General features: G+C 38.7%; 1 protein-coding gene, 1 non-coding gene and 2 pseudogenes across 7 annotated transcripts; 2 read left to right on the forward strand and 2 right to left on the reverse strand.

The window, feature by feature from the left end:
- The first annotated feature begins 9,458 nt into the window (after positions 1-9,458).
- LOC119545148 lies at positions 9,459-39,701 on the forward strand (annotated as a pseudogene).
- Positions 39,702-144,694: 104,993 nt separating this feature from the next.
- Positions 144,695-144,801, forward strand: LOC119505847. Its single transcript, XR_005210882.1, has one exon. It is a non-coding gene; the product is annotated as a U6 spliceosomal RNA (small nuclear RNA).
- Positions 144,802-181,345: 36,544 nt separating this feature from the next.
- Positions 181,346-485,700, reverse strand: AGTPBP1 (ATP/GTP binding protein 1). Of its 6 annotated transcripts, XR_005219074.1 has the most exons (28): positions 485,521-485,700; positions 457,255-457,319; positions 418,431-418,555; positions 417,262-417,329; positions 415,073-415,136; positions 414,552-414,698; positions 395,150-395,281; positions 392,742-392,835; positions 387,146-387,183; positions 383,606-383,814; positions 381,824-382,001; positions 376,567-376,664; positions 369,647-369,763; positions 334,576-335,291; positions 320,167-320,250; positions 316,474-316,560; positions 316,243-316,391; positions 291,258-291,345; positions 284,270-284,414; positions 280,909-281,062; positions 279,708-279,888; positions 278,236-278,365; positions 277,000-277,131; positions 253,975-254,151; positions 250,546-250,706; positions 235,598-235,676; positions 233,723-233,871; positions 231,892-232,029 (listed from the first exon to the last, which is right to left on the reverse strand). XR_005219074.1 is itself a non-coding variant. In XM_037850913.1 (26 exons), the coding sequence occupies exons 2-26, from the start codon at positions 457,284-457,286 to the stop codon at positions 181,779-181,781; spliced, it is 3,579 nt and encodes a 1,192-aa protein (XP_037706841.1). In that variant the 5' UTR covers positions 457,287-457,319; positions 485,521-485,700; the 3' UTR covers positions 181,346-181,778. The 6 variants fall into 6 exon arrangements, 4 of the variants coding, with proteins under 4 accessions (XP_037706841.1, XP_037706840.1, XP_037706838.1 ...); XR_005219073.1 differs by having other exon boundaries at positions 233,723-235,676; XM_037850913.1 differs by lacking the exons at positions 231,892-232,029; positions 233,723-233,871; positions 235,598-235,676 and adding an exon at positions 181,346-181,851.
- LOC119505051 lies at positions 318,043-320,007 on the reverse strand (annotated as a pseudogene).
- Positions 485,701-487,587: the final 1,887 nt, after the last annotated feature.

A 487,587-nucleotide genomic window follows, 5' to 3' on the forward strand; every position in this document is an offset into this window, starting at 1 on the left:
AGATACCTAGTGAGTATCAGGACACCATTGCTGGCCTGGGGACATTCTTGGGGGGGGGGGTGCCACATAGAGTCTTGTCAACCATAATGACAGAATCTCAGGATTTGAGGAGACATTCAAAGTCACCTAGACCAGGTACCATGCAGTAATATCCTCTACAGAACCCATGATAGGTGTTTGTCCCAAATTCTACCTGAAATCTGCCAGTGATCACCAGGATCCCACAGCCTCCCACATCAGCCCACATCATTGTTGAGCCATACTCATTGTTTGAAAGTTCTATCTGCTTATAAAACTCCATTCTACCCAGTGGTCCCACATCTGCCGTGGGCCCATGAGAACCTCCAAAGAACAGTCTTCCAAATATGTGTAAACGTCTCTCTGTCATCTTATCAAACATTATGTTGCATCAGTTCTACCTGCTTAATACATCTAGAAATTTCCTGCTCCTCTCCACTCTCATTTCCATTATATCCTCCCGCTTGAATTATTCCTGGTGTCCTATGAGAACTTCTGCCTCTAGTCTTGCCTCCTCCAATCCATCCATTCTTAATACATTAGCCTGAACTATATTTCCAAAATAAACAACTCTTTTTTTAAAAAGAACAAAAACCTGATGGCATCTTACTGCCTTCAAGATGAAGTGCATTTTTTTCAACCCTTTCTAGCCCATTATCATTGGATCCTTGCTTATTTCTCCAAGCTCATCACTCATTATTCCCTCCCTCTCACACAGAATCTATCAAACTCTGAATTACTTTGAGTTCCCCAAACCCATCTTCTCTCCCATGTGTACCTTATTACCTGCCCTCTGCCTGGAATCCTCTCTTCCCCCTTAAACCAGATCACTCCTGCTCATTCTTTCACTCTTCCCCCACAAAAGCTAAACCAGGTGCCCATCCCACTGCACTATGTTCTTAATCCATATTATATGTATTACTGCAGCACATTACAATCATTTTTCATTTGTCTGTCTCCACCACCAAAGTGTAGCTCCATGGATTCTAGTGCCTTGCTCACTGCTGTATCTCCAGCATACAATTCTGTCCCTGGCATCTTGTAGAAGTGCATTATTCCGTTGAATGGTAAATCCAGCTTCTTCAAACTTTCCTCCTATGACCTGGTCAGTAGATAGTTCATGATCCTGGAGGCCCCAGTCCCCACCCCATATTTCCTCAAGTTTATCAGTGTTCCACCCAAAACTTAACTCAATCTGGATCCTTATTCCACCAGAAGGAGGGAAAACCCTAGAAAAGAAATCTAAATTTTGTATGACCTGTGTTTCAGGTCCAACTATCCCTCTTTCTTCTTTTCTTTCTCCGAGGCCACAACTGGCTGGATCAGAATTCCAGAATGTGGTGAGATCCTGGTAAGTTGTTGCCTCTGCCAAACAAACACCCATTGGAGCTTCCACTTCGCCATGTGGGAATTAATAATGTAGCCATACCTTGCATAACATGTGCATTAAGCACAACTTAATAGCTATTAATAAAATAGTGATGCATCTTATATCTGGCCAAATATTTGAAAATAGCTTGGATGATTTTCAGGTGGTGACTTCATCTTGGCATCCAGAATTGTGAAAATCATTGCTGAGTTGTGATCTTTTGTATATACTCTGTGGGTTATTTTCTTCACATGTATACACAATGATTTTATAATTGGGTGGCTGTCTCAGTCAGTGGGCCCAGAGAAACCTTTTCATCTTGACAGCATTGAGGAAATTCATTCAATATATTTAAAGATTGTTTCCCAAATCTTCCATTCTCAAGCTCTCAAATCTACTACCAGCTGAACAACTGAACCAACTATGCAAACTTGGGCAAGTACCCACATCTTTCTAGCTCCAGTTTCCATACCTCTAAAAGAGCAAAACATTTTATGAGGTTCCTTCTATCTCTAAAATCATATGTTAGCTCTTCTGCAAATATGCAATCATTTGTATGGTATGTATTTTTATTACAACTGGGGAAAAAGATGTATGGAAGGGAAGCAGATAGTGTGGGGGAGAATGTTGCAGAGACTGCAGACAGGGAATCAAAACAATTACAATTAATTTTCAGAGGGCAGATGAGCAAGGCCTGTGAGACAGGATGCAGAAGTGGAGAGGGCTCACCAAGACAGATGAAGCACCCTGGCAAGAGGAGACCAGCTGGACAAAAGCAGTCAACATTTATTGAGCCATTCACCATTGCACTTTAAAATTATAGAGTAATAGTGAAGATTAAAAGAGTTAAAGAACTTGTAAAGCAGGAGAACAGTAATTAGCACATAATAAATGTTCAATAAATATCGGCTCTTACTTTTATAGTTCTACATTTTTTTACAATGGGTAAATTCCTAGAAATGTCATGGGATTCAAGCATTATCCACAAGTGCTTACATCTATTGCTAGGGCTCAGGAGAGTTGGAATGTCCATTGATCCACTGGAATTTAAAAATTTCTTTCACTTCTACAATCTTTCCTAGAATAGGCATGTCAAAAAAGTATAAATAAGAGAGGAGATGATGGCTCCAGAGCTCAGGGTTTGCTGTTTGTGGGGACAGACTATAGGAGTAAGTAGACCCACTAAGAGAGTGTACCCTGGTTGACTCTTAAGGGAAATAGAAATGGGAACATTCTGTAATGTTCTGGGAATTCTGGGAGACTGGGAAGTAGCATGTGCCAATGGGCTTTCAAGTGATGATTCAAGAAAGTGACCTAGTGCCTCCAGTCCCATGTAAAGTAAATGGGTATTCTGAGCCTGAGATGGCTGGGAACTCTCATTTTTCATGAATAGTTTATACTTGTGAGAGGCATGTCCTGTAGTGTTACTTGCTAATGTGACAAGTGCTGGGAAGGAATAACAAATGAGCATGAAGGGTCCTGCTTCAGCCTCTGGAATAAAAATTTCCAGGTTCACCATGCTCCAAGTGAGGTGGAAGTTTTGTAGGAAGCATAAGCTGGGGTCTTGCATAGAAGTGAGCCATATCTTGTTAAGTTAAATTATATTTCCAAGTTACCGAAGGAAATATGATACTTAAAAATATATGAAATAGATTATTCAGTGAAGTGAATTATCTTCTTATTAGTGAGGATAGTTCTCTGTTTTACCTGCTGTATGACCTTCAGATATCATGTGTTTTATGGTGGACTTTAGCTCTACCACTTTGTAAAAAGTGCCCCCAAAATCTAATGTGCACTTAGAATTTAGAGTATTTGTGAAGTTTGTCACAGGTGACAATCTCAGTAACACAAGGAACATTACAATTAGCCATGGCTACTCACATAAGCAGACAAAATGTGTTTATGTGTGAATATACCAAAAAAACAACCTAAAAGTAAGAGTAAACCACTAAAAAAGAATTCACAGGACACATGAAATAGAAGAGCCAACACAAATACACACAGGAGAGAGTTGAGGAAATCTCTAGGCTGATAATTAAAGAAGATCTTAGAATGACTGCTGGGCACCAAGAAGCAAGTACAGATTGAAAAGTTTCAAAATTTTGTGTCTAAGGTTAGTATAGAGCTTCATAACAGAAGAGTCAATAGAACCAGCATTTTTATTAATGTTATCCAGAGTGATGATGCTACATGCTGAAATGCAATGATAAAACAATAAAGAATCATGCTCCTAAGAAAAGCATCTAATCTGAAGCCTGCTATGTATACTTGTATATACATAGAATATCTCTGGAATGATACACAAGAAATAAATAACCCTAGTTGCCTCTGGGAAAAGGAATTTGGTGGGGGTTGCGGGGAGAGGTGTGAGGACTTAATTTGCAATATATACAATTTTGTTCCTTTTGAAGATTTACTATGGGTACATTTATCTATCCAAAATATATATATACACAATACATTCTCTTAAAAGTTACAAATATATATACCTTTGACCCAGCAAATTTACCCAGTAGTTACAACCTGTACATATAAATGATGTATGTAGAAGGATATTCATTACAGCATTATTTGTAAGGGCAAGAGACTAGAAATGGCTTAAATGCCTATCGACCACTACACAATGAAATACTCTTCAGCCATATAGAAAAAAAGAATTAAGATATTCATTAGGTACTGACAAAGAGTGATCTCTAAGATACATTGCTATAAAAAAGGTGAGGTCATAAAAACATGTATGGTGTGCTACCATTTGTGCATAAAGGAAGGGAAATGATATATATTTGTACTTTTTACATGTGCTCAAAATAGCTCTGGGTGGAAAAATACAAAAAAAATGATAGCATAAGTAGCTTACGGGTGCTGTTTTCCTTCATTGAATTGCAATTATGTGAAATTATTGCACATATTGATGTTTGTATGTTCATTTTCTGTTTCCTCCATTAGAATCTAGGGCCCATAGGGGCAAGACAAGTTCTGGTAAGTTCACATCTGTCTCCCCTACACCTAGATTGGTATCTGGAACAAAACAGGTGTTTAATAAATAGTTGTTGAGTGTTGTTTGATAGGCAACAAGCATTTTCTCTGACCTGGATGTGGCCCTCCAGGGGAACAGTGGATAAACTGTGACCACAAACTTCAGAGTATATTCTGGCTTCAAGGCAAATAATAATAATAATAATAATAATTATAGGCCAAATAAGAAGTCATAGGAAACTGCTAATTGAGTAACGAGGAACATAAAATGTCAACCTCCACCCCTTGGTAATTGTTGCAGCATATTCTGGCTCTGGCTGAACATTCCCCAAACAAGCAATTAAGGTAATCTTCATCACAGCAGGTAAAGAAGTCAAAGCCACAACATGTTTCAAACAGCTGGGGAATAGCAGAAATGCTGGAGAGGAAAAAAAACAAAAAAAAAACAACACACAGCATCCTGTGAGCCAGTGTTTTCGTAGAATTTAAAAATAAATGTCAGGAGATGAAGCACAATCATTTATGAGGCACTAAATTAGATTCTTGGGTGACTAGAGTTGTTCAGAGGACAGAAAAGAAATTTCTAGATGTTACCTTGGCAAGTGAAATTGATCAATTGCTTGTGGGCATTTGTTAGTTTATAAAGGTAGCCAAGACTCAAATTTGCAGGTGATAATAGCAGATAACCCCCCAAAGTGCTGATAATTTCTCCTATTCTTAAATGTATATTTAACATATAAAGTATATATATATTCTCACCAAATTCTTTGTAATGGACCATAAAATCTTTCTGATTCTTAAAACTTTTGAGTACAGGGTTACACAAACATATGCACACAGTCAGGCATTCATAGACCATCTTCCTTGCCTGTAGGTCATACTTTAACCTAGTTCTGGCTTATCCCCTTTTATTCCCTTATTTTTGGATTACGTAACATTTTACTGCACGGGTTTAATGTCCTTTAGAAACTGTCCATCTGGTCTACCCACTCAATCGTCTCCATGATTCAAGATGTGTTGGTTTCTGAAAGTAACCTTTGTCTGTTCTATTCAATCAAGAAAGGATATACTGACTAGAAACTAAGCATTGTCTTGTGATGTCTGGTAGGCAGTACTTGCTATTTCACCAGTGGCTTTTAATTTTTTATTAGCCCAAGCATCACAGATGGTATCTGTGTCTGGCCTGTGCTCCTGGCGCTTTCCCCTCCACAGCCTGAAATCTGCTTAAAGCAAACACCTGCAACTGACTGGGGGCTCATTTTCTGACCAGGGGAGTTCACTCAGCCTGACAGAGGACTGGCCTGACCCCTTAGAGAGTTATTGCTATTGGAAACAGCCCCCAATCAGTGTCCTATGGGAACTGGTGGATAAATACCCCACTTCCTCATCACAGTTTGAGATAAACTTGAGGTGTATTATCTCCCAACGATATGAGTTACTGATCCCAAAGTTTCCAAGGGGGACTGAGTTCCAGTTACAGGGTAACTGGCTTGCAAATTCACCTTTATTTGGCTGTTTTCCCCTCCTTGTCTTCTTACTCCCATCTCGTTTTTGCTGTGATCAACTCTCAAGTAAACAAGTTGCAATGGAGTCCTTCTCTCAGTGTTTGCTTTTGAGAAAACCTATAGTAAGACAACAAACCAGAATATAAATGAAATACAAAAAATAATATTTTCAGCATGAACAAAAATAAACTTCTATTAAAATGTCCAGTAACAGGTGATATTTGCAGGTTCTTGGATCATGTTTTCTGCTAATATATTTGTGTAAGACCTTCTTTGAAATTGAACAACACCTTTTGAAATTCATTGACAACAGTTTCTGAATGGAGAACTTTCCCTGCTTTGTAATGGGACTTCAAATTGTATCAACTATTGTAGTTTTGGGGGAATGGGATATTGATATGATTTAAGGAAAACAGATATAGAGAGCTTGAGTGACTTTCTGAGGTAAGCCAGAAGAGGGCTGGCAGCTAAGGGTCTTCATTCAAATGCAGGATTCCTGTTAAGATCTACACAGCATAACGAGAACACTTTCCCAGGCACTAAATGTGATTAAATAAAAATTTGTAAATTTGTATCCTTGCCATTATAGAAATTATAGTCCAGTAAATAGAGACATAATACTCATTCTGAAATAGACTTCAACTAGCCTCTTACTCCAAAACCTTTAGCTAAAAGAATAGCCTAGAGTGTGTATTGTAGTCATTTTACTTCTATTTACTTCACAGTGAGGGATGGGGAATTTATAAAAATTGTATTATTGTCTGTAATCATTATACACCTATTTTCAAACCATAATCAAATGATGACAACAATGACAAGAAAAGTCATGTTAGTATCAACATTCTTTACAGCATCACATGGTTTAGCAAGTACTTGCTCTAACAAATAGGTCTCTCTATGAGCTCAGGATGCTGTACAGACATGGGATCTGTCCATTGGAATTTACTCATTGTCACCACACAGCCTGTATGTTCAACCCAACTGGAATACAATGCCATGGCAATGCCAACAGTCAGGCTAGTGGAATAACTTCTTGCAACTCCAATGGAAATGGCTCATCAAATCTGTGAGTGAGCTAGAAGAGGCAACTAAAGATTCTCCCCTAGAGGTTTCAGATGGAACACAACCCTGCTAACACCTTGATTTCAGGCTTCTGACCTCTACAACTGTGAAAAGATAAATTGCTGCCTTTTTAAGCCCTGTGATGGTTAGGTTCATGTGTCAACTTGGCCACTTAATGGTTCCCAAGTGTCTGGTCAAGCAAGCACTGGCCTAACTGTTATTGCAAGGACATTTGTGGCTGGTTAATAAACCAGAAGACTGGTTTATTCAATCATCAGTCAACTGGCTGCAGCTGTGACTGATTATGTCAACAAAGGGCATGTCTTCCACAATGAGAGAATGCAATCAGCTGGATTTAATCCAATCAGTTGAAGACTTTTATGCAAGACAGATAGAGGACCTGCACTTCTTCTTCAGTTGACCAGCGAAACATTTCATGAGGAGTTCGTCAAAGTTGCCAGTTTGTTGCCTGAGGAGTTCATCGAACACATTCATCGGAGTTGCCAGTTTGCTGCCTGAGGAGTTTCACTGAACATCTTCATTGGAGTTGCCAGTCTGCTGCCTGTCCTATGGAATTTGGACTTATGCATACCCACAGTTGCGTGAGACACGTTTATAAATCTTACAGATATGTCTTGTTGATTGTTTCCCTAGAGAACCCTAACTAATACAAGCCCCCTAGATTGTGGTGATTTGTTACGACAGCACTAAGAAACTAAGGCACTCTCCAAAGACGTTATGTTCCCCTTGGACACCTGCACCTCAGAGCCTTCATATGCTCACGCTGAGCAATGGGTTAGTACTAACCAGAATTTTCTAATCTCTTGCTGTAGTCTGCATTCTGTGTGTGTAGTCTAGCTCCTCTCTCTAGGATGTTGGGGTATTTTGTATCTGCTTTATTATTCACAGCTTTTGCAGATTTGGCCAATACTGAGGCAGAAAAGGTCCCTTTTAAATACTGTACAATGATATGAAAGTTAATGGTGGCAAAATGAGAGGAAGAAAATTGTATTTACTAGAAATTTTTTGAGAATGCTGTATTGTTTGGAATAAATTTCATAAGGGAGAACCTATGATTCCCCAAGTAACCAGATTTTGGGTGGAATCTCCTTGCATGGGAAAGGAGACTTTTTATTATTTTTATTATTATTGGGCTAGGGAGGGAGGAAGAAGGAATAAAGTCAGTGAAATGGGGAAGACTGTTACACCCATCTCATTATTAACCCCAAATAAGTGTTAAAGTCCCCACAGTCAATAAATGCAGTGCGGGGATGGGTTTCTTGTAGAAATCAGTGAAGAGTCTGATTTAGTTTTTCTGGAAGGCCCAAGTAGGATAGTGATACAGAGGTAGGGACATGAGGCTGAAAGAAGGCACAAGTAAGTCAGTCCTAGGAAAGCAGAGAATTTGTAGGGAGTAATTTGGACAAAAGAGGGCTATGGGATTAGACTTACCCCAAAGTTACCCAGACCTCTGAATGATGGGGTATCCACGCCTGCTCACCTTTGTATAGTGAGAAAACTAAGATATCAGGTTCAATCCTGGACCCGTAAGTGCACAGAAGAGGGAATTAAGGTCACATAATAGAATGAAAGACCAGATTCACATCACTTCTCAATCCCTGGTCATGGCACTTAGAGATCTTGGCAAGTTTCTTGACATCTCTGAACTCCAGGTTCTTCATCTATAAAATTATACCAATAAACGCCTCAAAAATTATTCTGAAAAAGGAGTTAACAACTGTGAAACACCTGTGGTATGGTAGGTACTTAAGTGCCATTTTCTTTTTTCATTCCTTACTTCTTTTCTTCACCCCTTTCCTTTCTTCCCATTAGGAGTAAAAGGAATTAGGTGGCTGAATTGAAAATAAACTCAGTAAAACTCAATAATATGATCCAGCTGCCCAAAATAATAATGCAAACTCAGGTTGCATTAATAGAAGCAGAGTATCTGGAATAAGGGAGATGATGACTCCAGTAACACATGTAAAATATTTTTCAGCACTGGCTATACTTTGAAAGTTCTACAAACAATTCAAAGTGTATACAGAAAGGGCAATCCTACATGCCTAAGGGCTTTGAGACTATTTCATTTGAGGCATTATTTTTTTAAGAAGGAGTGTTTCCCATGAAGAAGAAAAAATTTTAAAGGTTTTTAAAGTCTTTAAAATGCAACCCCTAGTAGCAAATACATCTTGAATCACAACCCAACAGGCACAAACATATATTTATAACTAAAACAAAATTTTACAAAACAAAATGTATCCTTCTGCTGGTGATACATTATGACATTCTCTTCTATTTCCTTTTTGTGAAAAATGCTGGTTGTGCTCTACTAAATTGATTTTTATAACCCACTAATGGTTTCTGCAGTTTGGAAAACATTGGAAAATGACATCTAGAAAGTCCTTTCCAGTTCTAACATTGAATAATTCTGTGAATAATAACTGATGACTGCAAGTTTCTAGGAAACCTCTTTTGGCTCAACATACAGAGGGCCTTTCAGATGGTCAGGAATTTCCAAAGAGGTAATGGGCTTCACAGGAGGTAGCGTGTTCCCCGTTTTTGCAGGTATGCAAACAGAAATTGACTTTAGTTGGACACTGCAGAAGAGATCTAAGCCTTCAGTGGTTGGTCTATACAGTTTTTGAAGCCTCTCCTAGTCTGAGCGTACATGTTTCTACAATTATCATAAGCACTCACTTGCAAATAAAAGCTAAAAGCTAATGTAGACAAGTATAAAAAAATAAGACAATGTTTTTACCATTATCCTTCCTTTCTAAGTCTATTGGAACAACTACAAAGGATTAGCAAGGGATAATTGTGGAATCTGAGACATAGAAGTTGTTTATTGCTCATCTGACAAGAGCTATCCCAGCTTTTGCCTATAAACTTTTTTTCAATGTTTGATCCAGCTTGATTTTTTCTACAGCTTTACACAACCCTTATTGGAACCCCCAAAGCTATTTATTTGTTCAGAAATTAGAATACCTCTGGATTTGATCGTACTAATATAGAAAGAATCATAAGGTCTATGAGAGTCTTAACCTCTAACTGAAATATTTATTTGATTAGATACAAAAGCAAGATGTTTCCATTCCTTTGGGAGGGTTTTTTGACATGCCCACGAACAAGAAGGAAGCAACTACATAAAACATGTTCTGTTGTAGAATTAGAGGTCATGGCATAACTTGATAAAGCAGAGAAGTGGATATACCTTCTTCTACCCAAGGGTGACATTAAAATTGAATGCCAGGTAACAGAGTTGCATATAAGAAATTTAATTCTTGGATACATACACTAATTTGGCTTATGTCCTGGAAGTAGATAGCTGATAGGAAGTAAGATGAAGTGATCATTATTGGGGGCACAGACCTGCTGCATTAAATCATGTCCATTTCTCTCTGAGGCACATGTTGTGCTGAGAGGTCATTTAAATCTTGCTTTCCCTAACCTCTCAAACCCCTACCACATAGCCAAAAGTTGCTTAGTCCAATACACTCAGAAGTGGCCATGGCTTCAGAAGGATGACTTCTGTTTATGCTTTGAACCCCAGGGTCTTCTGGTTATGATTTTGCAACTATCTTCAAATATAACTATTAATTATCTGTTTCTAATTGGGCCCAAAATTTCAATTTCCACCAGGTCAATTCAAATCATTTGACTCTACAATTCACTTAATTTCCAAATGTTCCTATTTAAAACATTTTGAAATGATGGGAAGCAAATTAATAGCAATCTGGTAGGTTTCAGTATTCCCATTATTCCTCGGATGCTTACAATGCTTTATAGTTCTCTGTCTGAGCTTATTCCAAAAGGAAAAGTAACCTCAACTGGCATTTTGTTGATCATCCCCTTCCCTGATGCTGCAAGTACACAATTAGGATTAGTTCTAGGGGACTTTGGGGGCCTTAGGGAGAGAAAATGCACAGACTGATGGGCTGAGATCATGGTCTTGTGGCCTGGTGGGAGCAGCAAGGGACATAGAGGCTTAGGAAAGAAAAGCCAAACGAGAATTCCAGACACTACCATTATTTCCATATGAGCTGGCTTTGAATCATTTACAGTTTACCTGCCCAAGAGTTTGGTTGGAATGCTTATGTTTTTGTGACAAATAGAACGTCTAGTTGGGCACAGAATGAAGAGTGGGTATGCTTGATCTCTTTGGGTGGGACTAGCAAGATTCAGTGGTTAGCAGGCATTGCTGCGTCTACACAATCAAACACCCGAGGGGTGAATTTTGAACATGTCCATTCTGTAGGCATCCTTTATATAAGTCTGAAAGCTGAGCTCCATAAGAATTTTTCATGTTTTTTTTTAATAGCATGTCTTTTATTAATGGAAAATGTGCCAGGTAAACAGAAATGAAAGTCACAAAAGAAGTTGTGAATATTTGTATTCAGTCATCATTTGGGGACACTTTTTTTCATTGTCAAACACCAGACGCCTATGGAAATAATAGGCAAGTTTTATTTCCTTGCTTTTCCAGTTTCTGTCCCTGGGAGGTCCTATGTGATATTTGGCCATTGGTCACTCAATTACCAGAGCCTTCCATCTGCTGTGTGAGGCAGGAGAGAGGCTCACAGCTGCATGGCCCCCGGATTCGCCGTGGGGTGGGAATGGGGGCTTAAATCTGACACCACAGGTTTCCATTTTGATCCTCTCTTGCTTTCTTGCAGCCAGCATCCTCATGCTCATTTTCCATCAAAGCCTTCTCTCAAGTGACCTGGGCTTTATGCTCATTAAGCGTTAGGTGGGGAAGGGTGGGTTGCAATTCATCAAAAATCAAAATCTTAAACCAAAGCAATGCAACCCCTGGGATGGTTTGGGTGGAGAGACGAAGGAATGTTTGAAATGCGGGGAGTGCCTGTCACCCCAAACCATCCCACACAGAAGCCTGGGCCAACTTGGAGAATGTATTCGTGTTGTCATTTTGTTCAAGTTTCTTAGTGTTCAAAACTAAATTAGACTCTAGAGTGAGGACAGCACCCAGGCCCGAGTGAGGAAGTAACCTTCCCAGGCTCCTCTCCGGGGTTCGAGGGTGGTGCTGACCGCAGGTGGTTCTTGCTGGTCCTGTCTCTAGAGGTCAGGAGGGTAAGTTTTTGCTTCTGTGTTCTCTTTTGTCTTTCTTTTTCTTCTTTTGAAGGGCAGTTTGAATAACGCCTTAACTTTAATGAGTTTCTCCACGGATGTTTCAAAGCTTCATTAAAGGGGCAGAATCAGTTAGGGGTACAGCAGGAACCAGGAGCAGTGGCCAGCTCAAACAGCGTCCCCGAGGCCAGGTGAGGTGAGCAAAGGGTCCATTTACAAAGGGGTGGGCAGGGTGGAGGGAAACAAAGGGGTGGTAGAGCTGCCCTGGAGGGAGGAGATGCTGGCTCCCCAAGATCTGCTGAGGCCGTGGTTCTCAAAGTGTAGCCCTCTGGATTCTCAAACTGTGGCCCTCCGGGTTCTCAAACTGTGGCCCTCCAACCACAGCCAAGCGTCGGCTGGGAACTCGTGAGACAAAGACCCAAGTCTTGTGTCTATTTGTCTAACAGGGACAAATAGAGTCACTGTGGTGTTTTGTAAGTTTCAACATTTGTAATGTGAGAAATTTCAAAACAGCCTAAATTGTCAAGAGTAAAAGAATGATTAAATTATAGTTAAAGGAATATTGAGCAGCCACTTAAAATGGCAGTGTTTTCAAAGAGTTTAAGTAAAACCTACACTCTGTTTTAAAATACTTTATTCTCTTTCTCTCTCCCTCTCTCCTATATATGTTTAGTGGAAAAAATGGAAAGGGAATAAACTGTTAAATGGTGCTTATCTGCTTGATAATGAGTGATTTAAATTTTGGGTTTGTTTTTTTCTATTTTTCTGTTTTCATCTACAGATTTATACCACTTTTCTAATCAGGAAAAGTAAATGTAATTTTTTTTTTAATACTAAGCCCATTGTGAGCCTCATAGTATTGGTGTACACAGAAAAGAAAAGCAATGCTGGTTCCCAGAGGTATTCCTGGAAATCTAGATTGCTGCAAAGACCTTGTTTTCTGTCCTGAAGCCACGTCAGGATCCCAGGTGCTGAAATTTACATTTATTTTAGTCAAGAAGATATTTGAGGATGAGAAAATCTGAAAACATCATTAAGAAGTCAAATATTGCACTCTCTTGAATGCTTAGTTCCAAAACATCTAGGGGGGAGAAATTTCTTTTACTTTTTTGCTGAAAGATTCTCGATAAGGAAGAAACTCCATTCTTAGGATATAAAGTTTGTAAAATTCCTTATATTTCATGGCCTAAGTCTGATCTTGCGAACTGTCCCCAGGAATAATTTCACCACCCAGCAGAGTTATAAATGACATGCAGAAGCACACTATGGATGAGTATAAAATGGATGTTGAACTAAAAAGCAAATGCCAGTATTACAATAGGGAGAAAGTAAAGAAGAGGGATTTAGTTTCTTTTCATCTTGTGCAGTATATAAGATTGGAGTAATTGATTCCAGGTGCCTAATGTTTGCACATTTATCAGTTGGGTTGTTAGGTTTTGAAAAATTATTTTTAGTATTGCTTTACATAATTTGGTTGAAAATATTTTGTCTTTTCCCTTCTATATAGTGTTTTGGTGGATGGAAGTTCTTAATTTTAATGCAATTTGAATTTAACTCTCTTTTCCTGTATCAGTCAGAGACAAGTTGGGAAAATAAGTAGTTCAACCAGGAAAAAGGGACCACACCATGTGGTTTAATAGAGAGAACTCAATCTTGAGAACTAGCCAGAAAAGTGCTGGAATTACTGAAAGGCTCAGCAGAGGATGCTTAGGCAACTAGAGATGAGCTACAGCAGGAAGTCACTGCTACTTCCGAGGGCTGGAGGGACAAAAGGGAGAAGTCCTTTGACTAGGCTAGGTAGGAGCTGATCCATGGCTGCCAGGTGGAGCTGGGACCATGGAAGGAAGACTGTCTGGGAGCAGAAATTCATGGAGGAGATGAAGTTGCAGCCAAAGGTTCTACTACAGTAAAAAGGGAAGGGGTAGCTTCTCTCTTCCTCCCTCCTACCAGACTTCAGCCAGTGAATCCCATTGGCCCAACTTAGCTAGAAGCCAGCTGGCAAGGGAGCTGTGAGCACAGTTTGCAGGGATCACGTATATGTAGCAGAGGAGAAAGACAGGAAACAGTACAGAATGTAAACAGCCAAATGGCATAGCCTTTATGGTTAGCACTTGTTGGGTCTTTTTCTTAGGATACCTTTTCTTATTCTTAAGGCATAAACATATTCTTCTATGTTCTCTCTTATGGGTTGTACAAATTTGCCTTTCACATTTTTTTTATTAGAGATATTGTGAGTTCACAGAACATTCATGCATAAAATACAGGATTCCCATTTACCACTCTATCATGAATACCTTGCACTGATGTGAATTATTTTTTTACAATTGATGAAAGCACATTTTTATAATTGTACTATTAAACTATAGTCCATGGTTTAACTTGGGGTTCACTGTTTGTGTAGTGTAGTTCCATGGATTTTTGTTAAATTTTTATTCTAGTAACATATATTCAACCCAAAATTTCCCCTTTTAACCACATTCAAATATATAATTTGGTGCTTTTAATTACATTTACCGTGTTGTGTTACCATCACCATCATCCATTACCCAAAGTTTTCCATCATCCCAAATAGAAACTCTGTTCCTTTTAAGCCTGAAGTCCCTATTTCCTACCCCTACTCTATCCCCTGGTAATCTAGATTCTAGATTCTGACTCTACGAGCTTGCTTATTCTAATTATTCCATATCAGTGAGATAATCCAATATTTGTCCTTTTGTGTCTGACTTATTTCAGTCAACATGATGTCTTTAATGAAGTTCTGATACATGCAAAAACACGGCTGAAATCTGCCTTTCACATTTAAGTCATCAATCCAGCTGGAATGGATTTTTGTATATAGTATGCAGTAGGGATGCAACTGCGAGTTTTCCCTTATAGCATCTCTATTGCCTCGGCACCATTTGTTGAAAACACCATTGTTTCTGTACAGTTCTGTAGTGCTACCTTTGTCATAAGTCAGTTGTCACAATATGTGTAGTCCTCTTTCTGGATTTGCTATTTTGCTCTCATGGTCTATTTTTCTATCCCTATGCCAATGCTACAATTTTTTGTGGTATCATTGCTTTATAATAAATGCTTTTTTCAGATAGAGCAAGTCCCCTCACTTTTTCTGCAAGTGAATTTTTCAAGTATTGGTTTTTTGTGTTTCTACATAAATTTTAGAATCAGTTTGTCAAGTTCCAGCAAAAATATCTCCAATTAGGATTTTTATTGGTATAGCCTTGAACCTATAGATCAAGTTGAGAAAAATTAATATCTTTAAAATACTGGATTTCCCAATCCATGAATATGCTATTATCTCTCAATAAAATTTTGTAATTTTCCTCATAGAGGGTTTGCATGTCTTTTATGACATGTTACTACTACATCATTGTATGTTCTTGGTACATAGAAATACAATTTATTGTCACATTTTTATGCGAGAAACTTGCTGAATTTTATTTAAAATTCTAATAGTGTGAGTATTCTTTTGGATTTTCTACATATGCAAACTTCACCTGCAAACAAAGATGATTTTGCTTCTTCCTTTCCAATACTTAAGCCTCCTAATACTGTACTGGCTAGGGACTTCAGTACAATGTTGAATACAAGTGGTGATCTCAAGCATTCTCCTGTTGTTCCCAATTTCAGAAGGAACTTTCAATGTGATTCAATCTAGTATAGTGTTTGCTGTATGGTTTTGTACATACTGTTTGCCAAGCACAGGACATTTCCATCCATTCCCATTTACTAAGAGTTTCTTTATTAATTATAAATGGATGTTGACTTCTATCAGTAATGTTTTGCATCCACTGAGAACAATGTCTAATGTATCTCTTAAATCTGTCAATAGGATGAATTATATTAATTGATTTTCAGGCAACTAGGCAATCTTGTTATAAACACAACATGGTCATAATGTATTTCCCTTTTTATATATTGCTGTATTTAGTTTGCTAATATATTGTTTAGGGTAGCATTTATGTTCACAACTGAGATTGGGCTAAATTTTTTCTTTCTCGTAATGTCCTTGCAACATTTTGATATCAAGGTTACACCAGGGAATTAGAATCCTATTACTGCCATAACAAATCACCACAAATTTAGCAGTTTAAACAATGCAAATTTATTTTCTCATAATTCTAGAGGTCATAAATTTGGCCCAGGTCTCACCAGGCTAAAATGAAGGTGTCAGTTTGGCCGTATTCCTTTCTGAAGTCTCTAAAGGAGAAGCCATTTGCTATTCATTTGGGATGTTGGCGGAATTGAGTTCCTAGAGATTGCAGGACTGAGGTGCCCATTTTGTTGCTTGCTGTTCACTGAGGATCATTACCAGCTTCTAGAGGCCGCTGTATACTTCAGCTGGAAACTCCCTTCCTCCCTCTTCAAAGCCAGGAACAGCCAGAGGTCTCTCTGACCTCCTTCCATGGTCACATTTTTCTCTGACTACAGCCAGAAAAATTTGTTCCCTTTCAAGAACCCATGTGATTTAGATCGGGCCCATTTGGATAATCCAGAATAATCTCCCCATTTTAAGGGCCATAACCTTAACACATATGCAAATTCCCTTTTGCTATTTAAGGTGACATAGTCACAGGTTCCAGGAATTAGGGTGGACATCTTTGAGGGACCATTATTCTGCCTATCACAACCAGTAAGCCAGGGAGTTTACTATCTTTTTCTAGACTCCAAAATAGTTTATGTTAAATTGGTATTCTTTTACTTCCTTGAAAGTTCAATAAAACTTGCCAGTTAATCCCCTGGAATTTTCTTAGTAAGATGATTGTTTTGTCTACTAGTATATTACTCATGATCAAATAGACTATTCTATAGTTAACAAGTCTCAGTGACTTAGGACAGCAAAGGTTTATTTCTCACTCATGTCACATTTGGATGCAGATTGGGCCAATCTTCGTGATGGAAGACCCCAAATATGCATCAAAAATAGAATGGATAAATTATAGTATATTCATACTTTGGAAAAATAACATAGCAACGAAAATGAACCAATTTGAACTACATGAAACAGCATCGATGGATCTTGCAAATATAATGTTGAATGCAATGAGCAAGAAACAAAAAAATTATACAGTATTTCTCCATTCATATAAAGTTTAAAAGCAGGCAAAACTATTTTTTTCAGGAATGCATAAATAAGAGGTAGAAGAAAAGCAAGAAAGTGATTGCATAAAAGTCAGGACATTGGTTGCCTCTAGATAGGGAGAATACTTTAGACCACTCCAAGGTTCAAAAACTCCCTCTTTAAAGCCATCTTTTACTAAGCCTATCTTAAATTTCTTGATCATCATCTTGGAAGCTCCTCCTTGTCTTGATAATGGAGTGGATACAATCTTAAAGGTGCATTTACCAAAAGGAAAGGAAAATATATATTAAATTACAGTATCATCATATACATGGAAGAGGTTATTAATACGGAAAATAGATTTCAAGTGACAAGAGGCAGAGAGAACTTGCATTCCCTAAACCCTCACATTTGGGGGTAAGATGAAGCTGTATTTCTGTTTCAAACCCCACCCTGGTCAAGCAAATTCTTTGTATTCACTTTTATTTCCTAATTTCTGGTGTGTGTGTGCACGTGTGTGTGTGCCCATGTACGCATGTGTGCACCTGTCCATATATGGCTTATTCCGAGAGGTGCCTTTCACACAGAATACCATGTGACCTGTTTCCCTGGGAAGTCATGTGTGTGTTTGTGTTTGTGTGTGTGTGTGTCTATGTGTGTCTGAATTGCCATATGCATCACAGCCATTTGTGGGTCTTTTATTGGCAATATTGGGGTTTCAATACATGCTTCTTAATAACTACAATGGAAATAATCATAATTTAAAATAGTCCAAGGAACAAATTGAAAAGGGCACATTGCATTTTATAGTTAATACAGTCAAGTTTGTGGGTCTGTGACTAATTGGTTGAGGTTATATGCAGAGTTGGATTGTGTTATTTATTTCCCTTAAACCCCATTACCCAAATTGGTTTCCTTGATAATGTCTAAGATGTTATTGGATATTTCATGAATGAAAAAATGCATTGGTTAAAAGTCTTTGGGAGTGTGATTTTTCTGTAAACCTACTACATCTGTAATAAAAAATATGAGAAAAAATTAAATAATGAACTCAAAATAAAGTATTTGAGGAAAAAAGGGATTAAACAATTTTGACTTTAACACACATTGGCAGAGCCAAAATAATAAAGAAAAATCAAAGAAAGACCTCAGTGGTTTACTTTACCTATTCATTCTCAATTTCCATTGAAAGAAAGAAAAAGTATCTATGGAATTGTATGCTTGCCTTATGAGACATACACAGGAAATAAAATATTTAGATTCTTTTATGGTCCATCAGCAATGCTTTCATCACCCACCATAGCTTTAGACATACCCAAGAAGAAAGTCCAAATCATATAGTTTTCTTGCAAATACTGAAATGGCTAAATTCCATGGGGTCATTGTGAAGATGTAAATATAGTCTGAATAGTTGATCATGTCCACCTGAATACAGTAAGTTATAATAAGCAACACAGAAAAAAAAAACTTTTCACTTTTTAAAAACTGTAATCTATGAAATACTGTACCAATGCAACTTTAAGAATATGTCTAAAATCTTCTATAATTAAATAAAAAATGTAGGATTATTTTGCAAGCATGTGTGTAGCAAAAAATTTCACACCATTAAAGAATGAAGTAACTCACAAACTACTTACTGAAGAATGGGAATTTCCTTTACCCCATCATTGGAGTTATTTGCCTTCACTATAATTGAATTCAACAACCTCACAGAGCATCAAAGGGGGAAAGTGTTTCCATATGCTAAATGGCTTTCTTTTAGGGAACATGACACAAATAATCTAGGGGAGGGCTACTAAAACCACATGTAAGCCATCTCTGATGACAGCCTGGAGCCCAAGCTTGTGTTGCAAGACTAGTGAATGGAGCATTGCAATACAGTGCGTGTGGGCTCCAGTCTTCAGCAATATTCTCACGATCATGTTCAATACTTGTTCCCAGTCTCCTCAAATTCACACGAGCTGTTCTCTCAGGCACCTAAGGCCAAATAGGGCCCCACAGGCATCTCAAAGTCAAGGAAATGTTTTCTCTATGATTAGCTTTAGTCAGTTCCTCTCATCCTCCATCACCTCCCTCCCAACAACACTTTGTGTATTTATCCTTTGAGAGTCACCTGTTAGCAACAGCACAGCCATTTGGTCTTTGGTCAGGAACAAGCTGCTGCTACTGAAGTGTGTTTAAACCAGAAATAAATATGAATTACTGGGCAATTACTTAGCTTAAGAACAAACAGGCCTGCAATAATTAACTGAAGGATGGGCCTTTCATTTTTTTAAAGTTAATTCTTGGAATGGTAGGGACTCTGTAACTGTCAGCTCTATTACTATTTAAATGGTAGTAAATGCATCATTGCAAAAACCCCTCTGCGGTATGTTGTCTTTATTTTATACATGAGCAAACCAAAAACAGAGATATTTTAGCCATGAGCATAAAAATGAAGTTAAGCATGATTCCTGACTAGTGAATTTATTTATTATTCCTAAAAAATGAGGGAACGAGTGACCAAAAAAATCATATTTTTCTATAGTGAAAATGTTTTGCTTTAGTGTACCCCTTAATGCCTCAAATATATGTTGAATTTTACTATGTGCCCAGCACAAAGATGGGTATTGGGAATAACTAAAAAGCACCTGCAAATTTCATTGCGCTTCTATGCCACGTTGCCTCTAGTTAGCTCAAAGCTCATTAAGGGCCTTATTAATGTTGACTAGGGTGGGGCATAACATGGAGTCTTATAAACAATGACAGTGACAATTGCTAACACTTAACCTAGCACGTTCTGTGTACCATTCTAAGAGCTTTCCATACATTAATCTAAGGTGGTGTCTTGGTTTTCTAGGGCTGCTATAACTAAGTACCACAAACTGGGTAGCTTAAAAGAGCAGAAATTTATTGTCTCACAGTTCTGGTGGCCAGAAGATGGAAAACGAGGTATTGGCAAGGCCAATGATCCTGCTGACATCTCTAGAGAAGAATCTATTCTGTGCCTCTCTCTTGGCTTCTGGTATTTGCTGGCAATACGTAGCCTTCTGTGGCTTGTAGTTGCATCATCTGCCTCCCCCATCTTCACATGGTCTTCTCCCCAGTATCTGTCTCCTGGGTTGTGTTCAAATTTCCTCATTTTCTAAGAACACTAGTTGTATTGGATTAAGGGTCCACCCTACTCCAGTATGACCTCATCTTAACTATGACATCTTGAAAGACCCTATTTCCAAATAAGGTCACATTCGCAGGACCAGGGATTAGGATTTGATCATGTCTATTTAGAAGACACAATTCAACCTATAGGTAGATACTAGTATTATCCACATTTTACTGATAAAACACAAGGAAGTTAAATCAACTTACCCAGGATATAAGAATTGGGAAGTCTGGTTCCACAGCCCACATTTTTTATCATATCTATTGAATGACTTAATGAATAAATGCTGTTTTAATGAAGGAAAAATGAAGTTCACTTAGCACATGTAGGTGTCAGGTATTGCTGGAAGAAGGAACACAGGTACAAAGATAGGGACTTGTACTGCCTGGTACAGTAGCTGCAAACCACACATGGCCATTGAGTATTTGAAATGTGGCTAGTCCAAAATGAGATATGATGTAAGTGTAAAGTTCTTACCAGATTCCAAAGACTTAGTATAGGAAAAAAGTGTGAAATATATCATTGGTAATTGTTACACTATTACATTTTGAAATAACAGTATTTTGGGTGTATTGTGTTAAACACAATATTATTAAAATTGATTGCATCTATTTCTTTTTACTTTTTAATGTGGTTACTAAGAATTTTTAAATTATACATGTGATTCGCATTTGCGGCTTGTATTATATTTCTATTGGACAGTGTTATAGACACGTAAAGAAGGACTGCTCATCTGGGGAATTAGATGTGTTGGGTACGACTGACGTCCAAGCTGTGCCTAGGGGAGCAATACAATAGATGGGGGCATGGGTCAAATATTGGGCAGGATGGGACTTATCTTGCCAGGAATGAAGACAACTGAAGGTCTTCAGCAGGGAAATGCCCCCTCAGATCTGGGCATTACAACCATACCTCCAAACAACAGATGAATAGCAGAGGTTGGATATTAGGACAGTGAGGAACCTATTTCATCAGATAGATGAGCGATGCCCAAGGCCCCACCTTGTAGCAGTATAATTGGAGGGAACTGCATGGGAGGTGGAGATAGGATGAGGTACAATTCACTAGTAACTGCTTGGCAGGGGGGATGCAATAGGGAAAATAACCTGGGTATGGTGGCTGTAGAACATTTAAGCTGTCAGCTGAGACATGAAAACAAATGTGGGGGGAAATAACAAGCTTAATTACAGATGTGCTGTCTTTGGGTTCTTTTGTTAATCATTTAGTGCAGGCAACTGAAAAGACAATTATGGGCTTCAGTTTGGGAGTCAAAATAAAAAAAAATTAGAGATTTTTAAATTAAAAATTTAAAAAGATTTAAATTTAAAAAGATTTGAGAAGTGTAGTGGACAATATAGACATGTGCTTAGTCTTGGTCTGCATTCCTGTGGGTGTGAATCCATTGTAAATAGGGCCTCTAGAAGATGTTATTTCTAGTGAAGCTGTGGCCCAACTGATTCAAGAAGGGCCTTAATGTGGATTACTGGAGTTCTTTATAAGAAGAAGAAATTCAGACATGGTGAGAGAAAGCCCCAGGGAGGAGCAGAAGCTGGAAGTCAATGGAACCCAGAGAGAAGACATTGCCATGTGACAGGAAAGCCAAGGAACCCAAGGATAGCTGGCCAGAATGTTACCAAGTCCAGCCAGAAGCAAACCTTGTAGCCTCTGAAACCATAAGCCAATAAATTCTCATGGTTTAAGCCAAAACCAGTTTGTGGTATTTTTGTCATAGGAGCCTGGAAACTAAGACAAGTAGGATTTTCAGAGAGAGTGAAAAGTGTGAGAAAAAGATGAGAACCAAGGATGGACTCTCACAAGAAGTGAGGAGATGAGGGAAAGTAGTGAGGTGGGGCATCGATTTTTGAGGGAGTTTGGATGAAAAGGAGTAGTGAAGGAACTGGAGAAGGAATACCTAGGGGGCATCAAGAGAACATGGAGAGGGTGCTGTCATGTAATTCCAGCAAGCAAAAAGGTTTGGAAAGGAGCATATAGTGAATAGGATCAAATGCCTGCTAGTTCACACTGGAAAGGGCCTGAGAAGTGGCCACTAGATTTGACCAATAGGAGCACATGGATGACCTCAGTAACAGTAGTCAGTGACAAGGAGGGGATAGAGACCAGACTGTGATGGGCTGAGGGCAAGTGGAAAGAAGTGGTTGCAAAGACAAATAGGGGTAAGGTGTAGCTAGAGGACAAAAGAGGATTGAGGGAGGCTGTGGTACCATTTTGTAATACAAGGCAGACAAGGATCCAGCAGAGAGGAGAGAAGGAAGGATGCTGTCCCAGGATGGGGCGGGGTGGAGGGAAATGAACGCAGTTAAAGGTGAGTTTGGAGCTGGAGGACTCTCACGTCTGGTAACCTCAAAGCTCTCTGTTTTGGTTTGCTAATGCTGCTGTTAAGCAAAATACCAGAAATGGATTGGCTTTAATAAAGGGGGTTTATTTAGTTACAAAGTTACAGTTTTAAGGCCATAAAATGTCCAAGATAAGAACCTTCACTGGAGGATGGCCAATGGCATCCAGAAAAACCTCTGTTAGCTGGGAAGTCACGTGGCTGGTGTCTCTTCCAGAGTTCTGGTTTCAAAATGGCTTTCTCCCAGGACGTTCCTCTCTCTTCTCCTGTGCATTCTTCAAAGTGTCCCTCTTGGCTGTAGTGAGCTCACTCCTTCTGTCTGAGCTTATACAGTGCTCCTGTAAACTAATCAAGGCCCACACTGAATGGGCGGGGCCACACCTCCATGGAAATTACCTAATCAGAGTCATCACCTACAGTTGGGTGGGTCGCATCTCCATGGAGGCACTCAATCAAAGAATTACAATCTAATCAACACTAATACGTCTGCCTACACAATACTGCATCATAGAATATGGCTTTTTCTGTGGGACATAATACATACAAACCGGCACATTCTCTCACCAGTAACATCATCTGCTGTTGGGTGGGCTGTGAGTAGATGGAGGGCTTGATGTGTTAGCCTATAGGTTTTGAAATCTTTATAAACGAGCAGGTGAGAACCACTTGAAATTTGTTATTTGACACTCTGAAGTTCCAGTGAATTAAGTCGCCCCGTTTGGCATTAGTCAATTCATGTTCTGGCATCACCAGCCTCTATCTAAAGTTTTTCTGGAAAATCTCTCATTCTGGCCTCTATTTCACTAATACTTATGCCTTCCAAACCTCAGTATCTGAGTTACATGTGCATTGTTCCTAAAGACTTCCAAGGGAGTTCAAAACACAGGAGAGACCCATTAAGTTGGTCCACAGGTAGGCAAGTTGTCTCAGGCACATTATCAAAAATCTAAGATACTGAAAAAGTGTGTGGGAATCTGAAGGTTTCTATTAATCTGTTGACAAAGGAGAGAATCAGAGGCCAGAAATTCTATAACCTGATTTGCACTTACCTTGTTTGAATTGCGTGTTTAGTAGTTAGGAAGAAAGAGCAAAAAAAAAGCATCCTACATTACGAGGTCTCAGGGAGAGGAAATGGCAGAAATAGACCAAAATGTATACACAGAAATTTAGTTTACAGTGGATGTGGAGAAAGAAGGAAAACAATGGAAAATCAACAAGCTTTTCAAAGAACAAAAGCTGCCTCTCTGCTTTATTCCTTACCGCAAAATAGATTCTAGATGAATAAAACAATGTCAATATTAAGAAGACATCAAAAAATTAGAAGAAAACATAGCTGAATATGTTCCTTACAATCTTGAGCCTTTCTAAGCTTTTCATTTAAACAATCATAAATTATGAATCTGATGACTTTAAACATCTATATAGTATAAACAAAACAAAATAAAAAGCAACAACCCATAAACAAAGTTGAAGATAAAAGCAAACTAGAAAAAGAATAGCAACACATGTGACAAAAAGTTAGAGTTCCTTTTCTAAAAACATTATAAATAAATATAAAATGAGTATATAATATCCAAAGGCAATTTATACCCAAAAAGAAATACAAATGGACAAGGGAAATGAAAATAATATAAACCTAATGTCACTAGCAATCAAAGAAATGCAAATTTTTTTAAAATGAGGAATTTTTTACCTCTAGGTTAGCAGGTGATAAAACCTATTGCTGATAAAAATCTGAACTACGAGGAAATTGACAAGTGGAAATACCGAATCCTACCATCCTTCTGAAGGGTTGGTCAGTTGTATTAAGTTACAATATTGTAAAATGTTTATTTGCTTTGATCCAGAAAAGCTACCACCAGGAATCTACTCTGATGAAAACAACGCATAAGGATGATTGTTGCAGCATTATTTATAAAGAAAAGAAATAGAAACAGCTTGAACATCCACTACTGGGGAACAGATTAAGTGAACTGTACACACATACAATGAAATAGGCAATCACTAAAAATTACAAGATTGAATGCAGATCGATTAATTGACTTGGAAAGATAGTCATGATTTAATGCTTAAAACAATCCGTTTACAGGGCAGCATGCAATATGATCCCATTTACATTAAAATATCTATATCTGCATCTATATAGATATAGATATATCATAGAAAGATGCCTGGAAGAATATTCAAATGTATATTCAAAATGTAAACTGTTCTCTCTAGGTTGTGGGACTTGGAGTTATTTACATCTCAGAACTTTTCTTGACTTTATTTTTTTTTTTTACAAATGATCATATACCAAGGAATATTAATACAAAACAACATTTTAACTAATGACATTTCTAGAACAAAATTTCAAACGGGAAAGATTTCAAAGTAGAGAAAAGAAGGAATATACACTATTACTGATAAGCAAGTCTATTGTGGAAAAAGACACTGAAAAAATACAAAACTAAATCTCATATTGCAGAGCATTGGGAAAAGAATGGTGACACCGAACCTTGGAAGAAAACTGAAGAGAAACAAGGAGAGGTCAGTTTTGGTGTCTTAGTTTGCCAGGGCTGCTGTAACAAATACCACAGACTGGTTGGCTTAAACCACAGGAATTTCTTGTCTCACAGTTTTGGAGGGTAGAAGTTCAAAATCAAGATGTCAACAGAGCCATGCTTTTTCTAAAGTCTGTAGCATTCTGGTGATGACTTGCAGGAAATCTATAACTCAACCTCTGTCTTTGTCACATGGCCATCTGTCTCCTTGCTTCTAACTCCTCACTCTTTCCAAATTTCCTCTGCTCGTAAGGACTCAGTCATATGGATTAAAGTCCATGCTGATTCAGTTTGGCCTAAACTTAACTAATAACATTTTTAAAGCTCCTATACACAAATGAATTCACATCTACAGGACCAGGGGTTAGGATTTAAATATCTCTTTGAGGGGACATGATTCAATCTATAACACTAAGTTAGGATCATTTCTCATTGACTCATTTATTCATCAGACATTTACTAAGCAGCTACTATGTGCCAAGCAATGGGGTCCCAAAGATGAACTAAAAGCAGCTCCTGCCTTTAGGCAAGAAGAGATCAAGTCTGGAGGGAGAGGCAGCTACACAAAAGGACAATGCAACGTGGCACTGTAATAGATGCCTGAGCAGCATCCTAAGAGCAGGCAGATTTTAACTCTGCCAAGGATATCCCTGAAAACTTTAAGAAGAGGGAGATTTGACCTGATTTTGAAAGGAGAATTAGCAGTGTGTCAGTTACAGAGGGGAGGCGTTCTAGTTTGCTAATGCTGCCATTATGCAAGATACCAGAAATTGATTGTCTTTTATAAAGGGGTTTTATTTTGTTTCAAATTTACAGTTCTACAGCCTTAGAAGTGTCCAAACCAAGGCATAAACATGAGTATACCTTCACTGGAGAAAGGCCATTGGTGTCCAGAAAAATCTCTGTTAGCTCAGAAGGCACATGGCTGGTGTCTGCTTGCTCCCAAGTTGTGTTTCAAAATGGTGTTCTCCAAAATGTCTTTGGGCTTAGCTTCTTAGGGAAAACTCTGGGCTAGTATCTCCAAAGTGTCAGCAAAAGTCTTTCAGTGGCCATCTCCAAAATGTCACTCTCAGCTGTTCTGAGGTCATTCCATTTGTGAGCTCTTTTATAAGACTCCAGTGATTAAATCAAGACCCACCCTGAATGGAAATAATTCATATCTCCATGGAAATAATTCAATCAAACATGTTACCCACAGTTGATTGAGTCACACCTCCATGGAAACATTCAGTCAAAGGATTCCAACCTAATCAACACTAATACATCTGCCCCCACAAGACTGCATCAAAGCACATGACATTTTGGGGGACACAATACATCCAAACTGGCACAGGAGGTGAAGGCCATTCTAGGCAGATGAAAAGAACATGTTAGGTAACCAAGTTCCCCCAGAAAGCAGATTCTGGACAAGGGTTTTTGTGGAAGTACTTTAGTGGGAAGTGTGGTCCCAGGGTCAGGAGAAGCAGAGCAGAGAAGGGTTGAAAGCTAACACAAGGATGTATTCTTGAGTTGGAACTGTTATAAGTCACTGGCTGCTCGATCCTGCAGGACTATCTGAAAAGGCACATGAAATGGGTCTCACGACCATCTGTGTTGGTAGAGAAAGGAGGAATCATTTACTCATTGGCTCCCATCCCCTCATGGAGCATGCAGTCCTCCATACATCCCAACTACATAGCTTTGAGTGAGTTCCCAGTCTTCACAGAGACCACAGAGAAGTCCTGGCAGAGAAGGGAAGAGAGAGCTTGAGTCCAGAGCAGGCAATTTCAGATTACATTTGCACTGAGCTGATAGGAGCTTATGCAGTAACTGGTCACCATGGCAGTGGCTGAAACTAGAGACAGGGAAGGCCAATAGGATCTGATACACTCTGCCCCTTGCACCTCAGACCCATTCCTCTGCACATGGATCTCCCTTCAAGATATCTAGCCCCAAACCATAATACAGTTTTCCAATTTTATGAGAACAAGAAGATCTCATTTCTTTCCTGAGAGGAAAGGTAAAGCTCAAAGCAATCAGAAGCCTCCTTACAGTATTGGCCAGTGCAATATTTGAAAAGATATAAGGCAAGAAATTCAGTGAAAGTGAAACATGCTATAGACTCTAATGCTGCAGCAGGTCCCAAAGCTGTAGTTGACATTCATTATCACCTTCCTCCTCTACCTATAAGAGATGGCCCTCACCTTCTGTCAGCACTTCAGCTACTCTGGGTTTCTTACCTAATGAATGTCCCAGACTTTCAGACTTGACAGATATGGGCCTTGAGTCGACTTGCTCTTGTTGGGCCATGGTTGGCACAATTGCCCGTTCACTATTATCACTAGCTGTGAAAGTCTCCATGAATCTTCTGGGTTCAGACACACTCTTTCTGGCTCCCACTGTGCAGCAGCAAGCCTCGCTCCTCATGATAATTAGGGCCAATTACCCCGAGATTTGACAAATATATACACCAATATAATCCACTCCCTAATCAAGATATAAAATATTTTCCATAATACCAAGGAGTCATCTTGTGTTCATTTCCATTCAATTTCCATCCCCCAAAGGCAACCACTATTCTGATGTCTATTAACCGATGTTAGTTTTGCCTGTTCTGTAACTTTATACAAATAGAATGAGAGAGTATTTACTCCTGGTGTCTGGATTCTTTCACTAAACATATTGTTTTTGAGATTCATCCATACGGTTGCATGAATTCGTACTTCTTTTCCTTTATATTACTGTGTAGTATCCCACATACGAATATCACAAATGGATTATGTATTCTACTAATGAGAGACATTTGAATTGTTCCTACCAAGCATCCTGGCTGCAAAGTCTGTAGTCTTAACCGTAACACTGTTTTACCTCTCAGATAAGGATGATCAGAGATGCTAAGTAATGGCCCAAGTCACACAGTTATTAATGAAGTTCATAAGGGACAAAACTTGTGCTTGAAACCACAATTAACTGACCGAAAGCCTAAACTCTTTGCAATGCAACACACTGTCTCCCAAGGACACAGCTCCAAAGAGTATCTTTATCACATCCGGTAAGTCTCCTTACCCAGAAGTATCTTTTCTCTTAAAGCCCATAGGCTCTAGCAAAATTCCCTTTCATAATGGACAATGGCTGATATTTAGTTTTATAGCCCAGGCACTTTCACTGTGCTTCTTTATAGTCTGAGAGCCTTAATATTTGAAATACAATACCATTTAGTTACAGTAAACACATAACCCGTCTTTATTGTCAGTGATTTTTTTCTGTTGGCTTTCTCTGAGTGGCTGCCTTAATAAACAAGCAATTACGGGGAAATGCATGGGTAAACAATGCATTTCTTTGGGGGAGCTAATAAATCTTTGGCTCCACTGTCTCAATTTTTTCATCCGCTTTATTTTCTCCCGTTGGCCTGAGTCTACATCAAACCACACAAGAGAAATAATGAATCAATTGATCAATTCAAGAATCAGTGGCTCTGTTTTGACATTCTGCATTAAGTAGTAACTAATTGCCTGATTCCAGACGCTTTTTCAAACATATCTCAGCAATCAATAGGTCAGTGACTATGTTTTAAATAGAAGAGCAGCTTCAGCTGGGCCAGAAGACAAGCAGGCTCTACAATCGGTGTCTTGAGTGTGGTAACTCCAAGTTCCTCCTGCCTTGTCCTGGAGAGATTTTGCTTCCTTCATAAATGCTTTCTGAGGCTCCTGGGTGACCACTGTCACAATCAATGCCTCTCCCACAGATACCGTAACACAGGGGGCAGAAGAATCTAAGGGCCCTCCTGTGGAAGTGACTAAGGAGGAGATGGAAAGGTGAAGAGACATATGGGTCTCTTTGCTCTTGAGCAAAAGCTGAAAACAGAATAATAGAATCAGAGACAGGAGTGGGGGGTTTTCTCTACCCAAGAGAAACAATGAATAACTGAAGCAGCTTTCATGCAGCATGATAAAGGGCTTCCCAGCATGCTTCAAGAAGGTCTCCAGAGCACAGGGAGAAGGGCCCACAGCCTCCGGTGGCCCCTTTCTCTCCCCCTCGTGGTCTTGGACTGAAGTCACCCTGCTTTAATGGCGTCCTCCTCATCTTCAGAAGAAGCTAATGTCTGTAGCATCCTAGCAGCTTTCGCCCTCCCTGAAAATCCATGGGGGGTACTCACCAGAGACAGGGAAACTGCAAAACCAGAAAGCAGGCTTGCTTTCTTCCCAGTGTCCTACAGAAACCTACAGAAACCACCTTGTCCCTTGAGGCTTTAGTCTATCAATCACCCAGACCTCCAATATCCCCTGAGCAAACTGTGCCTCAGATGCCCCAAGCCCACATAATCATGATGAAGGGAAAAGAAAAAGAGCTTCTATTTGAAACTCAGAGAGAAGGATGGCACCATCTCGTCCCATTAAACTACCCTGGAAGGAAGAAGATATGGGATTGCCCTCCAAGGAGTCATATCTGTGGTTCCACAGAGTCTGGGAGTGACTGGCCAAATGCTTTGATGACTACACAATCCCATCTCTTAAAAACAAATGCCTATTTCCATGCACAGGCCTGGGATAATAAAGTCTGAATGAGAAACTGAAGAAAGAAAAAACATGACCTATAACCAGATTTACCATTGTAAATAGAATGCTTTTCAGTTCTTTCCAGGAGGCATCAGCCATCCCTCAGGAAAAGCAGGGAGGATGGGAGCTGAATGACATTTCTTTGTACTGTGGTTTATTTGGAAAGGTCTGTAGAACCACATTTTTGCTACAAAAGAAGAAAATCTTCTGCTCCCGAGAGAAACAACTTGTCTTTGGTCTCAGCAGCACACACACACTCCCCAGCCAAGCTTCTCTTTATACACAAGGGCCAGCCCTCCACAGCATCTGGGCCAGTGGTGTTACAGTTTCTACACAGGGGCCTTTCCGTGTGGAGATTCAGTGTGAGAAAACTCATGTGTGCCCTGGGGGTAGGTCTCTAAGCAGATATCAGAATTCCAACAGCTACCATGTATTGCCAGGAGCCATCCATGAATGCTTTCTAAAAATTACCTTAATTAACCCGTTGCTCATCACAGCAATCCCATGAGTTGGTTTTATAGACTCGATTTGACAGATAAGGAATTTAAGGTGCAGCGAGATTAAACAAAGTGCCCGAAGTCACAAAAGAAAGGAGTGATAAGCAAAATTTCTAACCCTAGTTTGCATGACCCCAAACTCCAAGCCTGCGACCATCCTGCTCTGTGCCTTCCATCCCCGGGGCTCCCAAAGGAAAAACCCAAGAGAAGATGTAGAGTAAGGACTCTGGTTTTGTGCCTCCCAACCTCCCATTACAACCATGTTCCCCACTAGCGTTCCTCCTGAACAGTCTTCACCATCCAACAGCGAGTGGGAGATCCATCTCTTGAGACTCAGATGTTAGAGGATGTGCTCAATCCACGACACAAGCGCTTCCTGAGGTCTGGCCCCACTGTTCACACATTTCTTCACTCTGCACTTGTTGGCAGGCTGACAACTCAGGTCCCTCCCCTCGGGGACCAGATGTTCTGTTGCTAATGAGGAGAGTTAGCTCATCCGTCTTCTTCAAAACATGGCGACATGTTCATTTAATAAACACTCTCCTAATAAAAATCCCGTCTGTTTTGCGAAGCACACCAACAGCTCCACTGGAAAATATCCTCTCTTGAATGCATCTTGTAGAGCTGGGATACCAGGCACACCCTCGTCCAGGCGGTGTAAAGGGGGATCAGATTAAATCAATTGTCGGTTAATTCAAGAAAATCTTTGCATTTTGAGCCCACAGATCTGAAAATCAGAAAGTTGGACAAAATCACAAGTATTTATTGAGACCTGATGTTGCCCATCACCCTGCCAGCTCTCACCCTCAAGTGGCAAAATATGATGAACAAACTTCACACAACAACAAGCAACACAAAACAGTATTTAATTAAGCACAGAATTATGGGATGCTTAGGATAGAATAAGGTCAAAGAGGACTGGAGAATGCAGGGAACCCAGAGGACAAACATAATTTGTCTGATACAGAAGCAAGAGAACACCAAGCAGTTAACTTCTATGCATAAATAGCATAACCCATATCAGTCAGCGTTCTCCAGAGAACCAGAAATCAAAGATATGTGTATGTGTGGATATAGATATAGATATAGATGATATAGATATAGATATAGATGATATAGATATAGATATAGATATATGTGTGTGTTTACACATACATGTGTGTAGGTGTGTATGTAGATATAGAGATATGTAGATATATATAATTATAAGGAATTGGCTCAGGTGATTATGGAAGCTGACAAGTCCAAATTCCATAGGGTGGGCTGCAGGCTGGAAATTCCAGTAAAGGTAATGTTGCAGTCTTGAGGCAGAAATTCTTCTGATCTGTGGAACCCTCACTTCTTACTGTTCAGACCTCAGACTGACTGGATAAGACCCACCCACATTATGGAAGTTAATCTCCTTTACTTAAGATCAACTGCTTGTAGATGCTAATCCCATCTGCGACACACTGCCATGGTAACAATTAGGTCAGTGTTTGACCAAACAACTTGTCACCATAACCATAACCTAGCCAAGTTGACAAATGTCAACTACCCATACAGAGGTCAGTCCATATAGACATGACCTCAAAACTGTCTTTGACTTACTTACAAATTGAAAATAAAAAGACTACCATAGGATTTCAAACAACTCCATTCTTGACAATATCAGAAACATTGAAAGTCATCATTGTAAAATGTTTGTACAGAATTACCTAAAAGCTCTAGACAGCTGAGCAGATTATATTCCACCGTGTAAATCTACACTCTTATTTCCAGTCCTAGAATCAACACTCTTTGAAAGGAGCCTGATGTGAACAGAGTTTTGGCCAACCCTGACTTATTAGTTTAGAAGGCGAATTAAAGAGAAAAATTTAATATTTCATTTAAACTTTATACAAGCAGAAACAGAACACTTCAGAAGCCCAGGATATTATTTTTTTTAATTAAGTTTGATAATAAATATACAGACTTAGAGCAACTTCTAAAGGGAAATGTGATCTCTTCAGTCAAAAGGAACCTGTTAAAGCAATCAGCTTTACAGAGGGAGAACTAGAAATAGACACAGATATTGTGAGTCTGTGTCATAGACACAGACTCAATTGACAGACACATCCTAGAGGCTGAATTCATTTTCCCCCTTCAGATGAAAACTGGAATTTCTCTAGGTTCAAAGCACAAAAGCAAAAACTTTTTTGTGTGCTGAGGCAACTCCAAGTAATAATGTATATAGCATTTGTTAACTATCTCGTGCCCATTCTCAAATCCTAAAATTGTCCTACATATCTTGATTCCAAGTTTTCTGCTCTCTTTCTTGACCTTCGTGTATGCATTCAACTAATGTTTGCTGGGCAACTACTATCCATCAGTCATCAGGCTGGGGTTGCTGCAGTGACTGAGGAAATGATATTCAGGGTCAGCGACTCAAAGGGCATTTCTGGTTCTAGCAGCATCCCAAGCTGGACTAATTGTGTCAGTCCTCTCATGGATGTATTAGTCAGGGTTCTCCAGAGAGACAGAATTAGTGGATCGTGTGTGTGTGTGTGTGTGTGTGTGTGTGTGTGTTAGATTTATTGCAATGAATTAGCTTATGTGATCATGGGGCCAGCAAGCCTGAAACCTGTACAGCAGACCAGCAGGCTGGAAACTGAGGCAAGAGTTGTTGCGATCTTAAGTCCAAAAGCCACAGGTTAGGCCAGCAGACTGATAACTCAGACAAGAGCAGATGCTGCAGTCTTGAGGCAGAATTTCTTCTCCAGGAAACCTCAGCATTTGCTCTTAAGGCCTTCAACAGATTGGATGAGGCCCACCCACATCATGGATGGTAATCGCCTTAAAGTGAATTGATTGTAGATGGTAATCTCATCTACAACACATCTAAACTAATGTTTGAGTGAGTACCTGGGTAGCATAGCCCAGCCAAGGGGACACAGAGGATCCACTATCACACATGGTAACCCATGAGTGGAAAGAGCCATTGAGGTTCCATCTTGCATCTCATTTGTGTTCACCACAGTGTTTGGGGTGTCTGCCAGGTCCGATGAAGCTCTGGAGTGCCCCACCCAGAAGGGATATTCACAGAAGGGATAGCTGCTGGAGAAGAACTCACTCTAAGGGAAAAGATGGTCAGGCAGATAATTATAGGGAGTCTGACTTCTCCTTCACAAGCTCATATATGCAGGAAAAGTCATATTATTGTGTCAGAATTAAAATCTTATAAATCTGATTCAGAACCTCTGTCCCACAAGGCTGGAGGGAAATTCCACTGTGTTATATAATGGGGTTCCTGCCCTCCCCAGGGTCATGTGGAAGTCCTAGGATTGTTAAAAAGAGCTGATAATTCAGAGCAGTTATTCCAGCTATTAGTGCTGTGTAACAAATTACCCCAAAACTCTGTGGCTTAAGACAACCATTTTATTTTGCTCATGATTTTGTGAGTCAGGAATTTGGCACAGGCAGCCTGTGCCATTCTTGCTTCAGTCCCTCATGTGGTTGCAGTCAGATGTCAACAAGGGCTGAAGTCGTCTGAAGGCTACACTGGGCTGGACATCCAAGAACAAAGCTCTGAAACCCACAGATGTCTATTCCCCTCCCTTCTCTAAGGAGGACCCAACATAGTCTCTTCCATGAGTTGAGACTTTTGAGAGCAAAAACCAGGAAGGTTAACCACAGGAAACTTCTCTTCCTGCCCAGAGAACACCCTAAGACCTGGGAACACCAAGGTCTAGTTTCCTGAGATGTCAAAGGGGGAAAATAACAAAAAGATGTTAGTCCAGTACACGATCCTCAGAGGGGAAGAGGATTAGGAGAACAATATGGTGTCACTGACAGAAAACTATGGTTTTCTCTCTATGGTTCCTCATGCCTAGCTCAGGATGCCCTTCTTTTCCCACTGGATCCTCCAACTCAACTTGCCTCCATACGATATTCCTATGGCACAGTCTTGTTTTACTTTAGTACAAGACTGCTTTGACACCAGCCAGGTTTGTCCATGTGTTGTAATAGAGTAACACTCAAAAAGTGCTGTGAGAATTGGTGAGAAGAAAGGAATGCCAACTGGGCCTCCCTTAGCCTGCTAGGGAATTAGAAATAAACAACTGACTTGGAGAGTTGCATTAGCTAGTTCATACTATTACAATTTGTTTTAGTGAATTATCTTTCTTAGAACACCAAATGGTTCCCTAATGGCCTGAAAGATTTGAAACACTTCCAAAGCATTAACAGTTTTCTGTATTCGGTCCCCGGGAGGTCTTGACTTCAGACCTTAGGTTGGCCAACAGCCAGAATGTACCAACTTAGAATGACAGATTTGCAAACTCTGTAGTAACCCAAGTAGGTTAGTCTCAGAGGTCAAGATGTGGGTTCTGTCAACACTGTAAATTCAGACCTCTTGTGGACGTACAGCAAATGCACTGCACGGATATGAAGAATTTTCCCAGATATGCCTTCTTGTTATGTATTTTGAGCTTCCTTTGTTTTTCTGTATCCATTTTCAGTTCTAAAGGGATTCCTTCACCCTCTCTTAGATGACCATCAAAAATTGTATCTGGCACCCACTGGTGAAGTGATAGAGCAAAAAACTATATCCTTGCTGTCTACATAATGTCAGGGCAGTGGGGTAGTATCTCTAAATATTAATCCGTGTTCCTTCCCCATTCTGTGCCCACCAAATTCTTTCAGTTGTACCCTAAGGAGCCCTTCCCTCTCTGTAATCAAACAGATTTGAGATACCCACTGGGACAACACAAACAATGGCCAGGAATAACACAAGAGACAGAAAGAATTCTGAACTAGTTTTTTACTTACAGAGAATCTATAAACATCAAAGACTGTCCAAGGGGAGAGAAGTGGACAGAACCTCGATGACAGGAAAATAGAAATGGAGAAACTTGTCTCCTGAAGGAAATTCATTGTCAGGGGAACAGGAGAGAGCCACATGGAAGACTCAGCCCTGAACCGACCCTCTGTAGGATCCAGACAAGGCCACCAATCTCTCCCCACTGAGGGCCCAGATGGAAATGAAGATTGCCTGGAACCTTAGAAATCCTGTCCAGCACCCTCCCCCATTCACCTTGTGAACATGACTTGGTGTGACTGTGACATGGAATCACCAAGTCAGCACTATAAGGAAGCAATTTGAAGAACCCTCTGAGCTGAGACCAAGAGGAAACACATATTCTTCTTGACATTAGCAAATCCACAAAAGGAGGCACTTTCCAAATTCCAACTCTTGGGGGGAAGCCACAGTGCATTAACCCCCTGCTTTTTCTCCTCTCCTCTTTTCTCCTCTCTCTCTCTCTCTCTCTCTCTCTCTCACACACACACACACACACACACACACACACACAAATTCAAACTCAAAGAAAATTCTAGAATGAATAATCCTCAGTTTTCTTTGTCTATATTCCTTCAGCCCCATTTAGCCCCCCAAATATGTCTGCTTAAGGGGATCAAGATTAAATATTAATGTGCATACCTAATGCCTAGTTATTAAATTGTCACTAAGAGATTGCGGGTTCCCTTTATAAAACATGCTCCCTCGACAAAAGCATTTTTGTTAAGTTTCAATGGTAAAGTTAGCTGAGAAATCACAAATTGTATTTAAATCTCTTTTGCCAGTTGTTGGTGCCATGTAGGACCTCCAAAGAGAATTTACACCCTAATGTGAGCTTCACACTTAGCATATCACAGGAAGGATAAGAAACATTTTTAAAAAGTAAATTCAAAGCCATCTATGATATTTTACAGGAGCAGATTTAAAGTTAATAAGGTTGTCTAAATGTTTATGATCTAACAGTCCTAGCTCTGTCACTATTTAATTTCATAAAAACCTAGCCATTTATGAAAGTTCTCAAGATCTCAGTTTTCCTCCTCTTTAAAATGAAGAGGTTAAGCAACATCATGCAGGATGTCTTTCTGACATGCTTTCATTATCTGTAAGGAAATTATTATATTTCCTATTCTCTTTCAGCTGCTCATTTTGAGGTGAATTTCATTTTTCTGAACTTTTAGAAAGCTTGGTTCCAGCAGCTTGTCCAATTTCACAGAGCTTCCTCTCCTATTGCGTCCATGTTGTGTTAAAACCTCAGGTGTCTCGTTTTGAGAGATTTTCACCCTCCATTCCATTCCCCACTGTGTCTGGGCCCCTTCTGTCTCTCTTACCCTTCCCCTGCTAACCTCACTCCCATCCCAGCGGCCTCTCCTCAGTGTAGGTCTTGTAATGGAAAGAAGCAACACTTGCTCAGTTTGAGATTAGTGGGAACTGGGCCTTCAGACCTCTGCAATCCCTCGCACTTAATCGCTATGCAAGAGGACCGAACCCTCCCAGTTTCAGCCACTGCTCTCAAATTCACTCACTTTGCTTCCCAGTGAATGACTGCAGGCACCTTGGGGATTCTCCTGTACTCAGATCCTTCACACTCCATGCTCTCCTCTCCCACATCCTCCCACATAGAAGCCAGCAGCACGCAGATCTTGTGGCTGTGGGAGGCTTATCCCCACCCACCTGCATTTTGAGATTCCTGGGGATACCTTGTGTGATGGGTTGAACTGTGTTCCCCCATAAACCGTGTCAATGTCCTAATTCCCAGTACCTGTGAATGGACCTTATTTCAAAATAGGATCTTTGCAGATGTAACCAAGTTAAGATGAGGTCATACTGGGTGAGGGTGGGCCCTCATCCAAAGTCTGGTGTCCTCAGAGGGAGGGGCACAAGCATGCAGAGAAGGGAGATGGATGGTCATGTGGAGATGGAGGCAGAGGCTGGGGTTCCACTCCACAAGCCACAAATACTGGGGACTGCTGGCAACCACAGGAGCTGCAAGAGGCAAGGAAGGATACTTCCCTGGTGACTTCAGAGAGAACACAGCCCTGCCTAAGACGTCTAGCCTCCAGAACTGTGAGAGAAGAAACCTCTGTTGTTTTAAGCACCCAGTTTTCTAGGAAACCTGCACCTTACCCACAAAGCTTAGTCTTTCTGGCATCTTCATGGTGCTGTATGCCTTAAGGCTCAAACATTTGCATGAGCATAAGATCTGAGGATCCCAGGGGAACACACACCAAGTCTGCAGATCAGTCCCTGAGGGGTAAAGATTCTCCAAGACCTATTCTCGTGGAGCTCTCTCCCACCAACCTGAGCTGATTTTGCTTCTACATTATTCTCAATGCCCAAGAAGTAACTAGAAGAAAAAGAAGAAAAAGTGGTTGCCTTTAGGGAAAGGGACTGCAGAGTGGTAACATGTCTCTTAATATGTACAAGTATTTTAAACTATGTGCCTATATCATATTAATAGAACCAACTATAAAAGAAACACTCATGCACTAGTTTCCATATGCACAGAGGTGTGTTTATATCTATAATCTAGACTCTGAGTCAAAACATCCTAATTGTTTTGAGAGCCCCTAAATGTTTCTCTGAACAAAACACTCTGCAGGTAGTCATATCAATGGGACAAGGCATGCATAAACATATAAGACCATGACATGTAAAGACTGAACATGATTTACTTGCACCAAAATATTTTCCTAAGTGTTACCAAAACATTATTCACCCTTGTCCAAATTCTACTATTAACTCATTCTGGGTCACTAGGTAAGTTGCTTACCCCTTCTAGGAGCCAAAATTTCCTTATGTATAACATTAAACCAATTTGAAAGATTTCTTCCAAAATCTGATGTTATTTCCGTCTTTGTAATTGTTTATCAGAATGGAGATTGAACGCTCTCTGAAGCCCCTCTCAGATCAAAAGTTCTAAGAGCCGACTCCGGGTGGGCGGGAGAAGCCCCTGCGAGCTCCCCGGTTCTGTGCAACCCCGGTCCCCACCCGCCGCCACCTCCTCCGCCCCCTGCCGCGGGAGAGCGGGACCCCGAGGACGCGCCGCCACCCCCATGGCTGCACCTGGGGCTGCCCGCGGGGACCCGCGTGCCGCGCCGCTCAGCTGCTCTCGCTTTCCCTTGGCTGAGCTGAAAATGTGTGTGCAAAATGCAAGTTCAGAGTAGAGGATATCTTTGCACTGCTTTGCTCTGTCCTCTATACCTGGATCATGAAGATATTTTTAAAATAATAATCTCTGGATTTTGCTTTCCTTGCGTCATGCGTTAGCAAATGCCGCAGAACATGAAGCTGGAGCAAAACATGCAGTCAAGTTACATGGAGGGAAAGAAGGGACTTTCACTCACTCAGAGAATGCAGTGGGTCCTAGGTAACCATAAAAAGCTCTCCCCGCTTCTTCGCCAAAAGAAAGCGGTTCTTAAATTGGAAAAGGCAATCAGACCCGTGGGAAAAGACGCTGGACTGTCTGATAAAGAGAAACTATTTCAGGTGCACACATTTGAAAATTTTCCAAAGGGAGCTGAATGAAAGTGGAAATTCAGTCTTTCAAGCTTCCCATGGACGCCAAAGAGCACTGCAGGGAGATTACAAAGATGTTGAACACAAGAAAGAAAGTAGCAGGCAGCGATGGGAGGCTTTGAAAGAAGCTACAATAAAGGAAGAGACAGAAATGTGGGACTTCTGGCAGCAGGAAAACATCAAAATCGAAGCCCTTTAAACTATGCAACATCAAAACAAAAGTTTATCTGTGCTTGATGAAATTCCTGAAGATGTAAGAAAGGCAGTAAATAGAGAAGATAGAAGAGCATGCTTTTGATGACAATAAATCAATGAAAAGAGTCTATTTTGAGGCCATTCTAAGGGTAGAAGAAGCAGCCAATTCCAATCAAACTATAACAAAATGGGAAGAAGATGATGATTTAGGTCTTTGTATGTTAACTGACTCTCAAAGCAACCAGTATATTTTGAGCAAGCCCAGAGATTCAACACTGCCATGCACAGATCACCACTTTATAAAGGACACTGTTGCCCTAGGAATGTTGTCTTTACCTGGCTGGCTATGCACAAGAATAGGATTGCCTAAAATGTTTGGTTATATTATTTGGTTTGGTTATATATTATACTTTTAGGACCATCAGGACTAAATCATATTAAGTCTATTGTACAAGTAGAGACGTTAGGAGAAATTAGTGTGTTCTTTACTCTTTTTTCTTGCTGGCTTAGAATTTTCTCCAGAAAAGCTGAGAAAGGTATGGAATATATCCTTGCATGGACCATTTTACATGACACTGATAATGATTGCATTTGGCTTATTATGGGGATGCTTCTTACAGATCAGACCCACTCAAAGTGTCTTTATCTCTATGTGTTTATCCTTCTCAAGCCACTGTTAGTGTCCACCCACCGTGAGTGTCACCTTGTGGTGATAAGGTGATACAGATGACAGCACTGTGCTTCTTGGTATGCTAGTGATATGAGATGCACAACTTGGATTATTCATAGCTGTCATGCCAACTCTTATACAAGCAGAAGCAAGTACATATTCTAGCAATATCATGGAAATATTTCAAGTACTGGTTTTGGTTGGTCAAATTCTCTTTTCGCTAGCTGCTGTTTTTCTTTTATATCTTGTCATAAAGACTTATCTCATAGGACCATATTATCGAAAGCTGCATTTGGAAAGTAAAGGGAACAAAGAAATCATTATTTTAGGAGTATCTGCTTTCATCTTCTTTAATGTTACCAATCACAAAGCTGTTAGATGCTTCCATGGAACTTGGCTGTTTTTTGGCTAGAATACTGATCTCTTCTCAAGGCCTCCTGGTTACTGAAGAGATTGTGTCTTATATTGAACCTATTTGGGACTTTATGGCTATCATTTTCTTTGCACCAATAGGGCTTCAGGTTTTTCCAACTTTTAGTAATACATGAACTCACTGTCTGGATGTTCCTTGCTTTGTCAGTGGTGATCTTGAAGCTTGTTTCGGTAGCTCTAGGCTTACCTCTCATTTTGCCAAAGACCAGCCAGTATATTGAATAGATTGCCTCCGTTGAGAGAGCCCAAGTAAGTGAGTTTCCTTTTATTTTGGGAAGTTCAGTGTGAAGCCCAGGAATCATTTCTCAAGACATCTACCTCCTTATATTAAGTGCAATACCCTTAATCTTTTACTTGCTCCAGTACTGTGGAGAGCTGCAATTATAAAATGTGTACCCAACCAGAAAGACGATCAAGTATCTGACAACAGAATCAATAAGACTGATATAATAAATGATTTTGAGGGAGTGGGGGGAAATACCTCTGTAAAAGAAAGCAGAAATTTCAGTAAATATACATTCCTCTGAGCTTTATAAATTGGGAACAAAATAACACTATAGCAAAGGGTTGGTGTCTTCATATTTGCCCAGCTTGTACCAAATACACTTGGTCATATTTTAGAATCTTCCAGAATAATTTATTTGGGGTCAGTTGATTATGCACAGGAAAAATGTAATATTGCATTTTACAAATAGCCTTGCTATTTTGCCTGGATGTGCCTTTTTTCTGAAACTAATATTAACTTTCTACTGTTAATTCATCAGTTCATGATTTTTTGATAAGGAAGAAAAAAATACAAAGCTTTTTTTATTTATGTTACAGCTTTAGAGTTGTAATCTGTTGGTCAAATATTTCTTATTAAAATATTTCCATGATGCTAGATTTTAATTCTGGTAGTGAGTTTGGAAACTTAATTTTAATCCTGAAAACCTGTTTTCTAAAATGAGATGACTATCTTATAGACGTCTATTTGCTTTTTATTATAAGCTTTAAACAAAACACTTCAGTGTCAATTTTTATTAAGTATAACATTCTTTTGAAATATGTGATTTTGAATTCAAGAAAATGCATTCTTCAATAAAGATCATTTATGTTCAAAAAAAAAGTTCTAAGAGCTGAGTGAAAGATTTATCTCAGAATCAAATGTGTGTTTGCATCTCTTTTGCAATGACTATTCCGCTTGTGTGCAATGCCATGACCTTCCCTTCTATTTCCTAGAGCCCCATGATACAAAACAGTCCTCATTTCAGGACATGGTGCAATTCACTCCTTGATCTCAAGAAAAGATTCTAAAGAGAGACACAATACAGAAAGAACCATGGGATCCGCAGATGGCTCATAAAACATAAACTGAGTCACTAACACAGAACAAGCAGTGGACAGAGAGAAGCAGCTTGAGGTTAGAGGTTTAACAATTTTTTTTAGAAAAACCAAGAACCACATCTAAGACTGCATTTGCCACTGATGTTTCTTTACTGATATCACATTGGGGCGTTTGAAAACCATCGGTATTTACAACTTCAGTAAATACTAAAATTCAGTATTCTAAATAATTCGAAGGAAGAGGAGCTTAATTTTATTGTAAATTGAACTACACAATTTCAAATATTAGTTCTTCTGAAATCAAAAATTACTCTGCAGGCAAGATTTATGGAGGATATGGTTTATTTTAGGGGAGGCTCAAATATTTTAAAATAATCATGAGCTTATTGTATTTTTTAAATAAAGTATGTTTCTGTTTAAAATCTTGTAAATCTTGTTTTTTCAACCAGGTTTCCTTAGAAGACAAATATTTTGTTGCCATAGTAAATCTCATCTCCAAATAATTCTTCCTTTTCCAGGTTTGCTCCGAGTTCCCAGCCATGTAGCAATAAAACCATCAACATAGAAATGGAAAAGACCGATTTGGTCATCAAAGGCCTCTCATCCTCTCACCAAGTTTTTCTCAGGATTCTTCCCTTAGGCATCTTCTCCAATGATTTGTACAACTTTACAGTAATTCAAGAACTGGTCTTTCCTGACTTCTCTGAAGAGAAGATGCAACAAACTTTTCATTGTTTCAATTAAGCATAATTTTCCCCCTAAAAATCTCTCTTCTCTCATTAGGCTAGACTCTACCCTGGGGGTCCCCCCAACCCACAGTTCCCTTCACTTGGCAAAAACATCTTTAACTTTATTAAATGGCTTTTGTTTGCTTGTTCTCAAGGCATTTCCTTCCAGCATTTTCCCCGTTAAGGAGGCGCTCCTCTGAATTATTCCACATTTCCATAGCATCCCAATATTTCTTCTCTGTTGTGTTTGGTTCTGGGAAGAAAAGAGCCCTTTTTTTTTTCTCCAATCACCTCAGTTAGTGCAGCCAAATTGAGGCAGCAAGATTCCTTCCCTTGGGACGTTGCCACATTTTCTTTTGGGGATTCCCAAGGTCCTTGACATTTCTAGTCTTTCTTGACCCTGTTGGGAAATAATAGTCTTCATTCAACAAACATACATGGAGTGGCAAAAATGTCCCAAGCAGTATTCTAGAGGTTGGAGATAACATTCTAGGGAGAGACAAGCAATAAACAGTTATGTAGTGGTAGGTGAGTAATGGCTATGAAACAAGATAAAATAATCTAAGGTTCATAAAATGGCAGGGGGCCCGGCTTTGGATAGGAGGATGAAGGAACATCTTTACAAGAAAATTATATTTGAATAAAGACCTGAATGGACTAAAACTTTGAACCAAGAAACATGAGAGAAATATAATGTGTTATTTAACAGCCTCAAGCTGTTAACAAGCTGTTGAACAAATGCTTCCTTTACCCAAACAAACATTGAGTACCTGTTCTCACAGGGGTTGGGCACAATATACCCTAGTCCATGAGACTTAGAATGAAAGAATAATCCATCTGGAAAGGAATCTTAGAAGTCAGTGCTGAGAAACAGTGTTTTGCTCATCTACCGCCACATAATGAAACAACTGAAAAACTGAAAACATATTGAATTAAAGCAACAGTCTATTGATACCTCTCTCAATTCTATGGGTTGAGGGGCTCAGCTTGGTGGTTCTGCTACAGTCACTTGGGGTCTTGCCCATCAGATGATGGTTGGGGCTGATTCCTCTGGCAGCTCTAATGGGCTGGAAGGTCCAAGATGGCTTCTTCTCTCACAGGTCCAGGGCTCTGAGCTCTTCCCTGAGTCCTCACTTTCCATGCAGCCTCTCATCCTCTGGGGCCCCTTTGTGCGCCTAATCTCTCTCCAGCAGGATGGACAGAGGTTTTACAAGCTGGCTGGCTTCCAAGAGCACAGAGGCGGAAGCAGTCAGACCTTCTTGGGGCTTAGGTGGTAACATCACTTCCCCCACATTCTCTGGATAAAGCACGGCACAGAGCCAGCCCACATCTTGATGGTAGGGGACTGCACAACAGTGCTAAACCCAGAGACGTAGTTCACTGGGGTCCGTCTTTGGAAACAACTACCACATCCAGAGGATCTTGGGTGACTTGCCCAACTCACGCATTTAGATCGTGGGTGAACCAGAACTCAATCAACCTGTTTTCTTCACTCTGTTTTCCCTTTTAACTTGAGCCAAACCAAAATCCCACTGGAGCCCAAAGTAATAATCACTTGAAGCTCAAGGATACCAAATGCCATTACCTCCCCACACCTCCCAGCTGGCCCCACTTCCCCAAAGCCTGAGCTTTTCTGCATTATTTATGGTAGTTGCCTCCCCCACGGGAGCTCACTGTTTTTGCTTGACAGTGCTAAACATATCTCATGACATGCTGAGAGCAGCAGTGTGCTGTGTATTTTCTTCAATTACGGTACATATATTTCTTTCCCAAAGCACTAAGTTACTAGAGTCCAAAGATCTAAAATAACCCTGGACACCATCACCAGCATTTCAAAGAGCTACTGTTACGCTACATTGCCCAAACTTTGGAGATAAGACAAAGGGGAGGGAGCATGTCTTTTCAATATCATACTGGGGAATGGTTTAACAGGCCTTCCTAAAGATTACTGAATTATCTAGAAGAATGTGTGTGTTTAACATCGCTAACTGGTAGTTTCTGTGACATTTCATAACTTACAGATTTCTGTCCAGAAGGGACACTAATGATTTCAGTCTGGTATGTAAAATAACCCCAAAGATTTTGTCTTTATTTGCCCTGTGGGACATTAACAAGTTTTATATCTAACCTAGCAGTTTATTCTAACATTTTTAAAATGCTTGTAAATACTCAATTCTTCAAATCCTCTTTGAACCAGCTCTACGATTTACTGGTTTCCCCATTAATGAGCTGAATAAATCTTCGACACAGTTCATTCTACATTTCTATGAAAATCATGTTTCAGCATTCTGAAAACTATACTTTGACACTACAAAGGATCTAGTGGAACCTCCTGCAGGCAAGAAGCTGGGAGCAGCTGAAGCTGACACAGGCCCTGGGCCACCTTTCTAGTCCACGCAAGTCGGTTACTTTAGCTCAGAGAATGGATTATTTTATTAGGCAGTAAAATTTTGATGGAATAATTCATGGGAGCGTCACTTCACAGTGCTCAGGGCTATTTCACTGTAGTTCTAGCATTTCAGAAAGGAAAATGCTAAGCACTTAAATTGAGACAGGATTTTAGCACCTGGGAAGATGGTAGGATGCAAAAGGGAAGAGTAGGCCAGCAGAACTTTCTGGAGACCACCATCTGTGCTAATTCTATCCTGGATTTTTGGCTTTTGAAGAGGTAGCAATCCTCATGCACCCACATCAAAGCACATGTATGGATGTCCATGGGAAAAGCTCACCTAGACCCAGGGCATGCTCTTCTGTGTCCCCTCTCAGTGACTGTCCCAGGTTCTGGAGAAGTAATAGGGGAATCCTGAACTCTGTTCCCACTATGTTATTGGGTTTTCCTCTTCTCCTCTTCCTTACGAGCCCGTACCACAGGCAAAATCCCATGCCACCAATACAGGGGTGTAAGAAATAGGATGTTCTGTATTTTCCTTTATCTGAGAGTAATTCGTATTTTGAGTCCCCATTGTGCTGGCCAGTGGAAATGTAATGTGACTTAACTCAGAGCCAGTTCTATCCCAACTCCATGGGCTGCAACTGTAGTCTAGAAGGATTCTCTGGCATCTGTTGGGGTGAGCATGGCTGCTGCCACTGCATCTCTCACTTCCAGCCTCAGCTCACCCCAGGTCTGAAGATCACTCAGTTGTATCCTGGGGGCTTTGGGGATCACACAACAGATATTTTTCTGTTCCCACACCTTTCTAGGTGTGTGATCCCAGCTAGATGCCTTTGGTTCTCTCTGTCTAGATGCCCCATAAAGCTCTATGGCTCTCTTAGGCTATGAAAAATTATCCAGAGCTTGAAATTAAGAGAAAAAGATTTCTGGGTGTGCTTTCAAATTAATCATGGAGCATTGTCTAAACAAGCCCTCGTTGGGGCCATCTGATGCTCAGCGTCTCTCAGCCGTTTTTCATTATCACTCACCCCAAAGAGAAAAAAAATTAATTTCACTTTAATTCCAATTAATCAATGTAATCTAATTAATTTAATTATTCAGTTGCATGGTTGATTAAATTTATCCCTAATAAGAGACATTCAAATACTAAGGAATAAGATTTTTCAGACAGAGTTGAGCTTTGGAGGGATGCCTACCATGGTAATACCTAAGATTTTTTTCACCCACCACGAACCAATTTTCACCCCCACAGAGGAAATATCTCCCCTCATTTGGGAATTCATAGCCTAAGGGAAAGTGACTTTATTTAACTCACTATTTACAATTACTTAAGGTCCAGGGTCTTTAAAGTCACTTGTTAGCTTACAGAAAATCAATAAGTTACAAATTATTTTTCTATGGTAAACTTGCATATTATTTCTATTCGATAGAACAGATAATCCCAAAATTATGGTTTTATTGCCTTATAAGAATACATTAATCAGTTATAGATCACTTTCTTATATTCTCCTTTGAATTGGATTTACCATCCAGATGGTTCCCTCATTGATGAGTTAAACGAACTTCGTCACATGCTCACTGTATATTTATGTCATAATTTTAGCTGTTGAAAATTATCCACAGGTAAGGCAGCATAGGCCCTTTCCACTCTCAGATCCACCGTCTGCTGATCAGCGTAGGGGCAGGGCAGAGGGCTTCTTCTTGGGGACCCCTGAGCATCAACTCTCAGTTTCCCCTCTCTGAATTTCTTCTCCATCCACCATCCTTGAAAGTCTTTATCGTCTCTTGGGGAGCTGGGTATACAGGGTAACTGACTTTTACTGAATAAAGTTCTTCCAAGAGTCTTTCAGGGCTCAGACATTGTAGCTCAAAAGTCCAGGTTCTTAAAAATCAAAACAATCTTGTAAACCTCAAAAACAAAAAGAGTTGAATGTTTTGTTTTCTCCTTCTGCTTGTAATAACCTGTATCCAAGGCAAGATGCCTTGAGGTCTAGTTTGAAGAGGAAAGGACCAGAGGCGAAAAAGGTAATTGCCAAGGAGAAAACCTCTGAATAAATACATAAAGACAAAATCATGATGCATATAATTCAACTCTAAAAGTCAATGTTGCTTGACTTGCTGTAGATTATTCACAAATTTTTAAAGTAAAGAGCCCTGATGGAGGGGTAGATCTTGGGAGACCAAGAACTGCACCATCTGATCAGTGTTACTCTGGCAACACTCTCTTTTCTTATTCCGTATTTTATGATCTATAAAATAAAAGAACAAAAGATTACCCTCTGCACTATCATTCCATGCACCTTCATAAGGGAACTCTTAGAACAGAACTTTGCTAGATTTCGGTTTCTCTATCCAAACTACAGGGCAGTTGGATAAGATGGTTTTAAGGTTTGTCCCTAACTCTAGTCCCACCACAACAAAATGAGAGCACAGGGAAGTAGAGAAGACATTTTTCATCTCAAACCTTAGTCAGTTTTCTCTTTGAGTTTGTCCACTAGAAATAGGTAAACAACATGAAGGACTTTCAAAGGTTCCTACGCCTTCCTTTTGTCATACAAAAACAAGCTCTGGATAGCCAATCTTGACATCATTAAAGCTTCTTTTCTTTTAAGCCCAGCCTTTTCTCTTCCATAACCTCCTAACAACACCCCCAGGTCACCTCCATCCTTCTTCTCTAAGCTACTTGCCTTCATAAAACCATCTGAGGTTATTTATATGTCAATGAGACTCCAATTCAAATGTGTTACCATTAGTGTTTTGAATCCTGCCTTTAACCATGAAGGCTTTTCTAGCCAGTGCAGAGTATTTCAAACATCAGTGAGTAGGTGAGGATATTAAAGAAGAAGGTGGTGGCTAGAGCAGAGCTGACACTATTGTCTACACAATAATCTGTAATGGGGCAAAGAAGGATGACAAGTGATTGCAAATCCCCCAAGGGATATGTGGTAATGTTTGCAAAGCAGCTTACCTTGGCCAGCACTTCCAGCTCTCACTCAAAGGACTTCTATCAGAAATACAAGGTCTGGCAATTCCTCTGGCACTATAAAGGAAAAACATTAATAATATGGAGGTGAGATCTTTTGATGTATGTTCATTAATGGGCTCTTCTATTACTATATAAAACCATCTCTCTCCCTCTCTCATGAGGATCAGGGAAACTATGAAGACATATAGCACACATGTTCACAATATTTTCTCGTAAGTAAGGCAGAGAAACACTGGTTGTCCAAGAAAGGAAAATATTCCCATTATTAAAACAATAAGAATAACAATGTTCTATCATATGTGTGACAGACAAATACAATTGTCTCACCACCTCCATAGGGAGATCAATGGCTAATCAAATATAAAGCAACAGTTGACTCCATGTCTATTCTGTGCTCTGGGTGAGCCCAACAATTTGGATTGATGGCAAAGTCAGGGAGAAAATCCTGGTACTTTACAAGAAGTACCAGGAGAATGAGAGCCAGCAACTACCTTTACCAGGCTCAACAGAGATTCAGAGTAAAGCAGATTATACAATAAAGATAGTGATATAAATTATTACTGACATTGATGCCCAACCAAAGCCACTGGGCAAGCTATGCGTTAGTAGTTTCTGAAAGCTCTCTCTAGAACCTCAGTACTCAAACCAGCAACATCAGTGTTACACTGGAGTTTGTTAGAGATGCAAAATCTCAGGCCCCACACAAGATTTTCTGAATCAGAATCTGCATTTGGACCTAATACCTGATTGACTCATATGTACCTTAAAGTGTGAGAACTACTGTTCTGAAGCACATCGAATCAAGTTAATTATTTTAGAAATATTTTACTTTCCTTGCCTTCTTACATCTGTCTTTGAGGCATGAACCCAACAGAAAAGAAACATTCAAGAAAGTTCTTTGGGCTGAAGAGAAATGATAGAAACATTGATCTAAATGAAGGAAAGTAGAGTGCTAGAAAGTATGTATACATGGGTAAATATAAATTATTCCCTTATTTCTTTTCTTAAAAGAAAATTTACTATTCAAAGCAGAAATAGTAGCAAAGTACTATGGAGTTTATAAAAAACATACAAGTAAAATGAAAAACAACAATAACAATAAGGATGGGGGAGGTAACTAGAAGTAAAGTATTGTAAGGTTTTCACATTATATGTGAAAAGGTATAATATTAATTCAAGGAAGACTACGATAATATAAGGATGCATATTGTAACCCCTGGGGCAATCACTAAAATAACTAATAACCAACAGCTTAAATAAGATGATATAATTTTTAAATATTCAATTAAACAAAAAAGAAGAAAGGAAAGGATGAAAGAGGAACAAAGAACAAATGAGACAAATAAAAAACAAGTAGAAGAATGGTAGACTTAAATTCAACACATCAATAATTTCTTCTATTGTAATAGGACTGAAAACTGCAATCAAAAGGTAAAATTGTTGGATTGGAAAAGTAAGAAGACACAACTATATGTCGTTTTCAAGAAATAAACTTTAAATATGAAGACACAAACAGGTTAGAAAGTAAAAAGTTGGAAAAGGTTATACCATGCAAACACTAATCATAAGAAAACTGAAGTTGCTATATTAAAATCATAAGAAGTGGAATTCAAGATCAGGAGTATAATCACACATAATGGCAGCCATTTCACAATAATGAAATTACCAATTCATTAAGAATACATGGCATTCCTAAATGTCTATGCACCTGATAAAAAGCATTACAAGGCATGAAGAAAAAACTGACAAAGAAAAGGTAAAGAGACAAATTCCCAATTACAGAGACTTCAACATTTCTTTCTCAGCAACTACTAGAACAAATATACATTAAATGAATAAAGGTGTAGAAGACAAAAAACAATCTTGACCAACTTAACCTCACTGGCATTTATAGAACAAACACTACAAACAACAGCTGTGGCATACACATATTTTTCAAGTGTCATGGAATATTTACCAGGATAGATCATATGATAGGCCATTAAAAGGTTTCAATAAATTTCAAAGAACTGAATTCACACAAAGTATATTCTCTGACAATAATAAAACAAATAAAAATATGATCTTTGAACAAAATCAATAATAAAAAGGAGATCAGAAATATCCCTAAATACTTTGAAATTAAGTAATAGATTTCTATATAATCCTTAGGTCAAAAAGGATTATGTTGTATTTCTATGTACTGCCCACAAACAATTGGAAAATGAAATATTTAAAATAACATTTATGAGAACTTTAAAAAAACAAAGCACTTAAGAATAAATTTAACAAAATATGTGCAAGACTTGTGAACTGAAAATTCCAAAACATTGCTGACAGAAATTAAAGAAGACCTGGATATATGTTGATCTATTCCATGTTCATGGTTTGGAAGATTCAATATTGTTAAGTCAATTGTCTCCAAATTGATCTGTAGATACATCACAATCCCAACCAAATTCCCAACAGACTTTGTTTTTGTAGAAACTGATTAAGCTGATTTTAAAACTCATGTGGAAGAGCAAACACCTACAATAGCCAAAACAATCTTGAAAAAGAACTAAGTTAAAGAATTCACCAAGTAATTTCAAGACTTAACAATAAAGCTACAATAATTACTATATTCTGGTATTAAAGTATACAGCCAATTGGTTTTCAGTAATGATATCAACACAATTTAATGGGAAAAGAAGTGTCTGTTCAACAAATGGTGCTGGAATAATTAGACAACCCTATGGGAAATAAAGAACTTCAAACCAACCCCCATATCTCTATATACACGGAAGTTCATTTGAAGTAGACCATAGATGTAAAAGCTAAAACCATAAAGGTTCTAGAAGGAAAACATTGGAGAATATTTTCTCAATCTTAGGATAGGCAAAGCGTTCTTACACAGAACACGCAATGTATCAATTTTAAAAGGAAAAACTGATAAACGAATATTCATCAGAATTAAAATAGTCTGCTCTGAAAAAAACACCATCAAGAAAATGATCAGGCAAACCACAGTTTGGAAGAAACTAGCTATCTGACAAAAGACCTGTATCTGTAACATAAAAAGAACTCCTATAACTCAACAATAAAGTGACACCCCGATTTTTAAAAGCAGTCAAAAGAATCTTCAAAAGAAAGATTCAAAAATGCTCAATGAATACATGAAAAATGTCCAAAACCATTAGTCATCAGGAAACTGCAAATTAAATCTACAGTGAGACACCTCTACATACACACCAGAGCGGTTAAAATTTAAAACATGGTAACACCAAACATGGATGTCAAGTAAATGGAACTTTCATACATTCCTGCTGGGATTCTAAAATTGTGCAACCACTTTAGAAATCTGAGCGCTTTTTCAATAAAATTAAATGAGTGTGTTTTTTTTAATAAAATTAAATGTGTATACTTTATAACTCAACAATTCCACTCCTTGTTATTACCAAAGAGAAATATGTACATAAATCCACCAAAGATGCATACAAGAATGTTCAGGGCAGCTTTATTCAACTGGAAACAACCCAAATCTCCAGCTACAGGAGAATGAATACACAAATTGTAGTTTTATTCTTATGATGGAAATCTAGTCAGCAATAAAAGAATGAACTATTGATACAAACTACAATATTACTGAATCTCAAAAGCATCATTGTCAAGTGAAAGAAACCAGACACAAAAGAATACATACTGTATATTTCCAAGAATTAAAAGTTCTAAAAGAAGTAAAAGTAATCTATGGCCATGGAAATCCAAACAGTGGCTGCCTGGTTGAGGGTGTGGAGATTGCCTGGGAAGGGGCACAAAGGAACTTTGAGGTGATGGAAACAATCCATAACTTCATAGGGTTGTGGGTTACACGGGTGTATACACTTGTCAAAACTCATCAAACTGCACTTACAGACCTCTGTAATTCACTGTATATAAATTACACCTCAATTAAAAAGAGAAAAAAGCATCAGGCACAACAAAGGGACAATTCAAAACATTGGTATTGATGCTGAGAAAGTGAATGACTCTAATAACTAGAATAAAAACATATTTTGCAAATCAGAGGGTTTTCATTTATTTATTTTCAACAAAATTGACTGAAGACTAATCAGTCACCAGTTGACCATAAAATAACATTTTTGCTAATGGATCATTGTGTGTTTCTTGAAATATAACCCAGAAATATTTCAAAAGAATTGAGTAACATAACAAAACTTCTTCTATCCATATCTACTTACTTACGGTAAATATTTCTCAACACTTCAAGAAAAAACGTTAAAAGGAAACTAAGAGGGGAGAAGGAAGAGAGAAAACTAGGATAAATGACTTGATAGTGCCCTGCTGCATTAGCTTCTTTTTCTGTAAACCAGATAGTCCAAGTCCATTAGTACATCTGCTCTTGAGTTCTTTGAAGCAAGAAACCAAGGCCCAGACTATGTCGTCATCTGCAGCTATCACTTCTTTGGCACTGCACAGCATCTCTTCTCTCCTCTAATGCATTTTTCTCCTAACTACACTGCAGAAAATGAGTCCAGGATGTTAGGGCGACGGAATGAACACAACTGTGTAAAAACAACAAAACCTGACTTCCTTATTTGTCCCAGGGAATGGAAACATGTCAAACCCAGATTTTATTTATTTTCCCAAACAGCATTTGAGAAACTTTTAGCATGCCAAGTCCTAATGCAGGAAAGCTGCAAAGGGACTCTTGTCACTTACCACGTAAAACCCAACCAGGTGGTCAGTTCTTTGATGTCAGAGACATCATAACCTGTATCAGTGGCTAAGGAATACCCTGGCCATTTCCATTTCTTAAGCTCCTATCATATTAAGATTTTTTTTTTAAATCCCGAAATAGGATTACAAAACCATGGTATACAGCTGTGTTCCCCGTTTGGAGAGCAATGACCTTCCCCGGAAGAGAGGATTATTGCGTTAAGAGTAACAAACTGATATTTTTATTTAAGAAAACAAGTTTCCTGAGGAGTTCCACTAGGCAATGTTGTTAGCCTGGTGTGCTGGTTTGAATGTCTTATGTCCCCCAGAAAAAGCCATATTCTTTGATGCAACTTGTGTGGCAGACGTATTAGTGGGGATTAAGTTGGAATGTTTGGATTAGGTTGTTTGCATGGAAATGAGCCCCACCCAACTGTGGGTGGTGACTCTGATTGGATAATTTCCATGGAGGTGTTACCCCACCCATTCAGGGTGGGTCTAAATTAAATCACAGGAGCCATATAAATGAGCTGACAAACAGAAGGAACTCGGTGCAGCTGTGAGTGACATTTTGAAGAGGAGCTACAGCCAAGAGGGACACTTTGAAGAATGCACAGAAGCTGAGAGAGTAGCTGCAGATGAGAGACAGTTTGAAGACAGCTGTTGAAAGCAGACTCTTGCTCCGGAGAATCTAAGAGAGGACAAACACCCCAAAAGCAACTGAGAGTGACATTTTTGAGGAGCTGCAGCCTAGAGAGGAACATCTTGGGAGAAAGCCATGTTGAAACCAGAACTTTGGAGCAGACGCCAGCCACGTGCCTTCCCAGCTAACAGAAGTTTTCCGGACACCAATGGCCATCCTCCAATGAAGGTACCCAATTGTTGATGCTTTACCTTGGACACTTTCTGGCCTTAAGACTGTAACTGTGTAACCAAATAAAACCCCTTTATAAAAGCTGATCCATTTCTGGTGTTTTGCATTCTGGCAGCATTAGCAAACTAGAATGCCTGGTTTGCTTAAAATACACAAAAATGCAGTGAAACTTACATGTCTTTAAAATAGTCTAAAGACAGATTTTGCTCAGACTGGCTACCCAATTAGGAAAAATCAATGGACTTTATTTATTTATTTATTTATTTTTGGCTGACGATAATCTGAAATGGAAAAAGTAAGTTGGGGCTTAAAAGTAATTCTTCAAATTAACATATTTATATATGAGGCCTATTGATTGAATAGTAATAAAAAGACAACAGGGTGCTGGAATTGATCTTTGGCCGTTTGGATCCATACTAACTTCATATATCTTTTCAGAAAAAAACTATCTTTTAAAAAGTGCCCTGAGTGATGAAAATATCATAAAATCGACTATAGTATGGTTGCACATTATCTGTGAATATACTGAAAACCATTGAATTGTATGCTTTAGATGGGTGAATTGTATGATGTGTGAATTATCTCTCAATAAAGCTATTTAAAAAAACAAACTGGTATATTTCAAATGTTGCCACTTCAAAAATTAACACTTTATTTCAAAATTGCTATACAACGTGATTGTGACAGTCACAACATCACTATAGGATTTACAGAAATATATTTCATTGAGTGTTTCTCGCCATGTGATTTGATAGTGGCATGCATGTTTAAAATTTCAAACCCAGCTCTGTGATTTACAAATTTGGAGATAAAATCAAAAGTCTGTATTGTAACCCAACTATATGTTGTCTACAAGAAACCCACTTTAAATATAAAGATTCAGATAGGTTAAAAGTAAATAGGTGCAGAAAGATATACCATGCTAACAATAATCAAAAGAAAGCTGGAGTGGCTATATTAATTTCAGACAAAGCAGACTGCAGAACAAGGAAAATTATCATGGATAAAGAAGAGCATTACATAACAATAAAGGAACCGATTTTCAAAAAAAAAAAAAAACCATAACAATCCTACATATGTATACATCTACTGACAGAGCATCAAAATGCAAGAGGCAAAAAGTGATACAAATGCAAGGAGAAATAGACAAAGCCACTACTACAGTTGGAAACTTCAACCCCTCTCTTGTAATTGATAGATCCAGCAGGCAGCAAGTCAGTAAGGATATAGCTGACCTGAACAACACTGCCGATCAACTTGATCTAATTGACATTCATAGAATACATTATCCAACAACAACAGGAAACACATTCTTCTCAAGTTCACATGGAACAAATTTTAAATTATAGATATCATCCAAAGTACGTTCTCAGGTCACATTGTAATTAAACTGGAAATCAGTAACAGAAAGATAGCTGCAAGATCCCCAAATATCTGGAAATTAAACAACACACTTGCAAATAATGCATAGGTCAGAGAAGTTGGAAGAGAAATTCTGAAGTACTTTAACTAAGTGAAAAATAAAATATGATATCAAAATCTGGGGGATATAGTGAAAGCAGTGTTTAAAGGGAAATTTATAACATTAAATATATGTTCAAAAGGAAAAAAGATTTAAAATCAATATCTTAACCTTACACCTTAGGAAACTAGAGAAATGAAGAGAAATTTAAACCCAAAACAAGCAGAAAAAAAAGAAACATAATAAAGTTTAGAGCAGAAATAAATAAAACTGAAAATAGGAAAACAGCAGAGAAAATCAATAAAATCAAAATCTGATTTGTGAATAGGGCAATAAAACTGGTGCTTCTAGCTAGGCTAACCAAGAAAAAAGAGAGAAAAGACAAGTTACCAATATCAGAATTGACAGAGGAGTCATCACTACTAATCCCATTGGCCTTAAAAGTATGATAAAGGAATACTGTGATCAACTCTGTGCCACAAATTTGATAACTTAGATGAAATGGACCAATTCCTTGAAAGATATAAACTACCAAAACACATACAAGTAGAAACATGCAACTTTAATCGCCTATGTAAAGAAATTGAATCAATAATTAATATCCTCCAGGGGAAAAAAAAAACAAACAAAAACGTGGCCAGAAAGGTTTCACTTGTGAGTTCTACCAAACATCTAAAGAAGAAATAATATCAACTCTCCACAATTTCTTCCAGAAAACAGAAGCAGAGGGAACACTTCCTAATTCATTATATGAGGTCAGCGTTTTACCTTAATGTTCAGTTATTATAAGAAGTGAAAACTGCAGACCAATATCTCTCATGATCATAGACACAAAAATACTTAACAAAATCTTAGCTAATAAAAAACATCAATGTAAAAAAAAAAGATTATACACAAAGACCAAGTGAGATTTATATCAGGTTTGCTAAACTGGTTTAACATTCAAAAACCAACCATTGCAATCCAACAAATTAAAGAAATAAAATCATATGATCATATCTATTGATGCAGAAACAGCATTTCACAAAATCCAACATTCATGATAAAAACATAGCAAACTAGGAATAGAGAGGAACTTCCTCAACCTGATAAAGAACAGCTACAAAAAAGACTTTTAGCTAATATACTTAAGTGAGAGAGACACTGGACAGTCTTCCCCTAAGATCAGGGATAAGGCAAACATGTTTTCCTTTACCACTCCTAATCAACACTGTACTTGAAGTCCTGGATAGCCCAAGAAAACAAGAAAAAGAAATTAGAGGTATACAGATAGGAAAGCAAGAAATAAAACAATCTTTATTCACAGATGACATAGTTGTCTATGTAGAAAATCCCCCAAGATGTACCAAAAGAACTCCTGACCCTGATAAGTGAATGTGGGAAGATTGCAGTATATAAGATCAATATACCAAGGTCTATTCCTTTCCTATATATCAGCAATAAAAAATTGGAATTTTTGAATTTAAAACATAACAAAATTTACAATAGGACCAAAAAAATGAAATATGCAGGTCTAACAAAATGGCACAGGATTCTATATGCAGAAAACGACAAAACAATGATGAAAGAAATCAAAGAAGATCTAAATAAATGGAGAGGTATTCTGTGTTTGGATTTCACAACCTGACTCAGAATCCTAGCAATCTATTTTTGGGTATCAACAATTGGTTCTAAAGATTATATGGAAATGCAAAAGATCTAGAGTAACCAACACAATACTGAAGAGGAAGAACAAAATTGGACGAATCACACTACCTAATTTCAAAACTTGCTATAAAGATATAGTATCAAGACAGCATGGTATAGTCAAGAAAATAGACACATAGATCAATGGAACAGAACAGAGATCTCAGAAATAGACTATACAAATATAGTCAACTGATTTTGGACAAAGGCACAACAGCAATTCAATGGAGAACAGATAGTAATCTTCTCAATAAACGGTGCTGAAAAATTGAATGCCCAAACGTTTAAAAAATAAAAAGAACCTAGACAGACTTTACATGTTGACAAAAAGTAATTCAAAATTTACTAGATGTAAAATGTAAATGTAAGCTATAAAATGTCTAGATGGAAACATGGGAAAAGAGTTTTTAGATGCAAAATCGAAAGCATGATACCCCCCAAAAAAATTGATAAGATGAATTTTTATTAAAATTGAAAACTTCCGCTCTAAGAAAGACACTGTTAAGAAAATGAAAGAATAAGCCATAGTCCAGGAGAAAATATTTGCAAAACACACATCTGATAAAGGACTTGTATCCAAAATATTCAAAAAGCTCTTAAAAATTAGCAAAACAAGAAAAAACAACACGATTTTTAAATGGGCTAAAGATTGACTATGCACCTCACTAAAGAAGATACTGGAGAGCAATATATATATATACAGATGCTTAACATCATTTGTAATTAGAAAATTGCAACTTAAAACAATGGGATACTGGACTTGGGACAAGATGGCAGCATAGAGAGGAGTGGAAGCTAAGTAGTCCCCCTGGCACAACTACAAAAAACCAGAAACAACTAGTAAATAACCCAGAATAACTGCGGGGGGACAAACGAGACCGTCCATTCATCATACACCAACCTGAATTGGGAGGAATGCCCCAGAACACAGCATAAAATCTGTAAGTAAAACCTGCGGAACCAGGTCGGGAGACCCCCTCCCCCATAGCCCGAGCTGCAAAGCCTCGTGGTGCCAGAGAGAAGCTCTCTCCCAGCAAGCGAATATAGCTCAGCTGAGCTCCAACTGGGGTTTTAAGTAGCGAGTGTGAACTGCTCACTACAGGTACGCAGCCCCAAAAAACAGACAGAGGCTTTGGGTGACGACTGACCTGGGAGAGCCGGAGGGTCGCCTTGGACTCCGTCTGAAGGGAACTATCTGTTTCTTTTTTGGCTCAGTGGAGAAAGCCCCAGTCATTTTCAGTTTCCAGGGCTGTGACTCTGAGAAGGGTGGAGACACCACAAGCAGAGAGCAAGACCATTGAAATGCTAATGACCTCCACCTGAGGGGTCTGTCTTCTCTAGGAGGAAAGGGGTGGGGCCCTTTCCATTCAGAACCAGACCCCAGAGCCTGGGGGAACACGGCCATACCTCCTCACACCAGTCAAGAATTATAGGCTAACAGGCGTCACCTGCTGGGCAGAAAAGCACAGTGACCTGAGGCATCAAAGGCTGGAGCAATTTTCTAAGACACACCCTCAGGGAAACCAGATACTGAATATTTCTTCCCTCTGGGACCTGAGCCTGTTCTGGTCTGGGAAAACCTGATTTGGATAACCAAGGAAACCATGCCTAGACAACAGAAAATTACAACCTACACTAAGAAAAGCAAAGTTATGGCCCAGTCAAAGGAACAAACGTACACTTCAACAGAGATACAGGAATTTAAACAACTAATGCTAAATCAATTCAAAAAGTTTAGAGAAGATTTTGCAAAAGAGATAGAGGCTGTAAAGGAAGCACTGGACATATATACGGCAGAAATCAAAAGTTCAAAAAACCTACTAGTAGAATCTATGGAAATGAAAGGCACAACACAAGAGATGAAAGACACAATGGAAACATACAACAGCAGATCTCAAGAGGCAGAAGAAAACACTCAGGAACTGGAGAACAAAACACCTGAAAGCCTACACACAAAGGAGCAGATGGAGAAAAGAATGAAAAAATATGAGCAACGTCTCCGGGAACTCAAGGATGAAACAAAGTACAATAATGTACGTATTATTGGTGTCCCAGAAGGAGAAGAGAAGGGAAAGGGGGCAGAAGCAATAATAGAGGAAATAATTAATGAAAATTTCCCATCTCTTATGAAAGACATAAAATTACAGATCCAAGAAGCACAGCGTACTCCAAACAGAAGAGATATGAATAGGCCTACGCCAAGACACTTAATAATCAGATTATCAAATGTCAAAGACAAAGAGAGAATCCTGAAAGCAGCAAGAGAAAAGCAATCCATTACATACAAAGGAAGCTTAATAAGACTATGTGCGGATCTCTCAGCAGAAACCATGGAGGCAAGAAGGAAGTGGTGTGATATATTTAAGATACTGAAAGAGAAAAACCACCAACCAGGAATCCTGTATCTGGCAAAGCTGTCCTTCAAATATGAGGGAGAGCTCAAAATATTCTCTGACAAACAGACAATGAGAGACTATGTGAACAAGACACCTGCCCTACAGGAAATACTAAAGGGAGCACTACAGGGTGATAGAAGACAGGTGTGGTTTGGAACACAATTTTGGGAGATGGTAGCACAACAATGGAAGTACACTGAACAAAGGTAACTATGAATACGGTTGAGAGAGGAAGATGGGGAGCATGTGAGACACCACGAGAAAGGAGGAAAGATAACGACTGGGACTGGGTAACTTGGTGAAATGTAGAGTATTCAACAATTGTGATAAAATGTACAAATATGTTCTTTTACGAGGGAGAACAAGCAAATGTCAACCTTGCAAGGTGTTAAAAATGGGGGAGGGATGCAATCAGCATAAACTAGAGACTGTAACTAATAGAATCATTGTATTATGCTTCCTTTAATGTAACAAAGGTGATATACCAAGGTGAATGCAGATAAGAGGGGGGATAGGGGAGGCATGTTAGACACTTGACATTGGTGGTATTGTCTGATTCTTTATTCTACTTTGATTTAAGGTTATTTTTCCTTTTGCTGCTTCCTAGCTGTCATTTTTTTTGCTTCCTCTTTCTTTTGCCTCTCTACCTTCTTTGACTCTCCCTCCTGCCTTGTGGAAGAAATGTAGATGTTCTTGCTTAGTATGAGCAGAATGTTCAATTAGGATGAACTTAAATGTTTGGAAATGAACAGGGGTGTTGGTAGCAAGATGTGAGAATAACTAACAGCGCCGAATGGTGTGTGAATGAGGTGGAAAGGGGAAGCTCAGAGTCATATATGTCACCAGAAGGAAAGTTGGAGGTCAAAAGATGGAAATGTATAAAACTGAATCCTATGGTGGGCAATGTCCATGATCAACTGTACAAATACTAGAAATCACTTCATGAACCAGAACAAATGTATGACAATACAATTAGAAGTTAATAATAGAGGGGCATATAGGGAAGAACTATATACCTATTACAAACTATATACTACAGTTAGTAGTATTTCAACATATTTTCATAAGCAGTAACAAGCGTACTATATCAATACTAGGAGTCAACAGTTGAGGGGGGTTGGTTAGGGATAGGGGAGGTTTAGAGTTTCCTTTTCTTTTTTTCTTTTTTCATCTTTCACTTTATTTCTTGTCTGGAGTAATGAAAAGTTTCTAAACATTGAACAAAAATTAAGTGTGATGGATGCACAGCTGTATGAGGGTACCCAGGGGCAAGTGATTGTACACTTTGGATCTTTGGATAATTGTATGGTATCTGAACAATCTCAATAAAAATGAAAAAAAAAAAAAAAAAACAATGGGATGCTAATAAACACCTATTAGAATGGCTAAAATTAAAAAAAAAAACACATACACAATACCAATTGCTGGTGAGAAAGTCGAGCAAGAGGAGCTCTCATTCATTATTGGTGGGAATGCAAAATGGTATGGCCACTTTGGAAGATAGTTTTCTAGTTTCTTTCAAAGCAAAACATAATCTTACCATACAACCAAACAATTGCACTTCTAAGTATTTACCCAACTTATTTGAAAACTATGTCCACACAAAACCTAGCACATTTATAGCATCTTTATTCATAATCTCTAAAAACTGGAAGCAAGCAAGATGTGCTTCAATAGGTGAATGCACAAACTAATGGTATATCCTTACAATGGACTGCAGCATTATTATTTTAGCAATAAAGAGAATGACCCCTTGATCCATGTAAAGACATGGATGAATCAAATTTATATTGCTAAGTGAAAGAAGACAGTCTGAAAAGGCTCCATACTGTTTGATTTCATTTCTGTGACATTCTGGAAAGCCAAAACTATGGACAGTAAACAGATCAGTGATTTTTCAGGTTTCCTCATTGGGGGTGTGGTGAGGGACACAGGGAGGGTTGAATAGATAAAATACAGAGAATATTTCAGCATGGTGAAATTATTCTGTATGATACTGCAAGAATAGATATATGACACTACACATTTGTTAAAAACTCATAGAACTTTACAGCATAAAGAGTAAAGCTTAATACATGCAAACATAAATAAAAAATTTAGGAGGTCAGGGGATGCCAGAATGGAATTCAGAATGTGACAAAAATAAACTAACCACTTAAAAAACATATAAACAACCTCACAAATAAGGGTGGGGAGAAAAGTGCTAACCTGAGTAACTTTGGAAATGAGTGGAATCTATAAGACTAAAAGCAAAAGGAAACTGTACATAAGCACTGGACTCTAGTTGATAAAAATGTTTCCAATGGAAGCATGGGTTAACAATTCCAAAACCACTATACGTGTATACGAGAACTGAAAAACTAAGTAAATGGATGATGGATGGTGGGAGCGAGGTAGGGCACTGTTGGTAGAGCCAGGTAGGGCACCCAGGTAGGGCACTGTTGAAGTGAGAGGTTACAGACAAGCAAAGGAAGGAAGCTGGATTGATCCATCTGCCTTCATACATTCATTTTCCTTCTTGATGAAATTGATGGGATTCTTTGTGGTATGCTCAGTGCCTCATCCCATACCTGGTCCACACTAAATGAATTAAGCCCTCAGTGAGCTGTTACTCCAGCAGGTGCCAGCCTTCAGGAATGTCAAAATGAAGCAGAGAAACCCAGCTCTCAAGAGTCACCATTACAATTTTCAGGCAAAGGCCATCTAGTCCAATAGAGATAGGATGATTTCACTATGGGGAAAAGTATATGTATCAGGGTTCTCTAGGGAAACAGAATCTACAAGAGATATCTATAAATAAAAGATTTATAAAAGTGTCTCATGCAACTGTGGGTATCCAGAGCCCAAATTCCGTAGGGCAAGCAGCAGACTGGCAACTCCAATGAAGACGTTTGATGAACTCCTCAGGAAACGCTTCACTGGTCAGCCGAAGAAGAAGTGAAGGTCCTCTATCCGTCTTGCTTAAAAGTCTTCAACTGTTGGATTAAATCCAGCTGACTGCATTCTCTCATTGTGGAAGACATGCCCTTCATTGACGTCATCAGTCACAGCTGCAGTCAACTGACTGATGATTTAATAAACCAGCCTTCTGGTTTATTAAGCAGCCACAAATGTCCTTGCAGTAATGGTTAGGCCAGTGCTTGCATGACCAGACACCTGGGTACCATCACCTGGCCAAGTTGACACATGAACAAAACGATCATAGTATATGAACAAATAAAGCTTTGGAACACCAAAATGATATTTGCAAAAAAAATCTGACATACAAAGGGCAGCCAAAAGGGTCCTAAGAGAGTAAGTCCCTTCTTTTAGGGATCTTCTATGGCTGCGTATCAGAATCACCTGAGGCTCTTTAAAAAAAATGTCTCACCCAGAACCCACTCCCAATGTTTGTATTTATAATTGTTCTGGAGTGGGGATCAGGCAACAGTATTTTTAAAATTTGCCCCCAGGCAATTCTTTTGGGCAATCAGGGCAGAGAAGGTCTAATACAGAAAAACAAACTGCAGGTATGAGGGCTGATCTGTCTTTCCCAAGATCATACCACTAATGAAAGTCAGACCACAGCCAAATCTCCTGGCCACATTTTAGTTTAAATCTGAGGTCAGAACATCTTCCCTTGAACAATTTACAACTTGGTGTTTACATTTTAAACATTCAGGCATGTGGTAGCTGGGCCTCCATCTCCACTCTTGCCCAGGACCCCACAAATATCAAGGATATTCTATAGGAAATTCACCCCTCCTTGTGTCTCAGAGCATCAGACATTGTATAGGAAATTCACACCTCTTTGTGTCTCAGAGCATCCACCTACAGTCAAAGCAAAGTGATCCTTTCAGCCCTACCTGGATGACCTGCAAAGGCTACACATCCCTTGTGTGAGGACGTTGGTCCATCAAAGGCTGAATCTGGGGACAGAGATTTCCCTTTTTTACACGAATCATTTACTATTTCATCCTGATCTTCTCTCCCTCTTACACAACACCCACCTCACCGTCAACCACCCTAACTGCCCCAGTGTATTCAGTGCAATGGGGCCAAACTCCCTTCTCTATCCACTGATGGTTCCACCCGCAGACAAGAAGAAGTATGAGAGGAAAAGGGTTGACAAGGCTTGGGAAAGTAAGACACACACCCTCCCCATCCTCTACTACCCCCAAACCTCCCATTGTCGTCAACTGAAAAAGCTCCAGTGTTTACCTAATTGTAGCGTACATCGTCATCTAATGAGTGTGGTTTAAAACCCTGGATGTTAAAACATGTTTATTTCATATGGGTTGTTTTCAAAATAAATTTCCTCTTTCTGAAAATATTTGTGGATTTAATTTGAAAAATAGTCAATCTTCAAAAGATTTCTTGAGCATCTTTAATTTTTTTAAAGTTCAAATTTCAGAGTAAAAAGGAAAGCCATCTGATGTCAACTAAATCTATTGAGAAAAAACAAAACAGATTCCTCATTCAAATGTAAACAGAAGGCAATTTAAAACATATTTCAAAGATAATAGAGACCATGAATCCTTGTCTGATTCATTAACAAATAATTTTTCAGATAACAAACAGCTGATTTTTATATGTAAAACCCCAAATTCCTATTTTTATTCTTATGGTTCACATAGATTGATCAAGGTTGACGGCCCTATATTGCCAGTGGAATTTCTCTTGACTTTTATACACTTAAATTACCAGTACTGACACTGAGAGAAACCAGGAAAAGCTCTTTGATTCTGTAACAGATAATAAGAGAAGTTTTTCTCTCTATTTTTCTTCAATTGCCTTTTCCTTATGCCTCACCTTCACCAACGAATGGGAAGTTATGTTTAGAATCTCTTACCTGAAGACAATAGCTCAGCTGTAGCTGACATGGTTAACTAGTGAGTTTTCAAAATCAATTCATATTTGAGATCTAGTTTATACTCACAATATTCTGGACCATGGCACAGCCATTTAAATGAGCAATAAGGATCTCTCCACAGTCCATTCACTTGTGCCGAGTTATAGCAGCCATGACAATGACCAAAATGCTCAAATTTTCTGGGTCAGCTTGTGTATAAACAGCCTAAACCTCCGTCTCAGCATTCAGTTCTCTTTGTCTTGCTCTTTCACTATCTCTGCCATGATTTACTTACTGCTTTTTGCCACAAATTGGCTTAAGAGAAAAATTTACTTGGGTGACACACTTCTTCTTATGGAAGGATCCAGCATTCAGCAAATTTAATTAGGATACAGAAACCAAGACTGAGAGCTATGCCAGTTAAGCTATACCCATTGAGTCCTGGGATCAAGGAAATCTCTCTTAGGTATTTAAGCACCTGAGTTTCATGAGGAGGATTTAAGGACAAAGTGGGCTGTGTATTTCCATTTAGTCGCTCTGCGGTGAGCTTGATCATTTTAATGTAGCAGGCTATGGGGTCACTCAGAGTGAGCCACGAGATGTAGTCAAACGACAGAAGCTGAGCTATATATCCAACCACAAAGTTTCCCCAGACCCCAAGGGCCAGTTTTCTTCTCTTTGTGGCCATGTTGGCTTTTGCATTATTGTCACAAAGTGCCTATTCTGAACAGTAAATAAGTGATAATGCCAAACAGCTGCAGGGCACAGTCTAGGAAAATGACAGATGGACCAGCTGTCAGCTCTGCTTTCTGTCATCGTGCTGGTCTGGAATTCAATGTGCCTGTTTAAATGGGGCACATTAGCAGTTTTATGGTGACTAATAGGATCGCCACACAGCAATTCAGAAACCCGGAAACCTGGGGCATGTCCCTACTGGGGAGAGATCAGATTTCAATAGATGAAGGTTGTTAGGAAGGTGGTGATAGCCCAGGCATTCTCTTACATAGCAAAGGTCTCCTATCAGAAATTTAAAAATACCTAACTAAATAAAAACCCAGCTCCACCCCCATTCCAAACTGAGACCCAAGGTCTACTAATAAGATATCACATCTGAGGTTCTCTGAGAAATACCAGATTTGAGATCTGTCAACCAGAATGATGGTAACCTGTCTTATCTCTGTTTCAAAGCCACAGGAAGTGTATTGTGGACACTGTGCTAGGTGGTACCGAACTTTATTTTATGATTTTATTTTTAGTAGGACAGGTTGCTAAGAGTTTGTTTCCAGCAATGAATTTACTAAGTCACTTTATATGAGACTAATTTGGAAGTGGAGGGAGCTGGATCACCTAGCCTATGAAAAACAGACACCAAAGGACTTTTCAAAAGTGCTGGTTTGAATCTTAATAATGAATTTATCAGTAGGATATAGCTGGTGAATGCAGATACCACATGACAAATATACCCCAACATTTTCAGACTGCAACGATGCATCTCAAATTCATTTAGCACAGCCACTATTCAATTCAGATTTCGGACACTAAAGCAAGCAACCAACTGGAACCATTTCCCACCAATTAAGCTAACACACTGAATCCAGAATACATGATAAGGGTACCCATATTCACCAACTTAATTTTGTTTAATATTATATTCTTTCTTCCTTGATCAAGTTACCTTGGAATCCGCTTCTACACCAACTTCAGACTTCAGAAGATCTATAACTTTGCAACCTTTCAATGCTTTTCCCAGATCTTACTTGTTTATTTTACTTTTGCAGCTGTATGCCCTTAACAACAAGAGCCCATGCCTTAATATTAGTTGGACTATCACAATTGTCAGCCCCCAACCAGGTCATATAAAAAATTCCAGATTCTCCTATTTCCCTGAAGGCCTGGTTCCTACCACCACTCCTGGTACCAGGTGCAAAATCATTCAGGGTTCTGATAGGAGAGCAACAGAATCAACACTGAACAATATAAGTAGAAGAGAAAATTATTAAAAGATGTTGTGTATCTCACAGAATTTTTAGAAGGCTGGGGAACAAGGTTTAAGAATATGTAACCAGGAACGATGCCTAAAAGCATCCTGTGGAACTGCTGATGAGGATGCCCTTGCCCGCTGTCACCAAACATTAGATGTAACACCATGGCCAAAGATTTCTCCAGCCCTGGATTCTGGATGTTGTCCCTCAGCCCCACTGCTGCTGCTCCAGGAACTCAGTCTTCCTGAGACCCTCACTCCCCTAGAGGAGATTCCTCACCATCCTTGCAAGTCTCCAGTGGATGCCTCTAATTTGTGGTCCCAGGTTAGATCCCAATGAATTTGTTGCAGGCATGTCTTAAAAACTGAACATGTTCCACTTCTATAAGAGGAAGTAGGATCTACCTGTCCTCAAAGATTAAAAAAAAAAAAGAAAGAAAAAGAAAGAATTCCCTAAAACATGGGAAAAGTTTTCAAACATTGGGCAGCCCTAAAATCCTGACACCTGTCCACTGTGGGACATTTTGTACATACTCTATTATAGCACTGTGCACATAATACGTGCCAAATAAATACTCATAAAGAACATCTACACATTCCCATTAAAGCCTGGAAGAGTGCACTCAATTTCTTTCTTTTTATTCTATTTTTGACAACCACAAAAATTTTTACCTCTTTGCAACTGGGGCTGCAATTAATTTCTTCCTGATGCAGAATCTTGATTTTTAATAAGGTGTTTAATTCAAAGAATCTTATAGTTGCAAGGGACTTACAAGATCAGCAAGACCCACCTTCCACACAATATGATCTCCTAAAGAATTCTTGACAGATGAGTACGTGGTATCTGTCAGAATACCTATTTTAACCAAAACATTAACTATACCCTAGAGCAGCTTAATCTACTTCCTGGTTATTTCTTTTTTTTTTTTTTTTTTTTTTTTTTTTCAGAGAGAGAAAGAGTTTATTGCTAGGCACAAAGTAGAAGTTCAGTTCAGATGGCCTATCAGCCTTAAAATCTTGGTTATTTCTAATTGTGGTATGGTTCTTTCTTATATTGAACAGAAACTTAATTTGCTGTCACTTCCTCCTTTATGCTAATTCTGCTCTTTAAAGTAATACAGAACAAATTTACTTCCTCTTTTACTCATCATCACTTCAAGTATATGAAGACAGCTATTATTTCCCCTTCCTCTTCTCCAGACTGCATGCTTCTAGCCTTCCTCATGAGACCAGGTTCCACGACCTCACTCTGCTGGTCATCCTTAGTCCCTCATAAATTGTTTCAGACCTGTGTTTGAGAACCATATCAAAAACCATTTTTTAAATTTACTCATCTCCCATATTTATAGTACTTTAGTTAATTCTAAATTCCTAGTGCATTAAAAACACTCCTTTTGTATAAGTTTTAAGACGACGCAAGTAACTTTTGGCATTCCTGAGCATGCCTTTGCCTCTTCCAGGTGCTTTCTGTTTGTTTTTCTGTTTTGTGCCTTATCCAATGCTTCTTGAGGAAACCAAACCCAATGTTTCTTTTCCTAAAGTAATCTCATAGTTTAAGAGCTAAATTGGGGATCATCTGTAATGGCTTCTTGGTCAACATCTGCAACTTGCTAGGCAAGTTCCAAAAGGAAGTGAATGGAGAAAAAAAGAAGTTCCAAAAGGAAGTGAATGGAGAAAAAAGAGGTTTTTTTTAATGAAAGTCACTAAGAAAAGATCTTTTGTTTGTTTGCTTTTGTTTTGCGGTTTTGTTTTTAGTGATTCTTGCTTTGCAAACTTAAGAAGCAAAGTTATGGAAACACTTGGTTTTAACGTCTGCTAATTTGCTGATGTTGGAGAAGAAATATGACTCAAAATTGGAAGAAAAGAAGATAAACTTGTTTATTCTAGCAAAGTTTTTTAATCAAATTTATAAAAATATCTAATCTCTCTTTAAGATAAATATACCAGAAATAAACAAAGCTCTTCAACTGATCAAAAGTGAAATGCCAATCTAGATAAGACATTGCAATCCCATCTCTAATGTTTAGCTTCCGGGTAAGGAGTCATTTCTGTTTAATTTATAACAGTTGATGTTACTTACAGTGACTTAATGCCAGTCCCTAAAATTTCTGGGGTAAATATGCAAAACTCTACTGCTGTAATAGAGATATTTAGCAAACACTTAGAGTTTACCATGTGTCAGATATTGTTCAAAGTATATACACATATATTAATTCAGTTAACCTGAGACAGAGAGAAGTAAAGTAACTTGCCCAAAGTCAGAGCTAGTAACCAGTGGAGCTAGAGTTTGAACCCATAGTCTGACTCCAGAATTTGCTCTTAACCTCTACACTATCCTGTCTCTCAGAGGTAGCAAATCAGGATCTATTTTATTCAATCAAAAAGGAGAAATGATGATACGCTGACCAACTTTTTCTATACCTAAGAAAATTGACTTGAAGTGTGCCTTTGAAGAAAAAATAACCATAATAACAATAAGGTGGGGTGTTTTGACAGTGCTGCATGAATTATGTATGTCATTTCCCTTTGTCACCTGGAAAACTGAGGAGAGCAAAGTAAAGTTACATCTTCTGCCACATTCCAGCTTTCTTGGGGCTGAGAAAATTTCTTTACAGTTTTCAGGTTGCTGGTCAATAACTTCCAGTTTTTCAGACTTGACACATCTCCTTCCAAAACAACTAACTCAGCCATACAAATTGATAGTAGTTGGTTCATGTTGTAAATTAAACAACAGTTATGAATCCATGTAACTAACTGAAGGTGTCTATGATGGTTAGGTTCATGTGTCAACTTGGCCAGGTGATGGTACCCAGCTGTCTGGTTAAGCAAGCACTAGCCTAACAATTGCTGCGAGGACATTTGTGGCTGGTTATTAAACCAACAGGCTGGTTTATTAAATTATCAGTCAATTGGCTGCAGCAGTGACTGATGACTCAACAAAGGACGTGTCTTCCACAATGAGAGAATGCAATTGGCTGGATTTAATCCAATTAATCAGTTGAAGACTTACAAGCGAGACAGATAGAGGACCTTCACTTCTTCTTCAGCTGACAGCAAAGCATTTCCTGAGGAGTTCGTTCAAGTTGCCAGTTCATTTCCTAAGAAGTTCATCGAACACGTTCGTCGAAGATCCCAGTTCATTTCCTGAGGAGTTCGTCTAAGTTGCTGGTTCATTTCCTGAGTAGTTCATTGAACATCTTCATTGGAGTTGACAGTCTGCTGCCTGCCCTACAGAATTTGGACTCGTGCATACCCACAGTTGCGTGAGTCACTTTTTGTAAATCTTATATTCATAGATACCTCTCATTGATTCTGTTTCCCTAGAGAACCCTAACTAATACAGTGTCTTTCAGAGATAAAGCCACATATGTGTGTCCTGATTTTCCCAATAGCCAGACCAAAAAGGCACCATATTGCCACCATAAAATATATTTTATCCTCCTACCTGTACTGCAATATACATCCCAGTTCCAGCCCAATGGCCCAGGTGGGAATGTACTCTGCTTGCCATTAGAAACACCAAATGGACCCATGGAGAAAGAGCAGTAGGAGTCAAATACATTCTGGAGGCAAGAAAATAGATGAAATAATTCGTGAGCTTTTGCAGGGTTAGTTACGGGCTTTTTTTTTTGTCTATGAGAATTATTTCTGCCCTCAGATAGGACAATGAGACACAAAGTTAAACTACAGCTTCAAGCCTAAACCCACACAATATCTTGCATTGGAATCTGTGTTGGAACTCAGATGATGGGTCAGAGAAACACAGATTCCCAGTGCACCTTGGAGGCATTTCAGCATGTAAGGTTAGTTTGTCCACTGCTAGCTAAGACAGGAAATTTCCCTCCAGGTTTCCATTCCTGGTCTCTCATCTCATGGTTTTACCAAGGTCAAATTGCTCTTCTCTGCTATGTCCCCAATTTCCCACTGTTTTAATGCAAGAAGCCAAAAGTATCTCCTTTCACAAGCTCAAGATTCTGTAAGGAATTGATTGTAACGTTAATTCAACCTTTTCTTTCTCTACCGTATTCAATTTAGTTTATTGGCATGAGGCTGATTTTAAGTAACATTGAGAACTCCTTTCTGGGGTTCCCTGGTAATCCTGGGCCAATATATTCATAATAACCCCATTAAATTTTTACAGATTTTTGTTGTTTTGATGTTGTTGATTTGACATGTTTGTTGTGTTGACTTTAATAAATACCAAAATAGCTAACATACTTAAACATATTAATCTACGATGTTTTCACATTAAAGTATTCGAAGTGGATGTTGTCATGTGATAATCTAATTAAAAACAAGATATGTACTGCAGACCACCAATCCTCCATTTCCTCATCCCTTAAAATGGGAGAGGGAGCACCCATTCCATAGGAATGCGGCAGGATTAAATGAGTCACTTAGCATACATAGTTCCTGGAAAATAGCTCACCCTAAGTGCTTGTTGTTGTAACAATTCTCAGCCCACACTAGTCTACCACCCCTTCCTTCTTCAAGCTTGTCACACTCTTTCCCAACTGTGTGCCTCCCTGTATAACTGGAAATCCTTCTCCTTCTCCCTTTTCCACCCATTAAGCTCCTACACACCCTTTAAAGCCCTAATCAAATTCCATTGCCTCTCTGAAGACTTCCATCCTTTTCCCTAGCAGAGTTAAGTGTTCCTTTCTCCTCTATCTGCCCATCACCACCATAACCCAGTGACCAACTTGGCATCACCAGTGGTGGGACAACCAGCTTTATGGCCTATTGATAGGATGCAGCCGACTGCGCAGCTCCTCCACCCGTGAACCCTTCCTGCCAACAATGTTGAGCCAAAATCTAATCAGGCCTCTAAAGCTAGCTTCAGTTTATAGAAAATTCAGGAAATAGAGGAGCACACGGGAAAGTAATCAGACAAATCCAGCATTTACAGTTTATAAGTTTATAAGATAACTGCCATGATCCCTTAAGAGTCAGTGCTGTGAAAACAAAATAATATAAAGCAAAAGCAACAGGGGAAAGAGTTGTTCTAGATTTAAAGAGACCCAAGAGTCTAACAACAAAATGCAATATGTGATCCTTGATTGTACCTTGGTTTATTAAATTTAAAAACATTTTTTAAACGCTATAAAAGACCTATTTTTAAACAATGGGAAAAACTTGGATATGAAATGGTTATTAAGTGATATAAGGACATAATTGTCAATTTTATAAGGTGTGGTAAGTGTATTATGATTATGTAGGAGAATGCCCTTATATTTTAGAAATGCATGCTGAAGTGTTTCCTTTTGAAGTGTTACAATATCTATAATTACCTTTGAAATGGTTCTTCCACAAATTTTATACATAGTAAGACAAAGTAAATATGGTAAAATGTTAACAATTGTTGAATCGATGTGTCAGATAGGTATTTAGTGTACTTTTCTTTCTGCTTTTTTGTGCATTTTAACATTTCATAATAAAAGTTTGTTTTAAATCGTTTCTTCAAAAAAAAAAAATATGTTCATATATTCATATATGTTCATATATTGTAGGTCAGCCAAAAAGAAAACTGTTAGCTGTTGTCTAAAATCTTCAAATACATTTTTTGCCTTAAGGGAGAAATTTAATTAACTTTCACCCTCAAGAAGTTTAATTTTTGTCAGCCTCTGGTGAATTCAGAAGGGCTTGGGGGAGGAGACTGATACAGCATTTCCAGAATAAATAAAGCAAGAATCATTACTTGAAAATTCTCAACAGAATTTAAAGTCTGTAAGGCAAAGGGCTGGGAAGCTTTAAGGAGAGGAAAAGTCAGTGTGGAAATAAAAAGGAACACCCAAATTGACAACAAGCAAAGGCTATTTCTTCAGAGCTGCCTGGCCATAGCAAGGGAGTACACATGGCTTGCATTTGGCAGAGACTCAAAGGCAGGCAGAGGGGTGGGAAAACCTTACAGTGGGAAAAGGGAAGCCTTTAGTTACGTCCTGATTAGAGGCTGTTGCATGGGGAGGCTGCAGAAAGGTTAACTAGAAGCTGGGCATTCTACGGGATTGATTAGGAGACCAGATTTGGCTTTTTCCTGTTGGTCCTAGGATGGAAGCAGGGGCAAAAGTTATGGAAGCTGTCAGTTATTGATCAAGTCCTGGCTATTTGGGGTTGACTGTTGCAGGGATTGTGGTTTAGCTTCCTGGATTGGTTGTTGTAGATAATAGTTACCTTCCTGTTCAAGTTGTTACAGGTAAGTGGGTTGGAATTTCCTGGTCTGGTTGCTGCAGTAGTGGGTGAGAGTTCTATTTTTATTTATGATCTGGCCCTTGTCCATTTGTAGATTCAGTCTCACATCAGCTTGGAAATAGGTGATTCACCTCACCCATCTAAAAAGACTTTTCCCATTTGCCTTCTAAGGCAAGATACTGAACTAAATCAGTTATCTATGGATGATGAAGAATAACACCAACCAAATTATCGGCCATTCTTCCCTCTGAAAGTTAGTGTGACCTCACTGAGGTGCACCCAGAAGAAAGATCAGAACATACGGAGTGCTTTTTCAGAACTTTCTCTCTTCACAGCAGGGCTTTGAGTGTTAAGTGAACCAGTTAGCCTCCAGGCACCGCCACCAAGCCCCAGGGAGACATGGTCTGCTCCAAGGGGAAGTTTACTTGCTAATGATGAGCACAGGAATATCTTCTTTGTAGGGTTGCTTTGAGAATTAAATGAGACAAAATTTGTAAAATGCCTATCACAGTGGTCTTTCACAGTGTGAAAGGAATGGTGCTGGTTGTTATTGTCATCAATGTTCTTTTTAGCAAAGTGTTTGAAAATAAAATATTTAAACCAAGAATTCTGAGTGGAGCTGCATTCTAGAACATTGAATGATTAGCAAATCAAGACCAGAAACAAGTCTTCTCTGTTCTGCTAGTCCGCTTGTAATAACAATTAGCTCACCCATGATCCTTAAATAAGAGAAGGATATCACTAGGATGAGGACGTTTTGTTGGTTCATAAGTGAGTTTTCCTAGGCAAGAGGAGCAGAAGAACAGCAAGAACCTCCAGCAGCAAAGAAGAGAGTCCTAAATTTAGCTGCTGCATAGGCAGGAGTTCTTTTAGTTTAATTTTAAGAAAATTAAATATGTGCACCTGCCACCAAGGCTCCTCTTGCCTCCAGCCCACCAGCCTCGCAAGGCTCTCTGCTGGCAGCAGGTGGCACTTCATTGTGTGTCCAGAGCTTGCCTCCATTTGCACTGTCTCAGTGTCCACAGGCCAGCCTCCAATCTCTGTTGGTTCTGTGCATTTATAGTATTCTCTGAGATCAGTCGCCCCCACCACCACCCCTTCTAAGCTCTCTCCCAAGGCACTGATTATTGTTTTCCTAAGAGCTGTGGTTACAGAGTTGCCCCTAATCTTAATTTCCTCATAATCCCTGTTACTGCAGAATTCTCTTTTTTCAAAAGTGCATATATTGTTTTATAGCAGAAATACTATAAAGTTGTTTTCATTAAATGGACAGCATCATTTGCCAAAAAAAGGCTGAATGCTAAACATGTATTTCTAAACGGACTGGTTGTTTACAAATACTGTATATCAGGCTCCTACTAAAGTCGAAGCTCAGTACTACTGCTAAAGTGAATCAGAGGAGGGTGAGTTATCATCTCTACCTTCTAAGACCTTATGAAGTGCTGGTAGAGGCTTGCAGAAAACTTATGAAGGGAAACCACACAATACAGGCATTTTATGTTCAGTGACAAATGAGTGGCACAATTAATTAGCGTCCTGGGCATTCAAAGGAAGGAAGAGGGTGCTCTTCAGCCAAATTGTTAGAATAAAAATGAAACTTTACCAGGATCATTTATTTGTTCATTTAACAAAACTATTTACTAAGCATCTACTATGTGCTAATCTCTGTGCTAGCTGCCAGGGATCTAGGGATGAAGAAGTGAAGTATCAGTCCTTTTCCTCATGGAGCTAGCAGGAAGGCAAATCTTAACTGATTTCAAGAATTACTGAATTACTCTTTTGATAGGGACTATTGAAGAAAACTCCACATCAGGGGGAATCTCATTAGAGAGGTGAAGAGAGAGGAAGTCATTCCTGGTATAGAGATCTAGTTAAGAGTTTTCCTTGTTCTTCAATTGTCATAACCACATGGACTTTCTGGAACTTTCCTCCAGCCTTTCAGTTATAAAAGAGCCAGCGAAGCCCTTGGCCACTTCCAAGATGGCCACCATGGCCCTACAACATTGTGTATCAATTTGTCCTGGAGGCTCCTAACACACCCTTTTACAAAGATTCCACCTTACCAAGGAGAGCTAGAGCATCAATCTTCCTTCCTCCCATTACATTGCATATTTTAATAATTAGTTTCCCTACTACCCTATCAACAGGTTTGTTCTTAATTCTTACATACAGCAGCCTCCTCATTCCAGGAGGCAGGAATGTTGCCATGTTCTTGGGCTCACATACTCCGTCCTTGAAAAGTCTGGGAAAATATCACCCATACAGCCGTCTTTGTGGCATAGGGGTGGGTGAGGGAGGGAGGGGGTTACTTAGGATAAACCCTGGATATCGGGGCTAAAAGAACTCAGTCTTATTTAGGGGAAAATGGAAAGGGATGATTTGTTGAGGTATTTACTTGGACTTATCCTTGCAGTGTCTTTTTATCTTTTTATTCCCTCCCTGAAATAGGGTTCTCCAGAGAATCAGAAGGAGATGTGTGTGCGTACACACACACACGTGTATGCATGTGTGTTTACAGAGAGAGAGAGAGAGAGACATAATAGAAATTGGCTCATGCAACCATGGGAACTGGAAAGTCTGACTTACATAGGGTAAGCCTCAAGCTCGAAACTCTGATGAAGGTGAAGTGGAACTCCCCAGGTGAAGCTGCTGGCTGAAGTAGAGGCAGAAATTTTTCTTTCTGATGTCTGAAATCATCAGTTCTGGCATATAGACTCCCAACTGATTGGATGAAGAGACTCCCGTCATTGCTAAGGGCAATTTCCTTTGTTGATTGTAGATGCAATCAGCTGTAGATGCAAACCACTGACTGTAGTTGCAAATCCATCTACAAAATAACCTCACAGTAACAATCAGGCCAGTGCTTGCTTGACCAAACAACTAGACACTATAACCTAACCAAGTTGACACGTGAAATTAACCGTCACATTCCCCATCTCCCACCTCTATTTACATACTGGGCATTTTTCTTTCACTCCCTGCATGGAGTGAAATTTGTATGGGCAGAGAAAGGCAGTTACTTAAAATCAGTTTCTCTTTCTTTTATAATAACCTGAGATCCTTGAGGAGATTAAAGTAAGCATTCTAAAGGGATTTAGCAGGCATTCCAAAGGAGAGAAAAGCTAATATTTTTGCAGGAAAAGAAGTGCAACAAGGGAGAAATGAGAGTACCTTGAACCTTCTAATGGGATGGAAGACTGCAGGGTTTCCAAGAGGGGACATCCACAGCTGGCCTCTCACAAACTATGAGATCCAAGCCTTAGGTAAATTTTTTCCTAAGAAATTCCTCAGAATTAGCAGATACATGATACTACTTGGGTAGGCATGGACCCCCAGGATCAGAGACAGGCATCCCCTAGCATTCAGTTCCATATAAGACCTATCCCCTTCTCAATAAGAACCTTTCCATGACTCTAAAAGAGCACTAAAAAATTAATACTAATAATGAATGAGATTAAATTTCACACCAGCCCAGTGGCATGGAGGCTTTGAGTCAGATGTGACTTGATTTCAGATAAATAACTTTATGATAGGCATTTTGTACATACCTGCCTTTGTGGCCTAAGGTTTATGCCCACTGCACTTAATTTTCCCCCCCTCTTTACTTTCTATGACTAAATAATTAATTGCCTTGATAGCCTATCAATATGTCGTTCTTTAATTGTTAAACATGTGTTAATAATTCAAAAATCTACCGGGTGACCGCCCAACACTTCTGTGATTTTTGCAGACCTCAGAGCTCTTTGAAGAAAGTCTGTCACTCTTGAAGCCAGCATCAGCTAAAAGCTTTCTGGTTTCATCCTCTCTCCAGAAGGCATTCTGCTTGCCAATGAGGCCTTGAGGTTAAATGGAAGACAGAGTTCAAGGATTTTGAAGCTCTGATTCAATTATAGTAAATGAATGTAAGAGAATCAGATATGTCACTGTTGAGTGCATTCACCCAGACCTCTGGGACGTCTTTTTTTTTTTTAATTGGAGAACTCTGCCATTGAAGAAATCTGACCCCTGGGATTTGGGGTTGCATTAAACTCTTTTACCCAATTCAACCCCCCATTTCAAGAAGAAATAGGTGAGAATGAATGGGTCAGGTGGTTAAGCAGCAGCTTCCAATGAATTAACTCTCTGTTTAATTCACCCGTCTTTCCCCATGTCAAGCCCTATTCTCGAGGCAGTCTGGTGTGACAGTAGAAACGTGGGCTTGCAAAGGTGGACAGACTTTCTGCTAGATGATCTTATTAAGTTTTCTAACACTTGGTGATCTAGGGTGAACCTATACATTTTGGTACAGATCCTTCTGATAGAAGTCACTCTGGTTACTGGGTTCTTGTCATTTGCATAAATTATGCAGTTTTTAAAATTAAAGTAACATAAAGGATAATAAAGTAATACTCCCTCTTATAAACAAAAAAAATTTAAAGAAAAGAGTCTTGCAGGAAGCCAGTCAGGACAGTTAAGATGGTCTGGGCACGAACCCAAGTCCTAATTAGCTGCTCTCTCCATTTCACTCTGTCTCTTCAATTGTTCACAAATAATCCACACTTTATACTTTATTTCTACCCCATTCTCTTAATTTCAGAGATTTGCTTGTTTTTATTGGCATCTGATTTTCTCTGCGGCATTTTGGGAGTCCTCCAATAACTGAGTGTCAGCAGGAAGATTATTTTAAGCTGAAAAATCTTGGTGTTGTGCAAGAACTGAAAAGCATTAATTTCCATATGTTCTGAGGGCTAATAAATGTTTTTCATGTGTTTTCTACCCCTATATCATTTCCTTCTTGTGTTCTCTTTTGGCCAGGATGATATTGCACAGCCAGGTAAAATGTTCTGTTTTAGTGCTCTTCTTTTCTTAAATGGCATTTGACATTTGACATCTGGGTTTTATGTCTGCTACAGAAATAGTTCTGAGCCAGACTCGACTTGCTGCTTTCATCAAACTATTTGTCAGCCTTAGAAGTTGGGATATACCATATTACTCATTTGTGATGTCATTGCACTAAGAAGAATTTTAGAAATTAAATACTCTAAGTAGTAATGATGGAGAACACTGTTATTAAATACTAAAGATTACCAAAATTAGTTGTGGCACTGACTGGCTGAAATTAAATGATACCTAATTCTGAGGGTCCCACCCAAAGCTTGCTTCTCATCCCCTGAGAGACTGGAGCACTGGCACTTGGCAATAGCACACATCACAACTGATGTCACATGGAACAGAGCACAATACTCTTACCAGGATGGAAAAGAATGTTAAGCAGACCTTGAGTTTTCCCTGAAAATAATCAGAGATTTTTAGGAACAGACCCAAACATTAAAAGGGCCATCAACTGCTCTTCCAAAAACCTTAGAGGATGAGCCAAGAGAGCCAATTTCAAGCATCCCTAATGAAGGCTGTACCAGGTAACCAAATAACCAAGGTAAGATACCTTAGAGGGGAAAGCACAGGATGAATTCTTTATGAACCTGGGCTACAAACCACTTTGACTAAAGACAAAGTGGGCCAATGATCAAGTTTCCTGCCCAAAATCTCATGTTCATGTTTGTGCATGGATAAAATGCAACTCAGATGAAATAAAACTGAAAAGCCACAGAGTATCCTAATTCTCCTATTTGAGCCAACCAAGACATTTCTTTCAACTGTATGAAAAAGTCATACTAAGAACATTTCTACAATTTAAAAAAATATTGCCATTGAAAGTTAGTCTTTGATTTTACTCAAGATCCATGTAATAAGCTAGTGATCTACAAAAGAAGTTTATCTCTTGATGAGCTTTGGGTAATCAAAGTTAAGGCTCTCAAATACATTTTTAAGTTTTGATTACCTAGGAGCCTGCTACCAAAATTAGTGTTAAATTGCACTAGCTATTATTAGCCTAGGTTTATCATTTCATTCATTACAGTAATTTTATTTTTTCACCCTTGTTGTATGAGTCTACATATGCTTCTTTTATTATGAGTCATCTCAAAGATGCTTTCAAAATAGGTAGCAGCTAAATGATAAATACATAAATAAATAATGACAATCTAGAGAGACACATTGATCCCAGCTCACTTCCTGACAACATAAATGCAGAACCTAACCAACTTCTGCACACCTGGGCCCATGAAACAAGTCAAACTAACCGGGGCTAGTTGCTGCTGGAATCCTGGTCAGCAAATGGGAAATGAGTGAGAAAGAAGGGAAAGCAAGAAACAAATGCCCAATCAAGCCACCGTGGTTGCTTAAGCAGAAAGGAAACACCCAAGTTGGACATGAGCCACCTCTTCTGGGTAGAAGAACTACAGATTCGCTAATTTTACAAACATTTAAGGAGCTGAGGTGGAGGCAATGTTGGACTATCACACTGCCCACAACTTGGAATGTGTCTACCAGGGCAATGCTCACACATATCAAAGAGAAAGGTGTTTTCCTCCACCTTCATTATGTTCTTATCACAGAATTTCTGCCTGAAATGATCTAAAATTGTGTTTAGAACCCTCCTTCTTTCTTTTCTTCCTTGCTTCTTTTTTTTCCTTCCTTCCCCTTCTCCCTCCCTCTGCTGGGAAAGGGCCAAATAATGGTGGGTATAAGCTATGGGCAGTCTCTATGAAAGATGAGCCATTGTTCAGGATTCTTGATGAAGGCTGGTCAGCTGTGACGGTTAGGTTCATGTGTCATCTTGGCCAGGTGATGGTACCCAGCTGTCTGGTCAAGCAAGCACTGGCCTAACTGTTGCTGCCAGGATGTTTGTGGCTGGTTAATAAACCAACAGGCTGGTTTATTAAATCATCAGTCAATTGGCTGCAGCTGTGACTGACAATGTCAACGAGGGGTGTGTCTTCCACAATGAGAGAATGCAATCAGCTGGAGTTAATCCAATCACTTGAAGACTTATAAACGAGACAGACAGAGGACCTTCACTTCTTCTTCGGCTGACCAGCAAAGTGTTTCCTGAGGAGTTCGTCGAAGTTGCCAGTTTGTTTCCTGAAGAGTTCATCGAACATCTTCATTGGAGTTGCCAGTTTGCTACCTGCCCTATGGAATTTGGACTCGTGCATCCCCACAGTTGCATGGACACTTTTATAAATCTTATATTTATAGATATCTCTCATTGATTCTGTTTCCCTAGAGAACCCTAACTAATACATCAGCTATTATCCCAGTGTCAGGTACAGTTGGTGCTCAATAGAATTGCACTGGGTTGGTCTTTTCCGAGACACCATAGAGAACACTGAACCCAAGTAGCAAAGAGAGCCGCAAAACAATCTACAAGGTATACATCCATTTGGAAACATCAGCCAAATGGGGAAAAAAAAATCAGTAATAAACTTCCCATATCCAGACCATTCAGTTGTCAAAAATCCATAAATGTTTACTCATAAAGATAAACTTTGAATAGAACGGTGAAAATCAAGTAGAGCATTAAAGGCAGCCAACAGAGGTCTCTTTTTCAAGCATAGGTCAAACACATTGCCATATTTAGATTCAGATTTGTATTTATTTCATGTTGACTAACAAGCTAGCACAGGGAGACTCCAGGAACAACTGAGCCCTTCAAAGTAAAAGAAAAACACAATGACAGTCTTTGTTAACCTAGGTTAAGCCTTTACATCCCTGGAAAGACCCTCTTCAAATGTTCTATCGCTCTTGAAACAAGTCAGCAATAGTCTCCCCTACCGGTGCACCATACACTCAGGGACACAGATGGTATTACTTTTTAGGAAGAGGACTGCCTCCAATATTAGTCTCCCAAGCTACAAATGTGATTTAAAACCTCTCAACTAGCACTTTATCGGTGGCAAGAAGCATCGTCTATCCCCTGAGAAGTCATGAGTGCATTCTCCCTTTATGGGCACTTAAAGTGGGCTGAAATTGAATAATCTTTGCAATTTTCCATGGCTATTTCCCTATGGTATAGAAGAAAGCTGAAGATGCCAAGAGCTCAGGGGATCAGAGCAAACAAAGGGATTTGGGGTTTGGAGAAGAGCCCACCATCATTGCCACTCCTTATAACCAACCACCTCTGAGCCACAAATGGAAGAAAAGTACAAAAGTATCTGTGCCCACAGATAATTTGAATGATTTCTCTGAATGTGACTCATTTAGATGAAACATATGGAAACTCATTTTGGCAAAAAAAATGAACCAGGGGGATGGTGGGGAAAGCAGGAGGGAAGAAAATAAGCCATTTGACTGAATTGCATCAAAAGCAAGGTTTTCCTCAGGATGCCTCCTCAACATTACTTATATTCTCAATGAATTATTCCACATTTAGAAAAACAGCCTTTGCTCCATATAAAGACTTCAAAAATTATTATGCTTCTTTGGGTTGGGATTCCAAGGAGAAAGAAGGAAATCTCTGGACCTAAAATGTGATTAAGGATCTAGAATTTGGAGTACTGAATTTTTTCACTGGGTTGACTACTCTAACCTAATTAACAGGGAACCTTCAAATCCCCACTTCCCTTTCTGTGGTGTAGGTCCACCCTGTGTTACAAGAGCTGTGCTCCATAAAGACTTTGCCACCTGACTCACTTGCTTGACTGGAAAAGTGGTATCAAAGTATAAACTAGCCATGATGATAACTACTGGTCCAAGTGTCCCTGGCATGGAAGAAATTATCCTGATCCTCAACTTCACACCACCAAAATACAGGTGAGAAAGTACTTATTTGTACACAGTACTGTTCTGGATGCTGTGCCAATAAAATTTTACAAGTCTGGTTCCTTATTTTGACGAGCGTATGGTGTTTGGTGGATACTAATTTGGAGGAACCCAAATTAGAACCAGCAAGCACATCCTCTAGAAGTGATCAGGAAAAGTGGCCGTGGGAGCCCATGTCCAAATGGAATAAAAAGAGGAAAACTGTTATCTTTTCTCCGACCAAACTGGGGATAATTCATGGATAGGATGGGTGGCAGACAATGCAGGCCACCTATCCTACAGCGATTATTCCTCCTCCTACAGTTAATAGAAACCAGTTTGGTTTGGCAGCCCTCCCACAGTTCACTGGGGATGAACCAAGCTCAGTACAAGTCAAGAATGACAATCCCATTCTCATTTGCTGATAAACATTAGGGGAGGGCAGATGACTGAGTTCTGGCCCAGGAGGCAAAAGGGGACATGCGCAAGGAACTTTTGTCTCCTGGATAACTGGACAAAGCCAGAAAAGGAAAGGAATTCTTTTTCTGGCCTTCTCCTTCCTTCCTGCTTGGAGCACCATTGAATGGTGCTTGGAGTTGCCGCAGCCATCTTGTCACCATGAGGAAAAGGTTTCTGAGTTGCTAAACCAACCCCAAAATTTCCCACCTTAGGTCTTCTCTTCATGTGAGATAAACTTCGTCTCGGTTTCTGATACCTATACCCAATTTATCCTCATTTGTCTAGGTTTCTGTTACCTATACCCAGTTTACCCTCGTTGATATGTATGGGATTCTGAAAGCCAGCATGAGGAAGGATGGCTTGCAGGAGGGACTCTATGGCTTGGGAGGGGGCTCAAATATGGCAGTGGAAAGAGAAGGTCTCATGTTGTATTTTCTGCTGTTTTTTATAATCTTTTTCACAGTTTGTGACTATAAATTTAAGCATGTGTTTTTCTGGTTAATTTCCTTTCCCCATCAACAGGTAAGCTGTATGAGGACAAAGATGAAATCTTTTGTTCACCATTTTATCCCAGATACCTCCCATGATGCCCAGCACATGCTAATTAAATAAATGAATAGTTGGGCTAGAGAACAGCTGAGATGGTGGTCAGGGCATGGCCTCAGCTAAAGATTTGTGGTGACATGGGTTCTCCTGAAGAAGGGCTGAGAAGAATTAGGGGAAGGCTCTTGACTGTAGATGATGAATTGAAGGGGAAATGGAGAGAACTTGACAAGACCTCCAAAAACAACAGAGAGATGACTGCAGGTGGGCTATACTCAGACTGGAGGATTATGCAGAGATAAGACTGAAAAGAAGAAAGAGGCAGTAGACATGGAGAAAAAAGCAAGGGAAGAAGAAAGAAATAAGCACCTGACAAACTACCAAATAAAGTCAGAGATTGCACTGACATTCCTGGCTTGAAAGACAGAAATCATTCTGTCCTTAAAATGGAAATGCTGGACAAAATAAAAGATGGAAGAGAAAACAAATCAAATTGGGTGCATGAGAACAGTGAATGTGGTAGACTGAAGAAGCCAAGACTCTAGGCTATTCATTATCAAAATAATTATGAGCATTTATCCTATTTGTAAAACAGAAAGCAAGCCCTGGCCCAGTTCACTTCCCTCCACCTGAAATTCCCCCACTTCACCCACTGAAAGTTGCCTTTCCTTCAAAGCCCTTAAATCCTCCTGTTCTGGTTTCTAGCTGATTCCAATTTCTTCCACCTTCCAACTTCCATACAATTGCAATAATGGCTAACACGGCAGATTTTAGGGACAATGTTCTAAGTGTCTTAAACATATTAACTTATTTATTGATCCTTCAATCCACACAGCAAGCCTAGGAAGTAGGTACTACAATATCCCCCATTTGACTGATAAAAGAATTGAAACCCAGAGAGGTTAAGTAACTTGCCGAAGCTTACAGCACTGCTAAGTGGTGGAACCGGGATTCCAAAGTTTCCGAAGCATGTGCCTTTAATCACTATGCTATTGTTACTTATTATTATCCATCTGACATTAGATACCACATAATTAGGTTGTCTTACATTCTTTTTTCTGGCATCACTAATTGCTTCCCAGAGTCTAAGCCTTTTGAAAACTAGATTGGACTGTGTTTGAATTTTGTAACATTTTCATGGGTCACGTAAAATAAAACTTGTAAAATGAAAGAATCTGGTGTTGGTATTTGATTCCTCTCCTGAGATACTCGCTTTCAGACCCTCTCTGCGCAGTGACAAACTGTTTAACTCAACATGGAGCTCTGATCTACTCCACGTCTGCTGAATCAGTCTCCCCCAGGTCCTCCCAGTGCTCTCCTTCACGTCTTTCAGTGCTCTCCTTCACGTCTTTCAGTGCTCTCCTTCACATCTTTCAGGTCTCTGAGCAATTGCCACCTCATCAGGGACAATCTTCTATGAAGTGGCACTGCCCCTGCTCTCACCACCTCCTCTCAAGGACAGAGTGAAGAAAAAGAATGAGATTTGGCCCATGAAGCAAGAAGGTTATTAGCATCATTGTAATCGGTGCATTAAAGTTTACAATGTGGTCCAGAGTGGCCACATTATAAAGAGCTGATGCTACAGGTTCATGCTCAGTTACACAGGCTGGGCCAGGTTATTGCAAGGTCAGGAAACCCCAGGCTCTGCCATTTCAAGCATGACCCACACAGAGTTATTGTGTCCATATTTTAAAGACCCCTTAGTTACCTATTCCCAATAATGCGGTAGTTAATATTATGGAATATTCCTTTAAGTTGACCAAATTTCTTTTCTTTTCTTTTCTTTTTCTCAGTCTCACAACTGCAATTCTATTTTCTTTTGTGAAATAAACAACTGGGAGTTTAAATTGTTCCAAAAACCCATAAAAACAAAAAAGGAATACACACAGAAGAAGCACGTGAGGTGATGGGGCAGGGGAAAAAGGGTCTTTAGAACTTTGCTAGCACAGACCCAGGTGGCAACGGCCAGAACTGGGAGCCGCAGACCTCAGCTGGCAATAGGGTAGAACACAGACTTCTTCTCCGAGGAAGTGGCAGGCACCTTCAGTCCCTTTAAATGTTGGGGAGAACCATTTCAGAGGACCTCTTTCCCCACCAAAAGTTGGAGGCCAGGAGGTAGGTCACACTGGGGGAAAAGGGATGCTGGTGGAGACAAATGAGGCAAAGATGCCTTCTCCCACGGCAACAGCCTTACACCGGGCAGAGGATGAAGGAGACAGAGAAAACTGTCTTCTGTCCAAGTTCATCTACCAGAGTACATAGAGGAAGCACGACACACTACTTTTCAGTTCTTCTCTCTCTTTTAAAGATTTTTGTTTGTTTTGCTTTGATTTTTCAAAAAAGCCTTAAGGTCGGCTCCTGTTTGAAAAGTGCTATTGTTACCAGTCACTTTACAGAATAGTCCAGAGTGGTCAAATATTGACCAATAAAGTTTCCTTTTTTTCCTTCTGAATCACTGCTACTCGATGAGTCGCTTACAGACTCCATAGGTCAGGGGGCAGCTTGGTGGGCAGACTTGGTGACAGAGGCTGGGCCTGTGGCACTGGGAGGGCCTGGTGGGCATGGAGCATGGCTGGAAAGGCAAGGAGGGGATGTCAACAAAGCAGTGGGCCTGGACCCGAGAAGGAGGGGCTGAGAGAGGAGGGGAGGCTGGCTGCCCACCTGGCCAGCGGAGGTGGCTGCACCCTTGGCTGACAGGAAGGCAGCTGCGTGGAGAGGCAGCTGGGCCCAGGGCTCTGGCTTGGTGGGAAGGGAGAGGGCCCGGGCTGGGTGGCAGCAGGGGCAGCTGGTGAGGCCAAGGGAGCAGAAGGGGTGGCAGGGAGGGCAGCGTGCTGTCCTAGAAGGCCAGGGCTGGCCTTTTTGGAGGCCAGAGCACTGTCTGCCTCTTACATTTGGTGCAACTGGGTCTATGACAGCCCCTTTACCCTCTTCCTCTTCTCCTTCTTACCTTAATCGTCCTGGGCTGGCCAGGTGGGGTGGAGCTGGGAACCAAGCTGCTGCTCCTTCCCGGCCAGTTCCTAGAACTTGGCCTGTTTTTTCTCCAGAGAGGTTGTGCCCCTTTCTTCCCAGGGTTTGGTTAACGGCTGCACTTCCCTCCAGGGTGCAAACAGCCACAAACTGCGCCCTCATCTCCTTCTTAAATAACATGAAGGCGTTAAGAGGCTTCTTCACGAGGGGATGCTGGGGCCACCTCCGGGGCCTGGACCACGGCGCTCCCAGCTCCCAGCTCCCAGCCGCCCGCGGCCGCACCCGCCGATGCCCCAGCGTTTGTCAAGCGATGGCTGGACGCGGGGTGGCGGTGCGGGCCCTCCTGCAGCGCCGAGCCTGGGGTTCCCCTGCTCCTCCCGGATGTCTCAGCGCGGGGCCCCTGACCAAATTTCTTGGCCGAAGCTTTTCTGCTTTCCTCTTGTTTTGAGGAGCTGAAGACTTGGAACGTGTGCCTTAATTGCCCTATTTGAAAATTGTTACCAGAGCTTCCCTTTGTCCTCAGGAAGAAGAGGAAGAAGAGGCCAGAACATCTGTCTAATTAACATTTTGGGTTACATGAAACATCCCAAACTCCTCATGACTAGAGTAGATATAGGCTAGTCCTAAAACTTACTCACATCTCCCCTCTCCTTGGCCCTTATTACTCTAGAGGCTGGAAAGTGAAAATAAATACTGGATTTCCAAAATCTCTATTTTAGCTAGAAGTGGCTGTATAACTTAGTTCTGGCCAATATGATGTGGGCCAAGTCCCTGGGGAGAGTCTCTTCCCAAAGAAGAAGGAAAATCTTGGCTGGGACAAAGCCTTTTCTCTCTTGGCCCTTCTCCCCAATTTTTGGTCTGGAATGAAGACACTTAGGCTGGGGTCACAGCAGCCATCTTGAAGCATAAGGAGATAAGCAAGAGCAAAAGGTTTATACACTAAAGTGGGTAGACCAAAAAGCTGAAAGGAGCCTATTTCCTTGCACCATCCTTGAATTGTTGAGCTGATCGCAGTTCTAGTGGGAGGATGTGGCCCCTGCAGCTGCAACGTAACAGCAAAACAGTATTAGGCTCCTCACTGCAGACCTGTGGAGATGGACCCCGGTGCCCCTGGAACCAGCCCTGCGCCCTCCCCACCCACAACCTGGGGACCCACAGAGGGAAGAGGGTCCACATTTGCCAATAAGGTGTTGAAAAAAAAAACTGGATGGGAACCTGTCCCTACAGTGATAAGTGTGTGTGTGTGTGTGTGTGTGTGTGTGTGTGTGTGTGTGTGTGATATGACAATACCACAGCTTGTCATAAAAGCTGATGGACATTAGCTATCTTTTACCAAGTGTTCTGTTCACCATTTTGGGAAAGGGATAGTAACAGCTTTAATTATTGGAGACCCCCACTGAATAAATTGTGAAGGATCAAGGAAGACAAAAATAAAGTTGGATCTTGATTACATCACAAGTCTGATGCCCAGAAATCTCACAATTTGATAATAAGTACTGATTAACAAGACTCCTCATTCAGAGGCGGAGGTGGGAAGGATATTCCTTCACCTTACCAAGTCCCCATCCCCAAAAAATAACTTAGGGGCTGAGGAGTTAGACAACATCTTCCTGTTGGCTAGCATCACTCACTCGGAAAAGGATTCCAGAATTCATCCACGGACAAATTTTGAAGCATCTGAGGTTCACTGGATTATTCTACGAGTTAGAATATAACACACTGTAGACTTTCCAAAGCACTAGAATGGGCCTTAAAGAAGAGCCAACCCAACACCTCTTTTACAGGTGAGGATTCAGAGATCAGAGCACAGCCACACGGTGAGTGAGTGAGGGTGTGTGATGCAAGCCCCCACTTCATGTTTCCCTGCCAGGCCGTCTCTCCCCTGTACCATGCTAGGTCCACCAAGCTAGGGTTGCAGAGGGCAATTCACAAAGAAACGCTCATGGCTTCCGCTCTCTAGCTTCTGCGGGTCTCCTCCAGAACCTTGAGCCATATTTCACACTCCATCTCCTTCCTTTGCTGCCCCTTTCTCAAGAACCCAGTTGTATTACCCTCAAACTCCAACTAGGCATTTGAAAAACCACCCTATTTTCTTAAGAATTCCCTTCATTGTTTTCAAATGCAGCCAGAGCTGGACAATTTCTATAACATTTATCCTTCTAGAACTGGCAGAATTTTCACTTCACTCAACACACCCAATCCTAATTGACTGTGTCTCAGTAAAGTGAGTCCTGAACATCTGTTTTGTGTGAATAAGGAAAACAAACAATTTGGGCTACTGCTTCTTAAATTTAATAGCATCTGGATATAATGCAGCAATATGGATGGACTATAAAATTCGTTAGAGATTCAGCTCACATTGTTTTCACCCGCCCTCAGGCTGCCAGTGAAATAACCCCCAGCCAATGAGCCTGTTCGAGAGCACAGAGGCGAGGAAACCTCATTACTGATGAGGTTGATTTAATCAATTGCCTTTGCTGGCTGCCTATGAGCTGCTCCCAAGACCGAAACACAAATACAAAACATCAGTGGGGAAATTTCCCTAGTGCATGGTATCCCTCGTAGCCTGAATCACAACAATCTGCAAAACACCCCTATCCACTGCCACCAGCATTTTATGAGATGGACTATTAGGAACCTCAAAACAGGAATAATAAGATGCACAAAAGATGCCGTCTTTTGCATATTTGCAAATGTAGGGTGGCTGCATGCATTTTTGTGCCGTATGAAAAGTCCTCAGATCCTGCAACTAGGATCACATTTGAAGCTCAGTGGAAAAGAAAAAAAGGAAAAACAAATTTTAGCTCTAAAGTAGGAGACAATCTGATGTGCAGCTGGTGCATTCAGAGCTGGGCAACATGGAGGAAAGTCTGTTTTCGAACAGTGGCATAGTAGAATCTACAACGCACCCAGTCGGGAATTTCTTTGTAGGGAGGTGCTGTAACACATGGTCCATAGGGGAGACATCTCTCTTCTCCATCCCCCAGGAGAGCTACTCTCACAAACCTGTGGGCTCAAGAAAAACAAAACATGGTTGCAATTTTAAAAATGGTGAGATTCCAGGCCAAAAAGCAAGGAGAAGTTTGAGTGTGAAGCCAACATTATAGTGACGGTCCTTTTAGTCCATTTGGAAGGCAAGTCTCCCGTGAGGACCAGGCCAAGGTATGGACAAATGTTGTTTAGCAAGAATAGAAGAGATGCATGCAAACATATTCATGATAGAAACACAACAGTATCAGCCATTAATACCCTAAATGTTGATTTACAAACTTAAATTAGAACATAATATTTTGAAGTTGTGTCCTGAAATAAGACCTTTAGCCAAAAGCAAGTCCAGAGTTAGGACAAAATGATAAAAGAGCCAGATGAAACCATGGGTAAGTATTTCTGTAATCTGAAGATGGGGTGGTTTTCTAAGCACAGTATCAGGGACAGAAGTCACAATCGTAATAGGTTTGACGACGTAAAAACTAAAAACAACCCACAATAAAAGACAGAAACAGAAACTGCAACAAAAATCACCAGCATAAAAAAGTACATAAACAAATTTGAAAGCCTACAACCCACAGGAAAATTATGTGGATAACATAGATAACAAAGAGCCAGTGGAAGGGTGAGTATACTTGATGTACATAAAGCAATTAAAAATCAATAAGGAAAAGAGATGCCCCAATAGAAAAAAATAGCTAAAGACATGACCAGACAATTTACAACCACAGAAACCCAAAAAGCCAATAAACATATTTCCATAGTAATCAAAGAAATGAAAAAATTTAATATATATATTTGTAATTTTTCATTTATCAAACTGGCAATTTAAAAAGAAAAATGGAGCTTATTGTTGAAGAGGATGAAGGGAACTTTGTAAACTGTTGGCAGGAACAAGAGTTGATACAATTTTTTCATCAACTATAAAATGAAGCTATAAATGTTCACTCAGGGCTATTTATAGGAGGGAAATGGTGTTGGGTAAATAAACTACACAACATCTATGCAATAGTACAGTGATTTAAAATTATTTTGGAAAGGTATTCATGGACTGTTATATTTTAAAGTAGTTTCTAGAGCAATATGAGCTTATATATTATAAACCATATTTATTTTCTTCTGTTTGCCTGTCCAGATTTTCTAAATTTTATTTGGTTAATACATAATTTTTAGAATAATAAAAAAGTGCTAAGTTATTTTAAAACAATTTTATAAGCTTTAAGGAACAACAAACAAACCAACAGTTTTCTGTTTCCCCCACCCAACTAAATGACTTTCATTTATTGCTTCCAAGGAGCACGCTGTCTCTCCTCTGATCTGCATCCAACTCTATAATAATTTCCTTCACATGATGAAAAAATTATCCAAAACCCCGAGCTCACTCATCCAATTAACTTCCTATCTCTTCCTTACTCAATATGCAATTAACATCAAATCACTTTTAAGTCTTGCTATTTTAAAACCTTTCTGGCTAATCTGTTTTTTTAAAGGGCCAGATCTTCCTCTTTTCTTCTAAGCCTTCAAACATACCTGAACACAAGAGGAATGACTTTAAGCAAGGAACACCACTGTTCTGTACAGAGATACTTCCCCTAATTCCCAGCGTCCAATCTCTAATACCAATAGGTGTGCAAAGCAAAACGGGACATCTTAGAAATTTGAAAATTGCAAAAAGGTTGACTTCCAGGGAAGGCAAGGCATGGCATGGTCTGACATGAAAATACCTGACACTGGTCAAGGTAAAAAACATTTTTTTTAAAGAAAGTGTCACCCTCAAATAGTTGTGTCAGAGTCTGTGCAGGGCAGGCAACCACTGTTCTGGCCCCTGTGTGCAGTCAGCAACCTGTGTGGCTTTGGACAAGTTTAATTGTTCTGGGCATTAGTTGCATCATTTCTAAAATGATAGGACTTGGAACACAAGTCCATTTTAACACAAATTCTGTTATTCTAGCACATCCTTTAATTCTAATAAGTTAATCCCTCTTAAAGTAGGTCATAGCCCCATGTCAAGAAAAACATATCTCTTTTCATTTAGTATTTAGCCTATTTCACAAATTGTTCCAATATTTGTTATCTTTTATGAATAATAAGACTTCTTTGGTTATTTTCCTCTGCTTTCTCCTATCCTTCGTTTTGCTGCTCGATTCCGTTTTCCCACGTTGATTTAGGCTACTTGTAAGGCACTTACTTATCTCACAGACTGAAGGTTGGTCCTCTAATTTTTAACCTGAGGGAAGGTAGCCAGTTGAAATGCTGTGATCTACTACAACTTAACCACATATGTTGTGATTTCAAGGCAAAAAGAGAGGCAGTCAGAAAGCAGAAGAAAGAGCAGGAATTATGAGAGATATCATTTAGGTGGCCTAGGAATGGTGCTAACTTCCTGTGAGGTTCACAAGTACAGCACTGTTCTCAGACCAAAGCAAAGACAATCTCCCTAACCCTCTGGTCTGAGACAAAAGAGATCAAGAACTAGCACCAAATGCTGGCAAGTGTGTCCAAACCCAGCTCATTCATACGTTGCAGGTGGGAAGGTACGATGGCTCAGCCACTCTGGGAAAGAACTGGACACTTTCAAATAAAACCAAACATTCGTTTACCATACAACCAAGCAATTGCCATCTGGGGCACTCATGCCAGAGAAAGGAAAACTTCATTCACACAAAAACCCATACACAAAGATCACAGCACTTTTAGTCACTATAATCAAAAATATAAAGCAACCAAAATATTCTTCAGTGGAAGAAAGGTTCAAAAAACTGTGGTTAACCCATACCATGGAATACTACTCAGCAATGAAAAGGAACAACTATCCATATGTGCAGCAACTTGGATGGATCTCAAGGGAGTTATACTGAGTAAAAAAAAAAGACAATCTCAAAAGGTTACATACTGTGTGATTCCATTTTTTCAACATTCTGAAATGACAAAATTATAGAGATGGGCAACAGATAAGAAGGACATGACTGTGGCTATAAAACCATAGCAAGAGGGAGTGTGATGAAACTATTCTGTCTTGACCATGGTGGTGATCACATGAATACACATGGAATAAAACTGCATAGAGGAGGAGGCGGGGCAAGATGGCAGACTGGTGAGCTGTATGTTTCAGTTACTCCTCCAGGAAAGTAGGTAGAAAGCCAGGAACTGCGTGGACTGGACACCACAGAGCAATCTGACTTTGGGCATACTTCATACAACACTCATGAAAACGTGGAACTGCTGAGATCAGCGAAATCTGTAAGTTTTTGTGGCGAGGGGACCCGCGCCCCTCCCTGCCAGGCTCAGTCCCGTGGGAGGAGGGGCTGTCAGCTCCGGGAAGGAGAAGGGAGAACTGCAGTGGCAGCCCTTATCGGAATCTCATTCTACTGATCCAAACTCCAACCATAGATACACTGAGACCAGACACCAGAGAATCTGAGAGCAGCCAGCCCAGCAGAGAGGAGACAGGCATAGAGAAAAAAAAAAAACAACACGAAAAACTCCAAAATAAAAGGGAGGATTTTTGGAGTTCTGGTGAACATAGAAAGGGGAAGGGCCCTGAGGCGCATATGCAAATCCCGAAGAAAAGCTGATCTCTCTGCCCTGTGGACCTTTCCTTAATGGCCCTGGTTGCTTTGTCTCTTAGCATTTCAATAACCCATTAGATCTCTGAGGAGGGCCTTTTTTTTTTTTTTTAATCCTTTTTTCTTTTTCTAAAACAATTACTCTAAGAAGCCCAATACAGTAAGCTTCAAAGACTTGCAATTTGGGCAGGTCAAGTCAAGAGCAGAACTAGGAGAGCTCTGAGACAAAAGGCAATAATCCAGTGGCTGAGAAAATTCACTAAACACCACAACTTCCCAAGAAAAGGGGGGTGTCCGCTCACAGCCATCATCCTGGTGGACAGGAAACACTCCTGCCCATCGCCAGCCCCATAGCCCAGAACTGCCCCAGACAACCCAATGTGACGGAAGTGCTTCAAATAACAGGCACACAACACAAAACTGGGCGTGGACATTAGCCTTCCCTGCAACCTCAGCTGATTGTCCCAGAGTTGGGAAGGTAGAGCAGTGTGAATTAACAAAGCCCCATTCAGCCATCATTTCAGCAGACTGGGAGCCTCCCTACACAGCCCAGCAGCCCAGAACTGCCCTGGGGGGACGGCACTCACCTGTGACATAGCACAGTCATCCCTCAACAGAGGACCCGGGGTGCACAGCCTGGAAGAGGGGCCCACTTGCAAGTCTCAGAAGCCATACGCCAACACCAAAGACTTGTGGGTCAGTGGCAGAGACAAACTGTGGCAGGACTGAACTGAAGGATTAGACTATTGGAGCAGCTTTAAAACTCTAGGATCACCAGGGAGATTTGATTGTTAGAGCCACACCCCCCTCCCTGACTGCCCAGAAACACGCCCCATATACAGGGCAGGCAACACCAACTACACACGCAAGCTTGGTACACCAATTGGACCCCACAAGACTCACTCCCCCACTCACCAAAAAGGCTAAGCAGGGGAGAACTGGCTTGTGGAGAACAGGTGGCTCGTGGACGCCACCTGCTGGTTAGTTAGAGAAAGTGTACTCCACAAAGCTGTAGATCTGATAAATTAGAGATAAGGACTTCAATGGGTCTACAAATCCTAAAAGAACCCTATCAAGTTCAGCAAATGCCACGAGGCCAAAAACAACAGAAAATTATAAAGCATATGAAAAAACCAGACGATATGGATAACCCAAGCCCAAGCACCCAAATCAAAAGACCAGAAGAGACACAGCACCTAGAGCAGCTACTCAAAGAACTAAAGATGAACAATGAGACCATAGTACGAGAGACAAAGGAAATCAAGAAGACCCTAGAAGAGCATAAAGAAGACATTGCAAGACTAAATAAAAAAATGGATGATCTTATGGAAATTAAAGAAACTGTTGACCAAATTAAAAAGATTCTGGACACTCATAGTACAAGACTAGAGGAAGTTGAACAACGAATCAGTGACCTTGAAGATGACAGAATGGAAAATGAAAGCATAAAAGAAAGAATGGGGAAAAAAATTGAAAAAATCGAAATGGACCTCAGGGATATGATAGATAATATGAAACGTCCAAATATAAGACTCATTGGTGTCCCAGAAGGGGAAGAAAAGGGTAAAGGTCTAGGAAGAGTATTCAAAGAAATTGTTGGGGAAAACTTCCCAAATCTCCTAAACAACATAAATACACAAATCATAAATGCTCAGCGAACCCCAAATAGAATAAATCCAAATAAACCCACTCCGAGACATATACTGATCACACTGTCAAACACAGAAGAGAAGGAGCAAGTTCTGAAAGCAGCAAGAGAAAAGCAATTCACCACATACAAAGGAAACAGCATAAGACTAAGTAGTGACTACTCAGCAGCCACCATGGAGGCGAGAAGGCAGTGGCACGATATATTTAAAATTCTGAGTGAGAAAAATTTCCACCCAAGAATACTTTATCCAGCAAAGCTCTCCTTCAAATTTGAGGGAGAGCTTAAATTTTTCACAGACAAACAAATGCTGAGAGAATTTGCTAACAAGAGACCTGCCCTACTGGAGATACTAAAGGGAGCCCTACAGACAGAGAAACAAAGAAAGGACAGAGAGACTTGGAGAAAGATTCGGTACTAAAGAGATTCGGTATGGGTACAATAAAGGATATTAATAAACAGAGGGGAAAAATATGACAAACATAAACCAAAGGATAAGATGGCTGATTCAAGAAATGCCTTCACGGTTATAACGTTGAATGTAAATGGATTAAACTCCCCAATTAAAAGATACAGATTCGCAGAATGCATCAAAAAAAATGAACCATCAATATGTTGCATACAAGAGACTCATCTTAGACACAGGGACACAAAGAAACTGAAAGTGAAAGGATGGAAAAAAATATTTCATGCAAGCTACAGCCAAAAGAAAGCAGGTGTAGCAATATTAATTTCAGATAAAATAGGCTTCAAATGCAGGGATGTTTTGAGAGACAAAGAAGGCCACTACATACTAATAAAAGGGGCAATTCAGCAAGAAGAAATAACAATCGTAAATGTCTATGCACCCAATCAAGGTGCCACAAAATACATGAGAGAAACACTGGCAAAACTAAAGGAAGCAATTGATGTTTCCACAATAATTGTGGGAGACTTCAACACATCACTCTCTCCTATAGATAGATCAACCAGACAGAAGACCAATAAGGAAATTGAAAACTTAAACAATCTGATGAATGAATTAGATTTAAAAGACATATACAGGACATTACATCCCAAATCACCAGGATACACATACTTTTCTAGTGCTCGTGGAACTTTCTCCAGAATAGATCATATGCTGGGACATAAAACAAGCCTCAATAAATTTAAAAAGATTGAAATTATTCAAAGCACATTCTCTGACCACAATGGAATACAATTAGAAGTCAATAACCATCAGAGACTTAGAAAATTCACAAATACCTGGAGGTTAAACAACACACTCCTAAACAATCAGTGGGTTAAAGAAGAAATAGCAAGAGAAATTGCTAAATATATAAAGACGAATGAAAATGAGAACACAACATACCAAAACCTATGGGATGCAGCAAAAGCAGTGCTAAGGGGGAAATTTATAGCACTAAACGCATATATTAAAAAGGAAGAAAGAGCCAAAATCAAAGAACTAATGGATCAACTGAAGAAGCTAGAAAATGAACAGCAAACCAATCCTAAACCAAGTACAAGAAAAGAAATAACAAGGATTAAAGCAGAAATAAATGACATAGAGAACAAAAAAACAATAGAGAGGATAAATATCACCAAAAGTTGGTTCTTTGAGAAGATCAACAAGATTGACAAGCCCCTAGCTAGACTGACAAAATCAAAAAGAGAGAAGACCCATATAAACAAAATAATGAATGAGAAAGGTGACATAACTGCAGATCCTGAAGAAATTAAAACAATTATAAGAGGATACTATGAACAACTGTATGGCAACAAACTGGATAATGTAGAAGAAATGGACAATTTCCTGGAAACATATGAACAACCTAGACTGACCAGAGAAGAAATAGAAGACCTCAACCAACCCATCACAAGCAAAGAGATCCAATCAGTCATCAAAAATCTTCCCACAAATAAATGCCCAGGGCCAGATGGCTTCACAGGGGAATTCTACCAAACTTTCCAGAAAGAACTGACACCAATCTTACTCAAACTCTTTCAAAACATTGAAGAAAATGGAACACTACCTAACTCATTTTATGAAGCTAACATCAATCTAATACCAAAACCAGGCAAAGATGCTACAAAAAAGGAAAACTACCGGCCAATCTCCCTAATGAATATAGATGCAAAAATCCTCAACAAAATACTTGCAAATCGAATCCAAAGACACATTAAAAAAATCATACACCATGACCAAGTGGGGTTCATTCCAGGCATGCAAGGATGGTTCAACATAAGAAAATCAATCAATGTATTACAGCACATTAACAAGTCAAAAGGGAAAAATCAATTGATCATCTCAATAGATGCTGAAAAAGCATTTGACAAAATCTAACATCCGTTTTTGATAAAAACACTTCAAAAGGTAGGAATTGAAGGAAACTTCCTCAACATGATAAAGAGCATATATGAAAAACCCACAGCCAGCATAGTACTCAATGGTGAGAGACTGAAAGCCTTCCCTCTAAGATCAGGAACAAGACAAGGATGCCCGCTGTCACCACTGTTATTCAACATTGTGCTGGAAGTGCTAGCCAGGGCAATCCGGCAAGACAAAGAAATAAAAGGCATCCAAATTGGAAAAGAAGAAGTAAAACTGTCATTGTTTGCAGATGATATGATCTTATATCTGGAAAACCCTGAGAAATCGACGATACAGCTACTAGAGCTAATAAACAAATTTAGCAAAGTAGCGGGATACAAGATTAATGCACGTAAGTCAGTAATGTTTCTATATGCTAGAAATGAACAAACTGAAGTGACACTCAAGAAAAAGATACCATTTTCAATAGCAACTAAAAAAATCAAGTACCTAGGAATAAACTTACCCAAAGATGTAAAAGACCTATACAAAGAAAACTACATAACTCTACTAAAAGAAATAGAAGGGGACCTTAAAAGATGGAAAAGTATTCCATGTTCATGGATAGGAAGACTAAATGTCATTAAGATGTCAATCCTACCCAAACTCATCTACAGATTCAATGCAATCCCAATCAAAATTCCAACAACCTACTTTGCAGACTTGGAAAAGCTAGTTATCAAATTTATTTGGAAAGGGAAGATGCCTCGAATTGCTAAAGACACCCTAAAAAAGAAAAACGAAGTGGGAGGACTTACACTCCCTGACTTTGAAGCTTATTATAAAGCCACAGTTGCCAAAACAGCATGGTACTGGCACAAAGATAGACATATAGATCAATGGAATCGAATTGAGAATTCGGAGATAGACCCTCAGATCTATGGCCGACTGATCTTTGATAAGGCCCCCAAAGTCACTGAACTGAGCCATAATGGTCTTTTCAACAAATGGGGCTGGGAGAGTTGGATATCCATATCCAAAAGAATGAAAGAGGACCCCTACCTCACCCCCTACACAAAAATTAACTCAAAATGGACCAAAGATCTCAATATAAAAGAAAGTACCATAAAACTCCTAGAAGATAATGTAGGAAAACATCTTCAAGACCTTGTATTAGGCGGCCACTTCCTAGACTTTACACCCAAAGCACAAGCAACAGAAGAGAAAATAGATAAATGGGAACTCCTCAAGCTTAGAAGTTTCTGCACCTCAAAGGAATTTCTCAGAAAGGTAAAGAGGCAGCCAACTCAATGGGAAAAAATTTTTGGAAACCATGTATCTGACAAAAGACTGATATCTTGCATATATAAAGAAATCCTACAACTCAATGACAATAGTACAGTCGGCCCAATTATAAAATGGGCAAAAGATATGAAAAGACAGTTCTCTGAAGAGGAAATACAAATGGCCAAGAAACACATGAAAAAATGTTCAGCTTCACTAGCTATTAGAGAGATGCAAATTAAGACCACAATGAGATACCATCTCACACCGGTTAGAATGGCTGCCATGAAACAAACAGGAAACTACAAATGCTGGAGGGGATGTGGAGAAATTGGAACTCTTATTCATTGTTGGTGGGACTGTATAATGGTTCAGCCACTCTGGAAGTCAGTCTGGCAGTTCCTTAGAAAACTAGATATAGAGCTACCATTCGATCCAGCGATTGCACTTCTCGTTATATACCCGGAAGGTCGGAAAGCAGTGATACGAACAGATATCTGCACGCCAATGTTCATAGCAGCATTATTCACAATTGCCAAGAGATGGAAACAACCCAAATGTCCTTCAACAGATGAGTGGATAAATAAAATGTGGTATATACACATGATGGAATACTACGCGGCAGTAAGAAGGAACGATCTCGTGAAACATATGACAACATGGATGAACCTTGAAGACATAATGCTGAGCGAAATAAGCCAGGCACAAAAAGAGAAATATTATATGCTACCACTAATGTGAACTTTGAAAAATGTAAAACAAATGGCTTATAATGTAGAATGTAGGGGAACTAGCAATAGAGAGCAATTAAGGAAGGGAGAACAATAATCCAAGAAGAACAGATAAGCTATTTAATGTTCTGGGGATGCCCAAGAATGACTATGGTCTGTTAATTTCTGATGGATATAGTAGGAGCAAGTTCACAGAAATGTTGCTATATTAGGTAAATTTCTTGGGGTAAAGTAGGAACATGTTGGAAGTTAAGCAGTTATCTTAGGTTAGTTGTCTTTTTCTTACTCCCTTGTTATGGTCTCTTTGAAATGTTCTTTTATTGTATGTTTGTTTTCTTTTTAACTTTTTTTTCATACAGTTGATTTAAAAAAGAAGGGAAAGTTAAAAAAAAAAAAAAAAAAAAAAAAACAAGGAAAAAAAAAAGATGTAGTGCCCCCTTGAGGAGCCTGTGGAGAATGCAGGGGTATTTGCCTACCCCACCTCCATGGTTGCTAACATGACCACAGACATAGGGGACTGGCGGTTTGATGGGTTGAGCCCTCTACCACAGGTTTTACCCTTGGGAAGACGGTTACTGCAAAGGAGAGGCTAGGCCTCCCTATGGTTGTGCCTAAGAGGCTCCTCCCAAATGCCTCTTTGTTGCTCAGATGTGGCCCTGTCTCTCTAGCTAAGCCAACTTGAAAGGTGAAATCACTGCCCTCCCCCCTACGTGGGATCAGACACCCAGGGGAGTGAATCTCCCTGGCAACGTGGAATATGACTCCCGGGGAGGAATGTAGACCTGGCATCGTGGGACGGAGAACATCTTCTTGACCAAAAGGGGGATGTGAAAGGAAATGAAATAAGCTTCAGTGGCAGAGAGATTCCAAAAGGAGCCGAGAGGTCACTCTGGTGGGCACTCTTACGCACACTTTAGACAACCCTTTTTAGGTTCTAAAGAATTGGGGTAGCTGGTGGTGGATACCTGAAACTATCAAACTACAACCCAGAACCCATGAATCTCGAAGACAGTTGTATAAAAATGTAGCTTATGAGGGGTGACAATGGGATTGGGAAAGCCATAAGGACCACACTCCACTTTGTCTAGTTTATGGATGGATGAGTAGAAAAATAGGGGAAGGAAACAAACAGACAAAGGTACCCAGTGTTCTTTTTTACTTCAGTTGCTCTTTTTCACTCTAATTATTATTCTTGTTATTTTTGTGTGTGTGCTAATGAAGGTGTCAGGGATTGATTTGGTTGATGAATGTACCACTATGTAATGGTACTGTAAACAATCGAAAGTACGATTTGTTTTGTATGACTGCATGGTATGTGAATATATCTCAATAAAATGAAGATTAAAAAAAAAAAAAAAGCCAATCAAGGGCTTAAAATTTAACACTGAATATTTAAAAAAAAAATTAAAAAAATAAAAAAATAAAAAAATAAAAAAAAACTGCATAGAACAAAATACTCACAGACACGCAAATGAGTGCATGTAAAACTGGTGAAATCCAAATAAGGATGCGGTAGGGGATTGGATTATTTCCCCATGAAAGTCCAAACCCCTGGTCCTGTGGGTGTGAACCATTTGCAAGCAGGACCTTTGAAAATGTCATTACTTAAGGAGTGCCCAAAGTAAATGAGGAGGGGTCTTATTAATCAAATATGGCTGATGTCCTTATAAGCAAAGGAAATTGGACACAGAGAAAGAAGTTACGGGGAGCAGCCAGAAGCTGGAAGTCAATGGAACCCACAGAGAAAGGAAAAGATGCCACCATGTGCATTGCCACCTGATGGAAAAGCCAAGGACCAGGGATCACCGGCAGCCAACCCTGGAATGCCACAGCCTTTGGGGAGAAAGCAACACCTTACTGGTGCCTCAATTTGGGACTTCTAGCCTCAAAACTGTGAGCCAAAAAATTCCTGTTGCTTAAACCAACCCCTTGCATGGTATTTGTTTTAGCAGCCGGGAAACTAAAATCGGGCTGAATTACATCAATGTCAATTTCCTTGTGACATTGTACTATAGGTGTGCAAGATATTGGGAGAAGAGAGAGAAAAAGATCAATGTGGATCAGGAGGGCTAAAAAATCAACTTTAGTAGTGAATTTTTCCTATAAAATTTTCTTATCAAATGGAGAGGCAAATCTTCTCTCCTAGAGTCCACATTCTCTGAAATTTTAAATTACTCCTAACTTTAGGTGTTCTATTTTGTGATGGTTGTCATGGTGATTGTTAAAGAAAGGGAGGACTGTAAAGTGCTATACAAAGGATCCTGTTTTCTCCAAGTAGCTGGAATAGCGTTTCCTTCCTATAGTGGGCGCTGTTGGTACCCAAGCCGCATGGCTTGGCCGACCCAGAGGTCACCTCCAGGCAGAGATGGCAGGAAACAGCCCCAGTCAAAGAAGGACATGAGTTGGTGAATAAGGCTGCCTTTTTCTCACCCCCAGGTGGGATGAACCTGAGATATGCTTACCATCTCTCAAAGGATTTCCAAAAGAGATTGAACCCAATTGTCCACAGCAGTTAACTGCTCATGATCACATCTTCAGTGTGTTTTTGTGGCTCTTCCTTCTTCCCTCTCTCATTCTCCCTTCCCCTCATTCCTGCTTCCTAGTGTCACCTCCCCAAGAAACACATGCACCTAAGTCCTTGTCTCAGGGTCGGCTTTTGGAAGAACCCAAACTCAGATGCTTATACTTAAGACATCTAGGTGCAGACCCAGGACCTGTTCCCTAACATCTGACATTCTTCTTTCCTAATCAATATCAAACTTGAAAAACTGCTACAAACTTCCTGGAGGTTTAACAAAATGCAGTTTCTTTATTTAAGACTGATCACAACACCCTCAGGTAAAGACATGCACAGACATTTCTGAAGCTTCTCTTCTATCTACCTGGAACCAAAGATGGATATTGGCCATTAGGAAGTTTGCTTAACAACTAACTACAAAGCCTTTTTCTGACAGATTTGCTGAAGCAAATCATCATTCAGCAAAGAGTTCTTCAGAAAACTGCCACACTTTTGTTCTAGATTCTAGAAGACCATCCTGGACCCACAAACCCAGTAGTCACATCCAGAGAGCTGGGGTGCTGGGCATTTTCAAAGAGTCCAGTTAAGTGACTTAGGGAAATCAGCTTATAGCTGATCAGAGCAAACTCGGGTCAGAAAAACGAAGAAAGTAAGAGGATGTTTTGGGATCCTGAAAGTCATTCTACATTAAACCCACCTAGACTGTTAAGAAGACATAATCCTACTAATTAACACTGAATCACTCTTCCCTGAATCTCAGCTGGTATTGAAGCTGCCCTCCACAGACACCATTGTCAATGGTTCTACTACACATGTTTATGTCTGCATGTGTCTAGTTAAATGGACAAATATATGTATATGTATATATTGCATACATAATCAGTGGACTGAGAGTCTTGATGTTTATGTCCCAGCTCTGCCTTCCTGGAGATGGCTGAATGAAGGGGGGTTCAATTCTGGGTAAATCCCTTGGATTTCTTGGGTCTCTGCTTAGTTATCAGCAACATGAAGGATTTGAGTAAGATGAGAAAGGAAAGCCAAGCTCTGGTCCAGCTTTAGCAGTCTGTGATTCTAGACAATGTTTTGTTGTTGTTGTTGTTGTTTATTTAGGAGAAATGGGATTTGCTGATGGTATTGGTATCCATGCACTGATTCATTAAACATTAACTGAGCATTCTCTATGTAGTAAGTGCAGTGCATGGGATATGAAAACAGACAGATAGGGCTGGCCCAGCCTCTGCCTCTGCTCCAATTCTCACCTCCTTACCTCACCTCCATCTTGCATCTCAGTTTCGTTTGCTCCAGGTACAATGTCCCAGGAGCCAAATGTTCACCAGGCCAACCTTTGGTCATGTGCCTATTCCCAGGCTTTCCAAAAAGATAGAGAAAGAATCTGGCCTCCATCAACTTTCATGGTGCAGAAGATAGGCTGTGGCTGCCACCAGGAATTACCCACCAAAATGACACAAGTTAGAGCATCAAAAAGAGATCAGGGCACTCAAAGGAAGAGAGGGATTTGGATGCTAGACAGCCAGTCAATGATAGATATCCCTCATCTCCCCCACACCCCCATCCCTGAGCTCTGAAATGCAACCCGACACACTTCATCTGTATATGTGGAGGAAAGAGAGAGTCCAATAGCTTTCACCCAGTTCTCTAATGATTCCTGCTTAAGCAGAGAGAAGTCAAATCTAAAGGGTCTCTGACATGAGCAGACAGACTGATTTCCCATTTTATTTTTCATAACGTTCCTGCATGAAGAACCTGGAGGAGTGGATTGGGATGGCCTTTTTGGCTCCATCTCATACATGGTGTATCGTCACTAACATTCTCAAAGAGGCAGGTAGAGAAGACCTTGAAGACTGTCCAGGACCTTGAGGGTGCCCTTCCAGGGCCTGGGTCGTGGGATGCCTGGGGAATTTCCTGCTGCTTGTGGATAAAAACCACTGGCTGTGTCTGCCCAAGTTGGAGCAAACTTGACCCTACTCTGATTTTTCTAAAGTTTATGGCATCAGGCTGCCACAGTCCTACTGCTTACTTAGAGTTGAGAATCTTTCTCTTAACAGCACTGCCCTTTGTTCTTTCTCCTCTCTCACCAACTAAATAATTCGTGTAATTGGAAGGTCAATTAAAATGGACCTTTGACTTTCACTCAACCCTCAAGCAATTAAACCTAAAATTCATATGAAAATGCAAAGGACGTAGAATAGCCAAAACAATGTTGAAAAAGAAGAACCAAGTTGGAGGAATAGCATTACCTGATTGCAAGCTTATTATAGTTGCAGATATTGAGCTAAAATGTGGTAAGGGCATAAAAACAAACAAAGAAATCAATTTAACAGGATAGAGAATCCAGAAACAAACTCACAAATATATGGACAACTGATTTTCAGCAAAGGTGCATAGGCAACTCGGTGGAGAAAGAATGGTCTTTTCAACAAATAGTGCAAGAAAAATTGGACATCCATTTGAAAAGACAAAATGAACTGTAATCGAAACCTCACACTTGGTGCAAAAAAATTAACTTACAATGGATCAAAAACCTACATGCAAACCTAAACCTACAAAACTTCTAGGAGAAAACTTTTGGAATCTTGAGTTAGGGAAAGTTCTTTAGGCAAGACACCAAAGGCATGATGCACAGAAAAATAAATCAATAAATTAGTCATCATCAAAATATAAAACTTCTGTTCTTCAAAAAATACTGTTAAGAGAATGAAAAGATCAGGAGAAATTATTTGCAAATCAGAATATATAAAAATCCAGAGTATATTAAGAATGCTCAAACTCAATAATAAGAAAATAACAAAAAACATTAAAAGTGGACAAAGATTTGAAAATATTTTTCATCAAGAAGGTATACAGATGGCAAACAAGCACCTGAAAAGATGCTCGGCATCAACAGACATTAGGGAAAAGCACATCAAACTATAATGAGATACCGTCACACACCTATTATAGCAGCTAAAAATTAAAAAGACTCACTACATCAAGTCTTGGAAAGGATGAAAAAGACCTGGAACTCTCGTGCAGTTTTGGTGGGAATGTAAAAATGGTACAGCCATGTAGGAAAAGTTAGGCAGCTTCTTAAAATGATCAACTATTCAACTCCTAGGTATATACGCAAGAGAAATGAAAGCAAATGTCCTTACAAAGCCCTGTGCATGAATATTCATAGCAGAATTATTCGTAAAAGCCACAACCTAGAAACAACCCATATGTCCATCAGCAGATGAATGAATAAACAAATTGAGGAATAGCCATGCAGTAGAATACTACTCAATGGTGAAAAGGAATAACTATTAATACATACTACAACATGAAGAAGTCTGAAAATAATAATGGGGAATGAAAGAAGCAAGACAAGAAAGAGTGAATATTGTATAAGTCCATCCATACACAATTCCTAAAAATGTAAACCTAATCTATAGTGAAGACATCAGCAAGGGATAGAGGTCAAGGAGGGGTAGGAGGAAGCTTTTGTGGGTGATGGATTTGTAAACTATCTTGATGCCTGCATATGTCAAAACTTATTAAATTGTACTCTTTTGATAGGTGCTGTTTGTTTTATTTCAATTATACCTCAATAAAACTGCTTTTTTAATTAAATTCAGTTTTATTGAGATATATTCACATACCATACAATCATCCATGGTGTACAATTAACTGTTCACAGTACCATCATATAGTTGTGCATTCATCACCCCAATCTATTTTTGAACATTTTTTTCTTTATAAGAATAAAAAATAAAAATAAAAATAAAAAAGAACACCCAAACCATCCCCCCATCCCACCCTATTTTTCATTTGAAATCTCTCAGCCGCTGAAACGTTATTTTGTTTTGTTTCGCATCCCCCTTTTGGTCAAGAAGATGTTCTCAATCCCACGATGCTGAGTCTAGATTCATTCTCGGGAGTCATATCCTGTGTTGCCCGGGAGATTTACACCCCTGGGAGTCAGTTCCCTCATAGAGGGGAGGACACTGAGATCACCTGCCAAGGTGGCTTAGCTAGAGAGAGAGAGGGCCACATCTGAGCAATGAAGAGGTACGCAGGGGAAGACTCTTAGGCACAATTATAAGCAGGTTTAGCCTCTTCTTTGCAGTAACAAGCTTCATAAGGGCAAGCCCCAAGAGAGAGGGCTCAGCATACCAAATTGTCAGTCCTCAATGTTTGTGAGAACATCAGCAACAATCCAGGTGAGGAAGTCCAACATTTCTGCATTTTCCCCTGGCTCCTCAGCGGGGCCCTGCATATATATTTTTATTCTCTGCCCAAATTACTTTGGGATGTGTTGCTATTTCACTCTAACCCATACAAATCTACCTTATCTCACTTCCTATTCAAAGTTCCATGGAATTGTGTTTGAACAAACTGACTGTAGAGGTTACATTGTTTAGAAAATAATAGATCCTGCACCAAATGAATATCTCTTCCCTTGGTCTCACATGGAAGTTGAAGTTTGAACCCAGTCAGTTTCAGCCTTTACGCTTTGGCCCTATTTGCCCTAGTCTCAACCAGATCTGCTTCATTCATGTATCTGATTGAAGTCTGGGCTCCTTTTCAGCTTTTTTTTTTTTTTTTTTTTTTTTTTTACAGTTGCTGAATGCACTAATACTGACATTCATATCTGCCAAGCTCTAACTCTGAGTTTCAGGTGTCACAGAGATACCCAATGTTCCAGAGACCAATCAGGTTATACACAAAGGGATCAGCATCTCAGAGTCTGGAGATGGCCATTACAATTCAGGAACAGAGTTGACTGCTATAAGAGCTCACAATCTAGGGACCATTACAATAATCGTTCCCCTGTTATGCTGTGCTCTAAGATTCAATTCTGAGTTTACACATTGTAGTTGGTCCATATTGGTGAGGCATTATAGTGTTTGCCTTTGTTTCTGGCATACTTCGCTCAAAATGCTGTCTACAGGATCCATTCACCTCGTTGCATTAATCACAGCTTCATTCCTTCTCATAGTTGCTCAATATTCCATTGTATGCATACTGCACAGTCCACCATTCTGTTCCTCAGTCAATGGACCCTTAGGCTACCTCCATCCACTGCAAATCATGATTACTGCCTCCATAAACACCAGTGTGCAAATGTCCATTCATATCTCTGCTCTCAGCTCTTCCAAGTACATACCCCATAATGAGGTTGCAGGACCTTATGGCCCCACATCCTTAGCTTCTTGTGGAACCACTACACTGACCTCCAGAAAGGCTACACCATTCTGCCTCCTCATCAACAATAAATAGGTACATCCCTCTCTCCATGTTTTCTCCAGCACTTTTACCCCTATTTATATTTTTCCTACAATTTTATAGAGATATATTCACATACCATACATTTATCCACAGTGTACAGTCAGCTGTTCATGGTGTCATCATATATTTATACATTTATCATCACAGTCAGCACTTGAACATATTGATTACTATGAAAAAAGTTTTTTCTTAGCAAATAATAAAAAAGATAATAAAAAGAAAAATAAAATGTCATACAGTACAATATAATAGTAAGGACAGGAAACAACACCACTACCAAGAATCCCATATCCCTCCCTTATGTCCCCATCTCACACAAATTTAGCTTTGCTATATTGCCTTTGTTATATTTAATGGAAGCATATTACAATGTTACTGTTGACCATACACTCCAGTTTGCTTTGATTATATTTTTTCCCAAATACCATCTCTTTTTCAACACTCTGCATGGTTGACATTCATTTATTCTCCCACATGTAAAAACATTTTTATATTTGTACATTTAGTAACAGTCATTGGCCACTCCAGTTTTTGCCAAGTTATACAGTCCCAGTCTTTATCACCTAGCTTTACCTCTGGTATCATATATTCCCCTATCCCACCTCTTTCAGTGTTACTCACAGACATTTTTGTTCAGTGTATTTACAATATTGTGCTACCATCACACAGTATTATGCTATCTATTTCTAGATCTATACAATCAATCCTGCTGAACATTCTGTAGTCCTTCGGCATCAAATGCCCGATCTCTACCCTCTTTCTGTCTACTGGTAGCCTGTGTCACAGCTTTTAACTCTCAAAGTTTGCTCATTAATGTTAGTTCATATTAGTGAGACCATACAGTATTTGTCCTTTTGTTTCTGGCTGACTTCACTCAACATAATGTCCTCAAGTTTTATCCACATTATTATATGTTCCATGTCTTTGTTCTGTCTTACAGTTGAGTAATATCCATCATGGGTATATTCCACAGTTTGTTTATCCACTTGTCCATTGATGGACATTTGGGCTGTTTCCATCTCTTGGCAATCAAGAATAATGCCGCAATAAACATCAGTTTATAAATGTCCATTTGTGTCTTAACTTTCAGTTCCTCTGAGTATATATCTATCAATGGAACAGCTGGGTCATGCGGCAAATCTATACTTAGCTACTGAGGAACCTCCACACTGTCTTCCAGAGTGGTTGCACCATTCTACATTCCCACCAGCAATGAATAAATGTGCCTCTTTCTCCACATCCTCTCCAGCACTTGTAATTTTCTGTTTTTTGGATAATGGCCATTCTGGTAGGTGTGAGATGGTAGCTCATGGTGGTTCTGATTTGCATTTCCCTAATAGCCAGTGAAGTTGAGCATTTTTTCATATGTTTTTGAACCATTTGTATTCCCCCTTCAGAAAAGTGTCTTTCCATGGCTTTTGCCCATTTTTTATAAAACTGTTTTTTTTTAAAATGAGGGAAAAGCAATGCGGACAGCAGATGAAAGAACATTCGACATTTAGGAAACAACATGTGCAAAATTTTGACCATGAGAGCCCCTATGGCCGTGACCCTCCTGAAACCCACCCATCCCCAGAGGCAACTACTATCCTGCATTTTGTGTTTAGCATTCCCTTGCTGTTTTGTAAAAAATATATATTCACCATATATGAAGCTCAGTTTCGCCAGTCTTTGAACTTTCTATCAACAAAATCATATTCAACATATTCTTCTGTGACTTGCTTTTCATATTCTGCACTTTGTTAGTAATAGTCACGTATGTTGATGCATTCTTTTTTACTGCTGTATAGTATTTCAAAATGTTTTTATTTATTCTACCATGGGATTGTTTCCAGTGTTTTACTGTTTCAAGCATTGCTATAGTGAGTGCATATACAGTAATTTCTCCTAGGTATATATTTCATCATAGAATTATTGTCCATTAATATCAGAGTCGCATCTTCTCCTTTATTAAAAAATACCAAATTATTTTCCAAGGACTTGTACCATTTTACACTCCCGCCAACAGTATATAAGAGATATGATTGCTTTACAACAATCCCAACAATACTCAACACATTCAGACATTTTAAATACTCCCAACCGAGTGAATCTCCCTGGCAACGTGGAATATGACTCCCAGGGAGGAATGTAGACCTGGCATCGTGGGACGGAGAACATCTTCTTGACCAAAAGGGAGATGTGAAAGGAAATGAAATAAGCTTCAGTGGCAGAGAGATTCCAAAAGGAGCCGAGAGGTCACTCTGGGGGGCACTCTTATGCACACTTTAGACAACCCTTTTCAGGTTCCAAAGAATTGGGGTAGTTGGTGGTGGATACCTGAAACTATCAAACTACAACCCAGAACCCATGAATCTCGAAGACAGTTGTATAAAAATGTAGCTTATGAGGGGTGACAATGGGATTGGGAAAGCCATAAGGACCACACTCCACTTTGTCTAGTTTATGGATGGATGAGTAGAAAAACAGGGGAAGGAAACAAACAGACAAAGGTACCCAGTGTTCTTTTTTACTTCAATTGCTCTTTTTCACTCTAATTATTGTTCTTGTTATTTTTGTGTGTGTGCTAATGAAGGTGTCAGGGATTGATTTAGGTGATGAATGTACAACTATGTAATGGTACTGTAAACAATTGAAAGTACGATTTGTTTTGTATGACTGCATGGTATGTGAATATATCTCAATAAAATGAAGATTAAAAAATAAATAAATAAATAAATAAATAAATAAATAAATAAATAAATACTCCCAACCAGAGGTCTGTAAAATGACAACACAAGGTGGGCTTTAATTTGCATTTCCAAAGATTATTCCTTTGCTTGTTGGTCCTCCCCCATCAGATAGTCAGGAAGAAAGAGTAATTTAGCATGTGGCACCGTACCTAGCACATAAGACCAATTAATGTTTGTGGAATGAAGAAAGAGAAAGAGCAGTGGAGTGTTGACCATCCCATTTTTTTGAGTTGGATCTCACAAACCTTTGGGGGGAGAGGATACGGGGGGGGGGGGGGGACCCAAGCCCAGCAGCCAGAAAGAAGGAATCCTGCTTTAGTGTTTGCTTTAGTTTTTCTTGGCACTAAACCGCTTGTTGCATACACTGAGGCTGCACGTGAGAACACCAAGTGGGATTAAGAGTGGAGGGGGAAATGAAACTACATTGGTCCATCTTTCTATTTCACAGAATGATCTGCACCAGGACCAAGAAATGGGATTGCAGGGTTCTTCTGCCATCTGGACCAGCTTCTTCAGCTCAGGGCAATTGATTTGATCTCTGTTTTCCTGAGGAGACCAAGGACTGGCCCCCTCCGGCTGGGGAGTGGTGAGCTGGGCGGAAGCTGAGTGAGTGCAATGAGAGTCTGAAATGAGGGGCCCTGGATCTACCAGGAGGATAGTGGGCGCGGTGAGAGCCTGCCGCCCGCTGGTCCACGCTTCCTCCTTCCTCCCCAGCCACCAGTGGCGCCTTCCTGGCAGCTGCCTCTTTGCAGAAATCTGCACCGAAATTAAACCCATCAAACTGTCAGCCCTGTTGCCGGGGCTGCTCCCATGTCAGCCATGTCATGACAACAGATGATAGAAACGCTGCTATTCAGGCTTCACCCCGAGCGTCGGTTTCCTTTTTTAAATCGCTGTAAAAAGAAGCCGGAGCCGAGGCGCCTGCTCCGCGGGACCGTGCGGGGGACGGTGAAGGTACGCGGGCCCCGTCCCCTGGCCCATTTCATGGGTGCCTGGGGTGACGTTTCCTCCAGAACTCCAGGGCGGGAAGGCAGCCGGAAGTTGGCTGGAGTGGGGAAGAGGAAGGAGGAAAGAATAGCCTTGGAAGGAGGGGAAAGAGCAGGGAGCCACGCAGAAGCAGCCCTCTCCTTCCTGGGGCCCTAGTTCTGGCCCTTGAATAAAACTCGCGTTCTCAGAAGGGTAGAGGGGCATGATCAAACCGAGATCTTTGTCCCAAGGCAACACCAGGTACAGGAATTCAGACTTAAACTGCAGAGCTTCAAATTATTGTCTCCCTCCAACCCTCCTATTTGCCATGTGGAGACAGGGGGCAGAGAAAAAGTGAAGGGTTTCTTACCCCAAACACAAACAACCTTCTCTTTGACACACCTGTGCTTCAGGATGGCTCAGCATAATCATAAAACTTGGGGGGTAAAACAACATTAGCTGAATACTTCCCCACTTTCCAGCTTTGCTGCCGCCCCAGGATCACACAGGTGGTATGTATGATTATGATAACTAACTGGCTGGAGACATAGATCAAGCATATTCAGGTTCTTCATTTGAGCATAGGGGCAGGAGGACTCTTAGCAGCCATCAGTTCCTTTCCATTCAATTTAAAGATGAGAAAATTGAAGCACAGAGAAGTCAAATGACTTTTCAGAACTTGCACAGCTGGCTAGTGACAAATAAGGGAAGGGGATCCCGGAATCCTTTGCTCTTACCTTTTGAGGCTGTATTTGACCAAACAAACAACAAAAGCTAATTAGGAATCCTTTCTCTGGAGAAGCATAGAGAAGACCAGAAGCCTTGAAGACTATCACCTTAAAGGAAAGGTTCATCTGTGATGATTCTAGAAATGAGAAAAGCGCTAACTTTGAAAACAGATGAAAAATGTCTATGCAAGACAGCTTTATCTTACTGAAAATGGGATTAGATTAATGGTTGAGGGAATCCTTGCAATATGGACAATTTTAAGTACAGATAAGACTTCGGTTTTCCACGATGCATACAGAGCTCTAGAATTTCGCTGCTGGGTAGCTGTCCATCCCTATCAGAAGACTCTGCCTATGCTGAGCTTGTGTCTCTCAACAGCAAGGTTCTCAGCCAGCTCTGGTGGTTTCTGCAGAGAAAAGAAGAGCAATGGGATATGAATAACGATAGGAACAAAAGTAGCTTTCAGTTACTAAGCACATATAATGTGCTGAGCACTGTTCTCAGAGCTTTATGTTCACTAACTTATTAAACTCTCACAGCAACTCTGGGAGCAGATGATAGTGCCATCATCATCATATTTACACAGGGGCAAACTGAGGCTGTGAGAGGTCATGTGACTTTTTCAGGTCATGCACCTACACACTGTCTGCTCCTGATGATGCCTTTAATCCCGTTGCTATACTGGAGAGGGGTCAGGAGAGGACACTCTGGGCCTGCCTCTACCATGGGCAGGTCACCTCGCTCCTCGAGGACTTCCAAAGAGAGGAACATTCCACCTGGCTCTGCCACAGGTGTCTGACTTTGGGTAAGTGTGCAGTGAAGGGTGAACTCAGCAGGTCTGGGCTGCACAACCCCTGCACATTCCCAGGGTTTTTGGGACTGGCCCTTGATTGGCTCCTGGGAGATAACCTCTGAGCCCTGAGTACCTGCCTGATGAGATTATCCTGGTATACCTGGGGCCACAAGTCATGCCCCATAGTCTATGCTAACAGTGAGAATTATGATACATGTCTGGATTTGTTGGCCTGGGGGCTTGGAGCCACACTGTGTCAGTTTGACCTCTGAGGGCAGGAGGTCTGGAGACCGAGCAGCTAAAGTCAGTTGTGCAGGCACTGTGTTCCCACATGACTGACAGTGAGAATTAAACACTATCCATGCAACTCCACTGGCAAATGGCAACTGAAAGCTCATGCCTGGTTTCTCCTGTACTTCACCCTATGCACTTTTTCTTTTGTTGACTTTAATCTGCATCCTTTGGCTTAATAATGATGAGTGTAACAATGAATATAACAGTTTTTCTGAATTCTGTGAGTCCTTCTATCACATCACTGTAACTGAAGGTCTTGGGGACCCCAAAAGCAGCAAGTCTGTTCACCCTTCTCCCCTCAATAGCATTATATGTAAAATTAGGGAGATGACCTAAAGCCCTAGATGGCCTCCAAGGATTCTTCAACCCTGTCTTTAATCCTACTTCACAATACTCCAGGGCTTTTTTCCCCTGGTCCCATGTGCCTTATTTGTATAGCTCCATCTGCAATAGGGATTTCCCTGCTGCTGACCCTGCTATTAACCCAAACAAATGAACTTTTGTTGGCAGTGAAGGCAGTGTCGTTGGATCTCTAAAAAATGTGCTGCGAAGCCTTTTGGCTAAGCCCCAGGATCTATTCTCTTCTCTTCTTAGTACTGAAACCCTGTTTTAGCTGGATATCTAGGTACCTGGAATAAGAATGAATTTCCCAGCCTTCTATGCAGCTGGATGTGACCAAGTGAATGGCCAATATTATATAAGCCAAAGTGTAATGTGTGACTCCTGGGAAATACCTTGAAAGAAGAGTGTGTTCCGTTTTTATCTCCTGCCTCCTTCCTAGGAGTGGGAAGGCAGGCCTGAGTGGTAGAGTCTCAGCCTCTTCTTGGACCACAGGAAAGAAGCCATGTGCTAAGGATGGAAAAGCAGAGAAGCAGGAGTCTGGTTCCCCAAGGTTTCTATAAAGCCAATTATTGGCCATGAACTATCTCCTTCCATATTTCTGTTTCATGAGAAATAAATAAACTTCTGTCTTGTTTAAGCCATTATTACTTTGGATTTTCTGTCACATGCAGCTGAGCCTTTTGTAACCAATATAGAATGTATCTCCCACCTAATGAGAGATTTAGCAGGGCCCCCAATCTTAGCCCATCTATTGCCTGTAAAGAAAGCAGTGATGATTCATTTAAAAGCACTCTATTCAGAATACTATCTTCTCCTATTTCCTACAAATCAAATTACTAAGAGACCAATTGGATTTTTCAAGTCCCTCAAAATGTTCTCTCTAGATGTTCTTGGTATTAAATAGTAACAGAATTTAAATGGCATCAACAAAACACACAGACGTGACTGAGATGGTAAGTTACATAATTCTGTGAGGGGCAGGGCACAAAGGATGCAGCAGAGGAGGTGGGGAAAACAAGCAGAGCCTGAGAGATTTGCTTCTGACTGCCTACCGCCTTGTCACGGGCACCCATCCACGTGCATCTCTGTGCTTTGAGAGAATGAAATTCAAACAGTTTGGAGTATTAAAGGACTGCAAGCCTCGATATTCTCACTTCCTGTACACCCACTGTCTAGAGACTGAACTCCATGAAAACTGAAGTTGAAGCTGTCTCATCCGGGCTTCCTCTCCCTTAGTCCGAGCACAGTGCCTGGCGCAGAATAAGCCCACTGTCCAGAGGCCTGCCTTCAAGCCCAGCTCTGCCAGTTATAGACAGTTCTCACCAAAGGACTAAACCTGAACCTTGTCACCGTTTTTGTTTTTTTGTTTTTTTGTTTTTACCATTTATTGAACCCTTAATATGTGCCAGGCACTGTGCCAAAACACTTTACTTCCATCATCTGTAATCTTCAAAAAGTCCCTAAGAAGCAGTAATTACCATCCCTGTTCATCCTCAGATGAAGCAGACGAGCCACAAAAAAGTTCAAGAGCATACCCAAAGTTACTCAGCCACCAAGGGGCAGGACAAAGATTCAAACCCGGCAGTTTGGCTCCAAAATCCACGCATTAAACCACACTCTGTGTAAGTGGAAAAGCATGACACAAATGTTAGGGATTATTCTTGTTGTTTTATTAATATTACAGACTTGAATTATGGGAGGAAATGAATATGGTGGACACTGCTATCAGTTCCTGTGTCTATATTCTTTCATATAATCCACACAGAGATTTATTCCCAATGCACAGATAAGACAACTGAGGCTCAAGAAGCCTTAAATGCTTTTCCCAAGACCTCGCAGCCCTAATGGTGGCATCTGGATTTCACTCCAGGTCTCCCTGACATCAGAGCCCATGCTCGTCTTCCCTCAGTACCACCAGTGGATGGCCAGCTTACCACACAGGCTCACAACAACCCTTCTTAAAGATCTGACATTTCAAGATTCAAACAAAAGGCAACTGTCATTGAAAGGGAAGGCAAGGAAAGTTTTTAGTTGTATTTAGTGAAAATTATTTACACCCTGAACCATTCAAAATAGGGATTTGAGGCAACTTACAAGAGACCACATACAAGATGAATATAATAATTATTGCAAATGAGGGAACAATTTGGGTCTTGGGCCAGCACATAGTTGCTGAGGATCTGAGCTGGCAGTCGGACTCAGGACGCAAGCAGACTTTAATCTGATGCCAAGTTTACTTGGCTTTATGGAAGGATACGGAACCAGAGATACAGCAGGTATGGCATTTCCAGCTCATCAAGAGGCCGAGCAGCCACCCAGGGGCACAGCCTCCTTTCCCCTCACCCATGTGGGGCATGTATAGCTGCCCCAGGTGGAGCAGCACCGAGCGCCTTGGTTTCCCACCAACCTTTCATGCCATCCTCATCCTGCATGCCCAGGGCCTGCATGCAGGCTCACAGCCCAGCTGCAGCCTCCCAGATCAGGGCTCCCAGAGCCAGAACGTTCCTCACTTACCTTAACATTATGGTTTCCAAAGAGCGAAACTGTGAGAAGACAGCTCTGAGGTCAGTCCCAGGCCGACCAGTCTGCCCAGAGTTGATGTTGACCCTTCTGCTCAGGCATTGAACCAAGAGAAAAGAACACTAAAGAATCTAGGTTGCACAGTGTATCAGTAAGAGCTGTGTTTGGCTGATGGTAACAGAAAACTCAACTTATAGTTGCCTAAACACACAGGGGTTTATTTTTCATACAACTGAAGTCCAGAAATGCAGTACAGAGCTGGCGCAGCTGCTGAGGATGAATCCATAGGGTGTTAACCTTTGGCCATGTTTATTGTGTTGTGGTCACCTTAAGAGATGCTTCTCCCCCAGCCTCATATCCACACGGCAGGCAGAAAGAAAAAGCCTGTATCAGAAAAGCAAAAGATTTCCCCCAAACTCCCAGCAGATATCCTCCTCCACCTCATTGGCTCTCACTGTGTCACATGGCCACCATTTGCTGCAAGGGCATCTGGGAAAGTGAGTCTTCTTTGCTCAGCACAGTGCTTCCCCAAATGACTTGGGGCTCTGGTAGTAAGGAGGAAGGGGAGATTGAATATTGGACAACTGGGAGATACCCAGCAGTTTCTATCACAAACAGCAACCATGAAAATAGCTTTTCAAAACCTTCTGGCCCAGAAAATGTTAGGCGGCTTGCTCTACACACATGAGCCTCTTTCCAGTGAGCAAAGTGCCATTGTTCCCATTCTCCTGGTCCCAGCCTCTTCCTACTGCCCCATGTCAGAATGCTAAACAAACACAGGCCTCTGCCTGCAGCATACCCCCCGGTTCCCTCTGCAGTCAGCCTTTTAGGGAAACCACCAAGGAATTTATATTCCAGGCCTCATTTTTTTTTAATTTATTGAGATATATTCACATACCATACAATCATCCATGGTTTAATTTATTGAGATATATTCACATACCATACAATCATCCATGGTGTGCAATCAACTGTTCACAGTACCATCATATAGTTGTGCATTCATCACCCCAATCTATTTTTGAACACTTTCCTTACATCAAAAAGAATCAGAATAAGAAAAAAAAAGAAAGTAAAAAAGAACACCCAAATCATCCCCCCCCATCCCACCCTATTTTTAATTTAGTTTTTTGTCCCCGTTTTTCTACTCATCCATCCATACACGGGATAAAGAGAGTGTGATCCACAAGGTTTCCCCAATCACACAGTCACACAGTGTAAGCTACATAGTTATACAATCATCTTCAAGAATCAAGGCTACTGGGTTGGAGTTTGATAGTTTCAGGTATTTACTTCTAGCTATTCCAATACATTAAAACCTAAAAAGTGTTTTCTCTATAGTGCATAAGAATGTCCACCAGAGTGACCTCTTGGCTCCATTTGAAATCTCTCAGCCACTGAAACTTTATTTTGTTTCATTTCACATCCCCCTTTTGGTTAAGGAGATGTCCTCAATCCCACGATGCCGGGTCCAGGTTCATCCCCGGGAGTCATATCCTGCATTGCCAGGGAGATTTACACCCCTGGGAGTCAGGTCCCATGTTGGGGGGAGGGCAGGATGAGTTGCATATTTTGAAGATTGGGTTAAGGGACATTTGGTGGTAAACTCATCTTGTGGTTGGCCAGGATAAAATTCTTGATGGTTCTCCTTGTTACCAATTTAAGGTTAAAAAGAAAAACTCAGAAAGGTTCCTCACTGCAACCTTATTGGACTGATAGGTTTGCCTCCAGGGGACACCTCAGACTAGCTCAGAATTCTTCAGGTGGGGGATCTGGAAACAGGAAACTTTATTGAAAGAAAAAGAAAAATAGCCCTGGTATGAATTTTTAAAAATTTTAATCCCAGGATTTTAGAACCTAAAAGTTCTATGAATATGGTGCAAAAGAGCCTAATGTGTTCTAAATCAAATCCACTGCCTCTACCCAGGTGAGCCTTAAGATCCCAAGGAATATTTGAGTAAAATAGATAAATACAATTCTCTTATTTTGCTTCTGGGTTAATATTCATAAAATAATAACCCATATGTGGTTTATTGATTATAAAATGGCATCAGTTCTTCACCACTTCCTATATCACACTCTCTATAAGATGATTTCTATGAAAGGCCAGATAGTTAAATTTTAGGCATCGTAGGCCACATATAGTCTCTGTCATGTGTTCTTTTTTATTTATTTAAACTCTTTACAATATAAAAATCATTCTTGTTTGTGGGCCCTATAAAAATATGCTGTGAGCTGCCTTTGGCCTGTGGACCATAGCTTGCCGACCTCTGTTTTAAGCCACTGAGCTTTGGGGTATTTTGTTACATAGCACTAGCTAACTAATGCATCACATGGTTTGTATTTCTCCCTTATATCTTGATCCCCTGCTGACAGAGACTAAATAAACCGTGAGGCTCCTTGCCGCTGGGATGGAGAGGTTGGCTGCTGAAACAAAAAGGTTATTGAACAACTTCAAGTCTCCAAGGCAACTTTCTCAGTTTCCTTAAGAAAACAATAGCCTGAAAGCCAGTTTTTGTGATAAGACTCAAGATATGGGACTCCAGAGGAGGGTGCCAGCATATACTCCCAAAAAGTCAGACAGGACCAGTCTTACTTAGTGGAAACTATTGCTGGAACAGACCAGACCTGTCATCCTGCAGCAGAGATCAGCAAGGATCCAGGGGAGGGAGTAACTCTGAGTTCCCCATTTCTACCCCTTCCTCTGTTACCAGGAATTCATGAAAGCCCAATCTCTTTATCTCTAAATATCATTTTGGGGAGACATAAAGAAGAGAAAGAAATAAGAAAGACTGAGCATTTGCTTGAATCATGACCACAGAGAATGAATCCAACTATTTAAATTATCGGATTGGACAGAGTTTACTGGATTGGACTACATTTAGTTTTTCCTTGTTACTCAGTGGATTGGAAACTTGAAAGAAAGATAGAGCAGTTGTAGGAAATGATGCAAATCCATTTTTTTTTAATCAGAGAAGTTGTGGGTTTACAGAACAATCATGCATAAAATACAGGATTCCCATATACCACCTCAACACCAACGCCTTGCATTGTTGCAAAACATTTGTTCCAATTGATGATAGCACATTTTTATAATTGTACTATTAATTAAATTCCATGGTTTAACTTAGGGCTCACTGTTTGTGGAGTGTAGATCCATGGATTTTTTTTAAAATTTTATTCTGTTACCATCTGTACATCTAACATTTCCCCTTTTAATCATATTCAGATATATTTTAGTGAATCCATAAATTAGCAGTATCTCCTAATTAATATCAATGAATATTTCAACCCTGCTTTTCTTAAGTCCCAATTCTGAAATCCAAAGGAGTCCCTGAAAGTCCCTCAAACACTGCCTGAGATAAGTGTATTATTCTCCCCAAAGAGTGGATTAAGATGAACATGGAAGTTTAGAGTGATGTCATTTTCTAATAGCTCTGAAGACTGTCGTTTTGTTTTTGTATTTGAGGGGGAAAGTCTAATTAAAAGTGGGTTTTCCCCAGAGGCAACAGCCTCTTTGAGAACAACAATCAGATGCAGCCCCTTCCCCATACTGTCGACACCGCCTTTCAATATGAACAAGTTAGGGTGCTCACTGCCTAGACATCCTTGAAGATGGAGAGAGAGATTAAGTAAGAGGAAGGGGTAGCAACAAACGAGATAAGATTTAACAAAGGTCTATGAATACTGAAACTTTATATGAATATATATATATCTTTTTATATGCTGGGGTGTTAGAATAGCTGGAAGGAGGTAAATGACATGGTGGAACTGTAACCAATAACATTCTTTGAATTGCTCTACAGCTACCCATTGAATTGTGCTTTGAAAGTCTTCACCTTTCTGTATATACCCTATATTGCATAAAAAGGAAAGAACTGAAACTGTGGGACTGTAACCCATAACAGTTTTTGAAATTACCTATATAGCTGCTTGTTGAGCTCTATATTGAAAGTTAACACGTTTCTGTGTGTGTTATATTTTACAATTATGGAATTAGCTGAAGTTGTGGAACTGTGACCCAAGACATTCTTTGAAATTTGCCCTCTAACTATTTGTTAAATTGTACTTTGAAAGTTCTCAGTGTTATGTAGATATGTTAAAGTTCACAAGAAAAAATGCATTTTAAAAAGTGGGTTTTCCCAAGAACAGCCTCCCGTTTCAAGGCTCTAACTTTGGTGTGCATTTAAATCATCTGGAGAGCATGTTGCAAACACAGATTTCTGATTCACTTTGCCTACAGAGTGAAATATAAGACTGTATCTTTAACAAGGAACCTCTACTGATTCTGGGAAAGCAACCAGAAAAACACTTCCCCAGATGAGGCCATGAAGGGACCTCAAAATTCAAAATGGCAGAGAGCAGAGAAGCTGTCTCAATGTGAGACTTGACTGGCGTGGAAGAACTTGACTGGTGGTCCCCCACTGTGGGGTTCCTGGGCGGGGAGGGGGTCTGGTTGTCAAGGAGGAAGAAGAGAGGGGTTGAGGCAGCCTCTTTCCTAGACCTCACACACTTCCCAAATTAGGATCCTGGAGAAGACTCTGGAGGAAGGGCACCCCCTAGTGGCCATGTTCAGATTTCCAGGTATCTTCCTACAAGCACACAGCCAGCAGCTAAGCTCCCCCACACAAATGAATGACACTATATCAACACCGCCAGGCAATGGAGCAACTTATTGTGATCTTGACTCAGACGGCAATAAATATGAAATCGGAAATAGCCGCAGAACATCCACAGGAAATGGCTAGTGCATTTTACGAGTCTCAAATTTCCTATCAGAAGAGAAAATCACTACCGGGCTCTGAAAAGCTGAAGCCAAGGTCTTATTTTTTCAAATCTATTTTAGAAGAAAGCAAGACAAAATTGTGAAACATAGGGTTGAGTTGGGGGAAGGTCAGGGGAAGTCAAGCCATTTAGACAAGCTCTTTGTGGAGCAAATCTCTGTGTAGCTTTCAAAGGGAATCATTAGAGCCATGTAAATCACAAGAAATTAAGACTTCCAAATGCATTTGATTTTGTAAAGCAGCTAATATGTAGTACAAGTAAATCATGCTTTCTCCTTCCTACCCCATCTCACTGATAGAGCTGCAAAATAATGAAATAATCAGTTTCAGAACAGAGTACCCATATCCAGTCAATTTCTATCATTTGTAAGCATCTGTATATTCAAAATAAAATCATTGTATAATTTCACTGAATTCTTCCTATGTGGCAGCCGTTCACATATGCTATCTTTAATCATCTGATAGATTCTACAAAGTCGATATTAATATTTGCATTTTTCAGATGGACAACTGGCATTCAGAATAACTAAATAAGCTCCCCAACTACTATGTGAAAGAGCTGGGATTACGGCTCATGCCTTCTTGACACCAAAATCAAAGATGATCTCCTCTGCTACACATTTCTCTGAAGAATCTGGAACATGTCTTGAGCCTCCATTTTCCACAATTAAATATACTGGGGGTGGAGGAGGGAAGGGATTAACTGTAAATGGGGATGAGGGAGCTCATTGGAGTAATGAAATGTTTTAAAGCTGGACTATGGTGTCTATGGATTATTTTAAACTTCCTAAAAGCCATTTCACTATTCACTAAAAATGGGTAAAGTTTATGGTATGTAAATTATACCTCAAACAAGTCATAAAAATACAATGCTAAAAAAGAATAAAACATTAAATTAGAACTAATGATGATGGTAATAATGTGATATGAGAGTCCAAGAGAGAGTGTAAGTTTGGGAATAAAATTAAGGGTACATGTGGTAAAGAGACAGCTGCTCACAGCAGAGATGGCTCAGAGTTCTATAGTAAAGATCAACTTTGGTGCTTTCAACTTCCCTCTATGGCCGGATTTCTCTCCTCATTGATAACTACTTTCCAACCAGCATTTATACATAGCTCTTTATTTTTCCTTTCCTAACAAAACCTGTTCACAGAACTTTTTTTATACAAATGTTACAGAAGTGTAAATGATTAGTTTTCAAAGGGATTTCCCTCTGAAGGAAATAGGTAATCTAAAACTCCAAGACTCCACCATCCCCTCCCTGCTGAAGATCACCACAGAACATTTCTCTTGGGTGTCCAATGCTTCAAATTCAACAAGCAAAATCGAAACCCATTATTAGCATATCCCCATTCCCCCATGTGATGGTTTGGAGGCTTTATGGACTCCAGAAAAATATGTTCTTAAAGCTAATCCATTCCTGTGGGTGAGGATCCCATTGTAAGTGGGATCTTTTGGTGAGCAGGATCCTAAGTTAAGATGTGACCCTCCTCATTCAGGGTGGATCTTAATCCACTTACTGGAGTCCTTTTAAGAGAAAGAAATTCGGACAAGCAGAGAAAGAGAAATACACAGAAGTATAGAGAGAAAGCCTCAGAAGCCAGAAACTGAAAGCAACAAAACCCAGAAGAGAAGGTAGAGACCAGCAGATGCTGCCATGTGCCTTGCCATGTGACAGAGGAGTCCAGGATCCCTGGTAACCATCTTTGGGGAAAAAGCATCGCCTGATGATGCCTTGATTTGGACATTCTTCTCAGCCTCAAAACTGTAAGCCTGTAAACTAATAAATCCCCATTGTAAAAGCCAACCCATTTTATGGTATCTGCTTTTCAGCAGCTTTAGCAAGCTAAAACACCCCATTAACCAGGTTGTCTCCCCATCCCAACTTTTCTAATACTGCTTCTCACCCATGTGTCTCTGGCTCCTGCCCATCTGCTAACACAGGTCTCAGCCAACTCACAAAGCCATCCAACTCTGAATACTCTGTCCTATCAGTTTTCAAGTATCTTCTGGCTGGCCAGCAATCTTGGGTTCCTTGGCTTTTCTATCACATGGCAATGGACATGGCAACATCTTCTCCTTTCTCTTTGGGTTCTGTTGACTTCCAGCTTCTGGCTGCTTCCCAGGCTTCTCTTTCTGTGACCTTCTCTATAAGACCTCCAACAATAGGATTGAGATCCATTCTGATTGAGCTGGGCCACACTTTAACTGAAGCAACCTCATCTGAAGATTCTATCTACAATGAGCTCATACCCACAGGAATGGATTAAGATTAAGAACATATTTTCCTGGAGTACGTAGCTCCAAGCCACCACAACCATGAACCAGCTGCTTTGGACCACACTCCCACATTGTGCCATGCCTTTGCTGGCCAACTTTCTGCTCTTGCTGCACACTTATATGTCTGCTAGGCACTGTTGCCCCAAACAGGCACCTCTTTCGATGCACTGGAGTCTCAGGGTGTCCAAGCTGTGTGGTGTTCTATTGTGAAATGGGAGACGAGTTCTCCTTCCCGTTTTGAGTTAGAAAGGTCTCAAATCAGTCCTGCCTACCTCCTCTCACCCCATGGGAGGAAATCCAGAATTAAATCAACGGAAGTTATCTGAACAAGCATTTCTACCCAAAAGGACTACCTAATGAATTGCCTTCCTGCAATAAATGGAAATATCTCCAAAGAATCATTTTTTTAATCCTGGTGGACAAACCATCAAAGTGTGTTGCAGTATGTTACCCAGAGCAAAATTTAGACCAGAGTTTACTTTTAATAGCTCAACCTGTGGTGACCTGTCCCACGCCAGTGATGCCGTCAATTACCCCAGCTGCCAGAGGCTAGAAAATTAATCTGATGTTTCTTTAGGTAACCCAAGCACGAAGCATGCATCAGAGCAAGCAGGATGTGGCAAAGCCCCTTATTAATGGGGTGTTGTTTAGGAAATCCCATAATAAAGTAGCAAAAGGATTCCCAAAAGACAATTAACAGACAACTGTGTCAGTTAATACAAAATATCAGTGCATTGGCATGCTGGGAAGCTATACTCCCTGTTGATCTTGGACTTTGGGTTTTTTGCTTTTCGTTTTTCTCCCTGGATTTTAAACTCCTGGGAAACCCTTGGAGTCTTGCTTTTTCAATAGATTATTCTCAAGGAGCATTTTACAAAAGCAGCCACAGTTTTCCTCAGTCAAAAGAAGCAACAAATCTGTTGATTTTGTTTATGTCTCTCCAGGATCTTTAACCTGCTAAAGAGTCCAAAAATATAAGCTGTAAGCCCTCTAACCCTGCCTGTGAATGTTACCATCTCTTGGAAGTGTTTACTTTTACTACCCAGTTGGAATTACTATCCAGTTTGTAGCCCTGTTTCTCACTCTATTAATTGTTCCTTCCTGTGTGGACAGGGTCTGCAATGTATTTTCTGGAACAACTTTCTTGCTTTTGTTACAATTGCTATTCTGAGAAGGAAGCCGGATGAGGTCTTCGGAATTACCTTCAATGTCTTAGGAAATGAAAGGAAAGTATGACCCCATGTAGTGCTTTTGCCATGATCTCATGCATCAGGACCCCTAAATGAAACCTTTCCCTGTCCTCCACCCACCCCACATCTTGCCTGATAGTGACAACCTGACAGCTCGGGATATCTGAGACTCAGCCCGGGCAGCAGGCAGCTACCACACCAGTCAGGAAGGACTTCTCAAGCAGGTAAGATGCACTTAGCACGTCACCAGGCAAGCACTGACGAACACCCTGGCATGGTCCTGTCCTCACAGAAGGTTAAAGTCTAGCAGAGGAAATAAAATCAACAGACAACAGCTAGAGATCAAGGAAATGACTGCTAAGCTATGGGGGAGAGGGGGAGCAGGGGCTGATTGTTACAAGACTAAGCTTTTGGAAGAATGAAGGTGGGTCAGCGGAAGTTTCCAGAAGAGGTGAGACTCAAACTGGGGAAAGGAGAAAGCATTTTAGGTAGCAAGTGAGCAGATAGAGGATGGAAGATAGGATGCAAGCTGGCATGAGCTGGGGAAGGAGGATGCATCCATCAGGGTCTGGGAAGAGAAAAGAAAGCAGGCTCAAACAGGATGGTGCTCGGTCCATAGAGGGGATGGCAGGGTGAGAAGAAACCTTGTGGGATGGTGAAGTAACCTTGGGCTAGCCATAGTGGGGAGCTGTTTTAACCCCTAAGCCTAAAAGGACAAGGGGAGAGAGCAGTCACTCCAGGTTTCTGCTCAAATATTGGAATGAGCCCTCCAACTCTAACATCAATCCTGTTTCATTTTCCTCATAGCAGTTACCTGAAACTAACCTGCTCATTTTTTCATGTAGTACTGTCTGCCCCCACCCTCAGCCATGAGAGCAGACATTTCCCAAGATCCAGTGTTCTCTCATAAGTTGGAATCATGCTGGGGATGGTACACACTCTATATATCTGAGTTGAATGAATGAATGAATGAGCTAGGAGAGAGAGCCATCATGCCCATCTCTACAGGAGCAAAATGAGCCCAGCAGCTCTAAATACGACCCTTTATCAGTTAGCAGGAGCCTCCATGGGGAGGAAAGCCGGGGGCACAGCTGTATCCCAACCACCAGGTGCCCACAGATGCCCCCCCAACCCACCTCCAAAATGATCAGAGGGAGACAAAAGCAAAAGTGATTCTTCTGGAGGAGGAGGATGTGTGCTTCTGTAGGAGGCTCCAGGAGTCCACAGTGGAGATGTCAAGGTCGTGGCATTTTGAGAAGGTGAATCTGGGGCCAACGGGCAAAGAAGGCATTTGGGCAGAAAGATCATGGCAGACACTATTTAGCCATTTTGAGAGGGTGATGGGCAATGCAATGATGAGAAGAGGGAGAGCCTGCAAGAAGCGTTAAAGAAATATTAACTAGTCCAGGAGAAGCCACTCAGCCAGCACTGCTGAGACAGTCCAACACGGAAGCCTCTAGCCACATGCAGCTATTTAAATTTAAATTTAAATTCAATGAAATTTGGTAGAGTTTCTGTTTTTCATTTCTTGAGTTCCTATACTCGAAGCCTGTGCTTTCACTGAATATCCCAAACCTAATCTGGATCCACCATAGACATATGTATTGATCTAAACATGAGGAAGTGGAGATCTTGGCCTCCAGGAAGACACTGAGTTCCAAGGTGTCATTGCCTCGGTGCTTCCTGCTACAAGCAGCGGCAGCCGCGGGAGGTCCTGGTTCTTCTCCATTTGTCCTCTGATCACAAGCTGGTCTCTTCACCACAGAAGTCAGAACGGCCTTCCTTGGTAGGAGCAGCTCCTCGAGGGCAGCACGTGACTGTCCTGGGTCTCTTCAGACCTCCGACTGCGTTGCTATGGGGCCGATGGAGTCCCATGCAATAGTGGGACTGGGAAGGGTGTGGCCAAACCAAATGAGGGAGGGCCTCAATCCCATATGGTTGATGTCCATATGAGCAAGGGAATTTGATGACTCAATGGAAGGCAGAGGATGAGGGAGAGCTCCATGTGGCAGAGGCAGACATGCAAGCAAAGGAGTGCCAGGGTTTAGCAGCCATCAACATAGTGCTACAGACTCTGGGAGAAAGGATGGCTGGCCAATGCCTCCAAAAGTCCAAAAGTGTGATCCAATAAATTCCTGTTATTTAAGGAAAAAAAAAAAAGAAATCAGTTCCTCAGTCATACCAGCCACATTTCAAGGGCTCAATAGCTGCATGAGTCTAGTGGCTGCCACATTGGACAGTTCAGAAGAAAGTGCTGTTGGACAGCGTTGGATTTATGATACACAATGATACTAATCACTGCAGCTTTGAATTTTCCATGTCCAAGTTGAGTAGACTTTGGATGGCACTTCTGTAGCCAAACAAGAAGAGAAAGGTGAGCAGTTCAATTAAATGGGGCAGCAGGAAGCAGTCCAGCAGAAGGGAAAGGGGCTGAGGGGAGAAGGCACAGGCTAAATGACTGAAAGTTGGTACAGGCCACCCAGAGGGCCCCCCAGCTTGCTGAAATCTAGGCAGTGATCTCTCGTGGATGAAATCAAAACACGCAAGCCTGTTGTGTCCACCCAAAGGACGTGTTCAAGTGCTAACCCTCAGACCTATAAGTGTGACCTAATTTGGAAATAAGATCTCTGTAGATGTAGTTAGGTCAGATGAGACCAAACTAGATTTAGGGTGGGCCCCAATTTAATATGGCAGATGTCCTCATAAGAAGAGGGAATTTGGGCACAGTGAGTAAGAGACGGAAGACAGTGACAGAGGCAGCGACTGAATTATGCCACGAGCCAAGAGACACAGGCTTGCCAGATACCGTCAGAGCTCTACAGACTTCAGAAGGAACATGGTTCTGCCCATACCTTGATTTCAGACTTCTAGGTTCCAGAACTGTGAGATAATAAATTTCTGTTATTTAAGCCAATTAATCTATGGTTCGTTGCTACAGCAGCCCTAGCAAACTAACGCACAAGCCCAAGACACAGATTGGGCTAAAACCGACCTCCAGTCCATAAATGAGAAGCCAGAGAGCAGGGCAAGAAATGGGAGACAGCGAAGGGGGCAAACTCTTTTTCTTCCAAGTGCCATGTGCTCTATCCTGATGCTGGGGTGGCCAACATGGATAAGAGTTAGAGTTCTATGCCACCTCCTAGGAGCTGTCCCTGCCCCTTCTTAATAGAGAACAGGAGGGGACCCACCAGCCTGGCTGGCCAGTCACTGCCAAAGTGACCCCTCTCGTTTCCAGAAGCCTCTTGGGGCAGGTTGCATGACTCAGAGGGTCTTTCCAGTTGCAAGGTCCTAAGCCATACATGGATTTATGTCCCACCCACTTCCTGGTGGAGGAAGGTCTGTTCTGACATCAAACAATCCGTCAGCATGGGTGTTGCAGAATCTGCTAGCATGATGAGTGGGCTGCTCAGAGGTGGTGGGTAAGGATTAGCTCATCTGTAATTACATGGGATTTAGGATTAGGCAGCAAGTTTATTTTGGAACACTGCAATAACAAGAGGCAGCAGAGGAGAGGACGAGGGGGCGGAGTTCTAGCTTGGCCTTTAGAATATAATAGCTTGTCATTGCCATGGAAACCAGCTCCCTCTGAGTGCACAGGCACCTTCTTCTATAATTATAAGAGCTCTGATAAGGGGAGGGGGGGATGGTAGAGTGTACTTTTCTTCCTTTATAAATTGTTTTCAGTGGCTGAAAATAGAAGAACCTGGAGAACAAAGCCTATTATTAACCACCATCTGCTAAGAGGCAGCCGCACTTCTGCTGCCTGGAGAGGCTTTTCCTGCAAGTTTCGCAGATGTGCCCAAAATGCCACTGGTCTCTTAGGACTGCAAGGTGCATGGAAAAGGGAAGGCATGCCCCGGCAGACAAGGTGGAGACATGGCTTCAGGTTGAAATAAGTCCCTGTGATGGACCGCCCCCACTGTCTGAGCACACGTTGCTCATTTCCCCCACCCCAGGGAATGCACAGATAGTGGGAGACTTGCAGGGTCTCCTCCCTCCCGCTCCCCACCTCCCCTGTCAATCCCAGATATGCAGTCCCAGTGGAAACCCAGCCAATCCAGTCATGGGACTTGGAGCAAATGTCTTAAACTTTCTGAACCTCAGTTCTTTGGTGGTTCAAGATCACTGTAAGAATCAAATGACATAAGAATACTCTGACAAGCTGTAAGTTTGTTGCACACAACTGGGCTATCTGAGGGACTGAGTCAAAGGCGCCTAAGGGAAAAACCATCCTTCATTTGAAAATCAAACTACCCATTTTCGGGTTGAATAATGTTATCAACAATTCCACATTAGACATTAAAGAGAACAGGATGGCCCCGTGGTAATAGTAATAATATCTTCCATTTGTAATGCACTTTATAGCTTTAAAAGTGTTTCCACCATATTTTATTGCAGTTGTACGGTGCTTTAATGGAGTGAGCACTTATCTGTGTTGGGTTACATAGAAGGAAACCCAGGCAGTTTGGAAAGCTTCTTTTCTAAAAAAAAACAACTTCCATTTTTTAAATGGGTCTTGCTCACTGTGAAACTGAAGCTGAGCATCATCGAACAAGGCTGGATAAGTGTACCGAGTCAATAAAAGCACCAGAAGCTGTTTTCTGAAGCTATTCAGACTTTAAACAGTTCATCCAATTGCCCTCTAAAAGCAAGAAGTGAGTGAGAATAGAAAACACCCATTGTATTCATGATCATCATCAGCCTGTGTCCAGAGTTAATATTTTTAATATTTTTTAAAGGTCAGAGACATGCCTTTGGGGAGAAATGTCACTGTGGCATTGCTTCCTCTAGAGACAGAGGGCCATTCCCATGGGTCACCCACTGCTTCTGAAAGCAGGAGGAGTGTGTACACTGCTCAGTGTCTGTTATCACTTAGGATTGGGAATGGCTGCAAGTAATAGAATCCCAAAAGAACAATAGCTATAATGAGAGTGAAATGATCTACCTCTCAAGTAAAACTCCCAAGGTAGATACCACAGTGCTGATATGGGGACTCTACTTATGGAGTCCTCAGGGACCCAGCTCTCCACTTTTCAACCTCCGTGGTCTGAACTCTTCCTCATGGCCCACTACAGCAGCTAGAGCGCTGGCTCTCACACCTACATTCCAGAGAGCAGAATGGAGAAAGACAAAGAATAAGGGAGCAGAGAGTGCAAGTTACTTGCCTATAAGGAAGGTTCTTAGGAACCTTCATACAACACCACTGATCACATCCCATCATCCAGAACTTAGACAAATGACCACGTTAGCAACAAAGGAGTCAAGGCTGGACAACCATGCTTCTGCTTAAAGTCAGTGGTTCTGATAGAAGGGGAAATGCACATTTGGGGGCACCCAACAGGTCTGCCTGTGTCTTTTACACAGTGACTCTGCTTTCACGTCACATCGTGCCAGTTGATACACCCGAGGTCATCCTCAAGTCTAGGTTCAACTGAATGCCCGACAAACCCCATCTACTCTCACGGGATGAAGAGCAGGGTCATTAGTGTGAAGGAGGAAGGATCCCATCCTACCTTCAAGAACTTTGCCTTCTTCAGTGACTCTCTTCTTAATTTCTCATGAAAAGATACCACCTCAAAGACCAGGGTAGACAACAGCCACAAACTCAACCCAACCCGGTTGTCAGCAAAGGAGACTTGTTAGAAAGAAGATGGGTTGTCTCAGGGGAGTCGAAGACAGGAGAAGGCATCTGGGCCTCAGGACTAGAATTAAGCACCACAAGGCAACACAAGCTCTCTGTGTGTATATTTTTCTTGCTGACAACATGCATTTTCATGGAGGGGACAACATGGCGGCCACCTGAGAGACTGGCATGATGCTTTCTCTGGTTCTAAGACAGGAAACATCCAGACAGGGAGTCTCTGGTACGGCTTAGTTCGGTGCTCACCTGGGATAATCAGATGTGCCCATGTGGGCAGGGTCAGCTGAATCAAATGGATAGAGCAGGAGAGTAACTTGTAGGACAGATTAAAACACTGGGTAGCTTGTAGGACAGATTAAAACAATAAGTATCCATGGCAACAGTCATTCTCCAGGCTCTCATGATTGATTTTCACAATAGGTCAGAATTGTCTGGGAGTCAGCCACACAGCAGCCTGTCACGAACATCACTTGTGGTTCTGCTTACTTAGTCAACGGAGACTCAAAGTACCTCTTTATCTGTTGTATTAATTTCCTAGGGCCACCGTGACAAATTACCACAAACTGATGGCTTAATACAACAGAAATTTACTCTCTCACGGTTCTGCAGACTAGAAGCCCGAAATCACGATGTGGGCAGGGTCATGCTCCCTCTGAAGGCTCTAAGGAAGAATCTGTTCCACGCGTCTCTCCTGGTGTCTGGTGGTCCCCAGCAATTTTGTTGTTCAGTCTCTGCCTCCATGGTCTCATGGTCATCTTCTCTCCGTGTTCAAATTTCCCTCTTCTTACAAGGACACTAGCCATTGGATTTAAGGCCCACCTGAATCCGCTATGACCTCATCTTAACTAATTACATCTGCAAAGACCTTATTTCCAAATAAGGTCACATCTTGAGGTTTCAGGTGAACATGAATCTTGGGGGGACACTTTTCAACCCAGTACACCTGCTTGCACCCCCTGAAGGAATAGGATCCCTGCCCACAGCTCCGACGGGCAACCAGGAGACACGTGGGTCCTTTCCAGAAAATGCTGGCCTTGCTCAGGGAAACAAACCAGCAGATCATCAAACACCCAGGCAGGTATCAGATTTGGTTTTGTTTAGACAAGAGTTAAAGCAGAGGGGACTTGGGGAACCAGAATGTGATTGCACTCTAACTGGCCTGGTTATTGCGTATTTTGTGTGATCCCAAGACAGTGTGGTAGAGCTGATTTCAGTGGGGCAGGCTGGACATGCCGTGTGCTGTGACCCAGCCAGCTCCCAAGAGCTCTGGGCTTGGGGGGGGTGGACCACTAGCTAAGCACTGCTGAATGCAGCACATGCTCCCTGTGTAAGGGGGAGGAAGGCTGTGTAGACATTGGTACCAACTGGTTTCAGCACTAACTGCAGTCTGTGGACTGTAGACTGATGGTGCCCCAAGGATGTCATATCCTCGTCTTCAGAAACTGTGACTATGATAACTTACATGGCAAAAGCACCTTGCAGAAGTGATGAAAGTTACAGATCTTGAAGTAGGGAGATTATCCTGGATTGTCCAGATGGGCCCAATAAGCTGAGGATCTTTCCTGGCTTCAGACAGAGAGATGTGATGACGGAAGCAGACGCAGGAGAGAATCAAAGCTTGAGGGAGACTCGGCCCACAATTGTTGGCTTTGAAGATGAAGGAAGGGAGCCACAAGCCATGGCATCATCTAGAAGCTGGGGTGGTTTTCTCCCCTAAAGCTTCCAGAAATTAAGGCATCCCTGTGACACCTTGATTTTGTCCCGGTGAAACCTGTGTCAGACTTCTGACCTACAGAACGGTAAGATAATCTGTGTTGTTTCAAACCACTGAATTTTTTGTAATTTTTTTCCGCAGCAATAGGAGACTAAAAAAGAGTTCAATGATCTTTTCTGGACACAACTTTTAGGGCAAAAAGAGAAAAGTAAACATTATCACAAAAAGTTTAGCATTGACAGAGCACCAATGGAAAGACCCCAGCTACTTTCTCCTCTTCTTATTAGAGAGAAGCCAAATGTGTCAAGCAAGAGTAAATTTATTCTGCATCTTCTGCAGAACATAGGTTACCAGAATGTACAGTCTTGCCTAATAAATTAATTGATCAACAAAACAATGAGAGAATATATTCTCCTGGAAAAAAAATTAACCTTATATACCTTTGGGGTGTTTGCTTCTCCTTGGACTTGCTGTCCAATTTTTTTTTCAGGTCCAGCTTAGTAGACTCATGCCAGTTGACCTGGCTCTACTAATAAAATAAATACAATCCTCTCCATTCTAGTAGCTACCAGTTGGGGGATAGTATAGTTGCAATTTTGTAAGAGTTAAAAAAACAATAATTCTCAGGTATTTTGTTAACCTCTTGAGATATGTATTTGGGAATCCCCATCCTCCATGTGGCTTCTAGAGGGAGACCCTCACCATAAAAGCAGATCTTTGCTTTCCCAGCTGCCCTTCCAATTTGGATACAAGCATGTGACTTCACCTCAACGAATCAGATGGCCCATTTCAGACTTTCCCTTCGGGGCTAGTGAAACACACATGGAGGAGCTCCTCCCAGCATAAAAGGGTGCTGGGAGTAGCAGCAGTGCTACAGATCAAGTCCCCAGTGCACAGGTTGTGTGGGTGCACACCGCAGCTTCCAGGGCTTGGCAGCTGCAGTTCATGCATTGTCAGTGAGGAAGGATGGGGGCTTTGTTTCTGGAATTTCAGCCTTGAACATAATCACTCAGGCTCACCTCCACCCCAGAGATTCTGTGTCCTACCCAATATCGTTTTGTATAATCTCCTTCTTGCTTAAATCAGCCAGAGGCAGCTTCTGGGACTTGAAACTAGACTCCTTTGTTATCAAAGTCCCTGACCCACACATTGTCATGGAGAGATTCAGAGTGACCTTGGGCCTTTCAACCATCAGAAGGCAGTTAACCAGAGTCAGTAATTCACTACAAATAAAACACTCGGTGTCCTGGATCTCAGCAAAGTGTAGTGGATACCTGAAGTAATATTATGGGTTAATCAGGAAAAGAAGAAATTGTCATATGAAATATTCAGACATAATTCCAGAAATCCACAAGGAGAGAATATGGCAATCAAACATGGCAATCGAACATAAACTGGATTCGTTATTACCTTCTTAGTTTGCCAGCGCTCTGTGACAGATACCACCAACTGGCTGGTTTAACCAACAGGAATTTATTATCTCACAGTTTTGGAGTCTGGAGGTCCAACATTGAGGCGTTGCCAGGCCATGCTTTCTCCCAGAGTCTGTAGCATCCTGGCAATGGTTTGCCAGCAATCCTTGGCCTTTCCTGGCTTATGGATGCATTTCTGTCCCTGTCACATGACAATCGCTCTCTCTCCTTCTCTGGCTTCTCCTAACTGCCTGCGTCTGAAATTTCTCTGCTTATAAGATCTCCAGTCCCATGGCTGAAGGCCCACCATGATATAATGTGGCCTCATCCAAACAGGGAAAGGTGCCAGCTACCATCCTCTTCTTACCCTTATCAAACACACCCAATGCCCCCTTCTCCATTTCCTTCCCTGTACTTTTAGATCAAGCTGATTTTCTGAGGCTCTACACTCTCATCTCTAACAATGGAATAAAGAGTTCTGACCCCTATAAAAGCACTTCGAGATCACTGAGCAGGTGGAGTTCGGGGGGTGGGAGGAAGGGAAATAAAGAAGAGCCTTTATACCACAAATGCATTTTGCACCAACACACACACACACACACACACACACACACACACACCTAAATTTTCAAACCGAGACACAAGAAAGAGATCTCTTGAAAATTGAGACCAAATGTTGTCACTACTACCCAGGAGAAAACGATACCTGGGCATTCACTCATTGCAGGATTAGTAAACCCCTGAAGGAGCTCTGAAAATCCTCTACATTCCTAGCTCACAGTCCAACAACTAAGAAACAGGGAAAAAATCAGGCCAGATGAATCACTCATGAAAATAAAATACATATCTATTTTATCTGTCCCGACAGGGAAGTTTGATCCTTTGGCTACTGTCTCCATATTCTGCGTTAACATGAGCACCCAGGGAGGGTGACATCCTTTTGAGATTTTCTCAGCATCACCTGTACACTTAGGATCTCATTGTCCATAAATTTTCTTCAACTCTTCTTGAGAACAATAAACAAAAAGACACAACATATGATTCAGCCACCCAAGCATTCATTACGAGGCCATATTTCACAGCTGTATAGCTAAAGCATCCCTGCTTTCCCATAAGTGGCTCCCTTTAGGAAAACCCTGCTGCGATTTCTCAGCTCACAGAGCAGCCCACGGCTAACAGTGCACCAGAGGAAAGTGGAGGCTTTCTAATGAGGTGTTTGCTCCTGTGCATCCCAGGCACTCCAAGCCCTTCTCCAGAAGACTGACTTAGAGATGTGTGCTCCTTAGGGGCCCATCCTCCACTGGAGAGTGCTGTGGGAGCTGGTGTTGAGGAAATAATACTGATGTTAAGTGAAAAGTTTAGAGGTCAAATCATGGACTTTCTATGAGACCTAAATTCATGCATAATCTTTCTCATTCTTGCTTCCTGCCTGTTGTAGCTTGAACTATATCCCCACTATATCCAAGTCCTCCCTCCCTCCTCCCCGCACACCTGTGAAGGTGAGCTTATTGGAAGGAGGGTCTCTGCAGACGAAATTAGTTAAGACGAGGTCAGACTGGAGTTAGGGTGCGCACTGATCCAATATGACTGGGTGTCCTTATAGGAAAAGGGAAATTTGGACACAGAGACACAGACACAGGGAGAAGAAGGTGACAGAGTGGAAGTGATGCTGCCACAAGCCAAGGAATGTCTGGGGGGAGCAGAACCTGGAGGAGGCAAGGAAGGATGCTCCCCTAGAGGCTTTGGAGGGAGCAGGGCCCTCCTGACACCTTGATTTCAGACTTCTGGCCTCCACAACTGTGAGACAATAAACCTCTGTTGTGTTAAGCCAGCCGGTGTGTGGTAATTCGTCACAGGGAACTAATACCTACCTCAAAGATTAGATGTATGTGTATGAAAGTATGCTGAAACTGTAGGTGGTGTACAAATATGAGGATGCTATTAAAAAATCCCTTATGGCAGTGCTGTCTACTCCTAGTGTATAAATTCTCAAAATAAAATCCACTTCATTTCTCTCCATTTTTGAAAAATATGTTAATCTGCCTTGCCTCTGGCCCTTGAAGTCAACTTGACATGTCCTTGAACCAAAGACTCACAGGGTAGTTGCAGACACCCAAACTCCACACACAGTAAATACTCTGTGCTTCTCTTCTTTGTCCTTTACCCCAGAATTTCATATCCACCTGGCTATGATCAGTGATCTCCTGGCTCTTCAATTCCAACATCAGTCTTGCCTCTGGACTTTGAGATTTGTTTATTCAGAAAATATTTATTGAGGGCCTACTATGTCCCTGGCACTGTTCTAGGCACTGAGGATATGTCTGTGAATAAAACTGTTGGAAATCCTTGCCTGCCTGGAGCTCACATTCTAGTTTACTCCTGAGTTCCTAATGTTAGAATCTTGGTTTCCTCTAAAGGGCTCTGACTCAACTGGCACCTGGCCTTGGGGGCTAGAAAAAAGAGAATTTGAACACAAATGCCATATGGTACTTTCTAGAAACCAGGCTCAATAAAGCCCAATGAACTACACGGAGCATATAAATTTAAAATATAGGCATTTAAGTTCTCAGATCCTCCTTCCATGGACTCTCAATAGCTGCCTAAATCAAAAATAACCTGGGTAACTCAGCTCTTTCCAAACCCTTCTTTGCTAAGCAGTGTAGACTGAGAGACCAGGCTGGGCTCCTTTCCTTCTAAGATGATCTGGGATGTGTCCACTCCTTAGGTCTGCACTTTCTGGAACCACTTAGAAGGGTAAGGAAAAGAAACAAAACAAGGTACCTTCTTTAAAGCAGGGATTCCAAGTAACGGAAACACCAAATTTAGCAATTTTGATGCTCTCTCTCCCTGAACAATAGCTTGAGTTTAAAAAATAAGTAAAACAACCTCATTTCTGACACAGGTTTGAAAACTAGCCACTAGGTGGTGGGTTTTATTAGTTTGTTTTCCATTGACTTAAAAACGTTTTCAGTTTGGCACAATGTCCAGGTGAAAAAGAGGAATAGGACTTTCATGTTACATGGCCATCTAGTAACTCCAGATCCAAACTTCCCAAGCAGCACATCAAATACTTATAACAGAAAAAAGATACCAAGTTACACCAACACTGGAAACCGAGGAAATTAATAACCTGACTTTCTCCAGGAGGAATTTCCACCAACCAAAGAATAAATGAAGCCCTGAAACAAAAGAGTAGACAAAGGGAGTGAAAAGGAATTCATATACCCCTCCTATTACTGCAAACATCTCCCTCAGAGGCATTAGGCCTTTGCTGACCCTAAAGCTGGTGGCCACTCTCCTGCTGTGAAGAAGCCACTTCCTGACACGGCCACTGTGTGTTTAGTATTGCAGTAGTCATTGGTGATCTCCACCAAATACTTCTCTCTTTCTATTGATATGATAGGGTTGCATTTCCTCACTACCCTGATACAGGCATGTGAATTTGGGCCAGAGATGAGTGATGAGTGTCACTTTGTATTAGTTAGGGTTCTCTAGGGAAACAGAATCAATGAGAGATATCTATGAATATAAGATTTATAAAACTGACTCACGCAACTGTGGATATGCACGAGTCCAAATTCTGTAGGGCAGTCAGCAAACTGTCAACTCCAAGGAAGATGTTCGATGAACCCCTCAGGAAACGAACCTGCAACTTTGATGAACTCCTTAGGAAACGCTTCACTGGGCAGCCAAAGAAGAAGTGAAGGTCCTCTATCTGTCTCACTTAAAAGTCTTCAACTGATTGATTGGATTAAATCCAGCCAACTGCATTCTCTCATTGTGGAAGACACGCCCTTCCATGAGTCATCAGTCACAGCTGCAGTCAATTGACTGATGATTTAATAAACCAGCCTGTTGGTTTATTAACCAGCCACAAACGTACTCGCAACAATGGTTAGGCCAGTGCTTACTTGACCAGGCAGCTGGGTATCATCATCTGGCCAAGTTGACACATGAACCTAACCATCACAGACTTCTAGATGGACTCTTTAATACCCAGTATACAATGAGTCACACTACTTTTGCCTCTTACAGGAAACCAGAAGCTCTACTGATCGTAGCTGTTCTGCTGACCCAAGATGGGCACTAAGCAGGAGTAAGAAATAAAACTATCGCAGTAAGTTACTGCGAATTGGGCATTGTTTGTTACTGCAGCATAACCTAGCCTATGCTGACTTGTACTCATATATTCCTAACAGACTTGGGAAAGTCCTCTCAAAATATCAGTTCGCCAGTGGATGTGAGGGTGAAAATCTCACCCTAATGGAGACGGACATAACCAATTCATTCTACAATTGGAGCAACATATTGTGCAGGCGGTTTGCATTAAAGGTCCATGTTATATGAAAAATATTAACTTTTAACACTTCCACTCAGCAATGACTAAGAGCAAGCTGCAGAAAAGAATTGGTCTGCCACACCGGTTCCTGAAAAAGATGAAACTAAGCAAAAAAAAAAGGTGGGGGGGTGGGGAGGATCAATCTTCAAGTGCAAACAAAAGTAACAGAAGAGCAAAGGAATCAGGCAAAACTGGGTAACCAGGAGAGGCGGGGCAAGATGGCAGACTGGTGAGCTGTAAGTTTTAGTTACTCCTCCAGGAAAGTAGGTAAAAAGCCAGGAACTGCGTGGACTGGACACCACAGAGCAATCTGTCTTTGGGCATACTTCATACAACACTCATGAAAATGTTGAACTGCTGAGATCAGCGAAATCTGTAAGTTTTTGCGGCCAGGGGACCCGCGCCCCTCCCTGCCAGGCTCAGTCCCGTGGGAGGAGGGGCTGTCAGCTCCAGGAAGGAGAAGGGAGAACTGCAGTGGTAGCCCTTATCAGAAACTCATTCTACTGATTCAAACTCCAACCATAGATAGACTGAGACCAGACACCAGAGACTCTGAGAGCAGCCAGCCCAGCAGAGAGGAGACAGGCATAGAAAAAAAACAACACGAAAAACTCCAAAATAAAAGCAGAGGATTTTTGGAGTTCTGGTGAACACAGAAAGGGGAAGGGCGGAGCTCAGGCCTTGAGGCGCATATGCAAATCCCGAAGCAAAGCTGATCTCTCTGCCCTGTGGACCTTTCCTTAATGGCCCTGGTTGCTTTGTCTCTTAGCATTTCAATAACCCATTAGATCTCTGAGGAGGGCCATTTTTTTGTTGTTGTTGTTGTTGTTTTTTTTTTTAAATCCTTTTTTCTTTTTCTAAAACAATTACTCTAAGAAGCCCAATACAGAAAGCTTCAAAGAATTGCAATTTGGGCACGTCAAGTCAAGAGCAGAACTAAGAGAGCTCTGAGACAAAAGGCAATAATCCAGTGGCTGAGAAAATTCACTAAACAACACAACTTCCCAAGAAAAGGGGGGTGTCCGCTCACAGCCACCATCCTGGTGGACAGGAAACACTCCTGCCCATCGCCAGCCCCATAGCCCAGAGCTGCCCCAGACAACCCAGTGCGACGGAAGTGCTTCAAATAACAGGCACACACCACAAAACTGGGCGTGGACATTAGCCTTCCCTGCAACCTCATCTGAATGTCCCAGAGCTGGGAAGGTGGAGCAGTGTGAATTAACAAAGCCCCATTCAGCCATCATTTGAGCAGACTGGGAGCCTCCCTACACAGCCCAGCAGCCCAGAACTGCCCTGGGGGGACGGCACTCACCTGTGACATAGCACAGTCATCCCTCAACAGAGGACCCGGGGTGCACAGCCTGGAAGAGGGGCCCACTTGCAAGTCTCAGGAGCCATACGCCAATACCAAAGACTTGTGGGTCAGTGGCAGAGACAAACTGTGGCAGGACTGAACTGAAGGATTAGACTATTGCAGCAGCTTTAAAACTCTAGGATCATCAGGGAGATTTGATTGTTAGGGCCACCCCCCTCCCCGACTGCCCAGAAACACGCCCCACATACAGGGCAGGCAACACCAACTACACACGCAAGCTTGGTACACCAATTGCGCCCCACAAGACTCACTCCCCCACTCACCAAAAAGGCTAAGCAGGGGAGAACTGGCTTGTGGAGAACAGGTGGCTCGTGGACGCCACCTGCTGGTTAGTTAGAGAAAGTGTACTCCACGAAGCTGTAGATCTGATAAATTAGAAATAAGGACTTCAATAGGTCTACAAACCCTAAAAGAACCCTATCAAGTTCAGCAAATGCCACGAGGCCAAAAACAACAGAAAATTATAAAGCATATGAAAAAACCAGACGATATGGATAACCCAAGCCCAAGCACCCAAATCAAAAGACCAGAAGACACACAGCACCTAGAGCAGCTACTCAAAGAACTAAAGATGAACAATGAGACCATAGTACGGGATATGAAGGAAATCAAGAAGACTCTAGAAGAGCATAAAGAAGACATTGCAAGACTAAATAAAAAAATGGATGATCTTATGGAAATTAAAGAAACTGTTGACCAAATTAAAAAGATTCTGGACACTCATAGTACAAGACTAGAGGAAGTTGAACAACGAATCAGTGACCTCGAAGATGACAGAATGGAAAATGAAAGCATAAAAGAAAGAATGGGGGAAAAATTGAAAAAATCGAAATGGACCTCAGGGATATGATAGATAATATGAAACGTCCGAATATAAGACTCATTGGTGTCCCAGAAGGGGAAGAAAAGGGTAAAGGTCTAGGAAGAGTATTCAAAGAAATTGTTGGGGAAAACTTCCCAAATCTTCTAAACAACATAAATACACAAATCATAAATGCTCAGCGAACTCCAAATAGAATAAATCCAAAAAAACCCACTCCGAGACATATGCTGATCACACTGTCAAACATAGAAGAGAAGGACCAAGTTCTGAAAGCAGCGAGAGAAAAGCAATTCACCACATACAAAGGAAACAGCATAAGACTAAGTAGTGACTACTCAGCAGCCACCATGGAGGCAAGAAGACAGTGGCACGATATATTTAAAATTCTGAGTGAGAGGAATTTCCAGCCAAGAATACTTTATCCAGCAAAGCTCTCCTTCAAATTTGAGGGAGAGCTTAAATTTTTCACAGACAAACAAATGCTGAGAGAATTTGCTAACAAGAGACCTGCCCTACTGGAGATACTAAAGGGAGCCCTACAGACAGAGAAACAAAGACAGGACAGAGAGACTTGGAGAAAGGTTCAGTACTAAAGAGATTCGGTATGGGTACAATAAAGGATATTAATAGAGAGAGGGAAAAATATGGCAAACATAAACCAAAGGATAAGATGGCCGATTCAAGAAATGCCTTCATGGTTTTAACGTTGAATGTAAATGGATTAAACTCCCCAATTAAAAGATATAGATTCGCAGAATAGATCAAAAAAAATGAACCATCAATATGTTGCATACAAGAGACTCATCTTAGACACAGGGACACAAAGAAACTGAAAGTGAAAGGATGGAAAAAAATATTTCATGCAAGCTACAGCCAAAAGAAAGCAGGTGTAGCAATATTAATCTCAGATAAAATAGACTTTAAATGCAGGGATGTTTTGAGAGACAAAGAAGGCCACTACATACTAATAAAAGGGGCAATTCAGCAAGAAGAAATAACAATCGTAAATGTCTATGCACCCAATCAAGGTGCCACAAAATACATGAGAGAAACACTGGCGAAACTAAAGGAAGCAATTGATGTTTCCACAATAATTGTGGGAGACTTCAACACATCACTCTCTCCTATAGATAGATCAACCAGACAGAAGACCAATAAGGAAATTCAAAACCTAAACAATCTGATAAATGAATTAGATTTAACAGACATCTACAGGACATTACATCCCAAATCACCAGGATACACATACTTTTCTAGTGCTCACAGAACTTTCTCCAGAATAGATCATATGCTGGGACATAAAACAAGCGTCAATAAATTTAAAAAGATTGAAATTATTCAAAGCACATTCTCTGACCACAATGGAATACAATTAGAAGTCAATAACCATCAGAGACTTAGAAAATTCACAAATACCTGGAGGTTAAACAACACACTCCTAAACAATCAATGGGTTAAAGAAGAAATAGCAAGAGAAATTGCTAAATATATAGAGACGAATGAAAATGAGAACACAACATACCAAAACCTATGGGATGCAGCAAAAGCAGTGCTAAGGGGGAAATTTAGAGCACTAAACGCATATATTAAAAAGGAAGAAAGAGCCAAAATCAAAGAACTAATGGATCAACTGAAGAAGCTAGAAAATGAACAGCAAACCAATCCTAAACCAAGTACAAGAAAAGAAATAACAAGGATTAAAGCAGAAATAAATGACATAGAGAACAAAAAAACAATAGAGAGGATAAATATCACCAAAAGTTGGTTCTTTGAGAAGATCAACAAGATTGACAAGCCCCTAGCTAGACTGACAAAATCAAAAAGAGAGAAGACCCATATAAACAAAATAATGAATGAAAAAGGTGACATAACTGCAGATCCTGAAGAAATTAAAAAAATTATAAGAGGATATTATGAACAACTGTATGGCAACACACTGGATAATGTAGAAGAAATGGACAATTTCCTGGAAACATATGAACAACCTAGACTGACCAGAGAAGAAATAGAAGACCTCAACCAACCCATCACAAGCAAAGAGATCCAATCAGTCATCAAAAATCTTCCCACAAATAAATGCCCAGGGCCAGATGGCTTCACAGGGGAATTCTACCAAACTTTCCAGAAAGAACTGACACCAATCTTACTCAAACTCTTTCAAAACATTGAAGAAAATGGAACACTACCTAACTCATTTTATGAAGCTAACATCAATCTAATACCAAAACCAGGCAAAGATGCTACAAAAAAGGAAAACTACCGGCCAATCTCCCTAATGAATATAGATGCAAAAATCCTCAAAAAAATACTTGCAAATCGAATCCAAAGACACATTAAAAAAATCATACACCATGACCAAGTGGGGTTCATTCCAGGCATGCAAGGATGGTTCAACATAAGAAAAACAATCAATGTATTACAACACATTAAAAACTCGAAAGGGAAAAATCAATTGATCATCTCAATAGATGCTGAAAAAGCATTTGACAAAATCCAACATCCCTTTTTGATAAAAACACTTCAAAAGGTAGGAATTGAAGGAAACTTCCTCAACATGATAAAGAGCATCTATGAAAAACCCACAGCCAGCATAGTACTCAATGGTGAGAGACTGAAAGCCTTCCCTCTAAGATCTGGAACAAGACAAGGATGCCCGCTGTCACCACTGTTATTCAACATTGTGCTGGAAGTGCTAGCCAGGGCAATCCGGCAAGACAAAGAAATAAAAGGCATCCAAATTGGAAAAGAAGAAGTAAAACTGTCATTGTTTGCAGATGATATGATCTTATATCTAGAAAACCCTGAGAAATCGACGATACACCTACTAGAGCTAATAAACAAATTTAGCAAAGTAGCGGGATACAAGATTAATGCACATAAGTCAGTAATGGTTCTATATGCTAGAAATGAACAAACTGAAGTGACACTCAAGAAAAAGATACCATTTTCAATAGCAACTAAACAAATCAAGTACCTAGGAATAAACTTAACCAAAGTTGTAAAAGACCTATACAAAGAAAACTACATAACTCTACTAAAAGAAATAGAAGGGGACCTTAAAAGATGGAAAAATATTCCATGTTCATGGATAGGAAGGCTAAATGTCATTAAGATGCCAATTCTACCCAAACTCATCTACAGATTCAATGCAATCCCAATCAAAATTCCAACAACCTACTTTGCAGACTTGGAAAAGCTAGTTATCAAATTTATTTGGAAAGGGAAGATGCCTCGAATTGCTAAAGACACTCTAAAAAAGAAAAACGAAGTGGGAGGACTTACACTCCCTGACTTTGAAGCTTATTATAAAGCCACAGTTGCCAAAACAGCATGGTACTGGCACAAAGATAGACATATAGATCAATGGAATCGAATTGAGAATTCAGAGATAGACCCTCAGATCTATGGCCGACTGATCTTTGATAATGCCCCCAAAGTCACCGAACTGAGCCATAATGGTCTTTTCAACAAATGGGGCTGGGAGAGTTGGATATCCATATCCAAAAGAATGAAAGAGGACCCCTACCTCACCCCCTACACAAAAATTAACTCAAAATGGACCAAAGATCTCAATATAAAAGAAAGTACCATAAAACTCCTAGAAGATAATGTAGGAAAACATCTTCAAGACCTTGTATTAGGAGGCCACTTCCTAGACTTTACACCCAAAGCACAAGCAACAAAAGAGAAAATAGATAAATGGGAACTCCTCAAGCTTAGAAGTTTCTGCACCTCAAAGGAATTTCTCAAAAAGGTAAAGAGGCAGCCAACTCAATGGGAAAAAATTTTTGGAAACCATGTATCTGACAAAAGACTGATATCTTGCATATACAAAGAAATCCTACAACTCAATGACAATAGTACAGACAGCCCAATTATAAAATGGGCAAAAGATATGAAAAGACAGTTCTCTGAAGAGGAAATACAAATGGCCAAGAAACACATGAAAAAATGTTCAGCTTCACTAGCTATTAGAGAGATGCAAATTAAGACCACAATGAGATACCATCTAACACCGGTTAGAATGGCTGCCATTAAACAAACAGGAAACTACAAATGCTGGAGGGGATGTGGAGAAATTGGAACTCTTATTCATTGTTGGTGGGACTGTATAATGGTTCAGCCACTCTGGAAGTCAGTCTGGCAGTTCCTTAGAAAACTAGATATAGAGCTACCATTCGATCCAGCAATTGCACTTCTCGGTATATACCCGGAAGATCGGAAAGCAGTGACACGAACAGATATCTGCACGCCAATGTTCATAGCAGCATTATTCACAATTGCCAAGAGATGGAAACAACCCAAATGTCCTTCAACAGATGAGTGGATAAATAAAATGTGGTATATACACACGATGGAATACTACGCGGCAGTAAGAAGGAACGATCTGGTGAAACATATGACAACATGGATGAACCTTGTAGACATAATGCTGAGCGAAATAAGCCAGGCACAAAAAGAGAAATATTATATGCTACCACTAATGTGAACTTTGAAAAATGTAAAACAAATGGTTTATAATGTAGAATGTAGGGGAACTAGCAGTAGAGAGCAATTAAGGAAGGGGGAACAATAATCCAAGGAGAACAGATAAGCTATTTAACGTTCTGGGGATGCCCAGAAATGACTATGGTCTGTTAGTTTCTGATGGATATAGTAGGAACAAGTTCACAGAAATGTTGCTATATTATGTAACTTTCTTGGGGTAAAGTAGGAACATGTTGGAAGTTAAGCAGTTATCTTAGGTTAGTTGTCTTTTTCTTACTCCCTTGTTATGGTCTCTTTGAAATGTTCTTTTATTGTATGTTTGTTTTCTTTTTAACTTTTTTTTTCATACAGTTGATTTAAAAAAGAAGGGAAAGTTAAAAAAAAAAAAAAAGAAAAACAAGGGAAAAAAAAAAAAAGATGTAGTGCCCCCTTGAGGAGCCTGTGGAGAATGCAGGGGTATTCGCCTACCCCACCTCCATGGTTGCTAACATGACCACAGACATAGGGGACTGGTGGTTTGATGGGTTGAGCCCTCTACCATAAGTTTTACCCTTGGGAAGACGGTTGCTGCAAAGGAGAGGCTAGGCCTCCCTATATTTGTGCCTGGGAGTCTCCTCCTGAGTGCCTCTTTGTTGCTCAGATGTGGCCCTCTCTCTCTGGCTAAGCCAACTTGAAGGGTGGGATCGCTGCCCTCCCCCCTGCATGGGATCGGACACCCAGGGGAGTGGATCTCCCTGGCAATGTGGAGTGTGACTCCCGGGGAGGAGTGTAGACCCGGCATCGTGGGACGGAGAGCATCTTCTTGACCGAGAGGGGGATGTGAAGGGAGATGGGGTGAGCTTCGGTGGCAGAGAGATTCCAGGACGAGCCAAGGGATCACTCTGGTGGGCACTCTTGCGCACACTTTGGACAGCCTTTTTTGGGTTCTGGAGAGTTGGGGTGGCTGGTGGTGGATACCTGGAACTGTTAGGTTGCGGCCCAGGGCCCATGGATCTCGAAGACAGTTGTATGGAGGTGTAGCTTATGGGGGGTGACAGTGGGATTGGGAATGCCATAGGGACCAAACTCCACTTTGTCTAGTTTATGGATGGATGTGTAGAGAGGTAGGGGAGGGGGGCGGACAGACGGGGGTACCCAGTGTTCTTTTTTACTTCAATTGCTCTTTTTCACTCTGATTGTTATTCTTGTTGTTTTTGTGTGTGTGCTGATGGGGGTGTCGGGGATTGATTTGGGTGATGAATGTGCAGCTGTGTGGTGGTGCTGTGGACAATCGAGGGTGCAATTTGTTTTGTATGACTGCGTGGTATGTGAATGTATCTCAGTGAAATGGTGATTGAAAAAAAAAAAAAACAAAAAAAAAAACTGGGTAACCAGGAAACTAAGACTTAAGTACAGAAAACAGAACAAGAGAGTCCAGTCTCTGATGAAGCAGAAGACAAAGAAGCCAAGTTTGAAGATGAGTTTCATATGCCAAGTTTTCACCATGATCCCTGAATCTACATTGTTCAAGTATTTTGCAAAATCAAGTTTTTTAGAAGCTCTAGAAATGATTAAGAAGGAAGGAATCCCAATTCATCCCATTTTGGTTTTGTTTTTCATACATTTTTTTAAGTGTAAATGCATTTTTGTAAGAGGTGTGATCATGGGCTGTTATTTATTTTTCTGAAATATTGATTTATTTTGAGGTCTTGTGTATATATTTAGCATCCTATATGCTGGAGGAGTGGGAGGGGAGAATGGGGATGGGCTTTACATCCCATAATATGAAACATAATTAAATGCAATTTAGAGTCTGTGCTGGTTTGGATGTATTATGTCCACCAAAACGCCATTATCTTTGATGCAGTCTTGTGTGGGCAGGTAACGTATTGGTGTTGATTGGGTTGGAGACTTTTGATTGGATGTTTCCTTGGAGATGTGATCACTCAACTGTGGGCGAGATCTTTCATTGGATAACTTCTGTGGAGGTGTGGCCCTGCCTATTCAGCATGGGCCTTGATTAGTTTAATGGAGCACTATATAAGCTCAGACAGAAGGAGTGGGCTTGCTACAGCCAAGAGGGACACTTTGAAGAATGCACAGAAGCTGAGAGTAGCTGCAGATGAGAGACAGTTTGAAGATGGCCATTGAAAGCAGACTCTTACTCCAGAGAAGCTAAGAGAGGACAAACACCCCAAGAGCAACTAAAAGTGACATTTTTGAGGAACTGCAGCCTAGAGAGGAGCGTCCTAGGAGAAAGCCATTTTGAAACCAGAACTTTGGAGCAGATGCCAGCCACGTGCCTTCCCAGCTTACAGAGGTTTTCCAGACGCCATTGGCCATCCTCCAGTGACGGTACCCGATTGTTGATGACTTACCTTTGACACTTTATGGCCTTAAGACTGTAACTTTGTAATCAAATAGCCCTCCTTTTCAAAAGCCAATCCATTTCTGGTGTTTTGCATTCTGGCAGCATTAGGAAACTAGAACAGATTTATAATCATATGCATTTAGCATGTCTCAAATATTTTTAATTGCTTATTATCTATACCCAGGTTGTCCTTTGGTAGAATTCTTTTCTAAAATGCTCCCTGATCTTGGCTCTCACAGTCAGATATGGGTCCCATCTGTAACATCTTTGCTACTGGTAATTTAGTTTATCTCACATCTTTGTTAACGTGCTGTGAAAGATTGGACTTTTTCTTAGTTTGTTACAAGAATGATATTAAATCATTAATTAGTGGGATTTTAGACATTTTAATTTATCAGAATTCTAATATATTGGAACTCAATATCCTTTTTTTAAGGATAATTTCCCTCCATATATTTAACTGAAAAGTCACTGGATAATTTTTTTAGAAAAGGATTGCAATTACTTTTTTTTTAGATTTTTAGCATTTGCATAAGAATTGTGTATAGATTGTTTTTATATAAACAAAGAAAAATCATTATACAAAAAAGGTAATACATACATTCTGTATTTCATTGATTCTAAGACATACATTTTTCACATGGATTCTAATGTCCTCCTGTCTTGTTGACTATGCACAAACTCAAGGCTTTTATAGAGTTGTCACTACAGTTGTCATTTCAAATTGAGCTATGCACTTTGTTGGTACAACCCATGTTGAATTTAATTTTTATTTTAAGTGTCTTTTGAAAGAATTCACTTTGACCAGCATTAAAGCAAACTCATATAATATACACAGAAAGATGATGAAACAGAACAGAAGGGAACAAATGTAGTATTACCAAGGCAAATAGTATTCATTGGAAGAATGACCACAATTCCATATTTTCTTGAGAAGAAATGACCACATGCTTAATGGAACCTAAGAAAGGAGATCACCAGAAGTGGTTAAAGAAGAGAAACATGCAAGAAGATTGACTGTCTTCACACATCACACAATGCAACTGGAGAAAGGAGAAATAGTCCAATCACTCAAAATAGATGAAGAAAATTTCAAAGCATCAAGAAACCGTTATGATGATCCATGCATCATATCATATGGGACTATCAACAAGACATTGTGCTATGGTTTAATTGGCAGCTGGTTTTTCCTTTCTTGGAAGTACTTAAAATAAATGATGGGACGCTAGCAATCAATGATGTCTTAGATTCAAAAAAATTCATTGCTTTATTAACATGGAAACATATCTATTTCAGTTTGCCAGATCTGCCATGACAAATACTGTGGGCTGGTTGACTTAAACAACATGAATTCATTATCTCACAGTCTTGGAGACAACAAGTCCAACATCAAGGTTTGCCAAGCCAGGCTTTCTCCCAAAGTCTGTATGATCCTTGCAGCAATCCTTGGGGCTCCTTGGCTTGTAGATGCATCTCTGCCTCCATCACAGGGTGATCTCTCTTTTTCTCTGGCTTCTCCTAACTGACTGCATCCAAATTTCCTCTGCTTATAAGTATGTAAGTCCTTTTGGATTAAGGCTCACCCTGGTTCAGTTTGGCCCCATCCAAATAGGACCTTCAAAGGCCCCATTTACAAATGAGTTCATATCCACAGGACTGAGAGTTAGGACTTGAACAGGTATTCATGGGGGACACAATTCAGTCCAGCACATTATCCCTGATATGTTCTAAGTGCTCCTTTAGACAGCACACATACTAAAATTGGAATGAAAACGGGAAGATTAGCATGGCGTCTCGGCAAAGATAACACGCAAACCCATGATATCTTCTATATTTTTCCTATGTCTTAATCTGAGTGTTTATTTTAGGAATTCCTCCAGCTGTACATTTATGTTTTGTGCACATTTAATAAAAGTTTACTTGAAATCAGGATAAAACATGGTTTGTACAGGATGGATCCCATTTTTGTAATTTGTGATGTTCTCTCATATTTGTGTGTGTGGACACAGAATACAAAATTTCAGAAGTAATTATGAGAAGAGAGGTGACTGACCTTTAGATTTCTCCATTTCTGAATGTTTTTTTATGACAATGTCATCTCTTTTACAATCAGAGAAAAAAAAGCACAAAAATCTACTTCCATTTTTAAAACACACATTTATAAAACAAAACACACAGATTCTTTGAACAGCAATTTCACTTCACAGAATTTGTGATCATAAATAATTAAGGATGTGCACAATAATTTAGCCATAAGAATGCTCATCACATTTCATGTCTTCGTACCCAGTATTTTTATTTCTGAGAATTTATCCTTAAAAAAAAAGATTAGAGATGTAAACAAATATTTATTTGCATGATTTTTCATCGTAGAGTTTTTTAAAATAGCAAACATTTCCAACAACAAGGAGATAATTAGATAAAGTATAGTATATTTACAATAGGGTGTATTTAGCTAAAATGGGTGTGGATTTTGAAGAAAATTTAATGACATAGAAGATGTTTATTAGTACTGTCAAATGAAAAAGTGTAATTCAAAACTCTAAATGCAGTTTAAACCATTTTTTTGTAAAATATACATAAATTAAATATATCAAATATACATAAAGAAACAAGGAAGAAATACATGTGAATGTTTATGGTGAATTCCTCTAATTATAAGATTGTGATTAATTTTTTTTTATTTTCTTTTTTGTACCTTTCAGCATTTTCCAAATTCTCTAAGGTCAGATTTTTGTCTTTTTTAACTTTTTTTTTTTTTTAAATCAGTGCAGACACATACACTTATCTGGAGGGCAAACATCCAAAACAACACGAAATTCTAATTCTGAAAAGATCAGAAACCCTGAGTAGATGCTCCAGGCCCTGCTTGACAGCCCTGATACCCACTTCAACTGAAGGATGGCCTGTATGAGGGGTCTATTGAGTATCTCTGAATGCAATCCTTAGCACATGCTTATCCAGTTTCCTTGCCAAGAAAAATTATAAGGACCAGTGGAGGCAGTTGTCAAGAGACCCAACAGTTGATGTAAAAGTGAGATAGACTACAAGGAAAAAATTAACACCAAGAATTGTAACAGTCTGAGGTCATTCAAATGGCAGGGCATGGAATCTATAGGTCTCCAGACAACATTGAATTAAATGAATCCATATCCTGAATGTGGTTCAAATCATTAAAATCTTTATATACAGCACTCCTCTATCAATAACTCTCAAGTTATAAAATTTCATAGAAATGAATGAAGCTACAAAAGCTATCCAAAGAGTTTCTGAACTCATTGGATCACACAACAGTCATTTATTTTCATTGCCTAATTTTGTACTACCATACTGGTATATGTACATTTTATGACATACACAAACAGATCATTTTTAAAATGATAGAGGTTTGACATTTTCATTTTTCACACAAAATGGGTCATCTTCTGTGTCTGGTTTGGTTCAGAATTCAGCAAATTATTGTCTATGGTTTCTATTTTTTATTCACATGTCAACTCAGAACTTTTCTATTTTAAAAAGAGATAGGGGAGGGAGACAGTGATGAAAAATGACCCTGGCCAACTGATTCTCCTGACAGACAATCTTATAAGACAGTAGGACAACCATATCTCAAGTCTAATACTATTTCTGACGGTGAAATCAAGGTCTATTTTGATACACAATGAATAATTCCTTTGCCTGATAGACCTCTATCTCTTAAGAAAAAAACCTGAATGGATTATCTTTATAACACATACTCTGTCTCACTTTTGGGGGCCTTTGCTTGTGTCTGCTCGTGTCTCCCTAGAGTAACAATAAGTTTTTCAGAATAGGCATCTAGAATTTGGGACAATGGAAAGCAATTGTGTAATAAAGAAAAGAAAGAAAGTGAATCATACTATTATATGTCCTATATTATATACTAAGGACATTTGATTTGATAAGTGAATATCAACAAAGATGAATGATCAATAAGAATTGATTTCACCAATAGCTAACAATAGTTGTCTTCACAGAAGTAGCAAATCGGATGAAATTATGGTGGAAAGTCTTCTAGTTAAGAGATATTTTACTTAGTTCTTCAAATCTTTCATGAATGGCTGACTAGTTAATATACTTTTTATGTGTAATATCCCAATGGTTTTAAAAGCATGAGAGATACCCTTTAACAAAGAAGTTCTGTGATGAAGTAAGTTGAGGAAATACTGGATCGCCTTCTTGGAGATTGACAGCGTCTATAATAAATCAAAGACTCTGAGAAGTGCCTCAGTAAAGACACCTGTTTAACATTGTCTAACCTAGAATTTCTCCAACTTATTTGACCACGAAATGCTTTTTACTTTGCCATCTTAGGGAAATATGTCCCCAGTGTTAAATAGGTAAATTGACCAATGGGAAGTTAGGTGACATGTCAGGATTTCACAGTTAGTGAAAGGCAGAGCTGGAGGAGAAGCTGTCTTCTGATATCCCATCCTCCTCCACTGGCAACTTGTCTTTCTCTCATGCTTTACTACAAGTAATAAAATGGCCCAATAGAGGAAGAAATCTACAAATCCTCAGTTAAAATATTTTCTCTTGATTTTGTGATTTTTAATTTTTCAGCTGAAAATGAGACTGGTCTTGTCAATAGTCAAGGTTATTAATGAAAAAATGAGGAACTTGGGGTAGAAAATAAATGCCTATATGAAAACCTAAAAAGAAATAAAGAGAGGACTTAATTCTGAATATGAAATTTTCTTTCCTTTAAAAAAAATCCTTGAATTGTGAACTTTTATTCAAATAATAAAATATACAAGAAAATTACAATTTTACTTTATGCTCCCCAAAAAACAATTTTTGAGGATATACAATGGGAGGACATATATGCAATTACTATACAAATCAGTGGGCTTTTTCATGTATTTCCTATCAAATAACTCAAATAATATTAACTTCTTTGAATTTCTTGTTAAAGAAAGAAGAAAAGATTTAAGTACTAACATGACTTTTCAGAAACTAGAAGTCCAAAATCAAGGCATCAGGGAAGCTATGCTTTCTTCCAGGAGTCTGCTGCCTTCTGGCATTGGTGGCTGGCAATCCTTGGGGTTCCTTGGTTTGTATTTCTGTCCTCCCCTTTCCTGCTTCTGTGCCTTATGTGCTCTCTTTGTGAAGCCTCTAGTATCTGCATTAAGGCCCACCATGATTCAGTTAGCCACAACTTAACTAAAAATAACATCTTAAAGCAGTCCTGTTTACAATGGGTTCCCACCCATAGGAATGAGGATTAAGATTCAGAGCATGTGTCTGTTGGGGTACATAATTCAACCTACCACATATGCATCGTCTTATTCCTCAAGGACAACCCTGCAAGGTACACAGTCCAACTCCCATTTAAAGATGCAGGAATGGGGACTCAGAGTATTTGCACCAGGGTTAGGATCTTGGGCTCCCAAGCCAGTATGCCTCTGTGTAGATCCTGCTCTTTCTTTGTAGTGGGTTTAATTATGTCCCCCCAAAAAAGATATGTCAAGTCCTAACCTCCAGTACCTGTGAATGTGACTTTATTTGGAAATAGGGTCTTTGCAGAAGTCATCAATTCAATATGAGGTCATACTGGATGAGGGTGTCCCTAAATCCAATGTCTGGGGTCTTTATGAGAGAAAGTAGAGGAGGGTTCAGATACAGAGAGACACAGAGGAGACGCGAGAAAGAAGACCGTGCGCTAAAGAGGCAGAGATTGGAGTGAGGCATCTAAAAGCGGATAAGGGCCAAGGACCGCCAGCCAACCCCAGAAGTTAGGAAGAGGCAGGGAAGGAGTCTCCCCTCAAGCCAGCAGAGGGAGCACAGTCCTGCCGACACTTTGTTGCAGACTCCTAGCCTCCAGAACTGTAAGAGAAAGATTCTCTGTTGTTTGAATATGCCAAATTTGTGGTAACTTGTTACAGCAGCCCTAGGAAACTAATACAGCGTGGCACCAATCAGATACCTCGGCAGGCAACAGTGAGGCTGGAGACTGGGGACTTGGCTGTTTGTGTAGTGGTGAGATCACTAGATCGTCCCTACCTGCCCCAGCCCAGGGACAACTTTCATGCTGCAGAAGACAGGAGAGTTCCTCTGAAAATAAAAGGAGCGAGAACTACCCCAAGCTAGAGAGCAGCAGGCATAGCAGGGGAAGGGGAGTCTGCTTGCTCCCTGCCTCTCCCACCCCCACCCCGGACCCCCACAGAAGACAAAGGCAGGTGTGCACATCCCAGCAGGAGTCTGGAGGATTCTCCTCTGGAAAAACTGAGGAGCCCGAGATAAGAGCTACGGACAATGATATTTGAAGACCTCCAACCTGAAGTCCCGTGGGCTCCTAATCAATTTTAGGACCTAACTCCTAAACATGAATGGAGGGCCAAGGATTGTCAGATATTTGACAAAAACTTACTGCATAAAATACTGATTCCCAAATTTACAGAAGAAAGGAAGATATTAAGGGAATGTAAGGTGGGGAAAAGAAAAACTTCACATACAGACACAGAAACACACACTTCCTTACTATGCTCTGAGTACTACTTTTAAAAGAGTTAGCATCTATAAAATAAGAAAAGATACTCAAAAAAGAAATAGTTTGCTTATTTAAAATGTATTAATAAAAGTATTTTTTATTTATTAAAAATATGCTCCACAAAATCAAAGAAAAAATCAATTATAAGGGCTGGATGATAATATTGAGGAAATCTCTCAGAAAATGCAAACAAGGGAAGTGAGATGAAACATAAGAGATAAAATTAAAATTTAAAATTTAAATCCAGGAGAACCAACATTTAACCAACAGGGGTACTAGAAATAGAACAGAAAAAATCAAACGGAGGAAATTTTAATGGAAATAATAGAGAAATGCTGCAAACTGAAGAGCATGAACTTCCAAATTGAAAGGATTCACCAAATGCTCAGAAAAATTAATTATAATAAGATCCATATCAAGGAAAATAATCTTGAAATAATTTCAGATTCTCGAAGATAAGGAGATTTTATAATTTATCAAAAGTGGGTGGGCTGCCAGGCTGGAAAGCCAGGCAGGACTCCATGTTGCAGTCTTGAGGCAAAATTTCTTCTTTTCCAGGAAGCCTTAGTTTTTTTGCTCTTAAAGTCTTCAACTGATTGGATGCAGCCCACCCATATTATGGAGGGTAATTGCTTAAAAGATGTGAATTAACCACATCCACAAAATCCCTTTACAGCAACAGCTAGCTTTGTGTTTGGTTTAAACAACTGTCACAACGGCTCACGGAGGGTAGAAAATTTGGTATTATTTTTTTTATTGTGGAATATAACATATCTACATAGAAGTGGTAACTTTCCAAGTGCAATTTAACAAGTAGTTAGAGAGCAAATCTCAAAGAATGTTATGGGTTACAGTTCCACAGTTTTAGTTATTTCCTTATTGAAAAATATAATGTATGTGCAAAAAGGTGACAACTTTCAAAGCACGACCCAACAAGCAGTTACATAAGAAATTTCCAAGAATGTTATGGGTTAGAGTACCACAGTTTCAGTTATTTCCTTATTGTGAAACACAACATAGATGCAAGATGGTGACAACTTTCAAATTACAACTCAACAAGTAGCTATATAGCAAACTTCAAAGAATGCCATGGGTCACTGTTCCACCATTTCATTTCTTTCCCTCTAGCCATTCCAACACCCTCGCAACTATATAGAGATTCGGTATCCATAATCCTTTATTAAATTCCGTCCTGTCTGTGGCTACCCCTTCCTCTAGTTGAATCACTTTCCCAATTTTCAGGGATGTCTAGGCAGTGAAGTTGTTGGGGTTTTTTGTTTGTTTGTTTGTTTGTTTTAATCATTTCTTTTCTCTCTTATTTGGAGGGGTATAAAAGGAAGGTGTTTCAAATAGTAAGTGGAAGAAGGCTATCATCAGAGTTCTGCTTTTTGTTAAAGCACCCCTTCCCTGGGATAACTGATGGTACCATTTGGAGAGTGATACCTTTTCATCTGTTGGGAAATTGTCTTTAATATCCATATCGTGTCAGAACGAGATGCTTTACTGACATCTGGTGGATAACCATCATAATAAATATTCAAGTTCAAATAGTCATACCTGCAGTTTGAACTGCTCTGCTCAGATGTGCAATTTGTGCCACGAACCTCCTGCTCCACTCCTGCTTTGGACATCACCATTCCTAAAATATCCATCGCCTGTCCCAGCTTGGAGACCCTGAACCCGCTATCGATCCCATCCTGTCAGTTCTTCTCTCCCCCTCTAGCCCTCCTGTTTAAGAGGGACTTTCTCCTAAAAATAATCATCCTTTTCTTTTGAAAAACAAAATCTCTGGTTCCAACAGACACCCAAACCCATGGGGCTCCACCTTCTATCCAGAGCTCTGTCCAAACAAAGACATAAATCCAAAGCCTGTTGATAATGAAAGACTTTCCACCTCAATAGAGAGGCAGGTCCTGATTTGTCATGTCTTAGTTTGAGGTCCAGGCAGCACCGAGGGCAAGTGGGGTCCTGGGGGCCTGCTGGATTGAGCATCTCACCCTGGGTTCTCCATCTCCACCACTGGGAAGGCACCGAATGAACTCTGGCTGCTTGGGACTGAGTAGCTGCTCTCCCACTCAGACCATTTTCAAACAGTTGACTCAATAGGGCCCAGAAAAATCTAATTGGCATGCTTTCTTTATTATTGGTTCTCTGGGGAATCTGGGCTTGTTTTGAGGATGGTTGCTCAGAGCCCCGGATTAAGCTCAGTTGATTAAAAGGGAAGCCTTACTTATTTTTCCTCTGCCTTTTCCTGCTCCTGTTTGCTCAAGGGACTGGCTCGTACATGTCTGCAGAGAAAGCACACTTCATACTTCCCAGGCCCAGCTCATTCTTTTTGCTCCCTTTCTGGGAAACTGAATGAACAGGCCTGCGATCTGAAAGTGGGGACTCATTCCCCTTGGCCTACACGCATGGTTTGACGCCACCAGTTCTCTGGATTACTTTCTGAAGCCCATAATCCCATCTTTGGATGGGAAGATTTGTCTTCAGTGAATCCCTTTCTTGCGATTCATCTCCCCTAAACACTATAACAGGGAGATGAGGTGCCTTCAAGGAGGCAACTCAATGCCAATGACTAGCTTCTGAATCATTTTGGTTTTTAAACATGCTGAACTAGAAGACAAAATAATTCCAGGAAACATTGTCTTTAAACCAGGTGCAATATAAATTCAAATGCCTTGAGCCAAGTTCATCGTGCTGTATGGGGCTTGAGTCCTGGGGAAATTTTCAGAAATTGGAATAATGCAGTCCAGAAGGAAAAGAAATATATAGAAGCCAGAGAAGGTCTGAGTACCTTCAAATAAAAAAAGAGTTATGTAATGTGTCTCACCATTCGTTATTATATATGTCTAATAAATTAGCTTACCCTGCAATTATGGGGTGTTCAATTAGAGAAAGATTTTAAATGTGGGGATGAATAAATTTTGAAACTGGCTATCAAGGAAGGCCCTCCTCACTCATGTTGAGAGCTTTTTGCTTTGTTGTGAGCCTACTCGAGACAGGGGGATGAAGAGATGGCCTCCCAAGTCTCCCTGGAGCCATAGGATTCTATACTTCCCTCTCAACAAGCACTGATTCAGCTTCCCTATTTGCCAGATACCCAGTGTGATGGTTGGGTTCATGTGTCAACTTGGCCAGGTGATGGTGCCCAGGTGTCTGGTCAAGCAAGCACTGGCCTAACCATTACTGCAAGGACATTTGTGGCTGGTTAATAAACCAGAAGGCTGGTTTATTCAATCATCAGTCAGTTGATTGTATCTGGCTGATTACATCCACAAGGGCATGTCTTCTGCAATAAGATAATTCAATCAGCTGGATTTAATCCAATCAGTTGAAGACTTTTAAGGGAGAAGAGAGAACTTTCACTCCTTCTGCCAGCCAGCCTCTCCTGGGGAATTCATTGAAGACCCTCATTGGAGTTGCCAGCTTGCTGCCTGCCCTATGGACTTTGGACTCACGCATCCCCACAGGTACATGAGACACTTTTATAAAATCTCATATTTACAAATATGTCCTGTTGATTCTGTTTCCCTAGAAAACCCTAACACACCTAGTGAGATATTAGGAATACAGGAGGAATCAATTAAATTCCTTGCCCTTAGGTAATTCATGATCTGACAATGGAAACTGATCTCTACACTTCTCTGATAGCTCAGTTTCCCAATCAGTAGGGAGAAGCCACTTCCTTAGCTCAATTCCTGCTGATCTAAGCTTGTGTCATTTGCCTGCCAGTCAAGAGTAAATTTAATTTAGGCCAACTTAGGGACATCAGGAATCTGTGTCACTCCCTGAGAAGGCGCCTTGGCTCTCCTTGGCCAGGACATCTTTGGGAATATTGCCACAAACCTGGCCACACCTCCAGCAAGGACCTCCAAGATCCCTTTCGGGAATGCAATTTGAAACTATACATTACTGTGTATTGTTAATGACTAAAAGAAGATTGGCTGCTATGGTTCTGTTCCTTATTTCACAGAATTGAGTGTCTCTTAGCAACCATAGGTACTGTAGGGGAAATTGTGAAAGACTTTGAAATTAACAGAGAGCTAGGCGTTGTCCAGCACACCCTTCCAGATTATTTGATTCTATGAGGTCTCCTGGCCTTTCACTATCTTGGAGCCATTTAACAATTCCGTTGTTGCAGATAACCAATAGCAATGCAATCAATTCTTGTACATAGACAAGTAACTGAATTTTATCTGTTGGAGATGCAATTGATTTCTGTCCCCACTCCATTCCCTCCCCAGGGAAGATGCCAATTTTTTACATCTATTACACATTCATTTCAGCATTCCTGATTGCCTACATATGTGTCTACTCTTTGGCTTCTCCTTTGAATTGGCTGGAACATCTAACTGCTTCCCCCACTAATTAAAGAGTAATGAAATCTTTGACAAGTATTCATTTTATGTTTGCATTATAGATCTTCTTATGTCTTTTAAGAAGTATCCTTTAACAGTATGAATAAACCATTTACATTCAAAGATGTTAAGAAGATTACACTGATTATATTACAAACTTCTTGCAGATCTAAACCATATCTTATTCTTCTTAATTCCAGAGCCTAGCACAGTGTCTTATACAAAATAGGAACCATCACACTTGTGATGATGAGTAAGTTGATGATATCTAGACTCATTTCCCCTGAACCTCTGCCTTGTTCCCCAGAGTCAGACTGAGGAGGCACCAGTCTTGGAGAAGGATGCCCGGGGTGCTTACCTGTAAGGATTATTAAATCATCCCCAGAAATGTAGCACAATGATGAAGAATGTATCTGTCCTAACTTCTCAGAAAGAATAAAGCACATGATTAGAAGGAGGAGTAGGGTAAGCCACTGGGGTGAGAGTAAGACCCCATGAGCATGCTCAAGAAATGGAAAGGGAGGGAAGAGGGATTTTTTAAGTCTCCTGCAAGTACCTTTAATTATACTATACACTGGGGCTCATTTAAGAATCATGTAAGGAAGGAATTGTGACCCCAAATCAAACTGCAATGCTCATTCATCTCTTCAGCAGCTGTAGTTGCTTTGCTTCCCTGTCCTGGATCATAAGGTTTGCAAGAAATCAGAACAAGTGTAAAACCAAGACTTCACACACAGAAATAAGCAAACATGTCATATGGTCTACATTTTCTTACATCCTCTTAGAATGAGAATTATGTTGTTAATATCATGTGTAATTAACGATAGTTTTTCAAAGAACCCATATCAGTCAGGGTTCCAGTGGGAAAGAAATGACACACTCAAATTAGGATAATTCAAGAAATATTAAATAAAAGAACTATTTAAAGCTGCATCGGGAAACCAGGAAGAACAGTGCAGTCCCCTGGGCTAGTGTCATCGGAACTTGACACTTGATACTGAAGGGAGGCTGGGAGGAATGGGTTATGATTCAAAGGAGAGAGTCCTATAGGAAATGACGTCCCTAGAGCCTTCATAGTGCCTGTTAAAGGACATGGCAGTCCAAGGTAAGCCTGGAGGGCGGCATCTGGGAGAATTAATAGCCAACTTCATGCTCCACCCTCTTTTCCCATTGACTGAAGCCAAGTGGAAGCCAGAGGGCCAGGGTGCCCATTGGTTCAGTTCATCTGATCAGTATGGGGAAGAGGGCAAGCTGAAGGGGGAAAGAAGGGACGTGGAAGGGCCAAGAGAGCATCCAGCCCAGGACCCAAAGTCTAGAACACATACAGCTCTCCTAGAATCCCCCCCAAACAACTCTGAAAATTAACTCAGTCAACCCCGGAGCATTTAGAGAACAGAGGTAGCAAATCCTCAGACAAAATTGGACCATCTTCCACCCCACCCTGCTACTGTGCAATTTGTTTCTAGCCCTCTATCTTCAAATGTCAATTAATGCCCTTAATAAATCACCTGAAAATATGTTTAAGGTATTAGGATCAGACACAATGATTAATAAATGGTACATCAGTAAATAGTCAAAACCTCCCACTATTTTTTTCTTTCTTGCCAGGATTCTGACCCAAAGCTATGCTCTTCTCTTCGGGATAGGAAATCCCTCCTTCTCCACTTGGCCCCTTCCCACCAGTGGTTTCACGTATGGTCGTATATGGGGATCTGTTTATCCGTGGTTCTGTGTGCCTATGCTGACAGCTTCTTGGGGCTCTGGTCATTTCCATCACAAGCACTACAAAAAGGAATAGGGATTTTTCCCCCATTTAGGTAGGAAATTTTTGCCCCTGCATCACCCACAGGCCAAGCCCTCTGAACTTCCTTCCACTATTTTTAAAATAAAACTTGCTTTTGTTCCTGTTATGATGATAGAATGAGACTTGCTGTGCTGGTTTGAATATCATATGCCCCCCAAAATGCCATGTTCTTTGATTCAATCTTGTGCGGGCAGATGTATTAGTGTTGATTAGGTTGGAAACTATTGGTTGAGTGTTTCCATGGAGATGCGATTCAGTCAACTGTGGGTGAGACCTTTGATTGGATAATTCCCATGGAAGTGTTACCCCACCCATTCAGGGTGGGTCTGAATTAAATCACTGAGTAGCTATGAATGACATTTTGGAAAGCATATGAAAGAGACATTTTGGAGACAGCCTGTTCCAGTTTGCTAATGCTGCCATTTTACAAAACACCAGAAATGGATTGGCTTTTTTAAAGGGGGTTATTTAGTTACAAAGTTACAGTCTTGAGGCCATAAAGTTTCCAAGGTAAGGCATCAATAGTAGGGTACCTTCACTGGAGAAAGGCCAATTGCATCCAGAAAACCTCTGTTAGCTGGGAAGGCATGTGGCTGGCATCTGTTTCTTCCCAGGTTGTGTTTCAAAATGGCATTCTCCAAAACGTCAGCATCAGCTTTCAATGGCCATCTTCAAAATGTCTTGTAAGCTGCAGCTCTGAGTTCCTTCTGTTTGTCAGCGCTTTTATATGGCTCTGGTGATTTAATTAAGACCCATCCTGAATGCATGGGGTAATATCTCCAAGGAAATTATCCAATTAAAGGTCTTGCCCACAGCTGATTGAGTCACATCTCCATGAAAACATTCAGTCAATAGGTTCCAACCTAATCAACACTAATATGTCTGCCCCTACAAGATTGCATCAAAGAACATGGGGTTTGGAGGGACATAATACATCCAAACTAGCACATTCCATCCCCTGGACTCCAAAATGACATGATCTTTCCATATACAAAATACATTCATTCCATCACAATATCACAGAGACTTAAATCATTTCAGTAATGACAGTTAAGTACAAGATCCCATCAAAATCAGTTACAGGTGTGGTCTGTCCTAAGGCAAAATTCCCCTCTGTCTGTGGACCTATGAAACTTAGAACAAGTTATGCACTGCCAATATTCAAAGGAGGGACAGTCATAGGATAAACATTCCCATTGCCATAGGGAGAAACTGAAAGGAAAACGGGGTTTAAGGGACCAAAGCAATTTCTGAAACCCACAGGGCAAACTCCATTAGATTTCAAAGTCTGAGAGTCATTTATCGAATGACATTGTATCCTTGGGACTTGAAAGAACAGGAGTTCAACCCTTTCTAAAGGCTTACATGGCAGCCCTTTTCTCTCTAAACACTGGGGTGAGTGCTCCAACATATTCACACACTGGGGAGACCACCCTCTCGGCCCCACCCTCCTCAAACATCAGGGTGCCACCCAGACTCTGCCTCTCCCGGGCAAAGGCTCTCCCCTCTCTGAACAATGGGGTGGTGGCCAGGCTCTCCTCCATCCCCAGAGAAGGTGCTCCACCCTCTCTAGGGCCTGGGGTGGCAGCACTCTTCCTGAGCATCGAGGCAGAAGGCCCGCACTCTGCCTCCAGGGCAAACTCACCCTTTCCACATGTGTGGGCTGCTCCGTTCTCCCTGCCCAAGACCTCTTGACTCCAGACCTCAATCATCATGGCTCTGTCTTTGAAGAAATTTTTCCTTCAATTTGTTCCTTCTTCATTTCCTCCAGTCCAGACCAGCAACGGTTCCATTTATACAGAGTTCACAAAAATTCTGTAGGCTTGGCATGCAGTCTACATTCTTACCTAAGATAATAGTCTGAGTAAGGACAAAAACAAAAATTTTCCATAACATAATAACCTCCCTGATGTCAACTCTTATCTCACCCTAATGTCAACTCCTTATCTTACCCTGAACACCCCTGATGTCAACTCCTTATTTTAACCTGATAGCAACTCCTTATCCCACCCTGAGCAAACCAATCCCCTGACTCAACTCCTTACTTCTCTAACTTACCCACCAACAATTATTCCCCCAACCCCTCTCCCAAAAAGCTATAAAACTGTACTCCCACCTTTATTCGGGGTTGTTGCCACTCTTAGGCCTCAGCCCATCTGCACATAGCTACAATAAAACTTTCTCCAGCTGAGCTTTGATCTCTTCTCTTCCTGGTCAAAAAAATAACCTAACACTTTCTGGATAACTCCATCTCCAATCCTGGCTTGTACTGAAATGGTGGTCGAGTTCCTTATTTGGTTGATGCCTCATGTGGGGCTGTAGTTTCTGGGGTTTCACCCCCTGGAAGCTCAGAGTTTTCCAGGCCATCAATTTCTGGTTTCTTTGTACCCGAGAGTTCAGTTCTAAGTTTATCTCTCTCTGCTCACATTTTATTATAAGCTGCAAGGAGAAGCCAGGCCACACTTTTGATATTTAATGTCAAAATCTCCTCAGCTAAGTATCCTAGCTCATTGTTTTCAAATTCTGTCTTCCATCAGATACCAGGACACAATTTTGCCAAATTCTCTGCTGCTTTAAAACAAGGATCATCTTTCTTCCAGTTGGCAATGACACATTCATCATTTCCGCTCAAGTCCTAATTAGAAGTATCCTTAGAGTCCATGTTTCTACCAACAGTCTCTTCAAAGCAGTCTAGGCCTTTTCCATCAAGCTCCTCACAATTCTTCCAGAATCGTCCCCTTATCCATTTAAAAGTTATTCCAGCATGTTCAGTATTTTCAAACTCAGCAGCACCCCACTTCTCTGATACCAAAATCTGTTCTGGTTTGCTAATGCTGCCATTTTGCAAAACACCAGAAATGGATTGGCTTTTGTAAAGGGGATTTATGTGGTTACAAAGGTACAGTCTTAAGGCCATAAAGTGTCCAAGGTAAGGCATCAACAATAGGGTACCTTCACTGAAGGATGGCCAATGGCATCCAGAAAACCTCTGTTAGCTGGGAAAGCATGTGGCTGGCATCTGTATGCTCCAAGGTTGTGTTTCAAAATGGCATTCTCCAAAATGTCAGCATCAGCTTTCAACAGCCATCTTCAAAATCTCTCTAAGCTGCTCTGAGTTCCTTCTGTTTGTCAGTTCTTTTATATGGCTCCAGTGATTTAATTAAGACCCACCCTGAATGGGTAGGGTAATATCTCCATGAAAATTATCCAATCAAAAGTCTTGCCCACAGTTGATTGAGTCACATCTCCATGGAAACACTCAAGCAATAGGTTCCAACCTAATCAACACTAACACATCTGCCCCACAAGGCTGCATCAAAGAACATGACATTTTGGGGGACATAAAACATCCAAACTAGCAGACAGCCATTGAAAGCAGACTGATGCTAGCCCAGAGTTTGCTCTGGAGAAGCTAAGAGAGGACAAAATGCCCCAAGAGCAGCATTTTGAAGAACACACAGGAGCTGAGAGAGGAGATGGAGCACAATCCAGGATCAGTAGACACCAGCCATGTGACTTCCCAGCTAACAGAGGTTTTCTGGATGCCATTGGCCTTCCTTTGGTGAAGTTATACTTGTGTTGATGCCTTAATTTGGACATTTTCATGGCCTTCAGACTGTAGCTTTGTAACCAAATAAACCCCCTTTATAAAGGCCAATCCATTTTCAGTATTTTGCATAATGGCAGCATTAGCAAACTGGAACACTTGCCTTTTGAGATATCCAACAGAATGCAAATATCTCTCTACCAAATTGCACTGAAGTAATAGAAGAAGCACACACATTATTACAATAAATCCATAGCAATTCCCATAAGCCAGAAGACCAGGTAGTGATACGTTTAGAGATAAAGCCAAGAAGAAACAATTGCTGGCATAACTCAGTAGATCTGAGTAACCCCTACACTCAGAGTCAACAGAGGGGAACATCCAAAACTAATGAGCTTTGCCTATTAGAACCTCAGAAGAGTCCAATCAGCAGCAATGAAGGCCTGGAGAAGGGGCCTTCAGGGAGGGAGAAGCTCATAACAGGATCCAGCTTTCTAAACTTGCACTTCTGATATGGCATGACCTGGGGTGGTTGCTGGGGGCCACTGAGGTTGACTTTTATAAGGGATGGGTGGTGTCTACACCAGAAGATAAGGTACCAGCCCATCGACCCTGCCACAACCCTGGCCACAAGAAGGGGCTCACCATGAGGGTGGGAAACACTGGGACCCAAACTGGGGGACATGGGATCCAGATCCACAAACCAACTGTTGCCAGAACTTGTCCCGACACAGGGAGTCTAGCAGCAGCCAAGTGGTGGTGGGTACATAGTTTTCATTATTTATATTTATTATTTATATAATATATTACTATATTTATATATATTATTTATACTTCTTGTTTGTCTGAAATACTCCATAATACTTTTTAAAGAACTGCAATAATCTCTTGCGATGATGAAATATTTATCTGAAGTTTAGCATTTTCTTCCATTTCACTTCAGTTTCCTTTTCTAATGCTTTCATTATTATGTTTAATATCATATTATGCTTAATATGTTTAATCTGTTCACTGCAACTCCTTCTTGCTATTTTTCTCTTTGCCAAACAAAGCCCAGCCAAATCATTAACACTGAGTTTAAAGTAAATCTAAATAGTTAGACTTTTATCTGAATGATAACTGTTAGATTGTGATAAAAGTAGTTGCAATCAATTTGCTTTGTCAAGAGGTGAGTAAATCAATGCCATTTATTTAACAATGCCTGATTATTCACATATCTACCTTAGATTCTTCATAAGAGGGATTCCTGGTAAGTAATGCTTAGCATTAGAAAATGTAAAGATACTCCATGTCAAGAAACAAGTGTTTCTTGAAATCTATAATAGACAAAGCATAGACTGGTATTTTTCTTGGGTTAGAGGTGGAAATGGGGAATGATTGCAAATAGTATTCATTGAGCACCCACAAAAAATAATAATAAATGAATAAATTTTGCTTTTAAAACAACATCTATGGCATAATCTCATACTTCTGAAATTACTTTTGTATGTATGCATACAGAAATATGTCTATTGCATGTCTGTTATAATGTTCAAAAAATAGTAACCATATTTTCTTTATTCTGGATGGTTGGATTTAGCGTGGTGTGTTACCCTCTGTTTTGCACTTTTATTTGTCACTTGAATTTTTTATAAGGAACATGTATCATTTGTAGGAGAGAATAGTCACTAACCCAAAGAGCTGAGTTCTTTGGGATCTGGACCACTTTCCCATGAGCACAACACAGAAGAAAGGAGTGTTCTTCCCTTAATTTTGAGGGATAACCAAGGCTGTTCAGAACATCAAACATCCACAAGTTCACTGACAGAGCCGGGGCTTCAGCCAGCCGAGCAGTGGGCTCCACCTCCCACCCTGCTGACCACAGTCACAGAGAGCAGCAAACCACCACCAAGACTGAGCCTGTCCATGCAGGTCCAGCAATCAGGGATGCCAAGGCCTCCTGTGGGGCCCGTAGCCCAGGTGGTGAGGACACGAGCTAACCCACTGCCTCTCAGCATCATGGGAGCATAGGCGCCCTACCTCGGGGTATGTGCGCACACACACCTGTAAAGATTGAATGGATCACAGAAGGAGCCACATCCTCCTTACCGTGTCAGAGCAAACCTGAGCACAGCCACAATTTTTTAATTGTGCTACCTCTGGGCATGCTGTTGCTTGGATACACCAGCCAAGCATCCTAAACAACCAGCCTCGGGGTCCCAGGCTCCAGAGGGACAGCTGGATGCTGGCTTCACCAGGAAACTGTGAAGTCAGTGCATGTGATTCTTGAAAAATTAGGGGACAGGGGACATGATGGAAGACTCTGAGAAAATCATATGAGAAGCGGCTTCAGGAAAAGACTCAATTTCCTGCCAACCTAATGGGTTGGGACTCAAAGACTTTATAATCCAAATATTAAGGCAAAAGAGATCTAATCTATTCTTCCAGGCTATTTTCATCCATTATCTCTCTCATGTTTTACTTTTTTTTGATTCTGTTCCCCTCATCAGAAGGAAGAAACAAAGGAAGGATTGCTATATATTTATATATCTTTCTGTGTTTGTGTGTCTGATTTGCTGGCTCAGCCTTTATTCAAGTCCTTTATTTCCTATTTGTAATTATTTCATTTATCTGCCAATTGCTTTCTTCACCTCCATCCCACATTGGCATGTAATCTCCAAGAGGGCAGAGAGCATACTTGATTTGTCTATCATGGTATCCCCACTGTCCAGCACAGTCCAATATCCATACAATGAATAAATAAAATTCATGAATTTCCACCAGGTGGCACATACTACCCTGCGTGCTTTAGTGCCATCATCTCATCTTAGGAACCTTTGATTCCAAAAGTAAAGTGGACCAGATATTCCACAACACCCACCCAGTATACAACACCCAAATGTTGGATGAATTGATCAAATATAATTGTAAATATATTTTTGTGCTCACAAGAAAGTAAAGGAGATCCCCACCCCACCCCTTCCACCCCCCAAAAAAGAAAGCTTAAAATAGAGTGGCAAGCAAATTCAGTCTCTAGGGCTATGCTGGACTGGGGCAAATGCCCAGTTCACCCAGAGCTTGGGGGATTAGCAGCCACGTACAAAAGAACAAGAGATTAGGCCTTGAGTCCACCTGAAATGAGGGAGGGGAGCAAGAGACCCTTGCCGACAGCCAGCAGACCCAAAGCAGGTACCCACTCAACAAGAGTGGGCAGGAGAGACATCTGCCTGATGGAAAGGGAACCCACAAGGAAACTCTCCTGTCTCTTCCAGCTTCCTGGAGAAACTAATAATCAAGAAATAAGAGTCTCCTTGAGACTTTATAACCATAGGCCTGTTCACACAAGAAACTGAGAAACAAATTCACGCTAACTGTGGTGGTTTGCACAATGTCTGCTTGGCTAGTCTAAACCCCGTTGACCAGAATTCCCTTCCCTGTGTATTTCCAGTGAGGATGGGCGACAGGAGAGACTCTGTGGGAGGTTGGAAGGCAGAAGTGGGTCCGCAGCGATCTTGTAGCTCACACACACTGCTGTTAACTGCAGCTCACCTCAACAGCAGGGACAGCAACTGCTCCACCTTCCTCTGGCCCCTTCTTCAGTGTTTCCACCTCCTGGGCCAGGTGTGTGTGTTCAGCTTCAAGATGAAGGGCCCACACCACCAAGACCAAAGGCAACAAGAACTGACCCAGCTTTCGGTCTGGCTTTGTGGGCTCTGACTTCTACTTGGAGGTCCCCGCTTGTCCTTGCTGCCCTCCACTAGGTGTACCTCCGTCTTCCCTTCCCAAACACCTGCCCTGGGGACTTGACACTCCAGCATCAGACTCAACAACAATGGCAGCCCAGAGACTGCTTGACCAGCTTGCACAATTGTGTAAGGGCAAATCCTGTAACAAATCATATACATGAAATCTCCTAATGGTTCTGCTTCTCTGATGGAACCCTGAGTGGTACAGAATTTGGCACCAAGGGTGGTTCCAGAGGAGCAGAATCTTAAGGATGAGTTCCCTGAAATGATTCTGGGTCTTCTGGATTTGGTTCTCTGGTCTAATTCTAGCTAAAGGCATTAATGACCCCCCTTCCAGTGGTCAGTGGGGAGCTGATCTCTAGCTAAGCATGAAAACAAAACTAAGCATTGTTTACAACACATTCCCTTTCTCAACCCTGCTCTCTGCCAAGTAAAACTGTTTTGTTTCTTGAAACATTTGCTCCAGATGTGAGATTAAACATTCCATTGTTCTTCCAAGAATTGCTCGTGAAAACAAGCATTAACACTAAAATGTACGATTTTCACGTTTTTATTTGATTCCTTCAACCTTGATTTAGCCTTAATCTTTATAAGTCTATTGTGATGGTTAGGTTCATGTGTCAACTTGGCCAGGTGATGGTGTCCAGGTGTCTGGACAAGCAAGCACTGGCCTAATCTTTACTGCAAGGACATTTGTGGCTGGTTAATAAACCAGAAGGCTGGTTTATTAAATCATCAGTCAATTGGCTGCAGCTGTGGCTGATTACATCAACAAAGGGCATGTCTTCAAGTTCAATCAGCTGGATTTAATCCAATCAGTTGAAGACTTTTAATGGAGAAAGTTAAAAGTCTTTACTTTTCTGGGTCTTCTGGATTTGGTTCTCTGGTCTAATTCTAGCTAAAGGCATTATTGACTCCCCTTTACTTCTTCTTCAGCTAGTCATTGTCTCCTAGAGAATTCATCTAACACCTTCATCGGAGTTGCCAACTCACGGCCTGCCCTACAGAATTTGGACTCATGCACCCCCACAGTTGAATGAGACAATTTTATAAAATCTTATATTTTACAGATACCTCTTGTGGGTTCTGTTTCCCTAGAGAACCCTAAACAATACATCTATTATACATAATTTTCTAAGTTCTTTTTTTTTTCTGCTTTCCTGGTTGATCCATGTTCTACATTAACCCCACCCAGAGGCCTCCCTAAGGAAAATCACTCTACCCACAGCTCCTGCTGCCTGGTTTTAGAGCACTCAGCCGCTTTTGTCCCCAGACTTTGCAGATTGGACTAGGAATATACACCTAACCCGAGGGTGTCCAATCCATAAACTTGCCAGCAATTATGATATGGCCTAGTCTAAGAGGCAGTGGACTGAGCTGATTTTCTCCCTTTAGATTTCAAATTGGGAAATCAGAGATACTGATGGTCATGTGAAAGTTCAAGTAATCGGAGAAGTATAAACTCTCCAGTTGAAATAAATAAAGCAGGACATATTGAAAGCTGCAAAGATCTGTGAGAGGAGGGACCTATGGCTCAGGAGAAAGAGAGTGCAGCTGATTCTTAGGGCCTTTCAGTTCCTGACAATTTCCCAGTTCCAAACTCCAGACCAATCCATGTATGTCATTTTCCTGAATCATTTTTGTAAAAGAATAAATTTATTTTATTTTAAGCTACTAAGTTTGTGGTAATTTGTTACAGCAGCAAGACGAAACTAATACAGGTTGGGAAGGGATTCTTTCAGAAGAGCTCAGATTTAGTTTTTGAAAAATAATGTTTCCGAGGCCAACCTAGGGATGATGGGTAGGGGCAGCCCAGGCCAAGGGGACTGTGCCAGTTTGAATATATTGTGTCCCCCAAAATACCATTATCTTTGATGCAGTCTTGTGTGGGCAGATGTATTAGTGTTGATTAGATTATAATTCTTTGAGAGTTTCCATGGAGATGCGACCTGCCCAACTGTAGGTGATAAACTCTGGATGATTTCCATAGAGGTGTGGCCCCACCCATTCAGCATGGGCCTTGATTAGTTTACTAGAGCACTATATAAGCTCAGACAGAAGGAGTAAACTTGCTACAGCCAAGAGGGACACTTTGAAGAATGCACAGGAGCTGAGAGAGGAGCTGCAACTTACAGATACATTTTGGAGATGGCCTTTGAAAGCAGATTCTTGCTCCAGAGAACCTGAGAGGACAAACGCCCCAAGAGCAACTGAGAGTGACATTTTGAAGAGAGGCTGCAGCCTAGAGAGGAACATCCTGGGAGAAAGCCATTTTGAAACCAGAACTCCAGAGCAGACGCCAGCCATGTGGTTTTCCGGACACCATTGGCCATCCTCTAGTGAAGGTACCCGATTGTTGATGTGTTACTGGGACACTTTATGGCCTTAAGACTATAACTGTGTAACCAAATAAACCCCCTTTTATAAAAGTCAATCCATCTCTGGTGTTTTGCAAAAGAGCAGCATTAGCGAACTAGAACAGGGACCATCTAAGCAATGGATGGAGGTATAAAAGCAAACATGCTACAAATGTTTTGCTTTAGTTTTTTATTTCATTCTGATGGTAAAGGGTAGTGGAAAGTAGAGGAGGAGTGAAAAAGTAGTATCAAAGGAGGTGATACTACATAGACTATGGAAGGCCGCTCAAATGGCGAATATCAGTTATCTATTGCCACAATAATGCTACATAACAAACCACTCCAAATTTAGTGACTTCAAACACCAACCCTTTATTATTTCTCACAAATCAGTGCATCAGCAGGGTGACTCTGCTGATCTGAGCCAGACTTGGCTGATTTAGCTGGACTCGCTCATGCACCTGCAGCCAGCCAATAGGTGGGCCGTGGAGTGGTTGGTCTCGGCCTCAGCTGGGAGGTCTTAGCTCTCTTCCATGTTTTTCATATTCTCCAGTGGGCTAGCCTGGGCATGTTCTCTTGGTGGTAGCAGGGGTCAAAAGTAAAGAAGCAGAAATTCATAAGCACTTTTCTCAAGCTTTTGCTTGTATAAACTTTGCTACTGTCCCATTGACAAAAGCAAGTCACAAGGCCAAGTCCAGAGGCAGTGTGGGAGTTGACCATACTGGGAGACATGAAAATTTGAGACCTTTAATGTAATTGATCTACCACATGAGGAATTGAAAATTTTGAGTTAGACATTAAGTGATTGGAAGTCTGTATATTTTTAACTGGAGAATTATGATGATGAAATTTATATTTAAGGAAAATATAGTTCTGAGTATATTTCCAGCTGCAGAGAACATTAATTACAGAATATTAATGAGGGTATATTTTAAATGTTGAGGCTTTTATCTAGCAAACCGATTTCAGTTACCTATTGCAGCATATCAAGTTAGCCCAAAATCTAGTGATGTAAAACAACCACTATGTTATTAGACTTCACAATTTTATAGGCCAGGAATTTGGGCTGGGCTTAGCTAAGTGATTCTTCTGCTCCAGGTGGTTTGGCCTGAGACCACTGGGTGCTATTCAGCTGGTGGATGGGCTGGTCTGGGGGGTCCGAGATGGCTTCACATGTGTTTGCCACTTTGGCAGAGATGGCTGGAAGGCAGGGGTCATCTTGGACTGTTGACCAGAGCACCTATCTGTATCCCTTTCTGACATCTTAGGCTCATGGCTGTTGAACTTCTTACATGGTACCCAGAGAGAGTGTTCCAAGAGAAGCTTGCAGTGTTTGAAGGATTGGACCTGGAAACCGGCATAGGGTTATATCCACTGTCCTCTATTGGTCAAAGCAATCACCAGCAAGTCAGTCTATTCCTGCCTAAAATCCTGTTGCTTCTTCAGGAAAACAGGGCCTGAGCTACCAATATACATGTTGTCCTGGCACCACATGTTTGAGAAGGGTTCTGCAAGAACACGAGCAGCCTTTCAAACCCATGTAATACTTTCCCACCAAGAACAGAACCTGGTCTGGGAGGCCGGGTTTGTAACCTGTTCTCAGTCCTGCTGTCAAGTCACATTCTGGAGAACTAAACCAAAGAGTCTATGCATTGCATCTGGGCCAGGGGCCCTGAGGGGGCCCCTTGAAACATAGACTTAGGTGCTTTGGATCACTCTAGCAGCAGTGGGCTCCAGACCCTCTCAGGGTGGAAAAAATGAAAGGGAACCAACTTTCTGTTACCTCCTTCTGAAGCTGTCATTCTTCTAGTCCCCTCTAACAAAGGAGCAAGAGACATGGAAGGCCACTGTGCTAGCCCCTCTAGAAAAGTGTATGGGAAAGAATAATCCCTACCTGTTCCATGTGAGCCTGGGTATGTGGGGGCCTGGCACCTGGAAAGGCTTCCTCTCTCCACTGTCCATCCCCCATCCCATAACCCTTGACCCTTAAAAGCGCACACTTCCTAAGATCTTCCTCAAACCACTTCCCCTGCTCAAAGGAGAAAGGCAGTTATTTTCTGATATACACACTAGAACTTACTTCATGGGCTGGCTTCTCCCAGAAGCAGGCTCTTGAGACTAGGGTTCAGGTACAAGATGGTTATTTGGAAGGTGATCCCAAGGAATAGTGGAGTGAAGAAGTGAGGTAGGGAAGGCAAGGAAGCCAAGAGAGAATGTGCTGTGAGCAAACTGCCATTGTGGGCCAGCAGGGTTCAGTCTTACTGGAGACCTTGAGGGGGAAGCTGTAGAACATACGAGATGTCCCATCCAAGGGGTGGAAGCTGGGATATTAACCTTGCATCCCCGATCCATCATGATGGAGGGCTGCTTCTGGAACACCAACTCCCCTGCACAGGGTCCTGCCCCATTCATGGGCCTAGAAGCCAGAGAAGATCTCAGGCAGAGAGAGTCACAGACGTGCTCAGCAGGAAGCTGCCAGCACGTGCCGCGCAGGAACAAGTCATGTTGAGGAGAGGTAGATGGGGCACCAATGGCACCTGTCAGAAACTCCTCTCAGAGACCTCCCCATTAGACCTTACATCAGGAACTCCCCCCCCTTTTTTTTTTTACCAATTATATGCCACCAATTATTTTTTCAAATAAGAAAAACATCAAATCTTAAGCATAATGCATGTCCTCTGCAAAACACAACACAGTGAAATAAAACAAGTTTAAACAGTACAGAAATGTAAGCAACCAAAAATAAAAGTTACCCTCTATCACTTTGTTGCTTTATCACATTCTACTTTCTCAACGGCTTTTGTTTTAAACTGTTGGCTACAATCATCTGTCTAAATAATATACTGAGACAGGAGGTCCTCATTATCCAAGGATAATTGGCACTGGGAAAAAGCCACTTACCATGAATCCATTTAAAACAGAGATCAGAATTTCATAGTAAATGTCGACTAGGAGATTATCTTGAAAACTGAGACTAAAAATTATAAAAATAAATGTATTTTTATTTAATAAAGCTTAGATTATCATGGCAACTGCACACTAATTCTTGGAGAGAGTAAAAAGCAAATCAAGCATTTGAAGGGGTTGGGGAGTCATTTTTCAGACAACATTATACAGTAGCAAGATATGACATCTTTTATTTCATATTTGACTTTCATGGCTTAGTCGTAGAATGGTCATTTATGCAAGAGAATTTGAAGACCTCATAAACTCTCCCAAGGGCTTCTGTTTATTTTTTGATATTCAAATTCATGCCCTCTGAAGTGACTATACTGTCCCTATCCTTGTCAGATTTACCCTTCCTGATGGTTAACCAGCTTCACTCCACCACGTCCTCATGGCTCCCTGGCTTTGAGTGTGATCCACATAGCTCTTTTGCATCACTTTAGAGTTTAAATAAAACCCACCTCATTTAAGATTTCCAATCTAATGAATTAACATGACAGGTAGAGATAACTGCAAACATCAAGAAGGAAGGGAAGTCTTAGTGGGAACTAATTTTATCAATGTTCATGTAATTAGGGAATATATGCACATTTTGACAACTTCTGAGTCTCTATACAACTTCATAACTACAGGGACCTATATATTTTAGAAAACATTCAGATAATATTCAGGGATCAATTTACCTCCATTTCTTAATTTATCAACTTTAGTTAATATCTATTGACATTTCCACCATGAAAGATGAGAAGATACCTTCTGCCCTTAAATGAGCTGCCATACCTTCTCTATATATACCTCCTGATTTTTGTTATATAATTTTTTAGTTCTTCTAGGTTTGCCTTTATATTTTTAAATATGCCCAAACTTCTATTTCTTGATCCAGAAATATTAAACAATATCTGTTGACTCTGCCACTGAGAACCACCAGCTTGGACCATCGACAGAGCTTGTGCAGTAGACAAAAGAGCAAGGAGACGAGTGTAAGAAGCCAAGGCTACCTGCTGACCAAAGAAAGGCCACGCACTCTGCAGGGAAGGTACCACTGCATCTTAGGAACGCCAGTCCTGAGCTCCAAGTCCACTGAAATTGAATTTGATTCAACCTGGGGTCTCTAGACCTCATCTGCTTTCAGTTCCCTGGGAAACTGACACAACTCACTCTACCAAAAACATGCAGCACGTGTGGCAGAGAAAAACATCTTTGATTTAACAGCTAGTCTATTAAAAATAGAAGCTAATCTTGATGAAAATTTTTAAACCAGTGTAGCTATCCTGTAAAGCCAATTGAACCTGAAATCTAAAAGACCAGTAGCCTCTAGAGAAGTGGTTCTCACATCTGCAAGTGAATCCAAATCACCTGGAAGCTTAATTCCCAGGCCCTGCTTCTGCCTTCTAGGAGCGGGGCTGGGGACCTGTCTTGTTATAGGAGCCCCAGGTTTCTGATTCTTCTTTAGCCACTGCAGCCCAAGACCTCAGAAAAGCATTTAGGGATAAGTTCTCTAGAGGTGGTTTGTTATTCCAGCTAATTTACAAGCTCAGGGAAGAGGGAGAAGGAAGGAGGAAAAAGAAGGGAACTGATATTTAGTGTGGTCCAGGCCAAGTATCCCACACATATCATCCCCTTCAGTCCTCACAGCCAACCACGAAGAGTCTTCTTCTCATTTTACAATTAAACCAACACTTAGAGAAGTCAGGTGACATATCCAGGTCATTTAAGTTTTAAATGGCAAAACCAAGATTTCAACCCATGTGACTTGATTAAGCAAGACCTTTTCTTAAGGCAGATGAGAGAAGAGGAAAATTGGAAAGGAAAAGGAGGAAGAAAAGATGGGAAGGGAAAGCAAAAGAAAGGGAGGAAGATTAGAGGAGAAAGGTATTTATTCTTGTCTTAGTTTGCCAGGGCTGCTGTAACAAATACCAGAGATGGGTGGGCTTAAACAACAGGAATTCATTGCTTCACAGTTTTAGAGGCTAGAAGTCCAACCTCAAGGTATCGGCAGGCCATGCTTTCTCCAAGGTCCATAGCATTTGGACTCTCGCTGCCTATGACACATGGTGATCTGTCTCCTGCTGTCTCCTTGGTCCTCCCCTGGCTTCTACTCTGTCATCTCTCTCTGTCTGGTCACCTCTGCTTCTAATGTCTCCAGTCATATTGGAGGCCCACACTGACTCTATTTGGCCTCCTCTTTTGTTGTTTGTTTGCATTTTTTATTGTGAAATATAACATATATAAAGAAAGGTAATAACTTTCAAAGTACAATTAACAAGTAGCTATAGAGCAAACTTCAAAGAATGTTATGGGTTACAGTTCTACCATGTCAGTTATTTCCTTCTAGTTATCCTAGTACCCCAGAAAAAAAAATTATATAAAGATTCAGAGTTAGTAATCCTTTGTTAAATCTTTTCTTGTCTGTTTTTACCCCTTTCTCTTGTTTGATCACTTTCTCAGTCTTCAGTGATATCTAGGCAGTGACCACCCTAACTTGTTCATATTGAAAAGGGGTGTTGACATTATGGGGAAGGGGGATGCATCTGGTTGATGTTCTTGAAGAGGCTATTGTCTCTGGCATAGGAACCTCTGGAGAATTTAAGTTTCTGAAAAATTTAAGAATTTAAGTTTCTGAAAAATAAACTTAGTGAGTGAAACTTTTATAGTCTCAGATAGGGACCAGGGTATTATTCAGGGTTTTCAGAACCACTGTTGATTAGAGCTTGTCCTACTGTGGCCATTTGGCATATCTAGCTGATGCTTGCATAGGAGTAACTTCCAGGACAGCCTCTCAACTCTATTTGAAACCTCTTAGCCATTGAAACCTTATTTTGATACCTTTCTTTTCCCCCCTTTTGGTCAATAAGGCATTTCCAATCCCTCCATGTATTTGGCCTCATCTTAACAAGATCTTCGAAGATCCCATTTACAAAGTTCAAACTCACAGGACCAAATGTTAGGACTTGAACGTGTCTTGTGGGGGGCATGATTCAATCGCCAACTATTCTCACTTTCACTTGGGATTTGGTGGAGGAGTTTGCTTATGAAAGATCAGTGGAAGAAGTAGATAAATGAACAAAATTTTGAGGAAGCCTCTTTTATTCATTGACAGGGATGCATCTAGAATGATCTCTGCATAGACACTAGTTCTACACGACTATTATTGTCCCACTGGAGCATCTGCTGGCCCCCAAAAAGGAATGGCCTTTGCTCCACAGGCTCCTGCACTCTTGACATGACATGATGCCCCAAAAGAGAGGCACCAAAAGGAAATCATAATGAATTCCTACTAAATAGCTGGAATCCATTTTTCAAATGGGCCTCCAAATTAGCCACAGAACAGTTTAGATCTGCACATTTTCTTTAACCTTGGGGCCCTATTTTTACTGTCCTTGCTGCCTCTGGCTCTGACTTCAAAGTGCCAGGGAGGTATAAAGAAGTGCACCAAAGATGAACGCCTTTGTCTCCATCAAAAGCTGATTCTACAAAGCAGGGAGCAGCACTCCCCAGAGAGCCTGTGGATTGCTCTGTGTTCTACGTGGTTGATGGCATGTTAATTGGGAAGGGGGTCCAGGCCGGGGGGCAGAGGCACCAACCAAGGTGTGTTCACAGCAGATGCTTAGATCTTGTCTTAATGTCATCTGGTCATTAGAGGGAGCAGAACTTGAAAGCATTTTTGTCAGAGGATGCAAAGGACTGAGCAGTTTCTACTACTAGCTGAGAGAGCAATGTTTTTAAAGGTGGGGTACATTTGTGATGCAGAGGAGTAAGAGTGCTGGAGAAGAATTGTCATTTTGGGTTTTGTTTTGTTTTGTTTTTGTTTGTTTGTTTGTTACCTTGCACTAGACATTCTGAGATAACAGATGGGACAAGATCATTTATTGTGTTATTAGTCGGTGTTTTGCTTTCGCTGTATTTTTCTGCCTGCGGTGGCTTGGAGTTATGTACACCAGAAAAACACGTTCTAAATCTTAATCCTAATTAACCTTAATTCTTGTGGGTGTGAATCCATTGTAAATAGGACCTTTTGATAGAGTTACTTCAGTGAAGGTGTGGCCCAACTGATTCAAAACGGGTCTTAATCTTATTACTAGAGGTCTTATAGAGAAGGCCTCGGAGGAGAAAGCCGCAGGGGGCAGCCAGAAACTGAAGTCAACAGAACCCGGAAGAGAAAGGAGAAGACATCGCCATGTGCCTCACCAAGGAACCCCAGAGATTGCAAGGCAGACAGAAGACACTGACCCTGGGTGGAGCAAGCCTTCTAACCTCTGAAACCATCAGCCAATAAATTCTTATTGTTAAGCCAACCCATTATATACAATTTGTTTTACAGCCAGGACACTAAAGCACTTCCTGAGAAACAAGAAGGTGGTCAAGCCTATGTGCTCCCTTATTGCAGAGAAAGTCTGTGGTATGGGCAAGGAGCAGGAGTGAACTGTACATAATTTGCCTTTTTTTTTTTTGACCAGAGATACAGCATCCTCAAGAGGGTTTCCTAATTTGGACTCAGCCACAAATAGATCCTGGAGACAAGGATGTGAGTGCACATGGTTTACTCAGGAGGTGATCTCAGGAGGTGCTGTAGGGGGTAAGGAAGTGATAGAGGGATGGGAAAGAAGCCAAAAGCAGGTCGGCCAAGGTAGGGTATAAAGCAGGCCAATCCTACTCTAGTTAGTTCTTGGGGAGATTGTTGCTGCCCGTCCTCCAAGATCTGTTCTAGCTGTTGGTTATTTTGTCCCCCACTGTCTCAGCTCTTTCTTGAAGGCTCCCACACATCCACCCACAGATAACACAGTCTCACCCCAAACTGGCTCTGTTTTATTATCCCACTGGTCAGTGAGGAACTTCAGGCTTAATCAAAGCAGAAAGTCCTGCTTTTACAAGACTGGTATGCAGCCAGGTTCCAAACACACGATGCATTTGCTCTCAGTCATCCCAGATTTGGGCTGGAAGTGGTGGAGGGATGAGGAAGAAATCCTGTCCAGTCTTCCCCACAGCCATTGACCCTTCCTTCCACTGCCTGTAGCCACAGCCAAAAGGCCCATAAGGAGTTTCCCCACCCCTAACCTCTAGCCACCACCCACCAAGTGTCCTGGACTGTGTGGCAGATTTTTCTTCCTAAAGCTCTGCTTGAGTAAGCCGTCCCCTTCCGCAAAACCCTCCAGTGGGTTTCTGTGGCCTGTTCATTTTTTTAAACTGGCTTCAAGATCAGCAAGGATCTGAGCCAAGTAGTCTTTCTACACTCTTCTCCCAGTTTTCCGGAGTCCACGTAACAAACCACCCCACCCTTAGCAGTATAAGACAACAATCCTCTTACGATGCCCATGGTTCCTGAGAGCCAGGAATTAGGAAAAGACATGGCAGGGATGGCTCATCTCTGCTCCACCATGTCTGGGGCCTCAGCTGGAAAGACTTGGAGGCTGGGGGTGACTTAGTAGCTGGGGGCTGGCATCATCCAAATGCCTGGTGCTGGGCTGGAAGGGGAACCAGGGCAGCCCACCAGAGGGCCTGCATGTGGCTGCTCCATGGGCCTGGCTTCCTTGCAGCATGGCAGGCCCAGGGGAGTTGGACTTCCTCCAAGGTGGCTCAGGCCACTCCTAAGGTGGAAATTGCAACTCCTTTGGAAGTCATGCAGCCTCACTTTGTTGCATTCCCATGTTTGCATTATAGGTCAAAAGCCATAAGATTCAAAAGGAGGGGGATTCAACTCTACCCTCTGATGGGGGAGAAGAGCTCGTGGCATGGGGGATATTGCTGTGATCATCTTTGGAAAGCACAATTTGAAACCAGACATGAAGGCCAAACTAAGCCACTGGCTGCCAGCCCAGCATTCCCCATTCTCCCATACTCAAGTCCATTATTTCACCCAGTTAATCGATCCATCCATCAAGGCCCAACATAAATGCTGCCACCTCTGTGAAGCCAGTGCCCTAAGCTCCTCTGGCCGTTGCTGCTCTGTAGCTGCCCTTCTTGGACATGTCCTCTTCTGGTTTATGTCCTAGGTGTCTGGGCCTGCCCTGGCTTCTCCTCAGCTTTAGAGTTTGTGTCCCACACCTCCCTGTGCCCCCCTGTGCCTGGGAAATGGCCTGACCCACAATCAATTCAAATCCCATAAGTTTTCAAAGAGAACACCATAAGGGGCTAGCCTACTGGGAACGACACATGCTGGGGACGAGTTCTGTCCATGAAATGCATCTCTGGAAAGTTTATTGGCCTTTGAACACAGCCCTGGCCCAACCCCAGCTGGCAAGTTCCAGGGAATGGGCTAGACCAGCTGGACATTGCCACTTATGCTGTCCAGATCCATATTTCCATCCATGGATCTTTAAATATGAAGCTTGCCTTCCAGGCAAGATAGACATTGCCTCTAGCTGCACAGGGCAGCTGGTGCACAAAGCTCTTGGCTGTACAAATTCTGCATTGAGGTCACGTGGAGTCTTGAATCAGTCTGACACATCTTTTCCATCTGGGTAATGGTGTTTGTGTGGCTACTCCACCTTCTTGGCCAGGATTGGCAAACTATGGCCTGAGGGCCGAATCCAGCCCATCGCCTGTTTGGGTGAATACAGTTGTACTGGAACACAGCCATGTCCATTTGTTATATGTTGCCTGTGCCTGGTTTCAAGCTACAGCAGCAGAGTTGAATAGTTGAGAGAGAGACAGTATGGCCTGAAATGTCTAAAATAGCTCTTACCTGGACCTTTAAAAAAAAGGTGGCCAACTCGTCTGTACCAGTTTGAATGTATTATGTCCCCCAAAACTCCATTATCTTTGATGTAATCTTGTGTGGGCAGATTGTAATTCTCTGAGTGTTTCCATGGAGATGCACCCCACCCAACTGTGGGTGATAACTCTTGATGACTCTGATTGGATAATTTCCATGGAGGTGTTACCCCACCCATTCAGGGTGGGTCTAAATTAAATCACTGGAGCCACATAAATAAGCTGACAAACAGAAGGAACTCAGTGCAGCTGTGAGTGACATTTTGAACAAGAGCTACAGCCAAGAGGGACACTTTAGAGAACACACAGAAGCTGAGAGAGTAGCTGCAGATGAGAGACAGTTTGAAGACGGCTGTCAAAAGCAGACTTTTGCTCCGGAGAAGCTAAGAGAGAACAAACGCCCCAAGAGCAACTGAGAGTGACATTTTGGAGAGAAGCTGCAGCCTAGAGAGGAACATCCTGGGAGAAAGCCATTCTGAAACCAGAACTCTGGAGCAGACACCAGCCATGTGCCTTCCCAGCTAACAGAGGTTTTCCGGACACCATTGGCCATCCTCCAGTGAAGGTACCCTATTTTTGATGCATTACCTTGGACACTTTATGGCCTTAAGACTGTAACTGTGTAACCAAATAAACCCCCTTTTATAAAAGCCAATCCATTTCTGGTGTTTTGCATTCCGGCAGCATTAGCAAACTAGAACACCATCCTCTAGATGTTTGTAGGTGACCTCACCTTTCACCAGTCTAAGGATGGGCAGCAAGGAGGGAAACGTCACCCTTGGCAAGTGACACCTCCCACTCCAGTCACTCTGAGACACAGCCCAGGAGTTCTAATGGAAAAGGAAAAGGCTCCAGGAAGACTACGTCAGAGAATCTAAAGATTATAGACCGATCAAAAGTAAATCAAGGAGGAGACTCCTGGTACTATCCAGGACCCCACCCCAACCCTTTGTGGCAAAGGGTTCGATCTTTGCCACAAACACTTTATGTAACCTTCAGAGAGTCATTTAACCTTTTTCAGTCTCAGTTTCCCCATCTGCAACAATAAGCGGTTTTGACAAGGTTCTATTATGTCTGGCCATATTATGAGATACATAGCTTGAGCAAAGGGTGGGAACAGAAGGTTCTAAAAGGGTCTTCTGATTTGGAGCCCATTAGCCACTGAGGAGTCAAAGCTGGCAGGCCCTCAGAAATCAAAAACCAATTTCTAATTTGATTTCTTTCTATGTCCATCTTTCTCATTGCTGTTCTATCCCCCAGCCAGGTACATTTCAGCTACTAGTTCACCCTCTATCATCCTGTCAAAGTAAAGAAAGTTTTTTAAAATTTTGAGAAATGCTTTATTATTTAAACTCTTTATTCTTGGGTATTGGTTATGTGAAAACATATTATCTTTAGAACATATTCCAAGAATTGGGACTCTCAGAGGTAATCAACTGTTCACCATGCAACCAAATTTATATACATCTAATAGACATACATGTATGCATTTGGTATGCACAAGGAAGTAGCAAAATGAAAAAGGAATTATTCTAAAGGCATTCTAGAAGTCATTTACAGCAACTTCCAGAACTGCTGAATTAGCCAGGTGTGATGGTTAGGTTCATGAGTCAACTTGGCCAGGTGATAGCATCCAGGTGTCTGGTCAAGCAAGCACTGGCCCAACCATTACTGCAAGGACATTTGTGGCTGGTTAATAAACCAGAAGGCTGGTTGGTTGAATCATCAGTCAACTGGCTGCAGCTGTGACTGATGACGTCAATGAAGGGCATGTCTTCACACAATGAGAGAATGCAATCAGCTGGATTTAATCCAATCAGTTGAAGACTTTTAAGCAAGACAGTCAGAGGACTGTCACTTCTTCAGCTGACCAGCGAAGCGTTTCCTGAGTTTGCCGCAGTTGCCAGTTTGTTTCCTGAGGAATTCATTGAACACATTCATCAAAATTGCCAGTTCACTGCCTGAGGAGTTCATCGAACATCTTCATTGGAGTTGCCAGTTTGCTGCCTGCCCTACAGAATTTGCACTCATGCATACCCACGGTTGCGTGAGACACTTCTATAAATCTTACATTTATAGATATATTTATAGATATCTCTTGTTGATTCTGTTTCCCTAGAGAACCCTAACTAATACATCAGGTTAGTCACCTGTCACCAGTTAGAATGTCCAGGCCTAGAGGCTTAAGTCCTTGGTCTGAGGGTCCAAGATCACTGTTGACTCTTCATCTCAGTGTCAGACCAGACACTACAGCCCCCACCCAGCTGTCTCTGTAACCAGGATCAGGGTGGTACAAGAGAAATCAGCTGCAGCATTGCACTATCCCAGCAGCTGTCCCAGGGACTCGTTGCTTTTCCAGCTGCAGTGGCTCATCCCTCTGCTTGTGTGCGGCAGCCCAGAGAGGAATCTAAATAGGAGGCTCAGGACCCAAGGTCCCCACCCCCCAACCACTGTCCCCAAGACCTTTACACTCGGCTCTCTGCTGGGGAGGCCAAGCCTAAACCACAGCAAACCCGCTCCACCAGGCCTCTCCGTAGCCCGTCTCCCCTTCTGATCCATCTCCCACAATGCTCAACAATGACCTCTGAATTTCATAAATGATCTTGTCATCCACTGCTTAAAAATCCCTGCTGGTAGTTTGAGATTCAGTCTACAGCACTGCGGCATTCAAAGATTCAGCCCAACCTTCACAGAATCATTTTCATGCCACAGCTTCCTTCCCCAACACACACACACACAAACTCACAAACATACACTCACACACTCTAGCCTCATTTGCTCATTTGCTGAATACACCCACCATGCTCATTTGCTCATTTGCTGAATACACCCACCATGTATTTGCACTATGGTATTCTGTGATTCTGGATTTCCTGACAATGCCAGGTGATGTCAACTCCCTCTTCTCTGTTCCATCCCCTTTGTGATCTGCTTGTCACTGTGTTGTAAGTTACCAATTTTTTTGTCTTTCTTTCCATCTAGACAGAAAGCTCCTAAAGGGTAAGGACTGAGTCTTTGTCTTCTTTGTCTCCTCACAGCTTAGGGTGGCAGCTGGAGCACCACAGGCATTCCATTGTTCCTTGGCACTTACCCATCTGCAGCACAGAAACCTGCTCAAGTGCTGTGATCACTGTTGACAAAACTCATCCTGATCTTCTTTCATTAGCATCCCACCATGACATCCTCCCTGTTCAGGGCAGATCTAACTCTTGGCATTTTCTGGAACTCCTCCTGTCCTTACTTTGTACAGCTTTGTTAATGAGCAGCTTTTTTCCTTCCTTCCCACCCTCTAGTGGTGTGCACAAGAGTCAAGGATCACTCCAGTAACGTATGTCATCCCAGCCCACAAATACCCAGCCCAGCCCCACAAGTCTATCCACTGGATTTTAACTTTTGTCTCCTGACCCCAGAGCTCATTGCCAAACACCCAGAACCTGATTATCAGCCAAATTCTTTCAATGGGATTTTTAAACCTTGAGCTGTGGGGCAGAAGCCATCTCTTTATTAAGAGGCGTGTAAGGAATAGCAGAACCCTGGAGCAGGTAGATTCAGAAGGCTCCACAAATGAGGAGATACTGATTCCCTTAGTTCATAAACAGAAGGTCAAGTTCGAAGGAACAACAAAAAATATGAAATGATGTGGAGAGAGAAATCAGTGAACACGAGAGAGAAAAATCCACTATTATCACGTGGACTAAAAATCTATCGACTTTGTAAATTCCATATAGTTGTAGTTTGGAAATTATAACAAAATTGGGGTCTCCCTGCCTGAACCTTCTATTTTGAGAGCTTAAAATAATTAGCATTTGTCTAGCTCTTTTCCAACTTACAAGTTTCTTGAGCATATATCATCTCAGTGGTTTTCTAACTGCCTGTAGCCTTGGGATCTTACTCAAATGAAACATTATGCCAAAGTCCAAAAGATAAAACAAACACACGATCAAAGGGGAATCCTAGAACCCAGGATTCTTGGCCTCCCCCTCACACCACACAGTCTCCACGGTGGCTCCTCTTTTCCCTTAGAGCTCCTCAAAGTGAATTTTTAAACCATATCTCAAATTATCCTTGTTGAAATCCATACTTTTCTTATGAGCTTTCTGGAGGAGATGCTACACCACATACCTTCCATACTTTCCATTTCTTCCCTTTACATAGGAAGCGACCTTCCCACTCGCACTGACAACTCTCAAAGGAGAGAGCCCACATGACAGCTTAGCAACACTCCTGCCCACCTCCCACGGCTGGTCTGCTCAGAACAAGGCAGAGGCTGTCTTCCTTTCCTAGGGCTACTATACAACAAAACACCACAAACTAAGTTACCTGAAACAACAGAAATTTATTGTCTCACTGTTCTGGAGACTAGAAGCCTGAAATCAAGGTGTCCACAGGGCCATGCTCCTTCCAAAAACTAAGGGAGAATCCTCCTTTGCCTCTTCTAGCTTCTGGTGGTTGTGGCAATCCTTGGCGTTCCTTGGCTTGTAGATGCATCACTCAACTCCAGGACTGCAGCACATTGGCTGGAGAACTGGCCAATCAGAGGATCCTACTCCCCTGGCTACAGTGCTGACTCAGGGGTGGAAAAGAGACCAGTCAGAACCAATGAAATGTAATAAGACTTTCTAATGCTGTTAGAAGAGAAGTAGACACTTGTCATAGGAACTTGAACCTGAACTTGAATGTGAGAAGAGGGGCTGGCAGCCATGTCTCCATCATGAGGAGGCTGTAAATTAACACATGAGTTGGGAAGAAACCAAGAACTGACAATGATTTGAGCCCCTGGATCAAGCTAGACCTAAAACTGGTACTAATCCATGGACATTTCATTACATGAGCCAATAAATTCTGTTCTTTGCTGTTCTTTTCTTTTTTTAATTCAGTTTTATTGAGATATATTCACATACCATACAATCATCCATGGTGTACAATCAACTGTTCAATCTATTTTTGAACATTTTCCTTATACCAGAAAGAATCAGAATAAGAATAAAAAATAAAAATAAAAAAGAACACCTAAATCATTCCCCCCATCCCACCCTATTTTTCATTTAGTTTTTGTCCCCATCTTTCTACTCATCCATCCAGACACTGGATAAAGGGAGTGCGATCCACAAGGTTTTCACAATCACACTGTCACCCCTTGTAAGCTACATTGTTATACAATCATCTTCAAGAATCAAGGCTACTGGGTTGGAGTTTGGTAGTTTCAGGTATTTACTTCTAGCTATTCCAATACAGTAAAACCTAAGAGATGTTATCTATATAGTGCATAAGAATGTCCACCAGAGTGACCTCTTAACTCCATTTGAAATCTCTCAGCCACTGAAGCTTTATTTCGTTTCATTTCGCATCCCCCTTGCTGCTGTTCTTTTGAGAAAGGTGTTCCACTTGAGTTTTCTGTATCTTGCCGACTAAAGGTCCAGACTGATTCAAATACACAGGAATCTAGCATCTGACATTCAGAAGTACCTGCCAACTCAAGCTTGTCTTCACAGCCATGCTGTGTTGTCTCCAGGATTCAGTTGAATCTCTTTAGGGACAGAGGCTCTGTCCTCTTTCTTTTGTCCTCACCCAATGACATCTATTACTGTGCTTTGCACATAAAACCCTCTTCAAATTTTCTTTGAGCTGACATGCCATTTTAGATAACTGAGAATGAGGGCAGACCTTCTTATTCCAAATTCTAAGTCTTTCACCCAAAGACTTGCACATGAATGTTCAGAGCGGCATGAATCACAAAAGCTCAAAATCGGAAAGAACCCTGCTTTGAATTAGTTCAGCTGGATTTTAACTGTGGGTCCAGATGGAGGTCAGGTATGACACCATGGGAGACCGAGGCAATAACACATAAGAAAAGACAGTTTGTTACTCACAGGTCCCAGGGAGATGGGGATGGCACAAGAAGTCAAATGAGAAGCACGGGCGGCTCGGGTGGCTCAACCAGCAGGCAGGGGGCACACAGGGAGGGTGAGAGGAACCCACGGGCTGGTGTCTTTATTGTGTTCGGGGTGGAGGCTAGCAGATACCCTTTAGGAGTCAAGGATCGGTTAATTTAAAGCAAACACACACAACAAGGGTAAGGGATTAGGGGTTTGAGGGTGGTGGGGATGGTTAGGAGGCAGTTGTGGGTTTTGGGTGAGGCATGTGGGTGGCGTGGATGACAGCCATGTACACGGGTTTGAGCTCTGGGGAGGTTTGTGTTCCGGGGGTGGAAAGCTGTCTATTAACTAGGCTAAAGGTCAATGTTGAGGCAAGTGGCTTAGCCAAAATAAGATGGATGCCAAGGCAGCTCACAAAATTTTGATACTTAGGACAAACCCAAATGTCTATCCAAAACTTCTGCTAAGTGAAAGGAGTCAGACACAAGAGATCATATATTATGTGAGTCCATTTATTTGAAATGTCCGGAATAGGCAAATGTACAGAAACAGAAAGTCGATTAGTGATTGCCTGGGGTGGGAGGACAGAGGAATAGGGAGCAACAATAAATGTACATAAGAGATCTTACTGGGGTGATGGAAATGTTCTAAAATTGATTTTTGGTGATGGCTGCACAACTTGGTGTAGTCACTTTAAAAATCATTGAACTGTACCCCTGAAATGGGTGAATTATCTCATATGTAAAATATGCCACCAAAAGATTTTTTTTTAATTCCAAAATCCACATCTGTTATTTTAAATCTTTTCAATGACTCTGCTGCCCAGCCTCAGTTAGTCAGTAGGGTGAATGATACTCCGTCTTCATCTGAGTATTGCTGAAGGTTTTACACTATAGATGCAAAGGCTGAAATTCCACAAGACCTAACTGGAAAGCTTCTTTTTCTGATAGCAAATCTCCAGCATTGACCAACCCGCAAGGTGTTCATATTTCTGCATATTGGGTTCTAATTGGTTGGGATTTGGGTCTTGCTCTCTTCTGTCTTCCTCTAGAATCTCTGCAGAGAGAAAGAGAGAGTCAGAAGCATTTGAGGCAACCTTTTTGTTCCTGTACTCTCTATTAACTAGAACATAGGATGGGCACAAGAAATATGTGTGAAGCTGAATAGAAGGTCGAGATATTCATGTTGCACTTGGGAAACATTCGTGGCATACTGCCGAGCACTGCAAAAGGAGCAGCTGGCTAAACACAGCACCAGTGAGTCAAATTTGTGTCTGCAAGGGGAAACAAATAATTAAAACAGATCAAAGACTCGATGTGATAATTAGAAACATGCTCGTTGCTGTTCAGATGCTGCTGAGAGAGGGAGAAAAAGCAGTAGACACTGGTTTAAAACAGTCCTCACCCCCTACCCCGACCCCTTGGATTTGCTTTTATTTTTCTACTAAGGGGGTTTGATGCTTCTGCTTGCCATATTTGTGACTAAAGTATCGGTCCCTTCTTTCTGGGCCCGTTGACATCTTACACCTCCTTTAAGACCAACCTCAAATGCCACATCCTCTGGGAAGTTTTTCCTGATCCCTCAGGGCTCAGCCTCCCACAGTGGTGCTCACAACTGTGGGAGTGTTTTCTAATTCTGCTCTGTTCTTAGGGCCAAGGGCGAACCTTCTTGATTCCATCACAAGACTATAGGCTCCATGAGGGCAAAGTACTGTGTTGCTCATCTCTGTAGCTTTCCACACCACCCAACACAGACCCACAAATGAGTGCTCAACAACAGTTGCTGCAGTGGACACCACTGACTGTATAGTCTTCACTCTTCACAAGGCCCTCAACTCGCCCCAAGCTCCCTTATACTCTCAGCTCCCTTCCTGATTCACAGAGAAAAGAGAAACATTGAGGCATAACATTCCCTGTACCCCTAAACTGCTCTGTCTGCACCAGTTCTCAGTTCTCCTCCTTCCTTCCTGTCTGAGAAGAGGAGACACCCTTTCCACCTCTTCAAAGCTCAGCCCTTGAACCCATCCCCGCCACCTCCTTGTTTGATCAAGTATCCGGCATCTCTCCTGATACTTCAGTCTCTCTCCACTTTATGATTTACATCAGCCTCCATAAGTTAATCCCATCCTCACAAATACTCATATGTGCACACATGCACACACATGCATGCACAACATGCAACGCTCACTGACAGGGAAAAAGGGGCCAGGGAAGGAGGCTGAGAAGAAACAGAGAACTTGGGTGTCTTATTTTGCCAGAGCTGCTATGACAAATACCATACAATGGATTGTCTTAAACAAGAGGAATTTATTGTCTCCCAAATTTGAGGCTAGAAGAAGTCCAAAGTCAAGGCTTCAGGAAGGCAATGCTTTATCCCTAAAGTCTGTAGAATTCTGGTGCTGGCTGCTGGCAGTTCTTGGGGTTCCTTGGTTATCTCTGTCTCCTATTACATGGCAATGTCCTTTCCTTTTTCAATTCTGTGACTTCTGGGTTCTCTTTAAATAATCTGGATTAAGACACTCTCATTCAGTTGGGTCACACCTTAACTAAAAATAACATCTTCAACAGGTCCTATTTACAATAGGTTCACACTCAGTGGAATTATGATTAATGTCTATGTCAGGGTACATAATTCAATCTACCACAGGTTTCTGTCCCCAGCTTTCTCTCCAGGCAATCTTCTTCCCCCTCTAAGGTTCAGTTATGAACTACACTCTACTCACAGGTGACTCTTCTCTTTGTCTTCCCTAAAAGGTTCTACAAGCATATAAAACTGTACCCTTCCCTTCACCCTCTGGATGCCCTATCTCATTTAGCGGCATCATCACCACCTACCTGTGGCCCATACACAGAAACTTGGAGTCCCATATTCAGTCACCAAGGTCTGTCTATTCCATCTCCGAATTGGTCCTTGAATCTTTCTCCACTGACACTACTTTATTCATTCTTCACCATCTCTAATGTATGATGTTAGAGGCAAATTCTGTTCTCACAGCCTCTTGTCTCATCTTCAGGGCTCTACGTGCTACAAGAGTGATCTCTCTAAACTGAAAATTGGGTCATGACACCTGCTTAGGAAGCCTCCATGGCTCCCCATCATGCCGAAATTAATGTCCAAAATCCATGGCATGTCATTCAAGGCCTTCTACAGTCTATCTCCATCTTGAGCCTTCTCAGATTCATCTCTCATTCCAACCACACCTATTTGCCACTTCTGGACCACGCCAAGCCCCTTCCAGCTCTGTGTCTCTGTGTATTCTATTTCTCTTTCTCATCTTTCAAGTTCCAGCTCCAAAACTATCCTCCTCAGCTTCCTCAGACAAAGGTCTCTGATTCCTTCCCTTTGTGCTCACCATACAATCGTGTACCTAGCACTTCCCACCCTACCTGTGTTGTAATGAATTTCTTGTCTGTGCCTCCACCCAAACTGTAAGGGTCCTTTTGTTCTTCTTCACTACTGCAGTGCCTAACACAATGCCTGGCACATAGTAGGAGCTCAAGAGCAGTAGAAAGAATGACCAGATTGGTGGGTGGATGGCTGGATGGATAGATGGATGGATGGATGCATGGATGGATGGATGGATGGATGGATGGATGGATGGATGGATGGATATATGGATGGATGCATGCATGGATGGATGGATGGATGGATGGGTGGATCATATGCTAACAGCTTTAGGTAGGGAGCTTATTGAAGATTTAGATATTCTATCCTGTGGGGGTTTTTTTGTTTGTTTCTGTTATAGTTTTTAGGTTTCTTCACAGACCTTACCTATCTTCTTCTTCTTCTTTTTTATTAATAGATTTTATTTTTAGAGCAAATTTAGGTGTACAGAAAAATTACCTGGAAAATACAGACTTCCCATATATACTACCCCTAACCTCTCCCCCTACCCCAAACACATACTCAGTTTCTCCTAATATTAACATCTTGCATTCATGTGGTACAATTGTTACAACTAATGAACCAATACTGACATATTATTATTAACTAAGTAAATAATTTACATTAGGGTTCACTGCTGGTGTTATATAGTACAATGGGTTTTGACAAATGGATATAGTTGGAATCATAAAGTATGTAGCCTTTTCAGACTGACTTCTTTCACTTAGCAATATGCATCTAAGGTTCTTTCATGTCTTTCCATGGCTTGATAGTTCATATCATTTATTGTTGAATAATATCAATATCCCATTTTATAGCTATACCACAGTTTGTTTACCCACTATTGAAGGACATCTTGGTTGTTCCCAATTTGGGGCAGTTATGAATAAAACTGCAGTAAGCATTTGGGAGCAGGTTTTGGGGTAGGCATAAGTTTTCAACTCATCTGGGTAAATACCTAGGAGTGTGATTGCTGGATAGTATGGCCCATCCTTTATGGGTTCTTTTTTGCATATTTCAAATGTAGTAAAATTTGTCCATAAACAATTCTCAGAAAAACTTGAGAAATAACAACAGTTTTCTCAAATGAGAAATAACATTTTCTGAAATATTTTATAGATATATAGTTATAGATATATTTTGCAGATTCCATTTATTCACAATTTTTTCCTTCTAATTATGGTTAAACATCAAATTCACATACTGGTAATAAGGGAGAGAGGGGACTCCATGTTTGCCATCCTAATAAATAAAATAAAAATTGTAATATTCCAGTTTCAAAGCACTCATGTGTGCTTATAGAGTCTGGGAGCTGGAGTGGGATGTTAGAGGTTAGCTACAACTAATAAAGGATTTGAAGAAACTGAGGCTTCGAGTGGTTCAGAAACGGCCAAACTTAGACTGAAGCCTCTGATGCCGGATGCCCAAGCCACATCTTTCTTCCTCTCTCTCTTCCCCTCTGTTGCAAATACCAAATTTTATCCACCAATGAACAAATCACTGATGATTTCAAACCTAATGCAGAGATGTTTTCAAAGGAAGCCACACTATGAAAACAGAGCAAAAGTCCTATCTCAGATGTATTCCAGAAGTATCCCTGCCACAGATCCCCCACTTTCCCTGAGTCTTACATGATTACAACTCTTGAGGTTAACATCACCTGTCTCATTAAAAAGACCTTGCTAGCTTACACAATCCAAATTAATATAAATCCAAATAAATAGGAAAGGAGAAATGAGCACATTTATAAGATGAAGATGGCAAACCAGTGCCATCACTGTAATTTCATTTTTGATGATTTTGGTCTACCACTGAGCAGTGTCAGGGGACATTTGAAATGCTCAGAATGTGAATGTGAAGCTGAGATCTCCAGTGTTCTTGAAAAGAAGGCCACCAGAGCTCGTGTAGCTTGGCTTTTGGCTGGGAGCTAGAACCTTTTTTATTAAAAAGTGGGGAAATAAAACACATTATTGCTGTCAGTACAAGAGAGGCAATTCACCACTAAGCCGGCCAAAAAGTTTACTGCCTGTTTCACAGGCCCCAGTTCATTTCAAGTCCTGTTGAAAGCTGCAGTGCTTCCAAGTTCTAAATGAAGTGGACTCTCCTGGCTAAGAGAGACTCGGGTGATTTCAGCATAAACTTCCCTTGTCAGCCGCAGGGCACCAGAAATGGGGCCACGGTGCTCCGCTTTGGGACGAGCAGTGGAAACGCTGGCGACAGATGGCAGCGAGCAGAGCCTGGGCCACCAACAGCCACAGCCCCTCGTTGCAGGGCAATGCCCAACAATTCTGTAGGAAGAGAAGGTGTCGGCAGAGCCCAAGGCGGACCAACACGGTCTCCACCTCCTCTCTCCAGCCCCCAACTCCAACTCGCATCTTCCATAACTGTTAGTTCGCGGATGGTTTTCTGTGCACTGAGGTTTCTTCTTTCTGCCCTGCCACTGCCTCTCGTCACTGGATAAATTTGCTACTTGCAAGGAAGCTTCCAATTTAACAGAATCCAACAACCCCCTGCTCTACCTCTCTGCTTTCTCTAGGCACCTGCATGCAAAAAACAAAGGCTTCCTTTTTAATCCTTCAAGAGAGGAAGGAGATTTGGCTAAGCAAGGCTGAGGAGTTTCTGAAACAGCAGGGTGGGGGGAAGGAAGCTCCGGGAGGGTAAACAGACACACACAGACACAGACACACACACACTCTTACACAGACACACATATATATACACATACACATACACACACACACGAATACACAAACACATATACATACACAAACACATACATGTATACACACATGCACACACAGGCACATGGTAAGGTGGCGGGAAGGATGTTCCAGGAGGGGAACACACACACATACACAAGAACACATAGACACATACATACACAAAGACACAGGCACATATACTTACACACACACATACACACACACAATGGAGTGGAGGGAAGGATGTTCAAGGAGAGGAACACACACAGACATGCACAGACACAGATACACAAATACACTCTTACACACACAAACACATAGACACATATCTGTACACACACACACAGACATGCACAGACATAGATACACAAATACACACACATGAACACATAAAGACATTTATATACAAAGACACACATACATGTACACACACATGCACACACCTACACACACACAGTGGAGTGGAGGAAACATGTTCCAGAAGAGGAACATACACATGAACACACAGACACATATATGTACACATACACACAAAGACACATATACACACACACTCAGAACATACACTGCCACACACGTACACACACATATGTACTGTGGAGTAGAGGGAAGGACATTCCAGGAGAGGAAGAAACACACACACATATACACACAGAGACACAGACACATATACAAACACACACACACACACATGTACACATGCACATACCCTGCACTCTATCTCATGCAGAACTGGCTGGGCTGCTCCTCCCCTGACCCTGGGAAGACATTGAGGATCAGAGAGAGGGGTAGATCCTCACTCACCCTCTCCTCTGGGGTGCACGACTTATCCCCAGGTCCCAAAATGCAAAAGTTTGTGACAAAAGTCTCTCGTTCCACACATGGCCAAATCTGGAGGAAGCTTGGGGACCACTCTGGCCCAGGTTTGCCACTGCCTCCCCCCAAACTCCCTCTACGAAGGCCTGGGAACTCTGACCCTCCCTGAAAAACGTTTTCTTTCTTAATTTCCTTGAAGAATTTTGAATTCAAGCCCCAGCACATGTTAAAAATATAGTCCCAGGTGATTCTGATGCATAACCAGGATTAAGACCACTAAATATTATCTTCACATATAACATAGCAGCTGTTATACTGAAATAATGCTTGGCATACACTGGCTAAATTTGAACATGGACTAGACATCAGATGATATGAAATTATCGATAATTTTTCCTAGGTGTGATAATAGTACTGTAGGTGCATATGAAATTTTAAATAAACACATATAAATAGAAATGCACGAATCATAACCAGCAAAATGTAAATAATTGCAGAAGCTAGGTGGAGAGTATATGGGTGTTCATTGTACTATTTTCAAAGTTTGAACGTTTTCATAAAAAAAAGAAGAAAACAGTCAAATAAAATACTTTATTATAACTACAATTTATATTAACAAGGGAAAAAAACAACCTTATCACATAAAATTGTTCCCTATCAAGATACGTTAATCATTTAGAAACCTAAGAGAAAATGACACCAGAAAGTGAAAAAGAGTCGGGCTCTGAGGGGATGGTGGGGTGTGAAGCTGTGGGCATCTTCTAACTCTGTGGGGGAGGGGTCAGTTGCACAGATTTTGGGGAGAGCAGTTCAAGAGAGCTAATTAAACATAATTTAGCAGCAATCCCACTGCTAGTGGTTGATTCTAAGCAAATAAGACAAAGAGGCTAAGACATATGCAAAAGTATGTTCAAGGCAGCAGTTTCTGCAAGCCTAAAAACTGGCAACCAACTAACTTTCCCTCCACAGGGGACTGAGATAGCCACATGGTGGAATAATATTCAGCCATGAAAAATTAGGATATTGATCCAAATATGTTCACTTGGAAGGATGCCCATAGTTGAAAAAGGCAAGTTAGATCTTTGGTCTTTAGTCTTTGCTGTCTTGAAAAAGTTTAAACCATCGTTATTACTTTTGTAATGAGAAAATAATAAGGCCATTTCCATTTGGGAACAAAGAGGACACATCCCTTTTCACCCCGAGGAAATCAAGGAGGGCCCAGCAGCTAGCACATGACCTTGCCTATCCCCAAAAAGGGACAGCTCTTAGCAGGGTTGACTCCCCTGATTAGCCACCACTGATGCCATCTGTCCACCAGGACACCTTCCAGGCACTAAGGGGTTAATCATGTATGCTCAGCTCTCCGGACTTCTCAGAAAAAGAGGACAGTGTTATTATTTTCCCTTTTTCTCTTTAGGCTTGCCAGGCTACATTTCTTATTTGATTGATATCGTGCCATCCAGTCTGTCTCTCCACCAGCAAACGGAATATTCTGAGCTTCCAGCATTTGGAGGCGCCCAGCTTGCATCTTTTTACAAAGAAAAATAAACACTGTGTATTGTAAAAACCAAGTCATGATGGATAAAACATGCCTGAGCTCCAGAAGCACTTGCACAGCCCAGACCACAGATTCAAGGCAGGCGAGAAAGGGCTGGACAGTGAGGGAGACCAGGCCACTGGCCGGGAAATGAGTGGGAGCTCTGTGCGGACACACCCATCAGTGGGGCACACTTACCTGGTGTCTTCATTTCCCAGCCTGCTTAAGCAAATACCATGAAATGGGTCAAGTTAAACAATGGGAATTTATTTGCTTATGGTTTTGAGGCTAAAAGAAAGTCCAAATCAAGGCATCATCAAGGCGATGCTTTCTCCTCAAAGACTGTGGCCTTCTGGGGCTGGCTGCTGGTGACCCTTGGTCTTTAGCTTGTCATGTGTCAAGACACATGGTGGCCTCTCCTTTCTCTTCTAGGTCTCCTTGACATTAGCTTCTTACTTACTGTGGCTTTCTTTTTGCTGAATTTCACTCCACTTATAAAGGACTCCAGTAACAAGATTAAGACCCATCCTGACTGAGGTGGGCCACACCTTCTTAAGTGAGGTAGCCTCATCTAAAGGTCCTACTTACAGTGGGTTCACACCTAGAGGAATGGATTAGATTTACAAACATGTTTTTCTGGGGTACATACAGCTTCAAACCACCACACCTGGTCACATTCCCACCAGACCCAAAGAACAAGGTGCAGATGTTGCCTGCTCCCAGGGTGACAGCCGTGAGGGCCTCCATCACCTACCACGCTTCCAGTCACGACTCAGCCCACCCAGGTCTGCCCTTTCCCAGACACCTTCTGCTTGCTCTGGGGACTGGAATGAGTCACAAGCCACTTACACAAGATTTTCCAACTCATTCCATTAGGACAACTGCTTTCTTGATGAGTCTTACAAGCCCAAAGTCCTAGATTGTGATTCCTGAACCAGGAGCATCAGCATCATTGGGGAACCTGTGAGAAATGAGAATGCTTAGGCCCCCCAATCCCTGGCCCACTGAAGGGGGATGGGCAAAGCATGCACGCCAAGTGAATCTACACCCATTTATAAACTTTCCAGAAGTTCCACCCAATACGTTCTGCTTATGTCTCTTTGGCCAGACTGTGTCCATATTGCCACTATTCATTGCAAGGGAGACTGGAATATGTCTTTTTTAGCTGGGTCCATTAGCATCTCTCCCACCCCCCAAAAAACAGGGTTCTGTCAGTAAGGGAGAAGAGAAAGAAGGCTATTGAGTAGTGAAATGGGGGTACCTGCTGCAGATACTTTGTGTCTCAACTTCAACCTTCCTCTCTAAAAAGGACTAAAGAGAACTCACCCACCATCTGCACATTGGCAGATGGAGGGTTACGGATTTTCCTGCTTTCTTCCAAGTTAGATCCAATTTATCCCTGATCTCCTTCGGCATAAGGGCAGGAGAAGGAAATTCTCACTCTCTTATAGGTCTCTTCTCTTATCTTTCGACCATACTCCCTTCAATGGTAGCTAATTGCTGATATTAGAAAGAGCTACCCTTAGAATATCTCCTGTTTCCTTAAAAAAAAAAAAACATTTTTCTGTATCTGGGAAAATACCCATCTCTGTCATTCTTTCTTGCACTGAGAGGATGACTGTGATGCACCACTTTACCCCTCAAGTCCCATGGTGATTCTTTGGTATACCTGAGGTTCTTAACCTCCTTTCATGGAGAGAGTCACCACTGCACTTATAGACAGCACATATTAAAGCTTGAAAGCATGTTAAAAGACATCTCTGTACAAATCCTTTGTTTTCCTGTCATCTCTCACTGCATCGGCTTAACAAACCACCCCATAACTTAACTTGGTGGCTTAAAACAATGATTTATTCTTTCTCACAGTTTGGTGGGCTTACTGGATTTGGGCAGAGGTTCTCATGGGACTGCAGTCAGATGTGGGCTGAGGCTATATCTTCTGAGGGCTAACCTGGGCTGGACATCCAAGGTGGCTTCCACATGCAGAGGATGCTTGGGGCTGGCTGTCAGCTGAAAGCTCAGCTGGGACTGGAGACTGCGGTGGCTACACATCCTTCTCCATATGGCTTGGGCTTTTTTGCAATATGGAAGTTGGGTTGCAAGAGGGAGTGTCCCAAGAGTGAGCTTTCCAAGATGCCCACACCAAAGCTGCAAGGCATCTTACGACCTAGCCTTAGAAGCCCCGGAACATCACTCCCACCACATTGGGAGGGATCAGTCAAGCAAGTTACTAAGGCTAGCCCAGATTCGAGAGGAGTAGAAATTAGAGTCCACCTCTCAATGGGAAGCATAGCAAAGAATCTGTAGCCATCTGCAATCTACCACACTTTGTTTTATAAATATGGAAACTGAGGCCCTGGGAGACATTATTCATAGTCACTCAGGCTGATAATGACAGATTCTGAACTAATAACCAAATCTAACCCCATCCCCAAAATGCCCAGCAATCTTCACCATTGCTGGTAAAGGAGGTACAGTAAACTTTTTGCTGATTAACATGAATATTTTTCCAATTAGAAAAAATCCTCCTTTGGGTAAAAATTCCAAATTGTGTTTTAGGGAATATTCATTGAACTTCACAAAACTTCACCAGATCCCTCCCTGTTTCAAATATGATAGCAAGATATGGTTGTCCATAAGGGTAGAAAATTCACCTGAAATAAGTAAGAGCAGTGATAACCTCTTGTGGCCACTCAACTCAAAACTAGATGCTGGGTAAACTCCCAGAGTATTTGTGAGAGGTATTTGCTGAGCCCTCATATGTTCTGAGTATTTTACAAAATAGACCATAAAGGAGTTCTGTACTTATGGGAGTTTATATTCTACAGCTGAAAACAGAATGGGTAAATCAGTCTTAGACTATCTCTGAAGGCTTCACTTACCACATCTTTCCCAGATACCCCAATATCAACCAAAAGCAATAGAAATTATCATTTCTGCCCAAGTGTCCTGCTAGCAATCTGTGTGGTAGAGACTGTAAGATGTCCCAAAATCCAGTCACCAACTTGCTGCAAGTTTTGACTGGCCATATGGCCATTAACATAAATACTGCAATTCCCAACCTCCTGTGCAACTAAATTGGACCTGGCACCATATTTGAACCAATGGCATTTCTTTGAGGTAATGGGTGCAATGTCTGAGTCATGAATTTAAAGGGAAGGGGCATGCTCTCTACCTCTTTCCCCCTACTGCTGGCTGGAATGCATATGTGCTGGTAAGAGCTACAGCAGCCATCTTAGACCCAGAAGGCAGAAGCCTGCTGTGAATGGCAGAGTATGGAAGCCACTGGTGCTGCTTGCCAGTATTTAGTTCTCATTTCCCTGGCACATCTGTAGGATTTCACATGCTCACTTCCTTGTGGTGAGATGGGGGTCAAATGACTAGTTCTGGTGATTGAGTTGTGTGTGTCAATTCCAGCCTGAGCATTTAGCTGCTGATATGAGGCCTCTATTATGGCCACCAGAAATGTTCCAGATGGTGGCTCTTCCATCAGCCTGAGTTCCAGACAAGAACAGCATCCTTTCATTGATCCTTAGTGAACAGGTAGCATAGGGGAGAAATAAAGCAATGCTGTTTAAAGCCACTGAGATTTGGGGGCTATTTGTTTTTGCAGCATAACCTAGGCTTTCCTAACTAAAACATCAAGCAACAAGATAGAAAGTTCCTGGGTCCCTGAACCCCTAGCACCACCAATCACTCCTGAAGTGCTCACACTGGTGGGGGTAAAACAAACTTTATCTTTTTTAAAGCCATTGTTATTTTAGTGGTTTATCAGCCAAACTGTTCCCTTACAAACATAATCATCTCTAACAAAACAAATTTTGGAAGTTTGGGCACCTGATGATCAAAAATTTTCTTTTAAAAAAGGCATAGGGAAGCTGAACTTTGCGTTCTAAACACAATTGAATGTCCAAGTTTGAACAAATTGGGTTTAATTCCATAGGGAAACTGTAAAAATCAGCAACAAAATCCCCCAGTTATCCCACTCAGGGTGGCGAAGGAGCTGGGGTATTTAGTCACCACCTCCTAAGAGTCACTGGTTGAGTGATGCACCTGGAGCAATAAATTTTGGCCCTTCCCATCTGACCTAATGGCAGCAAAGTCAGTTTGGAAGACAAAAAAAGCTTTCATGTGAAGTAAGGCAGGTCCTGGCACTGTTCAAAGTTGAGGCGGTAAGGGCAAGAAGATATAGACAGGGCACCCACAGTATCTGTTCCACGTCTCTAACTCCCATCTCTACCATGAGTGGGTGCTGATGGGGAGGGCAACTCAATCAGGCTGGCCCAGCGGGGTCTGAGTAGAGGCCTTATGTGACCAGCCCCTGCTTCTCTCTCCAACCTTAACCTTTACTCCGTATATATTCTGCACTAACCAGACTGAGCACATATAGGCTTCTCCAAAATGCCCAGTCTCTCCTCCAGGATCTTGCAAATTCTATTTCTATTCCTACTCCTCCAAATTCTCTTCCCTGGCTTCAGAGCCTGAAGTTCATCCTATACGTCACCAGCTTAACTTCTTCCAGAAAGACTTCCCCAACCTTTCAAGTCCAGTGAGAACCCCCTTTGCCAGTGTCTCCCAGGATCCCCTTAAGCCTGCTTGGCCATCGTTCATTAGTGCTTGTCCCCTCTTTGCCTAGAGCAATGGCTCAAGACCACTGCTTGACCATCGGATGAAGCAAGCAGCTCTGGATGCAAATGTCAGCTGTAGGCAGGAGCCTCATCCTTGTAAGAAGAGGCACTTTTCCTACTCGCACTCAGCACCTGTTTGAGTCATTCTGCCCTCAAGCTGCCCCAAAGCACCATGACACCATTTTTGAGACTCCTTTCATAAAACCAAATCGCTGGTCTATAGTTGCTATATGAGCAGTGACCAGATGAGAGGGGGAAGCTGTTTCCAGATTTTGCATGACAGCAGAGAAGTTACAATCTGTCCACCCACCCACTCACCCATTCCTGCCCAAAACTGACCCAATTCTCCCTATGAAAGGTATGGGCAGGTGTGATGTCCTGTTCTGAAAGCAGAGTCTTGTCTCTCCCATCTGGTGCCTACTTCCCGTGTTTCTGCCTTGGGAGATTCCTAGAAAAACACAATTTTTCCCCTAAAGTAATAATCAACTGTCTCCAGTCTCTCCATTATAGCAAATAAAGGAGAAAATCAGACAAGAGAGAAAAAGAGAAATAACATTAAAGAATACGATTCTCACCAAGTGGACAATGGACTTCCCAGAGGCTCCTAGGTATCCAGTTTTCTTGAACATAAATACCAAAAACAGGCCTGGGTTGTTCTGGGAGTATTGGGCAAGAGCAGTTTGACCTTCCTCTATTAGGCAATTTACAACCTAAAATGAAAAACACAATCCCCAGATTCCCTGACCAGTGCAAGGACTATGTCAGAATCTCACTTATCTGCAAATAAAACCACCATTTCATGATGAAAGGTGAACCATAACTCCCAAAGGGGGCAGGGGGAATAGGAAAAAAATCACAATTCTACTCTTCTTCCTCTTCCCCACACACTCCTATGATTTTACTTCTGTGTTCTCTTCTTCATTAAAAGGCATTAAGTCAGTGGTGTTTGCAGGGATCTTTGTAACATTTGTTCCCTAGTAAAAAACAGGGGAAATAAAATATGTTCATGGAAAAAAACAAAGGAATGTAGAGAAGGGAACAAATATTTATTTAATACCTACTATGTAGTATGCACTGCAATAGTAGATTTCATTCATTATCTTTTCAATACCCACAACAATCTTTTAAGGTAGATAATATCCTATTTTCCATATGAGATGATTGAAAATCAGAGAGGTTCAGAAATTTGCCCAAGATCACACAGCAGAGTCACAAAATCTTGATATGAGCACTTTAATATGGCTGGCCTTTTGCTCTGTGAGCAAGTCCATTTCCTATCAGGAGAATATCCCTCCTCTTATACCACCAGCTCATGTACTTGGATCAAGGCTCCTGGCTTGCAGGAGCTTTCAAGACTTTGACAAACCACAGGAGAGGATGCAGCTCTGAGCACAGTTCAAGCTGAAAAACCTTCTGGAATAGGGGTTTAAAACTTACCTTTTTTTGAACAGTCCCAAGTCTAGGAGAAACAAATAAAAACATGAATTCTTTAGCTGTGGTCTGGTTGGAATATTTGGACACTTTTGCCAGAATGTGACATCATTTTCCTTCCAGACTTCAGTGTTAAAAATAGCCCAGCAAACCTTTTGAACCAGTTGTCTTCTTAAAATGCAATATGGATTATACATTCATTTACTGCTTTAGAGAAGTGCTTTGTGACATAACATTTGCTGCCTGGCTGTTCCAGTGGCCTGAATGTTCCCTAAGGGAGGCCCAAAGATCTGTTGAACTTGTACCAAACAGATACACACACGTGCACACACACATGCACATACAGGCATCCCATCAAGGCTGCTCTTCTGTGGTACAGGAATTCCAAACCAGCTGCAAACGCTCTTTTAAAACAACCTGTAGGTGATCTGCTTCACCAAAACTCAGCACAAAGCTCCCATTTTCTCTCTCTGATTCAGGTAGATCAAGCCGATACTTCAGTGGGGGGCATTTCAAGAAGCTGTCATCTTAAAATTTCTAACTGCTTTTCTGTCTAGGTGGACACAGCACATCTGGTTCAAGAGAGAGTCACTTAGGTGACCTCTCTCAGTTTTGTAAAGGCGAGATGAGACACCTCCTCTGCCCTGAGGCCTTACCAAGGACCCCTTCTAATACCACTTACATGCAGAGCAGGATGCGGAGAGGAGTGTGGAGGTCAGAACACCTTTCAGGAGCACCGGATGGGGAACTGACCTGCTTCTTTGAGTTTCATGATAGCAGAGCCACTCCATTAGATGGAATATTCTGGTCAAGGTCAACTGGAGGAAAGGACCAAGATCCCTGTTCTGGTTTGCTGAAGCTGCCTTTATGCAAAATACCAGAGATGGATTGGCTTTTTTAAAGGGGATTTATTAAGTTACAAGTATACAGTTCTAAGGCCATAAAAGTGTCCAAACTAAGGGATCAACAAGAGGATACCTTCACTGAAGAAAAGCCGATGGCGTCCAGAACACCTCTGTCAGCTGGGAAGGCACATGGCTAGTGTCTGCTGGTACTTTGCTCCCGGGTTGTGTTTCAGAATGGCTTTCTCCAAAATGTCTCTGGGTTTCTGTCTCTTTCAGCTTCTCTGTGCATCCTCATTTGTTCTCCCAGGGTGTTTCTGCCTAAGTGTCTGGGAGTCCTCTCTTAGTTTCTCTGGGGCAAACTCTGGGTTTCATCTCTTAGCTTACCATCTGCAGACATCCTTGTCTGCATCTCCCAGTGTCTCCAAGCATCTGGGTCTGTATGGACTCTCAGCTCTCTTAAGGACTCCAGTGATCTAATTAAGACCCACCCTAAACAGGCAGGGTCACATCTCCACGGAAACAACCTAATCACAATGTCCCAACCATAATAAGTCTGCCCCCACAAGACTGGATTAAAAGAACATAGTCTTTCCTGGGGTACATAACAGTGTCAAATTGACACAAGCCCCAAAGGAAAGCATCCTGAGGAAAGAGGGGAGTCTGACTAGTTAAGTCCAGCTCCACACCCAGACCAACAGGCCAGGCGGGCAGCCTGACACAAACCATCATAACCTGAAGCCAAGTGTATAAGTGGCTTCCCTCCGAGAACCAGTGTCCTGCCAACAATCAGCCCGAGTGAAGGGCCCCTCACGGCATTGGAAACTGCATAGTGCAATAGCAGGTGAAAGAAGTAGATTTCCTAGTTCCTATTGGCAGGGGTGGGGGGTGGGGGTGGGGGACGCTGCCTAATGTTTGGACACAGGACTGATCCCTCAAAGCTCAATAAATCCCAGGTGGTAGGGACACTGAGGAAGATTCCGGACACTCTTAAGGTGGGCAAGCAGGGACTGCAGGCTAAATGGGAATATTAAGAGAGGATATCACCAGGGCTCTGCCCTAGGCTGGAACTGTAGGTCATTCAGGTTACAACTAGTGGGTCAAATCTCATCCTGCAAGAGGAAGAGAGAGGATTGAACATCCTCTTTGCCTAGACTTATTCCCAAGACTGGGTGCTTTGACTGCTTCTGGGGAAAGGGGTGTAATCTGTGGAAATGAGCCCCATTTAGAGTTCCCAGATAAAATACAGGACACCCAGTTAAATTTGAATTTCAGATAAATAACAATCCACTATTTGGGACATACTTGTACTAAAATCTATTCATTGTTGATCTGAAATTCAAACTTAACTAGGTATCCTGTATTGTTATTTGCTAGATCTGGCAACTCCAGCCACATTGCAAAAGCTAATACAGGCTTCTGTTATCTGTACACTTCCCATACAAGTAACAGAGGGATCGGTTGGGCCAAGCCAGGATAAGGCTGGAGAGTGGGAGTGGTTTTTCTATTCAGTTAAGAGGGCGGGAGGATATAAAAGAATTGATAGAAAATCCTTAGAGAAATCAGTATGGAGACACAGGAGGCCCAAGGAAGCTGTAGACTTGAGCTTTTCCCACTCCTTGTGCCAGGCTAAGCCCGGGAGCCAGGGCACAAAGTCCCATGTCTAACTGATACATAGACCCTTCCCACTTGTGGATGTCCACATCCTTGTCTATATCTACAAGAGAGATGCCAAGACCACGTGGGAGGAGTCACAGCTGGCCCTCCCACCAGAACAGAGACAGGGTGGCCTGAAGGGCTCCAAAAATAAAGGTAAACCCAAGGGCTCAGGGCATGTGCCCTGTGGGTGCCAGTCACCACTACACTGCCCCCTGGGTCCTTGGGCCAGACCCAGTGCACCAGCTAGTTCAGCGTTTTCTGGCCCTCACCAGATCCGTGACCAGCAGAAGAGCTTGCCCTTGGTCTGTACAATGCAACTGGAGACTGCAGCCTGTGAAGTCCAGCCTCCATGACACCAACCTCCAGGCCCAGGCAGGTCCTAGGGCCATTTACCCCAAGGGAGCAAACTGCAGGCCACCACCACACCACCAGCCCACTCTCCCCTTCCACCACCCACCCACCTACCCGCCTCTTCCAAGGGTCCCAGAGGAGGAAGAGAAGTCTCGGGTTTGAAATGACTTTAAGGAGCATCTCACTGCTCCAACCTCCCATCTCTGTCTGCATCCTTCCAGAAAAAGGGAACTTGCTCCTTGGTCAGCTTATTCAACCTCCAATCATTTCATTATATTGAGTCCAAATCCATCCCACCCAGGACTTACCGGGGCCATCCAGAGCCAGTGTAATCTTTCTACCTTATGACACCTGCCCCAATTTATTGGTGGGTGGGTGGGGGTGCGGGGTTGGGTTAATAAGCATGAAACTGTTTTATTTTTCTCCAGTGATTATTTTCAACGGGGGTCTGTCATATCCTCCATGTCCTTCCCTCGATGACATTTTGAGCCTACACTGTAGATTTACTCTCAACCTTGACTGAAGCCTCATCTGTTCCCCTCCTTGAGTGCTAGCCCGAGAGAGACCCTAAACACATGTATGGGGCAAGAGATGGGGGTTGTCGTCAACCTCTGAGACATCTCCTTTGCTCCAAAGCAGAGCCCACCCCCTTCAGTGTGTTGGGGTGAGGAGCACAGCGAAGGAAATGAACAAGTGTTTCTTTAGTCCTTTGGGGTCAAACATGGTCCTCTCCCTGTTGGTTGCCTCTTAGGGACAAGATTGGGCCCAGCTGTGAAGCTCCCCCTTGCTCCTTGCTGCTTTGCTGGCTCACACGAGTGGCTGGTGGCGCCCTCTATGGGTAGGTGTTTCAGGAGCCACACTTCTGACCCTCGGGTCCTCGGATGGGCACACAGTTCCCTGCACAGCCTCTCTAACGTCCTTAGCTCACACCACCAGGGACAACCAGCGGCCTGACAGCTAGGATTGCCCCACCTGTGGGACCCTGCAAACCATCTCAAGCCCAGCTGGCTTCCAGTGTACTCTCTCTGGGCCCAGAGTGTACACATGCATCCTTGCCTCACCTTTCCCATGAGGTCCAACGGTTCAGGGGATTTTATTTACCAGTTATCCCCTATGCATTGAAGATGCTGGTATAACCAGGCTTGGTAAAAACAGTGTAAAAACTTCAACTTTCTGACAGTAAAAAGTTAAAATGGCCAAGATCACAAATGTGGGTCCTCCAACTAAATGGTACATTGTAGCAGATACAAATACAAGGAGAATGAGAACGTGGGGCTGAGGGCGCTGTGGAGTTGTGCAAGGCTCTCTTAAGAAGGTCCACGTATTGTAAATAGCTCCACACAAACATGGAAACCAAAATTGGCTGAGTCACTAGGGCCCAACTGAGTCAGGCAACTTCCCAGACCAGCCGGTGGCCATAAAGGACACCACTGGGGCTGCTTAACAATCTCATCTGCTGTTTTTATCTCTTTCCCCAAAAAGCATAGACCAACCTATCATTCCACACTGAGTATTTTCCATAGAAAGCCTTAAAATCCCACCCATTCTGAACCATTTTACTTTTTTTTATGAGGAAAGTGTATTTTCTCTATTCTCATTTCCCTACACTCTCATAACTCAAAGAGGGATTAAAAGAAACTTTCCATGCACTTACAAAAAAAGAAAGTCATCACCTTGAAGCTGACGCCAAGAACAAAAAGTTTTAGCTCAAACAATATGAAAGGGTGATTATTTTTGTTTGCTAAAGGAGTCGTGTTGCCAGTTTCATTAGCAACACATAGAATGCATCACACAGTAGTTGGAATCCTGGCATTTGCTTGTTTTCTCCCCCCCTTCCCTGCTTCTTTTTCTCTATTTTCTCTCTCTGTATTGGTTTTCTATCACTGCCGTAAAAGTTACTACAAATTTAGTGGATTAAAACAATGCAAACTTGATATCTCACAGTTTCTGTGGGTCAGAAGTTTGGGCACAGGGTGGCTGGGCTGGTTTTGTTTAGAGTCTCACAATCCATTTTAATAAATGTACCCCATTAACATGAGACGTTAATAATAGTGGAGACTACCTGGGGCTGGGGGCTGGGGATGGTATATGGCAACTCTCTATACTTTCTGTGCAATTTTTCTGTAAGCCTAAAACTGCTCTAAAAGTTTATTATTTAGAAAAAGGAGGTGGGGGCACACGAATTTTCTAAATCACAGTTCCTGTGGGTCAGAAGTCAGGACACAGTATGACTCAGCTGATGTCGGTTTAGTGTCTCACAAGGCTGAAATCCAGGTGTTGCAAAGGCTGGGTTCCTTTCTCCTAGCTCTGCAGATGGACCTGCTTCCAACCTCATTCTGATGTGGGCAGAATTTGTTCCCATGTGGCTGTGCGACTGAGGGCCCCATTCTGTTGCTGGATGTTGGCCAGTGTTGTTCGCAGCTTCTAGAGGTCACCCACATCCTGGGCTCATGGCCCCTTAACTCTACCTTCAAAGCCAACTATGGCAGGCGTGGTGTCTCTGCCTCTGGCTGAGGGTTAGCTGGGCTTGGCTCCAGGAGGCGGAGTGGGTTTAGATCTGCTCTACGTGTGTCTCTTCTGGGGCTAGGCTGTAGGACAGCAGATCCCCAGGATATTCTCTTCTCATGGTGGATCACCAGAGGGTAAAAGGCAAGCCAGATTGCACACGCACATTTAAGTCCATCCGGTGATATTTCAGAGTCCAAAGCAAATCACATGGACTTCAAGGGGGAAGGAAGCACATTCTGGCCACGATGGGAAGAAGAGGGGAGTGAATGTTTGCTGAACGACAATCCAGTTATTCCAGAATGCAAGGAATAGAAGAGATCTGCTTCTCGATCAGGCTTTTAATCATTTCTCCTGAGGTGAGCTCCACTTTCAGAGGTCCTCATGCTGTCTATTGGTGAGCAGGGCTGGTTCTCAATTCTTGGGGTGGTTTTCCTTTTTCTTTCCCTCCAGCTGGCTAAAGATTCACCTTTCTCAGTTGCCAAGTCAGTTACCACTGTCTCTTTGCTTTCCAGCTTCTAAAATTGGTTGGCTATTGTCCAATCTTCTGTGTCCTTGTGGATTTATGCTTATTAAAAAGAATTCCTCAAGGATCTTTTTTGCTGGAACAATTCTATATACTGATTGTGGTGGTTGTTACACAAATGTACACATGTGATAATATTGCATAGAAGTACACACACACACACACACACACACACACAAAATGCATGTGAACCTGATGAAATCTAAATAAGGTCTGTGGATTGTACCAATGTCATTTTCCTGATTCTGCACTATAGACATACAAGATGTTACCACTGAAAGAAACTGGGTGAAGGATACTTGGAAACTCTTTTTATACAATTTTTTTTGCAATTTCCTGTGACTCTGTAATTATTTCAAAGTAAAAAGTTTTTTAAAAAATCCCTCCTGTCTCATTTCAATGAGGTGTTGAGAGAGAGTGGAATTAATATATCCATACAACACATCACCTTTAATCATAAATCCCTGCTCCTTTGAATTACAGTTGAGTTCAAAAAAATCTAATCAGATGTAAAAAATGCTCTCTGTTGGAACTACTGGTAGGAAACATCCACAAGCACCAGGAATAATGCTGCATCTGAAAAGAATTACTGGATTTTTTGCCAAAGTTTTGTCTGGGCAGTCCCTATTCACCTAAGTTAATGTGATTGCTGAAAATACCTTCCATTTATACATGTAACCAAAACTGAAATCTATCTACTAACAGATAAAGTTGAGCCAAATCATTGAATGACAGAGCTGAAGGGCCTAAGGATCTTTATTTTCCAAAACTTTACCTTGTAGAGTAAGAAAGTGAATGCCAGAAAAAGGCACCAAGGTTTGACTGAGGTAAACTGAGGAGACAATCTTCCTCTCTCAGAGAGACTGACCCTCCTTAGAGAGTTACACTCATCAAATACATCAATCAGGAATTTGTTCGCAATTGCGGCAAGAAGGATAATGACCTGGCAATTTATATAAGATCTGTTAGCCTCAGAGAACTGTTATTCTTTGACAATGTTGATGTAGCCTGGAGTCCTTAGCTGAAATTTTAAGATACATAATTTGCATTTGCTTGTTAAAGTCAGGCACATGATGTCTTGGAATCAATAGTAATTTTGGTTTGGCAAATGATTATAGTTGTCCATTTTTCCTTCTGGGTGCTAGAGCAGGGTGCAGTTGGCCCTGGCCCAGATGGAGCGTGAGTCTTCTTTCTGAGGTCTTATTGAGGGCGGTTGCCCAGGCACAGCTGGTAAGGCCAGAGGGAGCTGGGGGTCAGATAAGAACCCAACCCCAAGGAAGGGAGTTGTTCTAGTTTGCTAATGCTGCCAGGATGCAAAACACCAGAAACGGATCGACTTTTATAAAGGGGGTTTATTTGGTTACAAAGTTATAGTCTTAAGGCCATAAGGTGTCGAAGGTAAGGGGGTATCTTCACTGGAGGATGGCCAATGGTGTCCGGAAAACCTCTGTTAGCTGGGAAGGCACGTGGCTGGCATCTGCTCCAAAGTTCTGGTTTCAAAATGGCTTTCTCCCAGGATGTTCCTCTCTAGGCTGCAGTTCCTCAAAAATGTCACTCTTACTTGCTCTTGGGGTGTTTGTCCTCTCTCAGCTTCTCTGGAGCAAAAGTCTGCTTTCAATGGCCATCTTCAAGCTGTCTCTCATCTGCAGCTCCTGTGCTTTCTTCAAAATGTCCCTCTTGGCTGAAGCTCCTCTTCAAAATGTCACTCTCAGCTGCACTGCTCACAAACTGTCTCACTTCCTTCTGTTTGTCAGCTCATTTATATGGCTCCAGTGATTTAATTTAGACCCACCCTGAATCGGTGGGGTAACACCTCCATGGAAATTATCCAATCAGAGTCATCACCCACACTTGGGTGGGGCGCTTCTCCATGGAAACACTCAAAGAATTACAATCTAATCAATACACAAGATTACATCAAAAATAATGGCGTTTTGGGGGTCATAATACATTCAAATCGGCACAGGAGTTAAGAAGCAAACCTAAGAAACACAATCAGTTGTTGGGTCCAAAGATAAAACCAGGGGTTTACACCCCTCCAAAGGCAATATTGGGGGTTTATATCCCCCCAGGCCGTTCTTTATTTTTCTAAAACATAAATCTGATCCTGTTACTTGCTTGCTTAAGACCCACCTGTAACTCCCCATTGACCTAAGGATACAAATACCAAACACCATAGCTTCCAAGGCCCCTTGTGACCAGACCCCTGCCTGCCTCTCCTCGCCTAGCAACCCTACCCTTTGCTTTCATTGTGCCTTCCATCCAGATACACTGCCCCTTCCCTCTCTCCCTTACCTCCCACTCCCCACTCTCAAAACCCCTTCTCTACTAAATATAATCCCAGGCATTCTTTGAGATCTCCCGTCCTCTGCAATGCCTTTCCCAGAGACCCATTTCAGTATTACTTATTCCTTTGTGCCCACTTGGCACTCTGTCCCGTCTCCAGGAACAACATGTTCTGTCTTGCATCATTGTTGTTTGTCAAGACCATGGCTATATCTCCTCCAAGGGACTCTGAGTTCCTTGACCATAAGGACCCTTCCTTACTCACTTTTTCATTCCTTTCAGCTACTCTGGTGCCTTCCACATAAGGACTCTCAATAAAAGTTTGAAAAATGAATGAATAAATGAATGCTCTAAATTAAAAGCTGCAAGCTAAACAGGCACATATTCTATATGACAAAAATCTAAAAGCAGCTGGAATTTCTAATCCAAGAGTAGAAAACTAGAATTATTGAAGCAATAGGAAATAAAGACTTTTTTTTTTTTTTGGACAGACCTACAAACAATGGAAAGTACAACTTCTAAACAAATGACAGGAACATCACAAATAAGGCTTGGAAAAGGAAAAGAAAAAAAAAAAAAAAGTCCTGAATTACTTTGCTACAATTCTGCAAAAGAATTGAAATCTTAACCAGTATTTGAGTAATGACCTGACATTTTATGCTTCCAAAATACAAAATGTACCAACATAACCATGGACAGACAGCTAGTGTCACCAGCAAGTCCATTACCAAATCCCATTTGCCTCAGATCTCTCATTTCACACGAGCTATCATTTTGCTGCTCTCCTGTGCCACCACTTAAAAGCCTCATTATTAGGCATGGGGAGTGCATGTTCGGATGGGTAGAGTGTTTGCAATTATATTTTAAGGTGCTTCCCAAAGCTATAAAGTCAAAGCTATAAATGACATGATGAGTGATGTAATTGTCAACAGAACATAAAATGAGAGTCGGTTCTGGGTGTCAGCAGAGCATACACCTCAGAATGGATCTGACGAGGGAGGTTCAAGGTCAGAAAGCTGGGTGACCTCAGGCAAGGCACATAAACTTTCTTAGACTGAATATCTTTCTCTAAAAAAGAAAAGGGGGTTGCATGAGCTCTGAGGTTCCTTTCAGCACTAAAGAGTCTATGAAAGGTCAAAGAAAAATCTAAAATACTAAGTAGAATAAATGAAACTGAGCCAAAATGGGCCATTGTCCACAGAGTTATGCTATTTGTTGAACAGCTATTTTGTGCTGGTCTTTGTACCTGACGTCCTATGAATTTAATTTAATCCACACAACAATCCTATGACTCAGGCACCATTACTGCCTTTTTACAGATGCAGAAACTCAGGCTCAGGGAGATGCAGTGGTTTGTCCAAGGTCATCCAGCTGGCTAAGTAATGGGGGAGTGGAATTTGAATCCAGATCTGATAAATCCAACACATAAGTTCAACTAAGCTATGGCTCCTGTTTTAAAAAAAAAAAAGGGTTGGTGTTCATTATTGTACAAATCTCACATATTGCACTCCTGTGTCATCTCCATCTCCTGCATTTCCTTTGCAAGGCTGCCCCCATAGATTATTTAAATCAGGCTCCACTTGTGTAACAGTGTAGGAAACTTTCCAAGTCCACATTAGGCCCTGTAACACATGTGGACATGACCTTGATGAAGGGTTCAGTATCACCAAAAAAAGACCACCAAATGGGTCTGATAAAGACCTGAAGGCTGAATTAGTTGAGCACAAAGATCTCTTGAATTTGCCCTTCTGGTAGTTCATTGACTAATGTGCCTCAAATTTCCATGGAGTTTTAGGGAAATTATCAACCCAAAATGCAGAGGCAATTTCCAGGCAGTTTTAAGCAAGATATAAAGACTGTAGAACATCTCTTGCTTTCCTTCCTTCTCATTACAAATGTATAGAGATTATCTTGTTGGAATAGAACAGACTAAGCTTGGCTCCCTGTGAGTTGTACCACTTTCCCTCAGCCAATAGGTTGCTATTAATTTGCATCTCCCATAGCCTAAAAGCAATATTTGGTGATTTAATTAAATGAACATAAACCCCCCACCCAATGCAAACTAATTCCACATTGGAAAAGTAAATGTACGAAACCACATCCTCTGTCCCTTTGAACAAAGGCAGATAATTTGAATTAATTAGATTCCAGGGCTCCAAACTTGAGGCAATAAAACAAAACTACTGGGGCCTGCCAGAGAAGATGAGGTGGTGCTAATAAGTGGGGAGGTTAAAAATTAAAATGATTATGGACAGAACTATGACAAACTTAACACTTCTAGATGTCACAGCCATCCCTTGTAAATTCCCAGACAGTTTGGACACAGAGCAGGGACCATTTAATTATTAACATATCAATGAACTAAAGGAAAAGTCTTGGTCTGCTATGTCTAGCTTTTATCTGTTTGCCTATCTGTGTGATCAGCAAAAAGACACAGCTTTTGGAACTCTCCACTTTGCTAAGCCTAGTAAGTTTCATTGTTTCTGTACACATTGGCATTTGTACACAATCTAGAACATCTGCTTCTTGGGCCTAGGACTGGCTCAGCGTTTGTTTCCATCCATCAGTGACCTTCTCCCAGCAGGGTGAGCTCTCCTGTAGTTGTGAGAGTGCCCACAACCCAGGTTCCACTCACAGATGGTCTCTGAGGGGTGATGAGGCATTAAAGAACCATTCGAATCCGTGGCTGCCCTCCATGCACAGCCACCTTGCACTACCTGGCTGGCGTGTCCCCGGCAGGTGCATAAGGGGTAACGGGACATACACTGTGGAACATCCCCCAAGAGGGAACACTCACATCCCCTTGGTTCATCAGTGGTTTTGCATCATATCGATTCTACAGAGTTGAAAGCAAATAGCACTGGATGTAGTCATTTTATAACAGTATATTTGCTTTTTTTTTTTTTCAGTTCATGAACCTTTTCCCAGTTAGCCATATTCTCTTTATTCCAGTGTAGACATCAGGGCAGTTCTGCTTCTATTTTCTCTCCTTTTAATAATGAAAGACATTTATGGTGGGTATAATTGGGGGACTGGACCATGTATTGGCTAAATTGTTGTTTGAATTCCATCAGGAGGCATGTGATGGGGGTGGGATAGCACCATAAAGAAGACCACTCCTGAGGAGTGAAACTGCCTGTGATGCAACAGAAGGCCATCCTGCTGACGTTTCCGAGTTAGTGAGGGTCCCGAGCTTAGACTTAAAGGTGTATGTTCCATTGTTCCACTCCACCCATTTCTTAGGGATGATAGGCAAAATAGCAGGTCCATTTTATGAAGCCCATTTTTGGACCACATTGGCTATGAAATGTACTCCCTGGTCAGATACTATGGAATCTGGGATGACAACTTTGTAAAACCCTAATGGTAGTTCTCAGTAGCTGCTTTCCTGCTTGGATTGATAAGGATCAACTGCTTTAAGAGCATACCTTATCCCCAGTGGGCAGGAAGTGGCCCAATATAATCTGTGAATGATAGTCACAATTCATGGAGGCAGCCAGCTGTAAGAGCTAAAAGGGGGTGAAAGGGCTGGGGGAGGGACTCTGGAGTCTGATTGCCTGTATTTGTTCCCTGCTTCCAATATGTATTAGCTCTGTGAACTTCAGCAAGTTAGTTTCCTCATCTATAAAATGGGGGTAATGTTACCTATCAAAAGGTTGTTTTGAGGAATAAATAGGCATGATTAGCACGGAATAGTGTCCATAACATACTAGGCACCCTATAAATGCTAACCTTTGTTGTCACCAAAGTAAAAAGTCATTTCATTCACTCTAAGTATTGTACAAACAGGCATACTTTGGAGTGATTTTATTAAAAGGTCGTTTCATAAGTTCAATGGGTTTGTCTATAAAATTATAGTAAAACTTGCCATATTAAATTAATTAGAAGTGGAACTGCACAGGGTCCTAGAGAATGCTTCTTTGTTTAGGATGCATAGGCTTTCTTTTTTTTTTTTTTTTTTTAATTCATTTTTATTGAGATATATTCACATACAGTGCAGTCATACAAAGCATACATTGTTGTTCACAGTACCATTATATAGTTGTATGTTCATCACCAAAATTAATTTTTGAACATTTTCATTACCATACACACAAAAATAATAAGCATAAAAATTAAAGTGAAAAAGAACAATTAAAGTAAAAAAGAACACTGGGTGCTTTGTTTTGTTTTGTTTTGTTTTGTTTTTGCCCACATTTTTCTGCGCATCCATCCATACACTGGACAAAGGGGAGTGTGGTCCATATGGCTTTCCCAATCACAATTTCACCCCTCACAAACGACATTTTTATACAATCGTCTTCAAGATTCATGGGTTCTGGGTTATAGTTTGATAGTTTCAGGTATTTACTGCTAGATATTCCAATTCATTAGAACCTAAAAAGGGTTGTATATATTGTGCATAAGAGCACCCACCAGAGTGACTCTTGGCTCCTTTTGGAATCTCTGCCACTGAAGCTTATTTCATTTGCTTTCATATCCCCCTTTTGGTCAAGAAGATGTTCTCCATCCCACGATGCCAGGTCTAGGTTCCTCCCTGGGAGTCATATTCCACGTTGCCAGGGAGATTCACTCCCCTGGTGTCTGATCACACGTAGTGGGGAGGGCAGTGATTTCAACTGCCAAGTTGGCTTAGCTAGAGAGAGAGGGCCACATCTGAGCAACAAAGAGAGGATGCATATGCTTTCAAGTTCAGGATACAAATCCTAAAACATTCACAAATGATGTTTTTAGTAAGTCAAGCAGAGCAGCACCTTGTCAAAATGGTTAGCATGGCAGTTACCCAGATTTTCAGTTCATAACTACTGCACTCGCACTCTTAGAATTACAGAACTTTGAAGATGATACAAGCCAAGCTTAATCAGTGAATAAAATATTCTCTATGAAAATTTTGCCAACAACTCTATCATAAACAAACACTAATGTAAACTCAAAGGGCTTAGGTCATCCTATTCTTGTTTTGTACTATAAAAAAGTTGTATTCCCCTAACTAAAATTGCTTCAAGAAAAACAGATAAATTGTCAGCTTGTAAATATTTGCAGTATGACCTGAACATTTCTCATGTTGTGTGACTTAAGAAAAGAGATGGATTATGAGTAACACTTTCCCTTTCTGAGATCTAAAACTTATTTCTTGGCCCTGACAGTTAAAGGGATAATGAAGCTACAGAATAAACTATCCTCCAAGTAAAAGCATAAACTCTTTAAAGAAAATGAAGCAAAAATTTACTTTAGGTAAGCCTGTTAGGCAAAAATTAGTTTAGGTAACTGTGTTAGACAAAATTCTTTCCCCTCATCATCATAGATATATAAGCAGCCTTTCCAAGCCTTAAGAGAAAATAGAAAAGACAAATGGAGATAGGCTTCTACAAAACAATGACCTATTTTGTTAAACATAAAATAGAAAAGACTCCAGGGTCTCTCTCTTCTAAAAAAAAAAAATAATAATAATAATGGTTAGAATAAAAGCTGAATTTACTGCCTTCCTCCCAACCACCCATAAAATAGTAATTTGGAAAGTATGAGAATCATTCTGTGGGCTAAAAAAGAAAATGTTTCAATGAGATAGTTTTCATAAGGCACCCAGAAGATTGCTTAATACACAGTATCTAACAGACAGTAGATATTTTGTCAGTTCTAGCTCTCCTCTGTGGCCTGTAATGATGAGTTGCATATTTCTCCAGCAAGATCGATCTATTCCTACAGGGCTGACTGGGTCTGCTCCCAGGCAAAGAGACAGCATGGGCCACGCATGGTGAGCTGGACAAGAGAGGAAGCACAGGGTCCTCAGCAGACGGTGCAGAGCTCTGAGTCCCAGTATCCTATGTGGAGAAAGACAGGGATTTGCAGTTCCAGTCAGTGGGTGGATGGAAATAGCTTTAACACTGGTTACTGAATAGTGGTAAGACCCCATCCACAAAATCTGCTGATCCAACAGGCTTCTAACTCCTATTCTCTGTCACCACATAATTGGTCTAATTGACATAACTCAACAAAGGAATTGCTGATCCCTCTTGGCCAGGTTCATCTTATTTTGATGCATCATTAAAAAGGTACTTAATTTCAATATTAATATTTAACATTTCTATCCTAATTACTACTAGAGATAACTTTCAAGATGCTGAAAAGTCAACTGAAGAGATGTTATCTCTGAATGAACTAAGAATGAGTCTCATAATTGGAGTAAGTTATCTCTGAGCTTAGAGCAGGAATGACAAAATTATTGTTCATTTCTGGCCCAGCAAACACCTCTGGTAGGCAGAAAATATAAACTTGTTTAGTCAGACAAGTTTTAGAAGACATCTGGTGGTTTTGTCTGCCCATTGTCCCTTTGGGAAAATAACTCATCTCTCTCTTTTAATTTTCAATACGTTGTTTTGGGTGAGGCCACCCCTTCAGGGATGGACACTAAAGGTTGCTGGCTTTTCAGAAAGATTTCAGACATACCTGTTACCAGTAACAGAAAATTCAAGTAACTCTGACAAGGAAGGCAATTTATGAACTATAAATATCTGAAACAACTCAAGGTTTCATGTACAACTTGACATGGGGCTCAAAAGGCAGAAAAGAACCCAGTTTCTCTCAGTGTCTTGGCTTTATACCTTCAACACTAGCTCACCTCGGACATGGTCTCCCCTCAGGGTTGCAAAGAGCTGCCAGCAACTACCTCCTTCCTTATCAAGGAAGGGGTTTTGTTCCAGCATTACCCCTGGAAGGCCTAAATCATTCTGGTTTTGTTGGCCTCTCTCCAAGGCAATCCCAAGATCAGCAGATAGATGGTACTGGCTGGTTCAGCTCAGGTCACTTGCTCCACCCCTGAAGCCAAGGAGGAAGTTGGTGACCTCAGAGCACATAGACACTGAACACTGGTTAGAGGAAAGTAGAGAATGGATCTTTGGGAGGCAACCATACAGATTCCACCCCATCCAGTAAGGTATCTGGATTTTACCACAAATGACAGTATCTGTGGTTTGGCTTTTAGTATATTTTCATCTTGTGAAGATTGGCAGGAGTGTGAAACAAGGATTGGCAAAGGCACATATATATTGGACAGATCTCTCTCTACAGTAAATACAAATTATAATCCATTAAAAGGGATACTTTCAGATATTGAAATTTATGTTTCTATTTGAAATTATACAATTCATTCACTTGTTGGTTGACATGCACCATATTCTAAAAGAAAAAGTAAATAGGTGAAATGTCAAAACATTTCTAAGGAGAGGCTTTTTGGTTGAGCAAGATGGCAGCATAAGATGCTCCAGGGTGTCATTGCTCCACAGAAACTTTGAACAACTAGCAAAAACTGGCAGATCCCTTTTCCTCAAGACTCTAGAAAACAGTTAAAGGGTTGCAGTAACTGGGTTAGTGCCAAATGAAGAAATGGAGCTTTAAAAACAGAAGGGGAAGCTCATGGCACCCTTACTTACCCCTTCCCCACTCCCTCCCCAGCCTAGTGTGGAGTCAGCCTGCACTCCCATTGTAGCCCCTAGGCATATACTGGGGTATGTCTGTGCCTATCTTTCTGGTATCAACCTGAAAGACTGAACCAGGAAACCTGTCTCCAGCTAGCCCTCCCAGAACTTGCTCTGCAGGCAGAAGCTGCTTGCAAACAGCTAAAGCAGTGTAAGAAACAATTAGGTCAAAGCAGTCTGGGGCAAAAGATTACCTCCTTTGAGTCCAACACTAGAACATCCTGGAGGGGGAGAAAGTCTATTTCATTAAGAGTAGAGAAGGCAATTCAACTCTTGTGAACATGGAAATTCCTAAGGCAAGGGCAAGTACAAGCCCAGGACAAGAAAAACTTTCATAAAAGATAGGCGAGACCAGTGCACTTCACATTCACTTGGACCTGATCATGATAAAAGGCTTAACAATGAAGGACAGCAGCAGCCAATTCTGAGCCAATATGTAAACATTGTGAAAGGTATTTTTTGCTTTGGTTTTTGTTGTTGTTGTTGTTGTTGTTAGTTCTGGCACAGAAGGAAATATCCCTCATATCACTATCTGGATACAAACTTAAAGAACAGACAACTCAGGGATTAAATCCAAGAGTCAAAACTTTAAAATATTAAAATGAACAGTATTCAACAAAAGATGACAAGACAAAGAAACAAGAAATGATGGCCCATCCAAAGGAACAAGATAAAAATCAAGAATCCATCAGCAAACATACCAGAAAAAGACTTTGACAATATGATCTTCAAAAAGCTGAAGGACAAAAAGGAAACAACTAAAGATATCAGGAAAAAGAGAATTTCAATAGAGATAAGAATTTTAAAAAGGAACAAAATAGAAATACTGGAGTTGATGACCACAATAACTGAAATGAAAAATTATCTAGAGGGTTTCAACAGCAGATTGGAGCTGGCAGAAGAAAGAGTCAGTGAACTGAAGACAAGACAATTCAGGCTGAGGAGCAGAAAGAAAGAAAAGAGTTTAAAAAAGCAAACAGAGCCTATGAGACATTTGGGATACCATCAAGTATACCAATATATGCATGACGGAGGTCCCAGAAAGAAAGAAAGGACAAAATGAATATTCAAAGAAACAATGGAAGGAAACTTCCCAAATGTAATGAAAGACATGAATATGCCCATTCAAGAATCCCACCAAACAGCAAACAAGATAAACTTGAAAAAAAACCATGCCCAGTCACATGGTAGTCAAACTGTTGAATACCAAGGACAAGAAGAGAGTTCCGACAGCTGTAAGAGAAAAGCAACATGTTATGTACAAGAGAGCCCCAACAAGATTAAGTGCCAATTTCTCATCAGAAACAACAGAGGCAAGAAAGCAAAGGGATGAAATATTTAAAGTGCTGAATGAAAATAATTGCCAACCAAGAATTTTATATCCGACAAGACTGTCTTTCAAACAGAGAGAGAGATTAAGACACTCTGGGATAAACAAAACTGAAGGAGTTTTTCTCCACTAAAACTGCCCTGTCAGCAATGCTAAAGGGAGTTCTTCAGACTGAAAGGAAAGGACAATAGATAGTGGATCAAAGTGGCATAAAAAATAAAGACCTTTGTTAAAAGTTTTCATGTGTGTAATTATAAATGCCAGTATTATTGTATTATATTTTTTGGTACATAATTCCACTTTTTACTTCTTACAGGTCCCCAAGTTCAAATGACTAAAAAGTAATGATAAATCTATGGTCTTAGACTAAAAATCTATGAAGATCTAATTTGTAACAAATGCAGGAAAAAAAAACAAATAAATATAAAAGTCAGAATTAACAGGAGACATCAAGAACAGAAAAGACATAAGAATTACCAAGAGCAAATAGGAAAATGGCAAAATAAAGTTATGCATTATCAGTAGTTACTTTAAATGTAAATGGATCAAACTTCCAGTCAAAAGGCAGAGATTGGAACAACTGAAAAAACAACAATGAAAACAAATGAAAAAAAAAGCATAACTCAACCACATGCTGCTTACAAGAGACTCACCTTAAATTCAAAGACACAATTAGGTGGAAAGTACACATGGAAACAAATTTACCATGCATACATTAACCAAAAATGATGAGGTAGCTATACTAATATCAGATAAAATATTCAAAAACTGTTATGAGAGGTCAGTCACTATAAACTGATAAAGGGGTCAATTCAGCAAGAAGACATAACAATTATAAATACATATACATCTACAGGCAGAGCCCCAAAATATATGAAGCAAATAATGACAAATTTGAAGGGAGAAATTTATGGTTCTACATCAATGGTAGGAGACTTCAATACACCATTTTCAATAATGGATAGAGCATCTAGACAGAAGACAAGGAAATATAACACTTGAACAATTATAAACCAACCAGATATAACAGGTAAATACAGAGCACTGAAACAGCAGCAAATTACACATTCTATTTTAACGCACATGGCTCATTCTCCAGGATAAGCCATTTCTTAGGTCACAAAAGTGTCAAAGATACAAAAATATTAAAATCATATAATGTATCTTCTCTAAGCACAATAGAAATGAAGCTAGAAATCAATAACAGAGAACTAGAAAATTCACAAATACGTGGAAATTAAACAATGTGCTCTTTTTTGTTTGTTTAAAATGCCCACGCATGTTTTATTAATAAAAACTATTAAACAAGTCAATTAAAGTCTCTTTCTATTCCATAAAATATTACAGAAAAGTTTATTTGTAACAATGTACTCTTAAACAACCAATGTCAAAGAAGAAATCACAAGGGACTTTAGGGAATATCTTGAGGCAAACGAAAACAAAAAACAACACCAAAACTTATGGGAAGCAGCAAAAGCAATGCTAAGAGGGAAATTTATAGTTTTAAACACTTATATTAACAAAGAAGAAAGATCTCCAATCAGAACCTAAGTGCACAACTGGAAAAACTAGAAAAAGAAGAGTAAGTTAAACTCAAAGCAAGAAAAAGGAAGGAAATAAAAAATATTAGAGTGGAGATAAATGAAATAGAGAATAAAAAAGCAATAGAGATGATAAATGAAACCAAAAGTTGAGGCCTCTTGTGTCTGAATGTTCTCTCACATCTGTTCTTAATAAATTTTCTGCCTGCTTACCCTGTGCTGTGCTGTGCCCTTGACTTCTTTCTCACAGCATGGCCAAGAACCTAGAAAGCCAAATCCAACAACATATTTTGGCACATCAGCCAGGAGACACTTCTCTCTGAACATCTGGACTGGTGAGTCATGGCTATTGACCGGGAGGCTTGGCCATGTGCTTTCACTTTTTCTTCTCACTTGGCTCATTGATATCCTCTCCTACGTCTTCATGCAACTCTGTGTCTCTAGGAATCTAGAGGCTCTGATCCAGCTCTCCCAGGACATAAATTCAGTCCACTCTGAGTCCCCAGCTCCCTCCTCAGAGGTGGCGGGAGCCTGTCTCCAAGCCATGCAGAAACAAGGAGGCACAGCGCAGCGCGTGATACTGCCTTTGGGACTTGACTGGGGCTTCTCCCCATGTTGAGCAGGAGTCCAATGGGAACCAAATTGATCCTTCTCTCTCTCTCTCTCTCTCTCTCTCTCTCTCCCCCCCCCTCCCTCTCTCCCTCCTCTCTCCCCCAGTGACTGTACTCCCTGTGTTCCCAAGAGACTGGGCCAGTGGAGAGGGAAATGCCTAGCTTTGACACATGTTGGGATGCCATGTGCTCACACTGGTGCTAGTGAGGCTCCTCTCCACAGAAAATGGGAAATGCCAACACTCAATATAAGTTAAAAGATGGGGAGACATAGCCTCCAGTGGGATTCTCAATTGCAATACCATCCTCCAGACTGTAAAAGGCAGGGAAAGTAGTCAGGAATTCCCCATGCCCAGATGTTTATGGCTCTATCAAGTAAGGACCTGAGGACTTGTTGCTTGTATTATACACATGTATCAATTTCTATTAGAGGAAAAGATCTTCTTGATGATCCCCTTTTGAAACTTGTTCATGGGAAAATGTGCCACCAAGCCAGTTAATTGTAATAAGCTAAGGGAGATCCTCAGGAGAAAGGAAAACCCAGCCCGGTTCCAGGGAAGGTTAGCAGAAGCCCTAAAGAAGTATAGTCATGCAAGCCCAGACTCCCAGGAAGGTCAGATTTTGCTGGGCACCCATTTCATCAGCCAGTCTGCCCCTTACATTAGAAGAAAGCTGCAAAAGCTCTTCATGGGCCCCCAAACTCCCACTAACGACCTACTAGAAACTACCTTTTGTGTTTTTAACAATCAGGATGAGGCCAAGGAGAAGAAGAAGACAAAGAGAGGTAAGAAGACCAGAGAACAGGCTCATTTTATTGCAGCCACTGTTAAAAGCTCCCTGTCCCCTTGAGGTCACCTGAATCAGGGCTCCAAGCCTCAAGGGCCTTGCTTCAACTGTGGGTCGGAGGGCCACTGGTAGAGCGAGTGCCAGAAAACTCAAAACAACCCTCGACCTCGGGACCCACTGGGACCTTGTCCCAGGTGCCACCAGCATGACCCAGGGGCAGCACACATCCTGAAGGGAGGAGGGCAGGACGGACCCCAGAGCCCTGCTCCTGCAAGTGAAGAAGACTGAGGGTGCCTGAGGCCGCTGATGGCTCTGCTGACCTCACATCCGACCATCAACCCAGAGGAGCCTTGGGTGACACTCGACCCGGCAGGTAAGATTAATTTCTTAATTAAATAATAGAGCCATTTACTCTGTCCTAAACGGCCACTCTGGGTCTACCTCCACTCGGACTTGCCTACTTATGGGAGTTGATGGTAAAGCCAAAACTAGAACCTTCACTACCCCTGTCCTTTGTAAGCTTGGAGACATTCTAGTCCCATCAATTTCTCATGGCCCCTGAATGCTGCACCCCCCTATAGGGAGGGATCTTCTTCACTCCCTGGGGGCCACCTCAAGACTAGTAAACCCAGCTAGTGTTTACCCCCTTGTTTGCCCCGAGGCCCCTACTGGATTGAGGCCTCTCAGCACCCGAAAGGAGAGCCTTAAGCAAATAAACCCATCCCTATGGGAAGAAGGCATCCTGGGCTGAGCCCACTGAGTAGCCCATGTCTACATTCAGGTTCTCAAACCTAGATCTTGAAAACACACTTTTTTGTATCCCTCTTCACCCTGAGTCTCAATACCTATTTGCTTTTTTTAAAATTCAATTTTGTTGAGATACATTCACATACCCTACAATCATCCAAAGTGTACAATCAGTTGTTCACAGCACCATCATATAGATGTGCATTCATCACCACAATTTTTGAACATTTTCATTACTCCAAAAATAATAATAAAGAATAAAAGTAAAAAAAGAACACATAAAACATCCCATCTTCCCATGCCCCCCTATATTCATTTAATTTGTGTCTCCATTTTTCTACTCATCTGTCCATACACTGGATAAAGGGAGTGTGAGCCACAATATACCTACTTATAGCAGGGACTTAACAATAAGATTCCCACCCTACTCACTTAGTGCTGCCCCAAGGGTTTCAAAATAATACCCACATCTTTAAGAATGCCTTAGCAGGGGAGCTTACTGACCTCCAACTGCTTATGTTAATTTTGTGAACTAACAGTCCTAGTACAATAGTAAATTTTGTAGTCATTACTGACTACAAGCCCTGATTGGACATGGAAAGTTGCTGTGGGAGTCCTAGGCCCAGGGCCTTCTCTTAGGGCCTTGAAGACTGTGCACACAGCAGCTTGCATGACCTAGGTCAGTTAAGGTTTGACCTACTCTCCTTGTAGGATCAGGCCTCTGATGCTCCATGTCATCTATAGCTTATCTCCTTCTGAAACTACCTCCTCCCCAAAACTCCCTGAGGTACTATTATCTACAAGATAATCTATAATCCTCCCCTCCTCCCTGTTGACTACAACCGATACCTCCCTACATCACAAGTTACCCCCCTTCCCCCCTGAATCCCACACTTTTGCCCTAACCCTTATAAACCACTCCCTGGCACCCCGTGCTTTTGCAGAGTATCTTCACATTAAGCTCTGAACCCGCTGCCATTCAGAGCAGCGCCTGAATTAAGGGCAACTGACCAATTTCCCACCCTGTAGGTAAGCCCCAGAATAAAAGCTCGTGTCTCAGAATGTGTCCAGTGTTTTCTTTAGTCCTTTAGCTGCAAAAGCCCCTTGGGTTGTGACAGTTGTGGAAGGTTTAAGAAAATCAATTTTGCAGTCATTACTGACTACAAGCCCCGAATGGATATGGAAAGTTGTAGAAGGTTTGAGAAAGTGAATTTTGTAGTCATTGCTGACTACAAGCCCTACATGGATATAGAAAATTGTGGAAGGTTTGAGAAAGCGAATTTTGTTAAAATAATGTAGATTGGTGGTCTGCTCTTAATGAAAAGTTATAAAATGTTTTTCTTAACCATCAAAGTACTCTGTCTAAAAGAATAAGATTTTATATCATATCAGAATAATACCCTAGTTAATGTTTATGTTGACCTTATCCTTTATTTCAAAAGACAAGTCTTCTCACTCTTAAAAGAAAACTGTTACAAAAGATTTGTTCTTTCATGTTATAAAAGTGAAGTGCTAAAATAATTTAACATATTACACACAAAGCGTTTAGGAAGTATTATAATAATTACAAAAGATTTTCTATCCTTCTGTTAGCTAAATTTGCATAGGTGAAACATTCATACATTTAGAGATTGTTTAAAATTCCTAAAAACTTAACAATGTTCTCATTGTACATGTTATATCCTAATACTAATCCGTATGATGGTAGAATTTTTTAGTCATGGTTTTAGTTATTCTTAGAAAAATTACAGATCATAAAAAAAACAAATTTACTCATCAGTTTTACTCTGCTCAAAAGCTTTCAAAATTTATATTTTTTCTAGTCCATTTATTTAAACAATCTAATTCAACTTTATTTGACATGGAGCTTAAGATAAAGAAAGATAAAGAAGAAGATCTTAAACAGAAAATGAAAATATTTCCAAAAGTCCTTTAAGAGACCAGAAAAAAATATAGAACTATTAAACTTACCCAACTGGGGGATTCTTGCTATTCTCTTTAGTAATAGGGTCTCCCAATTTAATAAAACAAGTCCTCGATCTTGAGGCTTGCCCTTATGAAATTTCTCTCCAATGCCAAAGCTAAGCCCACTTATAATTAATGCCTAAGAGTCACCCCCAGAGACTCTCTTTTGTTGCCAAAATCTACAAATAAACTAACTACCTTCCCCCGTACATGGGACATGACTTCCAGGGATGTAGCTCTCCCTAGCAACACGAAACATCACTCCCAAGGATGAGCCTGGCCCTTGCATCATAGGATACCAAGCCCCAACCAACAGTGTTCCTAAAAACTCCAAACAATACCCTGGGCTCCATCTTGCTTCTGCTTCTGTTCAGACCATGTATACAATTTCATACCTAGTTTTTTCTTCCAGATTAAAAGCCTTTCACAACAAACTTATCCTCACCAGAGGCTATGCTCCTTTCCCTACGCTCAACCAGCCACCCTCCATAGCTTAGCCAGAGACTTCTGTGCTCCCACAAGTAGGGCCTGCAACCCACTGACAGCTTGAAGCAATTATGGAAGATGGACCATCAGCTCAAATCCATTTAAGATTAAGGGAGCTAGAAAATCTCTGAAGGGACAATGAGGAAGGGTTAGAATTAGGGTGATGTCTGGATAAGCAAAGGGCAAATTCTGAGAAGTTATCAGGCCTCAAGGAAAAAGATATCTTTGAGAACAACAGCAATAAACAGCACCTGGGGCAAAACAATCCCCTCCTGAGTGAGTCATCTACTGAGGGGTGGAGCCAAATGAGCCACCCAAATGCACTACCACCAGGCACTGCCCGGAGAGAAGGGAGGGCAGGAGAGAGTCCCAAACAGGAAGGGGAGGGGAAGAAAGTAAAGCTAATCTATAAAAGCAAATTGTCCCACATTGCCGCCTCTCACCCCTCTTGTCTATGAAAGCGCCCACATGTTCTCTCACATGCGTTCTTAGTAAATTTTCTGCCTGCTTACTCTAAAGAAAAGAAAGAAAGAAATGAAAGGGGGCTTACTACCAATTCCACAGAAATAAAAAAGATTATAAAAGGATACTATGAACAAGTTACACCAATAAATTAAATAATGTAGATGAAAAGGACCAATTCCTAGAAACACACAAACTACCTACATTGACTAAAGAAGAAAAAGGAAGATCCCAACAGATCAATAACAAGTAAAGACATTGAATCAGTAATCAAAACCTGCCAACAACAAAAATAAAAGCCCAGGAACAGACAGCTTCACTGGAGAATTTTACCAAATATTCCAAGAACAATTAACACTAATCCTGCTCAAACTCTTCCAAAAAAACTGGAGAGAAGAGAACAAGCCCTAACTCATTCTATAAGTCCAACATCACCATCATCCAAAGCCAAATGAAGATATGACAAGAAAAGAACATTACAGATCAATATCCCTTATGAATGTACATGCAAAAATCTTCAGCAAATACTAGCTTATGAATTCAATGGCACATTAAAAGAATTATACACCACAACCAAGTGGGTTGATTCTAGGTATGCAAAGGTGGCTCAACATAAGAAAATCAACTAAATTAATATACTACAATAATAGCATGAAGGAACAAAAAACAAATGATCATCTTAATTGATGCAGAAAAAGCATTTGACAAATCCCAGCTCCCCTATTTGATAAAAACACTTAGAAAACTAGGAATAAAAGGAAACTTCCTCAACCTGATAAAGGGCATATGAAAAACCTGCTACTAACATCATACTCAATGGTGAAAGACTTTAAAGCTTTCCCTCTAAGATCAGGAACAAGACAAGAATGCCCACTGTCAGCACTGATATTCAACATAGTACTGGAAGTAATAACCAGAGCAATTAGGAAAGCAAAAGAAATAAAATGCATCCAAATTGGAAAGGAAAATTTAAACTTTACCTATTTGCAGTTGACCTGATTACATTTTAAAATGCTGAAAAATACACAACAAAGCTACTAGAGTTCATAAATGAATTCAGCAAAGTGGTGGAGTACAAGATCAACATCAAAAATCAATAGTTTGTCTATCCACTACTAATGAACAATTTGAAGAGGAAATCAAGAAAAAAATTCCATTAATGATAACTAAAAGATTCAAATAGCTAGGAATCAATCAGGTATGTAAAGCACTTATACCTGGAAACCCACAAAACATTATTAAAACAAATCAAAGACCTAATAAATGGAAAGAAAGTATATGCTCATGGATTGAAAAACTAAATGTTAAAATGTCAATTCTACCCAAAGCGATTTATAGATTCAACACAATTCCAATCAAAATTCCAACAACCTTCCTTGTAGAAATGGAAATACCAATCGTCAAATTTATATATAAAAGGGTAAGGGGTCCTGAAAAGCCAAAATTATCTTGAAAAAGAAGAATGAGGTTGGAAATCAATTCCTGATTTTAAAACTCATTACAAAGCCACAGTAATAACCCTCTCCCTCTAGCTAAGCCAACCTGGCAGGTGAAATCACTGCCCTCCCCCTACGTGGGATCTGACATCTTGGGGAGTAAATCTCCCTGGCAACGTGGAATATGACTCCCGGGGAGGAATCTAGACCCACCATCGTGGGATGGAGAACATCTTCTTGACCAAAAGGGGGATGTGAAATGAAATGAAATAAGCTTCAGTGGCAGAGAGATTGGGCACTCTTATGCACAATATAGACAACCCTTTTTAGGTTCTAATGAATTGGAATAGCTAGCAGTAAATACCTGAAACTATCAAACTATAACCCAGAACCCCTGAATCTTGAAGACGATTGTATAAAAATGTAGCTTATGAGGGGTGACAATGTGATTGGGAAAGCCAAATGGACCACACTCCCCTTTGTCCAGTGTACGGATGGATGGGCAGAAAAATGCAGGCAAAAAAAAAAAAAGCCACCCAGTGTTCTTTTTTACTTTGTTATTTTTTCACTTTAATTTTAATTATTATTTTTTTGTGTGTGGTAATGAACATGTTCATTTTGTTGATGAACACACAACTATATAATGGTAATGTGAACAACTCAATGTACATTTTGTATGACTGCATGGTATGTGACTATATCTCAATAAAATTGAATTTAAAAAAAAAAGCCACAGTAATAAAACAGCAAGGAACTGGCACAAGGACCAATGGAATCAAATTAAGAGTTCAAATATAAACCCTCACATCTACGGCCAATTGATTTTTGACAAGAGGGCCAAGACCACTCAATGGAAAAAGAATAGTTTCAACAAATGGTAACTGGTGTTGGAGAGGATGTGGAGAAATAGGAACACTTATTCACTGCTGGTGGGTAATCAATTGCCAATTGATTTTTGACAAGAGGGCCAAGACCACTCAATGGGAAAAGAATAGTTTCAACAAATGGTAACTGGGAGAACTGGACATCCAATCCAAAAAAAATGAAAGAGGACCCCTACCACACACCCTGTACAAATATTAACTGAAAATAGATCAAAGACCTAAATATTAGAACCAGTAACATAAAACTCCTAGAAGAAAATGTAGGGAAACATTTTCAAGATCTAGTGATAGATAGTAGTTTCTTAGACCTTATACCCAAAGCACAAGCCAAGAAACAAAAAATAGATAAATGGGACCTCCTCAAAACTGAATACTCCTGTACCTCAAAGGACTTTGTCAAAAGGGTGAAAGGCAGCTGACTCAATGGGAGAAAGTATTTGGAAACCACATATCTGATAAAGGTTTTATATGCAGAAAATATTAAGAAATCCTACAACTCAACAATAAAAAGACAAACAACCCAATTAAAAATGGGAAAAAGACATGAATAGACATTTCTACAAAGAGGAAATACAAATGGCTAAAAAGCATATGAAAAGATGCTCACCTTCACGAGCTATCAGGGAAATGCAAATCAAAACCACAATAATATATCATTTCATTCTTCCTAGAATGGCCACTATTAAACAAACAGGAAACTTCAAGTGCTGGAGAGGATGTGGAGAAATAGGAACACTTATTCACTGCTGGTGGGAATGTAAAATACTGCAGCTGCTGTAGAGGACGATTTGGCCGTTCCTCAGAAAGCTAAGCATAGAGTTGCCTTATGACCTGGCAATCCCACAACTTGGTATATACCTAGAAGATCTGCAAGCAGGGATGTGAACAGACATTTGCACCCTGACGTTCACAGCGGCATTATTCACAATTACCAAAAGATGGAAACAACCCAAGTGTCCATCAACTGACAAATGGTTAAACTAAATGTGGTACACAAATATGATGGAATATTCTTGAGCACTAAGAAGGAATGAAGTACTGAAGCACACGACAACATGGATGAACCTTGAGGACATTATGCTAAGTGAAATAAGTCAGACACAAAAGGACAAATATTGTAAGATCTCACTGATATGAACATGTAAATTCATAGACATAAAATATAGAATATAGGTTACCAGGATATACAATGAGATTAGAGAATAGGGAGTGGTTGCTTAATATGTGCAGAATTTTTAACTAGGTCAAACTTAAGCATCTGGAAATGGATAGAGGTGATGGTAGCACGTTGTGAGTATAATTAACAGTGTTGAATTGTAGCTGAATGTGTGGAGAGGGGAAATTTAGAGTCATGTATGTCACCAGAAGGAAAGCTGGAGGTGAAAACAAGGGAATGTATGACACAGTGAATCTTGGGGTGGACGATGACTGTGATTAACTGTGCACATATAAAAAGTTCTTTCATGAACTAGAACAAATGTATTGTACAACACTATTACAGAGAGTTAATAATAGAGGGGTATATGGGAAAAATGTACCTATTGCAATCTATGGACTATAGTTAACATTAATATCTTAATATTCTTTAACAGTAACAAGTGTAGCATACCAATACTAGGGGTCAATAAAAGGTGGAGATAAGAGGTATGGGATGTTTTGGGTTTTTTTTATTTGTATTTCTTTTTCTGGAGTAACAAAATTTTCTAAAATTGATCCTGGTGATGAATGCACAACTATGTGATGATACTGTGAGCTGCTGACTGTATACTTTGGATGGACTGTATGGTGTGTGAATATATCTCAATTAAATTGCATTTTAATAAAAATGTTCAAAGGCCTAAATATAAGAACCAAGACAATAAAACTTCTAGAAGAAAACATAGGAAAGCATCTTAAGGATTTCAGTTAGGCAATTGTCTCTTAGAATTTACACCAAAAGCACAAGCAACAAAAGAAAAAACAGATAAATGGGACCTCATCAAAATTTAAAACTTTTGTGCCTCAAAGTACTTTATCATGAAAGTGAAAAGACAACATACTAAATGGGAGAAAATATTTGGAAACTACATATCAATAAGTGTTCAATATCCAGAATGTATAAAGAAATCCTACAACTCAGCAACAAAAAGACAAACAACCCAATTACAAAATGGGAAAAAGGCACGAGTAGACATCTCTCCAAAGAAGATATACCAATGGTCAATAATCACACAAAAAGATGCTCAACATCATTAGCCATTAAATAAATGCAAATCAAAACGACGAGATACCATTTCACACATACCACAATGGCTACTAAAAATATGGAAAATGAGTGTTAGAGAAGATATGGAGAAACAGAAATGCTTGTTCATAGCTGGTGAGAATGTAAAATGATGCAGGAACTGTGGAAGGCAGTTAGAGGTTCCTCAGAAAGTTAAGCATACAATTACTATATAACCCGGCAATCTCACTTCAAGGTGTAGACCCAAAAGAATTGAAAGCAGGGACTAGGACAGATATTTGCGCACTGATGTTCATGGCAGCATTATTCATAATTGTTAAAAGAGGGAAGCAACCCAAGAGTCACCAACAGATGGCTGTTTTGAACAATATGTGATATATACATACAACGGAATTTTATTTGGCCATAAAAAGAATGATACATGTGACAATATGGATGAACCTTGAAGACATTGAGTGAAATAAGCCAGACACAAAAGAACAAATATTGTATGATCTCACTGATACAAAATGATAGAACATGAAAATTCAGAGCTGGAAACTAGAATACAGGCTACCAGGAGCCAGGGTTGGGGTAGGGAATAAGAAGTTAATGCATTATTGGTATAGAATTGGTATAGGGTGATGGAAAAGTTTTGGTAATGGGTGGTGGTTATGGTAGCACGTTGTGAATGTAATTAACACCACTGCATTACATATTTAAATGTGGTAAAAAGGGAAATTTTAGGCTGCATATGTTACTAGAATAAAATTAAAACAAACCAACCATAGAATAGTAAATGCTAATGCAAACACAAACAGTAAATGCTAATGTAAACTATGGGCTATAGTTAATAGCACGATTATAATAACATTCTTTCATCAATTGTAACAAAGGTATACACTAATGCAAAGTGTTAACAATAGGGAAAACTGTGTGTGAGGGGGAGTGTATGGGAGCTCTATTTTCTGCATGACTTTTCTTTAAACCTACAACTACTCTCATTAAAAAAATTAAATACATATTCAAAATATTTGGAAGATCATGCATCACAATTACTCTGACCAGATTTCCACTACTGTTCACTTGGCACTTTATCAATGATGTCTTTAAGAGGGATAGGCCTTCATTTGGTATTATAAAGGTAAACCTTTCTAAATATTTACAGCTAAATCTCTTCAGCATTTTTAAAGTTCTCTGAGTTTGCAAACAGAAGGGTGCCACAAATCCATTTCTATTTTGCAAGGGTTTGTGAGTATGCATGTGTGCAAGGGCACCTCAGTATCCAACACAGGGTGCCATCCATGTTCCACACTCCAAAATATCACTCTGTCTGGCCTGCATGGTGTCCAAAACATCATCATAAGATGGCCATTCATTTGGATACAGACACTCCATATTTAGCAACCTCAAGTTGAGATAAAATTTAATTAATCAATGCCTCCAACATAGAAACTCTCAAAAAATAGTAAGATTTGATAGAGGGTCCCACAGAGGTCCAAAAAGGTCTGAACTACAAAGAAGTTATGAGATGGAATAGGAGAAAGTAGATCTAGGTTACTGTTTAGCATACAGAAAAAGGAAAATATTAAAGGTAGCACAGTATAGTTAAGTAAAAGTGCTTTGTAAATAATATGATACCAATATCACTAATTGTGGACAACAACTGGAGTGTGACATTTCAAGAATAAACTTTCAAAATACTAATTTCTTAAAAAGGAAATGAGACTTTGTTTTTTGTCTCAGAAAATTAAATGTACCTTATTAAATCAAATATACCTTAATCAAAGAAATAGTTAATATTAGTAACATTCTATTGTATGAAGTAGACTAATCTTCCAATCAAAATACTGCTTCAGATTTTTCTTAATGGAAAGAACAAAAGCTTGCATGTAGCTTTTAAACCTTCACTAAAATAAGAGATTCACTGATTTCCAGTTAACATTTTATAATGATTAAAGTAACATACAGGAAAACAAAAAAACTTACAAAGATTTATAGTTTCCTTACTGTCATTTATTTCTGGAGCATGCAAAAAAAGATTCCTTAAGTACATTTATTGTTTTATCCATTTCAGCACTTTAAATAATATAGCCACCTTAATTGGGATGTATGAAATTTAGAAATAATGTATTCATTGCTATTGCTACACTATCTGAAGTGGAACTCCAGGTTATTTCCTTGTAATTAGGATTCAGCCAAATGTCCATGTTTCTAAATAACACACAAAAACTAGCAAAAGTGGCAGAGACTAATTACCAAAGATATCCAAAGCAGGATGTAATTCTGTATTCAAACAAGATCATTGACTGCAATGAAGTCAATATGGCCATGTGAACCATACGTTTTTGCATTCTGCCTTGCCTGAAATGATAGCATCTCCTTAAGAAAACAAGGCTAGTTATCAGAAGACCTGGCTAAAACTTTGGCTCTGCCCCAAGTGACTCTGTGATCTTACTTGACTTCTGTGGGTCTATTTCTTTGCTTCTATAAATTAGCATGGTCTTAATTATCCCTTGTACTTCTAGTTCATAGATTCTATGACTCTCAGAAAATTGAGATTTGGTGGTTAGAAAGAGATACCGGTGGATCTCCAAGTAGGGTTCCTGGACCAGCAGCATCAGGATCAGCATCACCATCTGAGAAATTATTACAAATGTAAATTTGGGAGGGAGATGGCAGCAATCTGTTTTTAGAAGCCTTCCAGGTGATTCTGATGCATACTAAAATTTGAGAACTGCTGCATTAGACAAAAACTACATTTAAGAAAATTCAGAGTTTCAACTGCAAGGTGAATTAAATACATCTAAACTCCACCACTAGACTCAGGTTGTCATATCCCATCACTGCTGGACGGGGTAGAACATTAATTTTTAGGATTATGGCAATGAAGTTATCTCAACTATTCTTCAGAAATCTAGAGCTAAAAATTAGGGCAATGTTTACAATTAGCCAATGAAACTTAAGTTATACCCCTGATTAGGAGAGTTAGGATACTAAATTATTTTTTATTTTCCAAAGCAATGTATTTATTGCTTTTTTTTAAAAGTCATTTCCTAACTATAAAAACTTTCTTTTCAATCTTGTGACTAATTAATAAAAGGCATACTCAGGTTTGTAACATAGCTAAAAGAAGAACCTCATCAATGTAAAATATTATAACAGGACCATAAAGAAAGAACTAGCCAGGGAAAATGGCGAGTAGGCGGCTGCAGTCTTTAAAATTGTACCACACACCCAGGTCAAGAATCAGATGAAGAGCTGAAAAAACCTGATCAGTCAAATATAGGCAATTCCAAAGGTCTAGAATGAACCAAGGGTCAAAGAAGAGCCTCAACACAAAGCCAATCAATAAACCCTAGGCAAGAGAGAAAAATTGACTTTTAGAGCAAAATCATCAAGATAATCAGATGCCTAGACATCACCATAAAAAAATTACAAACCATACAAAGGCACAGGAAGATATGGCCCAGTCAAAAGAACAAATTAAAACTTCAGAGGAGACAAAAAATTTGGAAAAACTAATCAACAATGTTCAAACAAATCTCCTAAATCAATACAAGGAGATAAAGGAAAATCTGAAGTTAAACATGGACTACTTTTAAAGGTCTAGGATGAGTTGGACCAAGGGAAAAATAAGAGTCTTAACACAAAGCCAATAAACAATGAAGCCCTAACTAAGCAAGAAGGAGAACCTCACCTTCAGAGTTAACTCATCAAGATGATCAGATGCCCAGATATCAATAAAAACTTCTAAGCCATACTGAGAAACAGGAAGATATGGCTCAGTCAAGGGAACAAATTAAAACTTCAGAGGAGAGACAGAATTTTGAACTAATTAAACAAGTTCAAACAAATCTCCTAAATCAACTCAAGGAGAACTCAAGGAGATGAATGAAAATAATGACATGGAGATAAAGGATATTAAGAAGACACTGGGTGAACACAAAGAAGAATTTTAAAGTATGAACAGAAAAATAACAACTTATGGGAAAGAAAGTCACAATAGAAGAGATTAAAATACACTAGAGGAATACAACAGCAGATTTGAACAGGCAGAAGAAAGAATCAGTGAACAACAAGAGGACAATTCAAATCTCATAGAAAAATAGATAAAGAATGGAAAAAATTGAGCAGTCTCAGGGATTGAATGACAGTATGAAGCACACAAACATTTGTGTCCCAGAAGAAGGGAAAAGGGGCAGAAAATTTGAGGAAATACTGGCTGAAAAGTTCCCAACTTTTATGAAAGACATAAACATGTCCAAGCAGCGCAGCATACTTCAAATACAATAAATCCTAATAGACCTTCTCTGAGACATATACTAATAAAAACATCAAATGCCAAAGATAAAAAGCAGCAAGAGGAAAGCAATTCATCACATCCAAGGGAACAGTAATAAGATTAAGTGCCAATTTCTAATCAGAGACCATGGAGATGACAAGGCAGCGGTATGAAATATTTAAGGTACTGAAAGAGAAAAATTGCCAGCCAAAAATTCTTTATCTGGCAAAACAGTCCTTCAAAAATAAGGGAGAGTTTAAAATATTCACAGATACACAGAAATAGAGAATGCATCAACAAGAGGCAGCCCTACGAGAACTACTAAAGGGTGTTCTTCTGCAGGCTGAAAGAAAAGGACAGGAGAGAGAGGCTTGGAGAGCGTAGAAATGAAGTTACTAAGGATAACTAAAAGGGTAAAAAGGGAGACAAAAATATGACATATAAAAACCAAAGGATATAGTGGGTGACATAAGGGCCGAATAGCCAAAAACAGCTTGAAAAAGAAGAACAGAGTTGGAGAACTCATGCTTCCCAACTTTATAAAGTATATTACAAAGCTATAGTGGTCAAAACAACATGGTATTGGCATAAAGACAGAGACACTGACCAATGAAATAGAATTGAGAGTTCAGAAATAGACCCTCACATCTATGACCAACTGATATTCAACAAGGCTACCAAGTCCACTCAACTGGACAGATCAGTCTTTTCCACAAGTGATGCTGGGAAAACTGGATATCCACATGCAAAAGAATGAAAGAGGACCCCTAGCTCATACCTTATACAAAATTTAACTCAAAATGGATCAAGAGCTATATGTAAGAAATAAAACTCCTAAAAGAAAATAAAGGAAAGCATCTTCAAGATCTTGTGGTAGGCAATGGTTTCTTAGACTTTACACCCAAAGCAAAACAACAAAAGAAGAAATACATAAATGGGAACCTCCTCGAAATTAAAAACTTCTGCATTTCAAAGGACTTTGTCATGAAAGTGAAAAGGCAACCTACTCAATGGGAGAAAATATTTGGAAACCACATATCTGATAAGGGTTTGATATCCCAAATATATAAAGAAATCCTACAACTCAACAATAAAAAGACAGATGACCCAATTTAAAAAAGGGCAAAAGACTTAGACATTTTTCCTAAGAGGAAATACAAATGGCTGAAAAGCACATGAAAAGATGTTCAATATCACTAGCTATTAGGCAAATGCAAATCAAAACCACAGTGAGTTATCATTTCACATCTACTAGAATGGCCACAATTAAAAAAAATAAAATAAACAGAAAACTACAAGGGTGGAGAGGATGTGGAGAAATAGGAACACTTATTCACTGCTGTTGGGAATGTAAAATGGTGCAGCTGCTGTGGAAGAGTTTGGTCAAGGCTCCTCAGGAAGCTAAGTATAGAATTGCCATATGATCCAGCAATCCTGCTGCTAAGTATATACCCAGAAGAACTGAAAGCAGGGATACAGACATTTGCACACTGATGTTCATAGCAGCATTATTCACAACTGTCAAAAGATGGAAGCGACCCATGTCCATCAACCAATGAATGGATAAACAAAATATGGTATATCCATACAATGGAATATAATTCAGCCATAAAAAGGAATGAAGTCCTGATGCAGACAACAACATGGACGAAACTTCAGGACATGTTGAGTGAGATAAGCCAGACACAAAAGAACAAATACAGTACGAGCTAATTATAATAAGCAAACTCATAGAGTCAGAATCTAGAATATAGGTTATCAGGGGATAAAATGAGGGTAGAGAAGGGGTGCTGATGCTTAATTTGTGCAAAATTTCTATTTAGGTTGATTGTAAATCTTTGGAAATGGACAGTGGTGACACTAGCACATTATTATGATGTGATTAACTGCACTGATTTATGTTGGTGAATGTGGTTGAAAGGGGATGTTTTGGGTCATATATGTTATGAAAAGTTAGAAGAGAAGTTAGAAAATAAAACATGGGACTGTATAACATAGTGAATCCTGTTGTGGACGATGGACTGTGGTTAACAGTACAAATGTAAGAATATTCTTTTCATGAACTATAACAAATGTACAACACTATTACAACCTGTTAATAAGGTGGTATACAGGAAAAAATACACCAAATGTAAACTATGGACTATAGCAATATTTTAATATTCTTTCATCAGTTTGAACAAAGGCACAACACTAATGCAAAGTATCAGTAACAGGAGGGTATATGGAAACGTAGTATTCATGACTTTTCTGTAAACCCACTACCTAATTAAAAAATAATTTTTCAAAAAAGCATTATGCTAAGTGAAAGAAACCAGGCACAAAGTACTACATATTGTATGATTACATTCATAAAATATAAACATAAATAACTTTTTAGACAGAATTAGAGTAGTAGTTATGTAGGGCTGGGGAGGGATTGAGAGGGGCATGGGGGTTTTTCTTTTTGGAATAATAAAAATGTTCTAAAATTGAGTGTGGTGAATGCACAACTCTGTGATTATACTAAAAGCCACTGACTGCACACACTGGATGGATAGTGTGGTATGTGACTATATCTCAAGAAAACTGCTTTAAATATATATTATTAACAGTACATGGGGCTTTTACAATGCTAACACAATAAACTGAAGTTTTTTAGTTATTCTGCACATTATAGTAACTATAGCTGCTTTTCATATATCACTTTGATTTTCAACTTCTAAGAATTAAAAAATCAAAAATTCTGAAAAGAATTATAACTTATAATTATAGGGAAATATGCCATTGTTCTATATATAAAATATATAAATAATAAATAACTGTAATTTAAAATAAGTTATACCATAAAAAAACCCTACCCTGCCAAAGTATTGCAATCTCTTCTAAATTAGGGTTGCACTACAAACTAACAAGACTGGTTCTACCTCCCAATCTATTTAGACTTTGTTTGCTGATATTAATAACAATTAGGTTACTAAAAGTCCCCTTTATCAACTGTCCCATCTTGTTTTTAAACTTGGTCTCTGTGACACCAAAAGGAATGAATACTGTGGATAAAATGCCTTAAATAACACAAATAAGAAGAAAATCATGGTTTGGGAAGTGCAAAAATTTGAAATGTATCTTTTTGGATTTGTTTAACAGAAAGTTAGTTCTTAAAGCACTTGTGAAAGTTGTTGAGTTTGTTTTATTTTATTGAAGGCAAAGTCAGTTCTGTAGAAGACAGTTTAAATTGCTTAAATCTGTTCCAGTCATATAGGACACTGTCTGCACGCTGTGAACAAATTCACTTCTATCAGTCTAATAACAGCACAGCTCATGAAATGTCAAAAATAAGCTCAAAATACAAGTGCGCATTTAATATCAGATAGTGACTTAATTTTTAAAGCATTTTAACAACTGTTTGACTGCAGTGCTGAACTCTGGATGTATCCATGAGACACCATTTTAGACAAAAAGCTGCCCAAATTATTAATCTTTTATGATAGGTATAGACATACCTACACCATAAAAAACTTAAGATTAATAAATTAAGCATCTTTTACAAATTTTTATCAATGTGTTCAGATGTTGAATTTTTATATTTCACAAAGATTCTGTAAACCAAATAATCTGAGCTTGTTAAAAAGGATGACGAAATGAATGCAACATTAGATATAGTTTTTATTTGTTTCATTTGGTAAATGTAGAATGTAATAGTTTCAAGGCAAATTCTGGATTATTTCAGTCACAACCCAAGAGTTAACATGATTCTAAAGAACAGTCTTATCTTCAATATCTACCCTCCCCCCACAAACACATCTATAGAAATCCATGTACATACATATTAGTTTTCAACAACTCAGGACCACAATAATCTAGAATTTAGATTTTATACTCTGACACACTTCAAAATTACCCATTTGATGCAGTTTATAACCATAAGGAGATAAAAATTCATGCAATGATTTTTTTTAATTAAATCAAACTTCTGATAATTCAATGCTATATAAGTGCACTGAATATCTCAAATAAAACAAGTGCCAATTTTATTATGAATTAATAACACATTTATTGTCTTGAAACCAAACTGGCCCAAGTTATTTTTGTCTCTCTGAGTCGGCCTTCTAGAAACTCATTTCTTTCAAATTTTCTATTTAATAAAAACCAAGATATTTCATTTCTTCTTTGCAGTTAACAAGAGATGGCAGAGGGGCTCAAGGTAGATATGTTCTTGATAATTCACAATCAGAAAGTACTTCTTCTTGAGCAGAAGACTCATAATCTCCTGCATTTTCAGCCAATTCAATATCTAGCTCATCATTACTTTCTGCACTGTAATCAACTTCTTCAAGGAATCGAGGTTCATCTTCATCCAAAACATAAGTAGTAGGGCTGCAGCCAAAGCACACAGAACACACAAGACTTCATTAGATTTTTAAGTTTGAAAATTAGGTTATTTCACCATACTGAATTAACTTTGATTCCACTATAATCTAAGCAGTTTGCATTAATTTTAAAGTGTTATCCAAATGAACAAGTTAAGAGATTTATAATAGTTGAAAGCTCCTTGTATTGACAATGAAGGGTAAACTGCTAATTTTAATTATATTAAAGAGTGTCAATATATCTCTTATAACTAGAGAACAACAATGGACTTTCTCATTAGTTTACTCCTTTGAAGATTTCATCAATTTGCAGTCTCCTGAGATTTATTTTTTAAGTTCTATTTTAATCAGGCAAGAGATAACTTCAGCAGGCTTTATAAGAAACTGTGGTTATTTAATGGGTTCCTTGGGTAATGCTCTAAAACCACTTATTCTGCCACTAAAATGGTAATCTGCAATAAAAACATCCCATATGCCCATTCCCACAGTTTCCATAGGTCAAGAAAAAAAAAAATGAAAAACAAATCAACATACTACACCAAGATTAATTACCTCCCCTTGGGACACAGAATAAGATATTTGCTTAAAAGCACTAAGTGCTTCTAAATATTTCATTAAGTAGGTGGTCTGGAATTAAGACAACCTCTCCACTAGGGTCTGTAACATATCCTATCCTCTTCAAAAATCAATTAGTCTGATTTCTCCCCATTTGCCAGATTCTACACACACACACACACACACACACACACACACACACACCACTGTGATCATATCTAAGAAACACTAGAGCAACATTTCAATGTCCCCGTTTTGTTACAAAAGCTACTTTTATTTCACATAGATGTACGTTGGTTTATATACCACCTGCTTCCAAAAAGGATTCCCAAAAGTTGATGAAGTTAAAAGCTGTAAAATCAGACAATGAAAAAGGACAATAATCTATTAAAATGAACAGAGATGTCATTAAGTATCTAAAATGAGAGAATTACTGCAACTAAATATTAAATTCAGTTCAGATATCTGAAAGTTAAGGGAGGAAGGAAAAGTTAATGGATTATATAGTTCTAATTTTCCAAGAAGAGAAAGCAAACTTCATCTGGAAAGAGTATATTTTGTCCTAAAATTTCTTTAATCTTCCTCAATGATGAAAGGAGAAAATACACTGCAAAAACCACCTTGATCTTATATACCAAGCTTCCCCTTAAAAGTTTAGAGCTGGCGTATGATAGAGAGGTCTAGATAAATCATGCTGAATGGCTCAAAAGGTTATATGAGACTTTACAACATTCTTAACGCTAAGGAAAACAAATTCACGGTTTTGAATTATGCAACTAAAATATTTAGCATGAATTTGTTAGGGTTTTGGGGGAAAAAAGTTAAATAAAAGGAAAAGGTTAGTTGCTTTTTCAAATGACTATTATGATTTCTTTCTTTCTTTCAAGTTACGATGATTCATTTCTACTCCCTGACCTTGGTGCCTCAAATTCTCAGAGCCCTAGGTGGCTCTTACAACAGATAAGACTAGCTGCAGCTAAGAAGAAAAAAGGGAGAAATGACAAACCTCCTACCACATACTTGCTTATTTTCTTGCTGGAGGCTGTCATAATAGGAAGAAAACATGACAGTGGAACATGCAAAGGAGGAGACAGATTTGCTAAAAAGCCATGCACTAGACTGGTTCAGGGGCTGGAGAAACTGACCCGGACTGTAGAGGCTGGCTCCGAAGAGATGGGCATAGTGGCCAGTGCGTAGATGCCCAGCAGCATCACAGGGTCTCCCAACAGGTAGAAAAAGTACACAGTCCATACGGTGGGTGGGCAGGTAGGCAGGCAAGCATCGTTCAGGAGATCTACAGATGGCAAATTCCAGTCCCAGAGAAACAGACTAGCATAAACGAAACTGGCAGCAGGGACCCTAGTCCCTGTGCTGGGGTTGGAGAAGGATCTAGGTGTACATGGGGAACTGAATACTAGGATGTTAATCAATATGAACTAAGGGAAAAGGTTTAAAGAAGAAGGTTGTGAGTCAATCACAAAACAAGAGAAGTATGATTTAGGAGCAACAAAAAGGCCCAAGATAGGTTCAAATAAGCTCCTAAACAAAGGGGAGACTTGGAGCAATGCTGGTGTTGGATTCTGATGTGTATCTTTAACATAAAGAGAAGGATGGCCTGGAAGGGAAGTACCTAGTTATTTAAAGGCAACCTCATGACAAGGAATGTTCAGAACTCTGGGTCCAGATAATAATTTGATCCTGTCAGTTCCTGGTCTTGGCTCATTTATGAGGCTGATCATGGTATGAACTCCAATCATTTCCTGGCTTCGTCCATTCTGACACCCAGCAGTGACCGATTTTACACACTTACTCCACTCCCATAATCCACACTACCCTGATATTTGACTACGCTTTCTCCAGGTCCTAACAAAATCACAATCCTCTTTAAGGTCTACCCTTAGCTGAAGGATACAGAGTTCATTCAGAAATTACGATGCTAATTCAAGAACATTAATAGGACTGTGTGTGCAAAGGAGGATGAGGAAGTTAGGGGTGGGGAGAGGGGTGTGTGTGTGTGTGTGTGTGTGTGTGAGAGAGAGAGAGAGAGAGAGAGAAAAGGAGGGAGGGGGGGACAGGGGGACAGAAAAGGAGTAGGTGGGAGAAAGAAAGAGATCAGTGGATCCTGGTTTAAGGAACTAGGGGAAGACTGAGATAGAGAAAAGGGAAAGGGCAGAAGATTACAACCTCTAACACTCCACTGCAATCAGCCTTCCTACTGCTATATCCAATTGCCATCTTCCAGTCCATTTTCACTAGATCACTCTGCTGAACTTAACCATGATGAAAATCCTGATCCCTTCTCTTCTGGTTTGCTTCACTCTTCTCTGTCCCTTCTCAGTATTTTCCCTTCTTAATGCTCCTCATTTTCTGTTTGCTTCTCAAACAGGTATTTCTAAAAATGCACTCTTGGCCCACAGCTCTTCCTATATGCATGCCCTCTTTGAGTGAGCTCAGCTATTTTAATCTGTATTCTGATAATTTCCCAATCCAAATTCCTAGCCCTGATTTCTCTGCTGAACTTCTTCTGTATATGCATGGACTCGTGGGACACAAACAGAAGGCTCTCCCACATGCATCTCAAATGCAATATGTTCAAACTGAACTCGTCGTTCTTCCCACCAAACCTGCTCCTCTTCCATGGTCTCCGTATCATTATTCAGTGAGTCATCCAAACCAACATTCTCAATAAAAAAGTCCCGTCAGTCAATCTCTTGACAACTCCTTGTCTCACACTTTATATTACAAGCCTTCACTGACATTCTTTCCTCTGCTTAAGGCATACTTCCCATTCTTCTTCTTCTAACTAACCCATATTTGTCTCAAAACACAGCTCAGGCTCATCTTCAGATGTTCTTCCTTGAAGCCCCTATTGGGATAAATGCCCTTTCTCCCTACTCTATTCTGCACTCTGCCCAAACATTCTACCTGATCACTGCACATACAGTGGAGACCATCTATTTATGTACCTGTCCCCTCAGAACTAAATCATAAACACCTTAAGGTCAGGAACTGTGACTTACCAATCTTAGTCCCTCCTGTCAGCTCCCAGAAGTACCTGACACATTGCAGGCACTCAAAAAAGTTTGCTCAACTTCAAATCTAATAGAAATCACAGGGTTCACAAGAACAACAATTTTTCTATTACTCCATTCCATTCATTTTACTTTAGTGAAAAAAAAAGTTAAGGCACAAGAATAAACATATCAATTAATCTTTACTTTAATTAATAATTCCAACATATTATTTATAGTACTTTACAAACTTATGGAATGTCTTCATATACATTAGATCTCATATGATTCTCACAACAACCTTCACATAAAAGACGTTAAGGTAATTTGCACTAGGTTAATAAAGACTTGATCCATTTACAACAGATGACAAAAATTCAAATCATATTTCAATCACAAGAAAAAGTCTAATCAAGCATTTAATTATTTTCCATTGCTATTATTTTGTTTTTCTACCACTACTTCCTTGTTCCCCTCATTTTCTTCATACAGATTTAACCCTTCTGCCCTGTTTTTACTTTATTCTCCAACAGCTGCCTTATATACTCTTGCCTTAACATCCTTGTATTCTGGATTTTAACTCTTAGGGTAAAGGTAACTAAACCAAAAACAATTCAATAAGAAACATTTCATGCTAAACGAAAACAGCATTTTAGTCCAAAACCAAATCCTCCCCATGCTGCTTCAAGGAAAATATCAAAACCTTCACCCAAAGGGCCTTGTCACAGGATGAATGTACTGAAATTCTCTGTTGTATGTTGTCATGTGATGCAGAAAAGGTTTATAATCCCAACTGATTTCTAAAGAGAACAGAAAAAAACTCTGCTTCATTCAGATTCAAAGTTTTCTGCCTATGTGCATGTTACACTATTAAGCACTACACAAAATTAAACCTAAAAAATTCGCCACCCCCCACATACTTATATACCACCTCACTTCCCATAGAGCTGAAACCAAGAAACCAGAATGTAGAGCTTCTACTCCATTACTTGTATGTACATACATGATGGAAACCATACACTAGATATGGAATCAGAGATTCTAGGTCTGTACCTCTACTCCTCTATTTATCAGCCACATGACCTTGAATAAGTCACTTACTCTCTCCAAGCACCAGTTTCCTCATGTGCAAAGCAAAGATAACAAAATATCAGCTCCATCTACCTCACAAAGTTGTCTGGCTCAAATTAGGTGATAAATGGGAAAGCATTTTGTAAACTATTAAACTTTACAAATGTAAAATGCTATGACAATATTAAAATCTACCTTGTTAAAGTAAAAGTAAATCAGTCTTTCTTAGTTCCTGAAGAGTCCAAGAAATGGGCTGTCCCCTCAGTCAATAGGACGAAAAATTCTCTCTCTACCTCTATAACTTGGAATCCTCCTTTAAACCTGCACTCTTCTGCAATTATGAGAATTACCTACATATCATGGGGGAGAATTTTTGAAACTGATACACAAATAGAAAAATATTCAATTGCCCAAATCATCAGAAATTTCTGAATTGCTGATTATCTCTGGGTTTTTATTTTGAGTGTGTTGAAATGTCAGGTCAAAGGTGAAAGAAAAGTCTTCCTATCTATACACATACTAGAGGATTTTTTATTTATATACATTATATAATTTGATTCCTATTTGTAAGAGGTAAATATAGCATCTCCTAAATATCAAAAAGTAGAAATCATCCATAGAAAATACAAGTAACACTTTTTTGTCAGTCTTAAGTGACTCCAGCACACACACACACACACACACACACACAGATACACAGACATACACACTGCTAGTGTACAGAACATCTAACAAGAGAATATTGATCTATTTGAGAAGAAAAAGAAGCTGCTAATTTACTGATATTTTTGTTGAAATTAAAGAATAATAGCACTGCCTCTGGGAAATAGTAATTGAGTCACTAAACTCCAACTTTCCTATTGATCTGAAAACATTCCTAATACATAATGAAAATGTTAAATGGTAGATACATTGCCCAAATAATGCAGGAGAACTTCTGAAACCGAAATATTACATTTTAGTAATTTTGCTTATATGCTTGGAGGACACACAATACAATGAAAAGAACAAGAGACTTTCTGACTTAAACCCGGATCCAATTCCTGGTTCTGTCAAGAATTACTAGCTGGATGACCTTGGGGAAATTAATCTCTCTGAGCCTCAGTTTGCACACATATATTTGCAAAGGGGTTACAATATCACTTGTCTCTGATCATTCTCAACAGAACACTAGAAGCTGAGATAATAAAACTTAACGGGGATTCTGGGAAGATGGCGGCATAGAAAGAAGTGGAAGACTTAGTCTCCCCCAGAACAATTCATAAATGAACAAAAAACCAGTAAATAACCTGGAATGGTAGCGGGGAGACAAACGTAACTGTACACTCAACATCCACCGACATGAATTGGGAGGAATGCCCGAGATCACAGCATAAAATCTGTAAGTAAAACTGCGGACCCGCGCTGAAAGCCGAGAGCCCAGAGCCGAGAGCCCCTCCCTCATGGAAGCCGCGCCGTGCACTTTCTCAGCCCAGCTCCAAGTGAGGTTTTAATAATAACTGCTCAATACAGACAGCGAATCCTCAACAAGCAGACAGAGGCTTTTGGTGACAACTGACCTTGGGAGAATCGGAGCAAATATTCTGTCTCTCGCTCTCTCTCTCTGTGGAGAAAACCTCAGCTTCTCTCAGCCCACAAGGCATTGCAGTAAAGACAGCCTCACACATTCTGTATTCTGAAACGAGCTGAGAGCCCCGCGGCACAGCCAAGCAGCCCAGGGCTTCCCTTGAGGGACGGCGCACACTGATGACATAGCACAGCATCCCCCTCGGCTGAGGGAGGATCGCGGCTGGGAGGCGGGATCCGCTCGGAGAACCCAGGGGCGCTACACCAAGTCCGGTGGTTTATGGGACACCGAGAGAGAGCTGCCCTTCCTACCTGACCACCCATGCACGTGCCCCACATTCAGGGCCGGCGACTCCAGCGGCACGCCCAGGCTGAGCTCTCCAACTGAACACACAAGAATCATTTCCCCACACTACGTGGGAAAAAAGGTTGAGAACTGACTGGAGGGATATAGGTGGCTCACAGACGCCATCTGCTGGTTAGTTAAAGAAAGTGTACATCACCAAACTGTGTCTCTGAAAAATTAGATCGAAATCCTTTTTTTTTTTGATACAACTTGAAAGAACCCTATCAAGCAAAACAAATACCAAGAGGCCAAAAACAACAGAAAATCTTAATGCATATGATAAAACCAGATGATATGGAGAATCCAGCTCCAAACACACAAATCAAGGTTTCGGAAGAAACGTTATACCTCGCAAAATTAATTAAAGAACTACAATCAAAGAACGAAAACATGGCAAAGGATTTAAAGGACATCAAGAGGACCATGGCCCAGGATATAAGCGCCATAAAAAAGACCCTAGAAGAGCATAAAGAAGACATTGCAAGAGTAAATAAAAAAATAGAAGATCTTATGGAAATAAAAGCAGCCATTGACCAAATTAAAAAGACTCTGGATATTCACAATACAAGACTAGAGGAAGCTGAACAACATCTCAGTGTCCTAGAAATCCACAGAACAGAAAATGAAAGAACAAAAGAAAGGAGAAAAAAATTGAAAAAACCGCAGTGGATCTCAGGGATACGATAGATAAAATAAAACGTCCAAACTTAAGACTCATTTGTGTCCCAGAAGGGGAAGAGAAGGGTATAAAGGTCTAGAAAGAGTATTCAAAGAAATTGTTGGGGAAAACTTGCCCAACCTTCTACACAATATAAACACACAAAGCATAAATGCCCAGCGAACTCCAAATAGAATAAATCCAAATAAACCCACCCCAAGACATATTCTGATCAGACTCCCAAATACTGAAGAGAAGGAGCAAGTTCTGAAAGCAGCAAAAGAAAAGCAATTCACCACATACAAAGGAAACAATATAAGACTAAGTAGTGACTACTCAGTGGTCACTATGGAGGCAAGAAGGCAGTGGCATGTTATATTTAAAATTCTGAGAGAGAAAAATTTCCAGCCAAGAATATTTTATCCAGCAAAACTCTCCTTCAAATTTGAGGGAGAGCTTAAATTTTTCACAGACAAACAAATGCTGAGAGACTTTGCCAATAAAAGACCTGCCCTACTTCAGATTCTAAAGGAAGCCCTACTAACAGAAAGATAAAGAAAGGAGAAAGAGATATAGAGAATTTTAACAGACATATATAGTACCTTACATCCCAAATCACCAGGACACTCATTTTTCTCTAGTGATCACAGATCTTTCTCCAGAAGGGACCATAAGCTGGGACATAAAACAAGCCTCAAGAAATTAAAAAAAAAAAAAAAAAAAAAAATTGAATATACTCAAAGAACATTCTCCAAACACAACAGAATACAAATAGAAGTCAATAATTTTTGAACTGTAACTCCACTACTTACTTCCTACATGATAAAAAATACACAAACTCTAAGGACAAATCAATGGTTTTGAACTCAATGTAAAATATGTAATTTTAGACAACTGTATAAAGGTGGGGGAATGAAGGAGTATAGGAACATAGTTTATGTGCCCTATTGAAGTGAAGGTGGTACCAAAGAAAAACAAGATTGATAGGGATTTAAGAGGTTAATTTTAAGCCCCACAGTAAACACAAAGAAATTATCAGAGAATATAACTATAGAGATGAAAAGTAGAGTTTGGGTTAAGAGAAATGGGGGAAGGGGCAATGGGAAGTTAAGAAAGGAGTGTAGGGTTGCTGTTTGAGGTAAAGGGAAATTTCTAGTAATGGATGGTGGGAAAGAGCATAACATCATTCTAAATGTGATTAATCCCACTAATGGAAGGCTAGGAAAGGGGTGGAATGGGAAGATTTAGGCTGTATATATGTTTCCACAATTGAAAAAAGAAAAAAAAAAAAGTCAGTCTAACTAGACGACAATTGAATGCTAAGGATGAACTTGGATGGGATTGGAGGGTGGATGACAGGTGGCTCGAAGGGACACAGTTGAGACATAAGGAAAAGGAAATATAGAATGCAAGCATTGCATCATTGTTGAATCTCTTATACTTCTTAGCTGTGCTTAATGGAATTACATAAAAGAATGTTCTTGTTCATGGGAAGTATATATGTGAATTATAGTGTACGTTCAAGGATGTGTGCAGCTAACTCTCATATATTCAGAAGACAGAAATATATGATGTATGATAGATAGGGAAGGAGGGAGGGAGGGAGGGAAAGAAACAGTGATGTGACAGCATGTTAAAGTTGGTAGATTGAGCTATCGGGGAAGGGGGGGTCAGGGTATGATGGAATTCTGTGTATGGGGCTAGTATTGTTTTTGCAACTATTCATGTAACTTTGAATTTATTTCAAAAAAAAAAAAAAAACTTAACAGATCTCCAGAGTGGATATGTATGTAAGGGGTACCTATGACCACCCCAGATTTAATGATTTACTCACAGGACTCAACAGATAGTTGTATTTACAGCTATGACTTATTACAGCAAAATGATACAGAGCAAAATAAGCTAAGGGAAAGGCACATGGGGCAAAATCCAGAGGAAACCAAAACAAGGGCAACTGCTAAGAGGCAGAGAAGTCATCAGAGATTTCAGAAATTTCAAAGGTTTGTAGGAAAGTCAAAATTGGAGTTCAGGGCTTCCAGGCAACCAGAAATTAAGAAGCCAAGTTCTCTGAAAGGCAGATGCACAGATTTGACCCCAACATTCAACAGTGTTCCCCAGATGCACCTGACAAATTCTTAAGCTACACAGTCAAAGAAGTTGAAAAATAAAGTAAGAAGTAGCAAAACAAACAAAATAGAAAACAAACAACAGAATTTTTGAAGTTTATGGTGCTAAGGAGACAAAAATTGGAGTTCAGGGCTGCCAAAGAAATGGAGCCCTAAGTCTTCCATCTCTCAAGGGCTACAATTTAGAAATGGGGCAGGGGTGAGGAGCTTGAACACATCTCTGTTTAGTAACTCATAGAACAAGCAGACCAAACAACAACAAAAAAAGGATAGATAACAATATAAAAGATCTGAACCTGACTAACAAACAATTATATAAGAAATATATGGAACACTATGCTCAACAATTAGAGAATACCATACTCAATAATTAGAGAATATACATTCTTTCCAAATGTAAATGGAATTATTTACTGAATATGTATTCTTCTTTATTCTGATATGCTATAATTCTTAAAGTCTCAAATAGACACTTGTGTGAAAGATAGACCCTCACTTTTCCAAGAGGCTACCAAGAATAAAACAAATATTTAAAAATATGTAAACTCATCAAATTCCTTGTATAGCAAAGTGTTAGAAACCAACAATTATTAACTTGATACCTATTCAGATCTCAATTATAAGGCTCATTCACTTCTCCTATGTGATGTTTTGGAGCTATGTACCCCACAGCTAAGAGCTATGTTCTTAAACTTAATCCTCACCTGTAGTTATGAATCCATTATAAAAAGGACATTTTGATGAGGTTATTTCAACTAAGGTGTGGCCCAACTGAATCAGGATGGGAATTAACCGATTACTGAAGGCCTTATAGAGAAGGCCACAAAGAGAGAAAGCCATAGGGAGAAGCCAGAAGTCAATGGAACCCAGAGAAGGCAGGAGGGGCCATCATGTGCATTGTCATGTGATAGAAAAGCCAAGGACCAAGGATCACCAACAGCCAGTCCCAAAAAGCCACAGCCTGGAAGAAAGTATCACCTTGATGATGCCTTGATTTTGGACTTCTCCTAGACCCCAAACCAATAAATTCCCATTGTTTAAGCAAATCCTATGCATGGTATTGTTTTAGCAGCCAGAAAACTAAAACATCCTATTATAAGCTTCAAAGTTTTCATTAGAATCAAATCTGGCCTTGAATCCTGAAGGGCTCATTTATTTAGTCCCAAACTATTTTTATGGTAGATTTCAACATCCAATAAAGATGCTCCAATAATTAGTGTGGGAACAAGAGCATTCATCTACTTAGCACAAGCACAAATGGTTCATTTTTAGTTCTAAGCAGCTATTATTTTCAGTGGACTAGAAGTCATGATCTAAATGTCAATTGCATGGCATTGCCTAGATATTATTCCAACAGAAGTTACAGGTATGAGAATTTTCTACATAGTAGCACTAAATGACCATCAGAAACACAAATAAGACTCAAGTATGTGCATAAAAGTCATTAAAAAGAAAGATCTTCTTTTGAGGTTAGCTTGACTATGTAAACTGTACATTAAAAATAAAGCACATTAATACCAACAGGCTTTACTACATAGCTAGGGATTTAATAAAACATTGATATTTAAATTTGATCACAAATGGTCTCTATTACTTTAATTTTCTCATAAGAAAAAGTTTCTGTGTATTTATAAACAAATACTAGCTACATGTAAAGAAAGTATGCATAATAGAGAGGTTAATATTTCATTTTAGTATTAATGGTCTGTAGCAATCATTACCTTTGTACTGTTTTAACAATAATTTCTACCCTGTCTCTCTTGTAATGGTAGGACTACATGATACTACCTGGTTCGCAGACCCATTCTCAGAAATGTACCTTACCTTCTTAGAAATGTATCCTAATTTTATCAAAATATAAAACATCAATTGGATTTTTTTATAAATATTAACACAATATATATCTAATGTTAAGTATATTTAAAGGTTTTTGCCAACTTCAGTACTATGTATTCATTAATGGCAATAGGAACAATTTATTAAAAATCTTATAACATCCTTACTGTTTGCAAAACTATACACTGGAGCATTTCTTAAGACATATTACTTTTTAAATGTTTCCAAATATTGGATCAAGATGGCAGAGTGAAAAGCTTCAGGGCTCTGAACCCCCAAAGTAACTTTGAACAATCAGCAAGAACTAGCAGAAGTAACTTTTCCAAAGTTCCAGAAAACAGTTAAAGGATTACAGTAAGAAGGCAAGTACTGAAGTTTAAGTTAGAACATTTATCATTATATGATAATAAACTCAAACCTGATTACTTGAATTAAACCCAACAAAAATGGTGAGTTTTTGAATTCACATAATTATTAATTCACACAAATCTTCAGAGATTTAGACACAAATCTGACTTCCTCATTAAAATAACTAGATCTTAAAAAAGAGGAACAATATTGGAGGATTAACACTTACTGACTTCAAAATTTGCTTCAAACCTTCAGTAATCGAAACAGTGTGATACTGGCATAAAGAAAGACATATAGAGCAATTGAATACAATTCACAGTTCAGAAATAAAGCCATATATTGCTATGAGAAATTGATTTTGACCAAGGTGCCAAGACCATTCAATAGAAGAATCTTTTCAACAAATGGTGCTGGGACAATTCAATAGCCACATGTAAAAGAATGAAGTTGATCCCTACCTACTTCACACCATATACAAAATTATCTAAAAATGTTACATACACCTAAACACAGGTGCTAAAACTTTAAACATCTTAGAAGAAAACAGAGGTAAATCTTTATGACCTTGAATCTGGTGATGGATTCTTAGACAAGACATCAAAAGTACAAGCGACAAAAGAAAAAAACAGGTAAATTGGACTTCATCAAAATTAAAGACATTTGTGCATCAAAAGGCACTATTAAGAAAGTGAAAAGACAATCTGCACAATAGCAGAAAATAGTTGCAAATCACATGTTTGCTACTGCCCAGAATATGTGGGGGGAAAAAACTTTTTTACAACTCAACAACAAAAAGATAATCCCATTTAAAAATGGGATAGACACTTCTCCAAATGGCCAACAAGCACATGAACAGAAGCTCAACATGATGAGTCTTTGAATAATTAGAAGTTCAAATCAAACCACAATGAGACACCACTTTACACCCACTAGGATGGGAAGAAAGGAGGGGAGGAAGGGAAGGAACAGAGGGAGGCGGGAAGGAATAGTTGGCGAGGATGTGTAGAAATGAGAACCCTCGTACATTGCTGGTGGGAATATAAAATGGTTTAGCTGCTGTGGAAACAGTTTGGTGGTTCCTCAAAAAGTTAAATACAGAATTGTCATATGATCCAGCAATTCCAATCCTATTTTCAAAGAACTGTAAACAGGTATTCAAACAGATTTTTGTACACGAATGTTAATGGCAGCACTATTCACAAGAGACCAAAGATGGAAACAACCCAAATATCCATCAACAGACGAATGGATAAATAAAATGTGGTAGATTCATGGAGTGGAATATTATCCAGCCATGAAAAGGAATGACATCCTTATACATGCTACAACATTGAAAACATTATGCTAAGAAAAAGAAGCCAGGCACAAAAAACCACATATCAAAGAATTCCATTTATCTGAAATATCCAGAATAGGTAAATCTATAGAGAAAGCAGATGTGGGTGTCAGGGGCTGGGGAGGGGGCTTAAGGGGTGGGGAGGAGGAAGGAATTATGAGTTCTACCGGCATTCTCAGGTTTGACTTAGAAGAGAAACACCCTCTACGGAAAACATAATGCAGATTTAATGTTGCATCATATGGAATTTTTCATATACAACAAATACGACTGAGTTAAATTAAAATGATTTACATGTGGAAATTTCCAATGGATGCCCTGGGAGTATAAAACATATTTAATTTTCAACCACAGGCTTCAATGAAAGGAAGTTCTATAACCTCTGGATAAACATAGTAAATTTAACATAAGCATCTATTTCTGATCCCTTCTCAAATGCCAATAAAATGACAGGATAACTTTTTTTTACAAGATTAAATCCAGAAGGAAAATGAAAATTGGAGAAGAAACAATAGGAAAGAAGAGATATCAACAAAATGTTGCAAGACCCAAGGCAGATGGATGGAAGTAATGGATTTGAGTTCCAACTTCCTTTGCTTTGCTAAGTACCTACAGAAAAATGCTGATTAGCATTACAAAGCCCCAGAAAAGTTGAGAAACTAGAACCCTCTATAAAGAAAGGATCTTTCGGGGTGGGGCTAAAAACAGAAGAAATGGTTATAAGGTTTTATAAAGAGAAGTTAGACCTTTAGATTGCTTTCCTCAGCCTTAGTACAGAGAGATAGGAATTAGTTTTCTGTGCACAAGTCCTTTATTCCCAGATACTTAAGACCTTTTCTGGGACAGGCTATTCATTTAGGCCTAAAAGGCAGAAGTAAATCACTCCCCAGAAATGTAGGGGTTGGAGGGAAAGTGAAAAATTGTTAGCTGAAAGGTAAGTCCTACTGAGCTCCCAGAATGCTAGAACCTGGGCTTATGCCCCAAGGCAATATTTCCCAAAAAAATTTTTTATCACCTCTTAAGGAGTTCTTTTAGATTTTTTCCTAATCCCATCCCCATGAAATCTTAAAATGACAGATACAGTGCACATCTGTCTATGGTGTGTATATCTGTGCCTTAAACATAAACGAGTAAGATTTTTTCCACAGCGCCTGACAATTTTACCTGAACTCTGTGATCCTGGCAAGCAGCGTAAGTTAAGAAATCCCCCGCCCCTGTGTTACTGTCCAGGTCAGCCTCAACTTCTCCTTAGCTTGACTAAACTCTACACAGGCTTCTTCCTAACTCTGGCTCCTTCAGAATCCAGCTTCCAGTAAACTCAGGAGTTAAGGTCAAGTAATGGACACATCCCACTGCTTGACCCGCCCGTGCAGAAATCTTCCATGAGCTCACCTCAGTCCTTAAAAACTCTCCTTCCCGAGTCTAAAGTTGTATGTAATGGTGCCTAAGAGTCTCCCCCTGAGTACCTCTTTGTTGCTCAGATGTGGCCCTCTCTCTCTCTAACTGAGCCATCTCGACAGGTGAACTCGCTGCCCTCCCCTCTACGTGGGACCCAACTACCAGGGATGTAAATCTCCCTGGCAATGCAGAGTATGACTCCCGGGGATGAATGTGGACCTGGCATCGTGGGACTAAGAGTATCTTCTTGACCAAAAGGGGGATGCAAAATGAGACGAAATAGTTTCAGTGGCTGAGAGATTCCAAATGGAGTCAAGAGGTCACTCTGGTGGACATTCTTATGCACTATATAGATAACACCTCTTAGGCTTTAATGTATTGGAATAGCTAGAAGTAAATACCTGAAACTACCAAACTCCAACCCAGCAGTCTGGACTCCTGAAGACAATTATATAATAATGTAGATTACAAGGGGTGACAGTGCAATTGTGAAGACCTTGTGGATCACACCCCCTTTATCTAGTGTATGGATGAATGGAGGAATGGGGATAAAAACTAAAGGACAAATGGGGTGGGATGGGGGGATGATTTGGGTGTTCTTTTTTCACTTTTATTTTTTATTCTTGTTCTGGTTCTTTCTGATGTAAGGAAAATGTTCAGAGATAGATTGTGGTGATGAACGCATAACTATGTTATCATACTGTGGACAGTGGATTGTATATCATGGATGATTGTAAGATGTGTGAATGTATTTCAATAAAACTGAATTTAATAAAAAAAAAAAGTAAACAAACAAAAAAAAAACTCTCCTTCCCTCTGCTTCAGGGGAGCTGAGCCCTCCCCCACCCCCTTCTGTTATTGTGATAACCTTTATGGTCTTTCTCTCTCTCTTCTCTGTGGCACATAACTTTGAATAGTCATGTTTGCCTGTTTTACACTGTCCAGTGCAATCTTTTCATTCATACCCCCAACCAGTTTTCATATCCTTGAAGTGGTATTGCCTATAGAACACCCACACCCACCCTCAGAATGCATTTCCTAAGGCAAAAGATTGGAAGAATCCTCTGGGAGGCAACTAAATATTTCAAGGAAAACAAAACAGGATAAATGGGGGAAATAAACCTTTATGGTGACTGCCAAGGGAAAAAACCCATTGTGAGGCCCACCTGTCAACAAACCCTGCTTTTCAGTGCCTCAATGAAAGAAAGACAAAAATCAGCAGATACAAGACAACAAGCCTTAATATGAAAGAAAGAGGAAAAAAATAGAAGAAGAAAAGAATCATATGAAACCTAACTAATGCAGGGAGTAGGAAAAACTTTCGGAAAGGGGAAAACATCAGTTACATTGTTACAGAGAATAAAAAAGAACAGGGTTATGATACTAAAAAAAAATTTCAAAGAAATAGAAAGCTCTTGGAAATTAAAAATAAGATAGTAGAAATGAAAATTGCAGGTCAGGATATGAATTAATATATGGAAGTTTCTCAGAAAATAAAATAAAAACAGAAAAAACAAGCAAATTAGAAGTTCAGCCCAGGAAGTCTAATAGTTGTCTTTTTTTTTTTTTTTTTTTAATTGTTCAAGAAAGAAAATGAAGGGAAAGAAATCATTAAAGAAGTATGTGTTGCAGATCAACTCTCTTAATCAGAATTAGAAAAGCTGGACACAATTTTAAAAAATCTGCTTGAAGGTATGAAGAAGGCCGTAGAAGCAGTGAAGAATTAGGAATCAATAACAATGACCAATGCAGTTTTGAAGAAAAACAACAAAGCCAGAGGCTTTGCATTAAAAGATAGCAAATTTACTATAAAAGTATGGTAATTAAGAAAGTGTAGTATTGACACAAGGGCATACAAACTCATGGGAATAGAAAATGCAGAAATAAACCCACACACATATATGGTCACCTGATTCATGTCACTGCAGTAACGTGAGGAACAGACAGTCTTTTCAATAAATGGTGCTAAGTTAATGAATTGCTTTGAGAGGTGGGGGGGAACATACCTTAACCCCTACCTCACAGCACACTTAAGTCAATTAAACTTTTAAAGGAAAATATAGGAGAAAATCTTCATGACTTTGGTGGGAAAAAAATTATCTAGGACAAAAAAGAGCTAGCCATATAAAGTGGCTGCTAAGTGCTCTGGGATATTTTATGTTATGATAATTGTTTAAAATTGAGAGTGATGATTACACAACTAATCAAAGATAATGTGAGAAACTGACCGTTTATCTTGAGACAGAACATATGTTATGTGAAATCAGGAACCCACTACTTAATAAATCAGGGCCTCAATCCTGAGGACTGCTCTTGTGAAACTTAGGGCTGTAAATGGGAAGCTAAGCCTTCCTGTAATTATGCCTAAGAAGCACCTCCAGGGAACCTCTTCTGTTGCTCAGATGTGCATGTGGCCTTTTTCTCTCTCTAAGCCCAACTTGGCAAATAAATTCATTAACCTCCTGTCCCGGGGGACATGAATCCCAGGGGAATGAATCTCCCTGGCAACATGGGACGTGACTCCCAGAAATGAGCCTGGCCCTGTCAGCCAGGGATTGAAAATGCCCACTTGACCAAAAGGGGGAAAAAGAAAGGTAACAAAATAAGGTTACAGTGGCTGGGAGATCTCAAATAGAGTTGAGAGGCTATCCTGGAGGTTTCTCTTATGCAAGCTCCAGCTAGACATCCACAATGGCCACAGTATGCCATGTCCTTACCAAAAGTAGTCCTGAAATACCTTGGTCCCTATCTGAGATTCTATGAAAGATTCACTTACTAAGTTTTATCTCTTAGAAACTTAAATCCACCAGAGTGTTCCTATGCCAGACAAGTCCTAAAACCCAGAGGCAACAGCCTCTTTAAGAACAACAATCAGATGCAGTCCCCTTCCCCATACTGTCAACACCCTCTCAACAGGAACAAGTTAGGGTGGTCATTTCCTAGACACCCCTGAAGATCAAGAAAATGAGTCAACAAGAGGAAGGGGTAGCAACAGACAAGACAGGATTTAACAAAGGATTACGAATACTGAAACTTTATATAAATATATATATATATATATATATATATATATATATTTAGATGCTAGAGTATTAGAATAGCTAGAAGGATATTATTGAAATGGTGGAATTATAACCTATAACATTCTTTGAAATTTGTATATAGCTATTTGTATATAGCTATTCACTGAATTGTGCTTTGAAAATTTTCACCTTTCTGTATAAACCCTATATTTCACAATAACAAAAGAACTGAAACCGTGGAACTGTAACCCCTAACATTTTTTTTTGAAATCACCGACATAACTGCTTTCTGAGCTGTACTTCGAAAGTTAACACCTTTCTGTATGTATGTTATATTTTATAATAATGGAAATAACTGAAATTGTGGAACTGTAACCTATAACATTCTTTGAAATTTGCTCTCTAAGTACTTGTTAAATTATACTTTGAAAGTTATCACTGTTATGCATATAAATTAAAGTTCACAATAAAAAATACACTTAAAAAAAGAAAAAAACAAAACAAAACAAAACCCTCCTACACTGATATACATAAAAGTGCATGGCAATAAGTTAACAAATCTGATGACCAGTCAATACTGAACAACCAAAAGCATGAAGGTTTGATAAAATGAGACTATTCTTATCCTTATACACCAAACCATAAAATGCTTTATGATCATGATTAAGAATCATGATACTGAATTACCTTTGAATTCATAACTGATCAAATTTTATATATACTGAATTTTAGGAGAAAAAGATTACCTATTTAGAAGAACATTTGGCAGATTGAGCTAAATGATCAAATTTAAATAAATTAGTTGTTTTAAATATATGTAACCAAAGGTTACTGAACAGCTATTTGATGTGTGTAGGCATCAACAAAATAAAATTTCTTTAGAAATACAAATCCTGATTATAAGCCTTCTTATCCTAGATAGCTGATATAAGTGCTATAATAATCACATTGCTTATTTTGGGGTTAAAAGTACATCATTATTCTTTATTTGTAATAGGAATTAAGATTACTAAAAACAGCATTCAGAGTATAAGGATAATTCATTAAAATCTCATCCCAAACTCAACATTCAAAGAATCAAGATGATCACAATTTGAAACAAATATTAGAGGCGTAAATTAATTATATTAATCCTAAAAGTGCTCTTGACTGTCAAAATCTCAGTATCTTACTTCTGCTTAACTATTTTAATGAAGTTTAATAGTAAACTATAACTTAATAATAGAATAAAACAAGTTTATCCCACCTAGTTACTTTGCAATTGGATTCAATCAAGTCATTTTCAAACTCAAGAAGGCTGGAAGGCAGGTTATATTCCAATGGGGATGTCAGTCTTTTCAAGCGCAATAAACCAACACAAAATTTTGCTCCCATCTCTTCCAGTTCTCGAGTACCAATCTGTAAACCCTAGAAATAAAGCAATATTATAGATATAACTAGAAGGTTATACATTATAGATAAAACTAGAAGCTATTTTTTGGCTGCATTTCATTAAAATTATATAAAAGGAATTCATAACTATATTAATAAATTAAAAATTTGGTATTTTGTATGGAACTAGGATTCAGCAAGCACAATGTCTTAACAATATACGATTACTTCAGGTCACAAAGGAAACCAACTGTCTTAAAAGATCATTTCTAAAATGTCTATTTTCATTCACTATAATGCAAACTATTTTCAACTAACATCCTGGGAATTAACAATGGATGAACATTTTGTGATAATGTTACCCTTGGAATTCTTGTATGGAACTATATAAACAAGGTCCTGTTAGTATTTCTTATAATCATCACTTTGAATGTCAGTGCTTAAATAATACAGTGTTAAAATCAAGAATCCAATAGGTGTACTTGAACATTACCTTATAGGTACTTTTACTGTGGACAAAAGAAAACCTGAGTATAAAATAAACAAACAAAAAAGGTAACTATGAATATTTATAGGTCAAAAAGCAAAAACAAAAACAAATCTAAGCCAATGAGGTAGCAGTAAATTAAGTTACTATATTCTTTGTTAATTAAGAATGCCCATTTTAAATTTGTCTACTAAAGAAAAAGAAAATTGCACTACAGTCCCTAATCCTTTTTTAACCAAAACTTTCCAATAAACAGTATAAAGTTTACCAAAAGTTAAATGTTGCCACATAAAACCATAAAAATGGACTGTAAATCAAGACACTGCTTATCATTTAGTTTTCAGGTAAAAATGAATCTCTAAAATAAGTGAAATCCTTATACCAACACACGGTACAAGTGTAGACAGAGCAGACATCAATTGGAGAGAAGGTACTCTAAAATTGCTTTCCAGTGACTATACTAAATGAGTTCCTAAAACATATAACTGAAGTGAGTGAATTGTAAAAACTGTCACCCTACACAAAGCACATGACTTTCTAATAATGAGTTTTTTTGGTTTAAATAAAGACTTTGGCCGTCTCCCAAATATTCTAGGAAATGCAAACTAATTGACTTTACTAGAATATCAGTTTGCCTTCTTAATTTAAAGGCTTATATTCCTGTTATGAATCAGTTCATGGAAAATAAAAATACAGAATATTTATAGTCTAAAATTCAATAATGTAAACACATTCTTGAGGGTGGAGAACCGTTTATTAAAATATTAGACTCATAGCTTATTAGCATTAATCAGTTTGAAAAGTATACATTATGATCAATCAGTTTGAAAAGTATATGCTATAATCTCAATCCCAGAATGAGTGGAATAATTAATATGAATTTTAGACATAAAAAAACTTGGCTTACTAAGACACTCTACTCCGTAAGAGTTTTATAAGTCAATGTACATATACTCCATTAATTAAACTAGAAGATTTTTAACTCTTTCCAAACATCTTCATGTAAGGTATATAAAAATCAGATTCAGTAGTATTTCCCCATGTCAAAAACAAAACAAAAAAATCCCAGAATCAGTGGAATAATTAGTATGAATTTTAGACATAAAAAAAAAATTTGGCTTACTAAGACACTCCACTCCATTAACAGCTTTAACTCAATGTACACTCTATTAATTAAATCATAGAAAAGATAAATGTGTATGTTTCAGGTGTCCATCTTATTTTAAAAAATTGGTAGATTAAAAACAAAAGCAACTTTTTGGAAATTAGTTTAACATTTTATGTTTCTAAATAAATTGTAGCTATTTTCAAAAATCTGGTTGCTTCAATGACCAAGCAAACTTATCAAAAGGCAAATAGAATCTTTTTAAAGCACCAATGAAAGGCTATCAGAAGAATCCAAATATTATATGCCACAGGGCATTCGAGTCACAACTTCCCTGATTACTTCTTTCCCACTGCTCAGAACTACTTTCATAGACACTGATGCTTTAAGTTACTTTCTGCTGCCTAACTGCATAAATCAAAGAAATAATTTACAGTCTGTTTCCAAAAATCATACAGCCAAAGTCTGTCTTCCTAGGATCCAACTATGTTCCTATTCAAAAACGATTCTCAAGCTTTTTTCCCATCCCCCACAATTACAGAAATGAGATGCTTGGCAAAAGTTGTCCATGAAAGCAATGATTAAGGGAAAAGAAGAGGGAATGGTGCTCATGCTACATTTTATCTCACTGCCATCCTACCTACCCTTGGTAAACTAGCAGTCTTCTTTTCTTTTTTTTTCCAAACAATATTCGGAGAAAGCTCCAAAGATATTACACTTTGGAAGAATACTACATTGTTTCAATGAAAATTTAGGGAAAAGTCATTTAACACAAAGTACTGGAATGTCATTAAGATCTACTTTAAAGGCCCCAAAGTTTGAATGTCAATTGCAAAAGCTACACACTTTTCTTCCAGTTTGTTACAGACTGAAAGCCATTATTAAGACTCTCCACTTAAAATTCTGACATCAACTATAATGTATTTACATTTTAATACTGGCCAATTAGAAGATTTTTAACTCTTTCCAAACATCTTCATGTAAGGTATATAAAAATCAGATTCAGTATTATTTCCCCATGTCAAAAACAAAACAAAACAAATCCCAGAATGAGTGGAATAATTAGTATGACACCCAAAAATCTTTCTGTGGCAAGACAAGAATAAATATTAGGTTCATTGCTTATTGAACGTACAAGTCAGTGACAATGAAATCCTCAATCTTTAATATTAAATAATTCAAAATCACTTAATCTTTTACTAGTCTTAATCTCAAAAATAATGTTTATTTAAACTCTGGTTTTCTCCAAAAAAAAAGCCTATGGACTACAGAAGAACAGTCCCAGTGAAGAAAAAAATTTGAAGGATATAGATTTAAAAATCACACACAAAACTTCTTAATGAACCAGCTGCTTTATAAACACATGATGTGTCTATTTTTAAATGCATAAATTATACCTACATCCAATATATTAATAACAAATTTTTATTAATAATGTACTTCTTTCAGTTCTGTGTAAATTACTAAACAGTGTTTAAATTTATGTATACTTATGTGCTTTCTTAAAAATCATGAATGTAAAAAGACTCAAATAACCAAGAATTTTGTAAGGAGTTCAAGCAAGCTATTAGCAATCAGAAGATTCAATTCTGTTATTGCAAATTACATATAACTCAGTATCATTTATTATATACTTGAAAACTGCTTTTAGTACATATGAAAGGAAAGTCTTCAAATATTTTTTTATGACTAGAAGTTCTGCGAAGTCTTACCTTATACTTTCCCTGATCACAGCCACACAGAGTGCTCTCCATGGTATAGCTTCTTTGTACCCCTATTTCTCTCCAAACTACAACACGTGCTGTTGACTCTTTAGATTTTTCCACTACGAAGCTACAGCTGTTCATGCAAAATGCTGGTGCAATATGACTCAGTATCTTGGGCAAAGTCTGTAAAAATAATAATGATAATAATAAAATGTATATATTTTTTCATCTTAAAAAATGCAATGAAACCACAGTGAGTAGGGCCATGAGGACTTCCTGCTATATCTCCAGTTGATCAAAATACCAAAATGATCCTTACTAATTTAAAATTTTCTGCTAAAATGATCATCTTACTACTTTAGGTTTTCAAGACCACAGTTTAAAAACCAAATTGTAGCTTGAATGTTAAGCACAAATTCAATATTAATGTTTCTAAATTAAAGAAGCCTGTGGGGATAGCATCATTAAAAGATATAATTATTAATATATGTGAAATCACTGTTACAAATGTCAGTGAAGTTATCAATAATCCAAATTCTGTTACAGTTTACTTTTTCATAATGATGCTGCATCAATGGGTACAGGGTCATACTGATAAAAGGTGAAAATAGGGACATCCACTTCTAGCTAGGACAGAGCAACTTTCAGCAGACCCAAACTCCTGCTGAGAACTGGAAAAACCAGATGTATCAGTTTCCTATTGCTTTTGTAACAAACTGTCACAAATTCGGCAACTAAAAAGAACACAAATTTATTACCTTACAGTTCTGCAGGCAGACGTCTGACCTGGGTCTCACCAGGCTAAACTCCAGGTGTCACCTGGACTGCATTCCTTTCTGGTGCTCTAGGGGGAATCTAGAGGCTGCCTACAATCTTGGCTCACGGCCCATTTCCATCTTCAAAGCCAGCAATGGCTGGTAAATCTTTTTCACACTGTCTTTCCAACACTGACTCTTTGCCTCCCGCTTCTATCTTTAAGGACCTTTGCAATTACACTGGGCCCACCAAGATAATCCAGGTTGATCTCCCTATCTTAAAGTCAGCTAATTAGGAACCCTAAATCTATCTGCAACATTAACTCCCCTTGGTCATGTAACAAAAACATTGTTCGAACATGAACATTTTTGGGTCTTTTAGTGCTCGCCATGACAGATAAAAGTACAAAACCATGTGTTTAAAAGTATCCCTGAAAGAAACTGAAAGTGAAAGGATGGAAAAAAATATTTCATGCAAGCTACAGCCAAAAGAAAGCAGGTGTAGCAATATTAATCTCAGATAAAATAGACTTCAAATGCAGGGATGTTTTGAGAGACAAAGAAGGCCACTACATACTAATAAAAGGGGCAATTCAGCAAGAAGAAATAACAATCGTAAATGTCTATGCACCCAATCAAGGTGCCACAAAATACATGAGAGAAACACTGGCAAAACTAAAGGAAGCAATTGATGTTTCCACAATAATTGTGGGAGACTTCAACACATCACTCTCTCCTATAGATAGATCAACCAGACAGAAGACCAATAAGGAAATTGAAAACCTAAACAATCTGATAAATGAATTAAATTTAACAGATATATACAGGACATTACATCCCAAATCACCAGGATACACATACTTTTCTAGTGCTCACGGAACTTTCTCCAGAATAGATCATATGCTGGGACATAAAACAAGCCTCAATAAATTTAAAAAGATTGAAATTATTCAAAGCACATTCTCTGACCACAATGGAATACAATTAGAAGTCAATAACCATCAGAGACTTAGAAAATTCACTAATACCTGGAGGTTAAACAACACACTCCTAAACAATCAGTGGGTTAAAGAAGAAATAGCAAGAGAAATTGCTAAATATATAGAGACGAATGAAAATGAGAACACAACATACCAAAACCTATGGGATGCAGCAAAAGCAGGGCTAAGGGGGAAATTTATAGCACTAAACGCATATATTAAAAAGGAAGAAAGAGCCAAAATCAAAGAACTAATGGATCAACTGAAGAAGCTAGAAAATGAACAAGAAACCAATCCTAAACCAAGTACAAGAAAAGAAATAACAAGGATTAAAGCAGAAATAAATGACATAGAGAACAAAAAAACAATAGAGAGGATAAATATCACCAAAAGTTGGTTCTTTGAGAAGATCAACAAGATTGACAAGCCCCTAGCTAGACTGACAAAATCAAAAAGAGAGAAGACCCATATAAACAAAATAATGAATGAAAAAGGTGACATAACTGCAGATCCTGAAGAAATTAAAAAAATTATAAGAGGATATTATGAACAACTGTATGGCAACAAACTGGACAATGTAGAAGAAATGGACAATTTCCTGGAAACATATGAACAACCTAGACTGACCAGAGAAGAAATAGAAGACCTCAACCAACCCATTACAAGCAAAGAGATCCAATCAGTCATCAAAAATCTTCCCACAAATAAATGCCCAGGGCCAGATGGCTTCACAGGGGAATTCTACCAAACTTTCCAGAAAGAACTGACACCAATCTTACTCAAACTCTTTCAAAACATTGAAGAAAATGGAACACTACCTAACTCATTTTATGAAGCTAACATCAATCTAATACCAAAACCAGGCAAAGATGCTACAAAAAAGGAAAACTACCGGCCAATCTCCCTAATGAATATAGACGCAAAAATCCTCAACAAAATACTTGCAAATCGAATCCAAAGACACATTAAAAAAATCATACACCATGACCAAGTGGGGTTTATTCCAGGCATGCAAGGATGGTTCAACATAAGAAAAACAATCAATGTATTACAACACATTAAAAACTCGAAAGGGAAAAATCAATTGATCATCTCAATAGATGCTGAAAAAGCATTTGACAAAATCCAACATCCCTTTTTGATAAAAACACTTCAAAAGGCAGGAATTGAAGGAAACTTCCTCAACATGATAAAGAGCATATACGAAAAACCCACAGCCAGCATAGTACTCAATGGTGAGAGACTGAAAGCCTTCCCTCTAAGATCAGGAACAAGACAAGGATGCCCGCTGTCACCACTGTTATTCAACATTGTGCTGGAAGTGCTAGCCAGGGCAATCCGGCAAGACAAAGAAATAAAAGGCATCCAAATTGGAAAAGAAGAAGTAAAACTGTCATTGTTTGCAGATGATATGATCTTATATCTAGAAAACCCTGAGAAATCGACGATACAGCTACTAGAGCTAATAAACAAATTTAGCAAAGTAGCAGGATACAAGATTAATGCACATAAGTCAGTAATGTTTCTATATGCTAGAAATGAACAAACTGAAGAGACACTCAAGAAAAAGATACCATTTTCAATAGCAACTAAAAAAATCAAGTACCTAGGAATAAACTTAACCAAAGATGTCAAAGACCTATACAAAGAAAACTACATAACTCTACTAAAAGAAATAGAAGGGGACCTTAAAAGATGGAAAAATATTCCATGTTCATGGATAGGAAGGCTAAATGTCATTAAGATGTCAATTCTACCCAAACTCATCTACAGATTCAATGCAATCCCAATCAAAATTCCAACAACCTACTTTGCAGACTTGGAAAAGCTAGTGATCAAATTTATTTGGAAAGGGAAGATGCCTCGAATTGCTAAAGACACTCTAAAAAAGAAAAACGAAGTGGGAGGACTTACACTCCCTGACTTTGAAGCTTATTATAAAGCCACAGTTGCCAAAACAGCATGGTACTGGCACAAAGATAGACATATAGATCAATGGAATCGAATTGAGAATTCAGAGATAGACCCTCAGATCTATGGCCGACTGATCTTTGATAAGGCCCCCAAAGTCACTGAACTGAGCCATAATGGTCTTTTCAACAAATGGGGCTGGGAGAGTTGGATATCCATATCCAAAAGAATGAAAGAGGACCCCTACCTCACCCCCTACACAAAAATTAACTCAAAATGGACCAAAGATCTCAATATAAAAGAAAGTACCTTAAAACTCCTAGAAGATGATGTAGGGAAACATCTTCAAGACCTTGTATTAGGCGGCCAATTCCTAGACTTTACACCCAAAGCACAAGCAACAAAAGAGAAAATAGATAAATGGGAACTCCTCAAGCTTAGAAGTTTCTGCACCTCAAAGGAATTTCTCAAAAAGGTAAAGAGGCAGCCAACTCAATGGGAAAAAATTTTTGGAAACCATGTATCTGACAAAAGACTGATATCTTGCATATACAAAGAAATCCTACAACTCAATGACAATAGTACAGACAGCCCAATTATAAAATGGGCAAAAGATATGAAAAGACAGTTCTCTGAAGAGGAAATACAAATGGCCAAGAAACACATGAAAAAATGTTCAGCTTCACTAGCTATTAGAGACATGCAAATTAAAACCACAATGAGATACCATCTAACACCGGTTAGAATGGCTGCCATTAAACAAACAGGAAACTACAAATGCTGGAGGGGATGTGGAGAAATTGGAACTGTTATTCATTGTTGGTGGGACTGTATAATGGTTCAGCCACTCTGGAAGTCAGTCTGGCAGTTCCTTAGAAAACTAGATATAGAGCTACCATTCGATCCAGCGATTGCACTTCTCGGTATATACCCGGAAGATCGGAAAGCAGTGACACGAACAGATATCTGCACGCCAATGTTCATAGCAGCATTATTCACAATTGCCAAGAGATGGAAACAACCCAAATGTCCTTCAACAGATGAGTGGATAAATAAAATGTGGTATATACACACGATGGAATACTACACGGCAGTAAGAAGGAACAATCTTGTGAAACATATGACAACATGGATGAATCTTGAAGACATAATGCTGAGCGAAATAAGCCAGGCACAAAAAGAGAAATATTATATGCTACCACTAATGTGAACTTTGAAAAATGTAAAACAAATGGTTTATAATGTAGAATGTAGGGGAACTAGCAGTAGAGAGCAATTAAGGAAGGGGGAACAATAATCCAAGAAGAACAGATAAGCTATTTAACGTTCTGGGGATGCCCAGAAATGACTATGGTCTGTTAATTTCTGATGGATATAGTAGGAACAAGTTCACAGAAATGTTGCTATATTATATAACTTTCTTGGGGTAAAGTAGGAACATGTTAGAAGTTAAGCAGTTATCTTAGGTTAGTTGTCTTTTTCTTACTCCCTTGTTATGGTCTCTTTGAAATGTTCTTTTATTGTATGTTTGTTTTCTTTTTAACCTTTTTTTTCATACAGTTGATTTAAAAAAGAAGGGAAAGTTAAAAAAAAAAAAAAAAGATGTAGTGCCCCCTTGAGGAGCCTGTGGAGAATGCAGGGGAATTCGCCTACCCCACCTCCATGGTTGCTAACATGACCACAGACATAGGGGACTGGTGGTTTGATGGGTTGAGCCCTCTACCATAAGTTTTATCCTTGGGAAGACGATTGCTGCAAAGGAGAGGCTAGGCCTCCCTATATTTGTGCCTAAGAGTCTCCTCCTGAATGCCTCTTTGTTGCTCAGATGTGGCCCTCTCTCTCTGGCTAAGCCAACTTGAAAGGTGAAATCACTGCCCTCCCCCCTACGTGGGATCAGACACTCAGGGGAGTGAATCTCCCTGGCAACGTAGAATATGACTCCCAGGGAGGAATGTAGACCCGGCATCGTGGGACGGAGAACATCTTCTTGACCAAAAGGGGGATGTGAAAGGAAATGAAATAAGCTTCAGTGGCAGAGAGATGCCAAAACGAGCCAAGAGGTCACTCTGGTGGGCACTCTTATGCACACTTTAGACAACCCTTTTTAGGTTCTAAAGAATTGGGGTAGCTGGTGGTGGATACCTGAAACTATCAAACTACAACCCAGAACCCATGAATCTCGAAGACAGTTGTATAAAAATGTAGCTTATGAGGGGTGACAATGGGATTGGGAAAGCCATAAGGACCACACTCCACTTTATCTAGTCTATGGATGGATGAGTAGAAAAACAGGGGAAGGAAACAAACAGACAAAGGTACCCAGTGTTCTTTTTTACTTCAATTGCTCTTTTTCACTCTAATTATTATTCTTGTTATTTTTGTGTGTATGCTAATGAAGGTGTCAGGGATTGATTTAGGTGATGAATGTACAACTATGTAATGGTACTGTAAACAATCGAAAGTACGATTTGTTTTGTATGACTGCGTGGTATGTGAATATATCTCAATAAAATGATGATAAAAACAAATAAATAAATAGATAAAAATAAAAAAAAAAGTATCCCTGAAACAGTTAGAATGAAAGGGGCTAAGAGTCCCAAGAAGGGAGAATCGTGGAGAGTGGGATGAAAATGTGCAACTGCTTTTTCTCTGGAGGCATTTGCCAATCTTACAGAGAGAGTAATAGGCTGAGTTTTTCAGTTTTCAAATTTCATGGTGAGAGTTAGATGTGGCTATGTGACTACTATCTTCTCTCCAGTGAAATGTGAGCAGAAAAGATGTATGCCAGGAACAGAAGTGATGACTGCCTCCTCCAGGCTCAACCAACAAAACCTTCCAAATTGTGCTCAGTTCTCTTTGCCCTTCCTAGCCAACGGGCACAAGCACAACCAGAGTGGCCTCAGGAAATGGGGACGCTCCCTAGAGCCTCAGGCCAATCTGAACCCCTGCCCTGGATTCTCCCATGAAAAAGAAATACACTTCTTTTTTTTTTTTTTCCACTGAATTTTGGAGACACAGTTATCACTAAGGTTTTGTCCACTCTAATTAGTAAGTGATAGTTACAAAATTAAAACACACAAATCAAATTTTCCTAGACAAACAGTAATCAGAAAGGAATGAGAATCAGTAACCATGAAGAATCAGAAGCAAAAAGGATCACATTCAGAGTAGCAATAAGTAAAATAAAAAACGTGAGAAAATCATGTTCAAAAATATGAAGAAATAAATGTCTAAAATATAAAGAAAATTAAGTCATGAAAGAAGGCTTGACTAATGGAAAGATAACAACATTATAAATGTTAATCAACCCTAAATTAATCAATAAAGTTAAGACATTCCAATAAAAATGCCCACAAAACTGTAACTTAAAATTATTCTCAAGCTCACCTCAAATAATAAATATGGGAGTACACCCCGGGAAACTATGAAAGAAAAGAGCTATGACTAGAGAAATAATCCAACATATTAAACTAGATTATTTATATAAAGTAAATTAAGTTGTGATACTGCCATAGGAATAGAAAGATCTCTAGAAAGAGAGTTCAAAATTAGAATCAAAGGTATTTGTTAAAGGTAGTACTATTAGTGGAGAAAAAAATGGCACAACTGGATAGCCATTTGAGCAAAAAATTCTAACTTAAACTGCATTTAAAATTAGTAAGTAAAATTTTTAAATGAAACTCAAAATATTAAGAAACAAGGAACTATACTTCCTAAATCTTGGAATGGGAAAAGTCAGAGCCACGAAATCCAAAAGCCATTAAAAAAAAAAGTCAACGAATATGATAAAAGTTTTAAATTACTACACAATAAGCAAAAAAAACAAAAACAAAAACAAAGAACAAAAAACAAAAACACAAAAAACTGGGGAATGTATGTGTAATATAAACAGTTCTTATTTTAAAAACAATTAGATGGTCCATCTTATAGTAAGCAGAGAATATAAGAAAAAGACGATTTTTAAAAAGTGAGAACACAATTGGCCAAGCAAATGAAAGATACTCAGCTTCATTCTAAAACAATCAGATTTTTTTTTTCACCTAGCAAACATGGCAGTATCAATTTGTAAAATCTTTATGAAGGATAATTTGATAATACCAATCAAATGCCCACTAACTGGGCACTACTGAAAAAATACATTTTGGTATGTCCCTACAGTAACAACAAAAATACACAAAGGAAATCTTGTATAATTGCTAAATACTGAGATACATTCACATATAATGACCTTGAAAGATGGCCAACAATATTATGTTTTTAAAAGTTGCTGTTTAGTGTTAAAAAAATAAAACCAAACACTACACACACTAAATGCATATACATTTATGAATAAATGTCTTTAGAAGCAAGACTCACAATACACACAGTAAATACACACAGTAAAAACTTGTTAAGAGAGTGATCAGGAGAAGATGACTTTCACTTATTCCTTTATACATTTCTGAAGTGTTTCCATTTCTTATATAATTCTAATAATTTAATTTATTTGGGCAGGGGAGGAAGAAGAGAAGAGGACACCAAAAAAAAAAAAAAATGTGCTCTGAAGTTCTGCTGAGGGCAGTGGTATGTTACTGAAAACTAAAAAAAAAAAAAAAAAAAAAAAATGAGGGCTTCCCCTTTAGGCATAAATATATCAGGAGAGACACTGCAACAGAATGGAAAGCACACAGGACTTGAAGTAAGAAGATCTCATTTCTTTTCTGTCCTAGGTCATGGCACTTATTGGCCTAGACCATGAGCATGTCAATTGGCCCAGAGTCTTAGGTGGCTCATTTGTAAAGTTGCAATAATAATCCTTACCTACTTCAGAGTATTGTAAGGCTCAAACAAAAAATTCATATGAAAGTACACTAAAAGCAATAAGCAAAATACGAACATATGGTAATACAACTGTTAGGTGCTTGTCTAAATCATACTACTTATCCATTCATTCAACAAATATTTACTTAGTGTCTACCACATATTGGGGATAGCTAGTTAACCAGGGAAACAAAGTCCTAATGTACATAATTCTTAGTCATCTCATTCAGGAATGATGCTGAGATATCTACAATATTTAGCAATATCAGAAGGTGTTTAAACATTTCATAGTTATTTTATTAAAGATAAACCACATTATTCCCTTCCAATAAGGTGAATTTCATATCATACAATAGTAAAGGTTTTTTTTTTTAACACCTTTTTTCCTGGACCTATTTAAGTTGACTCCATGAATGTGCAATAAATTCTTTTATTTTTTATTTATTTTTTGTCTAATTTATTTTTTATATTATTTTACTATTATGGTAACATATAAACAACATAAAATGTCTCATTTTAACCACTTTAAAGCTTACTTACAATTCAGTGGTATTAATTACATTCACAATATTGTACCACAACACCACCATCCATTACCAATCTTCTCCATCTCCCCAAACAAAACTCTGCACCCATCAAGCATTAACTCCCATTTCTCCCTCCCCGTTGCAAGCCCTGGTAACTTATAATTACTTCCTGCCTCTATGAATTTACATATTCTAGTTATTTCATGTAAATGAAATCATACAATACCTTTCCCTTTGTGTCTAGCTTATTTTACTCGACAGGATGCCTTCAAGGTTCATCCATGTTGTAGCATGTATCAGAACTTCCTTTTTATGGCTGAATAATATTGCATAGTGTGGTATACTACATTTTATCTATCTAGTCATCTGGTGCTGGACATTTGAGTCATTTCCACCTTTTGGCTACTGGGAATAATGCTACTATGAATACTGGTGTATGAATATATCTTCAAGTCCCTGCTCTCAATTGTTTGAGGTATACACCTAAAAGTGGGATTGCCAGATCATATGGCAATTCTATGTTTAAGTTTCTAAGAAACTGCCAAACTGTAATCCACAGTTGCTACACCATTTATACTCCTACCAACAATGTACAAGGGTTCCAATTTTTCTGCATCCTCACCAACACTTGTTATTTTCTGTTTCTAATAGTAGCCATTCTAGTGGGTGTGAAATAGTATTTCATTGTAGTTTGGATTTGCATTTCCCTCATGACTAATGATGTTAATCATATTTTCATGTGCTTATTGGCCATTTGTATATCTTCTTTGGAGAAATGTCTATTCAAGTCTTGGGCCCATTTTTAAATTGGGTTGTCTTTTTGTTGTTGTGCTGCATAATTTCTTTTTTTTTTTTTTTTGGATATAATTATCTGTGTATTTTTTTTTTAATCATCATTTTATTGAGATATATTCACATACCACGCAGTCATACAAAACAAATTGTACTTTCGATTGTTTACAGTACCATTACATAGTTGTACATTCATCACCTAAATCAATCCCTGACACCTTCATTAGCACACACACAAAAATAACAAGAATAATAATTAGAGTGAAAAAGAGCAATTGAAGTAAAAAAGAACACTGGGTACCTTTGTATGTTTGTTTGCTTCCCCTACTTTTCTACACATCCATCCATAAACTAGACAAAGTGGAGTTTGGTCCTTATGGCATTCCCAATCCCACTGTCACCCCTCATAAGCTACATTTTTATACAACTGTCTTCGAGATTCATGGGTTCTGGGTTGTAGTTTAATAGTTTCAGGTATCCACCACCAGCTACCCCAATTCTTTAGAACCTAAAAAAGGTTGTCTAAAGTGTGCGTAAGAGTGCCCACCAGAGTGATCTCTCGGCTCGTTTTGGAATCTCTCTGCCACTGAAGCTTATTTCATTTCCTTTCACATCCCCCTTTTGGTCAAGAAGATGTTCTCCATCCCACGATGCCGGGTCTACATTCCTCCCCGGGAGTCATATTCCACGTTGCCAGGGAGATTCACTTCCCTGGGTGTCTGATCCCACGTAGGGGGGAGGGCAGTGATTTCACCTTTCAAGTTGGCTTAGCCAGAGAGAGAGGGCCACATCTGAGCAACAAAGAGGCATTCAGGAGGAGACTCTTAGGCACAAATACAGGGAGGCCTAGCCTCTCCTTTGCAGCAACCGTCTTCCCAAGTGTAAAACTTATGGTAGAGGGCTCAACCCATCAAACCACCAGTCCCCTATGTCTGTGGTCATGTTAGCAACCATGGAGGTGGGGTAGGCGAATACCCCTGCATTCTCCACAGGCTCCTCAAGGGGGCACTACATCTTTTTTTTTTTTTTTTCCTTGTTTTTCTTTTTTCTTTTTTTTTCTTTTTTTTTAACTTTCCCTTCTTTTTTAAATCAACTGTATGAAAAAAAAAGTTAAAAAGAAAACAAACATACAATAAAAGAACATTTCAAAGAGACCCTAACAAGGGAGTAAGAAAAAGACAACTAACCTAAGATAACTGCTTAACTTCCAACATGTTCCTACTTTACCCCAAGAAAGTTACATAATATAGCAACATTTCAGTGAACTTGTTCCTACTACATCCATCAGAAATTAACAGACCATAGTCATTTCTGGGCATCCCCAGAACGTTAAATAGCTTATCTGTTCTTCTTGGATTATTGTTCCCCCTTCCTTAATTGCTCTCTACTGCTAGTTCCCCTACATTCTACATTATAAACCATTTGTTTTACATTTTTCAAAGTTCACATTAGTGGTAGCATATAATATTTCTCTTTTTGTGCCTGGCTTATTTCGCTCAGCATTATGTCTTCAAGGTTCATCCATGTTGTCATATGTTTCACCAGATCGTTCCTTCTTACTGCCGCGTAGTATTCCATCGTGTGTATATACCACATTTTATTTATCCACTCATCTGTTGAAGGACATTTGGGTTGTTTCCATCTCTTGGCAATTGTGAATAATGCTGCTATGAACATTGGCGTGCAGATATCTGTTCGTGTCACTGCTTTCCGATCTTCCGGGTATATACCGAGAAGTGCAATCGCTGGATCGAATGGTAGCTCTATATCTAGTTTTCTAAGGAACTGCCAGACTGACTTCCAGAGTGGCTGAACCATTATACAGTCCCACCAACAATGAATAACAGTTCCAATTTCTCCACATCCCCTCCAGCATTTGTAGTTTCCTGTTTGTTTAATGGCAGCCATTCTAACCGGTGTTAGATGGTATCTCATTGTGGTCTTAATTTGCATCTCTCTAATAGCTAGTGAAGCTGAACATTCTTTCATGTGTTTCTTGGCCATTTGTATTTCCTCTTCAGAGAACTGTCTTTTCATATCTTTTGCCCATTTTATAATTGGGCTGTCTGTACTACTGTCATTGAGTTGTAGGATTTCTTTGTATATGCAAGATATCAGTCTTTTGTCAGATGCATGGTTTCCAAAAATTTTTTCCCATTGAGTTGGCTGCCTCTTTACCTTTTTGAGAAATTCCTTTGAGGTGCAGAAACTTCTAAGCTTGAGGAGTTCCCATTTATCTATTTTCTCTTTTGTTGCTTGTGCTTTGGGTGTAAAGTCTAGGAAGTGGCCGCCTAATACAAGGTCTTGAAGATGTTTTCCTACATTATCTTCTAGGAGTTTTATGGTACTTTCTTTTATATTGAGATCTTTGGTCCATTTTGAGTTAATTTTTGTGTAGGGGGTGAGGTAGGGGTCCTCTTTCATTCTTTTGGATATGGATATCCAACTCTCCCAGCCCCATTTGTTGAAAAGACCATTATGGCTCAGTTCAGTGACTTTGGGGGCCTTATCAAAGATCAGTCGGCCATAGATCTGAGGGTCTATCTCTGAATTCTCAATTTGATTCCATTGATCTATATGTCTATCTTTGTGCCAGTACCATGCTGTTTTGGCAACTGTGGCTTTATAATAAGCTTCAAAGTCAGGGAGTGTAAGTCCTCCCACTTCGTTTTTCTTTTTTAGAGTGTCTTTAGCAATTCGAGGCATCTTCCCTTTCCAAATAAATTTGATAACTAGCTTTTCCAAGTCTGCAAAGTAGGTTGTTGGAATTTTGATTGGGATTGCATTGAATCTGTAGATGAGTTTGGGTAGAATTGACATCTTAATGACATTTAGCCTTCCTATCCATGAACATGGAATATTTTTCCATCTTTTAAGGTCCCCTTCTATTTCTTTTAGTAGAGTTACGTAGTTTTCTTTGTATAGGTCTTTTATATCTTTGGTTAAGTTTATTCCTAGGTACCTGATTTTTTTAGTTGCTATTGAAAATGGTATCTTTTTCTTGAGTGTCTCTTCAGTTTGTTCATTTCTAGCATATAGAAACATTACTGACTTATGTGCATTAATCTTGTATCCTGCTACTTTGCTAAATTTGTTTATTAGCTCTAGTAGGTGTATCGTCGATTTCTCAGGGTTTTCTAGATATAAGATCATATCATCTGCAAACAATGACAGTTTTACTTCTTCTTTTCCAATTTGGATGCCTTTTATTTCTTTGTCTTGCCGGATTGCCCTGGCTAGCACTTCCAGCACAATGTTGAATAACAGTGGTGACAGCGGGCATCCTTGTCTTGTTCCTGATCTTAGAGGGAAGGCTTTCAGTCTCTCACCATTGAGTACTATGCTGGCTGTGGGTTTTTCATATATGCTCTTTATCATGTTGAGGAAGTTTCCTTCAATTCCTACCTTTTGAAGTGTTTTTATCAAAAAGGGATGTTGGATTTTGTCAAATGCTTTTTCAGCATCTATTGAGATGATCAATTGATTTTTCCCTTTCGAGTTTTTAATGTGTTGTAATACATTGATTGTTTTTCTTATGTTGAACCATCCTTGCATGCCTGGAATGAACCCCACTTGGTCATGGTGTATGATTTTTTTAATGTGTCTTTGGATTCGATTTGCAAGTATTTTGTTGAGGATTTTTGCATCTATATTCATTAGGGAGATTGGCCGGTAGTTTTCCTTTTTTGTAGCATCTTTGCCTGGTTTTGGTATTAGATTGATGTTAGCTTCATAAAATGAGTTAGGTAGTGTTCCATTTTTTTCAATGTTTTGAAAGAGTTTGAGTAAGATTGGTGTCAGTTCTTTCTGGAAAGTTTGGTAGAATTCCCCTGTGAAGCCATCTGGCCCTGGGCATTTATTTGTGGGAAGATTTTTGATGACTGATTGGATCTCTTTGCTTGTGATGGGTTGGTTGAGGTCTTCTATTTCTTCTCTGGTCAGTCTAGGTTGTTCATATGTTTCCAGGAAATTGTCCATTTCTTCTACATTATCCAGTTTGTTGCCATACAGTTGTTCATAATATCCTCTTATAATTTTTTTAATTTCTTCAGGATCTGCAGTTATGTTACCTTTTTCATTCATTATTTTGTTTATATGGGTCTTCTCTCTTTTTGATTTTGTCAGTCTAGCTAGGGGCTTGTCAATCTTGTTGATCTTCTCAAAGAACCAACTTTTGGTGATATTTATCCTTTCTATTGTTTTTTTGTTCTCTATGTCATTTATTTCTGCTTTAATCCTTGTTATTTCTTTTCTTGTACTTGGTTTAGGATTGGTTTGCTGTTCATTTTCTAGCTTCTTCAGTTGATCCATTAGTTCTTTGATTTTGGCTCTTTCTTCCTTTTTAATATATGCGTTTAGTGCTATAAATTTCCCCCTTAGCACTGTTTTTGCTGCATCCCATAGGTTTTGGTATGTTGTGTTCTCATTTTCATTCGTCTCTATATATTTAGCAATTTCTCTTGCTATTTCTTCTTTAACCCACTGATTGTTTAGGAGTGTGTTGTTTAACCTCCAGGTATTTGTGAATTTTCTAAGTCTCTGATGGTTATTGACTTCTAATTGTATTCCATTGTGGTCAGAGAATGTGCTTTGAATAATTTCAATCTTTTTAAATTTATTGAGGCTTGTTTTATGTCCCAGCATATGATCTATTCTGGAGAAAGTTCCGTGAGCACTAGAAAAGTATGTGTATCCTGGTGATTTGGGATGTAATGTCCTGTAGATGTCTGTTAAATCTAACTCATTTATCAGATTGTTTAGGTTTTCAATTTCCTTATTGGTCTTCTGTCTGGTTGATCTATCTATAGGAGAGAGTGATGTGTTGAAGTCTCCCACAATTATTGTGGAAACATCAATTGCTTCCTTTAGTTTTGCCAATGTTTCTCTCATGTATTTTGTGGCACCTTGATTGGGTGCATAGACATTTACGATTGTTATTTCTTCTTGCTGAATTGCCCCTTTTATTAGTATGTAGTGGCCTTCTTTGTCTCTCAAAACATCCCTGCATTTGAAGTCTATTTTATCTGAGATTAATATTGCTACACCTGCTTTCTTTTGGCTGTAGCTTGCATGAAATATTTTTTTCCATCCTTTCACTTTCAGTTTCTTTGTGTCCCTTTGTCTAAGATGAGTCTCTTGTATGCAACATATTGATGGTTCATTTTTTTTGATCCATTCTGCGAATCTATATCTTTTAATTGGGGAGTTTAATCCATTTACATTCAACGTTAAAACCGTGAAGGCATTTCTTGAATCGGCCATCTTATCCTTTGGATTATGTTTGCCATATTTTTCCCTCTCTCTATTAATATCCTTTATTGTACCCATACCGAATCTCTTTAGTACTGAACCTTTCTCCAGGTCTCTCTGTCCTGTCTTTGTTTCTCTGTCTGTAGGGCTCCCTTTAGTATCTCCAGTAGGGCAGGTCTCTTGTTAGCAAATTCTCTCAGCATTTCTTTGTCTGTGAAAAATTTAAGCTCTCCCTCAAATTTGAAGGAGAGCTTTGCTGGATAAAGTATTCTTGGCTGGAAATTCCTCTCACTCAGAATTTTAAATATATCGTGCCACTGCCTTCTCGCCTCCATGGTGGCTGCTGAGTAGTCACTACTTAGTCTTATGCTGTTTCCTTTGTATGTGGTGAATTGCTTTTCTCTTGCTGCTTTCAGAACTTGCTCCTTCTCTTCTATGTTTGACAGTGTGATCAGTATATGTCTCGGAGTGGGTTTTTTTGGATTTATTCTATTTGGAGTTCGCTGGGCATTTATGATTTGTGTATTTATGTTGTTTAGAAGATTTGGGAAGTTTTCCCCAACAATTTCTTTGAATACTCTTCCTAGACCTTTACCCTTTTCTTCCCCTTCTGGGACACCAATGAGTCTTATATTCGGACGTTTCATATTATCTATCATATCCCTGAGGTCCATTTCGAGTTTTTCAATTTTTTTCCCCATTCTTTCTTTTATGCTTTCATTTTCCATTCTGTCATCTTCCAGGTCACTGATTCGTTGTTCAACTTCCTCTAGTCTTGTACTATGAGTGTCCAGAATGTTTTTAATTTGGTCAACAGTTTCTTTAATTTCCATAAGATCATCCATTTTTTTATTTAGTCTTGCAATGTCTTCTTTATGCTCTTCTAGGGTCTTCTTGATTTCCTTCATATCCCGTACTATGGTCTCATTGTTCATCTTTAGTTCTTTGAGTAGCTGCTCTAGGTGCTGTGTCTCTTCTGGTCTTTTGATTTGGGTGCTTGGGCTTGGGTTATCCATATCGTCTGGTTTTTTCATATGCTTTATAATTTTCTGTTGTTTTTGGCCTCGTGGCATTTGCTGAACTTGATAGGGTTCTTTTAGGGTTTGTAGACCAGTTGAAGTCCTTATCTCTAATTTATCAGATCTACAGCTTCGTGGAGTACACTTTCTCTAACTAACCAGCAGGTGGCGTCCACGAGCCACCTGTTCTCCACAAGCCAGATCTCCCCTGCTTAGCCTTTTTGGTGAGTGGGGGAGTGAGTCTTGTGGGGCCCAATTGGTGTACCAAGCTTGCGTGTGTAGTTGGTGTTGCCTGCCCTGTATGTGGGGCGTGTTTCTGGGCAGTCGGGGAGGGGGGGTGGCCCTAACAGTCAAATCTCCCTGATGATCCTAGAGTTTTAAAGCTGCTGCAATAGTCTAATCCTTCAGTTCAGTCCTGCCACAGTTTGTCTCTGCCACTGACCCACAAGTCTTTGGTATTGGCGTATGGCTCCTGAGACTTGCAAGTGGGCCCCTCTTCCAGGCTGTGCACCCCGGGTCCTCTGTTGAGGGATGACTGTGCTATGTCACAGGTGAGTGCCGTCCCCCCAGGGCAGTTCTGGGCTGCTGGGCTGTGTTGGGAGGCTCCCAGTCTGCTCAATTGATGGCTGAATGGGGCTCTGTTAATTCACACTGCTCCCCCTTCCCAGCTCTGGGACATTCAGCTGAGGTTGCAGGGAAGGCTAATGTCCACGCCCAGTTTTGTGGTGTGTGCCTGTTATTTGAAGCACTTCCGTCACACTGGGTTGTCTGGGGCAGCTCTGGGCTATGGGGCTGGCGATGGGCAGGAGTGTTTCCTGTCCACCAGGATGGTGGCTGTGAGCGGACACCCCCCTTTTCTTGGGAATTTGTGTTGTTTAGTGAATTTTCTCAGCCACTGGATTATTGCCTTTTGTCTCAGAGCTCTCTTAGTTCTGCTCTTGACTTGACGTGCCCAAATTTCAATTCTTTGAAGCTTTCTGTATTGAGCTTCTTAGAGTAATTGTTTTAGAAAAAGCAAAAAGGATTTAAAAAAAAAAAACAAAAAAACAAAAAACGGCCCTCCTAAGAGATCTAATGGGTTATTGAAATGCTAATAGACAAAGCAGCCAGGGCCATTAAGGAAAGGTGCACAGGGCAGAGAGATCAGCTTTGCTTCGGGATTTGCATATGCGCCTCAAGGCCTGATCTCCGCCCTTCCCCTTTCTGTGTTCACCAGAACTCCAAAAATCCTCTGCTTTTATTTTGGAGTTTTTCGTGTTGTTTTTTTTCTATGCCTGTCTCCTCTCTGCTGGGCTGGCTGCTCTCAGAGTCTCTGGTGTCTGGTCTCAGTCTATCTATGGTTGGAGTTTGAATCAGTAGAATGAGTTTCCGATAAGAGCAGCCACTGCAATTCTCCCTTCTCCTTCCCGGAGCTGACAGCCCCTCCTCCCCCGGGACTGAGCCTGGCAGGGAGGGGCGCGGGTCCCCTGGCCGCAAAAACTTACAGATTTCGCTGATCTCAGCAGTTCCACGTTTTCATGAGTGTTGTATGAAGTATGCCCAAAGACAGATTGCTCTGTGGTGTCCAGTCCACGCAGTTCCTGGCTTTTTACCTACTTTCCTGGAGGAGTAACTAAAACATACAGCTCACCAGTCTGCCATCTTGCCCCGCCTCCTGCATAATTTCTTTATATATTCTTAAGAGTAAAACCTTATCAGGTATGTTTCTGAATATTTTCTCCCATTCAGTAGGTTCTTTTTACTTTTTTGATTGTGTCATTTGATGCACAAAAATTTTTCATTTGACAGCCAGTTATCCATTTGTTCTTTTATTCCTCATACTTTTGGTATAAAGTCTAAGAAACTACTGCCTAATACAAATCCTAAAGATATTTCCCTATGTTTTCTTCTAAGAGTTTTATAGCTTTAGCTTATATTTAGGTCACTGATCCATTTTGAGTTAATTTTTTTATATAGTGTGAAGAGTCCACTTTCATTCTTCTGCATATGGATATCCAGTTCTCCTAGAACCATTTGTCAAAGAAACTATTCTTCCCCCATTCGAGTGGACCTGACATTCTTCTCAAAAAATCAGTTGGCCATGGATATGGGAGTTCATATTAGAACATACAACTCTATTTGCTAGCTCTGTATGTCTGTCCTTGTATCAGACCTGCACTGTTTTGATTACTGCTGCTTTGTTTTAAGTTTTGAAATCAGGAAATGTGAGTCCTCCAACTTTGTTCTTCTTTTTCAAGGTGGCTTTGGCTTTTTTGGGCTCCTTATCCTACCATATAAATTTGATGTCTGACTTTTCCATTTCTGCAAAGAAGACTGTTGGATTTGGATTGAGATTGCATTGAGTTTGTAAATCACTGTGAGTAGTATTGACATTTTACCAGTACTAAGTCTCCAAATCCATGAGCACAGGATATCTTTCCTTTAGTTATTTTTAAATTTCTTTCAGCCATGATTTGTAGTTTCCTGTGTACAAGTCCTTTACATACTTTGTTAAATTTATTCCTATTTTTGTTGTTGTTGTTGCTATTATAAACAGAATTGGTTTCTTGATTTCCTTTTCAGATTGTTCACTGGTGGTGTATAAACACACCACGTACTTTTGTCTGTTGATCTTGTGCTGCTCCACCACATTGCTTAACTTATTTGTTAGCTCCATTAACTTTTTGTAGATACTTCAGGGTTTTCTACATATTGGAAGATCATGTCATCTGCAAATAGTGAAAGTGTTTCACGCTTCCTTTCCAATTTGGATACTTTTTATTTCTTTCTCTAGCCTAATTGCTCTGGCTAGAACTTCCAACATAATGTTGAATAGCAGTGGTGAAAGCAGGCATCCTTGTCTTGTTCCTGATATTGGGGAGAAAGTTTTCAGTCTTTCACTGTTGAGTAAAATGTTAGCTGTGGGTTTTTCATATATGCTTTTTATCATGTTAAGGAAGTTCCCTTCTATTTCTAGTTTTCTGAGTGGTTTTATCAAGAAAGGGTGCTTCATTTTGTCAAAAGCTTTTTCCATATCAACTGAGAAGATCATGTGTTTTTTCCCCCTTCATTCCATTAATGGGGTGCATTACAATAACTGATTTTCTTCTGTTGAACCATTCTCGCATACCTGGGATAAATCCTTCTTGGTCGTGGTGTGTACAATCCTTTTAATGTGCTATTGGGATAGTTTGCTAGTATTTTGTTGAGGATTTTTGCATCTATATTCATAAAGGCTATTGGTCTGGAATTTTATTTTTGAGGGGACATCTTTAACTGGATTTGGTATTAAGCTGATTAAACATTTTACTTTGAAGTAATTTTAGTTCAAAACTTACAGATAAGTTGCAAAAATAATACAAAGAATTTTCATATATCCCTCACCCAGCTTCCCCTAATGTTAACATCTTACATAACTATAGTATAGTTATAAGAACAAAAAATTAACATTGATTCCCTTCTATTAACTAAACTGTGTATAACTTATAATTACACTAGTATTATAAACAAACTAATACTAGTTTTTTTGACTAATGTCCTTTTTCTATTTCAGGATCCTTTCCAGAATCTAACATTGCATTTAGTTATTATTTCTTAGTCTCCTGTAGTCTGCGGAACAGCTCCTCAGTCTTTTCTTATCTTTCATGATCTTGACACTTTTGAAGAATATGGATCAGCTATTTTGTCAAAAGCCTCTGAGACTTATGTGCTGAAATTAAAAAAAAAAATTTCCCCAAAACATAAACATTTGCACTAAAAGGATTAATGTTATATATAGTTATCATCAGAAATACAGCAATTTAAGTGTATTAATCCATCATACCCCAATCCATCTGCAAAATGCAAAAAAGGGTTCCATGGCATATAGGCAGAATAATGGTCCAACATAGATGCCCACATCTTAATACTCGGAATCTGTGAATATGTTACCCTACAGGGCAAAAGGGACTTTGCAGATGTGATTAATTTAAGGATTTTGAGATGGGGAGATTCTTCTGGATTATCATGGCAATCCCCAAGTAATTACAAGAAGCCGTATAATGGAAAGTGGGAGGCAAGAGAGAAGGTGATGCGATAACAGAAGCAGAGGTTAGAATGATGCGGCTGCTGGCTGGAAGGGGTCCATGAGCCAAGGAATGAGGACAGCATCTAGACGTTGTAAAAAAGCCAGGAAACAGATTTTTCCCTAAAACCTCCAAAATGATCACAGCCCTGCTGACACCTTGATTTCAACCCAGTGACTGATCTACAGAACTACAAGGTAATAAACTGTGGTTTTAAGCTACTATGTTTGTGGTAATTTGTTACAGCAGCTATAGGAAACTAATACACCTGGCCATAAAATTGTGAGAAATACTATATTCCTTCCTACCCTACTCCCAACAAGGACACACACTAACAACCCCAGAAATGTAAGATGCTCATTAGCATGTGAAGATTCTGAGAAGTCCTAGAGACAAAAAAAACGAGATTAATTGTTGAAATGCAATTACCTAGACTTATCTGACAATAAAACTCTACTGGGGGTGGAAGGGAGGTGTGAAACAACCTATTAACAATTTGAGAAACGCACTTCGGAAAAAACTGCATCAGTTATTTTGTCTAATGGGCAGCATGATCTTATGTTTCCTTCTAGAAACAAAATCCAGAGAATCAACAAAACAAACTTGGGACAAGAGAGTTAATGAAATGAAGAAACTTGCAACCAATTTCATCCCTGACAGTAGGAAAATATGCCTCGCATTTTTATCTTTCCACATACTTGCCTGCCTTTAAACCATCCACCCATTCAAAAATTTTTATTGAGTACTTGTGATGAATAAGGTACCACGCTGCGAAGTAGCAGTATTCACAAAAGTGAGCAAAACAGACATACTTGCTAGCCAGATGGAACTTACTATCTAGAATAAAGAGAAACACATCAAGTAACAACACCCCAAAAGTTAAAATTATAATTGTGTTATGAAGGTGTGATCTTGCAGGAATGTACTGATTTCATCTCAGGGAGTTATGTAAGAATTCCTTGAGTGGTGACTGAAGTGAAATATGGTAAACAAGGAGAGATGACTAGGTATAGGAATGGTGGTGGTGGTGGTGGTGGTGGTAGTGGTGGTGGCAGTTTCCAAATAAAGAACAGCATGTATAAAGGCTCTCTGCCTCTGTTCTTCTGTCTACCTTTCTCCCATTTTCTGGGACTCTCACTATTCTTACTTTCTCACATATTTACCTGGACCAAAACTAAATATTCTCTCTAAATATTCTCTTCTATATCCCTGAACTTTACTAATTTACTGCTTCTTCATTTAATATAAACTGAAACTAAATAAGACTATGGATTTTCTGAAGGTAGTGTGGTAGCTGAATGTTTACATATTGGGTATTTCACATACATTCTTGACTTCTCCTTTCACCTTCATTCTGGGCTTCATCTCTCTCTTGGATTTCATTTCTAACGCCTTCCTCTTTTTCAGAGTACTCTCTCTCTCTCTCTCTCTTTTTTTTTTTTTTTTTTTTTTTTTGGTGAAACATATCTTCCAGTACCTTTCAGAGAAAGGCTACGTGGAAACTAAATTTTTTAAGACTTTCAGTGTCTAAGAACATCTTTTTCCTATCCTCAGATTTAACTGATTGATAGGATGAACACACAATTATAGGCTGGAAATCCACCTAATTGTGAAGGCATTGCTCCATTAAGTTTTTACTTCAAGTGCTGCTGTTAAGAAATCAGATGCCATTCTAATTTTAATTCTTTGTAGAAGGATCTGAAAAATTGCAGAAACTTACCCTGAAAACAGTCAACAGATTTTCTATATCATCAACAATCAATTTGTCAGGGTAGGAGGGGAGTCTGTGAGAGGGGGAAGGAAGACATAGTGGAGAAGTTGGCCAGATTTTCTTCAAATAAAACTATTTGAAGAAAATTTAAAATTTTACTGAAGAATGCAAAAGATCCAACTGAATACAGCAATGGTCATAGAGAACAATACTATATAATATAATAATAATAATTCTTTACGATTTAATCAAGATTCAATGGAAATTCTGATCCAAATCCAAACAAAGTTTTTCAACAAACTGATCCTAAAATTCACAAGGAAGAGTAATAGACAAAAAGACACAAGGCAATTTTTAAAAAGAATAAGAAAGGAAAATTTGCACTACAAGATAGCAATACTTACCTATAGTAATTAAAACAATGTGGTATGCAGAGATACAGGCAAAAGAGTGACTATAACAATATACAGCCTCAAAACAGACCCATGATATGTAATAGGGAAAGCTTTATAAAATCTGCAGAGGAAGGATTACCATTTAATAAATGATGCTTAAACAACTGATTATACAAATGGAAAATAAAATTAGATTCCCACATCTCATACAAAAATAAATTCCACTCGAGTGCAGGCATATGGCAAAGTCATACGCAAAGGATGTCCCTCCCTTGACTCAGTTACATTACCTGACCACTGAACTGGTGAAACGTTAAGCCACATAGAAAACTCAGAGGACCCTCTCCCCAATTCCTTGAGCACAACAGGCCAGGCCATGAATCTTGAAAAAATGACTGCATTATGCCTATGCCCTCAGGCTATGGAATGTGTGAAGTGCAATGAGCTGGGAATTGAGTCCTCTCAGGCACATCATCTGGCTGCTCTGGGATTGGGGTGAAGAAAGCAGCAGTAGTGTTTTTTTGGCTTCCAACATCAAACCAGGAGTGGTGGCTCGCTTCTATCAGCAAGCTAGGACAAGATCTTCAATGATCCCCCCACTTTATTTTTAAAAAATGTAATAAATGGCACAAATTTAAAAAGAAAAAAAAATTTCCAAGTATACTAAAAACCTAAATGTGAAAAAGAAAAAGCTTCTAGAAGAAACATTTAAAACAAAGACTATGAAGCAAAACTGGCAAAAATGTCACCACTCATTGAATCTCTGCAGTTTGTAAATATTAAATTATTTTCTGTAGTTTTATGTGTGTGTGAAATTCAAAAATTCATGAATCATCTGCAATAATTACCCTGTATCCCATATCTTCCACTATATCACACGAAGTTGCACTGTCATTGGTATGCCACACTGTCTCTTTGATGCTGCAGCCATACATAAATACATTCTTCTTTCGGGAGTGGCCATGATAATCACAATAAACCTTGAAAAGATAATCAGATATTTAAAAAACTAAAAACCTTTATATTTATATGTTACCAAATAGAGCCAGTTAAAATCAAGCCAATAAACAGGTGTTATTCCTTCGTCCTTTTATTGTAATAGAGTCACCATTTAAGAAGTAGAACCAATGAAAGTCATAATATCTAGTTTTGGAAAGGATTCATGATTTCCAGAATTGCCAAATCCTTTGAAAGTCATGCATCAAACCACAAGTTCCAATCTTACTTTTATAACTATTATTCATCATTAAAAAATAATAAATTCAATTATAATTCTAGTCTAAAACTATAGCCACCACAGCCCCAAAGAGGGATTAAAGCATTTATCTAATTTAAAAGTACATGAAAAGTCTCACTTCAGACTGATTAAATCAGAATATCTGGAGGGCAGGGCTCACAAATTAGAATTAAAAAATAAAAAAATAAAAGTACATGAAAATGCTCTCATGGAAAACACTATTAAAAAAGGATATGGTTTAAATTTAATATTTTAAGAACATCATTTCAAAAATGAAAAAATAAGATAGGCCTGTATATCAATTTTACTCCTCTGTAGAGTTTTTCTGTTGTCCCCAAAGGAAGATTAAATAATTTAAACTAATATAATGGAAACATTCTAAACAAAAGCTGTTGAAAACAGAAGAAACCTACATATAGTCCAGTATGAGTATTACATCATGCCTATACTAAATTTCCCATGTGTGGCTAAAGAGATTAGAAATAATGATTCTACTGGTTTGAGAATTCAGGAATTTGGAAAATACATACTGTTCAAATAGTGAAAGTTAAATACCTAAAACTTATAAGCAGGAGTTATCAATATTCATTTTTAAAAAGGAAAAGTAAAGGGCTTAAGAGAATTATAAAACTTAAACCTAATGAAATAAGAATTTGGATATACTGTCTTACACCAAAATTTATACAGAAGTGACTGATAATAGGAATGACATTTTAAAGAAATTGCTTTTGAAATTATTAACATTTTGCTTTTTTATAACCAGAAAACAAGGTACAAAATACTAAGTTATTAATTAACAAAAGCTTTTCTTTGACTATACAAAGTAGAATCAAATTTTGCCACATACCAGGGGTAAATGCTTCACTGCAGCCAAGTACTGTAGCAGCCCCTTAGCATGGTAAATTGTAGGATGTAAATCTGGATTTGGACTTTGCCACTGTCTGTTCAAATCTTCTCCACTTAAAGAACAACGATGGCTACATATAAGATAAATACAGAGACAAAGAGAGAAAAACATTTGTACCTATAAAGCCTATATAAATTTCTGATCTAAATTTATGATTTTATTCTACCATTTCAAATTGGTAGGAATGGTGAGCTCCACTGAATGCATATTGTATACATTGAATAAACATTTATTGAACATTTGCTATATGCAAGATCTTGTGTTATCTACATTTAACTGTGGTAAGCTTTTAGATTTATAGGTCAAAATGGTCATGATATAGAAAAAAAATAAGTCTGAACTCTGGGAGTTTGCTCCATACTTTATAAAATTTATTTGTGGTCACATTTACCTATTTGACTACACAGTAATCATTTGTTACACTAACATTCTACAATCTTGACTGCATTAATTATTATGCAAAAATGCTATCTGGTCCAATCTTCTGAGAAAGACAAGTATGTGAAAAGTATACATTCTTATAGAAATTCAAATACATTTTCATTTAGTCATAGGTATTAAGTAGTAAAGTCACTGGACAAAAATTTAAGTAAACAATCAGAGGGTGATATATCAGAAGCATAAACAGAATTCTAACTGTCAATATGGCTCTGAATTACAACTTGATATAAGACCTCATTTTAGTCCTATAATCAGAACATACTAACTAAAAAGAAATTATGCTATTTCTCAGATATTCAATAATTTCCTAAAGTATGAGAAATATTTATGCTACCTCTAAATGACTAAATTAGATATGGTATCCTCATCTTTGGAGATGCTCATGGCAGCTAGACTAAATCCCATATTTCAGAAGCACTCCAAAGATGTTGAATTGCCAGAAGCAAATGAACTAAACTAACTGCAAGCTACTTCCACTTAAAAAGTAGTTATCCTCCAGTATTTCCATTCTAAGGAATTCCTTCTCTCAGAAACAGTATCTCCTTAATTTCAAGAAGAGGTCAGGGGATGGGGCTAACATTCCATATTAGTGGACAGAGATCCCAGAAGATTCTAAACAATGAGACAACCTAAGATTCATATCGCTGACAAGTAAAAAAAGAGGAATACGAGGTTAAGAATCTTTCTCATATCCTGACATTGTGATTTCTCTAAAACAATTCAAGCAAGACACAGAGACATATTATGATTATATTCTCTTGAATAAGTAAGAAATTTCTCAAAAGATCACACTCCAAAATACATTTTTATTTAAGAATTTACCTTAGATGAATCTCCCAAAAAAATTTCCTTTGTTCTAGAAAAATCACTAGATTTGTTTTCCAAATTAACCTGCACACTATTATTTCAACAAGTTCATACAGGACAGCCACAATAATCTGTAATATTTCTATAACTATTGCTTAACTTACTTTCCATTGATGACACCATCTGGATTTAGCATAGGGACAATTTTAAAAATATAGGATTCTCGTAAGCTCTGAGCAGTAGGGTTATTACTCATGAGATACTCCAATGTTCCTTTCATAACCCAACTTGCATTAGTTTCTCCAGGATGTACCCGAGCAGATAAGAAAACATAAGGGCGGTTTCCTGAAGTACACATAAAATTTCAAATTAAAATGAACAGCTACTAAAAATTTGTATGATATTTTATGTTGGGGCTTTAGAAATGTTTCTACTCAGTTGTGAACTCTGACATAAATTCATAATAGAACTTACTGTGTATCAACTACATATAAGCACTGCACTAAGCCTTACAGAGGAAACATACATGAAACCAATATAAACCATGTCCTAAAGGAGCTTATAAATATGAACATAAGACAACAAACAGATAAAATTTGAGTCACTACATAATCCACTAGTTATTTAACAAAATTTTTGTTTTCTAAAGAACAAGTAGTTGGGGAAGTTTTAAACAAAATTATTTTTCATAAAGTCATGGGGAAAAGAAGGAAAATAAAATCTTATTCCTGTCATATAGCCATTTTAATGAGCACAGAGAAAAAAGTACTGTTCAGAGATTTACAAATAAAAACATCTTTCACTATACATTTAGATATGCAAGTATCCAAAATAAACACTCAGCTTACCCTCTTATATTTGCATACATATCAAGCTCTTTCTCTTTCACTGAAAATACTTTACCCTCTTATCAAAATTAGAACAGTTTTCTTATTATTACTACTATAGGTGCTCATCTGAGGTAATTTTAAAAATATAAACGGCAGGGTAAAACAACAGCTCTTCATCTGATAGCTAGTTGTTTTATTTATAAATATAATTTGCTGCTAATTTTCAAACTGATGGTATTATTACATAAACTCAAAACAATCTGTTGCACTATACTTTGATCTTTGAGTACGGTTTCTAAGGATAAGAGCTACAGAATAGTGGTATCAAAAGGGCACTTAGAGGTCATCCCATGCAGCTCCCTCATTTGTGACATGAGGAAATTGAGGCCCAAAGATAGGCAGGCCCTGAGGCTAGACAGTCACAGGATCAAACCTAGAACCCAAGTTTTCCAAGGCTATTGCATTACAAAATGTATATGAAGCAAAGAAAGATACATGAGAATGATTGGTATTTAAGTGAAGAAGACACACTTACTGAATTGACAGATATGTTCATAATAATTAGACTCTGGCATTGCTGTTATAGTCACCAAGGGACAGCTGTTTCCAGACAGGGTTTCACATAACACATCTTTTCGAAAATAGATTTGCTGAGGATTGTGGGCTGATTCCAATTTTTGAAGATGCATCTTGATAAAAATTTAAAAGCAAAGTATACAATGATTTAAAATCTCTCTATGATACATGGAAAAAATGTATCCAGATCACACAACTAAAGGAGTGGATCAGATTCCTAATCTCTTACTCAAAACCCTCAGGGCCAGATGTGAATCAAACATATTTGGGGGAACCTGAGAAAGGTAAAGACAGTGCATATACCAGTAATTTCTCCCACCCCACCAGCAGCATGAATGGCAGCACCCTGTAATAAACATATTATTATTATTGCAGCAGAACATATAAAGTGTCACCCTAAGTAGAATCAATATTCTAAATAAGTTCACATCAGTTCAGCTCAGCTTTGTTGCAAAGAAGCTATGAAAAAGCTTTTGGTTTTCAAAGCCTTTTGGATTTTGGAATTGTGAAAAAGTGACTGGAGACCTGCATCAGCAATCTAACATTTGACGAATGCAAATTATGCAGGACAAATTTTAACAACTTCTTTTCCTGATTTCAAGATTAATACCGGTTCATTGAAAAATGTCTGGAAAACACAGAAAGTACAAAGAAAAACTTTAAAACGCCCATATGTGTATCACCTAGATTATTATTAACAAATGTAATGTAAATGAACAAAACTGTGATTATATGACTTTGATAATCTGCTTTTATCACTTAATACCTTATATATGCAAATATTCATAATCATGAACAAGATACCTTATCATTAAACACATTAAATATGTAAGGATATTTTTTTGAAAACCCAACTTGCAATGGTTTTATTATAGTTATAACAAAAGTAAACTGTCTAATCACCTATCTTAAGAGTATTTAGTTGGCTTCCAAACTTTTCCCTATGTCTACTCACTTAACTATTTACTGAAGTAGTCACTATTTGTCAGAAATTGTGCTAGGTGTGTGGGATATATCAGTGAAGAAATGGACTCTACTCTTACGAGCGTCTAGTCTGGCAAGGAAGACAGAAGGAGATCATGCGTGATTAACATAACAAAGGAAAAATACAGAGTGTTGTGAGCGCATGTAACAAAGAAAGGGGGAGGCTAGCCTAATCTGGGAAGCTAGGAAAGGCCTTTTAGAGAATTTAAATTGAGATCTGAAGATGACTGCTGCAAAAAGAAGGAAAAGTATATAGGAAGACCATGAGGTAAGAAAAAACGGAGCATTTCAAAGAACTGAAAAAAGGTTCATTACAACTAGATTAGAAAATAGAAGGGTAAGAAGTAGAGAATTTGATACAGAACGAGGGGGCTGGTAGGCCAATCTTTCCCAAAGCATGTTAAACATACTACTGGTAATTGAGATAAGTGGTATGTGGGTTATTGTTTTTAAAGTGTAGTTAGGTATATATTAGTATGTATTACTGAGAACCAGGAAAAAAAAATCTACCATATTAAACCTATAACTCATGGATATTAATTTAGGATGAGAATTTTAAAAAGTGAGTTATTAAAGTCTATTTGAAGACAAATATTAAGTAAACACTAGTTCAGAAGGTACATAGCTATAGCAAGAATTGTGGAAATAGTAGAGAAGTGACTGAATGAAACAATTTTAGACTTCATGCAAAAGGTAAGAGAAACTATTAACGAGTTTTAAGCAGGGAATTTATATAATTAGATTTGCCATAAAAGATCCTTCTGTCTGTAGTATGGAAAAAAGAATGATGAAGAGGAAAGGGAGTAAAAGAGAATCTTAGGACACAAATGAGAAAGGGATTGGCAGGAGTCCAGGTAGGAAATAATGGTAGCCTATTCCAGTGAGATTGGGAAGAAATAGGGGAATTCAAAATACACTTAAAGGTAAAATCAACAAAGAACTATTATATATAACCATCTGCAGTGGGTTGAACTGTGCCCTCCAGAAATACATGTTGAAGTCCTAACCCTCCAATACCTGTGAACTGACCTTATTTGGAAATAGATCTTTGCAGACACAATCAAATTAAGACAGGGTCCTACCAGATTAGAATGGAATTAATCCAATATGACTAGAGTACTCATAGAAAGAGAAGACATAGTCAGAGACATAGGGAAAACAGTCATATGAAGAGAGAAGCAGAGAATGGAGTGATGCAGCTACAACAAAGGACACCAAGGATTGCTGAGAAGAGTAGAAGGCAGGATGCGGCTCAGAAGGATTCTTCCCTAGAACTCTACTTCAAAGGGAGCAACGCCCTGCCAAAACCTTGATTTCCAACTTCTAGTCTCCAGAACTGTGAAAGGACAAATATTTGTTGTGTTAAGCCACTGAGTTTGAGGCAATTCATTATGGCAGTCCTGGGAAATAAACCATGCAAATAACAACTTTGAAGAGATATTTTTATATGCATTCACAATTTTTTTCCTAGGATAAATTACCCAAAAAAGAGAATTATTAAGTCAACAAGTATATATTCTGATGCTATTATCATTCAGCACAGAAAGATACCAAACCTTACACTTCATTTTAGGCTATAACCTTTATTAAAATACTCATTTAGTGTTGTCAGCCTTGCTATCTCTTCTGCTCTATGGACTATATTTTTCTTCCATTTTTCCCCTCTCTAATAATTTGCAAACTTCTTTCTAATCATAGTAGTTCTCCAACTTCTTTCTTGGTAATTTAATCATACCTTCATGATCCTTAAGGATTAGGATACAGGATAGTTAATACATTCTGCTTGAGGATAAATCTACTACATTTAATTACTTGTATTAACAGTTGCTTAGTTTTATTTTATGATGTTAAGTTTGAAAATCTCAATCAAAAGAACCACAGAATGAATTTTATGCCCCATATCCTAAGGAATCTGGACCCAGGAATCTATAATGACACCATTAGAAGAAATTAATTTCCTATAGAAAAACTCAAATTGCACCCACATTTTTCTGTTACATTGTCTATAAGCTCAAGCTTTTGGTTAAAGAAACAGAAATCTCACATAGTGAAAATTCATAAATTATGGAATGTTGGAGAACTATAGATTTCTACACAAAGATGGAGGGTAAAAATTATGTCCTACTTCCTTATTATTTTTTTATTAAGTAAATGTAGGGACCACGTTCTCATTCTTCTCCCTTTAAGTTTTCAACAAATATTGCATTTTCTAAAATCTTTAATGTATGAACCTTTTTTTAATTTATTAAGATTTTAATTAAAAGCAATTCTTCAATTATCTGACACAAATGTATATGACACAATAATGGTCATAATACAATTAAATGAGTCCTTACCTGTAAAGTTGAATATGTATATGGATAGTGATAAGCAAAATAGCAAACATCATCTTTATGTGGAAAACTGACAGTGAATGTAATTGTATAGTAGGATTTTCCCTTTTGCCCACCAGCAGCAACTGAACTTCTTGAGAAGTGATTTCTGCAGAAAAGCATAAAACATGTTTATTTCATCTACACAAAAAAAATATTATTTTCCTTGCTACTTTTATTAAACAGGGCTTACGGAAAAAAGAAAAACCACAGCCTGTAAAAATTTTAACTTAAATACCCCATAAAAATACATTTGGTACTAATATAGCAGTTAATTGCAATCAGCCAACATCATTAGTTTTCACTTCTGGATTTACTAACTAAATGGAGATGACACTCTACACATTAAGAAAATTTTTAGAACCTCTTTCTTTGATATCCCTATATATTACCGGATCTAAGCAATGATCATCAACGGCTGTTGCAATCATTAGAAGAAAGGCTAATGACACCTTTATAATGGATGAGTCAGGCAACAATACCTAAATCCACTGACAGATCTTAATTTTACACATAGAGAAATAACCAGATATGACATGCTACCTGATATGATGCAATAGGAAGTCACAGCACCTCCTATAAAGTATTCTTTCCAAAAATCAAGTCTGAGGTTGAACAAGCTTCTAGATCTAACTGCCAGTTTACAGGAAATAGGAGCAATGGAAGAATGTGTTAACACCATAGGGATGCAATGGGCAAAACCCGAATGTGAGAAATTCTGCATGACAAATGACCCAATTTCTTCAACAAATAAATGGAAAAGAAAAAGAGAGACAGAAAAAAAGGGAAGCCTGTAATTAAGAGGGACTTAATTTACCCAAATAAAATACAATGTGTGACAAATATAGATAGGTGCTTGCATGACATACTTTTAAGTTATGACACACACAGAGAGTTGACAACAGAAGGGTATATGGGAAAAATCCATATATCGCATACTAGGGACTATAATTAATAGGAATATCATACTAGTATTACACAAATACTAGGGACAAATAAGGGCTGACAAGCTATGAGATGTTTTGGGTCATGAGGACTGTTTAAAATGGAGAGTGATGAAGATTGTACAACTAAGTGACGATAATGTAAAATATGGATGTATTATCATGGACATAACATATGCTATGTGAACTTAGATATCTCCTACTTCATAATTCAAGCCCTCGATATTGAGGCTTGCTCAGGTGAAACCTATGGTTGTAAAGAAGAGGCCAAGCCCACCTGTAATTATGCCCAGGAGCCACCTCCAGAGAATGTCTTTTGTTGCTCAAATGTGGACTGGCTCTATCTAAGCCTATCTCTACAAATAAATTCTTCACCTTCCCCCCGATGTGGGACAGGACCCTCAAAATGAATGAGACTTCCTGGTGACATGGGACATGGATTCCGGGAATGAGCCTGACCCTGGCATTGAAGGATTGAGAATGCCTTTTTGACCAAAAGGGGAAAAAGAAAGGCAATAAAATAAGGTTTTAGTGGCTAAGAGAATTCAAATAGAGTCAAGAGGTTGTCCTGGAGGTTACTCCTATGCAAGCTTCACCTAGATATGCCTAATGGCCACAATATGATAAACCCAAGTCAACAGCAGTCTCGAAAACCTTAAAGAATACTCGGATCCCCATCTGAGACTCTATAAAGTTTCACTCACCAAGTTTATTCATCAGAAACTTAAATCCTTCAGAGTGCTCCTATGCCAGCTAAGTACCAAAACCCAGAGGCAATAGCCTCTTCAAGAACATCAACCAGATGTGCCCCCTTTGCTCATAAGGTTGACACATCTTTTCAGCATGGACAGGTTGGGGTGGTCACTGCCTGAACATCCCTGATGATTGGGAAAGTGACTGAACTACAGGAAGGGGTAGCAACAAACAAGATGGAATTTAACAGAGGATTATGAATGCTGAACCTTTATATAACTTTCTTTTACTTTACTAGCTAGGGTGTTGGAATAGTTAGAAGGAAAGAAATGAAATGGTGGAACTGCAACCCATAGCATCCTTTGAAGTTTGTTCTATAGCTACCTGGTGAATTGTAATTTGAAAGCTATACCTTTTTGTATATATGTTTATTTCACAGTAAGGAAATAACTGAAAATATGGTATTATAACCCATAAAACTTTGGAACTTTCCTATGTATCTAATTGTTAAATCATACTTTGAAAGATATTACCTTTTTTGTACATGTTATATTTCATAATAAGGAAATAACTGAAACTGTGGAATTATGACCTATGATATTCTTTGAAATTTGCTAACTACTTGTTAAATTGCATTTGGAAAGTTATCCCTTTATGTATATATGTTATATTCTACAATAAAAAATATGATTTAAAAAAATACCATGTGTGAATCTTGACTGGACTCTGACTGGAAAAAACCAACTATTAAACAACACTTATGAGACAAATGGGAAGTTTGAACATGACTGGATAGTTCATTATACTAAGGAATTTGCTTAATTTTTCTTAGGTGTGATACTGGTATTGTGGTTAGATTTTCTTAAAAAGACTGTCTTTTAGAGATAAATACATATATATGGATAAAATATATCAGGAAGTTGCTTTAAAAATTTAGTGTTGAGGTATGGGTAAAAATATAACTAAAACAAAACTAACAATGTGTTGATAATTATTGAAACTTGATGAATACAAGATGCCTCATTCTATTTTCTGCTTTTATAAACATTTGATAATTTCCATAATAAAAACTTTACAACTACATGTCTGACATGATGACATAAAGAAGCTTTGTTCATCAATTTAATTTCTAAAATTCCAAATCACTTTGTATCATCTTAATCACCTTAAGCCACAAACTAAAGAAAACCCAAGGTCTATAGGTACTAAGGATCAAGGAAAATTCAAAGTAAATTCAAGAACTAGTCCCTGTCAACCCTTCTCCCCTAAAAGGTTATCATCTAACCAGAGAGGAATTTATATGACATTATAGCTATATGACTGTTTATGTTCATTATCCATATATTGGTGGAAGATAGTTTTAATCCCATTTTACAGATGAGAAAAATAAGAATCAGAGGATTTAGGTATTATGAAAAGTTAAGAAACAATGCAAAGACAGAAGATTATAACCCTTACAATCTGGATTTCAAGCTTTAGGAAAGCAAATAGAACACTGAAATAGAACTGAATTCCAAATTCACATATGGAAGTAACCAAAAGAAAAAAACAAAAACTAAACAAACAACATCCTTGCCATCACCCCTTACCATAGAACAACCATCTGTCATGCTGTTATCATTCAATCTACAATGTGAAAAAGAAAAGGCATTCAATGATTGATGATTTCTATTGCATAAGAACAGAGAAGCGTGGAAGAAATAATACTTTTTGAAAAACTCTGTGTCACCCTTCAATGGTCTAAATAATTCTGCCAAAATCTAGCCAAACATTACTCAAATTATCACTGCTTCACTCCAACTTTATGAGAAAGAGACAAATGATCAGAGTACGGCAATGTTAAATTTTACTCAAGCCCTATGTTTCTGGACAACAGCAAAGTTTAAGAAATCCCCTCACTCTTTTTATTCCAGAACATGGCTTACTGCAAAGAACCACCTTTCCCCACAGGACTGAGATAAGACTCACAGATGCCCTCTTGTTTACCTATAGCAAGGCCAGACACAGATCCTCCAAATTCCCATCATTTGCCTCATAAATGATTAGCTGAACCACTGATCCCCACCGATCAATCAGAACAAAATGCTTGTTAGTCAAACTTAGGTTAAACTTCTCTCCTTTCAATAGGCCTCAGAACTTTAAAGCCATCACCCAGAAGATGGGCTGCTTCAGTATAAAACATTCTCTGATCTATTATCTGATCATACTAACCTTTCATCCCACTTCCCTACACCCATTTCCTTCCTCTCTCTTAAAAACAAAAACAAAAACAAAACCTCCTGAGATGCTTCCATCATGATCTTTTGTTCCGAGCATTCTCCCTATTGCAATAGTTCCCCTCCCTCTACTGCAATAGCTCCTTTCCCCCCTTACAATAATCTCTTTGAATAAAGTCTCTCCTTACAAAGTCTGGATCTATTTTTTTATTTAACAGTAACAATTCTGCCAAAGTTTAGCCAAGCACTGCTCAACTCATCAATGCTTTACTCCAACTTTAGGAGAAAGAAACTAATGATCAGAGAGTGAAATGACATCAAGGACTTGGTAAATATTTTTATTAAAGTATCTTTAAAATGAGTAGGAGTTGAGTTAATGGAAGAAGTATGAAAAAACCCAACAAAGTGCAATATTATGAAAGCCAGTGCTGAGTTTTCTTTCTGTGACGTCACACAGTCATACTCCAGAACATTTACAAAGAACATCACTGGAATTTCATGTAAGATTACTTTGTTACCCATGCCACAGTAAAGAAGGACAGAGAAAAAAGTTAAAACCCATTCGAGATAAATTTCAAGTTTTGGTGGGTATATACAACACAAAATGTTGCTATGACAAGGTGTAAAGTTTTAGCAAGGTTCATGAAAACATTGTCAAAAATATCAAAAATATCAACTGCAGAATAAAACAAATAGTGTCACATAGTTTTATATCTTCCCAAATGGGTCATCATTTTTTCCGTAGCCCTAACTCTGAAAGCAACTGTGCTTCTTTTTATACCACTTTTTAAGGGGAATTTGTGTTTAGGTTACCTCAGTGACATTGCAAAGACCAGCTATGGTCTGGTAGAAAAATTATCAACCAGTATGTGCTAGTTTGGACGTATTATGTCCCCCAAAACGCCACTATGTTTGATGCAGTCTTGTGTGGGCAGGAAACGTATTGGTGTTGATTGGGTTGCAGACTCCATCCAGAGATGTGATCACTGAACTGTGGGCAAGATCTTTCATTGGATAATTTCCATGCAGGTGTGGCCCCGCCCATTCAGCATGGGCCTCAATTAGTTTACTAGAGCACTATACAAGCTCAGATAGAAGGACCCAGCTTTGCTACAGCCAAGAGGGACACTTTGAAGAATGCACAGAAGCTGAGAGAGGAGCTGCAGACGAGAGACAGTTTGAAGACAGCCACTAAAAGCAGACTCTTGCTCCGGAGAAGCTAAGAGAGAACAAACACCCAAGAGCAAGTAAGAGTGACATTTTTGAGGAACTGCAGCCTAGAGAGGAATGTCCTGGGAGAAAGCCATTTTGAAACCAGAACTTTGGAGCAGACACCAGCCACATGCCTTCCCAGCTAACAGAGGTTTTCGGGACACCACTGGCCATCCTCCAGTGAAGGTACCTGATTGTTGATGCATTACCTTGGACACTTTATGGCCTTAAGACTGTAACTTTGTAACCAAATAGCCTCCCTTTATAAAAGCCTATCCATTTCTGGTGTTTTGCATTCTGGCAGCATTAGCAAACAGGAATACAGTACTATCGTTTATTCACAGGATGCTAGTTCTTGCCCTCTGAAGCATGTCTACATATTAGCTTTTCAGAATAGTTCACATGTGACAGAATCTCATTAGTTGTGGTTATCTGTTTTGATCCCAAGGGAATAAATTGTGAATGTTTTTCTGTTTATGATGGAATATTTAGAAAATTTTAAAAATGGATAATACAAATACCCAGGAAAAGAAGCTCCACCAAAGGGAAATGTGCCACTGTTAAACATTTTCAGCATGTTTTACTGTCCTCTTTCAATATATGCTTCAAATATGTGTGTATATCTACATATACAAGTTAGAAAACTTTTTAATTTAAAATTAGAACATAAGCACTTCCTCATATTATTGAAAGTACTGAAAAATATCAAAGCAGTATAATCTACAAAATAGTGTTCTTGAATGGATGAGTGAAAGAAGAATGTGGAAACATTTCAGGCTATAGAACTTTTCTTTTCAAAGAAATAGGCCAGTATGACTTGAAGATGGACCATTCATCAACAACTATAATAAATGATACAATAAACTCAGTAGACATTCCAGGAAGAATGGCTGACAGATATAATTTAATCCTTATTTCTTACGTATTATTCAGGTCCTACACAAATAAAAATAAGAAAGAATGTATCTTTTATATTATTCTACTTTAAAAGAAATGGGAAATTTATTTCAATGCATATGAATTACATATTACCTTATATTTATTTCTCATTTATTTACTTTGCTAATAAAAGGAGGCGGACATCTTACTGAAATGAATTCAACAGAACATGCTTTCTTTCCCAGAAGGTAAAAGCATTTAAACCAAGGGTTTTCAAATACCCATATCATTAACTGTTAAAACAGTTTAATTTCCATAGCAGTTATCTTCTAACTGACAAAGCCAAAAGAAAAAGGACACAGTGCTAGTTAAGCACAATATAAAAAGTCAAAATCCATTATGAAAAAAATTTCAGGACTGAGATTAGAAACAGAGAAGAAACAGGGATGCCAAATGGAAACATATTAAATGCAGAAACAGAATGATTTTTAGCACTTATTTCTAACTTATTAAATAGAGCACCTAGCTGAAGTCAAAGTTGAACTGTACATGATATAAAGTAACTATGAAACACATCTCTGTTAACTATCTTGGAAACTAAAATGAGGTAAATATTCCTGTGTTAATATAAGAAGAGAAGAAATAAGAATTATATTCAATATCACAGGAACAAAAAGCCACTGCAAATTATTTCCTAGAATTTCTAATTTCAGTTTTATTCAGTGAAGTTTCCAGAATTTTAAAGCTGAAAAAGCTGAGGACATAACAGCTATATAAGTGGGCAAAGACAAGTTTGGACCTAAGTTTGTATGTCTAAAAAACACATTGTATTTCCTTTGCATATATAACCCCAGAATGGAACTGAAATTCTAAACTAATTCTTTGTTAAAACAATACCAAAGAATAGTATCACAAATCAAAAAAAGCAGTAATAATTATACTTTTTGTCTTTATACTGAAATACTTTGACACTATAAGCTAATGTCCCATTATTCTCAAAATACTTACTTATAGTAACAAATGTCAGTCCCCACACGAATCCACCATGGTCTGGCATTTAATGCCTCCTGAACAGAATACATGAGTGGCTGCATACCTTCAAAAGGCAGGGAGAGAAATAAGAAAACAAAAGAAAGAATTCTTTTCAGAATTTTTGAGTTAAGAATTAATCTTACATTTGTAAAAGGAACCAACTTTCAAGAAAGCTAAAATAAAATACATTTCCACTTTTAGTATGTATAAATAAAATCTGAGAAATTTCCAAAAATGTCCTAAATCAATGATACACCTTTTTTCTAATTTAATAAAAAGGGAATTACAACTTTAATGAGTAAAAGTCAATGAAGTTTTTTCTATTAGGTGTTCAATAGTAGATCAATTAAAAACAATATACATTCCTTGTAACAAGTGAAATAATAAAATATATACATAAAGAAATAGTGCACCATCACCACCCTGTTCTCTATGCATTCCCATCAACTCTCAGGTTACGGGGGAAAATGCCATCAAAATGGCATGTGTGTGTTCTTCACCTTTCTCCATACAAACACAAGTTTTTAGTGGGGGTTGGGTAGAGGAAAGGACTGTTAACGAAAATGGGGTTAAGTATACAGCATATTTTCTTCAGTACTCTTAGAAGTAAATTTTTATAAGACCTTTAAAATCATCTTATCAATTTCCTAAAATAACCCATTAAGGCTCTTCCGGAATTGAATTAAACTGACATGTTAATTTCAGAAATGATGACATTATTTACTGAGACCTGCTATGACCTTCCTTAAATTCTTATTGAAGTATACAGTCATTTTCTTCACCTCGGTTAAGAATCACTTTATTAAATTAATCCCTGAGTATGAGATTATTTTTTTCCTTTTCCATTTCTAACTGGTTATTGCAACAATGAAGAATTATTCATTTTTATATTTCTTATTTTCACCTTAACCAATATACTCTTAATTTTAACAGGGTTTTAGTAGTCTCTTGGGTTTTTAAGACATATAATAATATCACTTCTAATTAAAAATATTTGATCTCTTCTAGTATTTATAATAGCTATTTCATCTTCTATTTCACTGCATTCAGAGAAACGAAACAACTTCGGACTTCCGGTTCACCAAATGACCGCGTAAGATGTTCCAGGTTACAGCCTCTCAAAATCACTGATTAAACAGCAAAACTTGGAAGGGCTATGTTCCTGAAAACTCCAGAAAACAGTTAAAGGGTGGCAGTAACTAAGCAAGTATAAATCGAGAAAGCACAGCCTTAAAAATGGAAGGAAGAACAAGCTCATGGTGCCATTACTAGCCCATTCCCCCGCTCCCTTCCCAGCATGATGTGGGGCTAGCCTGTGTTCCTAATTAAGGGCCTTCCAGCCAGGTTCCAGAGGGAGAAGAAAACCCCTATGCACATACTGGGGTGCCAGTATCTCGGTGCCAATCTACTGGATAGTAGCTGGAAAGACTGAACCAGGAAACTCATCTTGGGCTCAGCCCACACAGAACTTGCCCTGCAGGCTGAACCACCTGCACAAAGCTAAAGCCATTTAAGAAACAATTAAGTCAAAGCAGCTTGGACCAAAGGATCACAGACTTTGAGACATACAATAGAGATGAAAAAGGGGGTGAACTACTACATAGAAAATAGAGGAGACATTCAGATTCCTGTGAACAAAGGAATTCCTATGAAAAGGAACAAGCACAAGGCCAGGGCAAGAAGCAAGTTCAGAAAAGACTCAGAAGACCCTGAACTTTACATTTGCCTTGGCAAATCTTCTTGACAAGAGGTCTAAGCACTGAAGAACACCAGCCACAATGCAGAGCCAATTTGCAAAACTATGAAAGGTTGTTTTCTTTTTGCTCTGGTTGGTTTGTTTTTGTTAACTCCTGACACCCAAGGAAATTACTGTCATATCACTGGCTGCAAATAAACTTAAGGAACTCAGCTCAGGGACTAAATCCCACAGTCAACATGTTAAAATATTAAAATGTACAGTGTACAAAAAAAGACGACAAGACAAAGAAAGAAACAGGAAATGATGGCCTATGCAAAGGAACAAGATAAAAATCCAGAAACTATCAATGAAGAAGACCAGAGTTTCGACAGACCGGACAAAGACTTAAAAAAAAAATGATCTTTGATATGTTCAGGGAGATAAAGGAAAACATAGAAAAAGAATTAAAGGATATCAGGAAAATGATAAATGAATAATAAAAGAATCTCAATAAAGAGATGGAAATTTTAAAAAGGATCCAGAAACTGGAGTTGAAGGCACACTAACTGAAATGAAAAATTCCCTAGGGGGGTTTAAACAGCAGACTGGAGCTGACAGCAGAAAGACTCAGTAAACTTGAAGACAAGACAACTGAAATGATTCAGGCTGAGGAGCAGAAAGAAAAAGGAATTAAAAAAAATGAACAGAGTCTCAGAGACCGGGAGACACCATCAAGTGTACCAGTATATCCATTATGGAAGTCCCAGAAAGATAATAAATAAAGGGGCAGAAGGAAAATATATTCAAAGAAATAATGGCAAAAAACCTCCCAAATTTAATGAAAGACATAAATACGCACATTCAAGAAGTCAAACAAACAGGATAAATTTTAAGAGAACCACACCAAAACACATAGTACTCAAACTCCTAAAAGGCAAGGACAAGGAGACAGTTCAGAAAGCTGCAAGAGAAAAGCAATGTGTTTTTTATAAGAAAGCCCCAACAGGATTAAGTGCTGATTTCTCATCTGAAACCATGGAGGCAAAAAGGCAGCAGAACAAAACAGCTAAAGTACTGAAAGAAAACAACCGCCAAAGAAAAATTTTATATCTAGTGAGACTTTCTTTCAAAAATGGGGGAGAGATTAAGAAACCTCCAGAAAAAAACAAAATCTGAGGGAGTTCATCACCATTGCACCTGCCCTACAAGCAATTCTAAACGGAGTTCTTCAAACTGAAAGGAAAGGACACTAGGCAGTGAATCTAAGCAGCTAAAGAAGTAAAGACCTCAGGTAAACGTAACCATATAGATAATTATAAATGCCAATACAACGATATTGTATTTTTGTGCTATGCAACTCTACTTCCTACTTCTTAAAAGTGCTAGAATACAATGCATTAAAAACTAGTGACAAAATGATGGTTTAGGACACTCAATATACAAAGATAAAATTTGTAACAAATACAAAAAAAATGGAGAGACAAAAGGGTAAACAATGTTATGTGTATGCTACTGAAAATAAATTGAAATCAAAACAACTATGATTGTTACAGATTTAAGATTTTAAATTTTAAATCCATGGCAATCAAGGAAAATACATGAAAAATATATTCAAAAGGAAATAAGAAGAAACTCAAATTGGCACACACACACACACAAAAAAGATATGGAAGTAGGCACTAGTGGAAGAATTGAGAATCAAAAAAGGTATGACTTAAAAAGACCAGAGACCAAAATGGCAGAACCTAGCCATGCTTTATCAGTAGATATTTTAAATGTAAAGAGATTAAACTCCAGTCAAAAGGCAGAGAGCGGAAGAATGGATTAAACAGTAAGACCCAACTATACACTATTTTCAAGAGACCCACATAAAATTCAAAGACCTAAGTAAGCTGAAAGTGAAAGGATGGAAAAAATACACCCTGCAAGTGGTAACAAAAAGAGAACGGGGGACGGGGAAGATGGCGGCATAGAGAGGAGTGGAAGCTAAGCAGTCCCCCTGGAACAACTACAAAAAACCAGAAACAACTAGTAAATAATCCAGAATAACTGTGGGGGGACAAATGAGACCATCCACTCATCATACACCAACATGAACTGGGAGGAATGCCCGAGATCACAGCATAAAATCTGTAAGTAAAACCTGCGGATCCAAGTCGTGAGGCCCCCTCCCCCATAGCCTGAGCTGCAAAGCCTCATGGTGCCAGAGAGAAGCTCTCTCCCAGCAAGCGAATATAGCTCAGCTGAGCTCCAACTGGGGTTTTCAGTAGCAAGTGTGAACTGATCACTACAGGTACGAATACTCAAAAAACAGACGGAGGCTTTGGGTGACAACTGACCTTGAAGAGCCGGAGGGCCACCTTGGACTAGGTTTGAAGGGGACTATCTGTTTCTTTTTAGGCTCAGTGGAGAAAGCCCCAGCCATTACAGTTCCCAGTGCTGTGACTCAAAGAAGCGTGGAGACAGCACAATCAGAGAGAGAGACCATTGAAATGCTAATGACCTCTCCCTAGGGGGTCTATCTTCTCTAAGAGGAAAGGAGTGGGGCCCTTTCCATTCAGAACCAAACCCCAGAGCCTGGGGGAACACGGCCATACCTCCTCACACCAGTCAAGAATTATAGGTTAACAGGTATCACCTGCTGGGCAGAAAAGGACAGTGACCTGGGGCATCACAGGAACCAATTCTCTAAGAAACACCCTCAGGGAAACCAGATACTGAGTATTTCTCCCCTCTGAGACTTGAGCCTGTTCTGGTCTGGGAAAACCTGATTGGGGTAACCAAGGAAACCATGCCTAGACAACAGAAAATTACAATCTACACTAAGAATAACAAAGTTATGGTCCAGTCAAAGGAACAAACGTACACTTCAACTGAGATACAGGAATTTAAACAACTAATGCTAAATCAATTCAAAAAGTTTAGAGAAGATATCGCGAAAGAGATAGAGGCTATAAAGAAAACATTGGGCATATATAAGGCAGAAATCAAAAGTTCAAAAAAACAACTAGTAGAATCTATGGAAATGAAAGGCACAACACAAGAGATTAAAGACACAATGGAAACATACAACAGCAGATCTCAAGAGGCAGAAGAAAACACTCAGGATCTGGAGAACAAAGCACCTGAAAGCCTACACGCAAAGGAGCAGACGGAGAAAAGAATGAAAAAATATGAGCAACGTCTCCGGGAACTTAAAGATGAGACAAAGTACAAGAATGTACATATCATTGGTGTCCCAGAAGGAGGAGAGATGGGAAAACGGGCAGAATCAATAACAGAGGAAATAATTAATGAAAATTTCCCATCTCTTATGAAAGACATAAAATTACAGATCCAAGAAGCGCAGCGTACTCCAAACAGAATAGATCTGAATAGGCCTATGCCAACACACTTAATAATCACACTATCAAATGTCAAAGACAAAGAGAGAATCCTGAAAGCAGCTAGAGAAAAGCAATCCATCACATACAAAGGAAGCTTAATAAGACTATGTGCAGATCTCTCAGCAGAAACCATGGAGGCAAGAAGGAAGTGGTATGATATGTTTAAGATACTGAAAGAGGAAAACCACCAACCAAGAATCCTATATCCAGCAAAGCTGTCCTTCAAATATGAGGGAGAGCTCAAAATATTTTCTGACAAACAGACAATGAGAGACCTTGTGAACAAGACACCTACCCTACAGGAAATACTAAAGGGAGCACTACAGAGTGATAGGAGAAGATAGGAGTATGTGGTTTGGAACACAATTTTGGGAGATGGTAACACAGCAATGTAAGTACACTGAACAAAGATAACTGTGAATATGATTGAGAGAGGAAGGTTGGGAGCATGTGAGACACCAGAAGAAAGGAGGAAATATAAAGACTGGGACTGTATAACTTGGTGAAATCTAGAGTGTTCAACAATTGTGATAAAATGTACAAATAGGTTCTTTTATGAGGGAGAACAAGCAAATGTCAACCTTGCAAGGTGTTAAAAATGGGGAGGCATTGGGGAAGGGATGCAATCAATATAAACTAGAGACTGTAACTAACAGAATCATTGTATTATGCTTCCTTTAATGTAACAAAGGCAATATACCACGGTGAATGCAGATAAGAGGGGGGGATAGAGGAGACATGTTAGACAATTGACATTGGTGGTGTTGTCTGACTCTTTACTCTGCTTTGATTTAAGCTTATTTTTCCTTTTGCTGCTTCCTAGCTGTCATTTTTCTTCCTCTTTCTTTTGCCTCTCTACCTTCTTTGACTCTCCCTCCTGCCTCGTGGAAGAAATGTAGATGCCCTTATATAGACAGTGGTGAAAGTGGTGAACACATAAATTTATGACCATACAGAGAACCATCAATTATTTACTTAGGATGGAATGTACGGTGTGTGAACAAAACCATATTTAAAAAAAATGGGTTGATGACAAAACCTCGAGGGCAATATACTGAGTCAAATAAGTCAGACAAATAAGGACAAATATTGCAGGGTCTCACTGATACGAACTAATTATAATATGTAAACTCACAGACATAAAATATAAGGTACCAAGATATAGGACGCAAGATGTGAGAATAACTAACAGTGTCAAATGGTGCATGAATGATGTGGAAAGGGGAAGCTCAGAGTCATATATGTCACCAGAAGGAAAGTTGGAGATGAAAAGATGAGAATGTATAAAACTGAATCCTATGGTGGGCAATGTCCATGATTAACTGTACAAATATTAGGAATCTCTTCCATGAACCAAAATAAATGTATGAGAATATAATTAGAAGTTAATAATAGAGGAGCATATAGGGAAGAAATATATACCTATTGCAAACCATATACTACAGTTGGTAGTATTTCAACATTTTTTCATAAACAGTAACAAATGTACTATACCAACACTACAAGTCAACAATTGAGGGGAGTTGGTTAGGGATAGGGGAGGATTCGAGTTTCCTTTTCTTTTTTTCTTTTTTCATCTTTTACTTTATTTCTTGTCTGGAGTAATGAAAAGCTTCTAAAAATTGAACAAAAATTAAGTGTGGTGATGGATGCACAGCTGTATGAGGGTACCAGGGGCAACTGATTGTACACTTTGGATCTTTGGATAATTGTATGGTATCTGAACAATCCCCAAAAAAATTAATTTAAAAAAAAAGAGAGAGAGAGAACAGGGATAGCTATACTAATAACAGATAAAGAAAACTTCAACTCAAAAAACTATTATAGAGATAAAAAAGGTCCTTATATACTGACAAAAGGCTCAAATCAACAAGAAGACATAACAATTATAAAAGTATATGCACCTAACAGCACAGCCACAAAATATATGAAGCAAATATTGAAAGAACTGAAGGGAAAAATAGGTTATTCAACACCTACCAATATTATTTGTTCCTGCTTGCTAATGCTGCCAGAAAGCAAAATACCAGAAGTGGATTGGCTTTTATATAGAGGCTTTATTTGGTTACACAGTTACAGTCTGAAGGCCATGAAAATGTCCAATTTAAGGCATCAACATGGGTATACCTTCACCAGAGGAAGCCCAATGGCATCCAGAAAACCTCTATTAGGTGGGAAGGCATGTGACTGGCGTCTGTTGATCACAGTTTCTGTGTTCCAGATCCTCTCTCAGCTCCTGTGCATTCTTCAAAATGTTGCTTTTGGGGCGTTCTGTCCTCTCTTAACTTTTCCAGAACAAACACTGGGCTAGCATTCCAAAGTGTCAGCAAAAGTCTGCTTTCAGCGGCCATCTCCAAAATGTCTCTCTTCGCTGCAGCTCCAAGCATGTCTAAGCATCAGCATCAGCCAACAAGCATCTGGGCCTGTGTGGCTCTTTTTAAAGTACTCCAGTAAAACTAATCAAGACCCATACTGAATGGGTGGGGCCATACGTCCATGGAAATAGTCTAATCAAAGTTATTACCTACAGTTGGGTGGGTCACATCTCCATGGAAAGAAACCTAATCCAAAGATTCCAACCTAATCAACACTAATACGTCTGCCCCCACAAGATTGCATTAAAGAACACGGCGTTTTGGGGGACATAACACATCCAAACCGGCCCACTACTTTAATATGGATAGAATATCTGGAGAGAAGATCAATAAGGAAATGGAAGACTTGAACAAAACTCTAAACCAGCTAGACATAACAGACATATATAGAACACTTCAGTAAACAGCAGCAGAAATGCACATGGATCATTCTCCAGGATACACCAAACGTGAAGTCACAAAACAAATCTCAAAAAATTAAAAAAACTGAAACCATACAACATATCTTCTCTGACTATAATGGAATGAAGCCAGAAATCAATAACAGAGGGAAAATTGAAAATTCACAAATACATGGAAATTAAACATACACTTAAACAACCAGTGGATCAAAGAAGAAACCACAAAGGAAATCAGGAAATATATTGAGGCAAATGAAAATGAAAACAAAACATATCAAAACTTATGGGATGCAGCAAAGGCTATGCTGAGAAGGAATGTTATTGCTATAAATGCTTATATTAACAAAAACCAAAGATCTCAAATCAGACACCTAACCTCAAAATGGTGGATCCAAAACTTTTAGAGTAAAACCCAAAGCAAGTCGAAAGAAGGAAATAACAAAGATTAGAGTGCAGATAAATGAAAGACAGAATTAAAAACACAACGTAGAGAATCAACAAAACAGAAGTTGGTTGTTTGAAAAAATCAATAACATTGACAAACCTTTAGCTAGACAGACAAAGAAACAGAGAATGCAAATAACTAAAATCAGATATGAAAACAGGGATATTATTACTGACTCCAAAGAAATAAAAAAGTGTAAGTGGGTATCATGAACAACTGTACACCAATAAATTAGATACCCTAGACGAACTGGCAAATTCCTAGAAACATGCAAACTGCCTAAACTGACTCAAGAAGAAATAGAAGATCTCATCAAACCAATAACTAGTAAAGAGATTAAATCAGTGTGCAGGTTGGGATGTATTATGCTCCCCCAAAACACCATGTTCCTTGATGCAATCACGTGGGGGCAGACACATTCATGTTGATTAGTTTGGAACCTACTGATTGAGTGTTTCCATGGAGATGTGATTCAATCAACTGTGGGCAAGAATTTTTGATTGGATAATTTCCATGGAGGTGTTACCCACTCAGGGTGGGTCTCAATTAAATCACTGGAGCCATATAAAAGAGCTGATAAACAGACGGATCTCAGAGCAGCTGTGAGTGACATTTTGGAGAGCAGCCTACAGAGACATTTTGAAGATGGCCGCTGAAAGCTGAAGCTGACATTTTGGACAATGCCCTTTTGAAATGCAACCTGGGAACAAGAAGATGCCAACCATGTGCCTTCCCAGCTAACAGAGGTTTTCCAGATGCCAATGGCCTTTCTCCAGTGAAGCTACCCTGTTGTTGATGCCTTACCTTGGAAACTTTATGGCCTTAAGACTGTAACTTTGTAACCAAATAAATCCCCTTTAAAAAAGCCAATCCATTTCTGGTATTTTGCATAATGGCAGCATTAGCAAACCGGAACAATCAGTAATCTAAAGATATAATAGACATTTCTCTGAAGTGGAAATACAAATGGCTAAAAAACACATGAAAAACGTTCATCTTCACTAGCTATTAGGGAGATGCAAATTAAGACCACAATGAGATACCATCTCACACCAATTAGAATGGCTGCCATTAAACAAACAGGAAACTACAAATGCTGGAGAGGATGTAGAGAAATTGGAGCTCATTCATTGCTGGTGGGACTGTATAATGGCAGCAGCCATTCTGGAAGACAGTCTGGCAGTTCCTTAGAAAACTAGAAATTGAGTTACCCTTCGATCCAGCTATTTCATTTCTTGGTATATACCCAGAAGATCTGAAAGCAGTGACATGAACAGATATTTGCACACTGATGTTCATAGTGGCATTATTCACAATTGCCAAGAGATGGAAACAATTCAAATGTCCTTCAACAGATGAGTGGATAAACAAAATGTGGTATATACATAAAATGGAATACTCTGCAAGAGTAAGAAGGAACGAGGTCATGAAACATATGACAACATGGATGAACCTTGAAGACATAATGTTGAGTGAAATAAGCCAGGCACAAAAACAGAGTTATTGTTATGTTACCACTAATGTGAACTGTGTGAAAAATGTAAAATAAATGGTTAATATTGTAGAATGTAGGGGACCTAGTGATAGACAGCAACTAATGAAGGGGGAACTCATGTTCATCTCATTACGATAATCTAATAAGAACAGATAAGTTATGGAGGGTAATGTTAATGTTATGAGAATGCCCAGAACAACTATGGTTTGTTAAATTTTGGGGGGTATGGTAGGAACATGTTGGAAGCAATGTAGTTATTTTAGGTTATTTGTTTTTCTTATTCCTTTGTTTTGTTTGAAATGTTGAGATCTTGTTTTTTTTTAATTTTTTGATAAATTTTTTTTATAAAAATGAAAAGAAAAATAGAGGGTACACATGTAGGAGAAATGGGGGGAGACAGGCTGACTCAGGGTGTCAGACCCCAAAAGGGATAGGTCATTTGTCCAGAGCAAAATCAACAGGATGATTATTATATAATTAGAAATAATCAAATAAATAAATATATTAAGGATAATGGAAGTCAAATTTCTCCATGCTGGAGAAGGAAGTTGTAAACATGGGGAGAAAGGAATAAAACCTGTGCTATTAGATTGGAATTGAGGGTATCGATGTGAACTCATGGAGATGTGTGTATTTGTAAGTACAAACATGCAAATAAGACACACTCACAAACATACATACAAATATAGAAACAAATACAATGTAATTTTCTGCATAAATATTATATAAATAGAAACATATATATTTCCTAGTTCTGTCCACTGAGAAATCTTGGAAGCAACAATGGTCAATAGCAATGTGCACACTAAGAACGTAGATTTTGAATTTACAGTACCATTCTCCACTAAAATAAACAGGGACTCTGAAGAAATGGCTGATTCCAGGGCTGCAGCAAGGAAAGTACAAATGAGCCTTAAGCATCTTCTTGTACCAAAAAGCAAGGCCATCTTTAAAGAATAATGGGGACGTGTCAAAAGGGCACATAAGCCATCTTGAAAGGGATCTCAGTGGCCAAAGCTTAGGCAATCTGAGCACTAAAATAAATAATGATAGTAAAAAATTATAAACTGATTGAGCAAAACAGGAAAGTAGGAGTCACTACTGGAATAAATAAACTGAAAGTTTGATGAAGAACAAGATATTTACATAGTCTCCAAGTGCCTCCACATAAAATACTTACTAGTAACAAAGATAAAAATTGTAACTATAAAATGGAAAAGACTGACAGATACCAACTTAATCAAGTGAGCAAATGTTTACCATCAATAATGGGACAAAACAAACTTCTGTGATACTCCTGGAAAAGATGCCTAACTTTAATCATGAGAAACATGAGACAATCCCAAACTGAAAATCATCCCACAAAATAACAGGCTTGTAATTTTCAAAAGTTCCAAGTCATAAATGTTGAAGACTGCAAAACTGTTCCTGATCTGAATACTCTAGAGCCTTGACAACTAAATGCAATATGAGATATGAACTGAATCCTTTTGCTTATAAAATACATTTTTGAGGAAACAGGTGAAATTTGAATGGGGGGGGTCTAAGGATTAGAAGGAATTCTTGTATACTGATAATACCTCATTTTGTTATTTGTACTGTGGTTATATAGGAGATTGTCAGTGCTTGTAAAAACTATACCAAAAGTATTCCAGGGAAATAGGGCATCATTTCAGGTATATATTCTCAAGTGGTTTAATGGGGGGGGGGGGGGGAGCTTGTTTGTATTATACTTGCAACTTGTCTATAAGTTTGAGGGTTTTTTTTTTTTTTTTAATTTCCTAAAAAGTTTCTATTAACTCTTGAGAAAAAAGTAGAAAGGCAAATCGAAATTGAGGAATCTCTGAAAAAAAATGTAAACATAAGACATCGAAATGTATGAGATTTATTTAAAATAGTGACCAGAGAGTCATGGCTTCAAACACCATTATAAATAAAAATTAAAGAATTAAAAAGAATCAAATTTGCAATGCAAAAAGCTAGAAAAAGAATAATGAATAAAAACAAAAGAAAACATGGGGAAAGAAATAACAATAGAAGAGATTAATGAGATGGAGAACAGAAAAACATTATTATCAAATTAAAAAATCAAAATCCTGGTTCTTTTGAAAAGAAACATGAAATAGACCAATCACTAATTTAATCATGAAGACAGGGGAGAGGAGACTTAAATAAACAGAAAGACATATTTGCTCATGGAATGTAAATCTTTAGTTGGTAGTACTCCCCTAATTGATCTATGGATTCAACGTAATTACATCTGGCCCAGACACAAAATTCATATGGAAATTCAAGGGGTAAAGAGTAGTCAAGACACCCTTGAAACAGAACAAAGTTGGAGGACACACCTTGCCTGATTTCAAAGCCTGCTACAAAGCTACAGTAATCAAAACAGTGTACTGGAATTAAGGATAGATACATAGATTGAGAATCTGAAAATAAACCCTCACATTTATGATCAACTGACTTTCTACAACAATGTCAAGACAATTCAATGGAAAAATAAATGGTTCTGGGATAACTGGATGCCCACATGCAAAAGAATGAAATTGAACCCCTTCCTCACACCACACACAAAAATTAACTCAAAGAAGATCAAAGTCCTAATTGTAAGAGTTTAAACTATAAAACTGTTAGAAAAAATATAGGAATAAATCTTTGTGAGATCGGATTACGCAAAGCCTTCCTCAATAGCACAACAAAAGTACAAGCAAAAAAAGAACAGGTAAATCAGACTTCATCAAAATTAAAAACATTTGTGCATCAAAGGATACCATCAAGAAAGTGAAAAGACAACCTACAGAATGGGAGAAAAATTTTGCAAATCATATTATCTGATAAGGAATTTTTATCTAGACTATATAGAGAATTTCTTCAACTCAGTAATAAAAAGATAAAAATCCCCATTAAAAAATTGGCAAAGAATTTGAATAGACATTTCTGAAAAGTAGATATACAAATGGCCAATAAACACATAAAAAGGTACTCAACATCTGTATAAAGAATGCAACTTTTCTGAAAGTTTTAAATTATTTCAAAATAAAAATATTCAGAAAAAGTTAATGACCATAAATTTAACTGTATTGCCATGTATTTTATTCATGTTCATTTTATGTTCCTAGTAGGGTCTTCTTCATAGTTCATCTATCACCTCATTGATTTAACACATATCTACTGAACACCTACTAAATGTCACACTAAAGATACAATGGTGAGCAAAACAGACAGTGTCACTGACCTCGTGGAAGTTACACACTAGTGGTGGGTGTAGGGTGGGCAGGAAAGGCATGAATATGCCATACACATAAATAACCTAAAATTGCAAAGAGCCCCACAAAAGGAAAAAACAAATAAGAGAAACATTAGTTAGGAGGACTAATCCGGTCTAGGAAGTCAGGGGAGACTTCTCTTGTCAAGTTATAGCTCAGTACAACTCTGTGGTATGGAATTAACTAACAGGGGAGGTGGGAACACTGTAGACTAAACTCCAAAATTCTACTTTGTTGCCACAAGTGTTTTATTTATGTAAGAAGGTAGTTAAAATCCTCATTTCCCTGGAAGATCAAGGAGGGAGGTTGGGGGTTGGGTAGAGAGAGGAGACAGGAGAGGGGTTAGGAGGGACAGAGGGAAGGAGGGGAGAAGCTTGTTAATAAAGCTCCATTCACTAAAGATGCAAGGCTGCCATCTAGTGGTAATTTGAGCAAATCTCTTTCAAGTAATGGGGGCAGAGGTGTATAATATAGCACTATATATAGCACTATATTCAACATTCCAAAGGTAGCATTCTCTTTGCAATTAAAAACATAAGAATATAAATATATTAAAACTGTTTAAGATCATCCATTTGTGAGGAAACTAAATATTTCACAGAGCCACCTAAAATATCCCCAAGTAAAGGACAGCTTGAAAAAAACAGAAACTATCATTCCGCCCCTGTCCTTGGGCATTGCCAAGGAACAAAACCTCCACCGGGTACATTTGATAAAAGCCAACACTTAAAACTCTACCCCAAGAAGCATGCCCCAAGTTAAAAAAAAAAAAAAGAGACAATAGCTACTCTTAATATTTATTTCATGATTTCAATAGTGCATGATAGCTCTTTCCACTACAAATGTATTTTCTTTAGTCATCAGCACCATCCCTGAAATGAATTCAAAATGGTATTTGATAACAACATTAACTAGTTAGCTATAATTTCCTAAAAATGTTGAAACCTAGTTTGCTAAAATATTGGTCCCTTCCTTCTAACTATCAATATTAAGAAAACCAAGATTTGCTTTGTGTTATACTAACAACATATCTATTGATAGACTCACATTTAAAAATTACATCTACCTACCAGTTCCTTCTACAGCTCCTACCGACTTCTTAGTTAAATATTCACAAATGTATCGAAATAAAAAAAAAACAAAAAAACCTCCACTCACAACAGACAAATTCTTGTCAGAATCTGGGAGAAATCTCTACTAAACTTAAAGTAAATGGAGCAGGACTGGAAAAAATCCAATGCAGAATATGCCTCACGACAGAAAGCCTTCCTGAAAAAAAAAATGCAGGATGAAGCTTCATATCCTCCCGTCCCACTGATAGACACAAAGCATATTCCAACCCAAAACCAAATAAGTAAAAATGGAACCATCCTTCTCTTTTGTATGGATACTGACATTTGAAGTAGACAGATCACTGTTTCTATCAATCTTCACTTTCTACCATTTATTGAGCAACTTTAACACATCATCTCTAATAATAAGAAAACAAACAAACAAACAAAAACCTGAGGTAGGTGTGATTAAATTTCATTTAAATGACAAAATGGATACTCAGAGAATTTGTCTGACTCCAGAATTCACGCTAGCTCAACTGTCCAGTAGTTTTCAAACACTGATCCATGGAACAATTGCAAGTTTTAGAAATCATCTGAAAGTGAAGGGGAAAGGAGAAGAGGCTAGCAAATGAGGCAGCTTTGATTTAATGTTTTATGTTTTAGATTTTATATATTCTATGTATGTATTTTTTTTTTTTTGTATTTTATATTTTGGATTCTGCTACAACAAAAAAAGTGTTACACCATACTTTGAAGTCCCCTCAATAACAACAAATAAAAGAAACAATAAAGAAGCACAAAAATAGAAAGTATAAAAAAAAAATCAGGCAAATTCAAACCAAAGGACAGAGGTTCACATTATTAATATAAAAACAGAACTCAGCTCATAATAGCTGGTCTGATATATCTAAAATGAAAAAGAAACAGAATCCAGGGCAAAAGTTACTACATGGGATAAATTTGATTATTTTATATTGTTAGAGGGTACAAAGGAAAGGAATACGGAAAAGTTACAAACTATATGCCAAATAACACTGCAAATAGGAAAAATATTTTTAAATGAGAATTTGTCAAAGCACAATAAAACTAAAAAAACTGTTAAAAATTGCTTTTTTTAAGTCTTGAACAGATGAAGAAGACAAAAAATAAACAAGTATACAAGAAACTGAATAATCTGATTTTTAATACTACTTTAACAGATGTATATTAAATTGTGTTGCCTAAAGAGAATACACATTATTTTCCAAGTGTTTGAAAGCAAAACTGACCAGATATTAAGCCATAAAAAAGTATTCTAAATTAGCATAAATTTCACATATGTGAACAAAATGGAATAAAACTTGAAATTAATGAGAAAAATTTTAACCAAAATAATTCAACCAAATAAAAATACAACAAACACTTTCCTACATAATTCTTGGGTCAAAAAGGATACCAACACTACCTACAATTAAAGGCAATCTAGAAAATAACATGCAGCTTTCAATATTAAAATTTGAGGTGGGGGTAAGGGGACTGGATGTTTTGGGTGTTCCTTTTTTAATTTTTATTCTTTTTTTTGGAGTAATGAAAAAGTTCAAAAATTGACTGTGGTGATGAATGCACAACTATATGATGGTACTGTGAACAACTGTATACTTTAGATGACTGTATGGTTATGTGAATATATATCTCAATTAAAAATGATTTTTTAAAAAATGAGTGGAAGTGAAAAAAATTTAGGGGATACAGCATTAAGTCTTGATCAAGAGGTAATTCAAAACTTAAATGCTTTGATCATCAAACAAAAATTAATTAAATGAACCAGAAGTCTGAAAAGGGGGAAAAAAATCAACCCGCAGGGAGGTAAAGGGAGAAACTGATATTAAAAACAGAAGTTACTTAACTTTTTTAAAAGGAAATCATGAATAAAACCAAGAACTACAATGGAATACTACACGGCAGTAAGAAGGAACGATTTGAAACATATAACAACATGGATGAACCTTGAAGACATAATGCTGAGCAAAATAAGCCAGGCACAAAAAGAGAAATATTATATGCTACCACTAATGTGAACATTGAAATATGTAAAATAAATGGTTTATAATGTAGAACGTAGGGGACCTAGTGAGAGAGAGCAATTAGTGAAGGGGGAACAATAACCCAATAAGAACAGATAAGCTATCGTGGGTAAATTTAACGTTCTGGGAATGCCCAAGAATGACTAAGGTTTGTTAATTTCTGGTGTGTATACTAGGAACAAGTTCACAGAAATGTTACAATATTAGGTTACTTTCTTAGGGTAGAGTAGGAACTTGTTGGATGTAAAGTAGTTATATTAGGTTAGCTGTCTTTTTCTTATTCCCTTGTTTCGGTTTGTTTGAAATGTTTTTTTATCGTAAGTTTTTTTTTAATTTTTTTTTTTATATAGTTAACTTAAAAAAAAAAAAATTTGAAAAAAAATATGGAGAGCTCCCCTGAGGAGCTGGGGGAGAATGCAGGGGTGTTGGGTTTCCCCACCTCGATGGTTGCTGATGTGCTCACAGACATTGGGGACTGGCAGTTTGTTGTGCCAAACCCTCCATCACTGGACTTGCCCTTGGGAAGACTGTTACTGCAAAGGAGAGGTTAGGCCTGCTTATAATTGTGCCTAAGAGTCTCCTCCTAAGTGCCTCTTTGTTGCTCAGATGTGGCCCTCTCTCTCTAGCTAAGCCTACTTGGCAGGTGAAAGCACTGCCCTCCCAGCTACGTGGGATCTGACACCCAGGGGTGTAAATCTCCCTGGCAACATGGAAAATGACTCCCAGGGAGGAATCTAGACCTGGCATCATGGGATGGAGAACATCTTCTTGACCAAAAGGGGGATGTGAAAGGAAATGAAATAAGTTTCAGTGGCTGAAAGATTCCAAAAGGAGCCGAGAGGTCACTCTGGTGGGCACACTTAGGCACAATATAAGATAACCCTTTTTATGTTCTAACCAATTGGAATAACTAGCAGTAAATACCTGAAACTATCAAATTACAACCCAGAACCCTTGAATCTTGAAAACAATTGTATAATAATGTAGCTTATAAGGGATGACAATGTTATTGGGAAAGCCATGTGGATCACACTCCCCTTTGTCCAGTGTATGGATGCATAAGTAGAAAAATGGGGGCAAAAAAAAAGGCACCCAGTATTCTTTTTTACTTTAATTGTTCTTTTTCACTTTAATTTTTATTCTTATTACTTTTGTGTATGTGGTAATGAAAATGTTCAAAAATTAACTTTGGTGATGAACGCATAACCATATAATGGTACTGTGAACAATTGACTGTACATTCTGTATGGACTGCATGGTATGTGAATATATCTCAATAAAACTGAATTTGAAAAAAAGGAAATCATGAATAAAACCAAGAGCTAGGGTTTTTTTTTTAATAAAAGAATCAACAAAACAGAATTAAGTACCCGAAAAAAAGAAAGAAAAAAAGGGAACATATATTACAGATAACATAAACAATTATCTGCTAATGAATATGAAAATATAAATGTCACTTTTTTTTTAAATGTAATTACCAAGACTACCTCAACAAGAAGTAGAAACTAGACTATAATGAGTCATAGAAAACCTTGAAAAAGTTTTTCAAGGAGCTTCCCCTCCTCTCCTCTCTCCAAAAAGGGCACCAGAATCAGACAACTGTTGAGATGCACTCTTTCCAAACTTCATGAAAACATTTAAATGCTACTAAAACTGCTCCAAAACAGCAGCAGGGCAGGGGTACTGGGGGAAGAGAGAAGAGGAAAACCTTTTCATTCGGTCTTCAAAGTCAGCATTATCCTGCTTCCTAAACTGGAGAAAAATAGCACTCCAAAAAGGAAACTGACTTCCTCACTTATAACCATCAATATAAAACCTTTAAACAAATACTATCAAAAATGGTTGTATATTAAAAGATTACTTCCAAGTGGACTTATTCCTGAAATCTGAGGATGCTTAATATTAGGAATATTGTTAATGGCATGGAGGAAAATTTAACAATAAATTTATAGCAAAAAATGTAGTGTTAACAAATTAGTTTTTATATTGTAATGCTGAATCAGTAAAAGGGTAAAACTTATTTTTTAAATTATATGAATATGAATAAGTTTAAGAATGGATAACAAAATGTTAACACTGCTTTCTGTGGATGCTCTCTTCTCTTTTCCCCCTAGAGAGCCACTGTTTCCTAATCAGGAAAAAAAATTAAATTTTGCACACAGATCAAGAAATTCACTACTACAAATATGTAACTAAATTACTTTAGACAAATATTTATATACAATGTTCATCTTAGCAGGATTTAAAAGAGAAATTAATTAGAAACAACTTAAATGTCCATCAAAGAAAAGCCTGTATAAATGAGATAGAGTATTTCCATAGGAGATTCATTAAAATCCTGCTTCAGAGGAATATTTAGTAACCAGAAAGAAGGCTTAGAATACAATTGGTTAAAATACAGAATATTAAACTACATGGGTTATAAACTTTATTTTTTTAAATAAATACATGAATAAAAAAAGAATATATAGATAATTATGAATATGTAGAAATCATATCCTGCATTATAAAAAAGGTTAATAGGAAGCAACAAAACATTAAAGTGATTATCTGTGGAGGATGCATTGTTGATGGCTTTAATTTTCTTCTTAACACCATTCTGTTGTCCCAAGTCTCTACAAAGTGAGTTTGTTAAGTGTGATATACATATAAGAATATTCAAAGACAAAGGAGGAAGTGGACAGGAAATTTAAAAATAAAGGAGCATTCTGTTCCACTGCTTTGGATATTCTTAGGTACAGAATTTGATTGTTTTAAAAGTTCAAGTGACACTAAAGGAAGAGATTATCTTTATCGTATGAAGGTACAGTTGTTTTTTGCTTTTAAATAGAGAAGCACTGCCCAAAAAGACATGTTTTAATTTAAAAATTGAAATATTTAAGGAAGGTTACAATGTTAAAGAATATTATATAGTGTTAAGTGTATACAAAAGTGAATACAGTTGATAAAAATGCTATCTACTGATAGCTCTATTTGAAAATTATATTGACTATTATATCAGGGATAAAAATGCCTTTATATTTTACTCTGAGGGGACACCCAAAATACAAATAAAATTACATTCACATAATTGTTTTCTTCTCTGAAAATATTATGTTGGCATTATATTTACAAATTAAACAGAGAAAACACTAGATTCTTTACTTGACTTGGTAATACTCTGAAATCAGAGTTTCATTTCAGTTAGGTAATTTTTAAACATATGAGAGTTTAAGGACACCAAACAAATGTTTCCAAGAAATAATTATTACTAAATCAGATATGATGCTACCTAATCTTCCTATAATTACATTAAATAAAATGAATCTGACTAAAGCTTTTATCCCACAAATATGAAGTAATTCCAGAGTATACTGATTTCCTATCTTCCAATTAAATAATGACAATTGGAAACAATTTTAACTTTTTCATCTCTAGAAAACGTCAGTATTCAGAAATTCCCCCTTAAAGAGCATCATCATATTCATGCTTTTAACAAATTAGAGCATTTACGTGAAACATCTGATATAGTACCTCCTGCCTCAGTTGTTAAAAGCTTTCAATATTTATGACAACAAATGACTGAAACCTAGGAAATTCGGTTAGCTTGTCATACATAATTATGTTTCTCTTCAACCCTCTAATCCAAGGGTTTTTTATAAGCAAGAAAAAAGCCCTTTGCTTTTATACAAAAATTTGCTATTATCAGATTAAATACTTGAAACTTGATGTTTCAATTTTAAATTACTGACATTGGATTCATATAATATCGTCTTCTGCTGACATGTTTGACTTTAAAGAACAAATGCCTAACAAATAACCCTTAATTTTGTATTTATTAAAGTACTAAACCCAAAATTTTCAAATGAAGCTATATTAAAGTTTTTCCTGGTGTTAACACCAGACTTTAAAAAAAAAAACTGCCTCATGAGAAACATAGTAGAGAAAACCAACAAAACAAAAAGTGGATTCTATAAAAAGGTCAATACAATTCACAAACCTCTAGGCAAGAGTGACAAAAAAAAATAAGAGAAAGCACAAATTACTAATATCAGGAATGAAAAAGGAGATATCACTACAGACAGTAAAGACTTCAAAAAAATAATAAGGGAATACTACAAACACATATTACACACACATTTGACAACTTAAATGGACCAATTCCCCCCAAAAGCACAAACAAAATCCACTTACCCAATATGAAATAGATAATATGAACAGCCCTATAACTATTAAAGAAATTAATTTCTAATTTTGAAAACTCCAAAAAAAGAAATCTCCAGGCCCAGATGGTTTAATTGGAGAATTTTACACAAGCCCTTAAAGAAAATAGGAGAGGTAATTTCCCAACTCATTTTATGAGGTCATTATTACCACAATTCCAAAACCAGATAAAGTACAAAAAAAAGAAAACTACAGAGTAACATCTTTCATGAATATAAATGCAAAAATTCTTAACAGAATATTAACAAGTAGAATTCAGCAATACATAAAAAGAATTAGATACCATGACAAAGTCAGGTTTATTGCAGGAATAAAAGGTTGGTTCAACATTTGACAATTAATCAGTATAATATGCCATATTAACAGGCTAAAAAAGAAAAACCACATGATCATATGGACTCATGCAGAAAAAGCATTTGGCAAAATCCAATACCTATTCATGACAAAAACTCTCAAACTGAGAGGGAAGAAGATGGCAGCATAGAGAGGAGTGGAAATTAGTTAGTCCCCCCGAGAGCAACTAATAAACAACCAGGAACAACTAGCAAATGATCTGGAATAATGGCTGGGGGACAACCATGACTGTTCACACATCATGCATCAACCTGAACTGGGAGAAATGCCTGAGAATGCAGCACGGAATCTGTGAGTAGAAACTGCGGACCTGAGCCAGGACCCACCTCCCCCCACAGCAGCCTGAATGGCAAAGCCTTGCTGTGATAAAGAGCAGCACTCTCTGAACAAGCGAATATACCTCAGTCCAGCTCAACTGGGGTTTTAATTGGCAAACTTGGGCTGCTCATTGTGAGCTGCAAATCCCCAACAAGCAGACAGAGGCTTTTAGTGATGACTGACCTTAAAGAGCAAGAGGACTTCTCTGTCTCTGGAGGGGGAGCCCAGAGGACCGGGTGCTATCTCTGGCTGAGGTGAAATGGGGGCCATGGACTGACCCTGGAAGAGCACTTTCTGTCCCTTTTTGTCTCTCTCAACCTGAGCAGCTCAGTGGAGAAAGTCTCAGCCATTTTCAGCTCACAGCACTCTGCAGTAGAGAAAGACTCAGCCATTTTCAGCTCACAGAGCTCTGACCCAGACAAGGATGGAGACAGCAGAGTCAGAGAAACAAAGAACCTCTTTAAATGCAAATGAAATCTCCCTAGGGGGTATCTTCCCTAAGAGGAAAGAGGTGGTGCCCAGCTCTACTACATGCCTTCCGTTCAGAACCAGACCTCAGAGCCTGGGGGTAAACAGCCATGGGCCACACCTCCTTACACCAGTCAGGAAAGAAAGGCTGACAGGCACCACCTGCATAGTGGCTTGATGCCTCATAGGGTACATCAATCTTCTAAGACACACCCTCAGGGAAACCGGATACTGAATATTTCCTCCTTCTGGGACCTGAGCCTGTTCTGGTCTGGGAAAACCTGATTGGGGTAACCAAGGAAACCAGATGCCTAGACAACAGAAAACTACAACCTACTCTAAGAAAAATGAAGTTATGGCCCAGTCAAAGGAACAAACTTACGCTTCAACTGACATACAATAATTGAAACAACTAATGCTAAATCAATTCAAAAAGTTTAGGGAAGATATGGCAAAAGAGATGAAGGCTATAAAGAAAACACTGGACATATATAAGGTAGAAATTGAAAGTTCGAGAAAACAACTGGCAGAATCTATGGAAACGAAAGGCACGACACAAGAGATGAAAGACACAATGGAGACATACAACAGCAGTTCTCAAGAGGCAGAAGAAAACACTCAGGAACTGGAGAACAAGACACCTGAAAACTTACACACAAAAGAACAAATAGGGAAAAGAATGGAAAAATATAAGCAACATCTCAGGGAATTAAATGACAACATGAAACACATGAATGTATGTGTCCTGGGTGTCCCAGAAGGAGAAGAGAAGGGAAAAGGGGCAGAAGCAATAATAGAGGAAATAATCTATGAAAATTTCCCATCTCTTATGAAAGACATAAAATTACAGATCCTAATAAGTGCAGCATACCCCAAACAGAACAGATCTGAATTGGCCTATGCCAAGACACTTAATAACCAGATTATCAAACATCAAAGACAAAGAGAGAATTCTGAAAGCAGCAAGAGAAAAGCAACCCATCACATACAAAGGAAGCTTGATAAGACTACGTGTGGATTTCTCAACAGAAACCATGGAGGCAAGAAGGAAGTGGTGTGATATAGTTAAAATACTGAAAGAGAAAAATCTCCAACCAAGAATCCTATATACGGTAAAACTGTCCTTCAAATATGAAGGAGAGTTCAAAATATTCTCTGACAAACAGACAATGACAGAATTTGTGAACAAGATACCTGCTCTACAGGAAATACTAAAGAGAGCACTACAGAGAGGAAAAGACAGGAGTGAGAGGTTTGGAACACAGTTTTGGGTGATGGTAAAGCAGCTATGTAAGTACACTGAATGAAGATGACTGAATATGGTTGAAAGAAGAAGGTTAGAAGCATGTGGGACACCAGAGGAAAGAGGAAAGATAAAGACTGGGACTATATAACTTAGTGAAACCTAGAGTGCTCAACAATTGTGATAAAATGTACAAATATGTTCTTTCATGAGGGAGAACAAATGAATGTCAACATTGCAAGGTGTTAAAAATAGAGAGGTATTGGGAGAAAAATACAATCAATGCAAACTAGAGACTACAATTAACAGAAACATTGTATTATGCTTCCTTTAATGTAACAAAGGCAATATACCAAAGCTAAATGCCTATAAGAGGGGGTGCATAAGGGAGGGGTATGGGACTCTTGGCATTGGCAATGTCCAACTATTCTACTTCAGTTTAATGCTATGTTTCCTTTTGGTGCTTCCTAGCGGTCATGTTTGTTTGCTGGTTTTTTTCTTTGTTTGTTTGTTTTTTGTTTGTTTGTTTTTGTTTTTTGTTTTTTTCCTCTTTCTTTTGTCTCTCTCCCTTTTTCGACTCTCCCTCCTCCTTTGTGGAAGAAATGGAGATGTCCTTATACAGATAGTGGTGATGGTGATGAATACATAAATAGGTGACTATACAGGGAACCATCGATTGTTTACTTAGGATGGAATGTATGGTGTGTGAACAAAACCATCTTAAAAAAAAATGGGTCTTAAAAAATTCCTTGAGGGCACTATATTGAGTGAAATAAGTCAGACACATAAGGACAAATATTGCAGGGTCTCATTGATATGAACTAATTATAATACATAAACTCATAGACATGAAATATAAGTTACCAGGATATAGAACAAGGCTAAATTATGGGGAGTGGTTGCTTATTATGAGCAGAATGTTCAACTAGGTTGAACTTAAATATTTAGAAATGAACAGAGGTGACCTAGCACATTGTGAGAATAACAGTGCTGAATGGTGCGTGAATGTAGTAGAAAGGGTAAACACAGAGTCACATGTCACCAGAAGGAAAGCTGGAGGTTAAAAGATGGGAATGTATAAAACAGTGAACCTTGTGGTGGGCAAATGTCCATGACTAACTGTGCAAATATTAGAAATCTCTTTCATGAACCAGAACAAGTGTATGACTCTACAAATAGAAGTTAATAATAGAGGGGCATGTAGGGAAAAATATATACCTACTGCAAACTATATACTACAGTTAGTAGTATTTTAATGTTTTATCATCAACAGTAACAAACGCTCTATACCAATACTATGAGTCAACAATGGAGGGTGGGTGGTTAGGGGTATGGGAGGATTTGAGTTTCCTTTTTTTGTCATGAAAATGTTTTAAAAATTGAAAAAAAAAATTAATTGTGGTGATGGATGCACAGCTGTATGATGGTACCGGGGGCAATTCATTGTATACTTTGGATAACTGTATGACATGTGAACAATCTCAATTAAAACAAAACAAAACAAAACAAAACAAAAAACCTCTCAAACTAAGAACAGAAAGAATCTTCCTCAACTAGATTAAAAAATTTAAGGAAAACCGACAGCTAACATCATACTTAACAATAAACTATAAGGAATAGCATAAGGGAGATCTTTGTGGCAATGGAAGAGTTCGGTATCTTGATTGTTGTGGCAGTTACCAAAAATCTATAAATGTATATAATGAACTATATACCCACATTGCACCAATGTCAGTTTCCTGGTTGTGATACTATACTACACGTAAGATGTAACCATTGGAGGAAACTTGAAGAGAACATAGGACCTTTCTGTAACTTCTCTAATTTTCTAACTTTCTACTAATTCATAATTATTTCAAAATAAAAAGTTAAAAAAGATTTCTTTTGGAGGAACTGATGTTAAAAACTCAACTTTAAAGTAGCATTCATAATAAACCTTCAATTATATTCATTTCGGATGAAATCAACCATATCCATTAAATTTCAAAGGACTTGTCTATACGGGGCTTATTTTATTACTCTTTTCACCAACAAATACAAGCTTAGTTTATTTAAAATTTTGCATAATAAATGTACAAATTCTGAGAACTAGAGAAAAGAACAACATTCAAACATTTTTTAATATGTTGGTAATATATTCTTCTTAATTTCTGCCCTACGGTTAAGATGCCTGCATGCTCTCTCAATTGGGAAAGATAATTGTCTTACCATAATTAAATTGGCTGTTGGACTTTTCACAGTTAATGATGTTAAACCTGTATGCAACACCTGGCCGCATTCCACTGACTTCAAAGTAAAACCACTGATGATAATGATTGCTATTTATATCTGAGTTCAGAATAAGATCATATTCATTTCTGAAAATAGAGGACAGAGAAATCTGATGAAAATTAGAAAAATATGTGCACATACAAAATCAGAAAATTTTAAATGACTTACTTTCTGATTTGAACTACTTTGCGCAGATTCCCAGATTCAAATTTGGAGTTAAACTTCAAAATATCTCCTTCTTCTGGAATGGTGTAACTAAATATAATTTTAAAATTAAATAAAATAAAATACATTGCATGTAAATAGGGAACAAAAAATAAATAAATAAAACTATGCTACCGCTTAAAATTATACCATTACTGTGTCAAATACCCTCCTCATTTTTTTTTTAAACCAAAGAACCTAATCAACACAAACAACACACCAACTCTCACTAACATCACGAGACAAAAAATATATATGATTATAATTAGAGAGCTGTTCCTAGGTTTACAGTAAATGTTAATCACCAATAAGATCTTTTACTTCACTGGATAAACGTCATTTCTAAAATATTTATCATAGAAAAGACCAGACATTTTTAAAAATGCATTTTCAAAAACTAAGCAGTTGTTAGTTGAAAACATTATTTTAAACTTACAGATCTTCATTACCTATTATCTTATTTAATTAACACCCAAATGGTACATTTTACACATGCTTTACTTCAGTAAATATTTACTGAGAGCCTACTATACCAGACACTGTTCTAATGATTTGTCTGTTTAGTTCTCCAATTAATCACAAATATTCTTGCTTTTCTGAAGCTTAAAGTCTAATAAACAGAAACTAAGACTCCAAGAGGCTAAACGATTTTGTTCAAAGTCATTTCTGTTAGAAAGAGCACTGGTAGGCCACACTCAGGGTTCTTGAGTTTCCATTTTTATCACATCTGCCTGATCTGAGGCAGAATCCTAAACTCTGAAATAACTAAGAGATTTATAAATAAGTAGATGCTTCTTTTTTGTAAGACTATCACCTCAGTTAATTGTATTACCTGATATATTTATATTATGTTTTTAAAGAGCATTATCTCAAAATTATTCTTTTTTAAGACTATGAACTCAGTCATGAACTTTGATATAATTTTTACTCTTATGGCTCTACCACCACCACTACCCCCCACCCCTTTCTTTTGGCCATAAAATGTGCATAGTTTATTCCAGCTTTCACAATGCCAAAACAAAAGGTAGGAGGACATCCTCCCTCATACCATTCTAAATTTACCTGACAATAATTTGGAAAAGCTAAGAGCAGGTATATACATGCATCTTTATCAATACATATATATGTGTGTGTGTGTGTGTGTGTGTGTGTGTGTGTGTGTGTGTGTGTGTGTGTGTGTGTGTGTGTGTGTATGTATATGTATACACACAAACACATGTATTTTCATGTTTTAGTCTTATCAGTGTTCATCACACCTTTACTCCATTTTGGTCTTTCATAATGTCCCTAAAAGCCATCAAATGTATCCTAATACTTCTACCTCTTCTTCCTCATCAATCATTTAATATTTTTGGGATTACATTCACAGTTTGTACATTAATCACTTATGTGATTGGTCAAACTGTACATTTGAAGATGCAAGGCAAAATATTGATTTAAGTTATACTCTATACATCACGGTTACCTATTACATTATTTTTTTCAACATCATTTGCAACTTCACACACCTTGTAGTTCTGTATGCAATCTATTTCAGCTTCTAGTACTGTACATATCTGCATCTTTTGGGTGGGAACACACTTGATCCATGAGCTCAGAGTGAGGCATAAACTGTAGCACCTGAGGTGGGTTTTAATTTGGTTTTTCTTTCAGAGTTGAGGTTTGCTGGCAAAGGCACTGAGTGTTTCAGGTCTTGATTTGTCATTGCAGGTATTTCTAATTCAGTATAGCTTTCTAGCTTAGTTTTTTCTTTGGATTCAGGGAGAAATTCTTTTTTGTTGCTTTTTGCCCACAATGATTTAATGGCTTCATAAATTTGCTGGCTTGCAGTATATGTTTTTTTTCTAGTTACCTTTGCAATTACTACTGACTGAACTGGTTAGCAAAAAGTTGCTCCTAAAGTGGCCAGTCCCAAAGGAGAAGCAATTTTCTTAAACCTAGAATCTTTTCTTGCTGAAACCAAGCCTGCCAAACATGAAATTGTAATCACTCTGATTTCTGGAAGAAAATCTTGAGGCGGGTTCTTCAGATAGACATATGCATCTTTCTCAAATTGTACTGCATCCATTATTTCATTTTTCACAAACACATAAATACCCTTGCACCAGTCATTGTAATGACCAGTTGTAGTACGGATAGACACAAAGCCCATTTGTAAATGACTAGGCTGCTCTTCAACATACCTAGACTTGGAGAGGTAGTACACTATACATGGGGAGCTGCCCTGGTTTTACTGGCTGCTTTTTTGGGTTCCTCTTCTTTGGTTGCACATATCAGACCCGCAGGAATGTTGTCAGCTTTCATATCCTAACGATCACCACTTCTGTGACTGTCCCAGTTTGTATATATTATGTCCCCCAGAAAAAGCCATTCTCTTTTAATGCTTCTTGTAGGGGCAGACATATTAATGTCGATTAAATTAGAGCCTTTGGATTAGGTTGTGTCCATGGAGATGTGACCCACCCAACTGTAGGTAATAACTCTGATTAGATAATATCCATGGAGGCGTGGCCCTGCCCATTCAGCGTGGGCCTTGATTAGTTCACTGGAGCTCTATAAAAGCTCAGACAGAAGGAGCTCACTGCTAGCCAGAGCTGAGACAGACATTTTTGAAGATGGCTGTTGGCAGGTGATGCAGACATTTTGGAGAATGCCATTTTGAAACGCAACCTGGGAGCAAGCAGACAGTAGACATGTGCCTTCTAAGCTAACAGAGGTTTTTCGGACGCTATTGGCCATCCTCCAGTGAAGGTACCCGATTGTTGATGTGATACCTTGGACACATTATGGCCTTAAGACTGCAACTGTGTAACCAAATAAACCCCCTTCTATAAAAACCAATCCATTTCTGGTGTTTTGCATTCTGGCAGCATTAGCAAACCAGAACAGTGACCCTCTGACCTTCTCCCAAACTCTTTAAAAAAGCGTTTTATTTTCTCCAAATAAGATGTGAAATTTCCTAAAATATTAGAATGAAGGGGAAGAGGGAACCTACAGAGAGTTAACTGAATTTTATATGGAAAGAGGCAAATGACTCTGAATAAGTCACATTCAACATTTGTGATTTTCATTTATTTACTTATTACTTCAATCCTAAAATATGATGATACTGGTGATAATTCTAGATTGTAAGTGATACTAACATTTATACCAGGGATCACAAACAAATCCTTTCAAAGGTTAAGCAGGTAACTTAAATGACTGAAGCCTAGTGTAAGCAGTAAGAAATGAGAGGGAGTAATGGGAAGTGTGAAGACTAGAAAGCATATGCTCCTTCTAAAGGGGATGGTATTTGTTGTCCCAAAGGAGTGAAGGTCCAACAACATTGGAAAGCCAGCATTTCATGTAAAAATTCCTGTTCTCTTAAGTATAGCTAATTTCAGTTTTTTAGAAAAACAGAGCATCAGTTTGTGACATCTGCCTACAATCAATTAAAATTTTACCTAAAACAAAAGCTTGTGATACATTCAACTTAAGTAAATAACCACGAAATGCCATTACATCCCTGCCAAAAGATGAAAACATAGTGAAGATAATCTAGGTGGAAGTTAAGCAGAATTCTTGCTTTTTAAAAACAACTCTGAAATTTTACAGTTAAAAACAAACAAACAAACAAACACAAACAGACAATAAAAGTAAGGGAAAAATCAGACTTACTTTGGGTTATCTAAGTCATATACCACTCGATCTACGATATCACTCTGATGTATTAGCCTCTCAATATCTTGGGCAATTTTTGTCCTGAAATAATAAAACTGAAGTTAGACAAAAATTCACTATTACACATAACAACACACAGCTTTCTCTAAAATATATTTTGGATGAAAAAGATGTAAATCAAAAAAAATTTTTAAATAAAAACAAGCATTCCTCTAACTATATATTCTGAGTTCAAAAACATTATCGATACATAAAAATCAGTATTTATCACAATCTGAGTTCTAGAGAACCACCATGTAGAATACAGGAATATAGCCACAAATCAAATAGTAAAAAAAGAAAGAAAGAAAGAAAGAAAGAAACAGAAAAACCCTAGCAAGACTTTAGCTAAAATGCAATTAACAACCGACTTGGATGTCCCATAGAATCCCCTTTCTCTTCTGTGCAAGGAAAGGAAATGTGGAGTGGAAGGAAATACCTATGTCAGGGAGCAAAGGGCAGTTCCTACACCCCCAGAATTTTCCAGGCCCAACCTCCCACCCCTACCCCAAGTCCAAAACAATAAATGCTAACTGGGAACTTCCTGAAACCCCTGCCATCATCTGGAAGTCCAAGCCACCTACAGAACCCTCAGCCTTCCCCATCAGTATTTAAGCCAAGACAGACAACAATCATCATGCACACAGCTCCAAATTGTAGCCAAAATAAAATAGGTATGGATCATAAAACCAGACACCTGGAACTCCTGGGAACATGGGCCACCAAAGACATAGTACTGATGGAAAGGCCACTACAGTGAAAATACATAGCTAACTTCCCACAGACCAACATATTCTTAAACAGAAATCTAATTATATGAACTGACTTAAGTTTCAAGTTTGTTTATTTCAGCTAAAGATTGGTAACGCAGATTTCTTGATTTCTTGATAGAACAGAGTGAGAAAGCTTGCAAAATGGTTATTAATAAAATCTCAAGAATACACTACACACTGCAAGTCCCCTTAACTTCAGGCAGATCTGAAACTAGTTCCCTGCAAAGCAACACTTCTCACAGATTGAAAAGAGTATTAACCCACAAATAATTTAAAAATAAACCTAATGAAGGTATAATGTCAAATTCAAAATAAGTCAAGAACCTAGTCAACTGAAGAGTTAAAAACTGTCAGGAAAATATTAAAAGATGTGATAGTTCAGTATATGAAAACAGGATACAAAAATTAGGAAAGTCTAATTCTAAAAAGCTTAATCTACTAGTTATACAGTTAAACATAATTTATTTTTAATTCCTATTCTGCAAAAATAACTGATTATTACAAGGGGTGACAGTGTGATTGTGAAGACCTTGTGGATCACACGCCCTTTATCTAGTGTATGGATGAGTGGAGGAATGGGGATAAAAACTAAAGGACAAATGGGGTGGGATGGGGGGATGATTTGGGTGCTCTTTTTCAACTTCTATTTTTTATTCTTGTTCTGGTTCTTTCTGATGTAAGGAAAATGTTCAGAGATAGATTGTGGTGATGAACGCATAACTATGTTATCATACTGTGGACAGTGGATTATATATCATGGATGACTGTACGGTGTGTGACTGTATTTCAATAAAACTGAATTTAATAAAAAAATAAAAAAAAAAATAACTCATTACTGACAAAGCAATCAATAAAGAAAAAAGCCTAGTAACAAAGGATTATGTTATAAATTGTTGATTTAGATTCAGTGTCCTAATTTTTACATGAAGATTTTTCCTAAAGAAATAAACTGCTTAAAAAGAAAACTATCAATTATTGCAAGAAATAAACAAATTCAGAATTTCATTATAAAGACCTTCATCAGTAAAAGAGATGGCATTTATATATACTCAAACACACTACACACAAAAAAATTAAGTGTTCAAGTTTGGGTGAATGACCAAATAAATCCATTTGTCAGAATAATTTATTTAACAAGGTAGATACATACCACAAATGTGCAAAATTAATATTTACATCAGTTTTTTTTTGTTTTTTTTTTTTAAAGGAAACTGGTTTTAAAAGGCTGATTATAACCACTCAGTTTACAGCAATGTTCTGTAAGGTAAATAAAAAAGCACAACAACTTACAGGGGCTAGCAGGTGACATAACAGAGCAAAGCACATTGGGTGGAACTGTGAAAAACTGCAGAGCTCAGACTATCTAAAACCAAGTTGATTGTTGCCATGCAGGAATCAGGGGTTAAATGCTGTCACACCTAATTTTTCAAGAAAACCAGAAGCTTGTATTTCTTTGTAGACTCTCCCACATTTTAAATGTTGGCAATCAACTAAAAAACAAAACATTCTATACATGAAACCAAAATCACATGCAATTTGAGTATGGCCTAAAGGTCACTAGTTTTCAACTTCAGACACTGTATTTGCAGGGGGGAGGGTTAACTGCCCATTTACATTAAAACTGACCCAAAATTAATACTCAAGGAAAATCTTTGCCCTGCCCTCAGCCCTCTTTAATAAAGAGGAAGAAGAGTCTTTTATTCAGAGATATATTCACGTTAAGCAGCTCAATTTTCTGTAAGAGGATGTCAATCCTTCCTTCCTTTAGCTCAGCCACCTACCAAAATATATGGCTCTCCATTCACAACAAAATAATAAATATTTCCCAGGTATTCTCGGGGACTACCACCTCAAACTTATTGACATTCAGTATTTATCAAAGGCTTGGCTCAGAAGAATAAATGTATATGGGACAGAGTCCTACTGAGGGATCCAAGATGGTGGCATAGAGAGGAGTAGAAGCTAAGTAGTCTCCCTAGAACAACTTAAAAAAAAACAGAAACAACTAGTAAATAATCCGGATTAACTGCGGGGGAACAAATGTGACCGCCCACTCATCATACACCAACCTGAATTGGGAGGAATGCCTGAGATCACAGCATAAAATCTGTAAGTAAAAACTGTGGATCCAAGCTGGGAGACCCCTCCCCCCACAGCCCAAGCTGCAAAACCTCATGGTGCCAGAGAGAAGCTCTCTCCCACGAGTGAATATAGCTCAGCTGAACTCCAAATGGGGTTTTAATTAGCAAGTGTGAACTGCTCACTATGAGGTACGAATCCCCAACAAGCAGACAGAGGCTTTGGGTGACAACTGACCTTGGAGAGTCGGAGGGTCACTGCGGACGAGCCCTAAAGGAGACTCTCTGTTCCTTTTTCGGCTCAGTGGAGAAAGCCTCAGCCATTTTCAGTTCCCACTGCTGTGACCCAGACAAGGCAGAGAGAGACCATTGAAAGGCTAATGACTTCCCCCAGGGGGTCTATCTTCTCTAAGAGGAAAGGGGTGGGGCCCAGCTCTACTACCCACCTTCCATTCAGAACCAAACCCCAGAGCCTGGGGAAAAACAGCCATGGGCCATACCTCCTCACACCAGTCAAGAATTACAGGCTAACAGGTGCTACCTGCTGGGCAGAAAAGCACAGTGACCTGAGGCATCACAGGCGTACCATCTTTGTATGATACACACTCAAGGAAACCAGATACTGAATATTTCTTCCTTCTGGGACCTGAGCCCGTTCTGGTCTGGGAAAACCTGATTGTGGTAACCAAGGAAACCATGCAGACAACAGAAAACTACAACCTATACTAAGAAAAATGAAGTTATGGCCCAGTCAAAGAAACAAACTTACACTTCAACTGTGATACAGGAATTGAAGCAACTAATAATAAGTCAATTCAAAAAGTTTAGGGAAGATACGGCGAAAGAGCTGAACCGTATAATGAAAACACAGGACATACATAAGGTAGAAATTGAAAATTCGAAAAACCAATTGGCAGTATCTATGGAAAGGCACAACACAACAGATTAAAAATACAATGGAAGCATACAACAGCAGATCTCAAGAGGCAGAAGAAAACACTCAGGAATGGGAGAACAAAGCATCTGAAAGCCTACACACAAAAGAACAGAGGAAAGAATGGAAAAATAGTGAGCAACGTCTCTGGGAACTTAAAGACAAAACGAAAAGCAAGAATTTATGTGTCATTGGTGTCCCAGAAGGAGAAGAGAAGGGAAAAGGGGCAGAAGCAATAATAGAGGAAATAATCAATGAAAATTTCCCATCTCTTATGAAAGACATAAAATTACGGATCCAAGAAGCGCAGCGTACCCCAAACAGAATAGATCTGAATGGGCCTACGCCAAGACACTTAATAATCAGATTAGCAAACGTCAAAGATAAATAGGGAATCCTGAAAGCAGCAAGAGAAAAGCAATCTATCACATACAAAGACTATGTGTGGATTTCTCAATAGAAACCACGAAGGCAAGAAGGAAGTTGGGTGATATATTTAAGATACTGAAAGAGAAAAACCACCAACCAAGAATCCTATATCCGGCAAAACTATCCCTCAGATATGAAGGAAAGCTTAAAATATTCTCTGACAAACAGACAACACAGTTTGTGAACAAAATACCTCTCTAAAGGAAACACTAAAGGAAGCACTGCAGACAGAAAGGAAAAGACAGGAGTGAGAGGTTTGGAAAACAATTTTGGGAGATAGTAGCACAGCAATGTGAGTACACTGAACAAAGATGACTATGAATATGGTTGAAAGAGGAAGGCTGGGACCATGTGGGACACCAGAACAAAAGACGAAAGATAAAGACTGGGACTGTGTAACTCAGGGAAACCTAGGGTGCTCAACGATTGTATTAAAAGGTACAAATATGTTTTTACATGAGGTAGAACAAATGAATGTCAACATTGCAAGGTGTTAAAAATAGGGTGGGATTGGGGGGAAATACAATCAACACAAACTAGAGGCTAGAATTAACAGAAACATTGTATTATGCTTCCTTTAATGTAACAAAAGCAATATACCAAAGCTAAATGCATATGCAGGGTGGGGGAGGATGGGGAAGAGTATGAGACTCCTGGCATTGGTGATGGTGCCTGACTCCTTATGCTACTTTAGGTTAACGCTATCTTCCCTTTTGTTGCTTTCTAACTATCAAGTTTTGTTTTGTTTTGTTTTTTTTACTTGTTTTTCTCTCTTTGTCTTTTCTTTTTCTTCTGCCTCTCCGCCTTCTTTGACTCTTCCTCCGTCTTTTGTGGAAGAAATGGAGATGTCCTTATATAGAGAGTGGCGATGGTGCTCAATACATAAATACGTGACTATACGGGGAACCAAAGATTGTTTAGTTAGGACGGAATGTATAGTGTGTTAACAAAACCATCTTAAAAGAAATGGGTTGATGAAGAAACCCTGAAGGCACTATATTGAGTGAAATAAGACAGACAGATAAAGGCAAATATTGGGGTCTCACTGATATGAACAAATTATAGTATGTAAACTCATAGACGTGAAATACAAGTTACCAGGATATAGAAATGAGGCTAAAGAATGGGGAACGGTTGCTCAACTAGGGTGAACTTAAACGTTTGGAAATGGACTGGGTGATGGTGGCATGTTATGAGAATAACTAACAGTGCTGCAAGGTGTATGAAGGTTGCGGAAAGGGGAAACTCAGAGTCATGCATGTCACCAGAAGGAAAGTTGGAGGTTAAAAGATGGGAATGTAGAAAACAGTGAATCTTGTGGTGGACAACGTCCATGATTAACTACACAAATATTAGAAATCTCTCTCACAGACTAGAACAAATGTATGTCACTATAACTAAAAGTTAATAATAGAGAGGCATATAGGGAAAAAAACATACCTATTGTAAACTATATATTACAGTTAGTAGTATTTTAACATTCTTTCAACAACAGTTAACAAATGTACTCTACCAAAACTATGAATCGATAATGGAGGGGGGTGTGGTTAGGGGTATGGGAGGATCTGAGTTTCCTTTTTTTTTGTCTGTCTTTCTTTTCTGGAGTAGTGAAAATGTTCTAAAAATTGAAAAAAAAATAATTGTGTTGATGGATGGATGCACAGCTGTATGGTGGTGCTGTGGGCAACTGATTGTACACTTTGGATCTTTGGATAGTTGTATGGTATCTGAACAATCTCAATAAAAAAAAAATGTATATGGGATAGTCCAAAATGTGCAGCCCATTCAGTCCAGTAAATATTCAGATCACGTCATATGTAGCCACAAGCAAAATTCTACTTTGTCAGGTTTTCAATCAATACAGAGCAACATTGTAAGAAACAATTTAATGAACCGTATTGCTATATTTACTGTAAGGATATTATGGGAAATGTTCATTACATAACATTATTCACTAAAGAACCACAGAAAATATTTCTTCTTTGTAAAGAGTAAGGTATAACCACATATAAAATCACTACACACACATATACACACACATGATTAACAGGACAGGCTCATGAACCAGACCAGGGTTTGAATCTTGGCTCTGGCATTTACTAGAAGTGTAACTTTGGATAAACCATTCAACAATCCTAAATGTCATCATACTTTTCTGTAAAACAAGACATCATAGCAACTCCCTCATAGCGTGCTATGAGCCTTAAATGACACACTATATATACATATATGTATATACACACACATACATACATACATATACACACATAAAATGCTTATCACTTAGTACTTAAGCAGTAAGTTACCTGCTGCTGTTGCTTCTACTAATACTTCTATTATTATGTCAATTCCAGAAGTAATTGTGTTACCCCTGAGCCATCCTAACTTAATATAAAGAAATCCAGGATTTTGCTTTCCTTATTTTTCTTATACCACAATTCCTTTACCTACTTTTAATTTAAAATTTTGAATGGGCAATATACAGATGTAGAAAAAATAAAATACCACATAAAAGTATAAAATGGAAAAGTCTCACTTTCAACACAACATATCCCCAGTCACCCAATCAGGTGGCTACATTTATTACGATCCCTCCAGTTTTTAGTGCAAATACAAATTTAGATGGTTTTTCCCACTATCTGAAATAAAATCCATAATATCATTAAAAACTGTTCTGTACTTTGCTTGTTTCATTCAACAATATATCATAATTTTTTCCATCAATACATAGGAAGCTTTTAAATTTTAACCACTACATAGTATGCCACAGAATGGACATACTATACTTTATTTTTCTGCCAGATGGACATTTGAGCTGTTTCCAATCTAAAAACCATGCTACAATGCAAAGCTCTGAACATAAGTGATACATGTGCTTCATCAATAAAATATGCTCTCACACTTCTGGATTTGTGCCAATCTGATAGGTGGGAAACTATACCTCACTAGAATTTTAATTTGCATTTCTCTTATTTTGAGTGAAGTTATACAATTTTTGTGGTTAAGAGTCATTGGTAGTTTCCTTATTTTTCATTCTATTTTATTTTGATTAATGTATTTTTGTAAAATACATACTTTTTGAAACAAAGCAATATAAATTTTATAATTTTATAAACAGAAATTCCAAATAAAAATAAAGATATTTTCACCACCAGAGACAATATGTAAATAAATATGTGTAGTTGTGTTCCAATGAAACTTTATTTATGGACACTGAAATATGAATTTCAAATTATTTTCATGTGTCACAAAGTATTATTTTTATTTTTTCGACTATTTAAAATGTAAAAAATATTTGTAGCTCATGAGCTGAACATAAACACTATCTACTAAGAAAGTAACTAAAAGATACAGAAAAAGTCAGTGGGGAATGAAAATGTGTACACTACAAAAAAAACAACCGAATTTTTTTAAAAGGCAGTAATGGAGGAACTGAGAAACAAAAAACATATAAGACATATAGAAAACAAATAGTTGTAAAGCAGAAGTGAATCCTTCCTTATCAGTAATTACTTTAAATATAAATGGATTAAATTCTATTAAAAAGGCAGATTGGCAGATTGGATTAAAAAATAAAAAAATATGTAATAAAAACAGGATCCATCTATATGCTGACTATAAGAGATTCACTTTAGGTACAAAGACACAAAGTCATTTAAAGTCAAAGGATAGACTCCCTATAATTGTGCCTAAGAGCCTCCTCCCGAATGCCTCTTTGTTGCTCAGATGTGGCCCTCTCTCTCTAGCTAAGCCAACTTAAAAGCCTACATGGGATCAGACACCCAGGGGAGTGAATCTCCCTGGCAATGTGGAATATGACTCCCGAGGAGGAATCTAGACCTGGCATCGTGGGATGGAGAACATCTTCTTGACCAAAAGGGGGATGTGAAAGGAAATGAAATAAGCTTCAGCAGTAGAGAGATTCCAAAAGGAGCCGAGAAGTCACTCTGGTGGGCACTCTTACGCACAATATAGACAACCCTTTTTAGGTTCTAGTGAATTGGAATAGTTAGTAGTAAATACCTGAAACTATCAAACTACAACCCAGAACCCATGAATCTTGAAGACAATTGTATAAAAATGTAGCTTATGAGGGGTGACAATGTGATTGGGAAAGCCATATGGACCACACTCCCCTTTGTGTAGTTTATGGATGGATGAGTAGAAAAATGGGGGAAGGAAAAAAACAAACAAACAAACAAAAAAAGGCACCCAGTGTTCTTTTTTACTTTAATTGCTCTTTTTCACTTTAATTTTTATTCTTGTTATTTTTGTGTGTGTGGTAATGAAGGTGTCAGGGATTGATTTTGGTGATGAATGCACAATACATAATGGTACTGTGAACAACTGAATGTACGCTTTGTTTTGTATGACTGCATGGTATGTGATATATCTCAATAAAATGAAAACACACACACACACACACACACACACACACACACAAGTCAAAGGATAGAAAAGATACTCCATACAAAAAGTAATCAAAGAAAGCTAGAGTGGTTATATTATTGGCAAACAAAATAGTCTTTGAGCCAAAAAAAATTACAATAGACAAAGAAGGACATTATATAATGACACAGGTCAATCCAGCAAGATATAGGAATCATAAACATGTATGCACCTAACAACAGAGCCCCAAAATATACTAAGGAAAAACTGCCAGAACTGAAAGGGGAAATAGTTCTAAAATAAACAGTTGGAGACCTTAAAATCCCATTTCACTGATGGGTAGAAAAAAGGAAAACAAGACAGAAGATCAATAAGTAAACAGAAGGCTTGAACAACACACAATTAGACCTAATAGAACATTCCACCCAAGAAAAGCAGAATACACATTCTTCTCAAGTACACATGGAACATTCTACAGGACAGATTCCATGGTAAGCCATAAAGCAAGTCTTAATAAATTAATAAAGACTGAAATCATATAAAGTATCTGTTACTCTCCTTTAATACTGGTTACCAATGGGTATCAACCCACATTTTGAAAGACACTGATCTAATCCAATTCTCTGCTTTTAGTTGAGAAAACTGGTATCTAGAGAAAGTTATTTCCTCAAACATACATGAAGAGTCAGTGGAAGAGTCAAGTCTAGAATCTGAGTGTTTTCAGTTGCTTTTCAAAGAGCTTCCTGCCCTCCCAAGATGTCTCATCACACCACAGTACCTCACCACTCATAAAATCAAATCCAATTGTCCAAGAATTTCTCCTATATGCATTTGTTCTTCTGGTCTCAAATTAATACTACTTGAAGGAACAAACAATTTTGAAGAATTTTATCTCCACTATTTAAAAATGGTGGGCAAAAAGTGAAAAGGGAGAAAGAACACTTTGAGATATGGCCTCCTTGAGCATTGGGAATACACTGATGATCACAACTTCCACATAAACACTTGACAAATACTTGCAGAGTGTATATAAAATAAGGGGGAAAAAGTCATATCCTTCAAATAGCAAAGTATTCTTATCTAGAATATAATTCACAAACATAATGTATATATATTTGCAATAATTATATTTAAAGTAATTAACATTATTGAGGAAAAGTCTATAAATCTAAGTTATGTAAACAGAATCGTACTGTTTCCTTGAAATATGGTATATTCCTGTCTCAGATCTGATCTCTGATATCCATGGAAATTATGACAAATATGATATGGAAATGGAAATTATGACAAATATGATAAAAGTTGTTCTTTGCAACATAACATATTTAGTTTTCTAGGAGTGTAGAGAAATCAATTAAACTGGCTAACAGTCATCATCACACAAAATGTATATAATTATGAAATATAAGAGACTATCAAAGGTTTTAAACTGCTTCATAATTCATGCCATTTCTGCTTCAACAAATTAAAAGGCCAAAGAATCTCTTCATCAAGACCATGAAAATTCATGGAGAAATCTCTCTATAGGGAAAGATATCTTTGAAACTTCAGGAGAGCTATGAGACACCTGACCTTCAAAAGGGTGTTTTGGAACCCAGCTCTTTTTTTCTCATTGCAAATTTTCCAGGACCAAATACAGGTACCAGAGACTTAAACTACTGGGTTTTCTGTGTTTTGGTTCCCTTGTGTACCGTATCTCCTTTGTACTTTAACTTGCATCCCAACACACGTATTCTTTTTTTTTCTTTTTTACTTTTTTGAATCTTTATTTGGAAAAGTCAGCCTTTTACACAAGATTTTATATCTATACTTTCATTCTGTAAATTACAATGATATTTTAAATTCATTGAATATAATTCACTGAGTGTCTATCAACTATCTTCTTGCCTCAATTTAAGAGATATTAGGTTAAAAATATTCAGTTTTCCTTCTAGTCTGCCGTCTCTCCTACTTTATATTGAACCCCTTTCTCTACTTTTCAGCTAGGTAAAGAGGCTCACAAAATCTTCAGGTTTGCATGGAGAGCAAGAATGCATCCAATGACTCTAAGCACAACATAATTTTCTTTAAGGCCTTCTCAGAAAAAAAAAGAAAAAATGAATTATTTATTGAACCAAAGCACACTTAGCAACTTCCCTCCCAATCTTATCCTTATTGGTTTTCCCAGAGTCAAATATCTCTGGCCTTGTTTAATTTGCAAATTTTGAAAAAAAAAACAAAAAACAAAGACTGACTATCTCACACAAAGCTTTAAAACAGAAGCAGATATAAACAGAATCATCATGAATCAAAGAGGAAAAATTTCAGAGGAAAAAAGATTCCAATAGTCTCACAGTTTGAGGTTTTAGGGAAAACCTAAGCTGAACACAGCTGCTGTTTGAAATATGTATAAATTTAATTAGAGGCCAACACACATATAATACTTTCACTTACCTTTTGATCTTCATCATGCTCTCCTCACAGTATCAAAAAAATACCTTAAAGCTTTGGTTTGAATAGAAGATAAACTTGATGGTATATTAAACTGTATGCACAGGTGGTAAAAATGTCAAATACTTCAGGAAAAAAAAAGTCTTAAAAATGGCCTAATATACTGAACAGGTTGGACTCTAGTCTATAGATTACATCTGTAGAGCAATTCCAAGGTCAATATCTCAGGGAAAAGGTGAGAGAACCCATCATGAATGAAAGAAGAGGATAACAGAAGAACCACAGTAATTCCCAGTCTGTATAAATTCCTCCACCATCAGGGTAGCCCAGTCCTGGGGAGAGAGGAAATAGATCTTGGGACCATAGATGGAACAATATTCTCTGAAAGACCAAGCCAGGCAAAGCCAATGCCCAATATCAAAACCAGCTGCTCAAAGAGAACAGAGGTTACAAGAACTGTGGACGGTAGCTCAGATATTTTAAGGAGCCAGAGGCATTACATTTATTCACATCTGGCTGTGATACATTTGCCTGCAATAAGGCTACACTTAAAGAAAAAAAAAAAAAAAAAACATTATGCTTCTTAATTTATTGATTTTTACAAGGGTATTAACTAAACAGGGTTATCCCTGATTACCAAATATTGATTGGGGCTCTAATTGGCTGGAATATATATTTTTAATTAATATAAATGAGCAAAATACTTTAATAAGAGTCTTGATTAATGAAAGCTTTCCTAATATGAAGTCAGTGAGGGGAAATAAGGGCCATTAGTGACTAAAATTAAGGCTGGGAATCAGAGGCTTATATAATAGTTATACCTCTATTCCACAATCCTTCTTCCTTCCAATCTTACCTCAGATATGATGGGTTAATAAGGGAAAAAAAATGTTCAAATTGAGGCATTTTAATAAGGACACTTGCTTTGAGGGTTGAAAGAACACTTAAAGTGCCTCCTATAGTCAACATGACATTTCGATTTTGGAGAGGTAGAGCACCTAAGCAGTGATGGTGAAGAGCAGAAAAATCAAGGTGCAGACTGATTCTGACTCAGTCCAGGTGTGTCAGTTCAGGACCTTCAAAAAGCAGATGCAAAGTCACAATCAGATATGCAAGAGATTTACTGGGCATGGAGGGTAGGGGGACGTGTGAAGAACAAAGAGGAGTGAACTAGGTGAGGGTACCTTCGTTAAAGAAGTAGGTTTGACACCTGAGGAATAAGAGAGTATGTAGTAGAAAGAGCCTCAACTGCAGGACAGCACTGCAAAAGTCTCAGCCAGGTCAATGGGGAACCCCAGAGCGAAGAACGCTTGTTAACAGATCCCTTCATTGGTCAGGAATGGCAATGCTCTAGTACCCCAGTCATGCTCAGTCATTGCCTGGGAGCAGCCCAGAGGGGCATAGCTCAGCATAAATGCTGTGATAGATCCCGAAGGTGTGGCAGCTGAAGGTTGTTGTCAACTACAAGCCTCCCAGCTAGTTCTCTTATGAACAGAGATCTGAGCAGCTCATTCCCATGGCTGCCACAGCCCAGCCCTTGTGCTCCAGAGACCCACTTCTCCACCCATATTCAGCGAGTGGCTCTTCCACAGTTCCTGAGGGCCTCTCGTAAGGTGAAAACTGAAAAGAGGAACATTAGCAGGACAAAACGTCTCCCCATCAGTGCAACTGGACTCAGGGCTGCAAATTATCATTTCTGTCCTCCAGCATCTATCTACATCCCACTCGCCCTCAGCTCTCACCACTCCAAGTCGTGGCAGTTGATGTGATTAAGTGACCCACACCCTCAATCCTGAGCAGTTTGAGCTCCTGATAACCATACCATACCATTCTCAGTCCAGAGTGGCTGTGTGCATTCTCAGTTAAAATTGGGCAAGGGAGTACTAAGAGGCAAATAAGGGGATGAATTGAGTTCTACCATATTCCTACCTGTTTTCCCACTGTGTAAAAGCGACCCTACCTCCTCTAGTTGATCTGGTCAATTACATGTGCTAAGATGTAACGCCTCTACTCATCTGCTGGCCCCTAAACACAAGGAGTATAGAATACCTAGGCGGCAATCACAGTTTGTTGTTAAATTGCACCCTTGCCGAGCCTCCGTGGGACCTAGACGTCTAACTTGCAGAGCCCAGAGGTGCAGGAATAGGAAGCACAAGGTCCCCCAGTAGGACACTGCCAGTGATGGGAAGTAGGGCCACTCCTGCTCCTACCTCCTGGTTCTCAAACCCATGTATTCTTCCTATGAAGGATACAGAGCCATGCAAAAGTTTCTAGATCCTGAAAATGGTAACCCTTCCTTGCCAAGTATTTCCTCTGCATTAGAGCTTTCCCTGTGTCTTTTGAAGGCTATTCCAGCATTCCATGAGGCCAGCTACCTCTGAACAGTGCAGCATGTGATACAACTGGAGGGTGACGTCACATGTCACAGCCCCACTCCCAAACATCTTTCCCAATAAAGTAATCCCTGCTCAGATGCTGTGTTATACAAATCAAGAAGCCCACTGGTAGCATCAAACATATACTACTAAGTTGCCAAGTAAAAATAGTGAATTAATCCCAGATGCTAAAGATAAAAAAATGAGATACAGTTTTTGCCTTGGAGGAGTTTACAGTCAACTACTCACAGCAATAATTTCTTTTATCATTTCATACTATATTCATAAAACAGTATACAATGTTTGTTTTTAAGATATTGATAAGCCATCATCACACAACCTTAACTATAATCACTGGAAATAGTTCAGCCTCAACAAAATGGTATTATATGCCAAATAACTATTCACTAGTTAGTAATATTTAATACTATTTGTAATATCTAATATTACTTGGCAATATTTAACAACTTAGTTACAGCTTTTATGAATCCCAAACTCTTTTACATTGTATATTCCAATTTAAAATTCCAAATTTCACCACAAAATACTGTCCATATGCTATATTTATACCCTATTTTAAAAATCATATTTCTAAACCAAATTAAAATGATAATAAAATTACTAAATTAATAACTATTACAAAGGTAAACATTTATTCAAAAATCATTAAATTATGTTTACATTTTGAAATTCAATCAAAGTAAAAAATTTTGAAATTGTCCAATGTCAGGTTTATTATACTGCCTTCATTTGAATAAATTAAGACTGGAAAATGAACAAAGTAAACTCACAACGACAATTTTCAAAACAATGCAAAATTTCAAAGGCAGGATAAAAAATTATAATAACTTTAATTCAGAGTAATTTTCTTCCTAAATACCCAAAATAATTATCTTTTAAGTGTACTTCATATTTTGACAATGGTCTCAGTTTGAAGGAGGAAGAAATCTGCAACTCACCTTTGTACACCGTAAGGCCTTTCTAAAATAGGCTCTTTGAATGGAGGTGGAATATGACCAAAATAATCAGGATAAGCCACCTCTGAATATTCTGGGACAGACTTTGTGTTTTTCACAATCTCAACATACAAATCTGAGTCATGGAGTGTTGGTCCATCAGGCATTTCAACTGATGCTTGTTCCACTGATGAATTAGACTCGGTATCTTCATCATCTTCAGTTTCAACTCCAGTACAGCAGAGCTTCCCTAGCTGAACTGTTCGTCCCTCAAACAGAACACTTCCACAAGTAGACACGTGTGGACATGCTTTAGTGCACGTAAGGACAGTAAGAGGGAGACTGTAGTCCTTCTTTATTCCTGCAGCAAAACCCAGGGATGTTTGAGAAGGAATAGTCTGCAACGTAATTCGGTCCAAGGCCTTCACAATATCGTTGTTTAAGCCCTGGACTGATGAAATAGTTCTATTTTGATCACTTAGCTGCTGTTGTAATGTTTTGTCATTATCTTTAGTATCTTCTTTTGCTAGATCCATTAAGGTAGATTTCTTAGCATCTTCATCTCCTTTAGGCGATACATTCTCCTTCATTACAACTCCTTTTCTTAAATTGCCCGAATTTCCAGACGGTTCCTCCCCTGCTGTAGGAACGACAATAGGACCACGTACTTTTCCCTCAAATACAAAAGGCTTTGGTTCTTTGGAGATTAGATCATAGTCCTTTGAAAATAAAAAATAAATTTAATCTTTTGCCTGTAAATATTCAAATAAATTAACAAAACTAATATTATATTCATTGTATATGCTGCTACAGAAACCTATCATTTGAAAATTTTAAACATGGATACAACAGGATGTGTTTTAATTTCACTAATAAATGACAAAACATTTAAGCAACAACAAAATTCATAACACTTATTTTAATTTTTCTACTGTAAAAATAATGCCTAAATATCACAGAAATACAGGAAAACTTAGAGAAGTAGGAAGACATGAAAATCATGCAAAATCCCATTGGGGGAAATTAGACTACTGAATTTTTACTCATTAGTTCAACAAATCTTTATGGAATGTCTGTTTTGTGCCATACACTGCTGACACATCAGTTAAAAAACAAAAACAAAAATACATTTCCTTTGTGCAGCTTACATTTTTTAGGGGCTTAAAGTGAGGACTGTCAACACAACAAATAATAAACATAATATATGTATACTTTATAGAATGTTAGAAAGAAAGTGTTAGCAAAAAAAAGGGAGACAAGAGAACATAGATTGGGTACTGGGAGAAGAGAGATGTGTTAAAATTTTAAATATCATTGATTAGGGATGCTTCATTGAGAAGATGCAATATAAGCAAAAACTTTAAAAAGGTGAGGGAGTCATACACAAAGCATTCCAGGTAGAGGAGACTGCCAGAGAAAAGGCCTCAGAGTAAGAGAATGCCTGAATATTCAAGGAACAGAAAGGAGGTTAGAATGGCTGGAACAGAAGGAGCAAGATGCATTCCGAGAGGTAGAAGAGAGTCAGATTCTGCAGGGCCCTGCAGATTATTGTGCAAGGATTTTTGTTTTTACTTTGAATGAGAATGGAAGCCACTAGAGGGTTTTGAAGACAGGAGTGCATGACATGATGTACGTGTTAAGAAGAAGAGTCTAGCACAGGGTTTCTCAACCTCAACAGTAGTCATTTTGGGGACAGATAATTCTTTGTTATTTTTTATTTGTTTCTGGGGGTATGTGGGGCAGGGGGGTAAATTCTGTCTAGCAGCATCCTTGGCCTCTACCCACCAGAAGCCAGTAGCACACCACCCCCATATGTGATAACCAGACACTGCCAAATGTCTCCTGGGGTGGCAAAACTGCCCCCAGTTAAGAACCACTGCTCTAGTTCTCTTCTGAGAATAGATTAAGCAGAGGAAAGGAGAAGGAAGGAGACCAGTTCACAGTTTATTGCAGTAAGCTAGTGAAGTTAGTAAGCAGTGGCTGGACTCTGAATGTATTGTGAGATAAAGCCAACATATCCTGATAGACCAGATATAGGGAAGAAAATACAGAAGGAAATCACAGAAAATGCCAAGGTATTTGACTCAGTAACTGGAAAGCATCAGGACTTCAGCTCTGGACATGTTAAGTTTCAGCTATCCACATATAAGGAGAGTTGTAAAGTAGGCAGCTGGATATATGAATCTAAATTCAAAAGTCTATCCAGAAGATATAAATCTGGGAATTGTGAGAATGCAGATATTACTCCAGATTTCCATGAGGCTGGAAATAACTGAAGGAAAGAAAATAGAGAAGAGGACAAATCACTGAGACTTGGAGTACTCTAATTTTAAGAGGTTGGGGAGATGAAGAGGAAACAGAAAAGGAGATAGAGGAGAGGAAAATCAGCAAATATGGAAAGACAAAAACCAGAAAAAGTGTCCTTTAATACAAGTAAAGAAAGGATGCTGTTGAAGGTCAAGTAGCCTTTTCTCTTTTTATACTTTTACAAATATTTTTATGTCTATATAAGACTCTAAAACAATAATGTACCACAACTAATTTAACCACTCTTCTATTGTTACGCATGTCTACCTTAAATACTTTACAGAAAAGGAAAGATATGAACAGATAGGGTATTTATGATATTTCCAAAATTTTGCTATTACAAAGAACTCTACCATAAACATCTGTTTGCATAAAGTTTTTGCTTTGTTTAGGATGACTTCCTAAGCACTAGAATGGAAATACTGGGTCAGATATTATAATCAATTCCAAGACTTGATAAAAACCATCCAAATGGAAAAACAAAAGGGGAGGCGGGGCAAGATGGCAGAGTGGTGGGGAGCAGAATTTCGTCTCTCCCCTAGAGCAGCTGGAAATTACCCAAGAACTATATGAAACAGTGTTTTGAGGGTCTCCAGTAACCAGTCACACATTGGACACAAGTTTGGAATTGGAGGAAAAGCTGAGATCGCAGCGAACATTGTAACTTCCCCAGACCAGGGGTCTGGCGCCCCTCCCCACCCAGACCTCAAAGACTGTCTTGCAGCCCGCTCCCCGAAAGGGGGGGGAAAAAAAAACCAAAAAAACAGCAATCTGCTGAGGGCAAGAAGGGGGGCTCAACCCAGCCTCAACTGCAGAATTAATTAACAAATTAATTAACTAACTTTGGGAGCTGGGGTGCTAAAGAAGGGCTGGGCTCCGTGAAGTGGGGACACGTAAAAGCGAGCACCCATTCCCAGACTCCAAAAAAGCCATTTTTTTCCCCCTACATTTTGCCCCTTCTGGCTTCTCATTGATCCCTTATCTTTTTGCATTTCACTAGCCCCCGGCAGGGGTGGAACTGAAGCGGTTGGTGAGTAATTATCAGACAATAGCCCAAAGCATATCTTTAAATGCTCTATTCTGACACTGACAAAACTTCCAGGCTGGGGAAAGACTTTTAAAAGAGACTCTTTTTCTTTTTTTTCCTTTTTTCTTTTTCTTGATTTCTTTTCTATTTTTTTTTTTAAATCTAAAAGTAATATATGTGGTTATTTTCTATCAGAAAGCCCAGGTTGAGGGACTAGGCTGGGCTTGGGGGAGACAGAGTACCCACAGTGTCTTTGAATTCCGTATTCACTACTGAAGGCCTCCACCCCCGTCTTTAATTGGCAACTCAGGCTGACCAAGGAATCTACCTGGAAAGGCCCCAAAGAGGAGAGGGGAGAAGGGAATAGTGCCCCTGAGAGACAACTGGAGTTCTGAGGATTGGGAGAGTGGAGGGAGGTCCAGCACAACTGGCAGTCCTCCTTCTGGGAACTCAGACCCCAGGGGCTGGAATTCATATTCAGGCTTCAGTCAGCCATACCCCTGACAGGATCAGAGTCACCAGGAGAACTAAAGGCTCCATACCATCTTACACTGGTGGGGGAGCTGCGGGCTGGCCAGCGCCACCTGCTAGACAGGAGAGGAAAAGCACCCATTCTAAAGGCCTCATAGGAGGGTCTCATTCTCAGGAAAACTCCATACCCTCCCAGTGAGACCTGGGCCTCACTATACTGGGAAAATATGACTAGGGTCGACCATATCTGAGGAGACCCACTCACAAAAATGTTACGTAGAGGCAGAGCAAGAAACAGAAAAAACAAGAGGGAAAAAATTCTGATCAACTAAATAGAACCTAAGTTAGAGGTCTAGACTAAGTTGAACTGAATAACAGAGGCCAGAGAACAAAGCCAACCAACAAGAAAACCACTAGGTAAAAGACAGAAAACAAGCTCCAAAATAAACTAATCAAGAAAATCAGATGCCTAGACAACTTAAGATAACAAGCCATACCAGGAAACACGAAAACATGGACCAGCCAAAGGAACAAACTAATAGCTCAGCTGAGACACAGGAGTGGAGGCAACTGATGTTAAATAAATTTGATGAAATGAAGGAAGATATAGCAAAAGAGCTGAAGGATATAAAGAAGACACTGACTGACCATAAAGAAGAATTCATAAACTTAAAAAAACAAATGGCAGAACTCATGGGAATGAAGGCCACAATGGAGGAGATGAAAAACACAATGGAAGGACACAACAGTAGATTTGAACAGGCAGAAGAAAGGATCAGTGAACTGGTAGACAGGTCATTCGAATTCATACACACAAAAGAACAGATGGTGAAAAAAATGGAAAAATATGAGCAGGGTCTTAGGGAGCTGAGTGACAACATGAAACGCACAAATATACGTGTTATGGGTATCCCAGAAGGAGAAGAGAGGGGAAAGGGGGCAGAAAGAGTAATAGAAGACATATTCTCCGAAAATTTCCCAACTCTTATACAAGACAGAAAATTAGAGATTCAAGAAGTACAACGTACCCCAAATAGAATAGATCCCAATAGACCTACTCCAAGACACTTACTGGTCAGATTGTCCAATGTCAAAGACAAAGAGAAGATTCTAAAAGCAGCAAGAGAAAAGCAATCACATACAAGGGAAGGTCAATAAGACTATGTACAGATTTCTATGCAGAAACCATGGAGGCAAGAAGACAGTGGCATGATATATTTAAGATACTGAAAGAGAAAAACTGCCAACCAAGAATTCTATATCCAGCAAAACTTTCCTTCAAAAATGAGGGAGAGATTAAAACATTTTCAGACAAACAGACCTTGAGAGAGTTTGTGAATAAGAGACCGGTACTACAAGAAATACTAAAGGGAGTGCTACAGGCTGATAGGAAAAGACAGGAGAGAGAGAGTTGGAGAAGAGTGCAGAAATGAAGATTATTAGGAAAGGTAAAAGGAGAGGAAAAAAAATAAGATATGACATAAATTCCAAAAAACAAAATGGTAGTAGAAAGTACTGCCCTTACAGTAATAACACTAAATGCAAATGGATTAAACTCTCCAATAAAAAGACACAGACTGGCAGAATGGATTAAAAAACAGGACCCATCTATATGCTGTCTACAAGAAACTCACTTTAGACACAAGGACAAACATAGACTGAAAGTGAAAGGTTGGAAAAAGATATTTCATGCAAACAACAACCAGAAAAAAGCGGGAGTAGCTATATTAATATCAGACAAGTTAGATTTCAAAAGCGAAACAATTAAAAGAGACAAAGAAGGACACTATATATTAATAAAAGGGTCAATTCATCAAGAAAACATAACAGTCATAAATATTTATGCACCAAGCCAGAATGCCCCAAAATTCATGAGGCAAACACTGCGATCACTGGAAGGAGAAATAGATACCTCCAAAATAATAGTTGGAGACTTCAATACACCATTCTCATCAATGGATAGAACATCTAGACAGAGGATCACTAAAGAAACAGAGATGTTGAATTGTATGATAAATGAACTAGACTTGACAGATTTATAGAACACTACATCCAACAACAGCAGGATACACTTTTTTCTCAAGTGCTCATGGAACATTCTCTAGGATAGACCACATGTTGGGTCACAAAGCAAGACTCAACAAATTTAAAAATATTGATATTATACAAAACACTTTCTCAGACCACAATGGAATTAAGTTGGAAATAAATAAAAGGCAGAAGGTCATAAAATTCACAAACATATGGAGGCTAAACAACACCCTCTTAGAAAACCAGCGGGTAAAGGAAGAAATTACAAGAGAAATTAGTAAATACCTCGAGGCAAATGACAATGAAAACACAACTTATCAAAACTTATGGGATGCAGCAAAGGCGGTGATGAGAGGGAAATTTAATGCCCTAAATGCCTATATTAAAAGAGAAGAGAGAGCAAAAATTGAAGAGTTAACTGCTCACCTGGAGGAATTAGAGAAAGAACAGCAAACTAACCCCAAAGCAAGCAGAAGGGAAGAAATAACAAAGATTAGAGCAGAAATAAATGCAATTGAGAACAGGAAAACAATAGAGAGAATCAACAAAACCAGAAGCTGGTTCTTTGAGAAAATCAATAAAATTGATGGACCACTGGCTAGGCTAACAAAAAAAAAGAGAGAGCAGATGCAAATAAATGCAATCAGAAATGGGAAAGGAAATTAACTACTGACCCTGCAGAAATTAAGGAGATAATGAGAAGATACTATGAGCAACTATATGCTAATAAACTAGACAACTTAGATGAAATGGACAACTTCCTAGAAAAGCATAAACAACCAATATTAACTCAAGAAGAAATAGATGACCTCAACAAACCAATCACAAGTAAAGAGACTGAGTCAGTCATCAAAAAGCTCCCAAAAAGGAAAAGCCCAGGACCAGATGGTTTCACATGTGAATTCTACCAAGCATTCAAGAATGAATTAGTACCAATCCTGCCAATCTCTTCAAAAAAATTGAAGAAGAGGGAGAGCTACCTAACTCTTTCTATGAAGCCATCATCACCCTAATACCAAAACCAGGCAAAGATACTACAAAAAAAGAAAATTATAGACCAATTTCTTTAATGAATATAGATGCAAAAATCCTCAATAAAATACTCGCAAATCGAATCCAGCAGCACATTAAAAGAATTATACACCACGACCAGGTGGGATTTATTCCAGGTATGCAAGGTTGGTTCAACACAAGAAAATCAATTAATGTAATACACCGCATCAATAAATCAAAGCAGAAGAGCCACATGATCATCTTGATTGATGCAGAAAAGGCATTTGACAAAATTCAACATCCTTTCCTGATGAAAACACTTCAAAGGATAGGAATAGAAGGGAACTTTTTCAATATGATAAAGGCAATATATGAAAAACCCACAGCTAACATCATACTCAATAGGGAGAGACTGAAAGCTTTTCCTCTAAGATCAGGAACAATTCAGGGATGCCCAATATCACCATTGTTATTCAACATTGTGCTGCAAGTTCTAGCTAGAGCAATTAGGCAAGAAAAAGAAATAAAAGGCATCCAAATTGGAGAGGAAGAAGTAAAACTTTCACTATTTGCAGATGACATGGTTCTATATGTAGGAAATCCAGAAAAATCTACAGCAAAGCTACTAGAACTAGTCAATGAATACAGCAAAGTGGCAGGCTACAAGATCAACACGCAAAAATCTGTAGTGTTCCTATACACAAGTAATGCGCAACAAGAGGAGGAAATCAAGAAAAAAATCCCATTTACAATAGCAACCAAAAGAATCAAGTATTTAAGAATAAACTTAACCAAGGACACAAAAGACCTTTACATAGAAAACTATAAGAAACTGCTAAAAGAAATTGAACAAGACCTGAAAAAATGGAAGAACATACCATGTTCATGGATTGGAAGACTAAATATAGTTAAGATGGCAATTTTACCTAAACTGATTTACAGATTCAATGCAATACAAATTCAAATCCCAAAAACTTACTTTACAGAAACAGAAAAACCAATAACTAAATTTATTTGGAAGGGTAAGGTGCCCCAAATAGCCAAAAATGTCTTGAGAAAGAGGAATGAAGTGGGAGGTCTCACACTACCTGACTTTGAAGCATATTACAAAGCTACAGTACTCAAAACAGCATGGTACTGGCATAAGGACAGATATACTGATCAATGGAATCGAACTGAGTGTTCAAAAGTAGACCCTTGTATCTATGGACAACTGATCTTTGATAAGGCAGTGAAGCCAAAGTAACTGGGAAAGAGCAGCCTGTTCAATAAATGGTGTTTGGAGAACTGGATATCCATTTCCAAAAGAATGAAAGAGGATGTCCATCTCACAACTTATACCAAAATTAACTCAAAGTGGATCAAAGACCTAAACATTAGCACCAAGACCATAAAACTCTTAAAAGAAAATGTAGGGCAATATCTTAAAGATCTTGTGAAAGGAGGTGGTTTCTTAGACCTCACACCCAAGGCACGAGCAACCAAAGAACAAATAGACAAATGGGATCTCCTCAAAATTAGACACTTTTGTACATCAAAGGACTTTGTCAGAAAAGTAAAAAGGCAACCTACACAATGGGAGATGATATTTGGAAACCACATATCAGATAAGGGTTTAATATCCCGAATATATAAAGGAATCCTGCATCTCAATAACAGAAAGACAAACAATCCAATTAAAAAATGGGCAAAAGACATGAACAGACATTTTTCTGAAGAGGAAATACAAATGGCTCAAAAGCATATGAAAAAATGCTCAACTTCACTGGCTATTAAGGAAATGCAAATCAAAACTGCAATGAGATATCATCTCATACCTACCAGAATGGCCATTATCCAAAAAACAGAAAATGACAAGTGCTGGAGAGGATGTGGAGAAAGAGGCACACTTATTCACTGTTGGTGGGAATGTAGAATGGTACAACCACTCTGGAAGACAGTATGGAGGTTCCTCAGGAAGCTAAATATAGATTTGCCATATGACCCAGCTATTCCATTGCTGGGTATATACTCAGAGAAACTGAAACTTAAGACACAGACATCTGTAAACCAATGTTTATTGCAGCATTATTCACAATTGCCAAGAGATGGAAACAGCCCAAATGTCCATCAAAGGATGAGTGGATAAACAAACTGTGGTATATACACATGATGGAGTATTATGCAGCTGTAAGACAGAACAAAGACATGGATCATGTAATAATGTGGATGAACCTTGAGGACATTATGTTGAGTGAAGTTAGCCAGAAGCAAAAGGACAGATTCTGTATGGTCTCGCTAATATGAACAGACATTAATGAACAAACTTTGGGAGTTAAAAGCTGACAACACAGGCAACCAGAAGATAGAAAGAGGGCAGAGATCAGCCATTTGATGCTGAAGGACTACAGAATGTTTAAGATTGATTGCATAGATCCAGAAATAGATAGCATAATACTGTGTGATGGTAGCATGGTATTGTAAGTACACTGAACAAAGATGTCTGTGAGTAAAGCTGAAAGAGGTGGGATAGGAGAATGTATGACACCAGAGGTAAAGATAGATGATAAAGACTGGGACTGTATAACGTGTCAAAAACTGGAGTGGCCAATGACTGTTACTAAATATACAAATATAAAAATATTTTTGCATGTGGGAAAGCAAATGAATGTCAACCATGTAGAAATTTGAAAAAGGGATGGTAGACAGGAAAAAACATAATCAAAGCAAACTGGAGTCTATGGTCAACAGTAACATTGTAATATACCTCCATTAAATGTAACAAAGGCAATATGCCAATGCTAAATGTATATGAGAGGGGGATATAGGGGAGTAATATGGGATTCTTGGTAGTGGTGTTATTTGCTGTCCTTAGTAGTATATTGTATTGTATGACATGTTATTTTTCTTTTTATCATTTTTTTCTTATTGCTAAAAAAAAAAAATTTTTTCCTTGTAGTAATCAGTATGTTCAAGTGCTGATTGTGGTGATAAATGTACAACTTTATGATGATACCATGAACAACTGATTATACACTGTGGATAAATGTATGGTATGTGAATATAAATCTATAAAATTGTAGGAAAATATATATATAGGAGTAAGTGTTGGAGAAAACATGGTGAGAGAGATGATGCCTCACCAATACGGACTAACTACAATGTGTAAACTCAGAATTGAATCTTAGAACATAGCCTAATGTGGACACAATAATTGTAATAGCCCCTAGATTGTAAGCTCTTACAGCAGTTAACTCTATCCCTGAATTGTAAGGCCTATCTCTAAACTTTGAGATGCTGATCCCCTAGCGTATAACCTGACTGGTCTCTGGAACAATGCATTTCACTGAGACACCTGAAACTCAGAGCTAGAGATCGGCAGATATGAATGTCAGTATTAGTGCATACAGCCACTGTCAAAAAAAAAAAAAAAAGCTGAAAAAGAGCCCAGACTTCAATTAGTGATATGAATGAAGCAGGTCTGGTTAAGACCAGGACAAGCCAGGCCAAAGGGTAAAGGTTGAAACTGATTGTGTTTTAAAACTTCAACTTTCATATGAGACCAAGGGAATAGATATTTATTTGGTACAGGATCTAAATTTTCTAAACAGTACAACTCTACAGTCTATTTTTTCAAACACCACAATTGCATGGAACTTTGAATAGGAAGTGAGATACGGTAGGTTAGTATAGGCTGGAGTGAAATAGTGACACATCCTAGAGTAATGTGGGCAGATAATAAAAAATATATTTACATCCTCCCCCTCCCCAGACCCAAGGATCTGGCGGAAGGTGCAGATGTGTTGGACATCCTCACCTGGACTGGTGTTGATGCTGTCACAAACATTGGGACTGGCAGTTTGATGTGCTGAGCCCTCGAGCATGGGACTTGCCCTTATGAAGCTCATTACCACAAAGGAGAGTCTAAACTTGTATATAATGGTGCCTAAGAGTCTCCCCCTGAGTACCTCTTTGTTGCTCAGATGTGGCCCTCTCTCTCTCTAACTGAGCCATCTCGACAGGTGAACTCGCTGCCCTTCCCCCTACGTGGGACCCGACTCCCAGGGGTGTAGATCTCCCTGGCAACGCAGAGTATGAATCCCAGGGATGAATGTGGACCCAACATCGTGGGACTGAGAGTATCTTCTTGACCAAAAGGGGGATGCAAAATGAGACGAAATAGTATCAGTGGCTGAGAGATTCCAAATGGAGTCGAGAGGTCACTCTGGTGGATATTCTTATGCACTATATAGATAACACCTCTTAGGCTTTAATGTATTGGAATAGCTAGAAGTAAATACCTGAAACTACCAAACTCCAACCCAGCAGTCTGGACTCCTGAAGACAATTATATAATAACGTAGATTACAAGGGGTGACAGTGTGATTGTGAAGACCTTGTGGATCACACCCCCTTTATCTAGTGTATGGATGAGTGGAGGAAAGGGGATAAAAACTAAAGGACAAATGGGGTGGGATGGGGGGATGATTTGGGTGTTCTTTTTTCACTTTTATTTTTTATTCTTGTTCTGGTTCTTTCTGATGTAAGGAAAATGTTCAGAGATAGATTGTGGTGATGAACGCATAACTATGTTATCATACTGTGGACAGTGGATTGTATATCATGGATGATTGTATGGTGTGTGAATGTATTTCAATAAAACTGAATTTAATAAAAAAAAAAAACTTAAAAAAAAAAAAAAAAAAGAACTGTCCAAATGCTCTCCAGAAAGTCTTGTATTAATGCATATTCCCAGTAACCATATATCTTCCTTGCCAGCATTAAATAAGACAGTTTTTAAAAAAATTCTTCTAGTGTTAATTATTAAATTAACTTATCTTAGTGTTATTGTAATTTGCACATCTTTCACTATTAGAAAAACAATTTTTCATACATCTGTTAGTCACTGGCAGATTTTAATTAAGTAACTTGTTTGCCCCTGGAACACAAGGTTTTCCATGTTTATAGAAATTTTCACATTAAAATACACACACACACACACATACACACACACACACATACACATAAACTAGTCCTCCACACCTAATCCATTTTTGAAAAACTTCTGGAAGTTGCAATTCATCTTTTAATTTTAGTTAACCTCTTTACACACACTATGTAGTCAAAATTAAGGATCTTTTCCTGTGTGATTCATTCCCCAAATACCCACTGTGTAAAAACCAGGATTCAACGATCGTCCATGCCCAATCTCTGAACTCTAACACCAGGAGAGAGTAAAGGTGCAAAGAAAGGATTAGGTGGCTCTCCAAAGAAAGGACTGAAGAATAGTAAGTGTGCATAAAAATCAGATATTGCAGGAAATATGGTAGACTAGGTACCCACCCCAAAGAAACATTTATAATTGTTGGGTAAGATATTAAAATTTCTTAAGTACATCTTTAAGTGGATTAGAAAGAAGGATAAAAGCCAAAATATTAAATGAAGATGGGATCCCAAAGTAGTAAGCTGAAGTCTGAAGCTGGATTTCATTTTGAAAACATTTACTAAACCAGGTGTCCTTGGGGTCAGACTTTCCTATCTCAAAGAATATAAAGAACAAGGGACAAAACCCAGACTTTGCACAAAGTATGGAAAGAAAAAAAATACTCCCATAAAGTGAGGCCTCAAAACTAAACCTTCAGCATAGAAGCACTAAAATATTCCAATTCTTTGGTTGGCAAAAATACTAAAAACAATAACATGAACATATAATAGCAAGGAAAGTCAACTGTCTCAAACCTTAGTACAGAGGGTGAAAAAAACATCACTAATCATGAATTAGTACCAACAGCCTGCCATCACATCACATGGACATGCAGACTGAACTCACACTATCTAGTTGATCTTAACTTAACCTGTAATGATGCCTGTCAAAAGTAACAACAAAAGGGGGCAAAAAGTAACCTCAAGAATTTCCGCATAATTTCCAGAGGCAAAATTATGAAAAAAAATGAGGAGCCTACAGTGAAAAACTAAACACACAATTAAACAAGGTAGAAAAAGAAAGAACAGAAACAACAGATGTAGAAAAAGACCTGTTAGAACTTCAGACACTAAAATTACAAGATAGACTAAGAAATGACTATTAGACATTCAAAGAAATAAAAAAGAAACTGGATTGGCAAAGCAGGTATTTAAAATCTTCTAAAAATCAAAAATAAAATTAAATGCCTAATGGATATTTTGAATGACAGATTAGGCAAAGCCGAAAAGAGAATAGGGAACTAGAAAACAGTTTAGATGAAATACCTGAAACAACATAGTGAAACAAAGATTGGAAAAACATGAACGAGAAGATAAAAGACCTGAAAGAGGGCAAAATATAGTACATTCAGTTAGAATTGCAAAAGGAGGAGAGAGAGGGAAAGGGGAACAGACAGGCTGAGAAAGGCTGAGAGTTTTTCCTATGAGAAACAACTCAAAGATTCCAGAACCACAATGAACCCCAAACAGGATTTAAAAAAGAAAATCAAATGCTAGTCACATTACTCAGAAGCTGAAGCACATTAGAGCCAAAAAAAATCAAAAGCAGCAAGAAACAGTTTCTTTTAAAATGAAAACATACACTTTCCATATATACTACCAAGCAATTTCATTGCTAGGTATTTACCGAGAAAAGAAAATATTTTTCCACAAAAAGCTCTGTACACACAACTGTCATTATCAACTTTATTCAGGATAGCCCCAAACTGCAAACATTCTAAAATCCATCTACAATCGATGGATAGAGAAATTGTGGTATAGTCATTTAGTGAAATACCACTCAGCAATAAGAAAAAAAACACTGAAATGTGCAATAACATGGGCAAATCTTAAAAACATATGTTGAAGTAACATCATTAACATGGTGATGTAAACAGCTACTGAAAACATCTCCCCAGAGATTCAGTTTAAAAAAAAAAAAAAAAAGGACAATTCTCACATGTTCAGAACCCTGGAGAAAGGTATAGACTGGAGAAGGATCCCACAAATGCTGAATCAAAAAAGAAAAAAACATCATGTAGGAAACTTCCATCCTGGACCGGCTGGTACTCTCCCCTCCCCCACACTCAGTCCCACATGGCTCAGCCCCAAAAGCAGCTGTTGGGATGCCTTATACCTACCACTGGGGACACATATTATAAACTCTCTCACAGCAGTGAAACAGATCCCCACCTATATCCAGAAACAGAGACCCAAGTCCACAGGGACCCACAGCAGGACTTAAGCCTTGGGAGAGGGCAGAATACAAAAGGGCAGCAAGGAAGACCTTCCAAAATGGACAATCAGGGAGAGAACAGCAAAACTTCCCTAAAAGCAGCAAGTAGCCAGGCAGAAACTAATCAAATCAACTGTCTGTGGACCTGGGGGACAGGGGAAGACATTTCAAGGTCCAGGTCAGTGAGGGATGAAGAGTCTGAGAAAACATTGGCAGAGACTGTTTTTCCAGCCACAGGTCCTGGTGCCCATCCCCCAATCTCGAGGGCAACAGCAGCAGATAGCCAGATCTTACCTGGGGTTGGCTGCAGACTAGGGCACCTGGGGGAATCCTCTGCCACAAGTAAAGCAGGGGACACAGCAGCATATTGAGCCAGATTCTGGCCAGCAAAGTGAAGGCACGGGAACCCTACAGTTTCAACCCTGCCCACTCAGAAGCTGTTGGTGCTACAGAAGGTAAATAGTTTCTGAGGATGAGTAAATCACCAAACAGCACCATCTGCTGGGCAGGCCAGAAAGTGCAGGGAAACTGCAGGGCTTTTCAGAGACCCTCCAGACCCTGTCCCTCGCCCACTGGAGCTGGTCTACTCATCCTGGATAGGTATCCAGCCCTCTTTTGGCCGAGAAATACAGATGACCCAAATGTCAAAGCAATGCCTTAAAACAAAGAAAACAACTAAACACTAGACAAGAGAGAGAAATCAATCTTCAGAACAGACCCAACAAGATAATCAGATGACCAGATATTAGCAAAAAACAATCAAAAGGCATATGAAAACTAAAGAAGAAATGGCCCAGTCAAAGGAACAGATTAAAAAATTGGAGGAGATTCCGAATCTAGAACAACTAATCAAAGATGTGCAAACAAATCCCCTGAATCAATTCAAAGAAATTCAAAGAAATAAAGGAAAATGTATATAAAGAGATAAAGGATATTAAGAAGACACTAGACAAGCATAAAGAAGAATTTGAAAGAACACATAGAAAAATAACAGATATTATGGAAATAAAAGACACTGTAAATGAAATTTAAAACAACAGCAGATTTGAAGAAGCAGAAGAATCAGTGAGCTAGAAAATAACACAAATGAATTTAAACAGACTAAAGAAAAAATAGAGAAAAAAATGGAAAAATTTGAGCAGGCTCTCAGGGAAATGATTGACGACACAAAGAGCACAAACATACACATCATGGGTGACCCACAAGGAGAAGGGAAGGGAAAGGGGGCAGGAAGAATATTCAAATAAACATTGGCTGAATATTTCCCAGCCCTTATAAAAGACATAAATACGCAAATCTAAGAAGCTCAACATACTCCAAACAGAATAAACCTGAATGACCCACATAATCACACCGCCAAATGCCAAAGAGAAGGAGAAAATCCTGAAAGCAGCAAGAGAAGAGCGATTCACCATACACAAGAGAAGGCAAATAAGACTAAGTGCTGATTTCTCATCAGACACCACGGAGGCGAGAAGGAAGTGGTACAATATATTTAATATACTGAAAGAGAAAAAATTGCCAGCCAAGAATTCTCTATCCAACAAAGCTGTTCTTCAAAAAGGAGGGAGGAGTTTAAAATATTCACAGATAAATAAAAGCTAAAAAAGTACATTAATAAGAGAAAGGCACTGTAAGAATTTCTAAAGGGACTCCTGCTGGATGAAAAGAAAACATAGGACAGAGAGATCTGGAGAAGGGTATAGAATTGAAGAATATTAGTAAGGTTAACAAAGAATAAGAAGAGAGAAAAAAATAGATCTCACAAATAAAAAATAAAGGATAAGATGGTTGAATCAAGAACTGCCTTTAAAGTAATAACTTTGAACGCTAATGGATTAAACTCCCAAACTAAAAGACAAAGACTGGCAGAATCAATTTAAAACTAAGATCCCTCTATATGCTGTTTACAAGAAACCCAGATGCAAATAGGATGAAAGTAAAAGGATGGAAAAAGATATTCCATGCAAGTAGTAACAAAAAGAAAGCTGAGGTAGCTATACTAGTATCAGACAAAATGGACTTTTAATGCAGAAGTGTTATTAAGAGATGAAGAAGAACCCTATGGAGTTATAACAGGGGCAATTCAGCTAGAAGAAATAGCAATCATAAATATCTATCCTCATATTCAAAGTGCCCCAAACTACATGAGGCAAACACTAGAAAAACTGAAGCGACGAATTGATGACTCTACCATAATAGTGGAAGACTTCAACTCTCCACTCTATCCAATAGATAGAACACTACACAGACGATCAATTACAGGAACAGAGAATCAAAATAATATGACAAATGAACTAGACCTCACACAAATATATCAAACAGTGCATTCCCAAACAGCAGAATACACATTTTCTCAAGTGCTCACAGAACATTCTCAAGAATAGACCATGTGCTAGAGCACAAAACAGGAGGTCTCAATAAATTTAAACACATAGAAATCACACAAGGTACTTTATCTGATCATAACGGAATGAAGCTGGAAACCAATAACAAATGGAGAACCGGAAAATACCCAAATATATGGAGATTAAACAATACACACAAAGAATCAATAGGTCAAAGAATAAACTGCAAGAGAAATCAGTAAATATCTTGAGACAAATGAAAACAAGAACACAACATTTCAAAGCTTATGGGGTGCAGCAAAGACAGTGCTGAGTAGGAAATTTATAGCCCTAAATACCTACATTAAAAAGAAGGAAAGAGCTAAATCAATGGCCGAACTGAACGACTGGAGAAACTGGAGAAAGAACAGCAAACTATCCCAAGGCAAGCAGAAGGAAAGAAATAACAAACATTAGAGCACAAATTAATGAAATGGAATGTAAAAAAACAATAGAGAGAATCAATAAAAACAAAGTTGGTGCTTGGAGAAAATCAATAAAATCGACCTACCCTTAGCTAGACTGACAAAGACAAAAAGACAGAAGCTACAAATAAATAAAATCAAAAACAGGGGTGGGGGGAATTACCATGGACCCCAAAGAAATAAAAATGATCACAAGTGGTTACTAACAAGCTAGACAACTGACATGAAATGGACAACTTCCTGTAATACAAACACATGAACAACCTATACTGACTCAAAAAGAAATAGAACTGGAGGCGGGCAAGATGGCGGATTGGTGAGCTGTATGTTTCAGTTACTCCTCCAGGAAAGTAGGTAGAAAGCCAGGAACTGCATGGACTGGACACCACAGAGCAATCTGACTTTGGGCATACTTCATACAACACTCATGAACACGTGGAACTGTTGAGATCAGCGAAATCTGTAAGTTTTTGAGCCCAGGGGACCCACGCCCCTCCCTGCCAGGCTCAGTCCCGTGGGAGGATGAGCCGTCGGCGCCGGGAAGGAGAAGGGAGAACTGCAGTGGCAGCTCTTATCGGAAACTCATTCTACTGATCCCAACTCCAACCATAGATAGACTGAGACCAGACACCTGAGAATCTGAGAGCAGCTAGCCCAGCAGAGAGGAGACAGAGATAGCAAAAAACAGCAAGAAAAAACTCGAAAATAAAAATGGAGGCTTTTTGGAGTTCTGGTGAACATAGAAAGGGGAAGGGCAGAGCTCAGGCCCTGAGGCTCATATGCAAATCCCAAAGAAAAACTGATTTCTCTGCCCGCTGGATCTTTCCTTAATGGCCCTAATAGCTTTCCCTCTTAGCATTCCAATAACCCATTAGGATCTGCAAGGAGGGCTTTTTTTTTTTCTATTTCTAAAACAATTAATTCTAAGAAGATTAATACAGAAAGCCACAAAGACTTGCAATTTGGGCAGGTCAAGACAAGAGCAGAACTAAGAGAGCTCTGAGACAAAAGGCAATAAACCAGTGGCTGAGAAAATTCACCAAACATCACAACTTCCCAAGAAAAGAGGGATGTCCACTCACAGATCATCCTGGTGGACAGGAAACACTCCTGCCCATCGCCAGCTCCATAGCCCAGAGCTGCCCCAGACAACCCAGTGTGACGGAAGTGCTTCAAACAACACGCACACACCACAAAACTGGGCACGGACATTAGCCTTCCCTGCATCCTCAGCTGGTTGTCCCAGAGTTGGGAAGGTGGAGCAGTGTGAATTAACAAAGCCCCATTCAGCCATCATTTCAGCAGACTGAGAGCCTCCCTACACAGCCCAGCAGAACAGATCCGCCCTGGGGGGACGGCACTCACCTGTGACATAGGACAGTCATCCCACAACAGAGGACCAGGGGGTGCACGGCCTGGAAGAGGGACCCACTCGCAGTCTCAGGAGCCATATGCCAAAACCAAGGACTTGGGGGTCAGTGGCAGATACAAACTGTGGCAGGACTGAACTGAAGGATTAGATTATTGCAGCAGCTTTAAAACTCCAGGAACACCAGGGAGATTTGATTGTTAGAGCCACCCCCCCTCCCTGACTGCCCAGACACATGCCCCATATACAGGGCGGGCAACACCAACTACACACGCAAGCTTGGTATACCAATTAGACCCCACAAGACCCACTCCCCCACTCACCACAAAGGCAAAGCAGGGGAAAACTGGCTTGTGGAGAACCGGTGGCTCGTGGACGCCACCTGCTGGTTAGTTACAGAAAGTGTACTCCACGAAGCTGTAGATCTGATAAATTAGAGATAAGGACTTCAACTGGTCTACAAATCCTAAAAGAACCCTATCAAGTTCAGCAAACGCCAAGAGGCCAAAAACAGCAGAAAATTATAAAGCATATGAAAAAAACAGACGATATGGATAACCCAAGCCCAAGCACCCAAATCAAAAGATCAGAAGAGACACAGCACCTAGAGCAGCTACTCAAAGAACTAAAGATGAACAATGAGACCATAGTACCGGATACAAAGGATATCAAGAAGACCCTAGAAGAGCATAAACAAGACATTGCAAGACTAAATAAACAGATGATCTTCTGGAAATTAAAGAAACTGCTGACCAAATTAAAAAGATTCTGGATACTTATAGTACAAGACTAGAGGAAGCTGAACAACGAATCGGTGACCTGGAAGATGACAGAATGGAAAATGAAAGCACAAAAGAAAGAATGGGGAAAAAAATCGAAAAAATCGAAATGGACCTCAGGGATATGATAGATAGAATAAAACATCCAAATATAAGACTCATTGGTGTTCCAGAAGGGGAAGAAAAGGGTAAAAGTCTAGGAGGAGTATTCAAAGAAATTGTTGGGGAAAACTTCCCAAATCTTCTAAACAACATAAATACACAAATCATAAATGCCTAGAGAACTCCAAATAGAATAAATACAAATAAACCCACTCAGAGACATATTCTGATCACGCTGTCAAACACAGAAGAGAAGGAGCAAGTTCTGAAAGCAGCAAGAGAAAAGCAATTCACCACATACAAAGGAAACAGCATAAGACAAAGTAATGACTACTCAGCAGCCACCATGGAGGCGAGAAGGCAGTGGCACGATATATTTAAAATTCTGAGCAAGAAAAATTTCCAACCAAGAATACTTTCTCCAGCAAAGCTGTCCTTCAAATTTGAGGGAGAGCTTAAATTTTTCACAGACAAACAAAAGCTGAGAGAATTTGCAAATAAGAGACCTGTCCTACTGGAGATACTAAAGGGAGCCCTACAGACAGAGAAACAAAGAAAGGACAGAGAGACTTGGAGAAAGGTTCAGTACTAAAGAGATTCGGTATGGGTACATTAAAGGATATTAATAGAGAGAGGGGAAAAATATATATGACAAACATAAACCAAAGGAGAAGATGGCTGATTTAAGAAATGCCTTCACGGTTATAACGTTGAATGTAAATGGATTAAACTCCCCAATTAAAAGATATAGATTGGCAGAATGGAATAAAAAAATGAACCATCAATATGTTGCATTCAAGACACTCATCTTAGACACAGGGACACAAAGAAATTGAAAGTGAAAGGATGGAAAAAATATTTCATGCAAGCTACAGCCAAAAGAAAGCAGGTGTAGCAATATTAATCTCAGATAAAATAGACTTTAAATGCAGGGATGTTTTGAGAGACAAAGAAGGCCACTGCATACTAATAAAAGGGGCAATACAACAAGAAGAAATAACAATCATAAATGTTTATGCACCCAGTCAAGGTGCCACAAAATACATGAGAGAAACACTGGCAAAACTAAAGGAAGCAACTGATGTTTCCACAATAATTGTGGGAGACTACAACACACCACTCTCTCCTATAGATAGATCAACCAGACAGAAGACCAATAAGGAAATTGAAAACCTAAACAATCTGATAAATGAATTAGATTTAACAGACATATATAGAACATTACATCCCAAATCACCAGGATACACATTCTTCTCTAGTGCTCACGGAACTTTCTCCAGAATAGATCATACGCTGTGACAAAAAACAAGGCTCAATAAATTAAAAAAGATTGAAATTATTCAAAGCACATTCTCTGACCATGATGGAATACAATTAGAAGTCAATAACCATCAGAGACTTAGAAAATTCACAAATACCTGGAGGTTAAACAACACACTCCTAAAGAATCAGTGGGTTAAAGAAGAAATAGCAAGAGAAATTGCTAAATATATAGAGACGAATGAAAATGAGAACACAACATACCAAAACCTATGGGATGCAGCAAAAGCAGTACTGAGGGGGAAATTTATAGCATTAAATGCATATATTAAAAAGGAAGAAAGAGCCAAAATCAAAGAACTAATGGATCAACTGAAGAAGCTAGAAAATGAACAGCAAACCAATCCTAAACTAAGTAGAAGAAAAGAAATAACAAGGATTAAAGCAGAAATAAATGACATAGAGAACAAAAAAACAATAGAGAGGATAAATATCACCAAAAGTTGGTTCTTCGAGAAGATCAACAAGATTGACAAGCCCCTAGCTAGACAGACAAAATCAAAAAGAGACAAGACCCATATAAACAAAATAATGAATGAAAAAGGTGACATAACCGCAGATCCCAAAGAAATTGAAAAAATTATAAGAGAATACTATGAACAAATGTATGGAAACAAACTGGATAATGTAGAGGAAATGGACAATTTCCTGGAAACATATGAAAAACCTAGACTGACCAGAGAAGAAATAGAAGACCTGAAGCAACCCATCACAAGCAAAGGGATCCAATCAGTCATCAAAAATCTTCCCACAAATAAATGCCCAGGGCCAGATGGCTTCACAGGGGAATTCTACCAAACTTTCCAGAAAGAACTGACACCAACCTTACTTAAACTCTTTCAAAACATTGAAGAAAACGGAACACTACCTAACTCATTTTATGAAGCTAACATCAATCTAATACCAAAACCAGGCAAAGATGCTACAAAAAAGGAAAACTACCGGCCAATCTCCCTAATGAATACAGACGCAAAAATCCTCAACAAAATACTTGCAAATCGAATCCAAAGACACATTAAAAAATCAAACACCATGACCAAGTGGGGTTCATTCCAGGCATGCAAGGATGGTTCAACATAAGAAAATCAATGTATTACAACGCATTAACAGTTCGAGAGGGAAAAATCAAATGATCATTTCAATAGATGCTGAAAAAGCATCTGACAAAATCCAACACCCCATTTTGATAAAAACACTTCAAAAGGTAGGGATTGAAGGAAACTTCCTCAATATGATAAAGAGCATATATGAAAAAACCACAGCCAGCATAGTACTCAATGGTGAGAGACTGAAAGCCTTCCCTGTAAGATCAGGAACAAGACAAGGATGCCCGCTATCACCACTGTTATTCAACATTGTGCTGGAAGTGCTAGCCAGGGCAATCCGGCAAGACAAAGAAATAAAAGGCATCCAAATTGGAAAAGAAGAAGTAACACTGTCATTGTTTGCAGATGATATGATCTTATATCTAGAAAACCCTAAGAAATCGACAATACAGCTACTAGAGGTAATAAACAAATTTAGCAAAGTAGCGGGATACAAGATTAATGCACGTAAGTCAGTAATGTTTCTATATGCTAGAAATGAACAAACTGAAGTGACACTCAAGAAAAAGATACCGTTTTCAATAGCAGCTAAAAAATCAAGCACCTAGGAATAAACTTAACCAAAGATGTAAAAGACCTATACAAAGAAAACTACATAACTCTACTAAAAGAAATAGAAGGGGACCTTAAAAGATGGAAAAATATTCCATGTTCATGGATAGGAAGGCTAAATGTCATTAAGATGTCAATTCTACCCAAACTCATCTACAGATTCAATGCAATCCCAATCAAAATTCCAACAACCTACTTTGCAGACTTGGAAAAGCTAGTTATCAAATTTATTTGGAAAGGGAAGATGCCTCGAATTGCTAAAGACACCCTAAAAAAAAAACGAAGTCAGAGGGGTGACAATGGGATTGGGAAAGCCAGAAGGACCACACTCCACTTTGTCTAGTTTATGGATGGATGAGTAGAAAAATAGGGGAAGGAAACAAACAAACAAACAGACAAAGGTACCCAGTGTTCTTTTTTACTTCAATTGCTCTTTTTCACTTTAATTATTATTCTTGTTATTTTTGTGTGTGTGCTAATGAAGGTGTCAGGGATTGATTTAGGTGATGAATGTTCAACTATGTAATGGTACTGTCAACAATCAAATGTACAATTTGTTTTGTATGACTGCGTGGTATGTGAATATATTTCAATAAAATGAATTAAAAAAAAGAAAAGAAAAAATTATGCTGAGTAATAGAAGTCTTACAAAAGAGTACATACTATATGATTCCATTTATAAGAAGTTCTAGAACTTTTTTTTAATGATTTAGTTCATTTTAATTCAAGTTAGCTAAACCCAAAGGAAAAATGATAGAAATGATTTCATACTGTAGGTTCAATATGAGTACTCAGAACATTTCAGAAGCATACTTCTAAGAGAAAGAAATTATGTCATGATTAAAATAATACAAAATGGTAACATTTTATACGGATATAGGATTCAGGCAAAATTAACCTATAGTCATAGATAGCAAAGTTGCCTGGGCAAAAGATGGGGAGAGTGACTGCAAAGGGGCCCAAGGAGACTCTCTGGGGTGATGGAAATAATTTCATGTCTTGACTGGGGTGGAAGCCATACAAGGTAACCATCTGTCAAACTTCTTGAACTTAAATTTGTGTAATTTATTACATGTAAATTATATGTCAATAAAGGTGATTTTAAAAACAAATGAGGGAAGAGGAGGGGCAAGAAGGCAGAGTGGTAAGGTGGAATTTAGTTACTCCTCTAAGGCAGCTGGTAAATAGCCAGAAACTCCATGAAACAGCCTTTTCGGGGTCTCCTGTGACCAGTCATGCATCATACACTAGTCAGGAACAGGTGGAACAGCTGAGATTCCAGCGAAAACCTGTAAGTTTCCCCAGCCAAGGGGCTAGTGCCCTTTCCCCCGAGGCATGGCAGACTGTCTTAGAGCTGGTTTCCCAAGGGAAAAAGAAACAATCTGTGCTGGGAGCAAGAAGAGGGACTCAACCCAGCCCAAACTTCAGAATTAATTAACAAATTCAGACTGCTGAATAAAAGCTTCAAGCACAGATAAACTAGGAGCAGGCACAAAAAGAACCCAGAGGATTTTTGGCCCAGCAGAGAAGGGGCGGGGCTAAAAACATCAGCAACAAATAAACAAAAACAGAGACTTTTGGAGTTGGAATTGTTCAGAATACTGGAAGAGGGCTGGCTTCAAGAAAAAGGGGCAGCAGCTCTCGTTTGCAAACCTGGAGAGCTGAGGCCCAGCCCTGGAAATGGTTTTTTTGTTTCCCTCTTTTCTTTTTTTGCTCTCCAATTCTTTATTCTTTTACTCCTCAATAGCCCCTCAGAGCTACTGCTTCAGCACTGCTCCTGACAAGGGTAGAATTGAAGCTGTCTGAGACTAACTATTCAGGCGAAAGAGAACATAGCCTAAAGGGCATAGTTTCAAAATAGCCTATACAAGGACTGACAAAATGTGGGGACTCGGGAAAGACCTTGAAAAGGGATTTTTTTTTTTTTTAACTATTCCAAGTAGCTCTTCACAGAAAGCCTCAGATACATGTAACTGGCATCTGGATCCAGGAAACAGGGGAGCTAAGATAGGTAACAGAGAAGAAGCAATGAATCTACTGTGGGAGACAAATTCCCTAAAGGGCATACCTTCCCCAAGGAAAGGGGGCCTGTGGCCCAGCTCAAGGGGCCATCCTCCTTCAAAGAACTCAAGATTCCAGGGGCTGGAAAACAGAAACCAGCTTCAGTCAGCCATGCCCATTGCAGGAAAAGAATCTGTGGAGAATTAAAGGCACCTGGGGCACTTCTTTACACTAGAGGGGAGCTGTAGGCTGACAAGCACCACCTGTTGGACAGGATAGGAAAAGCACCGAGTCTAGAGACTTCATAGGAATATCTGACAACCTTCGGGGTCTCATGCTCAAGGAAACTCCATATCTTCCTCCTGAGAACTAGGCCTGTCCGGACTGGGACAATCTAATTGGGGTCGACCATATCTGGGGAGACCCTCTCTTAAAAAGGTTACATAGAGGCAGGTCAAGAACCAGAAAAACGAGGTGAAAACTTCTGACCAACTAAACAGAAGCTATGTTAGAGGTCTAGAATAAGTTGAACTGAACACCAAAGAACAGATCGAGAACAAAGCCAACTAACAAGAAAACCCTAGGTAAAAGAGTGAAAATGAATAAACTAATCAAGAAAATTAGATGCCTAGACAGCTAAAAATAATGAGCCATGCTAGGAAACTTGAAAATATGGCCCAGCCAAAGAAACAAACTAACAGTTCAACTGAGATACAGGAATTGAAACAACTAATTAAAGAGGTCAAACAAATCTCCTAAACTAAATCAACGAGCTGAAGGAAAATGTGGCAAAAGAGATGAAGGATATAAAGAAGAAAAAGAGATGAAGGATATAAAGAAGACACTGGATAACCACAAAGAAGAATTTGTAAGCTTGAAAAAACAAATGGCAGAACTTATGGGAATGCGAGACACAACAGAAGAGGTGAAAAACGCAATGGAGACATACAACAGCAGATTTGAAGAGGCAAAGAAAGCATCAGTGAACTGGAAGACAGGACATTTGAAATCATATATAAGAACAGATACAGAAAAGAATGGAAAAATACAAGCAGGGTCTTAGGGAGGCACTCCTACTCACTATTGGTAGGAATGTAAAATGGTGCAGTCACCCTGGAAGGCAGTGTGGCAGTTCCTCAGGAAGCTACATATAGAATTGCCATATGATCCAGTAATTCCATTACTAGGTATATACTCAGAGGAACTGAAAGCTAAGATAAGAATGGACATTTATAAACTGATGTTTATGGCAGCATTATTCATGATTGCAATGAGATGGAAACAGCCCAAATGTCCATCAACAGATGAGTGGATAAACAAACTATGGTATATACACACGATAGAACATTAAGCAGCTGTAAGACAGAACAAAGTCACAGAACATATAATAACATGGATGAACCCTGAGGACATTATGTTGAACAAAGTTAGCCAGAAACAAAAGGACAAATACTGTATGGTCTCACTAACATGAACTAACATTATTGAGCAAACTTTGAGAGTCAAAAGCTGAGAACACAGGTTATCAGCAGATAGAAAGAGGGTAGAGATAGGGCATTCGATGCTGAAGGAATATAGAATGTCCAACAGGGTTGACTGTATAGATCCAGAAATGGATAGCATTAATACTGTTTAATGGTAGCACAATACTGTAAGTAATCTGAACAAAAATGTCTGTGAGTAAAGCTGAAAGAGGAGTGCTAGGGGCAAGTATGACACCAGAAGGAAAGATAGACGATAAAAATGGGGACTGTATAACTAGAGTGGTCAATGATGGTGACTAAATGTAGAAACATAAAAATGTTTTTACATATGGGAGAACATATGAATGTCAACCTTGCAAGGTGCTGAAAAGAGATGGTATTGGGAAAAATATAATCAAAGCAAACTGGAGTCTATGGTTAACAGTAATGTTGTAACACACTTCCATTAAATGTAACAAAGGCAATATACCAAAGCTAATTGTGTATGAGAAGGGGATATAAGAGAGGGGTATGAGATTCTTGGTAGTAGTGTTGCTGTCTGACCTTATTATTACATTGTGTTGTATGGTATTTTATTTTTTTATTATATTTTTATTATTCTTAAAATTTTTTTCATAGCAATGAGTATGTTCAAGTGCTGTTTGTGGTGATGAATGCACAACTATATGATGATACTGTGAACAACTGACTGTGTACTGTGGTTGACTGTACAGTATGTGAATATATTTCTATAAAATTGCAGGGAAAATATAAACAGGGATACAAGTGTTGGAGAAAACACTGAGAGAGGGATGCACCTATTTACTGCTGGTGGGGAGGCAAAATGGTTTAGCCTATCTGGAGGACAGTGTGGTGGTTCCACAAGAAGCTAAGTATGTGGGTGCCACAAGGTCCTGCAACCTCATTATCGAGTATATACTTGGAAGAGCTGAGAGCAGGGACATGAATGGACATTTGCACACTGCTGTTTATGGAGGCAGTATTCACAATTTGCAATGGATGGAGGTGGCCTAAAGGTACATTGACTGATGAACAGAATTGTGAATAGCAGTGTATGCACACAATGGAATACTGAGCAACTGCAAGAAGTAAAGCTGTGAGACACGTAACAAGGTGAATGGACCTTGTGGAAAGCACTTTGAGTGAAGGATGCCAAAAACGAAAAGACAAATATTATAATGCCTCAGCAATATGGACTAACTACAATGTGTAAACTCTGGGGAACACTTATTATAATGGTCCCGAGATTGTAAGCTCTTAACAGCAGTCACATCTACTCCTGAGTTTTAATGGCTACCTCCAAATTCTGAGATGCTGCGCTCTTTGTGTATAACCTGGTTGGTCTCTGGAACTTTGGGTATCTGTGTGACACCTGAGACTCAGGCTCTAGAGCTTGGCAAATATGAATGTCAGTATTAGCACATAAAGCAATTGTTAAAAAAGCTGAAAAAGAGTCCAGACTTCAATTAGAGATATGAATGAAGCAGATCTGGTTAGGACTAAGGCAAATCAGGCCAAAGGTCAAAGGACAATATTGACTATGTTTTAAAATATCAAGTTCTGTGTCAGACCAAGGGAAGAGATGTTTATTGGGTGCAGAATATATATTTTCTGCAGCACACTAAATAATTTAACTTGTACAGTCAGTTTATTTGAACACCATAATTAAGTGGAACTTTGAATAGGAAGTGAGATCTGGTAGGTTTCAGCAAAATACTGATGCATCCCAAAGACATCTGGGCAGAGAATAAAAATATATTTGCAGGGTCCCCCTGAGGAACTAAGGAAAAATGTGGAAATTGTAGACATCCCCACAACGGTTATTACTGATATTCTCACAAACACTGAGGACTAAAATTTAGTAGGCTGAGCCCTCGATCTTGGGGCCTGCCATTATGAAGCTTGTTATTGCAAAGGAGAGGCTATGCCTACTTTTAATTGTGTCTAAGAATCTCACGCAGAAAACCCCTTTGTTGCTCAGATGTGGCTCTCTAAGTCCACTCAGCTGGTGAACTCACTGGCCTCCCCGCTATGTGGGACATGACTCCCAGGGGTATAAATCTCCCTGGCAATGAGGGACATGACTCCCATGGGTGAACCTGGACCTGGCATCATGGGATTGAGAAAATCTTCTTGCCCAAAATGAGGAAGTGAAATGAAACAAAATAAAGTTTCAGTGGCTGAGAGATTTCAAATGGAGTCAAGAGGTCACTTTGGATGACGTTCTTATGTGCTATATAGATACCCCTCTTTAATTTTTTTGCGTATTGGAGTAGCTAGAAGGAAATACCTGAAACTGTCAAACTGTAACCCAGTAGCCTTGATTCTTGAAGACGACTATATAACTACGTAGCTTACATGGTGTGATGGTGTGATTTTGAATCCTTGTGGCTCACACTCCTTTTATTCAGTGTATGGATGGATGAGTAGAAAAATGGGGACAAAAACTAAATGAAAAATAGGGTGGGATGGGGGGTGTGCTAGTCTGGGTATATTATGTCCTGCCAAAAGCCATATTCTTTAATGCAATCTTGTGGGGGCAGACGTACTAGTGTTAACTAGGTTGAAATTTTTTGATTGAGTGTTTCCAAGCAGATGTGACTCAATCAACTGTGGGTGAACCGTTTGATTAAATTATTTCCATGGAGGAACAGCCATTCAGGGTGGGTCTTGGTTTAATCACTGGAATCCTATAAAAGAGCTCACAAACAGAAGGACCTTAGAGCAATTGCAAGTGACATTTTGGAGAGCAGCTAAGAGAGACATTCTGGAGACAGCTATTAAAAGCAGATTTTTGTGGACACTTTGGAGATGCTAGCCCAATGTCTGCTCCGGAGAAGATAGAGAGGGGACAAAACGCCCCAAGAGGAACATTTTGAAGAACACACAGGAGCTAAGGGAGGAGCTGGAACACAACCTGGGATCAGCAGACACCAGCCACGTGCCTTCCCAGCTAACAGAGGTTTTCCGGACGCCATTGGCCTTCCTTCAGTGAAGGTATACTTGTGTTGATGCCTTAATTTGGACATTTTCATGGCCTTCAGACCCTAAATTTGAAACAAAATAAACTCCCTTCATAAAAGCCAATCCATTTGTGGTATTTTGCATGACAGCAGCATTAGCAAAACAAAACAGGGGAGATGGAATGATTTGCATGTTCTTGTTTACTTTTATTTTTTATTCTTATTTTCATTCTTTTTGGAGTAAGGGAAATGTTCAAAAATTGATTGGGGTAATGAATGCACAGCTATATGATGGTACTGTGAACACCCGATTGTACCCCATGGATTACTGTATGGTATATGAATATATCTCAATAAAACTGAATTTGAAAAAAAAACACAAACTGACCTTAATACAAAAAAAAAAAAATGAAAATATAAGATCTCATATATATAAATATAATAATAATAATACTATATTTAAATGAACTAAATGTTCCTTCCTTCTAGTTCAATGACAAAGAATCAGGCTGGATTTTTAAAAATCCAACACTAGGCTATTTAAAAGATATACGTCTAAAGGATACCAAAAACTTGAAAGTAAAAAGATTTTAAAAGATAACAGTTAAATAAGCAAAGCTAACTACATTAATATAAAATAATAGTAATGCTTTATGTCTTAAAGTCTTACAGATAAACTGACTTCATGATGATTAAAAGTTCAATTCAAAATGAACGAAAAATCTATTTCTATTTATACACAATAAATAAGTTTGAAATATATAACAGACATAACAATCATGGTGAGAAACTTTTAACACCCTTTTAACTTTAATCTATAGAATAAACAGGAATAAAACTCCATAGGCTAGGAAAAAACTTCTTAATATGATTAACAATCTTGTCCTCAAAAGCAAATATAGAACTATGCATAACAGCTGCAGAATAATTCTTCTGAAGAACAAAAGACAAAAAAAAAAAAAAATAACAAAAGCTGAGCATATTAAAGGTCATAAATGAAGACTCAAAAATTTCAAAAGATTATAATCATAGAGAGTAGTCCTCTTATCTTTCCACAATATGTCAGAAATCATAAAAATGGTATTCTGAGAACTGGGAATTAAGAAACCACCTCTGAAATTACCAATGAATAAAAGGAAAAAAAATCATAATGGAAATTAAGTTTAAAAACAAAGATACTGAAAACACTAAGTTATCATAATTTGCAGTATGCAAATAAAAGAGTAATTAGAGGGGAATTTATAGCCCCAAAATGTTTGAATTTGAAAAGAAAAAAGGCTGAAAAGTAATGAGTGTCTATCTTAAAATGATATTGCAAAAATAATAAAAACAAAGAAAGATGGCAGGAAAAATCAAGACAAGTCACTTTAAGCATATTATTTAGAGATATGAGATTAATTTCAAAAATATGCTAAAGTGACTACAGGAAATAGCAGGTGGGAAGTGGGCTACTATTTTTTTCCTAACTCAACTATGTAAAGTTATTTGATTCTTTAAACTCAATACGTACATAACTTTGATAAAAAATTAAAACCAAATTAAAAAGAACACCCAAAATATAAAATTATTTTTACTCTTATTTTTTAATTCTTATTCTTTCTAGTATAAGGAAAATGTTCAAAAATAGATTGGGGTGATGAATGCATAACTATATGATGGTACTATGAACAGTTGATTCTACAACCATGGATGATTGTATGGTATGTGAATATAAATCAATAAAACTGAATCTAACTAAAAAAGAATTAAAAAGGAAAAAAGAAAGAAAAACAAAGCATAACAAAAGCCCATATGGTAAATGTCACCATGCTACCAGGTAAATGCTATCATGCTACCACAGAAGTATGAAAAGAGAGCTTTGAAAATGTAGAATTTTGACACTTCAAATATTCTGCCACGAAGAAACAAGAACAAATAAAACTATAAATAATTGTCTCTAAGAATAAATAATCACAGCTTTAAAGACATGGTAAAGTCCCCTCAAAAATATAATGATAATTCTTTTAAAACTGCATATGTGAAGAGGCTCTAAGATGGCGGCATAGAGAAGAGTGGAAGCTAAGTAGTCCCCCTGGAACAACTAAAAAAATCCAGAAACAACTAGTAAGTAATCTGGAATAACTGTGGGCAGACAAACGTGATCATCCACTTATCACACACCAACCTGAATTGGGAGGAATGCCTGAGATCACAGCACAAAATCTGTAAGTAAAAACTGGGGATCCAAGCCAGGAGACCCCTCCCCCCACAGGCCGAGCTGCAAAGCCTTGTGGTGCCAGAGAGAAGCTCTCTCCCAGCTAGCAAATATAGTTCAGCTGAGCTCCAACTGGGGTTTTAATCAGCAAGTGTGAACTGCTCACTATGAGCTACAAATCCCCAACAAGCAAACAAAGGCTTTGGGTGATGACTGACCTTGGAGAGCTGGAGGGTTGCCGCAGACTAGCCCTGAAGGGGACTTTCTGTTCCTTTTTTGCCTCAGTGGAGAAAGCCTCAGCCATGTTCAGTTCCCAGTGCTCTGACCCAGACAAGGGTGGAGATAGCACAGGCAGAGAGAGACCACTGAAATGCTAATGACCTCTCCCTAGTGGGTCTATCTTTTCTAAGAGGAAAGGGGTAGGACCCAGCTCTACTACCCACCTTCCATTCAGAACCTGACCCCAGAGCCTGGGGGGAAACAGCCACGGACCATACCTCCTTACACCAGTCTAGAATTACAGGCTGACAGGTGCCACCTGCTGGGCCGAAAAGCACAGTGACCTGAGGCATCACAGGGTGTACCAATTTTCTAAGACACACCTCAGGGAAACCAGATACTGAATAGTTCTTCCTTCTGGGACCTGAGCCCATTCTGGTCTGGGAAAACCTGATTGGGGTAACCAAGGAAACCATGCCTAGACAACAGAATACTACAACCTACACTAAGAATAATGAAGTTATGGCCCAGTCAAAGGAACAAACTTACACTTTAACTGAGATACAGGAATTGAAACAACAAATATTAAGTCAATTCAAAAAGTTTAGGGAAGATATGGCAAAAGATCTGAACCATATAATGAAAACACTGGAGGTACATAAGGTAGAAATTGAAAGTTTGAAAAACCAACTGGCAGAATCTATGGAAATGAAAGGCAAGAGATGACAGACACAATGGAAGCATAAAACAGCAGATTTCAAGAGGCAGAAGAAAACACTCAGGAACTGGAGAACAAGGCACCTGAAATCCTACACACAAAAGAACACATAAAGAAAAGAATGGAAAAACATGAGCAATGTCTCTGGGAACTTAAGGACAAAATGAAAAACAAGAATTTATGTATCATTGGTGTCCCAGAAGGAGACGAGAGGGAAAAGGGGCAGAAGCAATAATAGAGGAAATAATCTATGAAAATTTCCCATCTCTTATGAAGGACATAAAATTATGGATCCAAGAAGCGCAGCATACTGCAAACAGAATAGATCTGAATAGGCTTATACCAAGATATTTAATAATCAGATTATCAAATATCAAAGATAAAAGAGAGAATCTTGAAAGCAGCAAGAGAAAAGTGATCTATCACATACAAAGGAAGCTTGATAAGACTATATGCAGATTTCTCAAAAGAAACCATGGAAGCAAGAAGGAAGTGGGGTGATATATTTAAGATACTGAAAGAGAAAAACCACCAACCAAGAATCCTATGTTTGGCAAAACTATCCTTCAGATATGAGGGAAAGCTTAAAATATTCTCTGACAAACAGATAATGACATAATTTGTGAACAAGATACCTGCTCTAAAGGAAACACTAAAGGAAATGCTGCATAGGGGAAGCACAAGACAGGAGTGAGAGGTTTGGAAAACAATTTTGGGAGATAGTAGCACAGCAATGTGAGTACACTGAACAAAGATGACTGTGAATATGGTTGAAAGAGGAAGGCTGGGACCATGTGGGACACCAGAACAAAAGACGAACGATAAAGACTGGGACTCTGTAACTCAAGGAAACCTAGGGTGCTCAACGATTGTAATAAAAGGTACAAATACGTTTTTACATGAGGTAGAACAAATGAATATCAACATTACAAGGTGTTAAAAACAGGGTGGGATTGGGAGGAAAATACAATCGATTCAAACTAGACGCTAGAATTAACTATTAGGCTTTCTTTAATGTAACAAAGGCAATATACCAAAGCTAAATGCATTTACAGGGGAAGGGTATGGGACTCCTGGCATTGATGATGTTGCCTGATTCTGACTTTAGGTTAATGCTATCTTTCCTTTTGTTGCTTTCTAGCTATCAAGTTTTGCTTTTTTGTTTGTTTTTCTTTCTCTTTTCTTTTTCTTTTGCCTCTCTGCCTTCTTTGACTCTTCCTCCATCTTTGTGGAAGAAATGGGGATGTCCTTATATAGAGAGTGGCAATGGTGCTCAATACATAAAAATGTGACTATACGGGGAACCAACGATTGTTTACTTAGGACGGAATGTATAGTGTGTGATCAAAACCATCTTAAAAGAAATGGGTTGATGAAGAAACCCTGAGGGCACTATATTGAGTGAAATAAGACAGACACATAAAGGCAAATATTGCAGGGTCTCACTGATATGAACTAATTATAATATGTAAACTCACAGACATGAAATATGTTACCAGGATATAAAAATGAGGCTAAAGAATGGGAAGTGGTTGCTTATTATGAGCAGAATGTTCAACTAGGGTGAACTTAAACATTTGGAAATGAACAGGGATGATGATAGTATGTTGTGAGAATAACTAACAGTACTGAAAGGTGTGTGAAGGTGGTGGAAAGGGTAAGCTCAGAGTCACGCATGTCACCAGAAGAAAAGTTAAAGGTTAAAAGATGGGAATGTATAAAACAGTGAATCTTCTGGTGGGCAATGTCAGTGATATACTGTACAAATATAAGAAATCTCTCTCAAGAACTAAACAAGTGTATGTCACTATAACTAGAAGTTAATAATAGAGAGGCACATAGGGAAAAAATATATACCTATTGCAAACTATATACTACAGTTAGTAGTATTTTAACATTCTTTCATCAACAGTAACAAACGTACTCTACCAAAACTATGAATCAATAATGGAGGGGGGCATGGTTAGGGGTATGGGAGGATCTGAGTTTCCTTTTTTTTTGTCTTTATTTCTTTTCTGGAGTAGTGAAAATGTTTTAAAAATTGAAAAAAAATATTAATTGTGTTGATAGATGCACAGCTGTATGGTGGTGCCATGGGCAATTGATTGTACACTTTGGATCTTCGGATAGTTGCATGGTACCTGAACAATCTCAATTAAAAAAAAATATTTTAAGAAAAAAAAACTGCATATGTGTCTTTCCAGTGACATTCATTTTGCCACTAAACAGGAACCCTTAACATCTGGAAATAAAGTTGGTAGTATTCAGCAGTCAAACAAACACGTCAAGCAATTTTAAGCTTCAATGGTTGGTAATGAAAATGACATGCAACTCCAAGTGGAAAAAGTCATAATTGAAACCAATTTCATTCATGTTTAATATCTCATGATCTGTCAGGAATTGATACAGGGATGGCTGAATAAAATTACTTCAAGCACTTCCTATCTGGAACCAATCAGCAATTTTAAAAACCTTGTGACTGACACTCCCTTTATCCAGTGTATGGGCAGATGAGTAACAAAATAAAGAACAAAAAATATACATATAAAATAGGGGGGATAAAGGGTATGGAATGTTTTGGGTATTTTTTATTTTTACTTTTTTTTTTCTTTTGGAGTAATAAAAATGTTCTAAAATTGATTGTGGCAATGAATGTATAAAGTTCACATTACAGTTGTTTTCTTTAAGCAACTAGGAATTAAGTGCATGGAATGGGGGTTGGGTAGTAAGGGCTAAATAAATCTTAGAGATCATCTAGTTAAAACCCTTTATTTTACAATTTAAGACCCTGGGCACTTTCTGGGACTTATTCAAGGACCCACCACAACTTAGCAGCAGAGTAAGAATAAGAAACTGTATCTACTAACCGACATAAATTCAATCAACTTTACCACTAGTAGTTATGTAATCCAGGATGAATTAATTATATTCTAGTAAATGAAGATAAGTAATGTTAATACATCACTCTCCCTGTGAACCAACTTAGATTTAAAGACTTCAAATTCCCCAGTTCCTCCTCCCCCAGCTATACAGAGAAACATCAAGAAAAAAAAAACTTCAACATGCATACACTATATTTTTACTTCAACACTTCCTTAGCTTTTACCTCCACCTTAGCTGAACACAACTGATACAAAAGAGACTATAACATATGATTTTTAATGTCATTTTTTTAAAAATAAGAAAAAGATTAAAAACCATGTCATTTAAAAGTGATAAATCAAAGACAGAAATAAATATTAAAAAGGTAGTCCAACTTCACTCATTTTAAAGATAAGCAACCTGCAGCTCAGAATGTTCATGTAATTTTCCCAGGTCCCTCAAAAAAGCAATACCACTTTCATTTTTTAGAAATGAAAAACAGAATGAAAGAAGTAATTGTAGGCTGGAGGGAAACAAATAACTCTTTATTAAAACCATTTAAGATGCTGAATTTTCTATACATATACCTGAAAATCATCAACAAGCTCAGGGAAAAGGTGTTCATACATTTTTAGTTCTTCTATTGTTCGTCCTGGTTCTTGTTGGGGTTTTAGTTTGTTAATATCCGTTTCAATATCATCATTCTGAAATAACAAAAATAACACATCACCAGTTAAGAAAACCATAAAAATTACAGAATACATTTTAGATTTAAACTTTCCAAATTATTAATTATAGGCCTTCAGAGGCAGAGAATAATTACACTGAATAAAAGGTTGTATTAATTTTACCTTAAATTCAAATTTCTTATTTGGGGGTTATTGTTGTTATTGTTTTGTTTTGCCAATGGTCATTTTAATATAACATAGTATTTGGGATCCTCAAGACAGAAGAACCACAGGATCAAGATCAAGACTAAAGTGTGCTCTTCCCAATCTCCCTACTCCCATGTTAATTATTTTATCGTGTAATTATTGCGTGAATATGTAACTTTATATATCCTTTAATTATGCATTGATGAACAATAATATATAATATTTTTCTTCATTACTATCTAATAAACAGACAATAGCTTCGAAAATAAGAAAAAAATTTACAAAAGTATTCTTTTTCTAAGCTGACTAGTGCAATACTCAATATTATTCCATGAAACCATTAGTCTTACATGGTGGCTCTCTACTCCTTTTTTTCTTTTTTTTCCTTGTTTTTTTAAAGATTTTACCTGTAAAACAGGCATCCTGAGAAACAAAACTACAATGCTTTGAAAACCCAATAAGAGGGAATTGTGTGCTCTGTCTGGTTTGGGGAAAAACAAAGTTGGAGAGCTGCTACAAAGACTCAAGAGAAAGAAACAAAACAATCAGCTACCACCCCTTAGAGTTATTCTGAAATTAAGGTGGGAAAAAAGAATGCATGGAAGCTATATACAGATAAGTCTTGGCTCCCTAGAGATGAGTCTTCTAGAACCTCCAGGTTTTTATAAACACTCCAGACTGAAAAATCTGGGGCAAAGAGAAAGGTATCACCATGGTGACGAAAAAATATTCTCTAAGCCAACAACCATAATAAAACACAAAGATTATACACACAACACTGTAAGAGTTCACCTTGAACAACAAAGTGATGGGATTCAGATAAAAAGAAGGATGAATAAGGAAACATCCAAATGTAAGAGACAAAGAGAGTAAGAGGAAGACAGCAGTAAAAAAGAAAAAGATAATACGTTCAGCAATCTGAAAGAACCAACAATACTACAGCTCTTGAAGGAAAATATTTTACTACTGTATAGTGGAAAAGAGAGCAGACATTCACACCAGATTATTTTATTCTGAATCCTAGATCTACCACTCAATAGCCAACCTGATAACCGCTCTGTAAAGCAGGCATGGTAATACTATGTACCTCATCAGATTGCTATGAGGATTAAATGATTACTTATAAGTAAAGTGTGGAATAACACAGAGTGCATGATCAATAAATACAAACTACTGTTTTTTCTTATAATTATAACTGCTGTGCTGAGGGAAAGTGGGGAAAATGTGATCACTGATATTCCAATGAACAATGCAAGCCAAAAACTATTTTTCAAAGATGTCAATGTCATAAAAAGACAAAGAAAGAAAGCGGTGGAAATGTTCCAAATTAAAAGAGACTAAAAAGACAAGATAATTAAATGTCTGGCGCTAGATTCTATATGAGAAAGAAAAAAAAATCTTATAAAAAACATTACTAGATCAACTGACAAAACTGAAATAGGAATGACAGATAAGATAAAACTTTTTTCTTACGGATAACTTCATAATGGTTATGTGAGAGAATACCACTCTTCTTCGGAAATATGCACTGATGTATTTAGGGGTAAAGGACCATAATACATGACATATGTACCTTACCTTCAAATGGTGTTTTAACAAAAAAAGTTTGCATTCACCCCCACACACTCACAACATCTTCCAAGTAACAAAATCAGAGCCATGTTATATTTCCTACTGAGTCCTATTTCCCCAATGTCTGTCTTTACATCTGCAGTCATCACAATAACAAATATTTTTAAGAACGTGAGCCATGAAGAATAAAATAAATTATACTCAGTCTACTTGTTTTTTTCTAATGTTATGCCAAATTACGACTTTATTTTTTGAGTATGAAATTGTAATTGGGCTTTGACTTAAAAAAAAATCTATATATTTATGTAGCAATAGGCTTGTATTTAGGCTTGTAAATCAAAATAATTAGTAAGGTAACATGAGGAAATATTGACATAATATATACCAAATGAAGGAAAATTAAATGCAACAAATATACTTTTAAAATTTGCATCCTTGCATTTTTCAAATAATATTTTATGGTTTGAGAATCAGTTCTCTGCTATTTATTTTTTATTACTACCAAGAACCAGTGATTACTTCATGTTAATATTATTTTACTAATTAGTTTTATGAACTGCAACACCTATAATGACACTATTCTACTTCTTCTGAGATATCTTTAAGCAAAATTCTGTGATTATTTCTTATAAAATAGGTCCTGTGAATTTATGAGCAGAAACAATTTCCTCTGTGGAGTTTGCCTTGAAAAATACCTCCATCTGAATTTCTAGGAAGCCATAAAAAATAGGAGTTTGTGGAGATGTGCCCAGTTTAACTGAACTCAATTGTTATACCAACACATAGGTACTGATATCAAAAAAGTTTTGATATGTAGTGCTCTCATTTTCATTCATCTCTAGATATTTAGCAATTTCTCTATTTCTTCTTTAACCCATTGTTCAGGAGTGTGTTGTTTAACCTCCAGATATTTGTGAATGTTCTAAATCTCTGATGGTTATTGACTTCTAGTTGTATTCCATTGTGATCAGAGAATGTGCTTTGAATAATTTCAATCTTTTTAAATTTATTGAGGCTTGTTTTTTGTGGCCCAGTATATTATCTATTCTGGAGAAAGTTCCGTGGGCACTAGAGAAGAATGTATATCCTGGTGATTTGGGATGTAATGCTCTATATATGTCTGTTAAGTCGAATTCATATATCACATTGTTTAGGTTTTCAATTTCCTTATTAGTTCTCTGTCTGGTTGATCTATCTACAGGAGACAGTGATGTATTGAAGTCTCCCACAGTTATTGTGGAAACATCTACTGCTTCCTTCAGTTTTTCCAATGTTTGTCTCATGTACTTTGGGGCACCCTAACTGGGTGCACAGACATTTATGATTGTTATTTCTTCTTGTTGAACTGTCCCTTTTATTAGTATATAGTGTCCTCTTTGTCTCTTATGATATCTTTGCATTTAAAGTCTATTTTATTTGAGATTAATTTTGCTACTCCTGCTTTCTTTTGGCTGTAGCTTGCATGGAGTATTTTTTTCTATCCTTTCACTTTCATTTTCTTTGTGTCTCAGGTATAAGATGAGTCTCTTGTAAACAATATATTAACGGTTCTTTTTTTTTTTAATCCATTCTGCCAGTCTATATCTTTTAATTGGGGAGTTTAATTCATTTGCATTCAATGTTGTTACTGTGAAGGCAGTTCTTGAATCAGCCATCATATCCTTTGGTTTTTATTTGTCAGATATATTTTTTCCCTCTCTCTCTTTATTTCCTTTATCATATCCTTATTAAAACTCTTTAGTTCTGAGCCTTCTCCAGACCTCTCTCTCCTTTCATTTTTTCTCAGCCAGTAGACCTCCCTTTAGTATTTCTTGTACAGCAGGTCTCTTGTTAGCAAATTCTCTGAGCATTTGTTTGTCTGTGAAGATTTTAAGCTCTCCCTCAAATCTGACGGAAAGCTTTGCTGGATAAAGAATTCTTGGGTGGCAATTTCTCTCAGAATTTGCAATATGTCATACCACTGCCTTCTCACCTTCATGGTGGCCGCTGAGCAGTCACTACTTAGTCTTGTGTTGTTTCCCTTGTATGTGATGAATTGCTTCTCTCTTGCTGCTTTCAGAACTTGCTCCTCTTCAGCATTTGAAAATCTGATCAGAATATGTCTTGGAGTGGGTTTATTCGTATTTATTCTGTTTGGAGTGCACTGGGCATCTATGATTTGCATATTTATGTGGTTTAGAAGGGTTGGGAAGTTTGCCCAAAAAATGTCTTTGAATACTCTTCCTAGCCCTTTACCCTTCTCTTCCCCTTCCGGAACACCAATGATTCTCACATTAGTGTGCTTCATTTTGTCTGTGATATCCCTGAGATCCATTTCAAATTTTTTTTATCTTTTTCACCTTTTGTGCTTTCACTTTCCAACCTACTTTCTTCAAGTTCATGTATTCGTTCCTCAGCTTCCTCTATTCCAGTGCTATGTGTATCAAGAACCTTTTTACTCTGAATAAGTTTATTTCCATAAGATACTCCATTTTTTTATTTTCTCTTGAAAATTCTTCTTTATGCTCTTCTAGGGTCTTCTTGATGTCCTTTATCTCCTGAGCCATGGTACTGGTGTTTGTGATTACTTCTTTGATTAATTCCTCCAAGCTCTGTATCACCTCTGATTTTTTAATTTGGGCATTTGGGTTATCCATATCTTCTGGTTTCTTCATATGCTTTATAATTTTCTGTTGTTTTTGGTCTCTTAGCATTTGCTTATCTTCATAGGGTTCTTTTAGGATATTCAGGCTTACTTAAACAATTATCTATAATTTAACAGAGCTACAGTTTGGTGAAGTGCACTTTCCCTGACCTACCAGCAGATGGCACTCTGAACCACCTCTTATCCTCAGTCCAGTTCTCCCCACCTTCACTTATGCAGCCAGTGGGGGTCCAAACCATGTGGATGTTCAATCAGTGCACCAATTTTCCGTGTGCAGTGTGGACTGCCAGCCTTGATGTTGGGGGTGTGCCCTGTGCAGTTTGGCAGGGAAGAGAACTTTAAGACCCAGTACTCCCAGCTGTTTCAGGGACTGCAGCTGGAATACCCTGGGCTTATGGCAGGCATCCTACCCTTCAGCTCAACATCCCCTCAGTCACTCTCTGCCAAGGGCCCACAAGTCCCTGGGCTTGGTGTATGGCTCCTGGCACTTCCGTGCAGCACCCCTGCCTCTAAGCTGTGCACCCCATGGGCTCCTGCAGAGGAGAAGTTGCTCTGTCACAAGCCAGCCCAATCCCGAATTACCTTGAGGAAAATCCGCTGCAGCACTGCAAAGGGGTTTCTCCAAGCCTGCTGCAAAGATGGCTACCAGGGGCATGGAAACTGCACACTTCCGCAATCATCTACCTGATGCGGCAGCTTGTCCCTGGGTCAGGGGGCCTTCAGCCACGGGTCTGCAAAGGGCTATCACCCATGCCAGATACTGAGGCGGGTGCCCGGGGTGTGGAAGGCAAGCCCCACCGCGAGTGACTGCGGCTCCCTCTGCTGTATCCCTGGCTGCTCCCCGGGTCCCACTGCAACCCATGTCCAAACACAGCCTCTCGGTTTTTCCCCACCAGAGAGCGAGTCCAGCTGCCATTTTCCCAGCAGCTCTCCAGATCAAAGACCTAATGATTCCAAACACAGTCTCTTGGTTTCTCCAAGTGCTCAATCATTACGGATAATCTCAAGTCCCTGCCCAGCCAGTGGAACCCTGGAACCACTATTCTGGAGCACTTTCTGTCTTTTATCTAGTGTTTTTCATGGAGAATTTTGCTCTCTCTCTCCTAATTAACTATCTTGAATCTCCTACTTTGTTTTGAATAGGCATGGAAGCATACAGCATATATTAGAAAGGTTTGCTATCAAAATACAGTATTTCCTGAATTTAAAAAAAAAAGAAAAAACAGTATTTTAGCACTGTAGACTTAGAAATAATCTGGGAAATTTTACTACTCCCAAACACATCCCAAAGAATCCAAACTGCTGCTTTGAATACAGCTTCTATTATCCAAGGAATACTTTACACACAGAATTGAAATGCTTCTAACTTGGATCCTACAGTTCTTTAACTTCTATCATGTTCAAAACCAAACACACAGTTTATAACAGTTATACCATTCCTGGTGGGGCCAAGCTCACTTACCCCATAATCCATTGCTATGACCATCTGCTCACTTGACAATTTTACCAAAGCTTTCCCATTTGGCGGTACTGAAAATGTTTCTATATCTGCTATTAAGATAGAAATCGCCTTCTAATATCTTAGATTCTGTCTCCACAGGGAGTCAAATACTCAGTGTACTCCAATATTGGTGTAGTATTCTGAGACAAAAAGGCCCAAGCAGACAAGAGTCAAATTAACCTCCCCTTCCCCCACAAGAAACTATCAAAAAGCTAAGTGGTTAGCAAATGCAGGAGACCAGCAGCCATTTTTCTAGAGAGGCTAAAAGGGCCCTCTCTATCAGTGAATAAAGCAAAATGATCAGATATTTAGACTTCCAGAGATGCAATAAAATTCTGAAAACTCACCTGATTCCTTTAACTAACATTTCATTTAATATCACAATAATTTTGTCTTTTCCCAATTTAACAAATGCTTCTGTCCATTTCCTGGTCAAATTAACCGAAACCTAATCATTATGTAAACATAAATTCTCACAAAAACACATCAGCTATACACTATTTTCCTACTATTTTTGTATCCCCCAAAAGACTGCTGAGGGAGGATAATGTGTTTTGGATTAAGTTGCCACGATATTCTCAAACCATTTTCCTCGAAACGCTTTCAATATTTAAGTAAAAAAAGTTAGACAAAATCTTCCTAGTCAGAGAAAGAAAAAATAAATTACTTTAAAGACTGGTGGTTTTGAAGCAACACTATTTGTCCTTTTAATAGCTTAATGCCCATGGTCCATTGCAATAAAAATGTGGACAAATAATTAATCTACTATTAGCTTGATTACCCAATCTTTCTTTAGAACTACAGCATATATAATTTATAAAGTTATCAATTGATAGAAATTTATACCCAATCTTTCTTTAGAACTGTAGCATATACAATTTATAAAGTTATCAATTGACAGAAATTTATACTAACCTTAAAATTTTGATCTAGGTCATCTTCATTTTCGGTTTCATTTTCGGCTTCTAAATCAATATCATCGTTGTCATCACTTTCATCTACTACGTCATCCACTGTGACACAAAATATGCTATAAGTAGGTCAGAGGTAAGCATTCTACAGCATGCACATCCAAAAGTAGAATGTTATATATATGAAGTTTTTTCAATCACCAAAGGAAAAATAAATGAGATTTCTTATTAAAAACATCTCTAAGGCTGTCCCAAGTTAAAATTAAAAAACCCAAGAGATAATAAGTGAAAGTGCCTTAAAATTTGGAAAGCAATGCAAAAATGAGTGGGTTTTTACTAGTGTTCGCAGTTTAAAAAATTAATAATGTCTCATGTTGCAAAAGCCTGAAAAAAACATGCTGTTTCCTTTTTATGTTAAAGTTCAGTAACTCACCTCATTTCTTTACAATTCACCTCCCATTTACTTGTTTCAGTGACTACTATGTGCCATATACTGTGTTGTTTGCTGAGAATTTTTAAAAAGATATGTAAATACAATCACTGCCCTCACAGAGCTCATGAGATTGAAAAGCAAAAAAATAGATAAAAGAGTAACTATAATACAGAAGATAAATACCAACAGAGGCATCTATTTTTAAATGCTATGAGAAAACCAAGGATGAAGCAACTAACTGCAAAAGGGCCAAGAGTTCATCACTGATCAAGTAACAGGTAATATTTAAGCAGTATTGTGAAGAAAGTATAGCAGATCTCTCTATGATTATAAGGATAGGTGAGCATGGCTTTTAGAAACGATGAAATAATAATGCTAAGATAAGGAAGTGAGGTGGTATCTTTGGAAAATAACAAGAAGTTATGACTAGGATGCATCATATGCTTGGGAAAGTAGCAAGAGAGGCAATTAAGAATGAGAAAATCAAGGAGGTAATATAATAGGTCTAGTAGTTTACATTTTTAACTCACAGAAGATAAGCACCAAGAATTTTCAAGAGGAGAGTGGCTTAATTAGATGTGCATCTTCAAAACGTCACTGTGGTAGGTGCAAAGGTGGGAGTGTATGGATGGAGGGAGACCAAATAATATGGGAAAAGACAATGACTGTCTGGATCAGTATAGCAGTAATGAGGATGAAGAAAGAGTATGCATTAGAGAAAAACTCAGGAAGTAGAATGCAAAAGGACATGGGGACCATGGATGTGAGGGAGCCAAGGGAAGAGGAGTCGAAGAGTACTTTGAAACTTCACATATAACTGAGTACTTTTACCATTCTATTCCTGGTTTATTTAAAAGTTTTATCTGGAACTGCTAACTATTTTTATGGAATCTCTTTATAGCATTTAGTGATATAATCACTTGGTTTTCTTTCTTTTATCTGCTGATAATAACTATACTAATTAAAGTCCTAACATACACTGAACTTTCCTTCTTAAAAATAATCCTTAGTTGGTCAAGGTGCACTTTACTTGAAAAATCTGCTCAATTCAATTTGTTTATGTTTTGTTTAGGGTTTTTACATTTATTTTTATGAGTGACACTGGCCTTAGATTGTTTCAGATTATTTGTTTTCAGGATCATGCTAACTTCTAAACTTTTCTTTTGTTTCTATGCTCTAGAATAAAGCATATGAAAATTTCCTGAAAGTTGAGAGTTAATCTATAAAGTCATCAGCATTTGGTATCTTCACTGAAGAAACCTGACTGCATATTCAATTTCAGGTTTTCTACTATTTAAGTCAATTTTAGTTATTTATATTTTCCTAAAATACTGTCTATTTCAATCATATTTTCAAATGTATGTAACATCCACTTACAATGATTTAACCTCCTCTATTTAAGTTGCCAAGAACTTAAAAGGTATATGAAAATCACCCACTAACACTGTGTTTCTATCAAAAGATCTGAGGGTGAGCTCATAATTCAAATGATTACAGCTTCACCTATGCTTGCTCTATTATTTGGCATGAGTGTTGCTCTCTAGGCTCTATAAAATAATCTTTGCTGTCCTGTTTTAAACTTTTTTTTATTGGAGAAGTTGTAGGTTTACAGAAAAATCATGCAGAAAATACCACACTATTATTAACACCCTGCATTAGGGTGGTACATTTATTACAACTGATGAAAGAAGGTTTTTATAATTATACTATTAACTATAGCACATGGTTCACTTTACAGTTCACTGTGTTGTACAGTCCAATAGATTTTTTTAAATGTTTTCTAGTAACATATTTAGAACCTAAAATTTCCCTTTAACCACATTCAAAACGTGTAATTCAGTACTGTTAAATACATTCACAATGTTTTGCTACCATCACCACCATCCATTACCAAAACTCTTCCATCATCCCAAACAGAAATTCAGTACAATCTAAGCATTAAATCCCCATTCCCTACCTTGTCCCTTGGTAACCTATAGTCCAGTTTCTGACTCTATGGATTTGCTTATTCTATTTATTTCATATCAGTGAGATCATACAATATTTGTCCTTTTGTATCTGGCTTACTCCCCTCAACATGATGTCATCAAGGCTAAACTTCTTTTAAACTGTGTTTATATTTGTATGATAGTAATACTATCTTCCCCTCCTCTTTGGGGCTGGAGACAACAGATACATGATTGCCAAGCTTTCCATCTTGCTGTTTTAGTCTCCAGTGTTTACCAGTTAGTTGGATTTTGTTTTACAACCCAATCTGAGACAGTTTCTTTCTTTTAATGGTATATGTTATCCATCTGGATATCTTATTTAAAAATTGATTTGCTTGTCCTTGCTTTGTATTTAACACTCTCAGGCTTCTGTGCATCTTTGTAATTTCCTAGCTTTTGTATAGAAATAATGGGTCTCTGAGAATTTTTTCCAAGAAAAAAGTTTACGTAATTTTATATAGAATTTCACAGTGGCATAGTCTCTGAAGTCCATCCATGGATTCCTAAGGTTCAAGGATGTCTCAAACTAAGGATCTCTGTTCTAGATGCTACCTTTACATTTGAAAAGAAGTATTTGGCTACTATTTCTATAACTATCATTTTAGAAATACAAGAATAATATTTTTTTAGGAAATCTATCAATATAAATTTTTGTTTATTTGTATAAAAGACCTAGTTTATTATAACTGTACGTTATGTATATTTTCCTAAGAATTATTTGATTTTTTTCATAATATTACAGCAATTATTTAGTATTTTATATTTAAAAGATTTTAATGTTTAGTACAACCCACTCTTATACCATGTCTTCTGCATTCTTGACATCTTCAATTTATCATTTGACTGGCTGGAGTAATATTTCATGTAATTACTTCAGGAAAGGTACTTCCATACCCTTACGTACCTAAGAACATATCTGTTACCTTCACACATGAATGACAACTTTTAATTGTTCAGAAAATCTTGAGTGAGAAACCCTTTTCCTTCAAATCTCTGCTTCACTATTTAGCATTTGATGTTCAAGAGAATAACTCTTGAGGCTAGCTCAATTCATTCATTACATAAATATGAAATGCACACTTATGCATTCAATCTGTCAGCTGCTCAGGACAAATAAAAAAAGAAAAGAAAAGAAAAGAGAAAGAAACAGAAAACAACAGTCCTGTCCTCTTGGAGCTTATATTTTAGTTAAGGAAGGTAAAAAATAAGAAGGATTGTGATCAGTGTTATGACGGCTGTATATGAGAAAATAACAAGAACAGAATAAGGGCATTTACTTGTGTCTATTAGCTACCAGTAGAATCTTCTTCTCACATCTTAATCATAAACGCTAGTTAGTCAATGTAAGCCTGCATTGCTAGTTCAGTGATCCATCAGTCTGAAGAAGAGGCAAAATATGAGCCAGCAGAAAACTGTCATCTTTCTACCATTTTTCCCTATGTTTGGTTAATTGAATGCATTAGAAGCCAGCTTTCTCTATTCATCTGATTTTCTGAATGCCAAATAAAGAACACCATAGGGTATATCCTACCTCATTCCTGGTGTTACAACCTCCCATATCACTGAGAAACCACACCAGCTTCCACAAGTTAGAACTACCAATTAACTCCCATATTCCTATGTTGAGATAAGGAGAGAATGGGATTCAAACTACTCCTGGAATGCCTCTTCAAAGCAGGTGATGCTGGCACCTCAATTTGCAGCCTGAAATACGGCATTTCTCAGAAGAGGGAATAGAGAGTTGACTCTCTTCTGTAATCTATTCATAACTTCACCATATATAACAAAATCCTCTATGTTCCATGAACATGCTCTAGTTTCCTAGATTTCAGATTTGATACAGATTTTCCCCTATTTTTAATTCCTTCCTCTTGGGAGGAGGAATTAGATAATTGTTTTCACTTAACTATCTTATACACAAGTCCTAGACTTAGTCTTAGACTTATAAACCTTTTAAAGCAGGTTTCCGTATAACATATTTTGATATTTTGCATTGACTAAACTTGTACTTTATGAATTAAATATTTAAAAAATAAAATCATAATAGTGTGCTCTATGATATATACCATTGATAAATGTATTTCAAGAATAATGAAACTAATTATAATTACTTGTAAAATGTTGTAAATAACATTTCAAATAATTTATTTTCACATATAAATTAAAGGACTTTTAAGAAGTGATCAACTGACAAGAAAATACTGTAGAAATTCCATTAATAGCTTAACTACTTTCTCTTTTCCATTTTACTAGAACATATCAAATAAATTCTTTTACCCCACATTAAAAAATTTAAACTTGTACTTTCTTTTTCTACACATCTATGGTGCTATACAGAAAATGCAAAACAGTCAACCCTGATAATTTCCATTTTCATTTCAGGTAAATCATATGCAAGTTTGTGAGGCATAAGCCATAATATTTTTGGTGATTAGATTTTGAAGTGAAACAACATAAAACTCACTAAAAGTTATAAATGTAATTTGTAAAAATTACAAATTACAAAAAAGTTTTCTAAAAGCTACAAATATAATTTCGCAAACATTCAAATGTTTGTGTTCTTATACTTTGGAAATTTATATAAACTATCAAAGAATGTTTCTATGTGATACTTATATATTTCCACAACTCACATTTCACATATATGCAACACATGCAACACTATTTCCCTTAATTACTGCATCTCATTTGCTTATATTTAAAGATACATTTATTAATTAAAATATTTGTGAAAGTTTAATCACGTTCATTGAGGTCTTTCTTTACCGAGGAATTGGACACAGGTAAAAAAGTCAACAGATTTACACAATTCCAAGTCAGCAGTTACCATGTAGTCCTACCTTCAGGGGGTAAACTGTAGAGCTGGGCCACAGGTCCAGTTACAGGAATGACTGGCAACTGGAAATGGAAAGAACTTTTAATCGTTGGGAGTGGCAGGCGATTTTTAGGGAAACACTTCCTCATTATCAAACTGGAGGTGTTGACAAGAGGATCAAGGGTCCTGACTGCCAAGCATTCCTGTTTTTAAAGGAAAAAGAAAAAAAGAAAGAAAACTAAGTCAATTTTACATTACTTCAGAAAGTAACATATTAATAATTTTCTAGAGACAAGTATCACAAAAACCAATTTTAACAGAGTATAACTATAGAAGTTTTGCCTGTTCAGAAGTATCTTTTTGTAAATAGAAACCTCATGCAGCAAATTTAGAAGTGCTTTTCCTTAAATATTTTAATTAAGCAGAAATCAGTTATCATCTTTGGTACCAAAATTCACCAAAGTTGTATCTAGGAATTGACTTAGGGGTCACTAAGCAAGCCTAGGGCAAAAAAATTTAAGGAAAGAAGGAAAAAATAATTAAATAAAAAAAATAGTAAGAAATTGAGAAAGATGTAAGAAACAAGAAGAGAGATGTCGTGCATTTGGCTGAGCCTTTCTTTAAAACCATATTAATTATTATGCAAAGGCACCTCTCTTAAGTTAGCTGTCCAATTTATAAATGAATAACCTGAATATTACTACTTCAAGTTTTAAGAGACTGATTTGGTATTCTGGCATCTAATCTTGAGAAGGGTTCAGGTGAAGAAGGGATTTGAAACTATGTCATATAACAATATTAATATTATGGACAATTGACACTTTGACAGTCCTTTGAAACAATGTAAAGTTTTCACTACCTATTTTTACATCTGAGCTTTCACAATAGATGAGAACCTAAGATTCAGAAATGTCAAGTGGCATTAACAAGGTTACCTATCAAGGACTGAAACCCAGAGTCTTTGGCTTCACGTACCAGGCTCTTCCCCATCTATCAAATATCCATCCCTATCTATACTAGGAATAGCAAAAAGAAGTACAGGTGATTAGCCTAAATAAGAAACTAGGGTAACCATGAAATGTGTGTTCACATATCTTAACTACTGTCACGAACAAAGAGATTGTATTTGTCATGTGTAAGACTGAGAGGACATAACCAAGATAAATGACTAAAATTCTCAAAAAGACAGATCTTTTTCTATTAATTATAGGCTTATAAAAACAAAAGGTTGCATCAGAACATCCCATTCCCCGTAAGTGATGGTCTTCTACAGACACTATTAAGAATCATGCTGAAGATATTGTCAAGAGTATGTATGCTTAAGATGGCAGAACTAAGATTCCCAACTCCAGGTTTCACTTTTGTACATTCTCTACTCAAAACAAGGTTCTATCCAGTGAGGAGATGTGAAAACACTTAAGAGACAACACAACTGCCTTACCAGCTATAAAGGACCCACAAATACCTTCACAGGAGGATGCCCAAAACTGAGTACAGCCAACTGCACATTCTAGAAACATAACAATATGGGATCCCTTCCTGTACTGTGAATGGATTTATATATCTTCCTATACTTTGGGGGAAAAAAAATCTCTCATTGCAGAGATGTGCACTGACTAATTTCTCCAACTCAGTCTGAGGTCACATGTGAGAAATGATTGTGTCTTTTGATTTAAACATTTTTTTTCAAATATATTTATCACACTTTTACATTTCTGAGTATTTGTACACCAATTCAGTTTTCTTAAGAACCAAATTACATGATTAGTATATAATCACAATAATAGGAAGAAAATTAAAAACTCACTTGCGAAGTGTTATATAGAATTTTCATCCCATTAGCATCAATAAATGCTTTTCTTCCCAACTTAATGTTTGTAACACTTTTTAAACTCTGTAAAATTCCTTTCCGAATGAGCATGTTTCTATGCCGATTATCATGGCGGTGCCAATCTACGTAAACTGTTAAAAGCACTTGGACATATCCTCTGTCTACAGCTCTCCTGGCATTTGTTTCTTTAACAAAAGAAAATTGAGAAAGAACATTACAAAAATGACAAGAGAAAAGTGGTAGAATAAATCAAAGAATATTACCTCAATATTTTGATGACTTCTTATAATTTTTTTTCCCCAAAAGAAAACCATGGCAACCACATATTTAAACATTGTTTATCTATTGATATAAGTACAGCAAGTTCCAGAGGGCAAATTATAACATTTTCCAGAAAGCTAACCATATTTTGTTTAGTGGTTTATAAATCTCATTTAAAAAATTAAGGTTATATCTTTTCAAATGTTCATACTAACAAAAGTTTCATGTACTTTAAAACTTATGAATATACTCAGCTTGGTTACACCAATGGAATATATGTGTTTATCTTATAGCTCTGAATATGATTTTGTTAATTATCATCATTACTTCTATTACAAACTTTGTGTTTTTGTTGAAATGAACTCAACTGCACTATAGCTCTTATTACAAACTTTGTTTACATTGTAATGAATTGCTCTAAATACCCAGGAATTATATAAAATTTATGCCATATAATGTTAAATTGAAAATACTTATACAACTTTTTTACTAAATGAAATGTAAGGAGTATTATATGCTTAGAACAAAGTGCTTTCTGGTCATTAATTTTTTAATGGAATGAAAACTAAATTAAAAGGTATTTTGTAAATGGTCGATTTTATTGGTATAGAATAAGAAATAAATCCACAAATTTGAAACGACTTTACTATTTTTAAAGTTTTAGCATTTAAGATGATTAACCAAAAGGGCGCCTTTTACTAAGAGAGCAGCTAGGGAACCATATATCAACGTACTGAGTCATCCAGGTTATTTCGTTACAAAGAAATACCAATCTCTTTCTCATCTCAAGCTTACCCATAAAATGACCCCCTGGTTCATGGCAAGGACACTAAGCTTCACTGCTTTTAGCCGCCTGAAAGAATTACTGCAGTTTGGCTAATACATACCTAAAACATAATGTAGAGACACTGGGATAATCGAACTTATTAATTCTCTCTCAGAAATTATGTTCTGACATCAGAGAGCTGGAAGAAACCTGCGAGGGGGAGAAAGCTTTCTTATATGAAAGCTTTAAAATTACTATTGTGCCTAGAGTAGCTAGTTTGCTAAGACTGTATCTATGTACAAAATCAGATCAACTGTTTTGACTAACAAAAGTTTCATGTATTTTAAATGAATATATACACACTGTTTACACCAAGTGGAACATATAAGCCTTTAGCTTATTAGCTGTGAATATAACACTGTTAAAAGCCATTATCATCATTCTAACTCCCGTTACAAACTTTGTGTGTTTCCACCAGAATTATCAATAGCCTAAATGGTATTTAATTTTTTTTTTTTTTTGAAAGATTAAATCAGGATCTTGGCCATAATTCAAACACATGTTCTGAGTGACCCTTAAGGGAAGTGAGCAGAGCTATCTGCAATCTGAACTGGCACAATTAAAATAGATTAGTAAAGAGATTTTTATTCACGTATTTAAGAGCACCAAACTCTGAATTAGCCTGTATCTCTTCTTCCCTCTCTGATTAAAAGACAACTTAGCTTCATCTTGAGGCTGTGGCTTCTGGTCTATATGCCAACAATGAACTGCCTATCTTTCTGGATTGTGTGTGTATACATAATCTTTGTGTACACTCTCCCACGTTTATTATAGTAATTATCCTTTTAAAGTAAATGACTGTCCCCCAACAAAAGTAAATTTTTAAAATCAGTAAATGAGAAGGCTCCAAATGCCAAGGTACATTTAAAATATGCAATGTGCTACTAAGCATTATTTTGCATTGTTAAATTTTTGTCGTATTTAGTACCCATATGAAAACATATTAAGTATAAACTAGACATTCTACTTGTCAGTTACTATTCTATCCTGATGGAGTAAACAGATATGTTTGCCTGCCACCCTCCTTTAAAGAACAAAGGGAGTAAAAGGCAAAACACTATTTAAAATTGAAGTATCATTTTTCAGTCATCTTAGGTTAACCAATTTCTATAAAATACTTGAAATTCATAAGAGGTTTAGCTTTCATTGATTTAGAACTAATGAATATGTCATCTGTGATTCCTGAAAATTAGTAAACTTTAATAAAACTTTAGTTTTAACAGATACTCTAAGCCATCCAAATTAAAAATAGATGTCTGTTAATTTAACAATCTTTATACAATTTGAATGACAAAGTCAGGGGGCGTGAAAGTAAGGCTACATATATCTCTTTAATTAATCCAAGTATCCTGATCCTGGTCTAAAGTTTATTATATCATATATGAAAATAAAGCTATATAGCTAATCTGAATGACACACATTTCATTTCAAGGATAAAATTGTTAAATAAGAAGTCTGTTATATGATACTAATGACTAAGATGATTTTCTAAATTTCATAAATCCTTACTAAATTAATCATCTGCTACTCAAAAAAACAATTCTGGAATTCAACTTAAGGGCAAGTTAAGTTTGTCTCACCCTTGATGAACGGCCTGTTGGGTAAAAAATTTTAAGCTGTCAACACAAAGCTTTAAGACTAAAATATTATCATGATTAAATAAAACATTACACTGAATCAATAAACTATCCATGGGGGATGCCATTTATTTAATAGCTACTTACTGATACTGCCAATGAAAAGTAATATTTAAAACAGAGATTCTGAGTATCTTGGAGAGAAAAAAATAATTTATCAAAGTAAATGATTACTCTCCAAAGGCATCATATCATGGTAAGACATATTTGCTCCAATGCTTCAGTTTGAAAATAAAGAAAATAATGTCTTATTTTGTAAATGAATTTACTAGAATGAAATTACATTAATAATCACTTTTTAAATAAGACAAATTTGAATTTATGGTAGAAGCAAAATTTCTAATAAAAGTGTTCTAACTGAAAATAATATGTGATATGTATTATGTCTAGCAAGAGACAGTAGTTGTACAAGATATTCTTCATGGTAAAAGCTCATGTATTATTAGCCTCACTTTAAAGAATTATATTCATATAATATTTACATATTATTTTCTTCCACCAACAGGGCTTTAGGTTTATATAAATAACCTAAAAATAAGAAGTTAATATATTTGGATAAATTATATAAATATACTGAATAAATTATAGCTCAATCAATAACATTACCTTAGTTATGATGAATATCAACTATACTAGAAGATAAAATCAATTTTTACATTAAAATATTATAAACCAGCTTCATAACTATGTAAGTTTGGATGTAGACTATATTTACTCTTCCAGTTTCTTTAACATAACAGATACAATACTTGCAGAAATAGTATCTAGTATTTCTAGTATTTAAAAACTTACTTGATTTTAGCAATGCAGCAAGAGTGTCTAAAGCAACCCTGTCAACACAACGAGAAAACACAAACAACAAAACTAGTAAAATTAATCTACAATAGTAAATTCACACAATCTTTTCTGATAATTATCCTATTATCTATCCCAAAATTTATCTTTATTATTGTCAATTACTTATGGTGTTTCTCAACTTCATATTCATTCAGCTTCAAAACAAATATGAGGAAGACTGAAATATCATTTAAAAAGCACCAAAATTTTTAAAAAAAGAAAAATTAATAATGCCTAAGTCTTTATATCAGAGTTAGGTAGGCATCAATTATTGTACCTGTTTCTGATGCTGATACAGTTCACAAAGGAACCATACTATTTTAAATCACAGTTTTAAGAATTAAAATAAAAACAAGCTTTAACACAAATTTAGTTCATAACTCCAAAATTCTACAGATATTTTCTTAGATTTCTCACTTTAAATTAGTTTAGCTCTATCAAGCAATAATACTCATATTTAAGGTTTAAAAAATGTAAAGCATTTTGAAAGTTGGAGGTTTCGAGAGAGGAAGTATGAGCTCTTAACATTTTTCACCATAAAGCACCAAAGAGAATAATAAGCCTAACTAATGTCTCAAAAATCATACTGCCATTAGAAGACAAAGGAATAGCTCTAAAAATTGAAGGTACTTATATTTTCTTTGAACATAAATACTGAGTTACCCACAGTGAATTCAACTGCCATTAATCAACTTTAAAATATATATATAGCACCACTGTGGAAAACGTGTAATTTAAATAGTTTTTTTAAAAAATGAGTTACTGAAGAAATGGCACTGTAGTGTAGGGTAGGCTATATACTACAGAATCGCTCTTAAGATTTCAACTACTAAAATTAACTAATTAATTTGAATTTAAAGTATGTATGTTGTCAAGCTTAAGCATTTCATTCATCATTAAACATTTGCTGAATGCCTACTAAAGTACTCATAGTACCTGGTTCTTCATGGACATACCATTAGAGGACAAACTTATCTCTTCTACAGATAATTTTACAATCTAGATGATGTAATAAAATGTAAACACCTATGAAAAAATTATTCAACAAATGAAAAACAAACGTGAAGCAATAAAGTAAAAGGTACATATATTAGTGGTAAAGGAGAAGTGCCACTGCCAGGTGTGGGAAAAGGTAAGGAGCATAACTGATTAAAAGGGCGGTTTAACATGGATATTGGTTCAGAGTAAGAAACGTCCCATAATTTCATAGCTACACAATAAAATGTACATGAGATTGCAAAACTATCAGAATGGGAATAGTTTTAAAATTGGTTAAAATTGAATGAAACTGTAATTTATGAAACATAAACAGAAAACTTCATTCAGCAAGATCTGATAAATGCCAGATACCATTATAGGTGCTTTATATATGTGTTTTCTATTTTAATTCTTAAAACAACTTTGATCCATGGAATTGGCACATTTTTATGGATAAGGAAACTAAAGATTTCAGAACTTTATGATGACATTTATTAAGCCAGTATGAATTTACAATATAAAAGTTACAAAGGAATTTTAGAATATTAAATTTACTGAAATACACAGTTTATATTATGCTAATTGATCACAACTTCTCAGACTCAATATTTTAAACTTCTTACATTTTTCCAACCTGCACAAATTTCCCATATAGAATATTTTCAAAACTTAAAAAATGTTTTCTCCTTACATACTCCAGAATTAGTTTACCCATATTATTCTAAAAAACAATACAACCAAAAAAAATCTTTAAAAGCAATCAGTGGCTTATTCATTTAGGGGCAGTGAAAGAGGAAAAGCAGAAATCCCAGGAACTCATGAAGTTACATCTACTTCAGGCAATTCATGGAATAATCCCTAAACCTGTGGGGAAACTAAAAAGACTAATAGAGTTACAACAACCTCCTGAGTTGTTTCCTTCTGGATTAACAGTGTTTAAACCCAAGACCTAAAATTGGAAAGGAAAGGAAAGGAAAGAAAATCCTAAAGGGAAGCATCATCCTTCAAACCTAAATATCTCTCTCTCTGTCTTTTTGGGAAGAAACCCTCAAATTACTAAAAAAGACAAGAAATCAAGATGTTTGAACAACGAACGGCTTATTAGTTTTAAAATAAAGCTTAAAACTTACAGTTTTTCTTTTTAACATAAAAATAGAAAAGAGAATGAAGGAACAATTTAGATAACTTAATTCTTTTCCAGAAATTTCAGACCCACTGATTTCTACATGGTTTTGAATATTCCCCATATGGTACAATACAAAGATACTTTTGAAATACTTTTGAAATGTTTCATTTCTCCTGGGATCATTTTATATTGGTTTTGGTAAACTGGTTACAATAGAGTATTGCAGATCTTAAGTAAGAAACCATGGCCATTAAATAAAAAATAATTATGAAGAACTTTAGAAATCAAGGAGAGGAATTGGTGTTATGAATAAAGAATATACTTTTTGTATAAGCTAGGATTCATTCATTCACACACACATTACTACACTGCTTGACTATATTAATTATATTACATTAATACAGATATTGTGTGAATTTCAGAAATCATTTCATTAAATCCTCACAACAAATTCATGATGCAGGTATTAATATTATTACCATTTTACAGAGAGGAAATTGGGGCATCATAAGTTAAGTAACTTGCTTGGTGTCACAGAACCTGTAAGTGACAGAGCTAACATTCAAATTCAGGTCTGCCCACCTGAAGAGCACACTCTTGAAACCACTACACACTGCAGTGATTCTGTGGGTCTGCTGTAACAATTGTGTTACCATTGTTTTCCTTGGCCTATTACATTTCATCGGCTGCTATAGGATTGAGTACAATCTTCGCTTTAGTAAACATATTGAGACACCTTACCATGTAATACTTGATAAATAATTACATGTGCAAGTAAACACCCATTATCAAGAAGGGTACTGTGCTGGTTTGGAAGTAGTATGTCCCCCAAAATGCCATGTTCTTTAATGCAATCTTGTGGGGGCAGACATATCAGTGTTGATTAGGTTGGAACTTTTTGATTGTTTCCATGGAGATGTGACCCACCCAACTGTGAGTGACACCTTTGATTAGGGTATGACCTCTTGACTGAATGTTTCCATGGAAATGTGACCCCGCCATTCAGTGTGGGTCTTTGATTTAATCACTGGAGCCCTATAAAAAGAACTCACAAACAGAAGGACCTCAGAACAGCTGAGAGTGACATTTTGGAGAGCAGCTCAGAGAGAAAGCAGACTTTTGCTGACACTTTGGGGATGCTAGCCCAGTGTTTGCCCCAGAGAAGCAAAGAGAGGACAAAACACCTCAAGAGCAACATTTTGAAGCAAGCACAGGAGCTGAGAAAGGAGCTGGAACACAACCCAGGATCAGCAGATGCCAGTCACATGCCTTCCCAGCTAACAGAGGTTTTCCGGGTGCCACTGGTCTCCCTGCAGTGAAGTTATGCTCGTGTTGATGCCTTAATATGGACACTTTTTATGGCCCTTGGACTACTTTGTAACCAAATAAACCCCCTTTATAAAAGCCACTCCATTTCTGGTATTTTGCATATCGGCAGCATTAGCAAACCAGAACAGGTACAATCTAAAATATTTTGGCTTTTATTAAGAAAGGGTGAAAAAAACGGAAATGCTAAGAACCCTATTTCTTTAAGAGTAAAATTTAACCAAATAGTGGATGTGGAAAGGGTCTTCTTTATAAAAGAATCACAGCTATTAAGTACAAAGCAAGATAATTAGAAAACTCATTATTTTGGAACCACAAATGAAGTAATGGATCTAGGCAAACTCATGAATGCTAAATCACCAAGTGAAAAGTTGATGGAGACATTTATAACACATTGATCACCTCAACTCAATGATCTTAAGTGATCCAAACAATGTATTAAGCACCCTTTATGAAATATTTTTACTGAAAAACAGAAACAAAAAGAACCCAAGTCAAATCAATCCTCTAGCTTTAACTATCATGATGGATATACGCACATGTTAAATGACCAAAAGACAAAGCCATACGAATCCAAAATGTGGGACATTCTACATATCACCCAGATCTTTTCAACAAATAAACAAAACAAAACAAAATCAAACAGGGAAGACTGTTATTGATTGTAAAAGAACATGAGACACATCAATCAAATGCAATGTACAGACCTCATTTGCATCCTTTTACAATTACAGTTGAACAAATCAACTGTAAGAAGGCATTTCTTAGACAATCAGAAAACATTATATGATATTAAGGGATCATTAGCAATATTGTTGTTACACAAATCATATTGTGCTAATTTTAAAAGAAAAAAGTCTATTATATTCGATAACAATCATACTAAAGATTTTACAGACCATATGTAATAGCTGGCATTTGCGTTTTGAAAGACATGTTATAAATACTCCATAAAAAAGGAGGTGATAGTGATAAATGAAATAAAAATTGCAGAATATTGACAATTGTTAAAAATGGTTGATGGGCACATCAGGATTCATTACACTATTTGCTCTACTTTTGTGTATGTTTGGAAATTTCCTAAAATTATTATAATGAAGAATAAAAAATGTACTTTGGATTCTGATGCAAACAAGTCAACTGGAAAAGGGCAATTTTCAGATAAATAGGGAAAATTGAGACTGGATTTTAGATTGTTTTAAGGAATTAGTAATTTTGGAGGGTATGATTATAGTATTGTAGTTATTTTTAAGTCCTTATTAATTAGAGCTAAATATTAAAAGATTTAAGGGAGAAATTATAAAATATCTGGGAATTACAGAAAAAAAAAATGGGGTGGGAGGGGAACACCAACATCTAGGATTTGCTTTAAAATATCCAAGCAAAAACAAATAAACAGAAATGTGGAAGGGGAATAAATGAAACAAAAATGGGACAATGTTTGTAACTGTTGAATATAATACATGTAACTATGCTAATTAATTCAATATAATTATTCATTTAATATAATATTCACTCTACTTCATGTATTATGTTTGAAAAATTCATAATAAAGAATGACTCCTAATATGGCTGAAAAAAAAATATTAAATATAACCAAATGATTGGAAACCGCTTTTATTTTCTGAGATTAACACACCTATGAATATGAATTTCATACATCTCTCTCAAAGTAAGAAAAAAAGAAAAAGAATGACATGACTTTGAGAAATGGAATGTATAAATTTTAAGACAACATTCATCTAATCATGAGAAGGAAGGAAGGAGTCATTAAAATACTGCAAAACTGGGTGGGGAACATAGTAGGCACTCAATAAATGTTTCTAAATGAATGATACTCAATAAATGATCTCTTTTTCATTTTATCACAGTACCTAGAAACGTTCAAAATCTAAATTTCTATGAACAGTATATTTAATGAATTTAAGATTTTCTAATTTTGATACACCTTTAAAGGTTAAAATTTATACCAAAGAAAATCTTTATCATAATAAAATCACCATTAAGAACTAAGAGAGAACACTAGATACAATGTAATTCAACCTGCTCATTATACACATCAAGATGAGGCATATAATAACATAGGTTAAACCTCAATTTATATTTAAAACATTTACTCACTTCATAAGACCTGAATTCTTCTTACTAAATGGTCCAATGATTTTAAACAACAGTTCCACAACTCCATTTTTCCCTAAGGATACTGAATTCACAGCTGGTAAAGAAAAGATGCGAATGATTAAAAACCTCAATAAGTGAAAATGTGTATACTGATGTTCAGTAAACATCACTCATAAAGTTTATCTTAGCTAATCACTCAAAGGGAAAATGTGTTTTACGGGAAGTTGCAGGAAAATTCTGAAACAGATTATACAGAACAACTACAAAAAAAGAGCATTATGAAAAATACTTAAGTTGCATCATTTGTTTATTCAATAAATTAGTAAACACCACTAATACTAGATAGTGGGAATGCAGAGAAAAAATAAACAGTCTTTGCCCTTAGAGAACACAATGTAGAAGAGAATGACAGAAACAACAAAAAGATAATTACTAAACTACTTCCTATACAGATTAAGAGTTCTAGGCTATTTAGCCTGTATCACTGAAGAGCCCATAATACAGAGGAGAGAAGGCATTTCCAGGGAAAATGATGCCTGGGCTCAGTCCTTAAAGTGAGTAGGAACCACAGCATCCTTTAAAATTTGTTCTACAGTTACTTGTTAAATTGTAATTTGAAAGCTATCACCTTTTTGTATATATGTTGTATTTTACAATAAGGAAATAACTGAAACTATGGTACTGTGACTCATAACAACTTCAGAAATTTCCTAACTACTTGTTAAATTATACTTCGAAAGATGAAAAAGATAGAAGAAAAAATTAAATTTTTAGAAAATGAGTAGGAATTAGCTAGGACAGAAGCTGGAGGAGTTAAAGAGAGGATGTAGCTCTGGAATATTGCTGGAGACAGATGACATGGGCACTAGAACGGAAACAGTAAATGCCACGTATTGTTAAAGCATACAGTATCAGACAAAGGCATATGAATGGGAAGATGAGGTAGGAAAAAAGATGCCAAACAATTATGAAGGGCCCTAGAGGTTTTAATTTTGTCAGTTACAGGGAATCACCCAAAAGAAAGAACAAATCTGATCTTCATTTTTAAATAAACAGGTCAGAATGCACACCACGCTGGGGAAGATGGGATTTGAGAGACACATTAGGAGGCTATGGTGTCAGTTAGAGATAATGAGGACCTTAACTAAATCAACTGTAGTAGGGAAAAACAGGAAACAATTTTACTCTTTCTCATGGAATATGTAAACAATTACCTAATCAGAAAATTCTGCCCAACATTTCCAACACTTAACAAATATTATCAAGAAAATTATAGACAAACCATTTGCTAGACTTCTAGTGGTTAATTCAATAAAACATCACTAAAAATGTAGCACCTAAAATTCTGTACATAATTTTAATTTCTTCTGTATCTGTTTATTACTCTATTTAGCCCTTCTAATTTTATGCTGTGCTATCATCTTCCTTTATCTTTGATTGGGGGGAATCAGTGGTTTCTCTGTTTTATTTTAATCCAACTCAGTTTTTCTCAAATCAACTGTTTTTCTCTTTTCTAATATATATGTATATTCATTTCTTCCTTTACTATATCATTCTTTCTGCTTTGTGTTCATTGCTCTGTTGCCAACTTATTTGATTCATTAATTTCCTGTGTTCTTTTTAATTACATAAGTGTTAAATTATTCAAGTGTTCAAAATGATTTTCTTCTGAGTACCCTTTTAGCCTATTGCTAAGGGGGTTTTGTGCGTGTGTATTTATACATATATATACTAACACATTTCACACACGCATCTTGCACCTTCATTATTATTTTGCAATGATATTCTGCATTAAGATATTCTGCAACTCAATTTTAGTTTTTTTTCTTATTTCTTTACTCCAATTCTGCAATCAGAGACCAGAAATGAAAATCCATATGGATCCGGGACCCAATATTGTGAAATATAGAATTGGGGGACACTTATCTGCAGCTGATTGTCTGTGATCCCTCTTCCCTCCAGCTTACTCAGAGGTTCCCATACAGCCCATGTTCTGTTCTACCACTTTCCTGTTGATAATTAGCTCCAGGTGACTATGCTGACTCATGCCTTCCTTCTCAGCTTTCCTCTTATCATGGAAAATCCAAAGATGCACTGGCAATTTTTCCAGCTGCCAATACCCTCATATTCTTCCTCAAATTCTCCACAGGCTGCCAACTCATCTGCCTTCACTACAGTCTTTAACAAAATAGAAGAATGAATGAGAACCCTAAAGATTTTGCCAATTCACCTTCTTACCCCACAGCATTTTGTGGTGGTTGGGGTTAGGAGCTACAATAAGTCATAATAAATCTTCTTTTTCCTTGTCCACAAATTTTGGAGGTTTATGGAATTAAGATATTTTGAAACTTTTATTTTGTCTAACTTCACAACACTGAGTTAACTAAAAGCTGCTCTGAAATACTCACAGTTAGCAGAATATACACGTAAAAGCTGAAGACAAGGCAGAATTAAGTGATGATTCTGCAAATTCTGTTTGACCAAACTCAGGGTTATATTCAAAGCTCCATTAATTCTAGCTTTCACTCCAAATTTTTTATCTGTTTAAAGAAAAAAGGAATAATCACAATTTATTCATATGTACCTTTTGAACAAAATGAAGATATCACAAAGTAATGATATTTTAAATTTGTATGAGGAATTCAAATTATCAAATATAAAGTTGTACTGAAACAATTAAAATTATAACAATTTTCTTAAATGATTTTTAAAATAATCTTTATTTTAAAGTCTTTATTTTAAAGTCTCTCCCAGAATCTTTATTTTTAAGTCTCTCCCAGAATCTCAACCAGTTGCATTCCCTACCCCATAATGTCAACACCCCTTTTTAAAATGAAGAAGTTAAAATGGTCATTGCCCAAATATCCCTGAAGACTGAGAGAATGATCAAATGAGAGGGAGAAATGTTAACAGAGAAGTTAGGATTCTACAAATGATTATGACTACTGAATCATTATATTTCTTTTTAGTTTCTAGTATATTAGAACAGTCAGAAGGAAATACCTGAACTTGTGGAACTTAACCCATACCATACTTTGAAATTTGCTCTATATCTACTTGTCAAACTATACTTTGAAATTTATCACTTTTCTTCCTATATATGTTATATTTTACAATAAAAAATGTTAAAAACATAATGATAATAATCCTCATACTTTTGATACATGGTTAACTGGCGTGAAAGACCATCCTAAGGGGCAGGTAGGGGAAGAGTTAGGGGTTAAAGTAGCCTGGCACTTAGATTGTAATGAAAACCTTAAATGACCCAACATAAGTATCCAGTTCAACATGTTTCTGAGGAACAAGATTCCACAGTTCAGGGTAATAGTAAAGAATCATTACCATTATCAATAATACTTGATATAAATTATATAGTAATACTTAAATATGAATTATCAATAATATTTAACAGTAAATAATATTTATTTAACAGTAAAGATAGTAAATAATACTTATTAAATAGTAAAGAATCATTACCATTATCAATAATACTTATTTAATATGAATAATCAATACTTGATATGAATTATATAATACTTTAACATGAATTATCAATACTACTTATAAGTACTACTTATAATCCATTATCAATAACACTTATTTAATATGAACTGTATTCTTTTCAGACTTAGAAAAGAATATAAATTAACAAAAAAAGTTTAACATTTTATATAGAAAATAATTTGGCAAACATTAGCAAACAAATTCCCAAAAGGATCTATTTCTTGACATAGCAAGAAGAGGAAAAGAAGAAAATAAGCTCTTAATTTTTACTTTCACAAAAAAGATCAAAGAGTAAAAGAAAACCTGTGTAACAAGAATCTAGACTGCTAAGATTTTACGAGAGGAAAATAAGCAGAAAAAGCAAAAAGAGGTATTTCAAAAACAGGAATTTTAAGCAAAAAAACTGAATGTTCCTGGGGGAAAATTACTTTCACCTCACAAGAAAAAAAGAAACAATATGACTCAAGAAATTACTGCATAATATCCTTGAATGACATAAAAATGGAAAAATTGACCAAAAAAAAAAAATTAAAATAATATGCAGAAGAAAACAAAATAAATGAGCTACAACTTAAAAGAGGCTTTAGGAGGCGGGGCAAGATGGCAGACTGGTGAGCTGTATGTTTAAGTTACTCCTCCAGGAAAGTAGGTAGAAAGCCAAGAACTGTGTGGACTGGACACCACAGAGCAATCTGACTTTGGGCATACTTCATACAACACTCATGAAAACGTGGAACTGCTGAGATCAGCAAAATCTGTAAGTTTTTGCGGCCAGGGGACCCGCGCCCCTCCCTGCCAGGCTCAGTCCCGGGGGAGGAGGGGCTGTCAGCTCCGGGAAGGAGAAGGGAGAACTGCAGTGGCAGCCCTTATCGGAAACTCATTCTACTGATTCAAACACTAACCATAGATAGACTGAGCCCAGACACCAGAGAATCTGAGAGCAGCCAGACCAGCAGAGAGGAGACAGGCATAGAAAAAAAAACAACACGAAAAACTCCAAAATAAAAGTAGAGGATTTTTGGAGTTCTGGTGAACATAGAAAGGGGAAGGGCCCTGAGGCGCATATGCAAATCCTGAAGAAAAGCTGATCTCTCTGCCCTGTGGACCTTTCCTTAATGGCCCTGGTTGCTTTGTCTCTTAGCATTTCAATAACCCATTAGATCTCTGAGGAGGACCCGTTTTGTTTTTGTTTTTGTTTTTGTTTTTTTTTAATCCTTTTTTCTTTTTCTAAAACAATTACTCTAAGAAGCCCAATACAGAAAGCTTCAAAGACTTGCTATTTGGGCAGGTCAAGTCAAGAGCAGAACTAGGAGAGCTCTGAGACAAAACGCAATAATCCAGTGGCTGAGAAAATTCACTAAACACACAACTTCCCAAGAAAAGGGGGGTGTCCGCTCACAGCCATCATCCTGCTGGACAGGAAACACTCCTGCCCATCGCAGCCCCATAGCCCAGAACTGCCCCCGACAACCCAGTGTGACGAAGTGCTTCAAATAACAGGCACACTCCACAAAACTGGGTGTGGACATTAGCCTTCCCTGCAACCTCAGCTGATTGTCCCAGAGTTGGGAAGGTGGAGCAGTGTGAATTAACCAAGCCCCATTCAGCCATCATTTGCAGACTGGGAGCCTCCCTACACAGCCCAGCAGCCCAGAACTGCCCTGGGGGGACGGCACTCACCTGTGACATAGCACAGTCATCCCTCAACAGAGGACCCGGGGTGCACGCCTGGAAGAGGGGCCCACTTGCAAGTCTCAGGAGCCATACGCCAATACCAAGACTTGTGGGTCATGGCAGAGACAAACTGTGGCAGGACTGAACTGAAGGATTAAACTATTGCAGCAGCTTTAAAACTCTAGGATCACAGGGAGATTTGATTGTTAGGCCACCCCCCCTCCCCACTGCCAGAAACACGCCCCACATACAGGGCAGGCAACACCAACTACACACCAAGCTTGGTACACCAATTGGACCCCAAGACTCACTCCCCCACTCACCAAAAAGGCTAAGCAGGGGAGAACTGGCTTGTGGAGAACAGGTGGCTCGTGGACGCCACCTGCTGGTTAGTTAGAGAAAGTCTACTCCACGAAGCTGTAGATCTGATAAATTAGAGATAAGGACTTCAACTTGGTCTACAAACCCTAAAAGAACCCTATCAAGTTCAGCAAATGCCACGAGGCCAAAAACAACAGAAAATTATAAAGCATATGAAAAAACCAGACGATATGGATAACCCAAGCCCAAGCACCCAAATCAAAATACCAGAAGAGACACAGCACCTAGAGCAGCTACTCAAAGAACTAAAGATGAACAATGAGACCATAGTACGGGATATGAAGGAAATCAAGAAGACCCTAGAAGAGCATAAAGAAGACATTGCAAGACTAAATAAAAAAATGGATGATCTTATGGAAATTAAAGAAACTGTTGGCCAAATTAAAAAGATTCTGGACACTCATAGTACAAGACTAGAGGAAGTTGAACAACGAATCAGTGACCTGGAAGATGACAGAATGGAAAATGAAAGCATAAAAGAAAGAATGGGGAAAAAATTGAAAAACTCGAAATGGACCTCAGGGATATGATAGATAATATGAAACGTCCGAATATAAGACTCATTGGTGTCCCAGAAGGGGAAGAAAAGGGTAAAGGTCTAGGAAGAGTATTCAAAGAAATTGTTGGGGAAAACTTCCCAAATCTTCTAAACAACATAAATACACAAATCATAAATGCTCAGCGAACTCCAAATAGAATAAATCCAAAAAAAACCCACTCCGAGACATATACTGATCACACTGTCAAACATAGAAGAGAAGGAGCAAGTTCTGAAAGCAGCAAGAGAAAAGCAATTCACCACATACAAAGGAAACAGCATAAGACTAAGTAGTGACTACTCAGCAGCCACCATGGAGGCGAGAAGGCAGTGGCACGATATATTTAAAATTCTGAGTGAGAGGAATTTCCAGCCAAGAATACTTTATCCAGCAAAGCTCTCCTTCAAATTTGAGGGAGAGCTTAAATTTTTCACAGACAAACAAATGCTGAGAGAATTTGCTAACAAGAGACCTGCCCTACTGGAGATACTAAAGGGAGCCCTACAGACAGAGAAACAAAGACAGGACAGAGAGACTTGGAGAAAGGTTCAGTACTAAAGAGATTCGGTATGGGTACAATAAAGGATATTAATAGAGAGAGGGAAAAATATGGCAAACATAATCCAAAGGATAAGATGGCCGATTCAAGAAATGCCTTCACGGTTTTAACGTTGAATGTAAATGGATTAAACTCCCCAATTAAAAGATATAGATTCGCAGAATTGATCAAAAAAAATGAACCATCAATATGTTGCATACAAGAGACTCATCTTAGACACAGGGACACAAAGAAACTGAAAGTCAAAGGATGGAAAAAAATATTTCATGCAAGCTACAGCCAAAAGAAAGCAGGTGTAGCAATATTAATCTCAGATAAAATAGACTTCAAATGCAGGGATGTTTTGAGAGACAAAGAAGGCCACTACATACTAATAAAAGGGGCAATTCAGCAAGAAGAAATAACAATCGTAAATGTCTATGCACCCAATCAAGGTGCCACAAAATACATGAGAGAAACATTGGCAAAACTAAAGGAAGCAATTGATGTTTCCACAATAATTGTGGGAGACTTCAACACATCACTCTCTCCTATAGATAGATCAACCAGACAGAAGACCAATAAGGAAATTGAAAACCTAAACAATCTGATAAATGAATTAGATTTAACAGACATCTACAGGACATTACATCCCAAATCACCAGGATACACATACTTTTCTAGTGCTCATGGAACTTTCTCCAGAATAGATCATATGCTGGGACATAAAACAAGCCTCAATAAATTTAAAAAGATTGAAATTATTCAAAGCACATTCTCTGACCACAATGGAATACAATTAGAAGTCAATAACCATCAGAGACTTAGAAAATTCACAAATACCTGGAGGTTAAACAACACACTCCTAAACAATCAGTGGGTTAAAGATGAAATAGCAAGAGAAATTGCTAAATATATAGAGACGAATGAAAATGAGAACACAACATACCAAAACCTATGGGATGCAGCAAAAGCAGTGCTAAGGGGGAAATTTATAGCACTAAACGCATATATTAAAAAGGAAGAATGAGCCAAAATCAAAGAACTAATGGATCAACTGAAGAAGCTAGAAAATGAACAGCAAACCAATCCTAAACCAAGTACAAGAAAAGAAATAACAAGGATTAAAGCAGAAATAAATGACATAGAGAACAAAAAAACAATAGAGAGGATAAATATCACCAAAAGTTGGTTCTTTGAGAAGATCAACAAGATTGACAAGCCCCTAGCTAGACTGACAAAATCAAAAAGAGAGAAGACCCATATAAACAAAATAATGAATGAAAAAGGTGACATAACTGCAGATCCTGAAGAAATTAAAAAAATTATAAGAGGATACTATGAACAACTGTATGGCAACAAACTGGATAATGTAGAGGAAATGGACAATTTCCTGGAAACATATGAACAACCTAGACTGACCAGAGAAGAAATAGAAGACCTCAACCAACCCATCACAAGCAAAGAGATCCAATCAGTCATCAAAAATCTTCCCACAAATAAATGCCCAGGGCCAGATGGCTTCACAGGGGAATTCTACCAAACTTTCCAGAAAGAACTGACACCAATCTTACTCAAACTCTTTCAAAACATTGAAGAAAATGGAACACTACCTAACTCATTTTATGAAGCTAACATCAATCTAATACCAAAACCAGGCAAACATGTTACAAAAAAGGAAAACTACCGGCCAATCTCCCTAATGAATATAGATGCAAAAATCCTCAACAAAATATTTGCAAACCGAATCCAAAGACACATTAAAAAAATCATACACCATGACCAAGTGGGGTTTATTCCAGGCATGCAAGGATGGTTCAACATAAGAAAATCAATCAATGTATTACAACACATTAACAAGTCAAAAGGGAAAAATCAATTGATCATCTCAATAGATGCTGAAAAAGCATTTGACAAAATCCAACATCCCTTTTTGATAAAAACTCTTCAAAAGGTAGGAATTGAAGGAAACTTCCTCAACATGATAAAGAGCATATATGAAAAACCCACAGCCAGCATAGTACTCAATGGTGAGAGACTGAAAGCCTTCCCTCTAAGATCAGGAACAAGACAAGGATGCCCGCTATCACCACTGTTATTCAACATTGTGCTGGAAGTGCTAGCCAGGGCAATCCGACAAGACAAAGAAATAAAAGGCATCCAAATTGGAAAAGAAGAAGTAAAACTGTCATTGTTTGCAGATGATATGATCTTATATCTAGAAAACCCTGAGAAATCGACAACACAGCTACTAGAGCTAATAAACAAATTTAGCAAAGTAGCGGGATACAAGGTTAATGCACATAAGTCAGTAATGTTTCTATATGCTAGAAATGAACAAACTGAAGAGACACTCAAGAAAAAGATACCATTTTCAATAGCAACTAAAAAAATCAAGTACCTAGGAATCAACTTAACCAAAGATGTAAAAGACCTATACAAAGAAAACTACATATCTCTACTAAAAGAAATAGAAGGGGACCTTAAAAGATGGAAAAATATTCCATGTTCATGGAGAGGAAGGCTAAATGTCATTAAGATGTCAATTCTACCCAAACTCATCTACAGATTCAATGCAATCCCAATCAAAATTCCAACAACCTACTTTGCAGACTTGGAAAAGCTAGTTATCAAATTTATTTGGAAAGGGAAGATGCCTCGAATTGCTAAAGACACTCTAAAAAAGAAAAACCAAGTGGGAGGACTTACACTCCCTGACTTTGAAGCTTATTATAAAGCCACAGTTGCCAAAACAGCATGGTACTGGCACAAAGATAGACATATAGATCAATGGAATCGAATTGAGAATTCGGAGACAGACCCTCAGATCTATGGCCGACTGATCTTTGATAAGGCCCCCAAAGTCACTGAACTGAGTCATAATGGTCTTTTCAACAAATGGGGCTGGGAGAGTTGGATATCCATATCCAAAAGAATGAAAGAGGACCCCTACCCTCACCCCCTACACAAAAATTAACTCAAAATGGACCAAAGATCTCAATATAAAAGAAAGTACCATAAAACTCCTAGAAGATAATGTAGGAAAACATCTTCAAGACCTTGTATTAGGCGGCCACTTCCTAGACTTTACACCCAAAGCACAAGCAACAAAAGAGAAAATAGATAAATGGGAACTCCTCAAGCTTAGAAGTTTCTGCACCTCAAAGGAATTTCTCAAAAAGGTAAAGAGGCAGCCAACTCAATGGGAAAAAATTTTTGGAAACCATGTATCTGACAAAAGACTGATATCTTGCATATATAAAGAAATCCTACAACTCAATGACAATAGTACAGTCGGCCCAATTATAATTGGGCAAAAGATATGAAAAGACAGTTCTCTGAAGAGGAAATACAAATGGCCAAGAAACACATGAAAAAATGTTCAGCTTCACTAGCTATTAGAGAGATGCAAATTAAGACCACAATGAGATACCATCTAACACCGGTTAGAATGGCTGCCATTAAACAAACAGGAAACTACAAATGCTGGAGGGGATGTGGAGAAATTGGAACTCTTATTCACTGTTGGTGGGACTGTATAATGGTTCAGCCACTCTGGAAGTCAGTCTGGCAGTTCCTTAGAAAACTAGATATAGAGTTACCATTCGATCCAGCGATTGCACTTCTCGGTATATACCCGGAAGATCGGAAAGCAGTGACACGAACAGATATCTGCACGCCAATGTTCATAGCAGCATTATTCACAATTGCCAAGAGATGGAAACAACCCAAATGTCCTTCAACAGATGAGTGGATAAATAAAATGTGGTATATACACACGATGGAATACTACGCGGCAGTAAGAAGGAACGATCTCGTGAAACATATGACAACATGGATGAACCTTGAGGACATAATGCTAAGCGAAATAAGCCAGGCACAAAAAGAGAAATATTATATGCTACCACTAATGTGAACTTTGAAAAATGTAAAACAAATGGCTTATAATGTAGAATGTAGGAGAACTAGCAATAGAGAGCAATTAAGGAAGGGGGAACAATAATCCAAGAAGAACAGATAAGCTATTTAACGTTCTGGGGATGCCCAGGAACGACTATGGTCTGTTAATTTCTGATGGATATAGTAGGAGCAAGTTCACAGAAATGTTGCTATATTAGGTAACTTTCTTGGGGTAACGTAGGAACATGTTGGAAGTTAAGCAGTTATCTTAGGTTAGTTGTCTTTTTCTTACTCCCTTGTTATGGTCTCTTTGAAATGTTCTTTTATTGTATGTTTGTTTTCTTTTTAACTTTTTTTTCATACAGTTGATTTAAAAAAGAAGGGAAAGTTAAAAAAAAAAAAAAAAAAAAAAAAAACAAGGAAAAAAAAAAAGATGTAGTGCCCCCTTGAGGAGCCTGTGGAGAATGCAGGGGTATTCGCCTACCCCACCTCCATGGTTGCTAACATGACCACAGACATAGGGGACTGGTGGTTTGATGGGTTGGGCCCTCTACCACAGGTTTTACCCTTGGGAAGACGGTTGCTGCAAAGGAGAGGCTAGGCCTCCCTATGGTTGTGCCTAAGAGCCTCCTCCCGAATGCCTCTTTGTTGCTCAGATGTGGCCCTGTCTCTCTAGCTAAGCCAACTTGAAAGGTGAAATCACTGCCCTCCCCCCTACGTGGGATCAGACACCCAGGGCAGTGAATCTCCCTGGCAACGTGGAATATGACTTCCGGGGAGGAATGTAGACCTGGCATTGTGGGACGGAGAACATCTTCTTGACCAAAAGGGGGATGTGAAAGGAAATGAAATAAGCTTCAGTGGCAGAGAGAATCCAAAAGGAGCCGAGAGGTCACTCTGGTGGGCACTCTTACGCACACTTTTGACAACCCTTTTTAGGTTCTAAAGAATTGGGGTAGCTGGTGGTGGATACCTGAAACTATCAAACTACAACCCAGAACCCATGAATCTCGAAGACAGTTGTATAAAAATGTAGCTTATGAGGGGTGACAAGGGGATTGGGAAAGCCATAAGGACCACACTCCACTTCGTCTAGTTTATGGATGGATGAGTAGAAAAATAGGGGAAGGAAACAAACAGACAAAGGTACCCAGTGTTCTTTTTTACTTCAATTGCTCTTTTTCACTCTAATTATTATTCTTGTTATTCTTGTGTGTGTGCTAATGAAGGTGTCAGGGATTGATTTGGGTGATGAATGTACCACTATGTAATGGTACTGTGAACAATCGAAAGTACGATTTGTTTTGTATGACTGCGTGGTATATGAATATATCTCAATAAAATGAAGATTTAAAAAAAAAAAAAAAAGACATAATGCTGAGCAAAATAAGCCAGGCACAAAAAGAGAGATATTGTATGTTACCACTAATGTGAATTCTGTGAAAAATGTACAATGTTTTATACTGTAGAATGTAGGGGACCTAGAGATACCAATTAGTGGAGGGGGAATGATAATCTAATAAGAACAGATAAACTATGGAGGGTAATCTCAATGTTATGGGAATGCTCAGGAATGATTATGGTTTGTAAACTTTCTTGGATATAGTAAGATCATGTTGGAAGCAATAGAGTTATTTTAGGTTTTTTTTTTCTCTCTCATTCCTTTGCTTTCTTAGGGGTTGTTAATTTTCTTGGGGTATGGTAGGAACATGTTGGAAGCAATGTAGTTATTTTAGATTATTTGTTTTTCTTACTCCTCTGTTTGGACATGGTTTATTAATTTTCTTGGGGTATGGTAGGAACATATTGGAAGCAAAGTAGTTATTTTAGGTTATTTGTTTTCCTTAATCCATTGCTTTGTTTGAAATGTTGTGGGGTTTTTTTGGTTGTTGTTTGCCTTTGTTTTTAATTTTTTGATAAACAAAGTTAAAAAATTGAAAAAAAATCAGTAGAAAAATGGGAGTAAAAACTAAATGACAAATAGGGTGGGATGGGGGGATGGTTTGGGTATTCTCTTTTCACTTTTATTTTTTATTCTTATTCTGATTCTTTCTGATGTAAGGAAAATGTTCAGAAATAGATTGTGGTGATGAACGCATAACTATATGATCATACTGTGAACAGTTGATTGTATACCATGGATGACTGTATGGTTTGTGAATATATTTCAATAAAACTGAATTAAAAAAAAAAAAAAAGAGGCATTAAAGAAATACAAAAGGTAAATTAAATACATCAATATCTTAATTTAATTTCATGAAAAATAGATAAAAAGATAGCCTGGCTCTAATTAGAGGAGGAGGCAAGAGATAACAGTATTCTTAGTTTCTCTTATTTTATTTTTCATTTGCGGGAACAATAATTCTTCAGCAAAAATCTTAAGAGGGAGCACTTAAATCTCAAATACAAGAGTTAAAGGAAAATACAAGACCACTAACATAACCCTCAAATAAACAGCATATGTTTAAATCTAAAGGCCCCTAAGATACCTGAAAAATTAAATTCATATCAGGGATGTTTACTTTAAACATTTGTTAAATATGTTGTTTAAATATTTATATAATACATAAAGGTATGCAAAAAACATCTATAAATGCATAAATTATTTAGACATATACCCTCACTTTTCTGAATAAGCAGTTTCTTTATTTTTTTATTTTTTATACAGTTTTACTGAAATAAATTCACACACCCCACAACCATCCACAGTGCTAAATAAGCATTTTAACCAAATACTTCAAGGTTCAAAGAGCAAATGTAAGCCATAAAGCAATGGCAAAAACTCTTAAAAATAACTATCCTAAGAGTCTGGAGGTCTTTTTGTACTTGTGCCTTTCTCCAATAACCTAAATCAACTTCTTCCTTTGTCCGGTGTTCCATGTTTTCTCCATTTGCATTTTTTAAATATTTTGCATGTCTTACTGTTATAAAAATCAGTCTCATGATTTTTCATATGTATTTTGGCCTACTTAATTAGATTGCAAGTTTCCTGAACATTGAGACCATGCAGCACAAATATACCTACTAATGAAAAGAAATGGCATATGTTATCTCCATGTTCCTTAAAACATTCCCATCCATACTCCCTCCTAACCTCAACAATATCCATATTATGTGTCTCCTTTACACATATACATGAGCCTGCACACTCACATGCCCAGACATGCTTGTGATTTTGAAACATTTCTCTTCCTTTTTCTACCACATGCAAAAGAATTCCTCATGGCTCGGCAAGATGGCAGACTGGTGAGCTGTATGTTTTAGTTACTCCTCCAGGAAAGTAGGTAAAAAGCCAGGAACTGCGTGGACTGGACACCACAGAGCAATCTGTCTTTGGGCATACTTCATACAACACTCATGAAAACGTGGAACTGCTGAGATCAGCGAAATCTGTAAGTTTTTGCGGCCAGGGGACCCGCGCCCCTCCCTGCCAGGCTCAGTCCCGGGGGAGGAGGGGCTGTCAGCTCCAGGAAGGAGAAGGGAGAATTGCAGTGGCTGCTCTTACCGGAAACTCATTCTACTGATTCAAACTCCAACCATAGATAGACTGAGGCCAGACACCAGAGACTCTGAGAGCAGCCAGCCCAGCAGAGAGGAGACAGGCATAGAAAAAAAACAACACGAAAAACTCCAAAATAAAAGCAGAGGATTTTTGGAGTTCTGGTGAACACAGAAAGGGGAAGGGCGGAGATCAGGCCTTGAGGCGCATATGCAAATCCCGAAGCAAGGCTGATCTCTCTGCCCTGGGCACTTTTCCTTAATGGCCCTGGTTGCTTTGTCTATTAGCATTTCAATAACCCATTAGATCTCTGAGGAGGGCCGTTTTGTTTTTTTTTTTGTTTTGTTTTTTTTTTTTTTAAATCCTTTTTGCTTTTTCTAAAACAATTACTCTAAGAAGCTCAATCCAGAAAGCTTCAAAGAATTGAAATTTGGGCACGTCAAGTCAAGAGCAGAACTAAGAGAGCTCTGAGACAAAAGGCAATAATCCAGTGGCTGAGAAAATTCACTAAACAACACAACTTCCCAAGAAAAGGGGGGTGTCCGCTCACAGCCACCATCCTGGTGGACAGGAAACACTCCTGCCCATCGCCAGCCCCATAGCCCAGAGCTGGCCCAGACAACCCAGTGTGACGGAAGTGCTTCAAATAACAGGCACACACCACAAAACTGGGCGTGGACATTAGCCTTCCCTGCAACCTCAGCTGAATGTCCCAGAGCTGGGAAGGGGGAGCAGTGTGAATTAACAGAGCCCCATTCAGCCATCATTTGAGCAGACTGGGAGCCTCCCAACACAGCCCAGCAGCCCAGAACTGCCCTGGGGGGACGGCACTCACCTGCGACATAGCACAGTCATCCCTCAACAGAGGACCCGGGGTGCACAGCCTGGAAGAGGGGCCCACTTGCAAGTCTCAGGAGCCATACGCCAATACCAAAGACTTGTGGGTCAGTGGCAGAGACAAACTGTGGCAGGACTGAACTGAAGGATTAGACTATTGCAGTAGCTTTAAAACTCTAGGATCATCAGGGAGATTTGATTGTTAGGGCCACACCCCCTCCCCGACTGCCCAGAAACACGCCCCACATACAGGGCAGGCAACACCAACTACACACGCAAGCTTGGGACACCAATTGGGCCCCACAAGACTCACTCCCCCACTCACCAAAAAGGCTAAGCAGGGGAGATCTGGCTTGTGGAGAACAGGTGGCTCGTGGACGCCACCTGCTGGTTAGTTAGAGAAAGTGTACTCCACGAAGCTGTAGATCTGATAAATTAGAGATAAGGACTTCAACTGGTCTACAAACCCTAAAAGAACCCTATCAAGGTCAGCAAATGCCACGAGGCCAAAAACAACAGAAAATTATAAAGCATATGAAAAAACCAGACGATATGGATAACCCAAGCCCAAGCACCCAAATCAAAAGACCAGAAGAGACACACCTAGAGCAGCTACTCAAAGAACTAAAGATGAACAATGAGACCCTAGTACGGGATATGAAGGAAATCAAGAAGACCCTAGAAGAGCATAAAGAAGACATTGCAAGACTAAATAAAAAAATGGATGATCTTATGGAAATTAAAGAAACTGTTGACCAAATTAAAAAGATTCTGGACACTCATAGTACAAGACTAGAGGAAGTTGAACAACGAATCAGTGACCTGGAAGATGACAGAATGGAAAATGAAAGCATAAAAGAAAGAATGGGGAAAAAAATTGAAAAACTCGAAATGGACCTCAGGGATATGATAGATAATATGAAACGTCCGAATATAAGACTCATTGGTGTCCCAGAAGGGGAAGAAAAGGGTAAAGGTCTAGGAAGAGTATTCAAAGAAATTGTTGGGGAAAACTTCCCAAATTTTCTAAACAACATAAATACACAAATCATAAATGCTCAGCGAACTCCAAATAGAATAAATCCAAAAAAACCCACTCCGAGACATATACTGATCACACTGTCAAACATAGAAGAGAAGGAGCAAGTTCTGAAAGCAGCAAGAGAAAAGCAATTCACCACATACAAAGGAAACAGCATAAGACTAAGTAGTGACTACTCAGCAGCCACCATGGAGGCGAGAAGGCAGTGGCACGATATATTTAAAATTCTGAGTGAGAGGAATTTCCAGCCAAGAATACTTTATCCAGCAAAGCTCTCCTTCAAATTTGAGGGAGAGCTTAAATTTTTCACAGACAAACAAATGCTGAGAGAATTTGCTAACAAGAGACCTGCCCTACTGGAGATACTAAAGGGAGCCCTACAGATAGAGAAACAAAGACAGGACAGAGAGACTTGGAGAAAGGTTCAGTACTAAAGAGATTCGGTATGGGTACAATAAAGGATATTAATAGAGAGAGGGAAAAATATGGCAAACATAATCCAAAGGATAAGATGGCCGATTCAAGAAATGCCTTCACGGTTTTAACGTTGAATGTAAATGGATTAAACTCCCCAATTAAAAGATATAGATTCGCAGAATGGATCAAAAAAAATGAACCATCAATATGTTGCATACAAGAGACTCATCTTAGACACAGGGACACAAAGAAACTGAAAGTGAAAGGATGGAAAAAAATATTTCATGCAAGCTACAGCCAAAAGAAAGCAGGTGTAGCAATATTAATCTCAGATAAAATAGACTTCAAATGCAGGGATGTTTTGAGAGACAAAGAAGGCCACTACATACTAATAAAAGGGGCAATTCAGCAAGAAGAAATAACAATCGTAAATGTCTATGCACCCAATCAAGGTGCCACAAAATACATGAGAGAAACATTGGCAAAACTAAAGGAAGCAATTGATGTTTCCACAATAATTGTGGGAGACTTCAACACATCACTCTCTCCTATAGATAGATCAACCAGACAGAAGACCAATAAGGAAATTGAAAACCTAAACAATCTGATAAATGAATTAGATTTAACAGACATCTACAGGACATTACATCCCAAATCACCAGGATACACATACTTTTCTAGTGCTCACGGAACTTTCTCCAGAATAGATCATATGCTGGGACATAAAACAAGCCTCAATAAATTTAAAAAGATTGAAATTATTCAAAGCACATTCTCTGACCACAATGGAATACAATTAGAAGTCAATAACCATCAGAGACTTAGAAAATTCACAAATACCTGGAGGTTAAACAACACACTCCTAAACAATCAGTGGGTTAAAGAAGAAATAGCAAGAGAAATTGCTAAATATATAGAGACGAATGAAAATGAGAACACAACATACCAAAACCTATGGGATGCAGCAAAAGCAGTGCTAAGGGGGAAATTTATAGCACTAAACGCATATATTAAAAAGGAAGAAAGAGCCAAAATCAAAGAACTAATGGATCAACTGAAGAAGCTAGAAAATGAACAGCAAACCAATCCTAAACCAAGTACAAGAAAAGAAATAACAAGGATTAAAGCAGAAATAAATGACATAGAGAACAAAAAAACAATAGAAAGGATAAATATCACCAAAAGTTGGTTCTTTGAGAAGATCAACAAGATTGACAAGCCCCTAGCTAGACTGACAAAATCAAAAAGACAGAAGACCCATATAAACAAAATAATGAATGAAAAAGGTGACATAACTGCAGATCCTGAAGAAATTAAAAAAATTATAAGAGGATATTATGAACAACTGTATGGCAACAAACTGGATAATGTAGAAGAAATGGACAATTTCCTGGAAACATATGAACAACCTAGACTGACCAGAGAAGAAATAGAAGACCTCAACCAACCCATCACAAGCAAAGAGATCCAATCAGTCATCAAAAATCTTCCCACAAATAAATGCCCAGGGCCAGATGGCTTCACAGGGGAATTCTACCAAACTTTCCAGAAAGAACTGACACCAATCTTACTCAAACTCTTTCAAAACATTGAAAAAAATGGAACACTACCTAATTCATTTTATGAAGCTAACATCAATCTAATACCAAAACCAGGCAAAGATGCTACAAAAAAGGAAAACTACCGGCCAATCTCCCTAATGAATATAGATGCAAAAATCCTCAACAAAATACTTGCAAATCGAATCCAAAGACACATTAAAAAAATCATACACCATGACCAAGTGGGGTTCATTCCAGGCATGCAAGGATGGTTCAACATAAGAAAAACAATCAATGTATTACAACACATTAAAAACTCGAAAGGGAAAAATCAATTGATCATCTCAATAGATGCTGAAAAAGCATTTGACAAAATCCAACATCCGTTTTTGATAAAAACACTTCAAAAGGTAGGAATTGAAGGAAACTACCTCAACATGATAAAGAGCATATATGAAAAACCCACAGCCAGCATAGTACTCAATGGTGAGAGACTGAAAGCCTTCCCTCTAAGATCAGGAACAAGACAAGGATGCCCGCTGTCACCACTGTTATTCAACATTGTGCTGGAAGTGCTAGCCAGGGCAATCCGGCAAGACAAAGAAATAAAAGGCATCCAAATTGGAAAAGAAGAAGTAAAACTGTCATTGTTTGCAGATGATATGATCTTATATCTAGAAAACCCTGAGAAATCAACGATACAGCTACTAGAGCTAATAAACAAATTTAGCAAAGTAGCGGGATACAAGATTAATGCACATAAGTCAGTAATGTTTCTATATGCTAGAAATGAACAAACTGAAGAGACACTCAAGAAAAAGATACCATTTTCAATAGCAACTAAAAAAATCAAGTACCTAGGAATCAACTTAACCAAAGATGTAAAAGACCTATACAAAGAAAACTACATAACTCTACTAAAAGAAATAGAAGGGGACCTTAAAAGATGGAAAAATATTCCATGTTCATGGATAGGAAGGCTAAATGTCATTAAGATGTCAATTCTACCCAAACTCATCTACAGATTCAATGCAATCCCAATCAAAATTCCAACAACCTACTTTGCAGACTTGGAAAAGCTAGTTATCAAATTTATTTGGAAAGGGAAGATGCCTCGAATTGCTAAAGACACTTTAAAAAAGAAAAACGAAGTGGGAGGACTTACACTCCCTGACTTTGAAGCTTATTATAAAGCCACAGTTGCCAAAACAGCATGGTACTGGCACAAAGATAGACATATAGATCAATGGAATCGAATTGAGAATTCAGAGATAGACCCTCAGATCTATGGCCGACTGATCTTTGATAAGGCCCCCAAAGTCACCGAACTGAGCCATAATGGTCTTTTCAACAAATGGGGCTGGGAGAGTTGGATATCCATATCCAAAAGAATGAAAGAGGACCCCTACCTCACCCCCTACACAAAAATTAACTCAAAATGGACCATAGATCTCAATATAAAAGAAAGTACCATAAAACTCCTAGAAGATAATGTAGGAAAACATCTTCAAGACCTTGTATTAGGCGGCCACTTCCTAGACTTTACACCCAAAGCACAAGCAACAAAAGAGAAAATAGATAAATGGGAACTCCTCAAGCTTAGAAGTTTCTGCACCTCAAAGGAATTTCTCAAAAAGGTAAAGAGGCAGCCAACTCAATGGGAAAAAATTTTTGGAAACCATGTATCTGACAAAAGACTGATATCTTGCATATACAAAGAAATCCTACAACTCAATGACAATAGTACAGACAGCCCAATTATAAAATGGGCAAAAGATATGAAAAGACAGTTCTCTGAAGAGGAAATACAAATGGCCAAGAAACACATGAAAAAATGTTCAGCTTCACTAGCTATTAGAGAGATGCAAATTAAGACCACAATGAGATACCATCTAACACCGGTTAGAATGGCTGCCATTAAACAAACAGGAAACTACAAATGCTGGAGGGGATGTGGAGAAATTGGAACTCTTATTCATTGTTGGTGGGACTGTATAATGGTTCAGCCACTCTGGAAGTCAGTCTGGCAGTTCCTTAGAAAACTAGAGATAGAGCTACCATTCGATCCAGCGATTGCACTTCTCGGGATATACCCGGAAGATCGGAAAGCAGTGACACGAACAGATATCTGCACGCCAATGTTCATAGCAGCATTATTCACAATTGCCAAGAGATGGAAACAACCCAAATGTCCATCAACAGATGAGTGGACAAATAAAATGTGGTATATACACACGATGGAATACTACGCGGCAGTAAGAAGGAACGATCTGGTGAAACATATGACAACATGGATGAACCTTGAAGACATAATGCTGAGCGAAATAAGCCAGGCACAAAAAGAGAAATATTATATGCTACCACTAATGTGAACTTTGAAAAATGTAAAACAAATGGTTTATAATGTAGAATGTAGGGGAACTAGCAGTAGAGAGCAATTAAGGAAGGGGGAACAATAATCCAAGAAGAACAGATAAGCTATTTAACGTTCTGGGGATGCCCAGAAATGACTATGGTCTGTTAATTTCTGATGGATGTAGTAGGAACAAGTTCACTGAAATGTTGCTATAGTATGTAACTTTCTTGGGGTAAAGTAGGAACATGTTGGAAGTTAAGCAGTTATCTTAGGTTAGTTGTCTTTTTCTTACTCCCTTGCTATGGTCTCTTTGAAATGTTCTTTTATTGTATGTTTGTTTTCTTTTTAACTTTTTTTTTCATACAGTTGATTTGAAAAAAGAAGGGAAAGTTAAAAAAAAAAAAAAAAGAAAAAAGACAAACAAGGAAAAAAAAAAAAAAAAAAAACGATGTAGTGCCCCCTTGAGGAGCCTGTGGAGAATGCAGGGGTATTCGCCTACCCCACCTCCATGGTTGCTAACATGACCACAGACATAGGGGACTGGTGGTTTGATGGGTTGAGCCCTCTACCATAAGTTTTACCCTTGGGAAGACGGTTGCTGCAAAGGAGAGGCTAGGCCTCCCTGTATTTGTGCCTAAGAGTCTCCTCCTGAATGCCTCTTTGTTGCTCAGATGTGGCCCTCTCTCTCTGGCTAAGCCAACTTGAAAGGTGAAATCACTGCCCTCCCCCCTACGTGGGATCAGACACCCAGGGAAGTGAATCTCCCTGGCAACGTGGAATATGACTCCCGGGGAGGAATGTAGACCCGGCATCGTGGGATGGAGAACATCTTCTTGACCAAAAGGGGGATGTGAAAGGAAATGAAATAAGCTTCAGTGGCAGAGAGATTCCAAAATGAGCCGAGAGATCACTCTGGTGGGCACTCTTACGCACACTTTAGACAACCTTTTTTAGGTTCTAAAGAATTGGGGTAGCTGGTGGTGGATACCTGAAACTATTAAACTACAACCCAGAACCCATGAATCTCGAAGACAGTTGTATAAAAATGTAGCTTATGAGGGGTGACAGTGGGATTGGGAATGCCATAAGGACCAAACTCCACTTTGTCTAGTTTATGGATCGATGTGTAGAAAAGTAGGGGAAGCAAACAAACAGACAAAGGTACCTAGTGTTCTTTTTTACTTCAATTGCTCTTTTTCACTCTAATTATTATTATTGTTATTTTTGTGTGTGTGCTAATGAAGGTGTCAGGGATTGATTTAGGTGATGAATGTACAACTATGTAATGGTACTGTAAACAATCGAAAGTACAATTTGTTTTGTATGACTGCGTGGTATGTGAATGTATCTCAATAAAATGATGATTAAAAAAAAAAAAAAAAAAAAAAAAAAAGAATTCCTCATGAATTTTAGATCTTCAATCCTCACAGGTCACTAGTTGACCATAAAAAACATTTCATTACGAAAACCAAGAAAAAACAGTAGCATTTTGCATTTTAAAAATTTAGCAGTTTAAAGATAGAAAAAGTTAATGTTATAAAGTTTGTCTCAGATTCATTAATCATACAAGTGAAACCCTTACCTTTCGGTCCAATCTTTGCAAGAATAGAATGAATCTGCACCATTAACTCCTCATTTGGGGGAGATTCTTTGCTGGCATTCATAAGTAACTGCAACAATATTTGTGAACCACCTTTGGCAACTAAGAAACTTGACCTTCGACCACCACCTAAAAATTTTTAAGAAAAACTTCTTTAAAACAGAAAATTTTCCCATAACATATTAAGTATCACAACTTATTAGCAGTCAAGAAATCTTTAAAGTAATCACTGCCAAAATCAGATTTTGTTTTACCTCATTTATTGAAATTAGGAAATAGCACAGAGTCTAAATGCTAGGTTCCAGGCTCTCAAACATGGGTTGCAAGGATACTCAAAGATACCAAAGCACAGACCCAACAAGAGGCATGACAATTCAGTTTCGAAATTCCAATATTCAGAAAAACCTCTATTAAGTATCAAAAAATTCCAAATAAAGTACATATGATGCATTGTTGATCACTGTTTATAAACAGAAATAAGACCAAAAGAAATAAAAACTTACCAGCTGACACCAGCTCAACAAGAATGCTTAAGATATTAAGTGTAGTTTGAAGATCTTTCATGTTCTGAAATAAATATTTTATTTCCTTTGTTAAAACATTGCAAATTTGTGATTCCCAAACTTTGTCTACCTACTGGGAACTACCTATATATTAGACATGACCTTTCCAATTTCTCCTAGAGAAAATGTATTCAGGTTTCCACTATTCTCCTTTATCACTACAGTCCCTTATTCTTGACCTGAAGAATTTTTACGAATCATTTGAGTTATTTTCTTACTATCGATATCATTACAAGAATAAAATTGTCATATGATATCGTCTTTCTATAAATAAAAAAGTAAATGAACCAAAATTTACAAAGCACTGCAAGCTGTATGGTGACTACCTAGTACCTTCTCAGTTATCAGTTTCCTATGTATCCTTCCAAAGATATTACGCACATGTATAAATAATGCATGTGAATATACATGTACATATAGGTTTATTTCTCCAAATGGTATCACCCTATAGATATTATTTTATACTTTGCTATTTTTACCTATCAATAAAAAAAGAGCCTCTCCATTCTTTGTTAAGGCCTACATAATACATTCCATTATACAGCTATGCCATTGCTTATGTAACCAGTCACCTACTGCTGGATATTTAGGTTGTTTTCAGTTTTTTGTTGTTTAAAATAAATTGCAATAAATGACTAAGAACATACAGTTACATATGCTCAAGTATATCTTTATGTAGATAAATTTATGGAATTTCTGGATGAAAGAATATGGGCATTTATTTTGATAGATATTATCACCAAATTGTTCTCCAAGGAGCAATTTACACTCCCATCAGCAATGGCATGGGGTAACTATTTCTCAAAGTTGGTACAATCTAAATAAGTGAAAATGATGTACTTTCATTACATTTCTTTTATTAAAAGTGATCTAAGGTGCCATTTGTATTTCTTTTTCTGGGTACTGTCTGTTCATAACCTTCACATGTTTTTCCATTTTTTTTCTGAACTGATTTATAGAACTTCTTTATATATTAAAGAAATCATATGAAATGAAAATATTTTTTCCTCAGTTTGCCAAGTATCTTGATTTTTTTATGTTTTCCCCTGTGTATTTTGTTAACATAGTTGAGTTCATCAATCTTTTCTATGTCCTGTTTTTTTTAATATTTAGAAAAGCCTTCCCTATTGTGAGATTATTTTTAAATTTCCCCCACTCATTTTTCATGTTTAAATCTTTGCTTAATGTGAAACGTATTTTGCTGCAGAATGTAAAGGGTAAGGCTCCAAATTTTGCTTTCCCAGTAGCTACAAATTTATCCCAACTCCACTTATTAAATAATCCCTCTATTTCCCACTGCTGAAATACTATCTTTAGAAAATAATAAATTTCCATAAATATTCTGGACTTCCTATTCTAGTACACTGAAGTCTGTCTACTTATGAACAATTTCTAAACTATTTTAATTACTGAATCTTTATCAAAGCTTTATAATATGCTTTGATATTTGGTAAGCCTAGCCCTTCCTCATTTCTCTCATTTTTCAGAAATTCCCTTCCTATTCTTTTTATTCCCATTTGGATTGTAGAACCAAAACTGTTGGTATTTTTATTGAGATTGCATAAAAAGATCAATTTTACAAAGAACTATCATCTCTATGATGTTAAGATGAAAAGAACATGAACCCATTCCTTATTCTTAAATACACTGAATAAAATATATAACCCTGATTCTAAATGCATCTAGCTCATCCACTCAAAACTTTGACATTAGAACAGATATTCAATTATCATCAGTATAATACAGATATTCAACATATATATGTAGTAAAACAAATCACAAATGTAGTATCAGATAACACAATACAATAAATGAAAATTTCCCACATCGATCGTTTATTTTAAGCTAAATACTTATTTCCAGTTAGGCTTATTTTCTATTATCAATTAACATAGAATATTAAGATTAAAATTTATAGTTATCATTATAATCACAAAGAAATATACTTAGATGGTCACCTAATACATAATATTAAAACCACTATTTTAAATGACAATTTAAAACATAAAACAAACTTACATTTGTTGCCTTCACCTCTAAGATGAAAATTTTATACTTTGTATATTTTTTTATCTCCACCATTGCTTGGTATTAGTAAATTGCATAATTTAAGCCTGTTAGTGATTTACCTCCAAAGTTGACAGCAGAACTTCCATTCCTGTAGAACCTTTGGCTGTCATTTCTCTCCTTGTTTTTTCTTGTAAATAGAGGGGGAAAAAAAAGTCTTTTCTAAAGCATGAAATTAAGAAATGGTATAGCTAAATCCTAGAGATTCAGTAAATTCCCAGCCACAAAATGGCAAAGCTTAAATTACAAAGTGGTGGGCCACACTAATAAATGACACTCTATGCTACTTAACACCTTTTTATCAGCATTCTAAAACTAGCATTCAGATTAGGTGGTGGTGTTAAAAAATTGGGTGGGGATGGGGGGACGATGACACATACAAGTAAAATCATAATCATTTTTGGAGACATTATTTTGAAAATCAATTTCTTCCAAAGTTATTCAGTTTTCTCCTTGAGTTAATTTGAGAAAGTACAACTTTTACAGGTAATCATCCATTTTATCAAAATCTTGAGCATTCTTAGAATGCCAGTTTGGATATATTATGTCCCCCAAAAAGCTATGTTCTTTAATGCAATCTTGTGGGAGCAGATTTATTAGTCTTTTGATCAGATTGAAACCTTTTTGACTGAGTGTTTCCATGGAGATATAATTCACCCAAAAGTGGGTGGTACTTTTGATTAGATTATTTCCATGGAGGTGTGGCCCCGCCCATTCAAGGACAGTCTTGATTAGTTTACTGGAGTCCTTAAGAGAGCTCAGGGGCCCACACAGACCCAGATGCTTGGAGATGCAAACAGAAAAATGTTTCGAGATGCTAAGCTAAGCGATGAAGCCCAGAGTTTGCCCTGGAAAAGCTAAGAGAAGACCCCCAGACACTTACAAAGAAACGCCCTGGGAGAAAGAAGCAAGGATGCACAGGAGCTGAGAGAAAGGAACTGAAACACAACCTGGGACCAGCAGATGCCAGCCATATGCCTTTCCAGCTGGCAGAGGTGTTCCAGGTGCCACCGGCCATTCTTTAGTGAAGATATCATCTTGTTAATGCCTTAGTTTGGACAGTTCTGTGGCCTTAGGACTGTAAATTTGTAACCTAATAAATCCCCTTTATAAAAGCCAATCCATTTCTGGTATTTTGCATAATGGCACCTCTAGCAAACCAGAACACTTAGAATCTACTTTTAAAAAACTAAAAACACATTGCAAAACCAAAGCAAAGATTAAAGCTTACCTTGACTTTGCACCAGATGAAGAATTTTTGATGTGACATATCTGGCAGTCTCTGACTCCGTAGATTCAGTATTGATCTTCTCCAGCTGAGCCAGAAGTCCCACAATCCGAGAACTATTGGTAAGGCTAAAAAGAAAGTTACTTTACATTAGGACACATTCTACATCAATTATAAATTCAATATAATAAAAAACACTGTTTAAAAAAAAAAACCTACCCTTCTAAAAAAATTAAATATTTGCACAGGTTACTTTTCCTTACTGTTCTACAGCTTTACATCATTAAATGGAAACTGCTGGTATACTCTGACTCAAAAAAAAATTAAAAATAATGAAAAAGGTGTTTTGATTTATGTGAGAAGCACATTCCATTTCAGAAAACCACAAAAAATGCAAGACTGTTCAGCAATTTTCTACTTCTTCAGTCAACAATCTTACATTCCTCTGAAAGTTCACATTCCACTCCAAAAGAAGACTTTCACACTTTCTCTGTTCTCCTCAAAACTCCAAGCATGCCTACCCCACTCCATTCTCAGTTAAAAGTTCTACTTCTTAACTTTTATAAAATCAAACAAGAATACACTCAACTCTCCACCACAGATCCTTAAACCTATCTGATTCTCTACCTATATTCGTTCCTTCCTGTTCCCATTCATTATACAACATTTGAATAGTTGGCACTATTCTGAGTACTGCCAATACAGCTGTAACAAAACAAACAAAAATCCCTGACCCTCATAGTGGATGACAGATAAGGTAAGTAAGTAAACTATATAGTATGTCAGGTGGTAGAAAGTGCTAGAGAGAAAAAGCAGATTAGGGGGAATAAAAGGTGCAGGGAAAGGTGGCACAATTTAAACAGAGCGGTAAGGGGTGGGGGGCCTGATCAAGAGGCTACCATCTAAGGAAAGGCCTGAAAGAAAACAGTGAACCCTGCAGATAACTTCAGAGAGCTGACCAGGTAGAGGGAATATAAAGTACCATGACCCTGAGGAAGTATGTCTGATGTGTTCAATGAACGGAAGACGGCTGATGTAGCTGGAACAGACAAGAGAATATAGTAAGAGATGAAGTCAGAGTTGGGCGTGGGGGTGAAGAGAGCACAGGAACAGAGTCAATCATTTAGAGCCTTGTTGGTCATTTTAAGGACTTTAGCTTTTACAGGGTGGGATGTGAAGTTTTTGAGCAAAAGAGTGATGTGATCTAGCTTGCTTTTGAAAGGATCTCTTTGGCTAGCATGTTGAGAATCAAAGAACAACCCATTCACTTGTACACTCAATCCCAGCACTCCTGCATTATCAAAGTATTTGCTCCTTCAGTTATCCTTTCTCTAATTCATCATCTCTCTTTCCCTTTCAAGTGTATCATACCCATTAGCAAACAAATACGATCTAGGAGCTCCTATCAGCTGTTCCATATCTCCGCTACTCCTTAAATGAAATGCCTAAATTGCTCTATTTCCTCACCTGTTGTCCACTTTTCAAACCACTAGTATGCCCTCTGCACTCTTAAGTCTCCCAAAAACCTCCTATGGTCATTTCTATCCTCGTCAAATTCACTCTCAGTATCATCCAAACCAGACAGATCCACCTTCAAACAGCTTCTTTTTGGCTTTCAATGACTCCATACTCTTCTAATTTTCTTCCTATCTCCACTTCTTTCATACTCCTAAACACTGAAGTATCACCATAACCCTCAGTCCCCCAGCCACAGTGCTGTTTGCTTTCTCCACACATTTGTTCTGGGTGATCACATCTAATCCCACAACTGTGAATATCACTGATACACTAACTATCTCAATTCCACCCTCTACCTCTCTGATAGCTTATCCAACCTAACACGTATAAAACTTTGTCCATGTCCTCTCCTCAAGAGGAGTATCTCTTCCAATAAAAATCTTCCCAAACTCACATGAAACCCTTAGTTTCTCAAGCCAAAAATCTACACTCCCTTTCCCACATCCCAAACCCCAAACCAAGAGCAGCTCCAATTCTAATAAAACATCCAAATCCATCCACTTCTCTCCATATTAACTATTACCACCCAAGTCTAAGTAATCATCTCTCACTTGGAAACTACAGTCTCTTAACTAATCTGCTTTCATTCTTGCTGCAAAATAATAAAGTTTACACACACAGTGATTTTTTTTTTTTTACTTTTTATTTTGAAATAATTTAGATTCATGGGAAGTTGCCAAAAAAGTACAGAGGGGTCCCATGCACTCTTCACATGGTTTCCTAAATGACTACATTTTATATAACTATAGTACAATATCAAAAAAGCAAGAAATTGATTTGGTATGTGAAGACTTCTAAGCCATTTTATCATATGTTTAGATTTCATAATGATGAATCTAATCAAGTTGTTCTCCAGCTAAAAACCCTCCAATGGCTTCCCAGCAAACTTTAAGTAAAATCCTGTTGTTTTTTTTTACAACAGCATAATGAGTCCTGTATCATCTGGCCCCTGCCTCTCAATTTCATTTTTCACAAATTTCCCGATTCTCTAGGATTCAGCTACACTGCCCCTCTATCAGTTCTTTGCTGCAGAAAGTTTTCTCCTCACTTCAAAGACTTTATATTTTCTGTCCCCCCAACCAGCAGGACGTTTTCTTCCAGTTCTTCATACAACTGCCTCCTTTTCATTAAAGGGTGCAGTCGAAATATAGTACCTTTTCCCACCACTCCCTCAACCCCTGTATTAGTTAGGGGTCTCTAGGGAAACAGAATCAGTGAAAGATATCTATGAATATAAGATTTAAAAAAGTGTCTCACACAACTGTGGATATGCACGAGTCCAAATTCCATAGGGCAGGCAGCAAACTGGCAACTCCAATGAAGCTGTTAGACAAACTCCTCAGGAAACACTTCACTGGTCAGCTGAAGAAGTGGTGATCTGAATTGCATACAAGTCTTCAACTGATTGACTGAATTAAATCCAGCCAACTGCATTCTCTCATTGTGGAAGATATGCCCTTTGTTGACGTCATCAGTCACAGCTGCAGCCAACTGACTGATGATTTAATAAACCAGACTGTTGGTTTATTAACCAACCACAAACGTCCTCCCAGCAACGTTTAGTTAGGCCAGTGCTTGCTTGAACAGACAGCTGGGTACTATCACCTGACCAAGTTGACACATGAACCTAACCATCACAGTCGACTCCTTGTCAACTTGGCAGTTATACAAATCACCTAACACCATACTTTATCTCTAAGGAGAGAACAATAAAAGACATATATTTCGCCCAACAATACTCCACTGTCCAGGGTACAACTGGAAACGTGCTAAATCTCTCCAGAATAGGGTGCAAGTCCTTGGGTGACATTAACTCTTAAAATTGATTTCCTTTAGCTTAAATATAGCAAAATGAACAACACAGCTTATGCCATATGACAAGGGGATAAGAAGAAAAGAAAGCAAAGATATTTGCTTTATAGACAAATACAAACATAATCATAACAAAATAAGGAGGAAATATTCATGCCATCATAGTCCTCATTTCTGTAACTGGTCATGTGGCCATAGTTAATATTTATCACTACCTTCTTCCACTACCCATTCCATGTTCCCTTTACCTTCAGCAAGCACTTCAGCTGGCCGTGCTTCTTTACCTGGTGGGGTGACCCAAACCTTCATTCCTGAAGTTTCTTGGCCATTGATAGTCCTGCCTGGATTGGGTTGCTACAGTTTTCCATTGACTTTAATCACAGGGCATGGGAGTACTAAGAGACACCTAGGGGGATCTCCTGTATTCCAGGGAAACTCTTCTTTATTTCCATTGCGTAGTTGCAGTGCTATTGCCATTTGATCGTCAGGATCAATCACCCCAGCCAGTACAGTAATCCCTTTCCTTGCCTGTTGATTCAGAGGTATAAGAAGCCCAAAGTGGCCAGGTGGTAGTCTTAACTTCCAGTTCAATAGGATTATTGTTGTGTTTCCTGGTGGAAGCACTCTTCCTTTTGGAACAAAGATTTGTAGACTAGCAGAGCTTAAGCTTGCAGGGACAGGAAGCAAAAATTCACCTAGTGGATCATTAGGAGTGATAGTGAATGGTGCCTCTCCTGTTTCCACCCCTTGATTACTGGACCCATAAATCCTAGCTATGGGAGAAATATCACCATAGAGTGGACGCTGATTCAGAGCATACCCAGCCTCCTGGAGAACACTGCCCCAGACCTTCAAGGAACTGCCACCTAGTTGGTGCCATAATTGAGTCTTCAACAGGCCATTCCACCATTCTATCAACCCAGCTGCCTCTGGATGATGGGAACATGGTAAGACCAGAGGATTCCATGAGCATGTGCCCATTCCCAAACTTCATCTGCTGTGAAGTGGGTTCCCTGGTCAGAAGCAATGCTGTGTGGAATACCATGACGGTGGATAAGGCATTCTGTAAGTCCACGGACGGTAGTTTTGGGAGAGCATTTCGTGCAGGGAAGGCAAACCCATATCCAGAGCATGTGTCTATTCCAGTAAGAACAAATCACTGCCCCTTACATGATGGAAGTGGTCCAACGTAATCAACCTGCCACCAGGTAGGCTGATCACCTCGGGGAATGGTGCCATACTGGGGCCTGAGTGTGGGTTTCTGCTGCTGGCAGATTGGGTAATTAGCAGTGGCTGTGGCCAGGTCAGCCTTGGTGTGTAGAAGTCCATGGTGCTGAGCCCATGCATAACCTCCATCCCTACCACCATGACCATTTTGTTCATGAGTCCATTGGGCAATGTCAGGAGTTGCTGGGAAAAGAGGCTGATTGGTATCCACCAAACGGGTCATTTTATCCACTTGGTTATTAAAATCTTCTTCTGCTGAAGTCACCCTCTGGTGAACATTCACATGGGACACGAATATCTTCATGTGTCTGACCGCTCAGAAAAGTCTAGCCACATACCTCTTCCCGAGATTTCTTTGCCACCAATCTTCCAATCATGTTCCTTCCAAGTCCCTGATCATCCAGCCAACCCATTAGCAACAGCCCAAGAATCAGTATACAAACGCACTTCTGGCCAGTTCTCCTTCCAAGCAAAGTGAACAACCAGGTGCACTGCTTGAAGTTCTGCCCACTGGGAGGATTTCCCCTCACCGCTGTCCTTCAGGGACATCCTAGAAAGGGGCTGCAGTGCTGTAGCTGTCCACTTTCGGGTGGTGCCTGCATATCGTGCAGAATCATCTGCAAACCAGGCCCAAGTTTTCTCTTCCTCAGTCAACTGATTGTAAGGAGCTCCCCATGATGCCATAGCTATGGGCTGGGAAAAAGAAGATAAGGTGGAAGGAGTGGGGGCCATGGGCATTTGGGCCACTTCCTCATGTAACTTACTTGTGCCTTCAGGAACCACTCGAGCTCTATCTCGTATATACCATTTCCATTTTATGATGAAGTGCTGCTGTGCACACCCAACTTTATGGCTTGGTGGGTCAGACAACACCCAGCTCATGATAGGTAACTCAGGTCTCATGGTAACTTGGTGGCCCATGGTTAAGTGTTCTGTCTCTACTAAGGCCCAGTAGCAGACCAACAGCTGTTTCTCAAATGGACAGTAGTTATCTGCAGAGGATGGTAAAGCTTTACTCCAAAATCCTAAGGGCCTGCATTCTGATTCTCCTATAGGAGCCTGCCAAAGACTCCAAACAGCATCTCTATTTGCCACTGACACTTCCAGAACCATTGGGTCAGCTGGATCATATGGTCCAAGCGGCAGAGCAGCCTTGCAGAGCCTCATCTTATTCCAGTCCCCACTCAAAACTAGAAGCTTTTCTGGTCACTCAGCAAATGGGCCGCGGTACCACACCCAAATGAATATGCTGTCTCCAAAATCCAAAGAGGCCAACTAAGAGTTGTGCCTTTTTTTTGGTCGTAGGAGGGGCCAGATGCAACAGCTTATCCTTCACCTTAGAAGGAATATCTCAACAGGCCTCACGCCACTGGACACCTAGAAATTTTACTGAGGTGGAAGGTCCCTGTATTTTTCTTGGATTTATCTCCCATTCTCTGCCACGCAAATACCTTACCAACAAATCTAGTGTACTTGCTACTTATCGCTCACTAGGTCCAATCAACATGATATCATCAATATAATGGACCAGTGTGATGTCTTGTGGAAGGGAGAAATGATTGAGATCCCTGAGGACAATATAATGACACAGGGCTGGAGAGTTGATATAACCCTGAGGTAGCACAGTGAATATAAACTGCTGGCCTTGCCAGCTGAATGCAAACTATTTCTGGTGGTCCTAAATGACAGCTATTGAGAAAAAAGCATTTGCCAGATCAATAGCTGCATACCAGGTACCAGGGAATGTGCTGAATTCCTCAAGCAGTAATACCATATCTGGATCAGCACCTGCAATTGGAGTCACCAACTGGTTAAGCTTACAATAATCCACTGTCATCTTCCAAGACCCATCTGTTTTCTGCACAGGCCAAATAAGAAAGTTGAATGGGGATGTGGTGAGAATCACCACCCCTACATCCTTCAAGTCCTTAAGAGTGGCATTAATCTCTACAATCCCTCCAGGAATCTGGTATTGCTTCTGGTTTACTACTTTGCTAGGCAGGGGCATTTCTAATGGCTTCCACTTGGCCTTTCTTACCATAATAGCCCTCACTCCACGAGTCAGGGAACCAATGTGAGGATTTTGCCAGTTGCTGAGTATGTCTATTCCAATTACGCATTCTGGCACTGGGGAAATAACCACAGAATGGTTCCCGGGACCCACTGGACCCACTGGATCCACAGTGAGATGGACCTGAGCTAAGACTCCATCAATCACCTGACCTCCAAAAGCCCCAACTCTGACTGGTGGACCAGAGTGATGTTTTGGGTCTCCTGGAATTAATGTCATTTCTGAACCAGTGTCTAATAATACATGAACTATCTGATCATTTCCTTTTCCTCAATGTACAGTTACCCTGGTAAAAGGTCGTAGGCCCTCCTGGGAAGGATGGGGGGAAGATTAACAGTATAAATTTTTGGCAGTGAAACAGGGGCCTTCCCCAAGGGTACCCGGCCTTCCCCTCGTTTAAGGGGCTCTGGATTTGTAAACTGTCTCAAGTTTGGGAATTGATAAAGGGGTCATGACTCTCTGTTTTTGTAATTCAAGGAAGACTTTTGTTCACTTGACCTAGAATTCTTATGCTTATATACTTCAAACAAGAATTTAGTTGATTGCCCATCTATTTTACTATTTGGTATGCCATGATCTACTAGCCAACGCCATAAGTCTCTGCCAGTCAAGATTATTTTGATTGCTGCTTTGAGCCTGTTTTCCCTTATGTTAGCCATGCCCACCTTGTCTGTGGTGATTAACTGCAGCCACTTGGCTTCTGCTGACTCGGGATCTGATTATCCCCATTGTGTTTAAGGATTCCAGCTCAGTGACAGCAGTTCCTGCAGTAATATCTGACCTACAGAGAAGGGCAACTACAGAGCTCTTCAGGGATGATGAGCTAGTCTCACAAATTTATTCCTCACAGTCCTGGTAAAAGGTGCATCCTCCGGACATTCCAGGGGTTTGTGAGCAGGTCTTCCATGATAAATCCACTCTAACATTCCAATCTCTCTAAGCCTTTGAATCCCCTCCTCTACATTATACCAGGGCAGTTCTGGTATTTCAGCCTCCAGTAACGCAGGCCACCTTTTGATCCATGTTTCAGCCAACCACCCAAATAAACTGTTAATGCCCTTTCTAATCCCTGGAGCTACAACACTGAATGTAGAATCTCTGATATGCATTCAGAATTTACTGATATGGTGGGCCCATATCAGTAAATTCAGCCTGATCCAACTTTATATTCCTTCCATCATTATCCCACACCCTTATCCATTCCCACACATATTCCCCTGGATTCTGTGTGTATACATTGGAAAACTCATAGAGTTCTTTTGGAGGATAGCATACTTCCTCATGGGTCACACTTTGTACCTCACCCTTAGGTTCCTGTTGGGACTTTAGTCTAGTTATAGGTCTTGAAGCAAAGACTGGTGGTAGGGGTGGGTCATGAAAAGAATTAGAATTATCCCTCAAGCCATTTAGCTCAGGACATTGTGTTGCATTTTCATCTCTTAAAACAGGATTAATCTCTCCAGGCAGAGGAGTGAAGGTTGTTTCCTCAGGGGAGGTGATTACAGGATTAGCAAGCACTGAAGGATTAATCTCTTTAGGTGAAGGTTGGATGGCAAGCTCCTTAGGGCAGAGTGGAGGTGGGGAAGCTGTTTCCTCAGGGTGGACTGGAGGTGGGGGGCTGTTTCCTCAGGACAGCCCTCTACAGGTAAATCTAACAATGACTCAGCAGAATCCAGGGTTCAAATGTCCTCATTGCCATTATTATCAATCCATACATCCCCATCCCAAGTTTCGGGATCCCACTCTTTTCCAATCACTGCCTTTACTTTAACAGCAGACACCCTGAGAGGTTGAAATTTTAGTTTACATTGTAAATCTGCTACTCGCACAATGAGAGTCTGCGTCTGGTTTTCAGAAATCTCAAGTCTGTGGCCACAGGAAATAAGATTTTCTTTCAGGGCACACATAGAAACCTTTACATCTGTCACACAGCGTTTAAATTTTAAATTTGAAGCTTTTAGCTCATCCCTTTCTCTTACAACTTGATCCAACCTATCTAAGAGCAGCCAGCCAACATTATTATACCTCTTAATTCTGCAGAACTCTGTGAAGGTGTTGAAAACACTGTCACTCAGAGCTTTGCTTCATAGAAGAGTATGATTAGGAGAATCAAATGGTGCTATTTTGCGTATCTCCTTTGCCAACTCACGCCATGGACTGTCAGTGCCCTCTTGATTACTGGAAATGGAGTCATTAGTGCCTTTGAATCTAATCAGAGTAGAAAACAAATTGTAAAAGCCCATTTTAAGATTCTGTTTCTCAAGAACCATTCCCGGTAAGAAGTTGTATTAGTTAGGGTTCTCTAGGTAAACAGAATCAATGAGAGATATCTATGAATATAAGATTTATAAAAGTGTCTCACACAACTGTGGGTATGCAAGAATCCAAATTCCACAGGGCAGGCAGCAAACTGGCAACTCCAATGAAGATGTTCAATGAACTCCTCAGGAAACGCAATGGAAACTTCAACGAACTCCTCAAGAAACGAACTGGCAACTTCAACCAACGTGTTTGATGAACTCCTAAGGAAACAAACCAGCCACTTTGACAAACTTCTCAGGAAACGCTTCGCTGGTCAGCCGAAGAAGAAGTGAAGGTCCTCTATCAGTCTCCCTTAAAAGTCTTCAACTGATTGGATTAAATCCAGCCAACTGCATTCTCTCATTGTGGAAGACATGCCCTTCGTGGATGTAATCAGTCACAGCTGCAGCCAATTAACTGATGATTTAATAAACCAGCCACAAACATCCTTGCAGCAACGGTTAGGCCAGTGCTTGCTTACCAAACAGCTGGGTATCATCACCTGACCAAGTTGACACATGAACCTAACCATCACAACCTCTAATATTAAAATGTCTTCATAGAATTGATCACTATCTGAAAATACATAAGTACCACAAAGGTAGAGAGCAACCATGCATGCCTTATTCTATATAACCTTATTAGAACAGATAATCTATATAGCCTATGTTCCACATAACCTATATAGCCTTTTTAGAACAATGACTTGCCAGAATATGCAATGCAGAGAACAAAAAAAATAGAGAAAACAGTATATGTGTTATATTTTTTCAGATTAATAATTGGAATCAATGCTTAAAAGTGGAGACACATCATATGAAAAGGTGTCTGGAGGTTGAAGAAAAAACGTATTATGCATATTATCTGAAAATGTAACTAACATACCATTTAAAAGTAAGTTTATATACTATTTCCCATTTTATCAGATAACCAACAGAGTACAGAAATAAAAGTATCAATATTAATAAATCTAAAAATCAAAAAATTAAAAAGTACAGTATGTCATTAGCATAATGTTTTAAAATACATAAATTCAATACAATATATTCTTTAAGATAAATATATGTAAAGACATCCACCAGAATGATAACCATCAGATTCAGAATAATAATTACCTCCAGGAAAGAGGGAGAAAAATGTTATTAGGTAACAATATACACTGTATTTGTAATTTTTAAATTCTTGGATAAATGGCGCATGGGTGTTCATTATATTATTCTCTATTCTTTTAGATTTTCAGAAATATTTCATAATTTTTTAATAAAAAATAATTTCGTATGGACAGAACTAAATTACATGTTTAGGCTTTTACACATTTTATTTTTCTTCCAATGGTGCATAAGGAAAAAAATGGTTAAAACAATTACTATAAGAGTCGGGTAAGATGGCAGCATAGGGAGGTGGGGAATTTAGTTAGTCTTCTAGAGCAACTAGTAAATAGCCAGGAACAACTAGTAAATAGTCCGGAACAACTGCTAGGGGACATCCGTAGCTAGACACACATCATACACCAGTCTGGAAGGGGTGGAATGGCTGAGATAGCAGCACAGAACTCTAAGTAAAGCTCCCCAAACTGCAGACCTGGAAACCCTCCCCCACTGCCATGGCAGGCTGAAGTGGAACATTTCCTGTAGGAAAAAGAATCAGTCTACTAGGTACAAGGGAAAGTAACTCAACCAAGCTCCAACTGTGGTTTTAATTAACAAATCTGAACTACTGAATACAAGCTATGAACACAGAGAAACTCAGAGCAAGCAAGAAAGGAACCCTGAGGTCCCTTCCAGCAAAGAGGAGGTGGGACTGACAGAAAAAAATAATAATGAGTACATAAAAACAGAGGCTTCTGGAGATGGTTGAGCTCAGAATACTGGAAAAGGGCTGTGTCCCAAGAAAAGGGACACACAGAACCAGGTATCAACTCCAGTTCTTGCCTGAAGAACTGGAGGGCTGGGGGACTGGCTCTTAAAAGGGGACTTCTTGGTTTTTTTTCCCTTTTTTTCCTCTCATTCTAAGTAGCTCATTAGAGAAAGCCTCAGGAATTTTCAATTGTCAGCAGAATTTTAAATTGACACAGGCAATTGTTTCTCAGATAGTTAGAGAAACAAAGGAAGAAATTAAGTGAAAGCGATAATTCCCAAAAAGGCATGTCTACCCTAAGAAAAGGGGCATCTAGCCCAGCTCAAGTGGCTGCCCTCCCTCAGAGAATTAGACCCAAAGGCTCAGTGGCTGGGTGAGTGGTGGGGAGACCAGAAACAACTTAAGCTTGGTTTCTGACATTCCTGGACAGGATAGGATTCCCTCAGAATTATAGGCAACACATCCCTTTATGCCAGTTGGGAGCTGTGGCTTGACAAGAGCCATCTGCTGGACAGGACATGAAAAGCACAGACTCTAGAGGCCTCAAAGGAAAGTCTCACAACCTGCCAGGGTCTCATTCCCATGAAAACTTGATACTGATTACACCCTCCTCCTGAGACCTGGGCCCATCTGATCTGAGATAATCTGATTGGGGTAACCTAGGAAACCAGATGCCTAGATAACAAAAAATTACGAGTCACACTACAAAAAACAAAGATATGGCCCAAAGGAAAAATATATACTTCAAATGAGATACAGGAGTTGAAACTACTAATTAAAGATGTTCAAACAAATGATCTAAATCAAATCAACAAGCTGAAGGAAAATGTGGCAACAGAGATGAAGGATATAAAGATACTGGGTGACCATAAGAAGAAACTGTAAGCTTGAAAAAACAAATGGCAGAACTTATGGGAATGAAAGGCACAGTAGAAGACATGAAAAACACAATGGAGACATACAACAGCAGATTTCAAGAGGCAGAAAAAGGATTCATGAACTGAGGACTGGGCATCTGAAATCCTACACACAAAAGAACAGACAGAGAAAAGAATGGAAAAATAGGAGCAGCATCTCAGGGAATTGAATAACAACATGAAGAGCACAAATATACATGTCATGGGTGTTCCAGGAGACGAGAAAAGGGGCAGAAAGAATAATGCAGGAAACAATCACTGAAAATTTCTCATCCCTCATGAAAGACATAAAGTTACAGTTCCAAGAAGTGCAGTGTACCCCAAACAGAAGAGATTCAAACAGACCTAATCCAAGACATTTAATAATCAGATTATCAAAAGTCAAAGACAAAGAGAGAATTCTGAGAGCAGCAAGAGAAAAGCAATCCATCACATACCATGGAGGTGAGAAGGCAGTGGTATGATACATCTAAGATTCTGAAAGAGAAAAACTGTCAACTAAGAATTCTATATCCAGCAAAACTTTCCATCAAAAATGAGAGAGAGTTTAAAATATTTTCAGACAAAGAGACACTGAGAGAGTTTGTCAACAAGATACCTGCTCTACAAGAAATCCTAAAGGGAGAATTACAGGCAGATATGATAAGACAGGAGAGAGAGGTCTGGAGAAGAGTGTAGAAATGAAGACTATCAGTAAGGGTAAAAAGAAAAAAAATAAAAATAAGATATGACATATAAAATCCAAAAGACAAAAATGGTAGACAGTAGTCATTACAAATTGAGTGAAATTAGCCAGAAACAAAGGGACAAATATTCTACAGTCTCACTAATATGAACTAACATTAATGAGTGAAACTTGAAAGTTAAAGCTGAGAACACAGGTTATCAGGGAACAGAATGACAGTAGGAATCAGGCATCTGATGCTGAAAGAGCACAAAATGTTCAACAGGATTGACTGCATAGATCCAGAAACAGATACCACAATACTGTGTGATAGAAGTACAATATTGTAAACACTCTAAATAAAGATGAGTATGAGTATGGATGAAAGAGGAAGGTCAGGGGCATGTATGAGACCAGAAGGAAAGACAGAGGATAAAGACTGGGACTGTATAACTTAGTGAAGCCTGGAGTGGTCAATGATGGTGATTAAGTGTACTAAAACAAGAATGTTTGTACATATGGAGAACAAATGAACACCAACATTGCAATGCATTGAAAACTGGATGACATAGGGGAAAAATACAGTCAACACAAACTAGCATCTATAGTTAACAGTAACACTGCAATATGCTTCCATTAATTGTAACAAATGCAATATACCAAAGCTAAATGTCTGTAAGAGGGAGATACAAGGGAGTGGTATAAGATTCTTGGTGTTGGTATTGTTGTACGATCTTTTCATGTATTTTTTTTTTCTTCTATCTTTTTATTCTTCATTTTTTTTCCTCTCCTCTTCCTCTTTCATTACAGAAGAAATGGAAATGTCCTCATATAGACTGTAGAAGTAAACACATAACTATGTGATTATACCAGGAATCACTGATTGTTTACTTAAGATGGATTGTACGGTGTGTGAACAAAACTGTTTAAAAAATAAACAGAGGGACACAAGTGCTAGAAAAAATGTGGAGAGAAGGATGATCCTATTAACAGTTGGTTGGGACGTAGAATGGCACAGCCCAGCTGGAGAGCAGTGTGGTGGTTCCACAGGAAGCTAAGTTTGGGTTGCCATACGGTATTGCAACCCTGTTATTGGTTGTATACATGAGGAACTGAGATCAGGGACACAGTGGACACTTCCACACTGGTGTCTGTGGCAGCAGTACTCATGATTTGCAATGGATGAAGTGGCCTAAGGGCACATCAACTGATAAACGGAATGGTGAACTGTGGCATATACATACAATGGAATACTGAACAGCAGCAAGAAGGAATGAAGTTGTGAGGTATTCAACTAGGTGAATCAACCTTGAGGGAAGTAGGTTGAGTGAAAAAAACCAGAAATGAAAAGACAAACATTATAATGCCTTACTAATATGTACTAACAATAATGTGCAAATGCCGAGAATTAAATCTGGGAGCATGGGTTATCAGGGGAAAGCTTATGTAAAGGTTCCTAGATTGTAAGCTCTTACAGCTGTCACATCTATTCATTAGTTGTGACAGTTATTTCTAAATTCTGAGATGCTGAGCTGATTGCGTGTGACCTGGTCAGTCCCTGGAGCTCTGGGGGTCTGTGTGCCATCTGGGACTCGGAGACAGAGTTCAGCAGCTATGTAAGCATTACCCCAACTGTTAAAGAGGTTGAAAGGAGATCTGACTTCAGCTGGAGTTATTAACTAAATGAATTTGGTTAAGACTGGAGTAGATCAGGCTACAGGGCAGAGGATGATATTAACTGTGTTTTAAAATGTCAGCTTCTATGGGGGACCAAAGGTAGAGATGTTTATTTGGTGCAAAATCTTTATTTTCTTTAGCACATTATCTAATTTAACTTGTATGGTCAGTTTACTCAAACACCATAATTACGTGGAACTATGAATAGGGAGTGAGATCTGATTGGTTTGTACAGGTTAGCATGAAACCCCAAAACATCCCAGAGTAATTTGGGCAGAGAATAAAAAGTATTTGCAAAGCCCCCTTGAGGGACTGAGGGAAAATGTGGAAATATTAAACTTCCCCACCTGGGGAATTCCTGATATTCTTACAAGCACTGGGGACTACCAGTTTAGTAGGCCAGGCCCTTGATCTTGGGGTTTGCCCTTATGAAGCTTGTTACTGCAAGGGAGAGGCTAAGCCTAACTATAATTGTGCCTGAGAGTCACCCCCAGAGAACCTCTTTTTGTTGCTCAGATGTGGCCTCTCTCTCTAAGCCAACTTGGCAGGTAAACTCACTGCCCAACCCTCTACGTGAGATATGACTCCCAGGGGTGTAAATCTCCCTGGTAACATGGGATGTGACTCCCAGAGATGAGCCTGGACCCGGCATCATAGGACTGAGAAAGCCTTCTGGACCACAGGGGGAAGAGAAATGAAACAAAATTAAATTTCAGTGGCTGAGATATTTCAAATGCAGTCAAGAGATCATTCTGGAGGTAACTCTTATGCATTATATAGATATTCCTTTTTACTTTTTGGAAATACCTGAAACTCTTGAACTACAATTCATTATCCTTTATTCTTGAAGATGACTGTATAACTATATAGCTTATATGGTGTGACCATGTGATTGTAAAAAACCTTATGGCTTACATTCTCTTTACTCAGTGAACAGACAAATTTGTAGAAAAATGAGGACAAAAGGTAAATGAATAATAGAGGGGTAGGAGGAGTATTGGATGTTTTGGGTGTTCTTTTTAACATTTATTTATATTCTTATTTTATTTTTATTTTCTGGAGTAATGAAGATGTTCAAAAATTGACTGTGGTGATAAATGCACAACTTTATCATGATACTGTGAACAAATGTTGTATACTTTGGATGACTGTATGGGATGTGAATGTATTTCAATAAAATAGCATTTAAAAAGCTTAAAAAATTTATAAATCTGGGAAAAAATATAAACAATTTATTACAGAAATTCAGATATGAACAAAAGAAGAAAAAGAGTATGTTGAACCATCGTGTACCCATCACTTAGCCTCAACAATCATCAATTCATGGACAACTTATCTCATACATACCCACCTACAAACACTCACACCCACACTACTGGTTAATTTTGAAGCAAATCTCAAAGAGATCACTTGCTCTGTAAATATTTCAGTATTATCTCTGGAGTATAAGACCTCTTTTAAAAAGTAAAACTATAATATTACTACCATACTAAAAACAATAACTCTTCAAAATCAAAATCTAGTCTGTGTTCATATTTCCCAAATTCTCTCTCATTTTTTTAACAATCAGTTTGTACAAATCAGAAACAAACAAGGTCTATATATTGCATTTGCCCTTTGATTTGTAGGTTTCTTGTTGCTCCCTTTCTTTTCTCCTTGGAATTTATTTGGTCAAAAAACTTGGCGGTTTGTTCTATCAACTTTCCCACATTCTGAATTTTGCCAATTACATACCCACGGTACCATTAGTATGTTTTTCTATCCTATATTTTCTGTCAAGTGATGGTTGGATCAGAAGGCCTAACCTGATGGAGGCTTGATTTACTGACAAGAATTCTTTATAGGAGGTAGTATAATCTTCCATAGAAGGCAAACAGTCCGGTAATTTGTTTTGAATTGTAAACAGTCACTGATATACTGCCCAGATCCATTATTTCATTAGGGGTTGACAGCAATACTCTATCATTTCTTTCCTTCTTCATTTGTTAACTAGGATATTTCCACACACAAAAAAAAAAAACTCTCTTATTTGGTTATCCAGAGGTATAATTCATCAAAGAAAGGCAGAATAAGTTCATTTCCTGGATTCCTCCACAGGTGACAATGAAGTATTTTGTTTGTATGTATCTATATGAACTCACAGCTTTAAACACATTTGATAAGTTTATTCACTGCAATTATTAATGCCCAAATTGCCCCATCTTTGATCAGTGGGACCTGATTCTAAATCCTTTGTTTCTGTGTTGTTAACAGGCAAGGATGACTTTATTCAAAGCTGTATGCAACAGGGAAGAGAGAGACCAAAAGACTATTGTGATAAAGAGAAAGAGATCAGAAAGTTATCACAATCACAGAAGAGGCCTCAACTCCCTTGAAGCAGAGGGCAAGAGAGTTTCAAGGACTGGGATGAGCTATTGGAAGAGTTCTGCAGGGGAAGATTAAGCAACACCTGTGTTCATTACATGACGTTATCTCCTGAGTTCACTGTTGAAGCCAGGTGGAACGTGTTCTATCTGGATTCTGCGAGGGCCAAGGTGTAAGAAGTCAAGGGCCTAGAGTCAGGAAGAAGCCTATCTAAAATTTAGTCATACTAGTGTGAAGTTAGGCCAATTTGGACAGTAACATAATGGAAGGGGAATTTCTTAATCTAGGCTGTTTTCCAGGATCACAGGATTTAAGTAAAATTCAACACTGTCAGTACTCCCTTTTGTTCAAGGCAAATGATATTCATTCATTACTGAACAACTCAGAGGGAGTAAAGTGAAACAGAGTAGATTCTAAGAAACAGTCTCCTGAGGACTCTTGGTGTTGTTTCTACAAAATCAGCTGAACCATCTGTTGAGAGGTGCCAGAAAAGGTCAGTTGTTTTAGGGTTGGGCATCTTTAAAAAGGGATGGCAGACGTGCATAGTGACTCAGTCAGTGGCTTGTCCAAGAAGAAACCCAGCCCATGCATGGTTTGCTGCAATAATGAGTTGAGGTATATATCAAGTCATAATGTTTTAGTTCACAGTGCTTCTGCAGATCCTTTGGGAAAAGGCCAGCCATCAGGCAACCAATAAGGATCCAGGCAGTCAGGTTTTAGTTCTCAGTGGAGCCATGTCGGGAGTGGGGGGATGTCCTGAGTTCTTGTGATATGATCCTAGTCTTTGATAGCTAGGAAGGTGATATTTGATTCTGATAGCTAGGCTCTCTGATATGACAAGGCTATTACAGGCCATCAGTTCTCAAAGTACGGTCTATAAAACTCTGAGGGTGCCTGAGACCCTTTCACAAAATCTGGGAAGTTAGAAATTATTTCCATAAAAATACAACAACACTATTTGCCTTTGTCACTGTGTTGACATTTGCACTGATAGTACAAAAGCAATAATGGGTAAAGTGCTGGTGCCTTAACACAAATCAAGGTAGTGACACCAAATTGTACTAGTAATCATATTATTTACCACTACATACTTGCAATGAAAAAAATTTCACCCATGCATATAGTCTTTTTAATATTTTGATTAACTCAGTGGGAAATATGGACAAAACACTTCTGCACACTGAAATATGATGGTTAACTGTGGGGATAGCACTTGTATTACTGTTTGAATTATTTAGCCAATTTTTCATAGAACGTTATTTTTACTTGAAAGAAAAGTTGACAGACAGTGATTATTCAGACTGGAGTATTCTGCAGACATTTTCTTGGAAATAAACAAAGTTTGTCTGTCACTTCAAGGCAACACCTGACAGTTGTGTCATGTTTGTTCCAATGATAACATTTGAGCTTTTAAGCAAAAGTTTGAATTTTGGAAAACGGGTATCTACCACTATAACCTTAACAGCTTCCTATTACTTAAAAATTTTTCTGATACAATCAATGTTGACATTAACAAACATAATTTTTTAATATTGTATCATGAAATGCATCAACATTTAGGGGATCTACATAACATGCTGAATCAATATTTCCCAATGACCAATGCATCATGTTACAAATTCAGATACTGGTAAAAGATCCATTCAAAGTACAAGACAGACCAGTGGATTTTTATGTAACAGAATACAAAAAGTTCAATAATATAGTTTCAGATACCACAATGCAATTACATTTAAGAAACTACCATTATTAAGTTTTGGTGTAATATAAAAAAAAAAAATCCAACTACAATTAACCAATTAAAATTCTATGTGTCCTTCAACAACAGACTCAAAAATAAATAAATAAGTAAATAAAACCATGTTTGTGTATATGTGTAGTGTGTTTAGTGACAAACTGAATGAAGAAGCAGGTAAGAGAATTCAACTGTCTTCTATTACAGAGGTTTGCAAAATGTAATAGAACAATGCCAATCTTCTTACTAAGTATTTTTTGTTTCAGAAAATATAGTTATTTTTAACAAAAATATGTTAACATGCAATAGGTTTATTATTTTTAGAGGCATTAATAAATATTTTTAAATTTCTCAGTTTTAATTTCTAATATAGAAAATACAGACATAATAACCTACATTAACAAAAATTGGGGGGATTTTCATCAATTTAAGACTATAAAGGGGTTCTGAAATCAAAAAGTTTGAGAACTTTTTGTTCTAGGTGTATCTTGTCCATTTTGTGCTTCTGACCTGGAGTCAGCTCTTACCCTAAAGAGCGCTGTTTTTTTTTGGTGAGACATGGTATTTAAGATACCACAATATGTATACTAGGGAGTGAATACGTCTTCGAAAAAAAATTCTGTAACTCCAATTTGAAAGAAATTTGCATTCATGGAAACTAAAATTCTGAAATTTAACAATTAAGCATTTTGTTTCCTCCAACTCGTTTTTTCTTAAAGACCACCTATTAGTATTTTTCTGTAGCTAATTAAACTCATTCAAAAAATTAAACATAAAACAATTAAAAGCACACTGAGCACAACACATGTTATAGTCCATTTCAAATTAAGAGTTTGCTTGGTCAGTAACCCGAAAAATAAAAAGTAAATTAAACCACCACTAAAAATCAACTTGCATCTAAGTAATTCCTTTCTCAGAATCAGGTTCTTCCAAATGATGGATGGAAGGATGGATGGATGGATGGACAGATGGAAGGAAAGAAGGGAGGAAGGTCATTTTAAGAACATCAGCAAGTCAATTTCCTTCTCTATTTCTATTTTCTCACCTACAAAATGAAAATTGAACAAAATTATATTCTAAGCCATCCCCAACTCAGCTCTAAAATTTTCAGTCGACTGACACTATTGTTGAGAGACACACGAGATAAACACCAGAGGGCAGCTCTCCCTTTACAATGATTTTTAGTCTTCGGAAAATCTGAGGTACGGTGATGGGGCCAGAAAGGCACACACACACACATACTCAAAACACCCCATACAATCATAAATTTGAGCTACAATGCAAAGAAAATTTTTAAGTAAAGATACACAGAGGTGGATGTATCTCCCTGCCTTATCCTATTTTCAGATGAATACAAATAAGGCTAAGACCAACCTTGGAAGATTTCATTTGTAATTGTTAATGTTACTTATTTTATAGTTAGAAAATCACGCAACTGAATTACGATCAGTATGAAACACATCAAATTAAGTCAACTTTCAAAATCATATTTAAAGGGCATTATCACTCAAATATTTATTTCACTGCAGTGATCTCACACTGCTTTTAATCATTTGAGTTTACACTAAATCTTAGAGATATTTTCCTAAAAACATAAATTTTCTTGAATATTGCAAAAGTTCCAATGTAATACAGATATTATTCTGCAACAGTTACCAAGCAAGAGCTATAAAACCTATCTTCACATAATATATTTTATTACCTTTTTCACTTTAAGACATAAATTTAATTCAGATAATAAAGATATTTTCAAAACAAGGTAAAAACATATGACAAGTGGCAGAATACAAGATCAACACACAAAAAACAATGGTGTTTCTATACACTAGTAACGAGCTATCCAAGGAGGCAAACAATAAATTCCATTTGCACCTAAAAGAACCAAATATCTAGGAATAAACCTAACCGAGAATGTGGAGGACTTGTACACAGAAAACTATGAAACACTGCTAAAAGAAATCAAAGACCTCATTAAATGGAAACACATTCCGTTTTCATGGATAGGAAGGCTACATGTCATTAAGATGTCAATTCTACCCAAACTGATCTACAGATTCAACGCAATACCAATCAAAATTCCAACAGATTATTTTGATGAAATGGAAAAGCTAAGTATCAATTTTATTTGGAAGAGGCTTCAAATAGCAAAAAACATCTTGAAAAAGAAGAATGAAGTGGTAGGTATCACACTTCCTGACTTTAAAGCCTATTATAAAGCCACAATGGTCAGAACAGCATTGTACGGGCATAAAGATACACACAGTGATTAACGGAATAGAACTGAGGGCTCACAAACAGACCCTCAGATCGATGGTCAACTGATTTTTGATAAGGTTCCCAAACAACTGATTTTTGATAAGGTTCCGAAGTCCACTCAACTGGGACAGAACAGTCTCTTCAATAAAAGGTGTTGAGAGAACTGGATACCCATAACCAAAAGAATGAAAGAGGATCCCTATCTCACACCCCATAAAAAATTAACTCAAAATGAATCAGAGACCTAAATATAAAGAATCAGTATCATAAAACACGTAGAAGAAATTGTACAGAAACATCTTCAAGATCTAGCGATAGGAGGCAGTTTCTTAGACTTTATACCCAAAGCATAACAACAAAAGAAAAAACAGAAAAGTGGGATCTCCTCAAAATTGAATACTTGAGTGCCTCAAAGGACTCTGCCAAAAGGGTGAAAAGGCAGTCAACTCAATGGGAGATAATATTTGGAAACCACATATCTGATAAGGGTTTGATATCCAGAATATATAAAGAAATCATATAACTCAACAGTAAAAAGACCAAAAAAAACAATTTTTTAAATGAGCAAAAGACATGAATATACAGTTTTCCAAACAGGAAATACAGATGGCTAAAAAGCACATGAAAAGATGCTTCCTAACTAGCTATTAGGGAAAGGCAAATCAAAACCACAATGAGATATCATCTCACACCTACTAGAAAGGCCACTATTGAACAAACAGGAAACTACAAGTGTTGGAGAGGATGTAGAGAAAACTGGAACATGTATTCACTGCTGGTGTGAACGTAAAATGGTACAGCTGCCGTGGAGAACGGTTTGACAGTTCCCCAGGAACTTACGTATAGAACTACCATGTAACTCAACAATCCCTTTACTAGGTATATACCCAAAAGATCTGAAAGCAGGGATGCAAACAGACTTTTGCACACTGATGTTCATAGCAGCATTATTCACAATTGCCAAAAGATGGAAACAACCCAACTGTCCATCAACCGATGAATGGATAAACAAAATGTGGTATATACATACAATGGAATATCATTCAGCAGTGAGAAGGAATGAGGTCCTGAAGCACGTGACAATATGATGAACCTTGAGGACATTATGTTAAGTGAAAAAAATCAGACATAAAATGACAAATATTGTATTATCTCACTGATATGAACTAATTACAATATGTAAACTAAAAGACATAAAATATGGAATATAGGTTACCTGGACATAGAATGAGGCAAAAGAATGGGGAGCAGTTGCTTAATATTTGCAGAATGTTTAACTAGGATGAACCTAAAAGTTTGGAAATAGAGGTAACAGTAGCACATTATTTGTGAGAATAATTAACAGTGCTGAATGGTGTGTGAGTGTGGTGCAAAGGGGAAATTTAGAGGCATGTATGTCACCAGAAGGAAAGCTGGAAGTTAAAACATGGAATGAATAACACAGTGAATCTTGTAGTGGACAATGTCCATGATTAACTGTACAAACATAAAAAACTTTCATGAACTAGAACAAACGTATGACACAAACATAAGGAATTAATAATAGAGAGGTGCAAGGGAAAAAAATACCTAATGCAAGCTATGGACTATAGTTAACAATAGTATTTTAATACTCTTTCATCAACAATAACAAAGGTACCACACCAATACTATGGGTCAATAATAGGGGATATAAGGAGTATGGGTGGATTAGGGTTTCCTTTTTAATTTCTACTTCTTTTCTGGAGCAATGAACATTTTCTAAATTTGATCGTGGGGATAAATGCACAACTATGTGATGATACTGTGAGTCAGTGGTTGTATATTTCAGACGGTTTCTATGGTGTGTGAATATATCTCCAGCAAACTGCATTATAAAATGTCAAAAAATTCCATAAAAAATATAGTTTTAGACTTACATAGGATTCATAGAAATTAAGTTTATTTTCAAACAGTAGTTTTATTCCCAAAATGTACATTATTTTTCAGAAATGTTTGCTCCTCATTTATATAGCTATTACTCTTTCTTTGACTTTTTATTAAAAGATTTTCTTGTTTCTCTCCTAACACTTGAACACACAACTCTGTTTTCCTCAATCATAAATCAAAGGATAACAAAAGATAAAAATTTTCATTATACTTCCTTCATAACGATAGTTATATATTTAAATACATAAGTCGGGAAACTAATATTTTTCTCCTAACTGGAAGAGAACAATAACTATTTACTTCTCTCACTACCTCTTATATAATTATTAAACACAATAAAAGTTTCTTTATTTAACAATAAATTCTACCTCAGCACTAACAAATGGCTTCTCAAAAACAGCCAGCAAAACCATGTTAAAATATTAAACTGCCAGGATTTATACTAGGGCTAGCAATAATTAATCCCATGCCCTTCAAATTCCTTCTCTAATGTTCACCAAATGTAATTATTTAATATTCATTATTTTTTATAAATTATCTGGTAATGTTCTAGTGGGATTTGGGGTAAGTGTTTATAGTAAACTGCTAACTTTCCTCCAGTATTTGTTCTCTCTTTCTTCCAGAGTAACAACAGTTTTAGCCAGCCATAAGGCCACCCTGCTAAAACCATATTTCTAAGCCTCATTTTAACTTAATATGCAAATTAGTACAGGCCAAGTCAGAAATTCACAAAAGTTTTGGCTCATGATACCGTCAAACTCTTAGAAGAAAACATAAGGAAGCATCTTCAGGACCTTGCATTAGGCAGCAGTTTCTTAGACATTACACCCAGAGCACAAGCAACAACAACAACAAAAAAGGGACCTCATCAGTATTAAAAACTTTTATGCCTCAAAGGTCTTTACCATGAAAGCTAAACAACTTACACAATGGAGAAAATATTTGGAAACCAAATAATTGATAATGTGCAGTATCAAATTTCCAGAATATATAAAGAAGACCTTCAACTCAACAACAAAAAAGGCAAACAACCTAATCAAAAAATAATCAAAAGACTTGAATAGACATTTGGCCAAAGAAGATACACAGATGACCAAAAACGCATTAAGATGCTTATCGGAGAACCTAAGATGGCAGCTAGGTGAGACAGGGCAAAAAAACACCTCCATGAAAAATACTAGATAAAGCCAGAAAGTGACCCAGAACACCAGTTCCAGCAATGCACCAGCTGGACAAGGTCTCCTAAATCCACAGGGACCATGCACTTAGTGAAACCAGGAGTCCGTGTTCAGAAACGAGTGAATAAGCCAGCTGAATGTCCGGTGTCCACGCTGCAGTGTGGGGAAACTGTGGGTTGGCGTTTGGAGGTGGACCAGTTCTTTTTTAAAAAACCCAAAAGTGGCTGCAGATACGGCAGTGAGAACCACAAAGTGAAGCGAGGCAGGAATGGGCTGTGCATACACCTCAGTATCTGGCGTGGAAGACAGCATTTTGTACACCCACTGCTAATTCTCTCAGAGCAAGGAAGATAGAGGTTAGCCAAAAGGGGAAAAAACCACGCCCGTTGCAGCCATCTTCACAACAGGCTGGGAATGCTCCTGCCTGGCGCAGGCACCACAGCCCAGAGACGCGCCAAGGGACGAGTGTGACAAAAAGTGTTTCCAGAAACACAAGCACACGCCACGGTACCGGGCATGGACAACAGCCTTTAGTGCACCCACAGCTAATTGTCCCGGAGCTGGGAAGGCGGAGCTGTATGAAAAGGGGGAAATTAACACGCCCCATTCAGCCATCTTTACAGCAGGCTGGGAACGCCCGTGCACGGCCCGGCGGCCCAGGGCTTCCCTGGAGGGCCGGCACGCACTTGTGACGTGGCACAGCCTTTCCTCAGCAGGGGTCCTGGAAGAGCACTGCTGACAAGGGGGACCCGCTCGGAAATCCCAGGGACCCTATGCCAATACCAAGGACTTGTGGGTCAGCGGCAGAGACAATCTGTGGCAAGACTGAAATGAAGGCTTAGACTCTTGCAACAGCCTTAAATCTCCGGGAACACCTGGGAGGTTTGATTATTAAAGCTGCTGTGCCGGTTTGAATGTATTGTGTCCCCCAAATGCCATTATCTTTGTAGTTTTGTGGGGCAGAAGTTTTGTGCTGGTTGGATTTGCTTGGAATGTGCCCCACCCAGCTGTGGGTAATGATTCTGATGAGATGTTCCCATGGAGGTGTGGCCCCGCCCATTCAGGGTGGGCCTTGATCAGTGGAGCTATGTAAATGAGCTGACTCTGGGGGAGGAAACAGAGTGCAGCTGGGAGTGATGTTTTGAAGAGGAGCAAGCTTGCTAGAGAGGAATGTCCTGGGAGAAAGCCGTTTTGAGGCCGGAGCTTTGGAGCAGATGCCAGCTGCATTCCTAGCTAGCAGAGGTTTTCGGGACGCCATTGGCCATCCTCCGGTGAAGGTACCCGATTGCTGAGGTGTTACCTTGGACGCTTTGTGGCCTTAAGATTGTAACTGTGTAGTGAAATAAACCCCCATTTTATAGAAGCCTATCCATCTCTGGTGTTTTGCATTCTGCAGCATTAGCAAACTAGAACAGCTGCCCTGCCTCCCTAACCGCTCAGACACACACCCCACATTCAGGGCAGACAGCACCAACAACACACCCAAACTTGGTGCACCAATTGAACCCCACATGAATCAGACCCCCACACACCACAAAGAGAAAGCTGGGGAGAACTGACTTGAGGGGAATAGGTGACTCGCGGACACCATCTGCTGGTTAGAGAAACTGTACGCCACCAAGCTGTACATCTGACAAATCTGATGAGACTGGTGTTTCAGTAATCCTTCATATCCTAAAAGAACCCTATCAAGTAAAGCAAATGCCCAGAGGCCAAAAACAACAGAAAATTTTAAAGCATATGATAAAATCAGATGATGTGGATAATGCAAAAGCAAACACCCAAATCAAAAGATCAGAGCAGACACAGTACTTGGAGCAATTAATCAAAGAACTAAAGACAAACAACAAGAGCATGGCACAGGATATAAAGGACATGAAGAAGACCCTAGGAGAGCATAAAGAAGAAATTGCAAGAGTAAATTAAAAAATAGATGCTCTTATAGAAATAAAAGAAATTGTTGACCAAATTAAAAAGACTCTGGATACTCACAGTACAAGACTAGAGGAAGCTGAACAACGACTCAGCAACCTCAAGAAACACAGAACAGAAAATGAAAGAACAAAAGAACGAAAGGGAAAAAAATCGAAATGGATCTCAGGGATACAATAGATAAAACAAAACGTCCAAATTTAAGACTCACTGGTGTCCCAGAAGGGGAAGAGAAGGGTAAAGGTCTAGAAAGAGTATTCAAAGAAATTGTCGGGGAAAACTTCCCAAACCTTCTACACAATATAAATACACAAAGCAAAAATGCCCAGTGAACTCCAAATAGAATAAATCCAAATAAACCCACTCTGAGACATATTCTGATCAGACTGTCAATACTGATGAGAAGGAGCAAGTTCTGAAAGCAGCAAGAGAAAAGCAATTCACCACATACAAAGGAAATTGCATAAGACTAAGTTGTGACTACTCAGCGGCCACCATGGAGGCAAGAAGGCAGTGGCATGACATATTTAAAATTCTGAGAGACAAAAATTTCCAACCAAGAATACTTTATCCAGCAAAACTCTCCTTCAAATTTGAGGGAGAGCTTAAATTTTTCACAAACAAATGCTGAGAGATTTTGCTAATAAAAGATCTGCCCTACTTCAGATACTAAAGGGAGCCCTACTGACAAAGAAACAAAGAAAGGAGAGAGAGATATAGAGAAATTTAACAGACATATATAGTACATTACATCCCAAATCACCAGGATACACATTCTTCTCTAGTGATCACGGAACTTTCTCCAGAATAGACCATAGGCTGGGACGTAAAACAAGCCTCAATAAATTTAAAAAAATTGAATTTATTCAAAGCACATTCTCTGACCACAATGCAATACAAATAGAAGTCAATAACCATCAGAGACTTAGAAAATTCACAAACACCTGGAGGTTAAAAAATGAGGGGGAGGACTCGGGCAAGATGGCGGCATAGAGAGGAGTGGAAGCTAAGTAGTCCCTCTGGAACAACTACAAAAAAACAGAAACAACTAGTAAATAATCCAGAATAACTGCAGGGGGACAAATGAGACCATCCACTCATCATACACCAACCTGAATTGGGAGGAATGCCCAAGAACACAGCATAAAATCTGTAAGTAAACCTGTGGAACCAGGTCGGGAGACCCCCTCCCCCATAGCCCGAGCTGTGGAGCTGCGTGGTGCCACAGAGAAGCTCTCTCCCAGCAAGCGAATACAGCTCAGCTGAGCTCCAACTGGGGTTTTAAGTAGCGAGTGCGAACTGCTCACTACAGGTACGCAGCCCCAAAAAACAGACAGAGGCTTTGGGTGACGACTGACCTGGGAGAGCCGGAGGGTCGCCTTGGACTGGGTCTGAAAGGGACTATCTGTTTCTTTTTTGGCTCGGTGGAGAAAGCCCCAGTCATTTTCAGTTTCCAGGGCTGTGACTCTGGGAAGGGTGGAGACACCACAAGCAGAGAGAGAGACCACTGAAGTGCTAATGACCTCCACCTGAGGGGTCTATCTTCTCTAGGAGGAAAGGGGTGGGGCCCTTTCCATTCAGAACCAGACCCCAGAGCCTGGGGGAACATGGCCACACCTCCTCACACCAGTCAAGAATTATAGGCTAACAGGCGTCACCTGCTGGGCAGAAAAGTACAGTGACCTGAGGCATCAAAGGGTGGAGCAATTTTCTAAGACACACCCACAGGGAAACCAGATACTGAATATTTCTTCCCTCTGGGACCTGAGCCTGTTCTGGTCTGGGAAAACCTGATTTGGATAACCAAGGAAACCATGCCCAGACAACAGAAAATTACAACCTACACCGAGAAAAACAAAGCTATGGCCCAGTCAAAGGAACAAACGTACACTTCAACTGAGATACAGGAATTTAAACAACTAATGCTAAATCAATTCAAAAAGTTTAGAGAAGATATTGCAAAAGAGACAGAGGCTGTAAAGGAAGCACTGGGCATGTATACGGCAGAAATCAAAAGTTCAAAAAAACAACCAGTAGAATCCATGGAAATGAAAGGCACAACACAAGAGATGAAAGACACAATGGAAACATACAACAGCAGATCTCAAGAGGCAGAAGAAAACACTCAGGAACTGGAGAACAAAACACCTGAAAGCCTACACGCAAAGGAGCAGATGGAGAAAAGAATGAAAAAATATGAGCAACGTCTCCGGGAACTCAAGGATGAAACAAAGTACAATAATGTACGTATCATTGGTGTCCCAGAAGGAGAAGAGAAGGGAAAGGGGGCAGAAGCAATAATAGAGGAAATAATTAATGAAAATTTCCCATCTCTTATGAAAGACATAAAATTACAGATCCAAGAAGCGCAGCATACTCCAAACAGAAGAGAGATGAATAGGCCTACGCCAAGACACTTAATAATCAGATTATCAAATGTCAAAGACAAAGAGAGAATCCTGAAAGCAGCAAGAGAAAAGCAATCCATTACATACAAAGGAAGCTTAATAAGACTATGTGCGGATCTCTCAGCAGAAACCATGGAGGCAAGAAGGAAGTGGTGTGATATATTTAAGATACTGAAAGAGAAAAACCACCAACCAAGAATCCTGTATCCAGCAAAGCTGTCCTTCAAATATGAGGGAGAGCTCAAAATATTTTCTGACAAACAGACAATGAGAGACTTTGTGAACAAGACACCTGCTCTACAGGAAATACTAAAGGGAGCACTACAGGGTGATAGAAGACAGGAGTGCGTGGTTTGGAACACAATTTTGGGAGATGGTAGCACAACAATGGAAGTACACTGAACAAAGGTAACTATGAATATGGTTGAGACAGGAAGGTGGGGAGCATGTGAGACACCACAAGAAAGGAGGAAAGATAACGACTAGGACTGTGTAACTTGGTGAAATCTAGAGTATTCAACAATTGTGATAAAATATACAAATATGTTCTTTTACAAGGGAGAACAAGCAAATGTCAACCTTGCAAGGTGTTAAAAATGGGGAGGCATTGGGGGAGGGATGCAATCAGCATAAACCAGAGACTATAACTAATAGAATCATTGTATTATGCTTCCTTTAATGTAACAAAGGTGATATACCAAGGTGAATGCAGATAAGAGTGGGGGATAGGGGAGGCATGTTAGACACTTGACATTGGTGGTACTGTCTGATTCTTTATTCTACTTTGATTTAAGGTTATTTTTCCTTTTGCTGCTTCCTAGCTGTCATTTTTTTTTCCTCTTTCTTTTGCCTCTCTACTTTCTTTGAGTCTCCCTCCTGCCTTGTGGAAGAAATGTAGATGCTCTTATATAGGTAGTGGTGAAGGTGGTGAACACATAAATGTATGACCATGCAGAAAACCATCGATTATTTACTTGGGATGGAATGTATGGTGAGTGAACAAAACCATATTTAAAAAAAATGGGTTGATGACAAAACCTCGAGGGCAATATACTGAGTGAAATAAGCCAGACACATTAGGACAATTATTGCAGGGTCTCACTGATAGGAACTAATTACAATATGTAAACTCATAGACATGAAATATAAGGTACCAAGATATAGGACGAAGCTTAAGAATGGGGAGTTGTTGCTTAGTATGAGCAGAATGTTCAATTAGGATGAACTTAAATGTTTGGAAATGAACAGGGGTGTTGGTAGCAAGATGTGAGAATAACTAACAGCGCCGAATGGTGTGTGAATGAGGCGGAAAGGGGAAGCTCAGAGTCATATGTCACCAGAAGGAAAGTTGGAGGTCAAAAGATGGAAATGTATAAAACTGAATCCTATGGTGGGCAATGTCCATGATCAACTGTACAAATACTAGAAATCACTTCATGAACCAGAACAAATGTATGACAATACAATTAGAAGTTAATAATAGAGGGGCATATAGGGAAGACCTATATACCTATTACAAACTATATACTACAGTTAGTAGTATTTCAACATTTTTTCATAAACAGTAACAAATGTACTATATCAATACTAGGAGTCAACAATTGAGGGGGGTTGGTTAGGGATACAGGAGGATTAGAGTTTCCTTTTCTTTTTTTCTTTTTTCATCTTTCACTTTATTTCTTGTCTGGAGTAATGAAAAGTTTCTAAAAATTGAACAAAAATTAAGTGTGATGGATGCACAGCTGTATGAGGGTACCCAGGGGCAAGTGATTGTACACTTTGGATCTTTGGATAATTGTATGGTATCTGAACAATCTCAATAAAAATGAAAAAAAAAAAAATGAGGGGGAGATGAAAACATTCCCGGATAATCAAACACTGGGGGACTTCACCACCTACTAGTAGATCAGTCCTATAAGAAATGCTAAAGGGAATTCTGTAGGCTGAAAGGAAGGGACACTAAACAATTGACTGAAAGCACATGAAGAAATAAGGATTTCCAGTAAAGATCACATGGTAAATATAAATACCAATACTAGTGTATTTTTGTTTTGTAACTCCACTATTTACTTCCTACAGGATATAAAAGACAAAGTGTAATGATAAATCAGTGGTTTTGGACTCAATGTAAAATATGTAATTTTTGAAAAGAACTACATAATAGTGGGGGAATGGAGGAGTATAGGAACACAGTTTATGAGCCCTATTGAAGTTAAGTTGGTATCAAAGAAAACAAGATTGTTATAGATTTAAGATGTTAAATTTAAGCCCCACAGTAAACACAAAGAAAGTACCAGAGAATATGATCATAGAAATGAAAAGCAGAGCATGGGTTATGAGAAGAGGGGGAAGGGGCATTGGGAAGTTAATAAGAAATGAGTGTAGGGTTTCTGTTTGGGGTGAGGGGAAATTTCTAGTAATGGATGGTGGAAAGGTGATGACATTGCAACATTCTAAATGTGATTAATCCCACTAATGGAATGCCTGGGAGGGGTTGGAATGGGAAGATTTAGGCTGTATATATGTTTCCACAATTAAAAAAAAAAAAGACAGTCTAAATAGATGACAACTGAATGCCAAGGATTATCCTGGATGGGATCTGAGGATGGAAGACAGGAGGCTCAAAGGGACACAGCTGGGATATAAGAAAAAAAAAAAAGAAATAAAGAATGTAAGCTTTGTATCAATGTTGAATTTCTTGAACTTCTTAGCTGCGCTTAATGGGATTGCATAAAAGAATGTTCTTGTTCATGGGAATTGTATACGTGAATTATATTGTCTTTTCAAGGACGTGTGCAGCTTGCTCTCATATGTTCAGAAGACAGAGCAATAGATGATAGATGATAGATAGGGAGGGAGGGAAAGAAATAAAAGGTAGAGTGACAGGATATTAAAGTTGGTGGATCTGGGGTATTGGTGGAGGGGGGTTAGGGTATGCTGGAGTTCTATGTATGGGGTTTGTATCGTTTTTGCAACCGTTCTTGTAAGTTTGAATTTATTTCAAAATAAAATTCAACAACAACAACAACAAAAAAGATGCTTATCATCATTAGTCACATGGGAAACGCAAATCAAAACCACAATGAGATACCATTTCACACCCACTAGCATCGCTACTGTTATAAAAAAAGAAAGAAAGAAAGAAAATGGCAAGTGTCAGAGAGGATGTGGAGAAATAGGAACACTTATCTCATTGCTGATGGGAATGTAAAATGATGCAGCGCTGCAGAAGCCAATTTGGAGATTCCTCAGAAAGTTAAATAAGGATATCCATATGACCCAGCATTATTCACAACTGCCAAAAGACAGAAGCAACCCAAGTGTCCATCAGCTAATGAATGGATATACAAAATGTGGTATATATACACTCAATGGAATATTGAATAATAATTCAGCTGTAAAAAGGAATGAAGTTCTGATACATGTGACAACCTGTATGAATCCTGAAAACATCATGTTAAGTGAAACAAGCCAGATACAAAAGGACAAATATTGTATGATCTCACCAATAGGAAATAATTACAATAAGCAAGCTCACAAAGTCAGAATCTAGAATACAGGTTACCAGGGGACTGCATTTGGATCGGGAATAGGGAGTTAAGGCTTAAAAATGTACACAGCTCCTAATGAAACAATGGAAATGTTTTGGTAATGGATGGTGGTGATGGCAGCACAACACTGTGAATGCAATTAAAAGCACTGAAATATATATACAAGAGGTTTAAAAAGGGGAATTTCAGGGTGTATATATGGTACTAAAATAAAAATTTAAAAAAACAGTCCATGGCTCTACACAACACAAACAGTGAACTCTAAGTTAAACCATGGACTATATCTTTTAATAGTATAATTATTAAAATGTACTTTCATCAATTGTAACAAATGTATCACCCTAATGCAAAGTGTTAATAACAGGCTGGTATTTGGGAATCCTGTATTTTATGCATGATTGTTCTATAAAGCCATGACCACTCTAATTTTAAAAATCTGCAAAGAACTGACACAAACATTTAGAAATGACAGGCAATGATATTAAAAGTTATATTAACTGTATTACATATGTGCAAAAAGTTAAATAGTAACATAGAAAATACAAACAAAAGACGCATATCAAACTAGGATGTCTAAGATGAAAAATACAATGCACAATTACAGTCAACATTTCAGAAGAAAAGATGAGTGAACTTGAAGATATCGCAATAAAAACTATCCAAAATGAAACACAGAGAGAAATGACAAGAAAAAAAATAATTAAAAGAGCAGTGAGCTGTGGAACAACTTCAAGGACACAAATATATGTGTAACTGAAGTCCCAAAGGACATGAGGGGGATGGGGAAAGAAAAAAATATTTTTAAAAATGGCCAAAATTTTTCCTATTATGATAACTATACACACAAGAAGCTTCAATAAGCCACATGTAAAAGAAATATGAAAAAAACTACACCAAGAAACATCGTAATCAAATTGCCTAAAAACAGGTATAAAAAGAAAACATAAAACAGCAGCCAGATTCGAAAAGACAGATTACATGCGGCAGGGCAAGATGGCGGAGTGGTGAGGTGTGGAATTTAATTACTTCTCTAGTGCAGCTGGTAAATAGCCAGGAACTGTATGAAACAGCCTTTCTGGGGACTTCTGGGACCAGTCACGCATTGTACACCACTCTGGAATGCATGGAATGGCTGAGATTGCAGGAAAAAAATGTGAGTTTCTCCAGCCAGGGGGCTGATGCCCCTCCAGCCCAGGCATGGCAGACTGTCTCAGAGATGGTTCCCCAGGGGAAAAAGAAACAATCTGTGCTGGGAGCAAGGAGGGGGATTCAACCCAGCCTCAAATGCAGAATTAATTAACAAACTGAGACTGCTGAATAAAAGCTCCAAGCACAGATAAACCAAGAGTGGGCACAAAAGAAATTGGGAGCAACCAGTCTGGCAGAAGAACCAGCACTAACAACAACAGCAAAAAAAAAAAACACTTTTGGAGTTGGAGGTGGTCAGAATACTGGAAAAGGGCTGGACTCCAAAAAAAAAGGGGCACATAGAAATGAGTACCAACTCCCATCCACAAACCCAGGGAGCTGGGGTCCAGCTCTGAAAAGGAGTTGTTTTTTTCTTTTCTTGCTCACCTACTCTTGATCTTTTGTTTTTCAATACCCCATAAGAGCTCCTGCTTCAGCACTGCCCCAGGCAAAGGCGGAATTAAAGTTGTCTCAGAGTAACATTCAGGTGAAAAAAATAATAGCCTAAAAGGCATATCTTCAAATAGTCTATACTGGGACTGCCAAAACTGGGGACTAGGAAAAGGCCTTGAAAAGGGATTTCTTTTCTTTTTTTTTTTTTTTAAATAACCATTCTAAGTAGCTCATCACGAAAAGCCTCAGATATTGACAACTGGCCTCTGGACCCACGCAACTGTGGAGCTAAGATAGGTCTGAGAGACAAAGCAATGAATCTAGTGGGGGGAAGAATTCCCTAAAGGACATAATGAGCCCAAGAAAAGGGGGTCATGGTCCAGCTCAAGTGGCAGCCCTCCTTTAAAGAACTCAGACATCAGGGGCTGGAAAACACAAATCAGCTTGGGTCAGTCATGCCTCTGGCATGGACAGGGTCTGCAGAGAATTAAAGGCACCTGTGACACCTCCTTACACTGGTGGGGAGCTGAGAGCTAACAAGCACCACCTGTTGGACAGGATAGGCAAAGCACAGAGCCTAGAAGCTTCACAGGAGGGTCTGACAACCTTCAGGGTCTCATTCACAGGGAAACTTCATACCCTTCTCCTGAGAACTGGGCATGTCTAGAATGGGATAATCTGATTGGGGTCAACCATATCTGGGGAGACCCTCTCACAAAAAGGTTACATAGAAGCAGGGCAAGAACCAGAAAAAAAGAGGTGAAAAATTCTGGTCAACTAAACAGAAACTATGTTAGAGGTCTAGAATAAGTTGAACTGAATGCCAAAGAACAGATAGACACAAAGTCAACCAACAAGAAAACCCTAAGTAAAAGAGTGAAAACAAGCTCCAGAATAAACTAACCAAGAAAAATAAGATGCCTAGACAACTAAAAATAACGAGCCAGAGGAGGATTCAAGATGGCGGGTTTAGAGCAAGAGAGCAAAATTCTCCTCTGTGAAAAACACTAGATAAAAGATAGAAAGTGCCCCAGGATAGCAGTTCCAGGGTTCTACTGGCCGGACAAGATGCGCTACACCCACAGTGACTGTGTACTTGGTGAAACTGAGAAACTGCATTCGGAATCGAGTGTTTGAGCTGTTGGGCAAATGTAGCTTGGCAGCTGTGGTAGGGAGAAACCTGGGGTCGGAGTTTGAAGGTGGATTAGTTTAAAAATCTGGTAAGCAGCTGCAGATCTGGCAGTGAGAGCTGTGCAGTAGAGCACAGTGGAGAGTGCCCTCCATGACCTGGGCACCCATCTCAGTATCTGGAGTGGATGATAGCCTTTGGCACACCTGCAGCTAATTGTCCCGGAGCCAGGAATGGGATGCTGCAGCAGGTGGAGGACCACGGAAGTGGGAAGTTACCACACCCTGAACAGCCATCTTTTCAGCGGGCTGGGAGATGCCCCTTCACAGCGCCATAGCAAAGAGCTCCCCATGGGGATTCAGCTCGGCTGTCACATTGCACAGTCTTCCACACAGAGTGCATAGCTGAGAGGCGGGGTCCTGCACAGAAAGCGCAAAGAGTACTACACCAATCCCAGGGACTCGTGAGCCCACGGCAGAGAAGGATGGTGAGGAATCTGAGCTGAAAGGTTTGATCATGCAACAGCCCTAGGGTATTACAATTGTAGCCCCAGGAATAATCTTACCTGCCTAACTGCACAAGGCACACACCCCACCCTCAAGGCCAGCACTCCCAACAACACATGGAAAACTGTTGCACTGATTGGACCTCCACAAGGTCTGGCCCCCAGTGGCCGCACAGACCAAGTTGGGGAGAACTGGCTTGAGGATAATAGGTGGCCAGGGGGCGCTATCTGCCGGTAGGTCAGGGAATGTGCACTCCACGAAGCTGTAGCTCTGTCAAATTATAGATTATTGTTCAAATAAGCCTGCAGATCCTAAAAGAATTCTATCAAGATAAGCAAATGTCAAGAGGTCAAAAACAACAAAAAATTTTAAAGCATATGAAAAAAACCGAAGATATGAATAATCCAAACACCCACATCAAAAAAAACAGAGGAGATACAGAACTTGGAGCAATTAATCAAAGAAGTAATCACAAACAAAAAGATCAAGGCTCAGGATAAAAAAGACATGAAGACGACCCTAGAAGAGCATAAAGAAGAATTTGCAAGAGTGAATAAAAACATAGATGAGCTTATGGAAATAAAAAGAAACTGCTGATCAAATTAAAAACATCCTGGAAACACACAGCAGCAGATTAGATGAACTCAAAGAATGAGTAAGAGATATGGAAGAATATGTTCTGGACCGTGAAAGTACAAAAGAACTAATGGAGGAAAAAAATCGGAAAATTTGAAATGGATCTCAGGGATATGATGAAGAAAACATGAAGTGCACAAATATAAGAATCATTCTTGAAGACGACTGTATAACTATATAGCTTATACTGTGTGACCATGTGATTGTGCAAACTTCAAGGCTCACACTCTCCTTATACAGTGTATGGACACATGAATAGAAAACTGAGGACAAAAAGTAAATGAATAATAGGGAGGGATGAGGGGTATGAGATTTTTTTTTTTTTACTTTAACTTTTATCCTTATTCTTTTTTGTGTATGGTAATGAAATTTTCAAAATTGATTGAGGTGATGAATGCACAACTATATAACGGTACTGTAAACAACTGATTGTATACCATTGATGATTGCATGGTATGTGACTATATCTCAGTAAAATTGAATTTTTAAAAAATATTATAGATGGCCTTAATAAGAAATGTAGCTGTGGTAGATGAGGCAGAAACTAATCAGGAGTAGTTGGAGAGTGTGAAATATGTAGATTGTGTTTGTAAACTATTTAGAAATTCTTTGTTTTTAAGAATATCAGATAAAAAAATGAGCAGTAACAGAAGGGCAGAGTCTAAATATTGGAGATTCCAAATCATGTTTAAATGGTAAAGAATGGAAGGGCTAAAGTTCTGGTCAAAGAATAAATAATAATTAAAAGACCTGAGAATGAAGGAGGGGGGTTAAATGTAGAACACAGGTGATAACATTGGTTTTTGATGAGAAAGGGGACACATCCTCTGTTGCAGTAAATAGCAGTAAGCAGAGGATTAGAACAAATAAAAGAGAATGTAAAGTCAGTTGAGGATAATAGATCTATCATCTCTAATATATGAAGGAAGGTCACCTGCTAGGAGTGTGTATGTGATAAATTTGAGGATTTCAAAGGACTGAAGGGTGGGAAAAGTATAAAGTAGTTATTACAAAGACTGGGGAAATGAACTTTCCAGAGAAGCCTAGCAGTAAGAGAAGTGAGCTCAGTTCAAGTTGATGATCAACAATTTTTAGTGACATCTGCCAAGTTAGTTCATCCTCCAACCTCACTCGGTTGCTCAACAAAGGTTCATCCAGGGAAGAGACTTTGCCAGTACGTGTGATGGAGAAAGAAAAAGAGGGGTAAAGACACTTCAGGTATTTGCTGAAGTGTGTAATGAATGATAATGAATTCTATACTGAATAAAGGAGGAGGAGATGAGTGAGGAAAAATAAAAGTCAACAGATGAGAGCTCTGGGGGAGGCACAACTCTTGCAATATAGACATGTGGGCTAGGAAAACAAGAATACAGTTGGAGAATGAAGTCTGAATTAATATGTTGAAATTATAGCTTTTCTTATAACATTTAGGGCATGACCATGCTGAAGGAGAGTAAAGATCTCAGCTACTTGAATCTTACTAGACTTGCTTACGTGGTTTAAATTACCACCTATTCACAGTTGTTAAATTTGCCAATCCAGTCCATCTAGTTATACCCCCTGTCTAAACTCAGCTAGTATCAATATTCCAACCTCCCTCTATATTTTCTATCAAGTAAGAAATCCTCCAACTAGCCTTGACTCTTCAAGTCCATATCACACAATAAACTATTAATGAGTACCTTATTTTTTAACTCTAACTACCTCACTCTTTAACATTTTACTACGTACTGATTAAATCACTATAATGCACTTGTTTGGGTATTCTCTTCTCAATCAGATTACAAACTTTGTGCAAACACAGATTAAGGCTTATTGAAGTTTTTCATGTCATACTGAACACCCATTTTCTGCAAAGCATTGTATTAGTGTTATATTTAAGCTTCTTTTCTCTTCTCACAGATTTAATACCAAGCTAAATACATAAAAGTATTTAATAGATAAATTTCATGGTTGAGAAATAAATCTAAAAGGGACAAAAGAAGGAATAACTCAGAAAGTGCATCTATAGAAGCCTCTGAAGACATGAGTGTGTATAATAAATTTTGTGCTTTGATCAAGTCTGATTACAGAATAAAAACTTTAGGACAATACCTAGAAGTATTTTTTTTTCCCTTCTAGGGAAATGTCTTCCCTAGAAGACATTTTTGTGAGTTCTGAGCCACAATCAGTCTTGATATACCAGACTATAAAAACTGAAAAGAAATATTTTGACCCTTTTCTATCTATCTAAATCTACTTTACTGTATTCATCTTTCTTCAGAGAGGAATATAATAAGTATTACCAGAAATTGTAATTTCCTTTAGATTATTTGCAGTGTTCACCATTTAGTTAGGCCAAAACAACAACATATAATAACAAATTTCCAGAGAAATCTATTTCAGGAGGAAAAAAATTAGAACTGAACTTAGCAGCCAGAGGTTTTCAAACTATAAGTGACTTCACATTCTTAAGAACAATTATCAAGTAATTTTACTTTAATTAGTAAGAAAAGCATTGCTTGTTTGACCTAAACTGAGAAGTAAGGGTGGTACACCTTTTTATAACCCAAAACAATGCCTATTTCCTTTCATATAGAAGTAACAGAAGTACTTGGATAATAAAATTTGTTATAATGTATTACATGCATTACATACATGTATAATATATACATAAAAACTGGAAAAGCTGACAATTTAAGAAACAAATCTTATCTAAATAAACTGTGTGTATACATCTCATTATAAAACAGAGTTGAAGTATATCTATAAATGCAAAGTTGTGTATATATATATAAACAAAATACAACACTACTATAAGCAGAAACTTTGATTATTTTTATTAACAAGCTATCATTTTCTGAAAATGGCCAGGCACTACTCAGTCTTCCCAACCTCGTCATCACAGCATTATTATTAAACTTATTTTACAGATGAGAAAACTAAGCCTTAACTAGGTTACGCTTCAAGGATGTACACCTAGGAAATTCCAAAATGGAATCAATCAAATTTGTCTTACTTTTAACTAAAAGGGCCCATAGTTAAAACAAGCTCTTAGTACCCACAAGTTTTAAAGGAGATGATATAAGGTGCTTTAATTCAGGAATCAGCAAACTTTTTCTGTAAAGGGACAGACAGTATATATTTTAGGCATTGCAGGCCATATAGTCTCTGTCACAACACTCAACTCAGCCACTGTAGTCCAAAAGCAGACAGAGACAATATGTAAATGGATGAACCTGGTTATTTTTTTTATTTTATTTTCATTTTATTATAAATAATAAAATCTGATATACACTGAAATTTGAATTTCATATAATCTTCATATGTCAAAAATATTATTCTTTTGATTTTTTTCAAGCATTTAAAAAATGTAAAAATCATTCTTAGCTCTTAGGCCATACAAAAGGAGGAGGTGGGCTAGATTTGGTCAGTGAGCCATAGTTTGCTGACTCTTGCTTTAACCAAAAAGTTAAACATTAATTAATATTAATAAAATAACAAATATAATGTATTCTTATTTAAACATAAGTAATATTTTTTTAAGTAATGAGTTTTAAATAACAACTTCATGTATTATTTCTGTAATTTATACATATTGGTATTTAAAATCACGGTACCTTTTCTCTGATATCACTTTTAACTTGCTCATCTTGAGTTACTTCACTTCACCATTGCAGATAATCTAAAAGAAAAATGTTCATGATATTAAATATGCAATTCTGTTGTCTATACATTAAATTCATAAAAGCCATAATAGTGCATGTAACTAATGCCAATGAATTTTACATTTAATAATTGTTAAAATGGCAAATTTTGTTATACATATGTACATTTTGCCACAACTTAAAAAAAAAAGACCATACAACTGAAAGCTCTTAATTATAGGCAACACAAGACAATGCTGGAAACCAAAAGAAGATCTAAGTAAGGATTTTTAAAAAGCTTAGCTTCATCCCTGACTCTTATCTTATACCCCACATTCAATCAAATAGGAAGTCCTGATGGTTATACTTTCAAAACATAACCAGAATCTGATCACTTCATCACATCTACTACCACCATTTGGTCCAAGCCACTGTTGTCACTAGTCTCCTTCTATCCCTGCCCCTCTATAATAGATTCTCAACACAACAACCAGATGATCCTTTTAAAAAACGTTAGGTAGATCTTGTCACCACTCTGCTCAAAATCCTGCAGTGTCCCCCATTTCAATCTATACCCTACTGCTGACAGATACATGTGGAAACAACACACCACATACATAACACAAGGAGATACAAAAGGTTCTCTTGGGGACAGTGGGAACCACACTGTTGGCTATTCAGGTTGGTCAATCCTACCAGCACAACTACAGATATCAACACTGAGCCCAGCTCTTCTATCTCTACTGCCACTAATAACCCCTCTTCCCACTAAGTCAGTCTCCATGACACTGGTTATAACCCACACGTCTCCTCAGTCCCATGGACCAATTCTTGTCTCAAGTTAGGCAAAATACAGTATTAGTAATACCACCAAAGAAACAGAGCAACATACCTATCAAGTCGCATTTAAGGAATGCCCAGAGATAATTAATGTGCACTCAATATTATAATCAAGATGCTGATAACTGGGGCATGCAAATCAAGATTGTGATCATACAGAGCCAATACCAACAAGTCCTACAGGATTACAGAGATAAAATTATAACTCTCGGTGATTGCTGGGATGATAAAAAAATGTAAACCCTTCCAATAATATATGCCTTTACAAATAATGGCCTCTTTTTTTATCAAATACAATGATGCCCTTACTCCACCAGTACAAACTTCACTTATTACAGCAGAAAGGAACTCCACAAAACGGTAAATGATACATTGCCACAGACTTCCTCTTTACCTACTAAAGAACATTTTCAGGAATGGGCATGCATACAACATAATATCATCTAGGCTACAACATAATATCATGTAGGCTAAAATTCTTCCTTGGCCTAACTTTCTCCCAATATCACTCATAAACTTCACAAAACACAACAGAAATGGCTTTGAAACAACTAAAACACTGGCTGCCAAGAATTAATAATCATAGCCCTTGGATGCCACAACAAGCGCAATTCTTACAAAAAGCATATTTAATCCCATGGGGAAATCAAACTTCACTTTCCATGAGAATGTTTCCCCCCAATTAATACCCACATGCTTATCATTACAAAATAACCTGCCAGGCTTATCCAGAAGTAAGCTAAGCAAGTTTTAAGTTCTAGTTAGAACTTGGGAAATATTTGAAGGGGATTGCCCCCCAGTGTTACTCTTCTGGGAACTCCTTAAAAAACATACATACACGGTACAGAAAATAGAAACAATAATGAGAAACCTGGTAGCAAAATTAACCTGGGGAGAAATATATTGGTGTGATCATACTGACCTCTCCCAGGGGCAACCAAAAACGCCATCAAGGCTCTACAGACACCTTAGAAAAAAACTTCCCTAAGACTAGAGATGATGGAATAAATATTGTCCAGGGTAGGACAAGGGGAAGAATGTGATAGGGAAGTCATTCGATTCCCTCACAGGCCCACCTTGCAAACCCAGCTGGCTCCCTCTGCTTCCTGTATTTTCTGTGTCCCTATGAAGGTAAGTTTGTGTGGCTTAGGGCGATTCCAGGTGGTGTTAACTGGAGCATGTAATGTTAGAAATCCAAGTTGTCCTGTTCCATTTTGTGTTATTTGCAGCAAACAACTTTACAAATGCAACAATGGTTCAAGCAATACTCTAAAGACACAACTACAAATTACAGTCAACTGACAAGTAAAGGTTCTGATTTTTTTTAATAGCCACTGGCATCTCAAACAGAATAAAACCATTCTTTTTAAAAAATTACAGCAATAGCTTTTTTTTTTAACTTTATCAAAAAAAATTTTTATAATTATTTGTTGAAGACTTTTTTTAGAATAACAGTTGGGAAACAGCTAAATATTGATCAATAAGGAAATATCTAACCAAAATATCTATAAAATGTGATATTCCACAGCACTATTTTAAGTGACTGAAGCACTGACAGAAAAATGTCAAAGACTGCTAAGTGAAAGAAGCAAATTGTATATACTAGCCAAACTTTTTAATAAATATTAATATATATCTGAAAAAAGTGTTGCAGACTGTTGACAGTATCAGGAGAAGAGGAATAAAAAAAAAAAAATTACATACAATGAAGAGGCTCAGGCAACAAGTTACTTAGTAGCAGAACTTACTGCCCAGACAAGGGAAAGACACACAATTGATGAGAACCTAATAAGGCCAACATGTAAAATTACACAGAATAAAATGTTTACCCAATATGCAGTGAGAGAAATTGAAAAAGATCTACAGTACAAGAACAGTAAGATGAGTCAACACATTGGCATCACTTGATGCTAAAGACCTATGAGTAAAGGGAAAAACAATAGTTTCTCTGTCCAGATTGATGCATCAACAGATCTCACCAACACTATTCTGAAATATTTTAAAATTAAAAAATGATGATAAAGTCAAGAAAACTTTTTCTGCCACAGAGTACTGCCCTAAGCAAACAAAGAACAGGATATTTAATGTTCTGCTTTCCTATCTGGAAATAAAAGGTCTATCTTGGAGGAACCACATTGCCATCTGTGCTGACAGTGACCCATGGTTCCATGCAAAGATGCTCTTGTTTACAACAAAACAAAACAAACAAAAAAAGCATCTGACTTCACAACCTCATGGTTTGTTTTTTGGTTTTTGGGTTTTTGTTGTTTTTTTTTCACAGAGAGGTGCCCAAAGCTCTGAGAGATGAAATGGAAAAAGTTCTGTTTAAAGATACAAAAAATGATTAACTTTAAAGACCTGGTTCACTAAAAAATGTTTAAAGAACTATGTAAAAACCTGAACAAAGAGCACATAAATCTCCTATGACATACAGAAATCTAGTGCTTGGAAGGAAGAGTTCTCAACAGGTAGTCTGAGTTGAAAGGTGAATTTCAGGAGTACTTTCAAAACAACAGTAGGCCAGATTTTGCTCAGTGCTTTGAGAATGAAGACAAGCTACTGAAACCAGCAAACTTAACAAATACCTCTCATCACATAAAGCAACTGAACAAGACTCGGCAACACCACAGAAAAAATATTTTGACTTCAAGTGACAAGATTCTTGGTAAAATACCAAGTCGTCATGTGGTAATGGTAATCTTCCAATGTTTCCATTGGTGCTTGAGTTTGAGAGTGAGGAAGGATATCTGCAATCTCAAGACTTGCTGACTTGGAAGAACAAAACTGAAGAACGCAACAAACAGTATTTTCTCACTCTTCTCACAAAGGTGTAAGACTGGGTGAGAGACCTTCTCTCTGAATCTTCTACTCAGACTAAGTTGACCTCAAAGAGGAAAAATTTTGTGATCATACACTCATAAGAAGAGATTTACTGATCTTTTCCTTAAAAAGTTCTAGATTTCTGTGAAACACTAATATCCTATGCCAATCATAGGAAAGTAAAGAAATTTTGCTGCAGGTTCTTAACTTCTTATGTGTATAACCAAGTTTTTTCTTCTTAAAGAAGCATCAAGGGCAAGGGAGAAAATCATCTTGGTCAGTCAAAATACAAAATCTGTATGTGGTTATCTCAAGTTCAACAAAATAAAAACAGGTTTCACATGAAAAACATAAACTTTACTCTCTATTTTTCATTTAAAAAATAACATATTTTTACCTATATAACCTAAAAAAGATCAAAAGAGATCAAGAGATCACCACATACATGTAATAACTTCATAACTTCTGGACCTGTATTAGAACCTAATCACTTCAATCAGTAAGAAATTTTTTTCAAAATCTTGCATAAAATCATATCTGGGGCTATATTTTTATTAATATTCCTGGGGCTTAGGGTTTTAGCATCTATGCTATTCAACTGTGTCAATAATTTTCATGTTTATAAATAACATTCATTAAAATCAACTTAAAATATTTATTCAAATTACATCCATCAAGCATAATCCTAAAAATAAACAGTATATAGGCATAAACCAGTTATTAAACAGAAATTTAATAGCTTGCCATATGAGTTTATAAAACTCATGAAAAGAAAGACATTAATTCCAAGAATGGTAATGTAAGTTTACCTGTTTGCTCTTCAAGTAAGGTTCATTAAAGTCTTTTTTCTTTGTAATAAATACAAGAAACTACTCTTGTACATATCTTACACTACAAACAATACTTTACTAATACTACATAGTAAAAATGTTGATACCACTTATAGGTTGACTTGGATAAAGTAAAAAAAAAATTGGTGTTATATTTAAAAAAAGAAAAATCTGTTTCCTCTGCATCTATATTATTAATTTAACATTAGAGTTTATAATCCCCTATCATAAACCCTCTCAGCTCAAAGTATCTAGACCAGATTCCATTTCCTTCAACTGACTCTAAACTATTACCTTTTTAAACAAAGGATTCTTTTTTGAAAACCTGTACGATACTCTCAGAGATGAGATAAAGCCCTGACATCAATATTCTCTTAAAATTAGGAAATGCTACCAGTCATGCACAGACAGGGTTGAGAACTGACAGTCACATTCCTAAGTCAGCCTATTAAAAACATTAATTATAATACCAACACCATCTTAAGAGTTCTATCCTTCCTGTCACACCTAACCACTTTCTAAAAATGATGATATACACTTGTCTATCTACAATGATAAATCATTTCACACACACTAGGATAACTATAATAAAAAGACAGAAAGTAACAAGTGTTGGCGAGGATGTGGAAAACTGGAACACTCAAACACTGTTAGTGGGAGTGTGAAATGGTACAGCAACTTTAAAAACAGTTTGGTAGTTCCTCAAAAGGCTGAACATAGAGTTATCATATGACTGAGCTTTTCCACTCCTAAGTATATATCCAAAAAAAATGAAAACATTTGTATATTAATATTCATAGTCATTATTCCTAATAGCCAAAAAACGGAAACAACCCAAATGTTCATCAACGGATGAATGGATAAATAAAATGTGGTATGTGCACACAATGGGACATTATGCCATAATAAAAAGACAAGAAAAGAAACAGTGATAAATCCTGCAACATGGATAAACTCTGAAAACATTATACTAAATAAGGCTTATGGTCAACAAAGATGGCAGTATAAGATGCTCCAGGGTGCCGACCCACCCACACCCCCAGAATCTTTGAACAACTAGCAAAAACTGGCAAAGCCATTGTGCTGGTTTGGATATATTGCATCCCCTATAAAACCCAGGTTCTTTTGATGCAATCTTGTGGGGGCAGGCTTGTTAGTCTTTCAATTAGGGTGGAATCTTTTGTTTCCATGGAGATATGACTCACCCAACAGTGGTTGAGGCCTTTGATTGGGTTATTTCCATGGAGGTGTGGCCCCACCCATTCAAGGTGGGTCTTAATTAGTACACGGAAGTACTCAAGCGAGCTCAACAGCCAACACAGTGATGCTTACAAATGCGAGGAGATGCAGACAGAAGGATATTTGGAGATGCTAAGCTAAGAGAGGAAGCCCAGAATTTGCCCAAGAGAAACTAAGAGAGGACCTCCAGATGCTTAGAGAAAAACGCCCTGGGAAAAAGTAGCAAGGACACACAGGAGCTGAGAGAAGTTAAGAGAGCCATTCTGAAAGACAACCAGGGGGCAAAGAACCAGCAGATGCCAGCCATGTGCCTTCTCAGCTGACAGAAGTGTTCAGGGCGCCACTGGCCATTATTCAGTAACAGTATCTCCTGTTGATGCTTTAGTTTAGACACTTTTATGGCCTTGGAACTGTAAAATTGTAACCTAATAAATCCCCTTTATAAAAGCCAATCCATTGCTGGTATTCTGCATAACAGCAGCTCTAGCAAACCAGAACAGTCATCTTCCACAAAACTCCAGAAAACAGTTAAAGGGTTGCAGTAACTGGGCAAGGGACAATTTAAGAAAACGTAGCTACGTAGCTTTAAAAATGGCACAAGATGGCAGCATAGAGAGGTGTGGAATTTACTTAATAATCTAGAGCAACTAGGAAATAGCAAGGAACAAACTAGTAAATAGTCCGAAACAACTGCTAGGGGACATCCTTAGCTGGACACACATGACACATCAGCCTGGAGTGGGTGAAATGTCTGAGATCGCAGTCCAGAACTGTAACTAAAGCTTCCCAAACTGCAGAGCTGGTGCCCCTGCCCCACTGACACAGCAGGCCAAGCTGAACATTTCTCTATGGAAAAAAGAAGAAGACTACCTGGAGTGAGGGAAAGTAACTCAACCAAGCTCCAACTGCAGTTTTAATTAACAAATTCTGACTACTAAATACAAGCTACAAGCAAAGATAAACCTGGAGTAAGCAGGAAAGGAACCTGAGGTTCCTCCATGCAGAGAGGAGACAGGGCTGAGGGGAAAAATAAACAAACAAATAAAAACAAAGGCTTCTGGAGACAGATGAGCTCAGAATACTAGAAAATGGCTGTGTCCCAAGAAAAGGGGCACAGTGAAGCGAGTACCAACATCAGCTGACCAGTGAAACCAGGGGGGCTGGGGATTGGATCTGAAAAGGGGCTTTCCCCCTTTTTCCTTTTTTTTTTCCTCTGTTCTAAATACCTCATTCGAGAAAGCCTCAGGCATTTCCAATTTTGAGCACAGACCCAGGCAAGAAGGGAGATGAGAGAATCAGAGAGACAAAGGAGAAAATCAAGCCGGGAAGGAAACTGTCAAAATGGCTTTCTCCCCGGATGTACACTATACTCCAAAATTACACTATACTCCAAAAGAAGTTGGAAAACTCATACAGACAGAAACCAGGGGAATATGTCTGGGAATGGATATTAAGGCTGTGGGTAATGGTGGAAGGAATATAAGGTTGGATCAGGCTGAATTTACTGATATGGGCCCACTAAGCAGAGATTCTACATTCAATGTTGTAGTTTGAGGGGTTAAAAAGGGTGTTAACAGTTTGGGTGGTTGGCTGAAACATGGATCAAAAGGTGGCCGGCATTACCAGAAGTTGAAATGCCAGAACTGCCCTGGTACAATGTGGAGGAGGGGATTCAAAGGCTTAGAGAGATTGGAATGTTAGAGTGGATTTATCATGGAAGACATGCTGACACACCTTTTACCAGGACTGTGAAGAATAAATTTCTGAGACTAGCTCCATCTTCCCTGAAGAGCTCTGTAGTCGCCTGTATTAGTTAGGGTTCTCCTTGGAAACAGAATCAATGAGAGACGTCTCTTTTTATCAAATTGTAAAAGTGACTCACGCAACTGCGGGAGCGCATGAGTCCAAATTCTGCAGAGCCGTTAACAAGCTGTCAACTCCAAGGAAGACGTCCGACGAACTCCTCGGGAAACGAACCGACAACTTTGACGAACTCCTCAGGAAACGAACCGGCAACTTTGAAGAACTCCTCAGGAAACGAACCGACAACTCTGACGAACTCCTCAGGAAACGAACTGGCAACTTCGACGAGCTCCCCAGGAAAAGCTTCACTGAGCAGCTGAAGAAGAAGTGAAGGTTCTCTAACCGTCCGGCTTATAAGCCTCCAATTGATCACCCGGACCAAATCCAGCCAATTGCATTCTCTCACTGTGGAAGCACACCCCTTGATGAGTCATCAGTCAGCTGCAGTCAATTGACTGATGATCCGACAAACCAACCAGCCTCAAATAGCCTCACAGGAATCGTCAGGCCAGTGCCCGCTTGACCAGACAGCTAGGCCACCTAGCCAAGTTGACACATGAACCCAACCATCACATCGCCCTTCTCTGTAGGTCAGATATTACTGTAGGAACTGCTGACACTGAGCTGGAATCCTTAAACACAATGGGGATAATCGGGTCCCGAGTCAGCAGAAGCCAAGTGGCTGCAGTTAATCGCCACAGACAAGGTGGACAGGGCTACCATAATGGAAAACAGGCTCAAAGCAGCAATCAAAATAATATGACTCGCAGAGACTTATGGCGTTGGCTAGTGGATCATGGAGTACCAAGTAGTAAAATAGATGGGCAATCGACTAAATTCTTGTTTGAACTATATAAGCAGAAGAATTCTAAGTCACATGAACAAAAATCTCCCTTGAATTACAAAAACAGAGAGTCATGACCCCTTAATCAATTCCCAGACTTGAGACAGTTTACAGATCCAGAGCCTCTTGAATGAAGGGAAGGCCGGGTACACTTGGGGAAGGATCCTGTTACACTGCCAAAAATTTATACTATTAATCTTCCTCCCAGCCTTACCCAGAGGGACCTACGGCCTTTTACCAGGGTAACTGTGCATTGGGGAAAAGGAAATGATCAGATATTTCATGGATTATTAGACACTGGTTCAAAAGCAACATTAATTCCCAGAGACCCAAAACGTCACTCTGGTCCACCAGTCAGAGTTGCGGCTTATGGAGGTCAGGTGATTGATGGAGTTTTAGCTCAGGTCCGTCTCATAGTGGGTCCAGTGGGTCCCCGGACCCATTCTGTGGTTATTTCCCCAGTGCCAGGATGCATAATTGAAATAAACATACTCAGCAACTGGCAGAATCCTCACATTGGTTCCCTGACTCATGGAGTAAGGGCTATTACGGTAAGAAAGGCCAAGTGGAAGCCACTAGAACTGCCCCTGCCTAGCAAAACAGTGAACCAGAAGCAATACTGGATTCCTGGAGGGATTGCAGAAATTAATGCCACTCTTAAGGACTTGACGGATGCAGGGGTGGTGATTCCCACCACATCCCCATTCAACTCTCCTATTTGGCCTGTGCAGAAAACAGATGGGACTTGGAGGATGACAGTGGATTATCATAAGCTTAACCAGGTGGTGACTCCAATTGCAGCTGCTGTCCAAGATATGGTATCACTGCTTGAGCAAATCAACACATCCCCTGGTACCTGGTGTGCAGCTATTGATCTGGCAAATGCTTTTTTCTCAATTGCTGTCAGTAAGGACCACCAGAAACAGTTTGCATTCAGCTAGCAAGGCCAGCAGTTTACATTCACTGTGCTACCTCAGGGTTGTATCAACTCTCCAGCCCTATGTCATAATATTGTCCTCAGGGATCTCAATCATTTCTCCCTCCCACAAGACATCACACTGATCCATTATATTGATGATATCATGCTGATTGGACCTAGTGAGCAAGAAGTAGCAACTACTCTAGATTTGTTGGTAAGGTATTTGTGTGGCAGAGCATGGGAGATAAATCCAAGAAAAATACAGGGACCTTCCACCTCAGTAAAATTTCTAGGTGTCCAGTGGTGTGGGGCCTGTCAAGATATTCCTTCTAAGGTGAAGGATAAGCTGTTGCATCTGGCCCCTCCTATGACCAAAAAAGAGGCACAGCGCTTAGTTGGCCTCTTTGGATTTTGGAGACAACATATTCCTCATTTAGGTGTGCTACTCCGGCCCATTTACCGAGTGACCAGAAAAGCTTCTAGTTTTGAGTGGGGACCGGAACAAGAGGAGGCTCTGCAACAGGTCTGGACTGCTGTGCACGCTGCTCTGCCGCTTGGACCATATGATCCAGCTGACCAATGGTGCTGGAAGTGTCAGTGGCAAATAGAGATGCTGTTTGGAGCCTCTGACAGGCTCCTATAGGAGAATCACAATGCAGGACCTTAGGATTTTGGAGTAAAGCTTTATCATCCTCTGCAGATAACTACTCTCCATTTGAGAAACAGCTGTTGGCCTGCTGCTGGGCCTTAGTAGAGACAGAACGCTTAACCATGGGCCACCAAGTTACCATGAGACCTGAGTTACCTATCATGAGCTGGGAGTTGTCTGACCCACCAAGCCATAAAGTTGGGTGTGCACAGCAGCACTCCATCATAAAATGAAAATGGTATATATGAGATAGAGCTCGAGCAGGTCCTGAAGGTACCAGTAAGTTACATGAGGAAGTGACCCAAATGCCCATGGCCCCCACTCCTTCTACCTTACCTTTTCTTTCCCAGCCCACAGCTATGGCATCTTGGGGAGTTCCTCACAACCAGTTGACTGAGGAAGAGAAAACTCGGGCCTGGTTTACAGACGGTTCTGCATGATATGCAGGCACCACCCGAAAGTGGACAGCTAAAGCACTGCAGCCCCTTTCTGGGATGTCCCTGAAGGACAGTGGTGAGGGGAAATGCTCCTAGTGGGCAGAAGTTTGAGCAGTGCACCTGGTTGTTCACTTTGCTTGGAAGGAGAACTGGCCGGAGGTGTGTTTGTTTACTGATTCCTGGGCTGTTGCTAATGGTTTGGCTGGATGGTCAGGGACTTGGAAGGAACATGATTGGAAGACTGGTGACAAAGAAGTCTGGGGAAGGGGTATGTGGATAGACCTTTCAGAATGGGCAACAAACATGAAGATATTTGTGTCCCATGTGAATGCTCACCAGAGGGTGACTTCAGCAGAAGAAGATTTTAATAACCAAGTGGATAAAATGACCCGTTTGGTGGATACCAATCAGCCTCTTTCCCCAGCAACTCTTGTCATTGCCCAATGGGCTCATGAACAAAGTGGTCATGGCGGTAGGGATGGAGGTTATGCATGGGCTCAGCAACATGGACTTCCACTCACCAAGGCTGACCTTGCCACAGCCACTGCTGAGTGTCCAATCTGCCAGAGCAGAGACCCACACTCAGTTCTCGATATGGCACCATTCCCCGAGGTGATCAGCCTGCTACCCAGTGGCAGGCTGATTACATTGGACCACTTCCATCATGGAAGGGGCAGCGATTTGTTCTTACTGGAACAGACACATACCCCAGATATGGGTTCATCTTCCCTGCATGAAATGCTTCTGCCAAAATTACCATCCATGGACTTACAGAATGCCTTATCCAATGTCATGGTATTCCACACAGCATTGCTTCAGACCAAGGAACCCACTTCACAGCAAATGAAGTGAGGGAAGCGCACATGTTCATGGAATTCTGTGGTCTTACCATGTTCCCCATCATCCAGAGGCAGCTGGGCTGACAGAATGGTGGAATGGCCTGTTGAGGACTCAATTACGGCACCACCTAGGTGGCAATACCTTGCAGGGTTGGGGCAGTGTTCTCCAGGAGGCTGTGTATGCTCTGAATCAGCATCCACTCTATGGTGCTGTCTCTCCCATAGCCAGGATTCATGGGTCCAGGAATCAAGGGGGGGAAACAAGAGTGGCACCACTCACTGTCACTCCTAGTGATCCACTAGGTAAATTTTTGCTTCCTGTCCCTGCAAGCTTAAGCTCTGCTCATCTACATGTCTTGGTTCCAAAAGGAAGAGTGCTTCCACCAGGAAACACAACAATAATCCTATTGAACTGGAAGTTAAGACTGCCACCTAGCCACTTTGGGCTTCTTATGGCTCTGAATCAACAGGCATGGAAGGGGATTACTGTACTGGCTGGGGTGATACATCCTGACTACCAAGGGGAAATAGCACTGCAACTATACAATGGAAGTAAAGAAGAGTTTTCCTGGAATACAGGAGATCCCCTAGGGCGTCTCTTAGTACTACCATGCCCTGTGATTAAAGTCAATGGAAAACTCCAACAACTCAATCCAGGCAGGACTACCAATGGCCAAGAAACTTTAGGAATGAAGGTTTGGGTCACCCCACCAGGCAAAGAACCACAGTCAACTGAAGTGCTTGCTGAGGGTAAAGGGAACATGGAATGGGTAGTGGAAGAAGGTAGTGATAAATATGAACTACGGCCATATGACCAGTTACAGAAACGAGGACTATAACGGCATATTTCCTCCTTCTTTTGGTATGATTATGTTTGTATTTGTCTGTAAAGCAAATATCTTTGCTTTCTTCTCTGTCTTATCCCCTTATCATATGGCATAACCCGTACTGTTCATTTTGCTGTATTTAAGCTAAAGGAAATCAATTTTAAGAGCTAATGTCACCCAAAGACTTGCACCCTATTCTGGAGAGATTTAGCGTGTTTCCAGTTGTATGCTGCACAGCGGAGTATTATTAGGCAAAATATATGTCTGTTATTGTTATCTACTTAGAGATAAAGTATGGTTTTAGGTGATGTGTATAACTGCCAAGTTGACAAGGGGTGGACTGTGATGGTTAGGTTCACGTGTCAACTTGGCCAGGTGATGGTACCCAGCTGTCTGGTCAAGCAAACACTGGCCTAACAATTGCTATGAGGACGTTTCTGGCTGGTTAATAAACCAACAGGCTGATTTATTAAATCATCAGTCAATTGACTGCAGCTGTGACTGATGACTCACCACAGGGTGTGTCTTCCACAATGAGAGAATGCAACTGACTAGATTTCATCCAATTAATCAGTTGAAGACTCATAAGTGACTCAGATAGACGACCTTCTCTTCTTCTTCGGCTGCCCAGTGAAGCGTTTCCTGAGGAGTTCGTCGAAGTTGCCGGTTCATTTCCTGAGGAGTTCATCAGACATATTCCTTGGAGTTGACAGTTTGCTGACTGCTCTACAGAATTTGGACTCGTGCATACCCACAGTTGCATGAGTCACTTTTATAAATTTTATAGTCATAGACACCTCTCATTGATTCCATTTCCCTAGAGAACCCTAACTAATACACTCCCTAAATGGTGTATCTTCCCTAAGAAAAGGGAGGAAGGGCCCAGCTCAAGTGCCTGGCCTCCCTCAGTGAATTCAGACCCCATGGCCTGGGGGGGACAGTGAAAACAGAAATAACTTAACTGTGGCTTCTGACACCCTCAGCCCCTGGCCAGGACAGAATCCACTCAGAATTAAAGGGACCACACCTCTTTACACCAGAGCAGCGCTGCAGGCTGAGAAGCGCCACCTGCTGGGCAGGGTAGTAAAAGCCCAGAGTCTGGAGGCATTACAGGAAAGTCTGACAACCTGCTGGCACTCACCCTCAGGGAAACCTGATATTGAATACAGCCTACTCCTGAAACCTGGGCCCATCTTGCCTAGGAAAATCTGATTGGGGTAGTCAAGGAAACCGGATGCCTAGACAACAAAAAAATTACAAATCACACTAGGAAAAACAAAGATATGGCCCAAAGGAACAAACTGACACTTCAACTGAGAAACAGGTATTGAAACAACTAATTATTAATCAAACAAATCTCATAATCAATTCAAAAATCAAATCAATAAGTTGAGGGAAGATACAGCAAAAGAGATAAAGGATATAAAGAAGACATTGGGCAAATATAAGGAAGAATTCGAAAGTTTGAAAAAATAATTGGCTGAACTTATGAGAATGAAAGGCACAATAAAAGAGATGAAAAACACACTGGAGACATACAACAGCAAATCTGAAGAGGCAGAAGAAAAGATTCATGAACTGCAGGACAGGCCATCTGAAATCCTACACACAAAAGAAAAGAGAGGGAAAAGAATGGAATAATATGAGCAGGGTCTCAGGGAATTGTATCACAACATGAAGCACATGAATGTACATGTCATGGGTGCCCTACAAAGAGAAGTGAAAAGGGGCCGAAAGAATAATGGAGGAAATAATCACTGAAAATTTCCCATCTCTTATGAAAGACATAAAATTACACATCCAAGAAGCACAGTGTACCCCAAACAGAATAGATCAAAACAGACCCACACCAAGACACTTAATAATCAGATTGTCCAATGTCCAAAGACAAAGAGAGAATTCTGAAAGCAGCAAGAGAAAAGCGATCCATCACATACAAGGGAAGCTCAATAACATTATGTGTGGATTTTTCAGTAGAAACCAAGAAGAAAAAGAAGGCAGTGGTATGATATATTTAAGATACTGAAAGAGAAAAAATACCAATGAAGAATTCCAAATCCAGCAAAATTGTCCTTCAAAAATGAGGGAAAGAGAGACATTTGGAGACAGCCATTGAAACCAGAACTGGGACAGAAGGACCAACAATGTCACCATGTGCTTTCCCATGTGACACAGGAATCTCAGATGCCAGAAGCCTTTCCTCACAGAAGTTCTCATAAAATGGTTGTTAGTATATGGTATACATCTGCAGTATTTTAAAAACAGGGCATAAAATTCAAATTTTAACAACATTAAAGATTCCAGGACTATACACTCAAGAGATTCTGGATCACTGGATCTGGGAGAAGGTCTTGACGTCTGCTTTTATAAAAGCTCCAGCAGTGATTTCTAATGTGCATCCAAGGAAAAGAGTCACAGTAGTTAAGAAATAAATGCCCCAATTTTTGACTAGTTCAAATCACTGGAAGTGGGTACTGAAGATAACTTTGACAACTACAGGTACAGACCAGAATGAATCAAGGAAACAATCTTGAAGAAACTATGGGATGGGCAAGCCAGGATGAAGGCAGAGCAAAAAAAGGCTCTGGGTCCCTCCAGAAGAAGAGATTTGAAATATTAGAGAGATTCTCCCTCTGGCTTGAAAAAAGTTGCCATGTTTTGAATAGACCATATGGCTAGAACCTCAGGGCTGCCTCTAGGAACTGACAATAATCCCTTGCCAACATCCAGCAAGAAATCTAGTAAGAAAACAAAGAACTGAAGCCTGCCAACAAAACCTGAACGTGCTTGGAAGATGACCCTAAGCTCCAAATGAAAACTCAGTCTAGCTGTACCTTAATGAGCTATGCCATGGACTACTAACTTCTGAAGCTGTGAGTATGTGGTCTTTTGTTACACAGCAATAAAAAACTAAAACAGTAAAAAAAGAAAAACGGGGAGTTTAAAATATTCTCAAACAGACACTGAGAGAGTTTGTCAACAAGATATCTGCTCTACAGGAAATACTAAAGGAAGCACTACAGACAGATTGGAAAAGACAGGAGAGAGAGGTATGGAGCACAAATTGGGTGATGACAGCACAATAATGTAAGTACACTGAACAAAGCTAACTGCGAGTACAGTTGAAAGAGGAAGGTTATGGGCAAGTAGGACACCAGAAGGAAAGATAGAAGATAAAGACTGGGCCTGTATAACTCAGTGAAACCTAGATTGGTCAACGATTGTGATTAAACGTAGAAATATGTTTTTACATGAGGGAGAACAAATGAACATCAACTTTGCAAGGTGACAAAAATGGGGTGGGGGGGGAATGCAGTCAATGCAATCTACAGTCTATAGTTAACAGTAATGTTACAATATGCTCCCATTAATTGTAACAAAGGCAATATACCAAAGCGAAATGCCTATAAGAGGGGGACATAAGGGAGGGGTATGGGATTCTTGGCATTGGTGGTGTTTTCTGACTTTTTTAATGTATTTTATTTTAATTTTATTTTTTCTTTTGTTACTTTTTAGTTTTCATTCCTTTATTTCTTTTTCTTTTTACTTTTTCCACCTCTTCCTTTTTCTTCGTGGAATAAATAGAAATGTTCTTACATAGACAGTGGTGGTGAATGCATAATATGTGATGATACAGGGAACCACTGATTGTTTACGTAGGATGGAATGTTTGGTGTACGAATGAAACCATCTTAAAAAATAAACAGAGGGATACAAGTGCTGGAGAAAATGTGGAGAAAAGGGATGTACCTAATCACCATTGGTGGGGAAGAAGAATGGTGTAGTCCATTAGGAGGGCAGTGTGGTGGGTCCACACAAAGCTAAGCATGGGATTACAATATGGTCCTGCAACTCAGTTATTGGATATATACTTGGAAGAACTGAAAAGAGGGACATGAATGGCCATTTGCACAGTGGGGTTTATGGTGTCAGCATTCACGATTTGCAGTGGATGGAGGTGGCCTAAGGATATACCGATTAATGAAAGGAATGGCAAACTGTGATGTATACACTGTATACAAGCTCCTACAAGAAGGAATGAAGTTGTGAGGTGAATGGACATTGAGGACAGTAAGTTGAGTGAAATAAACCAGAAATAAAAGAAAAACATTATAATGTCTGTGATGGTTAGGTTCATGTGTCAACTTGGCCAGGTGATAGTACCCAGCTGTGTGGTCAAGCAAACACTGGCCTAACAATTGCTGTGAGGACATTTGAGGCTGATTTATTAAATCATCAGTCAATTGACTGCAGCTGTGACTGATGACTCACCAAAGGGCATGCCTTCCACAATGAGAGAATGCAATTGGCTGGCTTTAATCCAATTAATCAGTTGAAGACTTATAAGCAAGACAGATAGAGGAACTTCACTTCTTCTTCGACTGCCCAGTGAACCATTTCCTGAGGAGTTCATCAAAGTTGCTGGTTCGTTTCCTGAGGAGTTCATCGAACACGTTCATCGAAGATCCCAGTTCATTTCCTGAGGAGTTCGTCGAAGTTGCCAGTTCATTTCCTGAGGAGTTCATCGGACATCTTCCTTGGAGTTGACAGTTTGCTGACTGCTCTACAGAATTTGGACTCGTGCATACCCCCAGTTGCATGAGTCACTTTTACAATTTAATAGTCAGAAACACCTCTCATTGATTCTGTTTCCCTAGAGAACCCTAACTAATACAATGTCTCACTAACATAGACTAATTATAATATGCAAACTCTGAGAATTAACACTGAGAGCATAGGTTATCAGGGGAAGGCTTATTGTATGCGTTCTTAGATTGTAAGCTCTTACAACAGTTATATCTGTTCCTGAGTTGTAATGGTTATTTTCTAAATTCTGAGATGCTAAGCTCTTTGTGTGTAACCTGGTCAATCCCTGTAACTTCCGGTATCTGTGTGACACCTGGGACTCAGAGCCAGAGTCCAGCAGCTATGAAAGTCAGCGCTACCCCATACAGCAAATGTTAATGAGTCTGAAAAAGAGATCAGACTTCAATTAGAGATATGAACAAAATGGACTTGGTTAGGACTAAGGTAAATCAGACTAAAGGGTAAAGGATGATATTAACAGTGTTTTTAAAACTTCAACTTCTCTGTGAGATGAAAGGAAAAGATGTTTATTAGGTGCAAAATCTATATTTTTTTTGTAACACACTATGTAATTTAACTTGTATGGTCATTTTATTCAAACAACATTATTACACGGAACACTGAATAGGTAGTGAAATCTGACTGGTTTGCACAGGTTAGTGTGAAGCCCCCATACATCCCAGAGCAATTTGGGCAAAGAACAAAAATGTATTTGCAAAGCCCCCTTGAAGGACTGGGGGAAAATGTAGAAACATTAAATTTTCCCACCTGGAGAATTAATGATATTCTCACAAGCATTGGGAGCTACCAATCTAGAAGGCTGAGACCTCAATGTTGGGGCTTGCCCTTATGAAGTTTGCTACTGCAAACAAAAGGCTAAGCTTACTTATAATTGTGCCTAAAATTCACCCCAGAGAACCTCTTTTGTTGCTCAGATGTGACCTCTCTCTCTAAGCCAACTCTGCAGGTAAACTCACTGCCCTCCCCATTATGTTGGACATGACTCCCAGGGGTGTAAATTTCCCTGGCAACATGGGACATGACTCACAGGGATGACCTTGGCCTTGGTATCGTGGGATTGAGAAAGCCTTCTTGGACCAAAAGGCGGAAGAGAAATAAAGTAAAATAAAGTTTCAGTGGCTGAGAGATCTCAAATAGAGTAGAGAGGTCATTCTGGAGCTTATTCTTATGCATTATTATAGGTATCCCTTTTTAATTTTTAGTGTATTGAAATAGCTAAAAGGAAATGCCTGAAACCGTTGAACTGCAACTCAGTAGCCTTTATTCTTGAAGACAACTGTATAACTATATAGCTTACACTGTGTGACCATGTGATCGTGCAAACTTTTAGGCACTTGCTCCCTTTATCCAGTGTATCAACAGATGAGTAGAAAAATGAGGACAAAAAGTAAATGAATAATAGGGAAGGATGGGGGTATGGAATGTCTTGGGTGTTCTTTTTTACTTTAACTTTTATTCTTATTCTTTTTTGTGTGTGGTAATGAAAATGTTCAAAAATTGACTGTGACGATAAATGCACTACTATATAATGGTAGACGATAAATGCACTACTATATAATGGTACTGTGAACAACTGACTGGACACCATGGATGATTGTATGGTATGTGAATATATCTCAATAAAATTGAATTTAAAAGAACAAACAAAAGTACAAGCTCCTGGTGCTGTTGTTGGCTCTTCCCCCATCTCCAGAGGCAGCCTTTGCCCCCACTGTAGGCCCCTGACCCTGTTCCAGAGAGAGCAGAGTAATCCCTATGCATGTAATAGGTTGCCTGTGTTTGGTTTTAGAAAGACTAAACCAAGAAACTCATCTATGGCTTGCACTCCCAAAACGCACCCTGCAGGCAAAAGTAGCTTGGAGGCAACTGAAGCAGTGTAAGAATCAATTATGTCAAAGTGGCCTGCGGCAAAGGATTACCTGCTTTAAGTCATACAACAGAGCACCCAGGAGGGGGAGAAAGTCTATTTCATAAGGGGTAGAGGGGACTTTTCTAGTCTGCTAAAGCTGCTATTATGCAAAACACCAGAAATGGATTGCTTTTATAAAAGGGATTTATTCGGTTACAAATTTACAGTTCTAAGGCCATAAAAGTGTCCAAACTAAGGCATCAACAGGAGCATACCTTCACTGAAGAAAGGTCATTGGCGGCCAGAACACCTCTGTCAACTGGGAAGGCATGTAGTTTGTGTCTCCTGGTCCTTGCTCCCAGGTTGTTTCAAAATGGCTTTCTCCAAAATGTCTCTGGGCTTCTGTCTCTCTCAGCTTCTTCTAAGAGTCTCCCCCAGAGTGCCTCTTTGTTGCTCAGATGTGGCCTCTCTCTCTAGCTAAGCCAACTTGGCAGGTGAACTCAATGCCCTCCCCTCTCCATGGGACCCGACTCCCAGGGGTGTAAATCTCCCTGGCAACGCAGGATATGACTCCCAGGGATGAGCCTGGACCCGGCATCCATGGGATTGAGAAAATCTCCTTGACCAAAAAGAAGAAGCAAAATGAAACAAAATAAAGTTTCCGTGGCTGAGAGATTTCAAATGGAGTCTAGAGGTCACTCTGGAGGGCATTCTTTCACACTATATGGATATCCCCTTTTAGGTTTTGGTGTATTGGAATAGCTAGAAGGAAATACCTGAAACTATCAAACTGCAACCCAGTAGCTGTGATTCTTGAAGATGACTGTATATGTAGCTTACACGGGTGATGGTGTGATTGTGAAAGCCTTGTGGCTCACACTCCCTTTATCCAGTGTATGGATGGATAAGCAGAAAAACAGGGTATGATGGGGGGGATGATTTGGGTGTTATTTTTTACTGTCATTTTTAATTCTTCCTGGTGTAAGGAAAATGTTCAAAAATTGGGGTGATGAATGCACAACTTTTTCATGGTACTGTGAACAGCTGATTGTACACCATGAATGACTGTATGGTATGTGAATATATTGCAATAAAACTGAATTTTTAAAAAATCATAAAAAAAATTAACTCAAAATGGATGAAAGACCTAAATATAAGAACAAAAATTTAAAACTTCTAAAAGAAAACAAAGGAAAGAATCTTCTGGATCTTGTCTTAGGCTATGGTCTTTTAGACTTTACACCAAAACCACAAGCAACAAAAGAAAAAATAGAAAAATGGTACTTCATCAAAGTTATAAATTTTTGTGCAAACAACTTCATCGACAAGTAAAAAGATAACCCACAAAATGGGAGAAAATATTTGGAAATCACATATCTGATAATGATTTCATATCCAGTATGAGAAAGCCTACAACTCAATAACAAAAAAAAAAAAAAAAACAATTTAAAAATGGGCAAAGACTTGAACAGATGTTACTCCAAAGATAATTATACAAATAGTAAAAACGCACATAAAAAGATGTTAACATCATAGCCATTAGGGAAATGCAAATCAAAACCACAGTGAGACACCATTTCAAACCCACTATAATGGCTACTATTCTAGCTTGCTAACGCTGCCGGAATGCAAAACACCAGACATGGATTAGCTTTTATAAAGGGGGTTTATTTGTTTACACAGTTACAGTCTTAAGGTCACAAAGCATCCAAGGTAACACATCAGCAATCGGCTACCTTCACTGGAGGATGGCCAATGGCATCCGGAAATGTTAGCTTGGAAGGCATGTGGCTGGCATCTGCTTGCTCCCAAGTTGAGTTTCAAATGGCGTTCTCCAAAATGTCTGCATCAGCTTCCAACAGCCATCTTCAAAATGTCTGTCTCAGCTCCAGCTCACTATGAGCTCCTTCTGTCTGAGCTTATATAGTGCTCCAGTAAACTAAACAAGGCCCATGCTAAATGGGGGGGCCAAACTTTTATGGAAATTATCCAGAGTTATCACCTACAGTTGGGTGGGTCACATCTCCATGGACACTGAACCAACAGGTTCCAACTCAATCCACACTAATACGTCTGCCCCCACAAGAATGCATTAAAGAATATGGCTTTTTCTGGGGGACATAAATGTACAAACCCGCACAACCACTATTAAAAAAACAGAAAATAAGCATTGGAAAGGATGTGGAGAAATAGGAACACTCATTCATTGCTGGTGGGAATATAAAATGGTGCAGCTGTTGTGGAAGACAATTTGGAGGTTCCTCAGAAAGTTAAGTATAGAATTACCATATAACCCAGCAATCCCACTTCTAGGTACAGACCCAAAAGAATTAAAGCAGGGACTCAAGCAGATATTTGTACTCTGACATTAACAGCAGCAGTATTTACAACTGCCAAAGATGGAAGCAACCCAAGTGCCCATCAACAGATGAATGGATAAACAAAATGTAGTACATATATACAATGGAATATTATTTCACTGTAAAAAGGAATGACCTTCTGATACACGCAACAAAATAGATGAACCTCAAAGACATCATGTCAGTTAACATTATTTCAGTTAAAATAAGCCAGAAACAAAAGGGCAAATATTGTATGATATCAGTGATATGAGATAATTAGAATAAACAAACTCACAGATTCAGAATCTAGAATACAGGATAACAGGGGACGGGATGGGGTAGGGAATAGGGACTTAAGACTTAAAATACACAGTTTCTATTTGGGATGAATGAAAACATTTTGGTAATGGATGGTGGTAATGGTAGCACAACCTGTGAATGTAATTAACACCATTGAATTTTAGGTTGTATATATGTTAGAATAAAAATTAAAGAAAAATACAGAACTGTACAATACAGTGAATCCTATGTAAACTACAGCCTATAGTTAATAGTACAACTATAAAATTCGTACATGAATTGTATCAAAGGTACCACACTAATGCAAAGTGTTAATAATGGTGGGGTAGGGGTGTATATGGGAATTCTGCAATTTCTGCATGATTTTTCTGTAAACTCACAACTTCTCTAATTAAAAAAAATTTAAAAGAAAGTCAATCTAAATCTTCCAAATGCTGTATGACTTACCTTGCTTAAATAATCTGGTCTAGTTCCCATCCAACCATAACAACTTCACTATTTTACTTTCATCTGTTTTACAAATGGGTCTCCCTATAAGGTACTATTTGACAAGCTTCCACTGTTTAAAAATGTTTAGAAAATATTGCTCTAGTCCACAATGACAACCTTTGCTATTAAATACCATATATTGCTCTTGTTGGAGTGGATGTGAGAACATGGGAAGACTGTAGATGAAGATATCAGTAGCTGGTTCTACAAAAGGGAATGAGGGGAAACAAGTACATCGAAAAGCCATCATCTTTTATCAGCCTTCTCTAAAATACTTAATGAACTTAAAGAAAATTACTCTTAGAGAATACATTCAAAGGGAACTCTATTCCCCCACACCAGCTATGTCATTGCAATAGAGAGTGGCAAATCCTGTGTATTTAATAAGAAACATCACAAAGCAGATGTCCACAACCTTGGTGGCACTGCTAAAGGAAAAAAGTGAGAAATTCTGAGGGAGAAAGGCAAATAAATATCTATAGTCTAAAAGAAAGGGGAGTAACATTCCCTAAAATAGTCAGAGATTATTACCTCAACCTGACATTTAAACTGAGAGAGAGATATTGGATATGGCTGTTTTAAATTAACCTAGTCTGGATTACTATGTTAAAGTTTATAGCATCTTCCATTTACCTTACTCATATGCTATTTTATGAATGTTTTAGCCCAATCTGCAAGCAGGCAAGTATATATTCACCTATTCTTGTCATCAAAAAATTCAGGTAAAAGTAAAACCAAAGCAACCTTATACCATTTCTGATCATCCACCTGCATTCAAAACATGCAAGTTTCACAGACTATTCCACAGAGTTGTTCAGACATTTACAAAAGGCCTAACTTGTTTTGATGTGTAAAGTTTTAATTATACTAAGAATAAAGGAGTTTTACCATTTCGGGAGGAGCAACTCATTATAATTAATTTAATAATTTATTTAAAATAACTCTTCCCCCCACCCAGATTCCAACTGACTATTTTTAGACTTTTGAAACAACTGCCAAATTTTCTGAGTTTGTATAGGTGACAGATGAAATTAAAATTCTTACCTTGAACACACTTTTCCCTGTCCCCAGTCTATGACTCTGATCTATTAAAATGATTTAGGTGTGTGTTTGTGTGTTTTGTTTTTTTTTAAAGTACCACAGCCCAAAGCCAGCTCCTGCTAATATCACAATAAAAATCAAAATATAAACCTTTTCAAATACCTAAAAGAAAAAAAAAACTAAGTTTCAAATGCAAATACATAAACATGGGAACCCTACTTTGTGTATTTTATGCATGACATTTCTGTAAACCTAAAACTTCTTTAATTAAAAAAATGCAAATATATATTAAGCGCTTCTGCTACATACTGAATTACAATGGTTGGTGGCTGTCTCAGGAAAAGCGCTGTGTAACCGTTTGAGATGAAAGGTTAAACTAGCCTCATTTTTCATGAAACACCATTTTTCCTTAAAGAATGACCAACAGACTATGGTAATGGTAATCAGACTTGGTATACCGGCAAAGGTTTTCTCAGAAATTAACAAAGTGAGACTGTTACTTCAGGGAAACAACTGACAAATATTTGTTGCCAATGATAAAAGTTGAGCTTTCAAGAAAAAAATGAAAATTCTGAAAAACTCATATCCAGCACCATTTCATGACCTTGACAGCTTCCGAATACTGAAAGAGGTTTCTAATGGAATGGGTGGTGATAGTAACAAAAGTGATTTTTTAATATTGTATAATGAAATGTATCAACATTTGGAAGATCTTAATAGCTCACTGAACCAATATTTTCCAAATGACCAAGGTATGGTGTCACAAATTAAGGCATAGGATTCAAAGTTCAGACAAAAGGATTTTAATGTAACAAAGTATGAAAAATCCATTGATATGGTTTCAGATTCCATGCTGCAACTATCCTTTAAGAAACTACCACTCATTGAGTTTTGATGTATTATTAAAGAAGGAAATCCACAATTATCTGAAAAGGCTATTAAAATGCTCCTTCCTTTTCCCAGTTATTAAATTTGTGAGGCTGGATTTTCTCCATATACTTCAATCCAAATAATATATCGTAAAAAACTGAATGCAAAAGCAGATAAGAGAATCCAGCTGTATCTATTCAACCAGACATTTAGGGATTTACAATAATGCAAAACAATGCCTTCTCACTGTTATATTTTTGTTTTGTTTTGAAAAAATGATTGTTTTCTATTAAAAATGTATTATTAATATTAATATATAATGAGTTACCCTTCGATCCAGCAATTTCCTCCTTGGTATATACCCAGAAGATCTGAAAGCAGTGACACAAACAGATATTTGCACCCCAATGTTCACAGCGGCATTATTCCCAATTGCCAAGAAATGGAAACAATCCAAATGTCCTTCAACAGATGAGCGGATAAACAAAATGTGGTATATACACAAAATGGAATACTTGGCAAGAGTAAGAAGGAACGAGGTCGTGAAACATATGACAACATGGATGAACCCTGAAGACATAATGCTGAGTGAAATAAGCCACGCACAAAGAGAGAGATACTGTATGTTACCACTAATGTGAACTGTGTGAAAAATGTAAAATAACTATTTTATTTTGTAGAATGTAGGGGACCTAGAGATAGACAGCAACTACTAAAGGGGGAACGATAATCTAATAAGAACAGATAAACTACTGAGAATAATTTCAATGTTATGGGAATGAATGCTTAGGAATCAGTATGGTTTGCAAATTTTCTTGGTAGGGAGATGTTGGAAGCCATGTAGTTATTTTAGGTTATTTGTTTTTCTTATTCCTTTGTTTTGTTTGAATTGGTTTTTTTCTTGTTAATTTTTTGATAAAGTAAAAAAAGCTATTGCATTCTTAAAAAACAGCTTCAATGTAGTTAGTTTAGGTTATTTGTTTTTTTCTTATGCCTTTGATTATGGTTTGTTAATTTTCTTGGGGTTTGGTAGGGACACGTTGGAAGCAATGCAGTTATTTTAGGTTATTTGTTTTTCTTATTCCTTTTTTTGTTTGAATTGTTTTTTTTTCAACTTTTTGATAAAGTAAAAAAAAAGCTATTGCAAAAAATATATATAATGGGCTCATAACTGTCATTTTTAAATGAATTAGTAAAAATTTTTGTATTTCTCTGTTTTGTCATACAACATATATAGATAGCTATAATCCATAAAATCTCTTTGAAGCCCTCAGTAATTTTCTTAAGATTGTAAAAAGGTCTTGAAACCAGACAGTTTGAGAACACCTGATTTAAAGAACAGAGGATTAATCTGATACTAAAAACCAAGAAGAACAAGGAGTTCATAAAATCATTAATAGTAATGAAAGCCTTCCTAGGTAGAGAATAGGGAGATAATGCTTAAATTGTATAGAATTTCTATTTGGGTTGGCTGTAAAATTTTGGTAATGGATGGTAACTATGGTAGCACAACATTGTGAATGTAATTAACAGCACTGAATTATATATGTGAATGTGGTTAAAAGGGGAAATTTTAGGTCCTATATATGTTACTAGAATACAAATTAAAAGCAAAAACATAGGACTGAACAACCCAATGAACCCTACTGTAAATGATGGACTACAGCCAATAGTACAATTACAAAAATGTTCTTTCATGAATTGTAACAAATACACCATAATAATGTAAGATGTTAATAATAGGTGAGCATATGCAAACTCTATTTTCTGTATTTTATGCACAATATTTCTGGAAACCTACAACTTCTCTAACAAAAAACTGTTAAAAAAAGAAATGAAAACTTTCCTAGGAAAATTACATCAAAGTTGAAGAGGAAGACAACTTCAAATCAAATCACTACATACAATATTAATGATGAAACAAAACAAAACAAAACAAAAGAATGCTTAAATGGAAATGATTTGTATATCCTGGACACATGCAAAATCCTGACCAAAGAAATACATATATCCCTTTTATCTATTTTAATAGGTATTATTTTTGATGGCAGCACATGACAGTCAAAGAAACTCTCAATCACAAACTCAAAAACAGGTGATTAAAATAGCAGCCATCACCAACATAAGGGAGACAATCCAAGGTTCTGTCAGAAGGGACACACACAGATACTTCAGCAGCTCTGGAACAGCATCCCCAGAACACCCAGCTCAGGGTCTAGCTGTTCTATTTAAAACTGACTTATCATGCTTCCAAGGCAGGACACAGAGACTAAGCTCCCATTTAGCCCCAAAGGAGCTAATGGGGCATAGTGGAATTAATCTGCACTAATAATGCCCTATCAGACCAGAGTCCTTTTTCAGGTTACTAGATCCCTTGGAAGACTGACGAAAAGTAACAATAATAATAATTACTGAGCACTTACTATGTGTCAGGCAATGTGGGCTAAGCACTTTACAACTATTAACTCATTCAATCTTAAGGGTATGTACGATTATTATCCACATCTTTAGGTGAGAAAATTGAAGCATAAAGAGGATAAATCACTTGCCTAAAGAAAAGCCAGGTTAAAAACCCAGCGGACCAGGCTCCAAGGTCCAACAAGCATAGTAACCAAAAATAACTTAGAAGGTTACAATTTGGTGCCCATCCTAAACGGTCTCTTAGATTGTAAGCCATTGCCTAAGGGAAGCTCCCAACTTGCACGGGGCTCTCTGATAGGCTCTCTGATAGGTTCATCCCTTAGTATTCACTCAGTGTTCAACTTCCAGGTAGTGGGGACTTCAAGCAAGAACAGATTTTGGAAAGTGAATATTTTGGAGAAGGTTAAAAAAAAATCTAAAATGTAAATTACATAACTTCACAAGTTCTCAGAGGTCTTTTTCCACTGCTAGTGGAGGTAAAACCATTGTTATATAGCAGCCTGGGTAGACTTCTAAAGAAAATAATGCCTCAATTCACGTCAACTGGAAAAGTTTTATAAAAATTGCTTCTACAAAAGTTTAAATTAACATTAACACATTTAAATGTTCTACATGTTTGCTAACTCCAAGAGTAGCTTTAAGCCTACCCCTTCATTTCAGAGTTCACAGTGAGGCTACAGTTCTAAGTATATGATGAATTTATTCAAAGGAAAGTTATGAGGCCATTAAAAATGAACCTATAACTTCATGACAGAATTTAACTCAAGAGAAGTGGAATGGCAAACTGAACAAGACATAATAGAACTTTGACTTAAGGATGAGAGATAAGGAGTGGATAAGGTGCAGCTAACTGTCTCACAGTAATTCTACATAGGAAATACTTATGCTTAGATCTTTAAAGAGTTGTTTGGTTTTGCTTAATAGCTGGCACATGTTTTAAAATATGTACCATTTAAAGAGCTTTAAATAAAGTACTTCTTTTTTGGCCTAGTGAACTGAAAACATTCCACAATACAATTACAAAAATAACTTTTTGGTTTTCTCAGAGGGAAAAAAAAAAGGCAAGTTGTAACAACAATTCAGAGGTTGATGAGGAAAGTGATAACTCAATTTACATAAAGATTAAAACACGGACATAAAATGTAAGTGAAAATGAGTGATCAAAAAGACTGTTCAAGTCCTTTCTTATTACCAATTGTCACCCATTATAATTAAACCCTGCTACAATGTTGAACACCTGAAACAAAAAAAAAAAAAAAAAAAAACACCACCACACAGAATATTGCCAAAGACAATTTCCGCTAAAGTTACAATGTGTTTGGCTAGCCACAGTGCTAGACCTTCACACACTTAAGGAAGCAGTACTAAAAGGGAAATGGGCTTTACATTATCAAGATACATCAATTACACTATCATGTATTAAAACTCCATTCTATAATGGGGAAATGGATGAAAAGGACACCTACTAACTCAAAACTGGACTGGTACTAACAAGAGGTTTAAATGACACAAGAGGAGAAAAGTCCCATAAAGTCAGGGAAGCCTTTGCGAGCATTTGGGTTTCAGGAGTTCTTTAATACTTGCAACTAGGAACCCGCAACTCAGGAAGGAAGGCAGGGGCGGAACTCTGCACTGTCATCTAGGATGATCTGATTCAAGTGCAAATCAAACCCACAAGGCGACAAGTGGTCAACAGAGAACACACCTCAGCACAAACCATCTAGTGTGAGGAGGCAACCGTAACCATCTCTGATCTCAAACCAAATCCCACCTCGTGCCTCTGCCCCATACCCCTGGATTTCCAAAGCACCAGGGTCCCGGATTCGGCCAGCGAGCTTACAAAAAGGGTGGGTACCGGGGGCGGGGCGTGCTCGCCCCCCGGCTCTGCTCCCCGCCTTAAGGCGGCGGCTGTAGCTCGAGGCCTTGGAGAAAACGCAGGACACGGGAGGAGCCGCCCCTCCGCAGGACTGGGGTGGGAAGAGGGGGCGACTAAGCGTCCGAAGGTGGGGGCAGGGTGCGGCGCTTTCCAGAAGCCAGCTGAACCTCCAAACCTTGAGGAGTTTCCCTCAAGAACATGTCCACCTGCGCCCCCTAAAAGATTCGCGTTACACAATCTGTCAGGTAAAGGGCGGAGGGGTCTCAAGGAACAGATCGCGGCGACAGAATCGCCCCGCCCCCGGCTCCCCCGCGGCCCGGGACAGTGCAGGGGCAGCCGAGCGGCGACCGAGGGGCCGCCCGCCCCGACGCGCGGATGGCGGAGGGGTGCTCTCACCGGTAAAATGGGGCGCTGGCAGGGATGGGCCGAGGTGCAGCACCCGGCTCGGCGCTCGAGGCGCCGGCAGCTCCTCTCTGGGAACACGGCGGATCCCACGCCGCCAGCCGCCCGGTGTTTTCATACAAATCCCGGTGGCAGGCGAAGCAGAGGCGGCGGCGGTGGCGGCGGCGGAACCTGCCGCATCCCGGGCAACGTCAGCGCGGCGCCCCGCCCACCGCACGCCCAGGCCCGCCGGCTTGCGCGCGCCAAGCGAGATGGAGGGCGGAGCGCACGCGCGAGCGCGCAGGCCTCGCCCAAAGCGGCGAGATGAGGAGAGGCTGCGCGCGCAGCTGTGCGGTTCCCACAGCTAATGCAGGAGACTGCGCGGCCGTAGCCCAACCGAACCGTTTATGGGTCCGTGCGCGGTTGCTCATGTTAGATCCCCTTCTGTACGCCCCAACGAGGTCCCCGCCTCTCCCCAAAAAAGAGCCGGTGCTCACCCCCCCACCATCTTAAGAGGATTTAGCCGCAGCGAACAAGCGTTTCTTACCTCTCCCCACGTGCTGCCGAGGGTCTCATCGGACCCTGGGGACCGCGGTAATGCGTAGACCTGCCTTGACCTCAAGGAGAATCAAACATAAGAGGCTGAAAGGGACGTGCTGGTAGCACAGCTGGGTTCCTAGAAAACGACGAAATTGCATCTTGTGGCCAAATCTCAATAAATTAGATGCCTGAATGCTGCAGCGAATAAAATAGCTAGCTGATTTTTTCTTCTTTGTAACATTCCTACATATAGTCACGAAAATGGTAATACTAAATTGGCCATTGATGTAAAAACCGGAATGTTTTATCTGAGCCAAGGCAATGTGTCAGAGATTAAATACTGATACATCCTTCTGTTGTGACTTAGTTAAATACACTGTAATATTTAAAAATCTTGACATTATTTACCTTTTTTTAGAGCATGGATCATTTTTGCTGTGTTTTTGGTAGCTCTGGCAAAGAATGTAAAATTATTAGAGCTGACCAGGGAAAAAAATCAAAATTCGTGAGGTTTTTGTTTTGTTTTCTCATCGTGTTTAAACAAAAGTAAGCGAGTGTGAAGGGGACTGGGAAAGTAATCCAAAATACACCACATGTGCCGCTTGTCGTCTGCTACCTTGGCAGATGGCTACTCAGGTGAATAAGAGACTGCCGTTTTTGTGTCATCGTTTCCCCATCGTGAGCACCACAAGGTTAGGTTACAGTATATTTAATAATTTTTAAACAATTACACTTCCAAACTATCCAATCTGAAAAGCATTATCTAAGAACATCTAATTATATAAGCATATTTAACACCGTATAGAAATTAAATACAGCAAACATGCATGAAACTTTATTCCTAAATGACTAAATCTGTAATATAAAAGTATAGAAGTAAACGTGGATGTGTGTACTTGTAGAATTTGAATTACACATCAACAGTGCACTTTAGTGTGGTTTGATGGCCAAGCCACAGACCCACAAGATTAACCCACGCAACTAGGTAAAAAGCAGATATTCCAGTTGGTCTGTACTATTTAAAACAGCTTACTGGAGAAACCTTATTATGATACATAAAATTAAATATAAATAACTTCCAGATGTAAGTCAGAGTCTGACAATATATGATACTAATTTAACTGGGATTCCTGAAATTTGTATAGTCAGTGCCTGGTAGGTATTCAATATACAGTTTGTTTATGTCACCTTGGGAAAGATCCCTATTTGGGAAGGGAAAGGTAAGCATTGGAATCCAACTATATGTTTCTCTGTTGTGCTGATTTCCCTACTTTCATGCCTTTAATACAGTAAGAGATAAAATGCAACAATAATAAGAGATCAAAATATAACAAAACTATATAGGCATAAGGTTTAGAACAGTCATGGGCCTCTCAAAAGTCTGCAGCAATTTCCATCTGGAACCATAAGTGTCAATGTAACCGAGAAGTTAGGATTTAAGGACTGATTATGATTACTGAATCATTATGTAGATATTCCTTTTTACTCTCTGGTATATTAGAGTAGACAAAGGGAAATATCTTAATTTCTGCAATGTAATCC

Source organism: Choloepus didactylus, chromosome 10, assembly GCF_015220235.1.
Source record: "Choloepus didactylus isolate mChoDid1 chromosome 10, mChoDid1.pri, whole genome shotgun sequence".
In the NCBI taxonomy this organism is placed as follows: domain Eukaryota; kingdom Metazoa; phylum Chordata; class Mammalia; order Pilosa; family Megalonychidae; genus Choloepus; species Choloepus didactylus.

Bases quoted from the DNA above. Each gene is read 5' to 3' on its own strand.
- AGTPBP1 (XM_037850910.1), bottom strand. From the start codon at position 457,286: ATGAGCAAGTTAAAAGTGATATCAGAGAAAAG. The intron at 320,251-334,575 runs GTGAGTTGCAGA...TTATTATTTCAG, and splicing joins AGGCCTTACGGTGTACAAAG to GACAAAAATTGCCCAAGATA. The intron at 316,392-316,473 runs GTAAGTCATTTA...CTCTATTTTCAG, and splicing joins AAAGTAGTTCAAATCAGAAA to AAATGAATATGATCTTATTC.